Here is a 561,378-nt window from a genome sequence, read left to right on the forward strand (position 1 = left end):
ACATGGTGTTGGTGAGGTGCTTGAAGAAGTGTGGGCAGTATGTAGTGCCGTATTTGTAGTTTTGTTTAGCATGCTCAGGAATTACCCTTACCCTCAATTTGGGCCAGGATAGGCGCGGCCTGTTAGTAGTAGTGTTGCTGAGGGATGCGGCTGCTGTGGGACAGCGGCTTGTAATTAATCTTGGAAGCAAGGAGGCTTGAGTAGAAACAGTACGTCGGGGCTTTGAAGAAGAAGCTTGTGAGATGTTGAGAAGCTTTCGTTGTAGGTGCGCATGCTCAGGTATCTTGATGAGGCAGGCATCAGCGAGTCACGTGCTCCAAATGTCCACTAGCGCATCCTCCTTTCAGACACGCGCAAGTCATCACCATGCAATTAAACCGCCAAAACTGAGTTTTCCAGTAATCATATTGCTACGATAATCTTCTACTCAAACAAGCATACACGCTCGCGGCCGTGAAAGATCCGAGTCTGGCAACCTTGCAAGAGCACCCGGAACATGCTCCGGTCTCTGCAAAACCCACTCATCCCCTATCAAACATACTACACAAAGAAGTGAAGAACGTGCCTGTGCTCCCCGACTTCATATGCAAAGGAAACAATTGTTTGCCGACAGGCGTTTGTGGGCGCCGATACAAAAAAGGCTCGGCCGGCCATGTGATGGTAAAAGCTCGCTTCATCCGGGAACGCCGCATCCGACTCCGTAAATGACGATGAGAACCGGGTTCAGGCCGTTCGAAAAGGGGTGGGTGCGTATGTATACATTTTGGGCACCCGTCATCCAAGGTTGCGCCAAATGAGTGCAGCAAAAGGAAGACAAAGGGGGAGCGCGCAGAAGTGCTAGCGACAAACGGGTGTATGCCGTCTATGCCTTGACTGCGCCGCCCTCCTCGACGTTCTCGTTGTTCTCAAAGTCTGACGCGGAGGTCTCGCGGTTCAGGCTTGTCTCGCGGTGCAGGAAAGTGTGTTCCTTGACGGGGCTGCCTGCCAACTCGCCTTGGCCGTTGGCGGTGACGCTGTCTCGGTGGCCGTTGCCATTGCCGTTGCCGTTCTGGCCGGTGGGCGTGGGCGGGGCGATGTGTGGGATCTTTTCGGGGTTGGGGTGCTCGCGGCCGACTTGGGTGACGCCGACGTCACCAGCTTTGCCGGCCTTGGAGAGGGCGTAGTCGCCGCTGTCGAAGTACTTGCGCTCCTGCGGCCATGGTTAGCAGGGCTCTGAATGTTTCGCAGGCTCTCATACCTTCAGCTTGTTCTGGAGCAAGTCCTTCTTGTTGGGCAGCTTGCCGTAGAGACGGAAGAGCTTGGCCTCCTGCTCCGACATTTTCTAAATTGCTGTTAGCTGGACACATTCCTAGAGGGCGCGCATGGCTTCTGTGCGGCTATGACGTACGCTGACATCGACCTTGTTCTGCTGGTGCGGGTTCATGGTTGCGGTGGTGGTGATTGTGGTGTTGCGGATCGCAGGTGACGTTCGTCAGAGGGGCAGCTGCTCGCGAAATGCAGAGTGTCTGGCGTGTGGATTCTTTGTTGTAATGTCGACGCAGAAAAGGGTCAAGGGTCGCAATTTGTTTAAAAGTTGCTGTCGTTGGCTCGCGCTGACCACTTTGGGCGAGTACCGTTACCCGTTATGTGACAGGGACAGGGTGAATAGATGTGATTGATCCGGCTTCCAGCGCTGACGATTGGGTGCCGACAAAGCTCGGGCGTGTGTCTTTGCTGCTGCCTGACAACACAACAACGTCGACGTGTTATGACTCGCTTGGCTTGTGGTTCTGGTGCTGTTGAAGCGACGATGTTTGGGTGGGAGTGGGAGGAGTGCCCCTCTATCCAGCTCGACTATGCGATAAGCCTGGATCGCCCGAGGTTCCAGCTGCTCGGAATGCTGCACGAGGTCAATCGAGCAACAAGACAAAAAACAAAAGTGGTGATGCTGAGAGTTGCGGAAGGTCCAGTGCGCTCAGTAGAGGCAGGATGTGAATAGTTTGGGTGATGTAATAGACTTGGGTGTTGCTGTCTCTTCAATTGCTTCGCTCGAGGTTGTCACTTAAGGAGGGGCAGATGCAGCACATATGTAGGCGACGAGTGGGCCGACGTGAACAATCCCCAAAACGTGGCTGACTTAACGGATGAATTGACGCAACTCACACAAAGACACCAAGGCAAAGCAGCCGTTTCCGCGAAAAGTGTAACCGGCCCTTACGCGCGTTGGTCGGATGCAAGCTGCACGCTGGATTGCCGTAGACCTTACCAGACGCGGCACCTACACAACGTCACGCGTGCACACCATTGGCCTCTGAACGCACCATGATCGCCAGGGCCCAACTAGAAAGAGCTTGCCGTGTCGGTATTTTGTGCCATTGGAGTTTGGGCGCGGCGACGTCACATGGAACATTGCTTGGACTGAATCACGATGCACTTTTTTTATCTTGCAACTACGACAGGATGCTTCCCCGCTTACCACGATAGACGGTTACTTTTGTGTGATAGGCTGCTTCGATGCGCTAGTTCTAGACTTTATCAAACCCTGAAGGTCAGCCATGCTCCCCACCACCACCTACTTTGATTAGCGAGATACTACTGCAGGGCTTCAAGGTTCTCACCATCGATCCAGAACACAGGAAGCAAGACACGACATCGAGCCTGAACACATCTTACAGAGCCCCGCCTGTTGAGTAATTCGCTTAACCACTGCAGTAAACTATCACGCCAAAAAATACACAAGACCGGGAGCGCATCCCACCTCCAATCACAGAGATCCCGAAAATGGCTGGCACCGGCAAGACCTTTGTGGTGGAACATCTGGACCCTGAGCTCGAGGAATGGTCATCTCTTGAGTACTCCAGTATCGCGGCGGAGTCACATGCATCCGGCGCACAGTTCTTGCTGTCTTCAGTGCCGGCTTCGTTGAAGCTACCAGCCAACCTACAGGGCGCCAAGGGACTCAATGTCGAGACAAGAGGTATTGAAGAGATCTATGCCGACAAGAAAGACAAAGTGTGTCTGCTGGATCCTGCCGCAGCCAAGGACTTGAGTCCAGAAGATGGCGAGACTTTCGACATCTTCCTGTTCGGCGGTATACTTGGTAAGCATCCGCGCTCATCCAGAGAAGAAATGCAATGAAAAGGACTGACTCTCGACTAGGAGACGACCCACCACGAGGTGTGTGATTGTCGCTATTCTTCCAATGTGTACAGGTGACTAACATATTCCTAGACCGCACTTCGGAGCTGCGCAAGAAGGGATATCAAGGACGTCGCTTGGGACCAGTACAGATGACGACTGACACAGCAGTACGTGTCACGAGGATTTGCGTGCAAGACAAGGGTATGCCAAACAATTCAGACGCTGATGCATGTTGCTGACGAGGCGCAGTACCCGTCGACAAGATCCCGTACATCGACCATCCTGATCTCAAGATCAACAAGAACGAGAGCACGCAAATGCCGTTCCGCTACGTCAAGGACGACAACGGCGAACCTATCATGCCCAAGGTAAGCGTATGCCTACGCCATGTTCCAGTACGCGATGTTAATCGGATGCACAGGGAATGCGTGAGTTGATCGTCAAAGACTCAGCCAAGAGCCTGAACGATCTCTTCTGAACACGGGCTGCCTTCGCATCTCGGGCGCGCATCTTCGCGTACCAACAGCGCGGAAGATGAGCATGCGCCACTGTGGCACACAGTCATCAACGATCATTGACATGTACCGCTTGCGGGAATTCCAAAAAAGCATTTCGAGGTTTAGAAAGGGGTCCGCGGTGTAGTACTAGGCGGGACTCTAGCTCTCTGTCGGGGCATCGACCAGACGGACCGAATCGGATGCTGTGGTGCTCTAGAACGTCTTTCACGTTGGCGCGGAATGACGGCATAACGAGTTGGTGCTAGAGGAATAGTAGTCTACGTAGTCCAAAGAGTTATTGTCAGCCCGGCGAACCTTGGGACGTGAGATTGACAACTGCATGCGAACATCGGCGGCTAGGGACGCGTGTACATTTTATTTGGGGTTCGCATTCGGAAGATTTGCGGCCTGAGGACGGAGCTGACACATGTGTGAAGCATGAGTGAACGCTCCATCGTGTCAGATAGTGGCTACACCTTATCCGACTATTAGATTTTTGTAGGTGACTATAGCCGCTAGCTAGTTAGAGTTATTAGAAGCAGAATAAAGCGTAGGCAATAGTTAGATTAGATAGAATTATTCTCTATATAGCTTAGCGTACTACACACAGAAGAAAACTAAAATCTAGCTCTAAAACGTATTAATAATATATTTATATCTTATCTTTGTAGAAACTATAAAGGCGCTAGTACTCTCTCTACTAGTATTTAACGCTAAGTAGCTTAAAGTACTTTTACTACCTTTTAAGAACGCGTTTAAAGACTTAGATATAGCCTTCTTAGACCTTAGAATAGCTAATAATATACTAAGTAAAGAGAGTAACCTTAAGCTAATTTAATCTATATACTACTTATAACGTCTTTATATTACGTTCTTAATATAATTTAAAAGAACTCTATCTTACTCTCTATAGGTAGTAATAGCAGCCTAGGCCTAATAGTAATATTATATAAGTATATTATAAGTATGCTAATATAGCCTAAAAGTACACTAGGTAGCTACGCATATATTATCTGCTTACTACCTACCTACATAATATAGAAAGATGCCTTAAGTAAGGCTATTAATATAAAAGGCCTAAGAACGTAATATTAACGTATTTCTAACATAATCTAGTTCTAATATAGAAAGGCCTAGAAATATAAAGAGTGTATATTCTCTTTACTCTTCTTAAACACAATTATATAACGTTAGAAGTATATTTATATAGGTATTAAGTATTATACTACGCTTACTAAGCTACTTAAGGCTTATTATTATTCTAAAATTACACCTAAGGTAGAGAATGTACTTAGAAGTCTAAGAGACACTATTATACCTAATAATAGAATAACTTACTAGAAGTAGATAGCTAGGTACGTTTAACGTGTACGTAATATATTCTTAATACACTTCTACTAACTTTAAAAGCTTTATACTATAACTCTTAGACACTTTATAGGTAGTAGATTTTATAGTAACTAGTAACTAAACTATAAACCTATATACTTCTAATAGTAATATAAAGTAAAAGACACTATAAATAGAAATACGTTTATAATACGTAGTAACTAAGTTATAAAGTCTTACTAGTAATAAACCTTAGTTTATTAAGTGTACAGCCTAGATACATAAACTTAGATATACTAAGAAGTACGTCTTCTGCGCTATTAGTTCTAAAATAGACCTAGAATACCTTAAGAACTTATTTAATAATAGCTCTCTAGTAGAGGAAGATAATAAGAGAGTATATAATACTATAGTATTAATATCTACTAGAACTCTAAGGTGTAGTAAGTAACTTTATACTATATTACGTTTAGCGCACGTTTATAATACGTTTTAGAATATAACTACCTCTATAGAGATAAGTAGCTAGTTAAATAAGTATATAATAAGGCTAAGTACTATATTATAATTCTAGTAGATCTAGTATCTTGTCTATATATAATTATAACGTGTTATAGAGAGTATATATATATCTCTTCTTCTCTTTTAATTCTAAGCGAAGACCTAAAGGCTAAGCTTCTTATAGTTATTCTTTCTATTATAGTAGAGAGATTAGAAGTATCTCTATTAGAATAGGTACTTAATATAGTTAATTATATTGTGTGTGTGTATGTAGTTATTATTCTTGTCTAAACGCTGTTTAGACCTAGCTTTTCTTAGCGTACTAACTCTTAAGCCTAATAGCTATTTAGCCTATTATTATATTACTAGTTTTACTACTATATCTCTTCTATACTTAAGAAGAAGGCCTTCTCTTCTTCTTAAGCATAAATAAGAGAATAGCTCTTAGACATCTTCTTCTATCTATTATATTACTAGATTCTATCTACTTAATCTAAATATACTATACGCTAAACTTCTGCCTAGAAATCTAAATACAAAATCTTTTTAGGCTGTTTCTATTCTAGTATATCTCCCTCTATTACTCTTCTTATTTTAATTTAATCTCTTCTACTAGCCTATAGCCTCTTCCTCTATTTCTCTAGTATATTCTAAATCTTATCTTAATTACTTTTAATATTAGCAGCTAATAATCTCTTAGGCTTAGATCTATATCTTTCTTAGGTTTAATCTTTGCTTTTTTATAGCGCCTACTTATCTAGCGCTTAACTCTCTATAATATTAGCCTTTTCTCTAATAGATATTCTATTATCTCTAGTGCATTACTAGTATATCTATAGAGATATTTTAGAAGGTTTATATATACTATACTACTATTAGAACCTATGCGCTAGTTGCTCTACTTTTTTGCCTAAGAGCTCTTTAGCGCTTAGTAACTAGGCTATTAAAATAATAATATTGCAACTTTTCTTCTTACGTATAGTAATTACTACTCTTAACTCTATCTTTGCGCGCGTAGCCTTTTGCTATTCTCTCTCTATCTCTTTCTCTTTTTCTACTCTACTCTATCTTAACCTTCTTTCTTTACTATAGCTTTACCTAAGCGCTCTAAAGGTAAGTTAGCTACTACAGATACTATACTAGTTACTATATTTACCTCTTATACTTAGAAGCTTACTGCTAAGCTAGCTATTATATCTAAGGCTAATAACAGCTCTACTACCTCTACTACTATACCTACTCTTAAGTCTACTATAGCTAAGTAAGCTGCTACTATTACTACGCACGCGCTTGCGCTTTCTAAGCTAACTTCTACTAATAAGATAACTATTAAGCCTAAGGCTATAAATAATTCTACTACTATTACTACTTAGCCTATAACTAAGAGTACTAGTAATAATACTACTCTATTATTCTAACCTTTGCGTGCGCCTAAATAGCTATTAGCTAAACCTACTCTACCTACTCTACCTAAGACTACGCTCTTAATTAAAGCTAAGACTAGCGCTAGTATTAGCTAAACTAATACTATTATAACTAACGTGCCTAATACTACTCTACTACTCTCCTCTATCTACAATATTAACTCTACTAGCTCTTCTTAGCCTAACTTAGCTTTAATAAAAGCCCTTTAGACGCTTATGTCTTACTTTTCTAAGAAGTAGAAGAACTAGAGTAAGTCTCTGCGCCTTTTTATCTTTACTCTAACTAAGACTATTAAAGAAGGTAGGCGTAGCATATATATAGCAAAGTTATATAAGTATAAAACTTCTAACTCTAGTTGCGATTAGTATATTACCTAGCGTAAGTCTTTTCTCTTCTCTAGAGCCTTTTAACTAAACATTATTCTAATATTTTCTACCTTATTAGTAACTAACTAGAGAGCCTATATTATTACTCTTAGCTTTACTATAGATATATAGAATTACTTATATACCTTATAAAGTGTAGAACGCATACTTAGGTCTTCTCTATCTATCTTAGCTACTAATTAGAAAAGCTATTAGTCTAATATATAGGTTAACGCTTATAGTAACTTCTACTTAGCTAATCTAGAGATAACTATTAGTAAATTCTTTTAGTTAAATAATAAGTCTGCGCGCTAGCTATTTAACTCTAATATAGAGGCGCTTATACTATCTTATTACTTTAGCGCTAAGTTAGTTAGTGTAATTAATTCTTTAGTTAAGAATTCTTCTATTAAGATTATTATCTATAGTTAGTGTGCGTTATTAAATTATAGAAAGATGTTTAGCTAGTGTATCTAGGTCTATATTAATAGCTAGCTAATAAAGAGTAGAGTTTGCACTAATTACTTAAAGTATAGTAATTATTAGGTCTACTCTTTTTATAGTAAGTCGCTAACTGTTCTTTAGATACTTACTTTCTTGTTTCTAGTATCTTTACTAATATGTTCTTCTAGAGACCTAAGTAGTAAGGCGTAGTCTTAAGTCTACTATAGCTACTAAGTTTATAGTTACTTCTAATATAATCGCTAGTTCCTCTAAAAGTGTTCTTACTTGTCTTAAAGCTAGTAAGAAGCTAACTACTATATCTAAAGAGAGTAATAAGGCCTTATTTACCTAGGCTAGCAATAGTATAGCTACTTAGTATAGATACTATTTAAGTAATGTTAACGCTAGTTATAACTTAGCTTTCTAACTAAGCCTAAAGAATCTTAGCTATAATTCGCCTAAGAAGGCTTCTAATACTAAGGCTACTTCTACTTCTACTAGCGCAACTTATATTTAGTTATTATTACTACGCTTAAAGATTCTTAGTAAGAGTAATAATAAGTCTAGGTTAACTATTACTAAGCGTTAGAGCTAACCTGTAAAGTCTAATCTATCTACTAGCTAGCCTACTCTAGACGCTGCGCTTTCTATTAGGCCTAATAGCTGTTTAGCTGCTAGTGTTCTTAAGCCTATTACGCTAACTAGAAAACCTTGTTATTACGCTCTCTATGCTGTTTCTTCTTCTATCTAGATTCTAGGTAGTAGTTATAGTTAACCTTATAAGTAGCCTAAGCCTAAGAAGGCTATTACTAATAAGGTAGATACTATTAGTAATAATATTGTTAAGTCTAAGGCTTCTACTGTTACTACTTCTATTACTACTTCTACTAGAACTGCTAAGCCTGTTTCTTCTTTAACTTCTGCTAATTCTATAACTTCTAGCTCTACTAGCTTTTCTATACGCAGGTAGTTTTCTAGTCTCTTTTCTCTCTAATTAACTCTTAGGTCTATCTATTCTACTCTATAGTTGTAGTAAATAAAATTATAATATACTTCTAAGTCTTCTTTTATTACCTTATATTCTTACGCCTATAATATTGTAATAGCTAAACCTATATTACTTCTCTTCTACACTTAAAAGAAAGAAGGTTTTTTCTTCTTTAGCCTTAGATTCTAAATGTTATTTAGATATAATCTTTCTATTATAATATTCTTAGGTTTCTAGTAGTTATTGCAATAATACTAGATTCTAAGCTATAATTAAGAAGTACTAATAGTAATAGCTTTAGCAGCCTTTATAATTATATAGAAGATCTTCTAATATCTTTCTAAATTAAAATAATTCTTCTATAAAGTTAAGATCTATTTCTAAGGTTCTTAAAGCTGTTTTCTAGCCTGTCTAAGAGCCTTTTCTTATTAGTAGATACTAATCTAAGCGCCTACTTAAGATGTCTAGTTAGAGTTTTGCTATAGCTTTAGCTAAGTAGCCTTTAGTTAAATTTCTAACTACTCTAAATATATTACATTCTGTATTATAGTATTGTAATATTCTTCTTATATTACTAATACATTCTAAGAGTATTATTATATACTAGCTAGCTTTAAAATTCTAGTATTATAATCTAGTGTTGCGTAGTAGTTCTTGTAAGAAAAGTAGATCTATTACTATAGGCTTAATAGCTCTTTAGGTAGTAAATATATTAAGTAAATTCTCTTATAATATCTCTATTACTACTTTCTACTCTTTCTACGCTTTAACTGCCTTATACTCTTCTACGCGCTCTTTTACCTCTTCTTACTCTTTACTTTACTACTACTACTATTATTCTACACGCATTCTTTCTATAGCTTTTAGCTCTATTAATACTACGCCTAAAAGTAAGACTATCTAGTAGCCTATTATTAAGAGCGCGTCTATTATCTTCTCTAACTTTAATAACGCCTACTTTACTACTCTATAAGCTCTTCTGCGCGCTACGCCTAAGTAAGCGTCTGCTATTACTACGCTAGAGGCTACTACTTCTAAGCTAACTTCTGCTAATAAGATAACTACTAAGCCTAATGCTAAGAACTATTTAGCTACTATTACTACTTAGCTTATAACTGCAAGTGCTAATAAGTTTAATAAGCTAGACACGCAGCCTTTTAATAACTTTAACTTCTCTACTTTAGATAATAAGAGATCTCTTCTTAGCCTTTAAGAGTAGATTAATATTAAGACGTTCTTAGGTATTACGCAAATAGATTTTAACCTTAATAACACGCTAAGCGCCTCTTAGGCGCTTTAGAGTATTATAGGTAAGAATACTTTACGCTCTACTATACTATCTAACTACTATAAAACTCTATCTAATATTAAGAAATTTAGCCTCTCTATTAAGAGCTCTAGCTCTTCTAAGTCTAAAGTTCTTTCTAAGTTACCTATAAAAAAGCGTCTAGTGCCTAGAGCTCTTAGTAATTAGGTAGTAGAGTTGCATAAGCTACTAAAGCGTATTTCTACCTCTAATGCTATTATTAGCTAGAGTAAGTCTACTATCTTTCTTTCTTGCTTTCTAAAAGACATTCTACTAATATTATATTCTTTTATAGTAATATATATATTGCGCGCTAACTTTACTATTAACTAGGTTAAAGACCTCTATAGATATATTATTAACCTTAATACTTTAGAGACTCTAGCTAGACTAGTTCTTATAGTAGCCTACTTTCTAACTTAGAGTAAAGAACCTTAGATTAAGCATAAAATTAATTTAGCGCCTCTAGATATATTTAAGAACTATTTATTCTTCTATAAGTTTTTCTCTCTTAGTATAAACTATAAGCAAATTGTCTTTAAGCCTCTTATTACTATACTTATATACTATTATCTTGTTAGCGCAATTAAGTATAAGTTAGCTTTAGGCAAGAATAAAGAGCTTAGTAGATATAATAAAATGTATAGCTATTATAAACGTAGTTTAAAGCTTCTATTTAAGTTGTGTTGCTTAGTTATGTTAAATAGCTTTCTAATACTATAGAGAACTTACACTAATTACTACGCAAAGAGCGTAGAACTCTAGTGCTCTTTTACTTATAAGTTTCTAACTACCTCTTAGATATCTACTTTCTTAGTATTAGTATAATAGCTAACTTATTCTTAGGTTAGCCTAACTTCTCTAGTAAGAAGGTTATATTTACTAAGCTAGTAGATCTTAATAAGCCTTCTATAGTATCCTACCTTCCTTATTAATTATTCTAACCTTTCTTCTCTCTTAATAGCTCTAATAGCCTAAGCGCACTTTAGTTATATAAGAAGAGTTCTATAGTTTAGGCTCTACATACTCTTAAGAAGCTAGTTAGTAATAGTAATTACAACTCTACTAAGAAGTTTTAGAACTTAGATATTAGTAACTATAGTAAGAGTATCTCTAAGAAGAATTATAAGCTAAGGCTTACTTAGCTAGAGAAGGCTATAGCTACTCTAAAGAGTCTTCTAGCTCTACTATCTTCTAAGCGTAAGCGCGTTTCTTCTAAGAGTACTATAAAGTCTACCTCTACTAAGAAGATAAAAAAACTAGTACTACTACTTACTTCTATACGCACTCTTTGCACTTATAAGCCTACTATATCTTCTACTAAGGCTATAGATATTAATAATAATAAGAGTAATAAATTTCTTACTTTATCTAAGTCTAAAAGCTTATTAGTCTAGAAGACCTCTAGTAAGAAGAAGAAGAAAGGTAAGAAGTAGGTATGTTGCTTAGTTGTAGGCTATAATAATAGTAGCTATTCTTTGCATGTATTTATAGATATAGTTTAGAGCTTAGTTATAGTATTTAATGTATATATATCTAAAACTACTTAAAACTATACCTATAATGTATATGCCTAATACTTATTCTAGTTAAAATCTAGCTTCTTTATTAGAATAACTACTAACAATTACTAAGGTCTAGATAATGCCTGTTCTATGTTCTGTTTCTCTTCTATATTAACTAACTAATTGTTTAGTTAAGCTCTTAGCTGTAGGCTTCTTTAAACTTTAGTTAACTCTAGAGTATCTAGAATGTCTTAGCTGTATGTAGGCTGTTTAGGCGTCTTATTATTATTATTACTACTTACTTCTTAATTTATATTATTAGTTTTATTAGTAGAGGATATAGTTGTAGCGTAGTCTAGCCTATTAATCTTAGTAAGATCTACTACTGTACGCTAGTAAAAGGCCTTTAGGTAGTTTTCTAGCGTATAACTTTAGAAAGAGGTACTGTTAAGCTCTTCTAACTAATACTAACCTTTCTTATTAACGCTGTAAATGCAAAATAGTCTCTTCTACTTAGGCAGAAACTTAGTAAGCGTAGATTAGTTATTTTTGTAGAAAGAGTCTCTTAATAGAATAAGATTATCTAGAGAAAGCTTACTTAGCTAAAGAACTCTTAACTAGTTAAAATAGTTCTTATTCTTATGCCTAAGACGTATAGTATAGTTAATAGACTTCTTAAATTATTTATCTCTATAGTTAAACTAGTAGACTTATATTATAAGAAGAGTAGGTATATTCTAAACGTTATTCTATAGAAGCGTCTACTAAGTTAGAATAGATAGCTTAATAGACAAGATGTGCTACTAGCCTAAGACTAAGTAAGCTAGTGTCTTGTTTGTAGATTACTTAATAGTTATATAGTTAGTCTATAGAACGTTAGGTAAGTTATCTATCTAGTTGCTAGAAAGCTTCTTTAGAGCAGCTATAATAGGCGCGTACTCTTACTTAATAAGTCTCTGCCTCTAAGAGTAGTAGGCGCTTAAAATAACTCTATTAATTCTCTATTACTTCTAAAGTTCTTTAATAAGGCTCTTGTTCTTAGAGCCTCTATTAGCTAATATCTTAAGTAGAATACCTTATTAATAAAATACATTATGTAGTAGAAACTTCTAAACACTCTTTAAGTTATTTTTAGCTAAGGCCTTAGCTTCTACCTATTACGAAAAGTAGTCTTAGGTAATAATAAGAAACTTCTTACTATTATAACTAGGCGGTATGTAAATAATGTTAATAGTAATCTATATAAATAGTACTATTAGTAGCTCTATAGGCTAAAGCTCTTCTTAAACTATTACTAATGTATATAATTAGTACTTAGAGCAAGACTATATATATTATTTAACTTAATTATACTATTCTTTCTAATAGTAGCGTGCCTACACCTTACGCTAGGTGCCTTTCTTGCCTTAGTAGCTAGACTTATTATAGAGAGATCTAATAATCTTATACTACTTATCTATTAAGTCTACTACTCTTTGTAGAGGCTAGCTTTCTAAGAGAATTGTAAAGAGATATTATTCTCTAATAGTTATTTAGAGCGCCTTCTTCTTAAACTTATAAAACTTAGTAGTAGATATATACTTAGGCCTTCTGTAAAATAGAAGCTAGCCTATAATTACTTATAACTTGTTACTATAGCTGTCTACTAGTAGTTAATTATTAAAAGAAAGATCTACCTAGCACATTCTATACGCGTACGCTAGAGCTTCGCTAAAGATAAGCTAAACTGTATTTAGGTGCGCATTAATAAAGTCTTCTATATCTTTCTTAAGTTTATTAGGCAGCTTCTAGCTATCTAGCTTAGGTATTCTTAAAAGAGCATTAGCTACAACGTTCTTTTTACTAGCTATATAGATAATATTAAACTTCTATATATTAAGAAGTGTAAGCTACTAAGTAATTAGAGCTCTAGAGAGATCTATTACGCTTTATTAGAGTTGCGTAATAAGTATCTTTACATCTATCTTAACTTAGAAGTTTACTCTATAGATATAGAACTAAAACTTCTTTAGAGTAAGTAGAAGAGCCTTATATTTATACTTACTTAAATTCTAATTTTTCTTAGTAGTAGACTAAACTCTACTCTTAAAGCGTACTAGGTAATAATAGCTATTTAGGTTAAGCTACATAATAACTATACTCTAACTCTTCTTACTACTATTAACTACAAGAATAATCTTTTAGATAGGCTTAGTGTAGTTAATAGAAACTAGCGCTAGAGTAGTTATTAGAGTTACCTTAAGATATTCTATTGCCTGCTTCTGCTCTAGGTTCTATTTAAATAGTATATTCTTGTAGAGAAGCTTAAACAAAGAGGCTGCAATAATAGTAAAACCTAGTACCTATACTCTATAGTAAACACAGATCTTAAGAAATATTTAGACTTTCTTAGTGTTGCAACAATCTAGCTAACGCGTAATCTTATTAACCTTCTTCTTATTAGAGTAGTAGCTATACTTATTAATTTAATAGCTAACAACAATTATAGAGAAGTAGTAGAAGTTAGACTTATAGCCTAATATTATTGCGCTTACGCGCTTAATATCTGTAAGCACTTTATTAATATTTAAAAGGTATTTAGCAATAAACTATCTTATACCTAGTTCTACCTTATAGTTACTATAGCGCTTCTTTAGCCTCTTAATATATATATTATTAAAATATAGTATATACCTATTAGAGATATAGTCTTTGTAAATCTTTGTTATAATACGTATAAACTCTACTAGAGAGTTTATTATGTCTATTAGAAGTGTATATTATTATATAAGTTCTAATAGTGTTAAAAAAGCTATTATATCTCTTAAGTTCTTGTGTAGTTCTACTTAGTTATACTCTAAGAAGAAGTCTAATAGGCTTATAATAACGCATTCTACAAATTTCTCTAAAAACTTATTAGAATTAGGTAGTAGGTTAGTGTTATAAATTATAACTTTGTTAAGTTTTTAAGCGTTATTAATTAGGCAATACCTCTTATCTTTCTTAGTAACTAAGAACTATAGATTACAATACTAGCTCTTGTATAACTCTAAGGTACCTCTATTAATATAGTTCTAAATTATATTAATTATAACCTACTAAAGCTTTCTTAGAACAGGGAACTAGTTAGCTCTCTAGACTTAATATAGTACTATATTAATAATAACTAGAGAGATAACGTCTTTACTAACTCTTCTAGATTCTCTAAAGTTCTAGGCTAGTGCTACTTCTTGTTAGTAGAGAACCTCTAAGAGCATGTCTTTCTCTACTAGTAATAACTCTAATAAGATTTTTATCTCTAAAATGCGTTTAGGTGTTATTTAAGTGCTTTAGAGAAATGCAGCGTATTATAGCTTAAAATACTTAGTAAATAGAGCTAATTAGCTATTAGTATTAGGTGTTATAACTACTTAGTTATAGACTACTCTAGATTCCTCTAGACCTCTCTAGACTACGCTAGCCTACGCGAGCGCAGGCTCTACTAGCGTAGAAACCTAGAGAAACCCCTTATAAGTAATAGCTCTACCTAGATTACTTAGTAGAGGTTTACGTTTGTATAATTCTGTGTTAACTTATTTTACTTTTATAATATAAACCTCTACCTACAACTATTAGTAATACTATAAATATAGTTTTGTTATAATTACGTAGCGTAGTAGAAAACGTAGCTTTCTAGATCTAGTCTAGGCTAGCTAATACTCTATTAGCTCTAACTGCTACTAAAGAGAAATTATAAGCTCTAACACTTACTGCAGAAATACTACTAGTTAAGAAGAGAATATCTATTAACAAACTAACGCTATTAACTCTCTAGTAAGAACTTAAATAGAAAGAATAGCTTCTATTAAAAGCTAAACAGCGTATAAAGATTACTACCTTACGTGCCTAACGCGAGGCTCTTAAGGCTGTACTTACTAGAGGTAACCTCTAGACGCTACTACTACCTATACTAATACTAGCTCTAGCTACGCCCGCTAAGAGTACTCTACACTAGACTAGACCTTTTAAGATTCTACTTCTAAAATCTAACTCTCTAACGCGTTTTAAAGGTAAGAATAGAGTATAACTTAATAGCTAGACTAGAGCTTACAAACGCTTTTTTAAGAGTAACTCTACCTTAACTAATCTAACTACGTAAGTTAACTTTGCAATTAGATAGCTTAGAGACTACTAACTTAACTATTAGAAAAAGATAGCTAGAGCTGTTGCAGCTAATCTAAGAGCGCTAGTTCTAATCTAGACTACTCTAAAGGTAGCTATACTAGAGTCTCTTAGCTCTCTCTTTAAACGTAAGTAGATAGCTAAGAAAAAGATTAAGAACGCAAGACAGCGTTATTACACCTCTACTAAGCTTCTTAACTACCTTAAGATATAATAGAAGAAGCTTAACGCCTAAGCTGCTCTTAATAATACTAATAAGAATTATATCTATAACTTCTACTCTGCTCTTAACCTAAAGATACGTAAACAACTAAATAATATTAAGCAGAAATAGTATAGCCTTATAGCACTAGAGGCTAAGGCTAACTAGTAGTATAGAGCCTTAGAATCTATACTTTAAGTTAGATAGGCCTAGATAGGTATAGACAATACTAGAAGAGACTAGTTACTCTTTAAGTAAATATAGTACAACGCTAACTAGCGCAGCCTACTTAGCTAAAGAGTAAGACTACGCGTACCTCTTAAGAGAGAACCTGCAACTACTTTAGTAGCCTAAATAAGTACAAAGAATATTAGTTAGGTTAAATACTATAACTACTACTACAAAGAGTACTATAAGAGAAAGTATTCTAACTCTACTAGTACCTAGAAGAGAAAAGCGCACTCTTAGGCTACTTAACTCTGTAGTCTAAGAGACTTGTTATATACTCTAAGAGTCTTATTACTGCTATAAGTAGTAAGCGCAAGACTAGACTAGAGATAGTAGGCTTATCTCTAATTACTATAAAAGGCACTATTCTAGCTAAATCTAGGCCTATCTATATCTAGGCGCTTCTTAATAGCAGCGCTAAGGCTAACTTTATTAGTTAAGCTGTAGCTAGCAAAGCTAGATACGTACTATACTAAGATAGTACAACCTAGTTCTATAGTCTTAATAGCTAAGAACTAGCTGTATTAGGCTAGGTAGACGTTAAGTACACTATAACTAATAGCTATAATACTACCTAAGAAGAGTAGAGAGAGTTCTATCTAGAAGACCTTAAAGAATTTAATATAATTCTAGATATGCTATAGCTAGAGTAATAGTAATCTACTCTAAACTTTGTCTTAAAATCTATAAGATTTGCAAAGCAGGCTAGATACTATAAGATTACTCTAGAGACCTCTAAATAATTTATAGCTACACTCTTTAATAAGAATAATAATAGCTTCTTACTAGCAGCAGGCTAGGCTAGCCTAGATAATAGTACTCTACTCTATTAGTACTATAGCTTCTAGGTAAAGGCCTTTTCTAAAGAAGACGCTACTATTCTAGCTAAACATAGGCTATATAAGATAGTAATTAACCTAGAAGAGAGAAAGAACCTACTTTATAAACTACTCTACAGCCTATTAGTAATAGAGGCAGAGATACTACGCGAATATATTAATAAGAACCTTACTAGAGAATAGATTAGGCGCTCTACCTCTAAGGTAGAGGCGCTAATTCTATTTATAAAAAAGAAGAATAGCTCTCTCTAGTTATATGTAGACTACTATAGCCTTAACGCAATTACTATAAAGAACTACTATCTACTACTACTTATAGAAGAGTTTCTTAATTAACTTAGATCTATATTAATCTATACTAAACTAGACCTATAGAATGCTTACTACTACATCTACATTAAGAAAAGAGATAAGTAGAAGATAGCTTTCTGCACTAGGTACAGCTATTTTAAATACACTATAATACTATTTAGCCTTACTAATACCTCTGTAGTGTTCTAGAATTATATTAACTTAATTCTATTAGACCTACTAGACATCTGCTATATTGTATATCTTAATAATATTCTTATCTACTTCTAGAACAAAGAGAAATATATTAGCTAGGTCTAGAAGGTATTGTCTAGACTTATCTAGTATAGGCTATACGCTAAACTCTCTAAGTGCAACTTCTATACCTAAAGAGTAGGCTACTTAGGCTTTGTAGTTACTCTATAGAGAGTAGAGATAGAGACTAACTACGTTAACACTATTTAATTCTAGCCTATACTAGCCTTAGTTAGAGACGTCTAGATCTTTCTAGACTTTACTAACTACTACTAGCGCTTTATAGAAGAGTTCTCTAAGATAGCTACTCTCTTTTACTAGATTATCTAAAGGCTATCTAAGGCGAGCAAAGGTAGCTACTAGTAATAACAAGAAGAATTGCGCCTAATTAAGCTAGATTCTAACGCTATTAAAGCTTTTAAGATTCTTAAAGAAAGATTTGCTATAAGCTCTATCTTAGTCTATTTTAACTCTAGCCTACTCTGTAGAGTAGAAACTAACGCTTTAGGCTTCGCAATTTCTAGAATTCTAAACTAGCCTAGACTAGAACCTAATAGTAAGAACCTATAGTACCTAATTACGTACTATTTACGTAAGATAACCTCTACTAAGCGCAATTATAATACGTATAACAGAGAACTTCTTGTAGTAGTAGAGGCCTTTAAACACTAGAGGTATTACCTTAAGAGTGCAGCTTATAATATTACTCTCTATATAGACTACTATAACTTATAAGAGTTTATATCTACTAAGGTACTATTATATAGATAGGCTAGATAGGTAGAATAGCTAGCTGCTTTCTACTTTACTATAGTCTACTGCCTTAGGCAGACTAACCCCGCTAATAGACTATCTAGACGCCTAGATTATAAGTTAGATAAGAACGTAGTAGGTTTAGCTAGTAGTAATAAGAGGTTACTAGTAGAGCTTTAGTGTAAGCTATAGTTAACTAACATAGATAGCTCTAAAGAGCGCGCAGTTACTCTAGAAGAGGTAAGAGAACTTTAGATTAGAGTAGTTATAGGCACAACTAGAGCTGTTACTCTAGGTTAACTAATATTACTTACTAACTAGACTAGGCTACTATACTCTGTACGCAACGCTATTAGAGAGAGTATACTTAGTAATAAGTACGCAGACTTTGCTAGAGAGGCACTATTAATATTAGATAATACTTAACTATAGTAGGTAGACTAATAGAGTATAGAATTAGATAATATACTTCTTTATAAAAGAAAACTCTATATTCTAGAAGTAGCCTATGTTAAGGTTCTGTAAGCTTGCTATAACAACCTCTTAGTAGGTTACTTTAGGTTTACCTAAACTCTAGATCTTGTGTTAAGAGAATTCTAGTAGCTAGAAGTTTAATAGATAGTTAAGAACTACTATTAGTTCTGCATAACTTGCGCAAGAATAAAACCTACTAGGTATACTAGGTATAGAGAACTATAGTTACTACCTATACTAGCTAATATCTAGAAGAATATTACTATAGACTTTATTACTAAGTTACTCTTAAGTACTCTAGAAAAGTAAGAGTATAATAGCATACTTATAGTTATATACTACTTCTCTAAAATAGTACACTTTATACTATCTAGAGGTAACCTAGACGCGCTAGAACTAGCTAAAACTTTCTATTAGAAGATTGTGCGCCTCTATAGCCTACTAAAGTTAGTAGTTACTAATAGAGGGGTGCTGTTTACGTTAGCGTACTAGAGCATCTTTACTTAATGCCTAGAGACTAGATAACTACTATTAATAGCCTTTTACTTCTAGACTAATAGCTAGACAGAGCGCATAAATTAGGTTCTAGAGTAATACTTTAGAGCCTATATAAACTACAAGTAGAATAACTAGGCAACTCTACTAGCTAACGCTAAGTTTGCGTATAATAACTCTAAATATAACTTAACTAGTGTTACTCTATTTAAGCTAGTGTATAGCTGCATAATTCTATCTACACTAGAGTTAACTAGCTTAGATCTAACTAGACTATCTAAACGCGTACTCTAAGACTAGAAACTACGTAAGAAAGTGCGTAAAATAGTACAACAAAACCTAGTAAGAGCTTAAGAGTACTAATAGAAGACGTATAATAAAAGCTATAAGTCTAAGAAGTTTAAAGTTAGTAATTAGATTATGCTAGATATACGTAATATCTATATAACTAGGCCTAAAAAGAAACTAGACTACAAGTACTAGAGCCTACTTAAAGTAACAGAATAGATTAGCAAGTAAGCCTACTAACTAGACCTCTTAGAAGATAGTAGAATCTACCTAGTTTTCTACGTTAGCCTACTAGAGAACGCTTCTAACACTAGTCTAGTCTAGAGAGACTAAGATCTACTTTATTGTATTACCTTATAAGTAGGCAACAACGTATACAAGGTAGATAGAATACTTAAGAAGTAAAAGGTAGAAAATTCTTAGATATACTTAGTTAAATAGATAGGCTACCTAGACTCTAATAATTAATAGCTATCTTTAGAGGAGATCTCTCTTAGCGCTATAAGAGCGTTTAAGAAGTTTTAAGAACACTCTAACTAAAGGTAATTACGCTAGAGTAGGCCTAGAAAGAGCTAGATAGGTTTAGATTAGCTTAGTTTAATATTCTAATAGAGCAGGCTAGAGAACATATTAGATTAAATAAATTAACAAATTTCCTAAGTGTAATAGACTTTAAAATTACTTAAATCTTAATTATAAGTATAAAGAAATTAATAATTATATTTCTAAGGCTAAAGCTAATCTATACTAATCTAGACCTATCTAGGCTAGATAGTAACTAATTACTATGCAAAGAATAATAATAAGTAGATTAGAACTAGAAAGAACTCTAAAGAGCCTAACCTAGACTAATCTATACTAGAGTATCTTAGACGCTAAACTCTATAACTAGAAAACACTAACTAGAATAAGACTACCTAAATTAACCTAGAGACAGCCTTAGACAGACCTAGGCTACACTAGGTTAGCCTAGAGCAAAGTAGAGTAATTAGCCTAGAAGCTATCTCTAGTAGCTTTAGATAGCTTACTCTTAATTAAGAATAGTAAGTTAATAAGACTCTTAACCTTAGCCTCTAGAGCTAGAACTTTCTTCTTAAGAGGATCTGCGTTCTTCTTCTTCTAGACTAGGTTAGATAGGTCTAGATTAGAATAAGAAGAGGTGTACTTATGCGCTTACTAGAAGTTTTAGAAGCTCTATTAGTATTACTATAAGACTTAGCCTTCTAGGTAACTCTAAGAACTTTAGTGTTAAACTAGACGTACTTACTAGAGTGCAGAGGCATATTCTTATTATTAATATATTAGATAGTGTTTCTACTTAGATTAGTATAGATTAGTATAGATAACTCTAGATTACTTATATAGTAAAAGTAGTAGCCTAGGCCTTAACGTCTTACTTTAGAGATAACTTGTTTATAGTAGAAGCGTTTAAGACATTATAGACTAGAGTGTTTAAGAGCGCCTAAGAGTATATTCTATAGATCTTTGCCTATATTATAATAATACTAAGAATAGTGTACTTAAGTAGCTAGATTAGTCTAGATTAGCCTAGATTACACTAGAATAGCATTACTTACTTAAAAACAATCTTAACTAGATAAGTTGTAGAGAATATAGTAAAGAAGAGTTAGAGCTTCTTTCTTACTAATAGTATAAGACGCTATTATAGTAGTTCTACTCTATAGAGTCTAGGTTAGTATAGATTAGTATAGATAGCTCTAGAAAGAAGCACTAATCTGTATCTTGCAGTTCTTATCTAGTAGATAGTAGTAGAGCACTAGATTAGTCTACTAGTTGTTCTTAATAGTAGTATATAAGATATTGCTGTAGTGTATACAACTATTTAGGTTATGTCTAGCCTTAGTAGTTGCGTCTCTTAGTTGCTAGGCTCTAAGCGCCTGCATTGCAACTAGATTAGTACAAATAGAACTAGATTAGAATTAAAGATAGCTAGTTGTTACTAGAATACTCTAGGTAGTAGAAGATAGAGATAGATAGCGTAAGATTGCGCTAGATTGTAGTTAATAGTGTTAGTTAATAGGCTTCTATACTTGTTAGTAAAAGAAGGAGAAAGGCAAGGCTAGACTACGCTAGGCTAGCCTAGATCTACTCTAATCTAGAGTAGTCTAGACTAATTCTAACATATAGAGATTTTAGAAATACTTACTAAATAATAGGTAGAAGTAAGAAGTCTAGGTAGGTAGCCTAAAAAGAGATTCTCTAATATTAACGCATAGGCTATATTTTAGCCTAGGCTTAGCGCTTATATAATCTTCTAAATTTTTTTAATTCTCTATCTTGTGTAGAACGCACTTCTAAAGAGAAGAAAGACTTTGTTATAACTACTTAGTTATAGACTACTCTAGATCTCTTTAGATCTCTCTAGACTACGCTAGCCTACGCGAGCGTAGGCTCTACTAGTGTAGAAACCTAGAGAAACCTCTTATAAGCAACAGCTCTACCTAGATTACTTAGTAGAGGTTTACGTTTGTATAATTCTATATTAACTTATCTTACTTTTATATTAGGTATTTACTTTACTACTACTCTCTTCTTCTAGTCTAACTACCTCTTAATAGGTTACGTTAGTTAGCTAGAGTTGTCTATAGGTTTAATCTTAACGCTTTTGCGCTTATAAGCTCTATTAATTTAAGTGTTATTTAGCTAACTTACTATATACTTAGTAGCTAGGCGTATAGGTTTACGTAATACTATAACTATATTAACCTTTAGTGTAAGACCTTTATCTACCTTAGCTAAGTTCTTTGCCTAGAAGAACGCCTTACTTTGTTTTATAGTGTCTTTATTACTAATACTCTCTATAATATTACTTAGAAGTTAGGCTAATAGCTCTTTAACGTCTTCTATCTTAAAAATATATAAGCTTTTATTATCTCTTATTAGTAGGCTTCTATTAGGCCTAAGGCCTATTAACTTACTATTTAATCTTAATAAGTACGCTGTTAGATCTTTTCTAGAGGCTCTGCGCTTCTTCTATAGAACCTATTTACTAATAGGTTGTATAGATATCTAACTACTATTTAGTCTACTATCTCTAACCTCTTCTATTATTATACTTACTACTTCTATATACGCGCACGCTGTACTGCCTACTAGCTCTTTAGTTATATGCTAGAGTATAGCGCTAGCTACTACACTTCTATACCTTTTTCTAATATAGGTCTAGTATAAAGACTAGAAGCTATAAGCTTATTACTTCTAGTATATATAAATCTTATATTAGCTTAGCTATCTGCGCTAAAGATACAATAGTACATTAATTTATTAGTTGTATACTTAATACGCGCCTAAGCGTCTGTTAGAAAAGAGTTACCTAGAATAATTAGATTAGTATAGAATTCTATAATAAAGAAGTTTATTTAGACTTTAATCTAGCCTATAATAATAGAGATACTCTAGATAATACCTACAAAGCTTACTGTACTTCTATTTGTAGTAACTATCTAAGTAGCTTTTATACTGCCTAGTAGTAATGTAATTAGTAATATAGCTCTCTTAGCTACTTCTCTCTTAATAGTGTTTAGCTTAGCGCCTAAGTCTAAGAGGCAGAGAAAAGAGTTCTCTCTAATATTAATAGAGACCTTTAGGTAGTCTTAACGCAAGTGCTTAATACTTATTAGTTAGTTATATACTTAATTATCTCTTAGGTAGTTATAATCTGCGTCTTTAGAGTTGTACTCTTAGCCTTAATCTACAATAATGTGCTGTTGTATATAGCTAATCTTCTAGTTAGTCTAGTGTTCTACCTTTAGGCTGTAGTAGTTAACTACTCTACTAGCTTCTGCTTCTACTAGTACGTAGTTAGAGAGAGTGCTAAGAGTAATTATATTAACTACAGCGCCTAAAAGCTTATTAAACTTCTATTCTTCTTCCTCTTTTTAAAGCTTCTCTTATCTAGCCTATTACCTTAATGTCTCTATAATATTAACTTTAAGCTTATCTAGCTTTTTATTTATATAGTTAGAGTTAAATAGCGTTTTATAGACTTTAGGTATATTACTAAGAAGAGTACTAATCTAAAGAGGGATTAAAGTGCCTAGAATACTATAGATTATAGCCTGTGTATTAGGCTTAAGCTTATTAATAATCTTACGCTTTCTTAGTTACTTATTAGTTATCTTAGGCTTTAGTTCTAATTATTCTTATAGTGTTCTAGATGCTCTATTATCTAGTTATATAAGATTATCTTCTTTACTAAATTAGATAACTCTCTTCTTATTTAGCGCCTAATAGCTTAAAGAGTATTCTATTCTATTTTTATAACCTTAGAGATAAGAGATATAATTATTACTAGGTCTTTATAGTATTATCTTCTTCTAAACCTTAGAAAAATTGTAAGATGCTACCTTCTTAGATTCTAAGAATACTCTAGAAATAGTTATAGCTGTAATAGTGTTATTGCATTAATTTAGGTTTGCTAGACGTAGGTAGTAGTCTAATTTATCTTTAGTAAAGATACTTAAAAGCTTCTAGAATTATTCTACGTTATCTACTTAGAGGCTTCTAGTAGAGTCTAGCATAAGCTAAACTAAAATAGCGTTGTTCTCTACACTAATTAGAGCCTTTAGGTTGCTAAACTAGGCGTTAACTATAAGAGAGTTAATATTCTTCTTTAGAAATTGTTACTTAATCTTAGCTAAAATACTCTTAGCCTATAGTCTCTAGCCTAGGTTATTAATATAGCTCTAGAGGTTCTCTAGCGTACTCTACTAAAGTATATTTTGTTTATCTATATATAGCTAGCTCTTATCTATATACACTTAAAGAGTTAGGTAGTTCTACTTATAATAGTTGCTCTTATTATATACCTAACAATTTATAGTTACTCTAAGAGCCTGTCTATTTATAGTGCCTTAATTATATCTAGTTTCTAGATTCTAAAAGCTTTAGAAGTTGTTGTAGAAAGTCTAACTAGTGTTCTATTAGTAACTACTATATTGCTGCTGCTGCTAAGGTTAATACTAGTTATTTAGCTAGAATTGCCTCTAGCCTTAGAGTAGGTACGCTCTTAGGTAGTTTGCGCGTTTATTAGCTTAATAGTCTACTTTACTACGTATATTAGAGTTGTTTATAAGTTTAGTTTTATAGTAGATCTACTAGATCTTCTATAGTTCTATCTCTAGGCTAGCATAATTAATCTTTAGGTTAAGTATCTTATTAACTAAGTTATCTACTTCTGTATTAGTAGGTGCTTTTTCTAGAGAAGACTAGAAGGTATAGAGCCTAAGCAGCTTGTCTTAGAGTAGAACGTTAAGCTTAGGTAGCTAGAAAGCCTGCGTGTAGTTGTCTTAGAGGGTTAGTGCTAGTTACTAAGATTACTAACAGGCTATTAGCTACGCTAGGTTAAATTTAACTTCTAGAACAATCTCTTTAACTACTTTAGAGGGGTTAAGTATATAAGCTTCTTTCTCTACCTCTAGACAGGTAGTAAAGTAGTTACTAATCTTAGTGTAGTTAAATGCTTTTAGGTTGTTAGTCTTTAAACTAAACTTATTAAGTATCTTTATAGTATGCTTAAAAGGTAGTCTCTTAACTAAGTAGAAACCTTAGTAATCTTTATTAATAGTTAATGCTTTAACATAGCGCTTACTACAAATCTAAAACTTCTATAAGTACTTCTTAATATTTAGATTAGATCTTGCTTAGCACTAGAGAAGCTAGTGCTTAAAGTACTTAGCCTAAGCTTCTTGTTAGTCTTTGTTATTAGTATAAAAGAGCTTTCTAAGAGCCTCTCTAAACTTCTTCTAGAATTTAGTAACTAGAGTGTTAGAATATTTATTTAAAGCTTAGATAATTACTCTCTACTTAGGTTTATAGTGCGCTAAAAGGTAATTAATCTTTATCTTATCTATAAACTTATAGTACTTTAACATGTTCTTAAAACGCTTAAGAAACGTAGTAACATTAGTTTTATTAAACACTAGAACTATCTCTAATAGGTATAGAGAAAGCTAGATAGAATAGACTAGAGAGTAATTACCTAGCTACTAGAGAGACTAAGCTATTATCTAAAGAAGCTTTACTATATTATTATTCTAGAGTTATACTAGAAGTTATGCCTAAGACTGCTAGCTAGTAGTGCCTAAGAACTCTAGAATGTCTAGTATCTTAATATTCTTCTAGAATAACGTAGGTGTTGCTTTAAGTTTTATAGGCTTAGTTTAGAGAGGCAAAGATAGTTATTTAGTAAACTAGGCTTTTAAAAAGGCTTTAGCAACTAACTTAGATTATTTATTAACTTTAGCCTTATTAGATTAACTCTTACTTATTTATATAAGATAGTACACAAGTATTATAAATAGTATAATAGCTAGTGTAAATGTTAAACGTATAAGTGCTATTAATTAGGTTTAACTATTTACTTACTAATAAAGTTAGGTGTCTTTTACTAAAAGAACTATTGCTGCCTTTTTTATATACTGTAATAGCTTTCTACTACTATCTTATTATTTAGCCTCTTCTTTTCTAGCTATACTAGAATTAAGATCTACTACGTTAGCTCTTCTAATCTTTCTTAGGTCTTGTTATTTATTCTTAGTAGAATAATATAGCTATATACTTTCTATTATATTATTTTCTATCTATGCAGCTATCTAAAGAGTAATTAGCCTAGTCTAAACCTCTTGTCTAGCCTTTTATGTTACTTAGCGTAGCGCTACTATAGCTATATTATCTATTAGCCTACGTAGTAGTTATTATTATCTAATTATTTATATTATTAGAGGTCTCTTAGTACGTTTACTTCTTAGGTGTCTATACTATTAGGTTTCTATAGCTTGTAGTTTACTTCTAAGCGTCTTTTAGATATACTATTCTATGTATTATCTTATTCTCTATTTTATATACTTACCTATTACTTATTCTATTATATTATGTAATAACTATGTCTCTTCTAAAGCCTAGTTAAACTATTATTCTAATAAGCCTTTAGTAGGTAAAATGTGCACTTAAAGGTAGCGCGCAGCCTTTTTAAGGTAGAAGGCTAAATAGATTAAGTTTTAGTTAGTCGCTATATATAGTAGAGAGATTAGAAGTATCTTTATTAGAATAGATACTTAATGTAGTTAATTATATTATATGTATATATATAGTTATTATTCTCGTCTAAACGCTGTTTAGACCTAGCTTTTCCTAGCGCACTAACTCTTAAGCCTAATAGCTATTTAGTCTATTATTATATTACTAGTTTTACTACTACACTATATTAACTCTAGGCCTTATACGTAGTAAGTCTACTCTCTACGCTTCTATAACACGTTGTAATAACGTTCTAATTATATTTAGCTAAGGCTTTAGCGTTCTTCTAAGTCTAGGTATAGATTAAGAGTAAAGGCTTTAGGTCTATTAAGAAGATATATGTTGTGCTAGCAAATAAGAATAAAATTAGAAGCTTACTTAAAATCTACAAAGCTATAATATACCTCTATAGCTCTAGTGTAGAAGGCGTTGTATATAAGCTTAGAACTAAGCATTAAGACCTAGCTATAGTAAGCAGCTAGTAACGCGCTAGAAATGTATTTCTAATATAATATAAGCGTATATCTAACAAATATACTCTACTAATAATAGTACATTTATATACTACTTTCTTAATAAGTAAGCCTCTCTATTACTTTAATAAAATATATTCTAGATAGATATATTATATAAGCGTATCTATAGTAAGTAGTCTAAGTTACTCTTTGCTATCTTTAACAAAGACACTACAAAATATAGATAAAAGTATATTAACGCGCCTATAATACATTCTAAATATAATATAGTAATCTCTCTTAGAAAGGTTATTATAGATATTAATTCTATAGAAATGTATATAGAGGTATTTACTAAGTTCTTTAAGCTCTGTTTAGAGGCGTTAGAAAAGCTAATTTACTTCTACTATCTTTATAGAGACAGCATTATAGGTATTACTATTAATATAGATAATAAATAGTTGTAAGGTTAGTTATATTCTACTAGATTGCGTTAAGAACACGTTACTAACATAATTCTATAGACTAGAGACTTTTTCTCTAAGAATTTTTAGAAGTTAACTATAGATAGAAATAGTATTATCTCTACATAGTTTGCCTATATAAAGCTTACTTTCTCTGCAGTATTAACTGCGCTATTTCTAATATAAAGTATATAGAATACTCTATTTAGAGGTGTATAAAGGCTCTTCTTTATTATAAATTACTAGATAAGTATTATACCTATATTAGACTTCTATAAAGTATAAAACTTCTTTTAATTGCGTATATAATACGTTCTTACAATATAGTAGAGAATAAATCTAAGATAGTTATAGATTAGGCAGCTTACAAAGTATACTTTGTTATTATAGATAGTTTTATAAAGTGTAATAACTATATAGAGTAATATGTTTAGAACTTGTTAGAGCGCACTTCTAACGTAGCTAAGCAAGCTAGCATAAAGTTATATTATAATAGAATTAATAAGACTTTACTTAAGGCTATTCTAATATAAGTATAATTAAATATATTAAGAACGTGCTAGTAACGTGTTATAGCTTCTATAAGCAAGACCTCTAGAATATAAAGAAATATAAAGTAAAAATAGTCTATAGCGTCTACTATAAGAATAGATTACGCTATAGTTATATATAGAGGTACTTTAAAGCTATAGAAAAAGAGAGTAAGTCTGCTGCGTACAACGTGTTTTATACGCAGTCTTATTAAGTTTAGAGTAGAAATTAGAGTACTAGAACCTTATTATTATTAATAATAATAATAGTATCTTAGAGTAGGCTAATTTATCTAGTTTTATTATATAGAGTAGATAACTAAGAGGCAGAGGCTGCGGGCGCTCTTCTCTAGCCTGCTCTTCTCTAGCCTACTCTTCTCTAGCTCGCTTCTCTCTAGCACTAGAAGCTAGCCTAGAGTAGGTCTACTATATTACATTCTTATTACGTTTCTAATATACTCTTAGGCCTAACTCTTCTTAAGCTCTAAAGTAGTAGGCACTTAAGAGTAACTAGGCTATTATAGAGAGAAGAGCGCTCTTAGAAATTAAAAGAGAAGAGATAGAGCTATAGAAGTAAAGGCTGTAACTAAAGAAATGTAAGGTAGAACTAGAAGAGCGTAGGTAGTAGCTTTAGAGAGATAACTCTAGCTAAATTATACTGCAAACGCGTTCTAATTGCAATCTAGTATAGTTACTATATATACTAGAGTCTATAGATAGAATACTAGCTAGTAGAACGTAATATAAATACGTTATATACATAATCTAAGCCTGTATTAAACTTTACCTAATATAGTAAGGCGTAATAAATTTTCTCTTACTAGCCTAGCCTCTTACCTTTCTTTAGAGTTAAGCGCCTACCTACTACTATTCTTTCTCTCTCTACCTTCTCTCTTTACTCTACTATAGAACTTAAGACTATATGTTAGTATATAAGTCTTCTAATAACGCGTTTCTAACATAATCTAATTATATTTAGAATAACTATCTATAGTATAGCTAACTTAGTGTTCTTTCTTAAGAGACACTACTATTTAGTAAATAGAATAGAAGTAGGTATTATCTTATCTACTAAAGAGAGATCTTCTATTACGTCTACTATTACTAGCTTAATAAGCTGCTTTATAGTGTAAGTGCGCTAAAATTATATATAAAACACGTACTTATAATATTACAGTAGCAGTTTAGCAACTATAGTGCGCTAGTAAACTACGTTAAAAGATACTACTTTAACTACCTAGTAGCGCCTATACCTACAGAGCAATTATTAATAAAGTAAGAAAGAAAAGTAATATTCTTCTTTAGAGGCATTATTTTACTAAGAAACTTTACTCTTAGAGTGTCTGCAAAAGACCTACTAGAACGTATTTCTAGCGTAATTCTATTATATTTGCTAGCTAAGGTGCAGGCTAAAGTATAGTATAAAGCACTACTCTAGCTAAACTAACCTCTACTACTCTAAGAACGCGCTTCTCTAGACTTAGACTATAAGCTTCTATAGGTAGATAGCTCTAAGTATAATATCTTACTATAGAGTAAAGCTAAAGATAATATAAATGTATCTACTACACGTTCTATATTAACTCTACTAGCTACGCCTCTAACAAAGATAATACGCAAGAGAAAGAGAGATAAGGCGTAGAAAAAGACTATAGAGGCTTTAATTTCTATTCTACTCTATAAGTCTACTAACTTAAAGTGTAAGTAGAAGAAGAGTAATATATATATCTTCTCTAACGCGTAGTAACTATATTACTAATATATATAAGTAAATTTAAATAAGGTTAGACGCCTACTTTTAAACTAGAAGCTTCTAACCTAATATAAGACCTGTAAATTAAAGAAGAGAGATAGTTAGTAAATCTATCTCTTTAGTAAACGCGTTACTTATATGTTATAGAGTGTTATCTAAAGGTCTTCTACTAATTAAGAAAATACTTTACTTTTCTAGATAGATAGTTAGCCTCTCTTTTTAATATATTATTATAATATTATATACTTCTATAATTAGATTAATATGTCTATAAGAAATATTATATAAACGCGTTATTAGCGCGTTTCGCCGCTTAACTTAGTAATAGATATAAGTTTTAGTGTTTTTGTCTGTGTATAGCTGCGCGTAAGCTACGTATATACTCTATAGCTACTTAGGTTATATAACGCTAAGCGCATTAGTTATAGATTAAGCAAGTTTAAGCAAAATATAATAATATTGCAATTATAACGTAATAGCTTTTTTTTAGCTACTACTAACTCTATTACCTACTAACTACTACCTTAAATTACTACTACTCTCTGTAATACGTTATTAACAAGATAGTAATACGTTTCTTAATAAGATAGCTAATTATAGTTATCTACTCTCTCTAGGCTCTAGCGCTGTAGTAAACTATATAAGTTTTATATAAATATAACTAGAAGACGTATTTAATATATTTTAGCCTGTCTATTGCGCCTATCTTACTCTACTTACTCTACCTCTTCTATGCCTGCTCTTTAAGAAGAACGCTAATAGCAAGATCTTAATTTAATACGCTAAGCAGCGCTATAGGTACGCTCTAGAGAATAAAACTCTCTATAGTATAAGTCTTTAAAATATATCTTCTATATATCGCTAATATATTTAGGCTGTTGTAGGTTCTTATAGCTTTCTTGTAACCTACTATATTAACTAGTATAGCTCTATTATCTAGAGTAATACTTACTCTTTAGGTAGAAGGTCTAGCGCTGCCTTTATCTATAGTAAAAAGAGTATATAAATATATTATCTATATATTTGCAATATATACCTCTTCTCTTCTAAGTCTTTTTCTCTTTCTACTTTTTTCTTTTTTTTTATTCTTAAAGTTTTTCTCTTTCTTTTTTTTACTTTTTTTCTTTATTAGCAAAACGCAATATAATTACAATTTTAATATATTTTAGAGTTCTATTAGATTTTAATAGACAACTATAACTTTAAGTATAACTATCTACTTAAATAAGTATAAGACAACGCCTTAGTTTAATAGAATATTCTAGCTTAGGTCTAGTACTTTATAAACCTAGTCTACTATTAAAATAGTTATCTTTAAGAATAGGTAACGTATTCTCTACATATTTACTACGCGTTCCTATACTTATAATTCTTAGCTTTATCTTACTACTATAAGAGGTATACTTAATACCTATACCTTCTTTAACCTCTATGCTAACTACTACGTTGTTAGCTATAGTAAGCCTTCTTAAAATATATTTAATACGCTCTACTAATACGTTACAGCGTACAACTTCTAAAAGAATAAAGATAATAATAAGAATTTCTGTCTCTTCTATACTTACTTTAACTAAGCTGTAGGCCTCTAGAGTATCTCTACTAATACTTACACTAATATACTACTCTAGCGTAATATATTTATATTGTGTTTAGTATATAATTTAATTAGTAATAATAGAACTATAATACTCTAATGTATCTTCTTTACTTACTCTTTTCTGTTCTTACTATAATAACTTATAAATATATTATGTAGTATTTATGCTAGTAAGCGCTAGCCTAAAAGAAGTCTTAGCAATAGTTAGGCTAGTTTTTTTAATAGTTAGATGAGCTGCGCTCTCTGTCAGATGCTGGGGCGCGATGCGCGTTCTCGAGACGCGGAGATGGCAGTAGCCGGAATGGGCACTGTGGCGTGTGATTGGCCGTGGAACGAAGCTTGGACGGTACCCAAAGATGTACCTCAACAGGCATCTCGCTATAATATTGATATCAGTTAACTCTCTTCGCTCGTTCTCGACTGCTGAATGAATAAGACCATTCGTTGAAATTGCCATTCCCCTTGTGGATCGCTCGCGTGTCTTGCGTCTCACGATCTACATTGACAGGCCCCTGTTCTGGATCCCAACTCGGACTCGTCAGCCGCCGCCGCAGTAGCCACCTAAGCTGTACTCTGGAGTCCGATCTTCTCGCACCTCAGCGCCTATACCCTACACTGTGCCAGGCTGCGCATTCACCTATCACTACTCTGTCTGCACTCGCTGTGCCCTATTTCCCTTCACTTCCCATGATATAGCGACTGCGCACCGCAACCTCCGCGGCCTCAACTCCGAAACGCGGCCTCACTATGGCCTCCTCACATTTTCCGCTGCGATGGCGGACGGCGCTCCTGGGTGGCCTCCTAGCGACGGTATCATGGCTACCGAGCATAATGGCGCAGGAGAAGACGCAGGCCGACTACTTCATACACGACCTGCCCGGTGCGCCAAAGCCGCTGCTTAAGATGCACGCAGGGTAAGCAGACTGGGAGAGGCATGCGCACACATATGACAAAACTAACTCGATCAAACAGACACATCGAAGTCGATGCAGAGAACAACGGCAACCTCTTCTTCTGGCACTACGAGAACCGCCACATCGCAGACAAACAGCGCACTGTACTATGGCTGAACGGTGGGCCGGGCTGCTCCTCGATGGACGGCGCCATGATGGAAGTCGGCCCATACAGAGTGCGCGAAGGCGGCAATCTCGAATACAACAACGGTTCATGGGACGAGTTCGCAAACCTGCTCTTCGTGGATCAGCCCGTCGGCACTGGCTTCAGCTATGTCAACACCAACAGCTACCTCACGGAACTGGACCAAATGGCCGACCACATGATTATCTTCTTGGAGAAGTGGTTTGCGCTATTTCCCGAATACGAGCATGACGATGTGAGTGGCTTGACTAAGTGGACCCGCGGGATACTGACATATGGTAGTTCTACATTGCCGGTGAATCGTACGCTGGACAACACATTCCCTACATCGCTCGCGCTATCCTCAAACGAAACAAGGAAAACCTCTCCAAAACACCATGGGCACTCAAGGGTCTCATGATCGGAAACGGATGGATATCACCAGTCGATCAGTATCTCGCCTATATACCCTTTGCCTACCAGAATGGACTCATGCGGGCTGACACCGACTCGGCAAGACGCGTCGAAGAGCAACAGAGGATATGTGTCAAAAAGCTCGAAGAAGGCGGCATGAACACCGTCGACACGAGCGAGTGCGAGCAAATCATGGTCAGGATTCTGGAAGAGACTAAGAACAAGAAAGCCGACACCATGAACCAGTGTCTCAACATGTACGACATCCGTCTCCGTGACGACTCATCTTGTGGAATGAACTGGCCCCCGGATCTTGCGCAGGTCACTCCCTACCTCCGCCGCCCAGATGTCATTCAGGCTCTCCACATCAACCCTGATAAGAAGACCGGCTGGCAGGAGTGCAACGGTGCTGTTTCCGGCCATTTCCGTGCTAGGAAGAGCGAGCCTGCTGTCAAGTTTCTACCCGAACTCATCGAGCAGGTTCCAACTCTCCTTTTCTCTGGTGACAAGGACTTCATTTGCAACCACGTTGGCACAGAGGCCATGATTGGCAACATGAAGTGGAACGGCGGAAAGGGTTTTGAAGCATCTCCTGGTGTGCAGAACGCTAAGCAGGACTGGATGTTCGAAGGCGAAGCTGCTGGAACATGGCAGGAGGCACGTAACCTCACATATGTCGTCTTCTACAACTCCAGCCACATGGTTCCTTTCGACTACCCCAGGCGCACTCGGGACATGCTCGATCGCTTCATGGGCGTAAACATTGAGGCTATCGGTGGTGCTCCTGCTGACAGCCTTATCGATGGCGAGAAGGGTCCGTTGACCAGCGTTGGCGACCACCCCAACTCGACACAAGCCGAAGAAGACAAGACCAAGGAGCTCAAGGCCGCAGAGTGGAAGGCCTACGCTCGCTCCGGCCAGGTCGCACTCGTCGTTGTCGTCATCGTCGCCTGTCTCTGCGGCTTCTTGTGGTGGCGAAGCAGGCGCACTACCAGCGCGTACAAGGGCACCGACAATGACGAAGGACGAGAGTCTCTCCTCACTGGCATGGGCCTCGACAACTTCCGCAGAAAAGAACGCAGGCAGGATCTTGAAGCTGCCGACTTTGACGAGAGGGAGCTTGACGATCTCGACGATGTGCCAAAGAAGCCGGGCAATGGCTATGCGAGCGTGGGCACGGAAAAGGGGCGAGAGTCGCACAATGACTCTACGTTCTCTTTGGGCGTTGATAGTGATGATGAGGAGGCTAGCTCGAGCGATCGGGGCAGGAGAAAGGAAGCTTCGTGATAGATTGGGATATTTGTAACGGCGCTTTACAGATATATAAGGATAGGATTATAGCATTGCAGGCGTATTGGGTGTCGAAATTACATGACTTTGCCTTGCCAGCATATACTTGGTATACGGTGGCTATCTAATGGTGACGCGCACACCTAGCTGTTGCCCCTTCTCACGTGGGCCTCCGCATACTGAGTATACGGAGGCTTCCGTTTACTTGAGTATGTGGATACTCCGGGCAGCTGAAGCCTGGTTGTGGTTTGCTAGTGCTGCACTCGAGTGTGGGTCTGGTCGATGCTGCCTTGAAAGCACGTGAGTGCGGGACTAGCGCGACCGCGTTCCTGCCGTCCCAAGGCGCGTCATCTTCAGCCACGACGCCTCGACTTCAGCAAAGCAGCGACCCATGCCCACCACATCGTAACAACAACAATGCCTGCGTACGTACAGAATTTCTACGCGTTCCTCACGCACCGTTTCCCGACATCAACAAAGTCCGCTAACAACGATGTAGGCCAGGCGACCAGTACAACGGCGGCAACGTCAAGAATCCCTTCGAAGAACGCGTCGTAAACGGCTTCACAGCAAAGGAAATCGCGACATTACAGAGTCGGCTGAACAAACAACTCGGTCCGGAATACATATCGCAACGGCCGGGTAATGGCGGTGGTAAGGTGGCGTACCTGGAGGGGAACAAGGCGATAGCGCTTGCGAATGAAGTCTTTGGGTTCAATGGCTGGTCAAGCTCGCTGGGGCAGGTACAGATTGACTACGTACGTTTTGGTCTATTTGAGAGGGGAATGCATACTGACAAAGATAGGTCGACGAGCTTCAAAACGGCAAGGTCAGCTTGGGTCTCTCAATAGTAGTGAGGATCACGCTGAAGGATGGCACATATCACGAGGTAATGAGCTCGCTCTTTACATCTCACCCTTGCTAATACCGCGTTAGGACATTGGCTACGGCTCAATAGAGAACGGCAAAGGCAAAGCAGCATCATTCGAAAAGGCCAAGAAAGAGGCGGCAACAGATGGCTTGAAGCGCTCATTACGCACGTTCGGCAATGTCCTCGGCAACTGCTTATACGACAAGGAGTATCTCAAGAAGGTCCAGGTTATGAAGGTCAAACCCATCAAATTCCAGGAGGATAACCTCTACCGACATAACGATTTCAAACCGCCACCCCAACCTGAGGAGCAAGCTGTGGTCAAGCAGGAGCCGCACAAGACACCGGTTCGACCCAACCAGGTCCTTCGCACGCGTACAGATCACCTGAACAACGAGTCGTTCGGGGCTGATTTTGACGACGATGCGGACGAGAACCTGTTCGATGGAGTTGATGTCTCAGAGGGCCATGGCGACGAGTTTTCACTGTCAGAGACATTGTCCGCCCCGGAGACGGCAGCACCGCGTGCTATACAGCCAGCGAAACCAAGTGGTGTATCGTCTGGTCGCACATCACCAGTTCGCAACACAGGACCCCCTCGCCAGCCCAACGGCAGACCTCCACAAGCCGGACGTGGCCAACCCGGTGTGCAACAACAGCAACCAAACCAGGCACCCGGTAGACCTGCCCCTCACATGCAGAACGGAAGACAGCCACAAACTCCTGTTCAACAGCAACCTCGGCCGGTGCAGAATGGCGGTCGCATGGCCCCACCAGCAATAGACAACGGTGCTGCCTCGAGACCCGTAGGACAGCAGCCCCAGAACCAACAAGCCGCTCCTAACAACCAACCTCTCCGACCAACCCCACCCCAAGCACAACAACCACCGAACCAAGCACGACCAGTACCACAAGCCCAAGATACGACCACACCCGCTCAAAACGCACCTCCGCCCAACCACCGACCTCCCGTAGGCTTCGTAACCTCCCGCGCCGCCGAGCTCCTCCAAGCCTCAGACTCCGCCTCCCTAACCAACCTCCCCTCCTTCAACCCCAACGCCGACTCGCCCATACCGAAAGAAAAACGCACCCCCGGCGTCGACCACGGGGCCAGCAAACCCATCAAACGCGACGCCGTCGGCGCACCCCCTGCCCCCCAACCACCACCCCAAAGACCCGGCGTCACATCAAACGGCTCCTTCAACCGCCCCAACGTCGTAAACCCACACATGCAAGCTGATCGCCGCATTGGCATGCCCGGCGCGCCAAACTACGCCATGAGTCCTAGTGCGAATCGTGGCCAGTACAAGCCGCCTACTTTCAACGGTGCGGGGCCTGGTAATGGTAACACTGCTGCTGGTCCTGGTGCTGGTGGCCCTGGGGGTGTTAAGCGTGAAAGAGCTGCGTTGCAGGATGTTAGCAATGTGGGTGTTAATGGGAATGGGGGCGTGGGGAGTGAGGGGCCGGACGCGAAGAAACAGAGGGTTGATGCGCCGCCCGGGGTGGAGAATGGCGGTGTTGCTAGTACGTGAGGTACCAGTATGCTTTCCATGGGCTGCTTTCGTGCTGCTGTGTTAGTGGGCAGGGCGTTATTCCGGTGGTAAGACCAGGGTGTTTTGGCGTTATGAAAAGGGTGGTGAGACGGTACTGTTTTAGCGGGGATATGTCTTTCGGGGTTATCATTTCTTTCAAAGTGGGTAGTGTAAATGAGTGTTTCTGTCGTGAGAAGAGTTGAGGAATCTGATACATTGATACCAACCATTGCAGAGACATGATTGTGTTCAAGGTTGCTGCTCCTTGGGTTTCATTGAGAATGCACTAACATAGACGTAATTTGACTCTGCGCAGAAGCAACGCAGCCAAGGATAGAGCTTGAGAGTCATTGCCTTCATTAGTCTCGATGGTACTACATCACACACATCTCCATACTCATCTGCCACCTATCCTGAACAGTATCCCTCGACACCCCTTGCATGTCACACGCTTTCCCTGCATCTCATCCTCGTTCCTTCTTCATCGCTTAGCGGCATCGCACTCATATCCCCTCTCTTCTTCTTCTTCATCCCCTGTCGACATCGCAGCCTTTCCGCTCAACCAGCAGCCTCACGGTAAAAGCTAATCGAGTTATTCCCGCCCGCCAACGCAAACATCTCACTCTTGCCCGCCGCCTTCGGCAGCCACTTTCCGCTCCAGAGCGGTTTGTCGCCGTGGGAATGCGTGGCTACACAGGATCGCGTTTCTATACGCCAGACTTTTGCGCGGGAGTCGTGGGATCTGTTCGTACACACGAAGGTTAGTAAAGGGACCTGACCAACAAGAGGAAAGCATATGATTATATGACGCGGCGATAGTATGGTGTTGGGACATTGGGGTGACTTACCCAGATAGCAAATACTCGCCCGTATCACTCCAATCCAGACTCAACACCCACCCGCCGTGGCCAGTGAAGTTTGCGACTTGCTCCCCAGATGTGACGTCGTAGAGAGCGATGATGCGTGCGTCGCCGCCTGCTGCTAGTAGTTTTGACGCGGGAGAGAAGGACACGGCGCGAACGGGGTGGACGAGGCCGGAGAGGGAGTGTGCGAGGCGCCCGGTTTCGTTGTTGAAGACGTAGATGGAGCCGTTTTCGTGGCCGGAGGCTGTGTATGTGCCGTTGCGGGACTGTGAGTGGGTAGGTAGGTTAGTAGGGGTTGTCGAGGTGGGATGGGAGAGAAGGGAGGGAGCGCGTACCAAGTCTACAGATAGACCGAAGCTGCCTTTTGTTTCGTACTCGCGTATCCGCGGCATGCCCTCGTCTTTGTTGAGGCTCCAGACGTTGATCTTGCCGTTGATGCTGGTGCTGGCTAGGTACTGGCCATCTGCACTCAGCGCAATGGCCCATATCTCACCGGGCTTGTTCTGGTCTGTTTAAGCTGTCAGCTCCTTCCCTCTTTCAACAACACATCACTTCCTGCGATCCCAAAGAAAGCACGGAGGCGTACCCACCAACAATCTCCCCGTCCTCACTCCATACGCCCTCCTCGTCTTGACTCCATATCTTGACTTTGCCTTCGAAGCCTGCGCTTGCGGCCCGTCGTGCCTTCTCTTCACGTGCGGTTACGAGGTGGTGTATGCCGAGTGGATGCGCCTTGTCGAGTGTTTGTATTACGGGGAAGTCGGCTTGTGTGGTGTCGTAGACGTTGATGCTGCTTGAGCCCGAGGCGGAGAGGAGTTGGGTGCTGGTTGGCGCTACGGCGAAGATGTCGCTTGCTTTGGGATGCGCCGAGTCGACTGTGTGGAGGGTGAGGTATTGTTTCGACTGGGGGTTGTTAGAATGGTGTTAGGGGTAATACAGAAGGTGCATACCATATTGACTTATCTGCAGCTCTGAAGACTTGCTTTCCTGGCGCGATTATTGTAACATGCGCGGAGTTTGGAGCTGAGAGCTAAATTCCAGCTCGATGTCGTCAGTACGGGCAACACGAAAACGCGCCGCCATCCCACTTGAGCCCCACCAAACACCAACGAGGACCCCTAGCTTGACCGCCAATCACACCCCGCTGCGCCCGACAGCTCCCCATCCACGACTAGGCATGCCATTGACTCTCTCACGATTCCCCAGGATCTTGTTGAAAGAGTCACGAAGCGGCAGCCTAAAGCTACCCTCCCATTTACGTCTGACTCACTCCTCGTTGCCATCCCTCCCTACAAAACCCAGCTACAACACACACATCCGCACCTTCACCACCCACCCCTCCACCATGGCACCCACCGACCCCGTCCCCGCCTCCAAAGACGCCCTCTCCGCCAACCAACCCATCGTCATCTCCGGGCCCTCTGGCGCCGGCAAATCCACCATCCTGAAGCGCCTCTTCGACGAGTTCCCCGGCAAATTCGGCTTCAGCATATCGCACACCACGCGCGGACCCAGAGGAGAGGAGCAAGATGGCAAGGAATACTACTTCGTAACTAAAGAGGAGTTCTTGGATCTCGTGGAGAAGAAGGGATTTGTGGAGCATGCGCAATTTGGTGGAAACCACTATGGTACAAGTGTGAAGGCAGTGAACGACATTGCCGAGAAGGGCCAGATTTGTATTTTGGATATTGAGATGGAGGTAAGTGATTAGTCGCTGTTTGGTATGAAGCGTATCTTTGCTGACAGTGTTCTCTGCAGGGCGTTAAGCAAGTCGCAAACCACCCTACGTTCCCTCGCCCAAGGTTCTTGTTCTTGCAACCGCCGTCTATGGAGATTCTGGAGAAGCGGTTGAGGAGTCGCGCGACGGATAAGGAGGAGGCTATCTTGAAGAGACTCAACCAGGCCAAGGTCGAGATGGAGTTTGCGCATAGTGGACAGGCGCCGCATGACAAGATTGTGATCAACGACGATTTGGATAAGGCGTACAAGGAGGTCAAGGAGTTTGTTGTTGGTAGCGAGGCATGAAGACCAGCGAGAAGATGAAAAGCTTCACAGATGATACCACAGACGAGTCAAGAATGAGAAGAGATGCAAAAAGTGATGTGATAAGATTCTTTATTTCAAATTATGACTATCTAAGCCATAAGGTTCATCAGATACCGTCGTAGAAAATTCAGCAAAGGCCGTGATACCACTTTGGGATTACACAGCCTCAGAGCTTGACTCTATTTCCATTTGTCTCATCATGTGAACCGTGTATGGCTGGATGAATCTGGCTTGTTCGACCAAGCGCGTAGTAGCCCGTCAACTCCAACCGTTGTCAGAGAGCGTCTACCCTCAGATCCGAAAAGTGTGTGGGTGAATGAACGTTCCTCGCCTCAAGAATAAGCCCCATTGAGTTACCATCCGTGACACCTTGTTTGACCAGAGTGCAGGAAGGCAATCGCATAACCATAAACTGGACGAGAAGACCCTCCATACCTGGCGCTTCCCGGTGTCTCCCTCCTCCTCCCAGTATTGCAGCGAACCTCAGCACGTGAGCAAGGTAGCTAACGGACTCATATCATCATCCAAGTGTCAGCCCCTCCACCCACGGCCTCGGAAAGCCAACCAAAAGGGAGTGCGAACGGGTAAAGAGACGCGGAATGAGTCGTAGTCGGTAGTGGAAGCCGCGGCTTCTATGGCGGTTCGTTGCTGAAAGTGCGATCGCGAAAGATCGTTGTCCGGGGACTTTCTCCCAAAGCGCGAGACGAGACACCCTTGCGGGCGCTCTGTGCGTAAGCTTCGTTGCGATTCTTCGAGCGAGGAACGTTGGAAGAAGAAAGAGGTGGGTGACGGAAACTTTTTAACATGGGGCGGAGGCCGGGGGCCGAGCTAGGCGCGCTAGGCAGAAGCGGACTGGCGCCTGCAAGGGTGCCTGGAGAGCTTTGGTGCGCCTGTTTCTTTGCTGAGCGCGTCGTCGGTGAAGAACATAAAGTCATCTGGTCTGCTGCGCGCGTAGCAACCCTATTCACTGCTGCCAGTCTCAAAACACCTCCACGTGACTGGAAACTTCCATACGAGCGCGTACGAATTATTTTCTTCTCCAAGCTTGGGATCAACACCGCAACCTCGCGCAAAGCTTCGCAACAACCAACACCCGCACTTCGAACGCGCCCAGATACAGGGACGTAATCACAAGAGATGGCTCTTTTCGGTCAGGCCGCACCGGCCGCATCTGCTAGCTCCACCACCGGCGACACCAGCAAAGACGTCGAAGTCCCGGCCGGCCAACTGCCCAGCGACAGCATATCTGACCTCCAATTCTCGCCCACGAACGACTTCCTTGCCGTGGGCAGCTGGGACAAGAAGGTCTACATCTACGAGGTCAACGGCAATGGCGCGCAAGGAAAGTGGATATTCGAATGCCAGGGTCATGTCCTGGGTCTCGGATGGTCAAAGGTACGTTTAGCAACATGTTTGGCAGTCATGTCCGAATACTAACATGATCAGGATGGCACTCGTATAGCAGCTGGCGACTCAACAGGCATGCTCAACATTGTCGACTTCCGCACTGCCCCCGCCAGCGGCACCGTCCCTGCACAACAAGCCAAGGCCCACGAGAACGGCATTAAGTGCGTCCGCTGGTTCCAGACCGGCGGCAAGGACTACGTCGCAACTGGTTCCTGGGACAAGACCGTCAAGTTCTGGGACCTCCAGGGTGCCGAGCCCGTCGGTACTCTGACGTGCCAGGAGCGCGTCTACAGCATGGACATCAAGGATCAATTGCTCGTCATCGCAACCGCCGAGCGCCACATCCACATGGTCAACCTCTCGAACCCCACAACCATCTACAAGACCATCACCAGTCCTCTTAAGTGGCAGACAAGGGCCGTGAGCTGCTTCACAGATGCGACCGGTTTCGCCGTTGGCTCCATCGAGGGACGATGCGCTATTCAATATGTCGAAGACAAGGATACCAGGTAAGCATTCCCACGTCTACATATTCCACCACACCATCTAACTCATACCCAGCCTCAACTTCTCCTTCAAGTGCCACCGCCAGCAAGACCCCGCCAACCGCGACATCGCAAAGGTCCACTCCGTAAACGCCATCTCCTTCCACCCCCAACACGGCACCTTCTCCACCGCCGGCTCCGACGGCACCTTCCACTTCTGGGACAAGGACGCCAAGCACCGTCTCAAGGGCTACCCCGAAGTCGGCGGCAGCATCGTCGCGACGGGCTTCAGCAAGGACGGAAACATCTTTGCCTACGCCGTCAGCTACGACTGGAGCAAGGGCTACGGTGGCAACACGCAAAACTACCCCATCAAGATCAAACTTCACCCCATTCTGGGAGACGAGTGCAAGCCTAGGCCTGGAAGTAAGAAGAGGTAATCCCTGAGTAACTCGGGGATTTCCTTTTTTTCTTTCTTGTTTGACTTGTTGGCACTTTTGCTGACAAGCCGTGTCTAAAGAAGCGGAGATGAGACCGGAGACGACAGCGGAGACGAGAGAGAAGGCGAAAGCGGCGGGCATCGAAGCTTTGTTGGCTGCGAGTATGCCGCCCGGAAGGCCAAGTCGTCGATTACGAGGTCTATAAGAACGGTACGTGCGTACTTGGTCTGTACAGATCGACAATGCTCGGCCGCACGCATACGTACTCTTCTGTGCTCGATCAAACGATATCATGGTGTTTGATGTTTATTCTTGGTTTCCTGCATTAGCGTTCAAGGGACTGGCGTATAGAGAGACATAGTATCATGGGCTGTGGAGGCTCCAGAGTAGGATAGGCAGGAAAATGTAATCTTGTTACTGGATAATCTTGCGTTGACTGTGACTGTGGGGTACATGAGCGTGTCATAATAGTGTCGTCGTCTAGAGTGCAGCTGTATTGACTATATGGGTAAAACATCAAGTTTGCGAGCAGGAACAACGATCATCTAAAGTCAACACGCATGATTGATCACATTGGCTGCTTGACAGCAAACTCGTCCCTCCTAGATAGATATAAACTCCTCCATCTCCCCTCCATCCTCTTCTCCAAGCAGTCAACCACCTACTCACCTACTCACCCACTCACCCCTCCCCCTTCCCTCCCATCTTCTCACATTCCCACCGCCATGCTAACAAACCACCCAGTCACCCAGCCAAGCATCTCACAGCTCCACCTCCCGCCCCACCCCACCCCCCTCACTCGTCTACAACCATTCCCTTGTTTCCATGTTTCCGCCCTTCCCTGCGCGTCGGGACGCAGATACACTCTATATCTCCCGGATGTACAAAGTACCAGTACCAGCGATTTTCCTTAACAACCATCCACCTGCCCCCCTTGCGTGGGGCCCTCTAGATTGGCGGGGACAGACAAGCATACCACCCGCACAAGGAGACTTGCAACCTAGCCTTCAGAGAGGGGAATTTGTTGCTTGTTAGATGTGTGTGGGTTGGCCTACCAATCTATTGTGTTTTGTTTTGCCACTGTTTTTTGCGCGGGTTTGTTTGGGGGGAAGGGGGCCGATGGCTCGGGGTAGGAGGGAGGAGGTAAGTGGATCTTTTCGTTCGTGATGGGGGATGGGTGAGTGAGTGGGTAAGGAGGAGGTTTGGAGGAACTTATGAATGAAATGGTTGGAGATGGGGCGTGAGAAAAGGCTGGAATGAGGTATGTTCTTCTGCTTTGGGATCTGAGAATTTTGACAGTGAACAGAAATTCGCCATTCTCATCTTCGAATAGAAGTACGAGACGGGGAGCTGTGGGAGGGAGTATTGAGGGAGAGGCTGGGGAGACAACTTTTTGAGCTAATGATGGTGGGGCGCATGATGAGAATGAGAATAGACTGGAACATAAAGATAACTTAATCGAGCTTCGTTGCTTCCTTGAAAGGGCAGAATGCACAGTGTGGAATAACCAAACTGTACTTACGCCCTTCACGTTCCAAATGTGGATGTCGTGACTCCATCGTAACCACGGTACGCAACTTCCACGCCCAACATCAGCAATGCACACCTGCCGTATAAAACTCATCTACACAGCTCTCTTATTCCTTTAAATCATCCACTTTATCCCCTCCAGTCCACACTCCGCCTCCCAGAAACCACCCCACAAAAACCCCCAAAATGCACCTCCGCAAAATCCCCTACTCCCTCGTCTTAACCGACACCACCGCCATAGCCGCCAACACCGACTCCTCCAACCCATCCTCGCGCTCCCAACGCTTCAGCACCGCCCACCACCTTGTCTCAGAAATAGTCCCCGTCGTCCCATGCAACCCACACTTCACGCACGAAACACCACCCTGGACACCTTACGGCTACACACTCTGGCACCCGCTCATCGCATCCTCCCAAAACCTGGCCGAATACCACGAGATCCTCCTCCCCAGCTTCCTGTACGAGGATTTGTTGCGGTGCCACAGCGCGTGGGTATCTACATCCCGCATTCCCGTCTCCCTCCTCAGCGACGTCGTCGAAACACTGCAGTGCACTAAATCCGGGAAGAAACTCGCTGCGCTCCTCGACGGAACACGGAAATGGTTCATCCGCCTCGATCAGATGTCGCCGAAAGACTCGCCCATGGGAGGCAAACTACCTAGTTCCACGGCCGAAGACATCATCACGAAGATATGCTCCAGTATGCGCGCGTACGGCTGTCTAACGCGCGAGTTTGAAGATGCGAGAAAAGAAGAGAGGGAGATGGAGATTAAACTCGTGTTGAATCCGTGGGATGAGGGTATGGATCCTGCAAAGGAATTTCGCGTGTTCGTTCCGCCGCCTGCTGCGAAGACGGGGCGGGAGGCACTCGCGGCGCAGTTTGAGGTTAGTGCGATTAGCCAGTATAGATGGCCGATGGGGTTTGAGGCGCCGTGGGGGTTTGACTTGGAGCGGACTGTTGAGCTGGTTGATGTGGGGGCGAAGAAGGTGTTGGGGGATATTGTGGCGTATGCGGAGGAGGAGCTGAGTGAGGAGATTATGGGGTTGCTGTTGAGGTATGGGTTTAGTTATGATGTTGCGCTGCAGGAAGACGGGAGTGTGCAGTTGGTGGAGATCAATCCTTTTGGCGCGTTGTCTGGCTGTGGTGCTTGTTTGTTCAACTGGGTTTTGGATGGGAGAGTGCTGTATGGGTTGGAAGAGCCACAGTTCACTGTGACGGTGGAGGAAGAGTGAAGTAGATGGCTCGATATAGGTGTATGCGCAGTTTGCACTATGTACTTGGTCTTTGCGATTGGTTGATACTGACAGGGACTTTTACAGTCAAGGAGATCTCTGGCTTGCTGTTATTCTCTCGAACGCGGCGTGCTGGTTCATAGCTGTGGGGCCATGGATTATGTACTGAATAATGGCAGTTTCGCAGTCGTACCTCAAGATCAAGGAGGATAGTGGATGTGGTAGTCGCTCCCGCACTCTATAGGCTCGAAGTCGAATCTTGGGTAGATCAACGAAGCAACCGCTGCCACCTCACGTCCTACCCTCCTCAGAAGGCATATCAGCTGCTGCCCCATTATTACCCGCTTCTGTTGGTCTCGCATGCCTCCGCACCTCATCGCTCTTGAGAAGGTCTCCCAGCGCCTTGAAATTGACAGGCTTAGTCATAAAGTGATCAATCCCTGAGCTCCACGCTTCTAACTTAGCGCTCGACGATGCTAACCCAGTAAGTGCGACAATAGAACACCTTGTCAGTTTGTTGTTGCGCTCGTACTCGCGGATGGCTCGCGTAGCGCTCATGCCGTCCATGACCGGCATAGACATATCCATCAATATGACATCGTACTTGCGCGGTCCTTCCCGGTACTTATCCACAGCTTCCTGTCCATTTGATGCCTGGTCGAATTGAAGACCATTCTTCTTCATGAATGCGACGAGGAGTCGTCGATTCAACGGGTTATCATCGACGATGAGTGTGTGCGATATCACAGGGTCGTCTTCTTGAGGCGACGTAGGCGAAGTAACGGAAGCCTGCGCAACTGTGGATCCAGCTGTAGAAGGAGCAATCGGTCTGAGTGATTCTGAATCGAGAGACTCAATGGCACTCTGCATCGACTTCATTGGTGTTGAAGGACGCGACTGTTGCGGCGGACTCTGCCACATGGGCTGCGGCGGTGGGCTGGACACACCAGTGGGTTGCAAGTTTTCAGCTGGGTGTTCGTAACGATCCAAACATCGGTTCAGAACCCAGGCGAGTTTATAAGGCCCGCATGGCTGGGTGATAATCTCTACTACCGACTCCCGGTTGGTGACCCGGACGTCAGAGCGCAGGGTCGCTGCTTCAAGTGCATCCATACCGACAAAGATAGTCACTGGGGCGCGCTGGCCGTTGGGCCTTCGTTTACGGATCGTAGCGAGGTAGTCAAAGGATAACTCCGGACAGATGACCATGTCGGCGTCATGACCTTCCCACTCATTCGTTTTCACGACTTCCATCTTAAGATGCGTCTCCAAGGTGTAGACCAGTGCGTTAGTGAAGCGTAATAGGCCTTCGTCCGTCTTTGAGAGGCTGTCATCTTCAGCTGGTTTCTCTATCGTCTTGCGAAGGATGCATATTCTCCGGCCTTCTAGCCTCGGCAGATAAGACAGAAACTGCGCTCGCTCCGCTGTCATCGTACCAGGTACCTCCGGTCTGGCGAGAGCAAGTTTGACAATGAGTTTGGTACCCACGTTGCGGTCACTGCTGACTTCAACCTTGCCACCGTTCGTGTCGATTATTTGGCGCACAATACTCATACCCAAGCCTGTGCCTGGCGCGTGAGGGTTCTCCTGGGAGAATGGATGGAAGAGGCGGTTTGCGAGAAAACTAGAACTCATACCTGAGCCAGTATCCGTAATGGTGAGTGTGATCGCTGTAGGGGCATCGGCGTTGTCTGCTAGATTACTGGATCGTAGGGAAACATGAATATACCCTGTTTCAGTGTACTTGACAGCGTTGCCAAACAGGTTCATCACGATTCTTCTCCAAGATCCAATTGGAAACGAAAAGACCCAATCATCATCGTAAGCCAGATCGAAAACGACGAAACGTGCTCGGCGTTGCGGAAACGACATGGCGTGTTCATCTGTAGGCGATATGGGTGCTTCCATGAGCCTGGACGTGGCTGGAATGTACGAAGATCCAGAAAGTACCGCTTCCACTACCTCTTCGGTTGCGATCCCGAGATCAAACGCAGAAACCTTTCGTCGTCGGCTTTTCAATGGTTTCGAAGATAGCCGTATCGTGTTCTCATTTTTCAGTTTTTTCGAGGAGACTATCTTCTTTTCCTCGCTAATCTTGGCGTAGTCCATGAGATGGTTAATGGTATCAAGCAGCGTCGTACCGCAGGCGTGCAAAGAGTTCATCATGCTCGTCTGGAACGAGTCGAGCGGCGTATCTTTGATGAACTCCAACGTACCGAGTATTCCGTGCAGGGGCGAACGTAACTCATGTGAAATAGACGAAATAAACGTCGACTTGGCCTGTGACACATTCTTAGCTCTCGCAACATTGGTGTCTTATTCGTTTACCCACCTGATCCAAGGCTGCAGCATCTAGTCTTGAGAGCTCCCTCATGATTGAGTGACTGAAAATCTTGAAATATGCCATGTCCACAGATGCTGACAATAATCTGTATGGATCGTTGCTCCAGCAGAGACAGCCGGCGAACCATCTGGACCTTTCAAAGTCCCAAAAGGGAATGAAAGCAATACTGCGTGCTCTCGGAAACATCGCCTGTATAGCAGCCGATCCCCGCTGTGATCGATCGTTGGTCTTGCGCTTCGATAGCGGGGTAGGTGACAGATGTTCAGCAACCTTGAGGCTCGAGACCGCTTCCTCACTCGAGGATAAGGAATCGCCTTCAGCACTGAAAGTAAATATCTTGCCATGTGGGTATTCGTGAAACAGGCGAGAAAGGTCAGGTTCCAATAATGTCCCATATTCCGGCTCTTTGTCGCTCGGGGTGGCTACTCCAAGTAGCTGACACATTTTGGACGTCGAGGAGGAAGTGCCGCGGGCATACTCTTCGGTGCTGTTTGAGCTCGCTTCATCGCTGGAAGATCTAGATCGATACGATTCGGAGGGAGCTTCAGTTTCGCTCCTTGAGGCGCTGTTGTTCCGACGCTGTCCCCCGCTTGCTGCAACGCTCGCATCGAGGATGAGCACTCCATCCAGATCGCTCGAGCTCATCAATAAGTTTGCAGCACGAGAGAACATGGACTTTGAGTCGGTGGGTAAGATGGAGTCCTCTACATTGTAGCATGAAGTCAGTGCTTGTGTCAGAAACTTGCAAAGTGATGTTCCTTACGTAGCGACCGAATCGACCGATGTCGGTTAGATCTGGCACGACTCGCCTTCGGTCTTGCTGATAGTGATTGGTTGGGAACAGTCTGGTGCAACTCGTCTCTTTCTTGCGCAGTCGTGGCCCTATCCGTAGGTGCTCTGTCCTTCTCATCTCGCGATGATGTGGATGATGGATCCCACAATGTTTGGGAGACTGCCATCGAATTGTGCCGAGATTCACCATCAAACGGAGCGAGAGAAGAGGCGCCTTCAGCAAATGAGACGAGACCGCGGGTGAACTGCTCCCCTCGCCTGTACTTGTCCCTGATCGTGTATGTGTTCAGGTAATTAATGACCGTAGAGCCCAGGTCCTTGAACAAAGTGATTTCCTCTTTGGAAAAACCTTCTCGAGCCTTATTGTCGAAGATACAAAGCGTTCCAACTACTGCGCCGTTCGGAGACATCAACGCGACGCTGGCGTAGAAGCGCATGTCGGAATTCCCTTGGACGTCGGTGCGAAGACATGTCCTTTGATCTGTAGTAAGATCATTGATGACAAAGACTGGGTGATCATGCCGGTCCAATTCCAAGACCTTTTCACATAGGCCCCAGCTCCGCGGAGTGCTAACATTTCCGAGCCAAAGGTCTTTTGGAGCATCACCTGGCGCTTCTGGTCGTAAGGGTAAGTCACGAGTTGCCTCTGCGAGTATATGTTGTCGTTCGTCGTCGATGAGCGATATCATGGACCGTTGCGCCCCCATACGGATGGCCGTAAGTTGGCACAAGGCTGTCAGTGTCGAGTCTAGAGACAGGCGAGGTACATGGTTTTCCAGGTTGTTAACCTGGGGGATGTTGCGGAAGGCTGCGCCATAAAGGAGAAGTACGTCGCGTTCTCTCCTCATCCCATAGCGGTCCGTCTTGGTCTCCTCGCGGCTGTCCAAATGTTGACCCATGATGCGCAGTACCAGCGACTAAACCACGAAAGGTCGGAGGCGTCCAATAGCTTTCTCAGGCTCCATGCTTCGGCGTTGCAACAGTAGAGAGAAACAATAAATACTTGCATTCAACAAACATCAGACATCGTGAGGTATGAAGTGAAAGTTTGCATATCGCCACGCGAGACGAGCCGACTCAACACAGGCGGCCATAGGACTTGCGGGTCGGCAGGGAGCTAGCGTAGCTTTTCGCACCTGAGTGCGCTAATGCACTCTGGTACCTTCTCACTGGCCACCTGCGTGTTCCGCATTCCCATTGCATCTAGATTTGCCCTAGGGCATCTAGAAGTGTGTATGGACAATCTGCAATCTCGGTCCCTCAAAGTGCACTCCAATGACAGGCGAGATCGGCCTCTAACGAGGGCTAATGTCGCTCGGCCGCAGGTGTGGCGAATCTGGCAAACCTACAGCGTGCTAGCTGTGGCTACTTGTAACATAAACGGCTGGCAGATGCAGACGCGCACTTTTGCGCGATGTATCGACATTCGGACAACAATTGGCGAAGGGAAGGCTGATAATGGAGGAGTGCTGGCCGGAGGGCAGGACAACGTCAAATGACGAAGCTATTTCGGCGTCGCGATGTTAGCGCCTTGGCAAAGTCATCCGCAGGGCCGCGGGCTGCAATCTGCGTTCGCTACCCAGCAGAACTTGCGACTGCAGCACCTGAGAGACCAACGACATTGCGACATAAGTACTTCAGTATCCAGAAAGTCAATGGGCTTGCGTTTTGTCGGCTTACAATGAATGTGCTACTGAGGTAACTAGGGATAGGAAGCACCGAGATTACCCAAAAAAGAAAGACTATTGAACGGGTAACATTGATCAGTCTACCTGCAAAGCATCATCGTTCCTCAAGCCTTGATCTCGCGCATATTCCTCATCGTCATGACCGTGTACGTCGGTCACGTACTTCTCAAACTCGTTGACAACCCGGACAGCCTGGTCTACATGCGCGTAGCGCAGTGAGTCCTTTTTGTACAGCGCCAGCTGGCGAGCTGTGTTGATCGTGTTCCTAATCTGGCGACCGTTCAGTTTGTGTCGGGCGAGGATATCGAGCTTGTTGGTTATTTCTTCGGTGTTGATGTTCTCACCAGCCTCCGACAATGACTTGACAAAGTTCCTCCAGACTTCCCAACGGCCATCTCTGTTCAGCGGCGGGTAGTGGAGCGCGAGCTGTATGCGTGACTTGAATGCTTCATCGAAGGTACCGATGCGGTTTGTCGTCAAGATCAAGATACCATCGTAGTACTCTAGCACGCGTAGGAACACGGAGACCAGCGCGTTGCGTTGAAGATCCATCTTCGTTCTCTCTTCGAGAAACACGTCTGCTTCATCCAGTAGGACCACACAGTCCCAGGTGTTTCCGATGAACAAGGCCGACTCAAGATACTTCTCGACGCTTTCGGCATCTGTCCCAATATCTCCACAAGTCACCCTATAAAGAGGACGATGAACGAGTTCGGCAATACTTTCCGCGGTGAGGGTCTTGCCAGTACCTGGTCCGCCATGAAGCAGTATGATAAGACCTTCACCCTTTCCGTCCATGAAGTCGGTCTTGATCTCACGGCTCTTCTCAATGTGGACCGTGACTAGGGCTTTTACCAGCTCTTTCTTGTCTTCCTGGAGAACCAGTCGGTTCTCGAAGACTCCACTGTTCCATTTGATATCCTGTATATGTTCCACCAGCAGTGTATCTATGATCGTGTTTAGCATTCATATGGCCAGATGATTTTGTGTGAACATACTCCATTTCTTGTTGTGAAAGCCATAACCCTTGATAGTTGGAGGCAGCATGAGCGTGAATGCACCACCTGGAGGCTCATCATTCTCCAACTCTTCACTGCTGAGTTCGCTTTGGGTTGTTGGGTCATTGTCACGGCCATGCATTAGCTTCCAAGCTTCTGCGTCAACCATGTACCGCAGATTAGCCTGGCGATGTCAGCAAAACTTGTTGTTGTCAGGATTGTAATCTTACAAGCTGCGTTCCAAGCCGTTGCAATGGCATATCGTAGTTCACATATTTTCGACGCCGGCAACTCCAGAAAGTATTGCCGCGGTTACGCAATGCAGACTCGATCCCTTCTGCTGCGTAGCGAACAGGGTAAACCGAAATATCTGTTATCGCTACCTGCTTTGACCTGGAGGGCCATTTGACGGGCATCATGATGTGGTTTTGAAAGAAGTTGCCATCATACTCCCAAGACCAGCAATCCATTTCCAGCGTGTTCTCATCCACCAGTCGGCAGGATTTCACAGTAAAGGCGCGGTATTGACCTTCTTGAAGAGTGATTACCGTATCGTCCGGCAGGAACAGCATCATCCAATACTTTCGGTCTACCATTCCCATAGCTGCTAATTCTTCCATCCTCTCGTACTCCGAGGTCAAGCGCTCGTTTATGTAACTAGACAGCACCTGAAGATCTGTCTGTTGCTGTGAATCCAGATTTTGTTTCAAAGGCCCGACAAATATGTGATGACAATGATAAAGTTTGGGGTAAGGATAGACGAGATCGTTGTCGAAATTCCATTCGCTGGGCATCTCTGGGCTTTGGCTTTGCAGCGCATGCAGAGATTCTTCAAGGGTCTCTGATAGCTGCAGCTGCTCGGTAATCGCTTCTGCTATTGGTCCATCATGCTGAAGAACTCGGAAAAATGGCTTCATGCCAAGATTCATATCGTGAGGCATCGAAGGCATCGGAAGACGCGTAAAGGCGTCTTTAATCTTTGCGTGATAGATCTCGCAATCGTAGTCGACGAATACAACAATACTGAACCCAAAGTTCTCGTCCAAGTAGTTATCCACGTCTCGCAAAGGGAACTGACCATGCAAGGCCGTACTTTGATTGTCGGAAGCGACCATGGCTGGCGTATCGAAATAGTAAGAGCTTGGAGGGTGACTTGCATGATTTCTTTGTGTACGTTGGCACCTTACACGATGTATGGTGATTTGTTGTGTAACAGATCCTTCTGTTGATAGACGCGCCCGCTTGGCAATCTCAGCCTCGGGCGGCAATTGCTGCGTGTCACCAAGGACACTTGCCTCTGTTGCATCATCCGGACTCCAAAGGCGCTTCCTTCTGGCGTGGATTTCCATACGGTACGGATTGGTTCCAGACAAACGAAGGATGAGGTGGCGTTGATGAGAGATAGCGAAAGGATGAGCGCAGCCGAATCCTATTTGTAGATCCTGGCTTCACCGGTCAGAGGTGGATTATACGAACGCTAGTCTTATTTTGGTAAAGGTTTATTGAGCCACACGTCCGATGTATCTGAAGCATTCGCGATGCCGTTACATTAAATGCAGGTTTCTGAGCTTGCATTGGTACGAAGATAGTTTTCCCGTCACTTGCAGAGCTACCTTTGTCTAAATAATACATGCCATTCGAAGCCCATGTTTATGCAATGGTTGTGGTCGTGGAGGCTGGGGATCGTGATAGGTATCTCCATGGCTCGAAAAACTCGTTGCTTTCGCCTTGGCCTAAACGAAGTTTGGCTTTGGTGGTATGTCTAGTAGGCTGCTTCAAAGCTAAGAAACACGCTTTATGTCGTTTACGTGCGTCTATCGTTCGATCTTCTGAGATCGTGTACTTCAGTTTCTCGCCAGGAAATCTGTATGCTGAGCTAGATATGATGTCGCTCGCAATCTTGGCGGAGCGGTCATCACGCTCGTCAATCTCATCTATCTGGAACGTGTACGAGGGCGTATGACTGGTTGTTGTTTGTTTCTTGTTCGAGTTGGACCCTTCTGGTGAGTCTGACGGCTGCGATTGTGGTCCATTGTGTCTCTCCTTGTGGCGCTCGAGCAGGCCTCGGGCAACAGATTTGTGACAGCCAGGAAAGTCACATTGGTAGGTTGGCTCGGGATGTGGATGTGGTAGAGGTAGTGGTGTAGCATTGCCCATGTGCATGGCAGACACTGGAAATGCACCTTGCTGCCCTGTGATACCTTCGGGTATAGATGAGCTGGGTAGTAGATCATGTTGCATCTCGGGTGACATGAAATATGAAGCTGGGCCGGGTTCCACGTTGGGTTGTATATCTTGTCCTTGCTGTGATCCATGATCTGTGTCGGATCTCGCATAGTCCCGTTTGAGCCGCTTCCTTCCTTTGCGGGCGGTGGCGCCAGCAGCCCATCTGAAGAACGGGGACGGCGTAGGCTTCTTGCGGATAGAACTTCCGGAGCGTTTACTACCGTTAGGCATAACAATTACTGCTGGAGGGGGTAGTATAGGCCATTGAGCTGGAGGAGGTGGGGGAGGGGGCGGGATTTGCACGATATGTGCATCAGAGAGATCTGTCAGCTTCCTGCTCTTTCTCACACGTGCGTTGTGGTACTCATTCGCAGGTCTCTGCGATGTGAATCCGTCTTTTGAAGGATTCGGCGCAACAGGAGCATTGTAGCTGGTCCTTGACACTGATGGCTTGTCTGAGTGCGCGTAGGCTAGTAGGTCAGGTCGCCTTACAATAAGGGCTTCTGCGGTCGACATTTGAGCAGACATGGTGTCCTCACGCTGACCCGCCTTCGATTCGACGTACTTGCTCAAAGCTTCCTCGCGGACATCTGTCGTGTTGAACCCTAATCGGTAGTCCCAAGGCTGCGAGGTTGCGATCCAGCGTGCTGCCATTGACCCTGTGCGCACGCGCGGTCGCGGCTGCAGCGATTGCGAGGCCGTTTGCCATCTCGGATCACGAAGACCGCTCATTGAATAAAAGGTTCTCCAATACCTAGATATCAATAAAGGCGTTCAACCCTTGTGGCTCCTGTACAATTCTCGATTATCCAGGGTCAGGTCTCTTCGCGAGGAAGTGAGGCGAAGCGGCCGTGGGGGCATTAACGCGGGTCGCGTGATATGGAGTGTAACGTGTCCACGGGCTGAGGTAACTTGGTTCGTGTGGCAGAAAACAACGACACGTGCGATCGGACATTCGATCATCCGCTTGAAATGATGTGTGTTGAAAAGAGCGTCGCTGGTCAGCGTAATGGGCGGGTGGGCGTGCCACGATTGCAGCGCAGCATGCAGCCTCTTCTCCGCACAGGCTCAGCCCTCCTGCACAGCCCGTACTTCCGGAGCTGCGTCAGTGATAGCACATTTTGGGGCGTCGACAACAATTTCGACAGTTGAAAGTCGTCCCACAGTCATAACTGAAGTGATCAATAGAGCTAAAATCGAGGGTCACCTTCTAGGTACGCTTGGAGAAAGCAGCGTACATGACATCATGCAGACCTGATCTGATTGGACGACTGCTCTAGGGCTGTGATCGGCCCTCGTGGGAACCATTACCAGTCTTTCTGTCAACGCTGCGCACTCGGGTCTCTACATTCGAGTCTCCACATCTTAACGTACAGAGTTAAATAAAGACGATGATATAAATACGTATGTAACAGTGCTCTTGTGCACAACGTGTGTCACCTTCGCAACGCATACAAGCTCGAAGACTGCGAACATTCCAAGGCGAAGTATTTGGCCTTGAGCCGCCTCGTTCTGCCCTCCGTAAGATCTTCTGAAATAGTATACTTCATCTTCTTCCGGTGAAACCTATCAGGGTGATCTTGGCCGTTTCTTGTGGGCTCTTCATTTTCTTGACGACCAAATTTTGGGGCCCGCTGCTCAAGGTAGCGTGCTTCACGTGTCGCATAGTCTTCGCTCAATTCAGCGGTGGCTCCTTTGTGATCTCTTAGAAGAGCGTGCGGGGTGATACCTGAGTATGAGCGTTTCATGAGTTTGGAGTTCGCTTCACGCGGGCGACGCTCGAGATCTGGCCTATGCTGATGCTCACGCTCAAGCGTCTGTCCGGGCGCTATATCCGCCTCCTCCGCCTCCTCTTCATCATGCTCATAGACTTTCCCATATGGCGAGGGAGAACCGTAATCTGTTACCGCGCCGTACTCTGATACCTCGCCCCAATCTAGTGCCTCGCGCTGATACCGTTGCCGGTCTTGGTCCGGAGCCTCTTTGATGTATGTAACAGACTCTCCGTCCTCAGCCATTACAGGGGGGATTGGCTGGCTTCCGTAAACCTCAGCTCGTTCGCTATACGCCAGCATAGTAGGTCGAGAATGCATTTCGCTCATTGCAGTGCTTGGTTGACCTGCTTCCAACATGTTAGACTGTGGTTATGGGCTCGAATCTTTGCTTACCCCTACGTCGCTGTTCCCCAAGTCCCTCATAGGTCCTGGACTGTGTTCCAGAAGTATGGTAGCCCCTGTACTGACGCCTAGGTGTTGATCCTTGTCCGAGAGATCGTTCGCTGTCTTCCCGGAAATTTGATGGCTTATATGATGACGTTGCGGGAGGCAATGTTGTCGGCACATGTGGAGGTTTATTAGCAAGCATAGACTGGACGCTCGGTACCCGTTGCTGATGTTGATGTCGATTTAATGGATAGCTTGAGTATCTGGAGTAATGATGTTCGGGAGTTGGAGACCTGCTATGAATTTCCACATGGGACAACACATATGGACTAGGAAAGCTTCCGGTTCTTGAGGTGGCAGCGATTTCGCCGGTCGATGAGTTGTGCAGGTCTGCAGCATGAAGGGGAACGTTAAGAAACGCCGGCGGAAGATCAGCTTGGTTGTGTTTGCTGATAGAGTGCTGCGTTGAGTGCATTGATGATGTACGCTCGTCAAATTCGCTCCGCCTCCGCTTTCGACGATCCCAGTGCGGAGACCGCGCCGGCTCCATTCCTTCCATCCGGGACGTGGGATCTATAGGTTTCCCTGGCCGTTGCCATTGTCTGTTACCACTATCGTCGTAGTAATAACTCGAACCATTCTCAGCTGTTGCCTCGTACCAACCCTTGGGAAGAGGATGAGACGGTCTTGCTCGCATGACTTTTCGAGAAGGGGCAGAAAAGAAGCCAGATGGGCCGCGAGGCGGAATCAAATGTCGCTCCATGAGGCTTAAACGTAAGAGAAGGTAGAGCTACATGCAGATTATAGAGTGTGCGATGGCTCTTTGTCGTGGTTTCTGCTTCGAGATCGACCTTGGAACCACCTGTAAGCTTCGTATCTGTAACGCATCCTTGGCGCAGCCTCAGCCTCCTTGCACAGCCCGCTGTTCGGACCAATCACGTTTGCATGCCACGTATGGCCGCAATTAAGTTTCTCTCATAGCGACTAGGGTAACATGGAGCATGACAACGAATAAGTTGAGAGAGTACATTGACATGAATCTTGAACTACGAATGGCCAAAAGCCACAACGATGTCAACTGATCGAGTACTGTCACGATCTCGAACGGGCGTAGAGTGTGTGTTGCTAAGTACTTCATACATTGGAAAGCATCGAGCACTCAAATGTGTAGTTTTACTGGCGTTTGAGAGATGGCCACGACATCTGGCATTTTCTATAGTGATGGCCCGAACATTATGTCGTTGATAATGCCGTAAGGTTCGATTGGGTGCATATGATATCACGAGTGTTCAAGCTGCTGTGATTCACAGTGGAGTTATGGCAGCCCGGGGCTTTCTTCGGCCTCGATTGTATTGCGGCAGTGATCATCGATACCTTTCTAAACTTTGTTCAATGCGCGTGTACGCCCATTAGGCTCAGCATCTCGCCTTAAATGCTGCTTAGTCGTTGCACCGTAGCTCTTGGAGTGCCCCAAAGCCATGAAGTTTAGCTTACGACGCTTCGATAAATTGGTGGTGTGATCTTCTGATATCGTAGATTGAACTCTCCCTTGGGGAAACCTGTATACAGAACAGAGTATGCGAGTGTTCTTGATTGTGCGCGGTGAAGCACAACGCCCATCATTTGGCTGTACCGGCATGTCGTCCTGATCAGACGTCTTGCGCTTGCGCTTTGCAGCATCATCGTGGGCGAAGCTGGGTCCGTTCGGGTCTACTGGAGTCTGGGAATTCGAAGGGCTCGGCATCATGTTGGAGTCGCGGCCAAAACCCCACTCGGGGTAAAAGCTGGAAGCCGGGGGAAGAAGGTCGTTCTCAACGAAGCGACTGGGGCGTGCATGTCGCATCGCAACCGCCTGTCGTTGCTGCATCAGCATTTGTTGATACTGTTGAGCTTGTAGGTGGGTCGGGGCAGCGTCATGTCGCGAGTCTCCAGGCTGGTGGCTCATCTGCTGTTGCTGCTCGATCATGTGGGGAGGGAGATTGGCAAACAATCTTTGCCCGTTTTGTCCATCTCTTCTTTCCTGTAGCTGATGTGCTTGTGCCTGGCTTGAGCCCCCTGTAAGCATGGGGTTCTGGAATTCCATCCCGGTTTGCTGGTGAACAGGCGTAACTTGTTGTTTCCGCCGTTCTCTTAGCTGCCACCCCGTAAAGTTTTCTGGTCGGGTCGGGGGTGGCGGTATGTATTGATGAACATCTTTTCCTAGTTCCTCCAGGAATCTATGGTTTCTTACCCATCGCGGTGAAGTAGGGGGACCAGAATCCTTCCAACGGTTGTACATTGATCCAGCCTGTTGAATCTCGGCATGTTCTCCAAGCGTCGGTCGCGCAGTATCGAATTCGTAAACACTCTCATGTGGAAACTTTGCCGCCTTAATGAAATTGGCCTCAACGTTTTGTTGCTTGGGCGGCGTCAGTTGCGCGAGATAGTCCGGTATGACATGGTACGGCCCAGGTGGGTAAACCTGATACTGTGCGTAGTAGGTGTCGATTTGAGCCTCTGTGTACGTTGGATGTGGGTTTCTGGAGAAGGCCTGTCTGGGTTCGAGCATTAAATTGATGTCCATTTTGACATTCTAATACAGCAGTCGAGAGGCTTGTGACCGGTAATTGACCGAATTCTTAGTGGCCGTCGGAATATCTGATCGCGCACCGTGCTGTCGTGTGACCGCTGCCGATTACTTGAAAGTCGTTACGCCAATATCTGTACAAATCGACACGAGGAGCATAGGAGTTTGAGCAATACTGTGCGCTATAAGCGCTCGGTGTTCATCGGTTTTAATTCAGGCTTTCCGTACGGAACAGCGAGTCTCTGTGCAAGACGAGCGGAAGATAGCGGTGTAGGCGCGAACACCACTACTATGCGATGGTTTCGTCGACAACGTAGTTGGGCGACTATGTTAGGTAGGGTAAACTTGGCGAGTGAAGGAACGGCGACTGTGGTATCCGATCCGAAGGTAGGGTTTGCGGTGTGGATTGGAAGATGCGTCTTTGTGTAGGAAAACAGGCCGGTGTGCGACGACTGCGCGTGTCGACGTGTGCGCAGCCTGCAGCCTTTCCTCGGCACAGCCTCAGCCTTCTTGCACTGCCCACTTTCCAACAGACTGTCTTGATGGAAGGTTCACCATGACCCGCATTGCTAGATTCGCAGATGTTTGGCAGCTCTGTATGCTAGACTGGAGTCCTGTCGTACATTCGGAATGTCTGCCATAGTGTTGCGCGACCCACACTCGTCCTGGTACACACCAGTGGCGGGCCAGGAGTAGGCATACTCGACCAATCACAAGATGCGCAGAGAAGGCTGAAAGTTGTAGGAATCGAAACATCGCGGCGGAAGCGTATCGGGCTGCCATCGAACACCTCAAGAATGAGCTGGACATTTCCCTCGACGATTCAGTCCCTCACAAGTTTCAAGCGTCCATAAAGGATGTCTTCAGCGTGGTGGAGAATGCCAAGAAGGATTACGAAGACAAGAGCAAGCAGGACAAGCATGCAGAAATGAGGCAGTCGCTCGAGAGACTGTCTGCGCGCATCATGTACTATGGCAAGATCATGGATACTCTGGCACAGCATCACCCTGAGTACGTAGCTCTGGTATGGGGTGCCATGAAGTTCGTTCTGATCGTAGGTTATACCTTGTTCAAGCTTGCGCTATCGCTTGTGGTGTACTGACATGTCGCTCGAAAGGGAGTGATCAACCGAGCCACCCTCTTCGAAAAGCTATCGCAAGCTCTCATCGCTATCGGCGACGTATTGCCACGGATGGATCTGAGTGCAGAGCTGTACCAGACTCAGTACATGGAAGCTGCGCTTTCACGGCTGTTCACATACATCATTCTCTTCCTCCGCCTTTGCGTGCGTTGGTACAAGAAGAGTCCTTTGGGTCGAATATGTTCTGCCATCAAGACGCCTTTCGAGCTTGGCTACCAAGAGCTGGTGAACCACATCCAAGAGTGTTCGAAAGCGGTGGACGACCTTGCCAGCGCTGGCGCTCGAGCCGAAATCCGCGACGTCCATACGCTAGCAAGACTGCAACATGCGCAGATTTGGCAGCTCGACGCGAAGCTGGCGGAAGTGATGGAAGGGCAGAAGAAGTTTGAGGTCCATATGACTCAACTGCTGCAGATCGCGACTTCGCACAAAAGTCTAACAGCGCGGATAGGCGCGGACGTCTGCGGCATAAGTCAAACGGTATACCGTCTGGAGTTCAGTGGAGTGATGCAATTCTTCGAACCGAAGGTATTGCCCGAGACGGCCCTGCTCAAAGTGCGGTCGCTCGTGCGTCGGGACACAACACCAAGCTTGCCTAGCCCTAATGAACAGAGAGTACGCAAGACTGTCTTGAACTGGGCTTTTGGGAAGGGGTCGTCGCTTCTCATCGTTCAAGTCGGCGTTCGTGCGCAAAAGCAAGCGAAAGAGCTGGCAACGAATGTGATTCAGAATATGAAGCTCGGGAGCCAACGCGTATTCTGGAATCTGCCTTTGCATCGTACGTCTTCAGACGCGCAAAGCATCGAGGAGCTGTTCAAAGGCATCATTTTCCAGGTACTTCAACACTCGGGTGATCTGTTCAACAGCTGTGCCGAGCAGTTGAACCTCTCAAAGATCCACGCTACTCATACGGAGCGCGAATGGGTCGACCTTGTCTGCCTCCTCTTTTGCAAGATACCGAAAGCCTTCATAATAATCGAGACCGAAGCGCTTCAGAAGACCTACCGACAGGATACTGACTGGAGCAAACGACTTTGCCAGTATCTTGAACTCATCGCTGATCGAAGCTCAGAAGCAGGTTGTGAGCTGAAAATACTGCTCGTCCTGTATGGAAACTCTCGTCGAGGCGGTGCAGCTGCTTCAAGCTCGAAGAACGTCCGTGTCGCGACATTGCAGCCACCAAATCCAGTTCCTCCGCATCTGCGGCATGTGGCGCGTCGATCCGGTTTAGTAGCTAAGGGATGGAAGATACAAAGGCCAAAAGGACGAATATAGTCGGAGGTGATAGTCACTCAGTCAAAACGAAGAAATTGCAGTGTGGTTGACGGAATGCAGGAAGGGACAGACCCTCCAGGAAGGGCTGCCCAGGTGTCTGCAATCAAGAGGTGCACGTGACTTATCGATACGCACCTACCATCGCGCGAGCGCGACTGCCCATCATTTCGCGCCCGCATCATCATCTTCCCTCCCATCTTCATCCACCCAAAATCCATCACATCTTCGTATCCACCCCGCACTCTCACGCGATCTATCTTCATACCATCACCACTGAACTACGTCACCACACAATGATGCTCACGACATCCTTCTTCTCACACCAAATGCCGCACTACTCCGCATACACGCCACCGCGATCATCACCACTATCCGAGCGCTCCGCAAATGCAGCCCCACGAACCTTCGACTTCACTATGTCGTCACCTCTCAAGGAGAAGTCGGCGATGCCACAACGCGCGTTCAAAGCCAATCCGGTGATGCAGACGCGCGACGCCACTACGAAGCGCAGGAGGGACATGTTCTTCAAGCGCGTGCAGAACAACCGGGACGATAAGAAATGGGAGTCGCGGGGCGAACAGGTACGCGATATGATACCACACAGACGCGATCAACGATGCTAACTGATGATGTAGATCCAACAACTAGACTTCGTGTCTGAGCGGAAGCGCTGGGAAGCTGAGAAAGCGCGTCAAGCACCCCAGGAGAATGACGACATCGATGAAGAGACCATGGACGACGCGCCGCTACCTGTACTCCCAACTTACGCGCCTCAATCAGACCCTGAGATGACCGAAGCCGACTACGTCGCCGCACAAGAAGAGTACGAGCTACAGCAATTGATCGCGTCAATGGAGCAAGAATCAGATGCGCGGTCACAGCACTATGGTAGCGACGACGACGACTATGATTCGATATTCTTGGAGTGCGCGACGGCGGGGCACGATCAGTTTCAGCAGCAGCAGCAACGCGCGCAAGACGCGTTCGAAGGGGACGCGATGGATATGGATATGATGGATTGCTAAAGAACGATGTGAAATCGGAGACTCCCGAGATTAGCAAGAGATCGCCCAAAAGAAGGCGACTTGGTGGTGACATCATAGCAGCTCTGCACATGTTGTAAGACGGGAAATTGTCATCTCAGTATAACAGATTGCTTGGGGGAAGGCATCATATGTACATTGGGTATCTGGGAAGAATGAAGCAGACGAGTTATCGCGCAAGGAGATCACTGAGTCGGGCAGCCCTGATCCATATCCTGAAGCGCCTCCTGCGCGGCGTTCATATCGCCGACCAGATCGGGCGGCGGAGAGCCAGCGGCTTGCATCTACATTAATATTAGCACCTGTCGCATCGCGCGTCAAGAAACAATCACATACCTTCTGCATCCTCTCAACAATATACTCCCTATCCTGGGCGTTGTCGTCACTGTATCCTTTCCTCTCGAACCTACCCACAATCTCCCTGACCAGCGTCTGCTGCTCCTCATACCTCTTCAGATCATCCTTTTCACACTTCTCCTTGTTCTTGTCCATCCACGCTGGGAACTTGTCGTCTAGTTCCTTCATCGGCTCGTACAGGATATCCTTGTTGGTAAGCTGCTCCATCATGCCCATGAGCACTTTGCTAAAGTCCTCGTCGCCACCCTCACCCGCGCCACCGAAACCACCAGATTCCATGGACGCGAGCATCTGCGCGAGGATGTCGTCTTGGGAGGAAGATGCGGCGGCGGAGGTTGCGGTATCGGAGGAGGATTGCATGCGCTCCATAGTCTTCTTGATAGTTTCCTGGAACGTCTTCTCTGCCTTTGCAGCAGTCGCCTTCTCAGACGGACCAGGCGCTGCTTTCTCCTTCGCCTCGCCCGCACCCGTACCCTCACTCGCATGCCCATGTTCATGCCCAAGCGCAGGATCCTCCAACGGATTCGCGCCCCCCATCTCCGCACTCATCTCCTTCATAATCTCGTCGAACTGTTTCTGGAAGTCGCCCTGTCCAAGAAGCTGTTCCATCTCTTTCTGAAGCTGTGCCTGGAACGCATCCTTGTCTTCCATCATGAGTTCCGCGGGGGAGATGTCAGACGCTGGCCTGCCGGGCCCGGAAGACGACGGCGCATCGCTGGACTTGGGGTAGGCTGCTTCTATTGACGAGGCGGTGGGGGCCTTGGCGTCGAGCTTTGTGTTTGCGAATTCGTCGAGGACATCGTCGAGGACATCGTCGAGGTCGGAGAGGTCGTCTTCTTCGGGGTCGGAGGCTACTTCGGCGGGGGGAGGGGCAGTGGTTGTGGTTGTGGGTTTGGCGGCTTGTTGCTCTTCTTTCTTTACGGCTGTGTCCGCCATCTTAGTGTGGTCTCACTGCGAGATACAGGCAAAGCTTCTATAGGGTCCAAGAAACAGAGATAGGAACATGTAAAGAAGATCGCAGCTACCTAGACCAGACACATGCCATGTCAGCCTCGGCCCGCGCATATGTAGGCATTGGATCACATAAGCGGGGCAGGCACAAGCGCCAAGGTCTAGCGCGGGGCAGATCGCGCATCGCACCTTCCACCTTCGCGCGACGGGATCTAGCCCCGAATCCCAACGCTGCGGCGCCCGATAATTGTTGTCAGGTCACGTGCAACCGTAACTCGACTTCACCTGATCCTCTTACCGTCTGCAATCCTCACCTTTACCGCAATCGTAGCACCTTGACAAGCGCGACGCCACACGCTCAAGCTCGCGATATATAAGACGCCGTCTTTGCAGTTTTCTCGCTATCTTTACCGCACGCTTTGTCGGTATTTCAGTACGGAAATCCACGAGACAAGCTAGAGGCGCAACGGCCAGCCTTGTATCTACACCGACACTATGTCTCTTTGCGTCAACAGGCTCTCGGAAGAGAGGTACGCGCTTTCAGCTTCCACGCACATGAACTTCGCTAACGCAGCAGCCAGAAAGTCATGGCGACGAGACCACCCCTTCGGCTTCTTCGCAAAGCCTATGCGCGGCTCCAACGGCATGATGGACCTAAAGCGATGGGAATGCGGCATACCAGGAAAAGAAAAGACGATATGGGAAGGCGGTCTATTCAAGCTCGAAGTCGCGTTCCCAGATGAATACCCAACAAAGCCACCAAAGTGTACGTGCCCACACATCTCTCAGCCCACGCCCATTCCTCCACCGCCAAACTCCCAAACCTATCTGCCTAACAACAGCTAACCCACTCACAGGCAAATTCGTCCCACCCCTCTTCCACCCCAACGTCTACCCCTCAGGCACCGTCTGCCTCTCCATCCTCAACGAAGAAGAAGGCTGGAAGCCCGCCATCAACATCAAAGAGATCCTGCTGGGCATCCAATCGCTTCTCGACGAGCCGAACCCAGAGAGCCCAGCACAAGCCGACGCGTTCAACCTGTTCAAAAAGGACAAGGCGGCGTATGAGCGCAAGGTCAAGCAGATCGTCAAGGAGAACCCGGCGCCGTAGTACGTTGTCAGAGCGCCAGGGGAAGAGCTACATATTGTCGGGGATGAGATGGGGGGAGAGGTGGTGTACCGTGGGGTGAAGATACCTTTTGGTTATATGTGACCGAGGGCTCGTGAGGGCCGTTATGGAGGTTGGGTACGGGATGGTGTGGTCAGGCCTTGATGAGCTGTTATGCAGTGGTCAAGCTGTCTTCCACTCGGCTGCGGCGGATACTGCTCAGACGAGGTGGATGTGCTCTTGCATTTTCTTTCTTTCTTTGCCTTTGACTACTTGGTTGAGGCGCGCTTAGTATGGAAACGTCCTTTTGATGAAACACGGATCCTGGCGTTTGGATGAGGTTCCCAAGCATTGTATGGGTCCTTATATGGTGGGAGAAAAGCCGCATGTGGCTATGATACCTGACTTTCTTCTCAGTCTCCTGGCATATTGCTCATGGAGTAATATACACGATTAATTCATCATTGTCGTATTCCATATTTGATATTCATGTGATCGGCTACACGAAGCCATAATAGTAGTTGTGAATATACTCAGAATGATATGTTGATCCCAGTAAAGCCACAAACACATGAGATAAAGGATCGCACGCAACGAAGCAAAGAAACATATATTAAACCCATCCCGGTCCCTCAGAAAACCCGGTTGATAAGAAGTCCAGCAGCCCTTTCGCCGCATCCTCACGACATGTGTCCAACAATCATCCCTAATAGTACAAGCCTCGGATCTTACAGATAGTCACCGCGACTCCCCAATCCAATTTTGTGTCCTTTGTTTCCTTTGTTCACCCTTTGCCTCGAGAACCCCAATATAGCAATACAGAAACGGCGACCTAGGTCTGGTGGTATAGCGCGTGCCGGTGTCGGTGTCGTGTCACACCCTTAGTATGGGCGGTATGCCGATCCGCCTCTTCCGCCACGGTATCCACCACGGTAACCGCCTCCTCGTGGAGCGCCGCCGCCGCCGTAGCCGCCACCGTAGCCACCACGGCCGCCGTATGGTGAGCCGCGTCCGCCGTATCCGCCTCGAGGACCGCCTCGGCCGCCGCGTCCGCCTCGTGTCATACCGGGGAGGTTCGTTCGCTTGGGGACGACCTGGGTGTGTGTCAGTTTGCGCTCGCGCATTCAATAGAGAATGTGTAGTATCTCGTACCTTTAGATTCCGGCTGCGGAACTGGCTGTTGTCAAGGACCAAGGCCTCATTGACCAGATGCGGTTCTGTGAACTCCACATACGCATACCTGCATACGCTCATTAGCGTTCCGATCTTTCTGCCAAACTCTTGCCAGGTAGCGAAAGATACTTTCGCCCAACTGTAACTCCAACAACATTCCCGCGACTGTGCGCGCGCATACGGGTTGATGTATGAAAGCAAATAATAAAAACTTGGAAATGCGCAAATCGTTCAAGGAAAACCTCCTCTTAGTACTGACCCTTTGGGATGACCTGTGAACTTGTCGAGCAATATGGTCACACGGTTAATGCTTCCGATGCTCTGGAAGTGTGCCTGGATCTCTTCGGGGGAAGCGCCGTAGTCGACGTTACCGACAAAGACACTGCGCGCGTCGACGTCTTCTTTGCTCTCGCGCATCTCGTGGCGTTCTAGGTCCGTCTCGCTCTGCATCTGGCGCAGCTTCTGGGCTTCTTCCTCCATCTCTTGTACGCGTCGCCTCATTGCTGAGATCTCTTCCTGCATTGCACTGTCAGCATGCTCTTCTATTTCGAACTTGTATGCGCAACAGCCGGCCGCTATACTCGACAAGTCTAACGCGCGCGTTGTGGTAGATGGTATCGTACCTCTTCGTTGGGGTCTTCGGCGGTATCGAGGCGCTCATCCTCCTCGCGCTTCTGTTCGATAACCTCGGCGTCGGACATGATGATTTGGGTGTAGTTGAAAGTCTAGGAGCCACGTCAGTAAATGAGAGCATTTAACGGGCCGTCCATGACTTACCGGGCTAACGTGAATGTTCCGGGGGCGTGAATGGTAATTAGATTGCGACCGTTGGGCGGTTGAATTTCCTTTTTGCGGTGATAAGATCAATCACAGATTGCGACGACGTGTAAATGACTGGTGGAGGGTGTGTAGGCTGAAAGGCAGCGGACGGAGGTGAAGGTAATGTTGCTCATACGAAATGACGGATGGCGCTGGGGAAGCTCGTAGCGCGACGCTAACAAGGCAGCGGAGCCTCACTTATGTAAGCACGGGCCAGCTGCAAAGCTGCGTCAGACTCACGACCGACACCTTTGTTCCACTCAGTCATTTCATTGTCAATGCCTTTCGCTATGCATCTCAAAACTGATTTCATTCTTCTCAAAACATTCATGCTTTTCTTGACCGTGCTTTTCCTTGTTCTGTCGAAGTGGCCATCCGGCTCTTGCACTGCCTGCTCCAAACATTATTCCACTTCCTTTCCATTCTCCCAACGTGAGACCTTTCACTCTCCGTCTTTGTCCTCAGATGTTACACACTCAACGATGTCGTAATCCTCACGTTTGAGCTTACGATCGGCCTCCGGCAGCTGACCGAGTTGGTACATCCTTCGGATCACACAAAGCAGAAATGCCTGTGGCAAGTGATCAACCCACTCGGGGCGCCCATTGCTCATCTTTTCAACCCATCCATTGGAACAGAATATATCTGTAGCAAGCCGAAGTAGAGGATCATTCTCTGGCAACCTCCCGGAGATCGTTCCGATGTCCTCGGCACTGAGAAAGCAAGGTGGCAGCCAATCGAACAGGATATCCATCAATGCGTTCTGGAAGGTTCCGATCGATAGATTCTCCGCTAGTATGTAAGCGTTCAGCACGTCATCATCACTGCCCATGTCGATCAGAGCAGGAAGGCTCCTTTCATACATCCAGTCAATGATAATGTCGAAATGCATGGGATAGAATTCAGCGACTGCGGGAACATGGTGGATCTTCGATCCGTCGTCAAGGACTTGTCGAAAGTATCCAGAGTGGTATGTCAACAGCCGCTTGTGGAGGGTATAACGTTTCTGCTTCTTTCCTTCGAAGACGATGACGACGGTCTCTGAGGCGGCAATGGCACTGTACGGCATGAGCGTCGTCTCGAATGTTTCATATATATGTGATCAGTCATATACCTTGCGCGAGGTGCTTTGGTCTTCTTCATAGTATCGCTCTGGAAGTGGTGTGTCTTTGTTTATTGTTGGTATAGCTGGATGCAGATGTCGCTCTTGATCAGCAAGGATTAAGATGGATGAACAGCGGAAGGCGAGGTGTAGGTGGGAAGAGGTACGAAGAAGATCCACAAAACTTGCTGCCACTTATAGCAAGATGGCCAGCGGATCGTATAAGGTGGGAGATAGCCAGCTCTCTCACTCCGAGCCTTCCTATCAGCGCTTCTGCCTATGCTTCAACTTTACCTACACGGTCAAAGTTCGCAAAGTACCGTGGAAAAGTCTGACAGACCTATCATTTGGAAAGCACTGACTAATTGGAAACCGGAACGTAGAACAGTAAATACTGGCTCATAAACACAGACCCTGACATTATCCGACAATTGCCGCGCCTGCAGAACTAAACCCAGTCGAAGTATATTTGCAAGAAACCGTTCTTTGAGCCCTTGACACTCGACGACGACTCATTCGTCTATCCACCAACCCTTGTACGCTCATTGTAATCTTCCCGCTTGAATGTTTGCACCGACGGTGGCTTCTTCCCGACTTCATTCATTCGTAACATCAGACGAACGAGGAACCCCTGTGAGAGATCCAAGGCTTCAGTCTTTTCATCTTCCCACAACGTGTAAATCGTCTTTTGGGTGGACCACATGTCGACACAGAGTCGAATCAATGGATCCTCCTCGGGCAAATTACAGCAAAGCAAAACAATCATCCCGCAACCCGGTCTAAACTGCTTTCGGGTCACGTAAAAGTCGAAATAGGTGTCCATAAGCGCAGACTTCAAGCCGGGAACCAATAGTCGATCTGCTAAGATATAGCTGCGAGTTGCGACCAACCGGTACTTGCGGAATGCCTCAAGGAATAGGTCGGTTGTTACGGTACCGCGGTATATCCAGTCAACGAAAACATCGAACGCGTCGGTTTCGACATCAGTGATTGGGACAACGCCGTCGTCGGTTTCTTTGAAAGCGCCGGAAAGTGCGCCGCGGAAGTAGCCGGAGTGGTGCTTGAGGAGTTCGGTGTGCAGGATGTACTCTTTGCCCTCCGTGCCCACTTTGACGATAACGGTGGGTGAGGTCGCCGCGATGCTGTGTAGGATTTAGTGGTAAGTTGTGCTATACTGCGATGGACGTACCTAGGGAGAAGCACCACGTCGGGCGACGAAGGCTCTTGAGTAGCCATATCTGGGTAGTGTGTGGTGATAGTCTGCGTCCGTTGAGGAACAGAAACACAGAGGACGAAAGGTCTCTGAGATACTTATCGCTTAAACGGACTGCGCGACTGTGAAGGTGAAAACCCAAACTCTTCACCCAGCACATTCTGATCACGTGTCGAATGTGAGCCTTGGTTTCAGTGTATCGCAACCACGGAACTCAGGAAAATCTGATCCCAACGACCAAATTACACTACAATGATGTGCTGCTTATGCCCAGAGAACCGAGTAAAACTTTGCATTTGCGCGGCGTTCTTTATTAAGGTCTTGTCGAACATTTTGGGTTAAGACTAGTTCCGCCTTCATGAAAGAGTTCAGAGTCAGCCTCTGCACACCTTATGCCCATACTAGGCTCGTCACGCATTGATGGGCATCAAATTACCTTATAACCGTGAAATCGTATTGATACTATACGTACAGAATCGTGCCTTGGTCCTACTGAACCTTTTGAACGTGGCGTGTTCGGCGTCCTTGGTGTATACGTGTTGCTTTAGCATTCTAAAGAGCTTTATACAAGCCGGATGTGGGCATACGTAGCGCTATCACCATCACTAAGATAAGCCTTGGCGAGGTGCTGTGTCTGTTGTAGACTCAGCGCGATCGACGAAATCCTTCAGTTCCAGTCCTTGCGCTTTGCCAATTACAGAATTGACTTCTTCGACTACTGAACTTAGGGAACATAGATGCTTCTTGTAGATGTAGGGTGAAGGAGCGGGTTTCTCAACCTTAGGCCTTCGGCCGTATGGGTCACCTCGAGCGGCTTGGCGTTTTTCTTCTTCCCCTTCTCGAGAGAATCATGTACGATCTTGATATGCCCGCGGAATACACTCAAGCCGATACGGGGCGCGGCCTAACGATAGGCGAGAAAAACTCGGGGATCCGAACTGTATACTTGAGTGAGTATCGATTGTTATATTGACAACACTAACTTGGTTAACTACAGCTCAAGATCCGGGGCTGATGATAGTGCCATAGCCTGCGGTACACATGGTACCATAACTTAACAAACACACAGATCAGAAGATGATGTAGGCTCCTGCCCTAATATATTTTTCGAAGAATGCGACATAAGTTGTAGCTACCTCTGGTATCGATAACAGGTCGCGTGTGAATGTAGTGAGTAAGCCCAGACATTTTGATCGTTGTTGTGATCGAGCGTCTACTCCTCCTCAGCCTCATCGCTATCCACGAAGTCACTTCGCTTAAGCCCAGGAACTCGGAGTGAAATCTTAAGAACTTCGTTGCACACCGTCGTATCGAGGGTACAGCTGTGTGGAGAGACAGCGTCACGACGGTGTGAATACCATCTCGGTGTCTTCATCCCGTCCATCTTCTTGCGCAGGCCGTTAACACTTAAGCCGTCAAATGGCGCGACCGGTCGTGGAGACATAATGCCCAAGGTCTTCATTTGCTTCATAAGCGCACCAAGTAACACAGAGCTACACTCAAAGGGGGAAGGCGCCTCATGTGGGGTTCTACACGTGTCTGTACCGCAATACGTGTCAACCCATTTATAGCACGCTTCTATCATCTTCGCAATAATCTCTATGCGTCGGGATTCTAAAGCTCCTGCTCAAGTTAGTTGATGATCTTCAAAGAACAGGGACGCATACGTACGAAGAATGCTAGGTGGAATGCCCAACTCCATGTCGCGGATGTTTGGCCGGTCATTTAGTTGCAGTGTCAGCTTGGTGGTACTGCCAAATATCGTGTCCACTTTGAACACCCAGGCCACGAACATCCACAGGATTAACTCGCGACTATACGCGTCTGATATTGGGTAAATTGTCCGAGTGTTCCTAACCCATACGTCCGCGATCAGGTCGAACGCTTCCCAGCATTGGTAATAGTCCACAAGCTTGGCGACTTTGGCAAGCAGCTCCAGACTCAGCGACCTGGATACTTGGCGGAAGCGGAGATGAAGCACGTTCAAAAGTATAGTGAATGCTTCTGGGTCCCAATCTGAGGTGTCCATGTGGTAAAACCCATCGTCTGCTTTGTGGTTCTCGCTCCAAGACATAATTTCGCTCTTGAACTTTGGCGAAGCTGTGATCAGGTGATGGGCCGAAACCTGATACACAAAACAAGGCCGTTCCGCATCGTCGCCCGAATCGTCTTGAATTTCTGTCCCCTGCCTCGATCTTTCAACCATCCTTCTCTTCTTCTGTGGTGGGCCTTCTACCTTCGGGTCTTGGTCTGCACCCTCATCTTCCTTGCCCTCTTCTTTGATGACAGACTCATTGGCTGCATCGTCATCTTCGGCTTCACGTTCCCAAACAGCGAAGGGTGCACCCGGGTTGCGTAGGGTAAGCAATACGTCCCCAGATTCGGCTATGACAACTCGTTCGTTCGCGTTCGCGGGTGGCATCATGACATTGGCGACGCGTCGCGATGTGGAAAGAAGACCTCAGGGGTGGTGATCCCCGCTTCCAATCCGCTCGCGCTAAGACGCGTCTCTCACGTGTTTCGTCAAAACATCTAACAGCGCCATTTCATACAACAAAAACACTAAACAGCTTTGCAGACTACATTGAAATCAGAACATGCAAGGTAGGTGATTTGAAGCTGATGTAGGCTCTTGGGTGTTCTGTGTTTGCCTAGGCTGACGTGCCTCTGTGGACGCGTCGGCCACAACAGCAAGCACTACTATACTAACACACTCGCCTCACCTCGATGTCGTTTTAATAGCTCCTTAATACATTGGCGCGAGAGCGCGACAGGAAGCCTCATGATGCATTACGCATGGCACTACTACCCGAAAACCCCGCGCGCATCCCTCTCCATGGGAGCACGCCAACTGGCCTAGAGGCTCGAGCTACCTGAGGTGTGTACGCCACAACGCGCCATACGGCAAATAAGCTTCGCCATTTTACATTTGCCGGGAGTGCGGGTGATGCACATCAAGATCAGCAAAAAGCAAGTTCAGGGCTGCACGTGGGAAAAGCAACGAAAGCTAAAACCATCGTCTTCTCAAACCACTACACACCTATTTAACCACTAGCTTCTCAACGGCGCAATGCACTAACGTTTGACTGGTCCTGGATATGAATGTCGCACGACAAAGTGCTCGCCTTAGGCAACCTGCTCTAACGTTGACGTTTGGGTTTCGGGGTAATGTGTGGTGGTGATCTTTAGGAGTGGTTGAACTCTTCATGTGAAGATCAGCGTAAATGGTGGAGAACGTTCAGCAGCAATGTTCTTGAGGTGATGGAGACGTAGCCCTGAGATCGTCAAAGTTCACGCACATACTATGGAGAATATTTGACTGCGTGGACAGAACCCGAGAATGAGAAGGGAAACACAAGATTCGAAGATTCAGAGATCCTGGGAAACAAAGGCTGCGACAATCGAGACTACAAGTAGCGAAGGGCCAATACCTGTAGACGATGGCGAATTCAGCACCATAAAAAGAAGCATAATTCTCGGCAAATCTTGCACACCACCACCCTACTCACCAGTGCACCCTCTCCCTATCCCCGACACCACCTGGGCACTCTGTCCAACACCCAAAAAAATCTCGCCACACCTTCTCCCCACCCACCTCTCCATCTCAGCTGAAGCTCTGCGCGTCACACCAGATCGCCCATCCATCAACCATCTCATTATCGATAAACCTCCGATCGGACCGACTTTCACCTCCCCGAAGCGCAATTCCCAGCTTACCGCCATACTTTCCCACCTTCCACCCTTCCCCTCCCGTCTCACGCAATGCACTACCTAGTTACTCTTATCCATAGCTATCTTTTCGGCCCTCCAGCCTCACATGCAACACGCATCACAATCCCCGACATCCAGCCCCCAGCCCCCGTAATCCCCATCACATCCACATGACCACGTTCTACTCATGCACAACTGCGCGCAATCAACTTGCACTCCACTAAAGGCCCGGAGAATTTTGTTGGCTGCACTGTGCCTGCTCCAGCTATCACAGCAGCAGCGCCCCCACGGAGATGCATTGCCCAGATAAGTTACACCGGGATGTAGCGTGCGACACAGACGGATCTAGACGCGCGACTAGTGTCGCTGTGCCCGGTGATGCTTTGTGACATTGACATTTGCGCTGAGCGATTCAATTACAGTAGTAGTGTAGTGTTACCTTTTGTTCGGCCGTAACAGCTGCGTGGGGTGGACATGGTGGTCATACTGTACGTACACATGAGGCCGAAGAGATGTGTTCGGTGGTTTTGTGTTTCATGGCTGTGGGGTGAGGTGGTGGTCGCAGGGAGGTTCCTTGGGGGAAGTGCATAGGTGTGCGGGAGGTGAGGTGGAATGGATGGCGGGCCGAAGGGGAGTTGGGATGACGTAGGGTTGTGATGCGTGTGTTGGTGTGAGGAGAGTGAGGTTTTGGTCTGAAGATGGTGTCAGTTCCATTGCTATTACGACCAGTATGCGTGTTGTGACTGCGTGATTGTTTGCATGTGTTTTTATTGGTTTTGAGATGTATATGCATTACCATCTAGAGCTGCCATTTCTGCGGAGCTGTCGACTGAACATTCGTACTCAACCCATTGTTTCTTTGCTCCTCACTCAGCGGATCAAAGCCCACCGTAAACTGTGGTCTCCTCGGATGTGACTCCTCGTCATCATTGGTCAACTCCTGCGTGCTCGTCCCGCTGCTCTTTATGCTACACGGCCTGTCGTCGCCCTTCATGTGCTCCAGCTCGTAGGTAAGACCGTAGTCATCGACGCGCTCCTCCACAACCTGGACCTCGTAGCTGACGAAGATGGCGCTGAGCGACTTCTCGATGATGGGCCAGAAGATGGGCATGGAGGCGCAGATGATGGCGAGGTCGATTTCGAGGCAGGTGAGGATGATGAGAGTTGGTGACCACCAGGTGTAGTCGACGTAGGGATAGGTTGCGCCTTTGGTTTCGACGATGCCGTGGAGTCGCCAGACTGATGTTCCGACAACGCTGCGAGCATGTTAGCATGGAATGCTTGGGCCGGGTGGCATGAGCGACTTACACAGCTCCAAAGGTGAATACGCCAGCCATTGCGAACACGTTCTTGGATCGCAAATTTGGTGTTCTGAACAACACCATTGGCGCAATGAAGATGGAGATATCGAACAACATGTTGGTGGCCGCTTGCGCTTTGTACGTAGCGATGAAACTGTCAAGGTCTCCGAGTCCGAAGCCGTAGCAATTTGCAGACACAGTGCGGTCCCAGTACCCGCGCACTGGAAAGCAAGGAAACCATGCGGTGATTGAAAAGGCAATACCCCAAAGAGTCACAGCGACAAGGAGGCCAATGCAAATCCATCGCATGAGTCCAGCCTTGAAGATGCGGAGGTACTGGAGCAAGAGAGCGATCTTGATGACGCCGCAGTTGGTGACGTATATGGCCATTTCGAAGTAGTACAACTGGCTTGGTTAGCAAATGACACCATCCAATTGAGGAATAAGCATACCCTCAGATATTCTACCAGACGGTTGTAGCCAATGTACAACATGTGCTCACCCAGTCCCTGCTTGACAGCTACTCATGTTAGTCGAGATCATACCGAAGCATGGTAGACCACCTACAAAGACACATTACGACGGTGGCTGCCGTGTTCAACGACTAGATTGAGTTAGCTTCATGTCAAACACGTAAAAGCTGTCAACGGTGAACGTACCTGAGCAAGGAACACAAATGCATCATCCCAGCCCAATTCCTTGACGACTCTGATGCGGACATACAAACGGAAGAAAACTGCAAACCATGCTATGATCTATCTGTGAGGTTAGCAGATGATACATCGAGATATATCACAACATCGTACCAAGAAAGTGAGCGTAGTGCCGAACATCGTCGCCCTGCGATTCGACAAGGGCAGCTCCTCATCTGGATCCGGTGCATGTAGCACCATATCGGTGTACATCTGCTCCCATGTCGACATCGTGAAGAACGTCGTACCTGAGTAAAGTGGAACGCCAGCGCCGGCGCTGCTTTGAAAGATGCAGAAACTATAAGGTTGGCGAACGACCCACGCCGCAGGGCGGGAACGCAAGCCCTAATGACCTGACAGGATACCGTCTGCCGCCTTCTCCCACGAGGCTACGGTTGACGATTCAGGGCCGTTGCCAAGCTGGGTTCATGCCGTCCACGCAAGACTAACGCAGGTGGAGACGTGTTGGAGGCTCAACGCTAGATGATAAGCGAACTGCGATTAGCGGATGCTTGCATTTGACAGGTCCTCGCCCAAACTTTACGCAGGGGTACCGCTGGGAGAAACGCTTTCTGGACGCCGGATTTCTGGCCTGAGGGGACGCGCCACGGGCTGCGCGTGCGGCGCGCGAGAGAAGGTTCCACGGCGGTGAGCGCTGGTGTTGCTTTTAGACCGTCCATGTGTGCGGTACCCGGCTTCCATACACCACCCCGTTGCGGCCTGCTGTAATTGTTCTTCCAAAAGGACGGAAGTCGAGGTCCTTCTTTGCTTCGACGCCTCCATCCCGCGTCCCATGGCAGTGTGGATTTTTCGGGGCTGTTACGCCTCATCGCCCCTGACTCCAGTATATGTACAAGGGTACCAGGAGTGACATGTCAATATCTGCCGTCTGCCGAGCACGACGAACGCAGGTTCGAGGCTGAGGTACTCGCAAGCAGCCAGCCGCAACAATTCGAGGTTTTGAAGCAAGCGCAAAGATTGGCTGATTGCGCAGTCCCCTGCGGAACCTTGAATCCTTCGCAAAGAGCACTGGCCATTGATATCATCACCAGTTTAATCCTGCACACAGGGACGGCCGCCACAGATCTTCAAACACGGCCAGGGTGAAATTTCCGGGCCAATCGTTAGCCTCCGACGCCAGATGACTCGCTGATTCATCTCGTCGTTCTTCTTTGGGTGTCGCGCTAATCGCAATCGATCGGCGCAGGATTCTGTCTCATCTCTTGTGCTGGGATCCCGACTAATCGGCAAGGTCAACAACAATGCTATGTATTTGTATCGGTGCAGGACCCTCGGATTCGCGACATGACACACTTGCCATCGTGTTCCTTCGATGGATTCTCCGACGCGGCGTTCTCTTGCGGCGGTGCTGAAATCGCGACGAGATTGGCGGGAAACAACGCCGAAGTTCGTGTCTTTGCGTCACGACGATACGCGAAGAGATCCTGCGTCCCGAGGTCGCTTGAAGGAGGAAGAATGGCGAGATGACTTTCACGTGCATACCAGATGTATGACTGCCATGCAAATATTGAGGCTGAAGAGATGGATGGGGTCAAAATGGGCATTGGCATCGGAGACGCGGGATGTGGAGGCACCGACTTCGTGCCGATTTTCCATCTCTCAGCGTCACGTGCCACAACACTACTTTTCTTCAGATGTTTCAAGCAGATCGTAAAGGTAAGGACATAATGCTCATCCCATTGATGGCGCCACCAGCCTATACTGACAGTCGTTACATTGCAATATCGGGCTCGTTCGGTCCCTGAGAAATGAGATGCGGCCGGCAAGCATCGGCTCTCAATCGTTCCCATCATTGTTGTCGATGCAATACCGGCATAGACCCAGGACGCGCCCGCCCACTAGGATAACAGCCCACTTGACCCTTCTCCACTGCTGCATCTATTCAGATACGCTGGTTCCAACCCCCAGCTGCCCGACGACTTTGCGGAAACCCCACTGAAGTACTATATCTCGCGAGCCGAGCAATCGTTCAGGTACATCGCGTTTCCATGCTCTCGCGCAAGAATGCAGGGGTTGTCAATAATTCTCGAGGAGTCTTTTGTGCATATCCACGATTTTAGTGACCTCAGACCGCACATGTTCTACTCCCGGCGTCGAAGAACATCTATCGAGGAGACGGAGTACCTGCTGGCCTTCCTTTATAGAGCGCGTCTGCCACCCCCTAGCATCCCGGATGGTTCCATATATGGAACTTCTTCGTTCTTGTGTCGGAATTCCGCCTCTTCGAGCTCCAATGTCTTCCATCCATTTGAACCAACAAACGCACGTTTTGAGATGTCGATGCAGAGCTGTAGTTATCTTCGTAGCATCATGAACTGGTAGTTCCGCAGCCAGCCACGTTTTACTTCCCATGTAGAACTCGGAAAAATCGAGCACGATCTCCAGGGTTTGTTTGGTCAGACTGGGAAGCTCCTCAGGCGCAACATCGGCGAGTTCGCCTCTTACCGCAAGGTTGTCTTGGAATATTCTCAGTACACTCTCGAGGCTGCTCAGAACTACCCTAACGGTTGGGTGGATCCGCGTTAGGATATCCGATGGGTACGACCGCATGCTGGACTTGACGTGTCGCAGGGCAAAACATGCATCCGAGATTCGGATGATATCTGCACGTGAGATAGTGTAAGACAAGCCATTGAAATAAGCCAGGATACTGAACGATCTAGGTATCTGCAGAGCGGTATAAGCACACTCCAAACATTCCTGTTCCGCTGGTGTTGGGTTCGGGTAATGGAGTTGTAGTTCAGAGGTGAGAAAATCGCCCTGTCTGACATATAATAGGTGCAGAACTCTGCAAGATCAGCTCGAGTGGGCGAACTCGGGTCTATGGGCTGACTTACCGAAGGCGCAAGTAGTAATACCAGTACGAAAAGAAGTTGAACGACCGAACCACGGGAGCTGGGGCCGGTACAAAGACATGGAGACTTCGTTGTCGGCTGGGCTGTCGAAGCAATATTCTTACGTCGCAGTCGTTCCGAAGTCTGCGTAAGACATTCGACTGCAACTCTGTAGCGCCAAATCGCCCATGGAAACTGCGATGAGCGTTCAATCCGGTGGCGATGCTCGTAGTAGGAAAGTTGATAATCCTAGGCGCAGGTCTCGAGATGGAGAAACGAACAATCGTGGAGAGAGGCATGGTTGCGAAGAAGCCTCGGCGCGAAGACCGACTGAAGCCGGCGACCTGGCAGTGCTAATGGGCGGGGCTTGGGCATCGTCGAGAGGGACGTTGCTGAATGTTGTTCAGGTATGCGGTTGAGCGGCACAGTCGTGTGCACGTGAGACCGAATGAGGCTAGTACGCGAGGCGAAGGAAGTAGAGTGAGCAGGCGCACATAATTTCTGTCGAGTTCGCGGCTCCTCCTTCTCTCCAGACCCTCCTCTTCAAAGCAATACCTAGAGTACCACAAGCATCCATGAAAGCAAACACCGAACAAGACCCATTTGGTCAACTCCCCGAGGAGCTCAGGATTCAGATTCTCAAACTCTCTCCAACCCCTTTTTCGCTTCGGAACCTGGCCCACGCGTCGCCCGCTATGGGCAGAGTGCTCGACAGATATCCGCTCGAAATTGTAGAGGAGGTTCTAGAGGCTACCGTTACATCGAAGATCCGTCGCATGATGGGCGCGGTTCTCAAAGCACGGTTTTCAGTCTTCCCAGCATCTTTGTCCGAGGCTCAAACTGTTGCTGAAACTGACTCGACTATGGCCACTGAAGAGATGCGTTCGTCTGGAATGAACCAAGCCGCCGTGGCAGTACGTTCTTTGCTCGCCAGCGCCGCAAATGTGCATGCCTGGTCCCATGCCTGTCTCGAACATTTGATACGGAAATCTATGCAGCTAAGGCCCTCTACACTCATCAAAATGGCGGATGGTTACACACGCCGGGAGGAATTCGAAAACGCCGAGTTTCTCAAGAAGGACTATGTCCCACAGGATACCGGCCCGGCGTCCTGGGCGGAGGAGCTTCGGATGATGCTATCGTTCTGGCAGTTGCAATTCTTTCTGGAACTCCAGGGCGCCGGTCACAAGGGCAGTCTTGACACCAATTGGTCGAGACGGGACGTTGAATTGTTGTCTCAGAGCAGCGTGGATGGCTTTTACGATGTGTCAAACTGTGTGCGGGAGCAGATCTTGACCGCCAGCGATTTTCTCGGCGCAGTCACCTCTGGGACTATTGCTCCGGTGGGAGCGGTTCAGGACAACGCATATAGTTTGCCAGCGATACCTTGGGTTGAAGAGGCAGCATCGAACTGTCGCTGTACCGAAGCGTTCGAAGAAGAGCGCATCAATTCGTACAGAAACTGGGCTCCGGGTCACGGATCTATCGAATCTCAAGGACTGTGGGCGTACAGCTTTTATTCCGCCATGTCCTCACTCGATGGATGGTTAGATGGGTATAGGCTTACGCTTTGTTACCCGTTTCAGTTCTGGCGTAAATATGGGTTTGCCATATGGGATGACAAGCGTATGGTTGATCTTGGCATGAAGCACCCGACGCATAAGTCATTTATGAGAGCTTCGTTTTTTTACTCTTTTCGATGGTGGAGCTTGTTGACGGAGGAAGAGCTGCGTCAGGAGTGGTCACTGCGAGAGCAAGGTCTCCGATGATGATTGTCCCTACAGCGACAAACATGCAGGCCAACGCGGCCTGCCAGTCCTCAATTTTTCCGTAGAGCAAAGGACAACTTCAATGTCAGAGCCAACCCCTAAACAGGCCCTAATCTGAGTCAGAACCGCAAAACCCCATGCTCAATCTCCCATGCCACCCAAAACCGCATTGTCAAATTCCCATACCCACCAATCCCTTCCCCCGAAATTATCCCCAATCCACGCCATCCCACGCAGTGCACTCAAATTAGCCAATTCACCCGTGCCAAGCCCAATCAGATCAAAGTAGGTAACCCGACAATTCACCTAAACAACCGGAGATGATGGGCCTGACGGAACAGGAAGATCCCTGTTACGTTACGCTTGATTCGAGATCTTGTGAACAAGGCAAGGGAAGTACGTCAAGATATAGTAGGCAAGGTACGAGGCGGTACAGGGTGATGATGATGATGATGATGATACACTAGCCACCCATCTCCGTCTATTCTGCCGTAACTCTAGCATGGTATACGGAGACATTCCAAATGCACACACACGTGCCTCGTAGTTATACAGCAGCGGATATATTTACACACAAACCACAAAGGGAATAGTGATACATCACGCATCTTACATTACCAACACCAACCCCCCCTCAACCCAACCTCCTCCCATCAAAAAACCCCATCCTCCCCCCCTCATCCACACTTCCCCCCTCCAACCCCCTCGGCACAAGCCTCCTCAGCACCGCCAACGCAGCCTCCAACTCCCTCTCATCCGGATGCCACAACGCGCGGATCTCTTCCCAAGCTTTGAGTATGCGTTCGGGGGTCGCGCAACGCCCAAACGCACGGAGCGCCGCGATAACAGCCAGACTAGACAGCCAGGTCCGCTCCATGTTATCGCTGTTGAGCGCTGTGAGATATTGTGTCCATATCTTCTCGAGGCGGGAAAGTGTCCAGGAGGAGTATCTAACGCCGCCGAAGGAGTTGAAACCGTGGAAAATGACGATGAAGATTGTGCCGTCGAGGGATACGGAGTTGTATTTCATTTCCTGGAGGAGGTCGTTGACGCGGTCGATGTTGCCGGCTACAGCTGCATGATGCCGTATCAGTATCCCATAAGTGCGTGAATCAGGGCCGATGGGCGCGAGGTCTTGGAGTTGTTTTAGCTCTTCGTCTCCGCCTTCTTTCTTTAGGCGCCGCGCTTCGTCGCGGAATTTCATGCCGAGCACGCGGCGGTCGCGCCAGGTGCGGTTGAAGAAGACGTGGCCGCGGGCTGTGGCGCTGCGTTGAGCGTGGAGGCGCTTCATGCGCTCGAAGACGTGTTCGGCGGCTGAGGGCTCGCCGGCGCGCATTAGGGATGCTATGACGGCGTTCATGACAACGGTGTCTACGATGTCGCCGGCGGAGACGAGGTCGAGATATGCTTTCCGAACCGCATCTCCGTTTTGTAGAACGCCGTAGTAGTAGAGGAGTGCTACGCGGTAGTGTCGGTGCATGGGCAGCTTTCGGGCTTGCATCTCTTTCATGAAGGTCTCGGCGAGTGTGTATTTGCCTGCCTTGACAGCAATGTTGAAGAGCACGTTGAATGTGACATATCCACCTTTTAGACCGGCCCGGTGCTCCATGTCCTGCCAGATGCGGAGGGTGTTTTGTAGGTCATCGTCGGACACAGTCCCCATGGCGCGTCCAGTGAGATGTATGGCTGATGTCCACTCTGAGCGGACTATGTGTATATGCGCCGTCTTCATATCGTCTAGGACCGAGAGGAACCGTTGCGCTGCGATGGGTGTGGGGCGTTCGACAATGGCGAGATGGTGCAGTAGCGCTCGGATAGTCATGGTAGTAAGGTACACAACTCCTGGGGACTGCAGTTTCTTATAAGTATCAAACACCTCATCGTGCGGCGACTCATCATCCTTCAGCAGATCCTCTAACTTCTTGATATGCAACGCATCTGCCGGCTCGCGTAGAGGCCAGGGCTCATGGTCATCGCCAACATTCCACACCAGCTTTCCCTCGTCAGGCACATCTGCTTCAGGCCGGGTATCAATTTCCATGCCATAGTAGTCCACCAAGGCCTGCAGCTCCTTCTCGGCGAAGTTTTTAACTTTCTTGAGCGGCCCTTTGCGCTCGGCGAAAATATCCAGCTTCTTCTCCGACTTTGACCACGTGCTCTTCCTGCGTGGTGTCTGGTGTTTCGGTGTCGGCGATGCTACGTCGCGCGGGGTATGTATATGTTTCGCATGCTTTGGGCACGACCCGGCCCGCACCAATGCCTGGATGAAGAAAGTGTCCATGCGAGCAGACGGCCTATCGGGCAACGGAGCATTGTCTACCGCCTTCTTGCTGAACCTCCTCTTTGATGTATTTTTCTCGGCATTCGGGTACAGAAACGTGAGGAAGGGGCGAGCATGGGCGGTATTGGAGACTGCAGAGGTCCGGTCGAGGGTGCGGAAGAGGGACATGAGAGGTCGAGCATTGTGTCAGAGGGAGCCAGTTCAGACGGGGTCCATTTGGGGAATGTCGGGTGCAATTGATTACGGGGAGCTCAGCGAAGAGCTGCCTGGGCGGGAGGATAAGTGTGGCGGGTGCTGAGTGTCGCGGTCATAGTCTCCAAAGATTTCGGCGTCGCGAAGTCTTGGCGGAGTTGCGGACTTTGCGGGCAAGAACCCCAATACCCACGACACGACCAATTGCGCCGCCCAACCTGCTGCTACACCCTCCGTCTCCCCCCGGAACCCCCGTCGATGCGATAACATATCTGCCGATATAAAATAAATCACCGCCCGCCATGGGCCGCTACGACTTCCGCCCGATGCGGGTGCGCCAGACCGCGAAAGCCCTCTTCGACTCGAAACGAGAACCCAACCTACCGCAATGGTACGACGTCGTCGGAAACATACCGCCCGGCGAGACGCTCGCCCGACCCGTCCTGCGCATACCCAAGATGCGAAAGGCGCGGAAAGCCAGCAAACTATTCCAACCTCTCCCCATCGCATACCCAGAAGACAAGCTGCGGTCAGAGTTCTTCGGCGACCACCCATGGGAACTGGCACGGCCGAGGCTAGTCGTAGAAGACAGCGGGAACGACTCCAAGAAATACGACTGGAGCAAGATTGTCCAGCCAGGGAAGCAATTAGACGGTGAAAGGTACCCAAACCCGCATCCACCACACCACACCAGACCACCCCCATACTAACACCCCCCCAGCGTCGTCCAACGCCAAATGTGGCTAATGAAGCACGCCTCCCTCTCCAAGTCCTCCGCCTACGACCTCGCCCGCCGCGAATTCTACCAACACCGCCACCTCTCCGAAATCCGGTCCCGCATCGCCAAAGAAGAAGCCCTGCACGTCGGCGCCTACTTCGGCAAAGGGCCCCTCGAAATCGGAATGGAGCTCGAAGACCGCACGTGGGAGAACTGGAAGGCGTGGGCTGCCCAGCAGATTGAGGACGAGCAGAGTATGCGCGCGCAGATGTTTAGTGGGCAGCAGGATGAGGGGCTGGGGGATGCTGCGGAGATGAGTACGGCGGAGTACGATGAGGCGGTGCAGGAGATTCAGCCCAGTGCGCCGAATAATCCGCAGGGGATGAGGCCTATGGGGGGTGTGGCGGCGCATGCGTAGTGGTGTGGGTTGGGGAGATGTTGTATATTTTGTGTAGATTACGATTACGATTGATTCAATTCAATGGATATGAGACAAGTCCTGTCTGGACAATGGGAACACGTGGGCACGAGGAAGGCATTGATGGCATTGCGATGATGCTGATCATCACCAAGTCTTCGCTACACGCAGCAATACACAGACTTGACGACCGACAAGTCCAATTTTCTCATGGTATGTCAAAGGTGGCGTGTGTCACCATTCATCGTTCTCTTGAAGACTTCATTTTGGCGAATCTCAGGCAGCACAGTCATGGACCATTACCGATTTTCCTTTTGGACGAACGCCAGGAAACAGCATGAGCTGTTGGACGAATGATTTTGAACATTATAAGTTGGCTGCTGCTTTTCAACTACAAAGAAGCAACGTAAAGATGAAGTCTTATAATTCAACAGCGAAAGCGAGCTGCCAGACATGTCTCTGAGCACTCATTGTTTCCAGCTGCCAGCCCGGATCTCATATCACGGAATATCTTTGAGTTTTGGAGGGTCACGACCGCCATAGAGGGTGTCGAGTTGAATTTTGGTCACTCCGAAGAGCCGAACATGGCAGAAACCTGATCATATTTTGGAGAATATACTCTGTCGAGTGGGATATAGGAAGGACAGACTTCGAAGGCTGAGAAGAGTATTTTATACCCCAAGGCTCTGCGCGGGAACAGACATTCACAACACATGAGGGACTTTTGGTATCATACACCGCAGTGGGTCTCCTCCGCCCGCCCATGTCCTGATAGTCTGGTTGTTTTGGAACGATTGTTCACTGAGTTTGAATAGAAGGCAAGACCCAGCACGAGACATGGTGTTGTCGCCCAGTATTTTCGAAATGTGTTTGCCCGACGGAGTGGCTTTTGGTGCAGTAGAGTCATCGAGTCTGACTCAAACATTTGCAATTGATGGCTTGGTTTTGGAGGAAGAGGCGAACAAAACCATTTACCAGCAAGGCCGTGATTTCTGGTATCGGAAAAGAAGTGGGTGATGAAGGAGTAAAGCCCAAACTTGCGTGATATTTATACCCGTTGCGATCAGGCTCGGCGGAACGGAACATGTTAACCTTTACGTCAGCTTTCGGAGACATGAACGGCTTCCTTAATCATTTTAAGTCCTTGGTGCTCCACAGCGACATATAGACCTTCATACTCAAGAGTTTAACGCGTTCTGGAATTACACTGTCCGAACATGAACAGCCCCCATGTTCTTTTCTCGACATCAGATCTTCTTCAGTAGGAATCTTCGCGGTTGTCTCTTCCACATACGAATAGATCCTCGAACTCTTTGGTGGCTCGCAGCCATTACCAATATCGGTCTATACTTTTCGAAAGCCCGGCGAAGAAGGACATGACAAAGCCTTGCACTGCGTTTGGAAAATCTCGCCTAGGAGAGGGAGTTTGTGGAGGATAGAAGCAATGGATCGCCCCTGGTATTTATATGCCAGCAAACCCAGCATTTGACCCTCGTTCTGGTTTTTTGAACACCATGTAGCAAGGCACTCTATGTTTTGACGTAAAATGCTGGAGCCAGGACGCTCATGTTGCATTTCGCATCTGGGGTTTGTTTCGACGCAGCCGGCAACCCCATGAGAGAACGGGACTGGAATTTTGGGTCAAACATCGGGTAGAAGTTGCAGGAGTTGTTCGCCCGCACAGGCAAACATATCCGAGGCTGTGATGTATTTGAAGTCGACGCCAGGCAGCACATAACAACAACTTCCCGTATGTTTTGAAAAGGTAAAGTTTAAGGTAGTGGATAAGAGGCATGGAGTGACGCCGCAAGCAAGGCCTCTTATACTTCAATAATGAGGCGCTATACCGCGTCCATGGTAGAGCCGCCGTTCTGGTTCCCATCGACCTTCTTTTTGCACGGAGGCATCGGTTGCGATCGCGTTGGCTTTTGGATATTGGCGGCGATTCTACTTCGGACAGGCTCTCATAAGTGTCCATTTCAAAGTTTTTCGAAATTTTAACTCTTTTGGTATCTGCGAAGGGCAGCTTCCATGTTACCTTGACCTGAGCTTTTGAAAAAGAGGACAAGACTCCGACATACCTTGAGAGCGTATGCTTTTTAGAGTAAGTGACGACAGGATAAGTGTTAGGGAGACAGCAGAGCAATCTCAAGCTTTATATTTACAAACGCTAGGAAAAGACGCATCATGACGATTCGCATGACGTTGGAAAGTTGAAAGAAATGGAGTCGCTACTGGGCCACCGACATAGAGGGAGATTCTGGGCGTTTCTGATAGAAAGAAATAGCCAGGCGGAGATTATAAGTGGGCGCTGCGTTATCTTTTGGAAAGGTCTCGCATCGCGGACACATAATGCGTTGACCAGGGTATTTTTCGAAAGCATCACTTGTGGATGTCGTGTTTTTGGAACTGTCTCAGCCAGAACACCATAGCAACTACAGCTAGCTCTTTTGGAATGTAGAACTGGAAGGTGAAGGTACAACAAGAGAGGGTGCTGATAAGCGAGGTCTTTATATGCGACAAGTTCTTCGTAGTGCGTAGCTGAAGATCGCATGCCGGAGATTGCATGTCATCATTGTGGATATCTTTGTAGTTGCGTCCCCGCGAACACATCGAAGTATCGTGTTGAAGTTTCAAAAGCTGTGACACATGCGAAGTACCCATATGGTTTTGGGGTTCTCGAGGCCAGAAGAACATGCATGCGTGCGATGTCTTTTTTTTTATGAAGTGTGGTAAGATGGAGATAGAAGGAAGGAAGAAGGCCCAGGAGAAAGAGGCCTTTATATGCGTGACAAGACGCTAGCACCACATTTCTGGTAGTGGGGCACATTGAAGCGCGATGAGACTTCGTCGGGTTGACATCGTTTTTGATCAACCAATCTTGAACGAAGAGCCGAGCTTCCAGCGTACGCTAAAAGGCTCTTCGACGCTGACATACTTATCACTTCTTCATTCAGGTGCAACGATGTCTCAGTGTCGTGCTTTTATGGCGAAGCTATCAACAGCATACTAAGAGGGTTGTCTTAGCGAAGCTCTTAATAGGTGCCTTAATAAAGGTTCTTAGAGATATAATACTTCTCTCTTTATAAAGTATCTTCTTACGTATAAGTTATATAAAATATAAAAAGTATAGTTAGCTTATTATCTCTAAGTTACTTCTAAGTTATTATAGTACTATAAAATAGTAATACTAAACTATAAGCTTTAAATTTTATATATATAGTAATAAGTTAAAAAAAGAAGTATATAAACTAACTATACTATAGTGTTTTTATTACTTTTATATTATATATATAATTATACTAGCTATAAACTTCTTTTTTATAATAGTATTTATTTTTATAATTATTTACTTTAATATTTATACTTACTAGCTCTACTTTATAATTTTATATTTTACTAGTAAACTTATTATAAAAATACTTAGTATTTATTAGTAAGTTTACTTTTTATATATAGCTTAAAAAATATAAAGTATAAAATTATACTTACTCTTTTTAAGTACTTAAATAAGTATATATAATACTTATTTATTAGATATACTACTTACTTATATAAAGATAACTTTAGTAGCTAAAGCTTTTTTTTTAGCTAAGAAATTAGCTATATAAAGCTTACTTTTTTACTTTTAATAATATACTTATAATAGTTTAGTTTCTTAGGCATTAGACCTATATTAGTCTAATAACTTATTATCGCGTCTAGAAGCATAGAAATAAATAGAAGATAAATTATTATATTATAAGCTTACTTAGAAAGCTCTTTTAAGTAGTAAAGCTTCTAAAAGCTTATCTTAATTTATACTAGTATAATTATATACTATACTCTTAAGAAGTATCTAGAAGTATATTCTATAATATACTCTCTAAGTATTCTATAAGAGTAGGCTATATAGTTATAATAAGCTCTCTTATTATAGCTAAGAATACTAATTATATACTTATTAGAGTGTGTATAGCGCTAAAAGCTTACTTAGCGTATATACGCTAATTATAATATTACTAAAAATTATTTAATTAGCTAAACGCTTTTTACCTCTTACTTAAAATAAGAGTAAGTATTTCTAATTTTTATTAGTATACTTACTAACTCTAGTAGTATACTTTATTATACTAATTAAACTAAGTATACCTCTCTATATCTATCTCTAAGCTCTCTAGTACTATATTAAAGAGAAATAAGTATAAGTATAAGAATAGCTACTCTTTTAAAGATAAGTAGTCTAGTTCTAGCTTTATAAGCGCCTTTAAGGTAACTTTTTTAAGTTCTAGTTATATAAGCGCGTTAAAAGCTAAGCTATTAAGCTCTAATACTTCTAACTTTTCTAAGTACTTAGCTACTCTCTCTAAGATAGATAATTATAAGTACTTAAATAAGCTCTATAGTATTTCTAAAAGCTTTTCTAAGTATAGTTCTTCTAGTAAGAAGTAAAGCTCTAGTTCTATAAGTACTTCTACTTCTACCTATAACTTATTTACTACTTTAACTTATACTTCTAAGAAGTCTAATCTATTTACTAAGTATAGTAATATAGTTACTTAAGAGTAGACTAATAATATTTTATATTATAATAAGCGTACTACCTAGAAGTATACTAATAAGTAGTATACTTATAACCTTAAAGCTAAAAATAAAGTAGAGTAAAAGTATTATAACTAGATTACTTATAAGTATTATATTACTAGTTAAGCTATAGAAAATAAGTAGCGTCTACGTTATAAGTATAATAAGTAGATTAAGTATAACTTAGAGTATAGTAATAAGAATTCTAAAGCTAAAGTAGTTACTAAAGCTAAGTATATTAAGTTTAAGAATAAGTGCTTTATTAATAAGTAGCGTACTAAGTAAGAATATCTTAAGATTTTACTTTTAAGAGCTATTAAGCTTTATTAAGAGATAGTTCTAGAGAAAGTAATCTACTAAGCGTAGTAGTCTACTAATTCTATTAGCGTAATAGAAAAGTATAATAATAAGTAGGCTAGTAAAACTATTTAGAAAAAGTATACTAACTCTAATTTAGACGTTGCTACGCTCTCTTAGAAGCTTTCTAGTAATTTCTATAAGTATTCTACTAAAGTTACTATTATAGTTTCTAGTTCTTTAGCTACTAGTAATACTTATTCTAATATTTTATTTCTAGATTCTTCTAGTTCTAAGAGCTCTACTTCTAAGAATTCTACTACTATCTTTTCTAACGCTTTTAAGCTTTCTACTAAAGTTTTAGATAAGCTCTCTATTTCTTAAAAAAGTAGTATAGTTTATAACACTTTACTTTTCTCTAGCTCTACTTCTAAAAAGAAAAGATATTTTTTTATTATTATAAGTAGTATAAAGAGCTCTCTCTTTAATCTAAAGCTCTCTATCTAGTCTAATAGTTTAGATATTACTAATTCTTCTAATAAGTATAATAATAAAGAGTATAATAGTAAGAAGTATATACTTAATAATAATTCTAATAATAAGAATAATAGAGCTTTAGTAACTAAGTCTATATATAAGCGTTTCTCTAAGAAGTTTACTTTTATTACTACTAGTAAGCTCTATAAGATAGTATACTTCTAATACTTCTAGTTTATAAGTACTAGAAAAGCTACTAACTCTCTCTATAAAAACTATATAAGTATTAATAAAAGTAAGAAGTCTACGCGCTATCTTACTAGTACTATTAGTAATTATAGATATAATAATATATATATATACTTTTTTTTAAGCTTAAGAAGCTTTACTAACTTCTTTTTAGATCTAAGTATATAGAAGAGATTACTAAGCGTATAGTTAATTAGTTTTATAATATAGAGTAGAACCTAAAAACTAGTTATCTACTTAATATTAAGAACTCTTACTTTTATAAGCTTATCTATAACTATAATACTACTTTTAAGTAGTATTTTAAGTATAGCTATATAATCTAGAGGCGTAGTAAGAAGTAAAGCTTTAATATCTTAAAAGTAGAGTATAATACTAATAAGTCTAAGAATACTTCTAGTATTAAGTAGTCTTAATCTAACTTTAATAATAAAGCTAATAACGCTCTTACTTCTAAGTAGTATTCTTCTAGTAAGTTTTATTCTAGTACTCTAACTTCTTAGTGCTAATAAGCTTTATAGAACTTTATCTAGTAGTTAAGTAAGTTAACTATAATAAGACTATAGATAATAGTGTAGCGCTTTCTAATAATAATAATAGAAGCGCGTTTTCTAAAACTATTACTAATAATACTATTATAGTTACTTATAAAAGTATTACTACTAAACTTAGTTACGTATTTATGTCTATAAAGAAAGTTATACTCTTTTAGTTCTTTATCTTAGAGTTTAAGTATCTCTAAGCTTATAAGAATACTACTAATAACTAGTAGTACTTTTCTAACTTTATACTTAGATAACTAAAGAAGTATTACTCTAATTATAGTTCTAAGTATATACTTTTTTATCTTACTACGCTCTTTAGAGCGTATACTTTAATAAAAGCTTTTTTTAATAAGTAGTTTTCTATAGATTTATAAAAGAGGCTACGCTTAAAATATACTTTCTACTACTCTCTAAAAAGAGTAGCTAAAAACTCTTTTATACCTTATAAGCTTTATAATACTACTAATAATTTAATATTCTTTATATTTAACTACTTTTTAAAGTAGATAAATTACTAAACTAATAGATTTTTAGTAAGCCTATTAGCTAGTATACTCTTAGTTTCTAGGTACTTAACTCTAAAAGACTCTTTAGTATACTTTTACCTTAGCTATATATTTTAGATATTAATATATCTAAGGCGTATTATTATACACTTATTAGCGCTAACTACTAAGTATATAGTTTACTAGTTATTATAGAAAATTATCTATACTACTTTTAAGGTAAGTGTAAGCTCTTAAAATAGCCTCTTAAGAGCTATTACTTCTTTACTAATATACTTAAGAGTAAGAAGCTCTACTTCTATAGTTAAAGTTATTATAGTTACTTATTATACTACTTTCTAAATAATAGTACCTCTAAAAAGTATAATAAAGTAGCTTTATAAAGAGCGTTTAGTCTCTAGATTATTTATAAAAAAAGTGTTACTATAAATTATAAGCTCTACTCTAGAGTGCGCTCTATAGTAGATAGCCTAATAGTAAGTCTTATATAAGTATATAATTACTTAGTTAACTACTTTAATATACTCTTTACTTAGATTTATAAAAAAGTGTAAAAGCTTTAAGATAGTGTATACTATATTAGACTATAGTATAATAGCTATATAGAGTAGTAATCTAATACACTCTTAGTAGTCTTTAACTACTTTCTTATCTACTTTACTTATTAACTTTATAAGCTCTTAGCTTAGAAGTAGTATAGTAGAGCTTAAAGAAGTACTTTCTAAGTTAAACTTCTTAGTAAGCTTATCTAAATACTTATTATATATAAGTGTTATAGTATAAGTAGCGTAATTACGTAATACTCTTACTTCTAGAAACTATTTAACTAGGCCTTTCTTTTCTAGATTATATACTACTTTTATTATATTAGTAACTTATAAAGCTCTTTAATAAGTAGTATAGTAATATATAAGTAGTATATTATTAATATAGAAGAGTAAGAGAATTTTTCTTTATTTATTAAAGAAGAAATAAAGCTCTTCTTTAAAAGTAATAAGATCTACTTTTTTTACTATATATAAGAGCTCTTTATACTAGAGTAGTAGAAAGTTCTTTAGTCTATAGAGAGTACGCTTAAGCTTTATACACTTACTAGACTTCTTAAAGCTATCTAGTATATTATATACTATAACTAGCTAGTGCTCTTAGTGTGTATAAAGAAATACTTCTATAATATTAAACTAGAGAATCTTTAGGTTAAACTTAGCTACTATTACTATTACTATTCTAAAAAAGTGTAAAGTAAGTATTACTATATATATAGAGTATATAGAATTAATTACTTATAGATCTTCTCTTACTACTATATAAGCTTTATACTTAAAAAAGTAGCTATTCTAATTAACTTTGTATATAAATACTTACTTTAGTAGAAGTAGACGCTCTTATACTAAGAAGCGCTTAATCTTCTTCTAGGTACCTACTCTATAAAGTATATTAATCTCTTTCTTATAGACTTTATAGAAGAGCTTACTATATAAATAATTACTAAGATTCTTATACTTCTTTAGAAGCTATAGTAGTTAATTATAGTATATATATTTAGATAGCTTATACTTCTATAGAAGTATATTACCTAAGATTATAGCTACTATAATTAAGTAGACTATTATAAGCTCTTTCTAGTTTTCTTCTACTTTATATAAGTATTAGAGAAGACTATCTAGAAGGTTATTATCTTATATACTATTCTATAGATTATATAGTATATAAACTTCTAGTTCTTCTACTTCTAGGCCTTTGCGTTACTCTCTAATTCTAGAGCTTAATTACGTTAGTTCTTTATAATTATACTTTTAGTGTATTAGTTTAGAAGTAGATAGTAGTTCTATTTTATTTTATTCTAGAGAAGTTCTAAACGTAGAGCGTGCGTAGAAATATAGTATACTTAAAGGTACTCTATTCTAATAAGTACTATATACTTTATTCTAATAAAAGCTCTCTATATTAGAAAGCTATTTATTACTTAGTACTAGTAAATACTCTTCTTTAGTTTAGTACACTTTCTAGGCGCTACTATTATACTTCTAACTAGACCTTATAGTCTAGTACGCTCTAGGCTCTAGTATTTACTCTAGAGTAAATAGACTAGTATACTCTTAAAAGTCTATATAGATTTCTAGTAGTTAGCTAGCTAAGCTTTTTATCTATATAAGAGATATATTATATACTACTTATTAATTAGGCTAGCTAGCCTATTTAATAGTAAGCTATAATATACTACTCTCTAGCTTCTAGATAAAGTTTTTAAAAGTATACTAGTCTTATATTTTACTTACTATAGTATAGAGCTAGTTAAAGATATCTTTATATACTTCTTCTATATTATATAGCTTATTTTTATATAGAAGATTAATAATATACGTAAGCTCTTCTATTAAGTACTTCTAGCTATCTTTAGCGCTGCTTTTATAGAAAAGCTCTTTATTAAAGCTTATATTTCTTATTATAATTATTTAATTAAGCTTTAGAATCTATATTTTATAAATATTAGACGCTCTATATTCTACTAGGTATCTAATATAGCTTCTTAGTATAACTTTAAAGTTACGCTTATCTTATCTAGCTACTTACTCTCTATTAAGTAGGTAAGCTCTATAGCTATAGGCGTAGATAGTACTCTAATTTAGGCAAAAGTTAGCTATAATAGTATAGACCTTCTTACTATACTCTATATACTATATATTAAGTATAGTATTAGGTGCTAAGAGATTATAAGTATATAATAGGCTTATATTATATAGCTAGGTTACTACTTCTATAATATCTAGCTAGAGCTTTTTAGAAAGATTTACTCTAACTCTTATCTTAATAGACTTAGTAATTATTTTCTAACCTACTCTCTTTACTTTTCTATTTAGTTTATAAGTATAGATAGAAGTACGCTTTATAATAATACTCTACTTTTTAGTCTATATCTTAAAGCGTAATTTACCTCTCTAAAGTAGCGTTATAATATTATTATCCTAGATAATAATATAGATATTAAGCTTATACTAAGTTATAAGAAAGCTTATAAAGTTATAAAAGACTCTTATAATCTTAATAAGCGTTTTAGCTTAGAGAGTATATTAATAAATCTTACTACTATAATTATCTTTAAGCACTATAATCTAGAGCTCTTTATTATAACTAGTAGAAAAGTTAAAAAGATTTTATAAGATTCTCTAATAAGGTCTTAGAGCTTTTTTACGTAGTTACTTAGAGATACACTACTTTATATAAGTAATAGCGTAATACTTATACTTACTTTAGCTTATCTTTTTAATACGTATATTATACGTATTCTTAATAAGAGCTTAGAGCGCTTCTAGATCTAAATAGTCTACTTTTATATACTAAAGCTTCTCTAAATTAGACTAAGAAAGGCTTCTCTAAGATTATTATAAGCGCTAGTTATTAGTTATACTTATTATAGTAGAGTAAAACTTTAAAAAATTATATTTAATAAATATAAGCTTATACTTTCTCTTAAGCTTTACTAGTATAAAGTTATTAGTAAGTATTCTTATATAAAGTATTAAGTCTAACTTTAGATACTATAGTCTAGCTTTATTAAGAGCTACTTCTAAGATAATATTAATATAGAAACTTTCTATAAGCGCTATACTTATTAGAATAAAGTTCTCTATATATAGTTTTTCTTTTCTAGTTAAAGCGTTTCTAATCTTTTATATACTATATCTAAGTACTTAGAAGAAAGAGCTTTCTACTTCTATAGTATAGAATTTATATACTCTTATAAAGGTCTTTAGCTTAAGTAGAGATATATTATTAATAAGATATACTACTACTCTATTATCTAAGATAGTGCTTATAGAAAGTAGATAGATGTTAAAATTTATAGTAGAGTATATACTACTAATACTTAGCTAACTTATAATAAGAGTAGAGTTAATAAGTATTATCTAAATTAACTCTAGGTAGATAGAGTTTAGGCTCTTAATCTATACTTACTATAAAGTAGTTTATTTCTTTTTATTAAGAGCTCTTTATAGGCTATTATACTTTAAGTCTCTAAGCTTAGTAGTAATCTTAGTCTTAGCTTTATTAGAAAGCTTTAGAGGTTTACTTATAAGTACTATTTCTAAACGCTTATATATAGTAGTAGACTACTTATAGTACTATTTATATAAGTAATCTTTCTTAAACTTTTAAAATAAGTTATTATTATTAGAAGCTTATTATAGTACTTTTATAATAGTAAATATACTACCTCTACTAGTAGAGTAAGTAGTATACTCTTAGATTAGTGTAGTAAAAATTTTTAACACTTATTTAAGAGTAACCTAAGTTCTACTAATAGTAAAAGCTTTAATAAGGTTCTACTATATAGAGCGCCTCTATTCTAGAGTAAGCCTAACGCTAATTACTTCTAAATAGTTCTAGATAGTAAGTATATTATTAACTTTAGTAAGTTTATATACTTTAGCTTAGGCTAGAATATAAAAGTATTTCTATTACTAGCGCTTAGCGTTAATATATTCTTATTACACTTTCTAGAGGTATACTCTATACTATAAGCGTATAAAATTCTTAGTATAGTTCTTTTCTAGAGAAAGTATAGACTTAAGGTATTTAATAAGTACTTATAACGTAGCTTTTTTCTTTATAGAGATAGAAAGTATAGTAGAAGCTAGAAGCTTTAGACTAATAGTCTAATTAACCTAGTTCTAAAGATATCTAATATAAGCGCTCTTTAACTACTATTCTATTACTTATATCTTATACTTTATAATAGATAAGTTATACTTATTAGTATAGAGCTTATTAACTAAAGTATCTTATATAATTACTACTAGCTCTAGAGTAGTTAGAACGCTTATCTAGATAGAAGTAGCTATTTTAGCGTTAGAGTTAACGTTAGCCTAAATTTCTCTACTTAGAGTATAGAATTTAAACTAGATAAACTACTTAGGCTAATACGCTAAGTTAGTAAGCGTAAAAGCTTCTATAAAGATTATTATAGAGTTGCTTATTATAAGTAATAAAGTAGTACTTCTATAGAAGTGTAAAAAATAGTAATAGAATTAGTATTACTATACTTTATTAAACGCCTTGTATTTTAAGTATATAAATATAGAACTATATTATCTTCTTAAAGCACTAGGCTTATAACTATTACGTCTAAAAGTATAGAAATAAATAGAAGATAAATTATTATATTATAAGCTTACTTAGAAAGCTTTTTTAAGTAGTAAAGCTTCTAAAAGCTTATCTTAATCTATACTAGTATAATTATGTGCTGTGCTCTTAAGAAGTATCTAGAGGTGCGTTCTACAACACTTATACTATATATATTTTACCTCTAAGTACTTTTTTTAAGCCTTACTATAATAATATTATAATTTAATATAATATTATTATCTAATTTTTATATAACTTTTATATATTATTATAGTTCTCTAAATTTCTAATAGTAACTTAGTATCTTAGCTAGTTACTCTCTAAGACTTATATTAATTATAATAATATTACTAATTACTTTATCTTTATTTAGTAGCTCTTTAATTAGAAATATCTTTTATATTTTCTTATATAATATTAGCTCTAGTCTAGCTATAATAAGTATTAAGACTAGTTTAGTAATTACTATCTTTAGCGCTGCTTTCTTATTTACTAAACTTACTATAGCCTCTACTACTTATAGTTAGCGTAGCGCTCTATAGTTTTAACTATTTTAGTTTTTATACTTTAGCGCGTAGTTTAGTGCACTAGTTTAGAACTTTTTTATAACTATAGTATTTAGTTTTTAAAACTTTTATTAAGTTCTTTTTTACTTCTAGAGCTTCTCTAATCTATATAATAGTAGCTTTTTTAATATTTTTAGCTTTTTTTAAAATAGTTTCTAGTATATCTTCTTTAGTAGAGATAGTAGCTATTTTACTAACTTAGGTAATAATAATAATAATTATACTAAAATCTACTACTCTACTAATAACTATAATAATTATACTTATAGTAACTTAGTTAAACTACTATTAGATAGTAAGAGTATTACCTTCTCTAATTAGCTCTCTAATATTACTAAGACCTATAGTAGTAATAAGTAACTCTACTATATCTTACTTAGTATACTACTTAGCTATATCTATTATAGTAGTGTATACTATTTAGACTTATTTAGTAATCTTAGTAGTTTTTATAATAAGTTTTATAATACTAATAATAGTTTTATCTATAATACTAGCTACGCTACTAACTATAATACTAACTACACTAACTACGCTAGTAAGTTAAGCTATCTAGCTTCTAGGCTCTTTTAACTCTTTTAGTTACTTCTAGAGTTTATTAATCTAGGTAATAATTAATATTATTTTCTATCTCTAGAATCTAAAGTCTTTACTTATTATATTATCTTCTATATTCTAACTAACTATAAGATTACTAGTTATATTATTCTAAAGTCTAACCTTTTATAAGATAGCTAACCTATTCTAGTAGTCTATAAGTTAAATATATAAGATTAGACTAAATATATTAGTAATCTAAATAAGATACTCTTTAAAGATAGACTTATTATTATATTATAAAATAGTATTAAGCTCTATAAGCTTCTCTTTAATACTATCTTTTATCTTAATAATAATATAGCTATATATATTAGTTAGCTTAAATAGACTTAAGAAAAGCTTACTAATAAGTATAATACTATCTACTTACTACGTTTTTAGAATATTAAGAATAATAAAGCTCTAAGCGCTCTTTAATAGTAGATAGTTTAGTCTAATAGTAAAATTATAAATTTATAAGAGTAACTATATTTAATAAAAAGTAATACTTATACTACTATAGTCTAGCTTAAAGAATATTATATTACTACTAAGTAATAAGTTAATTATATATATAAGTAGAAGAATATATATAAAAAGATCTATAAAAAGAAATATATAGTTCTTACTACTTTTAATAAAGTATATAAAGCTACTAGAGTATCTATTCTAAAGGCTTCTATTAATATTAATACTATCTAGAGTTTTATCTCTCTAGCTTTTATTATTAACGCCTACGTAGAAAATAAGTAGTCTCTAGTAATAGTTACTTCTAGAGATCTTCTAAGCTTAAGAAATATAATAAAGATACTTTAAAGATATCTATATCTATATCTATACTATCTTCTCTATTTTCTTCTATTAAAGTCTATAATAATAAGAATAATAAACCTAATTCTATATTATAAGCTATTTTAGATTAGATTAAGACTTTTAAATACTTAGTAACTCTATAGATTTATATCTCTACTATTATAGCTACTACTATTTATAGTAATATATACTATTTTCTTATAAATTAGTAGTTAGTTTTTAAAGAAATAATATCTTCTTCTCTATAACTATCTACTTATATTAAACTTATAAGTAACTTTAGTTATACCTCTATTTTTATTAATAAATCTTACACTTATATATACTATTATAACTTTATTATACTATAAGATTTTACTATTCTTAAGTTAGTAGATAGCTCTTTTATTAGTAATATTACTTATATAATAAAGATAAATATTATATTTAATAATTATAATAAATAAGTTCTTACTTATATTATAAAACTTAGTAGAGTCTAGATAATTCTTAAAATACCTTAGTTCTAGCTCTATAACCTCTAGGTAAACTAGAAAACTATATCTATAGTCTTTAACTCTAACTATTATATATATAACTATTTTTAAAAGTATAAGCTATATATAGTAGCTAGTAGCTACTACTATAAGTATATTTAGCTTTTTTTCTATAAATTAAAGAGAGTCTATTATCTAAAAGCTTCTCTCTCTATTAATATTAGCTTTATCTCTAGTTATATTACTTCTATTACTATTAACTAAAAAGATAAGAAGATTTATATTACTTTTATAAAAGAAGTTAAACGTTTATATAATATAAATAATAATAAATAAACTAATATCTAATAACTTTATATAGTAGACGCTAAAGTCTTATCTAAAGATTATAAGAAGTTCTATAATTAGATAAAGTAACCTCTACTAACTAAAGAAAAGATACTAGTTAAGCTACTTAAGATTCTCTACTTACTATATTATAGATTTAATCTATAAGAAGTAGATAAAGTCTTTTTATATTAGAATAAGCTAGATTATATAATTAATATCTAGCTTAATTCTAATATAAGTAGACTATCTAAGCTTTTATTTTAATATCTAAAGCCTTTTTTATAAGATAAAGTTTATATAGTTAAGTTATATATTAATAATATACTTTAGAAGAGCTATATTAAATAAAGTACTTTAGAATAGGCTGCTTCTTTTTTTATTATTAAAAAATCTAGTAGTAGTATTTATATATATATAGACTACTAAGCTTCTTTAGACTTAAGAAATAGAGTCTATAGTGTACTTTTTTAAAATTAAGTAATTACGTAATAACGTGTTACTATATTAGACTCTAAAAGTAAACTTAAAAAATCTCTAATATAAGCCTAGATTTATAACTTATAACACTTATATCTATACTACTACTATTACTACTAATATAATAGTTATAACGTATATAATTATAATAAGCTAACTACTTTATATTTATTATATATTACTAATAGCTATTTAGACTATTAACTAGTACTAGTACTAGTTTTATATAATTATATAATACTAAAAAGAAACTAAGTAAGTCTATTACTAGTATAAAGTCTCTAAACTAATTTAAGATATCTATATAATACTTATATAATTACTAGTAACTTATATTTTATATATAATTATTTATAAGCTAGCTATATTAGCTATATTATATAACTACTACTTACTATCTATATTTAATCTTACCTACCTATTTACCTATCTATTCTCTATCTATACTAATAAGTTTCTAGCTCTTACTATAGCTTTTTATACTTTATAATAATACTTAGATTATTTTAAAGCGCTTATAACTACTATTTCTTAGCTTACTAGTCTAGTTACTACTATACTTATACTACTAGCTTATCTCTCTTTTTTTAGATAATTCTAAGTATTTCTAACTTTTAAAGTAAACTTTAGAAATAAAGTTCTTTATACTATATATATCTTTCTACTACTATAAGTACTAGTACTATTATAGTATAAGTATATATAATATTTACTATTCTTTAATACTTAAATTTCTTTTAAGTAAAAGCTTTATTTTTCTTTTTTTTTATAGTATAGTATATAAATAGTATATTTATCTAGAATAGTTTAATAATAAAAAGTACGTTTATATAAAAATAAGTATATAGTTCTAGATTTTTTAAGTTAAACTTTATTAGAAAAATAATATTTTAGAAGGTTACTATTATATTATTTAAGTTACTATTATATATCTAACCTCTAAGCTATAAAGTATTAAAGATTATATTAGTATTAGTAATACTAACTCTATAAAAGACTAAGCTTATTAGTAGTACTAGATAACTATTACTTAAGCTAAATATTAAAAAGTTAGAAGTACTTACCTAGATAGTAGATATAAAGAGAAAAGTAGTTTAAGAGTTTAACATTTTTAAAATAATATTAGTATTAGTATTAAGCTTAGAAGTTATATCTAAGTATTTAAAGTTTATAAAGATATAAAAAGATCTTAGAAATATAAGAAGTTTTTTAAAATAGAAAAAAAGAAGAAAAAGAAAAGTATTCTTTATATATAAAGCTTTTTATAATTCTTTCTAAACTACTATTCTCTATACTATAGTTTATCTATATAAATATCTTTTTATATTTTATACTATTATACTAGTGTATAAGATATTCTTATATAAATTAGATCTTTAATAACCTAAGAATTACCTAGAAAGAGAATATCTTTTAATAAGAGCTCTTTAGAATTATCTTATTATCTACTATTTTATCTTTTACTTATACTTTTTAGTATTAAACTCTTATATAATACTTTAGATAATAAAATCTCTCTATAATAAAACTCTTTTCTACTAAACTAATACTTATATACTTTCTTATCTATACTAATTACCTTATATTCTTATAGTAATATATCTTTATACTTTCTAATATTTATATAAATAGCAAAGCCTATAGAGATATATTCTACTACGTAGTATAAGAAGTAGTTAGTATATATTAATATAACGCATATAGTAATAATAACTATAATAAATATAATAAGTATAGACTTAGGTCTTTTCTTTAGATTAGCTAAAACTATAATAGTAGTTATATTTAGACTAACTACGTTCTTACTACTAAGTAATATTAGATAAAACAATTACGTAGATAAGATAACTACTTAGAAATACTAGAAAATAGTAATTTAACTAATACCTAGAATAGTAATATTAGAAGTATAATAAAATACTAGACTAACTAAATTAATATAACACTATAATAGTATATTTAGAATATACACTAGTATAGAACTATAGTTTAATAGAACTAATAACCTAATAGAGTATTATAGTAAGTAAAACGCTAAGCTATACTAACTATAAAGGTATTTAGAAAGTATTCTCTACTATTAAGTAGAGGCTATTAAATACTATTAAGTATTTAGAACTTATCTTTTAATTATATAATCTCTATAGTATAATATCTATTTAGTATTTAAGCTATTAAGTAAAGAAGTATTAGCTTCTTTATAAGTTATTTAAAACTATAATAACTACTAAAGAAATAGAAGAAGTATAAAATATTAAGAGATCTAGTAATTCTTTCTTCTAAGCATTTATCTACTACTTCTTTAACTACTTTAATACTAAAGATACTAACTCTAAGAACTATCTCTAAAGTAAAGAGTATATTATTATTTATAATAGTAACTAATAGTATAGTCTCTATAGTTTACTCTAGACACGCTACTCTAGTCTTTACTAGTAATAATATTACTAAGTTTTTTAAAGACTATAATTAATAAGCTAATAATAAAAACTTCTTTAATAAAATAAAAGTCTTTATTCTTCTAGATTATATTAGTAATAAGAATTACTCTATTACTTATATTATTAAGCTCTTTACTAGTTATAAAAAGAAAAACTAAGCTAAGCTTAAGGTAAATATAAAGAAATACTAAATAGATAAGAATACTACTATTAAGATAGATAAGTACTTATACTTATAAGCTTTTATCTATAAGTATATAAATAATCTACTTAGTCTTACTAAGTATTATACTTACTTCTATATAATAGCTAAAGCTTATATTACTAATAAGTAAGTTCTATAAAAAAAACTTAGCTTTCTTTTCTACTATAAACTTCTAAAGTATAATAAGTAGATAGTTACTTTTATAATATCTAATACTTCTAAAGGTAATAATTAGGCTAAGTACTATATAGATAAGATTTATATCTTTCTTAAGAAATACTATAAAAAGAATAACACTATTAATAATATATATATCTAGAAACGTAGTAGTATAGATACTAAAATAAAGTGTATTATACTTACTAATAAGCGTGCTACTTTTAACCTAGAGAAGATAAAGAGTATTATTACTAATTTTAAAAAGTAATAGAAGAAGTAAAAATCTCTACTTTTTTCTAATATAAATTCTAAAGTAGAATAACTTATAACTATACTAAATAGACTAAGGCTTAATATAGATATAGTTTATTTCTTTATAGCCTACTTATTAGTTACTCTAATTTTTAAAAACCTTTATAATACTTTATACTTTATAGACTATATAACTAAGAAAGAGCTCTTTATTAAAAAAAATAATAGTTTTTTTATTACTAAAGTATCTAAAAATACTACTTTTAAGAGAAAAACTATTTAGTATAAAAAGGCTAAGTATACTAATACTTACTATATATATAATAAGAAAAGTTATAAAATTACTAATTATAAACTTTATAATAACTTTTATAATCTAGATTAGATTAGTTACTATTAGAATAGTAAGCGTAAGTAAGAAACGTACTATTTTAGCCTACTCTATAATTACCTTAACTAAATCTTTAGTACTTCTTTATTAACTTATAAGCTTAAATAGCTTAGGTCTAAAATTAAGAAGTACTTTAATATTACTAATAATATAATAGAATAGCCTATATCTAGTGTTCTTTCTAAGAAGTTTAAGAAAGACTCTTACTTTAAGTATATTTTTAAGTAATTAAACTTAGCTAATATAATTACTTACTTAGACTATTATATTAGTTATAAGAATACTTAATAGTAGTTTATCTAGTTTTAGAAAGGTATTAAGTACTCTAAGAAGGCCTAGCTACTTAATAATATTAATTTTAATAGTATTATTATTAGTAGTAAGAATACTATATTTTTCTATAGTACTAAAAGTAATACTATTAGATATCTAAATAAAAGTATTCTTAATAACTCTAATTAAGTTTATAATAGCTATATTAAGAAAAGAGATAGACCTTCTAAGTAGTTGTAAAGCTCTTAGCTATTATCTAAGAAGAATATAATTAAATAGATTTTTAACTTATAGGCGTTAAACACTACTATAATACTAGAGAATAGTTAGTTAGAGTAGCTATTTATTTTATAAGCTTCTAATACACTATTTATAGTTATTTATCTACTAGCTAATATTTATATTAATAATAGTATATTAGCTAATTCTAGATATTTATTATAAAGCTATAAGAAGAAGGTAGTTAAGTTCTTAGACGTTCTTTCTAACCTAGAACTTAAAAAGCTTATTAAAAAATAACCTAATTATATTATAATAGCGCTTTTAAGTTAGAAAGTATAAAAGGTAATAGTTTCTAATCTAATTAGTTAGAATAATATTACTAATTAATTACGTAATTTTCTAAAGAAGAATAGTATTAGTATAAATAGTATTAGAATAGTAAATAGCTTTAAGGCTAGCTGCGCTATAGATTTTAAGTAGGCTCTATTTTTACCTAAAATCTATATACTCTTTTATATATCTATACTCTACTATTACTACTTCTATAAATACCTATTATAATCTCTACTAACTATATAGTTATATTAATATAATACTAATACCTCTTATAATACTATTAATATATACTACTTAAATATATAAACTTAATATAAAGTTACTAGTTATAGTAACTTATAAAGTAATACTCTTAACTATATATCTACTAAAATAGTACGTAGAGTATAGAAACGCGCTAAATACGCGTTTATCTAGATAAACCTACTAGAAGCTTAGATTTATATTTATAGTAATTTTATTAAATACCTTATTAATATAAGCGTATAGATAAATATTCTTTATCTTAGTGTAGCGCGTACGTTAAAGATACTATATAAGTACTTAATATAGAAGCTTAGTAATCTACTATAAAAAGTTACCTCTACTAATAGTAGCTATAAGCTATTTATTAGTACTATATTTAATATTTTTATACGTATTAGTACTATAGTTATTTACACTACTTTTTATATTATTATAAACTTTACCTACTTAGCTATACTTAGAGAACTATAGTATATAGTGTTATATATTAAAATATAATATAATATATTTAGTAGAGTGTAATATTATATTTAGTCTAAAGATAGAACTAAGTTAGTTTTTTTTATTACCTTAGACTCTAAGTCTATATACTTATTCTTTACTATAGACTATAAGTAAGAGAATAAGAATAATAATACTATAGAATATATATAAGTTAGTGCTATAACTAACTCTACTTTAGAGCTATCTTAAAATTCTTTTATAGTTTAATACTTATACTAGAAAGTATAGTATAATCTAATATATAGTTTTAGATAATATAATATACTATTTTTAGTAAGTATCTAATAAATATAAAGAAGATAGATACGCTTTCTCTTTAATAATAGCGTAGAGGTACCTTAGATAAATAAGAATACTAAGCTAATTATTTAGTATAAATAGAAGCTTACTAAGTATACTATTATATATAAGATTAACTATAAGAAGATACTTAATTACGCGCGTAGAACTTATTAGTAACTAGAAGTTACTATCTTATATAAGACTATAAATAAAAAGGTTTAATTTATTAATATTTCTTAAGTAGATAAGCTAATAGAGTTTAGAAGAGAAGACTAGAAGAAATAAGCTATTTAGCGTTAATAACTTTACCTATTTATTTATAAACTAGATTTAGAACTATATAATAATATATTTAAACTATAATATACTATATTTTTATAAGAAACTTATCTTATATTTAAGAAACTATCTAATCTTTATATTAGATTATAAGTTACGTAAGAAGAAAAAGATTTCTTTATTTAGATACTCTATAATAGAGAAGTAGCTTTATTATAGAAATTTACTAAATTAGATAGAATATACTTTAACGTATATCTACTATATAAAATCTATATAGTTAAATATAAAGCTTAGTAAGCGTAAAGCTTTACTATTTCTAAGAAGCTTAAGTAGGTTATAGTTAATATAGTAAATACTTGCCTTAATAGAGGTACCTAGAAACACTATAATAGTTAGTATTATAACTTATAGTATCTAGTTTCTAAGAAGAATAGAGAAGCTTAGTAGATCTCTAATATATAAAAGATTAATACTATTAGTATATATAATATAAATCTACTACTAATAGTAGATAAGTTCTCTAAATACTTTACTAGATATCTTATTAACTCTCTTATAGATCTCTATTCTAGTTATAATTAGATTACTTTTTACACTATAAGCTAGAATATAATAGCCTTTTAGATACTAGTTAGTCTTTTTTATTTATATACTATAGTTATAGAGGTAACTAACTTAGTTATAGTATTCTAGCGCGTTATATTAAAGATTCTTAAGAACTATTAGCTAAACACTATAGTATTTATTAATAATATTACTTATAGAGATTCTAAAATAAACTATAGTAGTAATATAGCTATATCTAGTGTTTGTTACTATATTTATAAATATATCTTCTAACTTAACTATATTTTTATAGACGTTAAGCGCGTAGAAGAAATAGTCTTTAGTAAGAAGTACTACTTTTTTATAAAACGCCTAGAGATTATTAGTTATAAGATTAGCTCTAAAGAACGCTATTCTAATAGTAAAAAGATTTAGAAGCTTTTAGACTAGCTACCTTACTATAATATATATAATATTTACTCTTTTCTTAGACTATATATCTACTACTACATCTAGGTAAAAGAATTTACTACTATTACTAAGCCTCTCTTCTATCTTCTTTATAGAGATATAAAGTATAAGTAGAGTTTAGATTAGAATTAAGTAATATATATACTTAAATATACTATATATTTAGTGCTAGCGCTAGTAAGCCTTAACTACTTAGATATATTAAAGTATAAGGTCTTTCTTATAACTAACACTAGTTAGAATAAAAAAAAAGCTTATTTTAAATAGCTATAAGCTAATAGTAGACACTACTCTATTTAATTTAAAAGTACTCTTTAGTTAGTAAGAGAACATTTTTAGTATTCTACTAAGTTAGAATATAAGGTAGTACTATAGGCTTTAAAGAAATTTTATATATACCTATATAGTATATATTTTACTATTAAAACTAATATAGTAATACTTATTACTTAGCTTAATTACTCTTTTATAGATAATCTAAAGTTAGTTATAAATTAGTAGATCTCTACTATTTTTCTTTAGAACTTTAATATTATCTACGTCTCTAGAAAGAAAAATATTATTATAAATACTCTCTTTTACTACTCTAAACCTAATAATTAGATTCTACTAAAAGAATCTAAGAATAATCTTAAAGAGTTTATTAACTATATAATTAGAAGTATAAAGAAAAAACTACTACTTATTAAAGTATTCTATATACTTAAGTATAAGTATACTAAATAATCTAAGTAGATTATCTAGTTTCTTATTAATCTTAAAGTTTCTAAGAGTATAATACTAAAAGAGCTTTATATATAGAAGAAGAGAGCTTTAAATTTCTTTATACGTAATTACGCGCTCTTTTATAAAACTTTAAGAAATATTACTATACACTACGTTATTAATAATACTAATATCTACTTATAAACTATATAGTTAATATATAAGACTATTAGCTATTATAGAACTAATACTATATACTCTATACTCTTCTAATATTACTAGTAGTCTAATATATATAAAAATATTTAAAGAAGAATTTAGCGTTATTCTAAATACTAGCTTTACTTCTCTAAGAGAAGAGTTAATATATTAACTAATATATATAGCTTTATAATCTAGAAGTTAGTTATAATTAATATAGTTTATATACCTTACTACTAAGGTAAGAAGTATTTTATTATTACTAGAGAATACTTAAGTAGATAGCTAGAGGCTAGAGCGCTTTCTAATAATAAGTCTAGCACTATTACTAAGTTTATTTATAAGAATATTATTTATTAATAGAGTATAATACGTAAGCTTTTAGTTAATAGTAGACTAGACTTTACTAAAGTAGTAAAGTATCTTATAGCTAACTATAAGATTAAATATATTTAGTTATTCTTATATAACTTATAAGCTATAAGTAAAATTAAGAGTAGATATAAGTTTATTATTAATACTCTTACTAAGCTATTAGGCCTATAGGTAAATAACTTACTTACTATTCTTTTTACTAACTATATTTCTACTTAGTCTTAGATAGGCTATTTACTATACTAGTTAATTACTAGTTAAAACCTAGTTCTTCTATTAGAATTAAAGCTTTTAATATAGTAGACTCTTTTATTTTAGAAAGTAAAGAATTATATATAACTTCTAGTAATACGCGTAATATAACTAAACCTCTAAGACTAATTTATAAAAAATACTATTACCTATACTAATTAACTATATTAAGCTAAGAAGAATTATTAAAATAATACTAAGAAAATACGCTAAGAGAAGCTTTAACTTAGTAATCTAGTTCTTCTATAAAACTCTATATAGAAGATTAATATATCTAGAGATAAGAAGCTTAATACTAAGTAGATAGGCCTTTATTATATTTAATAGCTATAGCTAGAATAAGGTACCTATTAGATTAAGAATCTTAATAGAACGCTACTTCTATATACTATTTCTAGTAAGTAGCTAAAGCTCTTTTACTAATAAATACTAGAAGATATTACTAAGTAATATTATAGTTAGATAAAGCTCTATAACCTAGATAACTAGAAAAACACTAATATCTTTACTAATATACTAGCTACCTTTGTTAATAATAATAAAGAAGATAGCTAGAATACTTCTTTTTAACTATAACTTAAGAAAAAAAAAGTAAGTAATACTCTAAGACTTATTAGCTAGCTAAGTATTCTTCTAAAGCTTATTAGTTAGCTAAGTATAGTTATTACTAAGCGCCTTATAGAAAAAGAATATAAAGTATTTAGACTAGACTTTATTTCTTTTTCTAATTTTAATATATTATTAGCGTTAGATAGAGAAAGAGCTTAGGCTATAGAATAGCCTTTACTTAAGAAAGAAAAAAAAAAGCTTACTATAGGCTTTCTTATCTAAAAGCTTCTTTAATAATATATAGTCTACTATTACTAAGTATTTAAAGTATACTTTTTTAGTTTCTTTTTATTTCTTTCTTTTTTATTATATTAACTATACTATAAAGAATCTTAATATTATAAATATATATAAACTATATTAGTTTTATAAAGAAGTATTTTATAAGTTTTATTAAAACTAAAGAGATAGCGCTTTTCTTACTTTTAACCTTAATTTATTTTAGCTTTTTTTCTACTATACTTATACCTTAATAGTAATAATAAGTTTCTACTTATTATACTTTCTTTCTAGCTTCTATTAACTTTTACTACTACTAGTAAAAAAAGTATCTAACTTCTTTATAGTCTTAAACTATACTAGATAAATATATTATAAACTATAAGATAAGTAGTAATAAAGTTAGCGTAGCGCTTATAGTAGTATTTAGCTAGAAGCTACTACTAAAGCCTAAGGTAAACGCTACTCTAAGTACTCTCTACTACCTCTAACTTTTCTACTATAATATTAATACTAGATAATATAAATAAAGAGTTTACTATATATAGTAATACCTCTTCTTATAAGTACTAGGTAGTATATATTTAGATACTCTTAATAGAGTATAAGTACTATAAACCTTAAGATAAAGTAAAAAAAATAGCTACTACTATTCTTACTATCTTACTATATTTTATCTTATATTAAATTCTCTACTACTAGTTTACTAGACTATAGAGTTATATAACTACTAAGGCGTTACCTCTACTTAGTAATAACTACCTAGACTTAGTTAATTTACTATTTTAAGCTTTTTAAGCTACTTAAATTAAAGCTTAGAATAGTAATTTCTAGTTATATTAGCCTACCTATAGTTAGGTTTTTAGAAAGTAACTACTACTAAGTAGATAAGAACGTATCTATTTTACTACTATCTTAATATACTTAGAATGCCTAGAGAACGTAGTAGCTATAATTCTATATATAATAACTAGCTATAACTTTATATATAACTATCTAAAAACTACTATAATAACTATAACTACTTTATCTTTAGTAACTACTTCTTTATTATTTTTATACACTTTTAGAAATAATAAAAGAAAGAGCTATAAGTATTATCTTTAGTAATAAGCTAGAAAGAAAAGTAAAGAAAGTAATACATTTATAGATATAACTTTAATATTAGAAATACTAGTACTAATTATAATAAGTATTACTTTTTTAACTATTCTATCTAGCTTTAAACTCTCTTTAAACTATAGTTATATAGCTATTATAGTTCTTTAGTAGTAATTCTAATAATTATAGTTTATAATAGTTCTAATATATAGATTTTAGATAGATTAGAATTTTATCTAAAATCTAGTTATTACTACTATAATAACGTAACGCTATTTATTTACTAATACTATTATACGCGTAAGAACACTACTAAGTATAATAGCTAATTATATAATTAATTACCTTACCTTTACTATAATTTTACCTTCTAACTTTATTTATTAATATTATAATATTATAATACTATAATAGATAGAGGTTTCTTAATTACGTATATATATATACTTTTTCTTAGCTATTACTTTTTTTTTTCTTTTCTAACCTTCTTAATTTTTTCTTTTTACTTCTATATACTATAGTTACTTTTTAGAAGTAGACTATATTTTCTTTCTCTTTTTATTAATCTAACTTTTTTTATTTTCTACTTTAGTAATTATAACTATAACTATAACTATAACTACTACGCCTAGTATAAAGAAGTATAATAAGTTTATAGGCTACCTAAACCTTCTCTATAACTTTTAGTTACTATTAACTTTATATATAAAAGTACGCGCTTAGACTACTATATCTATAACTAATTCTATAAATAAGTATATAAGTATAACTATATATATATATATAAGCTTAGTACTATTAGTTCTATACTATAAGCTAGTTTAGTAAGAGTTTCTTTATAAGAGCTAGTTTAAAATTACTAAAGAAAGATATCTACGCTACTAGAGGCTTAGTAGAAGATAGCTAGTAATAAGAATAAGAGTAAGAGTAAAGCTATAGATACTAGAAAGTTAACTTTCTTTTATAGCTAAAGCTTTTTTTTATAAAAGACTTCTTTTTAAAAAGATCTACCTTTTAAGCTTTATATACCTAGTTTAACTAAGAATTTTACTACTTTAGATATCTATAGTTAAGCTTCTAGAAGTAATACTAGCTTTTCTTCTACTACTTCTTCTAGTTTATATCTAAAGAAAGATACTTTTATAATTATCTAGGCTCTATATACTAAAGCTAAGACCTAAGTTCTTACTTTAGCCTAGAACTAGAATCTTTAGAATCTAAATATTAATAGTAAGGTAATAGAGTTTATTACTAGTTTTAAATAGTAGTCTTCTAAGTAATAGAAGATTATTCTTAATACTTTTATAACTAACGTAACCTTTCTATTTAACTAAATTACTAACTTTATTTTTAAAGTATCTAATATAGTTAAGGCGCTACTAAAGCTTATAAATAAGTATAGTAGTATTAAAATATTTAATAGCTAGTATTAAGTCTTAAGCTAAGCTAAGAATACTAAAGATAAGTATATTATAAAGCTAACTACTACTACTAAAAGTATTAATATATTAAAGCCTAGTCTTATAAGCTATGTCTTTTACTTTTTAAGTAAAGTTCTATATAACTACTAGACTATATCTAATATATAGTTCTATTTTAGATATTTAGATATTAGTAATATAGCTCTTTTCTTAGTCTAAGTAGTAGCTATTTATATATAAGAGACGTTAATAGTTAAAATAATTATATTAAGTTAAGTACTAAGTAAGAGATTACGTATAGGTTAAGAAACCTATATAGATAGAACTTTAGTATTTCTTACTTAGTATAACTAGACCTAATTAGGTAGAGTTATAGATTTAATTTATAATACTACTTCTCTTTAAAAAAAGAGTAAGTTCTAACACTTAAACTACTCTTTAATTTAAAAAATAAAGAAAATATAAAGAAAACTATTATATAAATTCTACCTACTTCGCGAAAGCTTCTATAGGCTAAATATTAACGCTTATATTATTTCTATTTTTATTTCTATATTACGCTAATTATAGCCTTAATTATATATATTATAAGTATTTATTATATTACGCGTACGCTTATATTAGCTATAATTAGTAGAATAGATAATAAGGTATTATATATACGTAAATAGTTACGTAATATAATAGAGATCTATTTATAAGCTTAAGTTACTAGTAATATAGTAACGTTAGCGTTTTATTATAATAGTAGTAACTTAATATATTAGTTCTTACTATAAGTATAGCGCTAGTAAGTCTTTTAGAAAGAAGGTATAACTTAGCTAGCGCTCTTAATAGTAGTAAGTATAATCTTTATATCTTAGTTTTACTATTAGTCTTATTAGCTATTATTACTATAGAACTTCTAGTAATTATCTAAGCCTTAATTTACTATAATAGAGTTACTAAGTTTAACTAAGAGTATAGCTAGTAGAATAACTCTAATAATATTATTATAACTACTAGGTATTAGGTAACTATTATCTAAGTGTAGCTAAGAGTATAAAGTTATATAACTAGTATATTCTATTTACTAGTAAGTAACTTAAACTTCTAGTATATAGTAGACTTATATAGATAGTTATAATAATAGCGTGTAATAATATCTAAGAAGTCTACTAAGTTTATATATAGTTTCTAAGATAGATTATTAGAACTAAGAAGATAGTTTAACTATTAAACTAGATATTAGAGAAGGCCTAGGTTCTTCTTACCTTTATAAACGTAGGTAGTAGAGTCTTTAAGCTTAAGGTTAATATAATAGTTATTAATAGCTTTAACTATATACTTAGTATTATCTTCTACTTTAGAGTTAAATTTAGCTAGCACTTCTAGATTCTAGGCTTATTCTAGAAGTAGATTATTATTAACTAGGTAAAGTAGCTAAGAGTAGAAGACGTTATAAATATACTTTATCTATAGTAGAAGATTAAGCTTATAAGTAGTATTATTAATTACTTATATAATAGTAAAAGGCTTATAATTCTTAAAGTCTAAAGAGGTAAAGAGCTAACGCGTTCTTAGGTTATAAGTATCTAATATAACTTTATTACTAACTTAGAAGAAAAGAGCTAGTAATTAACTCTTATTAGCGTAGTCTACTTATTTAGCTTAGGTCTATTATATTAATATATAAAGTTCTTCTTAAAGAGCCTTTATATAATTAGTAAATATATTAGCGTCTAAGTATTTATATTAAGTAGAAGTAGTTAGTATCTAAGGTATAGATAATAGTAGTTTAATTCTACTATAGAGCTTATATTCTTTTATAGTAAAGAATAGTAACTTACCTATAGTAGAGCTAGTGCTAGAATTAGCTTTAAACTCTACTATTAGAAGAAATAAGGCCTAGTTATTCTAATTATAGTTAATATAGAACTAAAGATATTATTTAAGGTAGAAGTTAGTATTCTTAGTTTAACTATTAGTCTAAGAATAGTAGGTAGTAGAGAACTTAGGCTTAACTCTAAGGCGCTAATAGAGGCGCTTTTAGAAGTATAATATAAACTAAGCTTTATAGTCTAAGATAATCTTCTTAGAGAAGCTTTTCTTTTTCTAGATATATTTAATAAATGTAATAATAAGAGCGTTAGTAGTTATACTTACTATAGTAATAAACTTCTTCTTCTTAGTAAGTTAGTTAATAATAACTAAGATATCTATAAATATCTATCTATTATATTTATATAGTAGAAGATATATAATAAAGTTTATAAAGATACTAGACTAATACTTATCTAGAATAGAAAGTAGGTATAGTAAGCTATACTTACCTTTATAGTATACTTTACTATACTTATAAGTTAGGTAGACGTAAACGTACTAAGTAATATCTATTATTATTCTTAGCTAGTAGTACTATTATGTAAGCTTTAAATAGAGCTTATATTTACTACTATAGCCTTTATAAACGCTCTTATAGGTATATTTAATAACTTAGATATAAATAACGCTAGTAGAAACGTAAACCTTATTATAAATAAAGAGTAAACTATTAGTAAGCTAATAGTTACCTAGTTTAAGTTAAAAATATTTCTTTCTATAAATAAGTTTAAATAGAAGCTATTATAGGCTATCTTTCTTAGTATTAATAATTACTTATAGTACTACGTTATTCTTATAACTCTTTCTAATATATTCTAATAGTATATTCTAGTTAATTAGTTTAATTAGAGGTATAGCAGGTAGCTTTATAATAGTAGAAGGCGTAGTAAGTAGCTTTATAGTAGTTAGTAGTACTATAGATAATAGTATAATAGTTAGTAATATTATAGATAATAGTGTAATAGTTAGTAATATTATAGGTAATAGTGTAATAGGTAATAGTGTAATAGATAATAGTATAATAGGTAATATTATAGTATATAGAGAAGAAGAGAAAGATAGAGAAGTAATTATAGGCGCTATTATAGTAGATAAGCTTATAATATTATTAGTTTATAGTAGAGAAATAATATTACTATAGTTAGCGCAGCGCTCTAGAGCTTTAATTTCTTCTCTCTTAGGTTTAATACTAGATAGTATAGTAAGAAATATATATTACTTAGAGATATTATCTTCTTTACTAAGCTAATATAGTATTTATATAATTATAGAGATAGGTTTAATAACTATATATTACTATTCTATATTAGTAAGGTAAACTACGTAGTAAGAACCTCTATCTTTAGTAACACAAATAGTATAGATATACGCGTTAGAGTTAACCTAGTCTAATTTAATTACTATCTAAACTTAATACTACTAGTAAGAGTTATTTATAAAGTTAGATAAATTACTAGAGTAGTATATAAGTGCGTCTAGCTTTATACCTTACTTTCTAGAATAGTACTTAATAATAAAGTTAAACTCTAATAAGAACTTAGACTAGTAGGCTTATCTTCTATTTAGGCGCTTTATAGTTATAAAAGTTTAAAGAGCTTAATAATTAAATAATACTTTAATTAGATTATCTATACTAGATAGTTTAAACCTCTATTTCTTAAATATATTTATAATAGTAAGAAGTTTGTTATTATAGATCTTATAGTTACACTTAGCTAGGTTTATCTTATATAAGAGAAATATAACTAGATAGAGAACTCTATCTATATTCTTCTATAATAAGACTACTATAGTAATAAAGTTAGACGTATTAGTTTCTAGCTAGGTCTCTAAGTCTAAGTTAAAATAGATAAGAACTTTTATATTATAAAAAGTATTCTTAAGATATATAAACGTAGTTATAGCTTTAGAGTCTAGTAGTAATAGAAACTAGTAGCACTAGTTCTTACTATTACTATTCTTACGCGTAAGCTTAGTTAAGACTTTAGTAATATAGAAGAAATCTTTAATAAACTACTAATAGAAGTTAGTAAACTCTAGAAAAGTCTATACGTTCTTAATAGAACGTAGTATTTACTAGTTAAGAACTATAGAAATCTTCTTTAAATCTATTTTAATACTCTCTATAGTAAGAATAAAGCTAAAGTACTTAACTCTCTTTACTTTAAATTTATACTTAGAGAGATTAAGGTAAAGTCTAGCGTTATATATCTTAGTTAATACTTTAACTATATTAGCTTTATAGTTAGCTTTATTATTACTATAAGTATAAATAAAAATATTATTAATATAAGCTATATAGATATTATCTAAGTATTTCTATAGCGTCTTATTAATAAACATTTAGAAAGTTTCTAGAGTATTATAGAAGCTAAAGAGTATAATAATATATTTATAAAGACTATACTATATAAGAAAAATAGTCTTCTCTTTATCTTCTTCTTTAATATAGATAGTATTAAAGGTAGTAATAATATTAATAATTATTATCTATCTAACTTTAGCTATACGCGCTAAGATTTTCTTAATAGATAGTAGAGTATTATAATTCTTCTTTATAATAGCGTTAAGTTAATAGTAGTTTATACAAATCTATAAGCTACTACTAGGTTTCTTTATAACTAGAACTAGTAAAGTATATAGTAAAGTAGATAGTTATATAAAGCTATAATCTAATATATTATTAATATAGGCTTTAATAGCTTTAGTTTTAGTGTATATAAGACTATAGATCTTAGACTTATAGATGTAACTATCTATATTAATCTTATAGTTAACTCTAGGTTAACGTAAGCTAAGTTTCTCTACTAATACTAGGTTAAATAAGTTAGATATCTTATTATAAATCTATAGAGAAACTAGCTTTCTAATCTCTACTTTAGTTATATATAAACTCTTTATCTTATTTATATAATATTTATAATTCTTCTAAGTAATAGTAGTAAGGTAAGTAATATTATACTTAAAGGTATTAAGGTTATAATTACTATTACTATTAGAAGAGTTAGTAAGCTTCTTCTAGTTCTTAGATTATACTTATATAGCTTTATTAGAGTTATAGATAGCTATAAGAAAAGTAGTCTTAGCTATAATTATATAAATCTCTCTAAGCGTAGTTATTCTATATAACTTAGAGTAGAGAGATATTTTACTATTACTATATATAGTCTCTAGTCTTCTATATTTAAGATAGTAACTAGTATAGTAGAATAAAGTAAATAATAAGCTCTAAGAGAAGAATATAATAGTAGAGTTATAGTCTTTAAGCTATATTATACCTAAGATAACGTTATAGTTACTAATATCTATAACGTAATATATTACTAGAAAGAAGTAACTACTATATTTAATTAGTAATTTTATAGCTTAATCTAGCGTATTAACTACTTTACTATTAGTAAGTAAGAGATAAATTAGAGTACTTATATAGCTAGTCTTTAGTCTTATAGTAGCTATCTACTTTTAGTTTATAAAGTAAGCACTAGCTCTAGTATTAATAAGTGTAGTAGTTTTCTTCTATTCTTAGGTATTAGAGAATATATAAAAGTTAAAGCGTAACTAGTTAGTTAATTAAATATTATCTTTAGTTATAATAGTAGAGATATAATAATTATAGATAGAAGCTAGTAAGAACTTCTAGAATAGAACTCTAGTAGTAGTAACCTAAAGATAATTATAATAATCTCTTATCTTCTAAATTAGCTATATATCTTTACGCTAGTTAAGCTTCTAAATATAACTATTATTAGAAGCTTCTAAAAATTCTTCTTTAACTTATCTATCTTATCTAATTTCTTAGCCTTATCTTTAGTAGACTTATTATTAGTAACCTTATCTAGGTTTTTATTACTAATAAACTTAGCGTTTATATAGGTAAGCTTTATACTACTAAGCTTAGGCTTAATCTAATTCTAGTTAAGAATCTTATAACTAGTTTTATTATAGGCTTAGTAACTAGACTTACTATAATAGAAATAGACTTTAGCCTTAGCTATAGCTTTATATTACTAGTTCTTATACTTTTTTATAGCTTTGCGCTATACTCTATAACTAGTCTAAGTCTTACGTATATAACTATAATTACTAGATAAGCGCGTATATAGTGCTTTAGTTATAGAATATAACTTATTAGTAATCTATTTACTTTAGTTAATCTACTTCTAAGTTATATTAGCTTAGTAGATAGTATTAAAAAACTTAATAAAAGTATTAGGTTATGTATTATTAAAACTATAGAATATAGAGAAAGTAAGTAATAAGTAAAGAAACTATTGCGTATAGAGAATTATTATCTAGTCTAGATATTTAACTAGTTAGAAGATAGCTATAAAGTAACTCTACTAGTTAGTAAACTTCTTAGAGTTACTCTACTTTAATATTTTATCTATAAGCTTATTCTAAGCTATAATAGTCTTCTTATAGATAAATATACTATAGTACTAATCTAAGTCTTCTATAATATCTATATAGTTCTTAAACTTAAGATCTTTAATATATATCTAAGTAGAACTATTAACTTATATCTATAAGTAGGCTACTTATTAGTACTTTAGTATAGACTTACACTTCTAGATAGCTATATAACACTACTTATTATAGTTCTTATTATTATTATCTTTCTTCTAGACTTTAACATTAGATAGCTTAAAGAAGATAGTAGTAGTAGCGCTAACTATAGATAGAGCTAGTACTTAATATATGCGCTACTAGCTATTATATAAAGGTAGAAAGTAGCTATATAGGTTTAAGTTAAGAGAGTTAGATATTCTATAATAGAATTATAATTATAATTATAATAAGAAGAGAAAGTATTAATAATAGTTACTACGTATATAGTAGTTAGTTAGTTAGTTAGCTAGTACTATAAAAGTAGTATAATAGCTAGAATATAAGTTAGATAAAGCTATATAATAGTTAATATAACACTTAGATAATAGGTCTTAGCGTAAATAGTAAGTATTACGTATATTATAAGTATTACGCGTATTATAAGTATTATATATATTATAAGTATTACGCGTATTATATCTATTCTAGTCTTAAGCTTTATAGCGCTAGATAGTATATAGTTAGAAGTATAGGTTATAGAACTATAGATATATAATAATATTATTATACTTATAATATTATTACTCTACTAAGATAGAGAGCTTATTATTAATAGTAGTTATTTATTTAATCTATATTATAAGTAACTTATTATTAGCAAGAATTATATTATAGTTCTTATTAGTCTTAGCTTATTATAAGTAGTAGTAGAGAGACTACTTTTTCTTAGCTTTAAGCTAATTATAGTAATTATAATATAGTTATTTAAACTTTTTATACTACTCTTCTTTCTTCTCTAAAGCTTAGTCTAGCTCTTAGTAGTTAGAGTTAGAGTAGCTATTAGTAAGCTTTAGGCGTTCTACTTTCTTTATTAACTTATTACACTAAGCGTATATAAGTCTAAAGTTAGTAGTAGTATCTTTAAGCTTAGTTAAAGCTTTATCTATATTCTTATAAGCTTTTGTAAGCGCTTTAATATACTACTATAACTAAGTCTTACTTTTCTTAAGGCGCTTATTAATAGACTTATTAAGTAATATAAGCTAAGTATACGCTTCTTAAAAAATAAACGTATTAGTAGCTTTAAGATTAGGTATAGTATTAGAGAAAGCTTATATTATATTAATAAAGAGCTTACGCACTATACTAGACTAGTTAGTAACTAGTAAGATAAAATCTTTATCTATATTAATAGTAAATAAAAAATCTTCTTCTAAAGAAATTTCTTAGTCTAGAATTAAAATAAACCTATTAGCGCACTTAGCGTGTTCTAATATAAGAATATATAAGAATATTATTAAGTACTCTAGTTAAGTATATACTATTTTTAGGTCTTTAATAGACTATAAATAGTAGCTACTAATAGTAATATTATAGATAAGAGCTAGATTAATTATTATAGGCTTTATATAACTTACGTTATTATAGTAATTTTTATCTAGATTTAGAAGTGTAGAGTAGCTAAAGGTACTTTACTAACTAGGCTTAGTTTAGTAAATAATAGAAAGATTATTAGAATTAAGACTTTAGCTAAGTATATTTTAGGTATTAGTAAGAGAGAAGAAGAGTAGAGTAGTAAGTAATATTTACTTACTAATTTACTTATAGCTTAACTCTTAGCTACGTAATAGTATTATAGTAGAGTTCTTACTAGTCTTAGTCTTTCTAGAAGAGTAGTAACTAATATAATAGAATAGACTATTATTATTATTAGATACTAATTTAGAAACTAGAGAAGAACCTATTATTTTATAGTAGTAGCTAGACCTAGAGAGACTAGCTTAGACTAATATAAGTATAGTATTAGTTAGATTATAATAGTGTAGTTAGTAATAATACTTATTATAATATAATTACTTATAATAGTATTAGAGTAAGTATAGATTATAGTTAAGAGTATATAAGAAAGTAAAAAAGTAATAGGTAAGAGAGTACGTTATTATATATAGAAGTAGAGCTAATTATTTACTACTACTTTTCTACTTACTTATTATAAAGTAGTAAGCTAAACCTTCTACTATTTACTAAAGTACTTTAATTCTAGTTAAGTACGTTTCTATATAATATTATAATACTCTCTTAAAGTTGTAAAGTGCTTAGTAATATTCTATAGTAATAGGCTTCTAGCGTAATACGTCTATTTATAATTAGTGTAATAGTGTAAGTCTCTACGTTCTATTTACTTAATAAGTTCTACTCTATAGTTATATAATAAAGCTTTATAGCTAATTAGTTATAGAGCTATTCTAATATAAAGATATAAACTAAAAGTAGAGAATATATTATAAAAGTATAATAATTATTAGCATCTTAGCTATAGAGTTATAATATTATAAGTTATATAATATTTATTTATAAGCTTACGCGCTAAGTTCTTTAGTATAGTTACTTTCTACGCGTATTCTAGGTACTATAAGATAGATATAATCTAGTATAAGAGATATTAATAGTTAAGATAATTATATTAAGTTAAGTACTAAGTAAGAGATTACGTGTAGGTTAAGAGACCTACATAGATAGAACTTTAGTATTTCTTACTTAGTGCGACTAGGCCTAATTAGATAGAGTTATAGGTTTAATCTATAATATTATGTCTATACTCTATATAAAAGCACTAAGACTAATATTATTATATAAAACTAGGCTATTTTAAGAAATTCTATTAAAGTAACTATTTAGTTTACTAAAAAGAATTTACTTTCTAAGATACTATCTCTTTTAAAGTATTCTATTAAAGTATTAAAAAAGAACTATAAAAAGTATAGTATAACGCTAGGTATACTTAGCTTTACTACTAGAAATATTATAGTTTCTTTTACTTATAAGTATAAGAAAGATAGTACTTATAATAGTTAATATAAGTTTTAGTAATATATTTTTCTATATATAGCTAATAGATATTCTAATAAGAACTACTAGATTATATATACTTTTTATAGTAGTAATAACGTAATAATTACTAATACTATAGCTAGATACTAGATAAAGCTTTACTCTACTTATTAATTAGCTATCTTTATTATAATAGAAATTAGATTATTTCTATATAAGTTAAGAGTAATTAATAAAAGTAGTAATTATATTAAAGTAGAGCTAAAGAAGATTAGAGTAAGATAACTAGATAGAGCTAGATTAGTTACTTTCTTTATAAACTTAAAGAAGTAAGTACACTAAAAGTACTAGGCTAGTCTTAAGATAGTTAAGAAGAGAATAGTAGTAGCTAAGTTATAGAAATTAAAGCTTTATAGTATATAAGCTAGTCTTTCTTAACTACTACTACTATCTAGCACTAGTACTCTAAAATCTACTCTAGCTTACTAATCTTTATCTAAAAAGATAAACACTATACTTAATAAAGATAATTTAAAAGATAAAAACTAGAATTCTAATAAGCTTAAAGTTTTAACTATAGCTAAGAACTATAAATATCTAGATAGAACTTCTAATTTTCTTTAACTAATTCTTAATAGCTACTCTAAGTATACTAAACTTAATAACTATAAATATATTAAAGTTATCTAAGCGTAGTATTAAGAAGTCTATATTAGTTACTACTTTAATAGCTTATTAATTAATAGTACTTATATTTATTAGACTTATATATAAGTAATAGCTATTTATATAGATCTCTTTAAGTAAGCTATAAATATAAAAGCTATAAATAATATTTTTTTTCTTTTATATCTTTTCTAAGATAAGTAGTATAAACTCTAAACTTATTTAATTATATCTATTCTCTTTATTAAGTAGTATAAGCTTAGTAAATAAGACTCTAACTTTCTTATCTATTACTTTTATTCTTAGATAGTTTATAATCTATACTTAATTTTTTTCTAGAAGAAGGTTAGTAAAAAGATAGATTAGAGTAAGCTTATAGAAGACTTTAAGTAGAAAAGTAATATTACTATAGAAAACTTTAAGTAGCTATTCTTTAATAATAAGACACTTAAGAAGATTATTAAAGAATTTTTTAAGATATACTATTACTACCTCTAACGTATTAATAGTAATAAGAATCTTAGCTAGCTTTATATTATATACTATTCTTTTATTTAATAAGCTATTTATACTAATCTTTATTACTAGATACTCTACTTAGTACTTTGTAAAGAATATACTATAGTTTTCTACTCTTACTATACTAAGTATACTATACTAGATAATAAGATATTCTTCTACTATATTAATCTTAATCTAGTAGTTACCTACACTTAAAGTATAAATACTAATATAATCTAAGAATTAGTTTTAATTAATAATAAAAACTCTTAGAACTATATAGAAGTTTTAGAAAGCTTTTATTATTATATAGAGCTATACTTATAATAGCGCAAGACTACTAAGAAGAATTCTAGTAGCTTTATTAAAGAATAGAAAAATAATATTAATTAAATATAAGAAGTATAAGTAATAGCGCTAGATATAAAGTAGAAAAAGTCTATTTATAGAGAAGAAAACATTTATATTACTAACTCTATAACGCTCTATAGCTCTATAGAACTAGTAACTAAGACTTATTAAATAATTCTTTTATAGTATATTATAGTATACTAGAGCGTTATAAAGATTCTAGCTATAGAAATATATAATAAGATCTTAAAGTCTTATTATAATTTTATAGTACCTTCTATAATACTATCTAAATATTATAATAAGTATAGTAGTATTAAGTAGGTATTCTTAGTAGATATATATATTAACTTCTTCTTTTAGATCTAAAAGGCTATTCTTATATAAGTCTTCTAGAATAACTCTCTTATATATAAGAAGATCTATAAACTTTTTAGTAAAAATAAGAATAGTATTCTAGAGTATATTAGAAAAGAGTATAAGTATATTATTAAGAAGATTAAAATACTATAGCTAGTAGTTAAGAAGCTTAAGAAAACTATTTTTACTAAAAGCGCTAATAGTAAATACTTAAACGTTTTCTTCTTTACTAATAAGAGTATATCTTTTACTTATAAAAGATAGTAGTATATTTAGAATTATAATTATAGTATAGAAGATACTATTAGACGTCTTATTAATAAGATTAATATAAAACTAGATATTTATTACTACTTTTATAATACTACTAACCTTAATACTATATCTACTTCTTTCTTTCTATTTAAGACTTTTTAGACTTATACTAGTAGTCTAGTGTCTAGTTTATTATTACTTTTTAGCTCTTTATACTCTTTAATAATATTACTACTACTAGTTCTACTACTTTCTTCTTAGTTTAAGATACTAATACTAGCTTTATTAGCTTCTACTACTAGCTTATCTAAACTACGTTATAGTAAATAAAACGTAAAGTAGACTAGATATACTAGTAATATTACTAGTACTTAGATTTTAGGTAAGCTTCTTATTTTACCTAAAATCTATCTACTATCTATACTATAGTAGTATATTACTAATATCTCTACTTAATTATTTATTTTACTTTTTACTTTCTTTTTTATATTTTTTTTTTATCTTTTCTTTATACTATAAGTAATTAATACGTTCTAGATAGTATAATAGAACTATACTACTAAAAAAAAAAAGTTTATACTAGTATATAAGGTATTCTTATATAAATTAGATCTTTAATAACCTAAGAATTACTTAGAAAGAAAACGTCTTTTAATAAAAGCTTTTTAGAATTATTTTATTATTTACTATTTTATCTTTTACTTATACCTTTTAGTATTAGACTTTTATATAATACTTTAGATAATAGAATCTCTTTATAATAGAACTCTTTTCTACTAAACTAACGCCTATATACTTTCTTACTTATACTAATTACCTTATATTCTTATAGTAATATATCTTTATACTTTCTAATACCTATATACTATAATTTAATATTACTTTTTAGACCTAAAGTTTATTTATATCTCTATCTACCTAGCTCTATAGCTAAGAGAAAGACTATATTATACTACGCTCTAACTTCTACTCTAACTTCTACCTTTTCTACTAAAGTCTTTACTAAAAGCTTTTTCTTAGAAAGCTTTTATATTAACTTTTAAAAATATTTTAATATTTCTATAGCTTTATAGCTTATCTATTACTATCTCTAAGTCTACTTCTAAGTATACTAAAGAAGCTTTTATTACTATTACTCTCTATAAGTATATTATTATTATTATTAAAGTACTATATCTATAGTAAATATTAGAGAAAAAAAGTTTTATTAAATTTTATAGTTATATATAGTAAGTATATAGAATTTAGAAAATATATCTATAATAAAATTACTATATAAAGTTACTAACTATATTTTATTACTTTACTCTATATTAATACTTTACTATAATAAACTACTAAGATCTTAATATATATATAATTAAGAACTATAACACTTTACTACTTATCTATAATATACTTACTAAACTATTAAAAGCCTACTACTTCTTAAAGATTAATATTATTACTACTTTTAATAAAATCTAAATTATAGAAAAATATAAGTATCTTTTAGCTTTTATTACTCTATATAGACTCTACTAGTATACTATTATACTATTTAGAATATATAATAGTCTAGGTATATTTTAGACTTATATTAATAATATTCTTTATAAGTACTTAGATAAGTTCTATATAGCTTACTTAGATAATATTATTATATTTAGTAAAATAAAAGAAGAGTATAATAATTACTTACTATATATAGTTACTTACCTTTTTAATACTAAGCTACTTATAGATATTCTAAAGTTAGAGTTTTTTTAATAAAAAGTAAAGTTTCTTAGCTTTATTATTATAGTAGATAGTATTAAAATAGATCTAGATAAAGTCTAAGCTATCTAAGAATAGTAGCTCTTTTATACTTATAAAAATATCTAAATATTTCTAGAGTTTACTAATTTTTATTAGTACTTTATTTATAGCTTCTCTAATATTATAAAGCTTTTTATTTATTTTACTTAAAGTAACTTTAAGTTATTCTAAATAACGCTAGAAGCTTCTTAAGTATTTAACTAGCTTAAGTAAGTTTTTTATAGTAAAGTTATTCTTATCTACTTTAACTCTAATCTTAAATATATCTTAGAGATAGATACTTTAGACTATATTTATACTACTATACTATCTTAGATTTAGTCTAATAATACTATTAAATCTATAGTGTACTTATTAAAGAAGATAATAGCTATAAAGTATAATTATAAAATATATAATAAAAAGCTTTTTACTATAGTTAGAGCTTTTAAAGAATAGTAACTAAAGTTAGCTAGAGCTACTAATATAGTTAAGGTACTAACTAACTATTATAAACTTAAGTACTTTTACTTAAAATATTATTTTAATTACTAGTAAGCTTACTAAGCTAAGTTTCTTAAAGAGTTTAACTTTAAAGTAAAGTATAGACTTAAAAAGTAGAGTACTAAGTCTAATAGCTTAACTAAGTATACTAGTAACTTCTCTAAATATATTACTAATAATAAAGTATAATATTAGCACTAGACTATTTTTAAAGATTACTAGTAGAATAGTAGTAGCTATAACGTTATATATTTTACTAGTTTCTATCTCTAGAAAGCTAACTATAATCTACTTTCTATTTTTATATTATTATATAAAGCTAGTAAAAAGCTTAAGTATAATAAAAGCTTATTATAGCCTAGTATATCTATAATTAGTCTTACTTAGTTATTACTTTAGAGAGAACTAGACTCTTATAAAGCCTTATAGAATACTAATATACTTTTTACTTAGAAAGTTCTTAATAAACTATATTCTAATAATACTTAGCTTACTACTATCTAGAAAGCTTTTACTAATAGTAATTACTATATTCTTTACTATCTTATTATTAAAAGTGTTTACCTTAAGCTAAGTAATCTAAAGTATAGTAATAATAGTAAACTCTTTCTAAGTAATAACTATCTTTTAGTACTATTTAGTAAACGCCTTTATACGCGTATTATTTAAGATATTTATAACTTTTTCTCTAGAAGTTATAGTAAATATATAATAATATACTAATAAATTAGCTAGTAGTATTACTAGTAGAGTATAATAGATATAATTATATACTTTACTAATAACTATATAACTTATTATTACTCTAAAGTTAACTATAAAGCTAAATATAGCTTCTTATATTCTTTTCTAGTTCTAAGCTATTATTAGAAGAACTTTTTTATTAACTTTATTACTTTCTTACTAGTCTTCTTCTAGTATAGCTATACTTATTATTATATTATAGTTATTATTAATAAGCTCTTAAAGAAGAAGAAGTTTATTACTATAAAGAATATAAAAGTACTTATAGTAGTAGATAAATTTCTTAAGTATATATAAAGAGAGAAGAGCTACTCTAAAATCTTAGTATTAAATTAAAGTTACTAGTTTACTTTATATTTCTAGTATAGGCTTTATAACTATATTAGTATATAGCTAAAGCTATTTATAGTTTACTACTTAGAGACTAATAGCTAGATAGAGAATACTAATATAAATCTTAAGTAGTACTTATAATCTTATATTAATTACTTATAAAATAACTAGGCTTACTTACTACTACTAGCTAAGTTTAAGGCTAACTTAGCTATTAGCTTAGTAACTAGAGTTTTTTTATTCTAGGCTATAAAGAGCTACTAGCCTTACTTTAGATTAGAGCTTTTTTATATAATTACTACTACTACTACTATACTAATATAATAACGCGCTACTAATACTCTTATTAAATATATTAATATAGTCTAATAGTATTTATATAATAAGATTATATAGTCTTAGTCTAAAATAAAAGACTTTACTAACGTTTACTACTACTTTATACTCTACTTTATAATTAGTAACTAGATACTACTTAATATAAAGTATATTTATACTAAAAAGCTAGTAAAGTTTTTAGATTATAAAAATATAAAGCTATACTAGATTACTTATATAATTAATAATATAGCTTATAAGTTAAATTTATTTACTAGTTTTAAAAACTTATTCTCTACTTTCTATCTCTAGCTTCTATAGCTTTATAAAGATAATATACTACTTAGTTAATTTAAAGCTAGTAACTACGCGCTATCTAAAGTCTACTTTAATAATAAAAGTAAAATTAAGTATACTATTTTCTAAGTACTTAACTTCTATATATAAAATATAATAAATAACTTATATATAAACTATTATAGCTACTTATAATATAAAGTAAAGTAAGTAGATAATAATTAATTCTAATACTAGTAACTATACTTTAATTTTTATAGAAGTAAGAAGTTAGTCTAGAACTTCTATAACTATAACTTTAGTAAGCTAGAACTTTATAATATATTTTATATATATAATAACTATAGAAAGCTTATAGTTACTATACTTTATTTATTAAATTCTATATACTTAGAAAGAACTAGCTAGTTATTTATAGACTTTTTTAACTATATTACTTTTAAAGTTTATTAAGCTAATTATAGCGTATATTTTTACTTAACTTTAATTTCTATAAATATTCTTAGCTCTAAAGTAACTACTACTAGTTACTCTACTCTTTACTATATATTTATAGCTAGTATAAAGTTCTCTATATAAGTACTCTAGTAGTTTTAGAGCTATAAGTTTTTATTCTTACTATTACTATTACTTACTACTTACTCTTTACTAGAAGCTATATTCTTACTATATTCTCTACTTACTTATATTATTATATAACTTATAGATATATTATTAACTTACGCTAAAGCTATTAACTAATACTATAACTTTTTTTCTATTTTATTTACTTAGTTAGAACTTTAAGCGTTTTTACTAAAAGATATATAATAGTTTAGTTTTTTAGGTATTAGGCTTATATTAGCTTAATAATCTATACTATATATATTTTACTTCTAAGTACTTTTTTTAAGCTTTACTATAATAATATTATAATTTAATATAATATTATTATCTAATTTCTATATAACTCTTATAATACTTATATACTTACTTTAGTAGAAACTATTTTTATAAGCTAAATTAGCTTTTATAGTAATATTAAATAGTATATAAAAACTAATATTATTTTTATACTTTATAGTTTATAAGTTTTAATATAGTATAAAGTTTAAGCTACTTAAGCTATCTTAAAATAGTAAAAACTAGTATATAAAAAGTAGTATTACTTAGTATAGAAACTAAACTTAAGTAATAAATTATATTTTAAAATAAATTTAACGTATTTAATTATACAGGGCTAAAGCGGTGCCTTAATAATTATATGCGTTAACTAATAGCATCTAATGATCATTAGCGCAGGATGTACGCCGGTCCCGCGGTTGGCCTGAAAAGCGCCTGACGTCAGAGCGAATCTGAACGGCTTTACACCGAAAATAATCGCCTACCACCCTTCTGATCCAACACCATCTCTTTCATTTCCAGCAACAACCCTCTAAAACATCAATTCCGCCCCACGATCATGCCACCCACGCCCTCTAACCCCCCACCAACATTCCTAACCCTCCCCCGCGAACTCCGCTCCGCCATCTACACCCACGCCCTCACCCTCCCCACCCCCATCGACATCGGTTCCATCTTCCCCTCCCCCGGCTACTGGCACGAGCCCTCTCCCCTACCCCCAAAACCATCCAGCCCCTCCCTCCTCCTCTCCAACAAACAAATCCATACCGAAGCCGCCTGTATCCTCTACGGCACCAACACCTTCAACTTCCCCCACCCAGGCCAACTCCCCACCTTCGAACAACAAATCGGAGCGGAGAATTGTGCGCGGGTGAAGAGTGTGGAGATATGGGTTCGGTATCCGGGGCCGGATGAAGTGGTGTTTGATACCGGGGAATTGGGGTTGGGGGAGTATGATAGTGTGCCTGAGCATTGGATGAAGGTTTTGGGGGAGAGCGGGTTGACGGGGGTAAGAAGGTTGGCTGTTGAGGCGGTTATGATTGGGTGTGAGCCTGATAAGGTGCTTTCTGTGCTGCCTATGCCGGATGAGTTGAGGGATTGCTTTGTTGAGTTTCTGGGGAGAGGGGGTGGTGAGGGAGGAGGTGGGGTGCCGCGGCTGGAGTTGAAGGGGATACGGGAGGAGGAGAGGGGGAAGTTTCCGGAGGGGTGGGATGTTGTTATGAGTCAGTGGGATTAGCATATAGATGGAGAAGAAGAGGAGGAGGATGGGGACTAGACAATAATATTACTATTAGCACGACTACTTTGTACATTTCTCTCGCTATCGCGATGCCGCTCAGATCTTGCCAAGACCAGCGCCCTTCTTCACGATCTTCTCCACTTCCTTGAGCTTAGTAAGCTTGTACTTGTAAGGAGCCTTGGTAAAGTTGCCAATTTGAGTAATATTGACAGTCGACTTCCCAAAGTCGTTCTTCGCACCAAGGTTCGCGAAGCCGTCAATCTCGAAGTCGCCATCGGGACTGGTGTTGGGGCTATCCTCTGGGATGACCAACCCATATGTGCTGAGAGCCTCGCGTGTCTTGCCCTTGAAGACGTTGCCTTCAACAAGAACCTGGTTGTCGCTGCGGGAGTGAATGGCTTGATACAAGAAATCGACGTAGAGATTGTTGTAGATGTGCTGGTGGCCGAAACGACCGGCAGGGCCACGCGTGCCCTCGTTGCGCCAGTAGTTGTGGTGGTAGGTGACGTGGAGGTGACCTTGGTCGACGTCCCTAAGCGCATCGCTGTTGCCAACGAGAGAGCTCTTCCAGTGGTCGTGGAAGTAGTTCCATGAGACTGTGATCCAATCCGCGGCGCGGATGATGTCTACTTGGCCGTCGTACGCATCAGGGCCCAGAGCAGGGAAGTTGCCAGTGGTGAACTCGTTATGGTCGATCCATACACAAGTGCTGTTACGAATCGTCATGCAGTCGTCGTCAATCGCTGTGAATCCGATGTTGCGTATGATGACGTTGGTCTTGTTGAAGATGTTAAGACCCGAGCCAGTGATTTGAGCTCCCTTGCCCATTCCGATGAGAGACTTGTTCGACCCTACTTGAACTCTTGATGTGAGGTTGAAATTGCCCTTGGCGTAAATGACTGTTGGCTCGCTACCGTTTACAGCTTTGATGAACTCGGCGACCGTCCGGACAGTGACGCTCTTGCCATTTTTGCCAGCACCACCAGTGGTTGGTCCAATTGGGTTGTCCTTGGCGAAACCGACGAGGCTAAAGTCAGCCCCTGCAGGAGCTGCAGTCGCACATAGCGTGAGGGAAAAGAGTGATAGAATCGAAAGCTTCATCTCGAGCTAGAAGATGCAGATGGGCTTGCGTGATCTGATGCCGATCAACCAGCGACATCACTTACATTTTATATACGCCATTTCGAGCGTCGGCAACCGGAGAACCAGAGCACGACCATGCAGTGACTTCCAGGCTTCGATGCGTCCATCATTGCAATTCTTCCGGCAAAATGGCTGATGGCGCATTGTCGTACAGGCTCGAAAAACTCCCACTCGCGCAAGTGCATGCTGCGTCCATCACCGTGATGCTGTACTTCGTCTTGGCCTATCTTGGCGGACGTGCATTCCGCCCCAGGAACGGTAGCAGGTATTGCGCAACGTTAGACTGGTGGCGGCAGGTTGTGGTGTTGAGTGGTGGAAAGAGGCATCCCCAGATTTTCCCGTGGCTGGAAGGCTCGATCGCCTCTTCGGACGGCGGGGAAAATACGGGGGAATCGGCTTGGCGCGCAATTCCACCAGTACGGACCGCGGTTCCCTGCTTGCTTATTTCGTTGCATCTTAACGTTCTGTCGCCGAAGCGTATTTCGAAACTGGTCTCTAGAAGCGAGATGAGCCATCGAAGCTGTCAAAACTCTGTCAGTATTGCAATGTCTGCGTGCGCTTGACTCGCTTGTTGCAGCCACCAAAATTGTTGCCTTGCGGCCCAGGCAAACATCGCATGTGAATCGGCGAAGGCAACATACGGGCAAGTCAAATTGGCTGTTTCGCCATTCGATAGAAAGAGATCATCTGTCGAATGAGCGGTGCATTTCAACCGCCTTGGCTTTCTTATCGTGTACTAACGCTGTGGCAAGACCGAGGTTGTTCCAGGGGTCTCGAACAACGACTGTGCGACACCGCTGTTTCGCGATGCCACAGGCTGTAAGCTTATAGGAAGTGAAGCTGGCGAGGTAACCTTTCATTCTGCACACGCGAAGTCTACTCTGTCTGCACTTTGACAGCCTGCGGTCCGGTACTCCTCCACGATGGTGCGACGATGCTTGTCGAAACTTGGTGCTTGACATATGAGCGATAATGCGACAAAGCAAATTGTTGCGTTGACTGAAAGAATACAAGATTCTTTGTTGAAAGGTTTTGCGTTCAATCACAAAGGCCAAGTATTGAGACCATCCTGCACATTGTGAGAACCAGGAAGGACTCCACAGTTTCATGGTACGGCCTCCGCATTCCAAGCGCAGTTCGACCTTTTCTCTAGGACGGCCAACTGGTATTCGTGGTAGAAAATGAGATACACACTTCCAACTTCCACTCGAGACATGACCGAACAACAGCGCATGGAAGAGATCAATCACGCGTACGAAATATTGGCCAACCCAGTCTTGCGGACGCAATATGCTGATCGTTATCACTCCATACTGACGCAGTATGCTGAGCGTTTCAAATCAAGTAGACAAGGGTGGAGGCGGACGAAGAAGACCCCATGGACGGGATGGCCTGAAGGTCTCATCTTTCCGCGATGGAGGCCTTCGCCGCCAGGAGCTTGGCCTTTGGATTGCGCAACAAAGCAAGGGAAGACATCGGAGCTGAATCATTCTCACGAAGATCCGCCACCGCCGTCGAGTATGAAGTCACAATGTGGTGTGCCGAACGAGGAACGATTGTCCAAAGGTATTTCACGAGATTGCGAGCCAGGAGGAAGTACTGCTCACGGCCTTCCCCAATCAGAGAGGGAGCGTCCAGGAGGGGATGACGAAGCTTCTAAGCCTGTGAAAATATCCTGTATGCTGCGCGAATTGCGCCACCCGGTTCCACATCCGAGGAGGAAGAAAGCGGAGAAAGATAACCCGAGGCAACCACGACAACGCAACCAGGCGACTAGAACTACACACACGTTCAAGCGACCGTGGCCTTGGGTGCGACAGTCAGCACCGAAACGAAGATTGTTGAGGGAAGTATTGGAAGACGAGTATGGACGCACGATAGAACGGTTCCGGGACGACTTCTTCCGATATGAAAATCTCAGCATTTGACGGAGTAGATCGTCAAGCGACAAGAGATGGCGTATCCACTCAAAGAGCAGGCAGCCCCAATGACTGTGGGAGCCGAGCGGGAGGAAATAAGAGAAGATCGTGATGAGAGCGTGAAGCGCCGATTGAAGGAATACCAGCGGAAGAGAATAGACCGTACGACCAATTGGAATTAGAGTAGAGATGACCAATTGATGATGATCGCGTTTGAGTTCATTCGTGCAATGGCGAACGACCCTCTCCTGAAATATTATATCCGCGGAAAGATCGTCGTCCAGAGTGACGATGACTGGTTCTCAAATCCATTGCTCTTCGTCGAATTGGTTCTACTTGCCGCGTGTCTGGCCTGGTTGATGGCACGTGGGGCCAGATCATGTGAATCTAACATGTAGTGGTCGAGGCGCCGAATGGTGCAACTTGTGGAAAGCCGATCGTGCGATCCGCGGACTATATGCGGGTAGATGGAGTGACCGGTAAGAACCAAACTTCGGATCACAATGTTGTGAGAGGAGAGGCATTCGGTAGGAAGCAAAGTTTCTCGATCTCGGCGAGGCCGCGACGCGTTGTCATCAGAGACGAGGGTGCCCAGTAGAGGATTCCAATTCTGCATTGCGGGATTGAACAGCCCGGCCGCGGTACCCAACTGCATCTTCCCTGCATGTCTTGCAGTGACCCACTCCTGAAACCGCTGTCTTGGGTGAGTCCGAATTGGACACGGTCGATGGTGTGAATGGAGCCGCATGTGAAAACGCGACGAAAGGCCGTACATCATGCAAAAGGCTCAACGCTAGAGACGCTGGGACAAGGTATCGCTTGCGATGTAGGCTTATCCACCTGTTGTTGGGTTGGTGGTACGATTGCCGCTCAGGTCCAGCGACCGAAACGCTCATAGCACCAATAAGCTCGATCGCTGCAGTACCATCCCACGTGCAACGATGGGATTGGGTGAGAATCAAGCGGCAGTCAAACATCGATGTCAGTGGGGGTTTCAATGAAACCTCGGGTCGGTCATTGCAGCAACCCTAGACGGGGTTGCCTCCGATGACCTGCACCTCAAAGTGTCAGAATTTTGCTCCCTGATAACCGGTTAGGTGTTAGTGAGCAAGCTAATTCGCCAGTGTGCTGGTAAGTAGTTTGGTATCGGGACCAACCGACAGTCCAGAAGACGGGTCTCGCATGGCAGGCTAGCGGAGACAGTTGCTTGATGCATGCAACCCCATCTGACGGGCCCTGTACTAGTCGGTCCAGGCATGGGGTACGGAACCGGGTTCGGTTCGAGCGTGTTGCATTCCTCGGAGAAGACGAGAAGACTGATCAGGTAGGTCGGCGGCATACGCGTTGGATGTCATCGTGAGTGTTGATCAAGCGTCTAAAGGCAAGCCACAAGATCATAAGGATGTACCCAAGCTTTCCAAGAGAGTCTTGAGTGCGAAGAAGCTCCAATCCTTCAGATGTCAATCGGGGCGATGTTGGGAGAAGGCGTTCTGGCCGTGCCCCTTTTAGCGCCTTGGCGCAGCACGTGGGGTACATGATTGGACCGAACGCCCTCTCCTCGCGTTCCCTTCACCACACCAGATGCGCGGCAAGGATAACCATCAAGACGCGTCAAGCCTTGTGGCGGCCTGGGCTCGCAGAGGCGCATTTTCACGAGTGAGTCTGCTGCTTACAGCGGAAAGGCCGAAGGAAAGATTGCAAATCTGCGGGCGTGCCAGAATGGAATGATCTTACTGGTCCGTGGGTACCGTAGGTTTGGCATACAAGCATGATGCTCAGCACTCGGCGTAAGCTTGAGTGCAGGTATATAGCTTGGCCCTGCACCCTCTACCACTGATCTCCAGCTCCTACAGCCGTCTTTTCCGGACTGAAGCCTCGTCTAATCTCTTGACAAGTCTCGGCAAAGCTTCACAATGGCTCACAAGACAGCTGGCGGCAACGCCGCGTTCCACAACTTCAACAATGACTTCGCGGTATGGTAACACGGTCGACGTCTTGAGTAGCAGCCTTGCTGACTGTCCTTAGCATATTGAAGACCCTAATGAGCGACGCCGACTTGCGCTCGCTGAAATCGACAAGGCGCCCTTTGGCTGGTACCATGTGCGCGCCATCTTGGTGGCAGGTACCGGTTTCTTCACGGATTCGTACGACATCTTCTGCGTGTCTCTCTTGACGATCATGCTGGGTATCGTCTACAAGCACGACAACAAGGGTGTTCTTCTCACTCAACAAGACACAGCTATCAAGCTTGCAACATCAGCTGGCACTGTTCTTGGACAAGTCGGATTCGGTACACTGGCCGATATTGTTGGACGTAAGAAGATGTATGGTCTTGAGTTAATCCTCATCATCGTCGCCACACTCGCTCAGTCTCTTACTGGCCCCGGTCCCGGCACTTCGGTTGTCGGTCTGATCATCTTCTGGCGTGTATTGATGGGAATTGGTGAGTCTTTTGTCGAGTTATGAACTGAAACCTTGCTAACGGGTATCAGGTATCGGTGGTGACTACCCTCTATCGTCCATCATCACTTCCGAGTTTGCCACGACCAAGTGGCGCGGCGCCATGATGGGTGCCGTCTTCGCCATGCAAGGTTTTGGTCAGCTCGGTGGTGCTCTGGTCATGCTTTGCCTCGTTGCCGGTTTCAAGGACACGCTTTCAGGCGCCAAGGGCTACGCAGACTGTGATGGTCAGTGCACTATCGCAGTTGATAAGATGTGGCGTGCCCTTATCGGAATTGGCATCGTCCCAGCCTGCATCGCGCTCTACTACCGTCTTACCATTCCCGAGACTCCTCGCTACACGTTTGATGTCGCCCGTGACGTCGAGAAGGCCAACGCAGACACCAACCAGTACCTCTCTGGTAAGCACGGCAACGGCGACCCTGATGCCATCGCCCAGGTTGCCCAGACTCAGGCCACTGCTCAACTTGAAGTTCCCAAGGCTTCTTTCGGCGACTTCTTTAGGTTCTACGGAAAGCTCCGCAACGGCAAGATTCTTTTCGGTACCGCCATGTCATGGCTCCTTCTCGATGTCGCATTCTACGGACTTGGCCTAAATTCCTCGACTGTTCTCCAAGCTATCGGCTACGCCAACGGTGACAATCTATATCTCAATCTACACAACCTTGCTGCCGGTAACGCTATCTTGGTGTGCGCTGGAGCTATTCCCGGATACTGGCTTGCGGTAGCGACTATCGATACTGTTGGACGCAAAACACTCCAACTCGCTGGTTTCACCATTCTCACCATCCTCTTCATTGTCTGGGTATGTATATGTTCCAACTTTATGCATCGAATACACACGCTAACTGCCACCTAGGGATTTGCCTACAGTCACCTCAGCCACCACGCCATGTTGGCCATCTACGTCCTCATCCAGCTCTTCTTCAACTGGGGTCCCAACACAACCACTTTCATCGTGCCTGGAGAGTGCTTCCCAACTCGCTACCGTTCCACGTCTCACGGAATCTCTGCTGGCTCAGGAAAGATCGGCTCCATCATCGCTCAGGGAGCTATCTCTCCTCTTCGAACTCGGGGCGCTACAGCGACGAACAAGAACCCATGGTTGAACCACGTCATGCAAATCTTCTCGGCTTTCATGTTCTGTGGTATCTTCACTACCCTGTTAATCCCGGAGACCAAGCGCAGGACGCTCGAGGACCTTGCGCAAGACTGGGATATGGGTGATGAGTCCATTACTGGTACGGAGTACGCGCGCAAGGCGGAGAACCGCAGCAGCGACGAGGCTGGTACCACTGAGCTCAAGGCTTAGTTTGCGCTGTTGTTTCGCGCGTCAGTCTTTCTTCTATCTCCAGGCTCACGCCTTCATACCCGTATTCATGTAGCATCGATACCTAGACTGTAATGCATTCACTCACATTTCATCAATCTATTTGTGGAAAGAACTATCTTACACTGACCCTTTGAGAACGTTACAGTAATGCTGACATATTGGCCACTAGCATAGAGCTACAGAGTTCCACGCATCTCATCCGAGCTACCTTCAGATGGTTCAGCGAGAGCGATAAGAAGTGTTCTGACGTTAAGAATTGCTTGGGCTGAGCTATTTGCGGTTTAGCCTAGGCCAGTTGCAGCATACCCCGGCTTGGTGCCATGCAAACGCAGGAACACAAAGAGATCTCCGCTGGTACACCACGTCGTACTGACTGTACTGGCCTGACGTCTGTATGACCTCTATAGCACTGTGCATCACGTTTATGGAGGATCCTACGACGCCACGATCGTAGTGATAGCTGAAGATGTTACTCGGGTAGTACATGCCGGACTAGCTGAACATCACCGTTGCCGGACTTCCGAGACGTCTCGAGTAAGTGACCAAATCTACTTACGAGCATAAGCCAGCTCAGAGTATGTCTGATATTAAGTCGGGTCGTCTGCTCCTCTATGGCTATGGAACTGCAAGCTCAGAACATCAAGCAATCATCAAGAGCAGAAAACCGGTCACCAAATCCTCGTTTGTCTCATCTCCAATTCCACGCCCCAATTTTCTCACCACCAATCCATACCCAAATTAGACACGCTATGTCTCGCTTCCCGGCCGCCAAACCAGCTCTGCTCTTTGCTCTCATCAGCGTGACCACCGCGAGTTTGACCGGAGTGATACTGAATCCACTCATCAGCGGGACGGAAGGAGCATTGAAGTGGCAGCCAGTCCTTGACTGGGACAAGGACGTATGCTATCAGACTTCGGCCATCGACTCCAATGGTAACACCAACCCTGGTTTGGATGCAAAGTTCTCAGTGGGGGAATGTCGCGATCCGTCGCGCCAGTGGAACTGCAACACGTATGCACGTGAGCGATGCAACCACGGATGGTGCGTCTACATGTACGCCTATTACAGCGAGATGGACAGGGCTGTAGCCGACACTACTGGGCATCGGCACGATTGGGAGCATGCCATGGTCTGGACGCGTGGCGGGGCTGCATGGTCCGTTATGTGGTCTGCTCACGTTAATTGTACGACATAAATGCGTCCCCATTCGTCTATGCTTATAAATAACTTCTCAATCTAGATGACGACGCGGACCCAAGGAATGTTCGCTGGGAGGCCACCACCCATCCAAAGTTGGTTGCGCACCGCGGCGGGGCGAATACAGCATCACTACGCCTCGCGAAGGCGGCGGATGACAACATTGAGAACGACTTGGGGATCTGGCAGGCATGCCATCTTCAACAGATCGGTGTCATGGACAACCATCTCGCCCAAAAGCTCTTGAACACGAACTGGGGAGATGCCCACATGGACCTGCCTGATGGCCGCTTCCAGGAACAGTTGGAGAAACACATGCCGAAGCAAGCTAGACAAGACGGCTTCACGGCGCGTGACTAAGAAAGAGCATACTACTGTCATTGTACCCAACGAGATCACGGCTTTACCATAAATTGTCTTTACCGGGTTTTCAAATCCCAGCAATTTTGCTTAGTATCTTTAGCCTTACATAATTTGCTTTTGCCTTAGCGCATGTTCATGCGTAGAAACGACCTCTGATAGGCTTCTTAACGTCATCCAATGCCGTACCAAAACTTAGATGCTCCACTGGCCGGCGTGATTCTGGACCACTTCGCCGGTCTACCTGAGCATCATACCAATCCTGAGGCATCTTCACCACGCCCCATGAGAGAAGACTCCTCGAAACGGCGAGCAAACCACTGTGCCCTTCTTCTTCGGCCATGGATACGGGCTCATAGCCTTCTCCTTTCCCATCCGTGTGCTCGACGATTGGGGCCTTGGCTAATGGCGAGACATGACAAGCAGCCGCTATGGCACGCGAGTCTGATCCAATGGGTGGCATGTGCCCGGGCAGTCGCAACAAGCCCAGAAGCCAGGGAATCTGGACGGCGGCGGTGGCCAGGGCCAGCAGTCCAGCTAAGTATGTTGGAGATAAACTCCATTGGATATAAAAATCATCTGGTAGAGAGCTATAGTCCTTCCAGTTATCGTGACCGTTGATCGTATCGGCTAATGTGTAGTATCAGTGTCTGCATGTTGTATACATTTCTTGCGTTTTTGTCTTAGTACATACTATCGGTGTATAGAGCTACAGGCGAGCTCTCTGAAAGGAGGAAGTGCAGGACCGCACTAAGAATGATTAGAAGGATACTGTATTTATACGGGAGCTGGAGTCTGTAGGTTTCAACCTGCTGGCCTCTTATTGAAGCAGTCGTTAGCATGCTGTTCATCATTCTCTTTAACATTGTAGATGGCCCGTTGTATACTTATGAGTGTCAGGAAAGGTTGGGAAGATACCTAGGCTGAGAGACCCGAAGAGGTCGGAATGACGTGGAGAGCAGAGCCCATTCCTGGCTGAGTTGCAGGCGAGTCAAGATGGCGTTGTACGCGAAATACCAGACTGAGAGCAAAAGCTGTGGAATGTTGGCTAAAAGCACTGTCGTGATGAAGGGGACAGAGGAATTCGGTGCTCGGATCGTAGGATTACTGCTAGTAAAGCGATGATAATATGGACCGTCAAGCCTATAATATGGATCAGGGTAATGCGTCCAATAGCCTGAAGTGGGAACTCACAGGAGGCGACCTTTTCTGTTCATTAGCATCTGAGCTTCTTTCCCTAGAACTCCAGCTGCAGCCACGATGAAGGCAATAAAAAAGGCGTAGGTACATGTCCATGTCCTGCGTGAAATGGAAGATGCCCGTCTTGAGGATGTATACCTCCACAGTATCGGGTCACCATCACTAGCCCCGTGCGTCGACTGTTTCACCAGCATGTCCAGTCTGCCAGCGGTAAATGGGTCGGGATTCGAGATGAATGAAGACAATGCGTCCCCAGGCGTGACCAGGGGTTCCTGAGAACCTAGAACCAAGACGGTTATCACGCAGATGACCACCTTGACCAAACAAGCTAGCGTAACGGCCAAGAGAAGAGGGTTCGATATGCCCACTTCACAGGCGGCACGGGATTTTGACTGCAGTATGGCACTGTTGAAGAGCAGATGCAGAGGCAGCGACGTGAACAACAAGGTGACCCAAGCCACTCTTTTGAAAGGAGACAAACATAATGCGTTCCGCCATGATAGCACTCCGATGTCGACTGACATTCCCTGCGCGTGCGACATGTCCACTTCTGCACGAGTTGGCGAGCTGAGTACCTGCGAGAAGAAACTGGACGACGCCAGAACTGCACTCGATATGCCGTTGACGAGTAGGTGGAGGATCGTGTTGATAACATCCGATGTCGAGATACCGCGTTTTAATACATCGCAGCGCGATCTGTGGAACAGGAAGGAGTTGCGCACCACGGCCGCTCGGTTTGTCTCAGGCCCACCGTAATTCGGGTTGTAAATTCTTGAGAGGTCTGTTTTGAGCATCGAAGCCACGGTGAAGCCGCATAGTAAAAGCGTTAGAAGGGTCATCGCGCCGATGTTCAGAATGGCTAATCTCCTCCATCCGGTTAGCGTGGGGAGCAGCTTCGGGAAGCAACGGTTTAGCCTGCCCATGATTGTACAAACAATGAGAGTGTGAAGACTGAAAGAATGAAGGCAGGAAGCTGGGGACCATCACATCGTTATGTTTGAAACATCTACGTAGCCACTGCCTTAGCTGCGCCAGCTTGTGAGATGGTGGAGGCTATGTAAAATAAGCATGGGGGCCAAATCAACGCGCAAAGCTGAAGCGGACGCGGGGCGACTGCCCATCATCTACAGATCGCCGTATTTTGAAGAGGCTCACCCACGGTTATGGAAGGACAGCTATTCAAAGAGTCAGGTGGCTGTTCATTATCGTCGCTATAGCCAAGCGATGATAGCGTCAAGTCTGTTCTAATGCTTCGCGATTGCGCGCGCTGTGTAGCTGCGTGCATAGCTCACAGTACCTCTTCTGTGAGGGACTCTGGGGCGACTACGCCACGAAGATGATCGCTAGGTACCACTATTGCGTCTAATCCAGCCCGTACTGACCTTAATGGTTGCGGATATATATAGGCATCCTGTTGCCCACCGATTGTGGAAAGAGAATCCAACATCCTCTTCCAAGGTTGTTTCTATGCTAGCGCAGCAATGACTAGGGAGTCGCCATCGTCCTCGCGGTGAACGCGTGGTGCAATACCCGCCCTCATCTCACTCTTTCGCTATCTCGTTGCAAGTCGGTAGGCTGCCACTCTCCCGAGATGGCGCGCCGAGTCCCTCAATCATTTAACCCATCCAATCGCGAGCAGGCTGCGAGGGCCCTGCACTCATACTCATCCATATATATATATCGTTGCTTGCAACACCAAATAGATGAATTCCAACTACGCTACTTTCCCGAGCCTGAGTTGGAATGGAGATTGGCACTGTTCAACAAGACTGGAACGGTACCTAGGTAGTCGTGACACACTTGTGCGTGCGGCGGCCGTGGTCGCGCAAGGCCCCGTTATTCAACCACGCCGGAAGGGAGCCTTGGAGGTATCAACGACGATACCTAGGTACATTGACACAGAATGCCTGCCCTTGCGATCGTTAGTGTGGTGCCAGGCTTCGGGTATCAAGATTCTCCGCTCAGCCTCGCCTAGCGCATAGCCGCCCAATCATCACACAGGGAACCCGAACGCTCCAATCACGGCGCAGATGGCCCGAGCACGAACTCCGCCTTGCGCATTGGCCGCTCTTGAAGTCCCGTCCGGCTGCACTTCGCACTGAAACGCGAACACACATTTGATCGGCTGTGTCTCTTATCATGGTACGACACGAGGTAATCCAAAACCACGTAGCTAACAACATAGCTAAGGAGAACTCGGGATTCAGCAGCTGGTTTCACGAGCATGGAGAGCAACAAGCAAAAGCGTGTGTTACGCTGTCCGCAGGCGAACGCGTCGGCTACTCCTACTGCATCTATTCCAGCCCGTTCTGACCTCAATATTTGAGTATGCAGGCTATCCTTTCGCGTTGGCCAGTCCGTGCATCTCTCTGTCGTCTGCGCGAGATGGCTAGCGGAGACATCGGTGGACCCGAGTAGGAGAGGGACCGCCGGGCATCTTTGATTCGCATAAGATGCGCGACCAAACGGTCGCTGTCTACGCACAGGCACATTAGCTTACCCGCACTTGCGTTGGCACAGCCCCTTCACTCTGGGCTAATGCTTGAATCACTAGGCATGTGCAAACTAGGTCTACGGCAATTTGGCAGTTAACGACCCCATACACCCAGGCCTAACTTGAACACCTTCTGTATACCTCAACAACTCGAGTTTCTTCCATCCAGGCCTTCGCTGCATGCCTTCTTGAATCTTTCTTCGCTCCCTCCTGATCGCAACCATGGCTTTGCTATTTCGCCAAATTTGGGCGCTCATGCGCAAAAATCTCCTGCTCGTCTGCTTGAGACGACCAATCACTACTTTCATCCGTGCACTCGCTATCCCGCTTGTTGTCATTCTTGTTATCGCTTTCAGCAAGACGTGGTTTTCTTCTGGGGGGCATTGGGGTGTGTCTTCGGCTCGCCAGGTTAGTGGCCTCCAAAGCTTTGAGGCGCCAATACGAAATCGAACCAATACTAACACTCGAATAGCTACCCTCCCTTGAGGAAGGACTACGAGCCAGTCCTGGCCACGGCATTGTAGGCTTCGTCGACAACGCTATGAAAGGAGGAGAAGTCTCAGCTGTCATCGATACACTCTCACGACGGATCAGCGCTGCTGGGAAAACGCCAGAGCTATACGACGATACCAGAAGCCTTGCTGTAGTTTGCCGAACCGACAACGAAGGCAACTCACCATGCTACAGCGCCATTGTATTCTTCTCCAGTCCAACCGAGGGAACCAACGAGTCGTCAGCCGGATACTGGAACTACACAATCCAAGGGTTGACCACGCCGTATGGTCCCATGGACATTACGAGCACCAGCAACGCCATCGAAGTAGCCACATCGCCTTTGCAGCGCGCCCTTGAGCTTGAGATTATCGAACGGTCACAATCAGACAACACATCGCAGATTCCTTCCGAACTGAATGTCATCGCGTTCACTCGTCAGGACCAGGGAGCACTAGAAGCCGATCGGACTGCATCGTACCTAAACCTTGTTACATGGGCCTTTCCACCCATCTTCACTCTTACACTCATTGGTGTGGTCGATCATCTAACTTCATTTGTTGCTCGCGAGCGCGAAATTGGTACGTGACAGCATTTATTCCCAGAACACGGACTGACGTTAGCCAGGAATGTCTAGTTTGATCGACACCATGATAATGGGAGGGTCCAAGTTCCGGGGCATAGCCGTTCGACAAATCGCGGCTTACGCATCGTTCGCGCTGGTCTACTTTCCCGGCTGGCTGGCAGTGGCCATCGTCATCTCCGCCGCCATCTTGCCCGTCACTTCTAACTATCTACCCGTGGGATTCGTTCTACTTTATGGGCTCGCAGTGACTGGATTCTCTCTCTTCGGGGCCTCTTTCTTCAAGAAAGCCCAGTTGAGTGGCCCCATCATGGTGGTCGTCACACTAGTCGCCGCCATCCTTCCAGCAGTGCTTTTCAACCAGACGAGTACTGTTTGCGCCATACTGAGCGTCTTGTTCCCTTCAGCAAACTTGACGTACTTCATTACTGGCATGGCAACATTCGAAGCAGCCGGCAAACCGGTCAGCATGATGCATCGGGCCGATGAGGCGAGCGAGTCCGAACATTGGCGTTTTCCGCTGTACATCCACTGGCTCATATTGGTCTTACACGTATTCGTGTTTCCTATCCTAGCTTTACTGGTAGAGCATCTTCTATTCTCAACAGCATCTCCACACAGACGTTTCGAACGTCCAGCAAGCGCAGGCGATCCGACCGTCAGGGTCTCAGACTTCTGCAAAACATACAAGCCTGGCTTCTTTGCTCGACTGTTTCGACGTCGTAAGAATGTCGATGCGGTCAAAGGTGTCGATTTCAACGCATATCCAGGACAAATCTTTTGCTTGCTTGGACCTAATGGAAGTGGCAAGTCGACGACCTTGAACTGCATCACGGGCGAACAGAGGGTCACGTCTGGAAACATCATTATCGATCCAACAGGCGGACTGGGTTACGCTCCACAGAGCAATGTCATCTGGCCTGAATTGACGGTTCAAGAACATATCCGCATCTTCAGCGACCTGAAATGCCTATCAGCAGCGAACCACGAGGTCGTCAACGATCTCGCTAAAGGTGTCGATCTTCTCAAGAAGCTTTCAGCTAGAGCTAAGACACTCTCTGGTGGCCAGAAGCGGAAGCTCCAGATGGCAATGATGTTCGCGGGTGGAAGTGCAGTCTGCTGTGTGGATGAAGTCTCCACAGGCCTCGATCCAATTTCCCGGCGAAGAATCTGGGAGATCTTACTCACTGAGCGGCGAAATCGCACCATCATCATGACGACTCACTTCCTCGACGAGGTCGATTACCTTGCCGATGATATTGCTATCATGTATCAAGGTACTCTTCGAGCTGCAGGTACTTCGGCGTCCTTGAAACACGGCTTTGGTGATGGCTATACTGTCAAACTACCTTACAAGACAGAGGTCCATATCAGCATCTCTGGGCAACTACGAACGGAACAATCGCGGCACATGACCACATACCATGTCGCCACAGCCGCTCAGGCTGCAGAGGTTGCGGCCGAACTTGACAATTACAATCTCGGTGGCTACCAGCTTTCCGGACCCACCATGGAGGAGCTCTTCATCAAAATCACCGGTGATGCGATCCAACCTTTGGAGGAGAAGACCGAAGAAGATGATACTGTGAAATTGAAGACTGAGAACATCATTGTTGACGCGACCGAATTGGACTATGAACTGTCCGAAGGACAGCCCGTTTCTCTTGTCAAGCAGTGGTGGATTCTGTTGCTCAAGAGAGTGAAGATCCTCAAACGTCGATGGCTACCTTACTTTGTCGCCGTTGCCTTCGCTCTTGTTGGTGCAGGGATTGCGCCTCTACTGATCAAGAAGTTCGATGCTCCGCTAGGGTGCCCAGTGCAAGCAGACCTCGTTGACGATAACGCATATCGAAACGACATTGGTGTTTTCTATGCAGAGAGTAATGCCTATCATTCGGGCACGGACGAGCTTCGAAAGTCATACGTTGCTGGGCCTTCCGATCGACTCAACTCAACGAGGGTTGGTTTGATGGCAGACGTTTACTCCACCAGCCACACTTTGAGTTACTCTGACACCTATCAATCCGGGTACACGAATTCTTCACAGCTTGAGAACCAGCTATTAATCGTCGATACGTACGAAGAATTCGCGCGAGCAGTTCAGAACGACTGGAAAGAACTAGTTGCCCATCCCAGATACATCTCCGATGGTGGCTTTCCCACCACAGAACTCAGAGGCGGAATCTGGATGGGCGATAGCTCAACCAACCCCACTATCATGGGCGACATCAGCGGAGGCGCCGCCATGCAACAGATGCTGAACTTCTACAACGTCATGGCTGGTGGTGTTGGTATCTCGAGTTCTTACAACGAGTTCGCCAGTACTGTCATTCCAAGTCTCATGGCTTCTGATGCTACGATGTTCATCATTTATTATGGACTGATCATGGCCTGGTACGTTTTAACCAGTCGCGCAAGTAGCACAACAAAGCTGACATATACAATAGCTATCCAGTGTTCTTCGTCTTATACCCGACGGATGAGCGCCTGTCAAATGTCCGCTCGATGCAATACTCCAACGGGATCCGTCCAGTGCCACTTTGGCTTTCCCATCTGGCTTTCGATGGTACCTTCGTCGTCACAATCAGTGCTGTTGCTACAGGTCTTCTTTCCATGTCGACCCCAGTCTGGCATGGACTCGGCCTGGTCTTCGTCATCTTCCTTCTGTATGGCATTGCGTGCGCGCCACTCAGCTACATCTTCTCCATGTTTACAAAGAAGCCAGTCACGGCTTGGTTCTTGATGGCCTTGATGCAGGTCGTTGTCTATTTTGCCTACTTCGCTGGCGTAATGGAGATCCAGGCAACTACACCATACGCAAAGCTGGAATCCACGATGAACGCCCTGTACTTTGGTCTCGCCATCGTATCGCCAGTAGTCAGCTTGGAACGGACGCTGTTCATCGGTCTTCAGCAGCTTGGGTTGAAGTGCAACGGCCACAGCGACGGATCCCTCTATCTGTACGGGGGGCCCATCTTGTTCTTGGTTGTGCAGATCGCTCTCTTGTTTGCGCTTCTCATTTGGTGGGATAGTGGCTTCGCTTTGCCTTCGTTGCGCCGCGAGAATCTGGTCAGCGATACAGAGGCGACAGACATGTACACGGCTGATCTTCTTACCGAACGAAGACGGCTGGCATCACCTGGCATTGACCTCCGGGTTGAGTCTGTGACTAGGTCTTTCGGCAAGAACCTCGCAGTCGACGATGTCACGTTCGGCGTCAAGACATCGGAGATCTTTGCTCTACTTGGACCCAACGGTGCTGGCAAATCGACCATCATCTCGATGATTCGTGGCGACATCAAACCCTCAACACCAGGATCCGTAATCGACATCGCCGGCAACCCAATCCTGACTAGTCCCCTTGCAGCGCGCTCTAGTCTTGGTGTGTGCCCGCAGTTTGACTCTGCCGACGTCCTCACTGTCCGCGAGACGCTGCGCTTCTTTGCCAAGATAAGAGGAGTCAAGGACGTCGAATATAACGTGTCGACCGTGATTGCAGCCTGCGGTCTCAGTGACTGGACTGACCAGTTGGCGCAGAAGCTCTCCGGTGGCACCAAGCGCAAACTATCTCTGGCTGTCGCACTAGTCGGAAACCCGCGCGTCCTGGTCCTCGACGAACCTTCTTCAGCGCTCGACGCAAATGCAAAGCGCGTCATGTGGCGCTGCCTGCAAACCATTGCAAAGCGACGCGCTGTTGTACTCACGACGCACTCGATGGAGGAGGCCGACGCTCTGGCCGACCGCATCGGCATCGTCTCGTCGCGCATGCTCGCTCTTGGCGACCGCGAAGACCTGAAGCAGCGTGCAGGCAGCGAATACCACATTCATCTCGTGTCGCGCTCAGCACCTTGCACCACACCGCAGGAACTGCAGAAGATGAAGGAATGGATTGCTGCCACCTTTCCCTTGGCGAACGTCAGTCGCGAGACGCAGGGCGGTCAGGTCAGATTTGAGATTCCGGCTGATGGTAATGAGTTTGCGGGCTTGATCAGGACGTTGGAAGCGGCGAAGGACGAGCTGAATGTGGAGTTTTATAGCGTGGGTAAGGCAACTCTGGATGAGGTCTTTGAGAAGATTGTTAAGCGGTACGGGGATGTAGCAGAAACTTAGTTAGATAGCTAGAATAATAATAGGAGCAGGTCGTCATCGAACTTCCTATATGCGCAGTGTCCATGACCAACGCGACACTCTCAGCCATCTCGTCAGCGCCAGAAACGCTGTAGCTAATAACATCCCTCCACCGCCCACAAACCACACGCCCCAAAATTCCCTCCGCACATCATCAACCGCCCCACCTGAAACACCAACAGTTGCATCTCTCTTCGCTGCCCCCGCAACCGGACTCCCGACTAACCCACCAAACGCCGCGATCGAATAGGCCATTCCCATGCGCGCCCCCAGCTCCCCGACGTCGCTCGTTAACGCCGCAATAATAGGCGCGGGAAGACTGACCATCCCGCCGGAAATGAACCCATAAACCACCGAAATAGCGATAAGACTAGACTTTTCAACGGCGAGTGGGAAGAGAAAGATGACCAAGGATGAGAGAAGACAGCAGGGCAGCATGATGTTCACGCCACCGAAGCGGTCGGCGAGGTAGTTAGGCGCTAGGCGACCAAGAAGGGAGGAAGCGTTCATGATGCTGAGTAGGGAGAAGGCAGACTCGGTATCGAGAGAGAGCTTGAGCGCATAGTCTTGGATGTAGAAGAAGGGGATGTAGGCGGTGGCCATCATGAGTGTAAATGCTGAGTGTGGTTAGCTCTTTTCGCTTTCAATGGATTTCGCAATCATGAGTGGATTAATGAGGGAAACTGAGGTGACGCACCAAGGACAAATGCAGTGTAGCTTCTATCCTTGAGCATTCGAATGTTCAATATCGACCCTTTCCTTGGCGCTCGAGGTCTCAGCCGCATAACCGCGAAGCACACAGCCATGCATCCGAGGATCAGGAATGCGAGGGCACGCACAGCCCAAGGAAAGCCTATCGTGACAAAGAGGCGGCGCATCATGAGTGGATAGAGTATACCAGCTGAGCCGGGGTGTATCAAGTTAGAATATGTCCTTGAAGCAGAAATAGCGACAGCGGCTTACCAAGACTACTTCCCGTCGCAGCAATACCCGTTGCAATCATCTTTTTCCTTTTCCAGTACAACGGAATAACCGCAACACTCGTCAAGCCAAGCAAACCACTGCCTAGACCTACACAGACGCCTTGCGCCAGGAAGATCTGCCAATACTGTGAGCACTGTGCTGTCGCAAAGAGGCCTCCTACTTCGAAGAGAGTCCCGAGTGCGATGAGAAGCCGAAGGTGTCCGCGATCGAGCATTATCCCAGCGGGTATGCCAACCACCATGGTGAGAAAGAGCTGGATGGATCCAATCCAGGATATTGCTGAAGCGCTGTATGTTGGGAGTAGGAAGTTGACGTAGTATGTTTGGAATACTCCGTAGGAGTTTGTTAAGCCCCTGGCGGTGTTTGAGATAAGTTCTTGTGGAAAGGAGGGTTGGGATATGGTTGAGACTTACCAGGTGTTCCAGAAGAGAATCCAGCTTCCAAATACCTGGAGCCAGGCTACTACGCCGCCATCCATACGGGGTTCGTGAGCACATTGTTGCTGGGGATGGACGTTTTCGTTGTTCGTCGACGCGGTGCCTGGTCCAGTACCCAGGTCTTGGGTACGTGTATTAGGGTGCCTTTCGGCATCGTGACGTATTTCGTTGCCCTTATTTATGGTCGACATATGATGGAAGCAGACTTCTGCGAAAACACAGCTTCGCACGAGAATCTATTGAAGCGCACGTAGAAAAGAAGCTTCACGACTCATACCATCGAACAAAGGTCGACTACTTGTGCTGTATATCAGATCACAAACGGAAGACGACTACGTGTCACTGTCACGCCATGTGGCTTGAAATTGACGCCACCATGCTACCTGAACAGCGCTGTATGCTTAGAGTTAATGGTTAGATTAAATGCCGCATTCATGGACCGGATGTTGCACTCTTTTAAGTAGCTTAGAAGATGTCAAACAGAAGCATGTGGGGGTAAGGGTTACATCAGGGCCGGGCATATCTGCTGTCATCCTGCACTTCGAATGAGACGATGAAATAGGTAACTTTCCGTGCGTTCCGATGTTCCACACCACGCGGCGCCTTACTGTACCTACTCCTTCCCACGGAGTCGATTCTCGTTGAGCCTCAAAGGCCTTTGTGTAACGTTTCAGTGGGAGAGGCAGCCAAGGTAGTGAGTGAGAAGGATAGGTAGAGCGGAAAAAGCAGCAGCTCAAACAACCCGAATTGGAGACCAAGCCAACAAAAGAGCGCCTCATATCACCCAGAATAGAAAGCGCAAAGCTTCAGCAGGACCTCCGTCACATACTAAGCACTAGGATCGTGGTGGTCGATCTATAGCTGTCGTTCGTGGCTCTACGGCCTGGATTTTGCAGTAGTAAGTTTGGTGTTGGTCGTTGGTTACACGACGTCGGCCATTACGCGCACAGGCACGTTACGATTCGCTGGCCGAATGTCCCGCAGCGGAAGAAATCGTTTCTGGAAAATGACACATAGATGGAAAACGCCCGAACAGACTTCCTAAACCGGAGTCGGGGCCGCTCTTTTGCTAAGCAAGTGCATTGCGCGATGCTGAACGTAAGCCCTCTTGTTACGGGTCGTACGATCATAGGCATCAATGAGAGTGGCCTTATTGCTGATGATATCCAGACTTACTCCGCGGTTAGGCGTCTACCATGTGGAGTTATCCTGATCATGGTTTGTGGGTTGTGAGTCCCGCGTCCGTGAGAGGAGTGACAAGTCAGAATTGCGTGCTGAGGGCAAAGCAACCTTGGAATGTAACTCAACAAGTATATAACGTATCTAAAATGGAGCGTAATTGAGAGGTCGACTTACCGTCTTCATTGTTCCGCCTCTATCCAGTCAATATGAGATCGATTGCGACTTGGTCCCGTCCTGTAGGACACTACCAGTTCTTCGTGCGGGGTGTCAAACCCAGAGTGCTTTTGTCTGCTCGGTCATTTGCATCGGGTGCGTGGACCCCTCCCAATTCTGTCCAGGATTTGATTGAAGTTGGTGCTAAACCATGAGTAGCAGCTGTAGCGGTGGCCCAGCCCGAGGCGGCTACAACGGAGGCGCCTCAGCATTTCCCGTATGAAGCTTTCTTCAAATTCAATATCGATCAGAAGCATCGAGATGGCTCATATCGCCAATTCCGCAACATCAACCGTCTGGCCCAAGAGTTTCCCTTTGCACACTCCGACGTTGAAGAGCAGCGTGTGGACGTTTGGTGCACGAACGACTATGTAAGTAACCGGCCCCACAACAGGAGAGTACCTATTGACGATAACGACGGACAGCTTGGGATGGGTAGTCATCCCAGTGTCTTACATGCGATGCGCACCGTACTTGACAAATACGGCGCTTGTTCCGGCGGTTCAAGAAACATATCCGGGCACAACCAATGGGCTGAGGCTTTAGAGACGTCGCTCGCAAAGCTGCATCGAAAAGAAGCAGCGCTTTCCTTCACATCCGGATATGTTGCGAATGAGTCCGCACTGGCAGTATTGGGTGCACATCTCCCCGGCTGTGTCTTCCTTTCTGATGAATCGAATCACTCATCCTTGATCGAAGGCATCAAGATGTCTAGGGCTGCCAAGCTAGTCTGGCGACACAACGATGTTGGAGACCTGGAGAGGAAGCTTGCGTCCATACCCTTGGAAACGCCGAAGGTTGTCGTGTTCGAGTCCGTATATTCCATGTGTGGTAAGCAAATGAATCGAGTAGTAGCCATCGTCTACATCTTCAACATTCTAATTTTGACCAGGTACTGTTGCTCCCATACGTGAGATTGTTGATCTGTCCGAGAAATACGGAGCCATTACTTTCCTGGACGAAGTCCATGCAGTCGGCCTCTACGGGCCGCATGGGGCGGGCGTGGCCGAACATCTCGATTACGATATCCACCAAGGAGTTCATGGAAATGGACAGAACACGCTTATGGATCGAATTACCCTGGTCAGCGGAGCGCTTGGTAAAGCGTTCGGCACCATGGGTGGCTATGTCGCCGGGTCCGCATGTCTCGTCGACATGATTCGCTCGCAAGCCCGGAGCTTCATATTCACAACAGCGCAACCACCAGCCGTTATGGCAGGGGCGAGAGCCGCAGTCGAACATCTCTACTCGTATGACGACTCACGCAAGCAGCTTCAGCGCAACGCTCGTAGTGTCAAGACGGCGCTACGCGAGCACGGTCTCCCGGTCTTGCCGAATCAATCGCATATAGTGCCTCTGCTGATTGGAGACTCGATAGTCTGTAAGAAAGTTGCAGATATTCTGTTTGACGAGTACAAAATATACGTACAGCCGATCAACGCCCCAAGCGTGCCCAGAGGACAGGAAAGGTTGAGAATAGCACCAACGCCAGCCCATACGTCCAAGCAGCAGGATCACCTGGTGAGTGCATTGGTGGAGATCTGGGACAGGTTGAAGCTGCCGCGCCTGAAAGACTGGCAGCGAGAAGGAGTATCACCGCTCTCGAAGGTGTTGAGGGAGGATGGAATGGATCAGATTTGGACACCAACTCAGCTTGGCTTAGAAACGTGGAAAAAGCGTAGTCCAGAGTGCTCGCAGCTGTGTGCGGTTGGAGGGGAAGACACGAGGCTTGGGTGGCATTGATGATGGCGAAGAGGTCTGTGTTCTTCTGAGCAGTAGCTATCCCAATAGCGCAAATGACATCAGCACTACCGCCCAGTCCGATCAAAATTCAGTCAGCACAAGGAAGCTGGTCAAGTTACTTTTGCATTCTATCATCAATGCGCAAAACGATTTAAGTGTTGTTTCCTCTGCCGATTTCGCACGCGCGACCCTGATGTTCGTCCCGCACCACGGTGTGCCAACCACGCATCGAGAAAGCTGCAACAATGACAGTATTAGGGTACAAATTGCCTAATCCTCCACATACGACCATAGGATCATGAAAATTAGGCTTCCCGTCCGCTCAGCCATATACAAGCATGATACCGGCGGATTAGTAGTTAGGTGGGTGACCACTAGCGAATCCCCGCTGTTGTATGTTTTTGACCTTCTTTTTGCCCACGCATAATCCATGCTCGCCGACTCCCTCGTGCGGAGCCCATGCAAATTGCGCAAGAAGATGGCGCGCTTCACTGTTGTGAACCTTTTTTTTGCTTACAGTCCAGAGATGTATATACCTGCGACTTCCTGGCGTTGATCGCTTGCGCAATCAAAGGACCGAATAGTAAAGCCAAGGAGTAGACGTGCGCGTAACAAATGCCACGGCAGCTATGCCGATACACTAAGCTATTGCAGCAAAAGAGATTCGACATATTAGAGCTTGTTTACACGAACAGGTGCGGTTCGCCCGCCTTGAACCGCCAGTTCGAAAGGTAATCCTCATAGATCCCCAGCATCTCCGGCTTCCAATCGAGAGTCTTGTAAGCGCGAATAGCCTTGGACCGCGCACTGGAGCCGTAACCAATCTTGCTAATCGGGTCAATCTTCATCGCCTCCTCTGCGCTGAGGTAGTCCATATCCGGCGTATCCAGCAGCCCTTTCTCGAACGCCGCTTTGCTAACAGCGTGCGCGAATTCGCCCCAGACCATCTCACCGCTTTCCACAAAGTAGTACGACTCGACACCTCCCCATGTGGCGGCGCCACCGTCCTGTGCGGCTGCTTCCGTAGCCTTGACGAAGAAGTTCGCTAGATCGGTAATGTGTAACGTGTTGACGATTGCCTTGCCGTCACCGACCGCGAAGCCCTTTCCGCGATCTAGGGTGGAGTTTACGTATTGCCGTGCTGCGCTGCGCTCCTGCGTGTCCTGGGCGTGGCTCATGCCGTATATGATCGGTGGGCAGACGATCATGGTTTTGATGTGCGGCGCTTCACGGTCGAGCGCTAGGATCATGGTGTCGACATTCACATGTGGCGCTTCGGGAGGGAGAGTGAGGAGGTCGCTCGCATTGTCCCAGTCGTCGTAGACCTTGGTAGTAGCCTGGCCGTAGGTTCCGCTTCTGGTAACTTCACCGGTGAGTATACCGCAGCCTGAGGTGTGGATTAGGTAGCAGGTAGATTTGTTCTTCTTCATGCCGTCGATGATGGACTTGGTCAGCGGCTCATGGTCGCTACTGCCCCAGTTTATGACTACGTCTGCGGCAGCTGCCGCAGAGGAGATGACGTCGTGACTGTCAAAGTCTCCGATCACGAATTGTGTCCCTTGGGGCAGGAAGCGATTCACACTCTCCTCTTTCGCCTTGTTTCGGAGGAGGACTATCCATTCGTATTCGGGATGCGCAGCTGCAATTGCACGAGCGCTTGCATTGCCAACCCATCCAGTAACCCCGACGCTTTGTGGTTGACGCAAAGGTTAGCAAGTCTCTTTGGAATAATCTGGACGGAAGGCTTACGCGAATATCTTGATCATGTTGAGAGCTGCTCTACAGACGGACTCGTTTGAGTGGCTGCTTGGTCAGTGATGGACCTTCTTAAGTAGCAGGCAATACAAGCTGGCTTACTTCTTACCTCTTGTTCCTACATGTGAACATGATCGCGTCCGGCCAAAGACCGTTGAAATTCGTCCGGAGACGCACGCATGACGCATTTTTGATCTCTAGTCGCTTCCTTCATGCACCCTCAACCGTCTAATCTCTAATGCTCACGCACTGACTGTGCATCATCACATTGTTGCCTTTGGCACTTCCGCACTCTCGTCCGGAGACGAAAACCGTTGCAATTCGCCCAAACAATGAGCGAATAACGCAGTTGAAGTGATTACTACATCTGTATGTAGCTCCTAAAGCTGCGAACGCATGCTCATAGCGCGAAGCTGCCTGACCCGTCTCCGCGCGTGTAATGCCGCTTACCCGACCAGGGACTTGATTACAAATAGAAGAGAGTGATGCAGGCGTAGAGACGAAGTAGAGATGCATTCTCGTCTATCGATCAACCGTGATCAACCAAGGATAATCTTCGTCAGCGGAGTACAATTTGTATCCCATATCGCCTTCGGTACGCGTCCTGCTGCACGCCGGTATGCTACTCCTTCCTCGCGCTCAACCCATAGTACGTTGTAGAAGTGGTACTCTCGTCCATCTGGGCCTTCTTCGCCATACAACTCCATCTCTTTCTTGACCTCTTAGAGCTTGTTAGCTTGATCTTGCATCAAATTATCCTTGAGTGGGGAAGACAGAAGCGCAAGTGTAGTACTGACCTAAATATTCAGATGTCGCGGGAAAGATGAGATCGTAGTCCACATATGCTTCCATCTCTAGCCTGTATAGCTTATCTTCTTGATCGCCCTCAACACCAGTGGAATTGACGGCTCCAGTGGAAATGGCTATGAGATCCACTGTGTCCCCCATCTTGAGTTCAGCCTTCTCCATGTGGCGTAATATACCGGCAGAGAGCCCTTCCCGGTTCTCGAGAGTAATCAGGTCGCACGCATCCTGCCGTGTTGGGCCATTCTCGAAATTTGAGAGCTTGTATATCGACGGGAATATCATGCTGAACTTTCTCCGTGAGCGGGGATGGGAATGATGGACAGCTCTGATTTTCAAGGATAAACAGGAGGTCTGACAAGAAAGGATAGGCCACATATCGTGACTTTGAGGAAGGTGTTGCAAACTTGCACTGGGCGGTGTATGACTAGGGCGGGGCGAAGGACCCGATTCTCGATAAGCTGAGTGAACGGCATCTGCAATGCCTATGGTAAGGTCATCATGATGCCCGGTATGAGCTGATGGCACATTCGAGGATTTGTCGTCTTTCTTAACTATGGGTGCTCCATCTGCAGAGACCCTTGACCTATCTGCTGGTACTTGGCACTGCATGTCTTCGGGTAGAGAGTACCATTGTACGAGCTTTTGCGTCCTCCAGACTGGTGATCGTGAAGCGCGATGATGTTGTTTGAAATAGGCAGATCGCGTCCGAAGATGGTACGGGTCGACAGGGCATGTCCATCCACACCATGACCATGAAGGTAGATGCGCTTTTGGCGCCGTAGTACCAGAATCTTCGTCTCTTCGTACTCTGCGATACGCCTTGCGGAAGGGCTGCCATAGAAGCGCGATGTCTAGATGAGATCGAGGTAACCCGTAATGGAATCCAGAAGGAAAGTTACGTCCAAGGGTTGTCAAGACCCCAGAAAAAGCTGGTAAGACATCTTGGGGGTATGTGAACTCGCGGCTGTTGTAGAGACTGACCATCTCAGTGTATAAATCGAAGTCGGGGTAACAAGTAGAGAGCATGCGGCTAGCTCTCTCATAGTGTGGTACTGTAAAAGAACCACTTGTGGTTACAGTCATCTCCGGCCTTGGTCCATCTGGGCTCCAAACGCATTGCTGACATTCCCAGAATAGGTAACGGTAATTGAAAACAACTGCTCTCCTTGATAGCAGCTGTTCTTGGAAAGTCCAGCCACGGCTGGCCCACTCAGTACTATAGAGATCGTTGTAGAGGTCTTCCACCTTTTCATCCTTCACGCCTCCGTAAAAGGGACTTGAAAAACCGTCCAGCCTACCCCAGGGAGTCGCCGCTATGATTGTCAGATGCGCACCTGAGTATATATCGCCCATATGATCTATCTGCTCACGTGTCTTCTCGTCGTCCTGAACAATGCATAAACAGTCGACCCACAGGTAGGTCTCCCCAAGCTTTCTCACCAGCGATATGGCTTCTTTGACAGCAGTAGGAAGTTGCATCCCCACCTTTCTCAAATATCCAGGTGTTTGGAAGTCTGATAAGTTGAGCCTCTTCAACAGGATACTGTCAGGTGGACGCTTGTTATTCACGTCGTTGATGACGCCTCGTGACCATACGTAGCTCAATGCAACGTAGCGTGGTATGGTATTTCCAGCCACCAAACACGCCCGACTGATGTCGATGACCCAATGCGGCAACTGTTGAGGTAGTCTGTGCTCAAGGGGTGCTGGTTCACACTGGCCTCCGTGCTGAGCGTTGCACGATTTCATCCAATGAGTGATATATCGACGATTGACGTTGTCCGAGCCAGTATCTAGCTCTAGGCCTTCTTCGAGTCCGCCGCTGTTGACTAACAATTCCTTCGTTGCATGGTTGTAAGATGCCGCGGACCACATGAGCGGTGTTATACCAACCTTATCCTTAGAGTTCACATCCACTTTACCGGTGCTGATTAACATATCGGCAATCCTGACCGACCCTTCTCCGGTTCGCGAAGCCCAAGCTAAAGGAGTAAGACCACGTGTGTCTTTCGCATCGGGATCAACCTTTCCGCTAGCAAGCAACGCCTCTACCACGCTCTCCAGTGCTGTCGTGGCAGCGGACATCAATCGGCCACCTTGCTGCATCACCGCAGCAGAAAGTGGTGTTTGGTCGTTTTCATCTCTTGCCTCTAGGTCCACTCTGTCGTGTTCGACCATTAGCTTGACGATGTCCTTGTAACCACACGACGCAGCCACCCAAAGTGGACTTTGACCCCTCTTATTGCGAATATTGACGTTGACACCCTCCCTCTCCATCAACATCTTGACGACCGATTCGTAACGAAATTGTACAGCTTGGTGCAATAGAGACGAGCCTTCGTCATCCTGAAGATTGACATCGACTCCATTGTTTTCGAACAGCGCTTTGAATCCTGGAATGTTTGCGTTTCGAATGTCTCGTGATAATTGTAACCATTGTTCGTCTGTAGTCATTGTGGCAGGATTTCGCCTGGACCTTCAAGAGTTATTGACGGAATCGAGAAGTGAGACAATAAGCGCAGGATTGCTGTTGATGTTTCCAGGAACCCTGTACTTATATCCGCGAGACCAGTGCTGACATGCAGCCAAGGGTCAGGCGCACACCGGGTTTTGCCGATACTACCGGCTAAAGAACGAGGCATTATCGCTCCCAGCAATGCTGCCTACCTGAACCAAGTAAGCCGCGACTGCACCACAACGAGGCTGACAGTGAGCATGAGGTGGGGCCACAGCCTCCATATGACGGACTAAAAATCCCACGCCGTACGAAGGGACTTGGTGTCGTCGCTCACCCCATCAGGCTGACCATCTTCCCTCTTCCTCTTCTTAGCCTTCTCCTCCTGCTCCTTCTTCATGTCCCTCTTTTCTCGTCTCTCCACTGCGTCCCATTGATCAACTCCCCACTTGACATACTCTTCCAGCAAAGGCTTAAGCCCACCCCAAATCCTCTCCTCATACGCGGAGTGCTGAAACTCGATGCATAGCCACTCCAACGCCCTGAGCTGATCTATACCACCATAAAGATCCAAAGCTGCACGCTCGTAAACTCTCTTGTTTCCCTCGTTTGCTTCCGCGTACACCTTCTCGAATTTCTCGACGATGGGTTTGACCGACGCAGGTGGTATAAGTGTAACGTTGCCTTTCACCATCGCCAGTGCCGATGGTGAAGCACGCGTAGTCGCCTAGTTCGATTTCGTCGAAGTCTCTATCGCTGCCATGAAGGAGGTGACCGTTGTTTTCGTTGGGGAACAGAGTATAGTCCATGTCATGCATCCAGCTTCCTGATGTATTGACTTCGTCCGTGCTGTAGAAGATATCCTCATCGATGCCGTTGCTCGCACGTAGGAAGTCGTTGTAGTCATCAGGAAGCTTTCCGCCGGGGAGCGCGATGAACGAATGCTCGTCGGGTGAGGAGAGGCGTTTTTCGAGGGCGGCAATCTGAGCTTCCGTTGCGCCGTCCTTGAGAACAGTGGGTATTGTATCTTCACCGCTATCTTCGCGTTCGGTGAGGATGTTTTTGTCAACCATCTTTACAAGTTCGGCCATCGTTTTGGATCGATACGGTCGAGCGGGGCCTTCGGTAGAACGCTTCTCGATGAGGGCGCAACCTTCTTTGACATATTCATCCACGTCAGATGCACGCACACCGAATCTATCCCCGAGCTTAACAGACGCGAGAACGGGCCAGATGCCTGGGCAATACTCCAAGCCTTGGCGACGAAAGATGTAGTGCCTGGTCTCGTCACCGCTTCTATCTGGGTTGTCCCAATTATCCAGCAAGTACTGATATAGTTCTTTCATGTTATCTTCGACCAGACTGGTAGCTAGACGATGTTCGTCCGCAAGTAACGCAACCTGTGTCACCGCACCGAGCGTCATGGTTTCCCCGGCATGCCTGTAGGTAGCATCCGGCTTCATATTTAGGCGCTCGCGTATGGTTTCCACATCTTCTTTACTGAGCGTCCCTTCCTCAGCTTTCGTTGCGATGTCGTTCGGCAAACCCGCGGTGCTGATGCTACCCGTATCCGCGTGGTCTGCTCTGCGGGCCCATGTTGGGAAAGTGTCGCTAGTTGTCCATGCTCCTTGCAACTGCTCTTCGGTAGTGTGACCGTAGTAGTCCCAGGTTGTTGTGTCAAGACCGTACTTATGGATTGACTCGAGAAGTTTGTTGGCTTGGTGGGGAAATCCAAGAACGAACAGGTCTAGAGCTGCGTGCTGCGCTATCCTCGACGAGTTCAAATGCATGCGACAATTAAGAATGGAGGTCTTGGACCAGGGTATGAGAGGCAGGGCGCGTGCCATGATGTCGAAAGCGGCGTCCTAGGTGCTGCTGTGGGAGAGGATGAAGTGGCATTTTAGACCTGTGTTACATTTTTGAAGACCTTTGAGCTGCTAGCCGTAGATGTCACTATGTGCCGGTATCGTGGTGTTTTGAGATTAGCTGCCAGGCTGCAAGCAGCATCCGAGGTGCGATGACATCATGCCTGGACTAGCCAAGGCAACACCAGAGAAGCCTTCCAACATGACCGCGATTGTTCCAACGCGATGCCATGAAATGATTGAACCTATACCCATGCCATCGGTATGTCAATCTTTCCTAAGGGTCCTCGATGCGCGACACGTCGATGGACCGCGTCGTCAGGTGACATCCACGGATACTCGGCCTCGGGGGACTCTGGAAGGTACCCCGAGATGCGCAAGCGAGCCTCGCGCGGTCTAGACGATGTGCGCAGATCCGTAAAACTAATGCCAGGGACGTGTAGGCGACACTACTAGTCGTATGAATGAGGTCGAAAGGAACGAACATTGTCGTTGCGTCCTCCGTCAGCAAAGCCACCGGATTGTGGCACAGCCGCGCGATTTAATCAACTGCCGCCTGGGCAAACTGTGCCAATGTCGGAGGTCCCGTCGATCCTGCAGAATTGAGGTTTCCGCTCGCGTAGACATTACAGTTTTTCGTACGGAAAAGCGTCGCCACACATCACATGACGTGCTGAGAAATCAGGGTCAGCTCTGGCTGGCTCCAAAACTTCGGCCCGTGGAGGTGGCGCGGCGGCTCTTGTGGATCTGGTGGGGTCGGTCTTAGGGTCCGATCCACAACTCAACAGCGTTGGATTCGTCCGTTCGCCATGCTTTCATAAACCTTGAACTACGCAATCTTGACCGGTCTTCAATCAAGTGTAATGGCGACCATGCAATCGCTGAAAGACAGTCGCGCGACGACGTCCTGTACTGAGTGTCAACGGAGGAAGCAAAAGGTGACGACACTCCACATTGGCCCTGCATCTACCCCTTGAACTAATGACGCGGCTAGTGCTCGCGAGAATGGCCCTGCAATCACTGTCAGGCACGAAAAGTACCCCATCTATGTCAATTCTCTGTCAAAAGAGGGCAGCAGGAGCCTTCTCCAGAATCGTCTCGGTATGTAGATCGTCCTGCCTACCCCGCCATTAGCGGAACGCGGTAGTAACGGCGATTGCGCAGTGAAAATTCGGCCTCCAGCATCAAAGGCACAAAACGAAGCGCTCCTGACTCTGCAGAGCCGCAGTTTCTGTCGCAGGATGGCGAGCAAGAAGAGCTTGAAGATGGGCTGAAAGCGTGGGGGTACATGCCTGGTCATGTGCACTACAAAGTCGGCGGAGTCGAGGAGGTAAGAAGATACCCCCCAACATTGATATCAACTAACGCGATCAAGAACGGTCCCCGGAAAGACTCACCAACAGAAAGCTCCGTTACGACGGATGTTCTCGAGAAAGTCCTTTCAGCCGTGCCGCCAAGATCAATAACGGGTAGGCACAAACATCGCGAGATCTTAGCAATCCATTCTCTAACCATAAGCAGATGCGTTCGTCAACCACTTCCTCAATGTCGTCAACTACCGCTACACTGCAATATACGGGCCAACATTAGCCGAACAATACGTCCAATGGTGGGCAGATCGCGGTGCCGGAAAGCAACTTTCTCCAGAATTTACCTGCCTGCTCCTGAGGATCTGCGCGTACTCGGTGCAGTACCTCACACCTGCGCTCCGCAAGATGATTGAGTTCGAACTGGCTTGCAATTGCCAGACTCTGACGGACCGGTTCTCCGACGCAGCGGAAGAGCTAAGCCGGAGTTTTGGAGCAGCGAGAACGAGTGTTGAACGAGTGCAAGAGCTGTTCCTGAAGTGCGTTTGGTTGAAAGCCGAGTCAAAGATCGTAGAGTCGTGGCATGCGCTTTCGCGCACGATTCGGGAAGCGCAAGAGCTGGGCATCGATAAGGATGGAGGTATCGAAGGCTTGTGTGAATTCGACATTGAGATCAGGAGACGTCTCTGGACGCTGCTGTACATCTGGGACTGGTAAGTACAAACCTGCGTATGTTTGCAGCATGACCTGACTCTCGCGCAGGCAAATGTCAGCATGGCTCGGCCGTCCAAACCTCATCGACCAAAAGAATCTCGACTTCAAGTTCCCCAATCTACGGCTCGACAAGTCGACCACGGAGCCAAACCTACTATCACCCTTCGCACACATCGCCCTTCAAGCAACCCTCGGCCGTAGGATCGCCGCTACCATGGGGAATGCCCAATCTGAACACGCTCTCTCGGACAAGCAGGTCTTGGCGATAGAGGCAGAATGCGAAAAGTTCATCGAGGAGCTGCCACCTATATTCCGCTTCACAGACCCCGACACATCATTTGATGAGTCCCATCCTTTCTTCGTCTTCCAGCGCTGTCAGCTGCATTGCGTCATCTTCGTAACGATGCTGAACTTCTTCAAGCCCTACCTGACCCGAGAACGGCGAGACGCGATAGCCGACCAGGACGACGAGTTCCGGAAAAAGGGCGCCGACATCGCGTTGCGTCTTCTGAAAGTAGCGCGCCAGCTCTTCGACCACGAGTTCCCCATCAATGCGAAATTCCATATGGTTGTCTTTGCGATCTTCGATACCGCGACCTTACTCTGCTCGGCTATCATCCACGACCGCGAGCACCTCCTACCTCATCGCGAAGAGATTGTGGATGCAATCGAAAGCTCGCTGGACATGCTGCATCAACTCAGCGGGACAACGAAACTAGGCGCTACATCGTACAACTTCCTCTTCAAGCTCGTGCAGGCCACACCGGAGCTTTCGCGATACTCATCGGCGAGCAAGCGACAACGGCAAACTTCTTCCTCGGTACCTACGACAACACCGCCAGTGCCGGCGCATGAGCCTGCACCTGTAGCGGTGATGCCACCGGTGAAGAATCCAGCGCCACCGGAGCCAGCTGCTGCACCGGTACTTTCTACTGCTACCGAGCTTCCGTCGATGACGATCTCGGATGAGCTGTCCTTCGATATCGATCAGTTCCTTGCTCAAAATCCCTTTGGCACGGTCGGCGATCCAGCGGCTGTTGATATGGGTGGTATGGAGCAAATTTGGGATTGGCAGGATTTGCATATAGATGTTTACGCGCAAGGAGAGCCGGATGGATGGAACGCTACTGGTGATGGCTCTTGATCATGTTCGGATCGTATTCTTGTCAACGCTGTGTACCCCTTCCAGCGCTATCTCGAGCGCGAAGCCACGGTTCGTCCAGGGGAGTGAAGAAGGGTCTAGGTCATCAGATCTGGAATATGTTGCCAACGAGTCGGTAGCCTCTGGATCCTGTGTTCGACTGCCGCAGCCGTAAGGTTGGGTTCAACCCGGTAGTAGGCAAGTGTGCACCCGACGATATTGGCCCTCAGACTTTCATAGCGAGTGATGATGCGCTCGTACGCACTGCAGTCTGCGTCGCGTGTCTGTTCCTCGGGTCATTTTTCTACGTTCATGCATGTTAGCTCTTTGGCGTACATGTAAGCATATAGTAATATCATGCCATAGTCTTACTTACGCTGGCGCTCGAAACTACCTTGCCCCCGATGCTATGTCTAAATCATGCATTCGCGATTGAAATATCTCTGAATTCGGCATGAACGAAATGCTGAGACAAGGTTTCGCAGTTTTAGAAGTTCAGAAAAGGGCGGACGGGGCTGAAGTTAAGTGTCGCAGGGTGGCTCAACCCCGAAAACCTTCGGAGGCCCTAAGTCGCCGCAAACATCGTCATATGTGGCGGTGCAGGGAGACAAGCTTTTGTTTAGTAACTTCGTTTTTCTTTGCACATGGTGAAGGAAAAGCAAGAATGTTATTGCTGCTATACTCAAGGCAAGCCATCATCCTTAACCGATGGTCTCACTTAACCCTCAACACCATGTCAACAACAGACCAGACGTTATACTCATGCGATCAGAACGGGGCTGATTTGCAACTCAGCTTCCTCGCTTTCTTTGTCGACATGGCTTCTAGCTCAGCGGCCTTGCGCTTCTCCGTGGGCTTCCTGACGCGCTTCGGGCGTTGCGGCTCGTCCGTTAGCAAGGCACTAGGGGATTCCATGACTTGCTCCTTCATGACTGGCTTGGCCGATAGTCTCAGGACCAAGCGCGGATGTGTGGTACGTCGTTCAGGCGTCGCGGGAGGATTGCTCGGATGTGGCGGTATTCCTCCGACACCGTGGTCTCGTCCGACCGATGTCGATGTAACATCCTGACTGTGCGTCGCGAGAGGAGTATCCCTCAGATCCTCCAGTCTGATATCCGCCGTGGACGTCGAACGCGGTGTGTCGAAATACAAAACCTCCGGTTCTTGCCCTTGGACGCGTACCGCAGCGAAGCTGTTCTCTGTGCGCATTTTCCAGTCGCTCAATTCCGTCAAGAGCTTGGCGTGATTGCCGAGCTCTTTGCACTGCTTTAACGAAAGCCCCAGGAGTTCGTTATGTTTGTCGGAGAGAGCTTGGTAGTCCATACGCAGACTACCGTATGATGAGGAGAGCACGTCGAGCTGCTCCTCTAGGTCAAGAAAAGACTGTGCGCTGCTGATCTGTAGGTTGTCGAGTTCTTGTCGGAGGGCGCGAATGCTTGATTTAGGGTCTATCGCAGACATCCGACGGCTTCCGTGGTCTTGGCCATCGTAGACTGTGGGCGGTGTGTTGTAACGGAGACGGACGATGCTACATAATGTCAGCAGGTCACCTACCTGATCTGGACGTCCTCAACGGCGTACTCATCCGCTTCATCAGCGAAGTATTGACGGCAGCTCTCAGTCAAGGACTGTTCACTGTTCGATGGAGATTCGTATCCGATGATGGGGAATTTCTTGTCGCCCGTGATGTAAGGCTGCCAGTCGCAGTCGCTATCGCTATCGGACGGCTCACACATGGAGGACAAGTCAATGACCTCGTGTTGACACACCTCTTGGTCACAGTAGTGATCATTGCGGGCTGCTGGCCATTTGGGTGTAGTTGCGACGGATCGGGACGCTGCAAAACGTTTCCGTTCATCAAGTAGCTTGTAGAAGGCAACCACGCATTGAGCGCTGTTCCTGCTGACGAGGGGTTCGGCGTCGCACATGTTGGTAGCTGATAGTAACAGTTGATAGAAATGATGGTCGTGCTATTGCTGAGTGGTGTTTATGGCACTGTTGACAGAAGATGCTGGTGCATGTCGCTCGAAAGAAGGCTGACCCACGATAGAGCGGATCAATGAGGAGGGCTACTACCTCGTCCAATTTCAGACGACGTTCGCCGTTGCCATTTGGGAGGAACACGCATCTCACCTCAAGGCAGCCTCGACGCAAGGCTGGAGCAGTTGGGGTGAGAGAGATGGAAAGATCGAATCAAACCTTATGTATCTTTGCAAGGCTGATACTGGGAAGATGCCGACACCGGGCGCAGAGTGCGCAAACATTCCTCAGTGACATGCATGCCGTCCTGCAGCTTTGCCTATGGTGTCGCTCGAGAGATGCAGTTGGTGTCAGATTCAGGCGAAACATGGTGGGAAGAACCGAAAGATTCTTGATCTTGCTGTCGCCAAGTAATGCCGTACGTAGGTTACATTCGGGTAGCACTACAGTACCGAGGCGATACGAGGTCAACAGAAAGGCCCTGAGTCCTTGTATCGAGCATGTCGCGTGACATTGCCCGTTGTCGATGCGACTTGCTTTAGGGCAGGCCCACCCTCGCGCCTACTCAGCACGTGCTGCCAAAGAAAGTGTTGCATTCGGAGGAGACCGGTGAACTTACTGCAGTGGTTGGCAGGTGTGGAGCCGGGCAAGGGTCCAGCAACCTGCCACAGTGAACGGCAGATTTCTCGTTGCAATTCGAGCGTTTCGGTCTCGGTCTTTCCAGTAGATTAGCAGTGGCAGGCCGCGCATTCAGGGCATGTCGATCTCCCATCGATGTTGGGGTCGAAGGCATCCCGCGCGTTCTGGGACTGATATCTCTGGGACGTCATGCCTGATCCGGGCATTCAACGAGAACACTCGAGCCACCCCGCTTACTGTCGGTGTGATTAACGTCTGGCGATAATTTGAGGCCGGTCTTCTTAGCCATTTCGCGTGTGCGAAGCCTGCGAAAGTAAACGTAATCGGCACGTCTTTAGTCTAGTCGCGTTTCGGCACGCGGCAAAATTCGTCGGGTCCGCCACAAGCGAACAGCCTCGCGACGCGAGGTCAACGTCGCAGTAGCAACGACGATCTGTGCTGGTAGCCATCAATGTCAACCGATGCACCTGGTCTGCGAGCTGTTGTGTTCATCGAGGGCTCAGCGTAAGGTTCTGTCATTGCGCGCATCAGGCGCGCTGCTGCAGGCGCACCCACGCACAAGAAGAGAGACTGCAAAGCTTACCAGACCGATGGTATTAGCTAAGGCCAAGCCTAATAGGATCGAGCGAACCACAGAGGCGACGTGGGATGATCTTTGCAGTGAACGGCAGAGGAACGTGATGGGGTCTGATGCTTGGTCCACCAAGCACTACGTCACGGCGCGCCTTAATGCCGCTACCTTGGCGCACCGTACCAACGACTCCACACCATCTGTCCGTTCCAAAAGATTTTTTGACAGGGGCGGCGCCGGGGAGAGCTGGAGTATATGAGGGGCCATGACCCTCCTCCAGGACCGAGCTCGTGTAACTCTTGTCATCAATTTCCTGCGACCCTGCTGTCGCGGAAGCTTGCCATATCCAATATACAAGCTTTTCCAAGCCTCACAAGCCTTTAGCATCCTGCTTGGGTGAAGACGCCGTGACGGTTCGACACATAAACGACAACGCCACCAGATTACAGCGACATCGACGACTGGACGACCCTGGACAGCATCATCCCAATCGCGACTGCCCCATTATCGCACCCATCCTTACCATTGCGCCAACCCCAAGCAACAACCCCACGCCCATCCTCCATCGCGGCACCACCACCATCATTACGCCAAGATGGTCCGAACTATGTTTGTGAATCCCTTCAAGGCCCATCATGTCGACGAATTCCCCGGCGTCCATGTACCTCTTGATGACTCGACCCATCGCGCTTCTGTAGCTTCCACCCACCCACGCGCCTCCCTCGCTGCAACAGAGAAAACGACCAAAGACGACAAACCAGAAGATGGCCTCACGCGCCCTGACAGTAATGCATCTAGTGGTGTTGTTAACCATGGCTTGACAGTCGCAGCATTGAAGGCAGAGATTGAAGCAGAGGTCGCTGCTTCGGACAACGACACGCCATATGACCGTACGTCGTGTGGCTTTTCCTATCACCTCCGATAATAGTCACGAGGAAACAGTACTGATCTTCCACAGGCAAGTCCAAGGTTATCAACAAAGCCTTGCAGGATATGGGCATGGGCCGCTACCAATGGCAGCTTTTTGCTCTTTGCGGTGGCGGTTGGATGGCCGACAACTTGTGGCTGCAGGTACGCGTATCAAATTCCCCATCAACCAACAGGACTTACCATGATCCAGGGTGTTGCTCTCACACTACCACAACTCAGCGTTGAGTTCGGTGTCAGCGAGACGGAAGTCAGATACACCACACTAGCGCTCTTCCTCGGTCTCTGCATTGGCGCTTCCTTCTGGGGAACCGCGTCTGACATTATCGGTCGTCGTCTCGCTTTCAACTTTACTCTTTTCCTCGCTGGTGTCTTTGGTCTTGCATCCGGCGGTGGGCCCAACTGGATCGGCACATGCGCACTCTACGCTTGCATTGGTCTTGGTGTCGGTGGTAACCTCCCTGTTGACGGCGCTTTGTTCCTCGAATTCCTGCCTCAAACATCGGGAAACCTCCTCACGCTGCTTTCGATCTTCTGGCCCGTCGGTAATCTGGTTGCCTCGCTCCGTAAGTCGATACCGCTAGCTATACTCACCACTTACTGACGACCTGCAGTGGCATGGGCATTTATTCCCAACTTCTCATGCGCTGACGGTACTCCCGTCGGACAATGCCGCATGGAAGACAACATGGGCTGGCGATACCTCATCCTGACTCTCGGCGCCATCACATTCTTCATGTTCATCTGCCGCTTCTTCCTCTTCCATCTTTACGAGTCACCCAAGTTCCTTTTGTCTCGCGGTCGCCAGGCCGAGGCTGTCGCCACCGTCTACGGTATTGCGCACTACAACAAGACGCACACTTGGCTCACCGAGGACATTCTCAACCAAATCGGCGGCGACCAGGAAGTCACCGGAGAAGATGTCAAGCTTAGCGTCTTCGAAATCGTCAAGCGCTCCCTTAGCCGTTTCTCGATGAAGCGCTTCAGGACTCTCTTCCAGGACAAGAAGATTGGTCTTACCACCGCACTACTCTGGTTCCAATGGTCGACTATCGGTATGGCCTACCCGCTATTCAACGCTTTCCTCCCGCAGTACCTCAAGAACTCGGGTGGCGGCGTCGAGAACGACATCAGCATCGTCTACCGCAACTACGCCATCACTGCCATCGTCGGAGTCCCCGGATCCATCCTCGCCTGCTACACCGTCGACCTCAAATACGTTGGCCGCAAGGGCACAATGGCCATCGCCACCGTCATCACCGGTGTCTTCGTCTTCCTCTTCACCATCTCTTCCGACTCCGACTTCCAGCTTGCCTTTACATGTCTCGAGGCTTTCTTCCAGAACATCATGTACGGTGTCTTGTACGCCTACACACCTGAGGTGTTCCCTGCCCCAATCCGTGGCACGGGTACTGGAATGAGCAGTTTCTTGAACCGCGTTGCTGGTCTTTGCGCGCCTATTGTTGCTATCCAGGCGGGTGGAAGTAACCCCAAGGCGCCGATCTACGCCAGTGGTGGATTGTTCATTGCGGCGTTCTTCAGTATGTTGGTGCTGCCTATTGAGACGAGAGGCAAGCAGACTTTGTAGATGGTGCTCATTGAGTACTTGACGGCAGGACCGTATAGCGCAGTTGCATGATATGTAGCGCTAAGAAATGATAAATATCCATTTCATGTCAAATTATTCCACCTGGTGTCTCTCGCCGTGCCCTCTGACTAACCACCACATCCCCTCCACCTCTACACATCTTTATCCCCCAACTCACAGCCTCGCCCTCACGTCCTCCAGCCTCAAACCCCACCCCCTCAACCACTTCTCGACAAGCTCTTCCGTAACGCCTTCAACCTCCGGCAACATCTCCCTCGCATTCTCATTCCTAAAAACCAACGCCTCGCCCTCCCTCCCCTCCCCACCCTCCATCAAAAACGCATGCATCTTAAACTTCTGTGGATCCAACATCCCCAACCACTGCGGCAAGCTACACTCCCTAACCTCAAGTCCAAACCGCCCAACCAACACCTTCTGCAACAGCACCCAAGGCGCGGGACGGGGATGCATCATGTTGTACACTTTAACATTGTCTGCAGATGTGCTCTGCTGTGATAAAGTGACATTGGCAATCCCTTCCGCCAACGAATCCACCGGAATCCAATCCACAGCATTCATCCTCACGGGCCAGTACCCCAGTTTCTGACTTGTCTTGAAAATCACCCACAACCAGCCCTGAATCGGCCACTGCGGTGCTTCAGGCAAAGCAGACGACGCGCCCCCAATCTGACCTGCGCGTACGATAGCGACGCGTAACCCGTGCTGTTGACCTGCTCGAGCGAGAAGTTGCTCCGCGAGACATTTACTCTGACCATACCCCGTGTTCGCTGCACTGGCAAAGTCCCAGGCGGGGACTTCGGGGATGAGCGGTGTGGAAGGGTGCCGGGTTGGGTGATTCATTATCGAAGTGTTCGAGGACATGAAGGTTACGCGTGGGTTTAGGGGACTGGCGATACATGCAGTGATAACGTGTTGAACAGCGTTAAGGAGGGGAAGGTAGCCGATGAGAGGCGTCGCCCAATTTGCGTTCCACGCATTGAAAACGATTTCTGAGACGTTGGTCGTGAAGTGTGTGTATTGGGTGGGGGATAGGCCGAGGTTAGGGAGTGTGATGTCGGTTGTTGTGAAGGTGAGGCGGGTGAGGTCTTCGTTGCTGATGCGGGTGAGAGACGAGGTGGTGCGTTGTTCTGCGTCTTTGCTACGGTTTAGGCAGAGGATGGTGGCTTGGGGGTGTTTTTGGAGGAGAGAGGCGGTGATGTAGGGGCCTAAGAAGCCGGTGGTGCCGACGATGGCGATGGTCTTTTGTTCGGTCATTGCTGTTTGTGAGAGTGTGGTGCTATCTTTGACTGGGACAAGATTCGTGAGATCTATAATCGGGATGGTGAGAACACTCAGCAGTGGTCCATTGACACTATTACGCACGCAGGTAAGTGAAGAATGAATTCGGTACGTAATGTGAGGCACAACTTCGTTTGCGCCTCATATTTGAAGGCGGTGGTCGGTAAGTGAGGTCACCTCCACGGACATGTTGAACATGCCGTGCAACACCCATTGGTGGGTAATCAAGGGGCGTCCTGCATGTAGTGATGTTAAGCCCGATACTTGTTCTCGCCAATGAATTGAATGTGAGATACACACTTGCGTCCGCGGATGCTTGCCAATTTCTCATAAAAGCGCAAGGAGCCCAACCACGATAGTGATGTGCTGCCACATTGTATACAATACACATTGATTGTACCGATCTGTGTAGAGCGATGTCGCGGGAGCGATACACGACAGGGCTCTGTGTGGCGTTGCTCCAACTGCGTGGTGGGATCTTGGTACGTGTTGACTTTGGTGTTTCCCCAGCTCCATAAGACGGACTGCAAGGCCTAGACCTAGCGCGATAGTAATCAGAGCAGGCTGAAGATTTGTCGACGGAGAGGGTATGATGCGATAGGCTAGAGATGGGTAAAAAGGTCTACTGGCGACGTTCAGTTCACATCGCAGCATCTGCCGTGATACAACATGCCAGTACCCGATACGTGACGGTTCGCATGCATGGGTAATTGTGGGCGCAAGGGTGACCCAAGGCTGAGGCACGGAAAAGAGAGGTTTGAGATATCCCTTTGGTCTGATGATGTAGCAATGCGGCTCCACAATCGCCACGCGCTGCAACCCTCGACTCCTTACCTCTCCATATCACACATTGCCTACGCCCACCGCAACGGCTGCCGCTTTGGTCGAATGATGTACTCCGCAGCGGCATAGGGCGATGGTGGTCAAAGGCCGTTAGGCGTTGCCGCGCTTGCCATCGCCTTTCTTAAAGAAGAAGCTGCTCCGAGCTGCCCTCGACTGAGCGACGGTCCGCGCTATCGTAGACTTTCCCATGCCGACCATGCCACTCAGCCAGGATGTAGACTTGCCTTCCTCGCTGTCCGTCCATATTGTTGTATCGTCTATCAACTCGGTGCGGGTGTTCGACAGACATCGTGCAGTGTGCTCGTCGCCGTGGGAATCGCATGAGGCGCCTGTCGCGAAAGGCAGTCTGGCTAGATCCAGCTTCTGATTATGTTGAACACAAGGACTGTGTAGTTAGTGAGAAGCTGGGTCTGCGTATGAGATATCTGAGTACAGAAACTTTCGCCTGATCGACCTGAAGTGTTAAGCTGAACGTTGTCCATGATGCAAGGTCTTGATAGGAGAAGCAGACTGGTCGATCGCGCTTCGGATCGTCGTAGGCAGACGGAGCAGCCAGGCCGCTGTCAGGCTGGGCGCAAAGTACCACCGAAAGTCATCACAATCGAATCATTCTGAGACAAGCGCGAACACAAAAAGATGCTTTCAGGGTGAAAGTAATGGTGCAAGTCGTTATCAGCTGCCCGAAGCTGAGACGGCTGGCACAGCGTTGCTGCATTGCGTGCGGCCCGGCGCCCGGACCGCTTCGGAAACACGTTTCGCCGAAGCCCGCTTGTGCGTCATCGAGTGATGAGCGGAACACCATGCCGATGTCATCCTCCCATCGCGTGCATTGCGATATTTCTGTTTGAGCTTACTGGTGATTCGCTAGATAAGGTACACTACCACGACACCATTCGATGACCTGTGTACAGCAAATGAGAACGCCCATCAACCACCCGGCACGTTGCTTCCTGAAGAGCGTGGTCGCCCTACATACGCGAATTCACGCTGCGACGCTCTTTGTGCACCCCAGCCTCCAGGCTCCAAGAAGCTACTCTCCTGCGATGATGGCATTAACATCCTCCCGACGTCTCGGTCGAAACCGAACCCACGCACAGGCTTATCGCTGACATTGCCCGACCGCAAAGATACATACTCCCCACGATCGCGACGCAACAGCGACCCAATGTTCAGCGCTTTGTTTGCACTAGTCATGAGTAGCTTTAGCGTTGGACCAGATCGCTGATTGTATACCAGGTTTTGAAGCTGATCGACGACACCAAGAATTTCCCTGTCCCAACCACGAAGCGGAGTTTCGAAATCGGATATTCCGTCTATCACGCAAATGATCGTTATTGACTTGTCCATGTTGCACACGATCGACCCGAACAGAGATACCAATGCTAGCACGTTGCATTGCGACACTGCGTCGTAGAGACCTTGCTCCATTGGATCTAGGTCTATGTCCGGAGTGCCGGGATAAAGGATCAGCTGAGTGATGAGGCTGCGTATAAGTCCTGATGGTCCGCTGATCGTGTCTTGTTCAACCCTGGTATGACTGCTGCAGAAGAAGCGCAGGACTATATTGGAGCTTGTCTGGACGAGCGTGGTTGCTAAAGAAGCACACAAGACGGACAACGGAGATATCTTTCCGATACCATCGTCTTTGCAATACCCATCAACCAGCAGAATCCCAGAGAACGGCTGACTAAGCCAATTCTTGAACTGCGCAGTCGTGAGCAGCCATCGCGCCTTGCCGAGGCCCTTGGGTCGTAAAGAGTTGCTCTGCCTCAAGATGTGCTCCGTTTCGCCGCTCAAGTATCCGAGGTCCACGTGGAGTGTCAATAGAAGCTCTTCTATCGTCACTGAAAATGTCCGTTGGGTAAGACGTCGCTCCTTCGCAATGACCTCGGCTCTAACAGTTTGCTGGACAGGCTGCCCTAGAGATGGATGAGCTTGTGACTGGGTCCATAAATTTGGGCTCGACTTACTTGAGCGATACACCGTTTCCGAGGCTAATAATTTGTACAGTTCAGTCTGAATCATAGCAGCAACCTCATTCTTGGATACCATCGTCGACATGCAGTCGCTCATCCTCAGGAATCCTTGCTTGTTGTCTTCTTTCATCTCTTTACATGTCTTCATCACGTTATCCTGCACCAATGTGAGATGCTCATCCAGAACATCAACTTTTCCATCAAGACAAGTGCCTTGTTTCAAGACTTCGCTGATGCCTCGGTTGAGAGTCTTCGTCTCCCCATCGAGAAGCCTGACTCCCTGCGATACTTTATGAACTTGAGCACGCGTTACGTGCAACTCGGTATCGATCGCGGAAGTCGTCTTGCGGATTTGCTCCAGGCTTTGTGCGCTGAGAATGTCGACTCTCATCGTCACCCCGGCCTTGGCGTTTTGGATGTTATGATCGAGTCCCTCCAACACGACTGCTTCGTACTCTGGCAGTCGTGTCTTTATACGGCGGAGGACTATCGAAGCTGAGGGCTTGACGGCTTACATCGGATGGGGTAAAACTTACGCGACCCTTCTTTGCGACATCGAAGCAGCATCTCGATAAGCAATTTCAGGGAATCGACGATGATACCGTAAAGATCGTACGTCTTCGCCTTCAGTTCACCATCTCGAAATATCTTGTACATCTCGGCTGTCGTCTTGAGAGTGTCAACAACGTCTGCGAGTAGCTCTAGTATCTTCTCTCGATTCTCGATGCGTTGTTCCCAGGCCTGGACAGACGGTCAGCTAATATAAAAATCAACATATGGAGCAATGATACCTGGAAGATGAACGACAATCCTCCGCGTAAGACACCAAGGCCTTGTTCTTCTGGGATTATGGAGCAAAGAGAGTCGAGTGTCCTGGCATCAGCCTTGCCGCCCCGAATGAAATTTCGAAAGGAACCTTTTGGAGCTTTGGTTTCGTACGCCGCGTTCGCAGCATCGATCTGCTCGAAGACATCGTCCCAAGTACAGTTCTCGGATTTGCATCCAGGGAACAATGTACTGGCCTTGCTGAGAACAGCTTCAAGCTCGCTTTCCAGCATGAGTTTCTCGTTCTTCGAGCGGTAGGGTGCTGCAATTGGGAAACTTACTTGCTCGGTATGGTCCTGAGCTCACCACGTTGACTGTTGTATTGGGTGGGCACAGACAGTGTGGAGCGCAAAGCACCACCGGTGGTTGTCCTGAACAGCTGAAACCTTCTAATTTCGTGCTCGTCGTTCATTACTTCCTTCACATTTTTGGGAGGCAAAGGATTTTGTGGAAGTTCATTCATTGTGGATCCGAATACTGCAGATGTAAGGGCTTGAAACTCAGGGTTGTCGAATTCTCTTCTTCAGTCTGCTGCCAGCTGGAGGTCGCACAGCTTCAGAAGGTAGCACACCAACTTGCTCAGCCCCATTGCAATATGCGCCACCAAAGCAACCTTCTTGCAGCTACCCCAACATCGCTTGTCGACCTCCGGTAAAATGCAAATGATAACGCAAACATCGCATTTGCTGCGTCAGCGCCGGATGGGGAAATCCAATCCGAAGGCTTGAGGCCAAATGAAGGGACAGATCTCAATGCGTGAGATGGGGGCCGAGAGACTGCTGCAGAGCCAATCTGAGCAATGCTGTTATCAGCTCGGTTTTCAGCAGTTGGGCTGTGCAAGCGCTAGATCTGGAAGCCTTTGAGAGAGGCGTGTTGATCCCAGGCTAACACCGACAAGGGTCGATACAGGAAAAGGCAGCTGGGGGCCAAAACTCCCGACAAGGCAAACGCCAAGGGCTTATTTTCGCGAAGCTCATCAACTGATAGGCATTGCAGGTTCATCTCCGAGGGTGTTAAGACAGTCTCTCCAAGGAACACCTCACAGCTGCTATACTCGCTTAGCCTGACGAACGGCAGCAACTGCAATACCCAGCCTACAGGTATACGCCTTAGCCAATCACCGATTTTCCCCGCACTACCTCCAATGCACGTCGATCCTGATTTTTCTCACTCAGCGTCTCGATGCAGCAGTTGGCTTATTGAATCAGCCGCGGTATCTCGAGGTCTGCACTTGGCCCCTGCCAGCCCCCGTTTTGACCGGACATTACGGGGAACTTGCTGTGATAATCTGACCCGCAAGCAACCACAATTATATATCGGCAATGATCGCTACTGGTGAGAAGCGTCTGTAGCACACGCGCAGCCGACATATATCCTGCAAGCTCGGCGCTTTGGGTTGTAGGTGACCGCCTTTAGCCTACAGTACAACGAGGAAGCCTCGCGACCTTCCTAGCAGAATCTCGACGTCTTTCGTCCCATTCTGTCACCAAGCCGGTCGTCAGATTCTTGTAATTCTTTGCTAGCGCATACCTTACCTCCCATCTAAGACCTCTTTCACCTTTCCACGCTGTGAAAAATCGACCTTCACGTCATTTGCGCCAAACAACACGATGGAGGCGGCGTCTCCTAGAGCTGCGAACGTGGAGCAAGAACTCAAGCAGCCAGTCTTAAGTACTGTATGCCAAGTATCGGACCCTGCCGAATGTGATATGCCGACGCCGAAAGAGGTCCCGAACAAAGATTCCAGAGAGGGCGATGCCATCGTTGCGCAGCTGGAATCTGGATCTGTATTGCTTAATCAAATCAACCAGAGTATCTGTGAGCTCACGAGTTCGATCAAAGAGCTAGTCACTTCCAGAACAGAACAGGCACCCACAGCGAAGTCTGACGAACCTGATGCAAAGAATTCGAAAGACCAGAAGGGAGCCACTAAAGTTGAAGGGAACGTAATCACTGAAGAAGAGACAAATGGCGTGGTGTTCTCGGAAAAGGTCGTTCCTCAAGTGCGAAATTGCAATTGGGAACAGTTCAAGAACAGGGATGACGGGGGAGAAGAAGTCTTCGCTTTGGAGGTACTGATTACCAGTGGATCATTTCCACGTCAAATGGAAGACGAGGATGCCAGAAGGGCGCGCATTCCTGGACGAAAGCCTGAAGTCCAACCTGATTCTGAGGACCCCACCCCGATCACGAAACATGGTCTAGCGCATAGCGCAGTACGCAGAGGCAGCTGGATTCATCAGGTCCGGATCAATTCCAAAGCCGTCATGAAGATGCTTGGGAAGTTCAGTGATGCCAACAAAGCCTGGGAAGGGAAGCCACATACGTTTCTGCAGCCTTTTCGACTTCTCATTCACTTCCACGAGAAGATGAAGAAGGAGCTTCAGATCATCGAGACAAAGGTTGCAGGCTCATCAGCACCACCAGAAACAAAGGGAGCCTCGCTGGATGAGATCAAGCCGATGGATATAGCGCCTGCTTCCGTTGCCGATGATGAAGACACGAACAATAAGAAAGAGCAAGATCCAGACGATCTGGAAGCGTTGTATTTGGAGAGAGAAACGCTTGAAGAGGTCCAGTGCTATGTCAACTTTGTGGAAGAGCACCTGCTACCTCTGCGCCAACAATTCCGTGATCCGACCGCTCCAGGGGTGCCTAAAGTTGGCTACGAAGACCTGAGCTATCTCTTCGAGCCCGGCGATCTTGTGTATGTCCCAAAGTCTGGCCAACAAGGACCTAGCGCAAACTCAACCACGCAGGAGATCCGCAGAGTATTTCAGGTCCATGTCGGCTACAACAAAGAGTTGACCGGCTGCGGTTGCTCCATCTGCAAGGTACAGAAGTTTACCTCCATCCAGTCATACTATTTAGACTATGATGGCGAGGGATACGGTTGTGTTATGACTCCAATCCCTTTCGAACCATTTGCGGGGAAGAAGCTTATCACTGAGCTGCCATGCTACCCACTCCGATTCGTCGAGGATCGAGAAACGAAGCTGAAACACGCCAAGAGTGACGGGTCCAGATTCGTGGAAAACATCGCTAAACGATACGGCTATTATAACGGATGGTCGGTCATCAAAAGCCCCGCCGGGGACGACATTGAAGACACAAAAGGGGACATAATTAAGAGTCCAGAGCATATCGACAGCGACGTCTTGGTGGACTTCACCGAAGCTTCCAACGTATACCCAAGGTGGAAACCCGAGCTTACCACACTAGAAGAAGAGACATGCAACCTGACACCGGTTAGCGATGACACATCCATCATAACATGGAAGGGCTCTGACCGCAAAGATCTTCTTCGGGAAAGCCATGACAGTCTCATGGATGATAGTTTGTTCGAGTCCATGGAGTACAATGCTTATATCAAGCGCGATGCCTTTCTCGCAAAGCAGCATAACGAAGTTCCTCCTACGGAAGACGACCTCGCTCTTCTACCACGGCGCATGTTCGCGTACGCTGTAGGGGACCGCAAATTTGTGCATATCGACTCCCGCTATCTTAAGCCCGTAAAACAGCAAGGCAAAGAGGGCGAAGCATTTGCGGACCTTCAGATTGAGAACACGAACAAACGACTCATCGAATCGCTTCTGAAATCGCACTTCAGGAAGAAGCAGGAAGAATCGGAAGGGACTGAAGTTCTCTCGCAAGATCTCATCCGAGGAAAAGGCCGAGGTATTGTCATCCTCCTGCATGGTGAACCTGGCGTTGGAAAGACCGCCACAGCTGAGGCTGTTGCCCAGAAATACGAGAAGCCGCTGTTTCCCATCACCTGCGGTGACCTTGGGTTTACTCCGGAAGGTGTGGAGAAGTCGTTGAAAGAATTCTTTCGCTTGGCCCATCTTTGGGACTGCATTCTGTTACTCGATGAAGCCGAGGTCTTTATTTCGCAAAGAGATAGGAATGATCTTCAAAGGAATGCGCTGGTATCGGGTAAGCTGTCATCACACTGCAAACAGGAACACTTATACTCACATCATGGTTAGTATTTCTCCGAATGCTCGAGTATTACAACGGCGTGTTGTTCCTCACGACCAATCGAGTCGGGGTTCTTGATGAGGCTATCAAGTCTCGAGTTCACCTCCATCTGCGATATGACCAGCTCAACAGACAACAAACAACGGAAATCTTCAAGCACAACATTAATCGACTCAAGAACATCGAACTTCAACGCCAGGACGCAGCCGATCGCTTATACATCATTGAGAGCGAGATCAACGAATTTGCGCTGACCCATTTCGATGAGACAGCCAAGTCTGGCGTAGGCCGATGGAATGGCAGACAGATTCGAAACGCATTCCTCATCGCTGCTTCGCTAGCGCACCTTGATGGCGAGAATAACCCCGGCATGCAGAAGCAGCTCCGAAAGATGCATTTCGATGATGTCGCCCAAACGACCAAGCTGTACGATAGCTTCAGAATCGCCACCCTGGACGGGGATGACAGTAGTCTCGCTCACGAGCGCAATGACCGATATAACGGTTTTGATCAACGTTCTAGCGTAGCTATACCGAGTAGCCCATATGGACACCCTTCGTATGCACCGCCGCATCGTCCTGGGCCTCCCGGCTACTATGCTGCACCAACCGCTCAGCATGAACGCGCAAACCCTATGGAACCTCCGAGACACATGCCCAAGCCTACCACGCCAGTAGCATATGAGCAACCGCCATCCGATGTAGGATATAGTCGTCAGTACGAAGCTGGTTCAAGATCATCGATGGGAGGAGCAGAGTGGCAGCAAGGACAGTATCCCAACCAGCAATACGGATAGAGGAACAACATCGGCCGATTCTTGTGTAGCAGACGCCTCATTTTGTACCTTTCTTAAATGCCGATATCTTCTTTTACTTTCTGTCTGTCGCTTCTTATCTCATGGCTAGCTTAACTTTCAATATACATGACAGCAATTGCCTTTGTATGACCTGTCATTACCCTATACGTCACGGTTCGCATGTGAAGATCGTGACGAGAAGCGCAAGGGCGTCTCGGGCCTGAGGCGTGGGGACGAGAAAGTCGTCGCCCTGATAATGTAGCGACGGGTGGAAAGACGGGAGAATCTAAAAATTGGCCAAGGCGGGCTCCACACCTGCTACGCGCTGCAGGCTTCGACCCCTTGTCTCCGTCCTACATGTTGTCTACACCCACCACGACGGCTGTTGCTTTGGCCGAATATCATTCAAGGAGAGTAGTTTCTATCCGTCTGTCGAGTTAGCAAATGACACGGAAAGCCCACACTTCAACGCGCGACTGCGGCCAGGGTCTTTCCCCGCATTTGGCTACCGAGGCTTCAACACCATGAAGTTTGGCATCTTGAGACCGCAAAACGATGCGTAGCTTCACAATATCACGAGTGCTAACATTATAGACTCTACTAAACAATATACTTTGATCCGGGTAGCCTCGCATCGCCCCCGACGTCGTAATCGCGACCCCTAACCCCCCAAACACAATGGCACTGGGCGAATACACAAACCTACGCGTCGACCGCCACGACCGCGTCTTCGTCATCACCCTCGCCAAAGCCCCCGAAAACCGCATAAACGTCGCCTTCGCGCAAGAAATTATACGCGCACTCCGCGACATCGAGCGCGAACTAGGCGCCGACACAGAAGGCTGCGTGATAACGCGAGGAAACGACGAGAAGTTCTGGTGCACAGGTCTCGAGCTAGACGAGAGCGACAGAAACCCTTTTGCCAACAGCGATGGTTTCTTCCCACTCCTAGCTACCTTGCTCGACTACCCTTTCCCCACCATCGCGTTATTGACAGGTCACACATTCGGCGGCGCCTGCCCCTTCGCCCTCGCACACGACTACCGCATCATGAACTCCTCGCGCGGCTTCTTCTCTATGCCGCCCGTAAATCTCGGTTTGCATTTCCCTGGTATCGGGTTCCTGCCGCGGCTTAAGCTCCGGCCGCAGGTTGCAAGGAAAATGCTGCTTGAGGCGCATCGCTGGACGGGCAAGGAGGCATATGAGGATGGTATTGTGGATGAGGTTGCGGACCCCGAGGTTATGCTTGAGGCTGCGCTGAAGAAGGCGAGGGGTGTGCAGGGGAGGGCTAGGATGGGTGTTTATAGTGTGTTGAGGAATGAGCTTTGGGGGGAGGCGGCGGAGAAGATTAGGGGGATTTGTTATGTGCATGGGAAGAGGGTTACTGCGCCTGCGAAGGCGAAGATCTAGAATTGTCGGTTTCTCTGACTGATGGTTATCTTTATCAATCTAGGCTGAGTCACTGGTCATGTATTTGGGCTGTCTCCTTGTTGGGTGGTTGGTTCTTTCCACATTTCGCGTGGGCGTGCCTCATTTCGTCATGGATCCGTGCGTCATCCCATAGCGACTTCCTTTCGCTTCATCTCACTCCGCCTTCCTTCCGCCTTATCGCATCCCAAAACACCCCTCGATGTCGTTGTTTTATCTTTCACCTATTCCCTCAGGTATCGCAGACCGGTCGCTCACGTTAACGAAACCGCTGCGACAAACAACGTACGTCTACCGAACGCATGAGGGTCGGTCGCGAGCTATCTTCAGAACCCTACTTGTCGCTGCGGAAACCGGACCGAGAAAATGCGCGTATCAGGCCATCGATGATCTTTGATATCAGTATATACAAGTGTACTTGTGTAATGGTAAATTCTATCTATCTGCCGCTGGCCGTCAAAGGCTAAATGCGCCGTTTCATCTACCAGGCCCTGGCGATCTCCATTCAATCTGGATCAACACGAAGAGGCTCAACATCGCAACGTGCAATTAATTGGGCCAGGTTATTTCAGCCTCAGGAGTAGCTGCTTCTCGTACGTCTCGTACTGTAAAGGACCAATTGGTTACGCCTTATCAACCCTGGGCTGATATGTGGCTCAAGACACAGGAATTGGGGCTCGGGCTACTACTCCTTTGCCCTTTGCCAGGCTTGTGTGGAACACACACCAAGGCAAACCATTATGGAAGTCTGACAGCAATGATATGTGCGGAGCATTTTGCCGCAAGCGGGATGCAGCAGCAATATACCACCAACGTAGAAGCGGATCCAATACTCATCAAAAAGTACCGCCGTTCGTACTGTCGGACATCATAATGCCTTCTAGGAGCTTCGCATGAGCGGATGATGCGTATTGCGTCTCCCAGCATCGGACGAAAGGTGACATGGCGCATATGCATAAGCGCCTCGCGGCTATCCGCACAGTCTCGAGATGCTGGTACAAAAACGAGCGCATCTTATTTCTGGTACAAGCCGCGTTTTCAACAGGATAGAGCTCTCCGCTTCGGTATAACGTCATCATCTAGTAGTCTACGTGTTTCGCCGACGATGAGGATAGGCAGGCTGTTATTGACGCTTGTTGCTGTCAGCCATACGAGTACTTACTCCCATACACACACGAACTTCACTTCACTCGGTTGACGCTATTGCAGCATGCGGCCAAACGACTAAGCGGTACTGCGATTTGGAAACCTCGATTTGCTATTCTGGGTGGACCGGTACGAATGGCGTTACCTTAGGCGTCGCTCTACCCCAGTCGAAAGCTGCGCCGTTCGATACCGTCTTGCAAATTGTGTCGCCTATCAAGAATGGTTGGGTTGGGTTCAGCTGGGGCGGAACGATGCCCTATGTCCCACTGACAGTCGGATGGATGAACAGTGCATCGAACACCTCCATCTACTCATCCAGGATGGCTTTTGGTCTGAGCTTGCCACAACCCTACGCCGATGCCGAATACTCGTACATCAAAGGAACCGGATACAACGCGACTCACTGGACCTTAACCGTACGGTGTAGAGGTTGCTCTCAATGGCATGACGTGGACGGTAATCTGGTTTCCATCGACGCGAATGCATCTGCGCAAAAGTTCGCCTATGGCTTGTCGAGTAGACCACCTGCTGAACCGGCGAACAATAGATCTACCTTCAACGTGCACAATTCCTTTGGAAATTACCGAATTGACCTCACACAAGGTCAGAATGCGGACTTTGACGAGTTGGTTGCTGCGAACCTCATCGATGGTACCCCACCAGCATCAAGCAGCACCCCAGCACCGAGCTCGGCGATCAGCACAATATCGACTACGATGAGCATGGGTACGGTTACTTCGGGATTACCGCAACCAACCCAGACAGGAATACCTGTGTCGTGTCCTGATGTTGCAGAACTTGCATTCCCTGCCAACACAGCGAAAGGATGGAGGGCGACGAAGGTCGCAGGAGGGCTGGTCCAGCCAAGAGGGCTCATATTCGATAAAGCTGGGAAACTTCTTGTCGTACAGAATGGTATGGGTATTACAGCTCACAAAGTTGCGCCAAACGGTTGCCTCACCTCGACCAAGACCGTCATCGCTCAACGGAACCTCAATCACGGCATTGTGCTCAGCCACGATGGGAAGACGCTGTTCGCTAGCTCTGCGACTTCGGTATTCTCATGGTCATATGATGCAGCCACCATGAGTGTATCTGAGAACGCAACGACAGTCTTGACAGGCATGGACAGTAGAGGGCATGTCACCAGGACGCTAGCGATCCCTCCAAAGTACCCAAACCTCCTCCTCGTATCTCATGGCTCGAATGATAACTTCGATTACGGTTCTGCAGATATCGCAACCGGCCGTTCTTGCATCAAAGTATTTGATACAACCGCTATCCCAACAGATGGCTACGACTACCCAAGCAGCGGCTACCAGATGGGCTACGGGCTCCGCAATGAAGTCGGTCTAGCATTCGATGCTGATGGCATGCTTTGGGGCGTCGAGAACTCTTCGGACGAGCTGCATCGCACTATTGACGGGGTATCCGTGGATATCCATACCGATAACCCAGCTGATGAGATCAACTACCTTGGAGATCCATCCAAAGAGAACACAGACTGGTATGGGTACCCAACCTGTTACACCGTTTTCAACCCGGATTCGATTGCAGACAAACCATTCACAATGGGCGATCAGTTTGTTTTAGAACCCAACGCTACCTTCACAGACGATACCTGTAAGACCCGCAGTATACCACCGCGTCTTGCTCTTCCGGCGCACTCCGCACCCCTTGATGCGAGCTTCAACAAGAACTTCACTAGCATGTACATTACCCTACATGGATCTTGGAACCGCAACCCTTCGATTGGATACAAGATCATTGAAGTGCCATTTACCAAGGGCGCGAACGGCTTCGAACCAAAAGCAGCCGTGAATAGTACGCAGGCTTGGGCTGATATATTCTGGAATCCGGATGTGGATTCTTGCTCGACTACGCAATGTTTCAGGCCTGTGAGTATTGTGCAGGATGGCTATGGTAGGATGTATGTGACTAGTGATAGCGGGGCGGAGGGAGAGATGATTATCATTGGAAGAGAGTAGATAGGGAGATGTGTGGGATCAGGGAGACTCTTCGCATTCGCTTAATGTGTCTCTATATTAGACTCGTCCGTCTGCTCCGTCTACCAACCTTTCGGAATCCTCACTAGCTATTTATCTGCCTGCCTCGGTGCTTTGCACACTCGCTATTTGACATCGCGCCTTGTCTTGTGAACATCGAGGTGTTCAGGCGTCGTTCGCTCGAAGATACCGAGGCATCTGGCTTCGGACGTCTTAAGTTCCCGAAAATTGGGTACTTGTAGCGCCGTCCAGCCCTACGAAAGTTTCCGATAAGGCAGTACAACTTTAGCTGGTGATCATGATCTGCGGGGTACATGTGACTCGGTCTCTCAAATCACTCCTCCAAGCATCTCACCAGGCGTAACCTGTCTCGCGCATAGTGGTCCAAAAGGAGTCAACAGAGCGAGTCATGCCTGTCGCACACAAGTCATGTTTCCTTTTGTGGAAAGGTGAGCGGGCTGCCGAAGAAAAAGCAACTAAGGATCTGCCTCGGCAAAAAACTCGGTGACGTATTTACCGCTTCAACAACACTAAGGTTGCGAACGACACCCCCAATCGCACGGCGGTGAAAGGCGGCCGTGATGGACTAGATGATGGACGAAATGTCTAGTGGTGGGGTAGCGTGCGCAACGTGTGGCGTCGCACGATGGGGGTGGAGCCACCTCGGAGGTTGAGGTCTGAGGTGGTTAGGTACAAAGGTCGACATGCACCGGCTCCCCTGGCCATTGCCCACCACTGACTTGCTGTCATAGCTTTTGTATTCGTCGGACGATTCCCATATACTCCGAGTCACGACGCCGATTGAGAGACTACACTTTACCTGCTCTCCCCACCTCCCCACGTCGCGTACCTGCGCCGGCACCCTTTCTCCACCGTAAGCACCGCCAGCAGTCCGCACACCGGCCCGCCATGATCGACTCGTACTTCGACGTGTTAGTAATCGGCAGCGGCCTCAGCGGCATCAACTCGGCCTACCGCATCCAAGAGTCGCTGCCAGACGCCAAATTCGCCGTCCTCGAAGCCCGCCACGAACTCGGAGGAACATGGTCGCAGTTCAAATACCCGGGCGTACGGTCGGATTCCGATCTGCACACTTTGGGCTTCCAGTTCTACCCATGGAGGGCGAAGAACCCGATTGCGAGCGGCGAGAGCATCATGAGCTACTTGCAGGAGACGGCGCATAAGTTTGATCTGGACAAGAAGATTCGGTATAGACACAAGGTTATGAAGGCGGATTGGAGGAGCGAGGAACAGCGGTGGAGACTTGAGGTGGAGGTTGGGAATGATGTTGGGAGAGAGCCACGGACGGTGGTGTACTGGACCAAGTGGCTGATCACTGGTACGGGTTACTACAACTACGACACCCCGCTGAAGGCGAATATCCCTGGTATCGACAACTTCAAGGGCAAGCTTGTTCATCCGCAGTTCTGGCCTGAGGATCTGGATTACAAGGGCAAGAAGATGATTATCGTGGGTAGTGGCGCGACTACTATCACCATGATGCCTGCGATGGTGGATAACGGTGTGGGCAGTGTGACGCAGCTGCAGAGAAGTCCGACGTATATTATGAGTCTGCCACAGAAGGACCAGGTGTGGTTCGAGAAGTGGGCGCCGGAGTGGTTCACCCTCCGCTACAAACGTAAGTCCCCCTTTCTTCCCCTACCAGCCTCAAACTAACACCCCCAGGCTTCATGTTCACCCTCGTTCCAATCCTCCTCTACAAATTCTGCATCTGGTTCCCCACCCTCGCCTCCAACTTCCTCGTCAAGAAAGCCGCCCAACAACTCCCGCCCGACTTCCCCGTCGACCCGCACTTCAAACCCGGCTACAACCCCTGGCAACAACGCATGTGCCTCTGCCCCGACGGCGACTACTTCAAAGCCTTCAGCTCAGGGAAAGCGCACATCGTCACCGACACCATCAAGAGCGTCGTCGCCGACGGCATCGAACTCTCCAGCGGCACCAAACTCGAAGCTGATATTATTGTCACTGCTACGGGTCTCAACATGCGCTTCCTCGGCGGCATCGACGTGCGCGTCGACGGTAAGAAAATCGAAGTCTCAGAGCAATACATGTGGCGCAACGCCATGCTGACCTCCCTCCCCAACCTCGGCAACATCATCGGCTACTGGAACGCTTCTTGGACACTCGGTTCGGACGCCGCCTCCCGCCTTTTCGTCCGCTTGATCAAGCACCAGCAAGAACAGGGCTATACTAGTGTGACGCCTGTGATTGATGAGAAGAGTAGGCAGAAGACGGTTAGTGCTAGTCCGTTGAATAGCACGTATGTCAATGTGGCGATGAAGAAGATGCCGAATTGTGCGGATGCGGGGCCCTGGAAGCCGAGGGATAATTGGTTTGCGGATAATTGGGGGGTTACGAGGGGGAGTATTGAGGAGGGGTTGAGGTGGGAGAGGGTTAGGGTTGAGTAGATGCGTTGGGAGTAGTAGGGAGAGAGGTTTGGAGATGGATGGGGATGTGGGGTTCTAATGAATGATATTTGAGTACGGTATCTTGGTCTGAGATGTTGTTGTGTTGAGAGAGTGGTGTGGTGGTCTGTTGCTGCTAGACGCTTCCATCCCAATGCGGCACTCATCTTTCACTTTCACTTTCACCGCATCCGTGCCATCTTTTCAACTTGCTTATCTCAACGTCCCCCGTCTTGCAAACTCTTTCTCTACACCCGGTCTCCCACCCACATCGCTCCATCGCGACCTCAGCTGTTCACGCGGCGCATTCCTACGATGAATCTTCCTGAGTACTTCATGCTCGCTTCCCATCCAGCGCCCTACTATTCACAGCATGCCGTCGCGTAAGCTACAGAACAGACTTTGGCGATTCGCCGCGACCTGGTTAAGAGATGATGTAGTCTCCGCGCTCGTGTCGCGACGCAGTAACGAACGTCACGGCATGACCATGTCGTCGCCTCTCAGCTCTGAACTGAACGCGTCGCGATCGCTATTACGATGAAGTTGACAGTCCGCGACGTAGTTACTCACCAGCGTAGTCCTCGCGACTATATCGCGACGCGATAACACACATCACGGCACCACCGCGTCGGCTCATGCAGACCGCAACCAGTATTATCGCGCAGCTCTTACGCGACATCGAAGCGACTCCAGCACCGACCTTGACGAATCCAGGGGCTTGATCGACTTCGATGCGTTCCGACAACTCTTCTTTCGGACGTTTTGCGCAATATCATCTCCGCATTCGAAGATGTAGAAGAGATAACATTAGCGACGAACCACTGTACAGAAATATTGTCGGAGCGACTGTTGTATGGTTGCGGTTTGACACCCTCATGGTGTTCGCAGTCTGCGGTCACCGAAACGCAGAACCGTTGCCAACATCCATCGCTCAAGCGGAGAACCTTCAAGAGATATCGCATCGCCCACCCTTCGACCAACTCGACAATAGTTCCTGTCTTACCACTGATATTACCCTTAGGATTTCGTCTCCACATCGCTAATCAATCCCTGGTCCCGGCAAACCTCCAAAACCAAAACCATCTAGCGGCAAACCTCACCACATCTTACCGAAGTGGGGCTTTTTCCCCCTAACTTCCTAACGCGCCTTTCAATCAACCCCGCCGTTGCTGGCGATATAAACGCCGTACTTTGTCCTTCTTCCATCAAAGCAGTTCCTCCAGGAACAGCATAACCGGGCTTGTGGTTTAGTGGTATAATACTCCCTTAGCATGGGAGTGGTCCAGGGTTCGATTCCCTGCAAGTCCATCTTTTTGCGCTCGTCGTCGCTGGGGTAGGGCGCTGCTGCGTGTGTTTTTGGTCATTTTGAGAAGTTTCGGAGGGTCGATTTTGCATTTTGCGGAATCTAGTCCAGGTACATCGGGCGCAATGAGGCGGCAGTGGCAGTGAGATCAAATGTTGTTACACTAACGTTGTTGGTATGGGATATGGAAAGCTAACATTATTACACGAGCATTGTTGGATTGGAGACACGAAGAGTCACTTTGCTGCACGCGGCATGTGTATATCATAGCGGACGACGGGAGTGACTTCTGCAAACTCGTGCGTGAGAGTCATCTATTGATGTCCCGTCATCCCTGGCCGTCTCACTACCCCGGACTCTGTCGTCCATGGTCTGTTTTTCGACACCTTGGGCATGTACAGTACATTCAAGGACCCCATACGAAGACGCAATCAAAGACCTTATACCGAGCGGACCTTCATTCCCGATATCCAACCGCGGCAAGCCTCCATAGAGAGACGTTGTTGTACGAGTACAACATGGTCTTCTCATCACCAAGATCAAGGAAGTCGTCCACCTTTAGCTTCCCATTTCTTAGCAACGCAGCTTCAGGTGTACCTACATCCTGCCCGCTTTTCCTGACTGAAGATGACAGAAGTGCCGTCTTTCTTGCCTAGCTCAACCCGATCACGACCCATATCGAGGTCGAATCCCAACTTCCACGGCTGATTGAGCGCATAGTCAAGGGAAGCGGTGATGGTCATGGTCAAGATACCTGGCGGAGATTCGCTCGGTATGACTCTATAAAGCGTTTAGAGACCGCGGATGCCATAGCCATGGGGGGAGGCTTCAATCACGACAACAAGCTCGGGAACATCCGTGCGGTTGACGACAGTAGAGCTAGAGACACGCCTGCGCGTGATCAGCAGTCCAATAGTCAGTCTTTCAACACTCTAGTCATCCTTCCGTTGCGCTCAGCCACTCAGATCTCCGTTCCTCCACTGAAAGTATCGCGAGAGAAGAAACCACAGTCGCCAGCCCCAGCGTGGAGGCAAAGTGCAATGGTGGCATATCATAGGTTTTATACGTCGATCTGGCATTACGGCTATGATCGTTTGCCTGTGAGTCAATATGCGAGGACCATCTCGCGACTCGGCTGTAGTATAAAAGCTCAACAAACCTCTGCGTCCATGCGTTCTCGTCCACGTTTTGAACCACATCGTAGACCGCAAAGTCGCCATCCAACGCCCAAAGTCAATCACAGTAGAACACAGTAGAAACCTATCATCAACAGCTCTCAACGATCTTCATTCTATGCAACCAGTAACCACTATCCACAATCCCCTACTTCCACACTACCCCCCTCTCTTCTCTCCAATCTATCCTCTCTACCCCCAAGAAAAGGGCAATCAACTTATCAAACAAAAAGGAGAAAACGCCCATGCTATGCAAATACTTCCTAACAATGCTTCCCAGCCGTATCCGAAGCCAAAGCCAGGCGAGACCGTAACGCCATTCTCATATCCACCGTTGAGCAAAAGTATATCCGGGATCCGATCCAAAAAGAAAATGTACAAAGGAAAACACACCCACATCCGATGATGCAGTGTGAGCTTCAAAGACCAGTCCACCCCCTCCTCCTACGTACCTGCGTCAAATACCCATCTCCACCTCCATTTCCACCCTGCCTTTCTTTCTCAGGCGACTTCGTCACCTCAGATTTCTAATCCTGCACCCCCTTCCTCGCCGCCGTACTCATCTCCCCGCCACTAGTCTCCCTCCGTCTCCTCACGATCTGCAACCGTGGGAGCGGCGGCGCGTTACTCGTCGAATGCACCGGCTGGCTACTCGACGGCGCAGGAGACCCAGTACTGTGTCCATGGGAAGTCGCATGGCTCGGTGGAGTTTCGTTCTCGCCTCCAACAACACTTTGCCTCCGCCGACTCACGGCTTCGCTGATGCGTCCTTGACGCGCTTTGGGAAGTCGAGACGAGGACTTTGCGTTGTTGTGATTCGCTTCTATACGCGCGAGACTCGTTGCTGCGTCGCGAGATGGAGGACGGGAGGAAGTGCGTGGACCGGTTGGTGTACTGGTGTTTGATTGGAGGGCGGCAAAGGAAGTGGAACTGCGAGCGAGAGCGGGTGGTTTCGACCTTCCAGACGAAGAAGGGGGGAGGACGGCAGTGGGGTCTTCAGCGAGATCCCACATTGCGGTTGAGGATTGGGAGCGCGTGATGCGGTGGTCGCCGCGGTGGCCCGTAGGTGTGCCGGACATGGGTGGGAGCATGAAGGTGGATTTGAGAGAGTTGGGTGTCGGGGGTGTAAGGCCCATGCCGCTGCTTACGAGGGTGGAACCGGTGCTGGAGCCTGAGCCGTCGCGACGGCCGGCTGAGGAGGCGGGGCGGCGCAGGTTCATACCCACATTCGAGGCGCGACTAAGACTTCGTTTGCCGTTGGATCCTTTGCTGATGCCGGAGAGTTCGACTTCGTCGCAGGCGCGGACGAGCTCTTCGGCCATTTGGCGTACCAATACCGCAGAGTCGTGTTCCATGAGCCAGCTGATGCGCTCGTAGCAACCGAACGCACGTATGAGCCAGCATCCTTCATCCTTCGCGTCACAAATCGTCCGCAGGATACGGAGGAAGTTGAGACGCGTTACGGCATCCTTGTGTCCCAGTTTTTGTTCTGTGCGACCGAAGATCTCGGGTACGGCGAGGGAGGCAGCGATTGGTGGTGACAAACGAACCACCTTCTGCAGTGGCTCGAGCATGTTCTCGAAGGTTGAGTGTGGGAGGTCGGCGGAGGTATACGCGGAAATGATGGCGACTGTGAAGTTTGATTGCGAGGAGAGGAGGTATTGCTCGACGCGCGCAGTTTCTTCCTGGAGCCTGTAATAGTTAGCATGAGATACATGGACATCAATTCAACGAATACATACCACACGAAAATGGCATCCAGGGCCGTCACCGCCCAATTGCGGTCGCCCAACAGCGAAACGTAGAACGCCAGACCCTTTGCATCCCATAACATCTTCCGTGCCACCTTGCCCGAGTTGACCATCTCAAGCAGCACCGGCAGCGCAAACTCCTTGAGCGGACCGCCTTCACGCACAACTTCCTTCAGCAGAGGAATAATGTCCGATAACGCAGCCTCCTCCTGTCTGCTCTTGTTGTGCCGACACAAGTTGTACATGGTATTGAGGATCTGGTTCGAGATCTCGCGGTGGAAGGGAGGGAGGCGAGCTGGGTCGGAGGCGGATCGCTGTTGACTGCGGCTCATTGCGTCTTTCTGTCGGGTCGACTTCAGTAATTCGATTAGGATGTCGATCGCGTTGGAGTTTTGAAGGGCTTCGTGGGTCGACGAGAGCGAGCTGAGGTTCTTGATGAACTTGAGCATGGTGATCTGGTGCGGTGGCGCCATCTTGCGGAGATCTTTCAATACACCTGTGAGTTGTTAGCTATGTTTAACCTCGACAAGATACTACCAAGCCTAAGCTTGTGCATGGTGAAAGTAACTTACGCTTCAGAATCATGCGATCCGCCACAAGATCCTTTACATGACTCTCAGCTTGCGAGAAGATGAGGAAGATCTGTACAATCCTGCCGACGATGAGGCGTGCAACCTCACCATCCTCCTCAACCATGCGATTTAGCACCAAGCTGAGAGGGTACAGTACGCTTGATCTCGAAAAGATGCGACAAAAGTCGTTCTTCGGGGTCGGTCCTTGCAATTCGAAAACGCCAAAGACGCCATTGACACCGATGAGCACCAGGTCGCGCTCGGCGTCAATGTCCTCTTCCAAGAACTCAACTAGCACGTTGATACCACCGCAGCCAATGAACATCTGGAGCGTCAGTGTGCTTGTTTGGTACATTTGCCGCACGAAAGCCGCTGCTTCTTTCCGGATATCGCTGGGGAACTTCTTGGAAGCGAAGTAGCAGATCGTAGGAATGCCACCCAAGAACGACAAACTCTCTTGTGACTCAGAGTCTTCCAGGATGATCAGGTTGATAATTTTCAAAAGAGGTAGTACCACCTCGTTGTGCGGTCTGGTTCCGAGAATCTCCAGTATAGGCAGCATGCCGTGACTTCGTAGTATGATAGATCGCTTATCCGGAGATTCATGTAGCACCTGCAGTAATTGATCTGCAATGTCGAGTAGCTCGTCGTCGGGTTGACTTGTCTTCAAACAGCCCACAAGACTCTCCGTCATCTTCGTCAACCGATCGTCCCGGTCTCGCGCGACGTTGTTCTCCAAGTTGATATTGTCAAGACCCTCGTCGAGGTTTGCGAACGGATCAAGATCATCCTCGTCAGCTATGATGAAAGAGTTCGCCATCTTCGATGTGATCATGGCAAGACTGCTGTGCTCACTCCCGCTATCACTCTCGGCTCGACTGGGGTTAGCAAGCTGGCTCTTGATATCACCAAAGACATCTGAAAAGTCGTCACCTTCATCCTCGGCGTACTTCTGAATCTCAATCTCTGACTGCGTCCGTTGCAGCTGCTTCCGCGTCGAAGTTGAGCTCGTCGATCTCTGATGGACGTTGCCACCAGACTTGAGATCGCGCGTTGACTTGGGCCCTGCTTTTAGGTCGCTGGGATGGAACAATCGCGGTGAGAAAGTATCAGATGGCGGACTGGAGTTGGTGACGATTACTTGTCTAGATGGCACGGCTGGCGAGTTTGCGTACTGCATGGACGCCAGTTTACGCTCAAAAGCACCCTCATCAGCTGGCATGAGATCCGAGTAATCCTCGACAGTGTCCTCGCGAAAGAGCTGACTCGGCCGCGCTGGCGCTGTCGTCTTTGGCTTGGGAGGCTGTGCAGCCCTTGGTGTACCTCGCAGGAATGCCGTTCTTGGCTGGGGTTCATGTCTATCCTCGTACTCTGATGTAGAAGCGTTCGAATTTGATCTTGAAGACGTGTTCGATGAAGACGCAGACGTCCTAGGTCTACCATTGGCGCCTCTCGACCTCTCAACCGCTCTATGGCCCGACGCTTTCGGGAAGCTCTGGAACTGCGCCAAGTTCATCGGACTCTTCACCGTAGCCTCGCCATCATACTCTGCCATTTCTGTAACCGACTCAAAACTGGCAAAAGCCTTGAGCTTGTCGCTCGAAAAGAGGCCACCAAAGTTGTCCTGTGGCTTCAAGTGTGGCATCTGCAGGGCGCGGGGCGATATGCTTTCGGCAAAGTCATTATCCCAGTTATCGTCATGATCTAGCTCCGGGGAGCGGAACGACTCAGCGGTGGGTCTGTGCTTCGGGATGTTGAGATTAACATTGGCCGGATTCTTGCGAGATGAAGCAGCGGGACTGGCTCTCTGCAAGCCCGACACGAGACGCGAGCTTCGGCGCAGGGAGCTGGGCGACTTTAATGCCTCGTTCCATTCCTGCACGGACTTGACTGCTTCCTGATATTCGGTAGGTTTTGTGGGTACTGCAGGGACAGTCCGCTTGGCGCTGAGAATCCATGGGTGCTTGAGGAGGCGTTTTGCGGAGATGCGGAGTGTGGGATTCTTCTGGAAACACTCCATGAGGAACTCACGCAGCAGCTGTAGGGGTCAGAATGTGGGGTATACGTTAGAGGGGATTACTAACCGGAGAGGCACTTCCAGGTATCGGCGGATGCTCATCGTTGACGATTCTGAAGAGGGCCTGCATGGGCTGTAGCTTGTGGTAGGGCGGCTTCCCTTCGATAAGCTCAATGACTGTGCATCCCAAACTCCATATGTCTGACGACGTAGTAGCGCCGGATAGTTCGATGACCTCGGGAGCCATCCAGTACGGCGTCCCGACAACACTCGACTGGTCCAGACCTGACTGCTTGGTGGCTACGCCAAAGTCTGCCAGCTTGACGAGGCCCTCCTTGGTCGTCAGAATGTTCGCGCCTTTGATATCCCGATGTATGACACCCTGTTCGTGGAGGTAGAGGAGGCCGTGGAGGACCTGCGACATGTACAGCGCGACGAGGTTTTCGGGGAATTTTCCAAAGTTCTTGCAGATGCTGTGCAACGATCCGTTTTCGCAGTACCTGACAGTATTAGCCACACTCTGGACGTCCATTCGGGCCACTCACTCGAGAATAATGTACAGACTCTCGGAGCTCCTCACGAAGCCGTTGTACTTGACGATGTTGGGGTGGTTCAGGTTCTTGAGCAGGTCAATCTCCATCTCCATGTTCTTGAGGTCGGCGGTGCCCAGGTTCTCCAGGCGGACCTGCTTGATGGCGACGGCCTCGCCAGTCCCCCAGTTGAGGGCGCGGTACACGCTGCCGAATGCGCCTTTGCCCAGGCAGTCGCCCAGCTGGAAGTCCTTGAGGCCATCCACGCCCTGGGCAGCCTTTTGCGCGGTGCCCTCTCTGCTCGGCCGCTGGTCGCGCTCGCGGGGCTGGCCATTGTGGTTGGACGACGACGACGACTTCTTCGCGTGGCCCGGCGTGCTGGCGGTCGGGGCGGAGGGCTGCGACGAGCGCGAGTTGGAGGCTTGGTGCGCCGGTCGGGAGGGGTGTGAGACCATATTGACGTCTTCCTCAGGCCCGGGCCGGCTGCTATGCCGTCGTATCGTCGGGGCGTCGTCTGTCGCGGCGCGGAGGTGCGTTGGCGGAGTTGGGCGGCGGCGGCGGTGAATGGCGGGCTGCGGTGTGCATATCCTCCCTCAACACGCACCCGGGGATCCAGACCGACGGCGGCGTCGCGGGCAAAGTCGCAATTGTTGTTGTTGCCCATGCGCAGCCCAGGCAATGCGTTGGAGGGGCCCGTTACCAGCGCAAAGCAATTATCACACGGGGATCCTGGCCGCGAAACACGCTCTAGCACGCCCAGCGAATCCCAGAGTCGCTCTCGCCTGCCAGCGGCTGCCGTTGTAGGAAGACTCGTCGCCCAGTGCTGCCGCGGAGATTGAGGCAGACGGGGAGTCGCTAGACGGCGGCGACTCGAGCTGCGGTGAATGTCTTGTTGCTACTCGACCTGCGCGCAGTAGCGGCCGCGCCGTTGCAACCTCGCATCCTCGCTTCATGCGCCCTGCCTCGTACCATCCACTCACCGCGCTGCACCCCATGGCTGCCTCCGGTTCCGAAAATTGTGTATGCACGTATGCATGTAGGTGCCAGCAATGCGACGCGACGCGCCGTACGTTTTGTTCTTCTTAGCAGAATTTCGTCACAAAGACACATTGTCATCAAAGACATCACCTCCACGTGCGCTAGCCCCTTGCATAAGCCACACATAACATTTCCGTCACCTACGACGCGTCCCATCATCATCAAATGCTTGCGTCACATCAGCTCTCGCTATCGCTCACTATCGCAATCAGACATCATCAGCATGGTTTATCGCTGTCGCGGGGAATGTGGGGAAACGGCTTCGGTCAGCCTTGTGGAAACCCGACCAAAGAGGAAGTGCCGATGCACGAGTCAAGTTGAGACGCCTAACAGTTGATATGATTTCTCATCAGACTACTTCATCATTTCCCTCACATCTTCGCCACAAAACTTAAGAGCTCACAACGTTGAGCACACCGCCATCCACCGTCAGAATCTGGCCGTTGACATAGGAGTTCTTGGTGAGGAAGATGACGGCCTGTGCCATCTCCGCGTCGCTTCCCGCCCGACCGTGTGGGACGTGGCCCTTCTCCTGGATCTTCTCATCCGGCAGATCACTCTTCTGGTTCTCGTCGCTCTCCTTTGCTGTCATCTCCGACGGGAAGTAGCCAGGGGCAATGCTGTTCACGCGGATGCGAAGCTGCTGGAACTCGGCCGACATGAGTTTGCTCAGATGGACGGTGCCGCCCTAGGATATACAGTCAGTAGAGATCCCCCACACATCAACACGGGTATCTCACCTTGGCAGCATTGTAGCTGAAGTGCCCTTGCGCGTCCTTCATGATTCCCGACATGGACGAGATGACAATAACAGAGGCGGAAAGGTGGCCATGGCTCTCAGTCCCAGCTTGGAGAAGCGGCAGGAGAACGACGGTGGTGAAGTAAACGGCGGTAACATCGGTGTTGTAAGTCTCGGCCCAGCCCTCGAATGTCTCGTTGTCGAAGAGCTTCTTCTTCATGTCGGTCGCGTTGTCTGCATCGGGAATACCCTTCTCGCCTGAGATACCGGCGGCGGCGATGAGAAGGTTGATGTACTTCTCTTTCGATGCTAGCTCCTGATACATTTTCTCCAAGTCGTCTTTCTTGGTTACGTCACATGGCGAGAGAGGGATGATTTGACCACCTTGGTCGGGGCTGTGTGACTTCGCTGCGGTCTCGAGGGCTAATATGGTCAGTCTCTCCATCTGTCTAATTCGAGGGGCTGTAGCTGTGCTTGCCTTCTTGTCGACGACCAGTAATGTAGACCTATCTGATGTTAGGATTATTCATTCGCGAGAAGGAGGAACGTACTTTTGCGCCGTTCGCAGCAAGGGCCTGGGCAGCCATGAGGCCAATACCAGAGCCGCCTCCAGTCACTACGCATACATAGTCCTTGACTGAGAAGAGCTTCGCGACGTGAAGGTCGGAAGTGTTTGCTTTGGGAGGCATGGTGAATCGAAGCTGTTTGTTTTGGATGGTACTGGGATGTGGAACTTTTTTCGATTCGAGATATCCTGAGTGATTCTGGCAACTGAATCGTTCACAGAAAAGGTGTAGGACGTTCGTGCAAAAAGCGTAGAAGTTCTGTTAGTATAATTTGCTATGACGTACAGCTGTAAACAGCCCACCTGGCCCGATTAGGCTTAGCCTCAACGCGCTCATGCCACAGCCTCTCTTGCCTCATGCGGTCTCGCGCAAACTTGCCGTTCAGCCCGTTCAGCCTCGACCTCCAACGTCCAGGCAGTCGCTTCCATGACCGCGCCACTATTTGTTCGACGTGCCTCTTCCGCGCATCATCGCATTGCTTTCACTCTTTCTCGACACTCCATCATAATTTCAACTCACCCACGGTTGTCTAACAATGCCTACCCACGGCGCGTAGCGCATACACAGCAATCTCCAAAACTTGGAGACTATCACTTCCTTCATCTTTTCAATACATCTCCACGCGTCTAGAAACCGCGGTTATAGTTCGCCCACGCAACCGAGCTTGGGAATATCACCCTCAACCGCCCGCCGCAATGTCTGACCCACGATACGAGCTCATGGTTCCACCAGGAATGAGTGACCAGCTATGGCCCGAGCGCCTGGACACACCCGGACTCATCCCACATCACCTCAAACGCTCTGCGACAGGTCAGTTCCCCATCTTAGAGGTTATCCAGCGTCTACTATATCGACTCCGGCCAAGCGGCATCGGTGATCTTGAAAAGCTCCTCGCACTCATCGGTCTCTACCAAGCTGTTCGTCCCGCATACAAGCATCTGAAGGATTTCTTTACATGGGCCTTGACTGTTCAAGTCACCATCCCAGAGACTGATCCAGTCGCTAGAGAGGTTCTGGCATGGATGGGCTCGGAGGTGATACTCAACAGCCACACGAGGAGTGCCATGCTGGTCACAGGAGGCACACAGGATCCCAATGACGAGTTTCATCGCCGCATGATGGCGGCGCATAACCCGAGACTTGCATCCGAGAAACCGGACGATGAGGTTCTTTGTCTCCCGCCAATCGGTACACGACTATTTTGGGTCGGATTTCGACCGTATCTATTTTCACGTCGAGGAGGCCCTGGCTATCGGACCAACAGTGGTATGACCGGTAATCTGCTTGACGATAGTGGCCAGCTTCAAAACTCCCTCACTATCATGACGCTCGGATGGAGCCTCAAACCACTGAAGCAGTTCACCAGTCTCTGTCGCGAGTTCCGACTGAACAACCTCACGGGTACTACGACTGTGTACTTCGCGGGCGATCGTACGGATCCATACGGTAATGGTTGGCAGTCGGTTTCCAAAGCCATTCGAAAGCTCGACACTATAGACATGGACGAGACTACCAAATTTGATATTGTCAGAGACGCAGAATACTACTACAGCGAGGAGTCGCGGTCATTCTTTGCCGACTGTGGTATCCCATATCGGCGCGGATATCTCTTCCATGGCCCCCCGGGTACCGGCAAGAGCTCATTCAGCGCTGCATTAGCGGGCCATCTTGGCTGCGACATCTACCACATCAACCTTTCCACCGGTAGCATCAATGATGGAACACTTCACCGCTTGTTTCTAGGCCTTCCACGCAAGTGCGTAGTGGTTTTGGAAGACATCGACTCTGCTGGTATCGGTCGCGAACGAACACCGCCGGCTGCCCCAACAGGAGCACATGCGCAAGGGGATGATAACCTGGGTGACGTCGCTAGCATCCCAGGTGGCATCGGTCCGCTACCAAAACTTCGGGCTCGTGATTATCCAGGTGTGGGCCGTAGATCGAACACAGTTACACTAAGCGGCCTGCTGAACGCCATCGACGGAAACGCCTCTCAGGAAGGCAGACTGCTGATCATGACCTCGAACGCTCCCGATACGCTTGATGCGGCTTTGACGCGTCCCGGCCGCATCGACAAGAAAGTCTATTTTGGCAACATGGACCCTAGTGCAGGCAAGAGCATCTTCAAGCGCTTGATTGGTCGATCAGCTCTCGCTCATGATGCCGAGTTTACCATGGCGCAGATCGAGGAGTGGGCATCTGAGTTCGCTGAGAAGATGCCCACGAATACATGTAAGTGGTCATGGCATTTCAGATCCAAATTTCGTACTAATATGATATAGTTTCTCCAGCACAAGTCCAAAACTACCTCCAAGGCTGCCGCGGGGACCCTCTCAAAGCTCTCAACGACGTTGAAGCCTGGATCGCCGAGACTAAGCCTGAAGCGGGGAAGTCGAACGGCACTGAGCACGGCACTCAGCACGGCACTCAGAGCGGTACCCAGAACGGTACCCAGAACGATACTCACAACAATACTTTCACCGGAGTGGTCCCAGTCGGTCCCTTCAAACTTGCGCCAGATGGTAGTGAGTTAGAAGCTCTGCTCCTAGCCGGGAGCACGAACTGAAACAGCATCGGAGAAACTGCGTTGATATTCCCAGAGTACTGACATTACACTAACAGCTGCGTCCACCCCGGTTCCTCCAACCTATACAATATCAGTTCCGTCCGTCCGGGTTCCTCCTGGGTTCTATCAGTGGAAGAATCCAGAAAAGGTAGAGAAATGGTATCAAGATCATCCACACGCATCGGCGTGGATCATGGCACCACCTTTTAGGGGATCAGACTCTGAGGATGGCGATCTCTCTCATTTGTGTTAGGGGGGCATTTGAGTAGATAACTGTCACAGCCGGTAGACCGGAATGAAGACGTTGGGTTTTCGTTGTTATGGATGCGAAGAAGTAGAGACTGGAAGTTGGGGGTATAGATGGGGTTGGAAGTTGTGCGCGCACTTCTTCTATCGAAGCACAAACGTTCACGTATTTGGTAGTGGACGAAATGACGTCCGGATAGCCGGCAATGTCTAAGCTTTTTCATGTCGCTGCTTCTCGTGTTATAGACTTAGTGAAGCTCAGTGCACTTCATTCTCCGACCAGGCTCTCCGTACAAATACCCTCTTCATCCCACTTATATCCTTGTCTGATCAACCATCATACCAGCCACCATCCTCATTTCACCACCACCCCGCCCTAAGCCTCATCCGCACCTCTTCCATCATAGATATTAACGACGCATACCGCACGATCATGCTAGTCAACCATCCAGATAAGACACAGTACCTTCCTTCGCCCTTATACTTGTGGATTGCCCCATTGGCACTAATCATGCTGTATGGGAAATGATACCCGGTCCTCCAAAGAAAGTGGATCAGGATGCTGAGCTAACAGCTCGTAATGCTCTGATCAAAACGTCCCAAAGTCCAACTCCAAGTGAGCTTCGGCGTCTTCGCAGATTGCAAGAAGATGGGTGCGAATTTCATGACAACCGGCTCGCAGATCGGCTTGCATACCGGCCCGCACGCCGTAACTCTGAGCATAAACGACGTTGCTGATCCCGCTCAACTTCTGATAGAGCACATGGAATGAAAGTCCTTCGAAGGGATGTTGGTCATGTTTCTCGATGCGACTCAGCAATTTTGTCTCCCACAAGCCTCGCTGTAAGAACCCCAACATCATTGCCGAACATGCATCATTGCATCCCACTTTGCTTTCGTATAGATCTTGGATGAGCTTGTGGGTGCCGGCCAGTAACTCTTGGATAGCTTTACACCTCATGCTGTCAAGCTGACTCACTCCTATAAGAGTTAGCGAATCCTCATAGACTAGGTGGTTCACTCACCTTTTTCACCGCGTGGAAAGGGTAGATCCAAGAACTGTATCGGATGACACGCCTGCCTCATTGCCAGAGATGCCATGCTCTCAAATATATTCCAGTTTTTCAGCTTCACACCCAAGAACATCCACAGCATTGACTCTTCGCCGTAATGTTTGGGCACCGGAAGCTCATAGAGTTGATCTTTCCACTCTTTCGTAAACAGCCTCAACGCATCCTCCATTTGGTAGTAATCCGCAACCAGAAACAGCGCAACAAACAATCGCACACTGATTTCCTTCGGTATAGCCGCGAACTGGAGGTGCGCAATATTGAGCATAATGGCAAGGGCATCCGGGTTCCACTGCTGCGCGCGTACGTGATAAAGACCGTCCTCGCTATTCGGAACAGTCTCGTCGTAGTTCCGTTTGAACATCTTTTCGAAGTAAGGCGAAACGATGCGCAATTGTCGTGATGACACGAGGTAGTGAACTTCGGTAGGTTTCTGCTCCGGTCGCGCAGTCTCGTTCTCGATGACTGCTTTGGCGGCCTCTGCTTGAGCGATCCAATCTCCCACGGATTCGCTCTCGTTGCTCCACTTCGACTGCGCGGTATTTCGGTATTTGAGCTTGATCAGCATGTCGCCGTTTGGGTCGATCGTTACGAGCTTTGGTTTTTCGCCCATTGTGACTGAGGCGTGCGCTGGGTAAATTCGACGTAACGATGTTGGTCTGGCGGATTGAGAGAGTCGAGTCAGCGTGTGAGTGTAGCGTATTGGGCAGGTGGTGAAAGACTGCGCGTTTGCTCGCCAAGCCCGCTAGTTGGATCGCGCTGATGAAGACAAGAGGGAAGGATTAATAGAGCAGTCGGGCTCACCTAAGATAGATAAGTGGGCACAGAAAACCGCATAGTAGTAGGTAGCTTCATGTCTCTCTGCGTAGTCGCAGTACGAGTGAATTGAGTGGATGGCAACCATATGTAGCTAAGTTTGAAGAAGTGTAAAAGTAGACGGCGTCAGTATACGTATTGCGTGATGACAGGTTTGCATCTTGATCATGAGATGCAGTTTACTTAGTGTGATACCACCTTTTGATTCGAAGGTTATGCTGTCATTTGACAATCTGATCTAACTGTGAGAGGCGGTGTCGAAAGATCCTAGCAGTTTTGCACCTTTCCTTCTTCGGCTACCCTCCCTTCGCTCGCTGATACACGCCAACCAAGAAAAAAACTGAACAGGCCTGCAGCCTACATCAACTTAGAACCCTACAAGATAGGTGACTTGGCGATGATGTAGGCTCTAGACCTGTTCAGTTTTTTTCTTTTATGAGGTGGATACATGGTCATCCATCGCCACCCTGCCTCCATATCGAAGCTTCAGGTATTTCCTCTAAACCCTCATTTCGAGGAACTAACCACCTTGGACGGAGTGAGATCAAGTTTGAAGTTCAGATCCTCGTCGGCCTTCTTAATAATCTGATCGAAGAGACCCCTGAAGTCGCATTCCTTGCATGCTCCTACGGGCATCCATGCCTGATCTAGGATTATTCTGCCAACCATAACAGAAGGTTGTTTCCGGGTCACCATAGCTCGTACAGCATCACATGCTTCCTGGAGACTTGTGCCGTAATAAGGCGGGGAGATGGTGTCTCCTAAAGCCGACGATAGTCCATCAGGTTGCTTGAGCAGTATCAAGGAGCCCAGGACGGAAGCTCGGCAAGTGAAGCTGCAGCATTCTTCACCTTTGCGAAGACGTTCGATGAAACTGTCTAACTGGTCGATGATTGAATTGATAGCTTGCTGCCGGTGCGCTTCTAACTTTTCTAGTACGCATTAGCAGGGCTAGTCATGACGGGGTCACCCCGTTCAAGGGAAAAACCGAACACCCTAGAGCCTACATCAAGATAAAAGCTTGCGAAGTGGGTGGTCTAACGGCGATGTAGGCTCCTGGGTGTTCCGTTTTTCCCTTGTATGAGGTGGGGTGGTGTGCAATCTCACCTGGGATATTGCCCAATGGTAATCCTAGATCTTGTAGTGGCCCCTTGCTGTGCTTCTTTGCTATGTCTATCGCTCCCCCCAAGACCTCATTTGATTGGGACACGTATGACAAGAACATCCGCTTAACAACGTCGCTACCAAGGATTCTGTGACGTGCTATTGAGTAACTGTCGTTGCCGCCCCATCGAAGAAAGCATTTCTTGAAGTGAGTATATGGCGCCTCCCGCATGTCGTAGTAATCGATTATCAAAGCCATCTCTACCGTTTCGTTGAAATAGACGTGGTCGTTCAGACCTGTGCTCCGAGCATGCGCGACAATCAGAAGTTGCTCCAGCGCCGTAGGGTTCCACTCAGTAGCCCAGATATGGTATTTCCCATCCTTGGAGTCGGCGACGCTCTCGGCAAAGTCTCTCTTGAACATGGCGTCGAAGTAAGTGGATACAAGACGGAGCTGACGTGATGACACCAAGAAGTGTACTTCCTCGGGGTGCTTGCGCTGATTGCTCGTGTCTGCAAGTTCCGTCGCAGTATTTTCGAGCGGTGCCTCGGTGGTCTCGGCGGGCGGTGCGAAACGAGTGGCTTCGTCGATCCATTCCGGTAGCTCCCAGCGGATGCCCTTGAGCTTGAGCAGTGTGTCGCCGTTGGGATCGATCGTGATGAGTTTTGTGTGTTCCGCCATCGCTGCGGGTGCGCGAAGTGAGACGAGGAATCGTTCGAGCTGTAGGAGAAAATTCGAATCAGCGGTCAATGGCGAAAGCAGATGAGCAAATTTGCGAGTGTGTGGGAAAGTGAGAGAAGACGCGTTTGCTCGCCAAGCCCGCTAGTCCGGTGTTGTGGTACAAACTCGAAGGGACGGAAGGTCCGCACTGATTGCGGTGAACATGAATTGATCATAGATAGACGTAAGGGAAGCTAATCGCGTTAGGACGAATACAATTCGAGAAACAAGTAGAACGGTGAAGCTGTGTACTAAGGAAGCTGGCTAGCCTTCAGTTGATGGATACGGTCGAACGCACGTGAGACAGAAAAGTGAGCAAAGGAAACCGCAATAGGCGCATCGCCTATCAACTGCATGTGCTGTATTACCTCACTCGGAGGTCTGTGGATAATAAGGTATATACATGAACTACGTTTACATAATTATAATTCAGGAAGCGATACCTTCAAGTTGGATTTGCTCTCTAGTAGTGAGCAGGGGCGGGGGTCGCCTTGGGCCTGACCCTAGTCTCCAAAGTGCAAGGCGTGCTGCTGGCCTTGACACCTCCGTAGCCCTGAGCAGCAGAAGGCTTGGTGGGGCGATGAGCAGCATGGGTAGGCTTAGGGTAGGCGTGAGGCCACTTGCCAGAAGGCCTGGGGCGGCCCCAGCCGAAGCCGCCTTGAGGGCGGCTGCCGTTGTGGAAGTAGTCTGGGCGGGGAGTGCCAGAGGGGCGTGTGTTGCCAGAGGGACGCATGCCGGTTCCGGTGGGGTAGGCTGCTGCTGAGCCTGTACCGGTGGGACGTTGGGGAAGAGGCGACGAAGCGGTAGCGTCAAGGGGCACGCGAGTGCTCTGAGCCTTGCTTTTGGTGCAAGATGTGGAGGTTGCGGGTTTGGGTGTCGCAACGGTAGAGGTAGCCGCCGAGCTTACGCCGGTAGGCTTCTGAGGGGCAGCCGATGATCGGGTAGCGTCAAGGGGCACGCGGGTGCTCTGGGCCTTGCTCTCGGTGCAAGTCGTGGAGGATGCAGGCTTGGATGGCTTGACGGTAGGAGGAGCTACCGGGTATTCAGCAGAGCCGGTAGGCTTGACAACGGACGAGCTGGATACGGTAGAGTAGACCGGCAAGAGGGACAGAAGAGGGACCGCGGCAGTCTCTGTGAAAGCAGGTGCAATAGCAGGGTTGAAAAGCTGGGATGCCGGGATGTAGATGGACTTGAAAGGGTTCGGCAGATCATTGTCGGGAAGGAATCCTGAGGGTATAGCTCCGAGGGCGGATGTAATAACAGAGACGATGGGGACTATGGGCACCAGGGACGCAATCGGGTTTGGAACGGGCGTGCCGTACCCAGCAGGTGCTGTAACGGAGGGAGCAGGCTTCGAGCCTCCAGCAGGGGCGTTGTAGCTGTTATCGCCGTACTGAGCAAAGGCCGTACCGGCAAGCAGGGAAAAAAAGAAAGCAGAGTGCATCATGATGCTAGCAGATGATCAAACAAAGCGAGGAACGAAATAAAGAGCGAACGACCAGCGAACCAGGTCAGTGTGTCTGTGAGAAGACGGTAAAAAGAATGTAATCGATGCGAATGATCGTGAAAGCGGTAGCAGGTCGTCGTCATGTTGGAGTTGCTCCCCTATATAACCAGGCGGGCAATGAAACAAGCCATTTCCGCTGGGGCCTGAGGCCTGGACCAAGAAGACGGCGCCAATCGAGGATCATCTCGGAAACATTTGCAGTGCACCCCAGTGCGGGGGCCGCCGCGCCTGTACAAAGGCAAGGTGAGAGCTGCGAGTGGTTGGGTTGCTGAGGCGCGGACCGTAGAATGGGTAGCGTAATTGCGGTCGTTTCGAGTTGTTTCGCCAAGATCCCGCTAGCGGTAGATCGCCGCGCAAGCACGTGACGAGGTCGGGACGGGATGGTCTAGATCACCAGCTCGTCATTGCGTCAACGCGCACCATTGTCCGATTCATCATTTAGATTTGAGGACTCCAGCGCTGAGTACTGACTAGCATACACCTAACGGCCATCTCGATCTATTGTATCACGACGCCGTCTTCCGCCGCTTGATACCGATCCACATGTCTTCCCAGAATCCTACACCACCTTTGACTACAAAATTGCCTTTGCGGCTTTCGTCGATCTCAATCTTGAACGTCCTGAAGAACTGCAACGGGGCCTTGTACAACTCCATGAGCGCGATGTCTTTCCCAAGACAGACTCTCGCACCATATCCAAAGCCCATGTTGTACTTGTTGTACTCTTTTGCTTTTTCTTCGCTTTCTAGCCACCTTCCTGGACGGAAATCACAGGCATCTGCACCATAGATCTTCTCATCGCGGTGCACGAGCCAGGGGTTGCAGGTTATTTCGGTACCGGGCGGCGCGTAGCGGCCATGCAGGTGCATCCCTGACGAACCCACAACGCGAGGGAAAATATTCGGAGCGGAGGGACAGAGACTGTATTCGTTAGTATAGGAGAGTGACTGAGAAGAAGATGAGTGACCTACCGCATGCTCTCTTTGACGCAGGCAACGTAGTATGGACAATGCTCCAATACTTCGTCATACTGCGGCATGGGGCTCAACTTGCCTTCGCGAGTGACGCGCTCTAACTCTTCCATCAACTTCGCGTATACTTGAGTATCAGACGTAATGTACGCAATCATCGCTTGGAATGCAGTACCTGTCGTATCAGCACCAGCGAGCAATACGAGAAGGATTTCAGCTTTGATGTAGTCCAAATCCAGCGGTGCACCGTCTTCCGTCCTTGCATCCAGGAAAGTCTGTAGCAGATCGACTCTGTCGACCTTACCAGCTTCGATATCTTGGATTCGCTTGGCAATGAGCTTGTCACGGAAGCGCATCAGCGTGCCAATACCGGAGTCATCCTCAGGCTTCGCGACAAGATATTTCTCGCCGAACCATGTGCCTTTCGCCCATTGTGTGAATGGCCAGAGCCGAGCCATGAGACCAAAAGGAAGTAGGCCATCGTGGAAGCCTTTGATCAAGCCGTCAATATCGGAGCCGCTCTCGATGAATCCGATGGGTGCGCCAAAGCCAATCTCCGATATGATGTCATATGCCATGTATACTGCCTATATAAAGTGTCAGTGCCCCTGATCGCCAGCATAATGATAGTGTGAAGCATACCCACGGGGCAAAGTCAAATCTACTGCCATCGCCGAAGACTTCCTCCAGCTTGTCAGTCCACTGCTGGATGCGATCATCCACTAGCCCTTCCATCTTTCTGACGTTGCTGAAACTATATGGGCCAGCAGCGATCTTGCGAAAGTGGGCATGGTGCTTGTGTTCCCGCATGTTGAACAAGCTCTCGGTCTTGCCGAAGCTGCCGGTGATGTAATGATTCGACTTGTTCGATTGACGATTGTACACTTCGGGAAGCTTGGTAGCATCGGAAACTAGCAGTAGGGTAGGCGTGACGCGAAGGACGGGGCCATATTTGCGGTGTAGGGCGAGTTCGACCTCGCATTCATCAGCTTTGATGTTGTGATAGGCGATCCATAGCCTCGTTACGCTGGCCCAGAAGGGACCAGGGAAGTGTCGTAGTGGGTGAAAGAATCGATAGTAGATGATCTGGTAGACGCATCTCACGGTAGCATATGCCACGAGTACTAGGAGGATATTAGGTATCGTGAAGTACGAGGAGAGATGCAGACTAGAGTCTTGCGTAGACATCATGCGGGAACTGCAGAATACGAGTACACTGGATCAACTAGAAAGGGACACTGCAGTGCCGACAATAGATATATCCGTTGAGTGTCATCGCTCCAAAGGATCGTCAAGTACCCTTACGGCGTAGGAAACTAACATGTCGCCCGGAGAAGCATCGCCAGCGCCTTTTGAAGAATTCACACATATGATTCGACATGAAACCATCCAGCAGTCACGCCTCTCTTCCACATGTTCTCCGATAGCGTGGCGGGGTAGCGAACGCTAGAACGATGCTGTCGCGGGGTACATACGCAGGTACGGGCAGCATTTTCCGATCTACCAGCACAACGCGGGGTCGGGAGTTGCATTCCATGCCACAAAAGCGTCATATTCGTGTCGTGGTTGATGTGCGACATGAATGAGCTGGGTGTCATGCCAAACTAGGCTGAAGACGATAATTTCGATGGCCGGTGATGGTCTTGTAAGGATGGAAGTCTCTTTTGAGAAAAGACATGTGTGCGTTGAAGCGGACTAAAAGCCGTGTCAACCCTGGAGAACGAACTTTGAGCCCTGAATGTTGTTGAGGTGACGCACGCAGCCGGAGCGGAAAGATCCATGGACGTGTCGCCAAGGGCGCTAATCCGTGCTGATCTTAGCGCGCTAGCCCCTGGCTGCCCAGCCCTGGAGGTACCCGGGCGCGTATCGCCGCGCGGTTTGAGGGCCAGAACGCGAACACCGTCACCCTCATTATCATATCCTTTCAGTTTCATCTCCCGCACGTCGAATCGCGTCGCGAGACATGCCATATGCGCGATGGACGGAACTTCTGACTCAGTTGAAAAAAATCCGAAATCTGCAACTGCAGGCAGTCGCCAATTGTCGTTCTACTCTCTTCTGCCACGCCGCGTGGACAACACCTTATTCACTGGTCGAAAGCTTCTTCGCACAAAGTCATCTCCTTAGGCCATCCCTACTGTACAGATAGTTCGAGCTCAGCCGCGTATGCAGGAACGAACTTGTCAACTGCTTAACAAAGTTCGATGCCGTCCGTTCACGAACGACCGACTGGGCGTGTTGTCGCTGCGATTGGCCTAGCTCTGTTACATGAGAAGGTAGCGCGACACATGGCAGCGAGTCGCTTCTTTCGCCGATATGGACGGGGTTATAGAGGTAGTGAAGCTTTCGACAAGTAAGCAGCTTGATCTGACGCTCCAAATCGCAACACTCGGCCGGGCATGTGACTTCTCGTAGTCGCTAGCGACGCAAGCCTCTTACACTTTAAACACATGTTGTTATATACGCCACCGTTTTACACGGATACCAGCGAAGAAATGTGTGCCTGGCCAGCCAGCACGGAGGTGAGTGGTGCTAAGAGCTATCCTTGTACTTATATTCTTTCAGATACGCTCACGAGAAAAGGTCACTTCACCACACGAGCTTATCCTGCCAGTCGATTAAATGCCGTTGTAACCGCCATTTTCCAGGGAACAAACGCTACCTGCCACCGAGATCATCACACCTTGTCCGCCCCATCTGGTCACGCTACCTCAATGAACATCTGCATGGCAGTGGGGGCGTGGAACCACTCTTACTACGCGAACACACAAGCAGCGAGGACCAGATGGGATACCGTATGATTGGAACTGGGAGAGTCTGCTGCAATATAATTTTGCGAGAAGGTCCGATGTTGTGCTACTGTGCCACATTCGTGCATGACTTCACAGCCCCGCTATCGCGGAGTACGTCATTTGCTTCGAAGTCAACTTTCTTCTCTACTCAACACGTACAGCTCCGACTATAGCTGGATTGAATCGATTCTCTTCAGCACCGGATTTATGTGCAACCGATCCTAATGCATCTCTGCGATGTCTGTCTCGCTATGCGTCCGATTCTTTATCGGGCCTCTTCTCAGAATGACACGCCCCTCGATTGGTACAAAGTTCACTATGATGGTTTTGCATCCTTGTTTAGAGCATCAAGAGCTGGTTGTTACATCTGTAGAAGACTATGGCGCAACTACCATTCCAACGTGCGCTCCACAAGACGCATGGAGGTACATCCCGCCACATTTTACATAGCTGAAACAGCTGCACAAGGCGGAGAAGACCCGCGGCACACTGCAAGGCTCAAGATTTATCGAAAGGGCCAAGAATATGACAAAGAGCCTGTGGTACTTCTCGACGTCTTCTACTACATACCCTACACCCCGAGTACGTTACCGGCTGATATTTGTGATGATGCAGTATACTAATCCAATAGACACGCTCACGAATCTGCGAAGTCACCTACCCTCCAACTCACGCTCTCCAGAAATCCTGCACTTGGTCCAGCGATGGCTCAACCAATGTCGAACGTCCCACAAAAGCTGTCAAGAAGACGCAGAAACCACGTGGTATCCAACAAGATTGCTTCAAGTGATGCCAAAAGTATCTGACTCTAGGCTACTTATTACGAAAGGCCGACGTCTGCGACATGGCTATGCGACTCTGAGTCACTGCTGGGGCTCCAAACCGATCACCAAGTTGGTCTGCGCCAATCTAGCTCAATTCCAACAACAGATCAAGTTCGAGGCACTTCCGAGGACTTTTCAAGATGCAATCTCCCTCTGCAAATTTCTTGGTTTGAAATATATCTGGATAGATTCATTGTGCATAGTACGGGATCTTACCGAACTACAACGACTTGATGCTGACTATATGCTATCAGATACAGGACGACAAAGCGGACTGGCAAGCAGAATCAGTACAGATGCATAAAGTCTACAGTCACTCTACGCTGAATTTGTCAGCGTCTGGAGCTCAAGATGCAAGCGAAGGCTTCTATTTCGAGCGTGATCCAGTATCAATTGGCCCGCATCCAATCTGCCCTCTCTCCGCCAATTCAGAAGGGCAGCCTCTATACAACGACCACACAGGCGTCAGCTGGCACATCGTACACGAAGACTTCTACGGAGAGGTACTTCAGAAGACGGCAGTCTTTCACCGAGCATGGATATTCCAAGAACGACAACTGTCTAAAAGAGTACTACATTTTGGTCAAGAGCAAGTGTTCTGGGAATGCCGGACTGACAATTATTGCGAGTCATTCCCCGAAGGTCTCCCCGCTATTCTCACAGTTTCTACTGGCACTCTACTCAAACCCATGTACGAGCAATCCAAGGCCTCTTTCTCATCACCTACCCCGGTACACAGGCGTCTTCCAGGAATATCAAGACGACCAGCTGCAGTGCAAATGCAAATGGTTTGGCAGGCTTTAGTAACCGATTACTCTATTGCCAAGCTCACCTACCCCAACGACAAACTAGTTGCGATAAGTGGAATGGCGCGAGACGTATGGAACATCTGGCACGGGAGGATCAAAGGCCATGTCAGGTACATTGCTGGGCTTTGGGATATTCATCTTCCCGAGGCGTTGTTATGAAGATCCGTCAACCCGGACGACACACGCTCGGAGAAATATCGAGCGCCGACGTGGTCCTGGGCTGCCATCCAGGGTTCGATCGCTTGGGAAGGAGACATATGGTCTGATGAATATAGGTGCGTCACTACTATCCTAGATGTGAACATAGATCACTTATGGGATGAATGGGGGGAAGTGACATCCGGGAATATCGTGGTCAAGGGCCCACTCTGTAAGCTACGATGGAAAGAAATCGATGTTGCTGTCCGCTTCCTCGGACTTGACAACGGTGAAGAGACACAATACAACGTGGCGATCTATGGAGATGCTGGGTGGCAAGATGAGACTGAAATTTGGGGTGATTACTTGTATGGACTTCTTATTGTTCGCTTCCGGAATCCTACGCCCCGACGAATATGCATGCTAGTCTTGAACCCGGTACCTGCAATTCCTAATACTTTCAGTCGGGTTGGCGTCGGTTATCCAATGTCGCGCTCGGAAGTAAACTGGTTTGACGGATGTGTCGAGCAGACGATTACGATCGTTTGACGATATGAGGTAGTCTGGCTATCAGAGTGTAGTTAGCAATCAACCATCAATTCGACATGACTGGTCTAGCCTACCATGATATGCTTTTTGGTGGCCATAGACTTCCAGACTAAGAGACGTGGCAGATACATAATGCTTTGCCAACGCTTTTGTCTTCGATCCAGCGACATTGTAGCCCCCTACCCACTTAGCTGCTTGAGATATCTGCAAGGGTCTCAACGACAACTAGAATTTGGTCCCACTCTTTTGATAAGGTTTCGTCGTCTCGGGCGGGCGGGACTGCTGCTCCAAAAGCTGTCAAAAGACGGTCGAGTTCTTGGAGTCCTTCAATCACGCCAATTTTCGGACAAGGTCCTTGCTTCAAGAATTTCTCAAATGTCTCTTGGGCTGACTGTATAACGTTGATAGTCTTCGTAAAGCTGTGGTGTGGTGATATGCATGAAGCGAATAGGTTCCTGCTACGTTGAACGAGGTACCCGAACTGCAATTTGTCGACCATGTACTCTGAATGAGTTGCAGCTAAGTGGGAGATAGAGACCGTGGTCTGAAATCGATGAGGGGGGGCTTCCTAGAGCGGTTCGTCTGGTATCGTCTCGGATGGGGAGGTAGCGTACAGAAAGGCGTGCGTGGTGATAACCAGATGCCACTCCCCTCCACTCTTATACCAGACATATTCATACGGTGATTCATACGTATAACAGTCACCTACAGTGTTGTGACTGTGTGGTGGCTGCGTGGTGTTGACTCTTCGCCATGTTAGTCACATTTGACTCTTCACCGCACAGCCCACTATGTCTTTCATCCCATCTTTTACCAGATGGAAGGAAGTTGAAGAATTTGAGAGGAGGTTAGAATGGTACTGTAGCATCATACAAGGTGGTTCGGGGGGCATGTATCGGGTGTATATCACTTGAAATAGGGCAGTGTCGGACCGCACTTTAGAACGGTATGGGGAGGTTTTGGGGGTAGATATGGTATGTATGTCACCCAAACATCGACTGGTATCGGAATCACACCAGCATAGCTCTATATGTTCTCAAAGGACGGGTTCAAGAGGTAGATACGGGATGCATGTTCTCTGAAATCGACCAGTGCGAGACGTCTACATCGACCTCTCTCACGACGGAATCAACAACCTCATCACACCCAGGATATACTTAAGTCTTCTTACAGCCTCGTTTTAATCATCTAGAAACGTATGTATCCATATCGCTGCACTGTGAACACACCTAACACCACCGCAATCTACTCGAAGCTCTACACGTTACATCATAACCTCTCGAAGATAATTCACTTCACACAAGGTATTCCTGAAGCCTGCTTACGGTTTTCTAGGAAATGAGAGCATAAGAGATACGCTAGGACAATTTCTGTATTAGTGTTCGCTACAGACTCACCTTCACTTCCGAAGTTCGACTAATGCGCAAGTAGTCTGCACCACCTCTTCCTCTCACTCGACCTTTCTTCTGTCTCTACACCACCACGAGTACCCCAATTCGAAAGCGCCATGACGGAAAACCCGCAAGAATCTCAAGCTGCACCTGTGCTCGGGTAAGTAGTTCACTCCGCACGGCTGGATCTATCGCAGTTACTAACACATTAGATAGTATCGCTACAACAGGCGAAATCGTCACCATCTTCGTCGGCCCCGAGAAGAAGCGCTACAACCTTCACAAGGACATCATCTGCCACCACTCCGAGTATTTTCGAGTCGCCTACAACGGGCGATGGAAAGAGGCGGACGAGGGTGTGACACTGGAGGACGTCGAAGTCCCGGTGTTCAACGTCTTCGTTCACTGGCTATACACACAGCAAGTACCGGAAAAGACTCTAGACTTGGGAAAAATCGCCAATGTAGACGGAAAACGTGCAAATTATAGCCATGATGACATCTTGCTCAAAGCATGCGCGTTTGGGAATCGCTTCCTTGCCACAGACTTTGAGCGTGTCTCTCATAATCACTTTGTTGATCATTCTGCACGATTTGCGTGTGGTGTAGCATACAAGGACATCATATTCGCTTACGAAAACCTACCAGATGACAGCCTACTCTTGAAGATGCTGGTCGAAGTACAGAGCCGGTTGTGGGACGCCTCTGGTGACGACGAAAAGGAGGAGCAAATGCGGATCAGCCTGCCGAAAGAATTCCTCATCCAGGTCATGATCAGGCAGGCTGAGCTCCGCGTTTGGAGCGAAAAAGACGAGTGGAAGATGAAACCAGGAGACTTCTACATGCAGGAAAAGACTGGAGAGATTGGCGAATGACGCACAGGTCCACGCTTGGACTCTGACATCTCCAATTGTATCTGAAGCGGCTACCACCTCTACAGTTCCTATGAGGAAAGGAAGCCGTGTTAGCGATAGAAAAAGAGATAAGGGTGTCAAGGAGAAGTGTTGAAGAAAGAGCGAGATGCATGTGCAAACGTAGGAGGGAAGATGACGTAATAACCGGGGCAATGTCTACCTAGTACATACAGACCCTGTAACATACTTCGAATGCAGCTCAGGACTTAGCTCAGTTGTCTGAAACATGTCCCCTTGTTTATCCTCTTCTACGTCATTGGAGTGAAGTCGCATGCTGCAGAAACGTCTATGAGATATGGACTAGCGTTACTTCCGATTCGGAAGGCGCGAGCAGGTAAAGCTGCGTCACTTCTCTCACAGAGGAACTATTCGGCTTCACCGCAAATATAGTACTGAGATACATGTTAGTGGGGTTATTTGTTCTCCAGCTCCTCTCACCACCTACATCTCTCAACAACCCAACAACGTACCACCCCAATCCAGAACGATCCTCAAAAATGACCCGCATCATGTATGTGCTTACAGGGCGCAAGAAAACTACAGACCTAGCAGCTAACGTACACCAGCGAAGCCAGCCAGGGAGAGGTCGTCGCCATCGCTATCGGGCCCTCAAAAACCATTTTCCGCATCCACGAATCCCTCCTCTGCAGCAAATCAGAGTACTTCCGCACAGCCTATAATGGTCGATGGAAAGACTCTACCGACGGAGTCGTACTAGAAGACGTGGATGTAGGCGTCTTCAAACTCTTCGTGAACTGGCTATACACATCCAAAGTGCCCGAGAACTTCGACGATCTCTCAACCATGACCGGTATGCCACAATGCGTATCAGGCGAGTCCACAACGGCCGCTTTCCTGCTCCTCAAAGCATGCGTCTTCGGCGACCGGTTCCTCGCATACGATTTCTATGAGCGAGCGCACAATACGTTTGTTGACTGGAATGTCCTCAATCCCGGTTGGCCTTGGGTTGACCTGGGAGATGGTCGATTACGCGTTCGAGAATCTAGCGGATGATACGCCTTTGCTAGCCATGATGGTCAACCTGCAGTGTGTGTATTGGAAGCGGGGTTGGGAAGAGGAGAAAGAGCTGTTTGCGAGCCTACGCAAGGACTTCTTGTTTAGGGCTATGCTGAGATCCATACATTTCAGAGAGAATCCTATGAAGATTGGGGATATGAAGGAATGCGAGTATCATGTTCACCCGACGGAGGCAGAACGGGAGTGGTGTCAGAATCAAGAGAGGGAGAGATTTCCGGAAGACTGAACAAGGAAAAAAAGCTCCATTCGATACTAGGGTATAAGATGAAGAAGCCAAAATACCACAAACCCACCCACCCATCCAGCCCAACCCCATACTAACGCCACCCTCCTATCGTCCAAGAGTCACCAGTACCAGTAACCGTATTCCGTACTGCCCTATTAATCCGAATATCGTGACACAGCCCACCCGCCAATCCTAACCCCATCAACGCCAATGTTGGTATCTCGGTTATCATAACTTTGTACTCGTGCACGTGCTTCAGTGGGACTGACTCAGGTCTGAGCGTTCGGTGTCGGTTTATCCTCATGTTCCTCAACGATCGGGCTCGCTGGCGCCTCATCCTCGTCGCTTGCTTCCCTCGCGTCTTTCCACTCTGAGCTCTTCCGGCTGATGCGGGCGGGACCCATGGGGTTTTCGCGGGGGCTGGCGAGCGGGCTGGTGGGCGTGGCGCGCATGCTGCTGATACTATCAGTGCGGCCGTGGCCAAGGAGTCCGCTGCGCACGCTGAGTCCATCGGCTTGCTTGGTCGCGTAGTAGCTGTTGCGTTCGCTGGGCAGGACTGGGGCTGTGACGCCAGACGCTGAGTAGACACTCGCGCGCTCGGCGTTTACGAAGGCGCTGACGTTGCTTGGCCTGCCGGAGGGCGAGTATATGGCGTCGGGGTTCGCTGATAGTACGCTGAGGGGCAGCGATTCGCGACTGCCGCCGTAATGCGACGACGGGGCTAGTGCGCGCATCGAGGCATTGGTATCTACGGAGTTGCGACGGCGGCGCTTCGAGGAGGAGGCGAGTGTGAGGATGGACGCGTTATCGGTGAGGATGTTGTTCGCGGTGGCGCCCTGATATGAGTTGGGCTGCTGCTGCTGCGGCTGCTGGGGCGCCAGATGCGGCGGTATGGCTGACGGCGGCGGGGAGGTGGGGAACTGGTGCGAGAAGTGCACAGGCGTGGTGCTTGTGGTTGTCGCATTGTTCTGGGGTTGCGCTTGGCCGAGGTTGAGGATATTCGAGGGCGCGGTCGATTGTATGGTGGTCAGGGTGGTGGTGAGAGAGTGCTCTGAGCCGTGCGGGGACGAGAAAGTGCTGCCGCCGTTGACAAAGTTGCTGCCGCCTGTCTCCGCCTTTGACCTTGACGAGTGTACTGTCTCTGGGACTGTGGCTACCGTGGGGGCGGTGGACTTGTTGCTCTTGTCTATCGCCTGTCGCTGTCCGGCCGCGGGCTCCTCTATGGACGTATAGCTGTCGTGCGATCGTAATGTGGCCGGGGTCGTGACGGACGAGTTGTCGGCGGGCGGTATGTTGGTGTTGATGTAGCCAGACTCAGGATAGGGGTTGTTCTTTGGAGCGCCTTTCTTGACGGTGTTGCCCTTCTTGCCTGGGGCGTCGGAGGATGAGGGCTTGAGATTGGCCAGGCGCTTCATCCAACCCGCAAAGGGTCGCTTGCGCGCATGTCGGTCTTTGTATCGCGTTAGCATGGTGAGCATTATTTGGTGAGGAGAGAGTGGGCGTGGCGTAGGGAGGATATAATTTGGGTAGTTGTCTGAGACAATGGCTGTGCAAGACTAGTTCACCGTACCATGGGGTCTCGATGCAGCTTCGGCCGTAGCCATTATGCCGGCTGCCAAATATAGAGTGCCGGTGGTGAGTGAAGGAGGTCGTTGGGCTACTTAGGCGCGGGATGCCACGTTTAGTCTGACGATCCCACGTCGAATCTACTGGAGTAATGGGGACGCGGCTGTCGGTAGCGCGGTGTGCGTCGTGAAAGCCAGCGCAGGCGGTCGGGCGCAATTATCGAATGGCGAGACAGCAAGTCGTATCGCTGCTATCAGTAATCCGAGGCGATTGAGGCAGTCTGAGTTACGCGGTTGGGGCCGGGAGGTTGCGCTGATGGGGAAAGAGCGAAGAGCTGCTGGTCGCTCCTGCTCATATCTCCGGCTGGACCCTGACCCTTTTCCCCAGCGCACCTGCCGCCCGCCGCGCTAAGCCGCCATGTTCCCTTCACGACACACGATTGCGTATGTTCTGTAGATCTCCATGTTATCGCCCACCCAAACTCAACACTGATCACGGCGCGACCCCTTAACATGATCAAACACGGGTCATCAAACATCGAGGGCTGAGGGGGCGCCCGCCAGACCTACCACTACGTCATGACCCGAAACACGTCCATTGGCGCCAAACATACTATCCCCAATGCTCCCACGCGAACTATACTGCCCCTGCCCGCCGAGGTGATCGCCCAAATCAAGTCGTCGACGGCAATTGTCTCGCTTACGGGAGTTGTGCTGGAGCTCCTGAAGAATTCCTTGGATGCGAAAGCGACCAAGGTAGAAGCCGCGATTGACTTCGCGCGCGGCGGATGCTCGGTCGAAGATGACGGTCTCGGCGTATCTCCCCTCGAGTTTCGCGAAGAAGGAGGCCTGGGCAAGCTCTACTGTATGTGTGCACGCCGGAAGCCATCTAGATAGAGAATTGACGGCGACAGGCACGTCCAAGTACCATGCGACCGAACCTCTCCTTGGCCGCAATGGCACCTTCCTCGCGTCACTCGCTGCTATGTCACTCCTGACCATCTCCTCGCACCACTACCAACACCGCTCACATAACGCGATAACGTTCCACCAATCCAAGGTCATGGAGAGGCAACTTCCGGCGTCGGCGCATCACGAGATATCAGGCAAGCATGGCACCCGCGTCACCGTGCGGAACTTGTTCGGCAGTATGCCCGTGCGCGTGAAGCAACGGTCGATAATCTCTCAGCAAAGAGCCGAACACGACAGACTCTGGGATGGGTTGAAGAGGGGCGTAACGAGTCTCTTGCTCAGTTGGCAGCGTCCGGTCGCTATTCGAATACGGGACGGTGACAACAGGGTGGTGCTCAGTCTCAGCATATCCGGCGTGGAAGCAGCCACGAAGAGAAAAGAAAGTGAGATTGCGAAGCCACGATCGGCACAGCTCTCATCAATCCTCAACGTATTGACCCAGGCCAACTACATCACCGTCGATGAGTGGGCGTCGTGGGTACCAGCGTCGGCTTCCACATCTGCCATCTCGATCAAGGGCGCTATATCACTCACTCCAGCACCCAGCAAGCATGTTCAGTTCATCTCCCTGGGCATACGACCGCTTTCAGCGGAGGCCGGCCACAATGAACTTTTCGACGCAGTTAATCGCCTCTTCGCATTGTCCAGCTTTGGTACTATCGAGGAAGATGCCGACATTGATGAACAAGAGAGATTTCGACGGCAGACAGACAAACGCTTCAAGCAGGATGGCTATACAAACAGGCAGCTTAAAGCACGCAAAGACGTCGACAGATATCCCATGTTTCACCTTCGCATCTCGTTGAAGGAGGCTCGCAGGAGAAGCGTTTCCGAAGATCAGTTCATCGGAGATGAAGCGAACCTACAGAACGTGATGGAGGTCCTGGATGCAATGGTAACTCAATGGTTGTCGGTCCATCACTTTAGACCCCAGCATCCTCGTAAGAAACGCGAACGACCTGGTACTGCTTCTAGCGCTGCTGAGGACGCTGCTGTCAATACGCCATTCACGGATAGCAGTACAACTAACATGGCTTTCCGAGTACACGATACAAGAGTGCGCTCGGCAACACCACAGCAAAGCTCAACTTCGTCACAGTCTCTCAAGAGGAAACGTCCAGAAAGGTTATCGTCACGTGAGTTGGTCGACAGGTCTCGCTCTGGGGCTTTTGCAGAGTGGTCGCGGATCAAGAGTGGAAAGCCCGAGTTCTTCAGCAGCACTCTAAACGCGCCGAAATACAACACCGGATTCGATATTTCACGTGGCGCGAAACCCGAAGCTTTCGCCCACTTCGACGTAGCGCCGCTACCTCAAGGTGCTTTGAGCGGACAGGAACAGCGCGACGAAGTTTCGATGCCTGCAGAGACTCTGCAAACCGATGACAAGGAGAACGACGATACCATCTTGTGGACTGATCCAACGACTAAGAAGACGCATCTACTAAACGCTAGAACAGGCTGCGTGGTCCCTGACGCTCGCACGCGACCAAGTACCGACTCAGCTATACTCTCGAATTCGATATCCCAGAACGCATCGAATAAGTCAATGCGATTACCGACACGGGCTGCGACGGCTGTGGCTGGCAAGACACCCTGGCTTGACGATGTACTAGACACGTGGGAGAACCCAGTCTTCAAGCCAAGTGAGAAGCGTGTACAACAAGCTGTGTTGCACGAAGATGAGGCCGGCCACGGACACCATCATTCCAGACATGGTTGTTATCGTATTGATATCGACAAGGCTTTCAACCAGACTACAACAAACGGCTCTAGTAGACTGTCAAAAGAAGGGCTGCAAGACGCGCAAGTCATTGCGCAGGTCGACAAAAAGTTCATCCTTGTCAAGATGCGAGATTCACAGCGAGTAGAATCTGCATGCGCGGGTCTTCTCGTGTTGATTGATCAGCATGCAGCAGATGAGCGTGTGCAGGTCGAGTCGCTCCTAAGCCAACTTTGCCACCCGGAACATGAGCAAACAGGATACCAGTCTAAGCTTGGGCACCAGGCGCAGGTAGCCTCCGTCGTTCTGGATAAACCAACGCAAGTCGCAATCTCTCCGCAGGAACGAACACACTTCACAACGCATGCCGCGCGTTTTGCAGCATGGGGTATCCTCTACGATGTCCTCCAGACAACAGCGTCTGCATCTCGTTCCAGCACCACCGACAAGGAGAAGTATGTCTTGTCCGTGACAGCTCTTCCCACTGGTGTATCCGAACGATGCAAAGCCGACCCCAAGGTTTTGATATCCTTTCTCCGCTCAACGGTGTGGAAGTACGCCGAAGATCCACATCTTCCCCATCTGTCCGTACTACCTAACTCATCAACAAACGACCCCGCCGATTGGGTAAGACGTCTAGCCACCTGCCCACCTGGCCTCATCGATCTCATCAACTCGCGCGCATGTCGGTCAGCTATCATGTTCAATGATGAGCTTAGTAGCGATGATTGTAAGGCTTTGGTGAAGAACCTGGCGGGATGTGTCTTCCCGTTCATGTGCGCGCATGGCCGGCCTAGTATGGTGCCGCTTGTTGATTTGGGCGGTTTGGGCGAGGTAGCTAGTGGCTTGGGCGGTCGCGATGAGGCGGCGGAGGAGGTCGGGTTCGTAGACGCTTGGAAGAAGTGGAAGAAATGAATGTTAACGCCCGAACCTATGTGTCATACCTGACCACGGCGCACAAGCCCATAGCGCACGACCGTGCCAACACACAGACCCTGCCACTGAAGACTCATCGCGCACGACAGCCATCAACAACATCTTCTCGATGAACATGATACTGACTGCTTACACAGTACAGTAGCGCCCCATCGCAAGCATGAACAGCTTGATCGCCGGAGTCAGATACCTCGACTCACGCGTACTCGGGGTCAGCATGTCTAGAAGGAACAGTCATGGTGAAGTATAAAAGCTTGCCGATGTTGACACGCGCTCACGACCACTCCAGGATAAGTTTGCATCCAGCAGCGACACACCACTCGGAACTTGACTAAGCGTTATATACCAGCACGGCGTCAGCCATGTCAACAACAAACGAAGCCAACACTGTTGGAAGACTTTGCCAAGCAGTAGATCAGTTCCACAAAAACCCGGAATATCAGCCTCTGTATACAAGAGAAGTCATCAAGTACAACGTCGAGCAGTTCGCCTCGCTGAAGCACAAGGATGATACATGTGTTCTGAAGGGGGCAAGCGGGCTAGAGAATCGCGGTATGAATCTATTTTACACATACCCCGAACTGTAAGTGCATCAAGTCTGGAGGTGTAAGCCCAGCGAAAGCAATGGTCTTGGCTAACTAGTTGATCGCATAGTCTATACGACGGGACGGACGAGATTTGCTTCTGGACATACCTCGAAGTTGCTTCTGAGCTCGATCTGCCGCCATGGGAAGAATTGGAGCCACATCGCCGTCCCTGCTTGACAACCATGGTTCACGCGAAGATTTTTATGTACATTCGTCCTCTTTCCCTTCGCAGCCTACCCCCATCACTTCCGCGAACGAAGAATTTGAGACATTCATACGAGATATGGACGAAGAGCGAACTTCGGAAAGGATACGAAAACGGCCTAGCACATGCGTGGAGCCTCACATCTCCAGCTGGAAATGTCGACCAGGTCGTCTGCTTCGGTCTCGGCGCGCTGTTCGACACCGATAATGGCGAGGACGACCCAGATAGACTCTGTCGGACCGACCCGAGACTGAACAAGTACCGTACTTTCCTCGCTTTCGAAACAACCAGGATGCTGAATAGGTCCTTCAAAAACAGGGGCGATGCTCCAGCCCCGATTATTTTCCATGACCCAGATTACACACAACAAGACCGGAACGGTATGACAGCATTCGCAAACTACGTGGGCGTACAGATAAGCTTCATGGACAAATGCGAGGCCCTCCTCAAAGTCGACCAATACACCCTCGTACTGGCACATGGCCTACCTCAGTTGCCTATTCGCTCGCTCATCGTAGACATCATGAACAAGGAGGAAGGGCCAGCGGGCTTCTTCTGCGAAGACATTCCCTCTCACATCAAGACCTCCAAAGATGAGGTGACCTGGTGGGTCGAGCACCAAAGCCACCCTGACCCACCTACAAGGCGTTTGCATATCATGACGGAGAAGTGGGATATGGCGGATGTATGTCGTATTCCTTCTTGGCAAGCGACATTGTACCTGAAGCGTGAGAATGTCGGGAAGTACATTAAGACGGAATGATGGCTGCGTCGTCGACGACAGTGAAGAGCGGGGCATGGATTAGCTCTGAATGTATGAGAAACTCATAGCCATTCTGATGTGCTGTCATGATACAGCCAACTCTAGAATCGCACACCCTCCTATCCCAAACAATCCTCCGCAACCAACCTCATCAAACTTCTCTATCAGCCCAAGACTGAATAATTCCCTCGTCGCTCTCCTCATACTCCTTGCACTCGGCTCCCCCCTCCACCGTATACACAAGAGAGGTATTTCCCTGCACAAACTTCATCCTCCGCTCCGGCCTTGTCGCCACTACCTGCCTCCAGACCTCATAAACCCCTTCTACATTCGTCAGGCTCTCATAAAACGGTCGGCACGCCTCGACATCCGCTGTGCACCGCCAAATGTGCAGGTTACACATCATGCGTCCCAAAGCTGGTTTGCCGTGCGATAAGATCTTGCTACGGTCGACGGTAACATGTAGGTTGGACGTGTTTGCGTCGTGGTGGACGGTTATGACGCCATCGCCTTCGATAAGGAGCTGTTTGAAGATGGCGAAGTAGCCTTGGCTGTGGGCTTGGGTCCACTTCTTGTCATCGGGGTTGTAGTGTTCTAGAGAGCGCAGACCTTCGACGCCGAGGTGTAGATAAAAAAGAAAGACCAGGTTATCAGCCGTCAGGACACTACCTTCGTTGTATCCGAAGATGCCGAGTATTTCTTTGTTATCGATGAGATACGCTGACATGAGGATAGCCCGGCATTCCTCAACCGATTGCGCAATGTCTTCGAATATGCTGGAATATGTTTCGTTTGGGCGGTACCATGACTCCACATTTCTGCCCGTCAAGGGGCTGATAGGCGGGTTCGTAGCGTCGAAGTTGAAGATACCGGGGGCTGTTTCGCTGAGGAGTTTTCCCGTGCCGTGGCCGAGGAGTTCATGGATGACTGTTGCGACGAAGCGGATGGTATGGAGGTTTTGGCGGTAGAGGTCGCGGTCTGAGGCGTGAAGGTAGATGGATGCGCCGGGGGAGTTGCGGTTTGCTGACATCCGGTTCGCAATAATGATGTTCTTTGAGCCGTGCTTTTCGCGGATGTCGTTGTACTGCACAATAATGAATGAGTAAATAAACCAAGAAGGTAGAGTTGACCGGAGGGACTTACGTTTGGGAGATTTGACGCTTCCCAAACATACGGGCAGCAGACTGTAAGAGCTACATCATCAGCGTTAGCATGAGTCTGTGTAAACAACACTGGCACTTACCATGCACAATAGCACACTGGGGTATGAAAACCACATCCTTCTCGAATAAGCCCTTGCCCTCGTTCTCCACCGTTGCCCGGGGAAGGAGGGTGCAAAACTTCCCCGCACTAGACACAAAGGCTTCCATTTTCTTTGTTTCCTCTGGATCCGCGATACATACCACGCCTTCCCATTCCGCTCGTACGCCATGGGGGTCGCGATAGCATTCTACGAAGCCGAGGATGTGTTCGATCGATGGGGCGACGTCTTTGACCCAGGTTTCCTGGCCTTGTCGATATGCTCCGAGACATCCGGTTACGAGGCTGTAGATGTAGCGTTCAAGCGTCTTCACCTGGTTGTCGTTCTGTGCGTACATGCTGGCGCGACCGAGGCTGTGGTAGTTCGTTAGTCTTGATGTCAGGCCCGGAAATCTTGATGCTGTCATCTATGATTCAGATATCAAAAATGAAATAGACTTACTAGTGGCCAATATTAGACACTTGGTTCCGATGATCTCCTTTCATCAATGTAACTTCCGAGCCGCCAAGGCGTTCTACTGCAGTAAGATCGTGACTGCCTAAATCATACGAGGCCCGGAGAACTTCATAGACAGCGCTTCCATGTTCCGTTCTCTTCCGCACCCTCGTATTCTCAGGCTCATAGCCCTTTTCCTGCATGGTCAGCTGGATTTCTTTGATCTCTGTACGCGTAATGCGGTCGCCCAGGTAGTAGCTCGACACCGCAGTATCGCTCGGATATCCAAGACCCTGCGGGTGTACTGCGGTCATAGCCTCGACAAGGTTTTCAGCAGCAGGTTCTGTCATGCCCACGCATCCCACGATCTTCTCCAGAGACTCTTTGCTAAGATCAGGCACAAACTTCTGACCACCCTCACCCTATGCAGTCAGCACATAATCTCATCTTCTCTCACAACTGCTGGCGCTTACATAGAAGTTTCCGAGATTGTACAGGAAGAGCCCGGCATAGCTCAAAAAAGTCTTGACTTCGTCGTCGGTCACCGCGCATACTCCCTCGAACTGGCTCCAATCGCCCTCGCAGGCACGATAGGCCCTTATGATGAAGTCGAAGATGTCTTCCGATTCTGAAGAGGTCTGGCGCAGAATGATGCGCGCTCCATGCCAGGCTGCTTGCGAGAGATAGTGAGCGTAGAGCTTGTCGCGAGGTGGGAGGCTGTCAAAGAGAGGCTTAATTGCCAGACGATGAATTGGAGAAGCCTGGTCAGGCACTCGAGCGCGATTGGAAGCCATTGCGGAATGGTATGATGAGGTCGTGAGTAAAATGCACGCAGATGGAGCGACTCTAATCCCGCGTCGCTGTGCGTTTGCATAGGCTGCACGTGATCGAAGCAAACGCAGCCATCGATGCATTGACCCTTGACATCAGGTTTGAGGCATTTCGCGGTCGAAAGGGAATCCATGTTCGCACCATGGTCTTTCGCGGCGCACGAGAATACGTAGAGCTTGGCTCAAGCTACGTTGGCGTTCGGTGACTGTTCGTACGACATTGGGTGTTGGATGTTGGATGTTGGATATTGCTCGATCAGTACCATATCCTCGGTTAGTGTTGGTTATGCTTTTACTTGTTTTTCCGAGTCTTTTACTCCGTTCTGGCAAAGAAATGACGCATTAGCGATGGGTCAAGCTCGTCCCCAAACACGCAGCTGCACCGTGAACAAGAACTGGGAAGATGGTCGAAGCGATCGAGCACAACACGTCAATATGGCGCGGTATTGGCGACGTATGAGTTGCACCCAGAGAGCTAGCGTAAGAAGTTATAGAACGATCTATAGAGAACTTTCGGAGGAGCGAGATTTCAAGTAGAATTGCTTCGTTGTCAGTAAGCCAGCAGCGATGATCTTCGATGAGTGGGTGCTCCATGTGGACGCGCATACGTTCGGCATCCGACCATCTGAACTAAGAGCAATTGCGATGTAGACGGAAGGGTGTTTTGAGGTTCAATTCGAGCATCGGTTCTTTGCGATACTATCATCTGAGAAGGCGGGCATCGCTGTGTTTGATGGAACAGTGTGGCTTCGATGCCAGCTGGAGGAACGCGCTGAAGTTTAGCGTGGAAGATTCGCGATGAGCTAGTCCTAGTTGGGTACAGTCACGTGGTCAACATCCATCATCAATCCCGTCGACGTCGCATTGCTCTCCGCCTTCCACCTGCATGTACTCTACTCCCCTTCGATGAATACGCAACTGTTCTATCGATGATCGCGATACGAAAGCCGCATCACAGAGGCGCCGTGCCTCACGATTGCCCACCGCAGCTATCACTCCCTATCAACGGACGGCACGCTTTTGACTATGGCGCAAACCATTAGATCGCTACAACAGGTGCAGACATCATCTAGGGAACCCCAGGGAACCTGGCAAATAAGCGAGCGCGTCGTTCAAGCTTGCATCCTTCCCTTTGCCGACGCTGACATCGCAAAGTCGAGTCAACACACGTCATTCACCAACTTCATTAACCCGAACATCTCAACAGCCAAGCCTCCACTCCGCTGCTGAAGCGGATTTCGTAGGTAACAATGCATGAAGCTAAGCCCGCGAAGCGAACTCTTACTCCAACAAACGACCTGTCATAGCCGGATTGAGTAAAGATGTGCGCTGCACCCCGCGATTCGGGAGACGTTTGGCGGGGATCTATCATTGGAGAATTGGAGGGGATGCAACGATAAGAAGGTTGAGCGTGTGTGTGCAGGGCACGGTGTTTCAGTGAGCCTGCCACGAGAAATCATGTCGTTCAAAGAGAAGGATCTTGAAGCCGAGCGGAAGGAGCATGTCAGTGTTCATCCAAGCCCTCCTGGAACGATGCGCTGACGACAGAAGATCTCGTTCGACGAGAAAAGCTATGGCGGTAGAGACGACCGTGTCAATCTCGACGATATTGTAGTCTCAGCGAATGACTCCTCGGGACCGGCATCGTCACCTATCGAAAAGGATGATAAGGAAACACGTCGCATCATTCGAAAGATAGATCTCAGGCTCTTGCCAACCCTAGCTGTCATCTATGCTTTCGCACTCATCGACCGCGTTAACCTTCCAAACGTACTGCATACTCTCAGCCATCGTTGCGAATCACATGCTGACTCATATTCCAGGCGCGTATCGCAGGCATGGACGAGGACCTGGGTCTCTCCATCGGTTCACGCTACTCGATACTCACGATGATCTTCTTCATACCATACATAATCTTCCAGTTTCCGGCAAACATAATCATTCGAAAACTCGGCCCTGCCGTATGGCTACCATCTTTGGTCGTTTGCTGGGGTGCTGTGACGATCGGCATGGGCTTTACTAACGACTGGACACAAGCACTAGGATGCCGAGTTATACTGGGTGTGCTCGAAGCTGGCTATTATCCTGGCTGTGTCTTTCTGCTGAGCTGTTGGTATGTGAGGTTTGAAGTGCAAAAGAGATTCAGTGGGTTCTACCTACTAGCGCTCCTTGCAAGTGGTTTCTCAAACATCCTGGCTTGGGGACTGAGCGAGATGCGAGGCCTAGGAGGGCTGAACGGATGGCAATGGATCTTCGCAATCGTAAGTTAAGCCCTTGTCTACCTACCTACATCAACTACTGACATATCCTAGGAGGGCGCAATCACCGTTCTACTAGGCTTCATGGGCTACCTAACCATAATAGACTTTCCTGACAAAGCCAGCCAACCCAGCCCGATCACGAAACGCCCTTTTTTGACCCCCGCGGAAGCCAACATAGTTCTAGCCCGCATCCAACGCGACCGTGGCGATGCCGTCGCCGATAAACTCACCCGTTCAACCATCGCCAAACATCTCCGCGACTGGAAGATCTGGGAGTTTGCGTGGCTCTACTTCCTCAACAACGTCGTCGCATACAGCTGGGGATACTTCCTGCCAATCATCCTCCGCAACGACATGGGTTACTCTGTCGCCATGAGTCAGATCCTTTCTTTCCCGCCATACGTCCTGGCTGCGGCATGGATGTTTGGTACGGCATGGGTCGCCGATAAATACAGAATGCGCGGTGCAATTATCGTGTTCAACTGCGCATGGGCTGTTCTGGGTGTATGCATGATGGCTTTTCTCAGCAACGCTCGCGCACGGTATGCCGGAGTCTTTCTAGGCGTCAGTGGTGCGAACGCGAACGTGCCGAGCATATTAAGCTATATGCACAACAACATCGTGGGTCAGATGAAGAGGAGTGTTGCTAGTGCGCTGTTGATTGGAGGAGGAGCTTGTGGGGGTATCGCAGCGTCGAACATCTTTCGACAACAGGATGCGCCGAAGTACATGTAAGTACCCTGCATCATGATGTATGGGGATATGAAGCTGACTTGTATAGACCCGCCATGGCTGTAGTTATCGCGACCCAAGTCCTGAGCATACTACATGTGCTGAAGAACTTCTGGGTCTACTCACGAGCTAATCGCCAGGCTGATCGCGGAGAGAGGATTCTGGAGGGCCAGGAAGGCTTTCGACAAACGCTGTAAATTTTGGGTTGTACTGCCTGCCACTATGCCAGCGTACGATGAAGATCACGAATATATGCCGCTACGCTATGCTATGCCATGCTATCAAACTCATCAAATAGTACGCGACGTGACAGCTTCCCCTCGCAGCAGAGATCCCAGATTCTGCACGCCAAAGCGAGACTAACCCATCAATCTCCGCCGCCTCCCACTGTCAACGCTAACAGTGTTGTCTGGCCCGATGCTGATACTCAAGCTGCTGGTATCGTCTTCGCTTGGAGCCCTCCTCCTGTCCCTGTCTCTGTCTCTTCCACTCACAGCCTGGCTCTTGCTCCTCTCGGGTTGTATGACCAGCCACGTTGAGCCGCCTCCCTCATGCTCTTGCTCCATGAGCTGCAGTTGTGGTCCTCCACCTCTCTCATCTCCTCTTCGCATGTCCCTGTCTCCTCTTCTCACATCGGTTTCGCTTAGTCCTCGCTCGTTTCGGCCGCGCTCTCGACTGGGCTTTGCGTTCTTGGTGGGTGGCGGAGGAGGGAAGAGAGAGGGGAACTTGGCGGTTTTCAGAGGTAGTGTTGTAAGCGAAGAAGGTAGCGGGAGAGATTCAATCAGCGTCAGCTTCTCGAGTGGTATGGAGGTGAGGAGAGAAGCGGGTAGGTCGACGGGCGAGCATGCGACTATCGTGTGCCGTAGGTGCGTGTTCGATGCGAAAAACGACAAGTTTTCTGTGTCATGTTAGAGACTTCGCGACCTTCCACCTCGAGCATGCGTGGATACATACCTCGCACTTTTCTTCCTGCTCCGCCTTCCTTGCCGACTCCAGTGTCGATCCAGTCGAAGCTCGTTATCCTACCGCAGAAGCCAGTCGAGAAGGCTCGTAGCTGACCCAAGTTCCGAACCTTCTCAAGTCGTACAAGGTAGTTGGCCATACCCTCCAAGTTGGCATATATGCGAACGATGATGTCGAGTGAGTCAGCATCTTCGTACAGCTCCCGCAAGTATTCCCTTATCCGTATGTTCAGTTCGTCTGCTAATGCTTCGCCGCCTTGAGCCTTTCGTGTTATGTATTTGTCTTGGAACTGGGACGGTCAGCTAAGATGCACGACTAGAAGTATACTACAACACATACCAGGAAGCCTTCGGCATCGGCATCTATGAGCACCATAACGAACGGCCGTTTGGACTGCGACTGCACTAGAGCCTCTTCTTTCGCCTTGGACTCTGACAGCTGCCCTTGCATCGTCCGCGTGACATCTGCGATTTCCGCTTGCAACGTCCGCCTGACATTTTGTTCGGAGCCGAGGTCGAGTTCACACTGTGCGAGGCGTGCTTCTGTCTTTTCGAGCTTGTCCAGGAGTTCCTACTCCATCGTCAAAACCATGATGGTACCCAGGACGCCATCAGCAGTATACCTCAATAAGCTCGCACCTCTTCTCCTCAAGAATCCTAAACTGCGACAACCGATCGCGAAACGTCATCGGAGGTGGGGCAGGCGGGCCCGCAACAACTAATTCCGCCATCTTCAGAACTGGCAGGCGTCACGCAAGCACCAAAAGGCAGGAAAATTACTAAACGACAGAAAAATCTGGGGATCCTAACATTTAAGAAGACGCGTTGTTTTGGGCTCCCGCGCAGCGCTAGCTAGTTGTTTTGCATCTGCATGGCCCAAAGTACGGTGACGCCGCCGGTGCGAAAGATGGCAGGTTCTGATTGGCTGGGCATGTGGGGGAGTTGGGCTCATACGCTGCCTTGGTGTTGGAAGTCACCGGAAGCATACAGAAGCTCGTGAGCTGGCGGGCTGTGTTCTGGTCACGGATGCATTCTTTACGGCATGCAATATGCGGCGCGAGCCGCAATGGGTCGCGTGAGGCGAAGATGGAGGGGTGATGGGGGCTCTGGAGGAGAGGAGGGGCATGTTGTTCTCACTTTAGCCCCTCGTTTTTCGAAACACACGTCACATTGCTTCTCTGGCTAACGATACAAAGGTGTTGAGGTTTCTAGATACATGCCTCTATGGATCACAGCTTTCTTCCACACATCCAGAATATCCAACGCTTGCATAGAACCCCAACGTCCTTATGACTCACTCACGGAAAAGGCTCATCGGTTACATGACCCGGATAATGTCGGTATCTGGTATCGCAGTTGCCATCACGACGCGACGATCAATCTTTCCTCCAGACGTGCGTGGCAGCTGCTTCCAGATCACGGCGCGGGTCGGACGCATGTAAGCGGGAAGATTGAGGCCGCGAAGCAACTTCAGCAGATACCGGCGCGATGCAGCGTTGATTGTCCCGGTCATGACAACAGCAGCCAGAATCTGTGGTTCTTCCTGCTCCTCATTACTGTGAAGAACCACGACTCCTTCCACCACTCTCCCTTTGGCCTGGTCAACAATTGTCCGCGAGACATCTCCTAACTCGATGTGAAAGCCGTCTACTTGCGCGGTTGACTCGTCCAAGCGTCGCGAGGTAACGAAAAGTACACCAGTATCGTTGATGAACCCCCAGTCCCCTGTCCGAAAACACTTCACACCAGTTCCAGGATGTTTCTGGAAACGATGGTCGTCGGCCTTTGAGCCAAAGTAGCATGGCCCAACACCCGGACCAGCGACCCAGATATCACCAGTCCAAGCTACAGGAAGTGGTCTGCCCAGATGGTCGCCTACCCAGATGTGGTTGTTCGGCAACGCGGTTCCCACAGGGATGAGCTGGCCTTCTTTGTTGCCCGCGTACGCCTTGTAGTCGACAAAGCTCATGGAGGAAGCGATTGTCGTCTCAGTCGCTCCGTAAAAGCTTGCAAGCTCCAGGTTGTTGAGTTGAAGCTCAGTGAAGTTGCGAATAACGCTCGATGAGATGTTCTCTCCGCCACTCAACGCGAGTTTCCAAGATTTGCAATCCTTGAGCATGTGACGAGGATGTTGGAACCAAAGTGAGTAGTCGGATGGTGTAGCAATAGTAGTGGTGATCTTCTGGTGCACCATGACTTTGGTCACATTGGCGGGAGATGAGTCTGCGGCTAGGAAGAGTGTGCCTCCTGACGTTAGGGCGAACAAGATCTGGAAGAGCGACATCTCCGACGTCCAGTTGCTGTGCTGCAGTACGATCGGCTTCTCGTCCTCGAAGTAGTAAGCAGTGGAAGCCACAAGCACCTTCAAATTCTCGTGTGTCAAAACGACGCCTTTTGGCAGACCATCGGACGACGGAAGATGCAGTCCCACAGCAAGATCGTCTGGCAGCGGCTCCTCGATGTTGTCGAAACCTTTCGTGAAGATCATATCGCCGCAGTAGAACACGGTACCAAGTTGGAGTTTTAGTGCGTAATCAACTAGGTCTGGCGTGCTGACGATGCAAAACATAGTGTCGGAGTTCTTAGCGATAGGAAGGTTGTCATCAACGGACAGGTGGTAATCTATCGGAACGTAGACTCCGCCAGCGCACCATATCGCGATGATACTACAAAGAAGATCGATGGTTGGTGGACCAAGCACGCACACAGGAGTACCACGACCGACTTCGTGCTTCTTCAAATCGGAAGACATGGCGACCGCGCGACGTATGAGGTTGACGTAGGTAATCTTTTGGTATTGTTCGTCCTTTACAGCGACACGATCGGGAGTCGTTGTTGCGATCTCCTGAAGCTTCTCGAGGACGCTGCTGAAGGAGACTTGGTGCTCAGGTCCGGCGCCGTGCGCCATACCTTGCTCACGCTCTTCTTGGGGTATAAGGTCCATATCGATGATGCTAGTAGTTTGGCTTTGAGCGACCATTTGCGTCATTGCTTGGATGTACATCTCAGCCACAACTTCAGCATGTTCTTTGTCATACGTCTTCTCGTCCAGGCCAACGAATACGACGAGATTGCGGTCGAGGTTTTCGCGTACAATCAAGACGAGGTCTTGAGCATGCTCGAAGTACATATCGGTAGTCGGAGAGATAGGATACGCACTAGCAATCCAGTCGAAGGTAACTTGGTGGAAAAGTGTCTGCTTCGAAATGTTCAACTCGGATAACAAGTTCTTGACTGGTACATGAAGATACCGTCTAGACACGCCCACGGTCGCCTTGGTCTGCTCCAAGAGTTGGTTGGAGGTGTGTTGCGAGTCGCCCTTGAAACGAACTGGCATAGTATCGCCCCTGCCCTTCAAAGCTCGACCCAGGCCGATCACGAAGTCGTCGGTACCAGTGAGCTGTGTGAGTAGGATCTGCAGCGCAGCTAAACCGAAGCTTACCCCTGAATGTTCGTAGTCGTCGCACATGAATCGAATGCCGAAGGAGAGATTTGCTGAGATGGTTGTCTCAAAGCGATGGAAAGCCGGAACCGCATCGGGGTTGCGAAATCCTCGGGTTGTGAACGGTAACATTGGTAGAGACGTGAGTCGACCTTCCATTTGGGCTGTCCATTGCCACAGACCAGAGGCCGGTAGAGGGGTCATATGAGAGAGTGGGCTGCTTTCTAGAGTATGGGTCGCCTCGAAAGAGTCGCTAGGGGTCGCTGGAGGCGGTGCAGGCAATGAATAACCGGGGGTGGATTGCGCTCGGCGAGATCGAGTAGGTGCAGCTTGTTCCATCGGATGTTGGGCAGGCGATGGAGATGAGAAAGGGTCTTCGTCGAAGTCTCTATCCTGCATAGTCGAGTTAGCCAAGATATAATACTCGGGCTAGACCTCCAGGGATACTCCGTCGAGTGAATTTGGAGTGCACGGTCGGCTTTTCTACCTCGATCATGGTGTTTAGGCAGCAAACCATCCTTCTTGTTTCCCTCAGTAACCCCAGTAATTGCGACAAGCATAGCGAAGCCAACAGCGCTGACCTCCTACCCCCTTGGCGTGACTATATAACTCCCTATGCTTACTGGTTATATCCTATTACGAGACCGCGTAGAATCAGCAAACTCCGGTCGCAAAACACCACTCAACCAAGACCATGGGTAATCTCGACACGACCCTCACGTCCGACGGCAAGAATGCTCATGCACCCACCAAAGCACCCGCCAATGGGCTTGGAGATCTTGGCAAACTTCCGAGAGAGCTAAGAGACATGGTGTACGAAGCTGTGCTTGCGACTGCACTCAAACGAAACGTAATGATGTTCGGCAATATTGCTGAGGACAAAGCCGAAGTCGAAGCCCAGCTCTCCAAACCTTACTTCTGCCTACCATACATTTCCCGGGTATCATCCGCGATCCGGAAAGACATTACACCAGTCGCCCTTCGTAACTCCCACATCATAGTCCGAGGCTATCGTAAAGCACATCGACTCACCGATTGTCTCTCAGCTAACGACGCCTTTGGCAGCGTGGGGTCGTTGGAATTACGAGGTATGAACAACATTAGGACGGTGCTCGGTGGCATAGACAAGTTCCCAGTGCTCCAGCGCCTCTATCTTGCACTTTCTATGCGTGTGTTAGCGCAAATCGAACATAAGAACGGGGTGCCGATCGCAGACTCCACGGCCAAAGTAGTGCAGAAGTACAGATTGGAGAAGCTACTTCTGTGCACTGCTCTCCGCTGTGTTACTTTGGATGAATTTGAACCCGACGGCTGCAGACGTAAAGAGGTTGACAAGGGGATATCGCTACGCGGTCTGGGACGATGGTTAACGAACGAGTGCGAAAAGAGAAAGGTCGACATGCAACTCCGACTTGTGTTGACATGCTCTGCGGCATGTAACAAATGATTGCGGGTACATAAGACGGTCGTTAAAGAGTTCTCTGAGTGATGTTGGAAACCGAGGGAGTGGCTGGCTGATGGACGAGCCTGTGCTGCCGTTTTCTGTTAAGAAGAGGATATATCAACGACCTCAACACACGAATGAAGCAAAATCTCACCATGATAAGAAAATCGCAAGCCTTCCAGTATAACAGTAGTGTTAGACGAGCCCTATGTAAAACACGACAACTACCAATATGTGTGCATGTTGCGACTCCAGCGAACAGCTAAGGTTTCCGCGATACACGCAAGGCTGCGCGAGGAACTCTCGTGGTCTTTTAGGTATTGGCCATAACTCGGATATTACAGCATTTGTAAGATTGCATGAGGCCTCGATACCTAGATAGTATAGGCGCGGGAGTTGGTGCTGGAAAAGAGGATGGGAAGAGCATCCAGGGGCGGCCGCATGTTTGGAAAGAGCTATGAGCGTGCCAAGCCGCTAGCGTCACGGCAATCGGCACACTTCACGTGTCTCCTCTCCTCCACCCGAGATACAACGCGTTCTTGACCCTCACCGTCGCACTCCTACGGGCTGCATTGCTACGAAGAGGAATTTTGAATCTTTGAGGTACACCAGGATATGGAAAATGTCTCTCCGCGGACGGCCCGGCGTCAGCAACAACGATCTGGCCAACCAAAAGCGTCGCGTTCTCAGCCGTCGAACCTAGCGCGCTGGCGCCAGCATCATGACACCATGACACGCTTGCTTGTCACACCTAAACTTTGACCCTCTCCGTCTGTTCCTCGACGATAAACTTCCACATCACCTCTGCCGCCGTCTTTGCGCCGTCCATGGAGTTCAACGTCTCCGCTAGCATCCGCGCGCTCGCTGCATAAGAAGGATCCTTGAGCACCGTCAACACCGTGCTGCGAATGTTCTTGGCCTTCCAGAACTGTTTCTGCACGCGAATACCTGCTCCAGCATTCATGGCGTTGTCAAGATTCGTTTGCTGCTCGACTTGCAGCGCGACACCGACAATAGGCTTTCCTGCAGCCAAGGCGCATTGGACAGTCCCTTGACCTCCATGCGTGACGATGAGGTCGGCGAGCGCATTGGCAGCCGGTGCTGGGATGAATCGATCAGTCACCAGAAGCCGCGCATCTCCGCCAGCGATCTCAATTGCCTTGTCGATGTCGCAGATGGATTTCGAAGCCAGCACGACTGCGTTCCAGTTGTCGTCAGGGTTCAACCGTAGAGCCTTGATCGCTTCGAACAAGAAATCTTCCGTTCCAGAGCTGCCCATTGTAACTAGGATCGATGGACCAGGACCCTTTGTTAGATGTGCCGATATTTCTTCGTCCAGCTTCGAGTCGTTTCGCGCGTACAAAGGACCCGTGAGGACTATGTTCTTTGGGAGGCGGTGCAGATATTCTTGATGGAATATGGGGTGGTCGTTGACCAAGTTGAGATCGGCCATGTTCATGTCGAAGAGTGAGATGGGGCCCGTGACTGGCCATCCGCAGGCTGCCGCTGCAGCTCCCAGGCGCTTCTGTCGGAATATAGGAGCGTTCACCATCAAGCCGCTGGCCCACCATGCCATCCGCTGTCGGACTGGTCGTGGAAGCCTTGTGAACAGTGGCATCATATCTGGAAGATCGCGAATCAGGCCGTGAGCAAAGGCTCCAGGATGCAACGGAACCGGGAGGAAGTTGATCGTGCGGATACCCAGGAGTCGCGCAGCAATAGACGCTGGAGCCCACATGCCATGGAACACAATATCGGGCTTCAGTTCCTTGAACGCTGCAAGTTGACCGTCGATGAATGACTTTGCGATTTCTTCTGAACCAAAGAACTCAGGCCAGTCCCATCCAAGGTCGTGCGCCACGGAGATGCCCTTCACGCGCGGTTGAGCTGGGACAATGTTGAAGCCAGCGTCCGTGATTTGATATTCGAACCGCGCGCCACAGGACAGGAAGTCGATTCGCAGATTGATATTGGACGGGCACATGTCCCGCAACGCGATAGCCATCGCAATGGCACGTGTCGTGTCTCCAGCGTCTTGCCATGCTACGCTGAGCACGATGTGAACGTGTTGGGAAGCCATAGTGCCAGATGTTGCACCTCTTATCGTAGAAGAGAAGGTTGAACAGTGGCGACAATTAGCCTTCCAATGTTAACTGGGTTTCAAGGTGTCCTGGTCTATCGGCTCTTATACAAAACACCATGGACGTCGCCATGCAGACATGCACCAATGTCTAAATGCGGCGTCGATCATATTCGTCTCTCCTCTATGATCTCCGAAACAACAGGTCCGACATGAGCCGCATTGTACAGCTGCGGCTCATTCTCACCGTGCCAGAGCTTATCAGCGTCAGCTCACCATCTGTATGGGGGCTCGTAACTGCTATACGATGGCCAGCCCAACGCTGAGCATTACTTAAGACCGACCCAGCTACGTGGTATGGCCATGCTACGACGCCCGACAGCTGTGGGGAACCGTGGGAAGTGCGATCCGGTATCGACATTACATTCGGTCCTTTGTGAGATCGGATCACTAATTGCGTTGGAGCATCTGACGTGTAGTACGGCCACCTTTGCGCCAGCTGTGAGTGGAATACGTGGGCTGACGAACCGTGCGCGGCGAGATGAGACGTCTGGAAACGCCATTGGCATATAATGCGCGTCGCTAGTCTTGTTGTCGGTTCTTACAGATTGCACAGCAGACTGCCTGCCTGAGTACGACCTGGTGGTGGTTGTCAGCAAGCTTTAGGTTTACGAACAACCAATGGTTTACACGCAATCTCGGAGCTGGCCCGGATGACGCACCTATCCGACCCCAAAACCACCGAAGTGTGGTTTCACCGCGAGAAGGGCGGCTTCAAGGCGATAATCGCGCCTGTGTTGGCGGAGCAAATGCACGTCGGAGCCTGATAGCAACACCGACCCCAACCGTCTATCATCTCAATCAAGCAGAAATGATATCGCAAAAGTGGGTCTCAAGCATGCATATGGTTAATAAAGCTTCGCTAGATCTCGGCTTTGCTTGATTGCTCGTCCTGGACGTGGGATGATCAGCGACATGGCTTGGTGGCTTCGCTTACGCATTACCTGTTTGGTGAGCTGCGAATCGGAACGGCCCCGAAGTCTGCTTCCTTGCGAAAATCAAGGAACGTCTTGTAAGCTTGCGCATTTTCGCCCCTCACAACACGTGGGACGCTTGGAAACAGCGCAAAAGACGACAAACTTCAAGCAGACAACGATGGGAAGTGAGAACTAATGGCTAATACATTATGCATTAATGGCAGAGATACGATGCGATAAGGTATCCGCCCTATCATCATTACACGCTAAAGGACCTCGCATTCATCCATAGATCTAATTCCGGGAAAGAAGAGCCAGCTTCGTCACCTGCGAACTTGCTTCCCCGGGCCCAGTTGATCACGGAGGTCGGGGTTAATGGTGGCTGTCAAGTATGAAGCAAATTGACCGCTTTGGCGGAACATCTTCTTCAAAGCTGGCGCCGGCTCCGCCACCGCCGGCTGGTTCCCTTCTTGCCGACCTGCACCATTGGCTGGAGCTTTCAGGATACCACGGGGCTGCTGTGGCTTTTGATCCCGCTTCTCATCGTGTCGCTGTACGGACGTGTCTGGTTTTGCTTTGACGCTTCGCCACTCCATGCCTACAGCAGCTGGTATCGCAAGGCAAGCTATGACAAGTGCCGCAAAGAACGTCCCATGTGCCAGCGAGTCGTTGTAGGCTGCCAGTATCAGGGCCTTGATGGCTGGAGTGACACCGGCTGTCAGGTTGGTGGCCCCTGCGTCTAGGATCTTTTGAGGGTCCAGACCTCCGATTTGCTCCAGACCAGACGAGAACTTGTGTATGTACAAATTCTGGCCGACGGCTGTGAAGACTGCGCCACCGAGTGTTTGGAACAGCGAGAGTACTGCCGTCCCGGTTGGAACATCCTCCTTGGGCAGTATGGTTTGCACGGCAATGTTGGGGTGTTGCATGGTGCAGCCAACGCCGAAGCCCACAACGATCTGCGTTCCAATCCACATGGCGTTATCGGTGGTCATCTCCCAAGTGGTAATGAGACCAGCTCCGATAGCCATCATGCCTGAGCCAAGGATCATGAAAGGAGTGTAGTATCCGATGCGCTGTACCAGAGCTCCAGACATGATCGAGCCGAAGACGACCGAAAGAACGAGCGGAATGGTGTTGATACCGGACTGCATAGCAGATGCGCCTTTGATGGCCTGGAACCAGAGAGGAACGTAGATGGAGACTGTGAGCATGGTTGCGCCTACACAGAACTGGGATGCACTACCGAACGTCACGCTCCGCTGGAAGATGATGCGTGCGGGCAAAGTCGCGGTGGTATGCCTAGTGACGTATTGCCACAGCACAAACGCTATCAGCAGCATTGCGAAGGCAACAAGAAGTATGACCATCCGCGGTGAGGTCCATGGGTAGTCGGCTGCGCCCCACTCTAGCGCTAGCAAGAGACAGGTGATCGATGGAAGGAACAATGCGGTACCGAGGGGATCAAGTTGTCGTATCGTCTCTCCCCACGTTTTGAGTTGCGGCTTCTTCTCGTCAAGCTTGAGCAGCAAGCACACTACAAGGAGAGTGAAACCACCGAGCGGGAGGTTGATATAGAAGCACCATCTACATGATGTCAGTATGCGTTTCATATGCGATTTGTTAGTAGTGTTACTGACCTCCAGGTTGCGCTGCTGCTAGTGAAGGCACCGCCTAGCAAGGGACCTGCCACACTTGCGACGCCAAAGCATGCGCCGAAAAGACCCTGCAGCATGGGTCGCTTAGCCAGCGGCACAGTGTTGAACATGATCAGGATCGCGCCGGTGAAGATGCCGCTACTGCCCAGGCCCGCGACCGCACGCCCGACGATGAGCATGTTACTGTTCCGCGCAGCGCCGCAGATGATACTTCCGAGTTCGAATAAGAAGATGCCGGATAGGAAGACCGGTTTGGTTGGAAAGAAAGTGTATATGCGACCGTACAATAAGATGAACCCGGCTGCTGTAAGCATGTACGCGCTGCCGTACCACCCGATGTCGCCAATGCTGCTGAACTCGTTCGTGATGGCGGGGATGGCTGGTCCGATGATGGTTCGGTCAAGAGCGACAAGGAAGATCGAGATGTACAACGAGAGCATTATGATCGCCGTCTTCGCAGTGGATGGGTATGGAGATGGCGCCTTGGGTGCTCCTCTTTGTCGTTCGATGTCGTAAACGGTCGGTGGCTCATCAAAAGGTTCGTCGCTCATCGAATGCGCATCCCGGAGATTACTCCTGCGGTAGTTTCGGTCTGGATATTTGCCCATTGCAGGGCTGAGAGGTCCGTCCATGATGCTCTCGTCGTCGAACTTGAAGCTTGTGGGACTGGAGTAATTTGTATCGTCGTATGGGTCCATTATGACTGGTACGTGATCGCCATCCTCGGATGTTGAAACCCGTCTTATTGTGTTCCGGCGGAAAGCTGGGTTGGCTGCATTAGCCTCGTTGGCTTCATTCAGCCGCAATATCCCTTCTAGTGCCATTAGAGTGCTTGCCCGCAGGTAAGGTCGGATTTCTTGTAGATCTTCTCGTAGGTTGTTGGTTGTGTAGGAGGTAGCGCAATCCCGCCTCTGCGAGTATGGTTGTGACTGGGCGAGATCTTGGGCGAGGTCTTGTCCTTGTGCGTTGTAAGAGATATACGAGGCTGTGCCTAACCGTGCTTGGTCGGTTGCTCGGTCGAACGCAGTCTCGCAGTTGTCAGCCAGATCTTGTAGGATATCAGAGATCAAGCTGCGCTCTTCCGAGTTGGTGCGAGCGTGCCATCTGAGCTCGTGTGTGGATTGTGTAGCTTGTGTAGATGGGCGTGATGATATAGATCCTATGATGGAGAGCGCGGCGGGGCGTGCCCCTCGGTACTTCGATATGGACGGAGGAGGCGCCGCCATGATGTTCCCAGTCTAGAGAGTAAGCCTTAGGTATCAATCCGGGTATATTGGGTGCGTGCGCTGAAGCCCGATTTGTTGCTTGCAGCCGAACGTACGAGAGGTCCAAAGAAACGAGACGGTAACAATATGCAGAGATATACGGATATGAGCTATAGGGGTGAAGAGTAATATAGTCATAGACAGACGTCGATTCTTTGCATGAACGTTGCATGAACAGTCCAAACAAGAAGCACATCTCAGTAACACATCTAACAGACCAAGAGATATTCCGCAGTCGCATCCGCAGCACGACCATGAGGCGCAACGGTGCAGTCAGACGGCGATTACCTCTGGCGAATGCGACATGCTTCTCGCACACCACCCACAGCCATCAAAAGCATCGGAGCGCCAGTTCCAAAACCACCGATGTTGCACAACTTGGCTTTACGCCACAGAGCTTTTCGTGCGCGTCCGATGGCGTCTATTAATATGAACCGGGTAGACCCTGAGCTGTCAGAGGTGGGTAGCTTCATTATGCTGCATGTGTGCACTGCAGCGACCCTCGTGTTGTGTGCAAGGTTATGCAAAGTCAGCCATATCAGGTCGGTGATTACGCTGGGGGAGCCGACCGGCGCTGCGAGATCATTGAGTTCTGCCGAGACACATCAGGCAACATGTCAGAGGGCTGTGAGGGTTTCTTTCCAAAGTGAACATGATGCAGATGATGGAGCATGACGCGGAGTGACGTCTCAGGCACTCAGAAAAGCTGGTGGAGGATGTTGGCGATGAGAAGAGGACGGAAAAGCAAGTGGGCCTTAGCTCTAGCGTGACTGAGACTGCAGCTGACGTGAAGGAAAATACGCATCATACGAATGGCATCTCTTCGCCTCGCCACTTGCTTGTCCCGTCACAACACCAACCCATTATGCATTCGTTGCAGGAGGACCTCGACTGCAAGTACAAAGATGTCGCGATTCGCATCTGTATCATGCTATAGTTCATTGAGTTCGATAGCTTCCCAAGGTTAGTCGCCGGCCCGACATCGCAGCTCACCACATCGTCATGACCGCTCATCACATTTCGACCCCGCGCGACCCTCACATCCCCTTGTCAGCCCTGCGCAACAACGAAACTCCTACATTGAGGATGAAGGCGTTCTGGATGCGACACCTCAATGCGGGTGATCGCCATGATCTTCTCAGGGGCCCACTTGAGGCAAGCAAGCCTTTCCCGCGGCGGATAGCATGCATAGCCATCTTGGAATGCAGGTACGGTTTCAGAGGCTTCTAGCTTCGCTGGGCTTTTGTCAGTTTGCGGGGTGCATTGTTGTTCAACAGGGGAAGAGTGGAGGCGACCGTAAAAGCAAACGGCGCCCCTGAACCAAGAATGGCAGGACGGATCTGCAAAAGCAAAGTCGCACCTCGTACAGGAAAAACACTGAACAGGTCTGGGGTCTACATCAGCGTGGAAACATGCAAAGTGGGTGATACAATGTCGATGTAGGCTCCAGGCCTGTTCGGACTGTTCATACGCTGATGTGGTCAGGACGGCAGGCTATATCGCAACACGACCGCAAGCCTTCATGTCGCGGCATGATGCTGGCGGTCGAAAGAGGGGTGGAGTTCAATCGTTGCTCGTTGGGGTGCAACAGGTACGTCACAATCAGCGGACCGCGGGTCATGACTTAGAACCTGTGGTGGAGACGGCGGATCAGATACCAGAGCCTAGAGATCGACCCAACATGCGTCAGGAGAGAAAACATTGCGAACTACGTCAACATTGCTTCCACATTCGCCTGTGTCGATGTGTGGATGTGCCGATACTGGTACTCTTGTTCCTCCTTGAGATGGTCTTTAGCTAATATGAAGTAATAGTAATTAATCTTTATTAAGGCGGGTACTTTGATCTGTGCGGTGTAGTTGGCGTATCCGTATGAGATTTAAAAGCTGGACCAGTTTTTTTGGGTCGAAGACTGGGTAGTTGATGTCAATGTAGCTCTGAGGGTGAGGTACAAGATTCGCCCTCGTGCAGCCTACATCAAGATGAAAACAGACAAAGCTAGCATCCTGGCGTTGACGTAGGCTCCAGGGTGTTCAGGTTTTCCTAGGATGAGGTGCCACGACAAGGTACGCGAAGTGGATCAAACATGGAAGGCAAAGCTTGTTTTGAATGAGCGTGGGGTATGCTGACTACAAGTAACAAGAGCCTCGTGATGCATGCATGCCAGATTCGCGGGACGAATCTGCTTAAGCAAATGTGAAACGGCCTGCCCGTCTCATGCAAGAAAAGCCTGAACAGGTTTGCAGACTACATCAAGACAAAACTGTGCAAAGTGGTTGACCCAACGTTGACGTAGGCTCCAGGGTGTCCTGGTTTTCCTTGAACGAGGTGCTACCACGAGGTAGGCGAAATGGATCAAGCAGGCAAGACAAAGCAGGGTTTTAACGAGCGTGGGGTATATTGACTACAAACAGCAAGAACTATTCAATGAATGGAAATGAAACGACATCCAAAGATGTGGAGACCAGATCAAGTACAGAACAAATCGGAGATGGACCAAACATTCTCGTCGCTGCTCTCTTACCACACCAAGAGAGCCTTCCCAACGAAGATGTTACAAACGATGTTACCGAAAGGATAGACCCATGGATCAAGAAGCGTAAGGATAAGTGAAATCCCAGTAATCTTTGGCCTCTTCCCACTTGTCCTCGGCGTTTTCGAGGCACTCGACAAGGGGTTTGTTGCACATTGCCACCGTACCGTGGATCGCGAATTCGGCATCCGTCATGTGAGAGTCAGGTTGGATCGGGTCATGATGGTTGAAAGCGTCTCGGTTGCATCTCTTGATGCCACGCTCGATGATGGTAGACCTCATGGTAGGCGCAGGTTCATTGAGGTGCTGTGGCCATCCCGCGATGAATATATCTTGTTTGGCTAGGGCCTTCTTGCCGCATTCAATCAGAGCTTGGTTGCACTGAGAGTATCTGACGTCCGAAAGGGGAGTGCTTCCAATGGAGGATTGGACCGAGATGAGGGTGGGGTCAGAGCCGTACTGGACAACGCAGTCCATCATGTCATCATGAAGCACAAATTCGCTGTAGATTTGGTCCGATTTACGATCCGTTTTAACGGGGTCTTTGATGGCACCCCCGTACATGGTATCCATGGCATCGTCTTCGGCATCTTGGGTGTCTTGACGGACGGTCTTAGGAGCGTAAGGGGCGACAGAGACATGGACGTCAGACGCGGTGAGGACAGGTCCCTGAAGCAACAATATTAGACACAGACTACAGGGTAGTAGACAGGCAGGACAAACCTCGAGTGCCGTGGAGGGGATACGGGGGACCATGGCAGCGGTAGCCACAAGGCTACCGAATGCCACTACAAAATACCCGGATAGGATCATCGTAAGGCACAAACGAGTGGTATTACACAATATGGTTGAGATAGCAGAAAGTGTCAGGAATTGGAAACTGTTGAGATGGTAGAAGATCGAATCAGAATTGTGTGTTGTGAAAAACAATCCTCGCCCAGCTGGGATTGTCTTATATAGCGGTTGGTGCCCGCACACAATCCTCGGATTCGGAGACCCTTAGAACACACTAATTTGGACCCGATCGATATGTACTGCTCATTTCTGTAAGGGTTCATTTAACCTGCGCAGTCAAACCCACTATCAACGATCGCCCTGAGCGCGCCTGTCAGCCACTGAGGTCAAGCACAAGGCCGAGCGATCGTGGCCATTAGCCCGATCCCGCTGACCCTGAAATTTGCAGCGGTAATAAATCACGGATGGGAGTGTTTTTATGAAACCCGGACACTAGTTAGGGCGTTCGTCTGTCGCACTTGGATCATGGCACGACCTCAATGGAACTCCTTCGGATGAGGGGGTGGACTCTGGAAGACGCGAAGCAGTGTAATCACGAAAACTTTGAGGGACCACCTCAAGCAAACGAACGGGGAGAATATGAAAGCCACCGCAGTCTTCGACTTCACCAAACTATCTACGCAAGCTATTTGTGGGCTTTACCTTTCACTGTTGACAAGACTAAAGACAGGCTGCATGTTGAGGCTGGTCAGTTTGTCAGATGATGACCTTGAAGCTATTTCGAATTGCCACATTCCAAATCGTCAATGAAGACGTAGCTAGCGAGGTTGATACTTTCGATCCTGGACTTGTGCTGGTTCAACTTGTAAGGCTACGTAGACGATAATGCATTGGAAGTCCGAGGTGCAGTTTCCATGTCACTGTTCCCAGACAGACAAAATTTGGCCTAGAGCGTGCGCAGGTAGTTGGTTCACAAGATGGCACGGTTCGAAATGGACGTGCAATGACCACCGGAAATGAAGCATGGGGATGCGATGATGCATTGCAGCAATCTCAAGCTACGGGGCGTACTCTTCGTCTCGTGGTAAGACAGGTGTATGAACTTGCATCAGGTATCTTGGTATACGCTACTCTGTTCAGAGTAACGGCTAGATAGAAGAGGGTTCAGGAGCTGTTGAGGCATTGAGCAAAATTGCCGTCGTCAAACAAGTGTGTGACAGGGTCGAGGATAACAGACATTCGAACGAGGTGCGGGGATGGTCGACCTTTGGTTGTTGATCTTCGTGATGATCGTTTTGTGGAGTGTTAGGATACCATGGTCCAAACGATCTCACAGGCGTTGATATTAAATTATACTAAGCATATTTCTTTGAACTCATACTCCAACAAGACGAGAAGACAACGCATTAAATTGTACTTTGCGACAATCATCGGGATATTACTTCGACCACCCCCAGTGCTTCTGCCACCCTTGCTGTCCAATTAACAAATCGTCACCATGCGATTCTTCGCGTGGTTACTCACGACCTTCCATGTCTTCGATGTTGTCAAGGGCTCTGCGAGCGTTGCGTGGTCAAATACGACTTCAGGAGACGAATTCCTGTCAGCGCTCAACCCTAACTACGCCGCAAAAGACTGTAAGTTGAGTCCTTATTGTAATGATACCGGACCTACTGGCGACTACGATTGGCACAATGACTGCCCAGACTTTCCCAGGATTACCTATGAACTATGGATCACACATCGAGCCGTGGACACACCATTCTTGAGGAAGAATCTCAGACATTACGAACAACTCAAGATGAACCCATGGAAAATTGGACGCGACGAACTCACCTTTCCTGCCTATATGGCAAAGCGATACGCTCCCAACCTACCACCCAGTAGTATGCTCTGCGATGGCTTCGGAATGTGCAGAGTGAGTATTTCATTCCAACTTCGAATTCTGCTGTTGTTAACACCATAACTAGGCCCCAAGCTGTAAAGACATTGGAGAAAAGCTCCGACCTGAAGAACAACGCGCAGCCATGTTGTTCTTCGAATTCGTATCGGGTCTCGACCATTCCTTCCACATTACCAGCGAAGCTCTCCAGGATCATTGGCGGCATATTCTCGAAGACATCGATCAACTCACCCGGAGGTTCACGTATGCGGACGAACAACAAGAAGCGGCTATCAAGAAGGATGAGAAGAAGAAGAAAGCAATGGCCGCAATGGAGTTGGCTTTCGGAATCATTACAGCAGTTTTCGGGCTCATGTCCGCAGGCGCCAACATCGTGAACTTCAGGCCAGAGATCGTCAATAAATACATCAACGAGATGGCTGTGTTCAAGAATATGGGTACGAAGTGGCAGCGAACTCTGGAATGGGCGGGCGGCAAGACCAGGATTCCAGGCAGCTCAATAGCCAGGAAGCTGAAGTCTCGGAGACATCCGGAGGCGACAGACGGCGGTCCACGCCCGGATCCGTCAGGTTTCCTCAGGGATAAGACAATCGAGAACATCCAGAGTAAGTTCTGGCCTTCGACATGAAAGAGTGATCTAATATCAAGTAGAGCTGTGGACCATCACTAGCGGAGGTTATCTCGGGGTGCAAGGGTTGACCAAAGAGGTAGTCAAGAAGATCGACCATAAGAAGGATTTGTAAGTTGCGCATACTGTACATTCGACAGTGTAGGTCCTAACAGAAAGCAGGAAAGGATATGACAAGACTCTGGAAGCGGTGCGTGCAGAGCTAGTCGAACTCGATACCAACGATATCGACGAAGCCAGAGCCGGAATGCCAATCCTTGCGTTGGGCGGCAGAAGTCGCGATGGCAACAACATCGTCGACCTCTATGAGAAGGACTTTTTTTACGGCGCCAATGTCGACTTTCGAGCCTATGTCGACTTCGTGGTCGGCTTGAGGACTTATGCGACTATCATAAGCGCCTTGTGGAAAACGGAAGGCGTCTACGTCGTCGAGACCTGGACTAAAGAAGGCGGCGACTGCGACCAAGACAATCGTGGACCAGCCGAGAACAAGATCTGTCTTCGGGAACGTCCTAATATATCCTACTGGGTGTACGCAATGACAAATTACAAAGACAAGAAGAATCGTAGTCCACCCGGATGGGAGTACCTCACCAGTGAAGAGGGTTTCCACGGCCTCTTCGCTAGTGACGTGGTCCGAGCTGCTCTTTGGCGAGAAGAGGTCTATTGGCCTGAACGCGAGAAGGAGGAACGTGAACGGAATTCCACAGCTTCAGGCACCTGCCCATCAGACAACAACGATCGGCTGCAGGATACGCCGGCCCTGGAGCCGGTGAATCTGGACGGCAAGGGAAGTCCGGACACCAACGTCACGCACTCATCGGGCTCGAACTCTACTTTACCCCCGGGCGCGAGAAAGCGTCTGGACGACTATGGCAACGCCCCCGACGCTTTCGACATTGCGGTATGTCGCAGCTGGATGGGTGAAGCTATCTCCAGCACGAAGAGCACAGACCACAACAATGCGCCTTGCCTATGCGATCCCATCAACCCCATCTACGCAGCCTCGTGGGAAGCGCCCACGAACTGGACCATGGCAGCAACCAAGAAGTTCATCAAAGACAGCGGCTTGTACAACTTCGACAGCTTCGGAAAGAAGTGCCACGACTGTGACAGGATGGATGTAAGTTGGAAGGCACTGTTACAACTTGACGACGAGGAAGAGCCAGCGAAGCATATGAAGAAGGCTTGGCTTCACGACTGCGACCCGAATCATCACAAGGAACATGACTTGGGACCACCACAGCTTACCAATCCCAACTCGACAAGCTCATCATCCGTACCACCAGGTTGCGACCCAACGCAGGCACCAACACCCACCCGAGAGCCCATCATGCAAGTTACCACCCAGCTCCTCAACGAGGAGACGCGGTACCCGAAGAACACGCCCAAAAACATAACGTCGCAAGGCGCATGCAACGGGCCGTACTGCATCGTGGACGTCGTCTACGAAATCCGGGAGTCACACTACAACTACACCGTCGACTCCTCGGTCCGAAACGGCGAATACGGTTGCTATCCTGGCAACGACAAGTGCGTTGAACAGTCCGCGCACGATCTTTGCGACTTCCGCGATGACGATGACGACAGTGAAGAGGCTAAGGCCAAGGAAGACGCGGAATGGGACCGTGAAGAAGTCGGACCAGACGACGACGAGTATGAGGACTTCATCCAGGAGAACCCCAAAGGCAACGGCACAGCCCCAGGCAACGACAAGACCTCGACCGACGGCACGAACCCAAGCAACGACAAGGCCCAAAATGACGGCACAACTCCCGGCGACAACGGCGCTCCAGGCAACGGCACCTCCCCCGACAGCCAAGACAAGAAGAAACCCGACAACGAAGCCATGAAAGCCTTCAAAGCATGGCTCAAGATGAACGAGAAACGACAAGCATGTGTATGCGGCGGAAACGGCAAGAACGGCCGACACGGCATCCATTGTTTCCCAGGACCAGTCGCCACGAGAACCACTACGATCAAGGGCCGCATGAGCCAGACAGCTAATCCGTTGAGTCCTTTGGCTGCTACACCCACTGGAGCCGGAGGTGGAAGTGCGGCTGCAAGTGGGACTGGCAATGTAGTGACCAACGTTGTCGCCACGAGTGATGTGTGGGTCGACGCGCGAGAAATATCTGTTGAGATGCCGAGTCTGGGTACGCCTACTGAGACGGCGGTGTTCTTGACGGGTAGCTACGCTTCGATCGCTACGTATCCCGCGGCGGGTATGCACTGAGCTCTTTCGGATGCGGGCGGGTGGTGCTCCGGGTTAACGGCTGCTGAACAGGCCGGGAGTCTACATCGACGTTCGGTCACCTACTTTGCATGTTTCTATGTTGATGTAGGCTGCAGACCTGTTCGGGCTTTTCCTAGGTTGACGTTGGCGGAAGGTTTTGATTACGGCGTTCTTCTTTTATCGGTACTCTATAGTTCTCTGTTAATGGGGAGAGCTTGGGTACACTGCTTTTCGCGCGGGTCGGAGTCTGGGACTGGGCCGGAGTACTGGACTGAGATGGAGTGTGGCGCATGTTTGTTGACTTACTCTTGATACTGATCTCTTCTCCTTATCAATCGAGTTTGTCCTATATCTGCTTTGCACCATGATCACCGTACACATTGTGATGTTTTGGAGGTGATCGGAGACAATAACATTGCATTATATCGAGTGTTGGCGTTCAGATGGGCAACGATGGGGTAGCGTAATGCCACGAAAGAACCGGGCGATGGCTCCTCTTGCTGGGCCACCCGAGCATCTTGTGATCGCGATGCGTGACTGTAAACCTCGAGAGAGGATCTGTCATCAGTCGTAACATCCTGCTTGAAGTTTCCAGTACCACGGTTGCGTGGGGTAGACGAGGCACTCACGGCTTCCGAAATCCGTATCGAGTCAGTCCCCCGGGCGACTCCCGTAACACACACGAGATACACGATGACTGAATCCGCCCATTAAATAGTGGAAGGGATGAGAAAGAGGTCAGTCCCTCGGGAATGCGAGGTATTTACAATTCAAGCACTTGAAGTGGCCACCGAGCCCCACGGCTCAGTTTGTCGACACGTCGAGGCGGTCGTGCGAAAGGTGAATTCCAACAAAAAGGCGGTTTCCGATAAGAGCCTTGACCAAACCATCAGCCGTATCAAAAGGAAGCATTCCGCGCGAGGTTAGCAATCAGCCACCGCCGAGTGGCCACTCACGACTCCCGAAATCCACACCACAACCATCTACTCAAATCTCCTTGAACAAGCAATAGCGCCAACTCAAGAAAAGAAGTGCTCGCCTAGTTTTCATTCAGTCGATTAACAAGTCGAGCCGATCGAAAGAGGAATGCATGCGACAACAGATCCTCCTACATCTCTCTAGACTCTTCAGATGAGCCAGATGAACCGCAGTCAAACATAGGAGCTAAGAATATCTCGCGCGAGGTAGCAATAAGATGAAAGTGGTGGTGTCTATCAAGCTGACCATTATGCCATGCCATGCCATGCAATAGAAGTAATATGAAACGCCCCAGCACTTGGCGACGTTTGATCCAAACGACTGGAAAAAGAAGAAGAGATGAAACCTTTGACCAGCAAAAGGGCTGAGCGCGACAAGTAGCAAACCAGAAGAAAGTAGAGGGTATCATCGCTGTCGTGTATGCGCGAGGTATGGAAATGAAGAAGAAAACATTACCGAGAAAGATGCGAACACACCAGAACGCCAGAAAATGCCGAGAGTAGAGAAACGCCATTCTTACGCTCTTGACGGGAGTGAATTCAGTCATCCGTAGCATTCATCTTCCCCATCTCCAACCCCACCTCATCAGTCTTCATCCTCTCCCCATCAGGCCCCCTCCTCCCACCGCCCACAAACCCCCAAAGCCCAATCGCCGCAACACCCCAAGCTACAACCACAAAAGGAACCATAACCGCCCTTCCAGCGATCTCAACCCCGCATTGCATGCCATAGTCTTCCCGTACCATACCCGCACCTTCAACACCCGCGAGTTCGCAGGACCAGGTTTCGAGATCAAAGGTACCGAAGTTGTAGCGGAAGAAGGCCGGGGATTGTTGGGTGGAGGGGGAGGTGGAGGCAGTGTCGTTCATGCGTGAGGCGCGAAAGTTGACGAAGCCTTCGCGGAAGTGGGAGGTGTTTTTGTGGGTTACGTAGATGGAGACGAGGGCGAAGAGGACGAGGATGGCGTTGGTGATGTGGAGGAACATTATGTTGCGACGGAAGGCGTAGGATTGCGTCTGTATAGATGTCAGATGAAAGCAGTCTTTCGTCTTGTGTAGGAGTAGACGTACCCTGTTGCCCTTTTTCCAATCTGTTGCGACGAATCCTAGGTGTGCGGCGGCTAGACATATGCTGACCGTGCCGGCGATGATGGCTAGTTTTGCTGGTACTGCATATAGCATCCGTGGTAGAGCAGCCATGATGATGGATTCGCCGGGGTCGCCATTCCTTCTTGTCGTCTGGTATTCAAATCCGGTCATGCGATTGTCCTCGATGAAGCTGTAAGTTAATGCCTTGAGGGCAATGACCGGGACCGCGATGATGAGTAGTACAGAGAGGGAGATGCTGTACAGCAGCCTCGCTATACGGTGGTGCGGACATGAGCTGGTATTGAGCGGCTGGTTGAAGACCGGTGGGTCGTCCTCCTTGACCTGCTTGGTTTGAAATAGCGAGGTAACTTTGTCGGCTGCCGGTGGCAGGGTGAATTTCACTTTTGTCATCTTGGCGGTAACCACGTTTCGACCCTTCACAGAAGGACGAAGCAGAGAAAGGAAAGTATGCTACGAGCGAGAGTATTGGGCGTTGGTTGACTGATGTCAAGGAGACTCAAGATTAACATAGCATCTGTTCACCGCCGAGACATTGGTCCCAAGAGACGCATGCTTGGATAGTCGCCCGTACCGCATCTACTCCTACCATATGATGTCGGCTGAGAGAATATCGGCCTGTCAATGCTATCCTACCGGCATAGGGCTGCTTCGTGGCAGCTGTCAAGGATTCGCTTGAACGGTCCAGTACATTTCCGGCCTGTTGTAGATGAATCGCAATGCAACTGACAGGTGTCAAACGGTCGGTTCATCGTGTATTGGTCGTCATGATGTGTCGCGACGGGAAGTGTGTGAGATGCGCAACGCGCACGCCCCACCCACTGCACCGATGATGGTTCTCGCACGTCGCAATATTACCGGCTATTATGTGTTAGAGATATCGCTTGGGTATTCGCGTAGTTCTCATGGCGATTGAAGCGGGTGTTGACAATATATCAAAGTCGATAGAGGTTGATCTGTCCATGGGTCGCATGGAACACGCATGGAATACCCAGCACGATGTGTCGATCCTCCGCATAACGATTTGCATCGAGAAGACGCGTCCTGTATCTATAACTGTCCACGAGTTCAGTAATCGTCAGGCAGATGAGACGGTACAAACTGTAGGCTATAGTGAGAGGGTCTATGGAGAGTTTCAGTCGAGGGCGACGCTGTGGCGAGCAGACTCTTGATGTTGCTAAAGATCGGTATAGTGTGTATTGCGCATTTTGCGCTGCGCGCATAGCATGTGAAAGCAGAGTGGGGAGTCGGCCGTAGATGTGCGAGGTGAAGAGAAGAGTGTGGTGGCAGTGGTGAAGGATGGTGAGCGGCGGTGATGTCAGACCCTGGGCGCTAAATGTCGAGGAGTCGCGATCAGCCGTCGACGCGTCCACGAGACATTTCAACCAACAACAACAAGTTCCCTTTACAACCCACCATGGCCTTCACAGCGCTCAACAACAAGCCATCGGCACCCATCGTACCCGTCCAAGCACCTGCAGCACCTGCACCATCTGCGCCTGCGCCTGCGCCGGTAGCAGCACCGACACCCGTACCCCATCCACAGGAAATTGATGTCGCTTTCGCTAGCAATCATGAGCTGCGCAAGCGCGTACACGCTGCGATAGGTATGCGACACCATTCTTAAAGCTGATATATGCTAACATGCGCCAAGATCAAAACCCAACACAAAGTACTCTTTTCCGCGACATTTCGACATACATCCTCAATCAAGCCTCGCAACCCGCCGCTGAGCCAGCGACAAAGAAGCGCAAGATCGAAGAGAGCGTTGCCCCGCAGAATGGCGCATCAAAAACAGGAGGCAGCCTCACGAGCACTTCGACGAAAGCATTCAAGACCTACCCAGCCGTCAGCGTCGCGATACCACAGCGAAAGAAGTTCACCCTCGAGCTACTCGACAAGAAGGATGGCGGCATAAGAGCCATTGGCACAAACGGCAACGTCGAATTTGCCATCGCGTGGAAGGACGTCGACCAGGTCTTCTGCCTGCCCATACCCGAGAAGGCGAAGAAACAACATCATTTCGTCATTATACCAGTGCACGGCGATGGAGTGGCGCCCGTGCCAGAAGAAATGAAGGGCTCACCGCCAGAGCCAATCGTATGGACCTTCGAGGAGGCGACAGGAAAGAACATCGTTGAAGGCGAAGACCCAGGGCCAACACCCATGGCTGAGGCGATACACCATTGCTTAATACAAGCCGGCACCGGAAAGGAGGTCATCTTCCCCGACGCTGATGAGTTTGCGAGCGCAGTACCAGAAAGCCACAGGAAGGGCGAGAAGGCATACCACGTCAAGGCGCACAGGGGAAGCAAGGAGGGTACGATATACTCACCCCCTACAGCATCGAACTACTGCTAACACACTTCAGGCTATCTATTCTTCACCTCCGTAGGCATCCTCTACGGCTTCAAGAAGCCCCTCGCATTCTTCGACTTCGCCTCTATAGAGAGCATATCCTACACCAATGTGCTGCGCAACACCTTCAACGTCGTCTTCACCACGCCCAACTCGGGCGACATTGAATTCAGCATGCTCGACCAAGCAGACTTCGCCGGCATAAACGAATACGTCCAGAAACACGGCTTGCAAGATGCTAGTCTGGCTGCGGACCGGCGCGCAAAGAAGCTCAATGTGAATAAGGTGGGCGGCAAGAAGGAGAACGGCGCAGCGGTCGAGGAGGCCGGTGGTGAGGAAGAGGAGAGCGAACTGCAGAAGGCGGAGAGGGAGTTGCAGGACCAGGAGGATGATGAGGAAGAGGATGATGACTTTGATCCTGGCAGTGAGGGCGAGAGCGAAGGCTCGGGGTCGGACAGCGAAGACGAGGATGGTGAGGGTGGTGGATATGAAGAGGGTGATACAGCGGAGGTCGAATACGATGAAGCGGACGATGACAAGATGGAAGACTAGGACTCATCCTTCAAGAGCGCCGTATTCAGAGTTATGGAAGTCGGGGTGGTAGACCAACAACGTACTACTTCGTACAGCCTTGCCTGTATTACATTCCTCCCACAGTCGCGTGATCGAGATGCTGCACTCCGCCAAGAACCATACTACGACCTCTCATCGCACCCAATGCACTCCAGCTAAAATACTGTGCCCCAGAATCTACCTCGGTTTGACCAAACACTTCCCTCGCACGACCGGCTCGATGACATTGCCTCAGCTCTCCCACCTACCCATCGCAACGCACATGAAATACTTCCGACTATCCATAGCATTTACCCGGCCGCATGCGCAGACACAACCCGCGACACCCACACGTCTACATCTCAGACGTCTCTGATTCTCCATTTGCTGAGTAGCCGGTGAACATGCTCATCCCGACCTAGGGGAAATGTAGTGCGTGCCACGTGGAAGACGAGAAGGGGTCACTGCCAGTGTTTGTCTAACGTGGTTTACAGGGCGGAAACGAGCCACTTGATCATGAAGATGCGCATGAAGCGATAGCTAAGCAGCTAAGCACGAAGACGATGATTATGTTGGCATGGCGCGGAAGGCTACTGATGCGAATATGAAAGGTGCTGGGACCCGAAGTCGTGCTGATATACGTATATCGAGTTCTACGCGAGTGTGCAAGAGTTATGGATGACAGATGAGAGAGATTGGGGTGAGTTGGAGAGCTGAGAGGCGTGTAAGGGAGCTCGAGTTTGTGGGAAAGAATGCCAGAAGCATCGAGGACGCAATACCTAGGTATGGCAGTCGCAAGCCACCACAACACGTGGTTCCGTCTTCAAGGGTAGGAACGTCACAACCTTCACGTGCGGATCATCTCACCTTGCCTCAAATCATATCGAGCGACATAACTCTCAACCTACCACGCACTTCGAGTTATCACTACTGGAAACCTAAACAATCTACACTACACCTCCTCACGATAACTGCCTACACAACGAACAACACCTACCTATACACGCGCACACGACACCAGACTCACACCAACCTACCACCCGCGCCGCCCCCAGTTTTGGTAGCAATGAGCATCCTCTTCCTAGCCTGCCTTCTAGCAATCTGTCTCCCAATCCTCTCGGTACAACTCCCCCGCCTATTCCCCCATCTCCAACCCTCCCGATCCTTCCCCCAACTCCAACTCCAACACTTCCGCTCAGACTCCACAGAAAACCGATCCCCGCTACACCAACGGCCACCATCCCTACGACGGCGCCTACGACCGCGAAGGCCAGCCCCAACGCCGCGAGGTGAAGAACAACAAGGGGGAGGGCAAGCGACGGACGGTGCGGATAGTGGAGCCAGATCAGAGGAGGGACAGGAGGACGAGGGAGGGGAGACGGGAACGGGGTCAGAGGAGATCCATCGACAGCCGGCGAAGGTGTTGAAAGTGGAGGTAGAAGGAAGAGGAAAGGGGAAGGAGAGGGCGGATGGAAGGGAGACGGGGAGGAAACCTTGGGATCCGCCGGTGAGGGGGATGGGGATGGGACGGAGGGGATTGGGGATGGGAGTGAGACTGGGGATGGGGAGTGAGGGGTTTGATGTGCCGAGTACGCCGCCGAAGAAGACGGGGAGGGAGATGGAAGCGAAGGGTGTTGCGATTCGACTGTTTCCTCCGGATGGGGAGGGCGGGTATACGTACGACCCAGAGCTGAAGGACGAGATGCCCGAATTGGATCGCGAAGCTACAACACGACCGACACATACGGCTCCTCGAGCCCCACAGGACGTTACCTACGAGGTTATCTCAGAATCTCCATCACAAAAGAAAAAAACCAAACGCAGACCCAGCGCCATGTCCGCCCTCTGGACATGCATCGCCATCCTAGCCTTCCTCCTCTTCATCCTACTCTTCGCAATCCTCATCGCACATTGTCTAGCCTGGTTTCTCGTATACAAGACCGAGGCCAGATTAGGAGAAGCACGGCGCGGCATCATGCAAGGTGGAGAGATGAGGTTATGCTTATGCGCAGCATAAGTGTGAAAAAATGAGATTCGCTATTGAATTGTAAATGAGCACACGCACCCGCTATAAACGCTAGAATGGAAATGGAAACATATTACTATCCAAGCACAGACTGCTTGTTGTGTAAGAGACGAGGGCTAACAGCATTCGTGGCGTTCGCCGTTCGCGGCTGGTGCATGACCCGTTCTTTCTAACAGCTCTTGTTCCTTCTGTGGCGACCGCGGCGGTGTGGACTTCTCGTCGTCCTTGCTCTCTAGCATCGAGTCAATGCCAAACTGGCCATTCTCATTGAACCCAGAGTTAGTCCTGCGAATCGCATCCGCCATAGCATGAGCCGCAACATTCGGCCGTTCAACCTGCCCAGCATGCTCCGGGTCCTCAGGCGGGTTAAACAACGCAGCCTCATGGTCGTCAAAGTCCTGACCAGGGTTGACAGTCTCATACTCCACCAACTTAACAATCCGATACATGCCAAACGCCAGCAGCGTACCCATCAGCGGCCCAAACCAGTAAATGTAATGATACCCCGGGAAGTTGTGAGTAGCAACGCAGGGACCGAAGCTCCTCGCAGGGTTCAGGCTGCCGCCGGTGAAGAACACGCCGACCATTTCTGCGACGAAAAGGGCGAGGCCGATGCCGATCGGGGCGAGGAAGGTGGCCTTGTGCTTCTCGGCTGCGAGCATGAAGATGGTGAAGACGAGGAGGGAGGTGAGGAACATTTCGAGGAAGACGCCGCGGGCGGCGGAGACGCCTGCGCCGAGGGTGGTGGAGACGTTGAGGGGGCCGGGGATGATGGCTTGGATTACGCCCGCGGCGGCCATGCCGGCGAGCATTTGGGAGACGAAGCAGAGGCAGGCTCGGATGGTTGGGACGGCGCCGATGAGCCAGAGGCCGAGGGTTACCTGTGGGTGTTGTTAGTTATCGTTTGCATGCGTTTGTTTGGGAAGGCTGGCTTACGGCAGGGTTGAAGAGTCCTCCGCTCACTCGAAAGAATACCCAGACATTCACCATCAAACTGAAGCCGAAGATCAGACTAATGTACAGCAGCACACTCGTATCTGGCGCCTGTGTAATACTGTTGTTGTCTTGTCCAGAGGTGACTCGGTTGCTGTATGTCGCCGCAGTGTTGGCTACACTCGTTCCTCCAAACGCAAAGAACAGAAACATGAACGTGCCGGCGAACTCTGCTGCAGCGGCAACAAGCTCATTACGCCACTTGTTAGGCATGAAGCTCTTTGCCTTTTGAGGCCGGTGGATATGAGTGGCATGGCTGTGAGGAGTGCCCTGAAGCCGCGATACGGACTCCTTCTTGTGCAACGGTAAGATGTTCTTGAGCGCCATCTCGACAGCCTAGACTGTGTAACAAGGTGACAGACTCGAGATAGTAAGTAGTGATAGTACTGGTATACCAAAACAGCGAGCTATACGCTACGCAAAGACAAAAAAAGGATGCCCAAAAGGCTGACAGTCAGACAGAGAAGGCAAGAACTGGATAGCAAAAGAGGAGTTCCAAGGTTGTGTAGCCCCCCCAGCGCTGAGAGCTAAACCCAAAAACTAAACTAAAGAAACCACCCAGCCTTTCCTTAACAGACATTGACGTCCTTTCTCCAAGCCCCGACGCCATAATAGTCGTGCGGCGGCGCTCGGGCGGGGGGCGTACTGACGTAGACCCGCGTTGCGTCCGTACTTGGGTTAACAAGTGAGACTGACGGTTCACCCGTGATGGCGTTCGATGGGCGTTACGGGCGTTCCAATAACGCAGCACGCACCGTCTCACATCTTTGCGATTACTGCGCGAGGGCCACGATCACGGTGTTCAGCACGTTCAAGCCACGGCAGGTCGGTAATCAGTAATCCCTGCGTTGAAACCCTTATCCCCGATCCATGGATTTTGCGGAGGGGGGTATCGGTGCATGATGCGGCGGCCCCTGCAATGTGAATGGCTGCGTGTTCGTGATGCTGTAGATCTGGCGTCGGGGAGGGGGCAGTTCAGATCGCCGGCTAGAAGCGAGCGCTAGACTGGATAAGGACGCAAGGGACTTGAGCTAGCAGGTGTGATGTCATGCGTAACTTTATTTCTCCAGATCTTCATCCCTTTGGCAGTCTGTGGGTTATGGGGGGCTGAGGCCGCTATGCGCGTTTCATCACAATCTCATCTCAACATGCAGAGGATCTACGGCTATCGAGAAGCGTGCTGTTCGCCTTGCGGCCCAGCGTCCTGATTCTTGCCCCATGAACACGATCGCAATGCGGGTAGGTACCAACGCCCTCGCCTATCCTATGAACCCACAAACGGAAACGTCTTCCATCATGATCGCTTCGCACCGTGCGCAGATTTTCCCAGCACCAGTCCAGTCGCTACCTACTTAGCACCCAGAAATATCCCCCCGAGCGGAGCGGTCTCCACTAACTGTAAGCGGCTCCGGGAGGATGTTGAGACACGGAAACGGATTAGCCCCGTCCCTGCGAACTTGTAATCGTGGAACGCTTCTGGTGCACCAGCGCGCGATGACGAGGGAAGGATCTGCAAGGAATGGGGGGTGGCTAACGTCGATCGAGGGGATTGGGATGGCAAGGCGGAGATGGGAGGGGGGCAGGTGAACTTTGGGATGGGTATTCAAGGTTTGGGGTGTGTTGTCACATGGGAAAGGGATGCAGTGATTGTGATGTGTTGATGTGTTCTGAGTTTATCAGTGGGAGTGGATTTGCAGTCAGTTCGCGGCGGCTGACTTTACAGATTTTCCAAGGTTGACGCCTGTTTCTCGATCAAGCATGCCCGTGGTGTTCCTCGGCTCCCTCGAAACTTCTCCTCACTACCGACTTCAGGGTCTACTTCTCTTTGTTCAGCGTCGTTTACGCCCACACGTGCTACACGTGCTTCGCGATCTTGTGCGATGCATTACAACATTCCCTGCTCGTTGTATTCGGATTGTCATTGCTTCCACTGCGTTATCTGGTTGTTGACGATCTTCTTGACTAACTTTCCCTCGGCCACCTGCACTCCGACCATCTTCATCAACGCATCTCCGCCTCTGGCTGCATGTATGCCTCACCTCCTGCATATTGCCGAACAGTGTCGAATCATGATCTCCGACATGGCGCCGTCGTCCCGGTCGTCCAAAGTCTTTTAGATCCTCGTCTGTGTATTCGGTATCGTCGATTTCGAGACTATCCCAATCGCTCAGTTCCTCCTCTTCAGGCTCTGCAATTGACGTGTCTGAACCATCTCCATCATCTGTAGGCATACATTGGTCCGCTTGACGCATTTTTTGACAAGCGAGTTCGGGGCTGCGAGTCGGACTAGATGGTGTGCTTGTAGTTTTGCGACACAGGCCCTGCATGATTGCTACTGATGCGTTGCAATGTATCGGGGGGTTAGAGGCAGCGAATGGGAAATTGGTCTTAGCAGTGTCGCTAGAATTCAAACAACGCATAATCATCAATATTTTTCACGCTGTGAAGTCTGCGAGGCAGCCATGATTGCTCTGTGAAGTAAGGAGACGAGACGTGGCTAAGCCACATACATGAGTTGTGTACGTGCAAGCTTCACTGTGGCTCTATCATCTTCCCCGCATGGTGTTGCACGCTATGTCACAGATAAAGTGGATACTTCTTGTGGTTTATGCTATCAACCTTTGAATACGACGACAGTGTATTATGCGTCAATGTAATGCAGGCGGAATTGTCAATCTTCTAAGACCGCGAACAGTTCAAATCCGTTCAACTATTCTTATTGATACCGGAGCCAGAGTCAAGATGAGCGTTACAACGTGTGTTAGTCAACGCTATCAGAACTCCCCATTATCTTGTTTCACGACAACCCACGCGTGTATTGTCGTGGTATATGAAATTGAACAAGTCGTGCAAAGGCCACTGTGGCATTGTGTCCAGCTGTGCTGACACTTTAGACCAGTGATTAATGATCACGACCTTTACATCTGCGGTTAACATACTGGTCGCCATTTCTTCCGTATATATCCCTTCTAATACGGCTACTTACGCAGTGCTAATACCTTCAAAGCCTGCTCGACATGATCCCAGCCTAGGAGGTCTCCACGCGTTCCTCAGCGGTCCTGGGTACCCTAGTCAACACACAAACTGGAGAAACATCATCTGCCCTCATGAGGCGACTTGTGATTGCTACAGCACTTAGAGCGCGTTCATGCCAGCATAATTCGGCGAAGATGTTCGCGCCACTTCTCAGTGAGCTGTATTGCCCTACCGCATCATTGTTACAAACCTTTGGTCTGATCAAAATGTTGCTGATTAGGTGTCGAAATGCAACGATGCTTAGGTGCAGTTGGAGGGGAAGATGATGCGCGGTCTAATGCGAAATACATGGGATAAAGGTAGCATGATATTCATCGGCGTTTGATCAGCAGCCTTCGGTCGCTCTAGAAGCGCCATAGATTGTGCTCTGTCCTCTGACTGTACATATCAGTATCTTCAATCTTCATCATTCGAATTGCATACAACTGCGCAGAACCTGTGTGCTGACAGACCCATTGCAGCGGGTTACTTCCAGTACATGGAATGCCAAAGGCTCTCACACGAGAGGCAGTGGGCGCGCTCCTGCAACCCAACTACCTATCTTGCTGATTTCTGGTATATTGCACCCCAGAATGTCCTCCGGTGGACCTTATGGAATGGGAGCGGGCCGTGGAAGCCGTGGAAGCTACGTTGGATTACAGCGATGCCGGCACCGTCGGGGCATGATCGAGGTGCAAACTTCGCAGCAGCGACACGATCGTTGAGCGAGTGCCTAAGCGTTCAGGTCCTTGGAGCAGAAGTCTGGCGAGACATTGTTAAGTTACTTGTCATCCGTAGTCCCTAGGTATTTCGCAAGCGCTGGGGGCTGCGCTGGTATAGTAGCGATGAGCTTGGTTCTGGAGGGCGAATCCACAGGGATAGCAGAAGGTTTCAGCGAGTTTTGAATGAGTGCACATCAGCTTTATCGAAGATACTTGATGGACGGCTGCATCGTCGTGGTGCTGTATCCTGATGGAAGCGTGCGCGGATACCACTAGGCTAAGTGGGCATTAGTCACAAGTGACGTAACGCGAAAACCAGGTCGCGACAGGATAGCATCCCAACCTCCAAACCCCCTTTGCGTACGACGCGTTCGCCGCAGCGTCCAATGACCATCGCCTCCATGCCGTAGGGCTCGAAATCTTCTCACGCCGTTCCTGATGGCACAGGCGTACTCCCTGCGGAGCTTCAGCATCCAGACCCCTTGAGACGAACCCTAGGAGCGAACGTCGCGCGACCGACCCACCAACCTACCACGACCGAGGGCCAGCTAAGGTGGACCAGAACACCAGAAATAACGATCGACTTTCCGACATAATCCCGCTGTGGTACTTCTGCGTGTGTGCGTCAGCAAACGACTGAACACAGCCCACATCTGACGACGCGCGCAAGATGCGAAGTCTACGTCTGGCTGCCTGAAGACCTGCCCAGGGACCTGCGTCGCTTCGAATATTCTGCACTCCCGAGATGACCGGTATTCAAACATGCCACTCAGCACTAGGAGTACAGTAGGAGGGCTTAGATCCTATAGCGAACTCTCCACCAATCTCTGCACGGCAAAATTTCGCCGACACTGGAGCTTTCGGATGTGATCATGTCAAAGTGACGAAAGGCCTCCACTCCACACTGCGCCGTGCTTTCCCAGTTGGACAGCGTGTACTCGACTTGCGAACGATTCGTTTGACCGTTTCCAAACGGAGACAACATCCGCCAACCTTGACAGCTCCCGCTATACAGTGGGGACTGTGGAAGTGCTCAGCTCGGTTTACAGGTCTCGTCAGCTTTGAACCGGACCGCATCGCAAACTATCATGCTGAGATGCCTGCCTTCCATACTGCTCGCCAATTCAACCTTTCGTCTCTAGTGTAGACCATACGGGCTGGCTACAAGAATGGTACGCGGCTTTAACGTGATCCCCCAGGCTGGTCTGGCTGCCGACGTACCCCATGAATTCCAGGTCTACAGATGTCCGGGGTAAACGGCACCACATCGCTTATTTGCTCATCTTGCATATCAAACGACCGTAGCGGAACACTCGGCAACGGTTTGTTACTATGTTGGGAAACTCTGCTCTTTGTTGTTCACCGCCAAGGCTCATGCCAATAGTCTTGATTCTCTAGACGACGCCGACCTTACCGTCGGAACGCACTCCGCAACGCATCAAGCTCCGTCTTACTTTCGAAGAGCCCATTGTCTGCCATCTCAAGATCGGGAAGCTCACGTAGAGCGATGCAGTTTATCTTGCTAAGTTCCAAGTTGCGGCCACATTTGCGACCAGTTGCAACGTACAAAACCAACGATACCTCTCATTGATATCCTTTTTGAGGTCAAATTGTGTACATTGCGTGGGGAAGAGCAACGTGTTCCTGTCGATCTTACCCCACAAAATCGGGTCTGGCGTGCGTCGAGAACCACAGTTCCCAGAACGTCTTTTGACTTCTGGCCAATGATTACGGTTGGTGTTACTTGAAAGCGCGACATTTTTGAACGTTAACGCGGGCCACACGGCTACTACCAGGCAGCGGAAAGCCTCAAGCATTACAGGCTTGGATAGCAGTCTCCACAAATGCTTGTACAGGCATTCGTCTACTGATATCATCGTTCTCGAGATGACGATGAGAACCAGACGCGAGGCCTGCTAGAATCCCAACAACGTAAGCCGATGCCGCAACACTGGAAGTCGCTAGGAGGCTTTAGCAGTACCGGCTGTCATAGTCCCTGAGCCACAGGCCAGTATAAGAGGCACCCAGTTCGAACGTGTTGGAGGGCATCCACGAATTCTACCTCATCCCACAGTCGCTCAGGTTTCCAATATGAGATACGCTTTCGCTCCCATTGCGTTCGGCCTCGGAGCCAACGCCCTTGTCGTTCGTCAGGCTACACAGTGCTTCAAGCTTGAGGCGTCAGGCGGCGCATCAGGTGTACTTGGCCAACTCGACGACGGCCAGAACCGTGTCGGTAATGGTGGTCTGCCTACCGGCTGCTACTGCCTGGACGGCAACGGTGGCTTCACTGATTCCAATGGACGTGGTTGCATCCTGACTCCTCCCACCACCCAGTTCCAGTGCGATGTTGGTGCTACCCCTACCAACGGCTTTGCGGTCGGTCCCAACGGCGGTGTTACATACAACGGCTCCGGCAAGTTCTACGCTTGCCCCGTCAACGACAACGGCGAGTACAACGTCTACACAACACCTGCCCCTGGTCAAGAGAAGTGCGTCGAGATCTCTCTTGGCTCCGCCGGTTCTTGCGGGGCTGGCGCTACACAACCCGCTGGCTCTCAGCCTGCTGGCACACCTCCCGTAGCCACTGCGACTGGACCGGCCGGCACACCTCCTGTCGCTACTGCCACTGTACCTGCTGGTACACCCCCTGCTGGCACGTACCCTGCTGGAACACCTCCCGTCGCTACTGCTACTGTACCTGCTGGCACACCTCCTGCTGGTACACCACCCGCCGGTACACCTCCTGCTGGAAAGCCTTCTGGTATGCCGGGGAAGCCTTCTGATATGCCTGGAAAGCCCTCCGGTATGCCTGGAAAGCCTTCCGGTATGCCCGGAATGCCTTCTGGCATGCCCGAGTACCCTGGCCAACCTGGAAAGCCTCAGCAATCAGGCAAGCCGGGCTACCCCGCCATGTCCGAAGGCATGAAGCCCTCCCAGCCCGCACCTGGTGTCCCTCAAGAGTCTGAGTGCGTTCCAAGCGTCGTTACCGTCACTGTAACTGCGCCTGCTGCTCCTCCGGTGGAGACCAACCCCGCTCCCTCTGAGACCAAGCCAGCCTCTCCTGCCGAGACCCATCCCGCTCCTCCTGCCGAGACTCAACCCGCTCCTCCTGCTGAGACACACCCCGCTCCTCCTGCCGAGACCTATCCCGCTGCTTCCGCGACCATGCCCGCTCCTCCAGCAGGAAGCAAGCCCGCTGAGACACCAGAGAACCCAGACGACGGCGTCAACAACGGCGGTGAGGGCTCATGCCCCCAGGACCTCAACGGCAACTACGAGTACCCCCACCTCATCGTACCTGTCGACTCCGAGCAGCCCGACAAGGCCCACGACACCTCCTACAACGGCATGGTCGACAGCCACACTTGCACCATCTTCAACTTCGACATCCCAGCCTCCATGGCTGGCAAGAAGTGCTCTGCCATGTTCATGCTTCCCAAGAAGGAGGACCTCGAGACCTCCGACTACACCATGTCTGGTCACGGAGAGTGCACCGTCAGCAAGCTCAAGGGCCCTGCCGATGCGATGACCACCTACAAGAACATGCCCGCCAAGGAGAAGGACGTTGCCCACATGGAGATGACTCCCGGCAACACCTACCCTGTCGAGACTGGTGACTGTGAGGCTGGCAAGACCGTCACCTACATGATCTGTGGCAGCGGTGACTTCTCCATGGATTACTTCCAGGACTACAACCCAAGCCCCCTTGGCATGTACGTCCGCCAGTGCTAGATTGTTAGCGTTGGTGGCTGAGACCTTGTTTTGATCATGAATCATCAGCAAGTGAGTCTAAAAGGTGTGTCGGATGTGAACACCACCTACTTCTTCTTCATCGTCGCTGAGACGAGCCCTTCCTTTGTAATAACAACATGATACGATACGACGACATGGCACTCCTTATGAATAGTTTGTAGACTAGGTTCGATTCAATGTACATTTTTGCCCCTAGGTTTTGATCGCCCAGTTGATGTTACTCGTGAATGTTTAAGCTGGACACCATTTATTCTGCGCATGCCGTAGTCTATACTTCTCAGCTACTAGCAGCGGCTCAATGTTGCAAAGGTGCGAAAGGTGAACCACCGCCACCTTGCTACTTGATTCGCTCCCATTCACGTCGCATACATACATTCGATCTTTATCAGTAAGAAGTTAGCAAGACAACGCATAGCTCTACTTTGCACATGATTTCAAGAATGCGACACGCGTTCTAGTCACCCTTGGTGGGATTGTTTGAACCACTGCGCAGTTGCGAACAGTGTGCAAGGCGAGGGAATGCAAGCTGAAACGCTCGCCACATGATGATTGACCACGTCGTGGATTCTCTGGTGATGTGTTCCAAGGTTGGCTTTGCGTGGATGGTAAGAGCGGTGAGCTCCACACATTTATGTATGTTCGCAGTCAAGTTAACGGGCATACACAGCGCTGAGAGCGCAGCTTATCCGACTATTAAAAAAACTAGCCTAACTATTGCTAAGACTTCTTTTAGGCTAGCGCTTACTAGCATAAATACTATACAATATATTTACAAGTTATTACAGTAGAAATAGAAAAAAGTAAGTAAAGAAGATATATTAGAGTATTATAGTTCTATTATTACTAATTAAATTATATACTAAATATAATATAAATATATTACGCTAAAGTAGTATATTAGTATAAGTATTAGTAAAGATACTTTAGAGGCTTATAGCCTAGTTAAAGTAAGTATAGAAGAGATAGAAATTCTTATTATTATCTTTATCTTCTTAGAAGTTATACGCTATAACGTATTAGTAGAGCGTATTAAATATGTTTTAAGAAAGCTTACTATAGCTAATAATATAGTAGTTAGTGTAGAAGTTAGAGAAGGTATAAGTATTAAGTATGCCTCTTATAGTAGTAAGATAAAGCTAAGAATTATAAGTATAAAAACGCGTAGTAAATATATAAAGAATACGTTACCTATTCTTAAAGATAACTATTTTAATAGTAGACTAGGTTTATAAGGTACTAGACCTAGGCTAGAATATCTTATTAAACTAAGGTATTGTCTTATACTTATTTAAGTAGGTAGTTATACTTAAAGTTATAGTTATCTATTAAGATCTAATAAAACTCTAAAATATATTAGAATTATAATTATATTGCGTTTTACTAATAAAGAAAAAAAGTAAAAAAAAGAAAGAGAAAAACTTTAAAAATAAAAAAAAGAAAAAAGTAGAAAGAGAAAAAGACTTAGAAGAGAAGAAGTATATGTTGTAAACATGTAGATAATATATTTATGTACTCTTTTTGCTATAGATAAAGGCAGCGCTAGGCCTTCTACCTAGAAAGTAAGTATTACTCTAGATAATAGAGCTATACTAGTTAATATAGTAGGTTATAAGAAAGCTATAAGAACCTATAATAGCCTAAATATATTAGTAATATATAGAAGATATGTTTTAAAAACTTATACTATAGAGAGTCTTATTCTTTAGAGCGTGCCTACAGCGCTACTTAGCGTATTAAATTAAGATCTTACTATTAGCGTTCTTTTTAAAGAGTAGGTATAGAAAAAGTAAAGTAGGTAAGGCAAGGTAGGCGTAATAGGTAGGCTAAAATATATTAGATACGTCTTCTAGTTATATTTATATAAAACTTATATAGTTTACTATAGCGCTAGAGCCTAGAGAGAGTAGATAACTATAATTAGCTATCTTGTTAAGAAACGTATTACTATCTTATTAATAACGTGTTACAGAGAGTAGTAGTAATTTAAGGTAGTAGTTAGTAAGTAATAGAGTTAGTAGTAGCTAAAAAAAAGCTATTACATTATAATTGTAATATTATTATATTTTACTTAAACTTGCTTAATCTATAACTAATGCGCTTAGTGTTATATAACTTAGGTAGCTATAAAGTATATATATAGCTTACGCGCAGCTACATATAGACAGAAATACTAAAACTTATACCTATTACTAAGTTAAGTAGTAAAACGCGCTAATAATGCGTTTATATAACATTTTTTATAGATATATTAATTTAATTACAGAAGTATATAATATTATAATAATATATTAAAAAGAGAGGCTAACTATCTATCTAGAAAAGTAAAGTATCTTCTTAATTAGTAGAAGACTTCTAGATAATATCTTATAATATATAAGTAACGCGTTTACTAGAGAGATAGGTTTACTAACTATCTCTCTTCTTTAATTTATAGGTCTTATATTAGGTTAGAAGCTTCTAGTTTAAAAGCAAGCGCCTAATCTTATTTAAATTTACTTATATATATTAGCAACGTAGTTACTACGCGTTAGAGAAGATATATATATTACTCTTCTTCTACTTGCGCTTTAAGTTAGTAGACTTGTAGAGTAGAATAGAAATTAAAGCCTCTATAGTCTTCTTCTACGCCTTATCTCTCTTCTTCTTATGTATTACTCTTATTAGAAGCGTAGCTAGTAGAGTTAATACAAAACGTGTAGTAGACATATTTATATTATCTTTAGCTTTACTCTATAGTAAGATATTATACTTAGAGCTATCTATCTATAGAAGCTTATAGTCTAAGTCTAGAGAAGCGCGTTCTTAGAGTAGTAGAGGTTAGTTTAGCTAGAGTAGTACTTTATACTATACTTTAGCCTGCACCTTAGCTAGTAAACGTAATAGAATTACGCTAGAAATATATTCTAGTAGGTCTTTTGCAGACACTCTAAGAGTAGAGTCTCTTAGTAAAATAATACCTCTAAAGAAGAATATTACTTCTTTTTCTTACTTTATTAATAATTACTTTATAGGTATAGGCGCTACTAGGTAGTTAGAGTAGTATCTTTTAATGTAGTTTACTAGCGTACTATAGTTGCTAAACTACTACTATAATATTATAAGTACGTATTCTATATATAATTTTAGCGCACTTATACTATAAAGCAGCTTATTAAGCTAGTAATAGTAGACGTAATAGAAGATCTCTCTTTAGTAGATAAAGTAATATCTACTTCTATTCTATTTACTAAATAGTAGTGTCTCTTAAGAAAGAACACTAAGTTAGCTATACTATAGATAGTTATTCTAAATATAATTAAATTACGTTAGAAACGCGTTATTAGAAGACTTATATACTAATATATAGTCTTAAGTTTTATAGTAGAGTAAAGAGAGAAGGTAGAGAGAGAAAGAATAGTAGTAGGTAAGCGCTTAACTCTAAAGAAAGGTAAAAGACTAGGCTAGTAAAAGAAAATTTATTACGCCTTACTATATTAGGTAAAGATTAATATAGGCTTAGATTGTGTATATAATATATTTCTATTACGTTCTACTAGCTAGTATTCTATCTATAAACTCTAGTATATATAGTAACTATACTAGATTGCGATTAGAACGCGTTTACAGTATAATTTAGCTAGAGTTATCTCTCTAAAGCTGCTACCTACGCTCTTCTAGTTCTACCTTATATTTCTTTAGTTATAGCCTTTGCTTTTATAGCTTTATTTTCTTCTTTTTAATTTCTAAGAGCGCTCTTTTCTCTATAATAGCCTAGTTACTCTTAAGTACCTACTACCTTAGAGCTTAAGAAGAGTTAGGCCTAAGAGTATATTAGAAACGTAATAAGAACGCGATATAGTAGACCTACTCTAGGCTAGCTTCTAGTACTAGAGAGAAGTAAGCTAGAAAAGAGTAGGCTAGAGAAGAGCGGGCTAGAGAAGAGCGCCTACAGCCTCTGCCTCTTAGTTATCTACTCTATATAATAAAACTAGATAAATTAGCCTACTTTAAGATACTATTATTATTATTAATAATAATAAGGTTCTAGTGCTCTAATTTCTACTCTAAACTTAATAAGACTGCGTATAAAATACGTTGCATATAGCAGACTTACTCTCTTTTTCTATAGCTTTAAAGTACTTCTATATATAACTATAGCGTAATCTATTCTTATAGTAGATACTATAGACTATTTTTACTTTGTATTTCTCTATATTCTAGAAGTCTTGCTTGTAGAAGCTATAACATATTACTAGTACGTTCTTAATGTATTTAAATATACTTATATTAGAATAGCCTTAAGTAAAGTCTTATTAATTCTATTATAATATAACTTTATGCTAGCTTACTTAGCTGCGTTAGAAGTGCGCTCTAATAAGTTCTAAACACGTTACTCTATATAGTTATTATACTTTATAAGACTACTTATAATAATAAAGTATACCTTATAAGCTACTTAATCTATAACTATCTTAGATTTATTCTCTACTATATTATAAGAACGTATTATATATATAATTAAAAGAAGTTTTATACCTTACAAAAGCCTAATATAAGTATAATACTTATCTAGTAATTTATAATAAAGAAGAGTCTTTATACGCCTCTAAATAGAGTATTCTATATACTCTACGTTAGAAATAGCGTAGTTAATACTACAGAGAAAGTAAGCTTTATATAGGTAAACTATATAGAGATAATACTATTTCTATCTATAGTTAACTTCTAAAAATTCTTAGAGAAAAAGTCTTTAGCTTATAGAATTATATTAGTAACGTGTTCTTAACGCAATCTAGTAGAATATAACTAACCTTACAACTATTTATTATCTATATTAATAGTAATACTTATAATACTATCTCTATAAAGATAGTAGAAGTAAATTAGCTTTTTTAATGTCTCTAAACAGAGCTTAAAGAACTTAGTAAATACTTTTATATATATTTCTATAGAATTAATATCTATAATAACCTTTCTAAGAGAGATTACTATATTATATTTAGAACGTGTTATAGGCGCGTTAATGTGCTTTTACTTATATTTTATAGTATCTTTATTAAAGATAGCAAAGAGTAACTTAAACTACTTACTATAGATACGCTTATATAATATGTCTATTTAGAACGTGTTCTGTTAAAGTAATAGAGAGGCTTACTTATTAAGAAAGTAGTATATAAATATGCTATTATTAGTAGAGTATATTTATTAGATATACGCCTATATTATGTTAGGAACACGTTTCTAGCGCGTTACTAGCTACTTACTATAGCTAGGTCTTAATGCTTAGTTCTAAGCTTATATATAACGCCTTTTATACTAGAGCTATAAAGGTATATTATAGCTTTATAAGTTTTAAGTAAGCTTCTAATTTTATCTTTGTTTGCTAGTATAATATACATCTTCTTAATAGACCTAAAGCCTTTACTCTTAACCTATACCTAGACTTAGAAGAATGCTAAAGCCTTAGCTAAACGTAATTAGAATATTATTATAACGTATTATAGAAGCGTAGAGAGTAGACTTACTATATATAAAGCCTAGAGTTAACATAGAAAGAATAACTATAAGAAGCTTAGCTTTTAGGTCTTTGCTTAGAATTAAAGAAGAAGAAGAAATATGTATATACTCTCTATAACACATTACAATTATATATAGATAAGATACTAGATCTACTAGAATTATAATATAGTACTTAGCCTTATTACATGCTTATTTAACTAGCTACCTATCTCTATAGAAGTAGTTATATTCTAAAATGTATTATAAATGTGCGCTAAACGTAATATAGTATAAAGTTACTTACTATACCTTAGAGTTCTAGCAGATATTAATACTATAGTATTACATACTCTTTTATTATCTTTCTCTACTAGAGAGCTATTATTAAATAAGTTCTTAAGGTATTCTAGGTCTATTTTAGAACTAATAGCGTAGAAGATATACTTCTTAGTATATCTAAGTTTATGTGTCTAGGCTACACACTTAATAAACTAAGGTTTATTACTAGTAAGACTCTGTAACTTAGTTACTATGTATTATAAATATATTTTTGTCTATAGTATCTCTTACTTTATATTACTATTAGAAGTACATAGGTCTATAGTTTAGTTACTAGTTACTATAAGATCTACTACTTATAAAGTATCTAAAGGTTGTAGTATAGAGCTTTTAAAGTTAGTAGAAGCGTATTAAAAACACGTTATGTACACATTAAACGTACTTAGCTGCCTACTTCTAGTAAGTTATTTTATTATTAGGTATAATAGTATCTCTTAGGCTTCTAAGTATATTCTCTACCTTAAGTATAATTTTAGAATAATAATAAGCCTTAAGTAGCTTAGTAAGCGTAGTATAATACTTAATACCTATATAAATATACTTCTAACGTTGTATAATTATATTTAAGAAGAGTAAAGAGAATATATACTTTTTATATTTCTAGGCTTTTCTATATTAGAACTAGATTATATTAAGAACACGTTAATATTACGTTCTTAGGCCTCTTACATTAATAGCCTTGCCTAAGGCATCTTTCTATATTATATAGGTAGGTAGTAGGTAGATAATATATACGTAGCTACCTAGTGTACTTTTAGGCTATATTAGTATACTTATAATATACTTATATAATATTACTATTAGGTCTAGGCCGCTATTACTGCCTATAAAGAGTAGAATAGAGTCTTTCTAAATTATATTAAAAACGCAATATAAAAACGTTGTAAGTAGTATATAAGTTAAATTAGCTTAGAGTTACTTTTCTTACTTAGTGTATTATTAGCTATTCTAAAGTCTAAGAAGGCTATATTTAGGTTCTTAAACGCGTTCTTAAAAGGTAGTAAAAGTACTTTAAGCTACTTAGCGTTAAATACTAGTAGAGAGAGTACTAGCGCCTCTATAGTTTCTATAAAAATAAGATATAAATATATTATTAATACGTTCTAGAGCTAGATTTTAGTTTTCTTTTATATGTAGTACGCTAAGCTATATAAGAAATAATTCTATCTAATCTAACTATCGCCTACGCCTTATTCTGCCTTTAATAACTCTAACTAGCTAGCGGCTATAGTTACCTACAAAAATCTAATAGTTAGATAAGGTGTAGCTACTACAGCGCTGAATATTTCCTAATAAAGTGATAAGTTGTAGCGTTAGGCATAGTAGCGAGCTTGAAAGGATTATGGGACAATCTTGGAGAGGCTACAGTCACTGCCAAGACGCTAACGGCGAAGCAATCAGCTTCCCGCTCTGGCACCCGCGTCGCGTTCACTGCGCAATATCACGCGTCCGACTGCACTCCATTTCGACTCAACCGACGCGAGCGACTACGTGACTACTGCGTTCCTGAGATTTCCGACACGTTGTACTTTGAGAGGTGCTCTGCTCGACCTCGACTGTCATGCACGCCACACGCGTCGCACAGCACCATCATTTTCGTGCCTTCTCGCGCTCCATCCGCAAAACACGCCTTCAGTCGGATCTCGGGACGTCTGGAGGACAATATGCGATCAGATAATTGACTGTGTCGTCCTACGGCCGTCATCATGTATCCCACGTAGGGCGCGCATCCATGTGCAAGGAGATTCACCTACATGTTTCTATGCTACAGGGCTTTCAATCTGCGCGATCGTCTCATCTCTCGCGATATCACTTTCGACATCTATTCTGTGTTGGAGGTCCAGCATCGTGCGTGCAGCATCTACATCCAACTCAGCCTCAGGGTACAGCCGCTCACAGTCGCGCTAGAAGACGCAACGAATCTTCTGTACAGTGTCTGCAGATGGCGAGCTGCAGTCCGAAATGACACAAGAGCCCCACAGTACTCTATGCGCAATATACACAGCGTTAGCTTGACCACCCCAACCAATCTGCAGGGCGCTTTCCGGGACTGCAATATCACGAGCCGGATTGCGGGGTCGATGTTTCAACGAAGCTGGGGTAGAAGCCGGGTAAACAGCTCAGATATATTGACTACCCGCAACAGCCCCGGTAGACTTTACCTTGGCTAATCTACTGTTAACAGGACTACATACCAATCTAGGGGCGAACGACCGTTCCTTACATTCGCCAAAATAAGCGCACACTACGCCTTCGATGAAGCACTACAGCAACGCCGCCGTGGCGCTTTGTATGCGAGATGTCAATGCTTTTTCACCAAGGACTTGGACCGTCTTGAGTGCTGTTAGAATGTACAACGGGCCGACGGTACCGTTGACTAAGTCTAAATACAGCCACGTGAACGTAAGGGCAAGCCTGTACCAAGCCTGCTGAAAGAGAAAAGGATGATTGGATGGGTCTTTTCCGCGGCGCCCATCCTCATGGCGTTCTATAAAAGCCCCAGGTAGTCCACCGTACGATTTATCACCACCTCGAGTCAATTCCAAGCCTCTCGTTTCATCATGGTACAACTCACACAGTTCGTTTTGGCAACTGCCGCCCTCGCCGGTGCTGCGTCCGCAGCTCCTAAGCCACCCCCAGGCCCCAACGTCAACCCTTGGACTGGCAAAGACCGCTATGTTGTTCAAAGCTACGGCAAGAAGCTCGACCAGACCATTGCAGCCTTCACTGCCCAGAACGACACTCTCAATGCGGCGCGCACTCGCACAGTCGCCCAGAAGATCTCGACTTTCACTTGGGTCACTACACGCGATGGTCTCAGCCTCATTCCCCAAGCCATCAAGGAGGCTCGTCAACAAAAGAAGGGTCCAAAGAAGATGATCGTCGGACTAGTTCTGTACAATCTGCCCGACCGTGATTGCTCTGCCGGCGAGTCTGCCGGTGAGCTCAGCTCCGCCAACAATGGTCTTCAGATCTACAAGAAGGAGTTTGTCGACAAGTACGCCAAGCTTGTTTCTGAGGCCAGGGATCTCGACTTCGCCATCGTTCTTGAGCCCGACAGTCTGGGTAACGCCGTCACCAACCAGGGCGTTCCTTTCTGCGCCAACGCCACTCCAATCTACGAGGAGGGTATTGCGTACGCGATATCCAAGCTGCAGTACCCCAACGTACATCTGTACATCGATGCTGCGCACGGCGGCTGGCTCGGTTGGGCAGACAACCTGAAACCAACTGCTGAGGTCTTCGGCAGGGTTGTTGCCATGGCGAAGAAGCTCAACCCCATGGCTAAGATCCGGGGTTTCTCCACCAACGTATCCAACTACAACTCCTTCCAAGCCAAGGTCCGCGAGAACTACACCGAGTACTCGCCATCCTGGGACGAGAGTCACTACGCCACATCGCTCGCTCCTTACCTCGAGGCTGAGGGTCTGCCATCCCACTTCATCATCGACCAGGGCCGCGTCGCCCTTCCCGGTGCTCGTGAGGAGTGGGGCGAGTGGTGCAACGTTGAACCTGCTGGGTTCGGCCCTCTGCCCGGTTCCAAGCAAAACAACACCAACGTCGACTCTCTTGTCTGGATCAAGCCTGGTGGTGAGAGTGACGGAAAGTGCGGTCTTACTGGCGCACCGGCTGCTGGTGCTTGGTTCGACGAGTACGTGCAGATGCTGGTCAAGAACGCTGACCCGCCTCTGGCGCCGACCTACATGAAGAAGCCCACAGGCCCCAAGGCCTAGATTTGGTAGGGCTGACCGAGTGTAAAGTACGCGGCTTCTGTTTAATGTACATATTGGATCGAATATTCAAAAACGTTATAAGACAAATTTCTTCTAAAATCCTCGCTGATCTTACTGATGAATCAAGTCTTACTTTCAAAATATAGTGACTAACAACCTACCCACTTACCTGTGAAGGCTATGGTAGAGCCTCAAGCGTAGGACTAATAGCCAGGTGAGAGACACAGGTGAGAGACGAGGATGCTCTGAACCAACACGTGACTCCATACTCGATTGTTGACCGTGGCATACTTAACAGAACGCGATCACCTTTAAACTTCACCTCACCACAGCGATCTTTATACTACAGTCTTGCAAGAAGTCCCTCCATTCCACTGTATACACTCCATTCATTATCAAAGTCCGCAAGATGACTACCGCCGCCTGGGACCGCGAAAAGGCTCTTGCAGAGCATGACGAACTGCTCAAGCGCGCGGCTACCACCGAAGAAGGTGACATGATGTAAGTTCCCTTGTGTGGCACTACATTGGCCGCCTACGAGCTTCACACATCACTGACTAAGTCGCATAGCGCCACTAAGAACCACCTCAACTCGCCCATTCTTCGTCTACCTGGCGAGATCCGCAACCAAATCTACAGATACGTCTGCGAAACAACCACAATCAGATACGGCGAGAATTACGAGAAGCGTCCCGAAGGTACTGGAACTGCCTGTCGCTTCACCCAAACATTCCTTCTCACCTGCAAACAATGGCACTCCGAGGCGATTACACTCATGTATGGTCTCGCAACGTTCGAGGTGTCCAGTACCGAGGCATGGCTTTCCCGTCAAAGCTTCAACCCCAAGTATTGCAGCCTCATTACGTCGCTCTCCGTTGACTCTGTAGTCATATCAACAGCGTTGAGGACGACCCAGGGATACACCTATGAAGAGGACGAAGAGTATGAAGACTTGTTTCCAAAGTATATGCCTGGGAGGTATTTTGCTGCCGTGGAAAGGGTACATATACACAGTCCTGGTTGGAAGGAAGACTATATATTTGATGTGCTGAGAAAGTGGTTCGAAAAGGAGGACCTACAGGTCACTGGCAATGGTGCTTGCGCTATATACCTCCGAGGACGTCGTTGAAAGGTTCTGCGGACTATCACTGCGGATAATATGGAGTTCTTGGGTTGGGCCGCTGCTATTTCATCCTTTCTTGATCTATTTCATTTCACTCATGTACCCGAAAAAGCCGTTTTGATCGAGTCGAGGGCTCATGTTTGGGCATCTCTGAGGATGGACCAAAAGTGCTAGTGGATACACAAAATTTCATTTATAGCAATGCATGAGGAATGCGTCAAGGAACATCTTCGCTCGTATGCACGTGATCCGGCGCGTGATCTCGAGGGTCTAATCCCGGTCTTGCACTCACTCCCGCACGCACCCTCTGTATATAAAACGCCTTGATCGCCGAAACCAGTCCTCTTCTCTTGTCTTCCCACAGATTGTTCTCATCAAGCCATTAGCTCATACAGTCTCGTGAGCAACTACGCTGCCTGGTTGGTGTAGTCCACAAATCCTCAAACACACGTACTTGGGTAAGCGTTCTGCGCCATGGAATAACTTCCTGGCCTTCGATCCTGACCCCGCGTAGCAATATGTCACGACAGACAGTCACCTCACGTCAGCGTCGCGTGCTCATTTCCAAAGAAGCTCGCGAGGTGTAAGTACCTGGACTATTCAACCCTATCGAGACGACGGGCATCTGCTAACATGTATCCAGCACCCTTCAGAACCAGGTCGACTCACCTCTATTACGGCTGCCAGGAGAGATACGCAACAAGATCTACGCGTACGCGTGTTCCCGCACTCAGGCCGTCTTCAACAACAGTCCTCGAGCTCGCAAGTCCACAGCCATCATATCCACCTGTTTTCAGATGCGCCATGAAGCCCACGCCATCTTCTTCGCGCATGCGACATTAGATCTGAGGGCGCTCCTGTTCTCGGAGTTCCCAGAGAATCTTCCACACGCGGACTACCAGCTCGTCACTTCCATCCATCTACGATCGCAGCGGATTACAAGGCTCCTACGGGAGGATGAGCATTTTGTAGCGGAACGACAGGGAGCTAAACTCTTCCCGGAACTGGAACGAGTATATGTCGCTGGTTGGAGTAAATCGCGCATGCCAAAGGATAGTTTGGGGGTTGACGCGCTACGAACTTGGGCGGGAAATGCGGACTTGCAAGTGGCGCACAGCTCAGCGCTCTAGAGGTCATCGCAAGGGCGAGTTCCGCATACGGGAATGACGAGGGTATTGATACGTCATGATCAAAGCTCTCCGATGGAAACGAGGTAGCAGTCGGTCCTTCTGTGCTAATTCACGAAATCACACCCAAAGCCTTCAGCCTACTTCCTTCTACCACGCGCTGTCCATGTACCAAAATCAACCTATCTGCTTCCTCTACTCACACGACATCGAACCACCACATACGCAAAGGTACTCCTCATCAAATGAGAAGGATCGCAATCCTCAGCCTCGAAGACACGGTCTCGCCCCCAGCCATGCGACATAGCAGCGCCGTAACAGACATGTAGTTTAGCCATTTCCCACGCAAACACTCAGCCGCACTAACTGACAATTTACCCAGTACGACTCAAAACCAGCTTCATTCTCCACTTCTCCGACTTCCAGGCGAGATCCGTAACAAGATCTACGTGTACACATTTAGCAGTATGTACATCCGTATATACCGCTGGAGTAATTACACGTACGAAAGATTCACGGCTCTTATATCAACCTGTTCCCAGCTCCGCTATGAAGCCCGTGCGATATTCTTCGACCGTGTGACCTACAGGGTCTCCGATAAGGATCATTCGTGGATCAAGCGGATCTCGAGGCTACCGGTTTATCGACTTATGACATCCGTTCGCATGCACTATGAGGGCGTGGACGAGCTGTGTAAGCTGGAGCGTCCAGCCTTTCCGGCTTTGAAACGAGTATACGTATTGGCTTTACCCATGGGATCGTATATGAGCAAGGACATACGGGATAAATTGCGAGCTTGCACTAGGAACCAGGATCTTGAAATTGTCTTTGAGAAAACTGGGTAGGGGTATGAGAAGGGTTCTGTTAGATGAGAGCGCGACGCGTACGTCATAGCGTCTACTGCTACCCAAAAGGGAAATAGCCACTAGTTATTCGCTTCCTCTACTCGAATCAACAACAACTCACTCTCACCTCGCTTACCAAGACACTTCAACATTTGGCCTTTAGCTGCGATTACTTCTGTCCTTCGTCGGCTTACCAACTTTATCCTCCCGCGCGATACTCACGATGCAGAGTGATCTCGCACCTGCAGCATTGCCTTGCGACAGCGCAATGTCGGAAATGTAAGCCTGAAAGACCCAGAAGCACTCGCACGATAACTAACACCTCGGCTAGTACGCTCAAGAACCAGCTCGACTCACCTCTTCTTCGCCTCCCAGCCGAAATTCGAAACAAGATCTACACCTACGTTTCGCTCTCTACGAAGATCGAAGTGATAGGAGTCTTGGAAGACCTGTCTCCAAATTACACCTTCTATCTACGAGCTCCGGGATTTATCAAAAGCTGCAAGCAGATCCACCACGAAGCCACGACGTTGCTCTACAGTCTAGCCACTTTCGACATCACCAACCACAGCTGGGGCTTCCTGCGCCAGAGTGGCTTCATTCGCACCATTCGCACCCTAATTACCTCAATCAGGATGTCGGGTTTCTTGGCTGATTCCGTAATTTCCGGTCGTGAACGTTCACGTCCTTGGGGATCAGCGTCATCAGCAGGAGACCTACCAGGTCTTGAGAGAGTGCACTTACAGAGTGTATACTGGGGTCGGAAGGACAACTATTCAGCAGCTATGAGCAAATGGTTTGAAAATGAATCACTCGAGATCATCTTTGATCATTACGCTGGCTAGGAAAGTCGTCACTCACGGTCTACGAAAAGACTGTGTTGATTAAGAGGACGAGAGTAGTTGGAACAGCATTTTGCACAATTTAAGGGTCGTTTCAGTTCCATGCACCGTTGATAGACCGTGTACCCAGTTGCTACGAAATCGTAGGCCGCGAGAATGAAGCACTCAGCAGTCCCCACCCCCCGAGCAGCTCAAGAGATGCAAGGTCTGAGAAGTGACCTTAGAGGCAAATGGGCCTGATTAGTCACAAAAATTACTTAGGTAGTCGATTTCCGCACTAGCGCCTTCCGAGATAGCGCAGTAAACACTGCCTTCACTTCCCAACCTCTCTATCTCCCTTCGCCCACCACCCACAACCAGGGTCAGCGCCGCCAAACTCCGCGCCCCTACGACATGGAGACCAACGCTTCTTCCGCGGAATTCCTAGGTGACGAGACTGAAGCAAACATGTAAGCTCGCTGTCTCTCACCCAATAGCACGTACTAACATCTGAACCAAGCACTGTCAGAAACCAGCTCGAGTCGCAGCTTCTCCGCCTCCCCGCTGAGCTACGAAATCAGATCTACGCCTACGTCGGCCTTTCAACTACTATTCGCGTCTTCACCCTCCTCTGGTCATCAACTATTTCGTGGGATGACGCTAAAGAACTCAAATTCCAGCGCCCTAACCTCCTCAGCACGTGCAAGCAAGTCCGCCAAGAAGCTACAACGCTGATATGCAAACACGCCGTTTTCGACTTGGTCGGCTGCGACGCCGGCCTGTTGCTCATTCCTCGTCGCAGCCAAGACTTCTTCGAGTTCGTCACCTCAATCCGGATTGCGAGAGATTTCGCCATGGTTAAGCCCTCGAAACCTAAAGCTAGTGCAAATGGCACAGTGTACAAGCCTCTTACTAGATGGCTGCCGAATCTGGAGAGGGTTTATGTTGAGTCGACGGGATGGACTCATCGCGGGGGACGTATTAGAGCCAGGGCGAGTCTGAAAAGTCGGTGTGGGAATGATTCCCTCGAGGTCATCATCGTGGATAAGTAGAAGGAAATTGATTAGAAGGAACATGAGGAGGGCTCTTCGGAGATGAAGTTGGTTCCATATGAATAGTCCCTAGCTAAGGCCGTTGGATGCTTTCTCTTCTCTGCCGGCTACGAGATGAATTCCTTTACTCATAGCAACGAGAATCTCGGTTTAGTACTAAAAGTGACCGTGGGCAGGTGCCTTCTCTGTACCAGCATGGCTGAGTATGAGAACGACCATTTATCAAGACGAATAGAAAGCAGCTTCAAAGAAGGAAATGAGGAACCGTTCAAAGTACGTCACCTCCGAATGTTTTTCTAAACAGTAGTGACCTTGGATAGTCCAAGCTCACGACCAAATCACGGTGTTAGCTCTTGGCGAGCTAGTAAATTACATGATAATACTATCGCTTCCTTCGAGCTCACTATTTAGTTCCATGTTCCACTGACCAGCCAAATTAACATACCCTACATCTTCTCCCCACACACGCAAAATGACAACGCCATCTACAGCCGATGGACTCAACATCGCCATGTCAAAAATGTACGTCCACCGCCGTTCCCCGCACTTCCCACTGACAATAACCCCAGCACATCCGCGAATCAACTCACCTCTCCACTCCTTAGCCTGCCCGCTGAGCTGCGAAACCAGATCTACACCTACGTCGGCCTCTCTACTATCATCAAAGCCGTTCAATCTGAAGGGTATTTCACGTGCAGCTTCCAGCTTCCAAAAGAACTCGAGACATGCAAACAAATCCGACACGAAGCCACCTCAATAGTGTACAGATCAGCTCTCTTCGATTTCACTGAGTGTCACACGGGTGCCTGGCTGTACGGCAGCTGCGACCACGGAATCAACGAGTTCGTTACCTCGATTAAGATTAGTGGTCTATTTGCGCGCTACATTTCGCAGCATCTTCGAGATGGTGGTATATTATGTGAAGAACTGCGATTTCCGACTAAATGGCTGCCGAACGTGGAGAGAATTTACATCGAGTCTGGCGGATGGAGGGAAATGTGGGAAGTTACCGTAAGGGAATCACTGAAGGCGTGGTGCAAGAAGGATACTCTGCAAGTCATCTTTGTGTGACTGAGAGAATGGGCGATGAGCAGGAAGAGGGTACTTCATACGTTACGACAACTGGCCAGTCAAAAGAGAAGCGGACTGCAGTATCAGTCCTTGGCTAGACAGCTAGCGCATTGCAGATAAATCGACCTCGGGAGCACTCACTTCAAATCATCTACTGAATTCCGTCAACTACCTACCCACTAATCAAAATCATTATACTCTACTCTCCGTCCGTCCAAAGAACGGAATGTTCTTCTAGAGCCGTCGTATCTTCCACCGTCATGTCCCAAATGTAAGCCCTCCGCCATCTACTTAACACCACCCACTGACGCACACGCCCAGCACTCTCACCAACGCCCTAACGTCCCCCCTCCTCCGCCTCCCCGCCGAACTCCGCAACGCCATCTACACCTATGTGGCCCTGTCTACGATTATCCGAATCGAGGCAATTCTATCGCTAAGCGCCACCTGCAGCCTGCTCGTCAAATACAAATTCCACCTCCCAGGTCTGCTGAGCGCGTGCAAGCAAACCCTCCACGAAGCGACACCGATAATCTACGCAACATGCACATTCGACACCACTCAAGGCGACAACGACTGGCGCTGGCTAAAATCCGATTGCGACAACAAAGTCTCCCGCCAAATTACTTCGTTGAGGATCCCAGAGGCGCGCTCACTTGTCATGGCAGAGGAGGTTTGGCTGCGCCTCCTCCAGAGGCGAGACACCAAGTGCTGTCCATTGAACTTGCCAAGCTTGGAGATTGTTCATGTGAAGTCTACGCCCGCAGATGTGCGTCGTAGACCGCCGCGCGTGAGAGAGTGGTTCGGCAACGACACTTTGAAGGTCAGGGCTGAGGCTCGTCGTGGCGTTTCCGGCTTCGAGGTTGATTAGGGGAATGTATGCATTGGGCTTGAGTTAGGTGACGATAGAGTGTGCCCAGGCTCCCAGTCATGGAGAGATGGTCAGCGGAGACGTTTAGAGGCGGATAGTTGGGATTGGATACGAGAGAGGAAATGGGCTTCGAGAACTACATGGCTGCAAGTCGATCTCTTCTCTCTGTCCTCAGTGCGGAGGATCTAGCCTCTTAAGTGATTGGTGTTGGCTAAACAGCACATAACATAATAAACAGATCGCTCTCTTCGAGTTCTCTACGTAACTCTGTCGACCTTAACCTCCCACAGATGCCCAGGTATCCAGATCTCTACCAATTCGTCAACATACCCCCATCATCCCTAAACTTAACCACCAAATCCTCCTTTCTGAACCATTCCCTCAGCCGTCCTCTGATCATCTCACATCCCCTCTCCGATGCGCACATGACCTCCACCCTCTTCAGATTCGGCAGGGGGCATACAACAGGCATGCCTATGTTTGTATAAACGTATCCTGCGACTTGACACGAAACCGCCCAGGAAATCCGTAGCCTAGTACAGCTCTTCACGTTGGGGCAACACGTGATAGAAAAGAAGCCCTCGTAGCCGCGGGTAGTGTCGAAGGTGGCGTTTGCGTAGATGAGAGCTGTGGCTTCGCTGCGGATTTGTTTACACGTGCTCAGGATGGGTGTAATAGTGCGAGAGCATGGATGTTTGGAGAAGCTCTGTAATTCAAAGAGTACTACGCTGGTTGAGATACCGACGAAGGTGTAGATGTTGTTGCGGAGTTCGGCGGGTAGGCGGAGGAATGGGGATGTGGGATGAGTGCTATGTTGCTGGTTAGTGTAGGTTAATGGATATAAAACGGGGTGCATACATAGCGGACATTGCGCTGTTGGTTTCGGGGGCTACAGGTGTGGTCGTGGTTGCGGCTGTAGTCTCCATGTTGGGCAAGTAGGGGAGGCTGTGTACCTAGGTACGTTGAATTCGAACAGTGGGCGGTATAACGGCAGATAAGCTAGCATCATCGCTAGTGCTCTAACTGCACTAGTCTGAATTATGCGAAATACAGTGAACTGTTTGTCCGCTCCAAGTCCTCATCCCTGTTCAGTCACCTACCGACTAGCCGAGACCAATACACCCTACATTCTCCAACCCACACATAATGGAATCTCCGTCTTCTACAGCCGCTGACATCGACACTGCCATGTCCGAAATGTATGTCTCCGCCACCTGCGCCCTCACTAAAGACCATCATCCACCTACTAACGCACACGCCTAGCACGCTTACCAACACACTTACGTCCCCTCTTCTCCGCCTCCCGGCCGAATTGCGCAACAAGATCTACACCTATGTAGGCCACTCATCACAGGTCCACATCGTCGCGACCATCACCAATTCAACCCCTTCCAAATTCACCGTGCAATTCCACCTCCCAGGCCTCCTCTCCACCTGCCACCAGACCCGCTCCGAAGCTACCGCAATTGTATACGCTCAGACTAATATCGACACCCTTCCCGGCGACGCGTGGTACTTGCTATATTCGAAACACTCACACAGCCTCTGCGCCTACATAACTTCCCTCCGAATCAGCGAGGTCTTCCTTGACCTCATGGAACAGGAGGTTGATAAGCGCGAGACGAACTCACAAGCTACCAAAGCGTGTACCTTGCACTTACCGCGCTTGGAGCGTGTGTGCGTCATGTTCAGGAATTGGCCATCTGGCCACTATCAGGGCGATTCGACAAAGGAAGCGATAAGGAAGTGGTTTGGGGATGATGGGTTGGATGTGGTGGTTGAGGAGAGGTTGGGTGAGAAGTATTTTCCGTCAAAGGAGCTGTTGGTCAGACATTGGACGTTTATGGAAAGAGGGTGAAGCTCAACACATTCTTTTGTGTTGCTGATAAGGAAAGAGGCAGTGGGTAGAGATGCTAGAACGCGGGTGGACTGGAATGACTATTGGGTAGGATTTTGTAGGCGAAAACGAGCAATTGTCAAGATCAAAATGTCCATCTATCCCCCACCCCTCCTAAGCGTCTGTAGGCAAATCCGCCACGAAGCCACCGCACCCTTCTACACTTCCTCGACAATGTATCCAAGTTTCCTGAACTCACGCTGGCTACCTCAGAGCCTCAAGCCCAAGGTCTTTAGTCTCATCACCTCGCTCAGGATCTCGGATGAATTTGCTGAGGTCATTGAGAGGAGCTATAGGTATCCACGTCGAGGCCGTTTACCTGAGATTTGCACGCCGAAGTTGGAGACCCTAGGGTGTATCTTGATGAATGGATGAGGGAATGGGAGGACGTCCGGGAGGCGTTGAAGGTGTAATGTGGGGTTGAGGAGGTCTGCTTTGAGATGTTGTTGGGGGAGACGGAGGACGAGTATGACGAGGCTGTTGAATCACTTTTTTCGCTTCGGCGGATTTCGGTGGAGCGCTAAAAGCTGGCTTTGATAGACGGCGATTCGGGGTTGCTTATTTGAGTGTGGCGATACTGGACCAGATCAGCTGACCTGTGATCTGAACCATGTCTTGTACGGTGGGGAGAGCATATGAATATCTGTTGAAGATTGGTATATAACGTCGGAACCGCTAGCAACATCGCATCCCTCTCCATCCTGCCCCCCTCCACACACAAATCCCCAACCCCAACCCCCCTACAGCCCAAACTGCCCCTCCACCTCCCTCCTCTTCTGCTCCCTCTCCATCTCCTGGCGAATCCTCTCCACCTCCTCCGTCATGCCCTTCTCGCCCTTCTTGCGCTGCCTCTCCTCATACAGCGCACGCCCCTTCATAATCCTTGCTACAATCTCCGCAGCGTTTACGTTTTGGAAGTCGTGGTTAGCGATTTCGCGGTATATGTTGAGGGCCTTGGGGACGGCGTAGGGGTCGAAGGCGAGGGGCATGAAGGTGGTTTTGCCGTGGTAGACGGTGAGGGGTTGGGCGTAGGGGAGCGTGTGCAGGAAGGCTTTGGAGAGGGAGAAGGGGGCGCCGAAGATGGCGGCGTGGACGTACTAGAGATCAGACATTAGTTCCTGCGTTAAGTGAAAGTCAGGAGGGGACGTACTTTGCATTGGAGGACGCAGAGGCCGCGCTCGAAAATGTTCATGATGGGGTAGTTGATGCCTTTCCAGTGGTTGATGACTTCGTCGTCGTGGATGCCGGCGATGAGGAAGATGGGGCCGTAGTCTTCGCCAGACTTTTCTATGCGCGCTGCTTTTGCTTCGTCGGTGTACCAGCCGCCCTCCTTGGCGGCTTCTTCTTCGGACTGTGTGACGAGGCGGAGGAACTCGATGTGGCCTGATGAGAAGAGATCCCAGCCTCCATCGACATAGATGACCTTTTGGCCAGGCTTGACGCCCTTGCCCTTGACCAACTCATGGAACTTGCCCTTTTCTTCCTTGACGGGTCCGAGGGCGGAGGCGGTTGAGGCCTGGCGGACGGTGCCGGGACGCGGCGCAGTGGGTGAGGTTGGCGAGGTGACCGTGTTGCTGGTGGTTGTCCTCCGTAGCTTGACGGGCCGCGAAGCATGCCAGTACCACACGTCGCAGCCGGGCGCGCGACCTGAGGCGTCAGTCGCATAGTCCTTGATGCGCTGAAGCATCTCCTCTCCCGTCTTTAACCGCTCCTTCTCGTCGCCCGGGCCCTCGTCCCCGGACAGTCTCTTCTCCAGCGATGGTATGAAGTGCGACTTGGTGCACAGCAGCATGCGGCCCACGAGGTCGGTCGTCGAGATACCGGGTGTGCGCTTAACGACCTTGAACCTCCCCGCTGCCTTGACATAGCGGTAGCAGTCCTTTCCGTCGCTGTCGGAGGTGATGTCATCGCCGTGTACGACGTATTGGCAGCCGTAGTGGGTGATCCAAGGCAGCGAGGTTACGTAGGGCGCCCTCGGGACGGCTTTGGTAGCCCATCGGCAGGCTTCGACGGCGGCGACACTGATATTGTTAGCTTTCAAGGCGGCGCATTCGTCATAGTCGTGCGCACCGTTCGTCGAGGCGCATCACCGTCGGGCCCTTGTTCTCCATGATGGACTCATCCGAGTGCACACCGACGAACAGCTCGTTGCCCAGCTGGCGCGCCTGCAGCATGGCGCCCGCATGGCCTGTCTCTGTAAGCGCTGGATACCTCGAATGCGGCAGTCGGCATACCGTGGTGAGCAAAGTCGAAACAGCCATCGACCCATATGCGCTGCTCCGAAACCTCGACGTCTTCCTGAGGATCCACGGGCCACTGTCCCTCTGAGGGAATCCACTCTCCCTGTGTTTCGTTAGTGTTGCGCGGATATGGATGGGCGTGGTGGTGCGTACTCGTGCGCTCTGTCTGCGCTGCATCGTGACGTGGGGTAGTTGGCGGGGCTGGCAGCAACTGTACTCGGACAACAGCGGTGCCTGATAGCAATGGTATGGCAGAGAGTCGGACGGTGTCGAGTCTGAACCGTGGGACTGGAAAGCTTGGAAGCTTGGAGCTTGGAAGCAGCACCTGCCACTCTGGATTCAGCCTAACGTGCTGATAGCCGCACGTGGGCAAATGGCATAGTCAGTGAAGCTATGGCAATGTAGGCGACAGGGGCAGAGGCGGTGGGCAGGGATGGGCGTCGGGCGGCTTGTTCCTGCGTCGGGATAGGTTCTCACGGTATCAGCTGTAGCCGCGAATCGAAACACGTTTTCGTTTTGCGCGCCAGTATCTGCCTTATAGCGTGCAGTCCCGTCTGCGCGTCTCCTCACCTACATTTTAACAAAGACTACGTAGTATATTTACGAGTAGCACACGTCTTCTAGAAGCGCAACGCCGCAATGTTATCAGGGTCCGTGGTGAAACAGCCCCTGATCGCTCGGTAGCCCCACACGTCTGGGAAAGCACATGGGCTACCAGCATGGCCGACAACTCCAGCCAGGGCCTCTTCTCCCGCCGCCCCTCGTTTTTCGGCGGCAAGACCAAGGGACAAGGACACAAGCAAACAAACTCGACCCTCGCGCCGCCCCAACTCAACATCACCCCCGCGGCCAACCCCGGGCTAAAGACACCCCCTCTCGAGCTCGACCAATACGAGTTTCCCGCCCGACTCGCAGCGACGCCACCACGACGCAGGCACGCCAGCAGCAGGCACAGCATCGCCTCGTCCGTCACCGATCTCGGGTCCACGCTGCGGAGGTCACGGTCCGCCTCGCTTCGCACCAACGCGTCGGCCTCGTCCTCGCATAAGAGGACCCCCTCGGCCACCCTGGCCCTCGCCTACTCCCCCGAGAAGGCCCCCGTGCCCGCCAGTGTGACGAATGCCTCGCGGCCCGCCCTCTCCATATCCACCTTTTCGCGCAGCAAGCAAAAAAGCAGCGAGAACGTCAAGACCGAGGGTGGCAGTGTGCAGCAACCCCAGGCCCAGGTCTACGAGAAGAGCCCCCTCAGCGCCGTCGACAAGCCCAAGACTCCCTTCGCCAACATGGCTGTCCCCATCCCGCTGCGCCATCCGCCCTCCCAGAAGGAGATCCTCCAGGCAAACCAGCAGTCCAACCGCACGTTAGCACCTGCCGCCCCCATCCCCGTCCCCAACGGCTCCAACCCCAACCTCGTCTTCCAGCACATCCACGAGCTCGCCTCGAAACGCATATCCACCCTCGACTACCTGCGGAAGGCGTGAGTCCTTCTATCTTCCCTATTCTATTGTACCCTCACTAACCCCCTCCAGCCACGAAGGCCGCATCTACTGGTTCAACACGCTCCTCTTCTCCAAAACAGACCTCACGCGCCTCCCCTCCTTCACAACGCGCAACCAAGCGCGACGCGCAACCCACTACCTCCTCCTCGGCTTCTCCCTCCCAACGATCCTCGACCTAAACGCCAACTCCCCGTCCGACTACCTCAAAGCCCTCAACGCCCTCCTGTTAGAATTCGAACAATACCAATCCATCCACCCGGCCGACGGCTCCACCCCATCCTCGCTCTCCCGCGCCCGCCTCCCCCAGATGTTCAAGCGCGCAAACATGGGCATGGGAATGGGCATGGGCATGTCAATGGGCAGTAAAGGCCGGCGGTCCAGCAGCGCGAACGGCGATTTCCCGCTCCTCACTCCAAGCAACAGTTTCACCGGGTCGGAAACAAGCGGTGGCATGGGCGGCGGGTTTGACTCCCCGCCTACAACAGACGATTCCCTGCTCCCGAATGAAAGCTACACGCATCTCCAGACTCCGAGTTTACCGTTCGACCCCGATTTCTTCAGCACGTTTGCTACGCTGTGCGATGTTCTGATTGATTGTTATACGAAGATACTTAGTATGCTTAGTACGCCTGAGAGTGTGGCGAGTGCGGGGGGTGGGGTGCCTAGTTTGGTGGGGGATTTGTTCAATAAAGCGGATGCGCGCGTGAGGAAGATTATTCTTGCGGGGGTTGTGCGCGAGTTTGAGGATAGTTGTCGGGCGGGGCTTAAGAGTGAGGTGGGAGGTGTGGGGAAGGTTGTTCTTGGGGGGTTGATGTAGGAGATTGGGGAAGATGATGTTTTATGTGGCGGGCATTATGATCTGGGCATTTTATGATATCCAACAAGGTACATTGATGGGCGTTTTTCCTTCTTTCTTCTTCTTCTTTTGGTAGTCTACTTCCTTGTTGCATGGAGATGGAGTTGGAAATTTAGAATATACGGTAGCATATGGCGTGGTATAGCATAGCATGAGTAGGCCAGATATGGATATACGCTGGATAGCGTACCTCCTCTAGGGCTTCTACAGCACAACGAATGTGCTTCCAATAAACTAATGCTAACACACCACCATCATCCATTCTCTCTCAATCCCAGTGCAAGCCGTTCAACATCCTCCCTTATCCCCTCCACATCCCAGACCGTATCCTCGTATAAATCTCAGCAATGGCAACTCCTGTCTCCTAAGCAGCAGCCGCCTCATTCTTCTCCACAAGATCCACAACACCCTTCCCCCTACCCACCTTGACCTTTGTCTTCTTCGCGGGCTTCTTCTCCTGTATCAATTGTTAGCACACATCCCATTCCGATCTACCCCCAACCCCGCCCCAATCATCCCCAGCTAGGATATAGCTCCGTTGTGAATAAAACGTACCTTAACACCCTCACTCCCAACCGCATCCCCCTCATCAACCCCCTCACTCCCAAAAATCTCCTCCTCCTCATCCCTCAACTGCTCCTTCAGCTCCGCCAGTTCAATCCTCATACTATACGCATCCTCACCATCAGCATAGTATTTCGCTTCGATCTTGTCGACGGTGAAACCGAGGGTTTCGCGGTAGAGATGCAGGGCTGCGTTGTTGGAGACGCGGACGTGTAGGGAGACGTAGTGCGCGTTGAAGGTCTCGGCCATGGCGCGTTGGGATTGGCGCATTAGTTTCTCAGCGAGACCCAGGCGGCGGTGGGTGCGCATTACGGATAACGAAGTGATGTGGCCGTGTTGGACACCGTCGGTGGGCTCTTCCTCCATTTTGGCGAGGACGTAGCCTACGATCTTCGGGGGGTCGTAGGGGGTTTTTGGGGGGCGGGATACCTGGGGGTTGTTAGTAACGTGCAAAACGTATCAAAGTGTGATCCAATATCGAAAGGACAAGTAACAGCAGATCGTCACGTGTTCCACGTATACGACGTCCCCGTTGCTCAACCATTATTTCATGAACAAGCCAAGCGCAGCACTCGCGAACAACTGCGACTCTCATCCTTCAATCCCTCCTCTTTACACCAGTTCCCTGCTCTTCCCCAGATACAAAAACAAACATAAACACAAGAAACTTACATCAACAGCCACATAGCTCAACTGCGGCCAACTCATCGCATGATACAAGTAATACTTGCAAAAGTAGTTCTCGGGCAAATTCGTAATATTCGCCAGCTGAACATGCGGAATGTCCGATGGGCGTAGGACGCGGATATCCATTTTCGTGGGGATGTGTGTGGTGTTGTGTTGTATGTCTGTCTTTTTCCTAGCTCTTTCTCTGTAATACCGACTTTGCGATTCCTTACGTCTTTAATCGACGAGGGAGTATTGGGATTGGATTGGGATTGAAATGGTACAGATGTACTTGGGAGTTGCAGCGCTAATGCGAATGCGGATGGGGGGATGAGCGATGGGGCTGGAAACCTGGACTCTGGAAGGCGGTTTGGTGAGGAAGAGGGCGAGTGCGTTATGTAAGCAGGACTTGTGGAGTCCCGAGGTCGGGGATTAGATGTTAGCGCGGGGCTAAACGCCGAACGCGACTTTCCTCATTCCTCAGGAAGCCTATGAACCCATATCGCAACATGACATTAAGCTATTAAACTCCAAGCCCAATTCCGACCATCCGTCATACGCCAGTACCCCATCCCATCCAAACCATTAAACAGCAACCACCCCATCCTCACCCACGCGCCTACCCACAATACACAGATCCGGCACCCCAAACGCATCCCTCACCTTCTCTCTTGCCTGAGCGTCCGTCAAGTTTACCTTCAGACGCCAGACTTCTATCTCCAAGAGCTTTAGTGAAGCAAACCATTCCTTCAGATAGGCTCCCTTCATTTCATCCTTTCCCTCGATGATGGCTTTCCCATTCCCCTCCGTCAACCACAAACGTTCTATCCTCCCAAAGCCCGCGGTCGGTAGGTTGGAAGAAGAAAAGAAACGCAGGGCGAAGTAGCTGGGTACAAAGGTACACAGCGTGAAGGACAAAGCGCTGGCTTCGATGTAGATCTGGCGGCAGGTGTAGAGGACCGCGCGGACGCTGGGGTAGCGGCCGAGCACGTCTTTTTTGATAAGGAGCTTGTTGATGTTGATGGTGGTGTTGGTGAAGATGAATGTGTAGATTTTGTTGCGGAGTTCGGCGGGGAGGTGGAGGAGGGGGGAGGGGGGTTGGTTGGTGTGGGTGCTGCGAGGTATTAGACACAAAGTGTGCGCTTATTGCGCAGCACGCTTACATCTCATCTCTATTGTATGTCAGCGGAACTACAAGACGCTTTTCGTTGCTTTGTTCGTCGTAGTCGTTGTTGAAGACGTCGTCGACGTCGCGGAGGTCTTGGTCGCGGTCGTCTTTTTGGTCCGGGGGTAGGACGCGAGGTTTCATGGAACCTAAGTCGGAGAGGCGAAGCATCGTCAGTTTGTGGGCGGTGCGACGGCAGTTTTTTGTTTCAATGTTGGGTATGAGAGCAAGATAGCAGGTAGTTGGTTGGGTAGCTGTCAGTCAATGCCGGCCGCGACGCTAGCACAGGGTCTGCATGAAGACAAACGGTGATGGTGACTGCAACTTGGCACTAACTACATAAGGCTGCAGCGAAAAGACGAGGTGACGTCCTCGCGACCCGAGACAGCCTGAAGACACGAGTCATCTCCTTGTCTCAAACCGAATCTACCACCACTCCTATCTACTTGACATCGATCGCACGGGCAAACATATACTTTCGGAACCCACGTAGCCTTCTCACATCCCAATTTCTTTCCCATTATCCCAGCAAGCCTCTGTAGTGCTTGCGTGTTTCCCTTGCGATAGTATTCATGATATTCAGCAGACACCCTCACGTAAACGTACTCCAGCCGTGGAAGCTTATACCGCCCCTCGTATTGCTCAAGCAATTCAAGCGTAGAGAATAGCATGGCAATCGACGTGATGAGTTCCCTCTTTTCACGCCCAATGTGTCCCAGGAAACGATGAAAGTCGTATCGCGCATAATTTAAGCCGAAGGTTGTGTGGGAAAAGAAGAGAGACTCGGCTTCAGACCGGGTCTGACGACATGTTCGGATGAGTGAGACGGTGGGGGACATGGGTCGGCCCGAGCTTGTTCGAGCGTGTACTGAGGCAGTCCGCCGGTCCAGCAGTGGTTCAATGGAAGAGTCGGCGAAAGCATATCCGTAAATTTTGTTGCGCAGCTCGCCTGGGAGGCGCAGGAAGGGTGAGTTCTTGGCATTGGCTTCTGTGCTGTGCATGTCAGCGGGTCGGGCGAACATTTGCAGCGACAGTTCTGAAGAAAGAACTTACATTAGGTCGTGCTTGTCAACGGCCTCCTCGGGGATGGAAGGCAGAGTTGCGACGTAATTCATCCTGTGTCCGCCCATTTGAGTTTGGGAATTTCTCTGGTGGAAATAGGTTGATGGCTGGTTGGTCGCACTGAATCGCAATTGCAGCTGGGACTAATAGGCGATGGGTACATAGGCCGAGCTGTGAATGTCAGGACTCCAGCGAGCTATTGCTTACCCACTCTTGACCAAGGCTGTAGTCGTGAAGGCTTGTTCTAACCGAGTCAGCTTACTATTTACTCCCTTTCACTAGACAGCACCCTCATATTCCAAAATACAAGCCATAACTTTCGTATATATCCAAACAGCTTCGAACCGAAATATATGTACGTGAACAAATATGTTACCAAATCGTGCATCCAACCCCATGTTTCCCTTCGTAAATGCAAAAGACATAATCTCAAAAACGCCAACGAGATGCCCTTGTTGCTTATACTCCGTTGCCAAATGCGTAATTCGAGTTTTTAGAAACCTCTTTCTTGGCTGAGAATCTCGTCAACCATGGGTTTCACGGTAGGCATGTAGCCTTGCATGACTGGGCACCAGAGCGCCTTCTTCAGCCCCAATTCTGTGGCCATGTAGTACATCAGGCGGTTTATCCATTCCCGTCGCGCTGCAATGTCTATCCTCCTGGGCTCAACTCCATGATCGAGAGGAGGTAGGTCTAGCGGGTGATCGTACGGGTGCGCGGGGTTGGGATCAAAGATGTGATTCTTCTTTGCGTTTTGGTCCAAGACCGGCGTGTTCGATGGCGGACTCGCGCCAGGAGATTGGTCGCTTTCCGACTTGGAGCGAATGTTGCGGAGCTCGGAGAATGGCGGTGCTGCTTCGTAGGATTCCAGGGCCGTCGCCGGCTCACTTGAGGAAGACGCGTTGGAAGTGGATGTGGCCAGATGTGGTTGCGAATGGACTGGTGGTGGTGTTGGTAGATGAGTAGCGCTGTGCGGATGCTTGCCCGCATTGCTATCCGGCACAAGACCTGAGCTAAGTACTGAATCCATCGTACCCAGGGGCCATATGCAGATATAGCCCCGCATGCCACAGATATCGGTAGCAGATTTGGTATCTATCGGTACAGTAAAGCTGCCAAGTATGGAAGAACAGTTCTTCTCGATGACCTCGACTAGGCGGGCGGTTGCGACCGAGTGATGCATGCGGAGATTTGCATTACTCAGAGCAGTATGCATAGACTGACCCGGGGCTTCTTGAGGACGGAAAGATAGGCAAGGGTCCCGGAACCTCAACATCCAATTCAACATCTCGAGCAGATCACGTAGAACAAGTATGCGGCTCGTACGGTAGAAGCCCCAGATCCAGACGCGTTTCAAGCTCGGGTAGATGTGAATCTCTTCCGGTGCGCCCGGACAACCCAAAAAGAGCTTTTGTAACTTGGCATCGTAGGTCGATCGAGCCTCCGGTGTGTTGGGTGTCATGTGATAGTTCCATGCCGGTGTGACGTTTGCCTCCCAAGCTTCGTAGTCGCTTTCAAGTTCGAGCGCGCTCTGTAGAAGCTCTTGCAAGGCCATGCGGTTGGTTGGTGGGTTTGGACTTTGCTTGGTTTCGTGCCATCTGGCATGTAGCATTGCCGCTCGCCATATTAGACGAATGACAAAGGCGTTGGAGTTCTTGTATAGACTTGGAAGTAATTCGTCTACTTTGACCACATCTCTCGTAGGTATTTGCGGGCGTCTTGCTGCCTGTAAGTTGCCTAATAGCTGTCGCAAGGTTAGCCATCAGCGGAAAAAAGGTGTTCATCTGTGACGGCGATTACCAGATGCGCATAGATGACTTCGTAAAGTCTGGCTGATATGATGTCGCTGTAGAACTCCTCAACCGTCCGCAATTGAAGCATAGCATTTGCGCCTTGGTTGTGAGCCAAAAAGGTGCCTTTCCGCTGCACGCTGGTAAGATTCTGTTCATCGCGTTAGATTTTGTGCATACCAGCAAACTGTAACAAACGAACGTACCTCGTAGATGCCCATCAGATGCACCGAGCAAAGTGCAGTATTCGTGGCTGCCTGCTTCTTGTCCGCAATTGCCTTTGTCAACATCGGCAAGGCCCTCCCTACGCATTCCTCACCTAGTGCTTGCGCATGAGAATCATTGTATCTATTGGCGAAGTTGACGTAAGATACTGCGTCAACCGCTGTCGCGATCAATGAGTTCTCCGGGGCGTCTTGATACAAGAGCGGGATAAATGTCCACAGGGCTTCATCTGGTTGGTCGGCTGGTCGGTTCGGCGAGTCGGGCAGCACAAAGTCGTACACAAAGCGCTCAAAAGCTCTTCTACGGAAGTCCGGATTGAGCGACGGAGTAATAGTCAGCCGGCTTAGATCGATGGTTGCGGACGCAACGCTTGATGATTCTTGAGCCGGGTCATCCACAGAGCCACCAGGAGAATGTACACTACCGCTGGAAGAGCGCGTGTCATCCAGATGAGGTGGTGTTGACTCGTCGCTTGGTGGCGTTTTGATATAGGTGTTATTATAGGTGTTGCTGTAGGCGTTGCTACTTTCGGCAACGGTAGCACGTTGGTTTGACTTTGACCGCTTCCGCCACGACTCTTCTGCTCTTTGCGCAGCCGATGCCGTTTGGTTACGAAAGAGGATGTCGGCTTGGTCTCGATACTTGCATTCATGGCCTGCCTTGCTACATCGACTGCAAGCTGGCCTACCCTCATCGCACTACTCTGGCATCAGCCTTGTCCGCATGGCGGTCGTTGCCCTGCGCGTGGTGCAGCATGAAGAGCAGGGCAGTTCGCAGAATTGGACAGAAAGAGATGCGTACCTTGACTTTACGGGCTCTGCAAGCCTCGCATCCCTTACTGGGTCGGCCACGATAGGACATGCTCAAGCTCTGGAGGCGATGAGGCGGTAAGACGAAAGAGCGGCAAGCTCCGCAGTCGCTGCTGTTCAGGCTCAGGTAAGGTTCCTACGAAGCAAACACTAGCGCGGGCATCCGATTGCACAGAACAAAGAACGTCAAGTCTAATAACTATGTCTCCTCTCCGGTCCGCGAATGTGCTGCGTGGTCATCCGAAGGGTCCTGAGCCAGAAAAGGCGTAGCGGCGATCAGGCTGAAACCCAGGCCACGCTTTTACGAGCTTGGAATGGAGCGCCCGGTGACTGGCGGAAGATGGACCATAAGGGTTGAATGGCAGAGATCGAAGGGCATGGGGTCAGGCCCGGTGCTCGGGAAAACGGTGCTGCATAGTGGGTTGATGTGCCGTAGACTGCATAACTGCGTCACAAGCGACAGGCATCTCTCGTTGCTGACTCAGGACTTAGTGGTGCCTTGGCGCTCAGCGGCCTCCCGCTTGCCGACTGCGACGATGCTGCAACACCAGACGAGGCGTTCAACTCCATGCATGTTTCGCGGCACAGCCAGATAAGATTCAGACTTCTTAGTGTCGAAATTCTTACTCTTTCTGGTGTATCTATCCCCTCATCTATCCGGCCTCCAGTATTAGTCTGCAAGGTCGATGCAGGCCGCCTACTTTCGGAGCGCCTCAAATACGCCGACCAACAACTCCCGATACGCACCCGATCATCGCGAACACGCGATGCCAATGTTTCAACGGTCGTCTAGCAGGGAAAGATGGCATGTCATTTTCAATGGCTCCAGCGTTCGGAGGCCTAAAACCATGACATCAACTTGTCATTGGGCGTGGGCAGCAATCAGTAATCGGCCCTCTTCCAACGGGCGACTAGTAAGATTGACTGGACCGCTCCGCGAATTTAAGGTTTGGAAACTACTATGAATTGCGGAGTGTTCACCCAAGTCTCTTGACAGCTCGCCCCTACTTTGACGTGCCAATGCGCTTGGGTCTTGAACATTGCGAAGTTTTCTCACCGGTGCCGGAAGCATAAAGGGGCAGCCGCATACATTGGGAGACTTTGTTTCACGCTACCCCGAGTTTCAATTTCGTCCACATTAACATCTGACAGGTGTCCGCACCAAAACCACAGGAGTAGCGAAGTCAACACGACGCACATGCACAGACAGTAATTTTCTACGACGAGGTGCGCTCATGCTATAGCTTCGCCAACAGATGCCGACCACCATCCTCACTTCCCAACACAATCTCCTCGCTGCGCCAGTCCGGATTGAACGTTACCTTGTTGAGCGGATTTCTGCGATGCGCCATGTCGAAAAGTTCCTCATATACCCTACCATCATTCCTGCCCAACGCACTGTTCAACAGCCAATCTGGTATCGACCAGGCGTCCACCAGCTTCACCGCATGTGGTCTCAATTCGGCCATAAGGTCGATGATCCCATCCTGCAAGGCAAAGACCGACTCGGGCGGCACGGAGGCTGTCATTGTAAATGAGGAGGCAGATTGGTCGAGGGTGTAAAGCGCGTACAGCCGGAAGCATGTGCGTAGGGCGGGCGATGCGGACGAAGGTATGGAGCCGAAGCTGTTGTAGAAGTTCGTGGTGAGGATCTGCTCTGAGTATGCGCGGCTGAGGTTATGGAGCTGGATCATCAGACGTGTCCACGGTTTCTTCTCAACAACACGTGCTTGATAAGCGCGGTAGGAAAGATCAGCCGCGCGCCACTGGAACACGTCGACTATACCTTGGTCGTCTACAACTCCGTCTTTCAAGACGTTTTGCGGTAAGCGATGGCCTTTGTTGCGAAGATAAAACTGGAAGAGCTCGTCCGTTGGATCCTTGGCCGGTGAGTCTGGGTCCTTGACCGCATTCGACATCTTCTTGATGAGGTACGCAGCGACCTGTTGGGTAATCATCCAGTTGTCGCCCTCCACAGTTGGCTTGGAGAGGTAGTCACCGTTTAGCCCTACCAGCCCACTCCCACCACCGAAGCCATGGCCGCCCATTGCGCGTCGACAGGTCTCGATGCCATCCGCAGCAAGCGTCGTACACAGGCTCTTCAGTCCTGAGCTCGCGCTGTGTAATTCCGCCAAAGGCCCAAAGTCGCCTTTCTCGATATTTTCTCTCGACTTGTGGTACAGCTTGTACATATACTCGCCAGTATAATGCAACGCGAAAGTAGTCGCAAGCAACGGCAAGATCCGTATCTGTACGGTAGGGTAGTCCAGAACCTTCATCTCGCCGTCTGAAGGGTTGGCAGAATCGCGGTCCTTAAATTGTCGCCTGATAGCGCAGTATCGCACAGCGACAGTAACAGCTCGCGCAAGGACCAGCCTTGCATGCATTATGATCTGTCCGCGTACGAACGTCAGACTTCCATATACGACAGCCGGATGACCAGTCCGAATGAATGCGCCTGTCTCGTCCGAAACTTCCGCATAGCGGCTCAGCAAAGCCGACTTGGGTACGCGAAAGTGGTCGAAGAGCATATATCCATTATCCATACTTGCATACCCGTATTTCGGACCGATATCGCCTACCGCAATCCCTGGCAAAGATTGATGGGTCTTCGCATCCCGAATCTGCAGGATGAAGGTTTGCGGCCCGTGAGAGGCATACTCGATCTTCTGGTCTTTTCGGTCGGCCTTTTCTGATCCTTCGGCTGTGGAGGACGTTTTCGGCAAGAGCAATTGTGCGACCACAATCTATACGCGGCTACGTTAGCGAACGCCCAAGGCAGACATAAAGTTCTGGAACAGTCGCACAAGAAGGGGCTGAATACGTACTGCATGCGTGGCGGTCCTCCCCATCGACCCATTCCACCATTTGCTCGCCGTGAGAGTTGGGCTGTGGATCTCGAACTCTTTCTTCATCGGGTCCCACTTTGCGACGGTTTCCAGGCCGCGTACGTTACTACCATGGCCTAGTTCGGTTTGCGCATAGCAGCCGATTATGTCGTAGTTGAGGATCTTGGGCATCCAATACATTTGCTGTTCTTCGGAGGCTTGCTCGCGTACCGTTGTGACTGTGCGATGCGGTGCATGTCAGCTCCCAGCCCCCCGGTGGTACGATTATGCACGACATCTTTCTCAGCTGCAACCTTCCGTTGACTCACCGAACATGCTCATATGCAAGAAGTATGGGCTCATTTCGTCAGTCAGGTATTCCGCCATCTGGTAGTCTTCATGGTCCCAGCCTTCTCGTCTCATCAATCGCTGAATGGCTTTCGCTCTTGCTAGGCCTAGATGGTACCGCTCTGGTCGCGACAGATTGAGCTGCTGATCTTTACTGAAAAGCTTCTCCTTGCTCAACACGCGGAGGACCTTTTCTTGCCGCTTCAGGAAGTCATCACGGCCTAGAAGGTGCTGTGCGAGTTGGTGGACGTCAATGCCCGAGCCGTCGCGTTCGGCTTGGAGGGTTGCTGTGCCATCGTGTGCGGGCTTGAGATGATCGGTGAAGTCTGCCATGATGCGATTGGCTACTCGTCAATTGTTTGCTCGACCAACAGAGTCAGTTGCAGGCGTTTCGAAGCGAGGTGGGCGGGTGCTGTTGAGGCCGACTGAGCATGCCGCCGGGCATTGGAGACAAGCTCGCATCGTGAATCTCGACGCGCCGGCAATAACGCGGAGATGTAAGCTGCATCACTGCCTCGGTATGCGCGGATCATGTGTGGTGGGCAGAAGCCGTGGATGTCGCGCGGAGAAGGTTGATGGCGCAAAGCTGCGGGGCGTCGGAATGCGGGGTCGCAGGGCTCGGTGGCCGTGGAATGGCAGCATTGCTATCGACTAGAGACATCTGACTAACGAACGAACATCACCAAGTGTAGGTCAAGGCCGCTCTTTAACACTACGATGCAGATCGGAAAGCATTATAGTATTACATGATAATGGCCAGCGTTTTCATGCTACCATACGCCATCAAACCCAAACCCAAACACGAAAAGAGCAACCATTAACGAAATCCATCCCAACTAAAGAAAAACGCCCCCCGATTTTGAGATACCGCCCAATGCAAGCTAATTGTACAGGATATCAAATGCCCGACCCAAGTCGTTAACCGAAATACAACACCAGATAATCATACCCTAAACCATCGTTTCGAAACGAAAGACCGTAAGCGTCATCAACAGATTGGTGTACCGGTGCACCAAACTCGCATTGCCCAGAAGAAGGCAACCACAACATACCAATGAACAAACGATGGGGTTCACCGTTCATTCAATCACCGCGTCGGCCCAAGAGCTCAATCCGCCCTCCTCTTCCAGCACGCGCGTCATGTCCTCTTCAGCAAGTCGCACGAGGATCTCAAACGGCGCCTCCTCTTGGTTCGCAGTTTGTCTCCGTCGGGGAAGGAAGATCATGCCGCCATCACCCGGACCGTAAGATCGTCTGATGAACTCGGGTCGACCGGCCAGGGAGTCCTTGCCTAGATCCGTACCAGGTATGCCCCAGCTGATATCAGCGCCGAAGTTGAGCCACGACGAGATGTAGATGTCTGAGCCGAACTTCAAGGCCAGTGCAACCTCGGTGTCGGTAATCTGCTCGATTGACTTGAAGAAGGTTAGGTGGCGGTTCACCCATTCGTCGTCGACGTCGAGGATCGTGCTCTTGATGGTGTTTATGACGTTGATGATTGTCGACTTGGTTACACTGCCGTTATTTGTCAGCTGGGGTTCTCAAACTTAATCGCGTTGCTCAAGATTTGGACTGCAAGGTTCAGGGAGACACAGAGTGTGACATGCGATCATACGGTAGTAGGGGCTAGACTCACCGGTCCTCTTTTGTGAGGTCTGAGACGTTCATCGTGCCTCGCGAGAACAACGCCATGTTTCCTGTGTAGTCTGTGGATACCGGAGGTCGTTGCCGTCTTCGCAGGTCCGTCGCGATCCCGATGCTAGTCTCTGTCAACCCGCACTTGGTCAAGCGACTTGCTCTAGCGCGGGTAACATGCGTCCAGACCAGGGCTGCAAGGACATTGCACATTGTTGGAGGGGTATTCTCGGGGAATTGGGTGCGTAAAGTTTCCCTGTACTTGCGTACTCGTGATGCTGGAATGACGAATAGCCTCTGGGTACATTTCGTCTCTTTAGGCAAGGTTTGAAGATACCGGGGTGGGCCATCACAGTAGCAGTCTGCGCTGGCGCTGCCCTGTGGGGGCTTGATTTGCTCGTCAACGGCTTTCCGCATCTGAGACTGCTTGTCGGCGACGCTCTCCATGTCTGTTTCGGTCAGTCATAGCTTGAAAATGCAGTGAGGAGTCTTACGCATGATCTTGTGTTCTTCGAAGAGTTGCTGCTTCGAAAGGCTGGAAACGTTCTCGGCGAATGTTTGCCAAAAGAGAGTAACACCGGAGAAGTCAAAGACACTGTGATGCATATACATCGAGAGCACAAGACCGCCAGGTATGAAGAAGGCTTCAGTTCTCATTGCCGGTGCATCGCTCTTGTCAAAGTCTACCTTGCCCTCGCCGTCTTTTGGGATACCAGGATACTCGGCAAGATCTTCTGGGACAAACATCGATGACTCGAAAGCACTAGGTGGCATGCCATCTCTTTTGAGCTGTTCGTAGGTGTGTGGGAAGTTCTTCTCATGGTACGGGATTTGCTTCGATCGAAACACACGACTCAGGTGCTTGCTTGTGATCTCCGCTGGGTAGTGGAGAGCAAGCTTACCCGCTTCTCGGTCCGCAAGTGTGAGAGTGCCAGCGAGAAAGGGAAATTTGTTGAGTGTGAGGCGGAGCCCAGCACTCAGAGACTGTATGGCATCCTCGGCGAGATTCTGATCGGGAAACTGCGGATAACGTCAATTTCTGTCAACACCACAAACGATTTGGGAGAACGTACAGGAAAGATACACAGAGTCTGTATGTAAACGCGCACTACATTTTGGTCTAGACATGAGAGATGAAACGACTTCATTGGTATGGGCGGAACGTGTGGTTTGGCCAGCATCTCGAGGAAGCGGGGAATGGTGCTAGTGATGGGATCAAAAAGCCGGCCGTTGCGCGATACTAGGGGTAATTCAAGGGACATGGTCGTGGCTTTTGCGCAGTCAGTATATATACCGGAGCGATGAAGAGTCACACATACGACGAATTGGGTGAGCAAACACCCAGGCATGTGAAGCACGAGATGATTTTACCCCCTTCACCGCAAAAGGCCCCATTGAGCTGCGCCTGGTGTGACGGGAGGCATTGGCCCACTACGGGCCGAGAAGGACTATGACCGCATGCGGAAACATCTGTGCGCATAAGCCACGCTCATTCCCGCCTTCCCCGCCTGTCTGCTTATTCGTGATTCACACTCAACCCTTGACGTGCGCCAAACGTGTCTCGTGCCGTCTTCCCCGTCCGCTTTGCTCGACCGTGCCTGAGTTACCAAACCTCGCGTAACGGATGAGGTGCAGCCGATGCGGCAACGTTCAGAGAGGGTTCCCGCCGACAAACGAGATGGGCACGACTAGGACCGTTCGTATGCGTTGCTTTTCCATCTCGCCAATCCTCGCCTTTCGAGGCTGAGGTTAGCGACAATATGCAGCTTGAAAAACATCAATTTGCTATTCTGTGACGTCTATGCCCCTGGCGACAAGGGTGGGGCGCATAGGAGTTGTCCTTGTTTGTCGACTGTCAAAATCAGGCTGTCATCCACGTCCTTCGATCGTGCTGTCGCTGCGGGACTTGTCGCGGCACAGCGTGACATTCCGATCGTATCTGAAATTGCGGGTTTGGCTGCTCTTCAACCTGAATGGCCCATGTGACCAGGATGCCACGAGGCATTGTTTGATCATCGATACCAAACTAACTGCAGGCAAATCAATACACCGGAAGTGTTGCCTTTCTTTAGTCGGTGTGCGCCTCAAGCAAGGTCAAATTGCAGCCCTATGACCAGGCGCTTGGATGCTTGTGTGCCCGAACCACTTTTGCGACAGAAATGCATCCGCGTTTAGCAGCGCTGAGCGTGTCATGGCAGCCTGGAGGGATCCGCGAAACCAAGGAGCCAGCGCTAGCACATAGTTGCTTTCAACGTCCCAGTCAATGTGAACACGTTTTTCATGACTGCCTTCGACAAACCAGTCTCGCCGCAGTATTGAGAGCTCACCGAAGCTAGCTACCACGGTGACACTCCAAATAGCATCTGACAGGTAGCGGTGTGATGCAGCGCCTCTGAGCAGGCTGTGAGTGTAAACAATGATGCGTCATATGATCGGTAAGGCCTTTGAGGAGACACGTCGCCGGCGGTCCTTCGGTTAGTGGGTCGTTACCAACGCGAAATGCCAGCAAATACCATCAGCATCGCTAAGGAACAATCAAACAGAACCCTTGTCGGCAGTAAGATGACGAAGATAGATGTCGATGCGGCTGCAGCTGCAGCCATTGTGGCTGACTGATGCAATAAGCCCCACGTTATGTGCGACGGCGCTGCCCAATAAGCGACAAGCGCCATGCATGCAGCGCTTTCCAAAAGGAAATAGCAGGTTCTTCTGAGCAATCGGGCTCATTCCAGGCAGCTGCATTGCGGAAGTATTTGCAGAGCTATCGAAGGCTTCCATGCGCCTTGTAGCCTCTTGCATTGAGGGACTATCTAGGCGACACCGTAGGATTAAGGTTTCTAGGCCGTCGCACAGCGAACGGCGGTATGCGAGGCCGGGTAGACGACCCGGAACAGCGTTGGACGGGAGAAAACAACAAATTTGTGATTGAATGTACGGGGCCATAGGCGCCTGAGGCCCTGAGAGAGTAAAAACTAGAAATGTGGATCGAGTTGAGCTTGATATCACGCAGCCGCGTCAACCATGCGACCTGGGGAATTGATCGCATCCTTCGTGCAAAATTATGAGATTGTGATACGCGTGTAGTGACACGCTCAGGGCCGGCGCGTAACGGAAACCCCGGGGGTCTGATGTGATGGCATTTTGAGAATTGCACGTTGAGTGGTTCTGTCCAAGAAGCCGTGCCGACCGGTCGCAAACCTCTCTGCTAGTCCATGAACGGTGAAGGAGCAGTGACCATCGGCACAACGACTCGCGTGACGGTCATCCTTTCATGCATCGAACGCGGGCGGAAGAGCCGAACGGTGTGTTGAAGCTGTGCCGCATGCAACTAATTGATGCCAACGTTATGCGAATCTGCATCGCCTTATTATCGAGATTGCCGGTGACCTTGGGCCATCATTACGGCTACGAGCGTGCGGCGGGGCCTTGCACAGCCATTAGCGCCGGGAGTGAAAGCGTTGCGGGGTTTCGCGGAATACTTCCCCGCGAATCTTGTGATACGATCGGCTAAGGAAATATAATCTTGATGAAACCCCGCATGCGAGTCGTTATAGCCGAGCGTTTGTAGCAAGCTCATCATGTAGTACAACACCTCAATACCCAGGTACGAAGAGTGGATACGGAGCATTGGCGGTCAATCCCAGATGCTTGGGCAGGAACCGAGCAATACGATGATGGAAGACCGATGTTGTATGGTGCCGAAGCACTCTGGGCGTAACGTGCTGCCGAATAGTGTAAGCGTATATGCAGATATGCTCATGGCGTTGTGCTGAACATATCCTAGCCTCTCTTCAGTCGGCTTCTCCGATTTGCCAACCGGAGACCTGCGCGTATAGCTATCGACGATGTTCGGTTGAATATGCAAAAGACTCATCTAGAGTTACTCTCGAATGTGCTAGCCCTGATGGAAAGGCTTCTCGGCACGTTGACGAGTGCGACTCGTGAGGCACTAGAAACACGGGAAGAGGTATACATCGCCGTAATAGCACCAGGAGGCTATGAATACGCAGTAGCAGTGTTGGCGATACTTGCTCTTGGAGCTGCTGTAGTGCCACTGACTCCAGCCCTACCCGTAGAAGAGGCAGTCTACTTCATCGAGAAGTCAAGATCAGTGCTGGTTCTTGCCAGCTCATCGAATATGAGGAAATGTCGCGACCTGGAAACCCGGGTTGCATCGGTGAGTAACAAGAGCTTCCAAGCCGTAAGCATTCAGCCAACGAATTCGTGTCCTACTCTCCATGCTGGAGACATCATCATCTCTTCCGACCGAACTTTGGATGAGAATGCGCCCGCTGTGGTCATCTTTACCAGCGGGACTACTGGGCCACCTAAGGGTGCAGTCATGCGAAGATCGTTCATCTTTGATTGTGCGCTCGAAGTGGCGGATCATTACCGGCTGACTGAAGATGATGTCGCTCTCCACGTTCTTCCGGTGCATCATGCGACCGGCGTTGGCATCAACTTCTTTCCATCTCTCGTGGCTGGTAGCCGTATCGAGTTTCGCAGCGGAGGCTTTGACGAAGAGCAAATGTGGGAGCGATGGAAACAGAGCGCTTCCGATACCAAACGACGACTAACCATCTTCTCCGGTGTACCCACTATATACATGAGGATGCGACGGTACTATCAACAAAGAATAAGCAAGCTACCTGCAGATGAGATAGCGAAGTACGTCGCGGGCGCGAGACAGTTTCGAGCCTGCTTATGCGGGACGTCAGCACTACCGCAGCCACTCGACGACTTTTGGAAACACCTGATGCAAAAGCCGATCCTGCAAAGATACGGAGCTACCGAGTTTGGGGCTATCTTTAAGATGCGCCTCGGCGATGAGAGCGTGCCAGAAGGTTCAGTTGGTGAACTCGCCAGTGGCGTTGATGTCAAGCTATCCGAAGAAGACGAGGGAGAGGTGCTCGTGAAAAGCCCAGTAAGTCATACACGAGTCGGCTTAATAGGTTGCGCTAAGCAAGTTTAGCATATGTTCTCAAAGTACTTGCGTGATCCTGAGGGAACTGCAAAAGCTCATGATCGAGATGGATACTTTCGAAGCGGCGATATTGCGCGACGAGAGGGCAAATATTACTTCATTATCGGTCGGGCGTCTCTAGACATCATCAAGTCAGGCGGGTACAAGATCTCGGCTCTGGACGTCGAGCGCGAACTGCTGAGTCTGCCATATGTAGCCGAAGCCATGGTGGTTGGTGTACCAGATGAGGAGTACGGGCAACGCGTCGCTGCACTGGTCTCGCTGCAGCAGGAAGTATTGCCTTCTGCGTCCTTGAGACCCGAGAATACCTTCCGAAACGTCTTAACCCTTGACGATTTGCGGCGAGATCTACGCGAGAGGTTGGCCGGGTACAAGCTACCCACGCTGTTGAGGATCGTGGACAACGAGCTTCCGAAGACGATAACGGGAAAGGTGCAGAAAAAGATTCTTGGACCGCGCTTCTTTCCTGCCGATTACCGTGAGCATCCCGAGGTACAAAGATGGATTGCGCGATCTTCAGAGACGGCCCTGGCGAAGTTGTGAGATCGTGGACCCATCGCGCTGCAAGTTCTTTTCGCCGATGTTTCTCGATCGCGCTGAATGATCATCGTATGGCCGCGATCGCGCAAATAAAGGATTCGCGCTGTGGTTCCCGTGTGGAAAAGTAATTCCAACGCACCAGCACAAAGACAGTTCAATCGTTGTGTCGTGTCGATTGCTTGGTTGTCATGACGAGCGCAGGGAATGTAATGATGCTGCGTTGGAGCTGCATGCGGCACTAGCGTGCACGTGATGTGAGATCAACCGCCCGGGCGGGTGGCCCCCGAGGTCGTTCCTTCCAAGCTTCGTTTTTTCCTCAACCACCGTTTTCATCTTCTGTTCCACCTCTCCTTCCATGCTAGAGACAGCACCGTAGCCACACGAATGGGCCACGTAGAGCGACAAATGAAAAGTCCTGAGCTTGTCTGAAATCGCAAGGTGGCGGCGTGATGGCGCGAATAGTCACATGGCCACATCATGCACACCGTGTATTTGTCGCCAGTCTCCTACGCTAATCACAAGCTTTATAGTGTCACAAAGTCGTGGTCTAAGATTGCTCGCTGCTGTCATTATCTCGGGATGTCCATCTCAGAAACAATCCCTTCATGTCTAGCGGGCATGGCTCGCCTTGCAACGACATGCACATGGCATCCTACGAAGTGACTAGTCGGTTCGGCACTATAGGTAGCCGCCGGTACTTCAGCGTGTCATGTCACTGATAATATTCAATCCTAAGGTCAGGCATGTATTCACGCCACTCGGACGTCAACCGCCTTTGCACAACGCGGGCGGGTGGTCTTCCCATAGTCTATTTAACTGGAGGCAACTCCATCCTCAGCTTACTACTACTACTACTACTACTAGAGTTCTCAAAAGACAGTCTGATCTTCAGCCAAAGTTTAACAGTCTTACAGGAATTCATGACTACCTCAACTATGGATGCCTTCCACTTTCTTCATTTTATCAAACGCGAGTTTGACTGGCATATGCGACAACACAGAGGATTGGAGACATATCGTGCGCCATCTCTTACGAATCCTATTCACCCAATGTTTGCTTTGGATCGCTGGGCCACTGGTCCAGGGCAAGACACCCCAAAACTCTACCGCAGCATGCTACCTGCCTTGCAACTTGCGTCACTATGGCTGACCGAAGACATGCCCCTGCTTTGGTTCAGTCACTTGACCTTTGGACATCGTCGCCATAATTCGGCCGGTCAAGTGTACCTGGAGAGAAATCCTCATTACAAGACCCCAGCAGCCCTTGCTACTGTCAAGGCGAACCTAGTCGAATTTGGAAAAACGAACTTTTTCTTGTTTGACCATCCTGGTGTGAGAAACAACTATTACGGCTGTACATATAGTCACCAAGAAGCGTTGCCTTACTTTAACGAGTTCAAGTCCGCTGACTTTCCACTTGTTCTCTCTAGTAAGGGTGTCCGAAAGCCTTGCATCACCCTTACAAGGGGCTTCGTCAAAGCCCTTCAATCGATTAGTGTAAGTGAAAACGAACGATACAGAACCCTTTTCATGCTCGCTACTGTTCTGTGCCATGAAGTTGCGCACGGGTACCACATGTTCCATCATATCAGTCCTGAGCCACTGTGGGCTGCAGATGAGAAGATTCCAGAACTAGGCTTCTCGTGGGAACTGAACGTGGTTGGTCATCTACCGATGCCTATCGGTAAGAGTGCGTTAGACGGCCAATTCCACGAACTACACGCGTTCCGCATGCTGGAAGTTCCATCAAGCGCTGATGAACGTCTTAATGTTCTCCGTTATCTCAAGGGCAACTCACGTGCAGAGTTTACGACACGAGATGCTTCCGGACACCATCGCAAATGGCCTGTTGTAAACGGCGGAACCTTTCGTGGTGCGAAATGGACAATGAGCAGCGACGCGCAATACTTCATCGCCTCCTTTCACGACGTTCCCATGCACTGGGTAATCTCTTGGTTCCAGCAAGATGTCTGGGAAACACTTAAGGCGCGATGGGTGCAAGCAAACAGGTTTGAACCTCCTGCTCTCGGCCAAGCCTTCATGATCATCTACGAGAGAAATCCGTACGGAGTGCAGGTTCATCGACCTCTTTACCCAGACAATCGTGTAGACGCCACGATACTTGAGAAACGTCGCAAGCCAGTCCAGAACTAGGCTGAGGTGCGGGTGGGAAGTTTGGGGGGATTGAAATGCCGCTGTAGCGGTCACCAAATATACGGATAGTTATTGACTTGTTATCAATGTGTCGGCACGGAACTGCGGTGACTCATCAGATGGTTGAGCGATACAGCCAGAATTCAGTCATGAGTCCGAGCTGAATGTGCTTAGCCATTTTTGCGATTGCCCATGGGAAGCCTGAAGTTCACCTAGAGCTTCTTCTTCCAGAATCCTTGCGGAGGCCACGCCGGAAGACCCTTCCTATGTCCACGCTTTGAGGAGAGAGTTCTAGTGCTTACTACAACATATAGGCTTGATAGGTTCGTTGAAGAAATATCGGAGACCGGATGATAGAATGCCTGACGAGAGCCGTGATGTAGAGAATTGTTACGTCTTCGTCGGCGTCGCGGCGGACATCGGCGAACGAAGCCCGGATTTAGCAATGCGCGAACACAAATTCCGGCACCGGCCATCGTCGTCATCGTTCTCATCACGACAACACAGGGAATCAAGCCAATGCAGTGTAACGCCCTGGCGTCATGATTGGCTCTCTCGACAGAACCGGCTAGAATGCCGGGCTATCTTCTCTGTCTTCATGCACGGAAACGGCTGAGATGATGGAGCCGACCCCACCTGGAGCTTGAACGACTTAAGGCCCTTTCACCCCGCCAAATTTCTCAGACAGCACCGAACGTCACATTTAACTCCCTTTACACCCATCAATTCCTCTTACAACCCTCCAATATGGCCTGCGACAACTGCAAAACCGGCTTCAAGTGGGGCGCCGAGTCCGTCGGCAAGGAAACCAAGCTCGACAACATCGACTGCTATGTTACCGGCGACAACAAGGATGCCGCTATCCTTATCATCACCGATGTCTTCGGCTGGACTCTTCCCAACATCCGCATTCTGGCAGACCACTACGCAAAGGAAGCCAATGCGACCGTCTACGTTCCCGATGTGTAAGCAGCTACGCGACGCGACGCATACATTCAGCGCAACCATGGAACTAACAGCCATTGCACAGGTTCGGCGGCGAAGTCGTAGACCCCGACGCGATGTCCGACCCCGAGAAGGCGAAGAAATTCGACGTCATGGCCTTCATCGGCCGCAACAACAAGGAGATCCGCTACCCCGAGATCAAGCAGCACGCGCAGACCCTCAAGTCGCAATACAAGAAGGTGGCCGCCATCGGCTTCTGCTACGGCGGATGGGCTGTCTTCAAGCTCGGCGCGGACCCCTCGCTCGTCGATGCCATCTCCACCGCCCACCCCTCCATGCTCGAGAAGTCGGAGATCGAGAACGTCAAGGTCCCCGTCCAGGTCCTTTCTCCCGAGAACGACCAAATGTACACTGAGGAGCTGAAGAAGGCTACGTTGGAGACGCTGCCGAAGACGGGTGTCCAGTGGGAGTACATTTACTTCCCTGGTCTGAACCACGGCTTTGCTGCGCGTGGTAACCCCAACGACCAGAAGCAGAAGGATGGTCTGGAGAGGGCGAAGAGGAGTGCTGTGAACTTCTTCAATGAGTTCCTGCACTAGAACATATGTTACGATGGTTACATGATCTCTTAACGAATTTAAATGAAATGATACCTCAACTATGGCTTTTCTCTAGTTATCCGGTCGACAAATAAGTAGGAAGTAAGGCATCAGGTCACGAATGAGCCGGTGAGGATATTGAAGTGAATATGTGAATGAATTGCTGGTTACTGCTGCTACAAAGTGTACGTTTCTTTGACGTCACGCAGAATCCTCTTTTTAAATATATACATGAAGGTCTTTCCAACTTCTGACCAGTACGACACCATCGTTCGTCGCATCTCAAGCGCCATTGACCAAGCGAGCGAGCCTAGACCTGGTCTCCCAGCCCCAAGCGCCAACACTGCGCTTAGCCATAGCAGCAACACTCTTGGCATAGTTGTTCGTGCCGTGGCTAGGATCAGCATCCTTGGCCTTGCAAGAAGCGCCATCCGAAGGGCCACCAAGGGGACCCTCGACGGCAGCGAAATGCTGCTTCTCGCTGGTCGTGCCAACCATGTTCTTCGCAGCCTCAGGAACCCAACCGTTGATAAAGTCACCGTGCGAGCACCACGCAGGTCCGCAAGCCAGCTTGAACGGCGCGGTGGTACCAGACCAGCCGTTGGGCAAGGCCTTGCGCATATCGTAGCGGATGGAGAAGCGGAGCTGGGGCATAGACTTCATGCCCTTGGGGCACCAGTTGGGCGTTCCGTTGTCGCGGCTCTTGTAGCCGGTCTCGAGGGTCTCTTCGTTGACACACTGGGGGAAGAAGAGGAGTTGCTGGATGTGGGTTGAGCAGGTCTTGGTGGGGAAGCCGTTGGCGTCGAGAGGAATGTCTTCGCTCTCGCAGCCCCATGAGGCCTTTGCGTTGACGTCCATAGCATCTGGGGTCATGGCGTCGGCTTTGCCGGCAACCATCTGCAAGTCTTGTGGGATGGCGACCTCAGCGGGAGTCTCGCCTAAGTTGTAGTATGCGCTGAAGCGGAAAACGGGGACGGGCTCGTAGTTTTTTCCATCTTTGGTGTATAGGAAAGTGGGCACCCAGTAGCTGGACAAGTCGTTGGGGTTCTCGGCGGTGGTGCAACCCTTTTGGAGTTCAGCGCTGGTCTTGGTGCCGGCAACAACGGCGTCGGAGCCGTAGAAAGAGTGAAGATGCGACTTGTCAAACTCGCCAGGGTAGACAATGGGGTCGATGTTCTTCTCCATGAAGGGGGGAGGGATCTGAATGACGGTATACGCGTTCGCAAACTGGGCGAGCAGACCCGCAGCAAAAAGAGTGTAAAGAGACATCCTGTGCCTTAGTAACGAATGTAATAAACGATAGAAGAATTTGAAAGGATAGTAAAGTTGGTAAGAGAATGAAGTGCGATGAAGAAACCGTAAACAGTGGCGCGCTCGTGGTACTTATGCCTGAGGCTCGCGCCTCGTGCCCACCATGCCACAACCCAGGGCATCCTTCCCTCGGCGCGTCCACCAAAGTTTCAAGCCTCCTGGTGTTTTCGCCCAAGCGAGGCATCTTCGCCGTTAGGCCTAGGACTATTGTGGAGGTTAGGGACCGCAGCATGAACGACAGGAGACGTTGCCGAGGCGCTAGGTCAGCTGCGGAGCTGCTCATTGGCGGATCGCCCGTGCCAAAACACTAGTGTCCGCTGTTCCGCGTTTAACAGTTTCGAAACTGCGAAACAAACTGCCTTTGTCCTTGCTTTTCATTTCCTCCGAACAGTAATCGGCTTTTCGGATACGGATGCGTTTTGTGGCGCTATACGCTGGGGCTCTGCGATGTGGCGTGAAGAACATGATTCACTGCGATTAGAACTAGAGGGCGAACTAGTTCAATTGCAGTTATGCGTGCGCGTATTTACGACGTCCGAGGACTCCAGTACTGAGTGTTGAAGAGCAGACCTTTTATCATTAAGCTGACTTCCAAGGCTGTGCTCCAAGATTTTGTGTGCACATCACGTGCGTGGCGCATACAACGTGCGGCGTGGTAAACAATTCGATTCAGATCAACGAAGCTGCGACTCACTCCGCATCTACGTCTCACGCCCTGCCACCGCAACCACCTCTACTGTCATTCGCAATCGCGCAACCCTCATAGCGACCTCGCACATCCTGATAGGTAATTTGTTGTGGTTCCACAGTATGCACGACGAGAAGCGTCACGATTTGTCCCTCTAATGTCCTGCTCACGCTCACACTTTTCCCACCACTGTATCGGCGCCTTGGCCCAACGGAAGGAGGAGCTTGTTGTGTTTGAATATTGACGGAGATGCTTTGCGAAGAATGCGTACGTGTATTCTCACGCGGCGACCGCAAGCATCATTCGAGCCTTGCCTCTCTCACCAAAGCAGCAACAGCCGGATGCTACATCTGTACTCCCTTGTGGGAATCTGTAAGGCCAGAAACTGGTCACTTGAGGGACGACCTGAAAAGTCACTTCATCATCGGTCAGATTCCAGATACTTATTCTCGAGTTTCCCGTACTCTACCAGAAGAACATATGGTTAGCTATTCCTCTTTATCCACGTGGGGAAGAAAGAAAAGTGTTGCCCACGGTTTTCCGAAAAAGCTCGACCCGCGGAGATTTGTCGCAGTACCTACAGCGAACGTCCCAGTAAATGTCGGTACATACGGCAGATGGTCCACAATACCCATGGCAGAATCCTTACAGGCTGCGCAAAAGTGGATGAGAACTTGTCTAGACACCCATGAGCAGTGTCAGAAACACAAACAACCGCGTACATATCCGACACGGCTCCTCGAACTTGGCAGCCACAAAGTACGACTAGTACTACCACAGGAAGAGGAACTATCGGGCCCGTATGCTGCTTTGAGCTACTGCTGGGGCCCAAATCCTAGCTTCATCCGGCTAACGGCCGATAACATGCAAGATTTTCGGCTCGGAATACCCCATTCAGATTTACCCATTGCTTTTCAAGAGGCAATTTGCTTCGTAGAAGGGCTCGGAGTTCGCTACCTCTGGATCGATGCTCTCTGTATCATACAGTCTGGCAGGGGGAGTAGTGAAGACTGGCAATTGGAGTGCAGTCGCATGCAAGAAGTGTACTCGAATTGCATCATCAACATTTCTTTGGTACAGGCTGCGCACCCGGACCAAAGCTGTATGGGAGGTTATAATCGTAAAGCGAATCTGCCTTTCACTACAACTATGGCTATGCGAGGAATGAGTGGGGACTTTACCGGCACACCTCCTGCCTTCACTGTCATACCAAGCCAGTACTTCCAACATTCGCTTTATCAACAGCCCCTCGGAAGTCGCGCATGGGTCCTACAAGAACGCCTGTTGGCTACTCGCGTCTTGAGCATTGGCCATGGAGAACTTTTCTGGGACTGTGTACGGGTCCCAAACGCAAGCGAATCTCTTCCACGCGGCTTCGAACTTTGTCCTGACCCTACGAGGGCAGTTCTGAATGAAGCGCTGGGTCTTCAGATAACTTCCATTCCGCAGGCCTTAGACAGCCGGACTTTAGAGGATACTTGGTCTAAGATCCTTGTCGATTACAGTGCGAGGCAGCTCACATATCCCCAAGCGGACAAGTTGATTGCTATCTCGGCTATCGCAAGCTGCATGCACTACGCATTAAACGACACGTATCTTGCTGGCCATTTCTGGAAAACGCTCCCACAAAGTCTGAACTGGAGAGCAAATCGTGCACCTGGACATTCATTCCGTACTGATGAAAGGCCACCACAAAGGCTGCCCAGGTCCTCTAGCCAGATGTTGGATGGCAGCTGGGTGGTCACGCCAACATGGAGCTGGGCATCGATGAATGGCCGATTGAGAACGCGACCATTTGTTGGAGCGTCTTTGACGGTTATAGCAATCGCAGAAGAGTACAGGCTTTTCCCCCTTGATAAAAGCGAGCGAAGACCATGTATGGAGAAGATGATACTGCTGACCATTCGAGCCTGGTCTAGACCTATCAAATGGACGCTGGGTGGGCCGATCGGCTATGAAAACACAGAAAGTTTGAAAGAGGAGGGTTTTGAACGTCTCTACGTCACTATGGATGAGCCGAATGAGAAGCCCGAAAACGGAAGCATGTTTCTACTTGCGGCACTTGTCCATGCAGACAATATAGTGGTGGGCTTGTTGCTGAGAGAGATAAACATGTACGAAGACAGAGTATACGAGAGACTGGGGCAATTCCGGGCACCATTCGACCGCGACATTGGGACGGAATGGCAATCGTTGTTCACTGATGGAGAGCGCTCCATAACTATGTGCTGATGAGCTAAGCCGAACATTGCTATGTCAGCCCGATAATCTCACACACTGGCTATGCGTCATCACAATGTCGCCCTTGACACCTCCTCACTCTCTACAGGCCCGATACTCGTTCGATGAACAGCATTACACTGTACAGAAATCCTGATAGTCGGCCATCGGAAAAGGTTGGGAGCAACAACGAAGACATCGAGGACTTGATGCGACCGCATCGTATATCAAGACGATGATCGCTACTCGGGTAATGATTCCAAAACAGCAATGGCTCCGTCTCAGATTGAACACAGTGTGTGGGCATTTTGTGTCAACCTACGGTGCCTCATCACCACTTGGGGTTTGCGGTCAAGATCGCATCGACAGTGTTCGAAGTGTTATTACAGGTTTCAATGCTCCAAAAGTTCGCTGGATAACCAATTGTCTCCCATGTCAACATCTACTTATCAGCCGCATCCAGCGGCTTATTCTGCCCATAGTTCAGCGTCTTCTCCCTCTTCTTCGCATCCGACTCCTTCGGGTCATGCTTCATGTTGTCCTGACTCTCCGTTGTCTCCTCCGTCGCGCCTGCGCGGTCTTGCTCCGGGTGGCTGACGGGGTTCTGTATCGATGCGTGGTCGCCATCGTTCTTGTCGGTTTGGCCGACTGAGGCGCTCTTGTTGATGGACTGGCTCTCGGCGCTGCTTGCTTGCGGGTTGGAGACATTGGATGATTGGCCGGGTGCGGCGCTGCTGGCGTATGTGCGGGTAATTACTGGTGCGAGGACTGAGAGGGAAGGTGTTAGTTGTCGTTCTTTTATTTTGGGATGAGGGTAGTCACCTTCGCTCCGTTGCTGGAGCGAGCGGCTCGCGATGGGCGCTGAGCGCGAGAAGCTCTGGAGGAATCTTGATGTCATTTTGTTTTTGGTGTATTTCGAGTCTTCTACAGGATATTACAAATGCAAAGTCGTGGTTTGCAGAAACTCACAGGAATATGTCTGCGCATGTTTATCACACTCCCTCCTTGACGTGCCTGTGATGTTGCCAAAACGTCATCATCAAGCCGCCAGGCCGATCTCTAGGGGTTCGGCATCTGCTTCCCGTACAAATCCACTCTTACTTATCTATGACAGCTGCGGAAAAGCATGACACCGAACGTCAGTGCTTTCATCGCTACTTTTTGTCGATGTTTGCGCGTGCCGCAGAGCTCGCGCAATTGAGATGGTGACGTATGCCAAAGAACAAGCGACGATAGCATCAAGGTGGGAACATATTCACGCATCACGATACCATACAATGCAGCGGGTAGAAACTCAAAGAGCTCGGAATTGTGTTGCGGTGATTTATCCTGCGCTTAGTTGGAGATGAATACGTGGATGCCCAGATGCTGCCCGCCAACGCTGATGGTCACGTGATGCCCCACTCCCGGCCATCGGGCTTTCCGACCCTGCCAACCACCTTCATTCGCAACCACCCAACCCACTATACGACTTCCAACGGCTTGTCGGACTACAAGCCGACCCAGGCATGTCTCTCATGAGTGTCTTTGGCATACATTGTCGTCGTCTTGGCAGCACGCGATGCTAGAAGGCGCGGAGCTAAAGAACACCAAGTGTTCCAAGGTTACAATTACTAGCTGTTTCAAGTCTATCATACAACACTGCCTCCCTCAGACTCTATCAGGCTCCTACAAGTAATCCGCATCAACCCAATTCTCCTTCTCAAAGTTCATCCCAAACACATCCGACGCCTTGATCCGCGCATCCCGCTGCGACGAGAAGTTCGCCCTTGCCTCTGGATTTGCGCCAGGCCCGTAGTTCATGTACTCCTGGTAAACAATATTCTCCACGCTCTGCACATCGTCCCACCGTGCCCAACCCTCCGGCTTCACTACATCGCTCAAATAGCTATCCTGGAAAACAACCCTAGAGTAAGGTCTCCACGGCCTGCCAAGGAAGGTCGAGTTCGTTCCATTAGTGCCGGAGACGTTGACCTGGTTGAAGACGTAGATGCTTGTGTTATTCTCGGCTTCGCGACCATTAGCGGTGACCCAGCCAGGACCAATGGCTTCGATGTCGATCTTGTCGAACCACGCGATGGCGCGTAGACCGAAGATGAAGTCTACCGCGCCATTGACGAAAGACTTTGCGTAGATTTGACGCCCGATGTTGGCGTAGATGGTGTCTTGGTAGCCGGTGAACTTGCAGCCGTAGAAACCTTGGTTCGTCTTTTGTGCGCTTAGTGCGAGGGCTTGTCCGTTCTTGTCCGCTGCGCCGAAGGTGTTGGCGATGTTCAGGTTGTATACGCGAATATTTGTTGTGTTCAGGCGAAGGGTGGCTGTTGCGTCGTTGTTGGCGAGGCCGGGTGTATTGCGCGAGAGATTGTATGTCAAGGTGACTTCGTTGTCCTTGTAGCCGCGAGCGTCCTTCGTGGAACCTTGTATGGTGATGGGGCCAGCATTAGGAGGGACGTAGACTTGTTCGTTGTATATTCCGGCGACGACGAAGATCTTCTGGGCATCGGTCTTGTTGTGCAGTGCGTCTACTGCGGCACTGATGCTGGGGTAGCTGCCGTTGGTTGCGCCGGATGCATCGACGACTAACGCGCCTCGGTCGGGCTTTGTTCGTGTGTACTTGTCGGCAGACACCACAGAAAGGGTACTTGCAAACGCAAGGAATTTTACTATACGGAATGCCATGTTGATCGGCAGAGAACGAGTGACCTGGTATTCGGTACCCGTCCATCGGAACGGCCGGGTACTTATACTAGATTGACGAAATACACCCCTTTACGCGATTACTACAGTCTGTAATTATTCCGTCGCGCTTACCTCTACGGGCCGACTATCGAACATGCGCGCTGTTTGCCATTGCCATCGTGACTTTGCGGGGAAGTGTGGAGGAAGCATCGTTGGTGTTATTTCGTGTGATTGGTGGCACAAATCTTTCCGTGGACAACTTTACCCCAGATTGTTTAACCATCGGCAACGGAATCTGGGGAAGCAATGTTGCAGTAGATCTGATCTTGATGTTTTGTCAAGCGGACGGATGCGAACGGGAGCGATCTCGGATTGCTTGGGTTTGAGGTACATACAAAGTAAGCCCGATTGATTACTTAGGTAGTCGCGCCGCGCGGCGACTGCCAACGTCCTTCTTGGCTTGACCTGCTTGAACGCGCATTCTTCCACTTCAATGCTCTCATGTATGCGACTATTTCCCTCTTCTTGTAGGCATGAGTTTAAGATTTTACACAATTCTGATCGCGTACGGGCAGCAATAACGAACGAGCCTTGGAGTGGACGCGACGACAACCGAAGTACCACCGCGCCTTCCTCGATATACGAAACACACCCTAGCTCGTTTGCCGCTACTCTCTAGATATTGTGATAGCATTATACAGTTGTTCAAGAGCAAGGAATGAGGTCCAGTTCTGCCTGCGATGGGCTGCGATGCTCAAGCCGAGGAGACGGTGAGGGCGTTTGCAGTAAATTTTGCCCCGAGTCCTGAGGCTATGTTCTTAGGCACCTCATGATGACTGGGTATGAACAGGCCATTAGGCTAGACTATAGGTTCTCGTATCAATTGGTACACCGCGTGAAATATCTACCGCCTGGTCACGATGATCAATAAGTCAAAAGCCGTCGCGAGCCGGACTCAGGCGATGAACCAGTCGCATCGTAGTAGTACACCGATTCGATAGGAGCTCGTAGTTTACTCCAGCGCATAATAGAGTTCATGGAGAATAACTCTGCTCATAACAATATGAACGCGTTATTCACCCCAAGATCAGACCACTATGAGCGCGCCCGTACCCCGCGTACGCAACTCGCGTTCACCGTCGCATTCAACCCACCGTTTGCGCAATGACGCAACCTCCAAACAAACGAACTGAGACACGCGCCGCGACCACAACAAAGAGACGTCTCCCTTCTCTCTCAGACTCGTAGCCAGCCACAACCTCACCGCCGTACCTCTACACTCGCATTGCAAAGCCTTGCAACACAGCCACTGACAAACACCAGCGCGCAAAGCACATCACACTACACACTCTCTACACACTATCCCGCCTCAAAGCAAAATGGCCCAAAACGACTCAAAGCACCTCCTCCCCATGACCTCCATCCTCTTCGCCGACACCAATTCCTCTTCACGGCCAAACACATCCCACCACCTCGCGAACCCCACACTCGCCAACCTGAAAGACGCGCAAGACACCAGCATCACCGCGCTGCCCCAGCCTGTCACCGAAGCCGAAGTCCTCGAGTCAGACGGTTTCTGGAAGAGATTGTGGGCTAAGATCAAGATTGCGCTTGGTTTCGGTGAAAGGGAAGTGGAGTATGAGGAGGAGAGGGAGATGTGCATTGGTGAGCCTTTTGGCTTCGTTCATATTGGGACGGGAGGGAATAGGCCGTTGTTGGGGCCGGGTGGGGTGCCGAGGGTTGGGGGTGGGGAGGAGGAGTGGGAGGATGTGGAGTGAGGGGGGGAGGAATTCGGGGTGGTTTTGGGGTGAGATTGGGAGAGGAGGAGGGGGCGGGGAGGACGACGGAGGTGTGAGAAGTGGTGGATGTGAAGATGAACTTGGTGGTTGAGGACTACATGGGTATGATACTGAACAGAAGGAAGAGGGAATCAACCTCGAGACGACTACGAATATACACAATCCTCCATCTTATTTCCCTTGGCTTTCGACGCTGACGTTCCAATTGTTAGGTGCCCGCCACCAGCGTCCGAGCAGGCTACCTTCACTCTTGCCACTGCTACCAGTGATCATGCGATTCGCATCTGGCCTCTCAATCTTGACATCTTGTGTCTTGACGATCTGCAGCTTGACATCCTCGCTGCCATTGGTTCCAGCCTCAGGGTCATATGTAGCACGATCGCTGCTCCCAGTCCGGTATGCCTTGCCCTTTGAGCCGCTGCCCTCGTCGCTGATGATGCGTTCGAACTTGCTTTGCAGACTGGGGTAGTAGCGGATGAGGACAGCCTTGATGCTAGGTGCGCAGGCAACGATGACGGCGAGATGGTTCTCCACGACGGCGCAAATCATGGATGCAGCGTACTGGAAGGGGAAGTCCCCCATGACGGCGAGTCGGTGGACAAAGTAGACGCGAGTTGCGCTTGCAGCGAGGACGAGTCCGCCCAACGCGAAGAGGAAGTTGACGGCGATGCGGTGGTGGCGCCTGAGCTTGACATTCCAGGTGAAGATGACGGGGAGGATATAGAGGACGGCATCGCAGGCCACCATGAAGACCGAGTTGAAGTAAGAGAAGTCGCTCAGGTTGATGCAGTAGCCCTCGATGGTTGGGTCCCACCATTTTGCCACGGGGATGCATTGGAAGATGCTGGTTACGACGCAGGTGAGACCGAAGGAGAAGGCGACGATGTGCATGATGAAGATGCAACGGCGGGCCCATGGCTCGAAGGTGAGCTCGGTGTAGAAGATGAGTAGCGAGTGCTTGACGGCCCAGTTGACGGAGAAGTAGAAGATGAGAGCGGCCATGACCATCTGGGGTCGTGAGTTAGTAGGTGAAAGATGGCCATCGTTGGTTGGAGTCGATGTACCTTGAGGAGCATCTCCATGTTGGCTGGGTCGATATCTGCCTCGTGTAGGCCTGCGCCGAGACGAGTGGCGTACATCTGGATACACGATAGAACTATGGCGCAAGTTCCGGCAAAGACAGCAAGAGCTTCATGCCAGTTAGTATGATGATTCGGGTGGGAAGAAGCAGACTGAGCTCACCATCATGCCAGCCAAAGCTGCTCATTATCTTGATCTTCCTCCCAACACGACAGCTGATAGCGAGTGAAGTCAACACAATCAGTGTCAAGTTGACAGCAACTGTGGGGGCACGTAGGTCAGACATGATTGGAACAGTCAATCGAGTCACCGAGTTGAGTGGAGTTGCGATGGGTGCAGGGGTGAGAAAGGATTCGTGTGCCTTGCATGCCCTCTACATATATACCTGGTGTTTATCTTTCACAGGACGCACGGCTTATACTTTGTTTGTCGTGATATGCGCAACACCAAGAGGATGAACGGCCTACGGGGTCTAACGTTAGCTGCCCCGCGCTGACGGCGCGCAATCATCCATGTCAGTACAGTGATTGTGGACTGCCGTTTCTGTCGGCTTGCAGTGAAAACCGTCAAGGGAGCGACGCGGCACTCGGGGTAGCGCCCAGTGCTCCTAGACTAGTAGGAATAATGAAAATGATGGTGTAGCACTATTGGACGGAGTTTCTCTTCTTAGCCTAACCGAGTGTCGGGTATGGTCCCCAGGTATAGAGGTTTTGCTTTGTGATGTTTGTTTTCGAGGTTAGGGTTCAAGCTAGGGGCAGCGGGGTCTTGGGATGTCGAAAAAAGAAAGCAAGACGTCGGTATACACGTTGTGTCCATGCGAGCCGTAAGCGAATACAGTGGGTTATCGAAAGTGCTCATAGGTTGAGAAGGCGACCCCGCTTTGCCCTTCGTCTCAACACATCGCATTCCGAAGCTGATGTTTTCGTTTTGTGTTGTTGCTTTTTGCTTTGAGGGTCCTGTCCGTATTGATTTTGGTGGGTATCCGACAGAGACTTCGTACGTGGCGTTATCTGCCTGGCGTCTGCATCTGATGAGGATAATGCGGTACCATGTTAATGTTGATGCTGGCTCGCATCGCATATTGCGCGTTCACACTGTTGAGTTGAGGAGTAACTTTGCAAAGTAGCCACGTCCGGTCATGTTGAGATTGATGTTGATCAGCGGCGGCGACAGATATCCCGATTACTGAACGATGGCGACTGTATAAGACAAAAGTAAGACTCCATTGTAGAAGGGCCGATGAAAGGGTGGAAGTTGCGATGGTGGGTAGACAGACGGCCAGAGACGGGAAATTGTGAGCCAGCCACATCGTCATAAAAGGCATGCGCCCCGCTGGGTTCTCGCGACTCGAAACAACGACATCATCTTGTCGTGGAAGAGGCTGAGGATCGATCGTGTGCGCTTGGAGCGCGACTGCGCAGGTGTTTACTTCGGCGATGCATCATGTGATGGAGCACGATGCGCTTCCAAGATTCCCGAGACTGTCCCGACTTCTCGACCTGGGAGCTGACTAACACCATCCGACGCTAGGCCACATTTGATTCTCAGTAATCCTGCGCATCTGATTGGGCACCGGAGACAATTTGCAGCTTACATGCGTACAGTAGTCGTCGCAAACCGTGTAGATATCACAATCTTTTAAGGAATTGCGCTTCAAATTGTTCTCTTCATTCCGATACCCCCATCTCGTCCCTGCGTTTGTCCGTTCTCCGATTTTCTGAAACTCAAAGTGCGATCGCTATAGTCGGAGTGAAACTTGACGCCTCGGCTGTCCGCATTTACTACGAACGCCACCTTTCCCCGACGCCAACGTCAGCGGCATTCCACTTTCTTTGCACAGGCGGGACTTGAACTTTTCGATTCCTTCACCAACCTACAAGACATTATTGCTTTCTCTCCGCCATGTCGTTCTCCTCGCTCGTCTCAGACATCGCATACCGGAACAATTCGGAGCGGCCAGAGCGACCCGACCTGCGCTCCCAAATATCGGAAGCGCGTTCCACCCGATCCTACGCCAGCACTGCCGCGACGAGCGTGAGCATATCCGGAGATATCAAGAGCCAATTGCATGGAGGATACAGCCACCCTCTGTCGCGAGCATGGCAGGCCGAGCGACAGCTCACAAAGGTGAGAGGAATGACGCCATGAGCCTATGACGGAAGCTAACATGCAGTGCAGTCGATGCTCATCTACCCCCTCTTCATTTCCGACCAGCCCGATGAAGAAATCCTCATTCCCTCCCTACCGAACATCCACCGCCGAGGCCTGAACAAGGTCGTGCCATACCTCACCCCGCTCGTCGCGAAGGGCCTGAAGTCGGTCATACTGTTCGGAGTCCCACTCGCACCTTCAGCCAAGGACGCCTTGGGCACCAACGCAGACGACCCTAAGGGCCCCGTCATCAAAGCCATCCGCCTGCTGCGACGAGCATTCCCCGACCTCTTCATCGTTGCCGACGTCTGCCTCTGCGAATACACCTCACACGGCCATTGCGGTATCCTCAAGGAGGATGGCAGCTTGAACAATGCATTGTCAGTAGAGCGAATCGCGGATGTGGCGCTTTCATATGCCAATGCCGGCGCGCATTGCGTTGCGCCTTCGGACATGAACGACGGTCGCATACGCGCCATCAAGCTGAGGCTTATCGAAGCGGGCATCTCGCACCAGGTCGTGCTGATGTCGTATGCCGCCAAGTTCTCAGGATGTTTATACGGCCCCTTCCGCGACGCTGCAGGTTCAGTGCCCTCGTTTGGCGACCGAAGATGCTACCAATTGCCTCCCGGCGGCCGCGGTCTGGCACGACGAGCCATTGTCAGAGATATTGGTGAGGGTGCGGACATCATCATGGTCAAGCCTGCGAGTCAGTACCTCGACATCATTAGCGACGCAAAGGAAATTGGCAAGGACATGCCCATTGCAGCATACCAGGTGTCTGGAGAATACGCTATGATCCACGCAGCCGCAGCTGCAGGTGTGTTCGACCTGAGGCAGATGGCGGAAGAGGCTACGCAGGGCATACTCCGAGCGGGAGCTTCGATATTGGTCAGCTACTTCACGCCAGAGTTCTTAGACTGGTTGGGTAACTAGGGGGGCTAGGATAGATGCACGGCAAAAGAAAGGGCGTAGGGGCGTTTGATATCCAGACGGCATGTCTACCAATGAAATCTCATCACCACTTCTACATCATTTTGTTTCTGAGATCTATCGCACACGAATAACTCCAACACATTGTCTCCAGTTGCGGACATGCAATGGAGCCTCCCGGGCGAATTCTCAGCCCGCGTCGTAAAGTCGTATAGTGCCAAGACCATATACAGAAATACGCTAGCCCGAACATGCGGAGGATTGCAGCCCACCGGTGCGCCACAGCCCTCACTCCGCCATCTGCAGATGAACCAACCCCATCACATCTCAACCCTGCGGCTGCCTTGCCACTACCTCGCTAAGCTTTCGAGTCAGCGCCCTTCCTATGGTACCATGGTGGGCGTTGACTCACCGGCTAGCCCGCACTTCACGACCGGCATCGCCGGTTCTTCTCACCAAAGTCGGTAATGATGCGTCCGTATCCACAGCAGCATGCATCTCAGCCACTTCAGTCGCCCTTCGTGCGCGAAGGATATTTATCCTGGGATTCAGAGTGTACGCCACTCAGCCTTGCTTGGAGCCACGCTGTTTGCGCGCGAACGCTCTCATTCGACCTAGCGATGCCACTGCACTTTAGACACATGCGGTCTCCACTCACTGGACGCATCATGCAGGTGACCATTACCCCAGCGAGGAGTCTTTCTCCTAACAGAGCCTTGAGAGGCTGATGTCGAAGCTGATCGCATTGGACCGGCTGCACATTGTGCACAGCCACTTCTTAGCTCAGGCTGCCATCCCACCGCCCTTTTTCTCAACCACAAGTCATGACGATAAAAGCTATTAGGTAAATCGACATACATCATCTGGATGCCTGGTGAATTGCGCTTGCGACAAATAAGTATATCACAGGTCTCTTCTTGGACTACTACCACTTTACAACAATCACCGACATTCGCTGGAAACACATCTAACCTGGGTGCTTTGTTACGCGAGCAAACGCATCGGGATTCATTCAAGACACGTCCACGCATAAAACTTCTTCGGCGTGCGGATTGAGCCACCGGCCTGGTATAATCATGGAGAACCTGAAGGAATCGCTACCTCCTGGCCTCGCAGATGCAGCCATCAACATTCCCGGCTTCGGTGCTATTGTCCAGCTGGTCCTCAACAAAATTGGGTTCGATGTTGGCAGCACGATGTCTCTATACCTTTTGTTGTTTGGTATCTTCCAAGGAGCCATGTTTTTGTACAACAGGGGGCGTACATGGATGCAGTAAGTCCACAATTCTACCAGTCAACCGCGGCCTGCTAACAGTCCATGCAGAGATTATGGCACCTCTGCCATCCGGATAGACGACGACGACGATTTATACCCCCAGTTCATATCCTGGATATCGGAACAGCGCATGACGGAAGTCAGCAGAGATCTGAAAGCCACTTCGAGGAAGCCCAAGACTCGATATAGCGCAGACTCTGATGACGAGCCCGAGTCAGACGATGAAGACGTCTTGGACGAGTCTGGCATCTTTAATTACGACAAGTACAAAGGTACCAGTCCAGTGTACTACGAGCCTAATCTTGGTGACGACAGCTTCACCCACAATGGGCATTATTTCCAGTTCAGGAAGGATTCTCAAGAAAACAAGTACGCGGAACGTATTGAGTACTTTGTCATCATCCGTTGCATGGGTCGCAGCACGAAGCCCGTCAAGGAGTTGATAGATCATGTCAAGGAATGGTCATCGCACAAGAGTAACAGCACGACTGAGATAATGCGAGCAGAGACTAAGCACGGTGGCTATTGGTCTACCCAGTCCAGCCGACCCTCACGACCCATTAGCACAGTGACCTTGGACGAAACGCAAAAGGACAAGGTCGTTGCAGACATCAACGAATACCTACACCCAGCTACGGCTCGATGGTACGCCGCTCGCGGTATTCCCCACAGACGAGGTTACCTTTTCCACGGGCCTCCTGGTACTGGCAAGACATCCTTGAGTTTTGCAGTAGCTGGGATCTTTGGGCTGAGCGTTTACTGCGCTTCGTTGAGTGAGCGTGACATGACCGAGTCGGATCTTGCGATGCTGTTCAGTCAGCTGCCGAATCGGTGCATCGTATTATTAGAAGACATTGACAGCGCGGGTATCCGTCGAGACAAGTCCTCTGAGATACCAGCACCAGATCGCGTCTCGGAAGTGGAAGAGGAAGCTAAGTCACCTACTGAAGCGAAGGACACCGTGCCAGAGAAGCAGGAGAAGACTGAAAGTAAAGAAGAGAAGCTCGAGAGCAAAGAGGAGAAGAAAGTCGAGGAGAAACAAAAGTCCATCACCGATATCGAGAAGAAGAAGTCCTTCCGCCGAAGGCTGACGCAAACGTTACGCCCACGGAAGATAACCAGACCAGATAGCGAGACCACCACCCTCGTCACAGATGATGCAGCATCATCCGTCCGAGCACCCAGCGTAAAGGCGCCCAGCATAAAAGCACCAAGCGTGAAGCCCACACCTCCCCCTCCCCCACCACCAGTTCCCTCTCCCACCGACGAAGAAGGCAGCAAAAGCAAGATCTCCCTCGCTGGCCTCCTCAACATCATCGACGGCGCTGCCTCAAGCGAAGGCCGCGTCCTGATAATGACGACGAACTACCCCGAAAAGCTCGACTCAGCACTCATCCGCCCCGGACGCGTAGACCTGCAGATCAAATTCACACTCGCCACCAACACACAAGTACAGGAAATCTTCCGTCGCATGTACAGCCGCGAAGAGGATCTCGCGACGCAGACACAAAAGAAGAGTGACGACGAGAAAGCGAAATCCCCGTCTTCCAAAACGAAGAAGAGAAAGGTCAGACCATCGAGTGGCACCTCCTCGCCCCTCACCAGTGGAGCTCTGCCATCAAAGCCCAACTTCGCAACGCTGCCACCAGAAAAGCTTGCGGAGATGGCGAAGCAGTTCGCGGAAGCCCTTCCAGAGGGTGTGTTCTCGCCCGCGGAGATACAGGGCTATCTACTGCAGAAGAAGGCGGATCCGGAGGGCGCGTTGGAGGGGGTCAAGGAGTGGAGGGATGCGGTGCTTGAGGCTAAAAAGAAGGGGAAGAAGGTTGTTGAGTTGAAGTAAATGGGAATGTATGATACTGTGGTGTTTGTTCTAATGTCCAAGTGAAGGTTGGTGAGGCATGTGCTTGGGGTCTCCTACCGACGCGCAAAAAGAGAGGGAGTCGCCATCACCGTCGCCGCACATGCAGGATCGAAGCAATCGTGCCACATGATGTACGAGTGAGCCTATCGGTGTTCGACTGGCGCGTGAACAACCATGGGCAAAAAGAAGGGATTTTTGGCAAAAACATACAACAGCGGGGATTCGCTAGTGGTCACCCACCTAACTACTAATCCGCCGGTATCATGCTTGTATATGGCTGAGCGGACGGGAAGCCTAATTTTCATGATCCTATGGTCGTATGTGAAAGAGTGGGCAATCTGACATACTATATTAGCGGCATCAGCATCTGTACATCTAACCACATCGTGGTCGCGCCCACCTAGGGATCTGTGGGACACACGCTTTCAGGGCTAGCTAGGTCCTCAACCGCAAGATCCACGCGCTAGTCTTGGAACTGTTTGTGGCTAAGTAGACAGAAGATCTTACTGTCATAACAACTGTACACCTCTATTGGGCGCCTGCGCGAACTTCCAAGCTGGTGCCTACACATGTGACAAGAACCTGGGCACAACATGGCCAAGATCGGAGAAGGGAACGAGTATGTAGTTAGGCAACAGCAAGCAACTGACATGAAGGGATTTATGGCAAGCTTGAAGGTGTCAACTCGGCTATTAAAGGTGTCGTTGAGCGGTTGCAAGAAATGTAAGGATTCTGCGATTCGTTTGAGCGAGATTATCCCCGCCCTTGGCACATGCCCGCTCAGTAGGGCCTCTCCGCCCTTGTCTAAACCACAGTTTCTTTCACAAATGGTTTTATTGTTGTAGTCATCCGTTCATCAAACTGGTACATGTTCACCTGCCCGGGCAGGAGCTGAAGACGATCTCGACCAGATACGTCCTAGCGCTAGTCAAGCGTGACCACCGGGAGAAAGACCAACGAACCGACGATCCTCTACTCCACAACAAGACATCGAAGCGACCCCGCAACCCGTACCCAGAGTAGTTGTACCGGACGCGGGGCTTGGAGTAATAACGGTTTGGAGTATGAACGGCTTAAAGTACTAACGACTCCAACCATGACGTCGAGTAAGCGCTGTGCCTTGACAATAGGTCACCAAGAAGGCGTATAGGGCCGAGGGAACAGGGCGTACCTAGGTACATAAGGCCACTAAAGACCAGAAAAGAAGTGATGTTGACAGGCTGTCGTTTGCATACAGGCCAATGAATTTGGTTTATCCGTAATACACGGCTCTTCAATTACTGCGATTGAACTGCGGATCGTTCCTGTCACGTACCGTGCGCGTAAAAGCTACTCACCACACGCAAAGTCATTAGACTGTCTTCTGAACTAACAAGTAAGTAATGAAGCCTACTCTACGAAGTTCACATCCACGCGGGATCGATCAACTAACGAGTCTAGACTTGCAATGGTCGCGATTACAGTATTGGGGTCAGCGGCCCTAGCAGCTACCGTCCTGGCTTACCCTCAAAGTTCAACGACGTACTCACCTCCGCCGACCGATGATCTCTCATCGCCATGCGAAGAAGCGGCCTCAAGACTCTATCTAGAGGACGGACCTCAGAAGAACTACCTCTATTCTGATTGTCACACCAGCGCCCATGTCATCGTCACAAGTCCCAGGCCTGATAGCAACACCAGTGTCGTCAAGCCTCGGCTTATCGTGGCATGGCCTGCTGGTAACAGTGGAGCTATGGCGTACTTCGCGCCTGAGAGCGGTCAAGGCAGTCTGAACATCAGTCTGGACGAGTCCGGGAACGGAGAAACAGTCCAGCCACTGAATGCTTCGGATCGTGTTGGAGTGTCAGCAGCGATCAAATTCAACACTACTGCTAGATTGACGCAACCAATCCTTGGTAGTATACGGGCTATTCGCGACCAGACCGAAGGCTCAGGCGTTAGTCAAGACTTCCAGAACCAATTCGGTTTCGCGATCAACAAAGACGGGAGCGCCTCCATCAACCGTACCTGGTTTGATGGTGTGACTACTACGACACTGAGATTCTCGCCGATGAATGGTGCCCAAGCCATTACGCTGAATCGCGAGGCCAATTGGACTTTGACATTCGGCGAAGGTAGCTACCGCTTCGAAGCCTCTTACAACTATCCGCAATTGGAGCAGCTCAGCCCTCAAGAAGTTCTCAACGACGCGTCTTCCGGCTTGATTGCAGAGAACCCGGACCAATCCACCTCTTTGTCATTCCTATCATACTCAAACAAACTGCTGGCTGGCACATGGCGCTTCCTCACCTACTTCGGTCGAGACAGTATGCTCTCGCTGCTGTTGATGCAGCCAGCCCTCAGCGAAGCGGCTATCGAAGCCGTTATCGGAGCTGTTCTCGAGCGAGTCAATCGCACTGACGGTACTGTGTGCCATGAGGAGGTTCTAGGTGACTATGCGACTTGGCTCAACAGGAAGAAGGGAATCAACTCCAGCGCACCTGGCTGTGACTACAAGATGATCGACACGGACTTCATGCTTCCAATTGCCATGAACAGCTACTTCGTAGATACAGATGCTGGAAAGAAGCGTTCGGACGCTTTCTTCAGCAAGGCCGCAACGTTCCTAGTCGAGAACGACGGACTGGCGTATTCTGAGCTGGCCCAGTTCACCGCGGAAAAGATCATGCGTATTGCTGCACCATTTGCGCAGAGTCAAGTAAAAGAGAACCTCATCCATCTCAACGAAGGCGAAATAGTCGGCGAGTGGCGCGACTCTAGTAATGGCCTTGGAGGAGGTCGCATCCCGTACAACGTCAACACCGCGCTTGTACCTGCAGGACTTCGGGCTATCGCAAGTTTGAGTCGCGCGGGCTTCTTCTCCGACCACCCGGACTGGTGCGAAGAGGCCGATAAGTACGCCCAGATTTGGGAGGACGAGACGTTACGCTTCTTCGAAGTCACCGTCCCACAGGCCGATGCCAAATCTCTTGTTGAGGACTACGTCTCGAACGCCAACCTTACCCTCCCAACAAATGTCGACAAGATCACAAGCGATGTCACATACTACGCCGTCGCCCTTGACGGCGAAGTCGGTGCACCCATTGTGCCCGTCATCAATAGCGATGACTGCTTCCGCCACTTCCTCCTCGACACCACGAATCAAACCCAGCTGACAGCGTACATCAGCCAGACCGCCGATCACATCCTTCAACCTTTCCCGGTTGGCCTATTTAGCGCCATTGGATTGTTTGTTGCGAACCCTGCGTACGCTGGAAATGCGACCTTCGAAGCAGGTTTCTCAACGGACGACTACCACGGCACTGTAGTCTGGAGCTGGCAGCTTGCCATGATGGGCGCTGGGCTTGCGCGACAGCTTGGTCGATGCGATAAGGAGGGTGCGCCTGGTAAGTCGACACCATGATGTATTCTCACGTTTCGCCATCTTGTGATTGCTAACTCAGCATCGTAGACTTCTGCGCAGACTCTACAGTCTATGACAAGGTTCTCTCTGCATACAACAGCCTTTGGGATACAATTGATGCCAATCGCGACCAGCTAAGCCATGAGGTATGGAGTTGGAAATACGATAACGGTTATCAGATCGAGCAGCTGGGCTCGTTGACCGCGACTGAGAGCAACATTCGCCAGCTATGGAGTTTGACTTTCTTGGCAGTCAAGAGGGAGAGTTTTGGGAGCGCGTAGAGATGAGTATGGGGTCATGAACATGGGGCGGAGATTAGGAGAATGAAGATAAGGCAAATAATGCGCCAAAAGCTAGGCTGTCGACACGCCTACATAGTAGACACGACACGTAGTGACTTCAAGTGAAGAACAAGTAAAGATACTGAATCTGATTACAAACAAGTCTCATCGCATCAATTCCCATCTTGGTACTTTGCGCCGAACTAGAATGCATGAGATGAGTGCCCAGAAGATGCTGGTCAGCACGTGTGGCTTCGGATTTCGCTCGGTCCGACGTCATCGCTTGCAAGCCACCGCAATACTTCCTCCAATCCTGAACAACATCGTATACACCGTGTTACTTTTTAGCGGAACGACCAATTCAGCTATCTGTAAGTAGATTTTGCAACTATCAGGTCAAATAGGCCAGGATCATTCTCGCCGTTCGGAGACGGACCAAAATTTGTCCATAAGGCAAGACGTATTCGGGCCATTATGCGATGGAGTTAAGAGATAAACATGGAGATAGACGAAGATAGCCAGATGTTAACAGATGTTACCAGACGCCTTCCAAAGACCGTAGTATTTATACAGCGAAGGAGAGCTTTCAGAAACGCTCAAATTCACAGCTCATCATACAAGATTTGCTTCATCAACATTTATTACCTTCAACTTAGCGGAGAAGCACCTTGTCAAGTCCGGTTCCATTCCCCGAATAACTACCATTCCAACAATGTCCCAATATGCCGAGGTCCACAAAATCGCGAATCTTCGTGGCGCAGGCGACGCCCGTCCTACAGCCCTCCAAGTCATTCGCGACGAGGGTCTGACCGGCAAGTTGACCGACAAAGTCTTCCTCATCACAGGAGTGTCTTCCGGCCTAGGTATCGAGACCCTTCGTTCGCTGCACACAACCGGCGCCCACGTCCTCGGAACCGTGCGCAACATACCAAAAGGCCAAGCTGTCGTCGACAAGATCCTCATAGAGAAACATGCCGAAGGCGGGAAGATCTCCCTAATCGAAATGGAACTCGACAGCTTCACCAGCATCCGCAAAGCCGCCAAAGAGATCCTCACCAAAACCAACGGAAAGCTCAACGCCATCATCGGCAACGCAGGCGTAATGGCCACCCCCTACGGCAAAACCATCGACGGCTACGAAACCCAATTCGGCACCAATCATCTCGGCCACTTCCTGCTGTTCCACCTCCTCAAAGACGCTCTCCTCTCCTCCGCAACACCCGAGTACCCCAGCCGCTACGTCAGCCTCAGCAGCATGGCGCACATCTGGTCCAGCGTGCACCTCTCCGACTACAATTACGAAAAGACGGCATACGAACCGTGGAACGCCTACGGCCAGTCCAAAACAGCAAACATCTGGTTCGCCAACGCCATCGAGCGGCACTACTCATCCCAGCATCTCCACGCTACATCCGTGCATCCGGGCGGTATTATCGAGGGATCAAGTCTTGGGGTGCATGTCTCCGAAGAAACCAAACAAGCGATGTTTGGAGATCCGGAGATATTGCGGACGTTCAAGGATGTGGGGCAGGGGGCTGCGACGCAGGTTTATGCGGCGGTGGGGAGGGAGTGGAAGGATAAGGGGGGTAGGTATCTGGCTAGTTTGGCGGAGATGGGAAGTAGAGAGGAGGAGGCGGGGAAGGAGGGCATGTATGAGAGTGCTAATGAGGGGTATGCGGCGTGGGCTTATGATGAGGAGGGTGAGGAGAGGTTGTGGAGGGAGAGCTTTGGGATGGTTGGGCTTGAGGAGGTGTGAGAAGGAGGGGCTTGAGAGTTTTGGATCGGTAGCTAGGTGTTCTGAAGATGGCAATGTTAAGAGGCTTGTGAAGTGGTCTCGTTCTTCCGTACACGTTCGACATCGTACTTACACAATCATCAAACTCCAGGAGAAAGAGGGTGACATCGAGTACGATGGACATTCACAAGCACATTCTGACTGGAGTTTGTAATTTTCATGAGTTGGTAAAAGCCATCCGATCTAAGACTTGAGCTTCTGGAAAACAATTCCACAACGCCCAAAGACCCTACTTAGCCCCATACTCTAATACTCGATAATCATCCCAATCAAAAGCCCGAGTATCCTGAGTCCTTGGTCGATGAAGACCCGGGATCTAGCCTACATGAAGCCCATGCTCTTTTCTCCATCGCTTTTCGAGGGACGTGGACGGTGACGTGGTGGGGGAGGGCGTTCTAGCCACAGGAGTGAAGGTGCGAGCTGAAGTTTGTTGTCGTAGGGCTTATCCGTGCACCGGTCAAGCACGGACGTTGGGGCCGACGTTGCCCCTACGCGCAGCTCTTCGCGATTCAAGACTGGTTTGTAGCCGGCAACCTCCTCGGCAGCCCCCTCGCCGCGCTACCACCACCTACGACTGCTGGGGACCGCCCATGGCAGCGTCCCATTGAGCGATACGCTGTTGCTGTACCATGTTGAGATGCATCGCAATGGCGCCGCGCTCCTCCTTGAACTGGTCATTGCTGTCGATCCACAACTGGACGATGGATTCGATATCAGCGCCATATGATAAGAGCACGGCAACGATCTCGAGGCTATTACCCTGGACGGCGAGCCAGAGAGGAAGATCGCAAGGCCGACAAGTCGGTACCCCATCCGCGTGTGCTCCGTGGTAGAGGAGTGACCTGACCGGACTAAAATGGCCCACACCCACGGCCTCGGAAAGAGGACACCGGAAAGCGACCTTCTTCTCGAGGTATCCTTGGTTGAGGTTCATGGAACGTAGCCTGAGGAAAGCATCGAACACGGGCTTGCTGTTGGTCTTACAGACGAGCTTGAACTTTCCGAGACACTCGCGAAGACCGGGCTCAGTGCGAAGTTCCAGCAACCTTACAGAGACGCGATCGTCCGGATGTTTGGCCGCCATAGCAATCCAACTGCTAAGCAAGAGCTTGGGGACCGCGGGGAAGTATTGGTGATATACATGGAGGAGCCGTACCGACATTTCTGTATTACCTTGACGCAGGGTTGCAGCGATGGCGCCCCTAAAGGCTGACTCGTACTGCTCCATGGGATACATACGGTGGTTCGTCACGAAGTAATCCAGGAGGTATTGGACGACGTCATCGTGACCACCACCAGCGGCTGCAGCGAGCGAAGATCCAAAGGTGTATGAGACGTCCCAGAGCGGATCGGAGCCGTATGAGTTGACAGCTGATTTAAGGGCATCGAGGTTACCAACCGCCGCTATAACAGCAAGCTGAATTCCCGCGCCGTTGTCGGTGAAGTATGGCAACACACGCTGGAATGTCTTGCTCGACTTCCTGTAACTCGCCATCTCGAAAGCAGACTTGCACGCAATATGCAACTGCTTGCTCAGCATGAGCGCGGTCGCATACTCATCTCCTGCGCTCACTACGTCATTGTTGATGAGCCAGTTGACCCATGACTTGATGTACTTAGGAAGGGTGTCGCGCTCGCCAGTGAGCGCAGTCCAGTCCTCGCACGCCCGATTAGCGAGATAGGGTACGCGGACGCTCTTGAATATGGCGCGGGTCATGACGTTCAGTGGGACAAAGGCCTCGATTGGTAGTACTGCAATGCGGGCGTCGATGGCGGCCTTCCAGGTCCCTGGAGAAGCGTTGTCAGTTTGGTCGCTCATTTCATCCTTTTCTCTGCGTCGCCTGGGGACTAGAGGAGACTCTGGGCGATATGCATACATGCCCCGCCAGATGAGCACTTACTGCTGACTCTGCGAAGCAGACTCGCCTCTGCGAACCCGTAGGTGTACATGAAGTCGCTGATGGTGTTGTTGACCAACTCCGGGGGGAAATAAAGGTCCGACATAATGTACCGTCGTCGATGTCGCTCAGAAGCACCGTCTCCTTTCGATGAGAAGAAAAGAGGAGGAAGTCGCGTGCGATCAGTGGCCTCAGTCCAAAATGTGGTGGGGTGCCCTCTCGCTTCAGGGAAAGCGTCCGACCGCAACACGTCCAGTTATTCACTGATACCTCCTCTATCTACGAGACACTCGACTGACAGCGATGGCTCGGACCACCTTGTAACACATTACTGATAGAATTACGAGGCTAGAGGGCGTCGGCGGTAATTTCAGGTCATATACGGGAAGCCTAGCCTCTACTGGCTCAGCAGGGCGCCCGTGATGCGTCACGCCAATCGCCCGCGATGCAGTGTATTGCGTCGACACGTTAAATGGACCCTCCTTCTCAAGAGACCGAAGGTGATTTTGAGCCGAGATATGGGCCATGAAGCCCGCGGAGAAGAAAGGAGATTAGAAGATATGACGGGTGTGCAGTGACTTGTGACGACGGCGCTCTATGAAGAGCTCTCGTATTGACAATCCTTCACTATTTTTAAGATGGCCTGATTAGATGGGCACATGTGCATTTCGGAAGTCGTGAGTCGCTCGTCTGCGTCGCGTCACAGCAGTATCATGGGACGAAAAGGATCATGATGAGAAGGCATCGCAAGAGTGATGCGGTCAAACATTCCTTAGGAACTCTTTACGAAAGGACAAGGAAGTCGCGTCTGGCCGTGGGTAGGGTCGTGAAGCCTGAAGAGGAGAGAAGGTATGAGACGACGAGTGTGCAGTGCTGTATGATAACGTTGCGCCATAGTGAGACGGCGCCAGAAAGGAGAAGGTGGATGAGGAAGGTAGCATCTTGATACTGAATGCGCTGAGCGACTGGAATAATTGCATCGCGAGACGACATAGCTGATATACTAAGTCGCGGGTTCTGAGGCTCAGAGATGCGACTTGGGCATGGCGGCAGTGAGCACATGTTTCATTGAATGACCACAGAGGGGCTGCAACACCAGATTAGCTTGGATCTATGACAATCAGTAACTCCTATGTATAGCACTTCGCCAGCTCATGTGAGAGCCGAATACGGTCCCACAAAGCCGAGCATGCTGGTTGAGTAAATTGCGCGGGCGTGGCGCGGCGTAACGGCATGGCTGGCATCGAAAAGTATCGCGGACCATTATACCGGTGCTGGGTTATTGTGGATTTCTGGTATCGATCGGGATGTTGATGGCAATCATCGTGTCAAATCGGACGCGATCCCGCAAACGTGAGCATGCTGGCCGAATGAGTCGAGGAAGCATTAAGATCGCGATGCGTGATGGCATGACAGGCATGGTAACAGAACTCCAAAAGCTGCTCTGATCGTGGGTTAGTGTAGTCGTCTGGTGTTGGGTGGGATGGAGGATGGGATGTTGATGATAGAAGACATGCAGTCCCGCAAACCTCGCGACGTCAAGCTCTAGTGACGCACGTGGCGCTAGCGTGTCGTAGCTGCAGCAACGACGTCAACCAAGGCATGGACCCTGGATCTTGCTGCAGCGTCGCTCTTTTGCTTTTGGCATTCAACGCGTCTCTCGCCCCGGTATTCAATAAACCCAAAGGACATCACGCGCATACACTCAGCTTGGGCCAGCAGAACGACGCTATTGCCGCGAATACAGTGCACGCGACCGCGCCAGGCATCGGCCTAACACAAGACGGCCGCCTGCCGCTGAATAACCAACGCCAGCTTTACTTCGCGAAACGCTCACTACATATATCGCAATCATGGCGCCTCTCAAGATCTCGATACCATCGACACAAGAACAAACACCCGAAAACGGCAAAGCCTACACATCCTACACCATCAAAATCGAACACCCCTTCCCACGCGCCGCAACCACTCTACAAAAGCGCTACTCCGACTTCTCCGCCCTCGACTCATCTCTCCGCTCAGAAGTCAGCGCCGCACCACCAGCGCCCCTCCCCCCAAAATCCTGGCTCGGCGGCTTCCTAGGCCTAGGCACCACCACAACCACGCCCGAAGCCATCGAGAAGCGACGAGTCGGGTTAGAAGCCTATCTCCGCGCCATAGAAAGCGCAGAAGACGGGCGCTGGCGCGTCTCCAAAGCCTACAAACAATTCCTAGAACTAGGAGAGAAGGATGGCGCCAACGGGAAAAAGGCAGCGGGGTTCCCGGGTAGCCAGTTCGGCAAGGATAGAGTGAGGGATAGTTCAGACTGGCTGGACAAGCACTCGGAGCTGAAATCTAACCTGCAAGACGCGCGACGGTGGTTGACGAAACGCGAACAAGCCACCGCTGCAACGGCGCAGCATGAAGCCGCGGCCAACGCGAAGAAAAGCCTCGTCAGAGCCGGTACTCTCATCTCTGCACTCGAGGAAGGGCTAAGTCGGCTTGGTGGTTCCGGCAAGAAGACATCAAACGACTGGTCCGGCGAGCAACTAGGCGATGGCGAAATCCGACGAAGAAAAGACATGATAAGCGGTCTCCGCAAAGAACGCGACGGCCTCGACTCCGTCCTCAACAGTATGGCCGTCAAAGCCGCCATCTCCGGCTCGGGCACGTCGTCAACACCCTCTACCTCCTCCAGCGCCGCCGTCACCGAAAGCCAGAAAGCCGGACTCTTCTCCTCCAGAAACACCTCTAATACCAAGTCTTCCGGCTCCCGCCGCGTCTTCGGCGGCCCGCCTGCTCAAGAAACAGATAAGACCCGCGAATTGGATAATGAAGGCGTGTTGCAGCTGCAACAACAGATTATCCAAGAGCAAGACGAGGATCTGGTTGATTTGAGCACGGTGGTGCGCAGGATGAAGGAGATGGGTGTGCAGATTAATACGGAGATTGTGGAGCAGAATGCTATGTTGGGGTTGTTTGAGGAGGATGTGGAGAGGGTGGATGGGAAGATAAGGATTGCGAAGAAGAGGGTTGATAAGATTAGGTAGTGGAGATTGGGGTGAGGAGGGAGGGTGTTTGGGTTTGCGGGTTGTAATATAGGCGTTGGAGTATGGTCTTTTGGTACTTGGCGTTTTTGTTATGGTTTTGGGTTGGATAATCTGAGTACGATACCCTTTCTTTGGATGGGAGGGTCATTTCCATGTGAGATACAAGTATCAATTGCGTATCTCCATCCGTCGAAGCAATGCATGAGCATACTACTGTCCTGTCTTTCGCCCATAATATGGCAAGTGATTGCAAACTCTCTCATACCATGTCCGCAAACCAAACCCTCCAAACCAAACCCAGCTCATGAAAGATTATGCCAGTATGCTCGAATCGTCCCGTTATCCCTGTCGTCGCTCAAGCAACTCCCTCTCTTTCCCCTCTCACTCCGCTAATCGGAAGGCTCAGCATTGATGCAGGCTCTAAGATGTTCAGTATTCTCCTTGAGTGGGATGAAAGGCTGAGGAACGGCGTAGGGAAAATCGCGCCACTCAATGAAAAGGCTAGACACTCATATCTACGAAGCACAATTGAGGAAAAGAAAATGAGTAGATTATGTTCCCTTAAGAACTCTACAAATGCAGGTTTTCATGGCGATGTAGACTGTGGAGCACCTGTTCAGATTTTCCCTTCAACGGGGTGAAGAGGTCAATTAAACCATCAAAAGAAGTCGATACATTCGCGCATAAACAATGCATTGTCGCTGTCATCCATACACCCCCCTCGGTGATATCCGTCTAATCCGTACCATCACCCAGCCGCATAGTACTCAAATTATCCGACCTTATCTTCAATATATGATCAACCGCCTCAATAAGATGCGGCACGAACTTCGCCGGATTTTCGGTAGCTGGGAAGTGACCGAGATCCGGCATCGCCTTGTGCATCGCTCCGGGTATCTTATCCGCCGTCTTCTGTCCCATCTCTGGGGTGTTTGACCAATCGTACTCGCCGGTCAACATGTAGACGGGACAGTTCTGGGTATCGATCGAGGCTACGCGGGATCGGCCGTCCCAACCTCCGAAGTAGAAGTCGAGGTCGCCGTGGAAGATCTGTGGATGTTTTAGGAGGGGATGGTGTGAGGTGATAGGGGTGTGCTTACGCCGTAGGCTTGTGCGCTGTATGTGTGCCATATGAGCTGCTTGTTCACGTGGGGCGTGGTAGGAGACATCATCTATTGGATGTCAGTAATGATCTCTTGCTGCTGACCTGTTTGACGTACGCCATAGATCCATTCCGGGTTGAATAGCGACTGATTCACTACTGGAGAGCGATCATGCCATTGTCGCTCCATGTTGAGGTACTCAGAACTACAATCGTTAGCATCGCTACTATAACCTCAATGTCTCACATACCCTTGCAACGGAATGACACCTGCAGCGCCGACCTCCCTATGGCGGATCGCGACTGCCAGACAAACTTGACCGGCCATGCTTGCGCCGCAAATGATCGGTCTTCGCAGACCCAGGGCCTTCACAAAAGCCGTGATGATGCCCACGTAGCTATCTTCGGTGTTTGTATGCGCGCCCGGAGAGTAGTTCTTCGAAGGGAAGCTGCGTCCATGTCCTGGCAAGTCGAACGCGTACATGATGCACTTCTTGCGCATCTTCGCGTCGTTCATGACACCGTGGTATTGCCGGCTATCGCTGCCAGCAGTATGCAGAAAGACGATGGGTTGCTTCCCTTCACCAGAGTACTCGTAGAAGGTTTTGCACCTACCCCATACTGGAGCGTCGAGGTACAGGTACTTTCCAGTGAGGAAGTCGCGCTCGGGTTCGGCTTGCTCGTCCTCCTTCATCGGTCCACAATGCGCGTCGTGGGTGAGCTCGAGGACGCGCCTCCAGACATGTGTCCATTGTGCAAAGGCTGTCTGATCGCCCAGGACTTCAATGCCTTTCTGCTTGATGTTCATGCCAAACATTCCCCAGTAACTCTGGTACGGCATCGCCGGGACTGCCTTGAAGTGCTGTTCCCATTCCTCGGGCAGAGCAGAGAGCGTAAACAGGGCATCTTTCGAAGAGCCGGTGCTGGCTTTTGCGCTGCCGTTGGTGACAGTGACAAGCAGGGTGTTGTCAGAACCGCTTGACTTGATGCCGAAAGTCACATCCTTGTCAATGGCATTCGAAGTCGTAAAGGCTTTGAGCTGTGCATCGGATTGGAGAAGCTTGGAAAGCTTGTCCAAGCTTCCTTTGAGAGCCGCGGTAAGATCAGACCAGTCAGACATGGTGGTTTTGGGCGTGCAATGACTCGTTACAACGCGACGAATGCGAGAACTTAACAGAGGAAAGGAATTGGGTCAAGAGAGGCAGAGGAGGGTAGAAATGATGCGCAAGCATGCCGACGGCGCGCTCTACACATATAGCAACGCATAACCCCGGTATCGCCCAGAGCTAGCTATGGAGCTATGGTGCCAGGAGGGGTAGAAGTAATGCGGGGTGCGGCACACGTGGGCGCATGTCTCGACTGTCGCTCGTCATGGTTCCGGTGAGCTCGCTGTTGACCCAGACCAGATTTGGGCGGCTAGCTGATGATGCATGCTATGAGGAGACGCGGGGAGTGTTGATCAAGCAAGCCGGACGCGCGCGAGACACGTTAACCCCCCACTAGCGCCGCCGCCAAGCCGCCGGCAGGGAAGGCGATCGTTCCCCACAACGCTCCAAACCCACTTCCGAGCAAGCCTCAGTTATCACGAACCACATGCAAAGCCGCGGCCGTCAACTCATGCCTCATCGCCTTAATCAGTTCTGCCCTGACGATAGCTGTCGCAATCTCGAAATGATCAGCTGAAGATCATCGGCAAAGCTCCTCTGGTCCGATTGCGGAGTGTTGGCTTACGGTATTTGAACGTCAGCCGGGGAACTCCCATCTCAATAATGTCCATGATTTGCCCGTCTTCACGTGTCTCAGCAGACATTCGAAGTGTTGATCTCTCTGGATGTGACGATTGACCTCAGCGCGCATCGAGACTGGACAGCGGATAGCGGCAAGTTGACATCAGCTCACTCAGGGCGATACTCCAGCCATCCACCGGACTGGCCACCCACACAATTACGCTGACTGCGCTCTCAACGACTGATATTCCACAGAATGGAAGCTCTTGTTTGCGAAATCGCGGGTAACACAATTTCACTTCTACCCAAGACAGAGCCTCATGTGTTACCAGCAAACAACCGTCTGTCCCCTATGACTTGCGGGTTCCAGCATGACACCCTGAGCGTGACCTGCGCTACTTACTTATATAGACATATCATCCTCATAATGTTCTACGAACCGTCCAGCAGATTACAAGGCGTCAATAATACCGGATTTTGACTTTCAGCCAGAACAAGATGCATCCCTCACGGCAAGCACTCATTGGTAACATACATGCTTCGGCCACCCCACTCACTTACACTATTGAAGATGTGCCTGGAAAAGGTAAAGGCCTTATTGCGACTAGAGATATCCCCAAAGGTACAAGGATCATATCTGAGAAACCCATCTTCGCGGTGGGAGAACCAGTTGAGACAGAACTAGCAGATCGAGTCACGTCTTTGAGCCAACATCACAGAGGCGAGTTTCTTTCCATGAGCAATATCCACCCTTTCAACGACTATGAGGCGCAATGGATCGGTATTTTGTACACAAACGCTCTACCCATCGGTTCAAAGTTAGATCTCAGCGGTATCTTCATCACAGCATGTCGCATCAACCATGCGTGCGATAACAACGCCGCTCACTGCTGGCACGATGATAGCAATCGGCTAACAGTACATGCTATACGAGATATCTCCGAGGGAGAAGAGATTACGATATCTTACCTAGGGGGCGCCTATGATCGGAACGAGCGACAAGAGGAGCTGCAGAGGAGGTTCCATTTCACCTGTACATGTCAACTCTGCTCGTTACTATCTCAGCAGTCCATCGAGAGCGACTTGATTCTGAATCGCATTAACGAAATAGACAACATCGTCTCGGATGAAGCTGGTCTCGGGCCGCGCGGCATCAACAAAACACCTGAGCAACTGCTCTGCCTCATCGAGGAAATGGTCCAGTTGTGGAAGCGACACGATCATAGCCCGAATCCAGTCGGTCTAGATCATGCATACTACCTCGCTTTCCAGATCACAAAAGCGAATGGTGATTTCGCTAGGGCTAGGGTGTTCGCAGATAGACTAGTGCCTGTCCGCACGACTTTCATGGGTAAGGATAGTCGACACTTGAGGGAACACCCGCGGCTACGTCATGATCCTACAGTTTATAAATTTAGTGGTGTGTCGATGCAGGGGCTCACGAACCTCGATGAAGTTCCGTTTGGACCTTGGTGGCATGATCTTGAAGCGTGGCTTTGGATGAGGGATCTTGAGGTAGATGAAGGGGTGAATGTTCAGAGCTGGCTTGATGATGTTTTTTGATGGAACAAAGGATACTTTGACTACACCTACAGATGTCTTTCCCTCCTCATTGAACGAATGCACTAATAGCATGTCCCAACTTGTACCTCATTTCTAAACCCCAAGCCTCAAGTGCGACTGTTACACATAGGTATGTTTGCTGCTCGACTATCTTGGACATATTCGCACCCATATCATACCACGGTAGGCAATAAGGAAAGAAGAAAGACTTATCCATACAGGTCAAGGCTCAAATTGAAAACAACAGACATCATCCGCGGATGTTTCGACAAATGAAGAAACCTTCACATGTCATCTGAGTCCACAGCATATGCAACACTCCGACATCATCGGCACTAGGGACTATCATGCCGTTTCCTCAACTTCTTCCGTCCGGTCAATCATGCTAGCGTCACACGAAAAGGTCATTCGGCTTCCATCGCTCATGTTCATTCCAGAAGCGTATGACGACGCAGACTTCCATGTCCATCTGGGAAACACCCACGGGTATACACCCTTGCCATACGGAAGGAAAGAAGACGGGATGGCGCATCTGCAGTACCGAAAAGTCCTCAACGAGAGCATCTTCATCTCTACCACTGATCCAGCAAATCTCCGTCATCACATAAGAACCCTCGAAGAACCTCATATCCCATCGCTCACATCCCACAAACCCCCCTTCCACCACCACCCACCACTTACCCAACCATGCGCATCACCGCCCCCCTCATCGCTCTCGCAGCGTCTCTCCCCCTCCTAACCACCGCCCAGATGGGCCCCGACGACACGATCTGCGGATTCCTCTACGGCACCGACTACACCGACGCCTGCTGCCACACGGTCATCAGTCGCGGGGTCAATGCGCCTTGCACTGATATCGAGTATGTGAGCAACTTGACCGAGTGCTCTACGTATCATTATCCAACGGGGTGGGCTGTTTGTGTTGAGAAGGTATGATCTTTCTTACTAGTTTCGAAGAATCTTGGTGGGTGGTGATGGGAGAGGAAGGGATAGGGAGGAGAAGGTGATGGTGTAGGTAGTGTAGTGATGGAACTGACGTGAAGGCAGGAGCCCGCCTACCCGGCCTCCGGCCCTCTCTTCGGCCACGGACCCAGCGGCATCGTATCTGAGTACATGACGCTCGAGGATTTAGAGCAGGTGTACTGGGATTACTTCAGTTCCAATGCTATGGGTGAGACTATGGCTAAGGCTGTTGCTGCGATGAAGAACGCTTGAATGTGGGATATACTACACTGTACCGTCTCTCTCGGGCGAGGTGGGCTTGCGTATGGCAGATAGCGAATGAAGAAGACGGATGACAGATGACGGTCGGGTGGTACGTTGCATGGCTCTGTCACTCGTTTGGAGTACATGTGAACGGTAGAAGGAAGTCAGCGGGGGGGATGGGTAACGTTGGATTGGAACGTTGTACCCAGGGTTATCAGAAGCGGGAATGAGAGGCGATTTACTTCGAATATAAATATCCACCAATACCACCATCTTCTTCTCCGACTACCACCTTCCTTCTCCTCTCTTATCCCTCGTTTCTACCGACTCACCCAAAAATGTCCACTCCCAACCCCCTCATGTTCGCCATCCTCCTCCTCCCCCCTCTCCTCAACTCCGTTCGTGCACAGGCAGATCCTCCCCTAAGCCTATGCCAAACCTACTTCGGCCCCACCTACATCGATGCCTGCTGCACCGAACTACTTTCCCACAACGGGCCACCATGTTATACGCCCATACCCGTCGCCAACTTGACAGATTGCACGGTGGATCTTTATCCTAGGGGGTGGGCATGTTGCATCGAAGGGGTATGTAACGTTGCATCCGTCTTGTAGAGGTACGAGAAGTTAATTGAGGGTATACATAGGCACCAGTGGATCCGGGTAACCCGGATTATTCATGTGGATGGAGTATTGATGCGGAGAGTACGGCGGAGGATATAATGAGTGACATGATATGGATGAGAACCGGGGCTACGGAGAAACGCGCAGGGATGAAGCGATGGTTGAGTGCTCTCGGGTTGTAGACTTTGACAGGAGTAACGTTGTACCCATCTCCAGCAGCGCACAATCGCACCATCGCATCAGCAGACACTTCAAAAACACAGTTCAATCTCAACATCAAACACAACTCATAAACATCGTGTATTGAACAATAGGAAGCTAAACTCCCTAGAAAGATGGTATCCTCGCTTCCAAATGCAATCATGACCATACCCACCTTTAGAACACTTCACTCTCCTCCGACAACTCAGCAGACTGCGCAGTGACAACCCGAGTGGGCTCAGAGACAAACATAAAAGAGCCTGAAAGATTGGCAGTAATAGGCTCCGCACACGGTGTATACTTCACAGGCTTTGCGGATACGAGGGTTTTGGAAGGTCCAGTACTTTCAGCGCGCTCTGTACGTCTATCGAGCCCCGCAGATCGACGAGTCTTTGTACGTTTGGCCGCTTCCAATAACGTATGCGCAGCGGAAATGATGTTGTCAAGCTGCACGTCTGAACTGGCTGTCGGAGCATCAGAAAGAGTACTGACGCTCGGCTAGAACGTCTCCTCCTCCGCACCCTCGCCCTCAGCCTCTGGTGGGATCTCGAAGCCCTCTTCGGTGGAGTAGAGAATGTTTTGGATCTGCTTGAGCAGCCCCTCATCCTTCTCAAGCTCAGGGTCGGCCTCCATTGCTTGCTGAATCAGCAGTTCGATGTCGCGCAGCTTGCTGAAGTAAAAGTCCCTCTCGCGCTCGAGGCCCGTGACAGTCTCCTTGAGGGCGCTGTTTTCCTCGCGCAGAGCGGCACTGGCGGCTCCTCCCCCGGATGCAAGCGGTGTGCGTGTCCTAGGCGCAGCCGTGTTGCTAGCAGCTGGTGCTCTTCGGGCAGTCGATGCTGCGGCGCGGGGTGCAGGTGTGGCTCCGGTCGCGACACCACCCTGACCCTTGCGACGGGCAACGGGGTCGTACTCGTGGCCGGGGAAATGCTGGTCCCAGTACTGCTTGACGAATTGGAGGAACTCGAGGTTGTCCTGCATCTTGCACTTTACGAGCGACTCGACGCGGATGGGCTTGTCGACATGGTGCTTGGCGAACGTGTCTGGACTGTTAGCGGGGAACAGTGATGGTAGGAGGGGAGACGTACTCTGTAATACCTTGAAATTCTGCAGGTATGCGTACTCAGTGTTCGCATTGAACTTGACTCGCGACATGGGCACATCGTCTGCACGCTGTTAGTCTTAATCTCATCCGCGCCTAGGTGAGGTGAAGGACTTACAGAATATGCTGTCGAAGACTTGGCACAGCGCTGCTCTGTCCGCCATGTCAGTACACGTCCTCACTCCTCAGACCAGGGGTGCCCCTCTATCCTCGGCGCGCGCAACGTACCCGGTACCGCATTGTTCGACTTTGGTGATGTTGAGCTGGAGGAGGTTGTTCAACCAGGCGACGAGTTCTTGTCTGTTCACGTGTTGCGGTCAGCGTATGGTCGTGGTGAAGGTGTCTGCGCAGATGGCCGCAGCCTAACCCCTCGGGCCCGGTGCCTACCTTGATTCTCCCATGGCGGCTATCTATGTGCAGGCGTCTAAGGGTTTGTTTTGGGCGATCAGCGACGAGATAAAAGCATGCAGCCCGAAGTGTCCGTGGTGAAGGGGTGGCGTTGCAGGCGGTGGGCGTGAGTGCTGTTATTTGTTGATGCGCCTTCGAGTCGGGGAGTTGACAATTTGGGCGCCGCTGCCCCACGCTGGAGATTTTAGCGTCAGGTCATGGCGCTAGCGTCACGTGCATTCGTCTCGCCTGGTCGCGACTGCCCTACGAAGCATCCAGAACTAAACTTCATCGTGCATTCGTGGATGGTAGTTCCATGATATGGTTCTTGACTACGCAATCTCACACCTTGCCAATATCTGATAGCATTGCCATCTACCCAGCAAACTCCCTCTCAACCATACCAACTGCTGTGCCCCTATCCGCCCTCACCGCTTCAAAAGCCTTGACAACCGCCGGAAACCACACATTGGCCATCTTGACATCCCCACTATCATTGGGATGTATCCCATCCCTCAAGTCCGCCGTTCCACTAAAACCCGCGTACTGGTCCACAACCCAGATCGGGCTTTCCGTCGTATTGAGACCCTGAGCCCACGGCACAATGGCGCGGTTCAGATCTTGAATCTTGGTGTTATAGTTGCCGAAGCCCATGGGGATGATTTGCGCGACCTATGATGGCAGAGTGAGTAAGCAATTGGTATACAATGAGGTGAGATAGCGCTTGTACAACAGCGCACCTTACGCAGGTACACAGGCAAGTATGAAAAAGAACAAACTCACCACAATCTTCATCCTCGGATTCGCCGCCCTCATACTCCCCACCAACGTCCCAAACGCCTTAATAATATCCCCCACCGCCTTATTCTGCTGCACAATATCATTCGTACCCAAATGCATCGTGATCACGTCCGCGGGATTCGTCTTCAGCCACCCATCCAGCTGCCCTTTATTCGCAATGTCAATAGCGAGGAAACCAGAGTGGCCTTCGTTGTCGCGGTCGTAGGTTGTGTCGCCGCAGTTGTTTTCGGTTTTGCCGCTGCCGACAAAGTTTACGGTGGAGGAATTGAAGGGCGTGGTTTGGAGGCGTTGCCAGAGTTTGGAGCGCCAGCAGATTATTTCCGTTATGCTGTCGCCGAAGGGCATGTAGCGGATTGGGGGGTTGGTGGTTTGGGCGGCTGTCGTCGTGAACAGGCCCGCGAGGGAGAGGAGGGTGAGGAGCAACATCGTGGTGGTTGCGATGCTGCGGAGGTACCTGTCTATGTGCGAAGCTATGGGAACGCTTCGGCGACGTTTTGGTGTGAGGAACAAGGAGCTGGCCGTCTTATGTTCTCTTCATGCTGTGCGCCTGGCGACATCTCATCTATCGCACTGAACGCCATCTCTCAACACATATGAAGATGACGCCAAAGGTACTCTGGACGCAAATGAGGACTGCGGAGAGAAGGAACGCTCTAGTGATGTGGGCGACATCTGTGGTGTGACTGGGCGTCACTATACCGAAGGCTAAATGCAGCTGCCGGATGATCGCTAATATACGTACAACATGCAGCTCGGAGAAAAGGCAAGAATGCGGGGAAGATATCGCAGACTACCCAGTACGTATTGGAGGGATCCGGTGTGTTATTTGGAGCGGTCTTTGGTGTTTAGACGTTAAGCGATCTCGTCGAGCGGCTTTGGTTTTCGGCATCCATCTAATAAGTTCAAAGTGAAAGTTAATGGCACGTGCGGAAGATACTCCGAAACTCAAAGGGTCTTTTCCAGAGGGACAGGTACCCGCTAGCCCTGATGGTAGCACGGACGAAAATGTCAGAACTGAAGAAGTAGGTACATGCGACCACTGAGAGAAGTTGGCCAAAGCATAACGCTCGAATCTCGACGGAAGGAGAACTGCTCACCGCCTCTGACTTTCTCAAAGACTCAAATCGCCGAACCTGGTGTTCAGAAGGAGAAGGTGGAGTGCTCGTTGATGAAATTCGACCGTGGCGTAGATGAGGACACGCCGTCACGCCGAGCAATGTGCGGTGACCACAACGACACATAGAGATGTACCTTCCTCATATCGACCATGACTAAGGAAATCCCAATCATGACTGTACAGCACTTTGACGATGTACGAGGAGATGAACTACCCACCATGAGCTTCCACCAACCACAGCCTTCTAGTTGTCAACCTAGCTCTTCTTCTGGCAGCTTCACTCCCAATACACTCTAAGCCTGAGGCGCAGCAATGTGAATTTGGAATCGCAGGCATCGTATGATGCTCATTGCTCACTACCGCTACGGCCGGATGTTACTCCTTAGCGGACGGTAATACCCCAGATTTCTGCTCGGCCCTTTCCCGACCGACGTACGCTGCCGGGGTGTTGATTGGCTGGGTGAGTAAGAAACTTGGAAGTGGCAGTGCAAGAGACAACACGTGATTGCTGCAAAATTGTTGTGATGAGGAAAAGGGCCTTTGTCGGTGCAAGGAGAGGAAAACAACCGAATCGAAAAACACACTGATCGTGAAATGCACGCGAGAAGAGAAACGTGCACTCGAGCACAAACTGCGAGGAGACGGCGAGGTGCGCGGAGGTGAGACGGTTGATGTGAAAGATTGGGGCGGCGGGTGCTGACTTCGTGCGACAACTCACTATCGGCCCTCACACTTAACTCCGAAGGCTCTCGCGATCGAGCAACCCCGCAACAAGATGTCGATAACTCATCATCGACGTATGCTGAGAGAAAGCAGCTAGCTTGGCATCGTGATGCCTCGGTGATTCCCAGCAGAAGACGCCGATGGTGTTGATTTTACTTCCTGGAATCCAAGGTTTCGCGCTCCGAGCTGTCGCGCTCCGAGCTGACGCGGTCCTTCAGGGCTGAGGCTGCCACGCTTGCAAGCCACCAGCCTGCGCCTATCGAGACATGAACAGCGCCACGTGAAACCGACCGGACTTCATGCAGCTGCAGTGCGATGGTCCCAAAGTAGAAGGCAATTCCATGCAGTGGTAATAATGTCGCGTATACACCGTAATATGAGAAACAGGCCGAATCTCCGATGGGGAATTCGACTAGGCCGATGACCGAGGGCTGACGGTGACGAGCACAGCCTGGACAGCATGCTCCTGTAAAAGTGTGCCCAGCTCGAGGATGAAGTCATGGGAGTCTGGATCTCGACGCATGTTGCTGACATGTCTTGGAATTGCGGTCGCTGGAATTGGGTGTTGGGAGATCCAAGGCGAGGGACGTGCGGGACAAGAGGGCCCACAAGAGCGGGCACCAAGACCGCGACCGTCGAGACCACACCTGTTCCCAACCTTACGTGAACTGACATGCCCGCCGTTCCCAGCGTGCCCCCGCGCCGGGACATTACTTTTGCAAAATAGCTGGCGTGTCATTCGTCCGGATGCAACTTACTTGTTTGGCCCTGCACATAGCCACCACGACGCGTCCAGCCAAGCCGCGCCGAACGTTGAGTCCGCTGGCCCTCACTGGTACCACCTCTCTGCGCCAGACCCTGCACCATGTACAGGCGGGAGATCTCACTTGTTATCGCGGCCCTCTGGCGTTCGTGACGCGTACTGCTTGCACAAGTTGTGTTGTCATATCGCGAGGTCCTCACGGTGTTTTGCTATGCCCAGCCGGTGACTGACGGCTCTCCGCAAAGCCGCCGCATTCGGCCAGGCTTGTCCAACCACACATCAGCAGTAATACCGTTGGGTTCACCTGTGCCTGCGAGGTACCTACCTCCACCAAACTAAGCCAGGTTGCGTGTACGTAGCCATGCTTCTGTCAGCATCTCTCTTGGGGGCTTGGAGCTGTATCTTGGAAGGCGGGTGATCCGGGCTCCACCATCTATAAACCTCTTTGTCCTCTGCTGCCGAATCACTATCGAACTGCATATCCCTTACTCACCTCAAGACATCTTCTCCTATTGGTTTGGCTACTTGAACTCAGATCAATAGCTTCGTGATCGCCTCTAGAGACGACGCCATCAAGCCACGCTTTCAGCTAGGCGCTGTCTACTAGCCTTAAACATCGAGCCCTTTGGCAACCTCGAGTGTTCAGCATCATTCAACGACCTTTCAGTTTCAGAGCACAAGAGATGAAGCGCACAACAAGTTCGGTCATGGGCCTCTTGGCTCTGGGTAAGCCCCCAACAACAGCCCCATCTTACTACGGTGCTAACCCTATTCAGCCTCCCAAGCCACAGCCCAAGTAGCCAGTGTCTGCCCTTCTACCGGTGTATGCTATGGCCTCAACATCCCCGAGCGCACAGCATCATCCGGATCGGGAGACATCTTCTTCCAGATATCAGCCCCAAGCAATTATGAGTGGGTTGCGCTTGGCCAAGGCAGTGGCATGCCCAACTCCAACATCTTCGTCGTGTACACTTCAGGATCTGGCAACAATGTTACACTGTCGCCAAGAAGGACTACTAGCTACCAGCCCCCCAGCCCCAACGATGCTGCTCAAGTCACTCTGCTTGAAGGATCTGGTGTTTCAAACGGTGTCATGACCGCGAACGTGAGATGTAAGACTGACAGCCACCACGACATAAACACAAACTAACACGTGACGCAGGCTCAAACTGCAACTCCTGGTCTGGCGGCACCATGGACTTCACCAGAAACAGCGGGAGCTGGATCTTCGCCTACCAGTCCTCCGGCGGACCCAAGAACGACGACTCCACCTCTGCGCAAATCGACCAGCACTCCAACCAGGGTGTCTTCGACTGGCAGTTCGCCCAAGCAAAGGGCGGTTCAAGTGTAAACCCCCTCGTCAACACCTCACCAACCGGTACCACAGGCGGCGCAACACCAACCAACTGCCGCCAGCGCCCCTCCGGCGCTGCAGGCACAGGAGGCTCCAGGCCAAGCCAAACCAGCAGCAACAACGACGACGACGACGATGACGACAACTACGGCCGCCCAACCTCTCGGCCTACATCTCGCCCCAACGGCCCCCCAGGAGACAAGCGCTCCCCCTCCCCCGACAAGGGCGGCAAGGACGACGACGACGACCTCCCCTACTGCGATACCCTCCCCAACGGCGGCGCCACAGGCGGAAACTCCGTGCAAACCATCAGCTCCGGCGCGTCCGTCAGCCCCTCCAAGAAACGCACCATGCTAATCGCCCACGGCGTCCTCGCCTCCCTCGCTTTCGTCATCCTATTCCCCTCAGGCGCCATCGCCATCCGCCTGGCGTCCTTCCCAGGCATCGTATGGCTGCACGCTGGTTTCCAGATCTTGGCGTACATGGTATACATCGCGGCATTCGGAATGGGTATCTGGCTCGCTCTTCCCGTCAGCGGAGGTCACTACATCAGCAGCTACCACGCCATCATCGGTATCCTCGTTTTCTGCCTCGTATTCTTCATGCCCTTCCTCGGAACTCTACATCACATCTTGTTCAAGAAGACGCAGCGTCGTACTCTTACTTCCTACGCGCATATCTGGGTTGGGCGTATTGCGATCACTCTTGGTATGATCAACGGTGGATTGGGATTGTTGCTGGCGGATAACTCGCGCGATGGCGCGATTGCGTATGGTGTTATTGCGGCGGTTATGTGGTTGGTGTGGGTTGCGGCGATGGTTGTGGGTGAGGCTAGGAGGAAGAAGGCGGTTAGGGCTAAGAACGCGCAGAGGACGGATAAGGTGCAGGAGGAGCGCAGGGAGAGCGATAGGAGTGCGGAGGATGTGGAGTTGGCGGGGCATTACAGGCCGGCTAAGAATCAGCAGTAGGGTGCTTGCTGGTTGAAGATTTGGGGTGGGTGTGTTGGAAGCGGGTATGCGCTGAGTAGGAGAGGGGGATGTATATAAGTGTAGTTGACATTTCCTTTGTTATTAGAGGAGATCATGAACATGTTCAAACCTCCATCTATCCATCCACACCTCCTCTCCTTCTTCTTTTCCATTCACCCTACCCCCCTACCGCCTACCCATCCCCCCCAAAACCCGACTCGCCGCCCTGCTAACCTTAATCACATCCCTATACGTCAAACTCACTCTCGTCCCCCTCACATTCCTCCCTCCGTTCTCTTCAACCCCTTTCCTCCCTTCTTCACTCAACAACTCCCAATTCGCAACGCTCTCCGCATTCAATTCTTCATCAACCTCGATTGACGCGATACCGTGCATGAGGTCTCTGTACGCACGCCCTGTGGTGATGAGTAGGGAGCGAGGTTCTTGGAAGATGCGGGTTGGGAGGGTGAGCATCTTTTCTTTGGTTTTCTGCTCTTCCTCGTCTAAGTCTGTGTTTAGAGGCTGGGCGTGTTCTTCGTCTTCATCATCTTTCTTCTCCCTCCTGTCTTCTGCTGGGTTTTCGGGTTTGGGAAGCACATCCAAACACAGCGCCCCTCCCAGACTAACCGTCGCAACGACCTCAGCATACGCTCCACCGTCTTCGTGTGGCATGATGCCCTCACCGGGCTTATACTCGTTTACCAGAACATGGTTTGGTTGGCCATGGGGCGTATGATCAAAGATACCTAAGTCAAAGAAGCGGGGTAAGATGGGTGTGGTCAGGTAACTAGGTAGAGGAGCGGCGAGGAGCGTGTTGTTGGATGTGAGTGTTGAGGGGAGGGCTTGGAGACGGCGGTGCGTGAGGTGTGTCCATCTCTGGGCGGGGATCTAGATTGATGGGGGAGGGGAGGTTAGTTGATTTCAAGGGGGATCAGGAGGAGGTATGGTTTGAGACGTGGATGTCATGCGCGGTGATTGTATGTGGGGAAAGACGTGGTAAGCGGGGTAAGTAAACTCCCCATGTGCAACGCGATATCCGAATCTGTAGACTAGATCAGAGGTGGGAAGAGAACATACCTTCTGCAGAATCGACGCCTCTTCCTCCACGCTAATGAAGTTGGGGATATAGTAGAAATCCGGTGGCAGACCCGCGATGCGGAAAGCCTGCAGGCCCGTCTTGTCATCTCTGGGTAGAGAGCACATAATCGTTGCTCGAGAATGTAAGTTTGCAATAGGATTTGACGGCCTTGCTAATTAGTGGCAAGATGTTGATGTTTGTAGGATGGACATGGGCCGAAGAATGATGTAATGCAGCTACCTAGCAAACAACCTTGAACGCGCCTCCGCCAATTTGAACTAGTCGCGCGCTCACGTGCAAACGCTAGGCTTCACACCACAATACATGGGAGTGCAATATAATTGTTACGCATATTAACAGTTCAATACAGTCTGCGGGGCTTCATATTACCATCTGACGTAATTTCCAAGGTGTCATGAATTATGCCAATTTTGTAGCTGCAACGGACTGTGACTTGATTATACCAGCCCAAACATTTGAACTCAGCTCACGTAATGTGTTAGCATCAGTTTCAGAGTAAAAGGCACGGAAACGCCGCGACGCTTGACGGGATTTTATGGTTCAAGATTCGCGGTAGCAGGAAAGCCAAGCTTGTCAACATTTTCCTCCATAGTAACATGCCAACGATTCGGAGAACGGTAGAAGCACAGCCAACATAAGTACGTGCATTGAGCGAGTGCGCAGCTATCAACAAAATGTGCAAAGTGACTAAAGACCAGGTGCTATCAACAGTCTCTGGCCGCTTACTTTCCCCGCCTTGAGCAGATTCCACGCCTCTTGCACCATGTCCAGGCCACCGAGAACATGGACGGGCACAGGCTGCAGGCGCCCAGCCGCGAGCTCCCTTTCCAAGAAATCCCACCACACCCACGTGGTAAAGTCGCGTGTCCTGGGGTCAAGATAGACATCCATAATCGCCACAAAGTTTCCTTGAACTCCAGTGGGCAGCTCCACACCCGGCCGCAAGCCCATCGTCGACAGAAAAGAACCGCCTCCATGCGCAGCCAAGACAGCTCCCAACACAGGCTGATCCTGGGCAGCGTCCGCAGCTGCCAAGACGGCTTCGAAAGGCCCTATATCTATAAGCTCTTGCGTTACTGTCGGTGATTTCCTGTCGACAAAGTGCACAGCACCGAAGGACTTTACAAGCTGCGCATTCTTGGAAGACGCAACGCCCACTACTGTGTAACCTGCTCTAGCAGCCAGATAGGTTGCATAGGCGCCGAAAGAAGAAGAAGCGCCCCAGATAAGCACCTTCTTGTTCTTGTTCTCGGGACTGGGATGTTCTGCTGGCTTCTCAAGGTGCAGGTGTATAAACAGTGCACTGGCAGGATAGGCCAGGCTGGAGATGGACACCGCGGCTTCGAAGGACGCTTGTCCAATCTGCAAGGCCATGTTGTTAGCAGACAGTTTGTTACATCGCGAGACTTGAGCTGGAGATCTCGTCCCCTTACCTTCGCTGTCATCTCTTGTGTGGTGACTGCATATTTCTGGTACGCTCCAAATCGGGGATCATTGCGGATACTTCCAGCGCTGTTGGTCACGATGCGGTCGCCCTTCTTGAAGCGGCTGACCTCCGTGCCAACTTTGACGACCACGCCAGAAAATGATACTGCACTCGGCTTAGCAACCATGTTCTATAGCAGAGGCCCCTCTGCTGGGAACGGATACTAACTTCCAATGATAGTGGGGTAATTCAGCTGATACGGAAGTGTTCCCTCTTGGATCTTGTATTCTGCTGGCTGGGCAGCCACCACTTTGACCTGTCATCATGTCGTTTGTCAGAAACGCTGCACAGGAAGGTGAATGCGAGTACAAATGAACTGGCTTCCCTGTTCACATTCCTTACCTCGATGAGAAGTTCCTCTGGGCCCGGTTCGGGGATATCGGCAGGACCGATTTCGACCTGCTTCCCTACGCCTGGTAGCCATGCCGCTTTGTTCTGATACTCCGCCATCGAGATGTTAAAAGAAGTGATTGAAGACTGTCAGAGAGGTGTTGAGTGTGAGTTTCTTTGTATGTGTATCGTGAGGTGGCAGGGTGTTTATATTCCCTACTTAAACACATGACTAGGTACCGTTCGTGCAATACATATCCAATGCTTCGGCTATCAGCTTCGTAACACTACCGGCTTAGCAATCGCGAGAAGAGGCTATACCATGGCAATGGTGCCAAGATGTATTGCCGGATTACGAAGACGCTCGTTTTTGGTGTATTGTAGGCTATCACCAAAATCCGCACAGACTCTACAAAAACACTAAAAACGAGCTCCTTGGTAATGCTACCTAGTGCCTCGGAAGATTTCCGCGCTTCTCTCATAAGCAGACCCACGCCGCCTCTGGTCCGGATACATCATGTTCCGAGAAACCGTCCTGTCGTCTATGGGTAGAGAGCACATTACCTAGGTATGCTTACTCGATACTGACGCAAGAATAGTGGGCGGCCTTGCCAGCTTGTGATGATATGCGCATGTTTGTTGGATGGGGTTGAGTCTGAGATGGGGTTGAGTCCGAGATGATGTAACGCAGCCAGCAAACGACGCGTCGCCAGTTCGAGCTAGTCACGCGCTCACGTGGGGACGCGGCTCTCTTCATCACACAACCCATTGGCGTGCGAAATTGTTACACGGAAATCGATGTGTTGAACAAGTATGAAGATGTGTTGGATCATCGTACTGTATGCAGCATGTGCAGATCTATGAATGTAGAAGATGAACCGGACCTTAAACTCCAAACATCCAATGCCAAAACATCGTTGAGATCTAATGTTCGCGCTCGGAAAACAAAATCCTAGACACATGTTCATCGTATTCAAACCATGGCCACCATCACAGTATCAGCCCACAAACCTGGGGCCAACAACCAGCTCATGAACCCCAAAGGAAAGGTTGCGGTGGAGAAATCTCAAGACCAAGAACCGCACGTTCACATAACAGCACACCCGCCAGGGCCACTTCTTGCGCGGCGTCTCCTCCCGCCCCCACCCGTAGCCCCAGCCCCAGCCTCCTCCTCATCCGCATGCATCATCTGCGCCTCTCTCGCCCTCCTCCTCCTACGCCGCGCACCCGCCCCACCAACCCCCGCCTCCTCATTCAACATCATCCAATCCGCCCATTTGCGCTCCAGCCTCGCCGCAGCCGCAAAGTCACCCCTCAGAACCCTTTTAGTATGTTCCTCAACAGTCGGCTGCCAATTGTGAAAGCACTTCAGCTTGATGATCTCACTTGGGTAGGTCCCTACTTTACTCGCAGACCGCGAATTCGGTCTTGTGATCTCCGCGTTTCGAGATAGGACTTCGCGGACGCCGGTCCAAGTCACGTTTGCGCAGTCGTAGGCTTCGATGCGGAGGCCTACTTCGGGGCGTTCGGAGTTTGTGAGGCCGCGGGCAAGACGGTTGCGGTTGCGCAGGCCGGAGGCGGCTTCGGCGAGGACGAGGTCCGAGATGCGTGTGTTGTCCATTTCGAGGGAGGCGAGACGGGTGCAGGCTTTTAGGACGGGGAGCATGCCGACGTCGCCTAGGTTCTCGCAGTACGAGATGCAGAGGTGGCGGAGGTGGGGGGCGCAGGCGGATTCGGATAGAGTCTTTAGGACGTCGTTTGTTAGGTTGTCGATTTCTTCGATGTCTAGGTGGGTTAGGACGGGGACGGTGGGGAGGAGGCTGGTCAAGGCATCGTCGGTCAAGCCGCCGCATTTTGAGACTTGAAGACCTTCTAGAGACGGGACGTTATGTACCAGGGTCTTCAGCCCAGTATCCGTGATGCTGCGGCAGCGCGTAAGGTTCAGGTGCTTGAGATTCCTCGGTGGAACGATGGGGCGATCAGTAAGAACGTCAACCTCCTCATCTACACCCTCACTCAAAGCAGCCAGTGCTTCGTCATTAAGACTGTCGCAGTTCTTCAGGTCGAGCCTTTCAAGAGTGTTGCGCTTGAATAGTGCAACCATCAATTCAACATCGTCCCAGCCTCGCACCTCGCCTGCCCTGAGATCACGCAGCTTCGTGCATCCCTCAACAACCTTCTTCAGCCCTCGGTTGTCGATATTGTTGCACCACGAGATGTTCAAGACTTCGACTTTCGGACAATGTGCAGCAAGGATCTTCATCGCCGCGTTTGTCGCGCCCGCAAGACCCGAGAGATTGACGTGGACAAGGCGACTGTTCTGAAGCAAGAAGCAGTGAATAGATGTCCGATCGATCCGACAGCCCTGAAGCGAGAAGTTCTCCAGGTTCTGGCAGGACTCAATGAAGCCGTCCTTGCCCCAGTGTTCTCTCAGCTGTACGCAGCCCCTGAGATTCAGATCCTTCACGAACGGACCCGCCGATGTGATGATGTTGACCAAAGCGTTGGCCGAGATGTCGCGGTAGAACTTGCTCGTGTCAAGATCGCTCCACAGTTGACCATCAAAGCACATTGTATGCCATGACTTGGAGACGCGCGAACAACGCACAACCTCCTTCGGCTCAAGGTATCTCAGAATCTGCATGCGAATCTCAGTGGGCATATCACTCCAGAAGTTGAAGTTTGCCCGCTTCTGGACCTTGTGGACGGGTCGCGAGAAGTAGTCGTTCTCGGCTTCGATGCCGTCTCGAGTGTAGGGTCGTCGGGCGGAAGGAAGAGGCACTGAGGACGGGATATCTGGTGTCTTCATCCGCAGACGAGTCCTCTCGTCCCAGAAGGGCGTGCCAGGTGGGCTGTTGGCGACCGACGTAGGAGCTGTGGAGAAGCCATTCGACAGCTCCGAGGAGTAAGAACTGCCAAATGAGTTTCCATATGGTGAGCCAGGCGATGCGAGGGAGACGCAAGACATGGATGCCTTTCCACCGCTTCTTAGACTGTGAGAGCGGGGTCTACCCAAGTTCGCCAGACTCGAGGACGAGCCCATCCGTTGTAGGCCCTTCAAAAGACGCTGTCTGCCCTTGAGCTTTGGCTGCTCGATCATGATGGCGTCTGATGGCGGGGTTCCCGGCGCGGGACGCACTTCGCTGTGGTCGACGACCACGGAGTCGATGGACAAAGGCTCCATGTCGAAGCGTGGCTGTGCGGTACGCGTGCTCGGCGACAAGCGGGACGGGGCGGGGAAGGTGGAGGATCAAAGAAGTCGAAGACCGAGGGAGGATATCGTCACGTCTACTGGAGCAAGATGGCAGCCAGAGAGGTGGGAACAGGCCCGTACCAGCGAAAAGGAACGAACGTAAGAGGAGCTGACGCTGACCCGGTGGTTGGGTGCGCGGTTTTTGATAGCTGAGCGGATGGCGGAACGCGCAGTTCAGTGCAGTCTAGAAAGGCGGGGATATGGCCCGTGTTATGCGGCGAGCCAGAGGCCGATCAATAGCCTTTCGGTTCAAGAAGGGGTCTTGGCCGTTGGCTGACAAGGCGAGCGGGCATCACTTGAGGGCATCTGGGTGCGATGCTTATGGTGTGCGACCAAGTGACGCGAAGGATGCCAGCAGCAGCGACGTGCAGCGACTTCATGTGCAGCGAGTTGCTGTTGTCCAATGTCTTATCGTTGCTATCGCGTCGATCCGGAAGGCCCGATTGGGGGCGCGCCACGTGCGGCCTCCGATGTCACCAGCGCACCTCCGAAGAGAGACATTGGTCGCTTGACCGTTGAATCAGTGTCGCGTGAGCTGATAAGAGCCTTGGATTACAGGCATCTCACTCATCTTGCGAGATGGTCGTTTTCTTCAGATTCAAGATATGAAGAGAAAGGCATCGGCATTCAGGGTCAGGTCTCCAACCTGCAGTGGGTGTTATGCAGGGTCAACCAGCAGCAGCCTTTTTGCGTCTAGCCGACATCCACGACCCGCCACTGGTACAAATTCCGCCAATCTGGATGCCTTCTAGATGCAGAGGCTCCGCCTTGGAACTTTTCGCCCCAGACGCCAGGCAAAATACGTCCTTGGGCCCAACGGCACATGGACCATTCAGCCGGGCTTCTCCATGTTTCCTGAAGGGCGGGTGAGGATTGCACCAAGCATGTTGTAGCTGTTGTCCATTAGGTTTGACAACAAGAGTTTGTTGATCTTAGCGTAAGAACCTGGCATAGTGTCACGATGGTGTTCGCATCTAGATTTGCTACAGATCTAGTGGGTACAAACTTGCGCTGTACTCCACGATGGTTCATACCCAAGGGCCAAGTCACGATACTCCAGCGTGTTGTAGACCCGAATAACCCCCCTCCCATCCATAGCTCATCATGCCGCCGTCTCCCCCGTACAGTACTTCAAAAACTTGCCATGCGCCCCCGGCCAATTCTCCTCACACTTCGCCTTGACCGTCCCCACCAACATCCTATTCGCCCTAATCTCCACATCCTCCACAAGACTCCACTCGCACCCTTCAGCACCCTCTCTATCCCCCTCACTCAACCCCTCCGTCTTCAAACACCGCCACGTAGTCCGCTGGGTAAGTCCCAACGGCGCCTTGATAGTCCATAATACGCCGTCGTCGAGATCAGTCATGTGGGCGTCGAACTTGACGGTTGTGTCCCAGAGACCTGCGGGCAGCGCGTTCATGTGGTCGGTTATGCGGTAGCATTTTGCGTCTGGGGTGGATGGGTCGCTGGGCAGGTCTTCGTGCGAGGCGTATTCGGGATCGAGGCGGATGAGGAGGACGTGGTTGTGGAGGTGGGAGACAGCTGTCGCGAAGGAGACGGAGCGGGGGAGGTGCGTTACGTGGTGGAGGGTCGCGGTTGTGTTTAGAGCTGGGGCTTGTTAGGGAGGGAGAATTGAATAGGGGTGGGAGACGTACAAAACATGGCTGGTGGATTGGTCTGATAGCTGATTAGATGGTGGTGAGGGTTACGATGAGGCGCAGACTGCGGCACGGGTATCTTTCTATCTAAGTCCTATTGTTGATTGAGCACGAGTAGATTATCGTAAGTATGGTAAGTCTCGAAGATCAAAAGCAAAACTATCGGCGAGAAGCTTGAGAGAAGCTAGTCTTATGTACGTCGAGCGCTCGTTGATGATGCTTCTACAGTTTCACGGCAATAAGCGACACGTCTCACCCAGGCACAACAATTAGGAATAGGAATATAACCACATTAAGATTTGTGCAACAAAGAAGCCACATCCAGCCCCTCGTGATGATATCGATAGCAAAAAGCAAGAAGTCGGAGCTTTGTGGTTGACCTATGGCACGCATCGGAGTGCGGAGCTTCAGTCGACGCGATCGGGATCCGCGGGGAACCTGGGAAGCCTGACGGCCAAGCCCTGCAGCGCGTCTCCGAGCTATCACGCCGACCACAACCATCATTCTGTTAGTCAGGCCACCGCTTTGACAAGTCAAATACTTTTCTTCAACTACCAATTGAACAATCTTCATCTTCACAAACACAATGGATATCCTCACGCAAAAGACGCCCACGGCGCTGGCGATCGCACAGGCGGTGGGCATCACAGGCAGTGTATTCCTGGTTGGTAAGACACTCTGGCACTCAATGAGCATCTCTATTGTGGTCAATGGGAAGATATAACGTTAAGAGGATTGATACTGACAAGTATACCAGGCTCCAATGTCTCCCTCTCCGTCGTCGGCATCCCCGCCGCCATGCAGGCCCCCGCACCCCTCGCCGTAAAGCAATGGTACACAATCTTCACCCGCGGCGGCGCAATCGCCCGTCCTCTTGCTGCTATCTCGGCGCTGGCAACGGGGTATTTGGCTTATCACCGTACGTCCTATTGAACTTCCATCTCCCTTCCAACCCCCATGCCGCCACTCCAATCCCATGCCACCCACTAATAACGTATAACTGACAACCCCCTAGAAGACCGCACCTCCACCCCCTTCCGCCTCAACGCCCTCGCAACCCTCCTCCTCCCCTCCATCGTCCCGTTCACGATCCTCGTCCTCGGCCCCACAAACAACAAACTCATGGCGAAGAAAGACGAACTCGCCAACGCCTCCCTGCGCGACAAGCACGTTGAGCAGTTCGCCAAGGAAGGCGAGACAGTCAAGGAATTGATGGACAAGTGGGCTAGTTTGAACTTGGCACGCGCGCTGCTCGTCGGTGTCGGTGCGGTTTGCGCTGTTGCGGCGGGTGTTGTGGGAAGGAGGGAGGTTAAGGAGATTGGCAGGTTTGCGGGGTGGGGACGGTAAGATGGGGTGGTTGAGATGAGGTTTGGGCTATGGGGTTGATGAAGTTTGGATATGAATCTTGGCTCATAGGGCAGATAAAGATATATGGAGGTTATGATACACGAATACATGCATTGATCAATACATCTCAGCTTGAGTAGTAGACCAATTGTAAGAGAAAAGAGGTTCACATTGGAAAAGAAGTATCTGCTTGTAATGAGATGTGCTCTGGGACTTGTGAAGCGCGAATCTCTGAACTAACTCCAGGTATATCTCCATGTATATCGGAACACTAAAAAACCTAAGATACGACAAAGGCCATGTGCCCCACCGAGCCAAGACGTAAGAGCTTTTGGTTAGCACATCACAATCCGCTCCAATCTGCGGCTTAGCATTTTCCACATCACCCCTTACTTCCAGTCACGCAAGACAATTCTTCAATCCACAAATACATTTATTTATGCACCTTGCTATAAAGATCCACCCATCAACCCTTTAGACAACCCTCCTCATCCACTCACTTAGTTAACCTTAGCCTGAGCAAGACTGTTAATCTGCTGAGCACCATCCTGAATCTTGCCGTTCGCAGCCTGGAAACGGCACAGGTTACCAGAGCGCTCCTGGACGTTGTTGTCGCATACGAGCTGGTCGTTTGCTACGCAGTTGAGTGCACCGTTGCCTGTTATTTGTGTCAGTATATGTCTCTCTCTCTTTCCCACACACACCCTCTCTCTCGAGAAAGGACTCGTCTGGGTCTTATGGATATGGATACGTACAAGCAGCAGGTCCTCCAGGCACACACTTTCCAGCCGCACCGTTAACAGTGCAAGCATCCTGCTTGAGCGATTGCTCGGGGATACAGCATGCGCCGTTAGCAGCCTGACGGTTCTCAAGCACGTTGCGGGGGGTGTTGCGGACGTTTTCGACGTCGGCGATGGCGGCGGAGGAGACGGCGACGAGGCCGAAGAGAATGGCGGTGATGGAGAACTGCATTTTGGCGGTTGTTTTTCGAAGTAGTTGGTTTTTTTGGAGTATTAACGTTGATTATTGATTCGAAAGTTGTTGATGGGTGAGTGAAAGTGAATTGATCCGCACAGCGGGTAGTGAATAAAGAATAAATGTAGATGTGAATTGGAAGACTGGCTTGAGAAGCAAACTATGGGCTGGCGTGGATGCTTGCTTTATACTTGCTGTGAGAAGCTCTCTTCTTCTGAGTACATGGCATTGATACCTATTTCGCTGCTTTCCATAAAAGGTATCCTGGGACGGTGATCCTGAGGCAAGTCGCAGGCAGTCGATCATGCACATCTCAAACCTTTGGCCGGGTGGTCGGGCCCTGGCGGGTCTGGCAAACCGAGGGATCGCAGGCGGGCAAAACAATGATTCTTGTGTGTAGGGAGTGTGGCCGAGATGGAACCGGTGTGCTGTTGTTCCTAGTCTCGAGAGATACAGTATACTTATAGTCCGCTTCTGTCATAGCCTTACACCGTGGTGGTGGTGACAAAAATCGTCTTACAACCCATCTCACCCCAACGCCACACTACCCAACCACAAGCGTGCCGTCAAACCCGAATCAACAAGCGAAACCGAAGCGCTGCCTTGCACTTGAAACACTTGCTGCCTTCTCAAACATGCGGCCTTGGGGACCTCGGGACCTTGGAAATATGTAAAACGCAGAAGAACCTGCGGTTAAACGGCTGATTTAGGCGACGGGTCTGTGACATGCAGGTTCAGGCGCTTCCAGGCGCATCTTTGCATGACGGTCGTGAACGAGTTGAGCGTGAAGACCGAGGAGAGCTTTGTCTGAGTGCAAGCGGTACCGTAGTCTTGGTTTCGTCGAATGCGATTTTGCGCGTTGCGAGGAGGAGTGTGAAACTGCCGGCTAGCCGGACTATACCGCTCAGGTGTAGAGCGCTGCTGCTGCCGAGTAGCAAAAGAGATGTCGAGAAAGGCACCGAAAGAGGGTTTGAGAGAGTGTAGACGTTGGAGGGCTGCAGGACGGGTGCCCGCGCGTAACGTTGAGGCCAAGGTTGTTACGTGGGCATGCAACGTCGGGCGCTGAACACCATGGGAATCGCACATACCGCTCGCGCAACATCGCCGACTATGCGAAACATCCTGGTCAAATACGCTTGAGTAGAGAATATGCTCCCGGGCTGCGCCACAGGTTCTTCGACGTTGATGAGAGACATTGTTTAGACTGCAATACGTCTTCGGCAAAGACAGATAATGTATATGGATGTATGGCAAATTTGAAGATCTTCCGATCTGGAAGTAGATATATGTTGCCCATTTGTACGTCAAATGTGATAAATCACCCGAAATGCGGAAAGTACTGTGCCCACCTCGGGACTTCGAAAGCTGATTCCGGGAGGTGAAAGACGTCTAGGAAACACTCAACGATGATGAAGATCCTACAGAAGATATAAAACAACAAATAACATACAATGGATATGGCGAAAACCACTTGCAAAGAGTCTTCCACCAACCCTCCAGCTGGATGCAACTTAGGATACTCTTCGTAGAGCAATGCAAGACAAGCCGCAATTACAAGCGCCATGCCTGACGACACAATTGTCAGGCTGCTGATTTTCCAGAGGAGTTCATCTGTCTCCTTGCGAAAAGAGCGGTTCCAAACAAGAAGATGTACACCGCCATAGAAGAGACCAGCAAGAGGCAACCACATAAGTGAAAGAAGCTCGGAACTCTCCGCATTTTGACTGGGCCGATTGTGTATATGTACAGCCAAGTAGCTGGTCTTTTTCGTATTGTGAGTCACACAGCCTAGAGTTCCGGTGTATGGTCCGTACTTCCTGGCAACTTGTGAGGCTAGAATGAAGCGTCGTGAATTTATCTTAGCGAAATCCAGCCCAACAGAATCTGAGCCTGATCTAGTCGTGGGGATAGCGAAACCATGGTAAATAGCATACTCTGGTGTCGGAAATTGGGGGTCCTTCGATGCTCTAAGCGGTGTGTGGTTTGGGTTTGGATGGTGGATCTCCCTTCCAGAGTCGGGTACTAGGCCAGGACTATCATCGTCCCCCATATCCATTGGAGACAGACGAGCTTGCGGAATCATATCGTGAATGACTAGGAACGCAATCACTGGGTGAGTGTCAACGTTCGTGAGTTCAGTGGGCTCATCAACGTCTAGTGGCTTGTGCCACCAGAAGAAAAAGTACATGGTCAAGGCGCATACGGTGTGTACGGTGGTGTTGATCTCTAGTAACGAGATAGTCAGGCCCTGGGTTGACCGAGTAACACACTGCAAGCTATACCATAGCGCTTGTCCGCATGTCACGAGCTTCGTGAACGCATTCGCCTTGCTCTTGTCTATTATCGCAGATTCGGGTAGATCCGGGACGAGATCAGGGGTGTGCTCGGCGATGAATTTGAGGCCTTCTGGTGTCAATGTCATCCTCTGCCGTCCCTTGGGAAGATACTTCTGATCCAGACTCCGAGTATCGACAACGAAGCCGCCCATGGTGGCGTACATGGAGTGCGCTTGTGTCCAAGGGTGCCTCCGAAACCTGGATTCGGGTTCCACATCTCTGTCTTCAGTAGCCTGCCTTGGTTCTTGAGAGATGCTTGTTTTAGCTCTAGAAAGGCTTTGGAACATGTAGTTCAAGTTTTCCCATCGCTTCTTGATGAAACCTGGAGGCTCTGGCTGACCAAAAGCCTTTCTCATAGTTTTCCCTATGTGCCTTGCCTCTGCATGCTCGCAGTAGGCAGTAAAGACGACCTTAAATTGAGTCAACGTTGGCCGACCGTGTGGCAGAGTGATGAGACTCACCCATTCTGGAGCAAAGAGTGCTATAATCATCCAGCCTGTTTTCCGCCACATCTGTGCGTTGGCGCCTCCAGGTTCAGGGATATTCAAGTGAACGGCTGTCCAAACACACAGAATCATCGTCAAAAGAGACGACGACAGGATGGAAAACGTGCCGCGAACCAAAGGCTCTGGCTTCCAGGTGTGGTATTGTGTGCCATTGGGCATAGTTGTGTTCGCCATCTCGTCTGCCGCCTTGTCCAAGACTGAGTACAAGCTGCGCGCCCGCGATACGATGTATGAGATCTTCTCTGTTTGCTTGATGTCGGACTCGGAGCGTCTTCTATCTTGTGTTGGTCGAAGGCCGTGGTGAGATTAGGGAAGTTGGAAGTGAATCGGTTTGGTTTGCTATCGGTCAACCGCTTTTCAGCTGGCAAAAAGGTGGCGGTTGTGACGTCGCAAGGCTGAGGCTGTACAGCATCTCGACAGCCCAACGTCCCGCTCAAAACCTGAAAGCTGACAGACATGCATGTCCCGAATTTCACATTCGTCCAAGGGATGATGCCAACTCAGATGCTGCATAGGATTATGCTTTGTAGTGTCGCACAGCAGATCATATCTCATAATCCGTAGACGAATGTAAGCCTATCGTCGCCCTCCCTGCCAGACCGCGCAGCCTTCTCGAGCCAATCCGCTAGCCATGCAAGTTTCGCATGCGGCCGCATCACGTTGATGGCTTGTCTAAGCCACCGTTGTTGCTGCGGTACCGGACCCCTGCCATGAAGCCTTTCGGCCTCGACGTCGTCTTCGCTCCATTTGCGTAACATGTCTTGTCGCGTTTTGTTCTCAGCCTTTAAGCGTCGAAGGAAAAGCACGTAACCCAGAGCAGCTAACGCGACAGATGCAAGTGTCCACCAGAACGGGACAATGTAGCCACCCGCAGCGTACTTTGGGCGAAACAAAATTGCTGAGATGACTCCAGCGAGGTTGCCCCAACCGTTGATACCGAGGAGCAATGCGCGCTTGCCAGGTGACGGCGTGTTGCCAGAAATCCAGGCCACTGTGAGGGGAGATGCGACATAGGTACCCGAGAGGAGGATGTTGAGAGCGATGTAGCGGGGTATTGCCCATGAGGATGGCAACAGCACCACGATTACCAAGCCGGCTACCATAATGAATAGGCCAAGCAGTATAGGCTTGAGGCGTATGCGATGTTTGTCGCTGTAGCTAGCTGCGAAATACAGTACTATGGCTCCGCAGATGTGTGGTGGTGCAGTGAGCAAGTTGATGAGCGCAGGATTCGCCTTCTTCGTCAACGGTGCCAGTACAAGCGGGAGGAAAACGGAGAAGGCATAGACTGGGATGGCAGATAGAACGTTACAGGCGAGGATGTGCCATATCTTCGTGTTGAACACTGATGAAAGGACGTCGTGAGGGCTTAGACCACGATCGTCGACCAGCTGTCGCGACGGCGTGGCTGAGGTGATCGAGTGCTTGGATGAGTCGAGAAGACCGCGCGACTCCTCATCGTAAGTTTCTTCCGCTTCTCGATCATCTTCTTGGACTGCTGCCGGCGCGTTCTGTATGTCTCTGTCTCTCACCACACGCGAAGACGCATATCGACGCTCTTCAGGTGTGAGGAACCATGCCGTCTCCACGCTGTGTGGTAGCCAGAAGTATCCGATGAATGCCACCACGATAGTGAGAGTGCCCTCCAGTAGGAAGAGCACCTGCCACGGTTTCCAATCTTTATCCGAGCCTCCGTCGTCATTGCCGAAATGCGAAAAGACGAGATAGCTTATTAGGCCCCCAAGCGCACCACCGACTGCCGCCTGACCGTAGAAGAAGGAGAGCCGTCTGCCAAATTCGAAGCGCGTGTAAAAGAGGGAGAGGTAGGTGACGGTGACTGGATAGAAGCCAGCTAGAGAGAATGTTAGCTCGAAGTCTGGAAAGGAAGCGACGGTTGAATGAGGAAAGAGCGAGTGGAAGAGCCAGACCCAGCTAACATGTGCGACATACCTTCAAGGCACCCGATGAGAATGCGCAGCGTATACAGCTGCCACCTATGCCTCACCCACGCATGCAGCGCCGTGCAGACACCCCAAAGAAGCATACAACTCGGCACCCAAAGCACCATGCCATATCTCCTCCCCAGCGCCGCTCCAAGCGGCTGCAGCGCAACGAAGAAAGCGAAGAACAGCGCAACAGCCGTATTCAACGCACCCTTGTCCAGTCCGATATCCGCCGTAAAATGCGCAGACTCTGCATTTCCGATCTGTTCCTCATTAGCAAACCTTCCCATTGCCAAAGTCCGCGTATACGTACATTCGACTTATCCAGCGCATTAAACAGGAACAGCAGCGCCAGAAACGGCAATAGTAAACAGTCCAGTTTCCTCAACGTCCTCTTATGCAACCGCGCATCCACAGCGCATGTCTCCTCCAGCTCATCCGGCGGCATGGTGTCGTGTTCCGTTGCAGAGGCAGACGAAGCTGCAGTGAGCTCGTATAGCTGGTGCTCATGGTCGGCCATATTGTCGGGCGCCAAGAGCGAGCCCACGCGCATGCATCACAGGGTCTGCGACTTCGGATGACCTCGGTCTGTGTCGGAAGGTATGACGCGTTTGGGTAAGTGGGAAAGGGTTAGAGTCAACAGAGGGATGCATGATGGAATGTTGTGGAAATGTCAGATGGAGATACGGAAGATTAGACGGGCGGTTGAACTATTGTTTTGGACCCTGAGGGCATGACGTTGTCGATTGGAAGGTTCATGGGGGTGCTGGGATTAGCGCTGGAGTGGGAAGGCGCCGAGGGTGGCTTATCGATTACCACCGAGATTGGAGACCATCGTTTTGGGTACTCTAATGACTTTCTATCGTGACACTGTGACATTCGAACGCATCAAACATTCATTATCTACTCCGCCATCTCCTCTTCCCGCTTTCCAAACGCCTTGACAGCCTCATAGTACAAAGTAGCAGTCGCCTCGCACGGTCCCTTAGCCTTCTCAGTCGCACACTGGTTGAACATGTCCGTCTTGAAGTTACTGTCGGTGCGCGCCTTCATCGCGTCGAAGCGGCCTTGTTGTTTGTAGTTGCGGTAGCCGAAATCGTGGCGGTAGCAAGAGTTGATGACTGTGATTTCAGTATTAGCTACTGGCATTGGTTTGACGGTGGAATATCGGGTCACATGTGAGATGGATGAAAGAGGAACCAAGAACGTACAGTCAAATCCAAACGGATTGTCCGGGCTCGCAGTGCAACCATTGCTTTCCCAGTTTAACTCTGGAGGGCCGACCTTTCCGTTACGGTTGGCGATGAACTCGGCGATGGAGATGTCGAACATGTAGCTGTCTGTGACCTGCTCGAGGGTCCCTTGACGTTCGACAAGTTGTGCAGGCGCGGAGACCGCAAGAGAAGCAAAGCCCAGGAGGGCAGTGATGATAGTGGACTTCATGGTGAGTAGACTTGGATGAAGCGTTCAGGATTGAAGTCGACGTATATAACCTGAAGCTAAGCTACACTGCCTCACTTTATACCACGTACACCACGATGCGTAATGTCCCGACGTTTGTGCCGCGGGGTCTTCCCGGTCTTGGGCGTTTGCGCCATTATGGGTACCTGCATGTGTGCTTCGGAGCAGATCACTTGCATATGAAATGAAGCACTTCGTCGAAATAGGCCCTTATGTGCTGGAAGCGATGTAGTGAGTAGAGAAACAGCATGCAAAAGGACGGAAGAATGCATGCGCATGCCAGATCTGTCAGATCTGTCCGTTGTCACGGTCTTATGTCGGACTTGCCAAGAGGTATGTAAGCAGGTGATCCGAGACAGCCTCTTCAGCCGCGCTATCACGACCGCAGTTGCTGCGTGTGTTGTTGATCGGTATTTAATGGAAGATATCGCAAGGAAGAACTGGAGAGTCAAGAGGACAGTGCTTGTAGTGCAGTGATGATGTAAAGGAAGGCAAGACTCAAAATTGATTCCACGCAAAGACGAGGCAGACACTCCAGGTGGTTGTGGTACCAACACGTCTTACATAGATATCCAGCTTCTGCAATGGCAAGTCTCGTCAAATTGAAAGGGAACCCTGCTAGAAGTAACTGGGTACGCATCAGAACTTGGCAGGTCGACTGATGGTTGTGTGCCGACGAAACACGCCTTCGAAATGCCGCTCGAGAACCCGTAATGAGATGCTGTTGCAATCGATGTGGATCGTACCAGGGTAATTGTCTGAGGATACCGAAATCTGAGGCTTGAGCCTGATGAGTTAAAGAGATGCCCCACATGTTCGTTCTTCACTGGTTTGAGACACGGCTATCGTTCATCGATGCGGGGCTGTCGCTCTGAACACACTGGGACCTCTTCGCAAATTCTCCAGCTATCATGTCCTTCTTCGTAGTTCGTGAGCGGGCCTAAGACATCGGTTAAACATCAGAGAATGCCCCGTAGTCATCACTCCACAAATCACCATCCTTCGTGCAATACCATTGGATTGTCTATGAGCATATTCCCACTACTTATACAGTGTCATCCGCTCTTTCTGGTCCTTCCATTCCCCTCGCTTACAACTTGCTGATGAAGAGACGGGCAGCGAACATGCGCAGACGCTGGGGCAGGATGTACTTGGAGAAGATGTAGATGAGCGATGGAAGGAGGATGAAGGCCACGGTGGTCTCGTTGACGAAGAAGAAGGGGATGAGCTGGGGCATGGCCGACTTGAGGATAGTCTGTTGCTCGTATTAGCTTCCTTTCCTCATTCTACCATGTCCTATGTCCAATCTCACCATCTGCTGAGGGCCAACCTCGGTCTTCTTGTTCTGGCTCGCGATGAAGGCGGGGCGTGCCAGGACGGAAGGGCGGACGGCCATGGGCGCGCGGGCAGCGGCGGCCCTGGAGAAGGGGCGGAGGAAGCGGGCGGCGTTCATGATGGGCTATCTGGAGTTCTGCGGGTCAGCGCGCTGCTGTGGGGGTCCAATTGGCGGGGCTGAGCCTGCGAGAGGGGGGATTGACGCACTGGACGCGATGGTCGAAGCCTGGGGAGATGAGGGGAGATGGTGTTGCGGTCGCGGGAGTTTCGGTGGTGTTGCTATCGTCGTCCGCAAAAGCTCGCACAGCTGCGATCCCGGAAGTTGCCGCGTCCGTGCGTTGGCTTGGCGCTGCCTTCCCTACCAACTCCGCACTTCCCCACGACTACTCATCTGTATCACACATTGCGTCTTTGAAAGTTCTTGAGACTCCTATACTGTCGCTTCCACCCAGCGCATCCCCTTTCACGACAGCCTTTGCTCATGTTCTGGAACGCCCCTGCTGCACGCCGCCGGACTGCCTAACACTAGAGTTTAAGGTTTGCACAGTACTCCAAACATGATGATTGGTGTAGAGAATGTCGGATCTCTTATCCGCATGGATATCACAGACCTCTACAGCTTCATTTCTGGTCCTATTTTATATGACGAAATGAGCTAGTGTTGGCTCTTCCTTTCAACCGTGTCAAGTGCGGGGGGCCTCATCTTCCAAACTATGTAAAGGTGAAGCTTACTGCACTCGTGTGACATTTCTTTACCTGACCTTGATTTCCGAAAACCAACATGGCAATCGAGAAGATTATGATATTAGGGGTAAGACGCGAGACGGACTGGCTGGTATCGAGGGGCTAACATGCGTAGAACTGGGAGCTTTGCCTCACCATCCTCAACGCCCTCTTCCCACAGGAAAAACGACAGGGAACACCCAGATATCAAGTTACGGTACTCACTTATCTTTCACAAACCCTCAGCCTACCACCTCACGTCAAGGCCTCCGATGTACAGCACAAGAAATCCGGCTACTCGTCCGCTTCACTGCAATCAGTAATGACTGGACAAGACCTAGTTATAAGCACAATGTCAGGCGGAGATGCAGACCAACAGATCCGCATAATAAACGCCGCCATCGCCGCCGGCGTCAGGCGCTTCATCCCCGATGAATTCAGTCACGACAGCATGAACAAGCAGATCCAGACGCGCATTCCAAAAGATGCCGGCCGAGCAAAGGTCATCGCTCATTTGAGGAGTATGCGGGAGGATTACCCATATTTCGAATGGACTGCGATTGCGACAGGGTACACGCTGGATACCCAGCTTATCAGCGGCAACATGGGTTTTGATCTCGAATGGCACAGCGCGACTATCCACGGCATCGGTACTGAAGCTTTCGCAGCTTCTAGTTTGGAGAGAGTTGGTCGAGTCGTGGAACGCGTCATCTCACACTGGGACCAAGTCAGGAACCAATACATATACGCTGCAGGCGTCATAACGTCCGCCAACGAGGTCCTGAGATCTACTGAAAAGACGACTGGCCGGGAATTTACCGTCGGAAACCACGATGTTCAAGAGTGTGTTGCAGAGGGAGAGAAAAGAATAGAGAAAGGATTCCCCGACTCTGGCATGTTTCTGCTCGAGCGGAGCGTGCTGTATGACGAACAGCTGGACGCATCAAGACCTTTCAGGAATCGCAACTCGAACTATGTACTCGGACTCAAATCAGAGTCGGTCGAGACTATCGTTAGAACCGCCTACGACGACTTCAAACACTACGGCAAACCAGGATGCGGATGTTCAGCTTGATACCCCACTTACCGTCAGACTTCTATACCATACCATCAACCTCACGCCTAATTCTACCTCATCTCCCCTGCAATTGCACTGCCTACCCAAACCGCAACTTCCCCCGCAAGATCCGCATATCCCGCGTAATCTCCCATCTCCACAACCAACCCCTACCCGTCCTCTTTCCCGGAGCGGCAGACGAACAGTCCTTCATATAACTCAAAAGCCACCCTTACCGATCAGGAACGATGTCGTGCATACACCCGGATAACGCCACGTCGTAGATCCCGTTCGGCATCGCTTGGACCCTGAGTTCGACCCAGCCTCAGGATACGAGGCTAGGATTGCGGGATCACGGGATACGCGGGATACGAGAGCGCATGGCGGGCCATTGTGAAGGACGTTGCGCATAAGTAATTTCCTGGATATCTTTAAAGTTCGAGGAACCGTGGATTTCGGAGGATGGGGAGGGAATGTGGACGGCGTTGTTCGTGATGGGATGTGCAAACGGCGCGCGGCCTTCATGATACTCACTTGGGAAGCGTGACAGCTTTCACCACGATCAAACCTTTCTCATACCAGAGCTATCCTATACCCCCACCTATTATTAATAACATCTCTTCTCCACTTTGCCTGCCCTCCCTTCCACATCCACAACACACATCCCCACTCCCCACCTACCGCCCCTCCTCGGCGACACCCACTCAACAACCTCAGTCAACACACCCATACCCACCCCACACGGCCTCATCCACGTTACACAGCCTCGTCACAGCCTCAGTTTCGGGCTGCAGGATCTGAGACCCAACGGCAAAAAGGCTGAAACACTGCATGTGCGGGAGGCGTTATTTGGGTCTCACCGGCAGATGTTGACGATGGTTGCTGGGTGAGTAGAATGGGGTGTTGGTGCGTGGATGTGTGTTGGTCGTTGTGGTTGTGGTTTTGGTGTTTGGGTGAGCTGGTATTTGAGTGAGGTGGCAGTGCGGCAAAAAGACGAAAGTGTCGGATGTGGCTGAGCGTTGGGCATCCTTTTTGCTTGTTCCCGCACCGCTCGCTGCAGGCCCAGTCGACCAAAACCAACGTCTTTTTATTTTCCTAAGCACGTTTGCTCAACAAGTTTCTATCTTCTCCATCATCCAAATATAGCCAATTCAACACTTCTCAGTCAAAATGATTAAACTTTTTGACGCTTTGTTCAATGTATTGCAACACATCTTTCTGCAGGGAGAAAACAAGTCTATAAACGTTTTTGCGCTGCGCAAACAAGAAAAGGCGGGACTAAACTACGTTCTACCTACGTTGGTTGGCAAAGAGTAAAGGGGTGGGGATATCGCTGGTGTGTGTGTGACATGATGCCGAGGGATAGAGATGATGACAGAAAGGCTATGCTACTACTGAAAATGCTGGGAGTCGTGCCTTCGTGAATGCCGAGATTGATGTGACGCTGCTGCGGGAATGGAACGCTATAAACAAGAACGCTGGAAAAGGGGTGTAATAGTCGCGGTGACTGGTGCAAGATTAGACGCAAAAATGAGGAAGATCAGATACCCGTACCACACGCACCCGTGCGATAGTCGTTTTGTTGCTACCCCTCCGTTGATGTACCGTGAAGCCGGTGACGCCGAGAGAAACCCAGGACACAATTGTTGCTCGTGAAAGAAAATCTAGAGGACGGTGTTTGACTCATATCATGCTTGCGATCGAGTTGAGTGCCGTAGTTGTCGTTCGTATACCCACAAGCTCGGGTTCACTGACTTGATGCGAGAGATTTGGCGAATGCGAGTACTGGTGGCCGGAGAAGCTCTGCAAGCTTTGCAGTGGCGTAGTAAACATGCCAACTACGGGCTCATGTCTGCTGGAAGGGTCGCCATACGCATCTCCAAATGACGTCGCAGTCGGGGTTCGAAGCGATTGCATGTTGGGTGTGCCTGATGTTGGCGTTGGGTACGCTGTACTGGGATAGCACGAGGTGCTGACTTGCGGGGTCGATGTTGGTGTGGAGGTTGGCATGGGAGATGGACCGCTCGACATGCCGTAGGACTGGAGCGACGAACTACCGGGTATCGGTGTTGGTGTAGAATGGCGGTGAGATGTCGCGTCTGACGTCGAGAGCTCCGGCTTGACTGGATACGAAGACGAGGTCGCTGACGCGGACGACGCTGCACGAACGCGCCCAGCCTGTGTCTCACGGCGGCGCTTGGGGCCATCTTTGACTTTGGGATGTGTGTGACACTGCGGTGTGTTAGCATACTCATTCTTATAATAGTTGGTAGCGGGGCGAATCAGAACTACCGAGAACCAATGGCCAAGCACCGTGGAATGTGAAGGACGTATGACTTACCTTGTATGCATGTCGGAACCACGTCGTTCCTTTCTTCTTATTGCTGACGAGCGCAATCCATTCACCGCAACTTCCGCAAAGTCCTTCCCATACATCGAGATTGCCTTCCGTCCGGCGCGTGTCTTGCGGACCCTGAAACGCTGCACCGGTAGCTGCGCTGACACCATGCGTGAAGGACTTGTCGTACCAGAAAGCACTGTTCTTGAGTACAAGCCATCTGCCAGGCTTGCATAGACCGCACCAGCCCTCTCGTTTGTTGCCATGACCGCGAACCCAACGCGGGGTGTACAGGTCGCCAACAAAGCGAAGATCCTGCTCGTGTGGTACAAGGTCGGGATCGGACGGGTTCATGTCGGACTCCGGTGGGTTGAGTGCCTCTTCGTGCAGGGAGGAGTAAAGATCAGGTGGGTCTGACAGGTCTGCAAAGTGAGATGAGCAGCCTCCGTGACGATCCGCGTTACTTTGAAGTAAGCGGAACAGGCCCTGCGAAGGTAGCGGTCGAGGCACCTCGAGATGATGCTGCTGTTGCTCCTGGTGTGCGAAGAACGGCTGGTTGTTGGCATAAGGAGAATTCGATTGCGAGTACAACACGTTCTGCGTCGGTAGCCCGAAGTTGTTGTAAGCACTTGGCGGGTAAGCGGGCAGCGAGTGATGCGGGTTCAGGCGGGGACCGTATGGCGCAAAACGATCCGAAACCTGTGACATTGGGCGCGAGTTGTTTGGGGTCGATGTTGGCGCTTGCCCGGTAGACCACCTCTTGAACCGAGTGCTTTCGAGTGTGTATGGTGATGAGCGGACATTGTTGTGCGGTGTCGGCGACACGCGGGAGCGACTTCCAGTTCGAACAACGCCATCGTACTGAGGTCGTCGTGGTGAGGCAAGCGGTGACAGAAGATGGCTGGCACTCGGCTCCGGGTGGTTCCAAGTCTCATACTCAGACGGATATGAAACTGGTTCCGATGATCCCATCTCTTCGTAGGATGCCGGCTCTGGAAGCACACCGCCAGTGCTAGACATCGAGAAAGACGACTCAGAAAGTCTCCGTGTGGAATTCGGATTGAAGGTGGCCATGTTGTCGTGTTCTTGTTGGCCCATGTTGTTGTATTGGCGTAGGTCAATGATCGGAGTGTTTTCATCGTGCCCCATCATGCCATGACTGAAGTCAGACACATCCGACTCCAGGGAAGGAAATGATTCTAGCTCTTCGCACACCTTCTGACCCCAAGGACCTTTGTTCGTTAGCCTAACAAGCATGTCTACTTCTGAAGACACTTACTTGTGTCGATGACGCCAGGAAAGTAATCAGTCGTCGCAAGCGATTGCGGGGCAGTCATGGTGCTGCTGTAGACAACACCACTAGTAACAGTCGGTTGCGAAGTCATCATGTCCGGTCTTCCCATAAACTGTCGTTGATCCTCTCTGTTGCCTACAACAGGACCCCGCGGCGTAGCATAGTACTGCTGGGTTTGCGGCACAGCCCACGTGGGCTGGGGTGGCGATGGTCTGGACATAGGGTGAAGGCCTTGTTGCTGGTGTTGTGGTTGCTGCTGCTGCTGCTGCTGCTGCTGCTGATGTTGATGTTGATGTTGTTGCTGTTCATGAGGGGGAAGGCTTGCGTAAGAGTACATTGACTGCATCCCTGGGGAGGGGGAGGGATGCCCCATGGCGTACTGCCGATTAGGTGACGGACGATACCTAGAAAGGCCGTCAGTATGCGCGCACGAAGGAAAGATGACTGAAAATACTCACTGTTGAACCGCATTGAACTCCATCTTGGGTTCCGTTCTCTATATACAACGACCGTAAGATGTTATGGAAGTAGTCTGTAGTGCAACGTGGTTAGCGACTGATTAGGCTATACTGCTAGACAAGGGATCACCCGTCGAAGCCCTGAGTGACATCGAGCAATACTCAATTAGGAAACTCACATTGATAACGAAAGTAGACGGCTGCAGAAAGGAATGTGGCAGGGCGATAGCGCTGTGCGACTATGGCTGAGCAGATGTGGCGCCGGGGTGGATGTAAGTTTCTCAAATGAGTGTACGAGAACAAAGTTCTCAATCGCAGCCAGCGCGGATGGAGCCCGCTCCAAATGAAAGAAATGTATACGAAGATAGTAGTTGGGCAGGATCCTAAAGAGTGACGGGCCAAATAGTAGGAAAGGCGGTTGGAGGGGTTGCTAGGCTATATGATGAATGCACGGGGGTTGCAACATCCGAGAGGAACAACGAAGAGCAATGATCTCTGTGATTGACGCAACGGAACCGCTTGGGCGCAAGTTTGAGAGAAGTGTCGGGACGCGCCTTGGCTGCAGGTGATCTGGAACGGCCACAGCAGAAGCGTTCACCCAAAAGAGCGTCTGGCGGGGATGGTGTAGTGGGTGGTGGACCGGGCGCAAGGCTGCTGGGATGCCAAAAGGCGATTAGACGCACTCTGAACGGTCGCACCAGTCGTTGTCTCCATGATCCTCTCGGCTGGCTCGGAGAGGCTCCTCGGGCCTGCGCACCAAGTGCCCCATGTTGCTGAGGCGGAGGTGTCGACATGGATGCCGCGCTGCCCTCGGCCATCATGACGACCCTCTGACAGGGAGCACTTGGTCGACGAGTTCAGCTGGAAGGGCATCCCATCACTCGTTGCAGCTCGGCGTCGAGTTTCAGCGCTCGAACAGGCTGGTGCATGTCGTTTATGGAAGGATGGAGAGCTGGGAGAGGTCGGCCGCGAGATACGCAACTTCCCGCTGTATCAACTCCACTACCAGGTTTAGGGATCCAGTTTCATCATAGCTGGAAAAGTTTTGTCTCAATCGAGTGCGAGTTGGATGGCACGGAGCAGCTGATTGGGGGGTGGGCAGTGTATCATCGCATGTGGCGCGTAGTTTGGTGAGGGATGGGCTGAGTCAGCAGTCGCTTCCTCTGGCCCCACGTCTCTTTACCGCGTCGCGACAGGTCCGAAACACTCTTGACACACGTCCAGGGGAACCTGAGACCCACCCTGCTCGCAACGTGTACCGCACCATCGACTCTTTTCTCGGTTTTTTCTATATTGATTCGCCGACACGAGCCCTCGGTTGTGTCGTGCAGCGGAGTTGTGGCCGCATTTCCATGTGAAGTCGACGTATTCAGCTATTCACTGCGCGGACGCACCGCGTTATCGCCGAGCAGTGGCATCGTCAACTGCCCATGACCGAAGCGAAGCCACTTCATTCCGTTCTGCCCGGAATGGCGCCATCTTTGCGCCAACGGAACATCCTCTCGTCTGTCGTCCGTCGTGTGTAGTTAGCACGGTGCAACGGTTATCAAGCTTCTGCACGTCATTGAGTCATGTTGACAAGTGACAGCGGCCGATCGCCAAATTACCTGCTAGTCTGAACGTTACAAGACGTCGTTGATTGAATTCAATATTTCCAGGACTTGGCCTTGCACGCATGGAGGAATAACTTCAGATCACGAGGCCGCGGAGTGGTTCGCAATCTTGCCCTGGTTCGTGGCTTCGTTACGATGCATGCCTCAGTCTTGTACCACCACCAACCCAAACGCACATTTGTCAACAGGGCACAATTACCACCGGAACTTGAGAACCTAGGCTACCTGCAATCTTCCCAGAGTTCGAATTCCGAAGCATGAACTCCCACAGCCCTGCCTCGGGTGCCGTGCGGGATCGTTCAAGATGATGCGCCACAAGGAACGACCCCAAGCAGTAAGCATCGTGGCTCGAAAAGAGCATAAAACGCCGACTATGAATGATTTCAGTTCTCATGAACTCGAAATCGCTACAGATCGCCGCTGCCATTATGCGATTAGTAGTAAATATTGCCTTGCCCCCTGGTGCCAATGGCATCTCCACAGCTTCGTGTCTTTCAGGCCAAGATCTGTCCGGTACTTCTCGGCCAACAACAGACATACTTGGGATTGTCGCAAACGGGAATCCTGTCGCCCAGGTAGTGTGCCTATGCGGCGTCGATCGTCCCAAAGAGGAGACCCTGCTTTACCACCTGGGGATCATCAGCAGCATATCACGACCACATATCTTAATCGCCATATGAGACCACACCACCCGTGCACCGCAGATTCTGCATGCAAAAGCTAGGTTCGTACGAAACGATTCTGCAGCGACCCCTCGAACACGTCATAGACAATGTTGTTCGACATGGCCACATTTCATATCTAGATCTGTTATCACAGCGCGTTCCACAGCGCATCTGCCTCAGCGTATCGCAACATAACCAAGACACCAATTCACCACCAACCCAGTCCCTGCACCTTACCAGCACCTCACGAACTACCTTAAACCTTGCAACCATCTCTCACAAAACTCAGCCTTACGCCATGACGTAGCCCTTTCCTCCATCACGAACGACACATGACACCCTCAATTAATCCAACACACCCGGTCGCAGTGTAGCGTAGCTGCGTCGCAACTCCCCCGAACCCAACCGCACATCTTTCAGCCCTAAACGTCCCCAGCCAGCCCTACTGCCCCAAAGCCGGGATCGACGTGTACAACATAAGTGAAGGAACTGGGGTCATCCATGTGCGCCGAGACAGTGGTTTTGACAGGGCTGGCAGGGAGGTGCTGGCGGGAGCGGGACGCGCGGACGACAACTCATCCACGACGGCCACACTATCACTATAGTGAGGGAATTGACATGTCGCATATTCGTATACAGAGTTAGTGTTGATGTGAAGGCGTGCGCGATTGAAGAGACGGCGTGTTTGAGTTGACGAGAGAGAGGGAAGTTGGGCTGCAAGTAGAATGTATCGTGATGTATCTCATCTATGAGGTGTACTGTCTAATTCCCAACACCAAAGCCAAAAGGTATCTACAACTTCCCAACTTTGATCTCACACCCCCCAGACACAGTATCGAAGCTCAAACTACTCTTGCCATCCCCCTTCTTTGCCTCTACATGATTCTTCCCCGGCTCATCGTTCTCACCCAAAAGTTCCAACTCCTTGCCTTGCAAATGCAATGCACCACTCAATGACGTGCCATCTACATTGCCCGTCCATTCCTCGGGGTAGGTGACATCCAACCCACCACTCGTGCTCTTATGCGTGCTCACCAGCCCGGACATAGCCACGCCCTTCGCCTTGTATGGGGAGCGCAGGGTGAGAGAAGTCTGGCCAGAGTGCGTGTGCGTGTAGATCTCGCTCTGGTAATCCCCTGATTTGTACGGCAGGAGATCCGCCGTAACAAGGCCAGCCACGCTGTTAATTTCCGTGCGCGACCCGTGGATGAAAGTTCCATCCACAGAACCGACGGTCGTGTTGATGTAGGTCTGGTAGTCGCGTTCAGGAATGTGTTTGCGCTTGAAATCCGTTCGAATACTGCCGCTTAGCGAATCCACACTGAAGACAGCGGGGTTTGTGGAGCCTTCTGCGGCAGGCTGGGGCTCGATGTCGATGTTCACGGATCCAGATTTGGTTTTCACGGAGAGCAGGTCGGAGAGGGCGTAGGCGCCGGAGATGGAACCAGAGATGGTGGAAAGGTATGTTTGGCGCGAGGAGAAGGCGATGGCGTCGAGGGTGCCGGTAGTCAGGGAGATGGAAGTAGAGTCTGTGACGGTGAAGTTTGTGCCAGAGTGGATCTGCATGCCCATGTGGGTGGTGGCGATGTGTAGTTTAGACAAGGTGGCGCCGGGGGCCATGTAGATTACTACGGACATGCCCAGGCAAGCCTTTCCGGGGCGCACGCCGTCGAAGCCGTCTGGGAAGGAGGGGTCGCCGATTGTGAGGCTGTTGTCTGTGGAGGCGTATCGGACGGCGTTGACGTCGACGGAGGCGGATACGGCGTAGGATGTCTTTACTTGGATGGTACCGGGGGCTTGCTCCGGAGGGGCGGTTGCGACGTGTATCCAGCCTGCTACTCTTCTGTATGGTCCGTCGAGTTGGTGGACGGCTTCTTGGATGCTGAGCTCGCTTGTTTGACCAAAGTCGTGGTGTTCGGTTCGGACATTGTAGTCTTTTCCGCACTTGGATGGCCATCGAATTGGGAAGGATTGTTTGGGTGCTGTGGGTGGCGCTGCGGCGGATGGTGAGGGCCATGGGACGGCGATGAGACTGGGCTTGTCGGAGTCGTCGTCGATGAAGCCCTCGGGGTGGGCGGCGTCACCCTGTGCGGACTGCGCTGAAGATAGAGAGGTAGTGGCAGAGTTCTTGATGGGTATGTTAGTATGATAAAGTAGATCTTTGGAAATATCTACTAACCTGTCTATCCCTTCGGACTGATACCGCAGCAACCATGAGGGCCAACATAGCAGACACGAGCATCATGGCAAGTACCGTGCCGACCACCTTCAACCATGTCTTCTTGAGGCATTGCGACCTAAGACTCCGTCTTCCGTACTGCTCTTCCTTGTAACTCGCATCGCGGGCTTCTCGTCCATCAAAGGAGAGCAGCCTGGCGCCTTCTTCGCCACTCAATCGACTCGTGTAAAGACCAGGTGTAGTAGCTTCGAGGTAAGTAGGCGGCGGCCTCTCATCCGTCCCAGCCTCTTGTCCCACAAAAGCCTCCATAAGCGGTGTCGAGCGGTCATTATACGGCGATGGCTCGATGGTGATCTGAGGCCTCGAGGACCGACTGTTCGCTGACGCAGTATCGATGTACATGATTTCTGGTTGAGATGGAGATTTTGGGTGAATATAGCAAAAGAATGAGTATGTAATAAAGATTGTAACGTGCGCACGCGCAAAGAATGGACCGAACCAGGGTATCAAGAATGTACAAGCAACAAGGAGAGGAAGAGGATGTGGAGGTCAAGAAAGAGGCCAGGCAGCCATCGATCTAAGTAATTATCCCAAGCTCAGGCATTCAAAGCTTGATCTGCAACTCCAAGGACTGGGCCGACATATTGTGCTGCTACAGATTTGTTTCGGTGCTGGAAACGCTGCATGTTTGATGTTGGCTTGGCGAGGGTGTGTGCAAGCGAACTGCCGTTGCTTCCAGAATCTCTAGCAACCCATCCTTTTGCTGTTTCGATTGAACGTGTTTTTAGATACTATCAACGCGTGATGAACAGTCGCATCTCATGGCGGGATGTCTCTGGTGAGGAAAAGCGCAGAGGTTGTCGCTCTTAAGCTTGGGGAGGAGAGGTCGTGGTTGGTGTTGTTGGAGGCGTTGTCGGACGATGGGGACGCTAGGCTAGGGGCTTGCAACGCTGTCGATCAGGCACTTGGCACCTCGGTACAGGCCTACGGCAGCACGCAGATATGCCTGAATTTGACTGGAGTCAACGTGGCGAGTGTTCTAAAAGACAAGAACTGTAAGATGTCTAGGAGCTTATAGGATACTGCGAGTAGATATCTGTCCGCCATTAATTCCCGCTGGCGGAGTTGAAACTACTTATACATTAACGTACCTAGATATATGCAGTAACAATATATAGAAAACCTTCACCTTGTGTGGCCTAATCCATCCGTTTCAATCATGGTCAAATTCAGATTTCGCACGAGCAAACAACGACGGCAATATTGAAGTGCGCAAGCACGAAATGCTTCCTGTTCGAATTTGCTGCGCAAAAACGTGATTGCGTGCTGTCCCGGACATCATGTCTTATGACCGGGTAATTGGGTGGTTCGACGTGCATACTCAAGCCTCAGTCGAGGGAACATCATTGGATTGGTTTATATGAAAGCGTCGCACAAGTTCGTATATGAAGTTCAGCTGAGTGAGCGTCGAAATATGTATATACGAGGACAGTCTCGTCTGGTAGCGTGTTTTCTTGCAAGACTTCTCATCGCCGCTCGCTGGTAACATGCGACTCCTTCTTGCATTGGCGTTCTTCGTGGAAGCATTCTGCTTCATAGTTGCTGCAAGACCCGCGAGCTGTCGCAGTCCCATAATACGGAAAGAATGGTATGCCGCCCTTGAAGAAAGTAAGTAAGACAGGTAGGAGCTTACGAACCTGTTAGGCGATCTCTTGACAATGCAGAAAAACTGCAGTACATTGCTGCGGTACAATGTCTTTTAGCAAAGCCAGCAGTTACTCCTACCACTGCTGCACCAGGTGCGCTTTCGCGATATGATGATCTTGTTGCGACGCACATCAACCAAACGATGTCCATACATTTTGTGGTAGGCGCGGCATGATGTCACTCAAGACGATGCTGACCGCCATGAAGGGTCACTTTCTCCCCTGGCATCGTCTCTTCACCTCATATTACGAGAAGATATTGCGTGAGGAGTGTGGATATCATGGCGCACAGCCGTATTGGGACTGGACGTTGGATATTCCAGCTTCCAAGTTCGTTCAATCGCCCATATTCGACACAACGTACGGCTTTGGTGGGAACGGCCTTCTTGTTCCAGTCAACACGTCGAACAACGAAGTGCCAGGGCGGACTGGAGGCGGGTGCGTACAAGATGGGCCTCTCGTGAACATGACGGTTCATCTAGGCCCTGCTTCGTCGCTTGCAAGAAACGACCAGTGTCTGCGGCGAGACCTGGCGCCCGACTACGCCGCCACGTATCTGAGCAAAGATAAGTTGGACACAGTCATGGCGCAGGCGGACTACGAATGGTTCGCGCGGACGATGGAAGGTGGTCCAGCCTGGGACGATAGTCAGGTTCATGCTGGTGGGCAGTAGGTGTTCTATCGTGTAGGATCTTTGCGGCAATGCTAACATCGTCTTCTCAGCTTCGGTGTTGGTGGCACCTTTGGGCAGATGGGTGATCCGTTCGCATCGCCTGCCGACCCCATCTTCTTTCTCCATCATGCCAATCTGGACCGCGTTTGGTGGTCATGGCAGGCGAGGGACCTGGGGAATAGATTGCGCGACATATCTGGGCCGATGGTGCTGCAAGATTGGGATAATGCGCAGGGCGGCAATGTAACACTTGACTTTCCGCTTTCGCTGGGTTATAATGGCTGGGATGCAAAGATCAGCGACGTGATGGACATTGGTGACCTCTGCTATTCGTATGACGAGCTGTATTAAGCGGTATTGATGAAGCGCAATCTAGATCGTTGTCTTGTGTTGTGATGCAGGTATGATGGTGCAAGGCTGCCTGAGAGCGGACCCCCGAGAGCGGGGCTTGGCGGTTGACGTAGCGAATTGTCGCATTGCGGGCGTGTCCTTTCCAAGCTTCACGTCAACGATGAAAGTCGAATCCCGATAGCAGCCCGCAAAACCTGGACATGGCCGCCCTGCAGAAGTTGTCGCAACTGTCGCAGCCACACTGTGTGCTCCTCGCCGTACAATATGCCACCGAATCCAACATCCCAGCGCTGCGGGCGCTGACAGCACTCCGGGACGGGGATCTGCCGCTCGAGCTCACCCTGAGCATTCTCCTCAACTACCTCCCCGAAGAGAGCGACCCGGCGTCGTATTACGAATACCTCCATGATCTGGCGACTGGATCGCGGTATCCCGGCGAGAATCCCGCGGCATCGCTAGACATAACATCGGTGGAACAACTCTCGAATTCACGGGCGAAGAAGAGGAGACATGCGCTGGATCTGCCGCCCGTAGTACATCCTCTTTATTCGGAAGAAAGTGAGCTGGACCTCTTCAGCCACTTCCTCATACACCGCGCCCACCGGATAGACGCGCAGACAGGTCTACTGGATCTCGTGCCGCAACTTGTGGTCCCCTTTCTGGGCCACTCCGAATACCTACGCACGTGGTTCATATCGACCGTCCTCCCACTCCTACGCCTCAGCTACGAGTACTATCCGCAATCAACTGCAACCACGCTCGACGAATTTGCAGCACTCAAAGGACGACGTGCTATCGATTACCAACTCTCCCACGCTCGAAGCGCGACCGATGTCAATACACACAACGCGGCACGGGATCTGAAGGGTGTAGTGGCCCCATGGCTGTGTGGAGCGAATGACCGCAAGAGGCGGAAGATTACACATGAAGGTCGGAGAGCGTCGATCGCCCAGGATCAAGCACGGGAACCAGACGACTGGGATTGTCTGTTCCAATGGCTGCTACATGCATCGAAGGAGCACTTGGCGCTTGTCACGGCAGCCATCTCCGACTGGGATGGCCCTGAGGATATGGACCTTGGTGGTTACGAAGAAGGACGAGACTACGTCGATGACCAACAACAGCGGCAGCTGGAGATGAAGTATGCACGCACGGCGCTCGCATGTCTCTACCTGGTCGATAAGAGTGACATCACATCGTTACAAACTGCGCATTCGCTCTTGACGAGGATATGCACGCTCCTGAACTACGACCCTCCTCCAGACCTCAGTATCGGTGTCGCGCTATTACCCAGCTACGACCTGAAGGATCCTCTGCTCCAGGACTCGACTACTACTCTACTGAGAGAAGATCGTCTACTGGATTCCGACAATGTCATCACACAGCCTGGCGCTGAAGCGTTTCGCATCATTGAGCTCATCATTTTCTCATCGTGTGTCCTATCGACCTTGCAACAACCAGTATCTATCCGGGAGATTGCGAAAATGTCTCTGCGGGACGACTACGCCGAACAGCTATCATTACTCCAAAAGATACTGCACACACTGAACGGCGGCTCCAAGAAAGACAGCGAACAATGGGCCACTATTCGGTCAAAGTTGCTGTGGCTTTGGAACTGGGGTACCGACTACCACGACGACGACCGAAAAGCCCAAGGTGTCTTTGGTTTGCTAGAACGGAAGACGCTGGAAACGGAGGTACTAAAGGCTCTTTTGGAAAGCAACCACTTTCCCCTCGCGATAGACCTGTACATCAAACCAGGATTTGGCGAGCAGCCGCTGCTCTCCTCGGATGTGGAACAAGTCGTGCTATCCTCTGCCATGCACCACTACGACAACGCAAGCAACGGTAATCGCAACAGGGGTGGCATGAAGCGTGCGGCTGATATTATCAATGCTTTCACTCCCCACTTCTCTTCCTCGTCGCGATTCCGTCGGTTCCAAGCACTGCTCACAGCAACACACGCCATGTCATTCTACTCGCTCATACTCCAGCATGGCGTTCCTTTCCAGCCGGTTAATATTCGAGTGAGCCACAATCCGCTGTCGTTGGTGCACAAGCTGCTATCGCAAAATAGTGGTAGCTACACCAAGCTCGACGATCTGGTTTCGATCGGCCAGAACTTGGTAGTCGCCATGCCCTCAACCATCATGGACGAGGAAGCAGGAAACGTGCCAACGGACGCCGCCACGATCGAGCGGAAGAAATCCGCGGCGGAGCAACGAGTGATTGGCATGGCTGTCGAGGCTGCATTGGAAGAAGACGACTTTGAGACAGCCTACTCATACGTGGTCAATCGACTAGCCCCCTCAACACCGTCGCCAACGCCACCAACCTCCTCAAACTTCTTCTCCTTCGGAACCACAGAAACAGAAGACCACTCCGACGACGCCGAAGACGTAGCCTGGCGAGCCGCCCTCCGCGCCGGCCGTCACAACACCTCTCTCTCGTCATCCACCTCCTGGACCCAAGCCAGCAACGCCGCACGCCCCGACCTCCGCCGCCTAGAACAACGCATGGAACTCCTCTCGCAGGCCCTTCTGCTAGCCCCACCCAACCACCTCGAGGAAGTCCTCGGCGTATGGCAGCAATGCGAAGCCGAAATGATGCACCTCCTCGCCCAAGAAACCGAAGCCGAAGAACGCTTCAACGACGCCGCCGACCGCAAACTGCCCGGCGCTTTCGACCTCGACTCCATCACCGTGCAGCCGCAGCGCCGTGAAGTAGGCCGCGGCGCTGTAGAAGAATCGCCAATGGGGTTGTTTGATGTGGCGAGGGGTGCTGCGGCCGCGTTTTCGAAGACGGCGTTTCCGCTCAGGAGTAGTAGTGGGAGTATGCAGGTTGCGCCGAGTACGGAACCGCGGTCTGGCAGGGTTAGTATGGATGGCAGTGACACGGGTAGTATCGATGCGCAGGAAAGGGTAAGGAGGAGGGATATGGTAGCTAATGCTGCGACGGGGGCGCTTGCGAGTGGGATTGGGTGGATGTTGGGGGCGAAGCCTGTTAATGAGTGAGGAGATGGGTATCATGGGAGGCGTTGAGACACGCGTATCCGCAAACCATGCTATCGATTTTCTTGTTACTTCAAGGACTCGCGCCATATACCCGCTACCCATATCTGATGTTACCCTGTGTCCAGCATTTCCGTGTAACAACTCTTGACCTATCTATCCCATGTTGCTCAGCGCTTCTGCCGCTATCCGTCCGCGACACACAATCTCTCCACTGTGTGACTGTGACCCGATCTCCCCAGTCACCTCACTTCATCTCTTCCCCACTGCCTTCCTTCAACATCACTTTCACCGCCGCCGGCTAGACAAATCTCACTCTTACACTCTTAGTACATCCATGCCGCCGGATATCGTCACTCCAATTACCACAACGCCAGTGATCCACATCCCCCCTACCGTGCGTTTGTACCTTGAGTACCAGCCAATCGCACCTTCCGCGCCCTCACCGCAAACGCGACTTCCTCACAATCCTGACCCCGCATCGAGGGCCGCGACTGCCTCACCGAGTGCCTTCGTCTAAGGACGCGCGGTCGGGCGTCGCTTTCCCTGACTCTTTCACCTCAGTGCGTTTGCATCAGATAACCACGTAAATTGCTCAGCTTTCGAGGACGGAAAGCGGGTGTTATAAACAGCTCGCTTACTCTTCATTCCTTTCTTCTTCCTTTGCCAATGCTCTTCGGGTTGTTCAAGCAGAACAAACCAGACGCACTCACTCACTCTCACTTCACTCACCCACCAAACCAGACCATCGCACGCACATCAATCACTCACTCCGATCACCCACACCCACTAAACCAAACCATCTCACACAACACACCAACACCACCCTCCTCGCTCGCACCCCCGACTCCAACTCACGAATCACCGCCAAAAATCTCCCCACCAACATGTTCGCCGCCATGTTCACCACTATTCTCCTATGCGCCCTCTTGGGAAGCGCCGCGGCCAGCGCCACGTCCACACCCAGTCCCACCACCACCGCAGACCCCAGCGTCCAAACCCAAGTCCGCGCCCAGACCTTCAAAGAAGCCGAATGCGGCGGCGCCTACGAGTTCCTCTGGATTGATCCAAATGTCTGTTATGGGCTTTCTGATGGGGTAAAGAGCATCAGGGTTGTGGGCAAGGATGGGGATATCAAGTATAACGCTTGTATGTCTCCATTTCATGCACTCTTAACAGAAGTAGGCTAACGTTGGTGGTCACAGTGAACACCTACCCCAAGCCCGATTGCGGCGGCGGTTTCACTCTTCTCCCGATCTACGGCACCAAGACCTGCTTCTCTATTGATCTTGATGTGTCTATCAAGTTGAGCATTGGTCAAGATCCCTGAAGGGGTTCTCGTCTGGGTGAGTCTTCCGCTGCCAACTGCTATCGAGTCTCGATATTGTCGATATGGAGGCTAATGCGTTCAGTGCGCTGCTCACAAGGCGGTCAGGGCTGGGACTCTCGGATTAGTAAAGGAGGATAAAGATGATGGGCGTGAGAGATTGTGATACTGGCTACTGGTATGCGAGAGTGGACGAGAAGGGAGGGACGAGTCTCATCCAGCACTATCCAACCACTGGTCTCACCACGACAAACCCACTGACAATCCGAAGACTAAAATGAAATCATGACATTACATACGAGCTGCATCCAACCTCCCTTCGTACATGGCATGTCACACAACCATTGACTCTTGCCAACCCCCGCACCCCCCTCTCGCCTTCTTTTCTCCATCCTCCCCATCTTCACACCCGCGCATTCTCCCACCTAGGTCACCAAAAAAGAGCAAAAAAGAGCAAAAAAGAAGGCAAAAACATACAACAGCGGGGATTCGCTAGTAGTTACTTACCTAACTACTAATCTGCTAGTATTATGCTTATATATAGCTAAGTAAATAAAAAGCCTAATTATCTCTTATGTAGTAAGTACCTACCTTATTAATTTTTTTATATTTAGTAATTAAGTTTTATAACTCTATTACTATATCTATAATATTAACCTTACTAATAATAATTAATAGACTTATAATATTTTATATTTATCTAATATACTTACTATTTTAAGTATTTTAATAAGAATAGCGCTTATAAAGCTCTTTTTATTACTTTTCTCTTTTTTATATAGTTATATTATATATCTTTTATATATTACTTTATTATATATTACTTTATTATATATTACTTAGTTATGTATTACTTAGTTATATATTACTTAGTTGCGTATTACTTAGTTATACATTCTATAGTCTTTTTAGCTCTCTTTTTAGACTTATTACTATACTACTTAAAAAGAAGAATAAAGCTAATATTATATACTTACGCTTTCTTATTTAGCTTAAGAAAGCACTAGCTTTACTTATAAAGAAAAATATTAAAAAGATATTAATTCTCTTAAGCTTTAAAAACTATAAGTACTCTATTAAGCTTTAAAAAGAGTAAGCTTAAAGCTAGTCTATAATAAAGATTTTTAGCTAATATACTAGATTTTCTAAGACTATTTTTTAGAAACCTATATACTCTATATTTAGGCTAGCACTAAGTATATACTATATCTAAATATTTCTTTACTAGCTTATAAGTAGTAGAACTAGCTAGCTTAATAAGAATATTATAGATATAACTATACAAAATTACCTATTATTAATTAAGTAGGTAATTAAGTTATATACTAGTTATTAGTATAACTTAATAGAGAATAAGAAGTTAGAGAGCGTTATAAAAGATCTTATCTTAAGTAAAAGTATTATAACTAATACTTATACTAAGCCTATTACTTTATTACTAGTAGCTAAGAATCTAATATAATTTCTATAGTTATATAATAAATATTAGTTTTTATACCTACGCGTACGTCTATAGCTAGCCTTTTTTATTATACTTATAACTCTTATAAGTAGCTACCTAAGTAAGTTTATTAAATTAGCTACTTAGAAAGATAGTAATAAAGAACTACTATATAGTAATATTAATCTTATATATTATTATAATAGTATATACGTAGGCTATCTTCTACATCTATAGTTACGTAACTAGAAAGAATACTATAATAATAAAAAATATTTATAAGTAAAGTACTTATAAAGTTATAAATCTAATTACTAAAATAACTAGACTTATTATACTTCTATATAAGAAAACTACTATATAATCTATATATCTAGTTACATATTTTATTACACTAGCTCTAGTAGATAGAGTATTTAAAAACTATAATACCTTTTAAGATATTAAGAATATAAAGCTATAACTAGGTAGTTTATTTTATAAATATTACTATAAGTCTAATATAAAAGAGAGACCTATTCTTTAAAGTATCTCTAATACTAGCTTAGTTTCTAAAACTAATATTCTCTTCTATAACTATTTTAATAATATACTTAAAAGAATTAGATAATAAGCTAAATATAAAGATAGGCTAAGTATATATTACTTCTATTAGGTATATACTAAAGTAGTTAAGAGTAAGTAGTGTAAGATATACTATAATTCTTTATCTATAGCTAATACATTAGTAGAAACTATAACACTAGCTTAGAGAAGATTACTAATAGGCTATTCTAATAATAATACGTTCTTATACTACATCTCTAGAATAGTTAGAATTAATAGTTAATTAATAGTTTATAGATAAGATTAAAGAATAAAACTTATTAATAAGAATACTTCTATAATATTAAAGTAAAACCTTCTTATACTAATATCTTCTAGGTCTTAGCTTACTAATTATGCTAGTATTTTAAAAGCTATAGGCACTAATAAAGCTACTCTAGTAGTTACGCTATTAGACCTTACTCTAAGCTAGTAATTTATAATCTAATATTAATTATAACTAGTTATATATTATAAATACTATAAGGCTTTTTTTAATAAAGACTATATTACTCTCTTTATAATAGTATTAACGCTTATATATAGTATAAGCTAGTAGCCTATATAATCTCTATTATAATATCTATAAGCTTTATAGAAATTTAAGTCTAAACGTAAGACTATTATAAAACTAATATACTCTAATTATAACTTAATAACTAATAACTTAGACGTTATAGCTAAAACTACTAAGGTTTTACTTTATAATATACTTAAGCTAATAGTAAATCTTTCTATAGTAGATAAGAAATAATACTATTACGCTTCTACTTTATCTACTAAGAATATAAGTTATAGCGTATATAGTAAATACTTCTATAATAATAAGAAAAGGTACGTACAAAGTATAAAGCGTTACCTTTAACTACTAATAAAGATAGATTAAGACTAGACTATATAAATAAGTATTTACTAGATTATATCTATAGATAATATATATAAAATGCATAGTAATATATAGAAGAGTAGTTCTCTATAGTCTACTATTATACTTAGAATAATTATAAGTATAGCTTTTATAGAAGAACTTATAAAGTAAGCTCTTTTTATATAATAAAATATCTATAAAAGATACGCACTTACTAGTGCTTATAGAATACTTATTATTCTATTTTTACTAGCTATAAGATGCTTACTTATTATATTTCTAATTAGTACTAAGTCTCTAATAAATAGACTATACTAATAAGAATATACTACTATTATAAGTATAATAAATAGTGCTACTCTAATTAGTAGTAGGTTTAATATCTTAAACTTTAGTATTTTCTAGAGCTTAGTAATTTCTATAGACTAATCTAAACTAATAGTATAGTTATAGTAGTAGCGTATTACCTCTTATACTTAGGTAATAGTTATACGCTTTTACCTAATTACTTCTTATAGTTTAATAGCGTAAATAATCTATATATATATATATAAAAGTATCTTATATAACTAGAAGCTTTTCTATCTATTTGTTTATATCTATACTATAAAAGTATATTAAAGTCTAAAACTAATTTCTAGAGCTACGTAGAAACTATATATAGTATACTACTATTTAGCTCTTAATAGTTAATAGAAAAGTGCAAAGTAGCTAAAGACCTAGAGAATTCTAAAGATAGTATAGTTAATATAGCTAATAGTTTATAAAGCTTATCTAATACTAATATTAATAATATACTTTATATAAGTGTAGTAGGTTATAATATATAAAGTAGAATAGCCTATCTAGCGCTTAAAGTTAGTAGTGTTATAACACCTAAGTAGAGATAAAGATAAGAATTAAGTTATAGGCGCCTTAGTAATAAGAATAGAAGATTAAGAGATAGCTTATTCTATATTAAAGGTATTTAATAAATTAGCTAAATATATAAACTCTAATTACTCTACTTCTTACTTTTATAAGTATATCTCTACCTAATAAGAGGTCTACGCGTTACTACGCTAAACTCTAGAAGTAAGCCTTCTAGAGCTTCTTAACAATTCTATTAGCTTTTCTATTATCTTTTATACTATTACGCTTTCTATTACTTTTAACTCTTCTAGCTCTACTAGATACTAAGTAATAGGTGTCTACCTATTTAATCTTAAGTTTATAATATTTCTCTCTATATAAGCTTTTAGATATATCTAAGTTATCTAAATAGCTTCTTATTAGAGATATCTAGCGTTAACGCCTAGAATCTTAATTATATAGTATTCTTAAGTAACTAGACTATACTATTTCTTAGAACGCTTTCTCTTAATAGTATCTTAAATTATAAGCGCGTAGTATTATTTAGTTATTAGATATACTTCTATCTAGACTATACCTATATTCTTAACACTAAGATATAGTATCTACGCTAGATAGAGTAATAATAAATAATAATAAAGCTATAATAGATAGTACTTAGACTATAAGAGATATATATAGAGTTATACTTAAGATAGTACACTTACATTTTTTTTTCTAAGTATCTTAATTAAGCTAACTATCTCTATAGAATAGAAGAGTTCTATATATATATCTTCTAGCTACGCACTATTAGAGCTATTTTAAAACCTTACTTTATAAGGTAAGCTAACTCTACTAAGTAGCTAAAGCTAAGATATATATAGTAATTTATATTAATAAGTAATTTTATATATATAATTTAGTTAATCTAACTTTCTAGATAGCACTAGAATCTAATATCTACTACTTCTTACTCTATTGTATATACACGCTAACGTAATATAAATTTAGAAGAAAGTTATTAATATAGTAATTATAAGTAGTATTCTAGAATATAAAGTAGAGAAATAAAAGTAGTATAGTAGGTAGAAAGATATAGTAGTAAGGTTACTACTATATACCTAAATACTAATATTAATTCTATTATTAGCCTATAATTTATTAACTAGTCTTAGTATTATATCTTAATAGTTCTATAAATTAACACTTACTACGCTATTATAGTTCTACTTTATACTAGACGTAAAGATTCTATAAGAGAGCTTCTTACGCGTAGATATAGTTTCTTAGATTAGTTAGCGCTATACTAAATAAATAGATATCTTAATAATTATAAAGACCTAAATATTATATAAAAGAATCTTTTCTAGAATAATACTTATAGGTCTACTATATACTATATTAGTATTATTAAGTTAACTATATCTTAATTTCTACTTTATAAGTAGAATATATCTTAGTAGTAGTAATAAGTATATTATATTATAAGCTTATTAGCTTACTTACTAGTAGCTAGCTACGCGTGCTTCTTCTAGCTACTACTAGTAAAGAAATACCTTAGTTAGCGTAGCTTTAAACGTAGATTTAATAGATAGAGTAAACTAAGTAATTATAGATAGAATTAAGAGCTATAGAAAGTAGGCTATAGCACTAAGCTAAAAGGTAGAAGAAGGCTTTATATTATAAGTACTAGCTCTAGTATTATAAGCGCGTCTATATAGCTATAGCGTAAAGACTCTAGATTAGATATAAAAACTTAAAACTTAGACTCTAAAACTATTCTCTATACTAGTATATAAGCTTTAGTAAATAGAAAATATACTTATAGTATAAGTATTATTAGTAGAAAGCGCCTTTTAGTAAACTTTAGAGTAAAACATATACGTAATTATTACTCTTACTAAAAGCTACTATAGAGTAGTATAGTTTATAAATTACTTAAATTACGCTATACTATACTTTTATACACTTTCTATTATCTTTTCTATATAACTTTAGTAAGTAATAAACCTATTCTACTCTTAAGTTATATCTTTTACTTATATAGTAGAAAGTGCGCTACTCTACCTCTAGTAGAAAATTAGAAATATAAAATATAGCTCTTTCTTTATAATAAATAGTCTACTAAGTGTAGAGAATTATTAGGCTTATGTAAAGTACGTAAAAAACTTATTTCTTAAGTATAGTTCTATAAGCTCTTATAATAATAGAGCGTAAGAAAGGTAGCTAATAATAACTAGTAAGCTAGCTTACCTATAGATAGTTTAGACTATATTATTAATATATAGTTAAGCTAAGCTTTTAGTAGTATTAAGTAGCTTATATATAAATACTAGAGTATTTTTAACTCTATCTAGCTATTAAATAAAAAGAATGTTTTCTTTCTTCTTTTAAGTTAATATTTACACTTGTTTAGAGCTAGCGTGTATATAGAAATTAAGACACTTAGTAACGTATAGATCTATAACTTAACTATAATTAAACTATAAGTAAATAGTATTATAGTTTATAGTTTTCTTATTAACGTCTTAGTATATATTATTAATCTAAGAGTATATAGCCTACGTGTCTAGTGTAATTACTACTAAATTCTCTAAGCTATTACTTAATAGTAGCTAAGTAAAGATACTATATATTTTAATTCTATAAACACTATCTACTATAGAGTTTAATTATTCTATAGTACTAAACTTTCTAGAAATATTTATAGTAGAACCTAATATAAACCTACTATTTAATATAGACTACTCTCTTCTATATACTAAAAGCCTACTATAGAATACTATTATTTCTATTATTAAGTAGACTAAAGTATCTACTAAACTATAGCTACTAGCCTTTTATATATATAGATACTATTACTAAGATATAGAGTATAGTAGTAAGAGAAAGGTATTTAAGCTACTATTTAGGTTTCTAGAAATTATTTAGTATATAGATACTATTTCTTACTATATACGTTAATACGTAACTAGCTAAAGCTATTATTAATATACTATAGTTCTATTATATAGGCTTCTACCTCTAGAATAGAATCTATTAGTTTATACTCTTTAGTAAAGAAGGCTTATAAGCTTTTAAGTATTATATAATCTTTTCTTAAACTTAAGTTTATATTATAGTATAAAGAGAAGAGAAAATACTTATATATAATTACTATTAAGATAAAGAGGTATAGTTTTCTTAGTCTCTCTAGATCTTAACTTACTTATTTACTAAGTTTAGGCCTAGGCTTATATATATTATAAAGACTATATAAGTTATTTAGATTCTTAGATAGTATATTATTATGTATATTACTTTATCTTTATAGCTTTCTTTTAAATCTAACGTAAACTAATTATATACTCTTACTTCTTTAGGCTCTATTATAGCCTCTAGTGTTATAGTAACTAACTATATTAACGTAAATACACTTTTGTGCGTAATATTATTATTAGAAAAGCTAGTAATCTTTATAAGACTAATAATAGATAAGCTTAATAATTATTATCTTTGTATTATATAAGTAATAGCTATATATACCTTTATAATTTAGGTACTATAATAAGACATAGAGACTAGGTTTTATAGCCTTACTTCTAAAAACTATTACTAAAGTTAGAAATTAAGTTAATATATAGTATACTAGATACTATATTACTATATAACTATAGCGTAGTATAAGACTATATATACTCTTTAAAAGAAGTAGATTATACATTACTATAATATAATATATACTATTAATAACCTAGTATCTTTATTCTACTTTCTAGTATCTTACTATATCTATAAGTTCTAGCTATAAAAACCTAAGCTACTTAAAAGTAACTTATACAATCTATTTACTTTTATCTAGACTTATAATATATATAATTTTAATTATTCTTATTATTATCTATAGATTACTTTTAGTCTTCTATTAGTGTTCTATTTAAAGCTATATCTATATATTACTCTAAAAGAAAGTCTACACTATAGTAACACTAAGCTCTTTCTTATTAAGTCTAAAAATATTACTTAAGCTATACTTATTATACGCCTAGATAGCTAGAATACTAATAAGTAGGCTACGTAGAAGTAGAGTAGGTAATTATAAAGTTCTAGTTTATTTATTTTAATAAAGCTAACATTATATTAAGAAAAACTATAGTATTAACTAATAAGCCTAAAAAACACTATATATACTCTATTACCTTATTTCTCTCTATAGCTATTATAGATAGCGTTATTAAAGGCGTTAATTGCAGTAATAATATAGTATTACTAATACCTAGTTACTAATACTCTAGATAGCTACCTCTTACCTATAAGTAAGATAAGTTATAGTTACTAGTACTATAAAGAACTAGTAATAGAACTTAGATAATATTATTCTATAGTATAAAACTATTAGTGCTTTATATAATAATATAGGCTTTCTTAGTTTAGGTAGATTATAAAGAGATCTTTATAACTATACTTTAAGATATTAGAAATATAACCTAGTAAGAGAAGTAATAGAAAACTATAACTAAATACCTTAACGCTAAAATAATTCTAATTAGACGTAGTTAAGTAAAATTATTTATAATACTAGCTAAATAAGTTACGCTCTAAATAATAAATATATTTTATAAGTCTATAACTCTTAAGTTACCTTATTCTTTACTATATATTATAGATATTTAGTTAAGATATAATATTATATAGTCTATTATTATATCTTATCTTTATAGCTTATACACTATATTTTATATAATTTCTAATATTTTATACTCTTTTATTAGAGCTACTAAGCCTATTATATATAAGCTATATTATATAAACGTAGTACCTAATACTTCTAGAGGTTACCTATAGTGTAATACTAAGCTAAAATAGTAAGCTAGCCTATAAAAGTATTTGTAATAAGACTAATAATATCTAGAATTCTAATAAAGATATATCTACTTAAGTATTCTTAAAAGAATAAAAATATTACTATAGAGCTTAAGCTTACTAAATATTTATAGAAAAGACTTTAGAAGTATTTATAGGTCTTATACGCTAGTTATAATAATATTAATAGTATAGAAGAAGTAGTAAGCTATATAAGTAACTATATTATAGCTAATAATCTTTATTACTAATAGAGCGTCTATAACTATATAGTAAGCAGCTTAACTAATCTTTATATATACCTACTTATTTAGTATAATATCTTTACCTAGATAATAATACTAATATATACTAGATTCTATATTAAGTATAGAGTATAGCTATCTAGTAATTTAGAATAGAATAAGTATATTAAATAGTACGTTAAAAGTCTAAATATTATCTATAGTTTTATTACTACTAAAGGTATTATTATAGCGTCTTGTTAGTGTCTATATTATATAATATAAAGCTATTTTATATAGATAGAGAATATAAGTTACTATACTAAGTATATAGATAATTACGTAAATAAGTAGTTTAATAAAGGTTATAGAGAATATCTCTATTACTCTTATATAAGAAGTAACTTTAGCAAAAGTAACTTATAAAACTATTTTAATATAGTTTATAGAATTATTCTTTATTAAGTAAATATATAATTAGCTATAACACGTTAACTAGTAAAGAAATAAACTATATTAATACTATAATAATAGTAAGTATATAGGTATAGAGCTCTATTATACTAGTAAGAGTAAAAATTCTCTACGTGCTCTTTTTTTTAAAATATATACTCTTTCTTTATCTATATAATTAATAAAAGCTCTTCTTATATACTAGTAAAATATATTATTTTATATTCTAGGTAGTTCTATCTCTATATATTCTGTGTATAGAAGAGTTTTATACCTCTTTTTATATATATCTAATAGCTATAACTACTACTCTTTTATAAGTTTAGTTTTCTTAAAAGCTTTTAAAGCACTCTTCTAAATAAAAGAGTTAATATATATTAGATAAAATAAGAAAAGAAGCTTACTTTAAATTTTTTCTACTATAATTAATTAAGACCTAATATAGCGTAGACTTTAGTAGTAGATAAGCTAAATATAATTTTTTTTAGTAGTAGCTTTTTCTAATTCTTAAGTAGTTTCTTAGCTTCTAGGTAGAATCTTAGACGTAGATTCTTATAATATAATCTCTAGTACTATATTAGTAAGATTCTTATATATTTTCTCTTAAAAATCTATTTTTTTATATCTCTAGAGTAATAGAATAGGTACTAGAAGTAGTTACTATTCTATATAGTTGCTAAGTTATTAGTTAGAGAAGAGTATATAATAGTAGCTAAGAAAGAATATATAATACTAGTTAGAGAAGAGTGTATAGTATTAATTATAGCTAGAGGTAACTAGATTTATTAGCTATATATAGAAGCTTTAATACTTTCTACTACTTTAGAAAGAGTCTAATTAGAGTACTTATAGTAATTAGTAGTAGTAACAACTTTCTATATAGTAGAGAAGAATATACTAAGACTATAATCTAGGTATAATAGTTTCTTAATCTTTATTTTTACTTTCTAGGTTTTTTGCGTAGTAATAGAGTACTAAGATTAGTATTAGAAACTAGAAAAGTAAATAATATATAAATCTTTATAGATATTCTATACACTACTAGATTACGTATACGTAGTCTATAGGTTATAAAGAAGCGTATACCTTAGACCTAATATATAGCGTAATAAAGTTAAGCGTAGACTAGAGTTTAACTAGCCTAATAATAATATAGAAATATTAGATAAGAATAGAGATATTAGACTAAGATATTAGAATATATAAGTAATAGATATATAGATAACTTAGTAGAGGCTGTATATAGTATTATAGTTACTATTAAAGCTACCTAGATAGAGGCTATAGCGCACTAATCTACTTAGTTATACTACTTCTCTATCTAGATAGCTATCTAAGTAATTTATACTAGTGCTTATATAATATATATTCTATTACTATTCTTCTTATAATGTAGAATTGCGCTTCTTATATATTCTAATATAACCTAGATTATAGTAACGTAATAGCTTATAGTAACGTAATAGCTTATATACTTAGAATAGATATAGAGTAGAATATTAACTCTTATAATAGCTATATATAGTCTAATAGATACTTAAAACTACTAGATTTACTACTATATATATAATTATATTAATTTACCTAACTCTACGTATACTATACGCCTTTTTAAATTAACTAGTATATACTTATATAGTATAATCTACTTATTCTTAGATAAATCTTTCTCTAGATCTTTATTAATTATTTCTAACTAATACGTATATCTCTTAGATCTTTTTAGACAAGAAAATAACTTTATTAGTATTAACTAAGGTAGTAGATATAGTAGAAAAGAGAGAAATAGAGTAACTCTATATTTGCTAGTCTTTATAGTTATAAGCTAAATATAATATCTAGATATAAGGCGCGTAAGCTCTTAGATTTAGAGATAAAGAATATTACTAGTAGCTCTAAGCTATAGGTTATCTTTATCTTTATAATATTAGAGAATAATTTTTACTATATCTTAATTAGAGACTACAAAACGTATAGAAAGATTAGTATTTTATATAAATGCTAGGTAACTAGAGTAAGCGCTAGCTATAGTAAACTTTTAAGTAGTATATTTTTTAGGTTTATATATATACGCGCACGTATAATATAAACTAATATAAAACTAATTCTAGAACTAGAATCTAGAGCTAGGCACTAGACTATACTATACTATAATATATTATAAGAAACAGAACTTATAAGTATAGTATAGTAGACCTTTAAGCCTATAAAGAACTAGAATTAATATAAAATACGCTAGTAGAAGTAGTTTCTATAACTTTTATCTAGGTATTCTCTCTAGAACTTATACGTTCTTTATCTATCTTTATTATTAGGCTCTATATTATTTAGTATACTAAAAGCTACTTAGTTCTTTCTTAGTCTATACTTAGCTTAGATTATTCTATTTAACTAAACGCTACTAATACTTATAAGTCTAGTAGTTTAAATAAAGGCTAGAGAGAACCTTTACTACTAGTATACTTTATACTATATTAGCAGCTTTTATATATATAGCTTACTATAGTATAAGCTTAGTAACTTTTAAAACTTATTATACTAGACAACGTTAAGTTTCTCTAATAATACTTTTCTACTACTAGCTATACTTATAAACCTAATAGATTGTTTAGATAACTAGATAGTAAACTTTTAGATACTAGAGAGCGTATCTAATAGGCCTACTATACTTAAATAGTACGTTAACTAGAACTAAATATATTTAGTAGCACTACTAGAACTTACTTAAATAGGTAATACTCTAGCGCTAATAGCGTAGCTATAGATCTTATAGTTATTACTAGTAGTTTAGAGAATTTAGAGTAATTTATAGAAGACTATAAGATAGTATACGTTATAGTTTAATATTACGTAAATACTATAAGCTAATTATATACTAATATTATATATACGTAAGCGTATTAATTAATAAGAATTTATATACACTACTATACCTTAAGCGCCTTATATATATAATCTATAATTATAAAGCGTAGACTTATTTATATTCTATTTATTTAGTCTAGAAGGTTAACTAGAAAGATAAGCGTAGTTATACTATAATAACTAATATCTAAGTATTTATTATATAAAGCTCTCTTATAATATCTAAGTAAGCTACTATTATAGTACTTACTACTCTAGTCTAATCTTTTTTTACTATAATACTCTTTACTAAATAAAGACTAAGATTTAGGCTTAAGCAGCTTCTTACTACTATTAGTAGAAATAGTAGTAGTTCTTAGTTAGCGCTTCTTTAAAAATCTTACTTTTATAAACTAACTTATTATTATAGTTATTTACTTAGTAGTAAATTATATATATACTATAAAGTTAGTAGTAAACTTTAGAAGAAATATAATACTAGATTATAAACTAAGTTAATATAGAGTTAAAGTATAAGAAGATTTCTAAAGCGCCTAAAAAGATTATTTATTAGTATATAGTAGTACTCTTAAATAATTAGTATAAGATATATTAATAAAGTATAACTAGTATAATATACTAATATAAAGAAGAATAAAGAGTAGAAAGTAATAAGTTAGATTATAACACTAGTAGTATAAGTAAAAGATACTTATATAAAGTACTACTTAAATACTAATACTATTAAATATAAAGAATCTACCTTATAGATTATACTTCTAGATACTATAATAACTACTAGGCCTCTTATAAGTATATAGACTTATATATATACTATCTTACGCTATTATAGCTAATCTATTCTACTACGTATAAAGTTATTATATTAGTATTATACCTAAGAAGCTCTAATATACGTAACTACTATAGTAACGTATACTTTTACCTAGAAGGTTAGACTTAGGTAGATATTAGTTAGTAACTATAATATAGCCTTAGCTATTACTTAATAATCTTTACTAATATTCTTCTTAAAGTATATATTTAATACTTAAAGTGTTTAATATTTAAGATAGAGAGTTATAATATTAGTATATTAATATAGTGTTAAGACTAGCGTTAAGAGAAATTAGACTTAAATAATATAGTTAATACTTAAAGATATTAGTACAACTTAAAAGCTTTAGTAGTATTAATATAAGAATTAGACTTACTAATTAGTTATAGAATTATACTATTAGCTATAGTTAACTATTAGATCTATTAAAGAATTACTTAGTAAGCTTTATTATATGCTTTAGGTAATACTTTATAGTAAGAGGTATATTCTTCTTAGTTAATAGATTACGCGCATTCTTAACTAACTAACTATTAGCTATAACGTTAAGTCTTACTATAAAACTTACCTTTATTACTATAATTATTATGTAGCTATAGAAACGCGCGTAACTTACTAACTAAGAATCTTAATAGCTTTCTAGTATTAGTAGTAGCTTTAGCTACTAAGACTTTATAAGGTTAGTAAGTTCTATAGTAATATAAAAGAAGAAGTAAGTACTTATAAACTTATTAGATATAACTAGTAAGCTTCTTAGTAACTCTCTAAAGGCGCTATAATTCTTCTAGGTATCTTATAATTAAGACTTTATTATTATCTTTATTATTATTATAAGATAGTAATAGTAGTAGAAAGTAGAAAAGTTAGATATAGACGTAAGAGAATAGATTTATAGTTCTTTAAGAACTAGGCTAAGCTTAGTACTTCTTAAAGTAGAGTAACGTAATAGTAAGGTAATAGTAAAGATAAAAGTAAAGATAAAGCTTCTAACTTCTCTAAAAGTAGAGATTAGTAATAAATATATTATAGGTAGCTTTAAAATATTAGATAAAAAGCGCGTAGAGATTTAAAGACTATAAAGTAGGCCTAAAAAGTATTAAGAAGTAGTAGAATTAAAAGTAAGACCTAAACTTAAGTTATTAGTAGTAGCTACGTTTTGCGCTTATATATTATATATTCTCTAATTCTATTTCTTACTAGCGCCTACTACTCTATTTATATACTAGAGTACGCTACTTTCTATAACGCTTATTTTTATTATACTAAGTATTACTACTTTTACTTTTCTTCTTACGTAAAAGACTTAGATATAATATAATATAGTATACTAATTTAATTATATTATTATCTATCTATAGAAGTAGAAGAGTAACTAAGAACTATACGCTAACTCTTTTTATTATATCTATAGAATTAAAGATAGATAGAGCTATAGCTACTAAGCTAACGCTAGAGTTTATAGATAATATACTAGTAGTAGTTATATATATACTTACTTTACTTATTATTAAGTACACTAAAGGTAGCTTATATACACTAATAGTTAGAGTTTAGATAATACTAATATCTACTAAGGCGTTATAAAGAAACTACGCGTGTGCTCTATAAGAGTTAAGACTAAATACTATCTCTATCTAGTAATAAGATTACTTTACTATCTACGCGTAGAAGAACTATTTTATATTCTAGCTAGTAACTTTAACTTTAATAATAAATCTTCTACTTACGTTAGTTAGATTAAACTATTAGAATCTAGTGTTAAATTTCTAGCTACTATAGTATAGGTTCTAAAGATTACTCTTAGTTAATATATAGTTAAGATCTAAGAAATTAAAAGTAATTACTAAGCTAATAGAAGCGTTTAGTAATAATAGAGAGAAGACTAGCTTCTCTAATTTACTAATAGTAATAGTAGTTATAGACTATAATCTAGCTATTATAGTACTAGTTAATTATAAAATATATATAGTATTCTAACTCTAGAGTAAGGTAGTCTATAGCGTATATAGTAGTGTAAGAGAACTAGCTAATAGCGTTAGCTATAGTGTAAAGAAGTTTAAAACCTACTTCTACTTTAGTATTAATTATAAAAAAGGTAAGGTAACGTATATTATAGAAGCTAGTATAATAGCGCTAAAGTATAATATAAGATAATAAAAGCTAGCTATAGTTCTTGCATATATAGTAGCTAGTCTAAACCTATCTATTATTAAGTAGTGTATAGTAGTAATCTAAATATAGGCGTGTAGAAAATAGAGTTTAGAATTCTACGCCTAGAAGCACTATAGTATAGTTTTCTTATATCTATATTCTCTAATAGTATAGTTTAGAAACTAGCTTCTATTTCTAAATACTATACTACTATAAACTATTTAAAACAGAGACTTTATAAGACTTACCTATATACTAGCTAGTATTATAGTAAGAATTATTATAATAATATGTAACGTTAAGTAGACTTTAATATCTACTATTATAAATATAATTAGACTATACGCTTTTATATTATATTAGAAGTTAGTCTTCTTCTATCTATCTATAGAGGTAGTGTAGATATAATAAAAAATACTATAAAAATAAAGAGAGCTAAGATAGCTATAGATAAGAGAAAGATAAAAGCTTTATTTTTAAATACTATAGATAATACTAGTACTTCTAAAGTAAATAATACTAGTGTAAGCGCAGCTACTAGTAAGAGAAAGATAAAAGCCTTAGATATAGATACTATAGATAATACTAGTATATCTAAAGCAAATAAAGAACTAGAAACTAATAGAGTTAAATCTACTAATTCTAAAATTAATAATAAAGAATATATAGCTAACTAATAGAACTATATAAAGCTTCTAGATAAGAAAGCTTAAAACTATAGAAAAGCTTATAAAGCTAAAGTACTACCTTCTATATATCTAGAATAAATCTAAAAGATCTAGTAAGGTCTATATCTAATAGTAAGGTTCTAGTAGAGAGAGCTAGACTATTAGAATATAAGTATAGCTTACTTAAATTAGTTCTTAACTATCTAAAAGAAGATTAATATATATATTAAAAAGGTTATAAATTCTTCTAAGTAGAAAGTAGCCTATAACTATATTAAAGAAGAGTAGCGTAGAAAAGAGAAGACTAAGAAGTAAGCTATCTATTAATAGAATTCTAAAGCTTCTAACGTAATAATACAAAAGAAGTTATTATATATAAAGTCTAAGTTTTAGAAAAAGATAGAAGTAAAGAATTATATATAGATATAGAATTAGTATAGATTTTCTACGTAGTAACTTTATAGCGCAATCTAGATATTCTACTAATACTTTCTAGAAATTAAGAGCATACCTAAGAATAATATATTAGTAGATAAAGAATAGAAAATAGTAAAGAAACTTAAGTCTAGACTAAAGAAGTCTATAGAGAAAAAATTACTACAGAACTTATGGAATATATAAAAGATAAGAAAAGATAATAATACTAAACGTAAGTAATTATTTAGTATAGTATATATCTTTATAAGTAAGCTAAGAACTAAGATAAATATCTTTATATTATCTATTCTATCTATATCTATTTAGAAGAAGTTTAAAACCTTTATTAACTTATTAAAGCACTTTAAGAACTTATATTTAAAGGTGTTAGCTAAACTTAAAGAACTAACGCTTAAGTAAGTTAATATATAAAGACTAGCTATACGTTCTATATTTAATCTTATAGAGATTATTTATAGTAATTTTATAGTATTAGATAAGTATATATAAGCTATAAAGAAGCGCCTAGCTCTTATTAAAAAGTATAATTAAGCTTTAATAAAATTTAATTTAGCTAGCAGAATTAAGTAAGATAAAAACTATATACTTATAGATCTTTTATAGAAGATCTTTAAGTAATAGAAGAATAGAAGTAACACTAAAGTCTACGTTAAGAAGCTAGAAAATTAACTTTATATTATAAGTAGGCTTACTAAGCTTACTTTAAGAGTAATTAAGAGAAATAAAGCTCTAGAAGTTTTTACTAATTTTAATAGCTTTACCTCTAAAGCTAGAGCTAAAGCTAGAGCTAAAGCTAATAATATTAGCTTCTTTAGTACTAGTATTAATATTAAACTATAAAGTAGAATAAACTCTACTAACCTATAGTCTTCTAGAGATGCTAGTTCTTAAATAAATTAAAGCTTACTAGAGCTAGACCTAGATTCTATTTTACTAGATACTAACTATATTTAGCTATTTACTTATAGAAATAGTAAGATAGAATTTAGGCTACTTATAGTAACCTACTCTTTACTCTTAGACAATTCTTAATTTTACTACTTTATTATTAATACTAGTATAGAAAATAAGAACTTTAAGTACTTTAGAGTAATTAAGAGTAGTAATCTTAGTCTAGAAGGTACTAAAAGTATACTATAAGATAAAGAGATAAACTTTAATATTAAAGAAAGAAAAAGAAGTCTAAAGAATAACTCTTTAAGTAAGATTAGCTTCTATATTATTATACTACGTATAGAAGGCTATATTAGCTACTTAAGTATAAAACTACGCTAGCCTAATATCTACGTCTAGATTACCTATAAAAAGAGAAGTTATATAGATTAGCTTAGTAAAACTAAGTTTATCTAACTAGCTAGTAAAAAGTATATAGAACGCTAATTAGCTATTATAATTCTAATCTACTATAAGTAGTAGTAATATTTTAAAAAGTGTAAAGTATAAAGAAAGTATTCTAAAATAAAGTAGTCTCTAATATTAGAAGACTTTAAAAGCTCTTTATAGCTATTTCTAGATAATAAAAAGTTAATTAAGTAAAAAGAAAAAGACTTAATAGATATTAATAGTAATAATAGTAATAATAAGAGTCTACTTATAAATATTATAGTTAATATAGATACTATTCTAGAGATAAGTAATAGCCTACGTAGTACTTAGGTAGTACTTTTAATCTTTATATGTATAATTTTAAAATAAGTACGTAAATAAAACTATTAGTAGAAGAACTTAATATGTAATTATAACTAAGAAATACTATTTTTATTTTTCTAATACTAGTACTTAGTAAGTTCTATACCTACGTTAGCTAGTATATCTTCTCTTAGTTCTTATTATTAAGATTCTTACTATATAGGTTAGAGAAGTTAGTAAAGAAGAAGATTATATTACTATTAAATACTTTACTAAGCTATAGAAGTAGTATTACTAGAAACTTAATAGCTATTCTAGTACTATAAGTATACTAATAGTTAACCTTAATCTAGACGTAGTAGGTTTACTCTCTTATAATATTAAAGCTACTATTAATACCTAGTTTATACTAGTTATATACCTTATAGACTATATCTAGAATAATACTTACTAATACGTTTCTACTAATTTTAAAGTATTAAGATAGTTTCTTAATTAAAAGTAGAATTTTATTCTTAATCTTATTCTTTTTAATTATTAAAGTAACGTTTATAAAGTTACTCTTTCTCTTTAGTTTAGCTCTCTACTACTTAACGCTTTATATTTCTATACTTCTTATATTTAGAAAGAGAACCTTCTTACTAGATATATAGTCTATAGTAAGTAGAGATAGTAACTTAAAGCCTTTATAATTTATATAGAAAAGAATAATTATTAATTAATAGAGAAGAGAAGATAATTAAGATAAGTAAAGAAAGAAAAGCTAATCTAGCCTTAGTATCTACGTAAGCTATACGCCTTTAAAATTAGCTTACGTATCTATATTAATAATATACTAACTTACTATCTATTACTATAGATAGACTATATAGCGTAAAGTCTAATTATAAGTTAGTATTACTACTCTATTATAGTAATATAAACTCTCTTATATATATTACTTATCTTACTAGTATAGTTATAGAGCTTCTAAGAAAGTAATCTTAGGCTAACTAGATAGCTAATTACGTCTAGTCTAGATAAAAGTAGACTATATAGAATACTAGTATATAGAATAGTAATAAGACTACGTATTAGAATATATATACGTAGTAAGCTATAATAAGGTGCCTAGCCTTACGTATTAATAAATAAGAATTAGTAGATAATAGTAGCTATAGTATATTATTACCTAGTATAGCTCTATTTCTTCTAATCTAATAACTCTAATAATATAAAAGCTAACTACTACTAATAAAGCTATAGAAACTATCTATTAATATTAACTTTTTATCTTAATAAGATAAACCTATTTTAGAGAACTACTATAGTTATTAGCGTTACTACTATTACTACTATTACTATCTAGATAGCTAATAAACTTATAGCTAAAAAAGTAGTAGAAAATATTAAAATTTTATAAGATACTAGACAAAACTATAAAGTAAGTATCTTCTAAATATATAAATACTTAATGCTTACGTATTAAAAGCTTATTATAGTTAACTATTTATACTTTTTACTAGCTCTAGAGTATAGTAGCGTATACTAATACTTTAGGCCTATTTATTTAGATAATAATTTTATTATTCTTATTAGATCTAATAGTAAGGTTAACTTAGCAGAACTTTTTAGTATAGAAGAGCTTATTCTAATTTATAAGCTAGGTATAACACTACTATTTAGTAAATATATAGTCTAGCTACTATACAGCCTTAATAGAAATAAAGTCTAATAGCTTTTTACTAGTCTAAATCTTATTACACTTTGTATTAATTATAAAACTATTCTCTTTCTTAGAGGTAGTTAGCGTATAGTTAAGAATTATAATATAGTACTAAGTAGCTTAATAAAAGCACTTAACCTAGCATAGATTAGAACTATCTATTAGTAAATATAGAAAGGTTTCTCTTAAATACACTTAAAGTTTTACTTATAATTAGAAAATAAAAAGACTACGCCTTAAGCTTTAACTATAGTCTAGTTCTAGTTACTAGTAATCTTTCTACTACTCTTTCTTCTAGTGCTAGTACCTAATATATATTACTCTAAATAACTAGATACTATATAAAGTATTAGTTAAAGTTCTTTAATTAGTATTATTAGTAGTATATATATAGGCTTTATGCGTAAACTCTACTCTAGTCTAATATAGCTATCTCGCTTCTATGCGCTCTATATCTCTAGTACCTAACCTAGATAACCTAGAGAACCTAGATAACCTAGATAGATATTAGCTTACTTATTATATATTAGTAATATTATAGTTTAAGCTTAAGAAGAGTGCTAAAATATATAAAGTGTAGACGTAAGCTAGATATAATAAGCTCTAGTAGAATAGATTTTATATATAGTTATATTATAATATCTATAGAAAATACACTAATAGATAACTATAGAATATAATAAAAGTAGAAATTAACGCTCTTATAGAAGCTAGCCTAGACGTTAGTTAGATAATAGTACCTAGTAACATTCTAGCCGTAATATATACCTATATTAATTATTAACTAAAGAATAAAAACATCTCTAAAGTATAATATAACGTTTTTAGCTAGTAGATAGCGCGTGCTATCTAGTATTAAATAATATATAAGTATTATAATATACTTATATAAGTTAATAATATCTAATAGGCTATATATAGCTAATAGCCGACTTATAGTAAAGGTAGTTACCTTAGCACTTACTAAACCTCTAGTCTAATATAAGAGTAGAACGTGCAGAAGTTATAGGTATTAGGTAGTAGATAATAGAAGTAGATATAGGCTCTTTCTATATATATTAGATATAACTAAAGTTAATTATAGCTAGATAAATATAATAGAAAATTATAAATAACACTATTTAGGTAATAACTATTCTAAGTATAAAGAAAAAAACAAAAGCTATAATAGGTACGCAATTATAAAGACTAAAGATTAATTAGTAAATAGCTATCTCTTCTCTTTCTCTCTAATAACTATAATAGTTCTATCTACTAAAGAAGCTATATTAACTCTAACCTTATACTTTACTACTCTAAGCGTAATTAAATAGGTATTAGACCTCTTTAAACAAAGAAGCGTTTCTATAAATAATATTTTCTTATTTATAAGATAGATAGTCTTACCTAGTAATATAATAAGTTTAAACTTAAAGTAGGTTTCTATAGATAAAAACTTTTTATTAGACTAATAGTTACTATTTACTTAATTATAAATTTCTCTAAGAATCTTTACGCGTATTAAACTAAGAAAGCTTTTATTATTTTTTTTTACGTTATAGTAGAAAGCACTTATAAAGAGTAGTAGGTTAACTTTAAAACTATTAGAGTATTTTAGAAGCACTATAGCTTATACTTTATCTTTAAGTAAGGTATATTATATATTTATAAAAGTTATTATTATATCTAAAATATTAATAAAGAGTTTACTAGACTAAATATTCTCTAGTATAGTAATAAGTTATAGTGTATTAGTGTAGAAGAGGTCTAATAATAAAATAGAAGGTAGTAGTAGTAGTAGTAGAGTAGATATAGCTATCTTAGAGTTTAAGCTTTCTAATATTTATTATTTACTATTATAGAAGAAGAGAGTAGAAGTAACTAATATACGTAAGCTAATACTAAGAAGATTTAGATTAGAGTAATATAGAGAAATAAATAGATAGAACTAACTATCTTAGAGAATTTAGTACTTTATAAGAAGAACTTTAATATATAAAAGCTAACTTCTTTATAAGTTAAGAGAGTATAGCTAGTAGTATATTTATTTATTAATATTTTCTATATTATACGCCTTGTTATACTACTACTAAGTAGCTCTTTCTATCTTATCTAAGCTAGTAGACTAATTATTAAGAGAAAGAAAGTAATAAGATAAATTAGTCTAGTAACTAATTAGTAGAGCAGAAAGTTCTTATAGTTATCTTAGTCTACTTATAAAATATAATCTTTTATACTCTTTAATATTTTCTACTATCTTAGTAGATAATAAAGGTAGTTAAATTAATACTTACTATATCTCTCTACTATATTTTGTTAGTTACGCTACTACGCTCTTTACTTTATTTTATCTTTAACTAATATAAATATAGGCTATATATAATAATAGTAGAACCTATCTCTCTAAAAGTTTTCTCTATTAATACTAAAGCGCCTAAGCTAAGTTCTATTTCTATAGTAATAACTAGCTAGAAAAATATTTCTAGATAATCTCTTACTATAAATACTATACTATTAGACTTACTTATATAAGATATTAAGAAGTTATAAGCTAGTATTTTTTATATAGTAAGCGCAGATATCTTATTTATAGAAAATAAAACTATCTTAGCTTTATACGTAGTAATTACTATATTTAGTTATAATAATTTATAGGCTTAGAATTAGTCTATAAAGGTTAATATTCTATATTATACTAGCTCTATTAGTCTAGTAGCTAACTATTATAATATAGAAGAGTACTATACTATTACTACTAAGTATCTAGATAGACTCTAAGAGTAGGTTTAGACTTATATTATAGCTAATCTAATTAAAATAATACCTTACGTATTAACTTACCTAAAGATATAACTTATAATCTATTTAGATAAAAGAGTTCTTTTTAGAAGTAATTAACGTAATTATAAAAGTATATTAAAAAAGGTATAAGTAATAGACCTAACAAACACGCTCTATATATATAGAATATTAGATAAGAATAAATATAAGATATATTTTATAGCACCTAATTTAAGAGCACGTAGTACTATTATCTAAAGTCTAGCCTATTTTAATACTAAGGCTAGCTCTATATATTAATAGTATATAACTTTCTCTTCTATAGTTTTCTTTTTATTAAGGTAGCTAGACGTCTTCTCTTTAGAGCGTAAACCTACTCTCTAACCTACTATAATAATAGTATAGAGATACGTTAATAGTAGCTCTAGAGAGTTTTCTCTAATTCTTATAATAAGATATAGTAAAATCTTCTCTTCTACTATAATATAGTAACGTATAGTAATTATATATATAGTAATATTACGTGCGTTTAGAGAGTTAAAACTTTTTACTATCTATAAACTAGTTAAATGCAGAGTTTTCTTTATCTTATCTAGTGCTTAGAATTATTTTAGAAGGCTAACTATACTTAGAAGATTTACGCTTAGATATTACTATCTATCTAACTAGAGTAAATATTAAGGTTAAAGGTAAAAGCTTCTAGTAGTCTATCTATAAGTATAGATATCTATACGTAGTTCTTAGAGAAAGAGAACTAAGTAACTAGGTACTATTAGTAAACTTATTAATGTCTAGAAAGAATATCTTACTAGAAATATATAATTTAACTAGTTTAGAGCCTTAGAATAAAATATAAAGACTCTAAGTATTATAGAGTACGTAAGAAGTAGTATAGTAAACTATAAATACGCTTATAGATATACTATAGTAAGGTATATATATACTATACTAAAGATAATAGATAAAATAAATAATATATATAGTATTAGAATATACGTAGTAGTAATTCTGCTATAGAAGATAAGAGTAATAATAGTAGATACTATAGTCTTCTATTAGTTTATATAATAATATTAATCTTTTATAATTATTATAGCGTCTTTAGATATAAGCTATTCTAGGTCTAGTAATATATTCTACTACTTATTTATACTTACCTAGATAAATATATTAGTAGTAACTCTAATAGTTATATAAGAGTATCTTACTAGATTAAAGATTAATAGAATACTAAAGGTAACTAATTATACTAGAAGTCTATCTATAGTATAATTATAAGATACAAACACTATAGATATAATATAAAGTATAAGAGGTAGAACCTCTACTAGTAGTAAGAGAATCTCTAGAAGTAATTAGCTAGAATATTAAAATTTACAGAAAGATTTAGTAGCTACTAAAATATAAAATAAACTAACTATAGTAGAGCTAAGAATAATAAAGAACTTTATAATACCTATAGATATAGTAAGAGTAAGCGTAAGATACGTAATACAAAACTAGTATACTATATACTAGTAATATAGTCTTATATATAATCTAGAACTATAGAAGCGTAGTAATAATACTAATATATAATTACTATAGTGTTCTACTCTAGTATACCTCTTACGCTAGTATAAAGGTATATTATAGCTTATTTAAGTCTAGTATATTAGTAGTAATAAATTAAATATAACGCTAATAGCTTACCTTATACTACTTTTACGCTCTCTTCTTCTTAACCTCTTTTTCTTTTCTTTATATACTTTATTTTAGCTCTTATACTTATACTACTCTAATTATTAGTATATAAATTATAAACTTTATAAAGATTCTACGTAGTATACGTTTAGATTCTTTTATAAATATTATAATACTTACGTTTACTCTATAGGTAGTATCTAACGTAGTTATAGTAGGCTAGCTTTTACTAAAGTAATTATTAGATCTATACACTAATACTAAGTATACTCTCTTAGTTAGTAAGCTTAAAACTAAAGTATAGTACACTAATAGTTAGAAACTATTTATAAAGGTCTTAAGATTACTATAGATATAGGTTTTAGTATCTAAATTAAAGAAAGAGAAGAGTATAAGCTATTTAGCTTTAATATCTAGATTAGAGAAATTTATAGAGGTCTTGTTTAATATTACTAAACTAGACTAATTAAGATTAGACTTTATATTCTTTCTATACTATCTTAAGAAGAAGTCTATACTTTATATAGAGTTTAATAAGCTCTATAAAGTATACCTAGTAGCTTACTAGAAAGGTATTATAATTAGAAATTCTATAAATTGCTATATAGTTAATAATAGAATACTTAGTAATTTAGCTTAGATACCTATAAAGTAGAACTTAGATAATCTTAGTAATACTAGTGTGTATATAAGTCTAGAACTATCTAAGAATAAAACTAACTATAAATAGAAGAAAAAGTGTAGAAAAGGCGCGTTAAAATTAGCTATAAGATATATATCTACTAGCTCTAGAATAGTATAAATATAATTAATAGTATTCTAGCTATTAATATACTCTTACTCTATAACATTAAAGATAATAACTATTTCTATTAGTTAGTCTAATATAATTTAGATATTAAAACTCTAAGAACTTTTTATTAGGTTAATCTTATTAGGTTTTATTTTGTTAATTATATATTTAAGATCTAGAGTAGTTTTAATAATTACTATAGTGTAAGCGTATAGACTTCTAAGAATAGTAATACCTATACTATATATAATACTAAAAGCGTGTAAGAATATTTTCTTATATTAATTAGCTCTATTCTAAGCACTTAAATCTATAATTTATACCTACTTAGAAATTTACTTTAATAATATAATAACTTTCTTATAGTTATTAATATAAAAGATTATATAGAATTAGCCTTATAGAATTTTAACACTACTTACTTAGAATAAATTACTTCTAAGTTTTAAGATTACCTTCTTAATCTTATTATAGTACTCTATTTTATAGTTAGATACTATTACGTATTTAGTAGTAGTAGAAATTCGCGTAGTATTATAATATATAGATAATAATATAGTAATTAGACGTAGATAAGAGTACGTAAAAGTTCTTAGTATAACTATAATAGATTAACTAGAGCGTCTAATAAGATATATATTAATAATAAATAAGTATATTAAATACTTAAATTATTATTCTACTACTAAAGGTAGCGTTATAGTCTTATAAAAAATTAGATTATATATCTACTAAATAGAGATTAAAAAGGTTTTCTAGCTAACTAGTAAATAAAATAGAACTATTTAGTACTTTACACTATATATATTACTACTTATATAGCTAACTTATAGTAGTAGACTAACTACTCTTAAGATATAAATTAAAGTTAGTTTATATCTTATTAACTATATATAGCTATTACATAACTAGTAGATAATAGATAATAGGTAATAGATAATAGGCAATAGGTAATAGGTAATAGGTAATAGATATTAAGTAACTCTACTACTAAGTAGCTCTATAATATAGTCTAGGTCTACTATTTTTATATATACTTCTTACGCTAATTTATCTCTATTATACTATAAACTATTAATATATAACTATAATAGCTAGAATTACCTAAAAATATAAATACTATTCTATTCTACCTACGCTATACTTATTAGCGCTCTACTACCTATAGCGTACTATCTCTATAATATACTCTTACTACACGCAACATAGAAGCTATATTATTTCTAGGTTAGCGTCTAGTAGATAGTTTAGTTAATATATAATACTAAGTTAGTTTATATATTAAAGGCTAAGAATAGAGTTATAGTTATAGTTATAGTTATAGTAGCCTAGTAAGGTATATATATCTACTAGTAAGCCTAGGTCTTTTACTATTCTCTTATATAAGATACTAAAGATATATACTTTTTATAAATACCTCTTATTAATTTATAAGCTACCTCTAGTAAGGTCTTATCTAAATCTTAGTTCTATAACTTAATTCTTCTTCTATAATTATAAATAGAAAGTAAATCTAAAGAAAATACTTAAGTATATAAATAACGTTATCTTTATTATAGGCACTAGAATCTTAACTAGTACTAGTAGTAAGTTATATAAAAGTTTTTATATATATTAGTGCTAACCTACTTATAGTAGATAATTACTAGAGTTAATCTAGAATAAAGATGTTAAGTTATAATATCTTTAATATTTCTACTCTCTTATTGCATAAGTTTATTAAAGATATTAGTAATTTCTATTATAAGTATAATAAGTAGAAGCCTACTCTATTCTACTACTTTATAGATACGCTTAGTCTACATAGCTACTTTCTTTACTATTATATCTAGAATATTAACTATCTTAATGCGTATTTAGAAGGCTTATCTAGGCTAATAGTCTTACTATATAAGTAGCTAAACATAGTTATCTATACTATATACTAGATATCTAAGCAAATTCTATTAGAGTAATATCTAGATATAGTTACGTCTTCTTATAAAAGATACACTACTTAGAGTTAGGCGCGTATATTAAGTAGTAAGAAAGATACTATAATTAGCTACTATTACTCTAAGATTCTACTCTATAGTAAGAACTATTCTAATAATATAGATATTATAATATATTTTAGAAGAGATATAGTAGAAGTAGATATAGTTATAATAGTAGAGACGCAGCTTTAGATACTAAGTCTTAATAGATTTACTTAGAATTTATATAAGTAGATAAAGTTATAGAGAGAGATTATTATATAGGTAAGTATAGAAAAGCTAAGGTTAGCTACGCGTTTTAAAGCTTTACTAGACTATAAGCTTTAAGTAGATTATAATAAAGTTATAAGAAATACTTAATATTTATTTTTTATATATATAAAAAGTATAGTTATCTAAGCTAGATAATATAAGTAAGACACTATACTATATTATATTATAAGATAGTAGTTAGAATTCTATTACTCTACGCTTTTATGTATTACTAATTACTATAAGACTATAATTATTCTTAATATTTAGTTATAATCTTAACTTTTATATCTTCTTCTTCTAGTAAATCTATAGCTATACGTACGTTATTAACTAAGTATAATACCTAGATAGTAAGGCTTTACATCTACTTAACTATAGCTAGAATAAGAAAGAACGTACTACTAGCGTAAATAGCACGTATATAGTAATTATAGTAATAAATTAATTATTAGAAGTATATTTTAGACTTCTACTAGTTACTTATATTAGTGTAACGCAGAAGTAATATAGCGTAGACTAAATAGAAAGATATAGTAAATAATAAATAAAAATAAGATACTATACTATCTAAATTATAATTAGATAGCTCTATATATTACTTCTCTATAAATTATAATCTATTAGATATATATTAATAGCTCTTACTTATTTCTAAGCTTAGTTTACTTACCTCTAGGCTTACTTTTCTCTACTTAATTTTTCTTTACTATTTCTTACTTATTCTTATATTTATACTATAGGTAGTTATATAGCTTATTATAATAGTAGAAAGTCTATAGATAGTTAACGTAATTATACTTATAGATAGGTAGATTATATAGTAATATATAGTAAGTAAGCTTATTTATCTAGTAAAAAAACTTATTATAGCCTTTAGAGTAGGTAAGCTTAGTATTACTTTTCTTTTTCTTCTCTATCTTTTACGCTCTAGCCTAAGAGATATTTTTATAAAAGAGCTTCTTATCTAGAGTATTATTAGATTAGTAGAAGTAGAAGTAGAGATATATAGGTATTTTACCTTTAGTGCTCTTAACTTACTCTATAATTAGTATAGCTATAGCTTCTTATTAGTTTATTATATAATTACTAAATCTATCTATTAAATATAGAATAGAGTACTATAGCGTCTAATATATAGAAAATAATATATACTAATAAGAGTATAGTACTAAGCTAATACTACGTCTAGCTATTATAGCTTAAGTTACGTAATACTAGAAAGTGTAGAGTTTCTCTATCTACCTAAAAGAAAAGTAATAAGTAATACTATAATTACTAGATAGAGTATTAGTAGAGAAAGCTTATACTATAGCTAGGTTTTCTAACCTAGAATAGAGATAATTTATTATAAGGCTATCTCTACTTCTAGTAAAGTCTAGGTCTTAATATAGTATCTTATAGAATATTATAAAGAAGATTATATATAAACTTTATAAAATACACTCTATCTATATCTAGCGTTAGGTACTATTTAATAAAAAGCGTTGTATTATAAAACGCATTAATAACTAGCTATTAGAGAAAGATATCTTTATTATTAAGATTAAGCTAGTTAGATAGCGTATAAGTAAAGTAATTAGTAACTTAAAGTATACTAAGAGTACGTATATATATATTCTCTATATATAAAGATCTAAGGTTATTAATAATATATAGCTAAATTAAAATTATTAGACATACTATCTATACCTAATATTACTACTAATAGTATAGATATAAGTTAAGGCACTATTACTACCTTAGCTTCTATAGCTACTAGATCTATAACTACTATACGTATATTTAACTCTATCTATAATATCTAAGAGATATAGATATATATAATATATTATAAAGATAATAAGTCTATAGCGTAATTAACTTATTACTTTTAAATCTTTCTATACGCTATACTTAGTATTATAATAAATAATATAGATAATAGTTTTTATTAGACTCTTTATAAGAAGTTAGCTAAACACTATAGTATATAATCTATAACTTCTTACCTTTTATAATATTAACTTTTAATCTCTTAGATAAGAGCTAAAAAAGTAATATAGAAAGATATAGTAGAAAAAGTAATAAGAAGCTAAAATATAATAAGAAGCTAAAACGTAATAAGAAGCTAAAATATAATAAGAAGAGAAAAGGTAGCTAAGTAGTCTAGTACTACTTTTTTATTTTAGAATATAGTATAGTAAAGAAGCGTATTAATCTATAACTAGAGAAAAGTGTATCTAATTTTAAGACGCTACTATTTATATTTTATCTATATTTAGTATATATTAATTTTAGCTATATACTAAACACGCCTTATCTAAATATTAAAAAGTATCTATTTCTATAAAGAGGCGCGTTAATAATATATAGAGAGAATACGTTAAAGTATAAACTAATTATAAAGAATATTAGCTAATTAATACTAATTTAGTTATAGAGCGTAGCCTACTATAGTACTAAGAAAGTTAACTCTATCTAAGTAGGCTTACTAATTCTATATATATACCTAAAGACCTAGAGATCTAAACTAATATTAGGTTTATGTTTACCTCTACTTAAGTAATATTACTATTTAATCTTAAGAAAAACGCTAAGATATATAAAGTATAAGCTTACGCTAGATTAAATAAGCTATAATAGATAAAGTTTTACGTAGAGTATTATTCTTACACTAATATACAAACGTTATCTAACTTATTAGTAGTAACTTACTACTATTAAAGTAGATAAGCTACTAGAATCTAATCTAGAGCTAACGTAGTCTTCTATTTCTAATAATATACTTATAGAAGTATATAATTAGGTAAATAGCTAGCTTACTAAGAAGAGTATTCTAGAAGTAAAGTATAACGTTTTTAGTTAGCGTATAGCGTAAGCTATTTAGTACTATATAGCTTATAAGAAGACCTACTCTATCTAGTAAAAAGCTATATCTAATAGATATAGCTAAAGATAAGAATATATTAAAGATAAATAATCTAGCTATATTCTAAGCCTAGTCGCAGCTACTATATTCTAATATAATATATCTTAGTATCTATACTCTCTCTTTTATATAGTATACGTAATATACTTTCTATATTATAGTATATATTTTAATAATAAAGAAGTAGTAATATTATCTTAGATTAATTTAGTATTAGGCGTAGCGCACTAAGCTTAGTTATATAGTAGAATACTAGTTAGCTAATAGACTTTTTTTAAGGCTATTATAAAGGCTATACCTTAGTAGATAGAAGTATATAGAGATAAAGTATATAATAAAATTAATTATAACTCTTATTTAAATGCGCTTTAACCTATAAGAACTCTAAATATAAATATATATATCTATATCTTATATACTTATATTAGTATAAGCTTCTCTTTAGAGGTTAATTAGTTCTTTATTAAGACTTACTTTAAGTTCTACTCTTTCTATAGATTTTCTAAGATTATTAAGCTAGAGTAAAGCTACGTCTTATTTTAGTATATAAAGAAGAGCTATAATAGTAAAAGCTCTAGACTACTAGAGTTAGAAATTAAGCTAGAAGAAGTTTATACTTTTATAAAAGCTAGATTATAGAAGCTTTATATAGGTTCTATCTACTTATAATATAAATACTTTATTTACATTCTATAGAGTATTCTTACCTCTTTAGCTCTAGATAACTCTTTTTATAAGAACTTCTTACCTAGAATATAGAGTATTTATAGTAGTGTAAACTCTTTCTACTTTCTAACTATTATAAACCTACTTCTAGATTATAAATACGCTTTTAAATAATTTCTCTCTTACTTATAAAACTATCTCTTTATTACCTAACTACTAGTTTATCTAGATTAATAGTACACTAAGTAAGTTTAAAACTTATTACTTTATATATATACTAATAATCTTAGAGTTAAGTAGCTATAGTGTAGTAATAGAGGCGTATTTATAAGGTAAATTAAAGATAATATATAAGCTATAATAGAACGCTATAAAGCTAATATAGCTAAGATATAGATAGAGTTTTAGATAGAACTCTAACTCTAGCTAGCTAGGTAATTTAAGTATTAGTACGCTATAGGTAAAAGCAAAGCTCTAAACTTATTATATTAGTATAGTAAAGTGTCTACGCACTAAAACTTATATTCTAATATAGTATAAGGCACTACTTATTATTATATATCTAAAAGCTAAGCTCTAACTAGATTACTACTATAATATTTACTTAGTAGAAAGATAGAAGCTCTTAATATATTACATTAATATAGTAGAGCGTCTAGACACTAGAACTTATATTCTAATATAGTGTAGAGTACTACTTATTATTATATACCTAAAAGCTAAGCTCTAACTAGATTACTACTATAATATTTACTTAGTAGAAAGATAGAAGCTCTTAACACTTTACATTAATATAGTAGAATATCTAGGTACTAGAAATTATATCTCTATATAATACACGCTACTTTATATTATATACCTAGAAATTAAGCTTTAATTAAAGTAATAATACGTAATTTACTTACTCTTAAATAGTAACCTATATAACTAGCTATAGTTAGCTCTAACTTCTAATATTAGTATTAGTATTAGTATTATTAGTATTATCTAATTAGTTTAGAAGAATAGAAGTGTAACTAGTACGTAAATATAGTCTATAGAGCTAATATAAGAATATAGTTAAGCTTACTATAAAACTTATTAAAAGTTATAGTAATAGTAATAATACTAATAATAATTATAAAAGTATTATAAGTTTATTTAGATAGCGTAAATAGTAAGAACTAAATAAGGTTACGTTTTATATAAGAAGTAAATAAGCGCAATATAGACTATATTTAATATAATACTATTTTAATACTATCTATCTATCTACTTCTTATAATATATATTAGTAATTAGAACTAAGAATAAGTTACTATTTTTATCTCTACTGCCTTCTTTATATAGCTTATTAGTAGAGATATAGATTAGTATACACTAATTAGTCTATAGATTAAGTAAGTATAAGTATTATATAATTTTAGAGAAGTTAATACTATCTCTTATACTACTAAGATTATAATTATAAGTAACTTCTTTTTCTAACACACTTAAGAATATAGTTTATATCTAACTTAGTAAAAAATTCTTAATAGATAATAAGCTATAACCTACTCTTACTCTTAACTCTATAACTAGCCTTTATAAATATATAATCTCTAGAAAATAAATATAGAAATCTTTAAAATTAGGTTTATTATACTCTTACCTAAGTAGGTTAAAGCTCTTAAGAGTATATAAGTTATAGGTTAGAAACGCCTTAATAAGTAGCTTAAGATATATACACTTTCTCTAAAGTAAGTAGATAAGCTAGTTACTAAAGCACGTTAGAGTAAGATAGAGAAAAAAAGTAAGTAGAAGAGTGCCTCTTTTTAGATATATACTAATATAGCCTAGTAGTAAGATAGAATAAGAGTAATTATATAGATACTATAGAAATTATATTAACGTAGTAGAACTATATAGATAGAAGTATATTTATAGAAGCCTTTATAACTTAGCGTAATATACTTAAATAAAAAGTATTATAACTCTAAGAACTATAGAATTAGAGTCTATAAAGCTTTATTATTATTAATAGTAATTTATTAGAATATAATCTAGACTATGCTACTATACTAAGATTCTTTATTAGATACTAAAAAGGCGCTATAATAGTAGATAAAAGTAGAATATTATAGTTAAATCTATAAGCTATAGAAGACACTTTATAAAGATCTACCTATATACTCTATTTTTATATAATATTAATAAACTTCTTTAAGCTAGTAATAGGTACTTATATATTCTTACTACTATATATAATAAGAAATTTAGTTACTATATTTAGGTACTTCTTTATCTACTATAAGAGATTAATAGCATAAAGAGTATTCTAAAGTCTCTTCTATATTTTAAGAGAAGAAGAAATATATACTAACTATATTTCTTTAGAAAAGAAGTGTCTAATAGCTAGAGAAATATTAGAAAGTTACTTAAGTAGAGAGACTATATAAAAAAAGCTATACGCAGCATTATTAATAGATATATTATATTCTATATAGAGGCTAGAGTTATAATAGTAGTTACTAAGTAGTAGGTATTATAGATATATACTATAAATATACTTACTCTATTCTAGATACGTATATAAAGTAAGAAAACCTTCTATACTTTTACTTATAAGAACTACTTTATAAGAGTTCTATCTAAGATCTAGAAAGTAAGTTATAATAAGCGCTTTAATGCTCTCTTTCTTAAATAGAAAAGCTATAGTATTACTAGTATTCTTAAGTATAGCTTTACTACTACTTTCTAGTAAGTAGCGCTAGTTAAATAATATATAAATAATAGAGTACGCCTTAATAAATTCTATAATAGCTTATACCTTCTATATAGAGTTCTAAGGTAAGCTAGTAGTCTAAGATTATTAGCTATCTTTTACCTTATTTACGTAGAAAAGCTTTTACTATACTACCTCTACTAATATTAATAATAACTTTAGCTTTTATATTACTTTATCTCTAAAGAGACTCTATAAGGCTTTTTAAGATACTTATTAAGACTTAAAGATTAGCTAAGAAGAAGATTATATATTCTATAGTCTTTAGATATAAATAGCTAAACTAGAAACGCTAGATTAGCTATAGTAATATAACACGCTTATATATTCTTATATATATAATAAGATTATTAAGCCTCTAGATATTATTCTTATTATAATAGAACTTTATATAAAAGTACTCTAGTAGATTTATTACATAGTACAAAGTATTCTAGTTACTATACTATTAGCTTATAGATTATAGAAGATATATAAAGTCTAGAAAGATATATAGAGTAAGAAAGTATAGACTAGCGTAAGTAGTTACTACTAAGTATTATTAGCTATAATAGAAAGTAGTAGAAGTTACTTATAAATAATTATAATTATAAGCAGGTCTAAGAATAATACTAAGGTGTTCTACTATACTAGTACGTATAGTATACTTATAGTAGCTTATATTAGCTAATTATACTACTTTTAGAGTTTAGGTTATTTTATAAATAGCGCTTTAGAGTTTCTATAAGCTCTAGCGTTATAAAACTTCTTAATTAACTTTGCTATCTTAGCTAGAAAGTGTTAGCTATTATAGCTATCTCTTTAAAGGCTAAGTGTCTAGTTAAGTAGTTACACTACTTAAGATTATCTTTTATTAGAAAAGAGAATATTCTACTAGATTATAATATAAAGTATAAGTTTCTCTAAGATTATTAGTAAAGTTACTTAAGTTACTATATTAGAGCTAAATTATATTAGAATAGAAAGAGAAGAGAGTAGAAATTAGACCTTCTAGAGTTATAACTAGTTAGTAAATGTATTATAGAGCCTCTATCTATAGATACTCTAATTACTAATTACTATACTCTATTCTAGAGATATACTATTTATATTATATTATATTTAATAGTTTTACTATAGGTCTTATTAATTAGAATTTATTTAAACGTCTATTAGACCTTAATAATAAGCTAGGTAGTAAGCGTAGTGTAAACTTATCTACTCTACTAATAAGTTATAATTTAAAAGTAGCCTATCTTTAAAAAATAGAATAGTTTAGAAATATACGCTTAAACGTAAAGCTAGACTTAGATAAATAGAAAATCTAGTTATAGTAAAGCTACGTAATAAAACTTACTAACTCTACTAGTCTAGCTAGAAGATCTCTTAAGACTAGTTAACATTCTTATTATAGTCTTTTCTACCTATTATTTACTACTACTAGAAACTAAGAAAAAATAGCTTAATAACTCTAAGTGCGTAATTAACCTCTTTAATCTCTAGCGCGCTATCTATAAATTAGGTACTTTTAATAAACGTAAATTCTATTAGACTATAGTACTCTTAAATTAATTATTTCTAATATCTTCTAAATTAGATCTAGAGAATAAATTCTTAGGTTACGCCTACTAGTGTATACACTTATTACTTAACCTTCTACTATATTAGCTTAGCTATAACTTTTATACAGCGCTCTAAAAAGATATAGCTAAGAGTAGATAGCTTCTTAATAGTATATTTATAATAGTAGAAAATATTAAGCTCTTAGTTAACGCAATAGATCTTAAAATATACTCTTATCTAGAATATTATAAAAATAAACTTTATAATAGGTTTCTTAAATAACTTATAGGTATAGCTTAAGTAAAGTAATCTATATAATTTTTGTATAAGCTTAGTTATAACTCTTTACTTACTAAGATTAGTAATATTATAATACGTCTTAGAATAAAAGCTAATAGTCTATAGAATTAGTGCTCTAAAGATCTAAATATATAGAATTAGATATATCTCTCTAATATAGCTAATATACTAATTAACTAGATAGCTACTATAATATTATAGCTTTTATACACTATAGTTACCTAGAGAGTTAATAGACTAGAGTAATAGCTTAGCGTTAATACACTTTGTTATAATAGAAATAAAGCTTCTTAGAAGTATTTTAAAAGCTCTAATATACTAGTTTTAGAGTAGCTCTATCTATTATATAAATAAATACTATATTCTATAGTTTATTTAGTAGTTTATAAAGTAATACTATTATAGATATCTAAGATTAGATAATATAGTTACTAGTGCGTTTAAATTTAATAATATTCTTATAGCTAAAATTAAGCCTATAATTATAGTTAAGATAGAAGATAGTGTTCTAGACTATAAATAGAGCGTATCTCTTAAATAATTTAGAATTAATAAGCTAAAAGTAATTACTAAGTAGATATATTATTTTACGCAGCTAAGAATAGAAATCTATTTCTTAGATACTCTACCTAGTATAGATCTAAGCTATAATATATTTAATACTCTCTTTACTACTATTAAAAGCGCGTATTATTAGACTATCTATAAGACCTCTATTAGTGTAAATAGTAATAATATTACCTTTATAATATCTATTCTAGTAGAATACCTTAGAAGTATTAGAAGTATTAACTTTTATTTATATAAGTATTAGAAGCGTATATTCTCTATAGTTATAATTCTATAGTAAAAAGCTAGAGTACTTTCTAGAAAAGTGTATTTTTCTAGAAAAGTGTATTTTTTAGACTAAGTTAATAGACATAATTAGAGAAATTATAGAAGTAGAAGTAGTAAGTTTATAAAAAAAAAGGTAATATAGATAACTATAGTTAGAGAGAGAAATAGGTATAAGCTTCTCTTTTTATATAATAGCTAGAAGCTCTATAAGTAGAAGTCTACCTTAGTAGTATTAATACTACTATCTAACTAGTAGAAGAAGTAAAGACCTAGGTAATAACTATTTACTTCTCTCTAAGGCTAGAATCTAGTAACTACTAGATACCTAAAGCTACTTTAGCAACTATTTTAAGTTAAATAGTGTCTAAGGCATAATAGTAAAAATATTATTAATTATAGAAGTTATTCTTATATTTAGATAATTACTATTTACGTGTAGCTTATATATATACTACTAACTACGTAGCTTTATATTAGTTTATATCTCTAGCTACGCTCTACACTTATACCTAGGTATACAACACTAGTAAACTATTCTCTTTACTACTACTAAACTTATATTTATAATTACTATTTATATATTATATTATAGAAATATATCTCTATAGATATTACTTTACTTATTATTTTTATATCTAATATATACGTAATTTAAGTAATAATATATTATAACTATTACTAAAATTCTTAATATTAAGTAAAAGAAGATTATATTTAGTGCGCTATAGTATAAGTCTATCTAGACTAGAAGCTATATATATTTATAAGTTTATAATTAAGAAACTTACTTCTTAATCTTAACACTTAAGATATAAATATAGAAGAGATATATTCTATATATAATATAAGAACGCTATCTAATTTATTAGATTAAGTTTAGTAAGTTCTCTAGCTAACTTTTTTATATTATTCTTAAGTAAGGTTATATACCTTACTATTAAGTTGTTTAAATTTACTTTATTACTTAATTAGCTAGCTAATATTTACTTATAAAGTTACGTATAATTTACTATTCTTCTTAGATACTAAATATACTTTATATAAAATTATATAATTATTAATAGTTAGATTTATATTATAGTATATATTAAGAATAATATATATCTTAGAGAAGTAGTTAGTAGCTATTAAATAAGAGTAGTAGTTATTCTTTAGCTTATAGCTAATTTAAGTAAAGTAACTCTTATTAATTATATATTTCTTAAGCTTATATTTAACTTTAAAGTAGAGTATAACTCTTTTTAGAGGAGTATCTCTATCTATATTATCTTATCTATAGGTTATATAGTACTCTAATGTATAGCTAGTTAAGCTTATAGAGGTCTTAAGTTATAGCTAGACCTTACTAGAATATTCTCTATTATATAATAATAATATAAGGCGTAGAAAGTAGATACGTTACGTAAATAATGCTTGCGTATCTAGTAGTAGTATATAGGCGTTATTATATAAAAGTTAAAAGTATAGAAACTATTATTATTACTATAGTTAGTTATATTACTAGAACTAGTTAGTAAGTGCTACTTATTAGAAGAGCAAGAGAATCTTATATTACTAGATAATATAGTTACCTAGATATAGTAATAATAATAGCGTATAACATAATATAATACTAGCGCTAGTAGATTTTTAGTATAAAGTACTAACCTTCTCTATAGCTAGTTACTACTATAGAGGTACCTTCTACTTTTATAACTCTACACTAAGAACGTAACTTCTAGATAGTTATTATTAATAACGCTAGCTATAAGCCTTTAGGCCTCTTTTAAGTCTATACTACCTAACTTTAATATATAAGCCTCTAGGCCTCTTTTAAGCCTATACTATCTAACTTTAATATATAAGCCTTTAGGCTTCTTTTAAGTCTATACTATCTAACTTTAATATATAAGCCTTTAGGTCTCTTTTAAGTCTATACTATCTAACTTTAATATATAAGCCTCTAGGCCTCTTTTAAGCCTATACTACCTAACTTCTACTTCTATAACTTTACACTAAGAGCGTATAGTTATTATAGATAAAAAGGCTAGCTATAAGCTTCTAGCTTCTTTTAAGTCTATACTACCTAGCTCTAGCTCTAGAGCTTATAAGTAGTAGTTAGATGCGTAGAAGCTAGAGCTTATAAGTAGTAGTTAGATACTTATAAATCTATTTAAGCTATTCTATTATACTCTATTTATACTAGAGTAAATATATATATATAATTTACTACCTTACGCTTAATAATAAATAATACCTATATATAAGACTAGAATTCTTTTTCTCTATAACTCTCTAGATAAATCTAGTTTTAATATAAGATTTTTTTAAGTTAATTATATATAGAGCTAAAAGAGCTATACTTATACATTTTATAAAGATTATAGATAGTAGCTTTTCTAATACCTTATAGTTAATTATACTAAATAGTTTAACTAGGCTTTACTCTTTACTTAACTTTATTAAAGTTATTAGAAAGCTACTTAGTAGTTTTAGTAAACTAGTAATACCTTCTAAAGAGAATGTAATAAGCTTATCTATACTCTCTACTTAGAATATAACTTACTTCTTAAATAGTAGTAGGCTTTTAGATATATATTAAATATATTATATAGAACTACTCTAGATAAGAAACTATAAAGACGTATTAAGAAGCTAACTATATAGGTAGTAAAGACTATTAATAGATAGATTAAGATAATAGTAGATATACTTTTAATAAAGATAATTCTTTCTACTATATATAGAAATTATATCTAGTTTAAAGTAAAATATAAAAGCTATAATTACGTCTATAATAGAGGCTAGAGTTACTAGGTTCTTATAAATCTTCTTTAGAGTTATAGCTTTAAGTATTAGTATTTAAAGCGTATTATCTAAGCTAGACTCTAGACTAATAAATCTTACGTTTAAATAGTAGTATCTAGAGCGTATATTTAGATCTAGAGAGTTATAGAAGTACTTCTAAGCGTCTTTTCTATTAAGGTTACGTATAAAGCTCTTAAATAATTACGTATAGAACTATAACTTAGTAAGCTTTATATTTATAAAGACTACTATAGTACTAGTTCTAAGAGAGAGAGTAAAATTAGAATTCTCTTTATTTAGCTAAAGAAAACAACTCTTCTACTACGCTATACTTACTAGATTATTATACTATAATTCTCTATCTTAGTAAGTGCCTAGACTACGCACTACTTAGAGTTTAAAGAACTATAGCGTAGCTAATATATAGTATACTCTAAACTTATTTAGTACTAGTAGATTCTTATAGGTAGTAATTACTTATATATTACTAATAGTAATATTATTCTATACTTTCTTAGCGTAGATAATATTATACTTTACTAATATTAAGTAAAGCTTCTAATAATATATCTATACACTTACTAATATCTATATAGCGCTTTCTACTATTATAGTTAGTAAATAACTATAGAAGTAAATTCTAGATAGTAGTAGTAGTAATAGCTACCTTAGTATTATTACGTAATAGATTAAATATCTATAGAGAGAAATTAAAGGTCTTTTTAAACGCGTCTTAAATAGCTATAAGACTATATTAGCTATCTTTAATATATATAATAATAAGCTAAAAAGCTTTTAATAGAAGAGTCTTTTACTTTCTAAAAATCTTTACTACTACTTATTTAAATTACTATATAGACTCTATAGCGCTTTATTATAATAGAAATATACTAATAATAATAAAACTATCTATAAAACGTTAGTAATATATCTTAAAATATCTATAGATTCTAAGTAGCTAATATACTATATATAAAATTAAAATAATCTTTAATTATATAATCTAGTAGTAAAAGAGTAAGGTCTAGGTATTAAAGAAAGACTAGAGGTACTACGCCTCTAACACTACTTCTATCTACACTTAGTATATAAATACTTACTATAGAAGGTATAAACTAAAACTTATAGTCTCTTTAGATTACTTTATATAGAACGTACTCTATAAGCTTATAGATATATATCTCTAAGTAATAGTAATTTCTAAAAATCTAAATGCATATATTATATAAGGCGTAGCTATATCTAAGTATCTTCTTTAGTATATATAAAAAATATAAAAAATATAACTAGTAGCTCTTAAGCTTTATAAAGTAAGAATAGTTTATTTATAAAGCTATATAATAAAGCTTACTTATAGAGAAGATACTACTATAGTATATCTTAAAGATAGTGTAAAACTTATAGAGTACTACTAATAGAAACTTTTACTAGATTTTAGTATATATTATATAGATAGTAATAGTAGCTTTATATAGCGTAGAGTATAAGATATTAAAGAGATAATTAAGCGCGAAATCTATACTTATTAATTAATATCTAAGTTAAGTAGACGTATATCTTACTATATATATATAGAGAGTAGCTAGTAAGTAGTAGAGCTAAAGTAATAAGAGGTATAGTAAAATACTAAAGCTAAGCCTATAAAGATATCTAGTTTAGAAAGTTAGAAAGATAACTTTCTAAAAGATCTATTATAAAGCTTTATAAATGTAAAGCACTAGTAAATTAGAAGAGTCTAGTAATATTAGTGCTAATATAACGTAATAACTACTTTATAAAAGTCTAGAAGTAATTATAGCTAAACTAGGTAAAATTACTAGCGCGTTTATTTATAGACACTTTAGCTATAGCTAGTAAGCGTTTTTTTAACGCTCTAGCACGCACTAGAGTTATTTTAAATAACTATAGCCTAAGAACCTTAATTTTGCTAATATTTAGATTTCTACGCTAGTTTTCTAAGATACTATTCTTTGTTTATAAAGCCTATTTAAGGTAGAGAGTAGCTTTATTAGCTATAATTCTATTATTAAACGTATCTAACCTTATCTCTATAACTAACAAGATATAGAGCACTATTAGTAGATTTTATTCTACTACTACGCTAGTAAGATTAGCTAGCTAGTTTATAACTACCTTTAGCTCTCTAAGATTACTAATAAAGTAGTAGATAATACTAGAGAATAGAGTAAATACTTAGCTATATAATGTTATATTTATATTATAAATATCTAGTAGAGACTAAGATATTATAGGTACTATAATTCTAGTAGTGTTTAGGTTTAGAAGCTATAAGTATAAATTTTATATACTATAGTTAATAATAATAAGTAGCGTATATCTACTCTACTAAGGTAATAACTATAGATACACTTTCTTATATATAGGTACTACTAGACTACCTCTAAAAAGTCTATCTAGAAGAATTATTTTAGATTTTTACTCTATAAAAGTTATAAAAGATAGCTTATAGCTATTCTTAGTAGTAGTATATACTTTAGAGAGTAGTAGTCTAAGTTAAAGCTTATAGTAACTAATAATATTACTACTAGGTAAAGTCTTAAAGGTAATCTAGAGAAGAAAAGTTATATTTTAGAATAGTTAGTAATTACTAGTTAATTAAAGACTTTATACTACTACGCGAGCACTACTATCTAGCTAATTCTAGAATTTAGAGTTACGTTTTCTAGAGTTCTATAAACAAACGCTAGTTATAGTTATATCTATTATAAACTTATAATACGTATCTAACTATAGAGTCTTAATAACTTTAGCTTAAGCTTAGAATACTTAAGTATACGTTATTATAGTACTATAAGATAAAGACTTTACTATAGAAAAGTTAGCGTATTACTATAGAATTACTTACTTACTACTCTGCGCTTTAAAGTTTAGAAGTAAACCTATACTAAATAAATATTAAAACCTCTTCTATAAGAATATAGCACGCTTAGAAAGAATATATAGTTAAGTTAGCTATATATAGTTATAAGAAAAGAATATAATTAATATAGTTATTAAAAATAGTAAGCTAGTAGTAGTACTATCTATATATAGTATATTAATAGTAGATATATAAAGCTTTTAATAGCTCTAGAATACTTCTACTCTATAACTTAATAGTGTATAATGTCTTTCTAGCTTATATTATATTAAGGTAGTATAACACTTTCTTAATAAGAATAATAAATAGTAGATAGTAAGACTATTCTTTTATAGTTAGTAAACTAAAATAAAAATATTCTTTTATTAACACTATAGTAGATACCTCTAAGCTAATACTAGTTTAGATTATTAAGTTCTATTCTAATAAATAGAAGCCTTTAGATAGTAAGATATTTTATAAGATAAGACTATATTACTAAAAGCGTAACTAAGAAGCTAAATAAAGATAGTAGTTACGCCTAGAGAAGTCTAAGCCTAAAGACCTACAACAACTCTTTAAGTAGACTTTAATTACTACTAGCTTTAATATATTAATTAATATACTAGAACTATAGGCTTAATTATAACTTAGAGCGCTTTATAGGCTCTTAGTACTAAAGTGTAATAAAGTACGTACTCTTCTAATTATATATAAAACTATCTAATAGATATAGAAGATAACGCTCTATTTAAAATATATAGTAAGATCTTAGATAAAGATATTACGCTATAGTAATACAAAATTATCTTTTATAGTTATTAACGCTACTACTATAAAGTATCTTAAACTTCTAGCTTCTTAGTACTTAGAAATTAATAGAAGCTTAGTTATTAACTTTATAGACTATAGATAGATATTTTCTTTCTTAATAGATAGCAGCACTAGGTAAGCTTTATTAAAGAGTATTTATATCTTTTCTAGAGTAATTCTATTTTTATAAACTTTCTTTAAGATACTTAAGTACTTAGAGCCTCTCTATAAAGCGCTTAGGCAACTTCTAGATAAATAGATAAAACGTATAATCTACTTAAGTCTTATAGGCCTCTTTTTTACTTCTTCTAATAATATAGTATAAATTAATAAAACTTAAGATATTAAGATTAATATTATACTTAGTAAGTATAATATAATAATAGTAGCCTATATAGAGTTATAGACGTTTTATAGTTACTACTTTAATAGGTTAACTATATATATACTAAAGAAAGAAATAAAAAAGTCTAAACTATACGTAAAAGGCTCTAATCTAGTAGTGTAGTAATATTTAGCAAGACTTACCTTAGCTAAAAGCTTCTAGATTTAGTACACTTAGTCTATTACTCTAGAAAAGTAACGTAATTATTCTTAGCTTACCTTAGAATACTTAAAGAAAGTAAATCTAATATACTCTTACTTCTCTAAGAATTATATTAGAAGAGTTATAATAGTAATACTATTAGATAAAACTCTTAATAGACCTAGGCCTTTTCTAGAACTATTATACCTTAGTATTAATTACTAGAGTAAGCGCTCTTTTAAGCGTAACTTTACTAAAGAAAAAAGAATTTTATTTCTTCTATAACTATATAGTAATTTACTATATAAGATATTAGATCTAAGACTAGTGTATTATAATCTATTCTTCTGTATATTTATTGCGTTAGACCTCTAGGTATATACTTCTATTAGTTTATAGATTTCTACTAACTTATCTCTAAAAGAATAACTTTAGGCTAGTAAAAAATTTCTTTGCAGGTTAAAACATTATAGATATTAATATTCTAGCTAGATTAGGTATAGATATATAGCTTATTAAGCTATAGGTATATTAAATAAAACTTAAATAGAAGTATTATAATGTCTCTATATAGTATAAGGCTTAAATCTAAATTATCTATAGGTATAACGTAAGAACTAAACGTCTAGAATCTAAGAACGTAGATTATAAAGACTAATTACAACGTTATAGAATAGAATATTAGTAACTTAATAATAATTTAGTATAATATAAAGATACTAAGTATCTAATAGCCTAAATTATAGATCTATAACGCTAATTAAATAATACTAACTAAGACTCTTAATATAGAAATAATAAACTTAAAAGCTTAGAAAGTAAGAAAGTAAAACTATAACGCTAATTAAATAATACTAACTAAGACTCTTAATATAGAAATAATAAACTTAAAAGCTTAGAAAGTAAGAAAGTAAAACTATAACACTAATTAGATAATATAAACTATAATTCTTAATATAGAAAAAGTAAACTCTAAAGTAAAGAAACTAAAAAACTAAATTTATAAGATAAGATAGTAGATCTAGAACGTAAATTATAGCTTTATAAATTAGAGTTAGAAAAGCTCTAATTTCTATCTACCTCTATAGACTCTAGAACTATAGAAGAGCTAGATATAGGTAGTAGTAATAATAATAATATAAACGTACTAATAGCTAGTTATTTTAAAGAAAAGTCTTATAATTAAAGAAAGTTTAAGATTTATATTAGTTTCTCTTAGAGGTATAGTTAGAAAATAAACACAAGCCTTAAAGAAGTAAGACCTTAGATAATAGAAGTAATATATTAAGCTTAGACTATAGCTAACTTTAAACTTATCTTAATTCTAGAGAAGAATATTCTCTAATAAGACTCTAATAATCTTTTTAAAGTTCTTTAAATCTATAGAATAATATTTATTATAAATAAAAGGTAAAAAGAAGATCTTTTATAGTATATAGCTAGAACTATATTATCTTCTCTATTTTATTAACTAGGTACTATAGTTCTATAGGCTACTAGTAAAGTCTAAGCTCTAATATTATATAGATAAAGTAAATATAAGTTAAAAGTAGATAATTTAGAAAGAATAGTTATAGTAAGAGAGAAAGATAAAATAAACTACTTTAAGGCTCTAGAAAGCCTAGAATAGAGTAATTAATCTTCTTCTAGTAAAGATTTAATTTAATATAATAGAACGTTATAATAAGTAAAATAAATAAATCTATCTTACGCACTCTTCTCTTTCTACATCTATCTTTCTTAATATAACTATTTTATTAGCTTCTATATCTTAATATCTATTATTTATAATTTAACTACGTTGCCTAGAACTATAACTAGTGTTAGTTAAGTAGTAGCTCTTAATAGCTTAAGTATAAGCTCTATACTAATAAAACTTTCTTTATATAGCTACTACTAACAAAAACTACCTCTCTACTACTACTACTACTAATAATAGTAATAATACGCTTACTTATTATATCTAGAGAAATTATAGCTATATAAGAATAAAAGCTATAGAAAACTCTATTTTTATAAGTTTTTCTTTTACTTAACACTATAGTAGATTATACTAATATTAATAGCTTACTATAACGTAAATAGTTATATACGTATAGCCTATTAATAAAGAAAAATAAGCCTCTTACTATAGAGTATTATCTTAAGTATATAATAAGAACTAGAAAATTATTAGAGTTCTACTCTATAACGCGCTTATAGACTTTAACTTTAACACTTTACTTATCTTTTAGATAGTCTAGTAACTTTTTACTATAATATAAATATCTATAACTTATAACTCTACTTAAGTAGAGATAAAGATAAGAATAGTATTCTTAAGAAGTCTAAGGTATATAAAGTGTTAAGCTCTTTATTAGTATTATATTATAAATATACTAACTTTTCTAGCTTAATAAACTATATTACTATTTAGATTAGACTTTTTCTAGTCTAATATTACCTTAATACTATAATACTATAATATTACACCTAAATCTAAGGCTAATAATAGTACCTTAGTAAACGCTAGTTATATCTAAGAAACTAGTAATACTTTATAAGCGTAAAGCTATAGCGCCTTAATTACTAGTAAAAGTTTAGAGTACTACTATCTAGCTATATTACTATTTACTATCTTACTATATAGACTCTAGATCTAGCGCCTACTTCTAGCTACTAGAGACTATATAGTTCTACTATCTACTATTTTAAATAGTAGCTTAAAATAGTAAGTAGTAAAACTATATAGTCTTTAGTAGCTAAGAGTAGGCACTAGATCTAGAGCTTTTCTCTTTACTCTTTTCTTTATCTTTTATTATACTAATAGTTTAGCGTAGTATAAAGTCTAGCACTAATACTAAGATTACTTCTAAGAAGACTCTAACACTATATAAGTATAAGGCTATAGCTAATACTAGTAATATCTTATAAGCGTAAAGTAAAGACTAATAAGAATAGTAGCTACGCCTAAGTCTAAGGCTAATAATAGTACTAACACTAAAGTTATCTCTAAGAAGACTCTAACACTACGCAAGACTATACTTAAGTCTAAGGCTAATAATAGTAGACACTAAAGTTACTTCTAAGAAGGCTTATAGCTACTCTAGCTAAAAGTAAGAGTTATAACTAGAACGCGCACTCTTCTTATACTAATATATCTTATAAAGAATTATATATAAACTCTACTTTAATACTTTATAACTATTAATATTTTAATATAGCGTTAAAATCTTATCTATAAAGAATTCTAAGCGCTACTAAGAACTATAAGAATATATTATAATATATACTCTCTACTATATAATTATTTTAAGAGTAAAGAAAATAGAGAAAGTTATTATCTACTAAACTTCTTTTATTTAGATATTATTATAAAGAAATATATCTATATTATATATAATATTACTACCTTATTAATAGATATAGTCTCTAATATATAAGCTACTCTAAATCTCTTTCTATTTTTAATAGTAGTATAATATTCTTTAGTAGTAGACTTAATGTAGATTTTTAACTAAGTATAGAGTAAGGTAGAGTTATTAGAAGAGACTATAGATCTACTAGCTACTAATTATATAGTAAGGTATCTTAGACTAGTTACGCTACTATATTCTATACTTTACTATTACTAATATTACTATATATATAGAGTAAGAGTAGAAAGAAAGAAAATATATATATAATCTATATATATTCTTATAAGATACTCTTAATAATGCTCTAATAGTAAGTTAGATATTTAATAAAAAGACTCTATCTCTTAATCTAATAATAATAAGTATATCTAATAGTTAAAGAATAAGAAACGTATATAGTCTTCTATAAAAGGTAGCTAATTATATTCTCTTTTATTAGTAGTAAAGATAAGTAGTGTAATACTAGGCTTCTCTATAATAATTAATGTTTAGACTCTATTATTAATATAGTAAAGTTTAGCTACTTTCTTAAAGAGGCTTATATAATAAGTATTAAAGAATTAAGAAAGATTTTAAAGTAGAGCGCGTAGTATTATAATCTATAGTAATAATAAGGTAAGACACTAAAAAGATCTAGGTATAGTATTTAAGGTCTACTCTATACTAATTACTATAATTATTATCTAGATAAGACGTTAGAATATCTATTATATAATTATAGTATAGTTCTAGGTAATAGTTCTTATAATACTATAATAAGGCGTAGGTAGCTTATAATACGCACTAGTAGCCTACTTAGTAGCTAATCTCGCTAACACTAAAATAACCTTACTAACGCGTAACTAGCTAGTAGTAAATATAGAGCTTATACTCTAGAGCTTAGACCTACTATTATAGAGAAGCGTTAGTAATACTAAAGACTAATATATAATTACTATTTCTAGATCTTATATATAATAAATATAAAGTTTTAAATCTATTTACTTACTCTAGTAAGGTGTATATTAGCTATAATATATAGTCTTCTAAGGTTATATTCTAAGTTAGAACCTTTTTAATAAAGTAATTAAAGTAACTATATAAGTTATTACTATTTATATAATTATATATAGATTAGTAATAAAGCTTCTACTAGACTAGAAGCTTTTGTAATTTCTTATTATATACACTTATAAGTGTATCTTTCTAACTTTTATAAAATAGATTATATATACTATTATTACTTATAGAGTAAATAGTAGCTCTAATATTACTATTATTATAGTATTAATTATTCTACTACTTATTATTATAAATATTATAGAGTTAGCTCTTATAATTTAAAGTTAGAATAAACTATCTATACGTCTAGCAAAGCTTAGTATTACAAACCTAGTAATACTTTACCTTAGTAGTAGGTCTAATATTCTACTAGATAGAATTATTTAGCTAAACTATACTAAACACTAGTTATTATATTAATAGGTTAGGCGTATTACTACTATTAAAGAGCTAATCTATATAACTATCTAGTGTCTATAACTATAATTAGCTATTAGTCTAGTAGAACTCTTAGTATGTTATTCTTATCTTAACGTATAAGTAAAGCTAATACTTACGTAGCTTCTTATTATTATAGATACTTTACTAGCTACTTCTATACTCTATATCTAGTGTAGAATCTATAAATTATTTTATAAAACGTATTTAATTCTTATAATTACTATCTTAGTCTTAATCTAGCTTTATATTAAGGTTCTAGACACTTATATACTAGCTTATATTATTACTATAGCCTTAATATATTTATTATAAAAGTTAACCTAGTTTATATAGCTTATATATTATAATATTAGCTCTAGTCTAATATTATAAGTAGTTATTTTATATAATATATAGTCTAGACTAGTAGAAAAGATTATATAAATTTAGGTTAATATAAAGTAGCTATAGAGAGTAATACCTAGATAGTTTATCTACCTATCTATTCTATAAATCTATAACCTTAGCCTTAGATTATAGAAATTATATCTATTTATAGTAGCCTAGATTACTAAAAATAAAAAAAGTTAGGTAATAATAATTATTCTTCTTATTTAATACTACTAAGGTTTTACGCGTAGACTATAAATAGCTAGCACTAATATATCTACTCTTATAGATAGCTTGTATAGTAGACTAGAAGTAAATTTATTTACTACTTATAATAAGGTTCTTCTTATATTAAATAGTATTAGAATTATAGTCTATCTATATATAGTATAATATCTACTTTTTATATATAATAAGCAAACTACGCGCGTTTAATAGCTTACTATAGTATAAATTCTTAAGGCCTAAGGTACGTTAATATACTATACTTATTCTAAAAGTTAACGCTAAAACTAGCTCTAGATTAGATTAATATAGTAGAAGAGTTTCTACGCGCTCTAAGTAATATAAATTCAAGATAAATTCTTACTATTTTTTACTTCTATTCTAGTAAAATTAAGCACTTCTCTATACGCTTAATAATAAGTATATAACTATTAAACTAAAGAATTATATTATTAATATCTACTTTTAATATATCTTACTTTATTAAGAGTAAGTAGAGAGTAGAAGTAGGTAATATACTAGTTATAGGTAAGATACTAAGAAATTTAGTATATATTCTAACCTAATAGATATAGTTTATAGAAGTCTAGACTTTAAGCTATATATAAGAATAGCTATAAGATTATACTTATATAAGATTAACTTTTATAGTAGTAATTTCTAGCCTAATAAGTCTAAGAGGTACTAGCTATCTAGAATTAGATATTATTAAGCTACTAGTAAGTAAGCTTTAAAATCTCTTAGATATATAAACTATTAATAGAAATATTTTATTACGTAAAAGCTAGCGCTAAAGCGTAGTATAAAGGTTAAGTATACTTACTAATAGACTATTTTATTCTTAAAGTTACTTAAAAGTCTTAGTTACTAAAAATAATAATATTACGCTCTAATATATTAGATATATTTTATTAGATATATACTAATATATATTCTTTATTTTATAAAATAGCTTCTAATATAATAGATAGTCTACTTAGTATAAGAGCTATAATATGCTTATAACCTATTTATAGAATCTATTAACTTAGATAATATAAGAGTAGGTTACTATAGTAATAGTAGAAGAGAAGTATATTTAAAGTTATATTAACCTTTAGGTCTATAAGACTATTATACGCTATAAAAAAAGAAAGATACTTTTAGCGTTTATAAAACTTAAAGAGTAAGCTATCTAGTTAGAGATCTAGGTAGTAGATCTAAGTAGCGTTATTAGAGATCTATTAGTTAAGAACTAGCTTAAGAATAAGTAAATTACTAGATTATTAGATACTATAGAGTAGAAGAAGAAGATTATAAATATAATATAGTGCACTTCTACTCTTATTCTACTATATAATAGCTAAAGAATCTAACTATTCTATTATATAATCTTAGGCGCTATATCTCTTATAGAATAAAAAGTATAGAACTAGAATACTATACGCTATAGTATTCTATATAGAATAGAGAGCCTAGTAGATATTATAAAGTCTACGCTATAGTCTTCTATATAGAATTAAGAGCCTAGTAGGTATTATAAAATATAGACTAGAATACTATATACTATAGTATTCTATATAGAATAGAGAGTCTAGTAGGTATTATAAAATGTAAATTAGAATACTATACACTATAGTATTCTATATAGAATAGAAAGTCTAGTAGGTATTATAAGATATAAATTAAAATACTATACACTATAGTATTCTATATAGAATAGAGAGCTTAGTAGATAGCTTAAAGAGAAGAATAGTTTACTATATAGAATATAGTGTAGTATAGTAAATTAATCCGCAAGAGATATATGCTCTAATATCTAGTATCTTTTATAGAATAAAAAGCCTAGTAGACATCTTATATAAGAATATAGTATACTATATAGAATATAAACTTATATAGTAAATTATTCTATAAGAGATATATATATCTAATACTAGCGTACTCTATAGAATAGAAAGCCTAGTAGATATCTTAAGAAGAGTAATAGTATACTATATAGTACGTAGTCTTATATAGCTAATTAGTTTATAAGAGAATTAAAAACTATGCTATAGTATCTCTTATAGAATAGAGAGCTATATAGTGTCTAGACTAAATAGGCTCTAGAGTTAGAATACTATTAGTAAAGTAACGCTAGAAGAGTTATAGGTAATAGAGTGTAGAATATAGAAATAGAGATATAGCTCTACTATATACCTATTATAGATAAGCGCTATATAGTATATTATTATAACTAATAGCGCGCAGACCTAAGTAAGCATAATCTTAATTACTACGTAAAGTACTAGTATAGCGTACCTAGAGTAAATACGTAGACTTAGAAGATTATATTTATATCTAAAAATACTTATATCTTACCTAAGTAGTGTATTTAGTATAATATCTACTTTAGTTAGTATCTAGATATATTTTTAGATTTCTATCTAGGTACCTTAGTATATATATTAAATTTATTCTATAAAATATAAGATCTATAATAAGAGTACACTAAGTAGTAGATATAAATTATAGATAATCTCTCTATAAGATAGAATATACTAGTAAGTAGCTTAGAAGAAGATTATCTACTTAATATCTTTAATAGTATAAAGCTAATTATAATCTATAATTAGTCTAAACTTAAAGCTACTGTAATAGACCTTTTAGTAAATACTACTCTAGTACTTTCTACTCTATAACCTAATAGTTATAAGTATATATCTTAGATTCTTTTCTTTAGTAGTTAGAACGTATATATAGCCTACTTTAATCTCTTCTATAATTATAGAATATAAAGTAATTTTATTAGTAGTATTTATAAATACAATATAGTTCTTTAAGACTTATTAGAAAAAGACTTCTTAATATTTTTAGAAGATATAATAGTGTAGTAGTAGTAGAGGTAGGTCTAGTTATTATAGTTTAAATAGATGTTATAGTTTAGATTTAATTAAAAAGATATTACTAGATCTTTCTATAGGCGTAGGTATAGATATAGTTAAGCTTAAAACTATAGAGAAACTTCTTATCTCTTTATACTAATTATCTTCTATTAATATAGAGAATTATTTTATATCTATAGTAGCTAGTTCTATTATTATAGCGCTAAAAGAAAATTATAGAAATCTACTAGCTTTTAGTATATTCTTATCTATTAATATATTCTTAGCTAAGTCTATAGTAATAGGTATTATTAATAATTACTTAGACAAAGCGTAGGTAAAGTTATAGAAAGAATTAGATAATATTACTTTAAAACTTAGTTAGCGTTAAGTAACTACTTATATTTATAGTTTAGATACTTACTACGTATCTTCTATCTTAAAGAGTAACGTAGAGCTATTATAATAAAGAGACGTATAAGTAACTATAGTTAAGACGTAGCAAAATCTTAAGCTTAATATAGAAAGTATAGATATAATCTTTAATAGCTCTAGAGAAGCTTAGACTTTCTATAAGTAGTTTCTAGTTTACTAATCTATATTTAGTTAAGATAGCGTAGTAATATAAGAGACTAGAGTACTATAAACGTAATAATATAAGTACCTATGTTATATAAGATTAGCGCGTAAACCTTAAAATTACAGACTATATAGAGTAATAGATTTAATAAATACTAATAAATAACTAGCTAATAGTATTACTCTCTATAATTAGTTACGCTATAGATATTCTATAAATTAGGTATACTTAGTAGTAAAGCAACTCTTAGAAGTAGATTCTAATAACTATAGATAGTATAGTAATCTACTTACTCTAGTAATACTATAATAGCCTAGTAGTAATATAGAACTTCTATACAAACTAGATATCTATATTCTCTTTTAGTACTATAAATTTACTTATCTTCTTTTACTATAAAGTTATAGAGAATAAGATTCTCTAGAATATAGCTGCGTTAATAATAGTGTAGCTTATAGTTATATAAAAGTAGTATATATATAGTATAGTAGTTTATATAGCTCTTAAGTAGGTTTATATATAAGTACTTAAGTTATATAAACTTTCTTAATATTAATTAGATAATAGAATTTATCTAGCGAACTTATAGAAAGTAGTAAGAAGATATTTTAAATTTAGGTATATAATAGATTAAATATTCTTACTACATGTATATATTATTTCTATACTATAGAAAACTAAATTAATATTAATATATTATAGATTTATAGAGTAGAATCTATATTTAGATTACTACGCCTGTTTTTATCTAGAACCTTACTATTCTTCTAGATCTTATATTTTAGCTTCTTAGCGTCTAGTAGTTCTACTAAGTCTTTCTTAGCGTTTAGAAAAGTAACTACCTACTCTATCTAACCTCTAATAGTATCTACGTTCTTTTATAAGCTATTTACTACTTTAGAAGCTTATATAACTTTACTACGCTTTTATAAGTATCTATAGAATCTATTATAATTAATAGCTTATATATTAAGATTCTAAACTCTCTTTTAGTAATTATTTTTAAGTTACTAGATAGATATAATAACTTTATTAAAATTACTATAGATTACGTTATAAGTACTTCTATAAGTTATTTTTTTAATACTACTATAACTAGATAGAGGTTTATAAGAAAGTATATACGTAACTAGAATTTAAGACGTAGATTAGTCTAGATAGTAATTTAGCTATAGAAAATAAATCTTAGAGAGAAATAGAGGTTAAGTAGTAAAAAGGTCTAGATTTATACTTATATATATAGTATTATATCTAGTGTCTAGAGAAGAAAAGAAGAAACTTATTATTAGGTTAAAACTAAATATACTATTCTAATTATTTTAAGAAGATACTTAAGAAGCCTTTAGAGATAATATAATATTAATATTAGAGTATAGTAAGATTAATAAATAGCTTTAGTAGATAATTTAAATATGTAACTCTAATAGATATAGATCTAGCACTATCTAGTATATAATACCTAGAGTTATATATACTTCTTACTTAAAGGCTTAGTAGTATATACGTAGTATTAGCGCTTAGAATCTACTCTACCTAAGTATATTAATTTATAATTATACGCAGTCTTCTAATACGCTAAGCTATCTTTACGCTACTCTACTACTTAAATACTATAGTACACTAAAGAGTAAAATACTTAAGCAGCACTAACTCTAGAAATAGAATTAGAATTCTATAAACTAACTTGCGCTTAATATATTAGTGCTAATTTAGTTAGTGCTATAATTATATATAGTAAATATTACTTATAGACTTTTCTAGCTTTATAATAGTAAAGATATATATATTAAATATATTATTAAGAAAGTCTATAAGTAATTTATAGCTACTCTATTTTTCTCTATTATTAAAACTAAAGGTTTTATTAGAGTCTTATAGGTATTATACTTTCTTAAGGTTTTATAGCTTCTTTTTTAGCGCGCTATTTATATATTTAAGCACTACTAACTCTAGATACTCTAGATCTTTATTTAGAGTATAATCTATAGTTATATATAAAAAGTTATTAAAGTTAAAGAGAATAGGCTTTCTATTATTATAAAATTATATAAAAGTAATTATAATAGAGTTATATACTATACTAATCTTTACTATATATTATACTATAAGAAAGATCTAAACTATTAGTAAAAGAATCTACGCTACTAGCTAACTTACTATACTAGTAATTACTCTAATATATAATTTCTTAAGGCTTATATATACGCTAAGAACTTCTTCTAGCGTATATCTAGAGTATTTAAGCTAAAAGAAAACTAAATTATTAGTTTTAAAAGTCTGCTAGATAGTAGTAATATATAGATATTTAGATAGTCTCTTTAGCATTTTGCGCTACTAATAGCTAGAGTTCTTAGCTAGCTCTTTAATTATAATAAGTTATCTTTAGTAAATATATATTAATTATATATACTTCTCTTATACTAGATTCTCTTACTAAACTACTATATTCTAGAAGCTCTTATAGATCTTTTAGTAGTTTAAAGAGTAGCGCGTCTTACTTTATATTACTTATTTTAGAAGTACTAACTTTGTTAGTACTATAAGGCGCTATAATAGTGCTATACTTATAAGTACCTAAGGTCTTAGATACTATTAAAATACTTCTTTAATTACCTTTAAGGCTATACTAGTTATATTTACTATTAAATACCTATAGTAGTGTTACGTTTATTATATAGATTTATAAGTATAGAATTTAGAGTCTAGTTATTATTAAAACTAGTGTAAGAGGTTAATATATACAAACTAATACTATATTAAGTTTATAGATAACTAGTAATATAAACTATAGTTAGTTAGTATCTAAAGATAGAAATTAAGCTCTATATTAGTATCTAGGTTAGTAGATAAAATCTATAATAAAGCATACTCTTATACTCTTATCTATTATTCTTATTATTATTTATATTACTACTATTATTACTACTTATAATACGTTAGAATAATAAACTAAGTTAAAGTTATCTAGTCTACTTTACATCTATTACGTTATAATATAGCTAATTAGGTTATAGAATATCTTTATACTCTACTATTAGCATAGACACTAATTAATAGTATTAACTATACTATACCTCTACTCTAGCTAGATTTATATCTTTAACTATTATAGATTCTAAAGTAAAAGATTTAGAATTATAACTAGATATATAGTAGACTATATATAGAGTTAATTTATTATATAGAACTTAAGGCTTAGATATCTAAACTTAATTATAAGCTTATATAATAGTAGAAAGAGTGTTATACTATATACGCTGCGCTTAATAAGCATAGAACTAAGAACTCTAATCTTAAGCTTAATATTAAAGCTTTAATAGATAAACTCTACTACTTTTATTACTTATAGGTGTATAATATATAGATTCTACTTAGTTCTATAGCTTACTTAGTCTTAGAGCTATTTATCTCTACCTTTAGTATATAATAATAATAAAAAGGCTAAAGAAAGAATACTATAGTTACTCTTAATTAAGAGAGATAAGATAAGCTTATAGTATCTTAGATTTATTTGTAATATTAAAGAATATTAAAGCATTTCTAGAGAAGTAGGTAGTAGAATTATTTAGTATTTATATATAGTTAGTTTCTATAAATATATATAATTATAAAGAAAGAACTACGTATTATCTATAATAAGAAGACTAAGTAATATTAGCTATATATTTAGCTATTCTAGTAACTAAAGATATACTTTAATAATCTAACTTATTCTATACTTAGAGACTAATTTTAATTATTCTTATTATTACTATCTAATATAGCGCTTATAGTTACGTTTCTATCTATAAGCTATTCTAATACTTTAATAAAGTTCTCTAGTACTTCTATAAATAAAACTAAAAGCTTACTATTCTTTTTGTATTTAAGTTACGCTAAAATTATATCTAGTTAGTAACTCTATTACTCTGCTAATAAGTGTAAGTTAGATAAGTAGAATTCTATCTATATCTAGATCTTTAAGGTCTTATAGATTTAATTATAGAAGCTAGTAAAGAAAGAGCCTCTATAGATTATATTACTATTCTATATAGTAATCTATTAATCTTATATATTAAGCTAGTAGTTCTTAAGCTTATTAACTATCTTATTAATAGTGCTCTTTTAATTATAAAAGTCTAGTTATAACTATAATAAGTAATTACGTCTAAGAGATTATCTCTAACTACTATAAGGCTATAGATTATTTAGTATTATCTATTTATAGATATCTATAGTAGCTTACTTATTATTCTATTAGAAGGTATAAAGTATTAGATTTTAATTTTTATCTACTACTTACTCTACTATTTCTATATTATTACTACTATCTAGAAGCTTATTAATATTAATAGGTTTAGTTATAGTACTACTATACTAGGTAATTATTACTATATATAATAACTTTTATATATTTAAAGATAGAGTAGAAGTAGAAACTTATAGTAGATAGTTTATTCTATCTTCTAAATTAAATAATACTACCTTAGCTAAGCTAAGCTCTATACTTAGAATATTACTAGTAGATATAAAGCCTTTAAGTAATATTAGAAACTTTAGAGTCTCTTATATATCTAACGCGTTATCTATATAGATTTTAGTAGATAGCTTACACTTTTTACTAGTAGTAGTAACCTCTAATATAAGTTTCTTATAGTTAATTCTTTTAGAAAACTTCTTACTACTATTCTATATAGTTATAGATAATTAAGAAGTTAGTAAATAGCTTTTACTTTCTATTCTAGTGTAACTTTTAGCCTATTTATTATACTTTAGAGTAGAGTCTATAGTATTATATATATCTATAGTAACTATTAATAGATTAATATCTATATTAAAACTAGACTTAGAGCGCTGTGCGTTAGAATCTATAAGCTTACTTACACTATTATATAGTTTAATTAGCCTAAGAAATAGTTTCTTAGTTTCTATAGAATACTATAGAACTTAATAGAAGATAACTAACACGTCTAAGATTACTATTAATTATACTATCTAAGCCTAAGGCGTAGATTTAATTAAGAAGATTTATAATATAGCTAGAGAGCTATATACTTATAGTTATAAGTAAAAGAAAGTTTAGATAGGTTTTGTAAAAACCTTATTAATAGAGCTAATAAGTTAGTTAATTATTATAGGCTATTCTTAAGTAGTATTATTTATATCTAAAAGCTACTAAGTAATCTTATACTCTAGAAACTAGTTTCTAGTAATCTAGAATTAGTGTTAGTTGCAACTAGATAGAAGCGCCTATTTACTTACCTTAAAGTTACTATATATACTACTATCTTATCTACGTTACTTATAGAATTTAATATTCTAAATAGATTTCTCTAGTACTATTACTATCTTATTAATAGAGTTATCTATAGTAATAATAGAATATAAAGATAAATAAGATATAGCCTAAGCTAGTAGTAACCTTTTATACTATAACTATAGAAACTTACTTAGTATACTTAGGTATCTTAGAGTAGCGTTAGTGTATATTATATAAAGATAGAGCTATTAATAGGCTTTGTAAGCTCTAGCAGTAGTAGTGTTATAGCTTATCTAGGTAGTTATCTAGTAGATATATATCTTTACATAATTATTCTATTTAAGTACTACTAATATTATAGTAAGATATACTCTAAAGTACTGTATTATTAGCTCTAGTGCTATTTAGTATAGTATTTATTAGTAATTATAATAAAGTGTATAAAGTTTCTACTACTAGAATAATTATAAGTAGCTTTCTCTAAGTCTAGAGTTTACGTAGTAACTTTAGACTTATAACTTATTAGTTATTATACTATAAGACACTATAATAGAGGGCTATATATATTATATTATATAAGTTTCTTACTACTAGAATAACTCTAAGCTATTATTATAAGGCTTAGATCTTTATACTACTAAATCTATTAGCTCTTATAACTCTATATATAGTAGTTATATAGCTAGCGCTCTTATCTATATAAATATCTAATAGCTAAGATAATACTAAGCTATTATAGTAAGGCTAATAGATATTCTACTATTAACTTTATTAGCTCTTATAGCACTAAATACCTAGGTATAGAACTTATAAAGTAAACACGCTATAATATATTAATATCTTACTATTTATATAATTATATATAGCTTTATCTAAGACTTAGACTATAGTTAGAAGGTATATACACTAATATATATAAAAGTGTTACTACTCTAGCGCTATATTATTAGTATTATATCTAAAAATACCTTATCTTCTAAGTTATAGGTAGAAGATCTACTATATTAGTAGTATATAATATAGTATTACTATAATAGTAAGATAGACTTTAGTTATAGTATAATAGCTTTACTACTTATCTTATAATAATACTATAGAAAAGTAAGAGATAGTAGTAAGTAGTTAAAAGTAAAAGAATAAAAAGGCTATAATAAAAACTTCTATACTACGTAATATATAAAGAGTAAAGTATCTACTTTATAAAGATAGTAAATATAAGTATCTTATAGTATAGTTACCTAGTCTTATAGAATTAGTTAATATAAGTAGTATTACTTATTTTTATAATCTTTTTATATAGCAACACTAATATACTATTAGTAAATATAATCTTTTAGAGCTATTTTTTAGAGTATAATTTACTAAAGATAGCCTTTCTACTAACTTTATTAACTTTTTTATTCTCTTATCTTTTGTCTCTAATTATTTTAGAGAAGAAATTATAGATAAAAGTTAGCTATTAGTAAGCTACTAATCTTAGTCTACTCTAGCTATATTCTATAGTTCTTTAAGAAAAGATTTAATTAACTCTTAAGAAGCTACTACTAATACCTTATTAGAAGATAATAGTTATAGATAAGAATATATAAAAGATGTTTCTAATCTCTAATAAGCTACCTAGCTATTTAATACTATTAGTACCTACTAATATAATATATTAGAGCTATCTTCTAAGTATCTACTAAATTATTAACGCTATAAAGTATATTAGGTAGAAAATAGAAAGATTACCTAATCTAATATTATAGCTAAAGCTCTAGAGCTAGAAGTCTAAAGATTCTATAATCTAAAGTTTAATTACTTTTCTTATAGCTCTTATTATTATAATCTAAGAACTATACTATAGAGTAAGATACTAGAGTTAAATCTTACTTACGCGTAAAATCTTAGGTTTTATATAGTAGTAAAAGATATAATCTCTAAAAACTCTTATATAGTCTCTAGAAGTTATAAAGAGTAATAGAGCGTCTAAAGCGCACTAACTTATTTATTATTATAAAGAATTTAAAGATATTCTCTACTAAGTAGATACTTATAGTAAGCTTATAAGAGTATACTAGAAAGGTAATAACCTCTCTATTATAGAGATAGAAGTATAAAAATAAAACTCTTTTATAGGTTTCTTTATTCTATTATAAATATACTTAATTCTAGTGTTTTTATTATAATAGATTATAATAGCTACTTCTAGTAGTTAGATAAGATAGCTTCTTTTTTATATTCTAGGCACCTATATATATATACTACTTTAGTAGTAAGCTCTAACTAGGCTTAATAGCTTTATAGTAAATCTTATTTAAGATCTTTATATAATAATAGCTTTTTTATATAATATAAATAAGAAGTAATATAAAGACTATAAAGATAGCTAAGGTAATATCTATAACTAGCAGCGTATTAAATCTAAACTTTTTATTACTAGCTAGTACTATAGTTATTCTAAGTACTACTAAAGAAGCTATTTTATTTTTAAAGCTTAACCTCTAGTAGTGTATTAGTTAAGCGTTATAATATAATTTTACTAAACTTTCTATATACTATAACTCTATTAAGAGCTACTTAAAGTTTACTTATCTATAAGCTATATTAATTCTCTAGCTTATAAAAATCTAAAGCACTTTAGTAGATTAAAAGAGTATCTTTAGAGATAATAAATACTACTTATAAATATAAAAGTAGACTACTTTATTACTTTACTATAGTGTACTTTAGTAAATATTAAATAAAGATAATATAGTATATACTAATAGTAGTATAGAGGTATATATTATCTAGAGTATTATATTTATAGTCTAGTGTTATAATATTTCTTATAGCCTAGAAAGTAGAAACTAGAAAATAGAAAATAGAGAATAGAAAATAAAAAATAGAAAATAAGAAATAGAATACAAAATATAAAATACAGAATATAGAGAATAGTATACTAGAACCTAACTCTAGAAATAGATAATAGCTAACGTATTTTTATATTACTACTTTAGTAAATAAAAAAAGAGGTAACCTTACTAGAAGAGTAAGCCTATTAATTAACTTTAATTAAGACTTGTAATATCTAATAGATTGCAAGAGTAAACTAATTTTTATAATTCTATAGTCGTATGTATTAGTTATAGAAATGTCTGGCAATATATCCTCATGTTGTGCGATCTGTAGGCTCTTGGGGAGCTAGGCAGTTCGCACCACGGCACTACCCCGGGAGAATAGCAATACGAGTTTATACGGCATCACTCTACCGACATTAGCCTAATCTACAGTGCTACCACATGTACACGGGCTCGTGCGAGTAGAGCCAAGTCTCTATATCCCGAAACATCGTAGACTGAAACGCGCGAAGTGAGAAAGAGAGCGGACGACGGACATGATGCCTAACATGGCGATTTGTTCGTGTAATCGTTTTTTCTACCTTTGGACTAGCGAGGTGGGATGATGCGACGTTTGGAAGGTGAAAGCTGGGGTGTGAACGACTGGGAGTACTCCAGGGCTGTCTCGCAGCGCATATATAGAGTCGCTTCATCCACAGCGAAGAAGCATCATCATCACTACTATCATCTCTACCATTATCTTCATCAACCTCTTCACACCAAAGACTCCGGAAGTCGCATCACACCACCATCCCATCCTTCCACCAACCCAACCCCCCTCAACCGTCATGCGCTCAACCTCCCTCCTCACAGCCATCACCCTCATGGCCACAACTGTCATCGCCTCCCCAACACCACAACCACAACGCGGCTCCAACCCCGCGCCCGGCAGCCCAATCGACCCAGGCGTCAGGGTCCCCAAGGGCACTTTCTGCACAGCATCAAACGATCCAGACGTCATTGGTTGCAACACTGGCGACGGCGGCACCTTCAACGTCATCAATGGAAAGATTAGTGGGTGTGCGGGGTGTACGCCTGAGAATGGGTTTGGGAGATAGAGTTGGAGGGGTTGGAGGGATGGATGGGGTTTGGGGGAAGGAGGAAGGAGTGATCGAGGGAGGCGAGTTGTAGTGGGTGGTCTGTGTAGTCGCTACGGAAGCCTTGTTGCAATGGTTCTTGTTTTATGAGAATGAGAGGGAGGAATTGACAACGGGGTACGATGATATCTACAATGGAAGTGTTCTTTATATCGAAAATACACCATGACCTCCTACATACACCCAAAACACCGATCTCTAACCACCACCTCCCCAGCGCCAATATGTAGTTGAGATATATACTTCCACTTCATCTTTCCTCTTTTCCACCACCCAAAGATGCATATACAACGAAAGAAAGAAGAGTACAAAGATGCGCTCGTAACGATACGGGTAAACGAAAAACAACAACTCCACCGCTGATGCTTTATGCGGAACGAAAGTGGGTATCCAAATCCACCACCCATACTGACCATCTTATCAACACTCTCCACCACCTCTTTCTCCCCCCTCTTCCTCCCCCACTGCTCATGATCGATGCTTTACAAAGCAATAGGCGGCACAGCATTCAACACCCTCGCCATCTCATTCGGCGCCATCTGCGCACTCTGCAAACTCCTCACCTGACTTCCCTTCCTCAGCCTCTGCAATCCAAGAGCCAGTTTCCAACTCTCGGTTTCGTCAATGAGGAAGACGTATTTCTTGCCGTCGGCATCGCGGACCGAGGCGCGGAGTATGTGTAGGTTTTTGGTGGGTTGTTTGCCCGTCTAGATGTGTTTGTTAGCATGAGAACAAGGATGTTGTATGGGAATGACATACCTCAACCATCTTCAACGTCCAAGCCTTGACATCCCACTCGCGCTGCGGAATGCCCCGGACATCATCGTCGATGAATAATCCCTCAGACTGTATCTTGAGGATCAAGCCGTCTGTTACTTTGCCTACATTACTGACCAACTGCGCAACCGGCTTAGGAAAAAGATCATTGAACAGATACACCGCTTTGATAACGATCTTGTTCGGGTCGGCGGTTGCGTACGGTCCACTTCTCGACGCGGGCGGCGATGTGCGAGTTGTAGATTGTGAGGGCGCGTAGGAAGACTCAGAGTATGCGCTTGAGACATGCGAGCGGGTGGCCGTGCTGCGGGCAGGTCCCGTGGCAGTACGGGGCGGAACGAAAGATGCGGCGTCGGATTCGGAGCCGAGGTAGGAAGCGGCGGTTGGTCGTTCGTAGGGTTTCTTGGGTGTGACGGTGGCTTTGATGGGGGAGGAGTGTGTGGAAGTGACGGACGCAGCAGGTGGTGGTGTACTTCTTGCTCCAGCATATGGATCGAGACGTTCACCTCCACCGACATTACCATATGTAGTTGAACGGCGGGCGGTGAGGTCGGGAACTGCTGCTGTGGCTGCGGCGGTAGCAGCTTCGGCTTTGATGCGTTCGGCTTCTGCTTTAAGTTTTGCTTCACGGGCTTCACGGTCCTTCTGAGCGCGCTCACGAGCTGCTTTAAGCCGTTCGGCGCGCTCAGCATCTGTCTTTGCTTTCGCAAGAGCAGCCTCTGCTTCTGCCTTCGCTTTGGCGGCTGCCTCTTCAGCTGCAATCTTTTCTGCTTCAGCCTTTCTGGCAGCCTCCTCGGCGGCTTTGGCGCGTTGTTCGGCTTCGAGCTTCTCGCGGATCTCCTTCTCGACTGCTGCACGCACCTCAGCCTCGCGAGCTTCTCGTTCGGCCTTCTCTTTCTCAATGGCTTCTTGTGCCTTGCGGGCTTTCTCTTTAGCGAGACGCTCGCGGGCTTCACGTTCGCGTTGCTCGCGCTCACGCTTCCGCATCTGCTCCCACTTCTCCTTTTCGGCTTTGGCTTTGGCGGCTTTGGCTGCCTCTGCTTTGGCCTTTTCTTCGGCCTCCTTCTTCTGTCGAGCTTCTTCGGCGCGCTTGAGTTCTTCCCATGCTCGCCTGCGGTCCTCTTCGTCCTTCTTCTTCTTCTCCTCTTCAGCGCGTATCCGAGCCTCTTCGGCGAGTTTGCGCTCTTCTTCGGCTTTGCGTTCCTCTTCTGCGATGCGTTGGCGCTCAGCTTCTTCTTGCCGTTTCTTCTCCTCTTCGGCAAGTCTCTGTGCTTCAGCTTCACGCTGCTTCCTCTCTTCTTCTGCTAGCCTCTGCTCTTCAGCTTCACGCTGCCGTCGAGCCTCTTCTTCGGCCTGTCGTTTGGCCTCTTCAGCACGCTTGCGCTCTTCCTCTTCCTCCCTCCGTTTAGCCTCCTCGGCCTCCTTGAGCTCCTTCTTGAGCTTCTTCTTGAGATCCGCCTCTTGTTTCTTCCTAAGCTCCTCTTCCTGTTTCTTCTTCTCATCTGCCTCTTCGGCGCGCTTGCGTTCGGCTTCTTCCTCTTCCTGCTTCTTCTTGGCTTCCTCGGCTTTCTTGCGCTCTTCCTCCTTCTGTTTGCGTTCCTCGTCCTCTTTCCGTTTCTTCTCCTCCTTCTCTTTCCGCCGCTTCTCCTTCTCCTCTGCTTGTTTCCGCTCCTCTTCGGCTCGCTCAGCCTCTTCGTCGAAGGAAGGTTCGTCGTCTTGAGGTGGTGGTGGCGGCGAGCCAGCCCCGTATTGGCGGTATCCACCCCATCCGCCGTGGGGTGGAGGACTGCCGGGGAAGCCACCATTTGGCGGCGGTGGTGGAGGCGCTCGTTGATAGCTTGAGCTTCCGCCTGGTGTATGTGTGCCAGCTCCAGCTCCCGCTCCACCACGGCCATAGCCCCCTCCGCCACTGCTGAAGCGACCCCCTGCTTGTGTCTGACCAACTGCCCATCCGGCAACCAACATCAAGACCGCCAGCAGTATGACGCCATTGCCGCCAGTCGTCACTCCATGTCGGACGATGAGAAAATATTGCTTCATGTAAGGCTCAGCGGCCTTCCACAGCACGATGCTCGCGATGGTGCTGAGCACACCCGCGATGAAGCTGTTCTGCTGTACGCCCATGCTAGGTAGGTATATGAAGCCGCCTCCTGAAGAGTGCGGCGGTATGATGAAGATGTCGTAGTTGCCCGGTGGCAGGCCGCCGCTTGGGCCGGGGTCGGGAGGTGCATGGCTGCCGCCTGTAGTCTTTGGGTTTGCGCCATGCGGAGGCGGCGGAGGTGGAGGACCGTCGTCCATGGTTGGGTAGGCCCACGAGGGCGACGAGTTTGGGTGCTATGGGATCGTTGCGTGGGGAGATTGAAGCTGAAATTGCTACCGGCGGAGGTCGTCGGGCGAGGCAGTGCAAGAAAACATCAGCTCCACTGACTCGAGATGGAGCGAACGGCAGCGGGGCGGTGTAGGCGGGGTGCGGCGGAGATCAATTTTTGCTTTGTGCAGAGGGCAATTGGGTTTGTGAACACGGTTGCAAACTATCTACGGCGTGCCAATGGCCTCATAATAATTCGGCTGCGGAGGGCGCTCCTCGGCGGTCCAGCTTTGTTTACGCCAAGAAAACATGGCTCGCTAGCGGGTGCGGGCCGTTGACGCTGCATGGCTTCCACACTGCACAACGCCCGCCCAAACCATGGGAATGACATCAAAGTCGGTTCGATCCAGACGCCCTTCAGACGCTTTACTCGCAGACATCCACCGCTTATGTGTTGTGGTAATTGCGAGGCGTGGAAAAGAAAGCTCTGTGTTGTTGCCCACTCGACGCGCATAAACAACACGTCACGCGTGAGAAGCGGAGTCGTAGTATCGCCGAGCGGTGTGCTTTCACCAAACGAGACTCCACGTAGGGCCAAGTGAGCTCCACGCATGGCACGCGTCACCATGCGATTCGGTGAAGGCGTGGGGAGGTGGGTTTGCGTGCATTGGTGGAGTGGAGAGGGACGTGTTTTGATCGCTGGTGCAGAGCGCGCTGTCAGCACCCTCATAGCGGCATCATGCGGCATCCTCATAGTGGCACCCTCACAGTGGGAGGGCCAGGGTGTCGAACTGCTGGCCATGAAGCGAGCGAACCGAAGCTGTGTCACTGCGGGGTCGAGTCCTGTGAGACGAACAGGACAGGCCAGAAGACAATCCAGAAGGTTTATTGTTAGGTACACTAGCCAGGGCCGAGAACAGTGGTGGTGTTGTGCGGTGCGTGTCGTCTTATCGCGCGAAGCCCGCCAGTAGTGATTGGGTCCACAGCACCAACAGCAGATTTTGGCACACTGCACTGAAAAACCTGGTACCGTTCACCAGCTGCTCTGCCCATGTGCAGGATGTACTCCCATGTGCAGCATGTAGCCCCCATGTGGTGGGAGGTTGGATAGTAGACAGCCTCTTCTTATCACACGGGCTGCACATGCGCTGCGACCACACCCTCATCACTCCTCACTGCACGCGTGACTGGACTTTCTGCTGACTTCGGTCGTCTTCTCTCCGCTCCGATATCCGCTTTGAAACATGAAATGTTGATCAAACGTGATGTTAGCGTCGCGGTTTACCCCGCCCCGCCTTCTGTTGAACCTCAACATGTCCGAACACACCCCGACGGCCGACAGTACCCTTTGCGCTGGCAGCTGCAGGCAGTGCAGCACAACGTGCATGCCACCCGCGGCTATCTCGACCATGCCACGCTCTGGAGATATATATTCAGCCTTGCGGGAGTGGAGCTAGCACGCCGACTCCACTACCACGTCATGCCGTCGAATGCTTCGCGATCACGCCAGCCGCGCAGGACACGATCTCGACGCTTTCGTCCGTTGCCGGGATGATACGGGATGGTTGGGGGTACGTACGCTACACTCAAACCTGCTGATCGGATGCAGGTACAGGGTGTAGGAATGTTTGAGGCTGCACAGCAAATCAGCGCCCAACGAAAGTCGATGACAGGAAGAAAGTGATTGGGCAGTACGACGTGAAAAAAGGCTTGCTGCATCGTGATGCATGCATTAGACCGCGTCGGGGCAAGAGGCACGGCAGCGACAGACTTTTCAACCGGAGTCCCAAATTGAGAAAAATGGCGGTGAAGCGGGTGCTAGCGCCGGCCAGCTCGATCACCCGCATGCTGTCAACAAGTACTAAAGCTAGGGCAGCGGCACATCGCGCCTCCCTGTCCGCGTCCGACAAGACTCTAGAGGGTGACTGTTGCGTCGGCTACTCGTACACAGCAGGAACCCTCATCGACGACCACGACCATGTGGAGAACCGGCCTCCTCTACCTCGACCGCGGGGACAGCTCCATCCTCAACGCTCTGCGCAATGCGGGGTACGATACACAACAACAGCCCGGCACGCCTTCACGATCACCTTCGCGCCGCTTCTCCATGGCGAGCGACACGGAGAGCGCCCTCGAGGGCAAGCTCAAGCACGAGATGCGACAACAGCAGGGCGTCCAGCACTGGGTCATGCCGCCGGAAGTCAACGGCCTGAAGTTTGCCAGTCCCCGCGCCAGCCCGCGCACACGAGCGATTGACCCAGCCGATGCCCTGGGCCTCTCCACCGACGCCACCCTCTTCGAAGAGCCGCTCCTCTACTCGCTGGATCGAATAAAGGAAGACGGCCCGCCCGACTACTTCGCCTACGACGACCTCGCCAAGTCGCCGTCCCTCAAAGGCGACAGCGAAGAAGCTGTGTCCGTCACCAAGCGCCGCCCCTCCCACCTCCGCACACCCTCCACCCCCACCATCGAATCACGACTCGCCAGTGCGCAACGGGCATCGCGGTCGCTTCCCCTCCGAGCCAAGACCAACGAAGGCCTGCTCCAGCTCCAGGCCAACACATCCAAGCCGCAGCGCCCCGCCAACACGCACCAACGCCGCATCTCCCTCGGCCTCCCCATCAAAGCCGCCAATGCGCAGGACCAGAACCCCCGCCACCACAGCCCGACCACCCGCTCCCTCCACCCATCAACCCCCAAGAAGCTGCCAAAGAAGACCGGGCCCACCTCGGCTATCCAGCAAGAGCGGGACTTGGAGTACAAGCACCGCCACACATTCATCGGCACCGCATCTCTCGACGACTTCCTAGAGGTGCTCGACGTATCACCCGAGAACAACATCACAAACAAAGAAGCGGTAATAAGGGCATTCATCCTGTTGGCGTCAAGTGAGCGCCTGCTAGCACGACAAGCATCGCTCAAGCCCGACGGCTGGAGCGTCCTCGCGCGCACATCCGCCGACACTGTCAACACCGACTACGTCGAGCAAGCACATGCCAAGCTCGGCTCCATTGTCCTCCGCCAGTTCCTCGACCTCATCACATTCAACGAGGAAGAAGAGGCCAACGCCATGGCCGTCGTCGAAGCCTTCACCGCCGCAAGTCATCTGGATGCACAAGCGAGCAAGAACCAAGCGAGCAAAGCCAAAGCCTTTCGGAAGCGAATGGTAAAAGACGGAGCCGCGCAACCCCAATAGCCGGGGAACCGCAAAGTTTGTTTGTTTGTTTGTTATGTTTCCAGCGTTCCTTTTCCATCTTCCCTGATTCCAACAAATTTGTCTTTGCTTTTTTTGGTCCGTCATTCCCCTTCTCATGATAATGCGACACGATGATGCCGAATGTCTTATGTTATTACTATATAGCCCATCTCCTTCCTCTTCGTTTCGTCTGTCTACAAAAGAAAGACATGACTTCTAGTACCGGCATTTTTAGCGTTCCACTACAACCCCCCATCCCGCTCAGCCCATTTAGTTTCACTACTCAATCAACACAACCCCAACAATCATACCCCCCTTCCACCTCATCTCGCGCACGACAACACCTAGGATAGTTCAAATTTTTTACATCCCCCCCAGGCGACAATGACCTTGCTTGTAAGGCGCGGCTATCGACTAGAATAGATCAAATTCGAAGCCGAGATATCCCTGTTCACCAACTTGCCTGTATGCCTAATGTTTTGTCTGTCAAGTCCGTCACCGCTTCTCACCCACCAACCACCCACACCGCTCATCGTGTCTTTTTTAGTTTTCGGTTTTCTTCGGTTGTCATATCCAGTCGCTCCAGCGTTCATCCTTGTTGCACTCTGTTATGACAGAGCCTCACCGTCCAATCTGGTTACTTACGTCATCGTCACCGTCGCCGAAGTTGAGAAGTTTCGATGTTGCTACCTGATCGGCTAGAGTTTGCGTCGATGCACTCACCGTATTGTCAACGTAGTCTTGATGCGCGTTGGACTTGATGGCCTTGTGTCGCATGTCCGTCTTGCCACACGCCGTCGTGAAAGAGTATCCAGTATGACCGCCGTCCATGGTCTCGTTAAGACAGTATTGCGACTGCCCATTTAGACAAAGTAACTCACATAGCAAGTGCGACGTTGCAAACCCACGCTATTCATGGTACAGTGTCTGGTGAGCTTCTTGAAATACTGGATTCGACACCAGGACGGTTTGTTGTAAGAGTATGAGATGTAGAAATAATTGTAAAAGTAGCTGTAGGAATAATCGTAGTGGTAGTACCAGCACCTGCCTAAACAAGCCACTGACTGCGGCGTGCATGTGCTTACCTAAACTTCGCTTATCATCTGGCAGGCGCAGCAGGTATCTAGCAGGCAACGGCCTCGAGAGCACTTCTGCCCCGCACCTCTCACCATTCATCCCAATCATCTCCCAAAGGTCCCATCACGGCATGGAGCGAGCACAAGTTACGAGTGCATCTGAGGATCCTTCAGGGAAGCGAAAACAATCTGTGGACTCACCGGCTGCCAACTATCAGAGCCATGCAGATACGTCCGAAACACGTGACGAAACAGTGTGTCAAGTATCGAGCAGCCTTTGCTCCCGATGTTCATCCATTGATGTCGAGAGCCTTTTCGTCCATCCGGGGAGACGAGGCATGAAAAAATTGATGACTCTCGGAAAGCTTGGGATAGAAGCTGAGCTGTCGTCATGCTCACTATGTCGCCTTTTCCATGCGGTGAGGATACAAAGTAGCGCTGGTACCAAAGACTACGCTCTGCACTGCATAAAGCCTCCTGACACCTACCACATAAAGGATGGAACAGTACTAGCTGTGTATGAGGATCCTGTGCGGCTGTCAACGCTTATGGATCGAGCGTCTTCCGGCTTCATTGCATGTTCAAGCGCGTCAAAGGCAGATCCCCACGCGAATTCACTAGGGGCGAGACTTCTCGATGCAGCCTCGATCGACTTCGACATCATTCGAGGTTGGCTACAGCATTGTGGTCGAGAGCACACATGCTGGAGGCAGTGCACTGAAGTTGAACTATCAGCTCTGAGTCCAAAAGAGCTGAAGTTGATCGACTGCGAACAGCGACGGATCGTGCCAGCATTGTCAACATACGAGTATTCTGCACTCAGCTATGTGTGGGGTACTGGCAGATCTGGCGATGATCAGTGTGTCAATAATGAACTTCCCACAGCCCTGCCACGCACTATCGAAGATGCCTTCAAGGCCAGCAAATTGCTAGGTCTTCGATATATCTGGATCGACAGATACTGCATCGACCAAGACGACGATGCTGAGAAACAAATCCAGATACAGCAAATGGACCTCATATATCAAAATGCGTTCGTGACCATAGTCGCTGCAGCAGGCACTGATCCATATTTCGGCCTACCTGGCGTTGGCGCTACCCCGAGAACTCTCCGACCAAGTGCCTGGGTTGGAGGACGATGCCTTATATCCACTCCGCCAGACCCGCGGACGCTCATCAAGGCTTCTAGATGGTGGCATCGAGCATGGACGTATCAAGAGAGCTTTTTCTCCACCCGACTTATCGTTTTCACAGAGCAACAAGTCTATTATGAGTGTCGAGCTGGTCTTGCTTTCGAGACAGTCAAAGGCCTCAGCGACAAGCAAAGAGGAATTTTCGACAATCAGATCGACTACGCAGTGAATACTCCCTGGAAGATCTGCTCTCGTCTGACTGATTTCTGTGGGAGAGAGCTATCTGTCGGCTCTGATGCAATACGCGCATTTGAAGGAGTGTTCCATAGCTTCAGGAACAACAGGCATCCCGTCTATCAATACCTGGGTATCCCTATCTTACACTCGGATGATGGATATCGTGAATATGGTAAGGGCGAGGCTTTCGCTGTCGGGCTCTCCTGGTGCAACACAGCATCAGGTACCAGGCGTTCTTTGTTCCCTACATGGAGTTGGGCTGGATGGACTGTGCCAATCAATTACGACACTATACCATTTATAGAAGGGCTTCAACTCAAAAATGAAAGACCATTGAAGGTATTCATAGAAAATCATGATGGATCACTTTCGGACATGGATGAGCAAAGCGACGTCTCGTTAGACACGGGCATACCTGGTTCCTCCAGCAAATTTATTCATATTGAAGCATGGATAATACCTATCGATATCCAGTACCTCTCTGACGACGAGATGGGCGACTGGAAAAAATCCCGTGAAGCACATCGATATGATGGGAATTACTCTGGGTACTTTGCCACATTCCAAGACGATCAGAGAACACTTCGGCTTCCCCTGTATTTATTGCATCAGCAGTACGACAAAGTCTTTCCTACACAGCAAAGCTACGTGCCAGACCTTCAACAAGGTAGTCTGTTAGGTATCGTGTTAGGCAGATGCGAAATTCTCCCATCTGATGATGTCAGAGATGATATCTTTGTCATGATCGTTCACAAGAAGGAGCATCATTACGAACGAGTTGGACATATGGTAATAAGGTATTTGTCCTACCGGTTCATCGCAGACAAAGGCGATTCTACTTTTGCAACACCTTGGCCGCTTTGTTTTCGCTTGAAGGAAAGGAGGACTATTCGTTTAGGCTGATGACAGCTTACAAGATCGTATCTAATGGGACTATGGTATATCGAGTGTTATGATCTATTCGAAGACACACCTAACGCGTCTTCTCACGCACGCTACCGAAGTAAGAAACGGAGAAGAACACTTTATCGATCGCGGATGTCTCCAGTCTTATGAGGTCGTTCAATCCGCACAACTCAAGTCTGATACGTTAGGTGTGATATAGCCCACCAACCAGGATCTATGGCAATACAATTAGGATTCTCATTTCTCTTCTACACGTCAGCGCCGCGGAAGTTTCGATATCGCTACCTAACCACCAACAGTTCGCATTCTTATACACGCCGTCGTGTCGTCTCCAAGTCAATGCGCATCGGGATCAAAAGTCGTATATTCACTGGCCATCCTATCCTACGCACCGTCACTGAAGAGTCTCAAGCATGACCTTGACATGTTTATAACACCGGTTACACAAACATCGCGAACTGTTCGTCCAGGCACGAACTTGCTACCCTTGGCACTGCATCCGGGGATTGAATCTCTATCACTGCACTTTGCATGCGGACAGAGTACCCTCCCCTGCATACCTAGTACGCGGCTACCACGGCTACCGGCACTTTTCGGAAGCCTGTCACCCAGTCTAGCCTCAACACCACAGCGCACGGCCTCGAGGCTGATACCTGCGCCACAGCATGCATCGTCACTGTGGCGCATGACTGTCTCATTCGCTGCCCACTCCAGGAACAGAGGCTTGGTGGACGGTTAGTACGGCGGCTTAGTCGAATTATGTGGACGAGGAATGTGCCGATACCCTGTTTTCGGTCCGCGTCTGCGTCGTAAGCTGCTGCGAGCTGGGACTTGGTGGTAGGAGAACACTTAAAAGTATAAGGGTTCGCCCACTTTTTCGTTCAGCCACAGCGGACAGCCACACCTTCAGTTTCCAGTCCTACTATAACCACGAGAGTATCTTCACGAGGAAGAAACACGACAACCTAGCACATCAACACGGATTAATAACACGCGCACAATGCCATCAAGCACAGTCCGTCCCCCCATCCTCATGACCCCATTCCCATGCCTCTCCCTTCTTCGACTCTGACAATCAACTACAGTCAACAGTCCTCCTCTACTTCCTCGCAATATGGATCCCCTTCCTGCCCGTCGCTATGAAGCGTGGTTGCGCCGCTGATCTCTTCATCAACATCGCACTTTGCATTCTCGGCTGGATCCCTGGTGTCATTCACGCGTGGTATATCATTAGTCAGACGGAGAAGGTTGCTGTGGCTTGAGAGGTTAGGGAGTGTGAAGGGGCGTTGGCGTCAAGAGACCTCGGGAATGAATTGGGGTGGGGAAAGGGCGTTTAAGTGAACTGCGGAGCACCGCGTGCATTGTTTCGATACAGAGGACCTAGGAAGTAATTCTTGAAATTTGCGTTAATAAGAAGATTTTGTTCCTGGGTGGCAGCGGGATCTAACTGAAGTACGCAACCGTGCACCACCCTGAACCGTTGAAGCTCCTTCCGTCATCCCGAAACCCCCCAAGCTCCACACGTTCGCTGCTGCAGCCCAACGTCATCAGTCCACCAACCCACCTACCCACCATCTCATCTACCCTCAATCCAGTTCCTGTCGCAATATAGATATCGCATGCGCACAATGTCATCCGACTACGGATCGGACATTGACTCCGACGTCGCAGATGCCGTCGATGAGATTGTCTCGTCGCAGCAAGCTCCCCCTTCCTCTGCGCAAATACCACGACCTGCGCTAAAGCCACTTCATATCAATACAGCTCCTACTCCACCATCGTCCTATGATAAATCAAATGAAATCACCCTCCAGCAATGGCACCAAGCCGCTTCAACGCCGCCGTCATCGTACAACGGATCGCCCGTGAAAGCTCCTCAGCCCCCAGCTTCAACACAGGCTTGGTGGGTTCGAAGTGGCTCAACGCCACCGCCCTCATTCGAGGCCGAACCCTATCGTATGACGTTTGGCAAACACGAAGGCAAGACGCTTGCGGAGATACCTGACTCCTATGTGAGGTGGTTGATTAGGAATCCCATCCCGAGTAGGCCGGTTGAGTTCACGGATGCGCTGAAAGAATGGGAAGATGAGAAGGCAGGGAGGCTTACGGCGTCGTCGCAATCGCAATCGCAATCGCAAGCGTCGCAGATGTCGATGTCGTCGCAGACGCAAGCTACACAATCATCTCAAGCCTACCAGGCTCCGCCTCCGTCGTCACAACCTGTGCTATCGAGCTCGCATGTCTCTAAATACACAAATCCTCCTTCGCCATCTCGTTCGCCGTCACCACCACCTGCCCTACAGCAACCACCTCCTCCTTCATCACAGCCCACGGTACCTCAAGAATCGCATGACGCACCTCTATACGTCCTCCCTTTCGGCGATTACAAAGGCAAGACTCTGCTTGAGGTACCAGAGGACTACCTCTACTATCTTGGTGCGAGCGAAGACAAATTGGCCACTTTGCCTGGTTTGTCTGATGCGCTCGGCTTGATGCAGAAGGGTCTACCTCCGGTCGCTATGAGGACGACGGCGTCGGCTCACGATTCATCCCAGGCTCTGCCACCGGCATCATCTACACCTGGCCCATATATGGGACATGAACCGCCTGCATCTAGTCAGCTCCCACAGATGAGCCAACCACAGCAGGCTCCGCCTCCTCCTTCTACTGCGCCTAGCCATTATTCCCTCTGCAAGGGCGACATGCCGAATAGTTCGCAACCTCCCGCACCGCAGCTCTCTGCCTCACAACCTGCTCAGCAGCCTCCCACGTCTCAACCTCCACCCCGCAAACAACCATACCGTTTCGACTTCGGCAAGCACGAAGGCAAAACCATCGCCGAAGTCCCTCCCGACTACATGGCCTTCCTGAAAAGCAAGGGGTTCACCGAAACAAACGAGACACTCGCTGCAGGCGTCGCAGAGTACGAACGCCACCACCCACCCATCGGGACTCCGCGCAAGGGAGAATACAGATTCACGTTTGGCAAGCATGAAGGAAAGACGGTGGCGGAAGTACCCTCTCAGTACATCTGGTGGCTCAAAACCCAAACGAGTATTCCCAAGGACAAACCTGAATTGGGGGCCGCTATTCGACAGTTTGAGCGGACTCAGAAGCGTACTCAGACCAAGACGCAGAATCGGAGTCGACGGAGGGCTTGGTCACCGATGTGCCCATGTTGTGATTGAGCGCCCATTGCAAGAATGCCTTACTCGTCGTTCAACGGAACAATACCCAGGCAAATCATGGTCTCCAGTACTACTGTGAGTAGTAAACGTCATTGCGGGCGCTTCCAGAAGATCGGTAAACCCAAGCTCGCGCTTAAGGTCAACTCGACATACATACACCATCTGGTAGATCACAACATCTTCTGGCTTGTATCTTGTCTGTCATATTTCCAAACATGACCAGGCAGTGCGCATTCGAGGGTTCGGGTGGCTCCTCCACGCTGGTTCAGGGCGGCACGTCAAAGCGATGAACCACCAGGCCATGTCTAGTCCGCGGACGGCCTATGCTACAACCTTACTGCGCTGCAGACCGATACTGCTAGAGTACGACATTGTTGTAACACGTCACGCCTCGCTGCTATTGTCGTGCGACATGTCCCCTAGTCAGCCATGATATGGGTCCATCACACGTCTGCTCCCGTGGGTATGCACTAGTCCCACTAATTGCGATGCGCACATCACTGGCATCAGGCCGGAATACTTTCATCCAACAAGCACGTACGCACGTCACGATTTTCGCTCACGCTAAGAGCTCTTGTACCCAGGGCAAACCTATGTCGCTGAGACTCTACAACACTCGTCTCAGCTTTTCGATTGCCAAATCCTTCCGTGACCCCACGAGCCGACCCTTGGAAAAACTTTATCCTTGTAGATAAAGCTCTACACTGTGCAGATAGTTTATTTGGTCCTTGATATAATGCCTGTGGAGTGGATGGATGTCACAGTTGTCGTTTGTCATCTTAACAGATTCGCGAACGACAGTTGTGACATCCGCTCACTAGTCAGGCATCAAGCCTGGGACCAAACCAGTGCCCAGATGAAGATTGTATAACGATTACATGTATTTTGTTTAGCATTTTTTTTATTTTTTTTTTCTCTGAATGTAAGCTGCCTTGGGTATCACTGAGGTATTTTGTATCATGGGTTTTGTATGCAGGCTACGATCAGCAATGTGAGTGTTGCTTGTACCAACAAATAGTCCATGTTGCGTCCTCCATGCGTTGGAAAGCCATACCATCCTTCTTTGCTACGAGTCGGCCAGCGCCTTCTGTCATTGGCAGCGCTGAACAGGGGTCGCGAGAATGTACGTGAGAGGCTGGGCAGGCGCTGGACGTTGCGAGGCCAGGCGACCCGTTGCTTAGCCGCAGCCAACGAGGCTGAGGCGTCTAATCTTTAGCATTGCCACCCAATGCCCCAGATCAAAACCAGCGCATGCCGGCTCTAAGGCCGTAGCTCCCGGTCTCAACTTTTCTTCCTGACACAAATCCCATATCATGGCTCCTGGTGACACAGCAAAAACGGTTATCAGATTTGCGCGCTTCAAGAACGCGGTTCTTGAGCTCTTCGAAGCACCTCTTGAATCCACCAATTACATCGCTTTCTCTCATGTCTGGGGCGACTGGGCCTGGGTTTCGATCCAGGGCATACCGTACGAGGTCAAAGCATCACAAGAGAAGGCACATTTTATCGCAACCCGCCTTCCCGCCTTGGTGGGTGATGGTGCCTTTTGGATGGACACGTTGACAGTCGATCAGCGAAATCCAGTTGAAGTCTCAGAGATCGTGGATGCCATTCCCGATATCTTCAGGATGGCAAAGAAAACAATGGCGGTCAGGGAATGCGACGGATTTCATGACTGCTGCATCGCTGCTGTTGCTGGGTTCAAAAATTCCACGGACTTTACCGAAAGACTCTATGATCATAGCCGTGACCGTATCGACCATCTCTGGGCTGAGTCGTACCTTCAGAGACTGTGGACCCTGCAGGAGTGCTTACTCTCTCATACGATTGAGTTTGTGGTTGGAGATCACAGTACGTTAAAGCAATTTGCTTGTTGCTTGTGGTTGACCAAAGCTCAGACCAACCCAAGGAGCTCGCGATGCGGGAACGGGCTCGCGACGATAGTGATATTAACCAGTATGAGACAGAACATGAGACAAAATGCATGACTCTCGCGTCTGCTCTTTTGGTTCTAGCCTACTCTTTCTCCGGCTTTCAGGGCAACACCGCCATACATAAGTTTGTCGAAGCTTATGTTTATGGAGGGACCGTTATCAATTCACGTAGCGTAAAGCGTAGACTGGATGAAGACATCCACTCGGGTCATTTTCTACCGGCGAACCGCGCATCGCGTAGATCAGCTACTATGCCTCGCGACTACATCTTTGCGACCATGCCTTCTTTCCCATGGTATACATATCCGAAGAAAGAGGCCTTGGCGATGTCATTCGGAAAGATTTATCTGGATCTCTATCAACAAGCTGAACGGTCTGGACATGCTTTTACATGCAGGTTCACTCGTTCAATGCTTGATCCTGCATGCACAGATCCCACGGACGGTTGGCGACCAAGCCAGTATATTCCAAGTCCGACGACGCTCGGCGATTTCCTCAAGCTGATGGGACAACGCGTACCCGAGGCTTCGAACGCCTTTTCACGGCATGTACACATTACCTCGGATGTTCAGATCAAGGAACTAGAAAGCGAATCCTCGCCAGACATTTTCATCGCCCGGCTAGAAGCCTGTTTTAAACGGTGCCGAATGCAATGGCTGGAATCATATGGGGGTGGTGAGCTTTCCAAATTCGGACATCTTCCGGATCATCGTTGGAAGCTCGATCACGCCGATGCCATGAGCTGCGGTTGGCTGCCCATTGATCCAGAGGATGCGATACGAGTGTCCGATGACAGAAGTCACTCTTGGACGAACATTGCCCCTGGACTGGGCTTCGTGGAAGACGAAAGTATAGCGGATCTCAGGAGCCTTGATCAGACTGAGCAAGAGGCGCGCATGAGCGAGGCTAGCGAGTACGTACCACTCTTTGTGCAGGCCAGGAAGATGCTACTATACTTAATGAACAACGAATATGAGATACATCACATGAGTGGAGCGCCGCGAGCAGATTGGGCCTACCTCAAGCAACAGATGCAAGGTCTCTCGTCAACACCGTTCCTATGTACCATGCTCCTCCTAGCTGGCATGGTCAATTGTCGCATTCCATTATCTGCCGCTGCGTGGGTCAACAAGCTCTTCGTCCCCGTATTCATTCGTCACCACGAAACCTTTGTTTCCGTCGGGCTTTTGGCAAAGCATGCACGCCAACCCAAGCATCAAAGACAAGAGCCTCTTTCCTTGTTATGTGTCGGTCAACATCTGCCTCCGCCCGATGAGAAGTCATTCGGAAATGAGTTGTTTCTCGTAGATCCAGAAACCAAGGTGCCGGTTGGCTTGGCCCCTGATATGAGCTCTGAATTTCACACGGATGAGGAACTTGCAAAAGTCGCGCTTTCTTTGTATAGCGGCTGTTGTACGGATTTAGGAGACAACAAAGTGGCTATCACTCCCCGTCTACTCTCTGATAAGCCGTCTGTCCCTAGAGAGACTTATATCGTGGGTCCTCAGTAGGCTATGGAGTGTGGTTGCCGATGACGGGAATGTGTATAGCTGTCGAAAAAACCAAGATACTTAGAGAAACTATCCTCTGCATATGATATGCGGTGGAAAGTCCCGATTAACTGCAATGGATGCAGAGTACTTTAGCGCGCTCTTGAACACCATCTTTCTGGTGTTTCTCTTCACCCCAACCGTTTACTAACCTTCGGAGAAAACATCTTCCGAGCACCTGACTGCTCACAACCGCTCCACCACCGCTTGCTCACCCGCCTCTTCCTCACCCGCCTCTTCATACTCGTCTCTCACTCACCCCGCAGCTGCCATATTTGGATCAAGCTACATCACACCTCGTGGAAACCTGTCATCATCCACGTGCGGAAGTCTCCGCAGCGCAGGCTACTCTAGCAACCAGTAAGTGCGCGCTCTATTTCTACCATCTACATTACCTGTGTTGACTATGCACCCAGAAATGGCCGCTGAGAGGCAAGTCAGATGGGGCAACGGAAATCGTCCGTCGTCGGTAGTGTCCAGTGACTTGCTGCCACAAAACCCATTTGTCCAGTCGGAAGCCGTCGAGAAGCTCAAGAAGCAGAAGGCCAAATACGAGGCCAAGCTCGCCAACATGGAGAGTTCCAAGGCCAGGCTCCAGTTCTCCATCGATTACCTTGAGTCAGAGCTTAGGGCGCAGAAGGCCGACTACGAGGCCAGGATCGCCGACGTGGAGAAACAGTCCCAGACAATGCTCGAGGATGCTATCAGGGTTCACAAGTCGGAGCTCAGCGACAAGGAGAAATGCCACGAGATCGACATCGAACGCGTGAGGCGCTTCATTGAGGCTGATGTCGCCAGAATATCGAAGGAATCCAAGACCAAGCTCAATCACCTCACCAAGGACTACGACGCCAAGATTTCCCACCTGAAGAACGAATCGCAGTCCAAGCTCGAGGGCACCATCAAGCACTACGAGGACAAGCTCAGCGACGAGAAGACCCACTGTGATACCGCACTCAACGACATGAAGACGGGCTACGAGACCACGATCGAGATGGAGGAGGAAGTCAAGGCCAAGCTCTATCACTCCATTGGGGAGCACGAAACCAGGGAGAGCGACATGGAGAACTCCTACGAAACCGCCCTCAAGGGTTGGAAGAAGGCCTACGAGGACAAAGTCGAGGAACTAGTGGTGCTCAAGGAGACCCGAGCCAAGGGAGGCGACTTTCTCAGCCCGATCACCGACAAAGTCGCGGACATCAAGGACAAGCATGTGGATGTCAACGACAAGACCGCGAACGTAATCGACAAGAAGCCCGAGATCGATGCCCTTAAAGGCACCATCGACGCCCTCAAAGACACCGTCGGTATACAAATAGTGGCTGCAGAAGATAACCGCGAGACTGTTAAGGACCTCCGTAAGACCGTCAAGGACCTCCGTAAGACCGTCAAAGACCTTCGAGAGCGCAACGCAAAGCTCGAAGCAGAGCTTCAGAAGAAGTAGAGCGCGGACCGCAACAGGTCAGCGCTAGCACCCTCATAACAACTAGGTAACCCTAGAGATTCTCGATGTAGCCACAAGATGTTTGTAGAAAATAAAATGGTGTAATTAGCTCAAGCTCAGTCGACAGTGACTCTTGGTCTTACACATTAGCAACTAATACATACGGGCCATCTCTTCCCCCTCTACCGCATAACCTTACTGTAACAGAAGCATCTCTCGAAATACGCTGAGATCTCAAAAGTGAAGGTGAAAGGGAATTAATTAGCTCCTCGCTTGATTCGTTGCGCACTGTCAGGTCCCAGCTTTTCCTGCGTCCGTTTCTCCCTCCCTCCACCGACTCCGGGTCACCAGTTTTTCCGCACGACAAAGCCGCTTGATCTTACAGCCAAGTCGAGCGACCGCACCAGGCCTACTGTACCGCCATTTCGGCTGCGCATCTTCGAGATCTCAGACGAGGTTTTCACAATCACAGTGACCCCCGACACATCCCACTACTTCACCGACGCCAACCGCCTACAATGACCACGATGAGCATCACACCTTTACTCAACACGCGTACTCCCGCATTCAACGCCATCGCTGCTCGGGTACAAGGTGCAAATTCGGACGATGAAGACATTCTCGAGCGGAATCAAGAGACAGACGATGAGGCGAGTGACGACGAGGCCATCGGCGAATCCAATGAGAGCGACGTTGGAGACATGAGCGACGACCACGGCTCATCAACGCCAAGCGTCAACACCCCGGTAGTATCCTTAGACTCGGACGACACAGCGTTCTCACAGGACATACTGGACCCGGAAGACCTGCCTGCCTTCGGTAAGTCATAATACTAGAGTCCCAGTCTTTCGCGTGCAGAATGCATGATCACTAACAGAGATGACTTAGGCGACGATCTGGACACCAAAAAATGGACGAAGCTCGCCCTCTGGCAAGAAGGCGGATACGAGGGCATGCTGAAAGTACTACTAAATGATGAGATCGCGGCTCATTGTCACGACTCTGCTACAGCATCAAACACGGATGAGCAGTGCATCCTCAGTCCGGCGCGCATGATGGTCGCTTCTATGGATAAGGATATTCTCAAGACTGTGATACGCGGTAATCTGGCTCTCCAAGCGAATAGCGACAGTGTCATACAGGCGCGCTTGGATGAGTTGTACGTCGAGGCCAAAGACAAACCGTCGATCTACTACCAGCTCTTCGTCGACGACGACGGCCGATCTCCTACGCCAAACGAACTCGGCAGCATTCTAAACACCATGGAAGAATACGTCAACGCAGCGAACCACACCCTCGCGAAAGAAATCGACAACGTCAAGACACCGTACATCGATCTGCTCAAAAGCCAGAGTGGCTTTAGGAAGTACACATGGACCAGCTCAGGAACAAAGAAAGGCAACACATACCGGGAGTTCCAGTCCGCGGCCAAGCTCAAGGAAGTCACCCGCCTGATCGAGAAAGTACGAGCGCGACTGAGCGGCTTGCCACCTCAGCACCACAACAAGCCGTTAAAGCATCCACTCGTTCACGTCGGATATTCAAACCGCTCCCAAGCCCGCCTCAAGAAACACGCCAGCCACTCTTACTATCACCCCGCCATGAACCTCGCCGAAGCAATCGCTGCCGTACTCTTCGCAAACAACACTCTTCCCAAACTATACAAGATGACCCAGTACATCATCTACATCTGTCACACCGCGTCTCACGCCTCGCTTTCCGAAATTGTATTAACCCGACTCGCGGAAGGCTACACAGGAAACGGAGGAGGGTTCAGTCACTATCCTGCGGGCCGAAGCGCCGACTCTGCGCTCAAAACGCCAGAGCAGGAATGGGATAATTGTGCTCAGTATGCGATTGAGCGGTCGCCGCTGAGGAAGAACCTAAAGAGCGATATCGCGCGGTTGAAGAAGAAGCTCCCTGATGCGAAGGGAAAGAAGTCGAGTCTGCTTATGAAGTCCGCTGATCGCGCGTTGCTCGCAAGAGCGAAAGAAATGAATGAGAGGACAAAAGCTGCGCGGTCGGAAGAGGATTCAGAGATACAACAGAAGGCTGCCAACATCATTGCAGAGTTTCGTAAACGGCATCCGATCCCGGAGGACGAGGCAAGTGTCTGAGCATTCGAGATTGTATGGGTGGTGGAACTGAGAGCGTGGAAACAAAAGCGATGATTTGAGCCTTTCGCTCATTAACACAGCGATGGAACGACAGTTGTGCAGTGTAGATGAAGAAAAGATCCTGAATCAATTGATGGTGCTATAGTTTCGGACAGTGTCGAAAGTGACACGTTAACCTAATCAAAAAGGACACCCTAGAGCCTACGTAGACCTTAGTGTAACTACTTTGTAAGTTTTTATCTTACTGTAGTCTATAGACTTATTTAGTATTATTTGTACATAAAGTAGTAAGATGCCTACGTTGACGACAGGTTACCCACTTTGCATGTTTTTGTCTTGATGTAGTCTGCAGACCTGTTTAGTTTTTTTCGTGAATAAAGTAGTAAGATAAATGTAAAAAGAACAACGACGTTAACACATGCATGAGCAAAGCGAGTGAAGTAAATGAAGAGGAGATATTCTTGCATTGGTATTGAGTACATCTATTCGTCTCGTCGTCCAAGTTCCTTCCCTATTCGATCCTTCCATACACCCCACCCCTTCCTTATTTACCATACCATACAGTCCATGTACATCCGACATATATTTTGTTCCCTTGAGCCATCCGCCCTGGTCTATCTAGATATACAGCGAGCGCGTTTTGGTGTCGTCGGTATGCGTAAAGTACATGCCCATCCATCTCACCTCCCCCAGTTGTTGCCCAACCAACCCAAAAACTCCAAAGAATGCAAGCCGAAGCCATACCAAAAAGTCAGATTCTCATGAATCAAAAGAGAAAGCGCGTCAGATTCGTAAAAGCTGCTGCTAAGATGTTCTGCAGGTATGATACACATCGTTATCGCGCAAACAACAGCACTTTTTGTGGTATGTATACTTTTGGCGTAGCTTCGTAACAATATCAGACAACGTCAAAAACATGACATAGCAACTTTAACGCTTCCTGGGGTTCGTCGGCTTCTTCTTCGACGGTGTCTTCTGCGCGTCACCCTCAATGTACTTGAGGAGGTCCTCGATCTTGCGCTGGTCGACGCGACCACTTCCAGTGCGCTGGCTACCGGCGGCGGCAGCCGCATCACTAGCGGAGGGTGTGGCGGCGGCCGGGCGCAGGGGGTTGCGGCCGGGAAGCTGCATGCGGCGGATACGCGTCTTGGCGAGGTCGTTGAGCTGCTTGGCTTGAGAGACAGCGCTGTGGGTGAGCTGTTCGAGCCAGCTCTCGGCTTCCTTGGTGTTGCGGTCCTCTGCACCGAGCACCTCCTTGAAGATGTTGTAAGACTCGCGCATGCGGTTGACACCACCGCGCATGTCCTTGTCGAGGGCCAGAGCTTGGGCGGTCTGGAAGAGCAGAGTCGCTGTGTTGATCGAGTTCTTGCCGCAGACCTCCTCGCAGACGGCGAGCGAGGCCTCGAACCAGAGTCGCGACTCGTGGTACATCTTCGCGGCCTGCAGCATGACAGCGGCGTTGTTGAGAGTTGTGATGGAGTCGGGGTGGTCGGGGCCGTAGAGGATCTTCCACAGCTCAAGCGCGTGACGGACGTAGATCAGAGCGGCAGTGGTGTTACCCGAACCGTGCTCGAACAGACCGACGTTGAGGTAGGCAAGCACAGTCTCCGAGTGATCGACACCGAGAGTGCGCTCCGACACGATGATGGCCTTGTGTGCGAGCTCAAGAGCCGAGACCTTGTCATCAAGGCTGTAGAGCAGGTTCGACAGGGTGTGGTAAGCCTTGGCGACCTCAGGGTGCAGCACACCGTAGATCTGCTCGTGTAGCTGGAGAGACTCCAAGAGCAGTTCTTGGCCAAGCTCCTTCTGGTCCTGGGCAATGGACATGCGACCTGCCTCCAGTGCCTCCTCAGCCAACAAGCTCTTAGGTGAAGCCTCCTTGATGACAGGGACAATGTTCAGAATGTCGTCTGCGTGGAAGGTTTGTGGAGCAAGAGGAACAGTAGGGCTAGCCGTGCGGGCTGGTGGGGTGCTGATGGACTTGTTCTTCTTCTTCTTGGAAGATGTGGAGTGACCGTTGGTCTGCGGCGCAGCGGGCTTCTCGGCCGGCTGGCTGGCGGCAAAGGCCTCCTTAGTGAAGGCGTACGACTTGCATTCCAACTGGAGACCAAGCTTGAGGGAAACCTCACGGAGCATCTGCATCTCCTTGCCAGACTCGATCCACGACTGACCGAGATCGTAGCGGAATCGTAGGGCAACCTGAGCTACGACCTCCTTCTTGAGGGCCTCAGGTGTGAGCTTCTCAAAGCTAAAGTCATCCTCGGGGTACATCTTCTTGAGGCTGCTGTCGCACTCAGCCACAGGCTTAGTGCTAACATCGGCTCCGAGCAAGCAGTTGAGGAGATGGGCGGCTGCGGGTGCTGCGAAAGGCGCAGACACGTTGCGCAGCTTGGAGTTGGCAAAGTGCTTGAAGCCACGTGCAATCATCTCCTGGATGATGAGACGCTTCAAGGCCTGAAGCCTTGGGTCAGGCTTGTCAGCCAGCTCAGCAAGCTTTCCAAGGTAGCGCATGTTCACACCCCGCTTGTGCAGAAGGTTGCTCAGGGACTGGCCGTCCATTGGGAAACCAACTTCGCCCTCCTTGAGCTCCTGGACCATGCGAGGAATGACCTCCGAAGTGAGGTGCTCGCAAGCAGCGCGGACCTCAGCCTCGTCCTGAGCCCACTCCTTCTTGTCCTCCTCTGATTGCGGGTTCTGGCCCGAGAAAACATCAGGGTTGAGCGCGAAGGAGAATCCGGAAATGTCGACACGCTCCTGCTCAGGGTCTTCGGCCTCAGGCTTCTTCTCCTCGGTCTCCTTCTTGGCAACCTTGGCAGCCTTCTCCGCGGCCTTCCTCTCCGCCTTGGAGATTTTCTTGGCCTTGGGCATCTTCTCCTTCTCTTCATCAGAGTCCTCCTCTTCCGAAGAAGACTCCTCCTCAGATGACTCCTCTTCCGAAGATTCCTCTTCAGACGAGCTCTCTTCAGCCTTGGCCTCCTTCGCAGGGGTTTCGTCCTTCTTTGTGGTCTTCTTGGCCATCTGCTCCTTGACGTACTCGCGGAGCTTGACCCTGCCGTATGACTCTACGAGCTCAGGGCGGAGAGTTGTCATGCGGTGGGGGTAGTCCTTGTCTGTCGCCTCCTTCTCGCCCTCCTTGCTGGGCTCGGTCCAGTGTGCCTCTATCCAGGCAACATCGAGAGGTGTGAGGCGGTAGAGGTCCAGAGCGTACCGCCTGCCGTCGGTGCCGATCAGACCCTTAGTCTCAACACTTCCCTCCAGCTCGTGACGGACATTGTCCTTGTCCCAGACAGGATGCTTCTTGACGCGCAGCGCCTTGGAGAGCTGCTCGAACAGAGGGACGAACGACTTGTCATCGGCGACAATCTCCTTGCCCTCAACCGCACCGTAATCGATCTGGTGCTCGCCGGGGTCGCGCTGCTTGAAGATACCGGGCACTATGCTCTGGCCAACAATGCGCTTTCCTTGGTAGTCGACGACGACGGTTCCGGAGGTGAAGAGGTTGTTGATGTCGAGGTTGTTCACAGCGCGGACACCGAAAACGTCCTTGCCCACAGCCACGCGCGCAGCCTCGTCACCGCCCTCAGCGCCGAATGTGCCTACGCCATCAGCGCCGAAGGAGTAGAAGATGTTGTTGTACACGAAGATCTGCGCATCCTTGGCCTCGGTAGGGTTGAGAGGCGCAATCTCGCCCCGTGCTACCAGCATGGCACCGCGGGTCGCAGCATCGTTGTAGTCAGCAAACAGCTTTGACGTGAGGCGCTCGCGGAAGACGCGGTCGTGGACAGCCTCCTTGGGCATCTCCCTCGTCGACTGGAACTCCTCATTCCAGTCGCGGAGGGTCTCGGTGTTCTCAACACCCGAGATCAGATAGCTCTCCTGTGTCCGCGCGAGATCCGGCTGGTGTGGGGTGAGGGATGACGTGGGTGCGGGGACCAACCATGGGTTGGCGGGGATGGCGTTGGAGAGCTGGAAGATGGTAAGTAGCTCCTTCTTCGCATTGTGCTCGAGCAATTCCTGGAACGAAGCGCGGAAAGATGGCGACAGGTCTTCCAGGAGGGTGAGGAGCGAGTGTGCCTGCTTGTCCTTTGGTGGCTGTCGCGGGAAGGGGTCGAAGCTGGCATTCGACGACTTGTTGACATAGAAGCCGGAGACGTGAGCTGTGATGTGGTGCTGCTCGTTCTCGTTGGTCGTGACTACCAGGTACAGCAGGTGGCCCTTGGATCGGAGGTGGTATGGCGGGGGGTTCCACGGCGATACGGCGATGGATTTGATTGTCTTGGGCGCGGCTTCCTCGGTGGGCGGCAGTAGGTTCTTGATGTTGCCCGATGCCTTGAAGTCGTAGTCTGCCAATGGCGACTGCTCCGGGCCGTCCTGCTTGGGCTTGGAGATTTGCTCGTGGCCGACGGTGTCGTGCAGTGACAGACCAGCCATGATGCCGTGCAGCGCATCGGTACGGTCACCGGCAGCGCCGATGAGCTCGCGTACGCGGACCACATGTAACCGCGCCTCCTTCTCTGTGTATGGGTCCTCCACCAGGGTGAGTACCGAATCGGCCTTCAGTCCCTCGACTTCAGAGAGTTCGACGTAATCGTTGATCCGCTTGCCGTCGTGCTCCAGGTGGAAGCACGAGTACTGGAACGTGTGAGGCGTCTCGATGATGCTCTGACGGAGGTCTTGCACCTGCTCGGCCGTTGAGATCTGGAGTCGTGAGTTTGTCGTCCATATTTTCTTTTCTAACTCTCAATACGCACCGTTATCGGCATTTCGAACGGCTCGTGTGGGAGCTTGATGGTGACCTGGAAGATGTCTGCGACATTAGTAGATATTTCTCACACATAGCAAGTCAATTGACATACTGTCTGGCTGCTGGCCAGCGCCATCTTCCTCTGTGCCCTCATTCTGCCCCTCTGTGGTGACGTCTTTGCTGGGCGTCTTCTCGACCTCTGCATTGCCATTGATGTTAGCCATGGGGTGCAAAAAGAGTTATTGCGCCTGGGAATAAATTTCCATCGCAGTCGTGTGCGGGCGGGAAGCTCACCAGACTTGGAAGCGTCATTGGTACTAGCGGCCATGATGGCGGGCTGTGGATATGTCGAGAAACACTACGACGCCGGGAAAGAACGACTGGGGAAAGAGGGAATCGGTCTAGGGAAGGAAGGAGATATACAGGACAGGCGCATTAATGTACAATGACATGCGTCGAGTGATGGGGAGAGAGGTGACTCTCCGGTCATGTCTCCAGAATATTTTTCTTGAGGGCGCCGGGATGGTCCGCTAAGCTCGCTCTCCACTTCCGAGGCCACAGGCATGTCATCGGGAAAACGGCCCCCATGCACCGGGGTCACCAATGTCGCGTGAATTTTGGAGTACATGAGTTGCCATGTTCTACACGCCTTGTCTGTCTTCACGTCGGTTATCGATATGGTGATTGACGCGAGTTCCACCATGCTGTCACCACGATCGCTCCTGCCGTTCGCACTTGGCACTCGCACTTGGCCCCTGCGGCAAATTATCGCAACACCAGCGTAACAAGGCCGCGGTACCTCCTTTGGCGTCCCTCTCCTCCAATCTCGTCCCGTCCATCTCAATCATCTCTCCTTTCACGCGTCTGTCTCTCGTTTAACTCTCATTCATTCCTTTCCTAGTCCATTCCACGTCTGTTGAACCTCTGGCTGCGCCTACGTTTGACACGTGTAACATTGGAAAGCACGCGACACCAACGTGACTTGGAACGCGCCAGCGCAATAATGTTAATGCTACGACATATCACGCGCGCTCATGCCGCGTTGACACGACAACCTTTCGCGTATCGGTCTCAGCAGGCTGGTCCGGTACTGCAAAGAACAAGGTTATGCCAGCCCTCTTTGGCGCGCGCTTTGAGTGGCCAATCCGGTCCTCCGACTCCTGGCAACGATGCGCCAAACCCCATTGACGACGCTGCAGAGCGTTTGGAGGAAGAGGAAGAGCAGCAAGAGGAGAAACGCGAGAAAAAGAAGGCAGAATGGAAAAGCACAGCCTGGAAGATGTTTGAGGCTGCTGCTACTACCGGAGCCAGCATCTTCATCCTTGGATGCGTCGGCATTGGCTATACTAAGTACTACAAATGGAACGTGCTTGAAAAGATGGAGAACGCTTTTCGGGAAGGCGATCCTGTATTAGAGCTTGCAGCTACTGGAAAGGAGATGCCGAAAGCGGGTGAACCTACTCGACTACAGGTCAGCAAGGACCTGGACGGTGATGATAAAGACTATGATCGCTGGATCCCACGTGATGAGCAGGAAAGAATTGACAAGATTGTCTGGGGTGAGACGAAAGGACGTTACCATCTGCTTCTTGGCGAGAAGGGGACTGGGAAGACTTCCATGCTCATCGACGCCATGGATAAGATCAATGGTGAGGGATGTTCGATGATGGAAGCCCATGCAGATCTCGAAGTCTTCCGTGTACGACTAGGTCGCTGTCTCGATTTCGAGTACCACGAAGACAACATCGGATCGCTTTTCTCTATCCGCGGTCCACGCGATGCGGGCGCCATCCTTGACATTGAGCGCGCGTTCAACAAGCTTGAGAAAGTAGCTTTGCGACGACGCGCAACTGTCGGCAGACCGCTCATTCTCATTATCAACTCCGCACATTTGATCCGAGACAATGACGACGGCCGAGACCTGCTCGAACTCATCCAACAGCGAGCGGAGCAGTGGGCGGCCGCCAACCTCGCAACCGTCATCATCAATTCGGACAAGTACTGGGTGTTTGAACGACTGAAGCAGTACGCGACGCGCATGGAAGTACATCAGATCAAGGACCTAAGCAAAGACCGCGCCATGCAAGCCCTGCGCAACTACCGAATGAAATACTACGGCGAGAAAGTGCACGATTCCATCCTCGAAGAAGTATACGACAAAGTCGGCGGACGCCTCACCTTCCTCAACCGCGTCGCCAAGTCAGAAGACATGGTCGCAAAGTGTAACAGCATCTGCGAAATGGAAAAGATCTGGTTCCTGAACAACTGCGCGATTCTCGGTGAGGAAATGGACGACGATGTCATGGACCAGCAGAAATACGCTGTAAGTACACAAATATCCTTCTCTCGATCCCTTTGATTAACCCCCACAGTCCACAGCCATGGTCCTAGCCAACGCCCTCTACAAACTCTACCACGACATGGAATCAACCTACGACCCAAAAGAAGGCCACATCCTGCCTTCCTTCCCCCTCCACCGCGCCCGCTTCATCATGACACGTTCCGACTTCATCCGCCAGCACCACGACCTCTCCATCTTCTCTATCGACTCGCACGCCGTTGTCCGCGCCGACTCCGTTCCCATGCAACGTGCTTTCAACGAGATCTGCGCCGAGCCCGGTTTCGAAGACTTCCTGGAAGCGACGCTCGAGCGTATCGGTGCGATTGAGAGTCTCGGCAGGACGAAGGAACTTACGTTCAAGGATCTGTGGGAGGGCGGCAAGTATCGTATCGTGCAGAAGGATGGGAAGGGGAAGGTGCAGGGCGAGGTGGAGATGGAGACTGTGCCTGGGAAGGGGGATGATGATGACGATGATGAGAAGGATGATTGAATGGGAAGGTTGGATGGTGTATGAGATGTTTGGACGTCGGGATGATTGGATTGTTATACGTTTGGATGTACGATATGGAATTGGGCGGTTGCTTGATTCTGCGTGGCGCTGGTGTCTTGTGGGAAGCCGCGATACCCTAGAATGTCAGTTTTCCTATATTCTTTGTCCCGGTGAGTATCTCTGTAGTCTACTTTCGGACTCATATCTCTTCCATCATCGCTCTTTCCGCCTTCACCTCGAGATTGTGGAACTAGCTCGGCCGATCCTGCTCAACGCGCATCGCTTAAAATTTCGATGTCTTGTACTTCAATAGCTCTTACTTCCGTATCTCTTTTCAAGCTTTTCAAGTCTCTCCAGAACCACCCGGGCTTCCTTCCAGCCCGCCATGAGACTCTCTTTAGCGCTCATAGCTATCGTAGCTTCGGTTGCTCTTGCCCAGGACACTGCTAGTGATGAGCCTACCAGAGTACACGCCTTGTGGGAGTCAGAGAAGGCGGCGAGTGACGCAGAGTGGACCGCCGCTCGCCAGAAGGGAGATGAATTGATTTGTCGACTCGAAGCTACGGACGAGGCTGCCGGCAGACTGAACCTAGATACACGGACCCCACCTTCTGCGCGCAACCAATGGCCCGACGCCGCACTCAGAGCAGAGATGAGTCTCTGGGCTTGGTTTACTGGCGAATTTGAGCAGGAGACTCATTGCAACTTTGCCGATAATGACGAAGATAATCATATTAACAAAGTCGGTACGTTAACCTCACGAACGTAACCAGTACAATCTCTTCCTCAAAGTCTCCACAGCAGGATATAGCTCCTGATAAATACTAACCTTGCGTAGGAACCATGTTTCAGGATCTTGGCATCAACCCCAGGCCTCGCACAAAAGGCGGTGATAACGTATGTTACAACATGCAACACTACAACGAGGGCGCCGAAGACGACGATGGAGATATTCTCGAGGCAGAAGACCAATACTACCCCGTCAATGGCGTGACGAAGCGGTGTACTGGTGCGCATGTTCGATTTGCTATCAACCAACGAGGTGGACGTAAGTGTTTGCAAGTGAACGCGGATTCGCCTTTGCGACCGCCACAAACCAATCATGCCAAGAGACAATCTGACTGCTCGCAGTCATCGTTGGTCTCGACTTCAGCAGCCCTAGAACAGAAGCGCAATTAAACTGGAGATACAACCCACCAGAGGCTGAGCTTCCTGATCTCAAACGCGCCTCAGACATTATGATGGCGTTTTGGCTTCGCGGCAACTTCGACCCTAAAAATCTCAAGTACTATCTCGTTTTCAACATCCAGAACAAGAAGACTGTCGCCCTCATCAGCAGAATGTTGAAGAATCACGATCTTAGTGAGGTACCGTACTGGCCCGGTGTTGTAGCCAACATGTACGATGAGGAAGGCCCGGCGTTACTTGGTGAGTAGTCTTGAGCGTCTGCAAGTACCTTGGGCGCAAAGCGTGCGAGATGACAAACGCGACCCGTTCGCAAACGACATCCAAGAACCGGAGTTAGTAATAACGCTGACACGCTTAGGCTCCCCATTGGGCCGCACACTCGCTTTCATGCTTTTCCAACACAAAGCAGAGCTGGGAACCAAGCACGTCACTGAAATTGTGATCTTTAGGGACAACTTCCCTAAGGGTACGATGCCCAGTGTACAGATGTTGTTCAATATCAAGGACGTCCCAGATCCAGCTGCAGCTGTGGGTGCGGAGTCAGCCCGAGCTCTTAGACTCCGAAGTTCGCTTCTGGACGATGGGTTGAAGAACAAGGTACATCTACACAAGCTGTTCCAGGATAGTAGAGCGCTTGTTATCGGGAGCGCATAGACAAGTGCTTGGAGAGGAGGCGTTGTGGACTAGGTCATTGAGGTCTAGATAGCGGTTGTGGCTGGCTGGTATTGCATGTTAAGATCTGCTCTCTGTCGGCAATGACTACCGGCATGTTGTAGAAGCAAATGTAGTAGACAAGATACACAAGAAGACTTGTACCCGAATAATGTCACAGCTCATGTGGCTCGAGGAGAACGGCTATGCTCGAGCAGCAGTTCTGCGATGACGTGCGTGACATCCAAGCAGCGGACATGTCTACCGCTCTCACATCCTTCAATATCGTGTGACATCAAGCCCCTTGCGTGCAGATAGCGCAACAAATGACGTGAACGCCCCACCCGTGCACTAAGCATTCTCGCTAAGCAAGTCCCCACCGACATCCCGCTCGATGACGTCGCACCCATCCTCCTCCCAACCACATTTCCAATCACCTTTCAACTTTCCCATCGTGATCTTTTCGCCGACCCCAGCCGAGACGCTGATTAATACTGCTTTCGCACTGTTATTCGTGGGTCTGGGGCTGCGCGCGGAAGTGATAAGCTTCAGCGAAGCAACGATGGCGTAGGATCGACGCTAGCACCGCGACGGTTGGCGGGTGCTTGTTTCCCTTGTGGACTGGGCGGGTCTGGAGACGGATTTAACATTGAAAGATTTCGATTGCGTCGGTGATGGCTGACGGGGAGGGTGGAGGCGCGACGTAGGTGGTGTGGAGTGGCCAGGAAAGAAGACCCTTAAGTATGCAACTGCCCGTGGGACCTCGGGGAGGCTCGATACTCGCGCGGTGCTTACCTCACAGACAAGTTTCCTGGCTATCGCGACCAACACGTCGGAGGTGTATTCTATCCGGTCTTCCCGCGCTTCACTTGTCATCCTTCTCTCCAGCCAACTTATCGCGCGCACTTCGTTAGACGTCCCCATCTTTCATCTCATTACTTGCATCCATATCCAGTCACGATGGCGGTAATCTGGGGTCTCGACATGAAGGAGATGCAATGGGGCAAGTTCAAGTCTGGCTACATGTGGAACAACACGTACCACAACCGTCGCACAAAGTTCATCATCTACCAACTCGCCATGATTCTCTGCGTTGTCAGTGAGAGTCTGGGAACGGCTGCGCTGTCTGGTACGATATATCTCTTCTCTGTCCATATTGGCGACGATAGCCGTCTGTCATCATCCAGCTTGAACATCAGCTAACATCCATCAGACTACGTCGACCAGCAAAAGTTCGTCTCAAAGCTCGACCGCAACGTCATGATCCACAACAACAACTTCGTCGGCATCGCATCGTACAACATCTTCGTCGGTATCTTCGTCGCCACCATCTTCGGTGCCGCCTTCTTCTTCGATCTCTTCTGGCCCGAGCGACAAGAGTCGAGAGGCGTCATCAACGCTTGGAAAGCTTGCTCAGTCTTTGCCTGCATGCTTACGCTCTCCGACGCCCTTGCATACACTTACATTACCGCGAGCAAGAGTGCGCACCTTACCGGCACGGACTTCGAGCGCGGACAGGGTCTGTTGTCGCAGTTCAAGAAGGCCGGTGAGACTCCGCTCGCTTACAACAAGAATGGGCGGGCGATTGCTAGTGTCGTGTTCTTATGGCCGGGCATGATCTTCACTTTTGTCAGGTAAGGCACCTCTATCGGTTCTATCACGTCAACCTAGCGAAAACCTGGACAGATCTGGAGCCTACATCGACGTTAGGCCACCTAATTTGCAGGTTTTCTTCTTGATGTAGCCTCTAGGGTGTTCAGTTTTTCCCTTGTATGAGGTGCTATCGTACTACTCTTACTGACTCATTTGTCTAGCACATATCTCCTCTGGCACTCGCTGAACCACATCGACAAGCTCGGAGTCTTCTCCGCACATGCCCGTCATCTTGATGGCGCTCAAGATGGCGCAGAGCCCGAACCGAAAGGCAATGCCGTATAGAATTGGCTTCGTAAAACCATCACAGCCGATTCCCGTCCTGACCTCTCTCGTCCCGACCCCGCTGGTCCCGGTCTCTCGCCTCACCAAAATCATGAATTGCAGAACATAAGCAAGTCGCCCTCTGTCGTCACCGCGTACAAAGACGGAACTCCAGTCCGTTCGGCTCCTCCCACATACAATTCCCATGCCGGTCCTTCTTCCCGCGGCGGTCCTTCCAGTCGTCCCGGCCCCTGGACTCCTCGTCGGGACTCAGAATTGAACAAGCTGAAGAAGAAGCACAAAACAGACATCAGCGTTGTGAGAGACGGACCCGCAGATCCACCTGCTCTCGGAAGGTGGGGAAGTGGGGCTGCTGTGCATGGTCCTGTCGAAGAGACCCTTGTTGAAGAGACGCCCATCGAGACGCTCATAGAGCGGAATAGAGCCGAAGTGCAGAGGAGGCTACAGGAAGCAGATCCGGATAGGGATGAGATGATCAGGCAACGTAGTGAGGAGTTACTGAACAAGAACAAGGATTTCATCAGCGAAAGGCCGTTGAGTCCTCAGGAGTCTCGATGAGGGTTTGGTGAAGGTATTTCGGTATTTGAAGGCGTTTAGGCATGAGTGGGATATTGAGTATTGATACCCTGGTAGCTTTGTTTACTTGGATGAGAATGAATAATAGTAATTCTTCGATCGTTGCGTTAGCCATGTTGATGATGCGCCTCATACGATGGAAAATACTGAACACCCTGGAGCCTACGTTGACCTTGGGCTACCTACTTTGTATGTTTTTACCATGATGTAGGCTCTACGGTGTTCAGTTTTTTTTTCCCTAGGCTGATGTGGATGCACTGTTGTTAAGTGTTGATCCTAGATGTACATGCTGTGATGTTGTCTTCATGAAAGATTGGAGTCGATGCCTAAAGGTGGGCATGTTATACAGCAAGGTGACAATGCTACCTACGTATAGCAATGTCTTCAACGCAGAGAGTGTCTACCTATATCCCTACTCAGCTACTTGGGGTCGCGGGTGCACGTTTAGCCTACACGTTCAAGTCCTCGCTGCATATCTTATCGATGAGCTGCACGCCATCAGGAACATGAAAACCAAGAGTCTCTCTACAGTAGCTACCTCATACCCAGCACCCCATACATCTCATTCCCAATACCACTTTCCCCACCACCAGATACCCTCCCTCCCACCTCCCTCAGCCCCCATCACGCCACCACCCACATCCCCGGTGGCAGCCTCATTCCAACCCAACGCCACCACGACGTTTCTTTTGCCGGAACGACGGCCCAATGCACACCCATAGGGATGTCATGAAACCCATCCTCGCTTCTCCGACCCCACCATCTTTCCATGCGGCAAAAAAGCAATCAAAAAGAAAGGAGACCCTGTGAGAGTTCAAGCCACAGTAAGCCATGGTGACGCGAGGGCTTGCGAGCGATAAGAATGATACGGAAAAAGAAGGAGGGAGATCTCGGGAGGACGGGAGGGAGCGAGAGATGGTGGCGTAGAAGCCACGATGACGTGGAGTGTTGTATATATGGGATGGGAGTGGGAATACCAAGATTATGTGTGGAAAGAGCAAAAATAGATGGATTTCTTGCATGGCTCGGAGGGAATGCCATGACGCAGTTACATTGCGAGTAATGCTATGCTGAGATTAGGGGATGGAGGCAGAAGAGTGAGAGTCGTGTGCATTGCGAGTCTGCGAAAGTCTGCAGGAGTAATGAGCCTGGTTGACAGTAGAGTCATGAGAAAGGAAAAAGAAAATAAGACTGTGAGAGAATGAGTATGTGAGGTAGTTGTAAGAGTCAAGAGTGTTGCGAAAGCGCATGCGAATACGAGAGATGTGCGTAGAACAAGAAAGAGACCTCGGGAGGAAAGTATTGGAGTTCTTGGTAAGACAACTCCGTGAATCAACGCGATGTAGGGAAAGTGTAATCTCGACAACCAGCCTCGATTCTGGATAATGTGTTTTTGTGATACTCGCAGCGGTCCTGCCAGGCACCGGTAGACAAACATCGCTTCATCTGTAATACCTAGAGAACAATACATATCATCATCTTCATCGGCATCATCATTGCAGCAAAGGAAGAAACTGTCCTAGGTCCCCGTCCGGCTTACCGCCACAACTCACCTCGACCTCAACCTCACCTCAAGGAAAGGTTCTGTCCACGAAGAGCAACTATATCGATCACCAAGCTTCAACACCCACGACACCGGCTTGTTCATACACCTACCCAGCCACACACATACAAACGAGCCTCTTGCGGCTCCGCTCCCCTCCAGCCCTCCAGCACAGCGGATCCGACGCCCTCCCCGTCAGCCTCCTCAACTCTGAAACCCAACGTCGCGTCAACCTACCCTCTTCCTCGGCAGCCCCGACACGGGCACTCCATCTGCATGTCATACCCAAGACGGCGTCTGACATAAGCCCCACTGCAACACATTTCCCACGTGGGTTCCGAACCCGTGTTCCCTGTAAACATGCGACAGCGACAGCTCCGAGCGATCGCATTTCAATGCAGACAAGGTGCCAGGTTTGCTTGTTCTGAATCCCAAACCACAAAGTTACTAAACCTGGGTGCTGAAGGGTTTGCATGAGCGGGTGGTCATGTGAGACGCAGGTGATGAGACGAGGGGCAGAATTTGGAGATAGTTGGAGATGGATGGGTGCTGCTGTTGTATTGTACCGAGGAGGCGAGATCGCGACGGTGTTAATGCCGGTGATGTGCCGATTGTGGGACCGAGGTGACCAAGGGTACTTGTAATCAAATCAATCTCAATCTCAATCGCTAGAACTCTACCGCCCTACCACACCTACCTACGTACCAGTCCCATATCTTCTCGCCTGTCGCCCAAGATTTGACAGCTGTACTGAATTTGCCATGTTAAACCCAACCTTCCAAATACTGTCTCGATGGCGATTTGAAACTCGATGGAAAAGGTTCCTGTGTGATTGATTGCCCTGGTCATATGACAAACGGAAGACGGGGGAGGGTACGGAGAAAAGCGCTCAAGCTCGGCGTAATGACATGTCGCAGCCCTACGCATAACCCCCGAGCACACCTTGTCCCTTCCAGGTACGTCTTTCTAGAAACACGTTCGCGCATCAAACGAACCAAGCCCTGTTCAGCGCGCGCGCGTCAAACAGATTGGGAGCTGTCATTCCAGTCGCGTGCATTCCAATCGAGCAACAACGCGCCTACATTCCAACCCAAACCCAAGGTCTTCGCGACCGAAACATGCAGTTCGTGTTTCCTGTGTTACATAGCGAAAGCTTGCATATACACAACTGCGACAAATCATACGTACCACATCATCCCACTGCCTGCCTAATCGATAAAGCCCATGACAAACTTCCTCCCCGTCGCGTCGTCGTTTCAAATAATCCCACCTATAAACTTCGAGTGGTGCCGGTCTGTCAAAGAATTGAGATCATCACTCGCAACCCGTGCCAACGGTGTTTCAGCACCCAACGGCGTCTTTACTAGGTATAGCGTACCACGTCCTGCCCGCCCATCCTAGGTACTTTCCTATCTGGGAAGCTAGCGTGGGAACAGCGTCGGGCTGGAAGGGAAGACTGCGCTAGTACAACACGAGACTTCGCGTGGAAGCTATGCCGCGGTCGATAGGGCAGTGTTGGCGTTGCGCTGGGCTTGCCGCTTTAATCAAAGTTACGCGGGCTAGCGTAAAAGCGGTTCCCGTGTCCGCGAAATGAGGATGCGTCTGCGAAGGGAGGGATAAGTAGGGCTGAAGAAGGGTTTGGGGAATGATGCAAGGCCGGTAGGAAGGCTGGTTGTCTGTGCGCGCAGTGAGTTGTGCATGGACATGGATTGCGGCGTCATTGGGAACGAGAGGAAAATTGCGAGAGATCGCGATGGCTTGCGTGGTCAATATTGCGCGCTGGAGGATATGCTTGTTGTGAAATTTTTGGGTTCAGAAGTATCTAGGCAGGAAGACGGGAGAGGAAGCCGTGGGCTAGAGGACGTGTCTTGATTTGTTCGGGTTCTGCTTTTGCCGTTGGGCCTAATTGTGTGCGCGTCCATATCGATTGAACGCTATCGAGGTGATGAGCTAGCGATTAGCCAGCCATGAGTTTATTTGGAAATGACGCTTCGCCGTGGTTGCAATTGCGAGCACGACTTCAAACTGTCCGGCGATCACTCATAACCCTAGAAATGGAACCTGGGCCTGCTATCTCCACAAGCTGAGGTGTATTAGTGACGAAACAAAAAATAGATGTGGTGTGGGAGAGCGTGGGATGTGACCCGGTGGGCGGGAAGTTTCAAATAACGAGGAAGGTGCGTGGGGTCGTACCTTCTCATGCCAGCTGAGCAGTACGCTCATGGCTTGGCCGCCACCCTCGCCGCCGCCACGAGTATGAATCTGCGAGAAGCCGGTCGGTTGGGGGGTGATGTCGCGCTTGGTGCCTGACGGTGCTCCCTGTGCCATGCCTTTGTAACTGCGAGTACTTTCGTTAGTCTATGTTTCTGGATGTGCGACGGTGGCGCGTGGTGATGCGGGAAGGCACGATGGGCAGTAGAGGTCGGTGGGCGGTGAGGCTTGTGAGAGACCCAAACGAGACGGTGGACGTACATGTACTTCATCAGGACGTCCAATGCTTCGGTTCCACCCGGCGCACCATATATCCGGCTGAGCATTGGTGACATGTCTGACTGGCGTATGGATTGTAGGATCTCGATGACGACCGAAAGGTGGACTTCCTGTGGTGGTGTACTTGTCAGCTTGGTCCTGGGCGGTGCAATGTCGCCGACCTGGTCGTCGGTAGCCCAAGTCCAGAGACGCGGTGGTGATGTGACCAGGTGTCTATATCTGGAAAGACATCTAAACCGCTGGACTGGGAGCGTCGTGTCTCTGACTTGTCTCTGGAGCTTCCAGAGCTGTCTTGAGCTGTGCTGAGGCGCAACGTACCTTTCCCTTGTCGTCTGCGCCATATGGGGGGTTCTCTAAGGCACTCTGAAGGGCGCCCTCATTGTCACCACCCCGTAGCAGTTGCCGTATTGACTGGGCGTTGGTCTGGACATCGGCCGTCGAGACAGGCGCAACGGCGGGAGCGAGGGAGCTTAGGTCGAAGTTGGCGGGGCTGTCGGGGTCCAAGGCGTCGATGTTGATGGTCCGCCAGTTGATGTTGGCCATGGTGGGTGGTGAGGCTTGTGTACGGAAGAGTATCTAGCTGTAAAGAGACGGCTGGGTTGGTGGTGGAGCTGTGGTGAGGTTGCAATTCGGCGCGCCGTATTCGTGGGGTGCAGTGCCATGTCTCCACTCTGCCCGCCAAGCCTCGAAGCTACCCAGTCCAGCGCCCCCAACGTCTGGCAAAACACCCACCAGGTAGCACGAACCAGGGTCGCCGCTCGATTCCGCTGCATGCGGATCGCTAAGGCCTATCGATGTACCCGCGACGGAGATCCGCAGCGCCACACGTGTGACGGGAGTACCATGGGGGTGGGTGAAAGCGATCACAGCACAGGCAATGTCATCATCGTGGAGGAGGATATGATAGTAGTAGATGTTGATTAGTCTAAACTTCAGCCAGTTGAGTCGCGAGACACAAGTACAATGGCCCAGGCGCTCAGTCTAATGTCCAAAGCTATGGGGAGAGCGGCCCATGCATGTCGTTCATGAGGAGCCGTCTAAAGAAAACAAGTCCGTTGAGTCGTGGTCGCCGATTCGACCACTCCAACGCGCTATAGTACAGTACAACTCGTGCCATGAGTGCCAATGAAGGCTGGCGACGATCAATCTACCCCAGTGCGCTGTCCGAAAGAAAAAAAATGAAGGTCCGTTTTTGGTATCTATGCCTGGGCCCAACCGTCTATAAGAACGCCGATGAAAAGAACTTTTTTGCCGTAAGGGAATGTCGCTGAACGTGTGACGCAAGAGAGTGAGGAGGCTGTGCGATGAGAGTCGCTTGATAACGCCGGTAGCCGAAGTCGCAGGGGTATTAGGTCGCTGAAGAATCGAAATGGTCGCCGATGATTAAAGTGCGTAAAGTCCAAGAGGCTCCGTGGAAGAAGATGCGCCGTAGACCCAGAAATCGGCGCGGTGAATGCGCTGGAAATGTGTTGTACGCGGGACTGAGTCATTGTTAGTTGACGTGTTCATGCAGGGTGCGACGTGTCTGTGACTTACGAGGCTTGGGATGGATCCCTTTAGTCCCAACGGAACAAGTAGCTTGCCAATGTGATGGCATTGCGAGGAAGCAGGCAATGGCGGCAGGCGAAAAAAGAAATGCTCCGTCGAGAGGTAATGACGCATCTTATTTGGGCGGTGGTGGAGGAGGCTTGGGGGTGCCAGTGGTGTCGTAGGCTCCGCGACCCATGTTGTTGGACTCTGACTCTCTGAAGATCATGTTGTTGACGAGTGTGTTCTCTGGTTTATAAGTCAGCATGATGTTGCACAAGAAAGTCAAATATAGACTCGGTGAATGCAGGACGTACCAATTGAGGAATGCGTTTTGTGAGAGGTGCCGGGCTGAACACCTGGCCTGTGCGAATATTTTGTAAGGACGAAAAGTGAGTGTGGTAGTCGGCGTTGGTTCGTGTAGAGGCGATACAAAGAGCGGAGCGGCGGTGGGCGAGCTTTATTAGATAGTGTCGTGTACCCGTGGACTGGCTAGCAGTGACTGGGGAGTGGGGAGGGGTGGAATGAGTGTGGGTAGTTTGAAGGGAGTGAAGATGATGATGGCAGTAAACGAAGGGCGCCCTGAAGCTTCTATATTCGCGGCTAGAATAAGGGGGCCTGTTACTGACTTGCCAAAGGTGGTCTTGGCTGTCGGCGAGACAAATGAAATGAGAGACAGTGCTTTTCAGAGCAAAAGCCCTGACTACATTGCGCATCGGGAGCGACGGGTCTTTCGGCCTGTTTCAAGGTAGGCTCCCTTGCCATCATCAGGAGCCAGGGTGATCTGCGCACTGTTACCACCAAGCTGGTTATCCCCCTTGAATAGTGCCGCGCTAGAAAGCCGTACCTGCAGGCGCTAACGAGAGCCATGCCAACGGCTTCGCTGGGGTGCCAACCTGCGAAGGGTGTGCTTGTGCTGACTGCTTCAGTGCCTTTTCACCGTAACATGGCGTAACATGGCGTACCATGGAGGCGATTCTCAGGCGCGACTCCCAGCGCTCTCACTTGGGCTCGCGGCCCTATCGCATTTTGTCTGGCTGTCGCCGCGCGCTTCCAGACACGGCGGCTTAGATGAGACAGTGTCAGCGCTCCCGTCTCGCTGCTTTGACCGGCGGCGTCGACTCGTGCCGCGTTTGTTGGACTGCGCCAGAAGCAAGAAGAGAAGGTTCAGAGACGCCACACAGACTTCCGGATGTCCTTCCCCGGCCGGTCCACTGCCTATGCTGAATCACCTCTCTGGCAGCCCTGTCTGCCCTCCATGCCTCCCAGCCAACCGGGTTACTGGCTGTCGGGATCGCAGTGCACTTGCCTTTGACCGTGGCGGCTGATGTTTGACGGGACATATTCATAGCAGCTTGCTTTTGTGGTTTGATGAACCGTAGCTGTCTTGGAGCCTTTGCTTCCTGTCGTTGCTTGTGACGGGGTTGCGCCACGTGGGATGGGCTGCTCCTGCCTCAACCAACCCTCGCGTGCGTGGCGATGAGGAAGCAGCTGCCCTCGCCGCAGCCCAGCACCACCATCACATCTGCGGCGTGCAAACAACTATGCCTCTGCACCGCGGCCGCCAAAGCAATTCGCCAGCAGCATCGCCAGGTGCCGTAATGAGAGCGTTGCCCGGCTTGCGGTGAGTGGGCCCGGCGCCACGAAAATCTCGCCTGCGGTTTGTTCTGGAAAGCCTCTGGAAGGAAGAATGAATCGCCCGCTGAGTCGCCCTCACTCCCAGGCTGTCCCTGATCATCGCAGACAAACTGACACAGAATGCGCACTTATTCACGACCAAGAAATTTGGCCGCCGGTCGTTCTCAGACACGTCGCATTCGCGGATCACTGCAAGCCTTCCGCGCCTCCAAGCACACGGATGCTGCATGCGTTCGACGTCCCGGGATCATGACCAGCAAGGTTTCGCGCACAATCGCTTGCTTCTCCAAAAAACCTACACGTCGCAGCCTCGTTGACGCACTCGCTCACCCACCACGGAGCCCAGCCGTCGCCATGACGCATTGTTTCTGGCACGGAAGGAACGATGACATCGCTCTTGCCCCCTTGGGATTCCTCCGTATTACAGCCCGCCGTCCATCGTAAACACATTTGCCAGAATGCAGCCGTTATGCCAGTCCAATAATATAATTCGCAAGCAGCACCAACCCTGATTCGCCGTCCTGGGTATCGACAGGGGTCGTGTGCTTCACAATCAGGCTGAGACGCGCGACAAGGGCATCCCGTCCTTATCCACTAGCCTCACGCAGAGACATGCCGAAAGCCACGCGACACCGCCCAGCGCTCGACCAGCGTGTTTGCTCATACCGTCTTGTGTACGGTACTGTACTGAGAGATCGCTGTCTTCCGCTGATACCTGCGCCCGTCGTACGTTGGGCTGCCACTGCCTCACGCCTATCAGTGCGGGAGCGTTGAGGGCTCAAACAGCGTTCGCGATCTTCAGTCCATGCTCGCTCAACTCTATCCTAGCGATCGTGATTCACAGCCATCATCCGATAACCAGTGCAGCGTCGTCACACATCGACAGGGTCTGAACTCCGTCAGGTCATCTTCCTCTTAACGTCCGTCCAAGCCACCGACGTTTTACTGGCAGCATCGCTGTCAATTCCGACCGCCTTGCAATTTGACAGGTGTTTGACGGATTTCTCCACAGAAAACTTTGTCGAAATTGTGATCGTGAGTTAGACCTTGCGGGGAGGAGGGAAAGTGGGTCCTGGAACGGCTTTTGGCACTTCCTCTTTGAGCGCGCTACTGCAATCTGCGTGCCAGTCCCAGCGATGAGAAGCGAAGCAAGGGTTGTCATCTCCAAAAGGATCATCGCGTACAAAGAGAACCCTGTCTACACGTGGAATTCTGCTCTGTGTGGACCTTCGCCTGACTACTGGAAGAGGGCCCGCGAGCCGCTTCGCCGATGTACCAGCGCATTCATGCCGACTCAAGGCCAACTGTGCGCTGTACGAACTTTGCGCTGCTGCAGAAGGAGAGTTCCATGAGCACCGTCGCACTAGCTGTCATGTTGACAGGTACTGGCTGGGGATTCGGTACCATTAGCCGGCGGAGCCATCTACACAAGGCAATTCAGCTTTCGAGCGTCGCATTTCATAGCGTTTCACGCAGCTCTATTCGGGCCTTACAGTGTAACGTAGGAACTACCTTTGAACGTCCAAGCAGGCAAGACGTTGCGCCGGGTTATTGCGAGGCCACTGCTGAAAGACCTGCTTCATCTCGGATTTGTCGCAGAGCTCCCCGGACGCCAGCGTGAAAGCGATCAACAAGGATGACTTCACATCCACGTAGCCCATCACTCGTCCCTGATGATCTCCTTGCGCTGGCGCCCAAATCACTACTCTTTGGGCTACACAGTCCGAGGCCGCCTCTCCCCCGATCGTGTTCCCTGAGCAATTCCGCGTGCCAGCCCCGCGACATTTCTCGCGACTCAATGATTGTCGCACCAGAAAAATTTCCGCCGTCGATCCGGAAGTATGTACCTTTTCGCATCATTCCGCTGCTCCGGTACTCTTGTGCGCCTTCTTGAAGCTCGCTACGCCAGGCCTCGTGCGTCATCTGGCTGCCCTCCAATATGCTAGCATCCGAGGCTGACTGCAGCTGCCGAACACCAGTTCCTCTGCTCTTCGCCGACATGTCCACGTGTGCAGTCAGCACTACCAGGTAGGTTCAAGGTACGCTGCGCAAAGAGAAACCTTCCTCAGCTTTGTGTCGACTGCAACAGAGTTCTTCGATGCACACTAGGAAAATTTCAGTGACATCAGCTCTCCTCAGACACACGATGCCGTTCCACATGCGCGATGCACATTTACGCTTCCGGAACACGATGGATAACCTGCCACTATCGATACACTTTCTTGTTCCTCCGATATCCGAAAAGAATGCGCCGGCTGCAGCCCTCCCAGTAACGCCAAACGCTAGTTTCGAATAACTCCTCTTTGTACTTCGGATGGGAATGGCGTTCCAATTGCGATGGTTTTTGGCTGCATGTGTTACCCGTCGCGTCTCCAATCATCGTGTCGGCAGCTTTCCTTATTCCCCATTCCCCCGGTCAGCCCAATTGCACCGGTTGCAGGTTTACGGCAGAGCTACTGCATTCGTACGATTACGCCTTCCATGTGGCATGAACCCAGGACTCGGGTTCTCGATAGACATGGGCATGACACCAAATACGGCATCTCCCTCGCGGTACCAATATCCAGGATTCCCTCACACCACCGCCTAGTGAGCGAGCTTGACTGGTCAAACTACCATTCCATGATGACATGAAGCGGTCACCATTACTGCACGTAGCTCTTCCGGTTTGTTGCTAAACACCAACGACTGACCTCAGCTGTTGCGCTGATACAGTCGTTCCGCGACGCTCCGCGCGGCCCATCCATACACCAAGCAGACTACGGCCCGTCTCACGCGCGCAACATACCACAAGCCTTGCTCGACTCCGCAACACAGTCAGCACGCGAACATCGGTACACCTAGCATGGCCGAACATGTGTAGGATGCGTGGTAGAGGCGACGGTCGCTCTTATCTCTCCTGCATCACCACTCATCCCCACCCTTAGTAACCCAACCTTTCCACCGCGCAGTCAGCACGCCCACTCCGGTACACCTAAGCATAGTCGAACATTTGTTCCCGCGACGCGCGCGCACATCCATGATACAGCGCCATCGCGCCGAGTAACGTAACCTGCTTGCTTGCTTATTTTTGGTTCGGCGTGCTTCGGGTAAAAGCAAGCATGCAGTATTGTGCGACCGGCATCCCGTAAACCACGGCGCCGGGTAGATGACGGCGTGAGATGAGCCGGTATGACCAACATTGTTCTGGAATGCTTGAGGCGGCGATGTGGTACTCAGCCTTATGGTGTTGGTAAGCTTGCGTCTTAAGGGTAAGGGTGAGTTGATATGTGGGAAAGGGGGTAGGCATCGGGAAGAAAGGAGGGCTATATGGAGATATTGCAGGGCGAGTCGACCATGTCGCCGTAGGGTGTTACCGTGAGTTGGCGGCTATTGAGTCGAGAAGTTATATCCGTCTTCTTCGTCTATTTTGGTCAATGGTTCGCTGTTTCCGCAACCTCTGGTATATGCCAAATCTCCTATTGTTTCGTCCTCTTTATTCAGTCTTGCATCCTTTCTATTTCAAGCGTTTATTGCCCCTCTCTAGATGTTTGTCGCACCTGTAGAACATGAGTGGTTTTGACTTTGACTCCATTGAGATTCAGAGGAGGGATGTAGTGATGTCGAACAGTAAACCAGTTCCTGTGGGCGCGCGGTGTCTGGGAAGTGCGTGAAGTACTGCACCTGCTGCCTTTCAGGATCCGCCTTCTTTACTGTTTGCTAATCACGCAATACACTCAGTGCGCATTCTTTCACTGTCAAGTTTATCCCAAAACGGTTCGCCGCGCGTGCCCACCCATCGCGCTATGTCCAGCCAAGATCATATGGTGGACCGGAAGACTCATGACTTGATCAACGTCAAGATGACAAATCCATGAGATCGTTCCAAAGCATCGCGGGTCTTGCGGGTCTCGTCTGTAGCGCTCTCATCGAAGTACCAAAGTAGGTCAGGGGAGGGAGTTAAGAGAAGCAATAGTGTGACAGAGGTCGACGCAAGAAACGATGTGCAAAGATTGCATGAAGCCAGTGTTTATAGGGGCGATGGGACGGCGGTGATTAGTTATGGGGTTGAGCAAGTTTGATGACGCCTTCGGAGTGTACATTCACTCTGCACACTACGACCTTGAACAATCGCCACTCGCTGCGTATGCTTTCTTATCAACGACTGTATCCACTTGTTTAGGCGCACTCACGACTATGACGGAGCGCTTGGTGTGTTTACTCCTGACTTCTCTCGCTTGGAGTAATGCGATGCTCAACCAAATTCACACCCATACCCCGAGAAACGAAATCCGTGTGTCGCATCAGCCATGAAGATTGCTACACTTCTCCTTACCGTGGTCTGTGTACCGCTGGTCTACAGCAAGCATGTCGAAGTGTCCTTTGGCTCCTCCAATTCCACAGTCTTTCCATCAAGCCTTCTAGATCGTCGCGATAGCGCAGTGAGCATCCCATCTACCAACGACAAAGCCCCCGCCTCCGAGCCGAATCTAGTCCAGACTGCTGTGGATTTCGACCCCACTGAATACGCGAACGATGCCAGCTGGGATAAGTATAAGAAGAAGGGCAACTGGCTCCGTTGCCTCATGGAAATGCCGGATGAAGTCGCGGGACGAGAATGGCCCAACTATCTAAACCGCAATCCGCCATCAGCGGCAAGCCAGTGGAAAGGAACGCTTGAAGGCAGGTTCTACCCATTTCATCACCATCCTTACGCAGCCATTGACACTGACATGCATCTAGCCGAACTAAGGGACTGGTACTGGCACGAAGCCTACTATGACCCAGAAATCAACTGCGACTTTTCGGACGACTTCGCAAACTTAGAGATCAATAACAGGATCGAGGCTGCGCTAAATGACCTTGGACTGAGTATCAAGCCAGTGGAATTCGGTGGCAAGAACAAGTGTTACTCTGTCGAGCATATGGAAGAGGACGCGGTGGATGATGATGGTTATGAGCTCCCGGTAGACATGCAGACTTACTTCATTGAAGACGAAAACAAGTGGTATGACGTGAGTATTCCAGGAAAAGAGATACGCCAAGCGTGGACAGTCTGGCTAACTATACATAGGCTACTGGGGCTTTCTACCGCTTCGCCTTCAACGCGGAACAAGGAGGTACTTACTCTCTCCCCTCATCCCTTCAACCACCACCACCACCACCACCACCCACTAACCCCCCTCTCCAGCAATCTACGGCCACAACTTCCTTGCCCCTTGGCCCGCCGCCATGGACACCTACGCTGGAGACTTCACCGCCGACCAACTCCCCGCCCTCCGCCAAGCCTCCGACATCATGGCCGGCTTCTGGCTGCGCAACCCCAATCCCAAAAACCTAAAATACTGGTTCGGCAGCAACATCATCAACACCGAAACCGTGCCCGTCGTCAACCGAATTCTCGTAAGCAAGGGTTATAAAGATATACCGGAATGGCCAGGTGTTCAAGTAGACGAGTCCAGTGAAGAGTATCTCGCACTCCTAGGCACACCTGTCGGCGCAAACAAAGCGTTTATGCTGGTCCAACACAAGGCGGAATTGGGGCTCAAACATATTCCCAGTATTACGATTTTCCGAGATACAAAGGATCCCAATCGCCCGGACGATGCGCCGGCATACCAGCTTTTGTTTCGCATTGAAGAAGTACCGCAGGATGAGATTATGCCTGATGATACGGAGATTGTGGATCAGGAGATGACGGGCTCTGCGTCCCGGATGAGAAGGGGAGAGAGGAGGGATAGTTTGGTGGAGATGGATTTGGGGAAGAATGTGGGGAGGTTGCATAGGGTTAGTATAGATGGGCGGGGGGAGACGATGTTGCAGAGCCATGAGTTTGAGCGGGAGTTGTGATGGGGTTGTTTTGCTGGATTGTTGTGTTGGATTGGCCTTGGTCAGCATCTGGGTGTCGTTAGATTACGAATGAAGAGCATGTAACTGCAAATGCAGATAGATCGCGACCGCATTCGCGCATAACATGCGAATTGGTATAGCGCGGAAAGTAGACGTAGACCAAACTCGCTAGTCTCGCTATTGCATCTCGTCTCCATAGTGCCTTCGTTACAGCAACCAGGATACTCAACTCAACATCTGAAGAGCCTGCTAGTCGCAAGCCACACTGCATGCATCTCTACAGTCCCTGAAAGCCTAGCATCTGAATCAGATCCCAGCACATCATACGTAGCAAAAAAGTAGCGGTGGATCCCGTCGCCAAGTGACAGCCTCACATTCGCATCGGCGGTCGATTGGTCTGGGTGTCTTGCCGTAGCGCAGCGTGCGCAGCCAGACCCTGACAGCGGGCCCCAGGGCCGGAACTTTATCATGGCCAGGTAGCATCTGTCGTCTCCACATACGAGTCGAGCGCGCATATGTGGGCGTGTGTCATGTCGATGTCGGAGAGATGGGATGGTTGGGAGAACTGGGTGGCTGATGCAGGGAGGTATTAGCGCTGGTGGCTAGCGCGGTCTAGTGCGCCCCGAAATAGGAGCATGCGTGCCGCTGTCTTTTTGCTTTTCTTCAACACGAAAGTGACAGCTCGGTCTCGTATTTTTCCTGCTTTGCGAAACAGAGCTATCGCTTCAGACCTCGATGCATCTTCTTGTTTGGGAGCTCGTCTTGTGATGATCCGATTGCAATGACTTGGAAGGTACTTCGGGTGGTTGGGTATGTGATGACTGTGATTTGCCGATGACTGATTCTGCGCTGGTACAGACCTCGATGCGGGCAATCGTATAGTTTGCCTTATGATATCCATCTCTGGGCCTCTGTTGGAAACGTACCTAGATAGTTCGTGGCAAAGGCGAGACAGCCCAGCACGCGCCACGCTGTCTCTCCAGCACGCGCCACACTATCTCGCCAGCACGCCACACTATCCCCGCGAGGGATACTTGGCGCATCCTCGATGCAACAGCGCAGACGCAAACCTGACGAAACACGAGCAGCATGATCTATACACGATGTTCCATTCTCTGTTAGTTAATACGTTTGCGAGTAGAAGACCACGGTACCTAGGTGAATTGTTCATTGTTAGACGCGATAGGAAGTATCTAGGTAGTGGGCAGATTCGTGCGGTGAGTATACAGAAGTTGACTTTAGAGAGGAAGAATATCAACAAAACTAAAGCAATAGAATCTCGTTACCCGATGTTAGACATCTAATGCATATTCATACAAAGATCGTCACGTCAACTGATCCTTGATACCATCGCAATCAACGCCGCTCTCCTTCAACAACGCCTCAATCGTCCCAAGATCTTCCTTCGCCTTCGAAAGCGTCCTGCCAATCGACTCACGAACGTCGCGGTCTTCGTCGTGGTCCAGGCTCGCCTCCTCCACTCCCAATCGCTTCAGATCATCACCGATGGCCTGGAACAACGACTCAATCTTCTCCTCCAAGTACTCCTTGATCAGTTGCTTTTGACGATCGATGGCTTTCTTCAGTTTTACACAAATCGCGTGGTATGGCGTTGTATCTTCGTCGCGAAGCAGTCTCTTGAACGTTCTATGTTGCATGACCTTTCGTGTCTCCTCCTTTTTGTTTCCTCGCCTGGTCTCTTTGCTCTTGTTGTATACATCGATCATGGCGTACCCGAAGTAGGAGATATCGTCAGTGTCAGTAAGACAGCGTAATCTCTGCTTCCTACGGTCGAAGTCAGCAAAAGAAGTGGGGCGTCCGCTCGCCGAGTACCTACTCGATGAACGTTCTCAGATTGGTAATGCACTTGGTTTTTATCGTGGTAACAGGTGCAAATTTCATGTAGATGCTGTTGAGGAGTAGGTTTAGCTCAGCAGGTCTAGAATCTGGATACTGCTCTTCATATCGTTAGCTAGGGAGTCAAGTTTCGTATAGGCAACTCACTGCGAATGTCCTCGGCTAGCTTCCCCATTGCTGACAGAATTTCTCGTTTCACTGGTTCGATACTATTCCATAGAGCTTCATGGATGTTCTGAAAAATCGGGTTGAGGCTCATGCGGTGCTGCTCGAGCAACTGATGGTTCCAACTGGGCTTGCCCTTTCTAGGCTTTTTGTAATTGCCTTGAACGCCATCAGTCGAACTTTCTATAGATGAGAAGGTGTCTATTACCTAGGTTGCCGACAAATGTTTTGTGCGTATTATGATGCCACTATAAGCGTTAGCAGGTATCTCTAAGATATTTTCAAATCCCACCTGAAGCCACACTTCGCACAGTTCCTCAGCACGTTCGATAAATGCAGGTAGCCGCGTACGCAAGGTGACCAGTAAGGGCTTTTCGATTCGATCCCTGAATACATCGTCGATGCATCGATGGACCTTCTTTACACATGTCTGGGACGGTATTAGTTTGGCTTTCGTGGCACTCTAAACCACTTACACTACTCAGATTTTCGACGCCACCTTCGATTTTGATTTGGAACACATCAGTTCGTTTGTTGATCCCCATCTGCATGCTAAGCATGAGACCTGGTAATGTTGCGCCCACATAGCGGACTAGCTCTTCTACTCGCATGGGCGAGCATAACGAGATGAGATGTTGCTTCAATGCAGGTATCTCCGTGTCCTTGGGGCTGAGAGGAAGAAGGGCGGAATCGTGAGCAGCAATCCCCCTAATGTTACGCTGATAGTCGAAAGCGGACACACAAAACACTGCGTGAGGACGGCCTTTGCCCCGTGCTGCTGCCATAAGCCTTTCCTTCACGCGCCGGCTGCGTTCCTCAACAAGCACTTGCGCAATGCTATGTTCCAATCAGTATCGTTATTGCTCGAATCCTCAAGCACACACGTACGCTTTCTTGATATGTTTTTGCTTCAACTGGTTGCGTAGTATAGCTTCAGCGGCGGAAGAGCTCAACTCTTCGTTCTCAAGCTGTTTGAGTTTCTCGTGAAGCCTCATATACGTATGCTTCTCGCCTGGGCTGAGCTTAGTGTGCCTGCTGGGAATCAGGCCGACGTCCTATCTTGGAGTCAGCAAGAGCGTCCCGATAGATCGATTCCTCGTACCTCGGAGAATGTAGCGACTACTGTCACGGGACGGTGATGCTGGATCTTCTCAATCTGATTGGGGAGGCTGTCGTCAGATATGATGCGAGTAATGTTGCACGCTATTATGACGGACGAACAAGACGGTAGGTAGTCGTCCACGCTGGCACGCGCAAGTCGATTCAAGTCATTCCGACCCGGCGTGTCGGCGATGACAATGTGCTCGCTCAGGGCAAAGGGGCCACCGATTTTGACAACTTCGACGAAGGGCCAAGCGTCGCAACCTCCTCTCGAGTCATCGGCCGAGCGACCATGCGTGAATCGAGCAAGCTCATGCCACAGCTCTGCGGTGGTTCGTTTATATATGTTTGTATCCTGACAATCAAGCTCATCATACATGTCGCGAGCGCGAATGATGAGTCGATCTCGTATATCATGTCGCACAGGGGACCGTTCACTGCTCAACAGATAGTCCTTCATGGTCTCTTCGTCCTCAAAACTGGGGTCTCCACGGAAGAGTGCTTGGAACACCCCTGTAGCTGTTTCCGTATCTGCCCCTGGAGAATCTGGGCCTGCGGGATCTGGGCTTTGATCTCCTTCTTCATCTTCATGCTCGCTCTCGTCTTCATGTGACAAAAGCCCGTGGTTCCAGTGTTCGAAGTACGTCTCGATCCGCTTCTGTACAGATTCCCACGGGAGGAAAGAGATGATTGCGCGGTATTTGAAACGTGAGTCGTGATCGTTCCAGTGATGGTACTCGAGAATCACTCTGGTAAGGCTCTCGCCACTCTTTGCCTAATTAAGTTTTAGCCTCAGCTACCTAGCTGCTGATGCAAACAGTTGACGTACAGTTTGAACTATACCCTCGTCACCTAACAGACCTCCGATAAGGCAAGATTTACCTTGCCCAGTCTCGCCTACAATGCCAATTCGCATCGGCCCACTGACGTAGGGTGAAACAGACTTTCCTGCCTCATCGGCTAGTGGATCCCATGAACTGTGCCAATGATTCTTTCCAAGGTTGATAGCAGCGATCAAAGAGGCGATGGTCTTCCCTGACTGTACCTCTGCCTCCTTGTATCTTGGGTCATGGAGGGGGTCATGGAGGGGGTCATGGAGGGCGACGCCTTCTGATCTGTGATCAGAATGGGGATCGTGTTTGTTACCGAACCCTTGAGTCAGCAGCATCGAGAGTTTTTCGTCGTCTTCGATCAATTTCAGCATGTCGGTCGGTGAAGCGGATAAAAGATTCGGCTGCTGGGCCGACCCATCTCTCGGCTGTTCGATATGGGCTCGACCATCATTGGTCTCGATCGATTCGCGGACTTGCTTTCCTTCGCTCAAGAAACCTGGGTGTGTTTGGCCTGGAACGGATGGTCGAGAAGGAGGCGAAAATGTAGTATGCCTCGCTACGAAGCGTTGCCGTGCTATTGATGTCGATGTTGGGGTGGCATATCGGTATATTGACGGAGTATTGGTTGTTTGGGGGGTTAATCCCGATCGATACGATGACCGCGCACTTGTTGCTTCTGTAAAGGCTGAACCGCGTGACCGAGCACTTATAGAAGAGCGAGGTTGTACCAATGATTCTGCTGTCGATGATTCCTCCATAAGACGATGGGAAGACACATCTCTGATACGATATGCCTCATTGGGAGGGAGTGGTAGAGGGGAGCGCGAACGGCGCTGCGTGACCGATAGAGATTGAGAACGATCGGTATCGTCTCGTTCTGGACGCTGAGAGGGGCGGTGTCGTGAGGTATGATCACGATCCATATCGTGTAGCGGGACAAACGAACCGAGACTCGTGCATCAAAATGAACAAAAAGCTTTCTTGGTAACAGAGAAGTATTGATCCGGTATCGTCTGTTCAGGATCCCGATGCACAAGGTAGAAGAGCATCAACAAAGCTGCTTTCAAGTAAGGTGCAATAGTAACACCAGCTCTGTTACTGAGGGCTAAACTTCGATGTGAGTCAATCAACTTAACCCTAACGAGAATCTGGCCACGGGAAAAACTCTATTTTAGCACTGGAGCGTGGGATCCCCTCGTACCCCGACCAAACATGGAACCCTGCCAGGTTACACAGGTGAATTACCCAGGTAGTGTATGGAGGACCAGGCGTCTCCGCTGCACTGTCCGCACGCAACCACCCGTGTCAGATGTCACATTGTCGCAGTCCTGGAACAGGCGACAAGTAAGAGCGGTGAAGTCTGCTCTTCTCCATTGGTGATCCGTACCTAGATATGCACTGTCCACGAAGTGATGTGTTGTCCGCACATAGCATGGAGCTGCAGGTCGGCATCGCGGTAGTGACCTTGGTGCGTGATGACAGGGTGACAGGAACCCGTCATCTGATGGTGTGGGCATGTAGGTATCAGATTGGTGAAGTAGCGAGGGTTCTGTGGCTAGAAGTGACCTGCCATTTGACATGCATGTTCCCGGTGTTCGACGGGAACTAGCTTCTCAGCGTATCATAACAGGCAGGCGTCGCCCTATCATGCTGGTCTACTGCATACTGTGGAAGGTTCTAGGGCGCAGGAGCTGGAATAGCTCAGAGAAGCCCCTCAAGACCTAGTCGTGGGGCAAAGATACCGAAGCATAGACGGAAAGAATAGAGTGCGCCTTTGACTCAGTCTGCGGTCTGATCCTGGGTTGGGCTTGGTCTTTGAGATTGTACTTTGTTATACGGTATGATTAAAGCATGGATGGACTATCTGCCCACCGCAACGAAACGCGCAGATACAGGTTTGAGTGACCTACCTCTTTCCAATATGCGTTTTGAACTTGCTGATGTTTGTTGTTCCCTGCGGTAGTAGTCACGTAAACTTAGCAGCATACACAAGGACGCAACACCGCGACACTGCTATGTGCAACCCCTCAGAACGACTGCCTAGTCAATTTAGCCTTGGAGCCTGATCAGTAGAGTCTTTGAAGCAAGCAAACGCGTACAATCCGCAGTACACGATGCCTAGAGTCGCAAGCATCGACAACAGCGGGGTCCAGACGCGTCGCGTGTGCCTGCACGCAGCCTTCAACAAAAGGTGACCGGCTATGCCGTAAGTCCTGGCGACAACTTGCATACGCGAAGTCAATGTTTCACAGCCTTGTATTGGAAGATCCACACGGGGAGCCGGCATGGCTGGTAAGAAACAGGCTGGAGGGTGTATTCGGCTTGGAGGCTACCCTTTTGAGCCTAGCAACTGCCTAGATAGGTCTAGCTGCTTAAAGAGAACACGTGATTCTGGGAAGAGACGATACCTATAGTACCTTGTCTTGGCACCTAATGACTTTCACTTTTTTACACATGCTTCCTCTGTTTCTTGTTCCGCTCCCTCTTTGCTTGCTCTTGCCTTATCTACTCCACATAAAACACCTCCTCCGTCTGTCCCCACCACCCGGGCCCCGTCGCGCTACCTTTCGCGCCCTTGACGGGACTCTCCTGCATCTTATCCGTCATCTTCCACCACTTCTGCACGACCTTGTTCTCCGCCATGCGCGCCATATCTTCGTCGAAGTTTTCGCCCACGTATTTGAAGGATGCGAAGAGCATGGGGCGGGGGAAGAGGTTCATGTATATCGAGTCTAATAGAACACGTCAGTAAACATTGCTCGATCTGACTGATGGGTAGCTCAGATGAGAAATGAAGCAACGTACAGTCCTTAATATTCGAGTCCTTAATCTGCTCCAGCACCTCCGGCCAGACTTCCGCATGGCATTTCTTGTATTCTTGCACACATTCCGGTTTTAGCCAAAGCCATTGGCCTATTCTGCGGGGACCTTGGTCTTTCTTGTCGAGCGCATCCGGGTCTTGTCCGTTCTTGATCGCCATTTCACGGGCTACCTTGCGGCGAGTTTGTTCTTCGTTTGCGAGACCGCCCGAGAGAGCGAGGACGGGGTCTGTGAAACCGGCCCACATTGGCATTGTGAAAGTTGGGCTAAGACGTCTGATTGTTTGTGTGACGGGAAGGTGATTGGAGCTTTTGGTGGTTTGGGTGGTGGTGATGTTGTAGCGGGGAAATCCGTAGAGCTATAGCTTTGGAGGGGTAATTGTCCGTCTTAGCTATCTTCTCCTTTTGACGGGCCGTCGCGTTTATTTATGTGAGCGCGTCTTTGTCGGAACATCATGTGCCGAGGGGCAAAGCTTGGTGGAGCTTTTACGGCCCGGTGTGTGTGGCAGTGAACATGTCAGTGTGGGGTACGGAGCTGTACGCCTAACCAGGCATGACGATGTTTTCAAGATGGGTTGAGAGATCGAGCGAGGCTCTTGCGTCCTGGGGCTTGGCTGTGAGGCAGAATTGTGGGCAAGGCTGGAGGCCTGGAAGCTTGGATGGAGCTTTGATGGCTGGGTTGTGGCAGTGACGATGGCGCGTGGGGCAGGTACGCTAGAACTTCAATTGTTCGAGGATGCGTGTCCAGAGAGCTGCACCAACGTCCAGAAAACACCATATTCGACCTTCGCAACGAGATCAATGCATCAAGGTACCGGTTTCACGATGAATGGTGTAGCAAGAACGCGGAAGCGAATGCCAGACGATGCGACGATTGCCAGACTACATTGAGAGGTGAGTGCAACGGTCGCGACGTTACGTGTATCTCCATTAAGGCCTACACTTGACTTATCCTGGTGTTTGGTAAGCTTTCAAGGTAATGTATTTCTCCAGCAGATATCGGAGTTCGAGATTCACACGATCTGGTCTGTCTCGAGATGTCGCTGTTCGCACTTGCCGTTTTGACACTCACTTTCCTCTTCACCCACATTATTTCGATATACTGGTGTCTGAAGTCACCCGTCTCTTGTTCCAATGCTCCGATTCCTGGTGTCTTGCAGCTGCCATGTCGAGAAACATCTACAGGCAACAGGCAAGGTCGGTGTCCCATCGGCGGTGTCATCAAAGTCTTTCGCAAGACCAAAGCGGTGAAGATGCGGCGGCTATATTTGACCAAATTCATTTGTAAGATCCAAGGTTCTCAGTTCGTTTCAAGGTTTCTTTGAGGTTTGCCGTTAGCCGTTGTCGTCTCCATGCCCGGCGACGGCAGTGGCGATCTTTCACCTCGACCTCGACGTCTCCGCCTCACTCCCTCCTCACTCGCGCATTGCAGACGCAAAAGCTGATATCTTCTGCTATACTGAGATCAAAAGTGAAGGAGAAAGAGCGTTAGTCAGCCACTCGCTTGGCGCACTGTGGGAGTCAATATCCGCCTTTACCTGCGTTTGTTTCTCCGCCCACACCATTCTCAGGCTCCCACCTTTGGACGCGCGAATCTTCCCAATCGGTAGCTTCACATCTACTAGCCCTCGCTCGCTCTTGCTCTGGAGTCGTTTTCTATCCATGTCTCTGCCATTCGACCTCGATCCGGCGGCAGTTCTTGCGGGCCTGCGACTGCCTCCGCTACGACCCACTGATCTTACTCTACCTCTTCCGACATCATCTGCCGCCGCTATGGCTAGCGGACTCGTATACCCACCTTCTGCAGGTCAAGATACCCCTCGCAGCGAAGTAGATCTGGACTTGGGTATGTGACCCCGCCATCTAACCCACTCCCACTGACGCAGCGTCCAGCCCTTCAGCTCCAAGAGCTCGAGATAAACAACCTCAAGGATACCGTCGCCATGCAAAATGAGACGACCAAAGACCTACGCGACACCATCGCCATGCAAAAGGAAGCGACTCAAGACTTTCGCGATGTCATCAAGGATCTTCGGGAGCGCAATGGCGACCTTCAAGAGCGCAACAGCGACCTCTCTGCCAGGAACGCGGCCCACGTCGATCAGCACAACAAGCTCCAAGAGACCAAGATTGAGCTGGCAGAGCTTCGGGACGATCATGTTGAGCTAATTGACAACAACAAGCGCGAAGAGGAGCGCGTCGATGAGCTGAACGCTAAGGTCAAGGAACAAGACGAGACTATCCAGGACCTTCAACAGCAAATCTCAAGCTCTAATATCAACGAGACCAAGCAAGCTCTCTATGTGGCCCAGCTCACTCGTATCATCAAGAGGAATCTCATTGCGTTCCAGAAGCTGAAGGAAGAGTATGAAGAGCTTCAGGTCACCTACACGACCAAGACGGCCGAGCATAGCGCTGATATGAACGACCTCTCTGCATCGTATGAGGCCAAGGAAGCAGAGCTGCAAGAGCTGAAGGATGAGCTGCAAGAGCTTCGCGACTACTACAAGGACCACGAAGAGCTTGTGAAAGAGCTGACGGTTAAGGCCAAGGAGCAAGACAAGACTATCAAGGAGCTGAACACCAAGGTCAAGCAGCGTGATGAGGCTCTTGAGCAGTTGCAGCAGCAAGTACAGGAAAAGGACAACTCCATCCAGCACTTGCAGGGAGAAGTCATCGCCTTAAGGCCCCAGACTTACTACTCGTACAACTTGGACGCCGATTATTGCTACTCTGATGATTCTGAGGAATCTTATCAATCATGATGCATCTAAAGATACTCGAAAGAGTACAGGCAGACGACTAAGACAAGACGATTCGAGGAACGAAAAAACTGTAAAATAACTGGTATCAAAATGAGCTACAGAGCTGCCGACACAGCCATGTGTCCTCCACTGAATAAACCAAATGAACCCGATAGATTCGGCTACCCTTCTCAGACCCTGTCTGCTGTGACATCCATAAGAATGTGAATGTCATAAACCCTCCCACTCAAACTCTTTCGCATACTAATACACCGACGTCGGCTCCACACCATACCTCACTCCCTTCATAGCCCTACAACGGCTGGTAGTCTGTGCTAGTGTCTCCGACCCAACCGTACCACAGCGCAACCACGGTATTCGCCGCAACCCAGACACCCGCATATCCAACAGCACCAACAACATCGGTGCCAATGAGCGTCATACACCGTTGAACGGTACCCGCGAACAAGAACGCATTCAGAATAACCGTCTGCTGAATAAGCGTCCCCGTCCTCTTACTATAGTTGAAGAAGTTGTGCTCAATAGTCTTTGGCAGCGTCGCGGTGCTCGGGTCGAAAACTTCAACCGGTGTCTGTGTTCCCGAGCGCTGCGCCGCAAAACTCGGATTAAGCAAGAACGCCTTCGCCGCCCAGCCCACCACAATAGTCTTCGCCAAAATCGACACCGGAGACTCGTTGTGCGCCGCCTCCAACGTAGGAATGTCAAAGTACTGGACCAAGAACGTGTTGAGGAAACCGCTTGTCTGGCCCGCCCACAGCACGACAATGTACACGGCGATGGCGAGCATAGACGACGAAACTTGTACTTGGATGCTGTTGAGCAGGAAGCGGTTGCGCAGGGGCTCGTTGTTGCGGTGGACGATGGAGCGGGGGCGGAGGAGGTATGTGGGTATGGCGAAGGAGAGGACTTCGATGGTTATGTTGGCGGCGGCGGTGAGGGCGCTGATCTCGTAGTAGGTGGTGAGGAGGTAGGTGAAGGGCGCGTAGGTTAGGACGGTTAGGGCGGAGACGTCGAAGACTGTTGTTTCCGTAAACATTAGCAATGCATCCCATCATTCCCATCATCTCTCGATGTTGTGATAATGTGATTTCGGCGCGTCTTACAGTCATAGTTAAAATACCACGTCATCCACACAGTAACCCAGCGCATCGCGACGCGCGCCGCCGGCGAGTAAAACGACGTGACATCGTCCTCCTGCGGCACCTTGCTCACAGCACCCAGTTCCGGGCGCAGGAAATTCGCCGTAAATTCCCACAGCAGCATATTGATGCCCATGTTCAAGCTGATGAGAATGGGGACGCGCAGCGCCGTGGGCAGACGCGAGCGCGCGGGTGCGCGTTTGGGTGCTGGGACGACATCGGGCGCGGTGCGCTCGATGAGTGCCGGTGGTGCCATTTGTCGCGTTGAGGTTGTGGTTGTGAATAGAGAGAGGGTGGTGATGGGAGGGAAAAGAAAGTTTGAGGTTGTGCGCGCAGGGCTGGGATGGGGTGGGCGCGATGGCCGTGGGGATGGGGGATGAAGCTTGTGTTGGAGCTAGTACGAGATCTTTGTTTTGGACCTGCGTCATTGCGCGACGGGCAAAATAGTGAACGCAGTCCGTGCGCGAGGCAAGCTCGACATATTAAGTGATATTTGTACTGCGAAGACCTCGGGAGGTGGATGCACTGCTCTTCAACTACATATCTAGTCATGGGGTATTACTTGTAGATTCACGGCCCCATCTTACTTGGCGTTGCGATGGTAGTAAACTTCGACATCATCATTAGTGATGGACTAGGTGAATAGAACCTTGGAAGTCTTTCATTAGATCTGCAACCTCCTACCTCTCCAATTACTCTAAACAAGATACCTAAAATCACCCATCTGCTTCCTCCCCTCCTCAACACTAACCCCCTCCACAGCCGCCGTCTGCTCCGCCACATCCCCATGCACAACCCACGCATCCGTCCCATCATCCAACCTCTTATTCAACCTCACTAGAATAACCCTGAAAACAAAGCATCCCGCAATCGTAACCCCAAACATCGCCGTAACAACCCCATAGCTGTTCCTGTACCCATTATCCGACATATTCCACACATAACTCCCAGCAATATTGCCGAGCTGCGAGAACGCGTTGATCATGGCGATGGCGACGGCGCGCTTGGCGGGGGGACGCGGGAACGAGGAGGAGATCCAGGAGTAGAAGACAATGAAGCCGGCGTAGGAGGAGGCTTGCAGGAAGAGGGCGACGTAGCGGCCTGCGGTGTTTGAGGTGGCCATCGAGATGACGAATCCGACGATACCAAGCATGATTGGACACACGATGTGCCAGAAACGTTCTTGCTGCCGGTCTGCATGCCACGCGTTGATGAGCGAGACGACGCACGCGAAGGCCCATGGCGGCGCGGACATGAGCAGCGTGGTGATGTAGCCGAAACCCAGGGTGCGTGTAAGCGTAGGGAAGAAGGCGTTGAACGACAGTCCAACTACGTATGCCGTGAACGTGAGCATCATAACATAGATCTTGAGATCCTTGACCGCCATGAAGAAACCCGCGAAAGCAGATTGCTCAGCCGAATCTTCATCTGCTTCGCCGACATCCTCAGTCATGCGCAGGACGGCGACGGCGCGCTCTTCCTCGGTGAAACCTTTCGAGTTGTGCGGGAGATCGGGGAGGATGAAGATGGCGGAAATGGCGATGAGCATCGTTGCTGCGCCCTCAATCCAGTACAGCCATCTCCAGGCGCGGTGGCCAAGGGTTCCTTCCATGTTTCCCAGTACGGCAGCGCCGACTAGGGAAGAGAAGGCATTTGAGATCAAGTTTCCGCAGAAGAGGATCGCGTTCCGCAGCGTGAGTTCACGGCGCGTGTACCATTTCGACAGGATAAGCAGTGCACCAGGTAGGAAGGCGGCTTCGACGAAGCCAATGAAGAAACGGATCGCGACCATGCCGGCGAAGTTTGTCACGTTTCCCGATAGAGTAGAGATCATGCCCCAGATGAGCATTACGACGGCGATGTAGAGCGACGGACGCGGGATCTTGTTGATGATCATGTTGGACGGAACCTGCATCAGGATATATCCCACGTAGAGAATGGACAGACATGTGCTGTATTGCGTGGGGCTCAGACCGAGGTCTTCTTCCAGACCACCAAGACGGGCGGCGGCGATGTTGTTGCGGTCGAGATCTAGATGCACTCGTTAGTGATGGTCCCTTTTGTCGTACGTGGTGATGAGGTGGGTACTCACAGTTCATGATATAAATCAACACAAAAAGCGAACATCTCGCATCCAACTTCCTCTTCAACTTCTTCTCCACCTCCGCCCTCCTCTCTGGACTCATATTCGCCGCAAGCCCACCAACCTTCGCTGCGTGGTGGTGTTCGGAGATTTGCGCCGCATCGTGGGCGGAGATCTTGTCGTCCGCTGGGTACTGTGTCGACACCATCTTTACCAGAGGTCTTTCCAAGCGGTCCCAATTCCCGGGCAGTGTTCCTTGTCGCGACGTTCAAGGAACCGGAGTTGAACAGACGTTTTATGAGAGAAGTCTGGGGTCCCCTCCTTAATATACACAAACAAGTCGGCTCCTCCGACTTTGCAGTTACTCCAGATTTTTGTGGTAACCTTACCCCACTATACGGAGCTTGGCCTGTCTAGCATGCAGGTAGTTCGCCGTCAACCAAATACCGTTGCATTCTACCCCGACCACTTACGGACGGCGTGCATGATGCCCCAGTCATCTTTCAGAGTTTTCTGGTGGTAGCTCGTGTGTTGTGATTAGTCTGCGCGCACGACTCATATGGCGCATTGGCGATGGGAAACCAGCGGCGATTTGTGCCTGCGAAAGAAGTCTTTCCCCGCATTAGCTCTTTCCTCCGTCCTGCGTCCCTGGTCTCCTCGCCATCCATCCAATCTCATCAGCCAGCCGTACCGATATTGTTAATTGATTAGTTGGCCCAGGACTTGGCCGGCCTGGTTGGCGACACGTTAAGACATCCAAGAACTCCAAGAAGCGCGCGGGAGGCGGGCTTGATTGAGGTTTGCTGTGCCGGTAATGCTACTCGGCTTCTGGCTGGGGCTTGTTCAGAAGCCGATCGCGACGTCGCGTAACTACCTAGGTATGTAATGGATTTAGATGGGCACGGGCAGGCAGGATCCGACAGCCGGCCGCGTTAATGCATGCCGAGGCGAAGCGAAGGGGAGGCGCATGCGTCACTCCGACGAAAGAAGGGAAGGGCGGCCTAGGACACGGCAACGGGACGGCGTTGAACTTGGGCTTTTGAGCCGCATGCAAGATTCATGTCGTAGTCGCAGTCGCAATCGCAGTCGCAGCAAGCATGTGAATAGCCAATGCTTTGGAAAGTCGCGCAATATCTATGTCCTCTGCGATGCCCCATACAAACCACCACTCGCCATATCCGCTGCACGCCCACAGCAATTATCCTCCCCAGACCGCCCACACCAGCACCATCCACCGTACAGAACTGCGGAGACTGGAGACTCCGCTTGCTCCAAGCGGAGAAAGACGCACATCCTCATGTGACGCTGAGCCGCACGTTCACCGCCCTGATCCATCCATCGGTAAACTGCACCTGGAGATAGCACCGGTTTGCTGCAATTGTACCGTGTACGTAAATCGCCGCCGAGCAGCTCCGCGGGTGAACTTCGGATCGGAGGTGGGTTTTGTGGGTCGGTTTTTGAGGGAGTTTTGCGGGTGTGGGTGCGGGTGAGTGAGTAGGAAGACAAGGGTAGGTGGGTGATTAGTGATCGTGCTGCTGGTGGTGCGGATATGTCATTGTGAGCTTGGAATTTTGGTTTTCGATGTTTTGGAGGGGTTGGTGAAGTATTAAGACTGTTGGCATAGAACGATGACATGACTCGAGGCAACCGAAATTTCTCGTGAAGTGCCGAGCGGGAAAGAGGAGAAGCATGAGCATTCGGCCATGCCCTTTCGACGGCGATCATGTCGCCATCCTCGCTGGTTTTTTCGTGTATCAAGATCAAGGCATACTGCCGGGTAAAATAATGAAGGAACAGGATCGACGGAGATCATGGACTTTTTGTTGAACCACTTGGATGAATGCGGCGCACTCAGAGCTCAGCCATGCGCAGCTATCCCACTCTTTTGAGAAATGGGAAGTCCACGAGTGGAGTATGAAAGAGGAAGGGGGCGGCCAGAAGAAGAGCTCTTATACTCGCCAGGGCGACGAGGCTGTCATCTTGTCTAGATGATAGCGCTCCTCATCCCACGAGAGTCTTCCGAATCTGTTGCATGGGAACGCACCTACAGGAGAAGCGGAAGAACATGGCAGACTTTGCGGTGGTTTTTGGAAGAGACAACAGCATGTCGGCGTGCCAGATTGATTTCTGGTCTCACCCAGGCAAACACATGCTCGCCTCTTTTCCGTTTTTTAGGTTCATGCTCGGCGGCGTCAGCGAGTAACCGCGATATCGAAGCATACTTTTCGAAGCGGACGAACGCCATGAAACTGTTGCTGCAGTTTTTGGAGGACGTGACCAGACGCAGACATGGAAGATGTGTGCTGCCATTTTGGAATGTGGAAGTCGAAGAGTTGGATAAGATTGAGAAGGTACTCGATCGAAAGAACAGCTTTTATACCCAGCCGGACGGGTCCGCCCATGAAGCTTAACTATTTTCGATAGAAGTCCTGCTCGCAAGTTGGCGAGTCAAAATCCTGCCCGAGGGGAGAACCATATGTCCTTTTTGGTTAGGATTTAGATTGGACGCACATAGCAAAGTCCGTCTTACGTTTGCTTACTCCAGCATGTATTTTGAAGACTTGTTTTTCGAATGACTGGGAGAAGTTGGTCCGAAACATGTGTATGAAGCCAGTGCCTTTAGTCAGACGCGATTCGGACACTGACACAGGTAGGTGGTCTGCTCATTTGGATGCGGAGTAACTTGGATTGTGGAATACGGAAGACAAGTTTCTCAAGCAGAAAGACTGCTTTCATATCTAGTCAAGCACTCGATCTAGAGTGCTCTCCATGCAGGCCTTTTTTGCGCGTTTTGAACCTCAGTACGACAAACCGGCCGTTGGAACAATCTGGAAGAGGAATACATGTACGGCTCAGCGCGCTCTTTTGGCCGCACTACATCGTTTGCGGACTGCAATGATGTTTTGACAACACGCTCGCGAAGCTTCCAATCATTCAGTTGACGTCGCGACATTTTGAAAACGAAGAGGCAGACGCAGGACATTTTTGAATCCCATCGCACTTTTAGAAAAGTAGGAAAGAATGTTTGTGGAAGAATTGAAGCCCTGTGAGGGCGAGAGCCTGTTTATGTAGTCGTTGCAGAGTCAGGACTAGACTATATGAGGCTTCGACCTCGCGCCGACAATGAATCAGAAGATTGGCGGCGGATTTCCATGGTCTCGGGAGTATCATGTTTCAGTCTTTTGAAATGCTCATGGCGGAAGAAGCGGCTGATTTTCGAAGCATGAAGGCTTCGTACTGCTTGTTTAGAAGATGCCGGCAGACGCAGGACATGTCAAGGTGCGCTTTTCATTTTGGAGATAACGAATAGGAGTGTTGGTGGAAGAATAGGAGCTTTGCAAGAACAGAGGTCCTTTTATACTCCCCTAGTGGAGCTATAGCTAGACCAGTTCGAATGTTCAGCCATACTGAGGTGCACCATCACGGTCTTCAACCTGGTCGTGGCGCGTTTCCATAGGTAAGGTAGGGATCAAGTTCGTCTCAACTCTCGCAGGACTCATGCAACGATTCTTGTTGGGTTTTGAAGCATGAAGGCGTCATCCGGTCGTTTTGAAAGGTACTGGACAGGCGCAGGACATAACTCGAGGGGTATGCCATTTTGAAAAGACCACAAAGAAGGTTTGGTGAGAATAGAAGAGCTGCAAGAGCGAGGAGGTATTTATAGAGCCATCACAACTAACGCCGATCAGTGGAGTCTCATAACGACGCGGCAGATATCCACAAAAGCGCCAGCAAGTTCTCATGCGACAGTACTGGTTCGTTTTCGTTCTCTATCCGAGAGTCTCATGCGAGATGTTCGATGCACTTTGCAGCATCATAATGCTACGGACCATTTTTGAAAGACGCCAGCCGAAGGCAGGTCATGTCGCGAAGTCCTTTTTGATTTTGATGGAAACAATGGGGAATTCATGTGAAAAGAGTAAAGCTCTGTCGGGCTGGAGAAGCTTATATAGCATCTCCACAATCGAGGCTCGACAGCACATCTTGCCGATAATGAAGTTTCTGAAGACCGAGCACGCACACAGGAAGTCTCATTTGGCGCTTTTGCACAATTTTTCTGGTGGCTTTTGTCGTTCTCGCTGGAACACCACATCGACTGGCTGTAGAACCTTTTCAAAACATGACAAATTCGTCTACTTCTTTTTGCTCTCAACACAGCCACTCGCGCACATGTGACAGGCCATGTACCGTTTTGGTATTTTGCAGAATAGAAATGTAGTAAGAAGCCAGGAGACAAAGCCCCGAAGACTTTATATGCATTCAGGATACGGGTTGCTTCTTCGAAGAGCTCAACCAGAGACTCATGTGGGTTCCTGGACGAGAAGAAAGCGAAAGTAGACAATCTGGAGAGCATGACTTCGGCAGCATGGCGATGACTTGGACCCTTTTTGGATCTCAGCGCGCCCGCAGACATAGTCTTGGAATAGATCGCTCTTAGTATTTTGACAATTTGAGAGTGTTGCAAGAAGCAAGAAGTCAAGGCCACGGAACGGAGACTTTATACGCATTTCACACCTCAACCTAGTGCTTTTTCGACTTCAGCTTAGCCGGCCCTACATGCGTTGGGCTGCCGTATGTTTCGTGATCCCCAACGACGAGAAAGAAAGCAAAAAATCGGTGTTATACGACGCCGGGACTTTGGCGACATCAAGATCTTCTGCAATGTTTTCGATCTCAACCCACCCACAGAAATAATCGTAATTGGATAGTATTCTGGTGTTTTGATAGACTGAAGATGTTATAGGAGTGTATGTGTTGCGGCACGCAACGCAAAAAGCGTAATCTATTTAGTTTTCCCCTTTGTTATTGCACTTCGACCGCGGCAAGCGAACATTGGAAGTAGGTATCTCTCTTTTAATTTCTCATGATGGCTTTCGACAGCCTGGGACTCTAACACTATCAAAATACTACTGGAATGTTTCTTGTGGTAGATCTCGGCCCGGGCTGGCACACACATTGTGTGCTTCCTATTATGGTTCGGTATTTTGTTGAAGTAGGGATGTTGTGGGAATGCAAGTTGCGAAGAGCGCGAGGCTTCAGATACTATATAGAGCTTCTGTGGCTTTCTTTTTGAGTCTTGGAGGCAGCGACAGACATGAAGTTTCCACTTCTTCTTTTGGTGTTTGGTGTTAACTGTCGATAGCCCAGGACTTCCAAAACATAGGAAGGATCATTCCCTGTTTTCTTGAAAGTCCACCCCACTAGGCACACATATAGTCTTTATCTTTAACTTTTAGTATAGGAATGTTTGTAGGTATTATAGGAGTAAATGTCCGAGGCGACAGCGTCTCAGAACCATTCGAAGTACGCAACTACCTTTTGATCTCAACGCAGAGACACATGGAATGATGCGAATGCATTTTGATGGCATGCGGAGCAAGTATAAAGTAGAGAGATAAGAGTCGAGAGACTCAGACTTCGATACCATGAAAATGAGGTCAGGCTCTTTTTTTTTTGTGCCTCGGCTCGGCTGGCCACACACATGCACGCCCACAATTACTGTTTTAGTATCTGAGAGCTTGACGATGTTTCAGGAGGATAACAGCTAAGGAGCCTAGGTTTTATAGCATCTAGCGAGCGCTTTATCCTCTTCGCGTGCGGTGGAGCCCGCAGGTCGCATATCGACGAAGCCTTTGTTGTTTTGGAGATCGCGAATGTAGCGGGAAGATAAATGTTGAGTAGGCAGGTTCCAGAACATAGCTACAGTGTGTCTGTTCTTTGTTTTCGTTTCTCAGCTCGACCAGACACACATAGAGTGCTTCCGTTATGATTTCGGTACTGGAAATTCTGGAGTAGCAGTGATAGCGCGAACTCCACAAGGCCGAAGCATGGAAACCCATTGAAGAATTTTTGATCTCAGCCCACCCGCACATGGGCAGATGGTGTTCAAGCTTTGGTAAGGCTTCTTTGAAGAAGAGCGGAAGGTTGTAAGAGTGGGAGAGACTGAAACTCCAGGAACATGTACACTACATATTGCGCTTCAGTTCATAGCACAGCCCAGACGCACACATCGAGCCATGTGAATTTGTTTTGAAGAGTTGGAGAGTCGAATATGAGTGTTTTGCAAGAAGGCAGGCCAAGAATCGCGAGCCGAAGAATCTCGAAGCATACCATCATCCAGAAGACTTTTCGTTGGTGCCAGCCAGCTGCACATATGTCCAGCCAGTTGTAATTTTGGTGGTCCGCAAAGACGCGTGTGCGGTAAGAGAAGAAAAGAGGGAGCGTGGACTATAAAGACTATCTTCTGGACTTTTTCCGAAAGCTCGACGATCCCAGTCGTCATGCATCTTTTGTAATAGTGTTTTTGTTACATCGTGAATATAAGTGTGTAGTAAGGGAAGGAGAGTCGAGGTGTCCAAAATGCCGGAAACTTGACTGCAGCCTGTGCCACATTTGACCAAAGCTCGACACTTTCGCACATTGGAAGCTTCGCATATTCTTTTTGGTGAAAAAGAAAGCGATGATAAAGTAGGAAGATGAGAAGTAGCAGAGTGCCAGCGTGGAGAAGCATGTGCTTATCCTAGATTTCTTTTGTTCCGTCTCCACAGACCCGCACATGGGCACACAATGATAAGGTTTTGGTAATTTCGAAAGTGATTGTAATGTAGAAGCGTAGAAGAAAGAGAGCTTAAGACTCTAGAAGCATAAGAAAGAGAGCCTACTGTTTCTGCTAGTAGATCTTGGTTTAGCTGACCAAACACATGACGAAGTCATGGTGCGTTTTCGGTAAATTCGCAAAGGCGAGTGCAATTATGGAGAACAGGAGCTGGCGAACCCAAGACCCTAGAAGCATGGTTATCTACAAAATCTGTTGATGCAGCAGGCCTCTGGACAACCGAAGACACACATCGGGTCGTTCTTGGTGGTTTTGGTATTTCGCAAAGGCGAGTGAAATGTAAAAGGACAGAAGCCAGCGAGCGCAGAAACCTAGTAGCATGAAGTGCCCGAAGAACTGTTTCAAGTAGCGAGATCCAGACCAGCAAATCTGGCTCATAAGTCTGTGGCCTAGCTCTTTTGTGTTTTTAAACCCTGGAGATGCGGTGAAGGAGCGGGGTTTGTGGGTTCTCAGACTCATATCAGGTCGCTTCCTGAGTTTTCAGTAGTGCCCGAAGAGCTTGGAACAGCGTGACGCAGCCATTAAATTTCCAGCTCTACAATTTCGGTGTCTCTGTTCGAAGAAGGGTAAGTGTGTAGAAGAAGACAAGACTCTGTAAGCTGCAGAGAGTCAGAGAGTCAGAGAGCCCAGGAGCATAGAACGTTTTTCGTGAGCCTTTTTGAGGTAAAGTTCAATGCAGCAGGCTGAAGACATATAGCCTTTATCTCGCTCTTTTGATAATTCCACAAATTGAGGAAGATGTAAGGAGATGAAGTTGAGAGCTTAGTAAGTCCAGCAGCATATGATAGACGATGATGGTCTTTTTATGTATCTTGGCTCAGGCAGCTACTTACACATAGGGTCGGGTTCTGTGCTTTTTGATATCCAGCAATGGAGCAGAAAAGCAGAAGAAGGAGGAGCTGGACTTCCAGGAGCATGAAACAAGTTGAGCTTTCCTTTTTAGTCTACGAGATTGGTACCGAAGTCCAGTCAGCGAAGACATTGAACATCGGTAGGTATGTTTTGATATCCGCCGGGTCGAGAGGGGCCGTGAAAGGATGGAAGAAAAGGAAGAGAAGACGCCAGCAGCATGACCACAATTGTGGACTAGTTTGTTCTTGCCCAAGTGAGATTCCAGCTCAGCACAGGCAAACACATAGAGGTATCAACTTTATCTTTCTGGTATTTCTCAAATCGAGAGAAAGTAAAGAATCAGGAAACCAGGAAAGCGAAAGATTCTCCGAGCATCAAGTAGTTCTTGGTTTTGTTTTGGTATAGAGCCATCTCAGTGAAGTTCATGGGCATCTAATAATCAAGTTTTGGTAGTGCCCCAGTCGCGGGAGGTTGCAGGGGAAGAACATGCATGAAGGGCGAGATAGTTTTATACACCGTGATCTTAGCAGGAATGTTGAGAGTAGAGGCAGGACAGGGGCGCTTTTCATCCAAGCGTGCAGGTGTGGTTTTACGAGATCCCCATAATGCTGTGACAGTGACGTTTGAGAAAGTTGCTGATCTTCTCTTTTCATCAAGAGGACCTCAAGGGTGGTAATTTTAGTAAAGAGAGTCGACGGCCAAGTCCAGAGACATGCAACGAGTGTTGGGGTTATTGAACTCAGGAGAACGAGCCATTCAAAGTTTTTCCATAGGTTTTGAACGTGGAGGAGAAGAGCCGGAACATAAAATGGTACGTGTGCCTTTTTGGAGGAAAAGAGGAGGAGACCGCTCATCTTGCAGTTCCGCAGAAATTTTGGAGAAAGCTCACAAGGAGTGTAGATGAGGAAAGAAGGACGAATCTGGTAGGAGAGGGTCTTTTATACACGCCTCGGATAGCGCAGCGGGGACAATCAGATCTCATGGCCTACTCGTAGTGCTTTTTGGAGAGAAGGAGAGGAGGCAACATCCCATAACCCGGTCATGTGTGTATTTCAGACAAGCTCACAGCGAATGTGGAAGAGGAAAGACCCAGGAAGCCAGCGCATGGGTGGTTTGATTAGATGATTTGGAAAGCCGGGCGGAGACGGCCAGATCCCATAGGGGGTACGTTGTTGAGATTTTGGAGGAGAGAGGAGAAAGGAGCACATGTCTGACCAATCTCTACGTTTTGAATAGACTCACAAGGAGTGTAGATGAGGAAAGAAGGAAGAAGCCGGCAGAAGAACAGCTTTTATACACCTCTTGCGTAGTTCAGCGCTAGAGACTGGCAGATCATAGGAAGCCATTCCTGTTATTTCGGCATGTATCCGACACCACGTTCTCTCCCGCCATGTCCTTGATACCATGGTTTTTGAGTGTACATATGTGGTTTTTTGACAAGTTCACAGCAGACACACCAAACTCATAGTCTTTGCGTGAATGTCTTTGATCATCGAGTACTTGCTCAGCGTTTTATGTAGAAGAAGTGACTTCTTAGAGAAAGACATATATCGTCCTGGACGTTTTTTTTTTCGTAACAACGCGCCGGCGCAGACATGGCGCATTCAGCTCTTTGTTTTGGTAAAACAACCAAAAGGATGTAGATTGAAGGAGGGAAGCAGAGACAGCGAGGTAGGACTTTTATAGCTGTTCGTTTCGACGTGCTCATGCGGTACTTTATCGGGGTATTTTGAAACATGGCAAGTTTTCTTAGGGTTTTTAGATAAAAGGCGTCGTCTCGCGAGCAAAGACATGGCGTGTCTGGGGTGTTATTTTGAAAAAGGCCTCGCCGGCGCAGATATCGTTTTTGGGTATGGACATGTTGGTAAACCACCCAAGAAGGTGTGTATCAAAGGAGAGAAGGAGAGACAGCGACATATTCGCGATCTCAATAACTTTGGGTTTGCTCATGACAGCTTTCAGAAAGGTTTTCGAACATGGGTCTTTAGACTACAGTTTTGGATATAAGGCGCCGTCTCTCGGACAAAGACATGATAGAGCTTCAACATCTGTTTTGGAAAAAATCTCGCCGGCGCAGACATTGATACTTCAATTGGCCATTTTGGTAAAGCACCCAGGAGGTGTGTGTTGAAGGAAGGAAGGAAGCGGCGGCGATGCGAGGCTTTTATAGCCGCTGTCCGGACATCCGCGCTTGCGTGATGTGTTTTCATCACCTTGTCGGGGTGGGTATTCCAGAGGCGGAATCATGTGTCATACGTAATCTTGATTTGGGACGCGCAAAGACAGCCATGGCTCAAACATCTTCCTGTTTTGAAGAGGTAGTTTTCCTCGACGGAGAAGCAGGCATATCTGGAAAGTGTTTAGTTTTTAGGAGGATGCATAGTCTACCTCGCTGCGGATTTTGAGTATTTGGGAACGACCCTCAGTCCCAGGACCATAGCGTTGCTCTTCCTTTGTTTTGGAGCGCGCAGAACCAGCCATGCATGGAAGTTCTGCTCATTTCGATGAGACCGAATTTCGTAGAAGAAAAGGGATAGATATGTAGAATAAGCACGGAGGGGTGCCGGAGAAGACATGCCTTCGTTTCGTGCGTTTTTGAGTAGTTTGCGGGGAGTCTCAGTCTCAAAACCATGACATCCATGACCGCAGATTTTGAGAAGGGCGAAGCCAGCCATCCGCTGGCTCTCTAGATTTTTGGATAATAGCGGAGGAAGAAGGAGGAGCGGCCGTCATGCCGCTGTAGTATAGGGAATTTGGAGGACATCATAGGCGGCAGTGTGGTTCTTTAGTGGTAGGCGGAGACACTCAGTCTCAGAAGCATGCGAGTTGATAAAGTAAGCTTTTGGAAGGCGCGAGGCCAGCCATGAAAGACGTTTCTGAGGCTTTTGAGAATACCAGATTGGAAAGGAGGAGCAGCAGACATGCACCTAATTGAGGGACCTTTCCGGAAGGAACATTACTCTAACAACACGCGGTTTCTGAAGAGTAGGAAAGAGGCGGGAAGAGCAGAAGACATCATGTTTCTCTTGTAGTCTTTTGGATCGGGTGCTCGATGGACAAGCCAGCCATCACAAAAGGCGGTATCCATTTTGATAAGACCGGAAGTCGAGGGAGGAGCGACAGGCATGTAGGCGCGTGTATGGGAGTTCCAGAAGCAGACATTTCGTTTTGGCTTGTCCTTTTTGGGTCGCCGGACCAGGGAGAGCCGCAGCTATGTCGATTGTGTAGACCTTTTTTTTTGAGTAGGAGGATCATCAGTGGAAGGGCCATGGGGAGCGTTTGTGGTATCTTTGGGTATCGTGATTGTTTCGAGTAGTCGTCGAAGAGGCGGCAAAGACGCCAGCCATATGCCGTCTTGTCGCGAGTTTAGAAGAGGTGCTCGACGAACAAGTCATGCCACAGCTTTTGACATTTTTTGGTATTCCAAGTAGCAGTCGAAGATGGAAGAAGAACGCCAGCCATAGTAGTAGGCGCAAGTTGATTTTAGTAGGGCTACTCGACGACCGCGCCATACAACAGCCGTCATATTCTTTTTTGGATATTCTGAGGAGTGGTCGAAGAGGCAGGAAGGACGGAGGACATAAGGCGCTGTCCTATAGCTTTTGGAAGAGCTGCTCGCCAGCCGCACCATCCACATCCTTATCTTATCTTTTCGAAGATTTTCAAGCCAGCGAAGAAGCGAGAACAGCAGTCATATGCACCAATCATCCACTTTTTGGAGAAGTGCTCGACAAACGCACCATGAAAATTTTCCATCGGTGTTTTGAGAAATCCAGGTCGTCGACAAGAGGCAGGAAGAGAACCAGTCATGATCTCCTTATTTGCGAATCTTGGAAGAAGTGCTCGACGAGCGCACATGTACGCCTTGATAGCGATTTTGGTATTTCGAAAGTAAGAGTGGAGTCGTAGTCGTAGTTTGCGGAGAGGCGGGAAGAACGGCGGACATCGAGAGACGGAATTTTGATTTTGGAAGAAGTGCTCGAGGAAGGAGTCATGTCAAAAAGTGACCTGAGATTTTGGTAGATAGACGACGTAGTATGGTAGTAGTCGGCGGAAGAAGAACCGGGGGAGACATATAGGTGACGTTGGTAGTTTTTGGAAAAGCGCTCGACGGACGAGCCATACCATGGGCCAGCGAGTCTTTTAGTATCTTGAGAAAAAGTAGGAATGTAGAGAAGAAAGGAGTGAGGACAGTTGAGCGAGGTTTATATACGCCTCCAAAAGACGAGACGGGGAAATTTGTCCCATGGTCACATGCGCAACACATCCAATCCCCTTCGATTTCATACACACCCACCCCACTAATGAACCATAGTCTCCAGCGTGCCCACCGGCCTCTCAACAATATCAATACACCCATCCACAATACTCTTCCGCGCCGGCTCACTACTAACATTCTGCCCGCCAAGATACAGCAACCAAACCAGTCTCCCCACCCTCTCATCCTTAACCTCACCCAACCAACTGCTCTTCCCCATCGTCTCCTGCTTATCCCCCTTTTGTACAAGCGGCTGGTACAGCGCACCCAAACTACCACTCTTATCCCTTGTTAGAATAATAACAGAGCCCTTTGGCGCCTTCCCCTTGCCCTGGAACAAGTTTCGGAACTCCTTCATAGCGACGCCGAAAGACTCGTCTTGGAATTCGCCTTCCTCGACGGGCTTGGGTAGGGAAATGGATTTATTTTCTGCGGCTTGTTGGCGGAGGAGCTCGGCTTGCTTGCGTCGGACTTCGTCGGTGCGCGAGGCGATGCCGCGCATCCAGCCGTCTTGGAGGTGCTTGAAATCTGTGCCGCGGCAGGGGACGACGCGGAAGGCCATGTCGACGCCTGCTGTGCCATCCTTAGCCAGTATAGACTCCCAGATCTTGTTGCTCTTCTCTGGGTCGAGCAGGGCTTCGCGGAGGTCTTTCTTTTCGTTGGGGATGAGGGCGGAGGCGGTGGGGTTTACGGTGTTGATGAGGTGGTTTTGGAGGGTGGAGAGGTGGGCGGTTTTGACGTACAGGCCTACGACGTAGACTTGGACGCGCAGGAAGGAGACTTTGCGGATGCCCAGGCCGAGGAGTGTGTATTCTGCGTCGCTGGTGATGGCTTCGGGGCCGGCGGTGTCGGTGGGGAGGCGGATGGTGCGCGGGAAGTAGGGGACGTAGGAGGTGCCTGTCTCGACGAGCTCGATGGCGTCGGGGTCGGAGGCTTGTGGGTTGTCGGTGTCGCCTGCTGTAGCAATGACTTTGTCGCCAGCTGCGATGACGACCTTCTTGCCCTGGAACTCTTCTGCTGCTTTGCGCGGGGCATCGCACTTGGTGGGCGGGCCCATGATCATGTCGAATATGCCCCGACTTGGCTTCTCATCCTTCTCTCCCGGCGGCGGCACATCCCATAACCGGACGAGGAAGATGGGGGCTATCATGGAGAGCGCTGCACCGAGAGCAAGCCAATTCCGCCTCTTGATCAACTGCGCACGGCGTAGAGCCTCGGCGCGGTGTACAGAGACGAAGTCTTCATCTGGGCGAGGGACCTTTGGACGGGCGCCTTGCTTGAGAATGGCCTCGAAGTCTGCTCTGCTGGAGCGCGAGCCCTGTCGGAATTGAGGATTGGAGCGGAGCGGCGCAGGCGTGTTGAGGCAGCGGAATACAGGCCGTCGCGCGGCGTGTCGTATGGAATTCATGGTGGCTGCATTGACTGGGGTAAATCACGATGGGGATTGAGACTTGCAATGCGGAGGAGCAGCTCGGACCATGTCTCGATGATGTCGTCGCCGGCCCGGAAGCGAGCACCTTAGCGCGGCTTTCACCGCGGCGCGTCGCGTCAGCCCTACGCGGTAATTCTATGATAGATTGAGTCTACCCCACGCCCCAGTCACTCACAACACACGATGCCTCCGCGAAGATCACGACAGGCGGCAACTCAAGCATCCTCACCAGTGCCGATACAGTCACAAAGACGAAGGCGAGATGAAACCCCTGAAGATGAGGACATTGACATGGAGGACGCCATCAGAGAGGCGCAGGGCAGCGGCAGCGTTGATCAACTAGCAAAGGGTCTGGTGCGGTATGCCTTGTCGTGTGAGCATTCACGGAAGCCCATCAAGCGCGCGGACATCAACGAGAAAGGTGGGTGCATTTGAGTTCTACATGACTTGAGACTGACAGATGCAGTCCTCGGTTCCTATACTCGCCTGTTCAAGGACGTCTTCGCGCAGGCTAACAGTCAGCTCATGGACGTTTTTGGGATGCAGTTCGTCGAGCTGCCCAAAGCGGACAAGGTGACGCTGCGACAGAAGCGCGGTATGTATCCAGTCTCACTATTACCAGACTTCTGATCTGATATATCCAGCTGCCGCCGGCTCGGAATCCCAAAGCAAGTCGACCGGTATATGGGTCCTGCAGAATATCCTACCTGAGCAGTACCGCATACCAAACATCATCGGCCCCTCGCGACCATTAGCAGCCGACTCAGACGAGATAAACCGAGAAGATTCATACGTCGGGCTGTACACCATGGCCATCGCCCTCATTGTCATATCTGGCGGTATGATCCCAGAAGGCAAGCTAGACCGCGCTCTCAGGCGCATGAACGCAGACCAGACGACACCTGTCGGTACCAAAGACAAGACGCTTGCGATTATGGCCAAAGACGGGTATATTGTCAAGATCAGGGAGACGCCTGCCGGGGGCGAGGAGACAGTAGACTACATTGTCGGGCCTCGCGGCAAGGTCGAGGTAGGACGGGAGGGCGTCGCGCAATTTATACGGATGATGTTTGGGGAGAGTGAGGACGTGGAGGAACTCGAGAAGAAGTTGCAGCGGACGCTGCAGGTGGCGGACGCCCTCAGTGACAGTGCGTCGGTCGAGGCGACTCAAGGTGCATCGCAGGCGGCAGGGCGCAAGCGCGGGCGGCCGGGGAACGACGACGATGAATAGTCTTTTGGATCATATATAGATCAAGACGCCTATGATACCCTATATAGTTATGTTAATGCTCTTTACCGGGACAAACGTCATGTTGGGTGATGCTAGCTCGGAGCTCCCCTCAAGGGACCCAGTTGTCGAGTTGCATCATCGGCGGCAAGCGCCCTGGAGCTGCGGGCAGCCGTCACAACAAAGACACGAAGACCTGCGGCGAGGAAGGCGATATTGAGGCACATGTAGTGGCTTGCCATTTGTCAGCGTCACGAGGGACGTCGCGCTGGTAGGTGTGCGGTAATAGGTGGCAGGCGCAGTGGTAGCAGGCGGTCGAGCAATGCCTGCATGCTGTCAAGGCTCACGCAGCTTCGCCCGCCCCTCAAGCGCTTCTGCGCGCCAAGCTGATTGAAACGGCTCTATTTTCCACACCACCCGCCCTTTCTCCTCTCGCTCGCCTCAAGTCTGCTCACTCTTGTGTCCTCGACATTCCCTCCATCCCCTCCATCCCCGCCCCGACATGCCCGCTTAGACAGACCGCCAGCCACAATGAGCAGCATCGACTCCCTCCTCAACCCCGACGCCGGCCAGCAGCGCCGCCCGTCTGCCTCCACCACGACCGAAGACGCTGCCGATGCCCTGACGACGCTGGCGACGCTGGGCAGTGGCCAGCAGTTTGTGCCCGCCCCGACGCGCGAGCTGCCCTCGCCCACGGCCTCGTCCCACGCGCCGCGACGCACCAGCAGCTTCGGCTCCCACCACGCGCCCGTCGAGCCCTCGCCACCCCTCGACGAGCCCCAGGTGCACTCGCCGACGCTCGAGCACTATCACCATGGCTCCAATTCGCCCGAGGAGCAGAAGCGCCGCCAGTCGCTGCTGTCGAGGACCTCGCCCGCCCCAGTCCTCGCGCCAATACAAAATTTGTCCACGGCCCTGCAAGAGCAGACTCAGGACGCCCCCATTGGCCAGGACGTGTCGCAGGTAGTCACATTGGACGACGGCGAACGAGACAGCACGCAGAACTGCGAACCTGCATTCACGCGCGACGAACCTACCACCTCCCAGATCCGAGAGCCCGCAGCGAGCACCCTCCAGCCTGATTCACACAATGGAAACGCCACCCTGCCTTCGCCTCAGCCTTTCATCAAGGACGAGCCCTCTGGAACACCGCGCGAACACACGCCTGCAATCACCGCCTCCCAGACTGAGCGACAGAGTTCCGTGACTGGCGAGAACATGGACGCCGACACACTCAAGGCGCTCGAGATTGCCAAGCAGAGCGACCTTGGGCTGCGGAGACGGAACCAGAGCGCGGCAGAGAGCGCCCCATCACCAGTCGAGTCCAAGCCAGCACCCGCCCCAACCAAGAAGCGACCAGCGCCTTCATCCGCCTCCGCCATCAAGAAAAAGGGCACCGCAAAGACGTCCAAGCCGAGTAAGAAGCGCAAGGTCGAGACGGAAGATGGTGCGCGCTCCGTAACGCCTACCTCGCGGATACCCAAGTCGGCGGGCAGCAGGGCCATGAAGAAAGGCTCGCACGCCGGCACACCCGTCCCTGGATCCTCGCCCGCCCCAGGTCACGAACACGCTACCGACGACGACGGCGAATCATCCGAAGACCACAACCTCTACTGCATATGCAAGAAGCCCGACAACCACAAGTGGATGATTGGATGCGATGGCGGATGCGACGACTGGTTCCACGGCGACTGCGTAAACATGCGACAGGTGGACGAGGAACTGGTCGACAAGTTCATATGTCCGCAGTGCGAGGAGAACGGCAAGGGGAACACCACATGGAAGCCAATGTGCCGGCGAGACGGCTGTCGGAAACCTGCGCGACTTAACCACGGCAGGGAGAGCAAGTATTGCTCCGACGACTGCGGAGTTCTCTTCATGCAAGAACAACTCCAACGGACGGCAGGTGCCAAGGGCGCCAACGGGATGAAGGAAAAATCCAAGAAGAAGAAGAAGCCTGCGGAGAGTGAAGGCGCAGAGGAAGAAGAGCCGACACCCCTTGGAGGCACACTACGAGCCAAGGACCTCAAAGCCCTCGTTGACGCATCGCCAAACATCCAAGCTTTCAAGAACCTCGGAACCGGCGTCCTCACACCCCCACAAACCGCCTCCCCATCCCGCGCAACATTCCCCTCCAACGGTGAAGACCTCGCCCTCACCGCCGGCGAGATCGAACGCCTGACCGCCCTCCACAAAGAGAAGACGCAGCTCAAAGACCGCCTCGAAGTCCTGAAAGACCGCGAAAAGTTTGTCAGCATGGCCAAAGAACAAGCCGTCCGCCTCGCCGACCGCGAGAAAGTCAAAGCCAAGGACTTCTGCGGTTACGACTCGCGGCTCTCCTGGTCCGACGCCGAATTCCTCCTCTGGCGCAACAGCAAACACGGCCGCGCTGCCTTCCACCATTCCACCCTCACTCCCACACCCGAACAAATCTCTTCTACACCTACACCCGCGACCAACGGCGCCGACGCAATGGACATTGATGTCGATGACAAGGAAACCGCGTGTCTGAAGAAGCGTTGCCAGAAACATCCTCAGTGGCAGAAGCTCAATCTGCAAGATGCGCGCTTCGAAGAACTAGAAGTTGTAGAGGCAATCAAGGAGTGCGAGAAAGATGAGCGTAGCGTGAGGGATAGGGCGAGGCGGAGAGGCGCAAAAGATGGGTTGGCCAAGGAGTTGACGGCTGGTGAGGATGGGAGTAAAGTTGAGAGGAATAGGGAGGGGTGGGTTGAGGTTGTTGCGTCATGACATGATATCCGCTAGGATTCATGCTTGTCGCCGGTTGAAGGGATTGATTGAGTGAAGGTTGAAGAAAAAGCTTGGATAAAAGGCATTGGATATATACCCCCATTCCTTTGGATGCGTTATTCACCGCGCACATTCTGAGTATTTGGGCGTTACTGGGCTACGGAAAATAAGCGATACATATCGCTGTCTTTGGAGCTATATGCTGGGATAGCGGGTTTCATCTTCTTTGCCGGTCTTGCTATGAGAGGCGCGGGTATATGCAAGGATCTAGCGAGTTAGTATGGTTTAATGACTACTTTACCCTTTCATCTTACGCTGTTTTGGTTCGTTCTTGCGCAAGTGAGGGGTGTGTTGGAGGGCGTGAGGTGGTTGGGTTGAGATGAGTTGACGTGGAGGGGTGGTGATGTGGGCCGGTGGCGGCGTATAAATACCTCGCTCATCCTCTTCCTTCTTTACTTTCTATATCCACACTTCCAATTCTCACTTTTCCAAAAAGGATGCCTTGACACTGATGGCGCTGTCCAAAAACCAATGACATCGGGGTCATGTTCTTCCCTCGCTCTCTCCGAGTCTTTTCAAAATCTTGCGTCAACGCCTCCATGGTGCCGTGGCGACCCTCCCGCGCATTACTGCAATGTGTCGTTCTTTTCAAAAACGACAAAGCTTGACTCCGATGAGCGGCGGAGATGGAGCTGGGATATAAAAATTACTTTGCGGCTGCTGGACGCTTCCTCCTACACAAACTTCCAGATGTTCGAAATTCTAAAACTTTTGTGGACGCCAGAGCATGGAAAGTCCGAACAGTAGGGGCGTCACTATTATGAGACTGTCCTTCCGCTTTCTTCTCAAACATCGGGTACATCCTATTATGCCTGTCTTCGCTGTTCCAAAAGCTGTAACGAAAGACTCGATGGAGATCGAAAAGAAAAAAACGCTATCTACGTGCCGCACATGGCGCCGCTGCCTCCTCTTTCTGTTGGTATAAAATCACTTCTTCCTGCGGACTGGAGTTAGCTTCCTTACATCTACGTTCCGCTCTTTATTACTTCAAAAAGAGCAGTACTTTCAGGCATGGAAATCTAAAAGTCTACGCATCATTAACATGAGGCGTCGCCTTTATTTCCTCCTTTCGACATACAAAACTTCCTCCCAAAATCCAAAAGCACATTCTGTATGAACCTCCAAATCTTCGCTGCACTAAGAACAGATGATGATCCCTCATGGAGACGAAAAATCGGTGTACGAGAATTAGATGCTGCGCCTGCGCGCGTTCCCATTCGACTCAACTAAAAAGACACTACGAATGACTCTATGTCTGCCTTCTCTCCAACGTCGCAGTAACTATTTTCCAAAACCCGTACCAACGGGTTCTATGGGAGTTCAAAACACAATCGGACGATGCCCATGTTGTGCGTCTGCCTCTCGTTCCTCGGCTCGCAGATGGCGTTCGAGCCATATACTCAAAATGAAATAATGACGCGTTATGTCGCGGTCTTCGCTTTCCAAAAACACTGCATTCGGATACCCATGATCAGACTCCAAAACCAGCACTGGAAGAATGCATGTTGTGCGCCTGCCCGCAACATCTCTGGGTCTATATAAGCTAGTTTCCTGGCGGCTAGATTCATACTTCCTTACTAACCATCGTTTCCGTGCTTTACCAAAAATGGTAACTCAATATCTGATGAGAATTCGAAAACTTCATCGACTTCAATGACATGTCGAGAACTTCCCGTCTCCAGTAGTCGCATATAAAAACGTCTCTTTCTTGGGAACAAGAGCTTCACTTCTACACCAACATTCCGAGTTGGGTTTACCAAAATGTCTCCAACGAGTTCCTATGGGAACCAAAAAATGGGAAACTATCAGTGCATGATTGTGCCTGCGCCTTCTCTCTCGGCCTTCAAAAAGAAAGGTTCCAAGACTTCATGACTGGACTTCCACTCCAACGCCAGTCCTCTAGCTTACTTTGACCTAAAAACCTCATCGAAGGTTCTATGAAGTTTCAAAATCTAGCAGAAAGCAGAGCGATGCTGTGTGCCTGCGCCCCCTCACTGCACGCACATAAAAGCCACCTCCTTTGCCTCGACTACTCTTACACTTCAATGCCTCTCTTCAGGCTTAATTTTCTTAAAAGTACAAACCTTCTGTTCATGGAGAATTAAAAAACACTTGAGAACCTTCCTATGTTGTGTGCCTCTGCTTCCGCCGTGTACACACATGCGACCTACTTCCCCTGCAATTCTTCAAAGATCGCTTCGACACTACGCCTTTGGCCTGGGTGGATCGAAAAGTCTGAACAAAGGTGCCATGGAGACTCAAAATAACCTCTATTCTACACACCTATGTTGTGTGCCCGTGCGCTCTCTCGGCGCGCATATAAAAGCCCGCCTTTGTCGCGATTAGACTCTCACTTCTACACCATTCTTCTGGCTTTCTTCTATTGAAAATGATCTTGCAAGTTCCTATGGATATCAAAATTGTCCGCATGTACTTGTAATGGTGTCTGCCTGCCTCTCGTTCTCCCACACTCATCCAGATGACCACTCTTCGATAATCAAGTCTTCTTTATGGTTCCAGAGTCCCAGAGTCCCGGCTCGCATCTATCTGAAATTCTGACAACATTCCAACATGGAGATCTGAAAATCTGCCAGCAAGAGCCTCATGTTGTGTGCCTCCGCTCTCGCTTTCCTGCTCACATACAAGCTACCAGGCTTCCAAAAGCATACCTCGTAATTCTTGATAGTACTCTGGCTGGTTGCCACCATCAAAAGAAATCGCGGACAGTTACATGAGAAGATGAAAGGAATGTGCACCAAGGTCATGTGCGCTCGTCCGATCCGGCTGTACTTCGCGTAAAAAGCCTACCTTCCTGTCGATTATCCAAGTCTCCTTCCTTCATCAATCCTCCAGCTTCGAGTTATCCAAAGCGGTACCTTAGTTCTGTATGGAGATCAAAACCGCATCACAATCTGCCCATGTGGCGATTTCGGCCTTCTCCGTGCTGCTCGCGTTTAAAACTTATCTTCCAACATTTCATGATCATGGATATGTCTGATCTGTACCAACATCCTGCGTTCAAACATTATAAAAAGCTTACTCATTTTCTACATGAGGACTGAAACGCCTTCTGGAGTCTGATATGCGGTGCGTCTGCGCGTCTGCGTTCGGCTCGCATTCAAAGCTTCATTCTCAAAACTATCAAGAACATAAAGCATGATCCAGTATCCTGTGTTTCAAAACATCAATGTGGAGATCAAATGGAGATCGAAAAGAAGACTTGGGATTGGAACATGGTGCGCTTATGTGTTTGCGTTCAGCGCGCATATAAATCCTGCTTCGCGACGACTATAGACGTCTCACTCCTTCACTTATATCCCAGCTTCCAATTTCTCAAAAATGAGTCCAGCGCTGGATATGAGCATCGAAAACGGGTATGGGGATAAAGTATGCTGTGTGGCCGCCTGCCTCCAGTCGGCTCCAAAACAAACTCATCTTCGAACGACCATCAAGGTCTCTGACCTTCGGAGGTTCAAAATAGCGGCAGTTCGCCCTCATGAAAACCAAAAGAGATGTTCGATGATGTCATGCGGTGCGCTTGCCGGTCTCTGTGCGACTCACAACTCAAACCTACTATCCGGCTGTCATCGAAATATCACTTCTACATCGATCTTATGGTTTCTGGTGGTTCAAAAAACTTCACCATCGTCACTATGAGGATCAAAAGACAACATCGACTGCTATATGCGGTGCACCCGCTTGCCTTCGTTCTCGTCGATTATAAAGCCTATTTTACTACGACTGTACCTCCATTCATCTTGCAAAACGTCCGAGACTTTATTCTTCCAAAATGTCCGAGTCGCATCCATATGAGAACGGAAAAAGCCTCCCTCATGTCACTATGTTGGGCGCCGGTTGGCCTCCGGCTTGGTCGCGTATAAAACATAAGTTCTGACCTATTCAGCTTTCAATCATCTACCAGAAGCTTACTGCCGTTACTCTTCCAAAACAAAAATGGTTCTGGCAAATGAAAATTTAAAGATGCTACAAATGATATCATGGAGCGAGCTGGCGGGTTTCCTCGTCGCGCGATAGTAAACGAACGAGTGTAAGGACACATGAGAAAACCGCGGCTGAATATGCTGTCCTTTGCGAAATGTCGAAGGATACAAAAAGGGAAGACTGTCGCCGTATGGCTGTGGAAGCGGGCGCGGAGAACATCGACTTGATCGTCTGTTTTTTTGAGTAGTGAATAACGCTTATCGGTGTTTGCAATGTTCGAGACAGCACTTCGCGAAGGTTTATCCTCCCAGTGTGGCGACCGCACTAGGTCTGCGTGTAGAAAATCCTTCTTCCCATTTGTGAGTCTTTACTCCTCACATCCACCAAAAGGGCTCTTTGTCCAAAAACACAAGCTGATGTCTGAATGATCTTCGAAAGACTCCGGTGAACATTGCATGGTCCTGCTTCGTCTGTGGGTGCAAAGGAACAGCACATAAGGACTTCTTCAAAATGGCGCCAAAATACTGACTTGGAGATTCGATGGGTTCAGTCATCCGGGGAAGTTGATCTAAATGGAAAGAATTGTCGCCGATGTGTCGGTTGCTTGCTTCCGTTCATACATTGCCGCCAGTTCTCGAATCTTGAGCGTCGCTCTGGACGTGCGTATATTAATCAGCATTCTACAAGCTTCTTACCTCTTTGCTTCCGTACTCATGGAATCCTGTCATTGCGAACAAAAGCCGTTGCGGGACGACTTCATGAAAGACTGAAGCGTGTGGAATCGGCAAGATGTACCGAAGGACCTAGCGAAAGACATGTTCTCATTCGATACTCCGCGGTCACAAAATCCTCGGTACGAGTCGTCGCGATGCAAATAAGTCGGGAGTACCTGGAGAGTGAAATGACGAGGAAGAGAAGTGGAACTAGCGTCACACGTGGCGACGTTTTGAGGCAACCTTTTGACACATGGACTAGCGCAAAGACGTCACTTAGAGTTTCCATGTCACCGTTCGGTCGCTCCCTTCCAAGGTTTGAATTCGCCGTTCCGGCAGTTCCTGTGAAAACCACGATCGATCAGCAGTTGCGCTTACGTTGCTGCTTCCTCCCGCGAGGTCACCCCGGAATGATCTGGCGGGGTAAAGTTCAACGATCAAATACACATCGCATTTCGCTTCCGAATCGCACTCGTCAACTACCACCTCGGTCAACATCCAGCCGACATCTCGGTCAAGATGCCATCCTGAAGTCGAAGCTTTCGGAGCTTAGCCTGCCACGTCCGGCATAGCGCAGCGCTAGAGCCGTTCCTCGGATCAGCGGGACCCGCTAACGATCACCCGTACCATACTGCGAGTAGGAAGATCAGCCCAGGTTTCGGCACACCAACGCAGGACGAGTACACCTCTTCTGTCAGTGTCCGCTACTTGCATTGTAGCTCTCTCGACGAACTGTTCGCGCCGCTGTCGCACTTGACTATCCCGCGCTGGGCTGATTACTCACTTGCTTTTTCGATAATTTCCGACCTCACTTCCACATCCTCACCATCCATTTGTGGTACTTCCACCGACGCTGCACCTCCCCTTGTTCAATTGCCGTGCCGAGGCTCGATGCCGATCGACGGCAGGGAGCAATAATTGGGGGCTCTCCTTGCGGCAGGCTCCAAACCACAAACAGCAGGCAAGTCTACCGAACGTGGTAAGGCCAACTATCCGCGGACCCGCATGAGCGATTCAGGACCTGCGCCTAGAGACTGTGAGGCGCACGGGGTGGTCCAGTGTCCACCATGGTGCAGTCGCTACCCCGAGGCACGATGAATGCGTTTTGCCATGTCATTGGAAGTTTTCAGTCTCAACCCCCACCTCCTGGCTGTTTCGAGTAGACGGCATAGGATGGAATGTTCCATGCCGCTTCAGCCACTATCAAGGCTGAGGAGTTTCGAAAGATCTCGCCGCGCCACCTTTCACCATCGGTATCCTGGAATCGAAGATACCTATGACATACATGTTTTACACAATGGCGTCGATGCATGAACAGAGCCACCAAATACCCGTCGTAACACCTCACCCGCAATCCCCGTTCCTGGTCATGAAGTCATCCAAATCGAGAAGGTAGAGAAGATCTCTACCCACTCCAGACGGTGACAGCCGTTAGGCCATGTGACGATCGAGGCGCCTACAGGATAGACGGCCACGATTATGACTTAGTGCTCCGAAGCGGATGCAGGTTCCGTCCTATTCGGTGTAGAGGTGCAGACTGGGGATCGGCGAGTGAAACGCGCTAAGAATGTCTGCCGAGGTGAGGTGGGATCTATGGATAGTAGAGGGTGCTTTTTCCTATTACACACGGGTTGGTCTATGGGGGTGAGGGTGGATATATAAGGCAGAGAAGATCCGCTGTAATATCGACACCACCCTGACGATAAGATCATCAGCTCTACTTCTCTCACTGTCATATCTCCTACATTCATTCAGATACCCATACACATCTTCACACATCAACCATGCGTTTCTCCACCATCCTCCCCGCAGCCTCGCTGCTCGCTCTCTCCACCGCCGCTCCCGTCGACAACCTCTCCACCCGCGCCACATGCTCTTCCTACACCATCATCAACACCCGCGGCACCGGCGAGATCCAAGGCGAATCCTCCGGCTTCCGCACCATGAACCGCAACATCCAGTCCGCAGTCTCAGGCGGCAAAATCTACAACACCGTCTACGCCGCTGGTTTCTCGCAGAACTCTGCTGCCGGTACCGCTGATATCGTCAACAAAGTCCAGTCTACACTTCGCACGAACCCGGATGAGTGCTTCATTCTTGAGGGATACAGTCAGGGTGCTCAGGCGACGGTGAATGCCATGTCTCAGCTCACTGGCGCGAACTTCGATGCTGTCAAGGGTGTTTTCCTTATTGGTAACCCGGCGCATAAGAGTGGACTGAGCTGCAATGTGGATAACAACGGTGGTACTACGACGAAGAACGTGAATGGTCTGTCTGCGGCACTGAGCAGGGGCATTCCGGATAACTGGCAGGGCAAGACGTTGGATGTTTGCATCTTTGTAAGTTATCCCTTGTTCCGTGAAAAGGGAGATGGTAGCTAACGATGATAACAGGGCGATGGTGTATGCGATACTACACACGGTCAGGGCATCAACGCTCAGCATCTTCAGTACCCCAGGGATACTCCTACTCAAAACTTGGGTACCCAGTTTGTTACTAAGCAGCTTGGTGGTAGTGCTTAGATGACTTGGAGCCTATGGCTTTGGGCGCATTACATTTCGGCTTTGTTTTGTTCCGTTTTGTGCGAGGTTGGGTGGCTATGACTTTCATGTATATATATCTATGAGAATGAATTGGTAACAGAAGCTTTCTACACATTGTCAGAATGAGCGAGAGTATGCCAGCTTTGAGTTTACGCGCGGAAGCGTGAGTGTTGTCCAGACCAGTTGCCCGCGGCTTCTGTCTTTTCAGAGCCCCAAACTACGCACCCAAAGTTCCTCGCGAAGAGACATCAAGCTCGAGAGCGAAGCCCACAGGACTGTTGGTTACCGCGCACTTCTAATGAACAGTACAAACAAGCACTCCTGCCGGTTAAACTTCGCCTGACAGCAGTAAGCACTAGCAACTGCCGTACACTACATCCACGTTGACCCCCGGCCCACCTACTCTCACGATCGCGAGGAATAAAGTTCCAGTTCTTTCGGCCCTACAAACGATGAGAACCAAGGGTATACATGGTAAACTTGGGGTCAGGCCACCCAGACACGCATCGCGACACTCGATTCGGTTGCAGACAGCTAGAATGCCACTAGAAGTATGACAACGTCCGCTAGTACCGTTCATGAGAGAAATGTAGGGCTAAAGAAGGGGTTATGCATGTTCGTTTGGATGGAGAAGTCGGGCAACATCGGCAGATGGGTTGTTCGTATACTCTTCCGAGTCCCGTAACACACACGAGATATGCGATGACTGAATCCGCCCATTGGATAATGGAAGGGATGAGAAAGATGTTGTTTACTCTTCTTACAGCTCTCTTGGTGCGGACATTCTACAGAACCCTGAACACGGGGTATTCATCCCCCACCTCCAGCGGAATCTTGTTGTAATACACTTGACTCGCCTCTCCTTCTGGTTCTAATAGCGTAAAAGCATACCCAGCGTTCTTTTGCTTAGTATCAACGTAGAAGCCACCAGCGGGTATTGTGACTGCTCGCTGCGTTGTATTAGTTGTCACTGTTGTACCCGCAATGCCTTCGAATTTGGTCTCGGCAAGCTCAGCCTTTGTGACTACGAGCGCTTCGATAGTCTCGATAAAGTCTTCCTGGAGGACGTCGACGGTGACACCGAGGATACGGAGACGCTCGGCTACGTCGGCCCACGCGCGCGAGAAGACGTAGGCTTTTGGTCGGGGGCGGGAGAGGGTGACGATGGAAGGATCGCTGTTTCGAGAGCGGACGGGTACGGATACGAGTGAGCCGGTTGATGCGTCGATGAACGGGACTGTCTTGTTGGTGATGCGCTGTTCGTAGGTTACGACGATCTCGTCTTTGCTCTCGATGAACGCTTTACGTCCGGCTTCGATGATGCTGTATATATCGTCGAACTCATCCACTGCTTTGTTGAGGATAGTTTCCAGAACGATAACGTGGGATGCGACACGGCGTTGAAAGTGCTGATCCGCGATAGCAATGCCACGCGTCTCGACGAGAAAGGTCAGCGCCTGGTAGTTGCCAGCACCCTTGTGATTTGCCGCAGCAAGCGCATCAGGCTCCTCGATCGTTATCGTGCCATTAGCGACACTCGTGGTGAAGTATGGGAAGATACGCAGGTCCTTACTCTCGGCAACTGAGAAGACGTCGTCGACGAACTCCTGGTTCAACGCTCGGATACTAGGATTGACGTTTTGGTTCTTGTTGGCAGACACTAAAAGATCCTGCGCGCGGATGTACTTCTCGGCTACCAAGTTGCCGCCTGTGTACTCATGGTCGTCGATGAAGATGTGCGGATCGAACTCAGACTGCAGCTTTCTGATGGTTCGTGTCTGCTGTCGCTCGAGCACTGCATGATCGCGGTTGGGATCGTAGTTGGAAGCCAGTTGTCGCTGTAGGTACTCGACGCCATCGACGTTGTAGCGCGGGAGAATCAGCAGATCAAGCTTCTCTAAGATTTTGGCGCTCCATTGGGAGTCTTGCGCAAATTTTCCAAGCAATGCAAGCACGCCCTCGTCGCCTGCAGGCTCGTTCCCATGTTGGCCTCCTTGAATCCAAACGCGTAGTTTCTCACTGCTTTTCTTGCCATTTGTCAATGTAATGTACGGTATCGCGCGATTTTCCTCGGATCTCAGGTCGTTATTGTAGGTGATCCATCCGTTTCGCTGAGTGAGGCCTTTCACGAAGCTCTCTTCAAAAGATCAGTAAGCTTGAGGTCGTTGTGATATGCACGCCTTACCTAAATCACGCTGTGGAGTCGGTCCTGAGGTGCCGTTTGCAAATGTCGCTGGTACGTTCTCCGGGTTTATGAAAGCGGGCGACAACAGTTGTATGCCATCGACGTCGGGAAAATTGGCCGCCACTTGTGGTGCATCGACAATTACCGGGCGTATATTGCTGGCATATCGATCCGCGATGGTCGTAGTTGCGTAGAGTGGAAGTACAGCTAAGACTGTCTTGTACGAGGTCCTCATGATGATCGATGCGTTCAAAGTCGAGGTCCTTCGGAGGTTGAGGCTAATGACTTAGCAGATGGTCCGAAAGGTGCTGCGAGGTACCTCTCTCGCTGAGAATGAGGCATTGCATGTTTATACGTCAATTGCGCATGCTTTTTGAGTAGTCGTGATGTGTATGCATAAGCACGTTATCAGGCATGGATTAGGAGCGGATGTCTGCATCCATGGGAACCTCGCAGCCATCTTAACGTCTTTTCAGCTGCTAAGGTCTTGGTAGTACATCGAGCTTCCTGTTGTGGGATAACTTCAACATGACGTGAGTGGGGATGAACGGCAGTCGAGAGAGCGGAGAGGAAGAACGCCTACCGCCTTCCTCCGCTCCCGAGCTGTTGGGGCTTGGCAGATGGCGTCATGCAGATCTATCGGCATCAACCCCACGATCCGGTTGCGGCGAACGATACAGCTCAACTCGAGTATGAATTTTCTAGCTCTCAGTGCCAAAATGCTTTATCAGCTGGAAGACTGCTAGCTATCAAATCATCTCTCCGACCATCTTGACCCATCACTCCACCTCAAGCGGCGGCGTCCCCAGTTCATTAACAAACCTCCCACTCCTCTCCACCTCCATGACCCACTGCCTCCAAGGCTTAAACACAATCCAGCGATTCATCTCATTCGTCGCTTTCCTCTCCTCTTTGCTAAGGAACTTCACATTTCCCCCCTGACTCCCCGCCAGCAACATCGCCTTCGTCTGCACCCTCGCATTACTCGCCGCATAATACGCAAAATCCGTAACCTGCTCTATCCCGTCACCAACCGTTACAAAACCATGCCTACATGTTAAAATCAATAGTCAGCGTATGTCCAACTATCAGGTTTGGTATCAGGGGAGTACTTACCCGCGCATCAAAACCGTCGAATGTAAAGGACTTGTAACCCTCGTCCCATTTCTCCCAAACCTCTCCGCCAACGCCCCACCCAACCTCACACTATTAACCAGCATATCCCTCGGCTCTCCCTCCTCATACACATCCTCGATATCAAAGTTCGGTACTTCTCTACCCAGAAATCCAGCCATATGGTACATCGGCTTTAACCCCCTCTCCATCTCAACAACCGTATACGGTAACACATCCTCAGAATGACTATGCACAACCGCATTAACATCTGGATATCTCTTCAGTATCTCACTGTGGATATAGCGTTCCGCGTATCCACCCGTAGTACCGGGTAAAGGTGTGCCGTCGGCGAAGTGGTATTCGCCGATATCAGCGGGGCTGGAGACGGTCGCTGGGCCTATTTTGGGGTCAGTATGAGGATGGAGTGTGGACATGAGAGCAAATGGATTGACATGATTGAGATATCGGCCGGGGGCTCGGCGCGCCGAGCCCCATAATCATTTAACCCACCCAATCGCGAGCAGGCTGCGGGGGCCCTGCACCTCATACTTATCCCCATATATATATGCCGTTGCTTGCAACACATACTCGATGAATTCAAATTACATGGATTAACATGAAAGGGAAGATAGGGATCTTAGAAATATATGGTTGATGGAAGGTTCGAAGGACGACCTACCAATTTGCAGAGCGATGAAGAAAGTGGTGTTGGTATTTGGGTTGCGGACGCTGATGTGGCCGAAGGGGTCGAGGACGGCGTGGTGAGAGAGGATGTGGTTTGCGGTTATGAGGGTGGAGAGGAGGGAGGTTATGTTCTTCATTGTGTGTTGGTTCGATGAGATTTGGAGAATGGGTTGAGGTCAAGTAAGGCGCCAGACGGTAGAGGAAGGATGTCGAGTGGAAGTACGTGATCAGCGCAGGTATTGTTGGCAGACAAATCGAGATGTCTGGGTGGACACACGTCAAAGAGGTAAGCATCATCGTACAGCGAGGATCTCCGGATTATGATCGTTAGCGCGATGTTAGTGGTAGCCTATGGTCGATCTTGCACATGGCTACCAAGACGTGATTACCGTACATGCGCGACGTTCTCGGGTTGTAGCATAGATGTGTTATTACAAAGATGTATTTGTTTCGAGATACAACATTATGTTACATGGCTATGGGATCAAAAAGGGAGGTGGAAACCGAGATGCCTCCGATGGCGAGAAGTGGTATATAGCGAAGCACGCAAGATCGTGCTGTATTAGGGCGGTAACATACATTCGTTGCCGCCAGGACATGTTACGAGGGACGTAATGATCGATGTTGTGAAACACCATTTTCGGGACGGCTAGCTCCATCCGATCGGCCGCAGATGCGCTTCATCATCGACCGCCATTCATGGCGCCCTGATTGAACTCGCTTGTTCCGTGGCCGGTGTTATTCGAGAAATCCGGAAGTACACCGTTCATGCTGATGCCATCCTCGTATCCCGAGAAGCCACCAGTCATATCCGCCCAATCCCATTCCAGTGTCATTGGCATCTTCCAGAGGTCTTGTGGAACGTTGTTCAGAGTCTGGTCGAACTGGCCCATGCCTGCCATGGCATTGATGTTTGCGTTTACGCCGTTTATGTCTCCGCCTGTCGTCATCGGTAGACTTTGCGATTGCTGGAGCATTTGCGCAGTAATTCCTGGTGATCCGTATTGGCTCATTTGGATGTTGGGTTGTAAAGAGTCGTGCGTAAAGTTTGGTGAGAAAGGGAAGGGCTACGTATGTTAGCGATGGTCTAGCACAATAGTGGTGTAGCTTACCTCGTTGAATCCATGGAAATCGGGATTAAAGATCATACCCTCTTGGGCGGGGGGATTTTGTGGGGTCGTAACTTGCTGAGGTGGGGATTGTGGGTTACGACCTGTCGAAAGAAGCTCAGCCGCGGTTGCTTCGATCTGAGCATCCTGTTCGCTGTCACCCTGTTTCCTCTTCCGCCGCGATGCGTGTTCGCGATCTGCCTTTTCCAGCACGATAGTAGCAATGCGCTCAAACTCAGCGCAAACTGTGCACATGCGCTTAACACTGCCACTGCCTTGGTCGTCGTTCAGCATGTTCAGGAAGTTGACGACCAGCTTCATTAACTTGAGATCTGACCGTGATCGTGTATCTTGTGGATTTTGTAAAATGTTGGCGAAGAGCGTGACCAGAGCAGTGACTGGGAAGTAGATGACTAGCCACACACATGATAAATCGCCCTTGGGTATGTACTTCAAGAGATGTATCGAAGCTCGGGCGGCTTGCACACACAATTGGGCGGACATGAAGACTCTGGGGTTCAGAGGGCGAGCGTTGAGACCTTGTATCGCGAAGTTGGATAATCGACTAGTCCAGTATCCGTGGTGTACGCTCATGCGATGGATAGTGGTTAAGCAGTTGTAGTATCCGAGATGTAGTACTGCGACTTGAAGGATGAGTGGGGTGTGCGATGCCTTGATGTCGTGCTCTGGTCTGAACTCCAGTGGTATGTCGTCTTTCCAGGCTTCCAACTCTTTGTCAAGTTCGCCAATGGTATTGAGCAGTTCGCCATCGGTCTGCTTGGATGCCTTTACGGAATAGAGGCCCTTGTAGACTTTACTTTGGATTACGGAGAAGGTGCACATGAGACGGAACAGGTTCATGGTGCCCTTTCCATCAGCGAGCGGGATGTTGCCGATATTGTCCGGTGGAGTCTCGCTCGGTAGCTCGACGTTCATGTCGTCGTCGTCTTGTACAGGTGGTCTGCCAGACCTCAGACAAATACTTGATGGTGTCAGTCTGTGTATGCTGTTGAACGATTGGGAGACTCACTCTTTGTCCAGCATATAGGCTATCCAGAATACACGCCTTCGTTGCTCAACCTCGGCGGCGTTGAGACTGAAGTTGGCACCCTTCTTGTGAAGACCTATGCTGTGCGCAAGTCTCATGGCGGTAGCGACGAAGAAGTAGGTAGGCTGTGGGTTTGGCGTTCCAAGGAGGAAGAGACCCTGGGCAAGTTAGATGGGAAAACAACGATGGTGCGTCACTACATACCACTCCCAGTAAAGCCTGGACACTCAGAAGATCGGTGTTGCGCATGGTGAGCTCTACCATAACGCTCATCGCATTCTTCAGGTACTGCCACGCCTTTTCGTCTTCTTCTGCTGGGACCAGATTGCTCATGACGCGCAGTCGGTGTGCGAAAGCCAAAGCCACATTCAGACTGGCCCACCAGCCGGATCCTTCGTATGGGTCCTTCGAGTAGTGCTTGTCTACTAGATGCATAAAGGTCGGTTCGTGGAACAGCGGGAACATGCAGTTGAAATTCTCGAAGTAGTCCTTGAGTAAAGACAGAGCCTCATGCTTGGGCGGCAGTTGTTTGTAGACGCGGCGCTTGAAGATGTCCTGGAAGACGTCGGGCCGCCATTGGATCCACTTGTTGTCCTCGACGGCAGCTGTGGAGATCATGTCGCGGAAAGAGTTGTCGCCGGTCTTCTCGTTGACCCATTGTATGCCTTTGGGCGAGAAGATGGAGAAACCGGAGGAAGAACCTGGAAGTGTTAGTGGCGAAGGCGACGGATATGGAGGACATACCGATATATCTCGTCTCTCCGCAGTTGTTCGTCACCAAGGAACACATCATCTCGGCGAGCGCGTCCTCTTCTTTGTCTTTGTCCTTGGTGGTGTCCATCTCTTCTTGGGGCTCCGGTGAGGCGGTGCCGCTCCTCGGACTGGGGAGTGCTGGCTGGGCCGGCGTGCCATTGGCGGTCGACTGGCCTGTTGTGGGCGGTGCCATGGAAGCTCTTCTGTCGTCGATGCTATTCCGGGGTGTAGCGGATCGGCCGGCTCGTGCCTCCAGCCGCCGCTCGAGGGTCGCCAGGTCGGTGCTGCCATCGTCGTCTTCGGGCAGGACGCCAGAGAGGCGCATCAGCGACTCCATGCGCGCCAGGCGGTTCTCCAGACCCTCGATGTACTTGGCGCTGTGCACGGTCAGTATGCCATGTGCGCAACACCACGGTGGCACCTACCCCTTTGGCGGCTGGCGCTTCTTCTCGACCTGGGTGAAGATGCACTCGGTCTTGTAGTTCTGGCAGTGGGTGCACGAGGGCATCTTGCCGTCGCACTTGATCTTCTTCTTCCGGCACATGTCGCACGCCTGCATCCTGTCAGCATGCCGTCGTCACCCGCATATCCGCGCGCTGTACCCGTGCGATGCGCCGCCGCTTGGGGTCGCTGTCGTTGTGGTCGTCGTCGTCGAGGTTGAACATGTTGCCCGGCGGCATCTGCGACGGGTCGTAGGTGCCGCTGCCGAACAGACGCGGCGGCGGAGGGTTCATCATGGGCGGGCCGGTGGCATAGAAGCCGTTGGGAGGGGGGTTCATGGTGTTCACGGATATTAGGAGGCGCTATGTCGTCAGTCGTGAGGTCGTCGGGCAATTGGGCCCTCGCGAGTATCCGGGGCGTCGTGGTGTTTTGTGAGGGCGGAGGGGTGTCGTGCTGGGGGTCTGGAGGTCTAGTGCTGAGCAGGGTGAAACGCTGCCGAGGATCGCATCTACAGGGCCCTGGGGGTGGGTGTCGCAGACTCGCCGAGTGTCGAATCGTGGCCGACGGTGAACGGGTGAGGCAGAAAGCTTGTTTGGCCTGTTGCAGATGCGCAACGCCCGCTAAAAACGGCAACACGAGGATGGCGGTAAGGGTGATTAGTCGTCTGGCAGCAGCTGAGACGACACCTGAGGCAGCTCTTCTCCGCGTCTACTACAATAACTACGGCCAGCCTAGAGAGCCGCGTCGTCCGTAGTTCGCGCGTCCAGCCCGCCTTAGTCAGACACGAGCCACGCCAGCTGGGCTGAAAACGGGCTAGCAGACATGACGTTGCGATATTGCTTCTCCCACGCGTTTGGCAGGTGAAGAACTTTATACGCCCTAGCACCATCTCATTTCTTTGACATTGAAAAGACCACTCTAGAGCATACTACTGTGTAAGCCTGGGATTGTTCATTCTGCAGCCTAGACCTCACAACCTCAAGGCTCGTAAGCGCCTACAAGAATAGTACGTCAGCATTCCTGGTCCCTTCCGCTTACAACGCTCGCGTACCTGTCGCTTGCCGGGATGCGCTATGGGCACACCGCTACCAAGAGACACATGCCGAACGGCAGCCACACGACAACGTTGTCCACTCTGCTGCGCCACCACTCCCGTCGCATCCTCGCATCTCCGCCCCTCCTGACATTCCACCTGCCTGACACTCCACCCGAACCTCTGACTAACTTTCCAGATCGAGGCTTGCAACACTACCCGCCATGGCACCAATGACGGTCGAAGAGCTGCAGCAACATCCCGAATTCAACCACACTATCTGGGATCTCAAACCAGAAAAGAAAGGCAGGGCCGTTGTGGCCAAAGACCGTGGCGGTCCCCTTAACATCGCTTACGAGGTCCACGGCCATGGCGACAGACACCTCGTGGTAAGTCGCCCCACTTTCGGTATTAATATCTGCTCCAACATGATGCGCTGCATATCACGCCAAAGAAAGCTTGTTCTTGACCGGGATGCATTTGTAATGTTCCTCTTCTACCAATCCACGGGTACCGGCACCCTGTCACTGTTTCGTTTCAGTCACAATGACCGTCTCAACTCGTCTGCGTCGTGTCTCAGGTTGTCCAACTCGCACACTTATACATTTCGCTCTATAGCCGCTTCCGGCATCTTCCGCACACATTGTTATCGTCAAGACTCAACGACTGACGCCATGTAGTGGGTCATGGGCCTTGGTGGCATGAAGTATGCATGGCAGCGCCAGACGAAAGACTTCGCCCACAACAAAGGCGATCAGTACTCGTCGCTGGTGACTGACAACCGGGGCATTGGCGACTCCGAGAAGCCCACGTCGAGATACTCCACCTCTGCCATGGCGCAAGACCTGGTCGAAGTGCTCGACCACATCGGCTGGACCGGCAAACGTGAGTTGCACGTCATTGGCATAAGCATGGGTGGAATGATAGCTCAGGAGATAGTAAGTCCACTTCATCTTTATCGTCATGATCATCGACTCGGAAGCTACACGTTCCGTTATCGAACACAAATCCTCGACATGTAGTCGCCAGAAACATTTCTCTGGAGTTCTGATACCCAGCATCATCCTGTAATCTCATCGGCGCTTCCATCTTCCGCTCCGCTCGATTGACCCCACCCCCACGTGTTCGATAGTAGAGCACATATGATCTCCGGCCGTGTATGTCGATCGTGGGGGATGCGGCGAAATTGCCTATTGCGGACTGTCGTCATGCCTTGACTATACAAAACCGCTAACAAACATCTAGGCTATGTTGATACCGGAGCGGATATGCACACTCTCTCTCGTGTCAACAGCAGCACAACTGTTCCGAACAACCGTACGTAGCACTACATCACACACCCTTCGTCTGCTCACACCTCCAGGGCTTCCTCGAAAATCTCATAAACCGCGCCAACCTCTTTATTCCCAAATCGCTCGACGCCCAAATCGAAGGCGTGAAGAAGAATCTTTACACTCAAGAATGGCTCGACTCGCCCGACACCCTCGAACCCGTCGTCCAAGCTTTCCCTACGAATGGCGACCGCTTCGCCGCAAACGAACTCTGGAAAAGGCAGCACCCAGAGTACTTTGGTAAGGCGGGTTTCATGCTCCAAGCCATTGCCGCGGGGTGGCATCACAAGAGCCCGGAGCAACTCCAACAGATCGCCACGACTGTTGGCAAGAACAGGATCATGGTCGTGCATGGAACGAAAGATCGCATGCTGACGTTCCCTCTGGGCGTTGTGCTGTGGCGTGGATTGGAGAAAGGCGAGGGTGTGACGGGTAAGGAGAATTGGTTGGGTGTTGAAGAGGAAGATGACGTTTGGCAGGAAGGTGAAATTGAGAAGCATTTCATCAAGGGTCAGGGGCATGTGTTGCCTGCGGAGATGAGGCAAGAGTTTAATGGATGGATTGAAGGGCTGGTTGAGAGGGGGATTAGGCTGAATCGAGAGAAGGGTTTGTAGAAGCAGTACCAACGACTATTCTTCTTGGGCTATCTTTCGTCAGAATGATTGTGCACAGGGGTCTTCCGCCCTACAACTTTCTCGTGAAATAAGTCGATCAAGTTGCCAGTTCTTTCCAAAAAAATGATGTTGCGACCCACATACCATCGGAAACACTAAATCCAATAATATAAGATATACTCGAAACATATTTGATCTTGTACGTTGCATGCCGTACATCCCGACCAGGACCTCGGCACATGAATGGCTGGGCGGGGTACGACGACATCACGACCCGGCATCACCACTCCATTGTATCTCTCCCATCAACATTACAATTTAGAAGCACATGTAGCAACGGAATTGCTAGAACCTAATCAAGCAAATATGGCTCCTCCGACAAATCACCCACCGGTCGTCTTATTCGGCTATGACTGTAAACACGCTCCTGTCCACCCCAAACTTCACCTTGCTGACCAAACCCCAGCAAGCCCCTTCACAAACAAAGTCCGCCTAGCCCTCCGCATCAAAAGAATCCCCTTCTGTAAGCCTCCACCATCCGCACCACCATCCTATCACCATCCCCCCACTAACCCATCACTAACCCATCACTAACGGACACCACCCAGCCTACATCCCCGTCCCCTCCATGCTCCCCCGCCCCCTCATAACCTCAACATTCGGCCTGCAGTACCGCCGCATCCCCATCCTAGCAATCGGACGACACATCTACTGCGACACCTCGCTCATCATCGAGGCTTTGGAGCATTTCTTCTCCGCGGCTGACGATTGGGGTACGGTGTATCCGGAAGCAGTGGGTTTGGGAGTGGGGGAGTGGAAGTATAGGGCGATGGCGAGGGGGTTTGCGGGGTTTTGGACGGATGTAAGTTGTGGTTTTGTGGTTTTGCTCTGATGAGGGAATGGGAAGGGATGGGAAGGGGAAGGCGGAAGGGGAAGAAGTGGTGATCATGTGCTGATTTGACAACAGAAACCCCTCTTCCGCACGACCACAGGTTTCATCCCCCCATCTGTCTGGTCCTCAGATTTCGGTAAAGACCGCGCGCAGCTCATCGGCCACCCCATCCAGCCCGAAAAACTCCAAGCCAAAATCCCAGACAACCTCTCGCTTCTGGACATGCACCTCTCGATGCTGGAACCAATGTTCACGTCGGGTACGTGGGCGATGCCGACGCAGACGCCGAGTTTGGCGGATTTGAGTTTGTATTACCAATTACGGTGGGGTATGGATATTGGGGCCGGGAGGGGGATTGGGGATCTGAGTGGGGGCGGGGCGAGGGATACGGATGGGGAGGAGGATGTTGTGGGGGTGGTGTTTAATGCGGAGAGGTATCCGGGGTTGATGAGGTGGTTCGGGGCGTTTGAGCGATATATTGATGGGCTGCCTGATACGCAGGTAACAGTGAAGGAAGGCGATATGCGGTGGAAGGAGGCGCTGAGACGGACGCCTTTGCTGAAAGATGAAGAGCTGCTGGTTCCTACGGCGGTTGCGCCGCATGAAGTGCTGGATGCTCGGAGAGGGATGGTACCGGGGGCGAGTGTGAGTGTTGTGCCAGATGACACTGGACGCGGTAACCCTACGAAAGGCACACTGGTCAAGATTGGAAGTGAAGAGGTTGTCATCAAGCCGGATGAGAAAGCCGAGTTGGATGTTAGAATCCATTTTCCGAGGCTGGGGTTCATTGTAAAGGTTCCGAAGGGAAGTAAAATGTAGACCACAGACCCCTGTCTTTGATCCTAAAATCGCGCCTATAACCGTCTAAAGACGACAAAGCCCAGGATGAATCCGATCACTACTATCGCTAAGAACAAGAACACGAAGCAACCGCGTGTTGAAGAACGCTTCGCCTCAATATAGAGACCCCAACCTGTAACATCGCTTCCTGGAATGGCTTTGAGTTGTCCAGGTAGCCTCCGTTTCGGAAGCTGGTCAAGAACTGTTCTTTGGCCAGCTGCAATAGCATCAGGATCAAGAAGATCTTGTTTCAACATGTTGAAACCAAGGATCGGCATCACTCGCCGGGTCCGAGATCCTGGAGCTGGGTTGCAAATGTATTCCTTGTCATTTCCGACCATCTCTTCTGGCGGAAGGCAGATACAATAGAATCCCGAATCTGGATGGTAAAGCCCGTTAGTCAAGACGTTACACGAATCTTGGTGTGTATAGACCACAGGGTCGTTGTTGTAATCGAGCGAGAACTGGTGAATAGTCAGTCCTAAGTAAGACGATATCTCTCCTGGAAGCCTACCTTGGCCAAAGTGAAACTTCTGATATCTGTGAGGGTGACCCGATGTTGGTTGGCCAAAAGCCGCTTTCGAAGGTACTGGAATAGTTGACGATCGTCGTTGATGTGTTGCAGATCCTCCTGCGTCAATTTCAACTTCCCTTGAGCGTTTACACAGACCAGCAGGCGAAGGGGCTCCCTTTCTCGACCTTCGAATCCACGTTCAAACGAGGCCGTAGTATGAACTGGGCGGGGTACACCGGAACGAGTCTGCAACTCGCACTCTCCCCGTTCGGCCTCCAAGTCTGTCATTTTCCCATCTCCACCCTGCCGACTTGATGTGCGCAGTATCTGTGCGAAGATCCGAGGCGTCTTCTTCGTGGGAGTCTTGTATCGTGCTTGCAGCTCTCGTTCGAGCTCCCTTACAGCGCCATGGTCTATGTCAACGTACTTGTCGAACATGCGCTTACCACGCTGATGTGAACGTTAGCGTATCTCAGCAAGAACCGCGAAACAGACTTACGGATGTCCAATACACGGGGACTTCCTTTCTAGGCGCTGTGGGTTCGGCTCTACTTTTGCCCGGTTGCAATGCAGCCACATTGTCTTCCAAGAGCTGTGATGATTCGGAAGCATTTGGAGTTTCTTGAAGAATTGGTATTACGTGGTCTTCTATGTCGAACGAAGCGTAGTCTCGGACGTCGACATTCGCAATATCACTGTTGACACCCCTGAGCCCCCGCGTAAAGTCTCGATTTCGAGTGATGAAGAGGATCGACCCGTTGGGCGATATTGGAAGGAAATTGGAGAGTCGCTCCACGGATGAAATCGGATCCGCTGTTGCATGATTTCGCGATATGCGTGAGACGAAGAAGGTGTCGGCATCTTCAGCATTTTCAACCACCATTGTCCATTGCCCATTTGCGATATCGCATAGCCATCTATACACGATTGGACATATGTCGACAGAAGGGTCGTTCCAGTGATTTATCTTCGCCGCTGCGGCGATCGCATTGAAACCTTCTCTGAAACTTGCGCGCGTCTCTGCATTGATCCAAAAAACCCATTTCGTGGGGGTCTGAAATCGTACTCGATAGGCGTATTCGATAGCGAGTCGTGTCTTCCTAATAGCCATATCAGTACCCTGTCACTACTAATAAACGGAGAAACGTACCCAACGCCCGCGGGTCCAATCAGGGACGCCCAGCCACCGTTCTGAGAGCATATCTGATACACCTTCTCCAAGCAGTCGCCATGATGGAATTCGGTTTCGCGCCGAAAAGGAACCGTCCATCGACGTGCCCCAGGTAGATCGATTGGCACTTTATCGTGCAGCGAGCGCTCGGCTTCGTTGCGCAACCGGGTCAAGGCCCTCCCAAACCCCTCGCCGTATATTAGCGGCATGTAGACGTCACACAAACCCAATAGAGAATATGCTGAATCCTCTTCTCTTTTCGTCTGACGTCCCTCAATCCATGATATGCGCTCGTCGATGCTAAACTCTTCTAGTGAACCGCTCTGGAGTGCCAGAACAGGTATCCGGGTTCGAAGATGGAGAGCCTGTAGCAGTGTGACTTTGTCGCCCAGTGATTTGCCCGTTCTCGAGAAGAATTCGACAACTCTCGGCGCAAGCATCTCTTGCAGTGTCCAACCGCGCTGGAACCATCTACTGCTGTGGAATATTTGCACCCATTGTTCCTCGGATATGTCTGCGACAGGCACATCGATTTCCACGTCAGAAAGAAGAACATAGCACTTCTCAGCCTGCTGGTACCACTTGTACATGGAGTTGATGGCTTCCGTTAACTCGGCACTACTGCTCTTGTCAATGCAGCATGTGTCCACCCAAAAGAAATCTAGCTTGTCGCTAGTAGCGCGTTCAGAACAGAAGACTAGCTTGCTGTACCCAGGGATGCGTTTGGCTCGCTCGTCTCTCATATCTGAGAAGGTGACTTCATCTTCGTTCGAACCCCAGGTGTGCGATAAGATTGCGTAAGGCGGGACTTCGTCCTTGAACCGCTCAACAAGGCTGAAGCCGACAGAGTCGGACGAACGTTGTAGAAGGCGCATTGCGATAATTTGGTAAGATCTTGACAGCTTGACACCGATGAAGACGGTTTCTTGCGTAGGTATAGAGAAGTGAGCTGTTTATGCAATACTGCCGTCTGTAGAAATAGACTGGAAGCGTCTGAACGCATTAACAACGTTGGGAGCAGGGCCGAGCATGATCGTTTTGCTGCGGTCAGACGGCCCCGATTGTGGCGCTGTAGGGATGCCTGAAAGCCACTCCCGCTCATTTGCACACGCTTCTTTTTGTGGCGTTAGGCTTTCAGCACAAGGCTATGCACTAGATAGCCATGGAGTAGCAAAGTCAATCGATGCATAGTCTTCGAACAGCGCGACGCATTGCCTTCCTGGAAGCGAAGGTGACCTGTTGGCGTGGGACGAAGTTGATGACGAGATGATCCGAGCAGGTATAAAAAGAAAGTACCAGCGGCGCGTGTTGATGAGTGGTGAGCACGCGCTCAGTTCGACATACTTTGGCCCCCACCCCGCATTTACCCGCAAGCTGCGGATCTTACTTAGCGTTCTCTGGTCTGGTCGCCGACCTGCCATGCTCATCTATTCGAGGCAAGCCAATTGTCAGACACTTGGAATATTGCTAGAGTACTGGATGTTGTAGTGTAGCCATTGGCCTGGCACACTCTGCAAAGCTATCATAGCCTGTGAGTCGCTCCTAGCGTTATCTGTTGCCACTAGTAAAGCCTCTGAAAGCCTTCGGGCCCTCTAAAAGCGGGAGTATGTTAGCCTTGAGTGGTAAAGGCCGCCATTTGAGGACACAAGGCTGTGTCGCGCGTGCAGCGTCTTCGCATCGCCATCCCGGCGCTGCAAGGCTGCACGACATAAAGCTGTGCTCCGACGATCGCGCAATCAGTGGTGCCAGTTCCGTCGTGTATCGACTCAGCTCAACGCACGGGCCCCACCCCAACTTTCACCCGTGAGCCGCAGATCCTCCGCTTTATGGGAATAAGAGTAGCCTGCATACTCAGAAACTGACCTCAGCACGAACATCTGTGGACGCAGCAGTAGTTTTAGTAGTACTTCTTCGTGAAGATGCCGAGAAGAGTGAAATGTAATTCATCTGATACTATTCGAAATCGAGAGCCGCGCGGAGCATTCACGCGATGACCATACCGCGATCTTGCGCTTCGATCCTGTCGAAGGCGCCACGGAATTCAGTAGCGGAACGAGCAATCGCTATCTCTTCGCCTCGCTCAGCATAGAAACCAGCAGCGGCATACCGATGACTGGGAGATTTGTGAGAGCGTACGACGCCGAATGCAGAGCCCGGGTTGCTCAAGCTTGGCTGTAGAGCCTTGCCAGCTTCCCAGTGTTCGTCCCTTACTTCGAATGCAACCACATCGCCTTCACTGTAGGACTCCTTCACATAGGCTGGACTGAGGAAGGAAATGTCGGCAGCCAGTGGGTTGAACCACCCAACAAGCCTCTTGCCACACCGAGCTGCCATGACCACACCACTGATGCCATCTCCACCTAATGCTATGCTCATGTATGGGTGTACGATCCAGTCGTCTTTGGGACAAGCTGGCTGTGTGATAGTTGTGGAGCTGTCGTCCGTACCAGGGAATTCGAAACGTATTCCTCCGCCTTCGCTTGCCATGAGATCCCCATCAGCACCCTCGGCGCTGAGATCAACTATTGGCAGGTCGACGATGGCAATCCTGGCAATTTCCTTGGGGTCGTCTGTAGTACGGACGAGGGGCAGTGCTAGCACCGAGATGGGTCCAAGAACACCGATAAGACGGGGAAGCTTCGAGTCTGTGTCATAAACTTTGCGACGGCCGTTGTACATTGCTGAAAGGACATAGAGCATATGGGCCCGACTAACTTTCTCATCCCGCCGCCAACATCGACCGAGCTGAGTGCACATGGCTAAGAATGTTGTGCTGTTTGCACCCCATATCCCATGGAAGAAGGCGGTAGCTTCCACCAATGTGAAGGATAAGAGTTGTGTCAGAAGCTGATAGTAGAAGCCAAATACAAAGGCCTGGTACTTGAGATATACCGGTCTGTACAGATCTTCGGGAAGCGCATCTGCTTTGTCGACTCGGAGCAGATAGTCTTGCGCAACATGGTTGTGAAGCCACCGCGAGCTGTCTGGTGGCTCCCCTTGTAGAATCCACTCCAGAGCACTATATGTGTCTTCGGTGTCTGCGGGAAGTCCTTGATCGGCGAGCATACCGATGTGAGGGTCGTATTTTTTGCTGACGCGTGTATGGTCAGAAACCTGGAGGGAGTAATAAACCTCTTGAGTGGCTTCATACGGTCCGTCCGCTTGTCCTACCAGTTCCATAGCACCGGCAGCAATCTTCCCACGCTGCCAGGATTGATTCATGAGGTTCTCCAACAAGCGACCGACTCCAAGCGCGTCGATCATTGACTCAGGATTGTCGCGAGGCCATGAGATCTGGAGAGGTCTGGAACTTAATCCTCTTGGGACCGGAATGGTGCCGAAGCCAGGCATTCCAAGACGTTGACCTTCATGATGATACATGACGCATGCTTGTCCCTCGTGGGCAGGGCGACCATCCGTGCAGAGATAGAGATTGACCTTTCTCAAAGCTTCAGCAATAGAAAAGGTGATTGGAGACATGGCATTGAAGACGGCCACATCCCCGTTGAGGAGCCATATCAGCATATGTCTCGTGTGTTCCGTTTCTGCTTCGTTCAGCTGAGGGATGGCACGTGCTAAGGACGGATCGGATGTGCCGTTCGCTAGACTCTTCCGCATCTCCTTCTTGATCGCGAAGGCTATCTCCCTAGCACATCCGAAAGACCTCCAAGACTCGATGTTCTTTTTGATGGTCACTCTCAGTGCAGGTGTAATGTCATCGTCGCGACCCAATACTTCGACAAAGACGTCAATTAGCATCTCTTGAATCTCACTTGATGGCAGACATTCATCCAACGCGGAAGTGATCGCGACCATAACCCACGTGAAGCTGTCCACATCGTCGCGAGCGCTCGCCTTCTTTTTCCGATGATTCGCGTCGCGCAAAGACGATCCAGTTCGCGAGCCTTGCACGATCGTGCCCTTTACCTTTACTCCTTGGTGGACAAAATCCATCATTGGCCATCTCTTCTCCATCTCAGTTGCATTCGCAAGTCCACGCCTTTTGAGTACCGCTTCTCGGTCTTCATCGAGAACATCAAACAGATCGTTGTCGTTTTGTCCAGCGCGAACAAAATTGCCGAACTTTTTGCCTTGGTCGATCAGTAAGGCTAGATCAGAGATGGATAAGCCCAGCTGTAATAGGCCGTTGGTGCCTGCAACGATCGAGACGGCCATTGTTTGTTGCTTGGAGGGGGTCATCTCGACAGGATTTGAGTTTTGACTCTGAACACAAGACACTAAGGCTCCCAAGGCTCCACAAAAGGCTCACAAGAGAGCGTGAGTAGCTCGAAAGGAAGGTAGCAGTGGAGGTGGGGATGACCAAGGCCAGAAAGCCTTCCGCTCTGCGTCACCGGTAAAGCGGACAGCTGTTGCGTGGCGATTGGCAGCAATCTGACAGCCACAAAGCATCATGATACTGCATGCTGGAGTGGTGTCAGGCCCGGCCATTGGCCTGATAAAAGCTGTGAGGCCATCGTAGCCTATGAGCCGTTCATAGCATTACCCGTCGATACCAGTAAAGCAGTTCAAGAGCATCAAGCTTCTCTGGAAGCGGAAGGATGTCAGCCTTGACTTTTGAGGAATGCGCCATTCCCACGCAAGGCTGTGTCGCGCGTGCACCGACGCGAAGAGGCTGCACGCGTAGTCATTGCGGCGCTGCAAGGCTACGCGACATGAAGCTGTGCTCGAACGCCATGTCAATCATTGGAACCAGTGTCCAGTCGTGTCTCCGAACCAACGAGAAGCGCGCTGCGCCGGCCGCAAGTGGCATCGAATGGATGTAGTGGTTGAGGGAAGTAGCATAGGACGGATCAGTGGCAGCGGCAGCCCGGAGCTCAACTGGAGCCGAGCCTCGTCTCGATCGAGATTAGCGCGTCAGTGCGCGATCACGTGGATAGCCTTGGAAGAAGCCACTGTTGGACACGGCTATCCCATAATGCATGCCATGCTCCCCAAGAGTGTCGTGATTAGAGTAATGTCTGATAAAGATGCGGAACCTCAGTGCGATGCATATGATAGATCGCGGTGTGTCAACGTGAATAAGCATTCTCAAGTACATGCTGCATCAATCTACACACCACAAACGAGCTTTTGGAATTGCAACATGCTTTTACTGTGGTATCGAAATCATGTCCGTAATCTACCATAATATGAGACGCCAAACTCCGTGACTGTGTCGGAAGATCGTTCACTGACTGCCGAGACAGTCCTGTTATATCGCGGAAGACATAAATTACCAGTCCTACTCGTCAACATCCATAGCCTCAACACCGCCACCAACCTTCCTCTTCAGCATCTTCTTCGTCTTGGTCTTCTGCTTGGGCAGCTCCTCCTCAAGCTCACTGAGCTCGCTCTCCTCAGCCTCAAGCTCCTTCCTCCTAGCCGCGACCTTGTCCTTGACCTTCTGCACATCAACCTCCATCTCCTCCTGCTCAACCTCCTCCTTGGCGAACCTCTCGCTCGGCGGCAGCAAGTGCTGGTTCTCCTCGACCAACTTCCTGTCCTCTTCACGCTGCCTCTGCTTGTTGCCACGCATGCGCGCCTTGTAGAAGGCGCGCTCTCTCCTCTGCCGGATCTCGGATACACGGCCCATGGCCTTGAGGGTGGTCTGGATGAGGTCGCGGTTGTATCGCACGGGCACGTTGCGGCGCTGGGCGAAGGTGAGGGTCGAGTCGACGGTCATTTCCTTGTTGTGCGCGCGGCGGAAGGATTTGGTCCAGGCCAGCTTGCGGGGGTTGCGCTTCATTTTGAAGTTCTTGTGGCATTTGCTCTTGCAGAAGCGGAAGGCCTTTGCATCGTTGCGCACTGGAAGAGTCAGCAAGGATATCTGTGAGGTGTGATTATCTATGCATACCAAAGGTTATACCCTTGGACGGGTATACCGGCGAAGAGCAGAAGTAGCAAGTCTCGATTCTCATCTTGTCGTCGTGGCGCGAATGCGATCGCGCTCGTTCTTATCGTGGGTAGATATGCGCTTTTCCACGTCGCAGTAATCGTCAGCACGGGCTGAGATCGGGATATATAAGGATCGACCACGCTACACTTAGTTGGCGGTGGTGAGGCGGGTGTCGTGTAAAGGTGTGGAGGTTGAGGTTCGAGAAGTTCGCCGGCTCGAAATTTTGGGTGGCCCGTGCATGCCAACCCACCTGCCATTCTGGCCCGCCAATTGCGATGCTTGTCGACCGAGGCACCTCCGCAAATTTCCTTCTGACCACCTCGCCGCCGCCATCCACCAAAGCATCGCCATCTGACGTATCTCGTACCCGCATCGCGACTTCTACCCTCCCGGAACTCGTACGCCAATATCGCATAGTCGAGCCAGAAGAGCGCCAAAAGATGTCTGCCTGGGTTTGGATATTGGGCGCCGGTGCCACTGCTTTCTTTGTATGGCCTCCAATTTCCCTAGTCACCCTTCTATTATGACTGGATCGGGAACTGTCGGAATATGATAATACACGACGAAGATGTACTGACGGATTTGAATAGGGTCGCGCAGCTCTCGTGGCGTTACGGAGATCAGGCGGTGGAGCCGGAGCACTAGGACGTGGATACTACAAAGGCGGCTTTGAGCCCAAGATGACACGGAGAGAAGCTGCACTTATATTAGAGATGCCGTAAGTCCAACGAATCTTCATATATGCCTTATGGAACCAGAGGACTGACTATTTCTAGCGAACGCGGCATCACGAAGGAACTGTTACGGAAGAAGCACCGATCGCTTATGCTTCTCAACCATCCCGATCGAGGCGGCAGCCCATACCTTGCGACCAAGGTCAACGAAGCGAAAGAACTGCTCGAGAAGGAGGTCAAGGGTTAATTCGATGGGCAAGAGGTGGATGATGTGTATACCAAGACTTTGTACTATATCACGGCATGATTCTCAGCATCAGCATGGCGTTGGACTGAATATGATTAGCGGTTTACGACTCCCTATATGGTTTTGTTCTGTTCATGTCATATGAACTCGGTGAACTCCAGTTTTGCTGACCGTGAAGGATAGTTGCACCACTCTACACCTCCCTGATATCATGACCAGGCGCGAGTCTGGTATCGTCTTGTACGCCAAACCCGGCATGCTCGAGCAATCGGCATTAGAAGTCAAGATTGTTGTCCAGCCGCACTAGTGCATCAGGCATTGTTGTAGGATAGTCATACAGCGCAAACTCCAACCCGCCAGAAAACCCCATGCTTTCCCTGACCCACATATCCAGAAAGCCTTTCAGAGTGCATATAACACGGCCATTGTTCGATCATCCTTGGCCATTCTGATAAGCCTGCAGGCGCGCGTACAGAGACTAAGACAGTTCCGGCGGCCCGAGAGGCAGCGGGCATCAACTGTCACCTTGCCTCATCAAAAGGCAACCGGGCGGCTGTGGGTTCGCTTACCATTACTCCAAAGGCATACAACTCTGCCGTGTTCAATGCAGGAATGCCTCAATCCAGCCTAGTTTGTGGGGATGAGCATGGCCTGTAAGTTCAGCCTTGCGCAATAGAAGAGGGGTATATAATTGTTGCTCGGCCTTCCGACGTCGTTCTTTCTTCCTGTCGACAATACAGTAACCAGTCAGCGAACTCGAAGAACCCAGAAAACCATAGTGATCACGATCACTACCTAGTCAATCAAGTACTAAACGCCCATCATGTCCGGCAACGAGGATGACTACAAACAGCATCAAAAGAACTGGGAGGCCAAGCGAGACGAAGGCTATACTGACAAGGACGAGTGGATGAAGAATGAGCAAGCCAACAATGAAGAGATGCTTGCTGAAATGGAAGCGTAAGCCACCTACCCTCTCATTTACCACGACATCCTTTGATGAGCCACCGCTATGCACCTCCATCACAAAACTGCTTATTATACCGCAAAACATCCTTGAGAGCCGAGATTGACAGCAAAGTAGCGAACGCAGGGGTCGCGAAGAGGCGCGCGATGAATACGGCGACGACGCTGACGAGGGACATGACGACCGCATCGAGAAACTCAACGACACGGAGCAAACGGTGCGGAACAGGATTGCGTATCTGAAGGGTGAATACACATATGATCACGAGCAAGAACCGGAGTCTGAGCCAAAAGCGGGATCTGAGGATGAGCAAGAACAAGAGCCTGCGGTAGAGGAATCTTCGGATATGGAACTTGATTCGGATAGTGATTAGGGTGAGAGGTACTTGGAGTTGATAAACTCATCTCGTACAAGAAAACGCTGGACCGGTTTGCAGACTACATTAAAACAAGAACTCACAGAATAGGTGACTTAACGTCAACGTAGGCTCTAGGGTGGTTAGTGTTTTCCTGGTTTGGCGTAAACTTCTCATTCGCGATTGTCTTTTCGCATGCGAATCGCTTGAAACGAGGAAGCCGGAGGTAGCTCGAAGTCCGATTCAGTGTTGGAGAATGTGAAGAAGTATAGATACTTGGGTCAAGTTCCGAAAGCGCTCATGAAAGCCTGCCTTGGCAATGTGACAAAGCAAGCACCGGTGTCATTCGATAGTATATACAAAGCGCAAAGAAACACCTCAATCATTACCACTACACCCATTCGTCCATCCACCCGCCGCCTTGACAATCTTGTTATTCGCCCAACACCTCGCGCGTACCCAAATCGGCGTACTAAACGTCGCATACCACTCGTGCCCATCATGATCAGCCGGATTGTCAAAGTACTCGAACTTCCAAAAGGTTGTACCAAGGCCATAGCAGCCATTCATGTTAGGCCGAAGAGTGTCTTTCCCGTAATCCCAGGTCGAGAAGCCAGCACCCTCGACCTTGTAGCGTCCGTGAGTCCCCTTGTACCAGCCCTCGCAGCGACCATATGGCGCTTTTGGCGGCGGCCAGGGGCGGTTACTGCGGCGGGGATTGAGCTCGTACTTGTAGTCTCCGCCGCCGCGAATGTATCTGCCACCACCCTTCCAGTTCATGGGGTTATCGGATGTGTCGCATGAGTTCATAATCTTCTTCATTGAGTCCACGCACTCGTCCTTGTCGAATCCCGAAACACCATTGCTGAGGGTGACGACGTAGTCGTGCTGTTCTGGTGTGCCTTCGTCGTAGGTCTTGGAGTAACTCCAGTTGATCTTGTTTTTGTCGTGCTTGTCTTGAACTTCCTTGCAGAACCCCTCGTAGTTCTCATTGGTGCGGTTGCCACTGACGTAGAATTTGCTACCCGTCTTGGAGAAACATGTGAACTCGTCTTTGACGGCGGTGCAGGCGGGTGAGTCGACGCCCAGAACGATGGCGCGCAGGTCCATGAGTTCTGAGATGGCGAAGGAGGCTATGGTCAGGTGGCCGGCTTCGTTGGGATGGAACTGCGGACGTCAGTCAAGGAACGTTGGCAGACATATGCCTGGATGCAGCTAGTACTTACGTTACGGCCAATCGTGTCGGGCATGCCCATGCCAAAGGTCATATCGAAGCCACCATCCCCAGGGCAGCCTGGTGGTGAGGGAGCCCGGGCGTCGAGTTTGTGCTTGACAGCAGCACGTGGATCAGGTGATTTGTAAAGGATGGAGTCGTAGAGTGTACGTTCGAGGTTTCGGTCGCGAGCCTCCATCATAGCTTTGATGCGATTTACCTGGCGTTTCTCCGAGTTGGAGAGCCTCGTCGAGTTTAGAATCTCCTCAAAATCCATGTCGCGCTTGCGTAGCTCCGTGCGCTCAAAATCGTTTTGCCATTCATCCCAAGGGTGCGTGTCGGGCTTGATGAAGTGCATGTTCGGTTGCTTTGGGTCTGGATAGTCGCCATTGCTACTCGGCGAGCACATTCGGGCGTCCACCTCATTCGAGACCCAGTAATCCCAATCAGCGTAGCCAACTTTGTACTTGATCTTATCACTCTTGGCGGCTTTGTCAACAGCGTCGCGAATCGCCTGGTTGATGTCAAGCACCAGCTGGTTGAAGACGTGGCGACGTTCGATAGTGAGAGCTCGGTACGAGGAACCTAATGGGAGAAACCAAAAGAAATCCCATGACTGGCGATCGCAATTGTCTTCCTGTGTGTCGAAGAATTGAGCATAGCTGTTCACGACGACGATGCCGTCGTCGTTCATCTTCTCGTTGAGGGCTTCCAGAATCTGAAAGATGTTGTCGGTGATGATATTCTTGGCATTTTCCTGGGCCTTTGCGATGACGGTCTCGCAGGCGGAGGTCTTGCCGTAGGGCAGCATAATGCAATCTGCGATCATCTTGGCAAGACAAAGGTCGTTTCCGCCAGAGGTGAAAGTGACGAAGTCGAGCTTGCCTTCTAGGGCCTGCGCCTGCTGATAGATTTGTTCAGAACGATCGCCGCTGCAGGCGAGATATTGGAAGCCGCCGTCCTTTTCGATGTGAGCACCAAACTGTGCCTCTATGACCTTGGGGTATGCCATGTCATATCTGGAACACTTCCAGTTGTCTCGAACCTCTTCCAGCCCACTTGGCACTCTGATAGCTACCTCGTCCGCGGTGATCCTGTGGCCGAGAGGTCTTCCAGCACCGATGCCGGCTGTGTAGCTATCGCCAATGGCTGCCCAGCGTTTGATCCACTCCATACTGCTTGGATCATCATCCCGCTTGCGAAGAGTAGGTGGTGTCGGCGAGGAGGACGAGTTGACAGATGAGGCAGCTTCTGAACGTTGATATAGTCTTGCACTTCTGGCATGTCTTCCATGGTGTGCGTGGTGTGGAACGTAGCCATTCGTCGAGCTGATCAGGACCGAGAGGCCCAAGATCAACGTGATAATCATGTCGATTGGTGTTACCGGACTAAACGAGAGACATCAATGAAGAACGAGCGTGAGGCGTAGGGCGAATGACCAACGTTGCGAGCGTGTGAGCTAGGCTCATAGACTATGAACAAGCAAGCAAAGCTTCGGAAGAGACGGGAGAAGAATTAGCCAAAGGCGGTTGATGATCAGGCGTCTGGATGTCGGGATGACCCTTCGCCGCTTCAACGCAGCACCATGATTCTCAGCCAAGACCAGACTATGGATATCGTCAATGAATTCACCCTGGTAGTCTGCAGGGTGACATTTCGGTTGCGAGAACTAGATGAACGTTCCCGTCTGATATGGGGGCGAAAAGCCTAAGTCGGATGAGGCAGGCAGCATTGTATGTACGCGATGCTACCCAAGACAAAGTCTCTTTGGTGGAGACCTACCCAGGTACCATCAGCGTATCGGCCTGACAATGGTAGAATCCCATCCAGGTACGTACGAATACACCACTCACGAGCCAGCTCATTTGCGTTCACAACCTAGGCGCATGCTGCAGGGCGTACCTGCATCAACGAGATAGTGTCGGAGGTCGCTGATAGAGGTTAAAACGATGGAGGTGCTCGGCGGCTAAATGCAGGGCGGAATTTAGTGGCGTCCGGGCTCGGCAGGGTCCTCGCGTTGACCCACCTTGACAAACTCAACCTCATCCTTCGTTCATCTTGGCACATACATCGCGCCGGAGCTGACACTACAGCAAATGAGTTTCTTATTGATTTCGCCTTGCTCGCCTACGGGCCTGGTGGCATGTTTGCCAGGCCACCCCTGATACCCGCAGCTGTGAGCCAGGTACGGGACGGGAATTGGCGCTGCGCGCCGCTCGACCATCGTCCGGTCGTGAATATGTCGTCCCACTCGGTATCACTACGCTCTTCGTCAGGCTGTCGTTCTAGCTGGGGACATTGATCGCGCTTTTCTTGTTTCTTGAAACTTGTTGTACAAACACTCATTCCACATCATCATGACATCCAGAGGTGTCTCATTCAAGGGCCTGGCCCTCAGCCTGGGCCTCCTTCTGACTGCGGAAGCACTTGATCTGGGCTCTTTCGGCGGACAGGCGGAAGTCAGGCTACTCATGGAGAACGTTGCTGGCCAGGAAACCACGCCTGAGGCTAGAGAGATGCTTATCAAAGCAAATGAGAAGCCCGACTACACATGCACTGCAACCAAGTCATGTGACCTTGGATGCTGCGGACCTCTGTAAGTCGTCGATATGAACATGTATTATCGGCCATGATGTTAATGATAGTCGTTAGCGATGACACCGGTACCGGTGCCTGTGGCTTTGGTCCCGTCTTCTGCGGCGACAAATGCACCAGCGATTGTAGTCGTAAATCTGAATGCGATCCTGGCACCTGGGGTCTCCAGTATGCGAACCTCACCACTTGCCCACTCAACGTGTGCTGTAGCGAGCATGGCTTCTGTGGCACGACGGTTGACTTCTGCGGCCCCAATCCTGTGCCGCATCCCCAGTGCGACCTCTCGCAGCGGAGTGCCGACGCGCGCACCATCGGCTACTACGAGGGCTGGAATTTCCAGCGCCCTTGTGGTAACATGGAGCCTGAGGACATTCCCTTGGGTCACTGGACGCACATTAACTTTGCCTTTGCTCTCATCAACCCCAATACGTTCCACATCGAGGACATGGATCCAGGTACCGGATCACGATACGGTCGTGTAGCGGCCCTCAAGGAGAGGCAGCCTAACCTCAAGATCTGGATTGCTGTTGGAGGCTGGGCTATGAACGATCCCGGCCCGTACCGGACCGCCTTCTCCGACATGGCCGCCAGCGAAGCAAACCAAGACAAGTTCTTCGATTCACTGTTGACTTTCTTGAGGCGATATAACCTAGATGGCGTTGATCTCGACTGGGAGTAGTAAGTGACAAACTCTCATCATCTCTGGCTAAGCTGACACACGCGCTTCAGTCCTGTGGCTGAGGATCGAGGCGGCATACCCGAAGACTTCGACAACTACGTCAATCTTCTGCGGAGGCTTCGCGAGCGCTTGAACTCATCAGGTCGAGAATACGGCATTAGCCTGACTCTTGTGAGTAGCAACCAGTCCCTGCTATACTTTTTGTTGTTCCATCGCGACTGACCCCAATAGCCTGCCTCTTACTGGTATCTCCGCGGCTTCAATCTCCAAGGAATGGAGCCATATCTCGACTGGTTCAACATGATGACGTACGACATCCACGGTGTCTGGGACGCCAGCATCGACAGTCTCGGCCCTATTGCCCAGGCTCATACGAACTTGACCGAAATCAAGATGGGTCTCGAGCTCCTGTGGCGCAACAACATCAACCCAGAGCGTGTTGTATTGGGTCTTGGGTTCTATGGTCGCAGCTTCACGATGAAGGACCCTGGATGCATGACGGCTGGCTGTGAGTTTAGCGATGGCGCTAATGGCGGCGCATGCACGGGCACGCCCGGCGTGCTGTCGGCGGCGGAAATCAACGAGGTCATCGCTAATGGCGCCACTGTCACCCACGATGAAGAGGCGGCTGTCAAGATTGTCACTTGGGACTCGAACCAGTGGGTGTCATTCGACGACACTCAAACGTTGGGAACAAAGGTCGATTTTGCTCATCAGCACTGCTTAGGAGGGTAAGTGCGACGATTTTGTTCTTGATGCATCGCAAATCTGTGACCATTTGCTAACAACAATGCAGAACCATGGTCTGGGCTATAGATCTCGACGATGGTACGCTTACAAAAGCTCTCGGCGAAAACATCGAGAGACTGCCGATGCCCACGTACAAACCAAGACAGCTCTTTGAATGCGGTGCAAGGCCTGAGTTGTAGCTAGCAACCCGAGCGTGTTCGCATAACAATTTCATTACCCTTTCGTTATGAGTGACCCTCATAGCCATGAATCAATCGCAGTCGCAAATTATCTTCTACTCAATAGCAAAGATCCTTGCCCGTCCGCGTGAAGTCCGCGACCAGTGCACGGCCTGCGGGGGCCCGCTTGCCTTTATTTATTCCCTCGACAAGATCAACCCCCAGTTTCACGGGGTGCTTACACTGCTATGGTGACATGTATATGATTGTAGCTAAGAGTGCCCAGTAATTATCACGACGTTCTATTTACATGATCTATAAATGAACTTGGCGGGTACTTGCATACACGGTACTCATCAGCATGCACCATCTTTGGTGTCCCCGGCGCGAGAAAATTCTTTACTGCTCCTCGCCTTCCCGAGTCTGCCATGAAAGCCGCTTGAACCTGAATTGTGCGGCACCTCCAGGGTGGAAGGCGTGGGATCGCCGTAGAGCGCGACTAGCCGGTCGACATCCATGTTGCTTGGGCGGTGACGAATCGGGATGATTTGGTTCGGCATGGAGTCTTTTTTGTATTTCATGATGATACGTCGGTTCGCGCCATTATCGCCGCCACCAGCTTGAGAAGGATACAACATGATCGAATCTGGGTCAAACTGCGCGTCTATAACCATGTTCGCAGTGTTGCTAATGGGAAGCCAATCAGCAGCACTGAAACCGTATTTGCTGGCAACGCCGCGCAAGACACAAAGGTTGTTGTACTCTCCCTGCAAGATATCTCGCTTTCTGGCGTCCACTTCCGTATCAATCAGGACCTGTACTGATTTGTGGATCTTATAATGGTCTTCTAGGTTTCCACAATTGAAGTCGTCGGTCTCGAAGTACTTTTTCCCGGTCATTGGAACGCTCCAAGAGGGCCCAGTGATGCTGCTCTGTTCCCAGTAATACGGATTTTGGTGCTCGTGAGCAAGGCCCCAGGCGTGACCTAACTCATGGGCGATATTGGCGGGGGTGTTTTCTTGACCGACACCTTCCTTGTCAGAAAGGTGCATGGTTGGCCCACGGACGGCTGTCGTGGGGTTGTCCACGATCTCCTGTGCGTCGACCACGGGAATGCCCAGCGTCGTGGAAAACCTGCCGTAGTCGTTGTAATGGATGTGCAACACTGAGTCGCGCTTGTCTTCAGACTTGCATTCTGCATCTGAGACTTCCTCGTACTTGAAGCCATGTCTATTGAGCTGAGCCCACAGTTCAATGGCCGACCTGAAGAGGCCCTCGAGCTTATCGTGACCCTGCGAGTTTTCGAAGCAGTATCTGATCGTCTTTTTTGGCCAGATGCGGGGTAATTCTGCTTGACCTGGCCGGCTCTCGATGGAAAAAGCGCGCTTGCTGAGCGACGAAGTCGCGTTGATGGTTTCGATGGCTGAGTAGTCAGGGCGAGGGTTTGTACGTTTGTTGGGTGCTTTGGCCTCCCAAAACCTACTGCCACCAAGAACCCCTTCGGCGCTAGCGAGCAAAAAGATGATAATGGGAAAAAGATGCATGTCGAACGAGTGTGTTGGTGAACGAGTGTATGAGTGAATGAGCTAACGAGTGACTTCCACTCGAGACGGCGAATTGGTGATATCCAAAAACCAAGCAGCGGTAACAAGTATTCAAAGATTAATTGCGCCGAGTGAACAGCACACAACTTACCTGGACTCACGCCCCATCCGACCCTGGTCTCGGCCTTGCGCAAGGCTGCCTACGCAGGTAGATGCTCATCTCTATTGTGACCTTTCGCTTACAGTCTCTTTCGATAGAATGCGCCAATAAATTTTGCCGGTGTGCAGTTCCCGCCCTGATGGTCATCCAGTCAGCATAAGATGTTAGCTTCAATCATACGTCCCCACTTGTCCCGGTCGTGGTAATCGAAAAGGGCAGGTCCCGACCCCTATCAATTACGCCCTGCTTGCATCCCATATGAGCTATGCTTGGCAGAATCCTGAGGCTAAGGCATGCAATGTAACGTGGTGAAGAAAGAGGATGATAAAACTTTGTCCGTGGCGGCACGGCGGGTTCCTGCAGGTGAGCTTAGCCGCCTTAGCCCCACTAAGAATCTGCGCCGATAGCCTAAACCTGTGAGGTGCACCATCAAGCACTACGACATGCGGCTACGAAGCGAGCATCATCGCCGCTCTACCTAAAAGACCCTGCCCAGACATACATCCTTGCATCAGTCAGACAACTGGAATGATTTACGGCTGGCCTTAACAAACTCGGCATGTACCCAATGGGTATTCTAGTATCGCACTCTGGTTTTCGAGCCGCTAGACATCCCCTCACACCTGGGCTTCAGGGTGTGTTCATTCGTTTCCGTACATGCATAGCAGAACCAGAGCATTTCGGAATCCTCTTGCGTCAAGCTCCAGTCTTCGAGCACTGGTTGTACACACTGGTCTCTCGACTACATCGATAGCCAGCCGCTCGCCTAGCTGCTGTGTCAAGTTCGACCATGCGTTTACTGAGCCAACAAACGCGTTGCCTGGCTGCGGGACTACTTCTCACAATCGTCGGTGCCCAAGACTCCAGTCCTACAGGTCCAGTACACCCGGGCCAGCCCGAGAACTGCAACGGATGGCACACCGTAGTCAAGGACGAGAATTGTCAAATCGTGTCTCAAGCCTACGGTATATCCACGGAGCAGTTCCTTGAGTGGAACCCCGCGGTTTCCTCCGACTGTCGCGACAACTTTTGGCTCGACTCGGCCTACTGTGTGAGCGTCGGAAAAACCAGTACCAGACCTACCATATCCTCGCGTCCTACATCCACGTTCACTTCTGGCTCCATTTCATCTTCCTCCGGAACCAATTCTCAGACGGCCATCACGTCAACACCTGCGACGACGACCACTTCGTACAACTCGACTTATTCTGTCTTGCACCCCGTCACCTCGTGGAACGTGTCGACTACCAGTACCGACAATGTATGGCCACCTACCAAGACGCTCGCGGGGCAGACGGAAATTTGCAACTCATGGTACCGCGTTATGCCCGGCGATACATGTCAGCGAACGGTAGATAAGTCCGGTCTAAAATCCATCGACGAGTTTGTGAGCTGGAACCCCACGACCAAGGACGATTGTGATATGCTTCTCGCCGATTATTGGGTCTGTGTTGGCGTTCAAAGACAAACAGGTAACACGGATCTGATATGGGAGACCGCCCAGCCAGACTTCACCGCGCCTCCTGAGCCGACCGACTACACGCCTGTTACACTACCCACAGCCGATTCAAGTTTCGCACCAATCCCATCGCATGGACCTATGCCATCCAACTGCAAAGTTTTCCATCAGGCGACAGCCGACCAAAACTGCAATGACATTGTGAAGTTGTACGGCTACTTCTCGCAACAGCAGTTCTTGTCGTGGAACCCAGCCCTCGATGGCAATTGCCTAGGTCTTTGGCTCAACACTTGGTACTGTGTTGGCGCATACGCGGATGCTGATCTCCCACTACCCGCACATCAGACGGCGAAACCGACGGAGGGCAAAATCCCTCTGGGATACCCCAACGACTGCACGCGATGGTATCAGACAACCTTCGACGACACGTGCGACCTTATCGCGCTCATGTTCGGTAGCTTCAGCGAGGCCGACTTCGTGAAGTGGAATCCCTCCGTTTTCGGCGATTGCGCCGGCGTCGTTCCAGATGCATGGTACTGTATAGGTCGCCCGGGCACGCCGACTACGCGTACTCCAGGCGCGCCCTCGCCGACGCAAATGACAGAGACCATACAACCGACTGCGACGCAGCCGACAACCACTACAATAAAGCCAACTGAGCCTGTGCAGACACCTTCACCTGTCCGCGAAGGCATGGCGGACAATTGTGTGAGCTTTCATCTCCAGCAGCCAGACGAGTTCTGTTACGCGATGGCGACTGGCGCCGGCATCTCTTTGGCGTAAGTGCTTTCCGCGTCCAACCACTTTCCACGGTTCCTTCTCTTGGCCTTAGCTCTATCATCTCGAAGCTCATACTGACATTATCTCCAGCCAATTTTACGAGTGGAATCCCGCCGTGGGCAACGACTGCCAGAACCTGTGGCCTGATTACTACTACTGCGTTGGGGTGCTATCTATTTGATGGCAGTACAGATCTAGGTATAGAACGTGGCGCCTTGGCGCCGTCGAAATGTAATCAAGAGAACTGTCTCAAAGTGCAAATTTGCTTACATGCGGTGATGGTGTCTTGCGGCGCGGTGTTGGACCAGATTGCGGATGGTGGATCCAGACTGGCGGCAAATGGTCTTGGCAAACACGCTAGATACCTAGGTAGATTAGACCCGTGGACCTCTCGGGCTGGAGACGGTCCAAACCCCGAATGAGAGAGGCAGTCTTTTCCCCTAGAACGATGCGCGCCGCCAACGATGTGAAGCCCCTTGCATTGTACATCGGATCATTATGGGTAAGATGCCGTTCCTTGGCGGTTGACGCAGGGGTGATTAACGAGAACGGAGGCGCAATCAGCGGCCGCCTTCTTCATCACGCCAGTGCGTCGCCGCATACACGTTCGGGCAGACGGTAGCTACCTATGTATGGGCTTACTGCCTATTGCCTGATCGCTTCCCTGTCCATCAAGGCCATCCTCCTGTCGCATCCCCAACCATGTCCAGGCTCAGCGCATGGCTGAAGAAGTACCTGCGCATCGAATCGAGCCCCAAACCGCCATCCCCGGACGAGCCTCCGTTTCTACCTTCTTCGCGACGACCGATTACACCGACTTCGATCGACACACCAGCATGCCTCTTCTTCCAGCTGCCGTACGACATCCGAAGCATCATCTTGTCCATGGCCTTCGATAGACGCATGCTCCACATGGATCTTGTACAGCAAGCAGGCGCATGGCAATGGAGGGGCATCCCTTGCGGGCGTAATCACCCATTATGGAAGCCATCTATGCCATGGCATTGGAGAGGCCCGTGGATCGATGAGTGCATAAAGCAGATGGAGGAGGGCCGGCATAGAAGGAGCGACCCAAGCGACCCCGCTGTGCGTTCTGGGGTTTATGATATTGGCGTTATGGGGTTTCTGCTGTCTTGCAGGCAGGCGTACATGGAAGGTGTTGAGTTCTTGTATTCCGCCAACTGCATAAGCATCCAGAGCGAGCCCTTGCTTCTTCATCTCCCAAGACTGATTCCGCATAATCGATTGGCATCGATCACTTCTCTGGAACTGACGATTGAGGCACATCGTATTGAGCAAGATGATGGCACACCCTTCTTCAATATGGACCACCTAGAGCCCATTCTCGATAACATCGTCAAATACTGCCCCAGTCTCCGCAAATTCTATATGTCCCTGCTCGTTTACTGGGACCGACATCGCCACGATCTACTCACTGGTCCAGCCTTACCCCTGCTCGATGCCTTCTGGAGGTCGAAACAGTTGCGCAATATGATAGTCGAGCTGCCTGAACCGCACTACAGAGCGATCGAGTGCGCTCGGCCTATAATCCAGCATCCACGTGAAGCACCCGCCAGTGGTTGGCAGAAACGAAGTCAATGGAGAGCTTTGGATAGCAAGGAGCCTCAGGTACAATACAGATCTCTCGAGCGCTACCCGAGTCCGCCCCTGAAGCTACCGGTAGAAGACGGCGGAGATGATGAAGTGGAGAGTGCGGGATACTGGCTCCGCGAAGGTCACCCAAGATTTACCCATCTCACATCGGAATGTGGTGCCCATTAACGGCATTGCGTTACGGAGGTCCTTAGCAGAGATCAAACAAGTCGAAGTTCTGGTAAGGGGTTTAGCCTGCTGAGCCTGCACTTGTTTGAGCAATCAATCTTAATTTCGCCACAAAGGCCTTTTGCATCACGTTTAACATCTAGTATCTTGTACCTAATAGCTAGCAGACGAGAAACTACTAGAGGATGGTTCGCAAAGATGCGGAAGTACCCGCTCACACAATGGGGGACTCAGCGGCAGGCCTGTGCGATGCACGATCTGGTGGGGCTGGGAGCTAGGATGCGTTGGGGCTCATCGCAGAGGCGACAGATAGCCGTCGCCGTGCATCTGCAACTCCCGATCCTATGCCTATATACTGCGCCAAGCGTAGATTCGCGTTTCCTCGCCCCTCCTGGAATTGACTGGATCAATCAACGCGTTATGCATCCCGAAGTTGATGATAGAACACGTAGCCATTTCAATGCCGGTTGCGCACAGCTCAGCGCGACGCGTCCCGTCTCTTGTCGGGCCGCAAAGCAACGATGCGCTAGCCCCGAGATTCCTAAGGGGTGGCAAACCGTCGCGCTTTGCTTTTGCCGCTACTGACAACCTTCTCGCCCAACACCATACTATCACATTGCCCCGACGATCACGGGAATACAAGTACCTTCAATCGCGTCGGTCGCAATGCAAGATGCATGCACTGGAGGTGCTTGCCTAGGGCCAGGCCGCACGTGGGAGTCTCGCAAAGCTGTTCGCGGCGAAGGCAGGCGCGAGCAGCAATTCTACCGGTACACCCGATCATTCATTAGGTGCTTTTCAACCATGTTTCGACAGGACTGATGTTTTCGTAAAGATACTATGGCCCCTTCCGGCAGATGTCTGACTATGGCCCCCAATATTGCGACGTGCGCAATCCCGAGGCGAGAGAGAGGCACAAGGCCGTCTCGTGCCCCGACAAGATCCTCACGGCATTTTGCCAGCTGGGTGCTATGAGATTGAGGGCTCGACGTTGTTTGATCTTCTTCTTCGATGTCAACCATGCCTACATCATGGCCGAGGCGACACAAACGCTATCACTCGTAGATGATGCGATCCACGAACCCGGAGATGAGATGTGGATGGGTCACTCTATCATTCCCCGCGACGTTGCCTGTTGCGAGACGACCGTCAATCTACCTTCTTTTCCCATCTCCAGTGCTGCAGACGGCGACATCCGGAAGAGCGCCTTCGTAGTAAACGACTTGACCAAACATCCGGACCTTTCAACCAGGCCGTACGTCACTGGCTTTCCCAACGGCCGCTTCTACGCAGGTGTGCCCATCACAACACCATCTGGAGTCAACATTGGTGCATACTGCATCCTCGACGACAAAGTTCGTAATGGAATCTCGCAAAAAGATCTCAGCTTCTTGGGCGACATGTCGCAAACTGTTATAAACCACCTCGAATCTGTGCGTGCTCTCTCAGAACGGCAACAAACCAATCGCATGGTGGCAGGTCTTGGAGATTTTGTTCGAGGAACGTCGGGTGCCGCTCGTAAAGCGTCGCCCGCAACTAATGTGCCTGTGAAGAACGGCGGCGTCGGAGTTCAGGAAGCTTACTCAGGTCAGTATCGCTCGCCCGAGGCCTTGATGGACCCTACAAGTACTCCCGCTATGACGCCTTCGCAGTCGGTAGGAGTCTTCTTACCCGCTCAGCATGAGAACAGCTCATCGACCGGCAACGCGCAGATATCTGAGAACCCCACTTTTCATCATCATCAGCGATCGAGCGACTATAGCGGAGCTCCCCGGCTAACCGATCGGAAACATGCGTTGCTCGATCCACATGTGCGGACAAACACCGTGAATACACAGAAACATTTTGCTTCTCCAGCAGAAGGTTTCACAACCCATCCACAGCCTCGTCGACGTGAAGATGCCGACGATCCCAGTAGTACATATCAACGTGCTGCGGAAATCCTTTGCCAATCACTCGGACTAGACGGTGTCGCCTTCCTCGACGCCTCTGTCCGAGAATTTGGCGGACTGAGCGATTCACAAAATGCGGAGTCCAATGAGGGGAGTAACGCTGATAGCGATGATTCGGCTGTCGTTTTTTCACATTCTGACCTTACAAATGAGTCACAAACCGAACATGCAACCGCCTGCCAGGTGCTAGGCTTTGCACAAACAACGCGAAACCACAGCATGGGAACAAAACATCCGACGGGTCAGCCTCCCACGAAATTGACGGAATCGTTCTTACGCAGGCTCATGCGTCGTAATCCGCTCGGAAGAGTTTGGAAGTTTGACGAAGACTTCAGAATCTATTCCGAAGACGATATTTCTTCGGACGAGTCTGGAGCCGGTGCCAGTGCTGCGGGAACACGCTCATCAAGCAATGAACAACGCAAAACCCATCGTCAAGATCGACGAAATGATGGAGATATCCTGCAGGGTGTATTGCCCGGATCACGTTGCATAGCGCTCAATGGGATATGGGACTACACCAAAAAACGGTGGGCGGTTGCGGGTCTCTACTGGACGTGTGATCCACTCAGGAATATCGCCAAAGACACAGAGATGCAATTCGTCGATGCTTTCTGTGACATTATCGTTGCCGAAACCAAGCGTCTGGAGGTATTGGGCACCGACAAAGCCAAGTCAGACTTCATTTCGACTATATCTCACGAACTTCGCTCTCCACTACATGGTATATTGGGCTCGTGCGAGTTACTAGCGGAGCAGACGTTGGACGATATAGCTACGTCCTTTGTCGAACAGATCAACTCCTGCGGACGTACCTTGCTCGATATCATCGAACATCTTCTCGATTTCGCAGATCTCAAGAGCCGGCGTTTGAAGAAAGGTGCTGTGAAAAGTTCAAACATCAGCCAGAAGCTTCTTCCACCAACCACGAGCTCTACTACCGACGATCTGAAAGCGCTAGATATGAACATAGCACTTGATGACTTGACCGAGGACGCCGTTGTATCGACCGTATACTCCTTCTATTACGGCCAAAATGCGAAAGATCACACTCATCCACCGGTCATTCTCGACATCGATCGATCCGACGGCAGGCCTTGGCATTGCAGCTTAGCCACAGGCGGCTGGAAGCGCGTTTGCATCAATCTCGTCACCAATGCACTCAAATACACGCCTTCTGGACATATCCGGGTCTTCCTAAAGCAAGAGCCGAAACAGGGATCGCGGCGACGTTTTGACGCGGTGCTTACTGTTTCCGACACCGGAAAGGGCATGTCGAAGAAGTTCCAGAGCGACCGTCTCTTCCATGACTTTGCCCAAGAGGACACATTGTCTGATGGTCTAGGCCTGGGTATGCACATAGTCTCCAGGATTGTGTATGCAATGGGTGGTAGTATCGAAGTAGTAAGCGATCAAGATGGGACAGGTACCTGCTTCACTGTACGGGTGCCGCTCGAGGATCACCCGAATAGCGAGCGTCGCACTGGGGCTTTGAACGAAAGTAAAGTCACCCCGAAGGCCTTCGAAAGCATCAACGTCGGTCTAGTGACGGGACTGCATTCATCGGCCAACGTTGAACTTATTTCAACGGAAGCGGCTTCTGCGTTAGCCATCTCCTCTATCGAAAACGTCCTCACCTCCCTGAGCATACGGTCTGCGCGATGTGAGTGGCAACGCAGCAATTCATACGATCTCATGATTGTTATAGAAGCCGACGTCAATGAATGCCTTGCGACCCTCCGAAAGGAAGCAACTACAGATGACGGGGCTGAAAAGAGGAAAGACAACATTGCGCCCATCCTCGTCGTGTGCAACAACAGTCCCAGTGCACAGATCCTTCGCGATCAGTGGGCAACAGACAAACTTCAACCTCATTTGACGATGGAGCATATCGCTCTGCCTTGTGGCGTGAAACAGGTGGCTCGAACAATATCGTCTCTTTTGCGCTTGCACGAGAAGCGTACGATGACAGTCACAGAGCGGCCAAAAGCCCACAAAGAATTCAGCAATGGTCGTCTAGCGAATGGAGCTGCTCAACACGACGCTAAGACTGATCATCAACTCCAATCACAAGCTCTTGCTTCACTGTCACCTGCAGCAAAAGTTCCTGGCGTCAGAAAGTTCGGGGCTAACTCAGCAGAAATACTTGCTGAGGTCGCAAACGTAGTTCCGGTACAATCGTCGCCGGCAGAAGTCCAGCTGGTACACCCCCCGAGTCATCGAGTCTTCGACCCTCAAGCGCTTTCGTTTTCACCACCTGCCACGACGCAAATGCCGGAACCCCCTCTGATCAAAGTACCACTCGCTTCTGTAGTTGTGTCGGCCACGAAGATGCCGACCCTGCTTCTTGTAGACGACAACAACGTCAATCTTAAGCTTCTCGCTGCCTTTGCCAAGAAGCACAAGTACCCTTATCTTACCGCTCACGACGGTCAACTTGCTGTCGACGCATTCGTGAACGCTCACCAAACTGTTGCATCGCAACAAGGCAATGGAGTGAACCCTATCGACAAGGGCGCAATTGGCATACCAAACGTCATTCTTATGGACATCAACATGCCGGTTATGGACGGTTATGAGGCTGTTCAGCGGATCCGATCCTACGAGAAGAAGCATCATATGGCGGCATCGAAGATTATCGCAGTTACTGCGTTGCAGTCAGAGGCTGCACGGGCTGAAGCGTACGGTAGCGGCTTTAATATGTTTCTCAGCAAGCCGATCAAATTGCAAGATCTAGCGAAACTTATCCCGCTTCTCTAAGAAGAGACTAGTTAATTACAACGTAATGTGTATTAGAAAACAACCTATCTTTAATACTATATTCTTCTATTAGTTACTTTATCTTATCTAAATTCTAGATTAAATTCTTCTATAAGACAGCTTAGACTATTATCTATAGAAGAGTTTGTTATTCTTAATTCTACTAACTCTATTAAGTAAAAAAAATAAGATCTAAAGTAAATCTAAACTAGATCTAAGTAACTTTACTTTCTAGCTAATACTAGAAAGTAGTAACTAGATTTTACTAAAGCTTAGCTATTATTAAGATTATAGAGTCTATATTAGTTATATTATAATATAATATTTATTTCTATATATAACTATTTTACTTCTATCTAAAGATTTTTCTCTATATCTAGACTTTTAGACTTACTTATATAAGTAATTTAATAGATCTTTAGTATATAAAAAAAGTTTATATAATAAAATATCTTTACTTACTACTATAGTATATATAGAAAAGTTATTTTAAGCTATTATTCTCTTTTCTAACTTATAAACTAAGCTTATATAAGTATTATATTTATATACTACTTTAGCTTTTAGACTTTAATAAAAATACTTAATTTCTAAATTACTATAATACTTATAATAATTATAATTTATATCTAACTAGATAGATACTTCTAGTTTACTTATTAGTAGCTATAGATATCTTTAGTCTAAGCTAATTATATATAGCTCTAGAAGTATAGTTATTAGAAAATAAATAGCTTCTAAATTACTCTAAGACTACTATTAAAATTAAGAATATTAAGAGTTAATATTTTAAGTATATATTAGTATTAGTACTAGAACTTTTAACTAATAATAAACTATATTTTATACTAGTATATAAATTCTCTACTAAATTTAACTTTTAGGTATTTACTTTAAATACTTTTAGCTAAGAAAAATAACTACTTTATATCTAAGTTTAAAGAAGTTACTAGATATATAAAATACTAATAAACTTACTATTCTTTCTAATAGTATTATTACTTTAGCTAAAAACTTCTTTTAATACCTTTTACTATATTCTAATAGCTACTTCTATATTTAGAAGATATTTATATATATCTTATTCTAGAATTAAGAATTAAAGTATAGATAGTATAGATACAAAATAATAATAGAATACTATTAATTTAAATAAGTAGTTCTAGTAATATAGAACTAAGTTTAATCTTCTATACTAATAAAGTATAGTTTAAGAAAAATCTATTATATATTAGTAGAAATATACGTAATAGACTAGCTAAGATTAGAAACTATAATAACTATTAGCTTAAATAATAAAGTTTTTAAAAAGAATAAAGAATATTAATATTTTTAAGATAGAAAGAAAATCTATATACATTTTAAAAGATTTAATACTTACTATTATAATACTTTATATAATAGTGTCTATTATAATCTTTATTATAATAACTTAAGAAGTTTTAATAAAAGCTTTCTTTTAAGTTATAGATTATAAGTAAGTAATAAAACCTTTAGTAAGTAATATTATATATAAAAAGAATAAATACTTTCTACAAGTATATTTTTATAGTAATTAAAGTACTATATATATAGTAAATATTAAGAAAGAGTTATATTAAGTATTATAGCTATATAGAGTAAGTATAAGAATTTTAAAGAATAGATTTGTATTAAGATTAATATATAGAGTTACTAGACTACGTTTTATTATTCTATATTTATTATCTACTATAATAAGTATCTTTAATAACTTTTTAGAATATAGTACTATAATAACTATAACTAGTAGATAAAAATTATATTATAAAAAGTAGAAAATTAGTATTCTAAGATATATAAGTATAATCTTATATACTTTATATTATACTAGTACTAGATATCTAAAGTAATTTATAGTCTTAGTTTAAAGATAGATATATATATAAATATATTTCTAGACTATTAATAGCTCTTCTACTACTTATTCTAAATAGTAAGTTTATACTAATAGTAATTTAGTAATCTTAAGAATAAGTAGCTTAGAGTATTTTATACTTTTTACTATTTTTTTTTAAATATTTATATTCTCTAAGAAATATTAATACTAGAGTACTTTACTAATTATATAGAAATTCTAATTCTATTAGAGTATAAGATTAAGATATTTTTGTTCTAAAAATTTCTAATAGATAAAATAAGTATATTAAAGTAATTATTATAGAATGTATCTCTAAATACTCTTATAGAATTACTATATATAATTATACTAGTATAGATTAAGATAAACTCTTAAAAGCTTTACTACTTAAAAAAGCTTTTTAAGTAAGCTTATAATATAATAATTTACTTTTTATTTATTTATATACTTCTAGATATAATAGTTATAAGCCTAGCGCTTTAAAAAGATATTATAGTTCTAGATTTATATAGTTAAGATATAAAATGTTTATTAAAGTATAGTAATACTAATTTTATTACTAATCTTTACTTTTTTATAAAAGTATATTTCTATTACTTATAAAAAGTAACTTTATAAAAATCTTTATAAAAGCTTTTATACTTATAAACTTAGTATATTAGCTTAAGTAGTTTACTTAGTTTAAATTTAATACTTTAAGTAGAAGAATTTAGGCTAATATTAACTTTAATATAAAAATAGCTAGTTTTATCTAAATAAGTATTCTATAAGTTTTAGAGCTAGTAGCGCTTATATAAAATAGTATAGTTAATAAGCTTTATACTAATAAGTATAACCTATTTATTATAAAGTATAAGATATAAGTAATAGATTAGTAGTTAAAAAGTACTTATATTAAGTATCTTTAGAACATAATTAATTAGACTATAAGTTTAAAGCTTTTAGCTTTTACTATACTTTTTATCTTTATAAAGAAAGATATTATATTATAAGTACTTATTAAATATTTTTACTTTACGCTTTTTCTTAAAAAGAAACTATACTAAGAATTTTATATACTTATTATATAGAGTATACTTATAAAAAGTATAATAAGAATATATTAACTCTATGTTTTAGTAATAAAAGTACTTATATATTCTAGTCTAATCTAAAGTATATAAACTTACTAAAGTTAGTAATATACTAATAGTTTAGAACTATTTAAAAGTAATAAGTATTTAGCTTATCTTAGAATAGAAATACTTTATATTATAAAACTTTTTTAAAGCTTATACTATTAGTAAAATTTAGATTACTTTTAAATAAGTATTTAAGATTTTTACTACGCTAATTAAAAAGTATACTACTTACTCTACTAGTAGAGATAGTATATTTACTATTATAAAAGTACTATAATAAGCTTTTAGTAATATTAACTTAGTCTAAAAGTTTAAGAGAAATTACTTATATAGATAGTACTATAAGTAGTCTACTACTATATATAAGTACTTAAAAATAGTACTTTTAAGTAAATATTTAAAGCTTTCTAATAAAGCTAAAGCTAAAATTATTACTAAGCTTAAGAACTTAAAGTATAATATTTTATACAAAGCTTTTAATAAGAAGAGATAAACTACTTTATAGTAACTATAAATTAAAAGCCTAAGCTCTATTTATCTATAGTTAATTTAGATAATACTTATAAACTCTACTTTAATTATAAGTTAGCTAAGTATTAGTAGTATATACTTAACTATAAATTTAAATATTTATCTAGTTTCTATATATACTATCTTAAATAATAAAGTAGTAGTATATTTTTAAATAATATATTTCTACTTAAGTTAAAAACCTTTATAAAAGTATTTAAATTTTCTACTATAAAAGTAAAAATCTTTTTTTTTTAAATACTTAGATATAGTATATTAAAAATTAATAATACTTTTACTAAAAAAAAGAACTATATATAAAAACTTTATTCTAATAAGTATAGCGCTTATAAAAAGTTGTAATATTAATATTATCTTAAAAGTAGCTTTTAATAAGGCTAAACTTATAGTACTTAGAGCTAGACTTAATACTTTATATAGAAACGCTCTTTAATAACTTTATACTAGTAAAGCTAAAGAAAAGGTATAAGCTTATATTTATTAAATATAATTCTTTAAAGTTTTACTTAACTATAATAAGTATAACTAATAACTAGTACTTATAATAATGCTAAAGAAGCTTTAGTATATAAAAGTAGACTACTTAAGTCTAAAAGCGCTATAAGCTCTTATTAAGAATATACGTAATATATATATTAAGATAATAAGCTAAAGTAAGTATAAGTATTATACTATTACTTATATAAAGTAGTATATCTTTAGATAACTATAGAAGAAAGCTCTAGAACTTATTTAAAGAATCTTATAAAATTTTCTTAACTTTACTAATAGTTATAATAAATAGCTTTAAATTATAGTAATTAAAAATAATTATAGTAGTAAAATTTATTAGTATATATTTTAAGCTAAAATACTTATTAGAATTATAAAAGTTTTATATACCTTTTTAAGCTTTTTTATAGTATAGTATAAGCTTATTATTTATATTATTTTCTAAAATAATATTATTATAATATTATTTTAAGAAAGTAAGTTATACTTATAAAGTATAAGCTATAAAATAAAGTATTATTATAGAGTATATCTTTATCTATATTTATAAACTAAATAGAAAAGTAATAAGAGTAGACTAGAAAATAATTACTAAGTTTATTAAAAATAGAGTTAGTATAAATCTTTCTAAAAGGCTCTAGCTAAATATTATAACTAGTAGTAACCTAGCTATATAATATAAGCTTATTATATACTTAAAATCTTTTAGCGTTTAATACTATACTTAATATATAGTATATAAAGTATAGTAAGAAAGTCTATACTACTATAGCTAACATTTATTTAAATTAAAGTACTACTAATATCTATAGCTATAGAGCTTACTTACTTTATAAAAAGTAAGTAGCTAGATAAAATAAGTATAACTTTAAAGTTATGCTAAGAGGCTATTTAAAATACTTAGTAGAATATAAAGTATTTAATATCTATAGAATATAGTTTCTAAAGCTTAATTAAGTAATTATAATAAGAAATATATACTTTAAAAAGAAGCTTTTTTATAAAAGTAAAGCTAAAGATAGCTAGAAGTACTTAGTAGAAGAGCTTACGTATATTATTAATCTTCTATATAAGAATAAGCTATATAATATAAAAGAAGTATATAAAAATCTTTTTAACTAACTCTACGCTATAGTAAGTAAAATGTAAGACTAGTATACTTCTAAAGACTTTATCTAGAAGCTAGAGAGTAGTATATTATAGCTTACTATTAAATAAGCTAGCTAGCCTAATTAATAAGTAGTATATAATATATCTTCTATATAAATAGAAAGCTTAGCTAGCTAACTACTAGAAATTTATATAAACTTTTAAGAGTATATAAGCCTATTTACTCTAAAGTAAATACTAAAGTATAAAGTATACTAAACTATAAAATCTAATTAGTAGTATAATAGTAGTGTCTAGAAAGTATACTAAACTAAAAAAAAGTATTTACTAGTACTAAGTAATAAATAGCTATCTAATATAGAAAGCTTTTATTAAAATAAGGTATATAGTACTTATTAAAATAAAGTTTTTTTAAGTATACTATATTTTTATATATACTTTAGATTTAGAACTTCTTTAGAATAAGATAATATAGAACTAATACTTACTTCTTAACTAATACGCTAAAGATATAATAATAAAGAACTATTTTTTTTAAGCTCTAGAATTTAAAAGTAATATAAAAGCTTAAAAGTAGAAAAACTAGAAATTTATATACTATATAATTTATAAAATAGTATATAAGAAGATAATCTTCTAAATAGTCTTTCTAATTACTAATATAAAGTAGAAAAAGACTAGAAGAGAGTTTATAACTATTTACTTAATTATAGTAGCTATAATTTTAAGTAATTTACTTTTATAAAAGTATAAGCTATTTAAATATATATACTATAATTAACTACTACTACTTCTAAAGAAGTATAAAAATCTTAGTAACTATTTATATAAAAAGCTCTTTTATAAAGCTTAGAATAAAGAGATTAATATACTTTATTAAGTAAATACTTTAAAAAGAATTAAGCTCTTTTTAGTATAAAAGTATTTACTTTTACTAGAGTAGGTATTTATATATAAAGTTAATTATAATAGCTACTTTATTAAGTATAACACTTGCATAGTAGTAAAAAAAAGATCTATAAGTAATTAACTCTATGTACTCTATATAAAAGGCTAACTCTAAGAGTAGATACTAGAAAATATTAGATAAATTTAATAGCCTTAAAAAGAAAAGCTTTTTAATCTTAGCTAAAACTAGACTAAGTTTCTAAGATTTGTAACTAGAAACTATTTTAGATATAGCTTATTATAATAGCTTTCTTCTTCTTTAAAACTATTATTCTATAGTTATAAAGCTTATAGTTATATAATTTTCTAAGTATTAATACTATAAAATCTTCTATCTAAATACTACGTACTAGCGCTTTAGCTAGAATAGATTAAGTAAGCTATACTATAATAGTAATCTAACTATTATAACTACTCTTTTTCTTTATTATATAAAAGATTAGTAACTTTTCTTATAATACTTTTTACTTTAATTTTTTATAATTTACTATTTTTATTTTTTCTTTCTCTACTTACGTTAATTACGCTATAGCTTTTTCTAAAATAAATATATTCTTTTTACTTCTAGTACTTATAGTTAGTAATGTAATGCTAGTAAGATAAGTAATATTTTTTTTAGTTTATTAGTAAGTCTTTCTTTACTTATTAATTTTTTTTATAAGCTTTACTAACTTATATAAAAGCTTTTTAAGTAGTTTAAGTACTAGCGCTCTAAATCTTCTATTAATAAGCTAAGGCTACTTAATTCTAAGAGTAATTAAAAGAATATTAGTAAGTAGCTTATAGTCTCTAAAGACTATCTTAACTATATTTTACTCTTTATTAAAAAGTATAAAAATAATATTTATATTTTTAATAAGTTTAATACTAAAACTTATAACTAGTATAAAAAGATATATATCTAATACACAACTATAAGTTTTTTTTTCTTTTACTTTTCTTAATTATTACTAAATTTTTAAAGTACCTCTAGAGTTTAGAAATACTATTAGTTAGTTTTATTAACTTATTTATAATAAGTTTATAAATTTATACTTCTAACTCTAGTCTATTAAGAATATACTTTTACTTTTCTTTTAGAAGTTTTAAAAAAAGCTACTTAAAAGTTCTAAGTAAAGCTATATTAATAAGCTCTTTTTAGTTATAACTAAGAGCTTTTTTTTTAAGCTTATTTCTATTATAATATCTATTTAGACTTTATATAAGAGTAATATATAGCCTATATTATCTTTAGTAAGTTACTTATTTCTTTTTTTTACTTATTATACTAACTTCTATATACCTTTTTACCTTTAAGTTCTTAGCTAATATATTTAGTATCTAGCTTTATGTAATTACTTTTTACTCTATATTTAATACTAAGTTTCTCTAGAAAGTTATTTATAGTTCTAAGTATATTATAATAATAACGCTAAGTAATTATCTATATAAGATTAAA

General features: G+C 45.5%; 136 protein-coding genes and 1 non-coding gene across 137 annotated transcripts; 70 read left to right on the plus strand and 67 right to left on the minus strand.

The window, feature by feature from the left end:
* Positions 1–862: 862 nt before the first annotated feature.
* Positions 863–1,423, minus strand: J4E83_006412 (uncharacterized protein; the record flags this gene model as incomplete). The annotated part of the gene is made up of 3 exons (XM_049333325.1): positions 863–1,189; positions 1,238–1,321; positions 1,388–1,423. The coding sequence occupies 3 exons, from the start codon at positions 1,421–1,423 to the stop codon at positions 863–865; spliced, it is 447 nt and encodes a 148-aa protein (XP_049187501.1).
* Positions 1,424–2,760: 1,337 nt separating this feature from the next.
* Positions 2,761–3,598, plus strand: J4E83_006413 (uncharacterized protein; the record flags this gene model as incomplete). The annotated part of the gene is made up of 5 exons (XM_049333326.1): positions 2,761–3,079; positions 3,139–3,156; positions 3,211–3,321; positions 3,370–3,488; positions 3,542–3,598. 5 exons carry the CDS (start codon positions 2,761–2,763, stop codon positions 3,596–3,598), a joined length of 624 nt encoding a protein of 207 aa, XP_049187502.1.
* A 28,431-nt stretch (positions 3,599–32,029) lies between these two features.
* Positions 32,030–34,060, plus strand: KEX1 (Cell death protease; the record flags this gene model as incomplete). Its single annotated transcript, XM_049333327.1, has 3 exons — positions 32,030–32,196; positions 32,255–32,615; positions 32,663–34,060. The coding sequence occupies 3 exons, from the start codon at positions 32,030–32,032 to the stop codon at positions 34,058–34,060; spliced, it is 1,926 nt and encodes a 641-aa protein (XP_049187503.1).
* A 420-nt stretch (positions 34,061–34,480) lies between these two features.
* Positions 34,481–36,466, plus strand: J4E83_006415 (uncharacterized protein; the record flags this gene model as incomplete). The annotated part of the gene is made up of 4 exons (XM_049333328.1): positions 34,481–34,488; positions 34,563–34,821; positions 34,869–34,952; positions 35,000–36,466. 4 exons carry the CDS (start codon positions 34,481–34,483, stop codon positions 36,464–36,466), a joined length of 1,818 nt encoding a protein of 605 aa, XP_049187504.1.
* A 558-nt stretch (positions 36,467–37,024) lies between these two features.
* J4E83_006416 (uncharacterized protein) lies at positions 37,025–38,282 on the minus strand (the record flags this gene model as incomplete). Its single annotated transcript, XM_049333329.1, has 5 exons — positions 37,025–37,208; positions 37,315–37,595; positions 37,665–37,837; positions 37,920–38,232; positions 38,280–38,282. The coding sequence occupies 5 exons, from the start codon at positions 38,280–38,282 to the stop codon at positions 37,025–37,027; spliced, it is 954 nt and encodes a 317-aa protein (XP_049187505.1).
* Positions 38,283–38,674: 392 nt separating this feature from the next.
* Positions 38,675–39,354, plus strand: J4E83_006417 (uncharacterized protein; the record flags this gene model as incomplete). Its single annotated transcript, XM_049333330.1, has 2 exons — positions 38,675–39,028; positions 39,088–39,354. The coding sequence occupies 2 exons, from the start codon at positions 38,675–38,677 to the stop codon at positions 39,352–39,354; spliced, it is 621 nt and encodes a 206-aa protein (XP_049187506.1).
* Positions 39,355–40,512: 1,158 nt separating this feature from the next.
* Positions 40,513–41,707, plus strand: GLE2 (RNA export factor gle2; the record flags this gene model as incomplete). Its single annotated transcript, XM_049333331.1, has 3 exons — positions 40,513–40,770; positions 40,822–41,291; positions 41,344–41,707. The coding sequence occupies 3 exons, from the start codon at positions 40,513–40,515 to the stop codon at positions 41,705–41,707; spliced, it is 1,092 nt and encodes a 363-aa protein (XP_049187507.1).
* A 1,716-nt stretch (positions 41,708–43,423) lies between these two features.
* Positions 43,424–44,470, plus strand: J4E83_006419 (uncharacterized protein; the record flags this gene model as incomplete). Its single annotated transcript, XM_049333332.1, has 1 exon — positions 43,424–44,470. The coding sequence occupies one exon, from the start codon at positions 43,424–43,426 to the stop codon at positions 44,468–44,470; it is 1,047 nt and encodes a 348-aa protein (XP_049187508.1).
* Positions 44,471–44,761: 291 nt separating this feature from the next.
* J4E83_006420 (uncharacterized protein) lies at positions 44,762–48,505 on the minus strand (the record flags this gene model as incomplete). Its single annotated transcript, XM_049333333.1, has 3 exons — positions 44,762–46,750; positions 46,803–47,518; positions 47,578–48,505. The coding sequence occupies 3 exons, from the start codon at positions 48,503–48,505 to the stop codon at positions 44,762–44,764; spliced, it is 3,633 nt and encodes a 1,210-aa protein (XP_049187509.1).
* Positions 48,506–49,369: 864 nt separating this feature from the next.
* Positions 49,370–50,711, minus strand: J4E83_006421 (uncharacterized protein; the record flags this gene model as incomplete). Its single annotated transcript, XM_049333334.1, has 3 exons — positions 49,370–50,241; positions 50,293–50,476; positions 50,676–50,711. The coding sequence occupies 3 exons, from the start codon at positions 50,709–50,711 to the stop codon at positions 49,370–49,372; spliced, it is 1,092 nt and encodes a 363-aa protein (XP_049187510.1).
* A 7,165-nt stretch (positions 50,712–57,876) lies between these two features.
* Positions 57,877–59,662, plus strand: J4E83_006422 (uncharacterized protein; the record flags this gene model as incomplete). The annotated part of the gene is made up of 3 exons (XM_049333335.1): positions 57,877–57,938; positions 57,991–58,300; positions 58,364–59,662. The coding sequence occupies 3 exons, from the start codon at positions 57,877–57,879 to the stop codon at positions 59,660–59,662; spliced, it is 1,671 nt and encodes a 556-aa protein (XP_049187511.1).
* Positions 59,663–60,078: 416 nt separating this feature from the next.
* J4E83_006423 (uncharacterized protein) lies at positions 60,079–60,687 on the plus strand (the record flags this gene model as incomplete). The annotated part of the gene is made up of 2 exons (XM_049333336.1): positions 60,079–60,243; positions 60,298–60,687. The coding sequence occupies 2 exons, from the start codon at positions 60,079–60,081 to the stop codon at positions 60,685–60,687; spliced, it is 555 nt and encodes a 184-aa protein (XP_049187512.1).
* Positions 60,688–60,890: 203 nt separating this feature from the next.
* On the minus strand, positions 60,891–61,998 carry J4E83_006424 (uncharacterized protein; the record flags this gene model as incomplete). Its single annotated transcript, XM_049333337.1, has 2 exons — positions 60,891–60,989; positions 61,042–61,998. The coding sequence occupies 2 exons, from the start codon at positions 61,996–61,998 to the stop codon at positions 60,891–60,893; spliced, it is 1,056 nt and encodes a 351-aa protein (XP_049187513.1).
* A 510-nt stretch (positions 61,999–62,508) lies between these two features.
* On the plus strand, positions 62,509–63,124 carry HUS5 (SUMO conjugating enzyme Hus5; the record flags this gene model as incomplete). Its single annotated transcript, XM_049333338.1, has 3 exons — positions 62,509–62,543; positions 62,595–62,779; positions 62,871–63,124. 3 exons carry the CDS (start codon positions 62,509–62,511, stop codon positions 63,122–63,124), a joined length of 474 nt encoding a protein of 157 aa, XP_049187514.1.
* Positions 63,125–64,002: 878 nt separating this feature from the next.
* On the minus strand, positions 64,003–64,995 carry PAB2 (poly(A) binding protein Pab2; the record flags this gene model as incomplete). Its single annotated transcript, XM_049333339.1, has 4 exons — positions 64,003–64,215; positions 64,274–64,361; positions 64,554–64,810; positions 64,918–64,995. 4 exons carry the CDS (start codon positions 64,993–64,995, stop codon positions 64,003–64,005), a joined length of 636 nt encoding a protein of 211 aa, XP_049187515.1.
* Positions 64,996–65,555: 560 nt separating this feature from the next.
* Positions 65,556–66,256, minus strand: J4E83_006427 (uncharacterized protein; the record flags this gene model as incomplete). The annotated part of the gene is made up of 2 exons (XM_049333340.1): positions 65,556–66,171; positions 66,228–66,256. The coding sequence occupies 2 exons, from the start codon at positions 66,254–66,256 to the stop codon at positions 65,556–65,558; spliced, it is 645 nt and encodes a 214-aa protein (XP_049187516.1).
* A 479-nt stretch (positions 66,257–66,735) lies between these two features.
* On the minus strand, positions 66,736–67,451 carry J4E83_006428 (uncharacterized protein; the record flags this gene model as incomplete). Its single annotated transcript, XM_049333341.1, has 2 exons — positions 66,736–67,357; positions 67,405–67,451. The coding sequence occupies 2 exons, from the start codon at positions 67,449–67,451 to the stop codon at positions 66,736–66,738; spliced, it is 669 nt and encodes a 222-aa protein (XP_049187517.1).
* Positions 67,452–69,055: 1,604 nt separating this feature from the next.
* J4E83_006429 (uncharacterized protein) lies at positions 69,056–69,853 on the minus strand (the record flags this gene model as incomplete). The annotated part of the gene is made up of 1 exon (XM_049333342.1): positions 69,056–69,853. The coding sequence occupies one exon, from the start codon at positions 69,851–69,853 to the stop codon at positions 69,056–69,058; it is 798 nt and encodes a 265-aa protein (XP_049187518.1).
* A 2,085-nt stretch (positions 69,854–71,938) lies between these two features.
* J4E83_006430 (uncharacterized protein) lies at positions 71,939–73,273 on the minus strand (the record flags this gene model as incomplete). Its single annotated transcript, XM_049333343.1, has 6 exons — positions 71,939–72,395; positions 72,448–72,845; positions 72,893–72,960; positions 73,008–73,044; positions 73,100–73,195; positions 73,247–73,273. The coding sequence occupies 6 exons, from the start codon at positions 73,271–73,273 to the stop codon at positions 71,939–71,941; spliced, it is 1,083 nt and encodes a 360-aa protein (XP_049187519.1).
* A 7,258-nt stretch (positions 73,274–80,531) lies between these two features.
* Positions 80,532–81,365, plus strand: RSM25 (mitochondrial ribosomal small subunit component; the record flags this gene model as incomplete). The annotated part of the gene is made up of 2 exons (XM_049333344.1): positions 80,532–80,890; positions 80,951–81,365. 2 exons carry the CDS (start codon positions 80,532–80,534, stop codon positions 81,363–81,365), a joined length of 774 nt encoding a protein of 257 aa, XP_049187520.1.
* A 44,064-nt stretch (positions 81,366–125,429) lies between these two features.
* Positions 125,430–126,434, minus strand: J4E83_006432 (uncharacterized protein; the record flags this gene model as incomplete). The annotated part of the gene is made up of 1 exon (XM_049333345.1): positions 125,430–126,434. The coding sequence occupies one exon, from the start codon at positions 126,432–126,434 to the stop codon at positions 125,430–125,432; it is 1,005 nt and encodes a 334-aa protein (XP_049187521.1).
* A 3,874-nt stretch (positions 126,435–130,308) lies between these two features.
* On the plus strand, positions 130,309–132,167 carry PHO5 (acid phosphatase pho5; the record flags this gene model as incomplete). Its single annotated transcript, XM_049333346.1, has 4 exons — positions 130,309–130,368; positions 130,421–130,838; positions 130,888–131,660; positions 131,715–132,167. The coding sequence occupies 4 exons, from the start codon at positions 130,309–130,311 to the stop codon at positions 132,165–132,167; spliced, it is 1,704 nt and encodes a 567-aa protein (XP_049187522.1).
* Positions 132,168–132,937: 770 nt separating this feature from the next.
* On the plus strand, positions 132,938–133,746 carry J4E83_006434 (uncharacterized protein; the record flags this gene model as incomplete). Its single annotated transcript, XM_049333347.1, has 2 exons — positions 132,938–133,208; positions 133,430–133,746. The coding sequence occupies 2 exons, from the start codon at positions 132,938–132,940 to the stop codon at positions 133,744–133,746; spliced, it is 588 nt and encodes a 195-aa protein (XP_049187523.1).
* Positions 133,747–137,662: 3,916 nt separating this feature from the next.
* Positions 137,663–142,625, plus strand: J4E83_006435 (uncharacterized protein; the record flags this gene model as incomplete). Its single annotated transcript, XM_049333348.1, has 5 exons — positions 137,663–137,848; positions 137,913–138,513; positions 138,560–139,013; positions 139,158–140,909; positions 140,963–142,625. 5 exons carry the CDS (start codon positions 137,663–137,665, stop codon positions 142,623–142,625), a joined length of 4,656 nt encoding a protein of 1,551 aa, XP_049187524.1.
* Positions 142,626–145,920: 3,295 nt separating this feature from the next.
* ALV1_1 (5-aminolevulinate synthase, mitochondrial) lies at positions 145,921–147,141 on the plus strand (the record flags this gene model as incomplete). Its single annotated transcript, XM_049333349.1, has 3 exons — positions 145,921–146,290; positions 146,352–146,840; positions 146,891–147,141. 3 exons carry the CDS (start codon positions 145,921–145,923, stop codon positions 147,139–147,141), a joined length of 1,110 nt encoding a protein of 369 aa, XP_049187525.1.
* A 744-nt stretch (positions 147,142–147,885) lies between these two features.
* On the minus strand, positions 147,886–149,926 carry J4E83_006437 (uncharacterized protein; the record flags this gene model as incomplete). The annotated part of the gene is made up of 2 exons (XM_049333350.1): positions 147,886–148,841; positions 149,755–149,926. The coding sequence occupies 2 exons, from the start codon at positions 149,924–149,926 to the stop codon at positions 147,886–147,888; spliced, it is 1,128 nt and encodes a 375-aa protein (XP_049187526.1).
* Positions 149,927–151,563: 1,637 nt separating this feature from the next.
* Positions 151,564–154,066, minus strand: J4E83_006438 (uncharacterized protein; the record flags this gene model as incomplete). Its single annotated transcript, XM_049333351.1, has 3 exons — positions 151,564–151,593; positions 151,658–152,157; positions 152,911–154,066. The coding sequence occupies 3 exons, from the start codon at positions 154,064–154,066 to the stop codon at positions 151,564–151,566; spliced, it is 1,686 nt and encodes a 561-aa protein (XP_049187527.1).
* A 1,733-nt stretch (positions 154,067–155,799) lies between these two features.
* Positions 155,800–157,249, plus strand: J4E83_006439 (uncharacterized protein; the record flags this gene model as incomplete). The annotated part of the gene is made up of 2 exons (XM_049333352.1): positions 155,800–156,104; positions 156,154–157,249. 2 exons carry the CDS (start codon positions 155,800–155,802, stop codon positions 157,247–157,249), a joined length of 1,401 nt encoding a protein of 466 aa, XP_049187528.1.
* A 765-nt stretch (positions 157,250–158,014) lies between these two features.
* Positions 158,015–159,174, minus strand: J4E83_006440 (uncharacterized protein; the record flags this gene model as incomplete). The annotated part of the gene is made up of 2 exons (XM_049333353.1): positions 158,015–158,774; positions 158,828–159,174. 2 exons carry the CDS (start codon positions 159,172–159,174, stop codon positions 158,015–158,017), a joined length of 1,107 nt encoding a protein of 368 aa, XP_049187529.1.
* A 1,857-nt stretch (positions 159,175–161,031) lies between these two features.
* Positions 161,032–162,951, plus strand: J4E83_006441 (uncharacterized protein; the record flags this gene model as incomplete). Its single annotated transcript, XM_049333354.1, has 4 exons — positions 161,032–161,326; positions 161,395–161,507; positions 161,557–161,929; positions 161,978–162,951. The coding sequence occupies 4 exons, from the start codon at positions 161,032–161,034 to the stop codon at positions 162,949–162,951; spliced, it is 1,755 nt and encodes a 584-aa protein (XP_049187530.1).
* A 174-nt stretch (positions 162,952–163,125) lies between these two features.
* J4E83_006442 (uncharacterized protein) lies at positions 163,126–164,226 on the minus strand (the record flags this gene model as incomplete). The annotated part of the gene is made up of 1 exon (XM_049333355.1): positions 163,126–164,226. The coding sequence occupies one exon, from the start codon at positions 164,224–164,226 to the stop codon at positions 163,126–163,128; it is 1,101 nt and encodes a 366-aa protein (XP_049187531.1).
* A 1,794-nt stretch (positions 164,227–166,020) lies between these two features.
* On the minus strand, positions 166,021–168,306 carry J4E83_006443 (uncharacterized protein; the record flags this gene model as incomplete). Its single annotated transcript, XM_049333356.1, has 4 exons — positions 166,021–167,555; positions 167,606–167,810; positions 167,861–168,116; positions 168,176–168,306. 4 exons carry the CDS (start codon positions 168,304–168,306, stop codon positions 166,021–166,023), a joined length of 2,127 nt encoding a protein of 708 aa, XP_049187532.1.
* A 1,198-nt stretch (positions 168,307–169,504) lies between these two features.
* J4E83_006444 (uncharacterized protein) lies at positions 169,505–172,671 on the plus strand (the record flags this gene model as incomplete). Its single annotated transcript, XM_049333357.1, has 2 exons — positions 169,505–171,830; positions 171,884–172,671. The coding sequence occupies 2 exons, from the start codon at positions 169,505–169,507 to the stop codon at positions 172,669–172,671; spliced, it is 3,114 nt and encodes a 1,037-aa protein (XP_049187533.1).
* A 678-nt stretch (positions 172,672–173,349) lies between these two features.
* Positions 173,350–174,081, plus strand: J4E83_006445 (uncharacterized protein; the record flags this gene model as incomplete). The annotated part of the gene is made up of 1 exon (XM_049333358.1): positions 173,350–174,081. The coding sequence occupies one exon, from the start codon at positions 173,350–173,352 to the stop codon at positions 174,079–174,081; it is 732 nt and encodes a 243-aa protein (XP_049187534.1).
* A 1,484-nt stretch (positions 174,082–175,565) lies between these two features.
* Positions 175,566–177,233, plus strand: J4E83_006446 (uncharacterized protein; the record flags this gene model as incomplete). The annotated part of the gene is made up of 1 exon (XM_049333359.1): positions 175,566–177,233. One exon carries the CDS (start codon positions 175,566–175,568, stop codon positions 177,231–177,233), a length of 1,668 nt encoding a protein of 555 aa, XP_049187535.1.
* Positions 177,234–178,160: 927 nt separating this feature from the next.
* J4E83_006447 (uncharacterized protein) lies at positions 178,161–179,683 on the plus strand (the record flags this gene model as incomplete). Its single annotated transcript, XM_049333360.1, has 2 exons — positions 178,161–178,890; positions 178,938–179,683. 2 exons carry the CDS (start codon positions 178,161–178,163, stop codon positions 179,681–179,683), a joined length of 1,476 nt encoding a protein of 491 aa, XP_049187536.1.
* A 1,233-nt stretch (positions 179,684–180,916) lies between these two features.
* Positions 180,917–180,988, plus strand: J4E83_006448. The gene has a single exon. It is a non-coding gene; the product is annotated as a tRNA-Ala (tRNA).
* A 1,697-nt stretch (positions 180,989–182,685) lies between these two features.
* J4E83_006449 (uncharacterized protein) lies at positions 182,686–187,483 on the minus strand (the record flags this gene model as incomplete). The annotated part of the gene is made up of 5 exons (XM_049333361.1): positions 182,686–183,850; positions 183,901–184,405; positions 184,482–186,519; positions 186,566–186,998; positions 187,044–187,483. 5 exons carry the CDS (start codon positions 187,481–187,483, stop codon positions 182,686–182,688), a joined length of 4,581 nt encoding a protein of 1,526 aa, XP_049187537.1.
* Positions 187,484–188,457: 974 nt separating this feature from the next.
* J4E83_006450 (uncharacterized protein) lies at positions 188,458–189,494 on the minus strand (the record flags this gene model as incomplete). Its single annotated transcript, XM_049333362.1, has 4 exons — positions 188,458–188,754; positions 188,807–189,228; positions 189,284–189,311; positions 189,357–189,494. The coding sequence occupies 4 exons, from the start codon at positions 189,492–189,494 to the stop codon at positions 188,458–188,460; spliced, it is 885 nt and encodes a 294-aa protein (XP_049187538.1).
* A 572-nt stretch (positions 189,495–190,066) lies between these two features.
* Positions 190,067–191,937, plus strand: J4E83_006451 (uncharacterized protein; the record flags this gene model as incomplete). The annotated part of the gene is made up of 2 exons (XM_049333363.1): positions 190,067–191,603; positions 191,654–191,937. 2 exons carry the CDS (start codon positions 190,067–190,069, stop codon positions 191,935–191,937), a joined length of 1,821 nt encoding a protein of 606 aa, XP_049187539.1.
* A 1,263-nt stretch (positions 191,938–193,200) lies between these two features.
* On the minus strand, positions 193,201–193,866 carry J4E83_006452 (uncharacterized protein; the record flags this gene model as incomplete). Its single annotated transcript, XM_049333364.1, has 1 exon — positions 193,201–193,866. One exon carries the CDS (start codon positions 193,864–193,866, stop codon positions 193,201–193,203), a length of 666 nt encoding a protein of 221 aa, XP_049187540.1.
* Positions 193,867–194,576: 710 nt separating this feature from the next.
* J4E83_006453 (uncharacterized protein) lies at positions 194,577–195,855 on the minus strand (the record flags this gene model as incomplete). The annotated part of the gene is made up of 2 exons (XM_049333365.1): positions 194,577–195,001; positions 195,177–195,855. 2 exons carry the CDS (start codon positions 195,853–195,855, stop codon positions 194,577–194,579), a joined length of 1,104 nt encoding a protein of 367 aa, XP_049187541.1.
* A 502-nt stretch (positions 195,856–196,357) lies between these two features.
* On the minus strand, positions 196,358–197,341 carry J4E83_006454 (uncharacterized protein; the record flags this gene model as incomplete). The annotated part of the gene is made up of 1 exon (XM_049333366.1): positions 196,358–197,341. One exon carries the CDS (start codon positions 197,339–197,341, stop codon positions 196,358–196,360), a length of 984 nt encoding a protein of 327 aa, XP_049187542.1.
* A 566-nt stretch (positions 197,342–197,907) lies between these two features.
* On the minus strand, positions 197,908–199,560 carry J4E83_006455 (uncharacterized protein; the record flags this gene model as incomplete). The annotated part of the gene is made up of 3 exons (XM_049333367.1): positions 197,908–198,322; positions 198,373–198,959; positions 199,015–199,560. 3 exons carry the CDS (start codon positions 199,558–199,560, stop codon positions 197,908–197,910), a joined length of 1,548 nt encoding a protein of 515 aa, XP_049187543.1.
* A 5,431-nt stretch (positions 199,561–204,991) lies between these two features.
* On the plus strand, positions 204,992–205,749 carry J4E83_006456 (uncharacterized protein; the record flags this gene model as incomplete). Its single annotated transcript, XM_049333368.1, has 2 exons — positions 204,992–205,035; positions 205,092–205,749. The coding sequence occupies 2 exons, from the start codon at positions 204,992–204,994 to the stop codon at positions 205,747–205,749; spliced, it is 702 nt and encodes a 233-aa protein (XP_049187544.1).
* A 536-nt stretch (positions 205,750–206,285) lies between these two features.
* J4E83_006457 (uncharacterized protein) lies at positions 206,286–206,802 on the plus strand (the record flags this gene model as incomplete). Its single annotated transcript, XM_049333369.1, has 2 exons — positions 206,286–206,299; positions 206,355–206,802. The coding sequence occupies 2 exons, from the start codon at positions 206,286–206,288 to the stop codon at positions 206,800–206,802; spliced, it is 462 nt and encodes a 153-aa protein (XP_049187545.1).
* Positions 206,803–207,321: 519 nt separating this feature from the next.
* Positions 207,322–208,656, minus strand: J4E83_006458 (uncharacterized protein; the record flags this gene model as incomplete). The annotated part of the gene is made up of 2 exons (XM_049333370.1): positions 207,322–208,502; positions 208,623–208,656. 2 exons carry the CDS (start codon positions 208,654–208,656, stop codon positions 207,322–207,324), a joined length of 1,215 nt encoding a protein of 404 aa, XP_049187546.1.
* Positions 208,657–209,196: 540 nt separating this feature from the next.
* On the plus strand, positions 209,197–212,224 carry J4E83_006459 (uncharacterized protein; the record flags this gene model as incomplete). The annotated part of the gene is made up of 2 exons (XM_049333371.1): positions 209,197–209,482; positions 209,532–212,224. The coding sequence occupies 2 exons, from the start codon at positions 209,197–209,199 to the stop codon at positions 212,222–212,224; spliced, it is 2,979 nt and encodes a 992-aa protein (XP_049187547.1).
* Positions 212,225–212,607: 383 nt separating this feature from the next.
* Positions 212,608–213,800, plus strand: J4E83_006460 (uncharacterized protein; the record flags this gene model as incomplete). Its single annotated transcript, XM_049333372.1, has 2 exons — positions 212,608–212,828; positions 212,900–213,800. The coding sequence occupies 2 exons, from the start codon at positions 212,608–212,610 to the stop codon at positions 213,798–213,800; spliced, it is 1,122 nt and encodes a 373-aa protein (XP_049187548.1).
* Positions 213,801–213,951: 151 nt separating this feature from the next.
* On the minus strand, positions 213,952–216,290 carry J4E83_006461 (uncharacterized protein; the record flags this gene model as incomplete). The annotated part of the gene is made up of 5 exons (XM_049333373.1): positions 213,952–214,884; positions 214,944–214,993; positions 215,044–215,414; positions 215,503–215,918; positions 215,970–216,290. The coding sequence occupies 5 exons, from the start codon at positions 216,288–216,290 to the stop codon at positions 213,952–213,954; spliced, it is 2,091 nt and encodes a 696-aa protein (XP_049187549.1).
* Positions 216,291–217,784: 1,494 nt separating this feature from the next.
* J4E83_006462 (uncharacterized protein) lies at positions 217,785–219,516 on the plus strand (the record flags this gene model as incomplete). The annotated part of the gene is made up of 5 exons (XM_049333374.1): positions 217,785–217,829; positions 217,878–218,096; positions 218,150–218,587; positions 218,639–219,318; positions 219,369–219,516. The coding sequence occupies 5 exons, from the start codon at positions 217,785–217,787 to the stop codon at positions 219,514–219,516; spliced, it is 1,530 nt and encodes a 509-aa protein (XP_049187550.1).
* Positions 219,517–219,678: 162 nt separating this feature from the next.
* Positions 219,679–221,012, minus strand: J4E83_006463 (uncharacterized protein; the record flags this gene model as incomplete). Its single annotated transcript, XM_049333375.1, has 4 exons — positions 219,679–220,217; positions 220,274–220,571; positions 220,622–220,852; positions 220,905–221,012. The coding sequence occupies 4 exons, from the start codon at positions 221,010–221,012 to the stop codon at positions 219,679–219,681; spliced, it is 1,176 nt and encodes a 391-aa protein (XP_049187551.1).
* A 587-nt stretch (positions 221,013–221,599) lies between these two features.
* Positions 221,600–223,855, minus strand: J4E83_006464 (uncharacterized protein; the record flags this gene model as incomplete). Its single annotated transcript, XM_049333376.1, has 1 exon — positions 221,600–223,855. The coding sequence occupies one exon, from the start codon at positions 223,853–223,855 to the stop codon at positions 221,600–221,602; it is 2,256 nt and encodes a 751-aa protein (XP_049187552.1).
* Positions 223,856–224,417: 562 nt separating this feature from the next.
* On the plus strand, positions 224,418–225,170 carry J4E83_006465 (uncharacterized protein; the record flags this gene model as incomplete). The annotated part of the gene is made up of 1 exon (XM_049333377.1): positions 224,418–225,170. The coding sequence occupies one exon, from the start codon at positions 224,418–224,420 to the stop codon at positions 225,168–225,170; it is 753 nt and encodes a 250-aa protein (XP_049187553.1).
* A 748-nt stretch (positions 225,171–225,918) lies between these two features.
* On the minus strand, positions 225,919–227,247 carry J4E83_006466 (uncharacterized protein; the record flags this gene model as incomplete). Its single annotated transcript, XM_049333378.1, has 1 exon — positions 225,919–227,247. One exon carries the CDS (start codon positions 227,245–227,247, stop codon positions 225,919–225,921), a length of 1,329 nt encoding a protein of 442 aa, XP_049187554.1.
* Positions 227,248–228,547: 1,300 nt separating this feature from the next.
* J4E83_006467 (uncharacterized protein) lies at positions 228,548–231,108 on the minus strand (the record flags this gene model as incomplete). Its single annotated transcript, XM_049333379.1, has 2 exons — positions 228,548–229,811; positions 229,865–231,108. The coding sequence occupies 2 exons, from the start codon at positions 231,106–231,108 to the stop codon at positions 228,548–228,550; spliced, it is 2,508 nt and encodes an 835-aa protein (XP_049187555.1).
* Positions 231,109–233,737: 2,629 nt separating this feature from the next.
* J4E83_006468 (uncharacterized protein) lies at positions 233,738–234,436 on the minus strand (the record flags this gene model as incomplete). Its single annotated transcript, XM_049333380.1, has 2 exons — positions 233,738–234,349; positions 234,404–234,436. 2 exons carry the CDS (start codon positions 234,434–234,436, stop codon positions 233,738–233,740), a joined length of 645 nt encoding a protein of 214 aa, XP_049187556.1.
* A 1,477-nt stretch (positions 234,437–235,913) lies between these two features.
* On the plus strand, positions 235,914–239,182 carry J4E83_006469 (uncharacterized protein; the record flags this gene model as incomplete). Its single annotated transcript, XM_049333381.1, has 5 exons — positions 235,914–236,052; positions 236,122–236,333; positions 236,386–236,923; positions 236,970–237,057; positions 237,109–239,182. 5 exons carry the CDS (start codon positions 235,914–235,916, stop codon positions 239,180–239,182), a joined length of 3,051 nt encoding a protein of 1,016 aa, XP_049187557.1.
* A 1,517-nt stretch (positions 239,183–240,699) lies between these two features.
* On the minus strand, positions 240,700–241,659 carry J4E83_006470 (uncharacterized protein; the record flags this gene model as incomplete). The annotated part of the gene is made up of 1 exon (XM_049333382.1): positions 240,700–241,659. The coding sequence occupies one exon, from the start codon at positions 241,657–241,659 to the stop codon at positions 240,700–240,702; it is 960 nt and encodes a 319-aa protein (XP_049187558.1).
* Positions 241,660–242,683: 1,024 nt separating this feature from the next.
* J4E83_006471 (uncharacterized protein) lies at positions 242,684–244,176 on the plus strand (the record flags this gene model as incomplete). Its single annotated transcript, XM_049333383.1, has 3 exons — positions 242,684–242,873; positions 242,921–243,586; positions 243,638–244,176. The coding sequence occupies 3 exons, from the start codon at positions 242,684–242,686 to the stop codon at positions 244,174–244,176; spliced, it is 1,395 nt and encodes a 464-aa protein (XP_049187559.1).
* Positions 244,177–246,318: 2,142 nt separating this feature from the next.
* J4E83_006472 (uncharacterized protein) lies at positions 246,319–247,522 on the minus strand (the record flags this gene model as incomplete). Its single annotated transcript, XM_049333384.1, has 2 exons — positions 246,319–247,083; positions 247,139–247,522. 2 exons carry the CDS (start codon positions 247,520–247,522, stop codon positions 246,319–246,321), a joined length of 1,149 nt encoding a protein of 382 aa, XP_049187560.1.
* Positions 247,523–253,023: 5,501 nt separating this feature from the next.
* Positions 253,024–254,667, plus strand: J4E83_006473 (uncharacterized protein; the record flags this gene model as incomplete). The annotated part of the gene is made up of 1 exon (XM_049333385.1): positions 253,024–254,667. The coding sequence occupies one exon, from the start codon at positions 253,024–253,026 to the stop codon at positions 254,665–254,667; it is 1,644 nt and encodes a 547-aa protein (XP_049187561.1).
* An 8,399-nt stretch (positions 254,668–263,066) lies between these two features.
* On the plus strand, positions 263,067–264,239 carry CEL6B (1,4-beta-D-glucan cellobiohydrolase cel6b; the record flags this gene model as incomplete). Its single annotated transcript, XM_049333386.1, has 1 exon — positions 263,067–264,239. The coding sequence occupies one exon, from the start codon at positions 263,067–263,069 to the stop codon at positions 264,237–264,239; it is 1,173 nt and encodes a 390-aa protein (XP_049187562.1).
* A 409-nt stretch (positions 264,240–264,648) lies between these two features.
* J4E83_006475 (uncharacterized protein) lies at positions 264,649–266,492 on the plus strand (the record flags this gene model as incomplete). Its single annotated transcript, XM_049333387.1, has 3 exons — positions 264,649–264,740; positions 264,810–265,217; positions 266,006–266,492. The coding sequence occupies 3 exons, from the start codon at positions 264,649–264,651 to the stop codon at positions 266,490–266,492; spliced, it is 987 nt and encodes a 328-aa protein (XP_049187563.1).
* A 2,077-nt stretch (positions 266,493–268,569) lies between these two features.
* Positions 268,570–269,207, plus strand: J4E83_006476 (uncharacterized protein; the record flags this gene model as incomplete). Its single annotated transcript, XM_049333388.1, has 2 exons — positions 268,570–268,625; positions 268,676–269,207. 2 exons carry the CDS (start codon positions 268,570–268,572, stop codon positions 269,205–269,207), a joined length of 588 nt encoding a protein of 195 aa, XP_049187564.1.
* A 472-nt stretch (positions 269,208–269,679) lies between these two features.
* Positions 269,680–271,149, plus strand: J4E83_006477 (uncharacterized protein; the record flags this gene model as incomplete). Its single annotated transcript, XM_049333389.1, has 4 exons — positions 269,680–269,729; positions 269,777–269,890; positions 270,517–270,549; positions 270,600–271,149. 4 exons carry the CDS (start codon positions 269,680–269,682, stop codon positions 271,147–271,149), a joined length of 747 nt encoding a protein of 248 aa, XP_049187565.1.
* Positions 271,150–273,786: 2,637 nt separating this feature from the next.
* Positions 273,787–275,463, minus strand: J4E83_006478 (uncharacterized protein; the record flags this gene model as incomplete). The annotated part of the gene is made up of 5 exons (XM_049333390.1): positions 273,787–274,143; positions 274,197–275,067; positions 275,117–275,234; positions 275,281–275,389; positions 275,440–275,463. The coding sequence occupies 5 exons, from the start codon at positions 275,461–275,463 to the stop codon at positions 273,787–273,789; spliced, it is 1,479 nt and encodes a 492-aa protein (XP_049187566.1).
* Positions 275,464–276,005: 542 nt separating this feature from the next.
* On the plus strand, positions 276,006–277,602 carry J4E83_006479 (uncharacterized protein; the record flags this gene model as incomplete). Its single annotated transcript, XM_049333391.1, has 3 exons — positions 276,006–276,763; positions 276,816–277,247; positions 277,410–277,602. 3 exons carry the CDS (start codon positions 276,006–276,008, stop codon positions 277,600–277,602), a joined length of 1,383 nt encoding a protein of 460 aa, XP_049187567.1.
* A 403-nt stretch (positions 277,603–278,005) lies between these two features.
* ARD1 (N-terminal acetyltransferase A complex catalytic subunit ard1) lies at positions 278,006–279,018 on the minus strand (the record flags this gene model as incomplete). Its single annotated transcript, XM_049333392.1, has 3 exons — positions 278,006–278,098; positions 278,197–278,634; positions 278,878–279,018. 3 exons carry the CDS (start codon positions 279,016–279,018, stop codon positions 278,006–278,008), a joined length of 672 nt encoding a protein of 223 aa, XP_049187568.1.
* A 438-nt stretch (positions 279,019–279,456) lies between these two features.
* On the minus strand, positions 279,457–280,207 carry J4E83_006481 (uncharacterized protein; the record flags this gene model as incomplete). Its single annotated transcript, XM_049333393.1, has 2 exons — positions 279,457–279,985; positions 280,035–280,207. The coding sequence occupies 2 exons, from the start codon at positions 280,205–280,207 to the stop codon at positions 279,457–279,459; spliced, it is 702 nt and encodes a 233-aa protein (XP_049187569.1).
* Positions 280,208–281,591: 1,384 nt separating this feature from the next.
* J4E83_006482 (uncharacterized protein) lies at positions 281,592–283,109 on the minus strand (the record flags this gene model as incomplete). The annotated part of the gene is made up of 3 exons (XM_049333394.1): positions 281,592–282,842; positions 282,899–283,039; positions 283,095–283,109. 3 exons carry the CDS (start codon positions 283,107–283,109, stop codon positions 281,592–281,594), a joined length of 1,407 nt encoding a protein of 468 aa, XP_049187570.1.
* Positions 283,110–285,160: 2,051 nt separating this feature from the next.
* Positions 285,161–287,431, minus strand: J4E83_006483 (uncharacterized protein; the record flags this gene model as incomplete). The annotated part of the gene is made up of 3 exons (XM_049333395.1): positions 285,161–286,669; positions 286,751–286,989; positions 287,080–287,431. The coding sequence occupies 3 exons, from the start codon at positions 287,429–287,431 to the stop codon at positions 285,161–285,163; spliced, it is 2,100 nt and encodes a 699-aa protein (XP_049187571.1).
* A 746-nt stretch (positions 287,432–288,177) lies between these two features.
* Positions 288,178–289,995, minus strand: J4E83_006484 (uncharacterized protein; the record flags this gene model as incomplete). The annotated part of the gene is made up of 4 exons (XM_049333396.1): positions 288,178–288,613; positions 288,735–289,182; positions 289,228–289,753; positions 289,807–289,995. 4 exons carry the CDS (start codon positions 289,993–289,995, stop codon positions 288,178–288,180), a joined length of 1,599 nt encoding a protein of 532 aa, XP_049187572.1.
* Positions 289,996–292,637: 2,642 nt separating this feature from the next.
* On the plus strand, positions 292,638–294,260 carry J4E83_006485 (uncharacterized protein; the record flags this gene model as incomplete). Its single annotated transcript, XM_049333397.1, has 2 exons — positions 292,638–293,657; positions 293,706–294,260. The coding sequence occupies 2 exons, from the start codon at positions 292,638–292,640 to the stop codon at positions 294,258–294,260; spliced, it is 1,575 nt and encodes a 524-aa protein (XP_049187573.1).
* Positions 294,261–295,831: 1,571 nt separating this feature from the next.
* Positions 295,832–296,410, plus strand: J4E83_006486 (uncharacterized protein; the record flags this gene model as incomplete). The annotated part of the gene is made up of 1 exon (XM_049333398.1): positions 295,832–296,410. One exon carries the CDS (start codon positions 295,832–295,834, stop codon positions 296,408–296,410), a length of 579 nt encoding a protein of 192 aa, XP_049187574.1.
* A 747-nt stretch (positions 296,411–297,157) lies between these two features.
* J4E83_006487 (uncharacterized protein) lies at positions 297,158–297,954 on the plus strand (the record flags this gene model as incomplete). The annotated part of the gene is made up of 2 exons (XM_049333399.1): positions 297,158–297,375; positions 297,441–297,954. 2 exons carry the CDS (start codon positions 297,158–297,160, stop codon positions 297,952–297,954), a joined length of 732 nt encoding a protein of 243 aa, XP_049187575.1.
* Positions 297,955–298,236: 282 nt separating this feature from the next.
* J4E83_006488 (uncharacterized protein) lies at positions 298,237–299,223 on the minus strand (the record flags this gene model as incomplete). The annotated part of the gene is made up of 1 exon (XM_049333400.1): positions 298,237–299,223. One exon carries the CDS (start codon positions 299,221–299,223, stop codon positions 298,237–298,239), a length of 987 nt encoding a protein of 328 aa, XP_049187576.1.
* A 3,392-nt stretch (positions 299,224–302,615) lies between these two features.
* On the minus strand, positions 302,616–303,071 carry J4E83_006489 (uncharacterized protein; the record flags this gene model as incomplete). The annotated part of the gene is made up of 2 exons (XM_049333401.1): positions 302,616–302,941; positions 302,996–303,071. 2 exons carry the CDS (start codon positions 303,069–303,071, stop codon positions 302,616–302,618), a joined length of 402 nt encoding a protein of 133 aa, XP_049187577.1.
* Positions 303,072–303,841: 770 nt separating this feature from the next.
* On the minus strand, positions 303,842–304,852 carry J4E83_006490 (uncharacterized protein; the record flags this gene model as incomplete). The annotated part of the gene is made up of 1 exon (XM_049333402.1): positions 303,842–304,852. The coding sequence occupies one exon, from the start codon at positions 304,850–304,852 to the stop codon at positions 303,842–303,844; it is 1,011 nt and encodes a 336-aa protein (XP_049187578.1).
* A 1,379-nt stretch (positions 304,853–306,231) lies between these two features.
* Positions 306,232–306,630, plus strand: J4E83_006491 (uncharacterized protein; the record flags this gene model as incomplete). Its single annotated transcript, XM_049333403.1, has 1 exon — positions 306,232–306,630. The coding sequence occupies one exon, from the start codon at positions 306,232–306,234 to the stop codon at positions 306,628–306,630; it is 399 nt and encodes a 132-aa protein (XP_049187579.1).
* A 192-nt stretch (positions 306,631–306,822) lies between these two features.
* On the minus strand, positions 306,823–307,733 carry J4E83_006492 (uncharacterized protein; the record flags this gene model as incomplete). The annotated part of the gene is made up of 2 exons (XM_049333404.1): positions 306,823–307,659; positions 307,716–307,733. The coding sequence occupies 2 exons, from the start codon at positions 307,731–307,733 to the stop codon at positions 306,823–306,825; spliced, it is 855 nt and encodes a 284-aa protein (XP_049187580.1).
* Positions 307,734–309,633: 1,900 nt separating this feature from the next.
* On the plus strand, positions 309,634–310,818 carry HEM2 (Aminolevulinate dehydratase; the record flags this gene model as incomplete). The annotated part of the gene is made up of 2 exons (XM_049333405.1): positions 309,634–309,858; positions 309,910–310,818. 2 exons carry the CDS (start codon positions 309,634–309,636, stop codon positions 310,816–310,818), a joined length of 1,134 nt encoding a protein of 377 aa, XP_049187581.1.
* A 1,073-nt stretch (positions 310,819–311,891) lies between these two features.
* On the plus strand, positions 311,892–313,931 carry J4E83_006494 (uncharacterized protein; the record flags this gene model as incomplete). The annotated part of the gene is made up of 2 exons (XM_049333406.1): positions 311,892–312,088; positions 312,140–313,931. The coding sequence occupies 2 exons, from the start codon at positions 311,892–311,894 to the stop codon at positions 313,929–313,931; spliced, it is 1,989 nt and encodes a 662-aa protein (XP_049187582.1).
* Positions 313,932–315,399: 1,468 nt separating this feature from the next.
* On the plus strand, positions 315,400–317,636 carry J4E83_006495 (uncharacterized protein; the record flags this gene model as incomplete). Its single annotated transcript, XM_049333407.1, has 2 exons — positions 315,400–317,338; positions 317,404–317,636. The coding sequence occupies 2 exons, from the start codon at positions 315,400–315,402 to the stop codon at positions 317,634–317,636; spliced, it is 2,172 nt and encodes a 723-aa protein (XP_049187583.1).
* Positions 317,637–318,348: 712 nt separating this feature from the next.
* On the plus strand, positions 318,349–319,392 carry J4E83_006496 (uncharacterized protein; the record flags this gene model as incomplete). Its single annotated transcript, XM_049333408.1, has 1 exon — positions 318,349–319,392. The coding sequence occupies one exon, from the start codon at positions 318,349–318,351 to the stop codon at positions 319,390–319,392; it is 1,044 nt and encodes a 347-aa protein (XP_049187584.1).
* Positions 319,393–319,999: 607 nt separating this feature from the next.
* Positions 320,000–321,435, minus strand: J4E83_006497 (uncharacterized protein; the record flags this gene model as incomplete). The annotated part of the gene is made up of 2 exons (XM_049333409.1): positions 320,000–321,219; positions 321,333–321,435. 2 exons carry the CDS (start codon positions 321,433–321,435, stop codon positions 320,000–320,002), a joined length of 1,323 nt encoding a protein of 440 aa, XP_049187585.1.
* Positions 321,436–323,182: 1,747 nt separating this feature from the next.
* Positions 323,183–324,358, plus strand: J4E83_006498 (uncharacterized protein; the record flags this gene model as incomplete). The annotated part of the gene is made up of 1 exon (XM_049333410.1): positions 323,183–324,358. The coding sequence occupies one exon, from the start codon at positions 323,183–323,185 to the stop codon at positions 324,356–324,358; it is 1,176 nt and encodes a 391-aa protein (XP_049187586.1).
* A 735-nt stretch (positions 324,359–325,093) lies between these two features.
* Positions 325,094–326,580, minus strand: J4E83_006499 (uncharacterized protein; the record flags this gene model as incomplete). The annotated part of the gene is made up of 4 exons (XM_049333411.1): positions 325,094–325,408; positions 325,459–325,530; positions 325,579–325,666; positions 325,712–326,580. 4 exons carry the CDS (start codon positions 326,578–326,580, stop codon positions 325,094–325,096), a joined length of 1,344 nt encoding a protein of 447 aa, XP_049187587.1.
* Positions 326,581–329,437: 2,857 nt separating this feature from the next.
* J4E83_006500 (uncharacterized protein) lies at positions 329,438–329,965 on the plus strand (the record flags this gene model as incomplete). The annotated part of the gene is made up of 2 exons (XM_049333412.1): positions 329,438–329,680; positions 329,798–329,965. 2 exons carry the CDS (start codon positions 329,438–329,440, stop codon positions 329,963–329,965), a joined length of 411 nt encoding a protein of 136 aa, XP_049187588.1.
* A 1,313-nt stretch (positions 329,966–331,278) lies between these two features.
* J4E83_006501 (uncharacterized protein) lies at positions 331,279–333,412 on the minus strand (the record flags this gene model as incomplete). The annotated part of the gene is made up of 6 exons (XM_049333413.1): positions 331,279–331,820; positions 331,866–331,943; positions 331,998–332,032; positions 332,108–332,179; positions 332,646–332,938; positions 333,050–333,412. The coding sequence occupies 6 exons, from the start codon at positions 333,410–333,412 to the stop codon at positions 331,279–331,281; spliced, it is 1,383 nt and encodes a 460-aa protein (XP_049187589.1).
* Positions 333,413–336,353: 2,941 nt separating this feature from the next.
* On the plus strand, positions 336,354–337,992 carry J4E83_006502 (uncharacterized protein; the record flags this gene model as incomplete). Its single annotated transcript, XM_049333414.1, has 3 exons — positions 336,354–336,396; positions 336,447–336,782; positions 336,833–337,992. 3 exons carry the CDS (start codon positions 336,354–336,356, stop codon positions 337,990–337,992), a joined length of 1,539 nt encoding a protein of 512 aa, XP_049187590.1.
* A 186-nt stretch (positions 337,993–338,178) lies between these two features.
* On the minus strand, positions 338,179–339,195 carry J4E83_006503 (uncharacterized protein; the record flags this gene model as incomplete). The annotated part of the gene is made up of 2 exons (XM_049333415.1): positions 338,179–338,679; positions 339,070–339,195. The coding sequence occupies 2 exons, from the start codon at positions 339,193–339,195 to the stop codon at positions 338,179–338,181; spliced, it is 627 nt and encodes a 208-aa protein (XP_049187591.1).
* Positions 339,196–339,778: 583 nt separating this feature from the next.
* Positions 339,779–341,027, minus strand: J4E83_006504 (uncharacterized protein; the record flags this gene model as incomplete). Its single annotated transcript, XM_049333416.1, has 4 exons — positions 339,779–340,453; positions 340,525–340,682; positions 340,746–340,833; positions 340,920–341,027. 4 exons carry the CDS (start codon positions 341,025–341,027, stop codon positions 339,779–339,781), a joined length of 1,029 nt encoding a protein of 342 aa, XP_049187592.1.
* A 967-nt stretch (positions 341,028–341,994) lies between these two features.
* J4E83_006505 (uncharacterized protein) lies at positions 341,995–344,091 on the minus strand (the record flags this gene model as incomplete). Its single annotated transcript, XM_049333417.1, has 1 exon — positions 341,995–344,091. One exon carries the CDS (start codon positions 344,089–344,091, stop codon positions 341,995–341,997), a length of 2,097 nt encoding a protein of 698 aa, XP_049187593.1.
* A 1,171-nt stretch (positions 344,092–345,262) lies between these two features.
* J4E83_006506 (uncharacterized protein) lies at positions 345,263–345,825 on the minus strand (the record flags this gene model as incomplete). The annotated part of the gene is made up of 2 exons (XM_049333418.1): positions 345,263–345,771; positions 345,819–345,825. The coding sequence occupies 2 exons, from the start codon at positions 345,823–345,825 to the stop codon at positions 345,263–345,265; spliced, it is 516 nt and encodes a 171-aa protein (XP_049187594.1).
* Positions 345,826–346,619: 794 nt separating this feature from the next.
* Positions 346,620–347,168, plus strand: J4E83_006507 (uncharacterized protein; the record flags this gene model as incomplete). The annotated part of the gene is made up of 2 exons (XM_049333419.1): positions 346,620–346,740; positions 346,837–347,168. 2 exons carry the CDS (start codon positions 346,620–346,622, stop codon positions 347,166–347,168), a joined length of 453 nt encoding a protein of 150 aa, XP_049187595.1.
* Positions 347,169–347,668: 500 nt separating this feature from the next.
* Positions 347,669–348,140, minus strand: J4E83_006508 (uncharacterized protein; the record flags this gene model as incomplete). The annotated part of the gene is made up of 2 exons (XM_049333420.1): positions 347,669–347,826; positions 347,924–348,140. 2 exons carry the CDS (start codon positions 348,138–348,140, stop codon positions 347,669–347,671), a joined length of 375 nt encoding a protein of 124 aa, XP_049187596.1.
* Positions 348,141–351,536: 3,396 nt separating this feature from the next.
* Positions 351,537–353,448, minus strand: J4E83_006509 (uncharacterized protein; the record flags this gene model as incomplete). Its single annotated transcript, XM_049333421.1, has 3 exons — positions 351,537–352,837; positions 352,936–353,191; positions 353,242–353,448. The coding sequence occupies 3 exons, from the start codon at positions 353,446–353,448 to the stop codon at positions 351,537–351,539; spliced, it is 1,764 nt and encodes a 587-aa protein (XP_049187597.1).
* Positions 353,449–353,831: 383 nt separating this feature from the next.
* J4E83_006510 (uncharacterized protein) lies at positions 353,832–354,371 on the minus strand (the record flags this gene model as incomplete). Its single annotated transcript, XM_049333422.1, has 2 exons — positions 353,832–354,049; positions 354,140–354,371. The coding sequence occupies 2 exons, from the start codon at positions 354,369–354,371 to the stop codon at positions 353,832–353,834; spliced, it is 450 nt and encodes a 149-aa protein (XP_049187598.1).
* Positions 354,372–355,479: 1,108 nt separating this feature from the next.
* J4E83_006511 (uncharacterized protein) lies at positions 355,480–355,842 on the minus strand (the record flags this gene model as incomplete). Its single annotated transcript, XM_049333423.1, has 2 exons — positions 355,480–355,644; positions 355,702–355,842. The coding sequence occupies 2 exons, from the start codon at positions 355,840–355,842 to the stop codon at positions 355,480–355,482; spliced, it is 306 nt and encodes a 101-aa protein (XP_049187599.1).
* Positions 355,843–356,505: 663 nt separating this feature from the next.
* J4E83_006512 (uncharacterized protein) lies at positions 356,506–357,522 on the plus strand (the record flags this gene model as incomplete). The annotated part of the gene is made up of 2 exons (XM_049333424.1): positions 356,506–356,535; positions 356,584–357,522. The coding sequence occupies 2 exons, from the start codon at positions 356,506–356,508 to the stop codon at positions 357,520–357,522; spliced, it is 969 nt and encodes a 322-aa protein (XP_049187600.1).
* Positions 357,523–359,187: 1,665 nt separating this feature from the next.
* J4E83_006513 (uncharacterized protein) lies at positions 359,188–361,617 on the minus strand (the record flags this gene model as incomplete). The annotated part of the gene is made up of 4 exons (XM_049333425.1): positions 359,188–359,736; positions 359,846–361,074; positions 361,122–361,540; positions 361,595–361,617. 4 exons carry the CDS (start codon positions 361,615–361,617, stop codon positions 359,188–359,190), a joined length of 2,220 nt encoding a protein of 739 aa, XP_049187601.1.
* A 3,047-nt stretch (positions 361,618–364,664) lies between these two features.
* Positions 364,665–366,453, minus strand: J4E83_006514 (uncharacterized protein; the record flags this gene model as incomplete). Its single annotated transcript, XM_049333426.1, has 2 exons — positions 364,665–365,999; positions 366,052–366,453. The coding sequence occupies 2 exons, from the start codon at positions 366,451–366,453 to the stop codon at positions 364,665–364,667; spliced, it is 1,737 nt and encodes a 578-aa protein (XP_049187602.1).
* A 1,479-nt stretch (positions 366,454–367,932) lies between these two features.
* Positions 367,933–368,781, plus strand: J4E83_006515 (uncharacterized protein; the record flags this gene model as incomplete). Its single annotated transcript, XM_049333427.1, has 2 exons — positions 367,933–368,426; positions 368,481–368,781. 2 exons carry the CDS (start codon positions 367,933–367,935, stop codon positions 368,779–368,781), a joined length of 795 nt encoding a protein of 264 aa, XP_049187603.1.
* A 44-nt stretch (positions 368,782–368,825) lies between these two features.
* J4E83_006516 (uncharacterized protein) lies at positions 368,826–371,795 on the plus strand (the record flags this gene model as incomplete). Its single annotated transcript, XM_049333428.1, has 2 exons — positions 368,826–368,831; positions 368,949–371,795. 2 exons carry the CDS (start codon positions 368,826–368,828, stop codon positions 371,793–371,795), a joined length of 2,853 nt encoding a protein of 950 aa, XP_049187604.1.
* An 884-nt stretch (positions 371,796–372,679) lies between these two features.
* On the plus strand, positions 372,680–373,122 carry J4E83_006517 (uncharacterized protein; the record flags this gene model as incomplete). The annotated part of the gene is made up of 2 exons (XM_049333429.1): positions 372,680–372,941; positions 372,998–373,122. 2 exons carry the CDS (start codon positions 372,680–372,682, stop codon positions 373,120–373,122), a joined length of 387 nt encoding a protein of 128 aa, XP_049187605.1.
* A 61,542-nt stretch (positions 373,123–434,664) lies between these two features.
* Positions 434,665–437,257, minus strand: J4E83_006518 (uncharacterized protein; the record flags this gene model as incomplete). Its single annotated transcript, XM_049333430.1, has 2 exons — positions 434,665–434,889; positions 434,942–437,257. The coding sequence occupies 2 exons, from the start codon at positions 437,255–437,257 to the stop codon at positions 434,665–434,667; spliced, it is 2,541 nt and encodes an 846-aa protein (XP_049187606.1).
* A 1,988-nt stretch (positions 437,258–439,245) lies between these two features.
* J4E83_006519 (uncharacterized protein) lies at positions 439,246–440,463 on the plus strand (the record flags this gene model as incomplete). Its single annotated transcript, XM_049333431.1, has 1 exon — positions 439,246–440,463. The coding sequence occupies one exon, from the start codon at positions 439,246–439,248 to the stop codon at positions 440,461–440,463; it is 1,218 nt and encodes a 405-aa protein (XP_049187607.1).
* A 5,310-nt stretch (positions 440,464–445,773) lies between these two features.
* Positions 445,774–447,003, plus strand: J4E83_006520 (uncharacterized protein; the record flags this gene model as incomplete). The annotated part of the gene is made up of 2 exons (XM_049333432.1): positions 445,774–445,778; positions 445,863–447,003. 2 exons carry the CDS (start codon positions 445,774–445,776, stop codon positions 447,001–447,003), a joined length of 1,146 nt encoding a protein of 381 aa, XP_049187608.1.
* Positions 447,004–450,905: 3,902 nt separating this feature from the next.
* On the plus strand, positions 450,906–451,931 carry J4E83_006521 (uncharacterized protein; the record flags this gene model as incomplete). Its single annotated transcript, XM_049333433.1, has 1 exon — positions 450,906–451,931. The coding sequence occupies one exon, from the start codon at positions 450,906–450,908 to the stop codon at positions 451,929–451,931; it is 1,026 nt and encodes a 341-aa protein (XP_049187609.1).
* A 518-nt stretch (positions 451,932–452,449) lies between these two features.
* J4E83_006522 (uncharacterized protein) lies at positions 452,450–454,048 on the plus strand (the record flags this gene model as incomplete). The annotated part of the gene is made up of 2 exons (XM_049333434.1): positions 452,450–452,750; positions 452,820–454,048. The coding sequence occupies 2 exons, from the start codon at positions 452,450–452,452 to the stop codon at positions 454,046–454,048; spliced, it is 1,530 nt and encodes a 509-aa protein (XP_049187610.1).
* A 930-nt stretch (positions 454,049–454,978) lies between these two features.
* Positions 454,979–459,120, minus strand: CLU1 (Intracellular distribution of mitochondria; the record flags this gene model as incomplete). Its single annotated transcript, XM_049333435.1, has 4 exons — positions 454,979–458,746; positions 458,800–458,855; positions 458,905–458,991; positions 459,087–459,120. 4 exons carry the CDS (start codon positions 459,118–459,120, stop codon positions 454,979–454,981), a joined length of 3,945 nt encoding a protein of 1,314 aa, XP_049187611.1.
* Positions 459,121–459,795: 675 nt separating this feature from the next.
* On the plus strand, positions 459,796–461,623 carry J4E83_006524 (uncharacterized protein; the record flags this gene model as incomplete). Its single annotated transcript, XM_049333436.1, has 2 exons — positions 459,796–461,115; positions 461,165–461,623. 2 exons carry the CDS (start codon positions 459,796–459,798, stop codon positions 461,621–461,623), a joined length of 1,779 nt encoding a protein of 592 aa, XP_049187612.1.
* Positions 461,624–462,608: 985 nt separating this feature from the next.
* Positions 462,609–463,059, plus strand: J4E83_006525 (uncharacterized protein; the record flags this gene model as incomplete). Its single annotated transcript, XM_049333437.1, has 2 exons — positions 462,609–462,613; positions 462,786–463,059. 2 exons carry the CDS (start codon positions 462,609–462,611, stop codon positions 463,057–463,059), a joined length of 279 nt encoding a protein of 92 aa, XP_049187613.1.
* A 1,363-nt stretch (positions 463,060–464,422) lies between these two features.
* Positions 464,423–465,100, plus strand: J4E83_006526 (uncharacterized protein; the record flags this gene model as incomplete). The annotated part of the gene is made up of 2 exons (XM_049333438.1): positions 464,423–464,428; positions 464,690–465,100. 2 exons carry the CDS (start codon positions 464,423–464,425, stop codon positions 465,098–465,100), a joined length of 417 nt encoding a protein of 138 aa, XP_049187614.1.
* A 235-nt stretch (positions 465,101–465,335) lies between these two features.
* J4E83_006527 (uncharacterized protein) lies at positions 465,336–465,958 on the plus strand (the record flags this gene model as incomplete). Its single annotated transcript, XM_049333439.1, has 2 exons — positions 465,336–465,341; positions 465,401–465,958. The coding sequence occupies 2 exons, from the start codon at positions 465,336–465,338 to the stop codon at positions 465,956–465,958; spliced, it is 564 nt and encodes a 187-aa protein (XP_049187615.1).
* A 4,369-nt stretch (positions 465,959–470,327) lies between these two features.
* J4E83_006528 (uncharacterized protein) lies at positions 470,328–470,552 on the minus strand (the record flags this gene model as incomplete). Its single annotated transcript, XM_049333440.1, has 1 exon — positions 470,328–470,552. A coding segment is annotated over one exon (225 nt), but the record flags the coding sequence as incomplete, so codon positions are not given.
* Positions 470,553–478,163: 7,611 nt separating this feature from the next.
* J4E83_006529 (uncharacterized protein) lies at positions 478,164–479,003 on the plus strand (the record flags this gene model as incomplete). Its single annotated transcript, XM_049333441.1, has 3 exons — positions 478,164–478,168; positions 478,200–478,207; positions 478,345–479,003. 3 exons carry the CDS (start codon positions 478,164–478,166, stop codon positions 479,001–479,003), a joined length of 672 nt encoding a protein of 223 aa, XP_049187617.1.
* A 1,325-nt stretch (positions 479,004–480,328) lies between these two features.
* On the minus strand, positions 480,329–480,730 carry J4E83_006530 (uncharacterized protein; the record flags this gene model as incomplete). Its single annotated transcript, XM_049333442.1, is given in 2 exon segments — positions 480,329–480,709; positions 480,722–480,730. The coding sequence occupies 2 exon segments, from the start codon at positions 480,728–480,730 to the stop codon at positions 480,329–480,331; spliced, it is 390 nt and encodes a 129-aa protein (XP_049187618.1).
* A 6,991-nt stretch (positions 480,731–487,721) lies between these two features.
* J4E83_006531 (uncharacterized protein) lies at positions 487,722–488,543 on the plus strand (the record flags this gene model as incomplete). Its single annotated transcript, XM_049333443.1, has 1 exon — positions 487,722–488,543. The coding sequence occupies one exon, from the start codon at positions 487,722–487,724 to the stop codon at positions 488,541–488,543; it is 822 nt and encodes a 273-aa protein (XP_049187619.1).
* A 292-nt stretch (positions 488,544–488,835) lies between these two features.
* Positions 488,836–489,938, minus strand: J4E83_006532 (uncharacterized protein; the record flags this gene model as incomplete). The annotated part of the gene is made up of 2 exons (XM_049333444.1): positions 488,836–489,560; positions 489,647–489,938. The coding sequence occupies 2 exons, from the start codon at positions 489,936–489,938 to the stop codon at positions 488,836–488,838; spliced, it is 1,017 nt and encodes a 338-aa protein (XP_049187620.1).
* Positions 489,939–490,379: 441 nt separating this feature from the next.
* Positions 490,380–491,781, minus strand: J4E83_006533 (uncharacterized protein; the record flags this gene model as incomplete). Its single annotated transcript, XM_049333445.1, has 2 exons — positions 490,380–491,713; positions 491,775–491,781. The coding sequence occupies 2 exons, from the start codon at positions 491,779–491,781 to the stop codon at positions 490,380–490,382; spliced, it is 1,341 nt and encodes a 446-aa protein (XP_049187621.1).
* An 11,753-nt stretch (positions 491,782–503,534) lies between these two features.
* Positions 503,535–504,899, minus strand: J4E83_006534 (uncharacterized protein; the record flags this gene model as incomplete). Its single annotated transcript, XM_049333446.1, has 1 exon — positions 503,535–504,899. The coding sequence occupies one exon, from the start codon at positions 504,897–504,899 to the stop codon at positions 503,535–503,537; it is 1,365 nt and encodes a 454-aa protein (XP_049187622.1).
* A 564-nt stretch (positions 504,900–505,463) lies between these two features.
* Positions 505,464–506,154, plus strand: J4E83_006535 (uncharacterized protein; the record flags this gene model as incomplete). Its single annotated transcript, XM_049333447.1, has 3 exons — positions 505,464–505,468; positions 505,512–505,518; positions 505,546–506,154. The coding sequence occupies 3 exons, from the start codon at positions 505,464–505,466 to the stop codon at positions 506,152–506,154; spliced, it is 621 nt and encodes a 206-aa protein (XP_049187623.1).
* A 327-nt stretch (positions 506,155–506,481) lies between these two features.
* On the plus strand, positions 506,482–508,899 carry J4E83_006536 (uncharacterized protein; the record flags this gene model as incomplete). The annotated part of the gene is made up of 2 exons (XM_049333448.1): positions 506,482–506,486; positions 506,670–508,899. The coding sequence occupies 2 exons, from the start codon at positions 506,482–506,484 to the stop codon at positions 508,897–508,899; spliced, it is 2,235 nt and encodes a 744-aa protein (XP_049187624.1).
* Positions 508,900–515,398: 6,499 nt separating this feature from the next.
* J4E83_006537 (uncharacterized protein) lies at positions 515,399–515,995 on the plus strand (the record flags this gene model as incomplete). Its single annotated transcript, XM_049333449.1, has 2 exons — positions 515,399–515,402; positions 515,427–515,995. The coding sequence occupies 2 exons, from the start codon at positions 515,399–515,401 to the stop codon at positions 515,993–515,995; spliced, it is 573 nt and encodes a 190-aa protein (XP_049187625.1).
* A 947-nt stretch (positions 515,996–516,942) lies between these two features.
* J4E83_006538 (uncharacterized protein) lies at positions 516,943–517,958 on the minus strand (the record flags this gene model as incomplete). The annotated part of the gene is made up of 2 exons (XM_049333450.1): positions 516,943–517,921; positions 517,954–517,958. 2 exons carry the CDS (start codon positions 517,956–517,958, stop codon positions 516,943–516,945), a joined length of 984 nt encoding a protein of 327 aa, XP_049187626.1.
* A 2,867-nt stretch (positions 517,959–520,825) lies between these two features.
* Positions 520,826–523,831, minus strand: J4E83_006539 (uncharacterized protein; the record flags this gene model as incomplete). Its single annotated transcript, XM_049333451.1, has 7 exons — positions 520,826–521,209; positions 521,255–522,233; positions 522,282–522,457; positions 522,504–523,000; positions 523,044–523,429; positions 523,478–523,605; positions 523,655–523,831. 7 exons carry the CDS (start codon positions 523,829–523,831, stop codon positions 520,826–520,828), a joined length of 2,727 nt encoding a protein of 908 aa, XP_049187627.1.
* A 1,854-nt stretch (positions 523,832–525,685) lies between these two features.
* On the plus strand, positions 525,686–526,471 carry J4E83_006540 (uncharacterized protein; the record flags this gene model as incomplete). The annotated part of the gene is made up of 2 exons (XM_049333452.1): positions 525,686–525,694; positions 525,890–526,471. The coding sequence occupies 2 exons, from the start codon at positions 525,686–525,688 to the stop codon at positions 526,469–526,471; spliced, it is 591 nt and encodes a 196-aa protein (XP_049187628.1).
* Positions 526,472–531,871: 5,400 nt separating this feature from the next.
* J4E83_006541 (uncharacterized protein) lies at positions 531,872–534,064 on the minus strand (the record flags this gene model as incomplete). Its single annotated transcript, XM_049333453.1, has 2 exons — positions 531,872–534,022; positions 534,059–534,064. The coding sequence occupies 2 exons, from the start codon at positions 534,062–534,064 to the stop codon at positions 531,872–531,874; spliced, it is 2,157 nt and encodes a 718-aa protein (XP_049187629.1).
* A 1,066-nt stretch (positions 534,065–535,130) lies between these two features.
* On the minus strand, positions 535,131–535,806 carry RLP24 (ATPase-activating ribosome biosynthesis protein; the record flags this gene model as incomplete). Its single annotated transcript, XM_049333454.1, has 2 exons — positions 535,131–535,693; positions 535,743–535,806. The coding sequence occupies 2 exons, from the start codon at positions 535,804–535,806 to the stop codon at positions 535,131–535,133; spliced, it is 627 nt and encodes a 208-aa protein (XP_049187630.1).
* Positions 535,807–537,657: 1,851 nt separating this feature from the next.
* On the plus strand, positions 537,658–538,045 carry J4E83_006543 (uncharacterized protein; the record flags this gene model as incomplete). The annotated part of the gene is made up of 2 exons (XM_049333455.1): positions 537,658–537,665; positions 537,799–538,045. 2 exons carry the CDS (start codon positions 537,658–537,660, stop codon positions 538,043–538,045), a joined length of 255 nt encoding a protein of 84 aa, XP_049187631.1.
* A 360-nt stretch (positions 538,046–538,405) lies between these two features.
* Positions 538,406–540,414, minus strand: J4E83_006544 (uncharacterized protein; the record flags this gene model as incomplete). The annotated part of the gene is made up of 2 exons (XM_049333456.1): positions 538,406–539,194; positions 539,254–540,414. 2 exons carry the CDS (start codon positions 540,412–540,414, stop codon positions 538,406–538,408), a joined length of 1,950 nt encoding a protein of 649 aa, XP_049187632.1.
* Positions 540,415–541,597: 1,183 nt separating this feature from the next.
* Positions 541,598–543,249, plus strand: J4E83_006545 (uncharacterized protein; the record flags this gene model as incomplete). Its single annotated transcript, XM_049333457.1, has 4 exons — positions 541,598–541,836; positions 541,893–542,513; positions 542,565–542,685; positions 542,746–543,249. 4 exons carry the CDS (start codon positions 541,598–541,600, stop codon positions 543,247–543,249), a joined length of 1,485 nt encoding a protein of 494 aa, XP_049187633.1.
* A 529-nt stretch (positions 543,250–543,778) lies between these two features.
* Positions 543,779–544,966, minus strand: J4E83_006546 (uncharacterized protein; the record flags this gene model as incomplete). Its single annotated transcript, XM_049333458.1, has 1 exon — positions 543,779–544,966. The coding sequence occupies one exon, from the start codon at positions 544,964–544,966 to the stop codon at positions 543,779–543,781; it is 1,188 nt and encodes a 395-aa protein (XP_049187634.1).
* A 950-nt stretch (positions 544,967–545,916) lies between these two features.
* On the plus strand, positions 545,917–547,368 carry J4E83_006547 (uncharacterized protein; the record flags this gene model as incomplete). The annotated part of the gene is made up of 2 exons (XM_049333459.1): positions 545,917–545,920; positions 546,002–547,368. 2 exons carry the CDS (start codon positions 545,917–545,919, stop codon positions 547,366–547,368), a joined length of 1,371 nt encoding a protein of 456 aa, XP_049187635.1.
* A 2,810-nt stretch (positions 547,369–550,178) lies between these two features.
* J4E83_006548 (uncharacterized protein) lies at positions 550,179–553,859 on the plus strand (the record flags this gene model as incomplete). Its single annotated transcript, XM_049333460.1, has 2 exons — positions 550,179–550,802; positions 551,031–553,859. The coding sequence occupies 2 exons, from the start codon at positions 550,179–550,181 to the stop codon at positions 553,857–553,859; spliced, it is 3,453 nt and encodes a 1,150-aa protein (XP_049187636.1).
* Between the last annotated feature and the right edge of the window lie 7,519 nt (positions 553,860–561,378).

The sequence above is a fragment of the Alternaria metachromatica genome (genome assembly GCF_023757995.1).
Source record: "Alternaria metachromatica strain BMP 0045 chromosome Unknown scaffold_14, whole genome shotgun sequence".
In the NCBI taxonomy this organism is placed as follows: Eukaryota; Fungi; Ascomycota; class Dothideomycetes; order Pleosporales; family Pleosporaceae; genus Alternaria; species Alternaria metachromatica.